Source organism: Felis catus, chromosome A2, assembly GCF_018350175.1.
Source record: "Felis catus isolate Fca126 chromosome A2, F.catus_Fca126_mat1.0, whole genome shotgun sequence".
In the NCBI taxonomy this organism is placed as follows: Eukaryota; Metazoa; Chordata; class Mammalia; order Carnivora; family Felidae; genus Felis; species Felis catus.
In genome coordinates this window covers 21167648-21619727 of record NC_058369.1, presented here as the reverse complement: position 1 = coordinate 21619727, position 452080 = coordinate 21167648, and the positions used below count along the sequence as shown (strand labels likewise).

The 452080-nt window shown below is 43.7% G+C and overlaps 12 protein-coding genes, 4 long non-coding RNA genes and 3 other non-coding genes across 90 annotated transcripts; 8 read left to right on the top strand and 11 right to left on the bottom strand.

The window, feature by feature from the left end:
• Positions 1–273: 273 nt before the first annotated feature.
• LOC123383523 lies at positions 274–2012 on the bottom strand. Its single transcript, XR_006593369.1, has 2 exons — positions 1876–2012; positions 274–1427 (listed from the first exon to the last, which is right to left on the bottom strand). It is a non-coding gene; the product is annotated as an uncharacterized LOC123383523 (long non-coding RNA).
• Positions 1949–137030, top strand: SFMBT1 (Scm like with four mbt domains 1). 13 transcript variants are annotated; one of them, XR_006593361.1, is made up of 23 exons: positions 2514–2751; positions 14395–14467; positions 70013–70167; positions 80212–80306; positions 91525–91765; positions 99843–99931; positions 102044–102290; positions 102952–103046; positions 103562–103663; positions 105126–105276; positions 107588–107670; positions 112174–112300; positions 113549–113662; positions 116229–116271; positions 117788–117858; positions 123152–123291; positions 123955–124064; positions 124792–124967; positions 128313–128491; positions 128675–128920; positions 130154–130282; positions 131161–131616; positions 136912–137030. XR_006593361.1 is itself a non-coding variant. In XM_045051367.1 (22 exons), the coding sequence occupies exons 3-22, from the start codon at positions 70140–70142 to the stop codon at positions 131299–131301; spliced, it is 2607 nt and encodes an 868-aa protein (XP_044907302.1). In that variant the 5' UTR covers positions 1949–2084; positions 14395–14467; positions 70013–70139; the 3' UTR covers positions 131302–131831. The 13 variants fall into 13 exon arrangements, 12 of the variants coding, with proteins under 12 accessions (XP_044907302.1, XP_044907322.1, XP_044907290.1 ...); XM_045051367.1 differs by lacking the exons at positions 2514–2751; positions 136912–137030 and adding an exon at positions 1949–2084 and having other exon boundaries at positions 131161–131831; XM_045051355.1 differs by lacking the exon at positions 136912–137030 and having other exon boundaries at positions 131161–131831.
• A 1928-nt stretch (positions 137031–138958) lies between these two features.
• Positions 138959–192214, top strand: STIMATE (STIM activating enhancer). 2 transcript variants are annotated; one of them, XM_045051388.1, is made up of 9 exons: positions 138959–139272; positions 140179–140265; positions 174440–174488; positions 176315–176410; positions 179705–179826; positions 184417–184529; positions 185567–185644; positions 186423–186572; positions 188444–192214. In XM_045051388.1, the coding sequence occupies exons 1-9, from the start codon at positions 139113–139115 to the stop codon at positions 188558–188560; spliced, it is 972 nt and encodes a 323-aa protein (XP_044907323.1). In that variant the 5' UTR covers positions 138959–139112; the 3' UTR covers positions 188561–192214. The 2 variants fall into 2 exon arrangements, with proteins under 2 accessions (XP_044907323.1, XP_006928920.2); XM_006928858.5 differs by lacking the exon at positions 140179–140265 and having other exon boundaries at positions 138961–139272.
• Positions 192215–193607: 1393 nt separating this feature from the next.
• Positions 193608–195575, top strand: MUSTN1 (musculoskeletal, embryonic nuclear protein 1). The gene is made up of 3 exons (XM_006928855.4): positions 193608–193868; positions 194980–195112; positions 195276–195575. Exons 1-3 carry the CDS (start codon positions 193860–193862, stop codon positions 195380–195382), a joined length of 249 nt encoding a protein of 82 aa, XP_006928917.1. The 5' UTR covers positions 193608–193859; the 3' UTR covers positions 195383–195575.
• A 2294-nt stretch (positions 195576–197869) lies between these two features.
• On the top strand, positions 197870–214052 carry ITIH4 (inter-alpha-trypsin inhibitor heavy chain 4). 5 transcript variants are annotated; one of them, XM_011279531.3, is made up of 24 exons: positions 197870–198028; positions 199572–199732; positions 201734–201838; positions 201985–202147; positions 202286–202396; positions 202890–203015; positions 203907–204023; positions 204286–204454; positions 204556–204681; positions 204864–205045; positions 205140–205325; positions 207427–207566; positions 207832–207986; positions 208286–208312; positions 208591–208644; positions 208800–208853; positions 209111–209236; positions 209815–209937; positions 210062–210088; positions 210177–210293; positions 211381–211555; positions 212989–213143; positions 213271–213367; positions 213826–214052. In XM_011279531.3, the coding sequence occupies exons 1-24, from the start codon at positions 197873–197875 to the stop codon at positions 213893–213895; spliced, it is 2922 nt and encodes a 973-aa protein (XP_011277833.3). In that variant the 5' UTR covers positions 197870–197872; the 3' UTR covers positions 213896–214052. The 5 variants fall into 5 exon arrangements, with proteins under 5 accessions (XP_011277833.3, XP_006928918.3, XP_011277834.3 ...); XM_006928856.4 differs by lacking the exon at positions 208591–208644; XM_011279532.3 differs by lacking the exon at positions 208800–208853.
• A 3404-nt stretch (positions 214053–217456) lies between these two features.
• Positions 217457–233326, bottom strand: ITIH3 (inter-alpha-trypsin inhibitor heavy chain 3). Its single transcript, XM_006928854.3, is given in 24 exon segments — positions 217457–217703; positions 218052–218163; positions 218372–218544; positions 219449–219653; positions 220066–220179; positions 220343–220378; positions 220644–220667; positions 221735–221752; positions 222437–222591; positions 223340–223479; positions 223634–223819; positions 225065–225246; positions 225502–225627; positions 226220–226388; positions 226632–226748; positions 227036–227161; positions 228133–228246; positions 228633–228795; positions 229074–229178; positions 229260–229426; positions 230591–230611; positions 231239–231268; positions 231270–231402; positions 232881–233326. Coding segments are annotated over 24 exon segments (3177 nt in total). The 5' UTR covers positions 233312–233326; the 3' UTR covers positions 217457–217573.
• On the top strand, positions 229895–246508 carry LOC123383515. Its single transcript, XR_006593356.1, has 3 exons — positions 229895–230338; positions 238917–241308; positions 245447–246508. It is a non-coding gene; the product is annotated as an uncharacterized LOC123383515 (long non-coding RNA).
• Positions 235007–248464, bottom strand: ITIH1 (inter-alpha-trypsin inhibitor heavy chain 1). Of its 2 annotated transcripts, XM_003982319.4 has the most exons (22): positions 248329–248464; positions 248047–248067; positions 247581–247747; positions 247024–247128; positions 246508–246670; positions 245843–245956; positions 244358–244483; positions 244156–244272; positions 243285–243453; positions 243071–243196; positions 241926–242107; positions 241454–241639; positions 240238–240377; positions 239498–239652; positions 239384–239398; positions 239018–239038; positions 238553–238633; positions 238335–238448; positions 237167–237368; positions 236148–236320; positions 235441–235552; positions 235007–235285 (listed from the first exon to the last, which is right to left on the bottom strand). In XM_003982319.4, the coding sequence occupies exons 1-22, from the start codon at positions 248440–248442 to the stop codon at positions 235156–235158; spliced, it is 2733 nt and encodes a 910-aa protein (XP_003982368.1). In that variant the 5' UTR covers positions 248443–248464; the 3' UTR covers positions 235007–235155. The 2 variants fall into 2 exon arrangements, 1 of the variants encoding a protein (XP_003982368.1); XR_002151831.3 differs by lacking the exon at positions 236148–236320 and having other exon boundaries at positions 235143–235285.
• A 5844-nt stretch (positions 248465–254308) lies between these two features.
• Positions 254309–304955, top strand: NEK4 (NIMA related kinase 4). Of its 10 annotated transcripts, XR_006593344.1 has the most exons (17): positions 254310–254608; positions 256251–256517; positions 257433–257630; positions 257822–257929; positions 259595–259749; positions 261568–261709; positions 263845–264222; positions 270502–270672; positions 271181–271333; positions 271799–271865; positions 272648–272757; positions 274085–274173; positions 275651–275856; positions 276314–276447; positions 294310–294352; positions 304430–304541; positions 304745–304798. XR_006593344.1 is itself a non-coding variant. In XM_045051292.1 (16 exons), the coding sequence occupies exons 1-15, from the start codon at positions 254516–254518 to the stop codon at positions 294334–294336; spliced, it is 2298 nt and encodes a 765-aa protein (XP_044907227.1). In that variant the 5' UTR covers positions 254310–254515; the 3' UTR covers positions 294337–294352; positions 304745–304955. The 10 variants fall into 10 exon arrangements, 8 of the variants coding, with proteins under 8 accessions (XP_044907216.1, XP_011277812.1, XP_044907227.1 ...); XM_045051292.1 differs by lacking the exon at positions 304430–304541 and having other exon boundaries at positions 304745–304955; XM_011279513.4 differs by lacking the exons at positions 304430–304541; positions 304745–304798 and adding an exon at positions 300645–301662.
• Positions 289889–297541, bottom strand: LOC109496038. Its single transcript, XR_002151828.3, has 2 exons — positions 295303–297541; positions 289889–291395 (listed from the first exon to the last, which is right to left on the bottom strand). It is a non-coding gene; the product is annotated as an uncharacterized LOC109496038 (long non-coding RNA).
• On the bottom strand, positions 304668–306565 carry SPCS1 (signal peptidase complex subunit 1). Its single transcript, XM_003982318.6, has 4 exons — positions 306151–306565; positions 305780–305839; positions 305587–305673; positions 304668–305077 (listed from the first exon to the last, which is right to left on the bottom strand). Exons 1-4 carry the CDS (start codon positions 306364–306366, stop codon positions 304952–304954), a joined length of 489 nt encoding a protein of 162 aa, XP_003982367.1. The 5' UTR covers positions 306367–306565; the 3' UTR covers positions 304668–304951.
• Positions 306566–306717: 152 nt separating this feature from the next.
• GLT8D1 (glycosyltransferase 8 domain containing 1) lies at positions 306718–319485 on the top strand. 2 transcript variants are annotated; one of them, XM_019822778.3, is made up of 10 exons: positions 306718–306849; positions 311424–311477; positions 311563–311661; positions 313520–313733; positions 315728–315845; positions 316338–316422; positions 316611–316723; positions 317281–317447; positions 317568–317680; positions 318827–319485. In XM_019822778.3, the coding sequence occupies exons 2-10, from the start codon at positions 311462–311464 to the stop codon at positions 319009–319011; spliced, it is 1110 nt and encodes a 369-aa protein (XP_019678337.2). In that variant the 5' UTR covers positions 306718–306849; positions 311424–311461; the 3' UTR covers positions 319012–319485. The 2 variants fall into 2 exon arrangements, with proteins under 2 accessions (XP_019678337.2, XP_023105374.1); XM_023249606.2 differs by lacking the exon at positions 318827–319485 and adding an exon at positions 317849–318369.
• On the bottom strand, positions 312096–325509 carry GNL3 (G protein nucleolar 3). 2 transcript variants are annotated; one of them, XM_006928852.5, is made up of 15 exons: positions 325335–325509; positions 324647–324705; positions 324155–324292; positions 323925–324038; positions 323620–323703; positions 322273–322405; positions 321419–321531; positions 321057–321180; positions 320548–320635; positions 319924–320098; positions 319645–319787; positions 319425–319561; positions 319158–319339; positions 318809–318872; positions 312096–313906 (listed from the first exon to the last, which is right to left on the bottom strand). In XM_006928852.5, the coding sequence occupies exons 1-15, from the start codon at positions 325345–325347 to the stop codon at positions 313893–313895; spliced, it is 1581 nt and encodes a 526-aa protein (XP_006928914.1). In that variant the 5' UTR covers positions 325348–325509; the 3' UTR covers positions 312096–313892. The 2 variants fall into 2 exon arrangements, with proteins under 2 accessions (XP_006928914.1, XP_003982394.1); XM_003982345.6 differs by lacking the exon at positions 312096–313906 and adding an exon at positions 318442–318727.
• LOC111559648 lies at positions 320157–320235 on the bottom strand. Its single transcript, XR_002740772.1, has one exon. It is a non-coding gene; the product is annotated as a small nucleolar RNA SNORD69 (small nucleolar RNA).
• On the bottom strand, positions 321291–321372 carry LOC111559655. Its single transcript, XR_002740779.1, has one exon. It is a non-coding gene; the product is annotated as a small nucleolar RNA SNORD19B (small nucleolar RNA).
• Positions 322157–322233, bottom strand: LOC111559647. Its single transcript, XR_002740771.1, has one exon. It is a non-coding gene; the product is annotated as a small nucleolar RNA SNORD19 (small nucleolar RNA).
• Positions 325510–325557: 48 nt separating the features above from the next.
• On the top strand, positions 325558–442753 carry PBRM1 (polybromo 1). Of its 43 annotated transcripts, none has more exons than XM_023249537.2 (34): positions 325558–325697; positions 328063–328202; positions 328471–328596; positions 330247–330399; positions 332593–332690; positions 341973–342120; positions 349532–349675; positions 352841–352999; positions 356772–356840; positions 360380–360478; positions 363196–363281; positions 364034–364129; positions 364760–364848; positions 368380–368593; positions 371986–372127; positions 373241–373338; positions 375468–375512; positions 382722–382998; positions 385136–385241; positions 389326–389968; positions 394140–394351; positions 406201–406386; positions 407284–407441; positions 408331–408594; positions 413294–413439; positions 416048–416205; positions 426442–426625; positions 427187–427397; positions 427976–428177; positions 431573–431737; positions 435119–435274; positions 438335–438405; positions 438516–438732; positions 439910–442753. In XM_023249537.2, exons 3-34 carry the CDS (start codon positions 328549–328551, stop codon positions 440080–440082), a joined length of 5217 nt encoding a protein of 1738 aa, XP_023105305.1. In that variant the 5' UTR covers positions 325558–325697; positions 328063–328202; positions 328471–328548; the 3' UTR covers positions 440083–442753. The 43 variants fall into 43 exon arrangements, with proteins under 43 accessions (XP_023105305.1, XP_044907080.1, XP_044907075.1 ...); XM_019822656.3 differs by lacking the exon at positions 325558–325697 and adding an exon at positions 325742–326045 and having other exon boundaries at positions 406204–406386; XM_019822697.3 differs by lacking the exon at positions 325558–325697 and adding an exon at positions 325742–326045 and having other exon boundaries at positions 407359–407441.
• Positions 369340–427704, bottom strand: LOC123383514. The gene is made up of 3 exons (XR_006593354.1): positions 427636–427704; positions 381480–381534; positions 369340–369398 (listed from the first exon to the last, which is right to left on the bottom strand). It is a non-coding gene; the product is annotated as an uncharacterized LOC123383514 (long non-coding RNA).
• Positions 442754–446229: 3476 nt separating the features above from the next.
• Positions 446230–449899, bottom strand: SMIM4 (small integral membrane protein 4). Its single transcript, XM_003982308.6, has 2 exons — positions 449590–449899; positions 446230–446334 (listed from the first exon to the last, which is right to left on the bottom strand). Exons 1-2 carry the CDS (start codon positions 449738–449740, stop codon positions 446243–446245), a joined length of 243 nt encoding a protein of 80 aa, XP_003982357.1. The 5' UTR covers positions 449741–449899; the 3' UTR covers positions 446230–446242.
• Positions 449900–452080: the final 2181 nt, after the last annotated feature.

The following is a 452080-nucleotide window of genomic DNA, read 5'->3' as shown; positions in this document are numbered from 1 at the left end:
TTGTCAAGGTCATGGGGCTGCAACTGTTGGATCTGGATGGTACCGTCTTCAAAACCAGCATTCTTAATCCCTATATGTTAACTAGAATGTATATGGACACAGACACCAGCATGGTTACCAAGTGATATTCTGCATAACAGAAAATTCTATGAAGGGCAATATAGCCCAGCCCTGTTAGATGTTAGAACCTATTCTAAAGAACCAATAGTTAGATCCGTATGGTATCTGCTCAAAGTGAGGTCTGTGAAAAGAAATGAAGAATTCAGAAACAGATTGACCCAATCAGATTTTACTAAACAAAGGGCAGGGGGAAATTATTTAATAAGTGCTGACTGCATAAGCAATAAAACCTGGTGATGCTGGTGGGGAGTTGAGTCCATATTTTACTTCACACAGCAAAATAAACTTGGGATGGATAGTTGTCAAAGAATTAAATATAAAATGAGATTTTAGAAAACTAGCAGAAAATGGACCATCAGATGGATGGAAGAAAGCTCGATTTGTTAGCATTCAAGCAATAAAATAAAAAAGGACAAGAATGACAGATTGAACATTAAAATAAGACAAAAAAAAAAAACCAGACTGAGAAATACTTGCATCATTGATGATACAGGAATAATATTGATAATATAAAAAATGCTTATTCAAAGTTAGAAGAGGCTCAAGTCTGCCAGCTGATGAATGGATATGAACAATCATTCACAGAAAGGAGAATGAATAGTAAATGATGAAAAAAATAACATTTTTAAAGTCATCTAAGAAAGGCTAAAGTAACCTTGAACTACTGACAGACACTAGTAAAGCAGGAGAAAAAAGGGTGGTACCTACTGCTTAGAGATGTGTATTACGCCTCTTACCACTCGTTCCTGGGAGGCAGTAGTAGCATGAGCCCTGCAACTCTTTGCAAAAGTTCTGGGGCACTGTGGACCAAAACCCCTCTGCCTCGTACCTGCTTACTCAACTGCCAGGAATTTGTCCCAAGTGCAGAATGAAAGGACATATTAGCAAACAATGGTAAAGAATCCAAATATACCATATTAGGAGACTGAGTGAATGGATGAGGATACCTGCACACTTTAAGAATGAACCAAGAACAAAAGAAAATGTTAAGTGGCAGTAACACACACAAAAGAAAATGTGTGGTTGCTTGCAACTATGTAAAGACATGTATATAGATGGAAGGTTTTATGCTTTCCCTAGTATTATGGATACTTTATTTGTACATTTTTCTTTCTCTGGTTGTCAGTTGTCTTTCAAGTGGTGGTTTAAAAAAATCTGGATTCAAATCCAGCCAGCAGCGGGACTTTGGGCAAGTTTGTAAAGTGGGGTAATATTTCCCAGCACGGTAGTGAGGTCAGCGGGAAGTGGCCTGAGCCCGCATTTGGCACCTCAAACCTCGTTCTTGCAGTGGGGGCGCCTCCTCCTTCCTGAAAGGTAGAAGACATCAGCGCCCTGTCCGAGACCTTCTCCCTGGGCCCGGGAGTCCGGACACTCCTGGGTCTCTGCGGCATGTGGACTCCTTCCGGAGGGAACTTTCCATAGCAGAAGGGGAGGGGTATGGTTGTCCCACGGGCATCTACGCTCACTGGGGAAGGGGCGAGCTCGGAGAACATAACAGCCTGTGGGCACCTCGGGTTGCGGGGCCGGCTTGCAGCCACCTTTAAGCTTCTGTTCCAACCCCGGGCCCCCAGCTCTCCTGCCCGAATTCGGCAGCCGTCTTGTGCCCCCTCGCTGGGGCCCCGAGCGGCTGGAAAACTCGGATTTACAGGGCGCCTCCTGCGGAAGCCTGGAGAAACCCAGTGCGCCTGGGGGCCCGGGGCCGACTTCGTAGACAAGGGGCACTTGGGTGCCCTTCCAGGTCTCGGAAGGACGCACCAGATTCCCGACGTGGGCCAGGCGCCTGGACGCAGCCCTCTCCCGCTGCTACACGCGCGCACATCTGGGATCGGTGGCGGCTCCGTCCGTTCCTCCGCTAATGCCATCTTGCCGGAGGCGGTCACGTGCGGACGACAGCGGCGCGCTTCGTCCGGCCCGGGCGCCAGGACCGACCCGCGGACACCACTGGGCTCCCTGCACAGCCGGAGGTGAGACTCGAGGGCCCTTCCCTCATGGGTCGGAGAAGGGATAGGGTGGGTGCTTGGTCCCTGGGGCGCGTCTCCCTTTCGGGGCCCGACCGCACGGGGTCGCCGCGCCGTCGGGGGCCGGAGTCTCCGCCGCGTGCCCCACGCCACGGCCTCGGGGATGTCCGTGGCAAGTTGTGGCTCGGGGCACGAGAGTCGGGGGTAGCCGGCGGCGCCCGACCCCGGCCCCTCACTCCCCTAACGCCTCGCATCCCGCGCGGCCCCAGCCGGGTTGGAAGACTTGCGGGCCGGCTCGGGGAGGCCCGGCCCGGGGGCGCCACGCGCACGGCGCGAGGGGCGCGGGCTGCCGGGAGGAGCGCGGAATGGGGGGGGGGGGCGCGGGCGCATGCGCCCTGCACCCGTGCCATATTGGAATGAGTCGGAGCGCGGAGCGCCGCCGCCGCCGCCGCCTCCGCCGGAGCGCGGGTGGAGGGGGGCGGGGAGAGCTGCCGGCCGCCCCGCTCCGCCGAGCCCAGCAGGAAGGAGGGCGCGAGCGGGCGAGCGCGGGCGGCGCGAGCGGAAAAAGCGCCCGCGCGGGGAAGCGAAAAGAAGGAAAGAAAGAAAGAAAACGGGCGCGAGAGGAGGGAAAAGCCAGCGATCGAGCGAGGGCGCGCGCGAAAACTCCCGGCAGGTAAAAAAGCGGGGCCGCCAGCTGGGCCTTCCCGCGCGGCGGCCTGAAGGGGCGGCGGCGGCGCTGGGGCGGGGGACCGCGCGGCGCCCCCCTCGAGGGGGCCGCGCAACTTTGCCAACGAAAAACCGCCTCAGCCGGCGGGCGGCGGGCGCGCCGGCTGAGGCGCCAACGGGCGGCGGCGGCACGTTGGGGGCGGGGGCGGGGCGGGGGGGGGGCAGCGCGGCGCCCGCGCGCGGCCTCGCGCGCCCCCGCGGCCCCGCGCGCCGGCCGGCCGGGTTGCAGGAGCGCGCCTGGGCGCCTTGCCGCGGCGGCGAGCGGCCGCGGCGGCCGGCGACCCCGGGAGGGCGGCGCGGCGCGCGGCAGCCCCGGGGGCGTGAAAGGAAAGTGGCCGGGCGGCGGCACCGGCGGGCGCCCAAGTTCCCCGGCGCTCTGGGCCCGCCGCGCGCCCCTCCCCGCGCGTCCCGCGCTCCCGCCCGCCGAGCCCCCGCGGACCCGCCCCCCGGGCTCGCTCCGGGGCCGGGGCGCGAACCCGCAGCTGAGGCCGGGGACGTGCTGCCCTCGCGGCGGTCCGAACTTCCGAGGGCCGAGGTGGCCGCTGCGCTGTTGCGGAGCGTCCGGCGGCCCCCGCAACCGGTTGCTTCGGGCCGGCGTGGTGGAGTGCGTCGGGCCTCCCTGGCGCCGCGCGCGAGCTGGCAGTGGGCTCGCCGGGCACCCGCCGCCCGACCCCAGCCGGACCCGCTCGCTCGGGAGGGCCGTGACCGTTTCGATTTCTGTTCTTAAAGTCTCGTTTTAAACCGTGAAGAAGAGGCTGTGGAGAGGCGAGCAGAGAGTCCTGAGAAGCAAGGCCTGCTCTGTGGGGAGCAGAAACGCCTTGTGAGAACAGAAATAAATTCCCGCGGAAAGGATGTATGTTAAGTTTTTAGCAAGATGTCAGCTCTTCACTGGGCTCTAAAACTAAGCTGTAAGGCACAGGTCACCTGCAAGTGTTGGTATGTGCAGGGAGCTGGGTAGGACACCCAAGGCAGAGACAAGATTTTTGTTCAGTGAGGGTTTTTCCCAGTGGGTCACTCCAAGCCGTGCTCCTGAACGGCCCCAAGTGATGTTTTCATGAGTCCTACCTAGTGACACAGTATTCTGAACCAAGTAACCACCAAAGAGATTTGAAAGGAAATAGGATGGATTTTGCCAATCCCTGCATATACCTTTTCCTCTTGAACCACGTTTTAAAGATGTCACACTTGATTGCATCACAAGAAAAATGCTTGCCTGAAAATATGATCAATCCTTTGCCAACTGTCTTGAGAGGAGGAAGATGAGCGTGTCTTTGTGTATACACTTTGGGGCCCGTCGGTCTGCTATTTTGAAGGCTATGTTGAATCCTTCTAGGCCACAGGTAGATCCAGAGTTCGTATTTGTTTACAGTGTCACAAAAGTAACGGCCTGGTGGAAACGGGAGTGGCTCAAGATCAGGAAACAGTTCTGTTACTACTGTTGTCATTGACTAGCTGCCTTATCTCGGTATGGTTCTTACCCTCAAGATTTGGTTTTCCTTATTCGCAAAATCAGAGGATGAATAGGTCATCTTTCTGCATGCTTTCAGATCTCAAATTTGGCAACTTTTTAAAATGAGAGATTAAAAAAATCATGGTCTGTGTTTTGACAGGTTTTACATAAAAGTGCTCACAATAAATATACATACATCTTTATCAAAATACATTTGGAAAAAACATCTTAGTTGCTACACCTAGGATTATTTTATATCACTTATTTGAACACAGACATTTACAAATTTATTCAGTGTGTTCTAAAAATTCTATTTAATTTGTTTAAATTGAGGTCTGATTTACAGTAAGACCTTAAATGCATATGCATATGCCCTGATAACCACACTCAGATCAAGAGTCACAGAATTTTCAGCCTCCCAATGGGCTCCGTTTACATTCCTCTCATGAGTAAGAGAGGAATGTACCCTCTCCCTAAGGGGACACCACAGTTCTGACTTCTGGCATCACTAGTGCGTTTTGCTTCATAACAGGACCCTTTTGAGGGTGAGGGTGATACTAAGCTAAAGGACAACAGGTGTGTAAATCTGGAGTTATGGTCATTTTTGCTATGACCCTAAATGCTTTTATAAAAATTCTTAATGGTTGTTACTGCCTAGAATAACAAAAAATTCTGACCCAGGAAACTTCTTAGTCGGAAGGCCACTTTTCAGCTGAAGCAGGGCTTTGCAGATTTGGATCTGTGGTTGTTGGGCATCCTTGTGGTCACAGGCCCAGTATCAGTGTGTTACTTCCCATTTTTGGAATACTGAGGTATTTCTAGATAGTAGGCTTGGAGGATGGATCATGAACTTTCTCAACAAGTAAGTGTTTAAGGTGTTAGTAGATGAATCAGTTCCTTAAAGCCTACAATTTGCTGAGAAAATTGAATGAAAATTGATTTTTTAAAGTTCAGTGAATTAAAGAATGTGGGCATAAAGCTTTAACAACCTTTTAAATGACAGCAATTAACTTGATTTATATATGTAGGATATTCGCCTGGCTTATCCAGTCATTAAAACTTTAGTGATGAAAGCAAAAACAAAAGGTAACTAAAAATTATGTCAAGTGTGATTATTTTTTTTATTTCAACATGATTAGGATACCTTTTTGTATTAGCCATCTAGGAAGTTTTTGTTTTGTTTTGTTTTTTCACTGAAGCGAGTACTTCAGCAATTTGCTTACTCTTCCCAAATGCCTTTTAATATATTGCTGTACATTTTCTTGTTTCTGCTTCTGAAGGAGAGGAGTTAGAAGTTGTAAGTGAATTCTTGTCGATTCTTCACAATGGCCTGTTTTTTATTGCAAGGATGTCTTTGTGATACAAAGTTGGGAACTGCCTAAGGCCTGTGGTAGTGATGTATGGGGCATAGTCCACTAAGTTCAAAGATTTTCTTGGGGATTTCTGGGTGGCTCAGTCAGTTAAGCATCTGACTTTGGCTCAGGTGATGATCTTGAGGTTTGTGGGTTTAAGCCCCGCATGTGGCTCTATGCTGACAATGAGGAGCCTGCTTGGGATTCTCCCTCTCCCTCCCTGTCTTCCCCTCTCCCACTTGTGCCTGCGCGAGCACTCTCTCAAAAAAATAAACTTAAAACAAAAAGATTTTCTTTTGTGAAATGGATTTCGCTGAATAATTGTTTTCTGTGACTAAGCCAGTCAGTTAACTAGCCAACAGCTAAGCTAGGTTTGGTTACTCTACTCCAAGATTCATAGCATCATTAGTTAAGACAGTAATTCATCACTTAGTAATTGATCCACTGGTTGTGTGTATGCCTTTTTTTTTTTTTTTAGAGATTTCTTAGCTTTTACATGATCAACTGTTTAACTTAAACCTTGTTAAATTTTGAGAGTTGCAACTAAAGATGCAAAATGAGAAACAAAATACATAGGAAAGGTCATTTCCCCTTTTAATATTTGTTCCTTTGAATTTAAATTTTTCTCTTTAAAAATGGTTTTCCTGTCCGTAACTTGCTGCTTCTGTAGGGTACTTTTGCTTTCACAGTGGTGATAGACTGGGCTTAGCTACAGAACGAGGGTATGGATACAGACATCGTTTGACTTTAAAGTCTATAGAACAGGCGAACTCTCAAAACTTCATTGGCCTTTTTATTAAGACTTCATGTTATGCTCATGTTAAATAAATGAATATGATCCAAAAAGCAGACCATTATGTAGGCAGGTATTTTGAATGCCAAATATTTTTGTACATAAAGAGCACATGATCAGTAAATGGTGTAGCTTTGTTAGGGCGGGCAGTTATCTTTCTGTAAGTAGCATTTGTTACCTAACTGGGATGCTATTGAAACAATATTTCAGTGAATTCATTGAACTGGGATGCAATTGAAACAATGTTTCTCCTTATACATAGTTGTTAAATTGGGCGAAGGTCTCTGGGGATTTTGGTTATGGGGAGATTTTGAACCATTATACTTTAGGGAGTGGGATTTTGATAGGATTCTGTTTCTTCAAGTGGTACTAGCCCCATTGGAAATGATTTAAAATAAAAAGGATGTGGTCAGGTTGTTGCCAGTTCATTTTTAAATTTTACAAAAGTGGGAGAGAGAATAAGAACAAAGACAAGTTATTAATAGAAAAATTATGACTTCACTGCAGAAGTTTTAACAAGTTTGGGTGTAAACCTTTGCCTGTAATTGAGAGGCACCTGAAGATTTGTACATAATTAATTTCTAGTCTCTTATCCAAGACGATGTTTTTAACCTTATTGAGCTCTCTTAGTCTTTAGGCGATCACTCAAGAGTGTAATTAAAAAACAAAAGATGTAGTCTTTATGTTGTGCTAAAAGATACTAAGTACCGAACTTTGTGGTTTGAAAGTTTGGTACCATCAGAGTCAGTTATTTGGCTGTGCAGGGAGAGGCTATGAGGTGGCATTTCTAACGGTGGACTGTGTTGTGTGTAGGTTTCTTTTTAACACTTTTGCTTAATCTCGAGAAAGGTTAGTTGCTAAACCGATTTGGCATAGGGCAGTTCAGAGTACCTGTTTATTCTGGGAAAGTTGGTTTTAGTCTGAGATGACGTTTGGAGAGGGTCTTAGATGAGAGATGGAAGGTGGTTTGTCGGCAGTTGCAAGTGCAAGATAGTTAACGTACTTGGAGTGACAACATGAGACGGACGGGCAGAGAACTTTAGCAACTACTAAAATACCTCAAGAGTTTCTGATGCTGACGTGCAGTTGACAGTGTTAACCAACAAATATTTTGATTTGGATTCCAAATTATTTTTTTTTACACTGAATAGTTTTGTTTTAATTTTTTAAAAGTTTATTTATTTATTTTGAGAGACAGAGAAAGACTGCACAAACAGGGAAGGAGCTGAGATCAAAGAGCTGAGCCAAGATCAAGAGTTGGGGGGGCTCAACCAACTGAACCACGCAGGTGCCCCTGAATATTTTTTTTTTCATTTATTTATGTATGAGAGAGAGCGAGAGCACATATGAGAGGGGCAGAGAGAGAGAGAGAGAGGGAGAGACAGAATCTCAAGCAGGCTCCACACTGTCAGTGCAGAGTCTGACGCAAGGCTCCATCCTATGAACTGTGAGATCATGACCTGAGCTGAAACCAGGAGTTGGACGCTTAACCCACTGAGCCATCCAGGCACTCTGTTACCCTGGATAGTTTTTTCCTTTTACATTTTTTTAATTTTGAGAAAAGGGGAGAGAGAGCGCGAGCTGGGGAGGGACAGAGAGAGGGAGACAGGATCTGCAGTGGGCTCTGTGCTGAGAGCCCAATGTGGGGCTTGAACCCACAAACCGTGGGATTATGATCTAAACTGAAGTCCGACTCAACTGACTGAGCCACTCGGGTGTCCCCCTCCTGCAGAGTTTTAAAAAAGCATTTGAGGTGGTCGCTGTGTAGCATCTCCTCAGTGGTAAGGCTACCTATGAGCTACTGCTAGTTTTGCGTTCTTTTCCCGTCTATTTGTTGCCCACATTAGAGTGCTTTCTGGCCTCTGAATTTTTACTAGTGGTCTTTCTAATGGGTCGTTTCCTGTAAAGCATGCTTTCTCCGTGTGAAAAACAATATATGGTAATTTGGAATCATAATTTTAAGGTACCATTTTGGCTCATTTTTGCTTGTGTGTAAATAAATAACCTTCTTGGGGTAATTGAATGGAGAAGACACAGAATCACTTAGCATGTCACCTGTCTAGAACATAGTGAACACAGTGAGGAAGTAAATCTTCATTATATTAAAAAAAATTTTTTTTTATTTAAAAAAAATTTTTTTTCAACGTTTATTTATTTTTGGGACAGAGAGAGACAGAGCATGAATGGGGGAGGGGCAGAGAGAGAGGGAGACACAGAATCGGAAACAGGCTCCAGGCTCTGAGCCATCAGCCCAGAGCCCGACGCGGGGCTCGAACTCCCGGACCGCGAGATCGTGACCTGGCTGAAGTCGGACGCTTAACCGACTGCGCCACCCAGGCGCCCCTATGTTTAAAATTTTTAATTATTTTGCTTGTAAAATATACATAACATAAAATTTACCACTTTATTTTTTTTTAACGTTTATTTTTGAGAGAACATGCGCGCAAGTGAGGGAGGGGCAGAGAGGGAGGGGAACAGAGGACCCAAAGTGGGCTCTGTGCTGTCAGTAGTGAGCCTGATGTGGGCCTTGAACTTACTAACCGTGAGATCATGACCTGGGCTGACATCAGACGCTCAAGCTAATGAGCCACCGAGGTGCCCCCAAATTCACCATTTTATTTGTTTACTTACTTTTTTTTTTAATGTGTATTTTTGAGAGAGAGTGCGAGTGGGGGAGAGGCAGAGACAGAGGGAGACACAGAATCTGAAGCAGGCTCAGGGCTCTGAGCTGTCAGCACAGAGCTCGACACAGGGCTTAACCCCACAAACTGTGGGATCATGACCTGAACCAAAGTTGGACACTTAACGTACTGAGCCACTCAGGTGCTCCCTTTTTTTTTTTTTTTTTTAATTTTTTTAGAGAGAGAGAGAGAGAGAGAACAATTTTAAAGTGTACAATTCAGTGGTGTTAAATACATTCACGATGTTGTGCGGGCAGTTGTCACCACTATCCATTTCTAGAACGTTTCCCAAACTGAAACTCCGAGCCCACTGACAGTAACTCCAATTTCCCTTTCCCTGCCAGGCCCTAGCAAACACCATTCTACTTTCCCTCTTACGAACTTGGCTACTCTGGCCACCTCATATATGTGGAATCATACTGTTTTTGTCCTCTCGTGAATGGCTTGTTTCCTCGTAGTGTCCTTGAGGGTCATCCATAGGTACTGTAGCATGTGCATCAGAATTTCTTTTTGAGGAAGTACATTTTTAAAAATGTATTTTCACAGCATGTAAAATAGAGGTCACAGAAACCTCTAGATTTCTACACCAGGACTCGTTTATCTTGCGTGGAAGAACTCTGTAGGTTGCCGGCAGAGCTGGGAGAACCAGGTCCTGACATACTTGGTTATTGGGATGCCAGAGACGGATGGAAGCAGACTGTGCCAACGGGGTAGAAGACGGGAAAGTGTAGAAGCAGGGGTTGCTACAGTCTGGGGTCTCACTTGGGTGGAACAGAGAGCCCTGTGTGTCTTAGGATTACATCTTACCGTGTGATCACGTGTTCACAGTGTAGGTCTGGGTCAAAACATCTATCCAGAACAGTTAACCAAAAAAGTTTGCGTATTCAAAGTTGTAAATAGGCCTTCAGCTATCTGAGAGGCATGATTAGTCAGTGACTCATTGACCAGCTGTTCCGGTTAGTTGAGGTTTTGCCATATTTAACATCTCATTTCTGTATTCATGGAAAACTAGTGAGTTTTTAAAGAGGCTCAATAATCTACTTAATAATATTACTACATAAATAATGTTTTATATTTTTAATTTATTGTATTACTTTAACTTTGCATTTGTGAAATACAGATATCCAGTCATAGAGGGAAAGCAGGTTTGACAGAATTAAGGATTACACGTTGAACAGTTAGCACTTTCAGAATGGCTGAAGAGCTGTACATTTTTTCTTTCATTGTTGTTTTAACTCTTATTGTTTAAATGCCTGTATTAGTGTAGTAAACATGGGTGAGTCTCCTGACTACTCTGTTCCTGGAAGAGGGCAGATACTTTGGGGCATTTCTTGATCACCGCTCCTACGACTGCCTTCTTGACAAGGCTGCTTTTGATTATCTTTCTTGAAACCCTTGAAAAATTGACAATGGCATGAAGCCTGATTTTTTTTTCTTTTCTTTTCTTTCTCCTTTTCTTTTCTTTTTCTTTCTTTCTTTTTTTTTTTTTTTTTTTGTGCCTTAACTTACTGCTCAATTCTTAAGGAAATCAGAGTGGTTAGTTGCTTCCTAGAGTCAGTAAGGTTTTTCTGAATGTGTCAGTTTCTTTGACAGATACCGTCCCTAGGACACTAGTGAGCACCTCTTTTACACCATTCTCTCCCTATTGTGGATCATTGGTGCTCCTGAATTGTCAGTTAGATATTTTGAAAAGCCCAATTTATACACCAGAGTCAGTTTGTTAATTTTTTAAAATAAACATTGGTGTTTGTGAGTAAACTGTTAGATGAGACCTTCTTTTTTTTTTTTTTTTTTTTTTTTTTTTTTTTTTTAAGTGAGCTTCCTGCCCAACACGGGGCCTGAACTCACAGCCCTGAGATCGAGTCATATGCTCTACCAACCCAGCCAGCCAGGCGCCCCATCCTTTCCTTTTTAAAAAAAAAAATTAGTAGATAGGTGTTCTTTCCAGGAGTATAGTTTCCTTTTTATTCGTTTTCATTTTTATTATTGAGCAAAATGGGCAGGAGTAGGTAGTCTGGTAACTAAAGGTAGAAATTTGAAAAACTTTGAGGGGTGTTTTGTTGTTGTGATTATGGTCATTTATGATATTTGAACGCCTCAACTTCTCAATGTAATTAATGTTTATTATTTCCATTTTGTTTCCTTTTTAAAAAAATTTTTTTTAACATTTATTTATTTTTGAGACAGAGAGAGAGAGAGAGCATGAACAGGGAAGGGTCAGAGAAAGAGGGAGACACAGAATCCGAAACAGGCTCCAGGCTCTGAGCTGTCCGCACAGAGCCCGACGCGGGGCTCGAACCCACGGACCGCGAGATCATGACCTGAGCCGAAGTCAGACGCCCAACCGACTGAGCCACCCACGCGCCCCCCCCATTTTGTTTCCTTTTTAAAGCTGGTTTCCCAGTCTTCAATGATGAGTTATATTTACATTTAAAATGTACATAGTTTTTATTATTAATACAAATAACATTGTACATAAATTGGGAAACAGATCTGCTCCTAGATGTTACAGGGGTGGGAGGGTGCTTTTTCCTTAAGGGGCACGTAGGGTCTCCAGGGTGAACTGAGAGCAGCTTTAAATGACTCAGTTGTCAGATCCGGTTGCCAGTAGTGGGCATGACAAGGGAATGGAGAGTTGGGTGGGCTCTTGTGGCCTTCCCTTGTAGGGTGGATCTCCCTTTTTTGCAATGAGTGCTTGAGGAGGGTTGCATGACTCTTGCTGCCAGACCCAGGGCCTTAAGGCACTACAGGGTTCTGAAGACCTTGTCCCAATGTCCCCGCCCAGTCTACCCTCATCTTGGCTTCCTATTAACATGTCTAAAAGGAGCTCTTTCCAGAATACCTCTACTAGTGAAATCTTAGATTCTGGTGTGGTGTTTTTCTACAGCCTCCTCAGGAGGCTTCCATACTCCCCCATCTCATTGTGATCTCCTTTTTCTCTGAGTTCCAGCCCCTTCAGATCTGGACCCATTGTCCAGTCTTTCACTTGCTTCCTAGCCAGTACCCTTACTCTTACCCCCTTGCCCTTCTGTAGCCTCTGCTTTGTAGAAAACCATTTCTAACCAGTCTAGCCTGTGCCCTCTCTGCTATCGGACACAAGCTATTGCAAATTCAGGGTCTCCTCCTAAAGTGGCCCTGTGTGTGGATGGCCCCACAGGGTCCTGTCTTGAGGAAGACCCTTTTCTTTTGCCTTCCATGACCTTTTCAGACCCACCCTTGTTTCTCTGTTTACAGCTCTCTTGGTGGATTCATCCACGTTTAGACCACCTAGCCCTCTTAAACCTTTCTGTTAAGCTTTGTATCCACATGTCCTTTACTGTCTGGACCTTTCCAATTTGAATGCCCCACTGGTCCCTCAAAATGCACAGGTCCAAAACAATTCCTTATTCTACCCCAAAGCTGCTACTCCTCCAGTAGGCCTGTCTGCCGAGATCTCCTTCTCTACGTTCCTCCTCAGCGATGGTAGTAATGGTGTTTGTTTCATCGTGCGGCAGCTCTCCTGTGGAACTCAGTCTTCTTCAGTTACCAGCCTCTGACTTAAGAACATTCATGCAACTCAGACTTGTTAGCTTTCAAACGTTTTTAAAGCTATGGAACCCTTTGTTCAAATGAAATCTTTCTAGGAAGCCTGATATGTAACCTAAATGAAACTAGAGGTCTCCTGGGGGAAGGGAGTAAAGGGCTAGCATCCCATCCTGCCCTGTTGCTTAGCCAGCCTCCCAGGGCTGCCCTCCTCCTCCCCCTCCCACCTCCTCCCCACTCCTCTCCTTCCTCCCCCTCCCACCTCCTCCCCACTCCTCTCCTTCCTCCCCTCCTCCATCCTCCCCCCTCCTACTCCCTCCTCCCCCTCCCCTCCCCCATCCTTCCCCCTCCTCCTCCCTCCTTTCCCTCCCTCCCTCCCTCCCTCCCTTCCTCCTCCTCCTCCTCCTCCTCCTCCTCCTCCTCCTCCTCCTCCTTCTCTTCCTCCTTCTCGGGGCAGATTTGGCATCCAGCGCCTGGACTCTGTACAGGGAGCTTCTGCAGTTACTTCTAGTACTGCCCTGAGGGCACTCTGTGTATTTGAAAATCGCTTTATGTTTTGCACCCACCTCTTTCCCATTGGTTTTCCTTTGGAAATTTTTAATTGTGACTGATAAACATAAAATTAGTGCCAGTGATGAATCTGCCAAGGAAACGGAAAGCCACTTTGGAAAGTGAAACTGGGTATTAAAAGAGCCAGCTCCATTAAATGCTGAAACCTTCAGAAGTGCCCAACGGCTTCTTTCAAAATTTACATGTCTCTTCTGACTGTACTTTTCTGTCTTTAAAGCTGCATTTCTATGACATGAACATTCAAGATAAACTTAGTTTAATTTTACTGTTTTTGTTTTGTCCCTTGACCAGTATAGCAGGTTTATTCAACCCACAGTGTTACTAAAATGTTAAGTATTTGTAGTGAAAAATGTAAACATTGTTCTATTGACTCCAAATGGTCCCCCCATCCTCCCTGCTCTCCAGTTAATCTGACACTGTGGCCAGATAGAGCTCTCTAAACAAATTTGATTTTATCATGGAGAACTCTCACTGCCAGTGGGGATGAAGTCCAAACTCCTCCGGAAAGCATGCAGAATCTTCGAAGAGCTCCTCTTGTGTGACCTGTCCCACTCATCTCCCTCTCTCTCACATGCTTCCCCCCGCCCCCAGCCGCACCGAGACCCTGCTCTTCTGCAAATCCTTTTCCATGGATGTCCCTCTGTCTAGAGTGTCCTTCCACTAACACAGGACTTCAGAAATGTCAATCTTGCGTGTAGCACTTTCATGCTCTTTGTCGTATTCAATTACCATAATCACTTTTAATATTAAAAAGTTGACTTTTGAATATTTGATTTTTAACTTAAATTTCATAAAGTATTATTACATTTAAAAATGAAAAATAATGAAATACAAGTAATAAATCTAATCAGTTTATTAAAATACTTCAGTAAGGTTTTCAACAAAGCCCTTTCTTCATACTTAAATATTTTTATTTTTTAAATTTTTTAAATTATTTTTTTAATGTTTATTCTTGGGAGAGACAGAGCATGAGTGAGGGAGGGGCAGAGAGAGAGAGGGAGACACAGAATCTGAAGCAGGCTCCAGCTTCTGAGCTATCAGCACAGAGCCCGACACGGGGCTTGAACTCACAAGCCATGAGATCATGACCTGAGCCAAAGTTGGATGCTTAACCAACTGAGCTACCCAGGCACCCCCATACTTAAATATTTTTAAAACTAGGTACCTGATAGTAGATGATATTAAGTAATTGTTGATTATTTTTCCTTTTTATTTTTTTTAGGTGTGCTAATGGCATTGTGATTATATAGGAGAATGCCCTTATTCCTGGGGGACAGCAGCTGAAGCGTTTAGAGGTGAGGTGTCATGATGTCTCCAATACTTCCAGATAGCTCAGAAGTATACATATATGTACGTACGTATACACAGATAAAGCTAATCGGGAAATAGTTAATCATTTTTGAATCTAAGTGGAGAGTATTTGGATTTTTTCTTTGAAAATTTTGATGAAACCCTGTTTTTGTTTGAGATGGGGAGAGTATAAAAATGGCTGCGAGAAAAGTTGGTATTAATAAAAATTTTTAGGGGCACCTGGGTGGTGCTGTTGGTTGAGTGTCTGACTCTTGATTTTGGCTCAGGTCATGATCTCGCAGTTCGTGGGATCAAGCCCTGCGTTGGTCTCTGCGCTGACAGCATGAAGCTTGCTGGGGATTCTCTCTCTCCCTCTCTCTGTGCCTCATCTCTCAAAATAAGTAAATTAAAAAAAAAATAAAACAAGTTTTTAATCTCAGCTCATGACGAGTAACACACACAGACACACACACACACAGCACAGATCCACTTGTTGAAGTGACATGTAGACTTGCATTTTTGTGTGGCGGGAACACCACATAATTGAAGTTCTTTTTAAAAGATAATTAACTTTAAAATTGAGATATGGTTGACATGCAGCATTGTATTGGTTTCAGGTGTGCAACACAATGATTCAATATTTGTATATATTAGGGGATGATGACCACAGCAAGTCTAGTTAACATTCTTCACCACACACAATTACAAATCTTTTTTCTGTGTGTGTGATGAGAACTTTTAAGATTTACTCTCTTAGCATATATGCAATACAGTATTATTAACTATAATCGCTGTGCTGTACGTTACATCCCAGGACTTAATTTATTTTATAATTGGAAGTTTGTGCTTTTGAAGTTTTTAATAAAATTTTATTTAAGTAGTAGCTGTGAACTTACAGTTGCAAGTTTTATGTGTTAACGTCCCCCCCCACCCCACCATTCCACCATAAAATTTCTATATAATATACTTTAAAAGAAAGAGCCTTTACAGCCCCTACATTTTCTTCTGTCCCATCAGTGGCTTGGGTGTTGTGCAGAGTGGAATGCACTGAGGAAATCCCTGCTTGCCCTGTAAGACTCCAGTCGTGTGTGAGGTCTCCCTTCCTAGACTGCTCTTGGCCACATTAACTACCCTTTACCCTGGGTGCTCATGTGCTAGTATTCTACTCTTACAAATATTACAGTTGTAATTATGTATTCAGTGTTTCTCATCTCTACCAGAACGTGAGCTCAAGGTCAGAGACCATGTTTTCCTCCCCATCAGTACCTCGCACAGCCTAGCAGAGAGCAGGTGGTGGGTAACTACGGCTGATGGAGGCACACAGGCAGCATTGCAGTACCACCGTCTGTAACATTTCTTTCCCCACGAAAATGCATTGTGTGCAAAACAAGAAGCTATCATGTTTAGTCAGATTCCATCTTGTCACTCCCAGGCTTAGAGCCTGCCAGTGACTTTCCGTAGTCGTTACAGTAAAATCCAAACTCCTTTTGTGGCCTGTAATGCCTTTGGTGATTTGTCCCCTACCCGTCTCTGCCATGTTTCCACTGCTTTCCCATGTTTTTTCTGTCCCTCCAAGCACACCAAGTTTATTATAGTTAGTTCCTTTTCGTCATAGGATGATAGGGGCTTCAGCTCAGGGGTGAAACTTGCTTCAATATGCTTACCTTCACTCCAGGTACTACTTTCATATGGCTGTTTGGTTTTCTTTATGGCATTTATCACTATATGAAATTATCTTATTTTCAGCTCACTTTTGTATTTAAATTAAAAAATTTAATTTATTGTATATGCTTTGAAGGCACACTGTAGAGAATATTAAAATCTACTCCAGGGGCGCCTGGGTGGCGCAGTCGGTTAAGCGTCCGACTTCAGCCAGGTCACGATCTCGCGGTCCGTGAGTTCGAGCCCCGCGTCGGGCTCTGTGCTGACCGCTCAGAGCCTGCAGCCTGTTTCCGATTCTGTGTCTCCCTCTCTCTCTGCCCCTCCCCCGTTCATGCTCTGTCTCTCTCTGTCCCAAAAATAAATAAAAACATTGAAAAAAAAAATTAAAAAAAAAAAATTAAAAAAAAATCTACTCCAGTGATGTTTTTCCTTATTGCTCCTTGTGGGAGAACTCGACAATGCCCTGATGCATTGTTCTTGTATATACTATTGTAAACTTCATGAAGACAGGAACTGGGTCTTTTTTTTTTTTTTAATTAAGTTTTTAATTTCAATTCCAGTATAGTTAACAGAATGCTATATTAATTTCAAGGGCACAACACAGTGATTCAACACTTCCATACAACACCTGGTGCTCATCACAGCAAGTGTCCTCTTTAATCTCCATCACCTATTTCCCTCATCCCCTACCCCATCCCCTCTGGTGACCATCAGTTCTCTGTAGTTAAGAGTCTGTTTCTTGATTTGCCTCTCTCCCTTTCTCTCTCTTTCCCCTTTCTTGTTTGTTTTGTTTCTTAAATTCCACATATGAGTGAAATCATATGGTATTTGTCTTTCTCTGACTGGCTTATTTCACTTAGCATAATACTCTCTAGCTCCATCCATGTTCTAAATGGCAAGATTCCATTCTTTTTTTAGGGCTGAGTAATATTCCATTGTATGTACATACCACATCTTCTTTACCCGTTCATCAGTCAGTGAACACTTGAGCTGCTTCTCTAATGTGGCTTTTGTAAATAATGCTGCAATAAACACAGGGGTGCATGTATCCATTTCAGTTAATGTTTTTGTATTTTGGGGGTAAATACCCAGTAGTACAATTGCTGGATCATAGGGTAGTTCTATTTGTAACTTTTTGAGGAACCTCCATACTGTTTTCCACAGTGGCTGCACCATTTGGCATCCCCACCAGCAGTGCAGGAGGAGGAATTGGGTCTGTCTTAACCAGCATGGCGTGCCTGCTACTGAGATAGTGCATGGCAAATACATCTATGTTAAATGGAGGTGTGAATAAACAACCAACCTGTAGATGATCTAGGAAGTCATTTTTTCCCCCAGAGTCCAGAGATTTTTGTACAGTGTTATATAGTTTAATTCTGGATGTTCAGAATTTTTTTCATGAGAACTCAGCAGTTTGCTGCTTAGAGTATCTATTTTGGTTAATGTTTTAGGTTAGCAAAATTTCTTTCCTTAACTTCATTGTCATTATTTCAACTTAGCATTTTTTTCCAAGGTAACTGCACATCTATAGGTCTTCAACAAATATACTTCCACTAGTAAAAATCCAGTTGGAGGGCATTAGTTACAGTCATTTGCTTTACTTTTTCTGGTAGTAGTTGTAGAGGTGGTCAGCAGTCTGGTTCTGTGTGGGGGTGAGGTTGTGCCACCTGCCACTTCATTTGCCCAGGTGTGACTGACTGATGAGAGCCTGTTACTGGCAGGTGTGTGAGCCCCATGCTGAGCTTCGGGATCAGACTGAGTGGATCCGCTGTCCTCTCACTGTTGTTAACTGAATCGGTGCTCTGGGGTCCCTGAGGCCAGGGAAGGCATCTGCAGAGGTGGAGGAGAGTTGGACATGCTTACTGAAGCTTTATCTGCAGTCCCTCTCCCCAGTCCTGCTTTGGAGAAGCTTTGGAAATTTTGAAGCTATAGGGAGAAACCCTCTAGTTTTTTTTACTGAAGTGACTTTTGCTGGGGTGAGTAGGAAATTTGGACTCTTCAGAAATTCTAAAGTTCTTTGTAAGTTTAGAGATAAGATCTTCGGTGAAACTGTTTCCTCATAAAATCTGATTAGAACACAATATTAACATATGAAATGTAACTGACTTTAGTTATGGACTTACTGATGTATTTGAATCCTTTAAACTTTGGTTACATTAGAGCCAGACATTTAGGAGATTTTTGCATCTTGGTTTGAGAAGCAAGTGAAAAAAAAATTTTTTTTTTAACATTATGGCAAGAAATTGGCTATGGCTTTGGAGGAGGAAGGTAGAGTGCACCTCTGTATATCCACTCCACACTTGTTTAAATAAATTCAAATTTTTCCACAAAGAATTAGAGATGGATAAGAAAGAAGAGATTGCATATTATTATTTTTATTTTTTAAGATTTTATCATTGAGTAATCTCTACATCCAACATGGGGCTTGAACTCACAACCCTGAGATCAGACTCACATGCTCTACCAACTGAGCCAGCTGGGTGCCCTGAGATTGCTTTTAATAGCAACACTTTTTCTTCCATTGCTTTAATTTTATCATAATCACAGACTTAAGGACTTGTTAATTTTAACAGGGATACGTGTACCTAGTAAAATATTTTCAAATTTGAAAAAGTGTACTCCTTTACTGAGACGCTCAGTCCCTTCTGTAGGCCACTGTTACTCCTACTTTCTTTTTTCTTTCCAGAAAAATTCTGTTTGTATAAAAACATGTATTTCCCTACCCACTTAAAAAAAAAAAAAACAATTGGTAGGGCTCTTTTCATTTATTTTTATTTTTTTTGAGTTTATTTCTATTTGTTTTGAGAGAGATGGAGAGCAAGCAGGAGGGAGACAGAGAGAGGGAGATAGAATCCTAAGCAGGCTCTGTGCTAACGGCAGGCATGACCTGAGCCACAGCCAAGAGTTAGTGCTTTACCGACTGAGCCACCCAGTCGCACCGGTACCCTTCATTTAAAATATCTGAGGTATATCAAAGTACACAAAGCCCTGCCTCATTCTTTTTTTTATATTATTATTTTTTAACATTTATTCACCTTTGAGAGACAGAGCACAAGTGGGGGAGGGGCAGAGAGAGATGGAGACACAGAATCTGAAGCAGGCTCCAGGCTCTGAGCCGTCAGCACAGAGTCTGATGTGGGGCTTGAACCCATGAACTGTGAGATCATGACCTGAGTCGAAGTCCAACACTTAACCGACTGAGCCACCCAGGCGCCCCCTGCCTCATTCTTTTAATGATTATCTAGGAGTCTGTTATATTGGATGCACCTTGTTCTTTTTCTTCCTCTTTTTCTTTTAAAGTAGGCTTCATGGGCGCCTGGGTGGTTCAGTCGGTTAAGCAACTGACTTCAGCTCAGGTCATGATCTCACAGTTCATGAGTTCGAGCCCCATGTCAGGCTGTTCCAGTGTCAGCACAGAGCCCGCTTCAGATCCTCCGTCTCCCTCTCTCTCTGTTCCTCCTCTGCTTTCACACATTTTCTCTCTGAAAAATAAATAAACGTTAAAAAAAATGTTTCTTTAAGAAAAAATAAAGCAGGCTTCATGCCCAACATGGGATTTGAATTCATGACCCCAAGCTGAAGAGTCGCATGCTCTACCTACTGAGCCAGCCAGGTGCTCCCAGGATGCATGTTAATTTATTCAGCCAGTTCCCTATTTGTATACATTTTGTGTTATTTCCAGTTTTTTAATGTTACAAACAGTACCATGGATTAATGATAACTGAATGTGCTTGGATTAAGATGAGCTTTGTAATGTTTAAAGTTTTTTTCTGAGTTAGTGTATCTGTAGAAAAATGTTCTCCAACCCATCCCTGTCCCCCAAATCCAGAGAAAAGAGGAAGTGGGTGCAGTGGAGTAAGCGTAGTAGGAGGCAGAGTCATGTAGAGGCCTTCTGCCGGCTCTGCCACTCTCCCCCCTTTCCCTGCTGCAGGAGAGGTGCCGCAGACTGAGTTCCTGAAGCGTCTGCAGATTCTGTAGATGTCCGTAGATGTCCATAGCCTGCTGACGTGTGGACCAGGCCTTTAGAGTCCAAGCCCTGAGTGCATGCTGCTTGTTACAAATTTAGATAATTTGTTTTGGTTTTTGGTTTTGAGACAATTGCAGCACCGTGGATTGGCTAACAAATTATATCACTTTCTGGAAGTATATTTGTGTTCCTTTGCTCGTTTGGCAGATATGTACCTAAATTAAAAAATAAAAACCAGTTGATTTTTATTTGAGCTACTTGGCAAGGAACTTTAAACATGATGCTTTGGTTCCAGTACAGTAATTTCTGAAGAAACTGAATTTGGAATGTTGATGCATTCTGTAGTTGAACCCTGTTCAACTCAGTATATCCCGGTAGTCCGAGTTCTTAGTTATGACACTTCAGAACACTACTCAAAGCACATATTCATACCCCCATTAGTGTCTCCTCTGTGTACTGCTGTTGCTTCTAAAATACTTTCCTCAAAACATGTGTGACAGTTCTTGGTAGTGTATTCTTTCTCTTTGTGTTCGTACTGTCCTAACCCATGACTGTGTCCTGTGTTCAGAGGACGTGCACGCTGAGCCAGTGGCGGGCAGGTGGGCGTGTGCTAGTGGTCTGTGAGCGTCATTGCTCTTGGCTGTAGTGATGGTCAGCCACTGAGGGTGCCCCTGGGTGTTCCTGAGCCAAGTGTGTTTGCTCTGCTGTGGCCTTCTTTCTGCCACTTATTTTATGTTCTAGTGAGTAGTTCTGACCTATGGAGGCAGGCAGAAGGCTGTGACTTGTAGACTTGGGTTGTGGCGAAGAAAGTGTCACACAGTATCAGATACTATGTCGGAAAGCAAGTTTTAAAGGTGCCTACAAGAAGGGATATGAGAAGCATAGAAATCAGTAGGTTAGTCAGATTCTTTATCTTGTGAAAGGCTTTGTAAGACCACAGGAGAGCCTGGTGAGTTGGACCATCGAGTGTTTAAAGAACAGGTGGCTTGAAGACATGTTTTCACTTGAAGAATTTGAAGGGCAAGCCGATTACTTGTGGATAATGCCCGATACGTTTATACAGGGACTCTGCTTTAACGAGCTCTGAGATTCTTCCATTCATTCTTGTTGAAAAAGGTGCTCCCGATTGGCTAGTGCGCACCCTAGGACGAGTCCGAGGTACTGACCTGAGGCAGAGGTAGGCGGATTTCTTTCTCCTGTGACGGTAACAGTGTTCCTCCCTGGTGGCAGGAGTGTTATTGCTGCCGAAGAAAGTTATATGTTTTCCCCTCAGTACTGAATCAGAGGTAACCATTATACCATGGCTAAATAGCTATGAAGTGTGAAGCATTAGTGTCAGGAGTTTAAGGAATGCCAAGTGGAGTGAGCTCCCTGCCCTGGAGAAGCTTACGGTTCTGTGGTAAGACATGCCACGGAATAGCTCGTGTTTAAGTGCTGTCAAAAGAGGTACAGAGTGCCTGCCGTGGAATGTATTTTGGCAGGGGTGTGGGAGGGGCTGATGTCTTACAGGGTATTGTTTTGGGAAATCATTTTTGTGGGAGGAAAGGTCAGGGAATGAGTGATCAGTGAATACTTATTCATATATTGTTAGTGTAAGACTTTCTGATAAACTAAATTATTTGGTTTTTTAATGTGTAAAGAAGAAAATAACCCTGAACTTTTCCTTTAAAAATCCCTTTCCAAGCCTTTATCTTTAGCACTGTTTCCTCCTAAAAGCTTTAACCCTGGTGAGATTCCTTCTAGCTCTTTCTCTTTGAAAGCAGTAGAGGAAGCAAAGAGGTAGCTCTAATGTTTCCTGGGCTGTTCACATCTGGAACTTAGGCCTACAGGGACCCACCTGGAATTGGAGGAGTGTGTAGTAGTCAGGACAGGGGGGTGGAGGGAAAACTCATCCTCTGGCTGTGAGCGTGCAGCTTGGCAAGAGTTATATTATGTCCTTAGTGGGCCCCAAACTTTGTACTTTATGTTATCTGTTGAGCTCCCGTATTTGCTCTTTAATTGCTGAGGGAGCTTATTATGTTGAGTGCTTATATGTGAGTCATTTTCACTGTTTCGATTTATGGTTCTCAGTTTTGTGAATCTTCCCTTTCCAATACAGGTTAATCTTAAACTTTTTTTTATGATTAATTTTTAAAATAAACTAGTTTCGGTAGAATGGTAATAAGGGGACCAGAAATGTAAGTTTAGTCAGCTGACTAGAGAATTTTGGTGGGGTAGGTTGTAGATGAAAAGAAGTGCCTGTTTGTTAAAGCTTGTTACTTTTCCTATTTATACTTTCTGGGTGTTTGTTTGTTTGTTTATTTATTTATTTATTTATTTTTGAGAGAGAGAGAGAGAGAGAGAGAGAGAGAGAGAGAGAGAAGAGAGTGAGAGAGCATGCATGTGCATGGGGAAGGGGCAGAGAGGGAGAGAGAGAATCCCAAGCAGGCTTTGCACTGTCAGCACAGAGTCTGACTTGGGGCTCCATCCCACATACAGTGAGATCATGACCTGAGCAGAAACCAAGAGTTGGATGCTTAACGGACCAAGCCACCCAGGTGACCCTGCTATTTATACTTTTAAGTTCTTGTTTGAGAAGTAAATATTACCTTGGCAATTTGCTTTTTTTTCTTTTTTTAAGTTTTTAAAGTTTGTTTATTTTGAGAGAGAGAGAAACGGAACGAGTGGGGAAGAGCAGAGAGAGAGAAAGAGAGAGAATCCCAGGCAGTCTCAGCCTGATGGGGGGTTGAACACACAAACCGTGAAATCATGACCTGAACTGAAATCAAGAGTCCGATGCTTAACTGACTGAACCACCCAGGTGTCCCAGCAATTTGTTTTTATATGTGGTGATATTTGTAGTACTAATGGTCAAAAGTTAATTTTTCTTTAAATAATTTTAAACTTTATGCTTTCTTAGGAGTGATGAATTACATTTTGGGGCAGAACTTTCTCTAAAGGACTGCACATACGTCGCTGCTCCAGCCATCCATTTGGGGGCAAGTTTCGTTCCCACAACACAGCCCAACACCTTTAACAAGCAAAATCCATTTCTAAGTGTTGGCAATTTTATAACAATTTATAAAGCTTGTGTACCAAAGCTGACTTTTCTTCTTTGGTTCTTACCTCGTCTCACTTCTGTTTATGAGTGGGTCTGAACTAGTTTCCAGTCTCATGTTCAAAGCAGACCCTTTCAGCAGGGAGGACTATGAGTGGAGATAGTGGTGGCAGCAGTTAGCAAAAGCCCAGCATTACTTTGGGGCTGGACATAAGGGTTCTTTTGAGAGGCTGGAGTTACCAAGGAAAACTGAGAATGTGTTCAGGACCCTCACTCTTAAACATACAAGAAAGTAAAGATATATTTCAGAAATATTTCCATCCACTGTTAAACTATGCTTTGGTGCATGAAGAAAGACCAAGCTTCATTTATATCTAGGCTTTATTGCCTTCATCCAAAAAGGGAATGGGACTTTCAGATTTCTTCTAGTTTTAAAATTCTTCATTGCAGGCGCTTGGTTGGCTGAATCACTTGAGCGTCTGACTCTTGACTTTGGCTCAGGTCATGATCCCAGGGTCATGGGATTGAACCCCACATTGGGCTCCCCACTGAGCGTGGAGCCTTCTCTCTCTCTCTCTCTCTCTCTCTCTCTCTCTCTGCCTGTCTCTGGCTCATGTGCGTGCTGGCGCTCTCTCTAAAAAAAAAAAAAAGAAAGAAAAATTTCTCATTGCTTTCTAGAAAATTTACATATGATTATTTTTCTCTTAGAACCATAGTTAATAATGGGGCACCTAGGTGGCTCAGTCAGTTAAGCGTCCAAATTTGGCTCAGGTCATGATCTCGCGGTTTGGGAGTTCAAGCCCCGCATTGGGCTCTGGTGGGACAGCTTGGAACCTGGAGCCAGCTTCAGATTCTGTGTCTCCCTTTCTTTCTATCCCTCCCTCCCTCCCTCCCTCCCCCCCCCTCTCTCTCTCTCTCTCAAAAATAAATATTAAAAAAAAATTAAAAGAAACTAGCTAATAAGGTAATACTTTAATCTGGTCAGCTAAATTTATAGGTACTATAAATTCTGTATTTCTATATTGATTCTTTACATTTCTATAAAAATATTAAAAATATTATAACCGTATCATGTTATACATAGTTTTTCCCTGTATTGACTATTGCAGAATGTTAATTTACAATTTAATTTTCTTTGGCTAAAGCTATTATATTCTCACTGGGTAGGAGTCCTATAGGAATTTCTATTGTGTGAATTCCAGCAAGATTCACGGACCAGCCCCTGACTTTTTAAGGATCAGGTAGGAGTTCGCAATCTATTCAGAATTTGCTCAGCGTCCTCATTGTCACCACCTTGGTCCTAGCTATCATCCAGTCTCCTTTGGACTGTTTCAGTAGTCTCCTAACTGGTCCCCTGCTTTCTGCCCTTGCTGCTTCCAAGTCTGCCCTTGACACAGAGGGATTCTGTTGATAGCTAAGTCATGTGATGTCACTTCTCTGCTCAGAATCTACTACTATAGCTAATGTCTTTATTGTATCCTACAAGGCTTTGTGGCCTACCCCCCCACCTCTCAGACTTCCTCCCTTTATCTGTTCTGGCCACGTAGGACTCCTGCTTTTCTCTAGCAGGCAAGAAGGCTCCCTCCTTAGGGCCTTTGCACGTGTTGTTCCTCTGCCTGGAATGCTCTTCCTGTAGATATGTGCACGACTGGCTCCCTCACTTCCTTGGGCTCTTTTCCCAAAAATCACCTCCGTGACCTGTGTATCTAAAATTTCAGCCCTCCTCCGCTTCATATCCCTGCCCTACTTAGTTTACTTTTTTTTTTCTCCTAAGCATTGATTATCTAACACTGTGTGTTGTGTTTATGTTTTGTGTATTATCTCTCCCTTCCACTAGAATGTAAGCTCTTTGAGGACAGGGATTTTTGTCTGTGTTGTTTACTCCTGTGTGTCTAGCACCTATAACAGGGTCTGGCCTATGGTAGGTGTGCAGTAAAAATTTGTTGAATGAGTGAATGAACGAATGAATATTTCTTAGCACAGAAAAAGCATAGGTTCACCCTGGTCTGTGAATTATATAAATTTTGAATTTAGTGGACTGTCAGTCAGTGTCTAGTTGGAAACCACTCCAGGTGCTTCGGTCAAAAAGGGGTATATCTCTAGGAATTAGATAGAAGGGCTGGAGGAGCAAATGGGGAATGTGGTATTAGAGCCCACACACCCCCATTTTGATTTGATGCTGCTGGAGTTCACTATCACCAAGTAGGAACCTGTCCTCCTCTTGAGGCTGCTGGCAGAGCCTCGTGGGGGAACCCAGCTACAAGGGCCTGGAAATGTAGATTTCAGGCCCGCTGATTCGGGGACAGTCTAGAAGCGTAGGCTTGGGGCTAAGTACTGGCACAAACTGTCCAGCACAGGGGGTATTTATTTAATTCATTTGGGGAGATAAACTTAGCTGTAGGACAAACTAAACTGAGTAGTTTGGGCTGTGATGCCAAATTAATAGCACAGGGTAAGATTTGAGATCATGAGTGAAACATAGAAAGCTAAGAATCAAATCCCAGCTTAGCCTAGTCACATCCATGTGTTGAACCACAAAACTGAACTCAGCTTCTAGAAATGGAACACGACAGGAAACATATCTTTACTGTGGCCATGATCTCTTAGCATGATTAAGTGCTCATTTCCGTGAGTTCAGTAAATCTGTATTTAGGCCCAATTGTGTCCCAGATTAGATCTCTGTCACCTAAAGGATCATACTGGCCTCTCCTAATCTGATTACAGACTGGTTACTCAGAGTCTTGCTGTCATTTACAGGCCTAGGATATGACAGGCTTGTATTTATGGTACCTCTGACCAAGTGCTCCTTTCTCTGCTGCCGAAATTGTCCCTCGCTCCCCATCCCCCAAGACCAATCGCCAGCATTTTGTTGCTCTTCTCCCTTCCTTTCTCTTCTGACTTTATAACAAGGGCAACAAAGTCTAAATATATTTGATTGCTAACCATATTCATGTTCAGTACTCATCAATATTTATGACATTGATCTATCAATAATAAGCTTATTTTTATTAGGATGATAGCATTTCTTAAAGTTTATTTTTGAGAGAGAATGAGCGAGTGAGCAGGGGAGGGGTAGAGAGAAAGGGAGAGAGAGGATCCCAAGCAAGCTCCACACTGTCAGTGCAGAGCTCTACGTGGGGCTTCAACCCACGAACTCTGAGATCATGACCTGAGCCAAGATCAAGAGTCAGATGTTTTTTAACCAACTGAGCTACCCAGGCACCCCTAGATGATAGCATTTTTAATCTCTCATGAAGCGGAGGGAGAAAATAGTGGAAAAGTTAGGAATTGGTGGGACCCCTGTTCCCTTTCCCTTTTCCTCACTACCCTAGGCCCCAATTAAGACTGGCCCAGGGATTTAGGTTGAGTGTATGTTTCTTAGATGTGAAGTTTGTCATTGGTAGATCAAGGAACTAACTCCTCCTCCCCCCTCCCCCCGCCCCCCAACAAAATGAAATCCTGTGCAATGGTTATATTTATAGATTTGGAACTCTACCATGATTTTGTTTTTTTATGAAATTCACATCCTTTTTTCTCCTTAAAAACTGAAATTCTGAGGGCTATTAATGTTAAAAAGGTCTCTTCAGAGCATAATTTATCATTTTTTTTTGATGAGTTAAATAATTTATGTTCAAGTACCAGCTTATTTCATTCATCAGATTATTTTCGATTTCTGTAATGCTGATTACTTTTATTTAAGGATGATCCTGTGCTACTTGTAAACATAAATTAATGAATCTTTCATGTGCTGGTTTGGATCCGTCTCATTATGTTCATGGATTCACTTGTAAGCATGTAATCGATTTCTTAAAATTGTATCTAGTTCAGTCCCTAACTTTGTAATAGGATTTAAAAATTATTTTCTTCATCCAAACTGAAAATATGCTTCTGTTATTTTTATTTTCCCACACACCAGAATAATTTCTATAGCAAAAAAATTAACTGGCAGAGCAGCTTAGATTCTTGTGTCCTTTGTGTCACCAAATAAATGAAGGCTTAATATTTGCATCTCTACTGACAGCTGTAGCATTTTATTGAATGCTATAGAGATGGAATCCTTGTGAGGAACGACTGTACTGAGGGGTGGGAGAGACTCTGGCCTCTGGTGTGTTTGCCTGTTTAGTCTTCTGAATGTCCTTTTCTGAATTTGAAACACCATGTTAGAACTATTACCTCATCAAAATTCTGTGAGAAAAATGTTCTATTTGAATTTAAGCAAAATTCACTTATTTTCTTCTTCTGCATGCTTCCCCTACTTTCTCCCTTCAAATGGTTTTATTCCTACCCTGAAGTTGGTCTGGTTTGGAACCGTGGTTATTGGAGACTCTGTAGGAAGGTGCTGGGCTGACAATGCAGGGGCTGGGAGGCTGTGACCCAGAGCAGGTGGCAGGGCAGTCCTGCTTTCCTGTGTCCTCATGTGTTCCCAAGGAGTTGATGTCTTATGAAAACATCTTTAGAACCTGTCATCAATTCATTTAAATTAAATCTCCTTTTTTTTTTTTTAAATTTTTTCAACTTTTTTTTTTTTTTTTTTTTTTGGGACAGAGAGAGACAGAGCATGAACGGGGGAGGGGCAGAGAGAGAGGGAGACACAGAATCGGAAACAGGCTCCAGGCTCCGAGCCATCAGCCCAGAGCCTGACGCGGGGCTCGAACTCATGGACCGCGAGATCCTGACCTGGCTGAAGTCGGACACTTAACCGACTGTGCCACCCAGGCGCCCCTAAATTAAATCTCCAAGTGGCAAGAGAGTGCACTTGAGCCAGGAAAATATCTGTGACCAGAGACACTTACTTTTGACTTCTTAGAGGCATTTGCTTTTATTTATTTAACTTTTTATTTTGGGACTTTTTTTTTATTATGGGACATTTTATTTCATTTTATGTTTTTTAAGTTTATTCATTTATTTTGAGAGAGAAAGAGAGCGAATGGGGGAGGGGTAGAGAAGGAGGGAGAGAAAGAATCCCAAGCAGGCTCTGTCTGCACTGTCAGCGCAGAGCCCAATGTGGGGCTTGAACCCATGAACCATGAGATGACCTGAGCTAAAGTCGGCTGCTTAGCTGACTGAGCCACCCACGTGCTCCTATTATGGGACGTTTTAAACATACACAAATGAAGAGATAGTAATATAATGTACCCCCATTTACAGATAATCCCACATTAATGTTTTGTTATTGTAGAGGCATTGTAATGAATTTAGGCATAAGACACTTGGATTTTATATTTTCTTCTTCTGGCATTGTTTTTTTAAATCATTTTTTTAAAAGTTTATTTATTTTGAGAGAGGGATAGAGAGAGAGAACAGGCGTGTGTGTGTGTGTGTGTGTGTGTGTGTGTGTGTGTGTGTGTGTCTCTATGTGTAGGGGAGGGAGCTGGGGGGTTGGCTCAGAGAGAGAGGAAGAGAGAGAATAGCAAGCAGACTCTGCACTGCAGAGCTCAGTGCAGGGCTTGATCTCACAAAGTGTGAGATCATGACCTGAGCTGAAATCAGGAGTCAGATGCTTAACCGACTAAGGCACCCAGGTGCGCCTCTTGGCATTATGTTTTAAGCAGATTTTTCTCAGTTTACATTACAAGTTTAGGAGTGCCCTTGTAACTCCTGTGGCTAGTTGTAGAAAAGCAGTAACTGAGTTTGATCTTTGAATGAACAAAAATGCACTGAGTCAGCTAACATTTTAATATTTGTCAACTTGCTTTTACAAAAGTAAATTCTAAATTACTAAGCCCCCCCAAAAAAGAGTTCTAGTACTTTTTTTTCCACTGTCCTTAAAAAAATTTTTTTTTTAATGTTTTTATTTATTTTTGAGACAGAGAGAGACAGAGCATGAGCAGGGGAGGGGCAGAGAGAAAGGGAGACACAGAATCTGAAGCAGGCTCCGGGCTCTGAGCTGTCAGCACAGAGCCCCACACGGGGCTCGAACTCACGGACTGTGAGATCATGACCTGAGCTGAAGTCAGATGCTTAACCGACTGAGCCACCCAGGCGCCCCTCTTCCATTGTCCTTTAATTTATTAATGACTATGTTCTGTATCTTAGAATGCTCTAAATTTTCTTTAGCTGCTAAAGTATGATACTAAAAAAGACAGTAGTCTAAGAGAAAAACTTATATTGGTTTTGATGAAATAAATCTTCCCTACTGCATACCTTACCATCTGAGGCAGAAAATTAAAAGACAATTGTAGACTTTATTTTTTCTCTTATTTTAAAAATAGTTTTTTTGAGATATGATTTACATATCATAAAGTTCACCTGCTTACACAGTTCATTGGTTTTTCGTATATTTACGGTGTGCCACTGTCATCGTAATCTAATTTTACAACATTTTCATTATTCCAGAAAGAAACTTTGTACACATTAGTGGTTACCTCTTGTCCCTGTCCCCCTCCTTCCTCAGCCTGAGGCGATCTCTACTTTTTGTCTCTTTAGATTTGCCTATTCTTTTTTTTTTTTTTTTTACATTTGTTTATTTTTGAGAGACTGAGAGAGAGCACAAGTGGGGGGAGGGCAGAGAGGGAAGGAACACAGAATCTGAAGCATGCTCCAGGCTCTGAGCTGTCAGCACAGAGCCTGACATAGGGCTTGAACTCACAGACTGTGACATCATGACCTGAGCCGAAGTCGGAAGTTTCACCAACTGTGCCACCCAGGTGCACCTAGATTTGCCTATTCTTGACATTTTGTATAAATGATAGACATGAATTTTTGTGATTGGCTTCTTTAATTTAGCATGAAGTTTTTGAGGTCCATCCATGTTGTAGCATGTATCAGTGTTTTATCTCTTTTTATTGCTAGACAGTATTCTACTGTATGGATATATTTTATTTGTCCATTCATCAATTGATAGACATTCTGGTTGTTTCCACTTTCTGGTGTTATGAATAATGCTGTTATGTACAAGTTTTGTGTGTAATATTTTCTTGGATAGGTATCTAGGAGTAGAATTGCCGAGTCATAACTTTTTTAGAAATTGTCAGACTTTTTCCAAGGTGGCTGTGTCATTTTACATTCCCACTAGCAATATGTGAGAGTTGTAGTTTCTCTATATCTTTGCTGATATTTGTTTCTGCCTGTCTGTCTTTCTCTTTTTGTTTACAGCCACACTTGTGGCTTTAATTGAGGGAATAGATATTAAAACACAGTGAAATGCAAAGAAAAAAAAACAGATTGCGCACAAAGAAGAAAAAACACAGTGAGATATCATTACACAGTCATTAGACGTGCCAGTAGTTAACAATTGACTAGAAAATGAGTAGATGGAGGTCTCTTGGTTTTTATATGACTCCAAGATGATTTTGGCATTTTAAATGATTATTGAGGTGAGGTTGCTTTATTTAAAAAAAAAAAAAATTTTTTTTTTTTAAGTATACTCCATACCCAGTGTGGGGCTGGAACTCCCCACCCCAAAATCAGGAGTCTCACGCTCTATGAGGTGAGCCAGCCAGGCCCCCCAAGATGAGGTTGTGTTACGTTTTCGTTTTGGGGGCCCTCCCACTTCATGATTTCTCTCTGTTGTATTGAAGTTGATGCCAGCTTTGTCTGTTGATTTATTCACTCCATCAACACTCAGTGAAGGCCTGTCTGCTCTCAAGAGTCCAGTCCCAAGAGAGCCTAGGACACCCCTGTCAGGCCTAGGACATCTGATTTTGTGATTTGCAAATAAAGAATGTTGTAAATGGCTGTACAGTTACAAGGTAGGACTAGATGTGCTGTTTTTCTTCAGAACTTTTTACCAAGGAATACCTGTTGCCCGTGACAACTCTTAGATGGATTTTTTTTTATTTATTGTTAAATGATTCATTGGGTAGTGTGGTTCTAAAAACTTTCTGCAAAGTGGTCTGTATTCTTTCCTGAATTGGGGCTTTAGAATGTGCGGTAAAATATCTAAGAGGAAATGATAGAAGGTGAGGAAATCCATTTGGAAAAAGTTTAAGTGTAAAGGTTATGATTTTTGAGTTGTAGCCTGGTATGTGGAGAACAAACTTAGGTTTTGGTTTTGGCTGTCACTTACTGGTTGTGTAACCTTGGGCAAGTTAAAAACTTCTTTAAGCCTCAACTCCTTACCTTTAAAATGGGAATATTTCAGGGGTGCCTGGTTAGCTGAGTCGGTTAAGCATCCGACTTCGGCTTAGGTCATGATCTCGCTGTCCATGAGTTTGAGCCTCGTGTCGGGCTCTGTGCTGACAGCTCAGAGCCTGGAGCCTGTTTCAGATTCTGTGTGTCCCTCTCTCTCTGCCTCTCTCCCGCTCGTTCGTTTTCTCTCCCTCTCTCTCTCTCTACCCCTCTCCCTTCCCTCCCTCAAAAATAAATAAACATTAAAAAATTTTAAGAAAATAAAATAGGAATATTGCAAAGGTGGTGGAATGGATGAGGTATCATATAGCATAATGCCTTATGATAGGTGTCATAAGGTGTCAGCTCAGCTGTCTTCCTCCTTCACCTCAAGACAGTTTTTACAGAAAATGATCCTTCATAAATAAGCCACGTTCCTTTGTGAAATAAAGATACTAATTAACTGATTATTCTAATAATAACAACATTATGAGAACATTTTGGCAAAAAAACAAAAACAAAAAAAAAAACCCAAAGTAAACACAGTAATATACCTGTACTTAGTTATGAGCATTTCCTAGTATATGACAAAAATGATGCAATTTTAAATCGCTGTTCATTCTTAGGAGTCACGCTGTTTTTTTGTCAATTTGAGAGTCTTCTGTTTCAAGGTACAAGTCATTCATTCTTCACAGAAGATTTTTAGAAGTCATGATTATATTCTAAAATAAAATGTATTTTTTTGTTTTTTTTTTTAATTTTTTTTTAACGTTTTTATTTATTTTTGAGACAGAGACAGAGCATGAATGGGGGAGGGGCAGAGAGAGAAGGAGACACAGAATTGGAAGCAGGCTCCAGGCTCTGAGCCAGCAGCCCAGAGCCCGACACGGGGCTCGAACTCACAGACCGTGAGATCGTGACCTGAGCTGAAGTCGGATGCTTAACTGACTGAGCCACCCAGGCGCCCCAAAATGTATTTTTTTGCAACAGAAATTTGTAAAAATGTTTCTGATAAAAGGCAGCGGGAAATGGTCATCAGTTCATCATTTTTTACCCATTCTTTTGTTGAAAATCGTTAACACGTCTTTAAGAAAACATCTCTTCTTTTACGTAAGGTAAGATGGTATCAGATCATGTTTTGTAACCAGTGAGGTTTGCGTCCTGAGTTCATGACTCATTAAGGATAGTGAATGTCTGTTACAGTTTCAGTTAACTCCAGAATCTGCAAGGAACCTGTTATCTGGAATTTGTTTATCTGGTGGTATAGTCCTTGCATTGTGTTCAGTATTATGAAATTTTGAAACAGTGGTGGATAGAAAGGTGAACTTAGCAGAATGCTTGCCTCTGGTCGGCTCTGAACAACTCAGCCACGAATGTCATCGAGAGTTGTACTCATGATGCTATATTCTGCCCATTCTTGGTTTAACTGTTACTTATGATTCCCTCTGTTAGAAGGATTTACTCTGTAGGTAAAGGATTGAAGAAATGAATTTATTATTTTGAGTACACACTAACGCATGAGTTATAACTTAGCACTTTTTGTGAATGGGTCAGACTATATCCACTTAAGGCTCCGTACTGAGAGCAGATGGAGAAAGATTTTCCATCGACCGGTGGGTGTTTTTGCTAACATTATAATCAAATCCTAGAGCAAGTTTCTAGATTTTTTTTTAATATTTTATTTTTAAGTAGTCTCTATACTCAACATGAGGCTCAAATTTACAATCCCGAGATCAAGAGTTGCATGCTCCACCGACTGACCCAGCCAGGCATCCCAGCAAGTTTCTAGATGATTTTGATTAGTCTTTTGGATGTTTTGTTTATAATAACATGATTTCAGTTTTGGGAAAGTTAGTATAAAATATTTAATTTCTTAATAGCATAACAGTCTCTTTAGCACTCCCATTTAAAAAAATTTTTTTTTCACACTTATTTATTTTTGAGAGACAGAGACAGTGTGAGTGGGGGAGGGGCAGAGAGAGAGGGAGACACAGAATCAGAAGCAGACTCCAGGCTCTGAGCTGCCAGCACAGAGCCTGATGTGGGACTTGAACTCATGAACCGTGAGATCATGACTTGAACCAAAGTGGACGCTTAACCGATTGACCCACCCAGGCACCCCAGCACTCCATCTTGAGAGACTGTTAGTTTTCCAACAGTAAAGCAGGTGGAATATGTTCTAATCAGTATATGTTAATTTATTATATTGATAGCTGAACTCTATTTGTCGGTGATGGGCTTGAACTTGCAAAAATGAAAATGTGCTTATCACTTTCCTTTAGTTTGAGCACCTCGAATAATAAGAAGTGTGGGCCCTAACTCTTGACCTTTGCACTTATTGGTCAGTGTTTTCCTGGTCACTAAGATAAACAAAGCATTGTGAGAACTGCACAGCATGCTGTCCTTTTTCAGTGGCAGTTAAGTCTTGTTCACTTGCTGCCCAGATATCTGAATTTACACTTACCTGCCCTTCATTGAATTCACTTTGTATTTACCCACTCTCTCCTCAGCCACCCGCGTCACAGCCCCTGCCTGTGGCAGCCCTCGGAGAGCCTCCTGGAGGGGAGGTTGCCAGTGGTCTTCACTTTGGCAAGACCAGCGCCCTTTCCTCAGTCTTTGTTCTCCCTCGAACTTCCTTCTACTTGGCTTTGTCAGTGGCTCACTCTTGGGGACAAGAAGTTTTCTTCTTACCTCTTGGTTTCTCTGTGTAGTGTATACAAAGTGAGTCATGCAGTGGCTGACAAAGTGTTAATTTCTCACTCCTCTCTGCCCTTATTTCACCTCCTTTTCTTCATTCTGTGGTCACTCCTGGAGATTTTGATATCCAGCCACCTGTGCTGTGCCGATGGACTCGTCCACCTGCAGCTCAGCCTCACACTCTGTCTCCTGCCATCAACTGCTTCTGGGATGCTTCATCTGGATAGTGTCCCAGTGGGGCGCACCAGAGTCCTTGCCCATGCCCCACTCCCAAATCTCAGTTCTTCTTCGCTGTTTGGCCTTTGCCGTGATACGACTGGGAATCCTCTTTGATTTTTCTCTTATCTCCTACTTTGAAATGTCTCTCAGGCTGTCTTTTCCTTGCCATTCTGAGGCCTGCTTCTCTGCGCCAAGAGCTCATTCCTGGGCTAGTCAGTACCTTCCTGCTGGTCTGCCTCTAGTCCTAAGTGTCCTATAACTGTGTGTACGTCAGGTGACAGATTAAAATGTGGTATTCCTCAAGTCCTTCCTCGTTAGTACCTTTTTGGAGTATACAGCTTTCGCATGTTGCATACACTCTTCTTTGTGGCCTTGTTATTCTGTATACCAGGAGACTGATTTCTCCCGCCACCTTACATGCAAGCATATACCCCCCCACCCCACGCCTCCCACCCCCGCCAGCTGATGCCAGCCTCATGTTACTTTTCTGGCTTTTGCATGCTGCTTGCTCTGTTGGGAATGTCTTCTACCCTTTCCTCTGGCTTTCCAAGGTTTTTTCCATCCTTCAAGGTGAAGCTCATGCTTTGATTTTGATAAGCTGTTTGCAGCTATCTTGGCTCACAGTTAATGCTCTTTTCTCTGTTCAGCTTTTTCTAATGCCTTGCATTTCAAAGATTCTCCCAGTGGTTCTGTCCCTAATTGTAAAATCCTTTAGGGCAGGACGAGACTGAGCTTAACTTGGTTGGCTATCCCTGGGGTAGTGCCAGGAACAAAGGAGATGCTCAGTAGTGGTCACAGGTAAATTGTGAGAATGGTCAAGAAAACATTGTAAACAGGGGCACCTGGGTGGCTCACTTGGTTAAGCGTCCGACTTTGGCTCAGCTCAGGTCATGATCTTGCGGTTCACCAGCTTGAGCCCTGCATCAGGCTGTGTGCTGACAGCTCAGACCCTGGAGCCTGCTTCAGATTCTGTGTCTCCCTCTCTTTCTCTCTGTCCCTCCCCTGCTTGTGCGCTCTCTCTCTCTCTCTCTCTCTCTCAAAAATAGATAAACATTAAAAAAAAAAACAACCTTGTAAACATGTTGGTTTCTAATTGTGTTGGTAAATACTGGGAGACAGTTCTAAAGATATGAAATAGATGTTATAAGGTTAGTGGTCTTTGCCTAGGATAGTTTTATCTTTTACTTGGTGTCCTTTGTTGATAGGATATAGAAAATATTATGGGATTAAATTTCAGTAGGGGAAACTTTGAGCACATTCTGTATTTAAACATCTTGTTTTATGAGTTAGGTTCTATATATATTGACAGAGGCCCTTTTGCCACTTTCAGAGTCAGCTACTGTAAAACAAATACTATGCTATAAATAAAATGTCATTAGGCAGACATACTATATTTTGTTTGACAAATTAAGGGAATGTCACCTTACTTTGAAACATGGCTCCATGTGCCCCCATGTGTATTTTTCCTATTTACTTTGTGTAAAGAAAATTAAGCAAATTCCTGTATAATTTCCTTTCCCTAAAGCATCTTAGGAATAGAAAGGGCCAGGGGCGCCTGGGTGGCTCAGGTCACGATCTCGCGGTCTGTGAGTTCGAGCCCCACATCGGGCTCTGTGCTGATGGCTCAGAGCCTGGAGCCTGCTTTGGATTCTGTGTCTCCCTCTCTCTATGCCACTCCTCTGCTCATACTCTGTCTCTCCCTCTCTCTCTCAAAAATAAATAAACACTAAAAAAAAAAAAAAAAAAAAAAAAAGGAATAGAAAGGGCCTACCAGCCCAGCTCAACACAGGGTTGAATCAGGACCCATGAGCTGTTTTCCCCTGGCTGGACAGACAGGAAGCAGTGTGCATTCACTGCCTAGCTGTTCCCTCTTGATATCTGTCTCCCTTTGCCTTCTCCCCCTGCACTCTAGGCTGTAGGAGCAACTGAGAGCTAGAATAGTTTTCTGATTCTTCTCCCTTTCCCAGATGTGCCCTGCTTGTTTGCTTGACCACAATGAGAGAATCCATTGTTTGAGCTCAAAGGTTTCTATTGTCCTTCTCTTTTAGTATTTAAGTTATTCTACCTTGTTACTTGCTTCTCTTTTCTCTTCCACTAGTTGAAGCAAAGGGATGATGTTTAAGTCTATAGTGGCTACACAATAGAGCACCGTATAGAAACCAGAAAATACTTGTTGAATGAAACTCATGTTGTGTTTAAAAGCCAAACTTACTCACAGAATGGAGGATTATATTATCCGGCACCAAACTTTTTTTCCTGTATTCTCTCAAATTCTCATCAGTTATCAACTTTGTTGTTCAAAACCAAGGGTTCTTAAGCTTTTTGATATTCATGAACCCCTTTGGTAAGCTAGTGAAGTGTGTAGACCTGTTCTCAGGTTTTAAACAAATGAAATATATAGGATCACAAAGGCAGTTAGTTACATAGATCTGTAACACCTGTAACATGATATGAAAATATCTGTTCTTTCAGTGGTGACAGAGTTACAGTTCTTGTGAATGTTGCTGTGATTTGTTGCCTACACTCATGTTTGAAGGCAATCTTTGGTGCCCCTGAGGGCAATCTTAACTTTAGTTGGAGGTTAATGAAAACAGGTGTCACAACTTCCTCTTGTTCATATTCTTGGACCTCTGAGTTCTCTTTGTAGACCCTAGGACTCCAGCTTAAGAACCTTGCTGTAGGGACGCCTGAGTGGCTCCATCGGAGAACAAATGTGACTCTTGATCTCTGGGTTGTGAATTTGAACCCCACATTGGGTGTAGAGCTTACTAAAAGAAATAAACTTCTAAAAAGGTGGGAATAGAGGCACCTGGGTGGCTCAGTTGGTTAAGCATCCGACTCTTGATTTCGGCTCAGGTCATGATCTCATGGTTTGTGAATTTGAGCCCCATGACGGGCTCCATGCAGACAGTGTAGAGCCTGCTTGGGATTCTTTCTCTCACTCTCTCTGTGCCTCTTACTGCTTTCTCTCTTTCAAAACAAATAAATAAACTTAAAAAAAAAAAAAGGTGGGAATAAGAGAACATACAAAGGTAGGAAGACATTTTAAGAAATTTACCTTATTTATCAGCACTGTTGCTGATTTTCAGTAAACAAGTCTAGGATAAGAGAGTGAATATTGTAAATTGCTGAGAATATTGATAGATTTAGGGGTTAAGTAATTTCTGTTTTATAGTGATAACATTTTGGGAACATGGGAGTAAAGGACTAATAGCTTGAGTGTCTAGGGCACAGAAAAGCTTTTATTTGTTTTTTGTTTGTTTAGAGATTGAGAGGATACGTGGGGGAGGGGCTGAGGGGGGGAGAGAGAGAGAGAGAGGGAGGGAGGGAGGGAGGAAGGGAGGGAGGGAGGGAGGAAGGGAGGGAGGGAGAATGAATACCAAGTAGGCCCCCCACTCAGTGTGAAGCAAGATGCAAGGCTCGACCTCACAACCATGAGATCATGATCTGAGCTTAAATCAAGAGTCAGACACTTAACCAACTGAGCTGCCTAGGTGCCCCCAGAAAAGCTTTTAAACCTATACATGTGGTATCTTTCTTTCTCTTTTTTTTTTTTTTAATTTTTTTTTTTTTTTTTACGTTTATTTCTGAGACATAGAGAGAGAGCATTAGTGGGGAAGGGGCAGAGAGAGAGGGAGACACAGAATCCGAAGCAGGCTCCAGGCTCTGAGCTGTCAGCACAGAACCCGACGTGGGGCTCGAACTCACAAACGGGGAGATCATGACCTGAGCCGAAGTCGGATGCTTAACCGATTGAGCCACCAAGGCATCCCTGCATGTGATGTCTTTCTTAGTCATGTTTGGAAACAACAGAGATGGCATATAGTGGGAAATTCATGAATTTTGGAGTCAGGATTCTAAATAAGTTTCTCAGTCTTGCTTGAGCCTTGGTTTCCTCACCTGTTCAATTATGATAATGCTTGTGTCTGAGTTTTGTGAAGATGAAATGAGAGCGTGTGCAAGTGATCAGAGCTCCAAGCCAGTGCTAGTTTCTCTGTGATGGGAGGTGGTCGTCTCTGCATAGCAGGAGTCCAGGGTCTTATTTCCTATCTTTAAAGCAAGAGTATTGTAACAAAGGGATCTCTTGTATCCCTTTAGCCTGAAAAGTTGTTTGGTGTTAGTAAGCATACTTCTCACGTTTACCAAGATGCCAACTTACCTGTTAGACACAGCTGTGAATCGATTGCTTGGAGCAGGAGAGAACTAACTAGTTTTGAGTGCTATTAACCTGGAAGGCACTCTCAAACATGCCATCTCATTTCCTCCTCAGAGCCACTCTACAAAAAGGTGGCATTCCCACTTTATAGCCTGGAACATTGAGACCCAGACAATGAAAAATCTTCCAAGGTCATGAATTTGTATGTGATGAACTAGAGTTTGAAGTCAGAATTACTATGTGTAAAGCCTGTTTTTTATTATGCAACACTATTTCACATTACTTCCCTAGTAATCAGATGTGAGACTCACTGAGTACTCTTCATACAAAGAGAATCCTTTGTAGGAAGAATTCTTTCCTCTGTTGGAGAGAATACATGTGTGTATTTTTTTTTAACCACATATATTTATCTACATATGCCAAACCTACAACCTACTGCTGAAGGTTGGAGAGGTAGGGAAGATTTCTGTACTGTACATAAACTTTTCTCTGCTTTTTACTGTTTCAAAAATTTTTAAGTATTTTAAAAATAAGTAGTATCTCTCCAAACTGAAAGTAATAAATATAATCTTCATATATACATATATGGGGTGCCTGGTTGGCTCAGTCAGTTAAGCATCCGTCTCTTGTTGGTTTAGGCATAGGTCATGATTTCATGGTTGGTCATGGTTTCCGTGAATTCAAGCCCTGTGTTGGGCAGTGCAGAGCCTGCTTGGGATTTTCTCTCTCTCTCCCTCTGTCTCTGCCCTTCCCCCGCTCACACTGTCTCTGTCTCTCTCAAGGTAAATAAACAACAACAACAACGAAAAAAACAGAGAAGCACCTGGGTGGCTCAGTTGGTTAAGCATCCAACTCTTGGTTTCAGCTCAGGTCATGATCTCATGGTTTGTGGGTTCAAGCCCCATGTCCATGCTGGCAGCACGGAGCCTGCTTGGGATTCTCTGTCTTCCTCTCTCTCTCTGCCCCTCCCCTGCTTGCAGTCTCTCTCAAAAATAAATAAACACGGGGCGCCTGGGTGGCACAGTCGGTTAAGCGTCCGACTTCAGCCAGGTCACAATCTCGCAGTCCGTGAGTTCGAGCCCCGCGTCGGGCTCTGGGCTGATGGCTCAGAGCCTGGAGCCTGTTTCCGATTCTGTGTCTCCCTCTCTCTCTGCCCCTCCCCCGTTCATGCTCTGTCTCTCTCTGTCCCCAAAATAAATGTTGAAAAAAAAAATTTAAAAAAATAAAATAAAATAAACATTAAAAAAAATAAACTCAGGTTATGAATTTTTGGCAGGAATATCACAGAAATGATGCTGTGTCTCATATCTTATTGGCAATTAGTATTTTTATAATTAGTATTTTGTGGGTATTTTGAAACTATCCCATTCCTCATCAGTCTTTCAATTAATTTATCATAAATTTATATCAATATGGACTCATTTTTTCTGTTCTTTTCAGTGAAGTATAATCTTGCTATCCTCATTACTTATATTGATGTGTAAATTATCCCAGATTTGGCCGGTGGGAGCCCTCTCAAGCACACTTTCCATTATTCTCTGGAGCATTTTCTTGCTTTCTGCCACAAGTGTTCTAGGCCAGGGTTTCTCACCTCAGCTCTGTCAGTGCTCATGCACATAGTTATTTTTCTTAGTATCCAGTCCATTCTGCAAGAAAATAAAAATTTTTGAAAAAATACCAAATGTTAACCTTTTTTGTATTCTTAGTAATATATCACTCAGAGTGACCTTCTGGTAACTTCTGTGAAGGTGGGAGAACCTGCTTTACTTTTGTGCAGTTTTTTCTTTTCCCTTCTGAAGGGAAAAAGAGGTATCGTAAGAGGTACTTGAGGGAAAAAGTATTGTAATTGTCAAAGCCTTTTTATTGTCAGAACAGTCATTTAAAACAAAGCAGAACAGGGGCACCTGGGTGGCTCAGTCAGTTAAGCATCGACTTCGGCTCCGATCATGAACTCACGGTTTGTGAGTTTGAGCCCCACGTCGGGCTCTGTGCTGTCAGCTCAGAGCCTGGAGCCTGCTTTGGATTCTGTGTCTCCTTCTCTCTCTGCCCCTCTGCCTCTCATGCTCCCTCTCTCCCTCTCTCTCAAAAATAAATAAAACATTAAAAAAAAAAAAAAGCAGAACAAAATAAAAAAACATTTTTGGTTGAAAAAGCATTTTCATGCCGTTGGAACAAGAGTAGAAAAAGAAATATGCTCTTCACTTGCTGCCTCATCTATCACATATGTAATGAAGATCTACTGGAGGCAGGCACCGAGTGGGGCCCTTTGCAAGGTTACGGGCATACCGGGGCAAACAGAAATCTACACGGTCCCTGCAGTACCCTCATCGAGCTTACAGTCCAGTGGCTAAGAGATAAGTAGTCACAGAAACATGGAGTGACAAACAGTCACCAAAGGAAATGCCCCGAGCAGTGATTCTTATATGTGAAATGACACAAGCTCCACTACAAATTGTTCTGAGGGTAAAATGAGATCATTTAAGCAAAAGTCCTTTGTGAATTGTAGATGTGTTATGAAAATGAAGTATTTCTGGTGGCTCAGTCGGGTAAGCATCCGACTTCAGCTCAGGTCATGGTCTTGCTGTTAGTTGGTTAGTTCGAGCCCTGCATTGGGCTGTGTGCTGACAGCTCAGATCCTGGAGCCTTCTTCAGATTCTGTGTCTCCCTCTCTCTGCCCCACCCTTGCTCATACTCTGTCTCTTTCTCTCAAAAATAAATAAACATTAAAAAAAATGAGGTATTTTTTTCTTGTCACTTCCTTTTCTCATATTTCTGGCCTTTTTAGAATTACTAAGGAAGCACCCCCTGAACCAGCTTCCAGGCTCTTCCTCTCTGTCCTGAGCATCACTGCCTGTCTCTCTGGGTGCATGCTACCACTTACTTTCAGGTCATTTAGCCCTGTTCACAAACCTTGAGTGTGCCCGCATTTCCTTCAGATTGGAGTCCAACCTAACTTTCCAGTCTTACCCTCTTTCTTGTCTTGAAGTCCTCAACCCAAACCAAACTGGTCAAGTTGCTGTGTGTGAGACACACATTGCACTTCCCATCTCTGTGCCTTTGCTCTTACCCTTTGCCTGGAATGGTGTCCATCTTCCCTGTTTTTCAAAATTACATTCTCATCCTGGACCTGGCTTTTAAACCACAGCCTCCCTTGTACTTTACTCCCGTCGTATGTACAGTCTCTCCTGAACATTTAGTAGTCCTCATTTGCCCTCTTTTGTGCTTTTAGGTTTTTCTCAACTGATGTCCAAGCCCTCAAAGTATAGGGACCATATTCAGTATGTTTTTTTTTCTATTTGATAAGGAAAGTGATCTGACTACTTTTAACCCCACTCCAAAGAATTTAAAAACAGAAACACACACAAAAAATCTGTATTTGCACTGAAAAAAGGTATTACTCTGTACTAATACTGCATTTTGTTAAGTCACAGCACATCTGACTTAACTGTCCTTTTGCCTCAGCAAAAGATGAATGCTTTTGCACTGTGAGTACCTTGTTGTCAAGAAACTGAGACAGTTGCGACCCCTTTTGTCCCTCCCTTTGACCCATTTTAATATCAGGGATGGATCACTTCAGCTTAGCAGATGCGTGTAGTGGCTGAGGTCGAGTTGGAGGTTCAAGGTGGTACAAGTGAATGATTATGCTACTCAAGGCTTGAGTGGCTTGAGATCCGTGTACGTGAGAGATAAAGAAGTTTGTCTCAAAATCTCAGGAATTTGCCACTTGACTACCTACCATAAGTAAAAATGAAAATCAGAGGGCGCCTTGGTGGCTCGGTCATTTAAACCTCCAACTCAGGCTCAGGTCATGATCTCACAGAACCTGATTCAGATCCTCTGTCTCCCTCTCTCTCTGCCCTTCCCCTATGCGTGCATGCGCTCACGCTCGCTCGCTCTCTCTCTCTCTCTCTCTCTCAAAAATAAACATAAAGAGTTAAAAAAGTGAAAATCAGGATAAAACTACCTAAGTCATTAAAAGCAATTCATTAAAAAGAAGTAGAAAGAAATGCCCCTGAGTACTATGAAGGAAAATGTCCATGCTGTGAGAACATAAAACAGGAGGAACCATAAATTTCTGTTCCATTAACTAAATGTGACCTAGCAGTTGCTTCTTTTTTAGTTAAAATCCCATATTTATAACTTCAGAAGATGAGTTTCCAATGATAGACCAGTTTTTTTTCCTCTTACTTTTCTAGCTTCAACAAATTCATTGTTGAAAGAATACATGTTTGAATGAAAGAATTGTCAGAAATTGGAAATAGCCAGGTAACAGTGATGATCTTTTAGTCAATACATACTTGTTAAATAGCATTGATTTTCCAGAAAGACCTCTAAGATACAAACTGTGTTTTGGATGGAATACAGTGTAATCTTGGATGTTAGTCTTGGGAACCACCCATCTCACTCCTCAAAATGCAGCAGTCTCTCCAGTAGAGTAATAGCACCGTGAGTATCACAATGTCACTTACTGTGCATCCTTTTTATTTCTGTGTTTAAAACAATTAATGGTCGTGCTGCTGCTTCTTTGTTGTAACTTCTGAGAAGGCTGATTTATCAGTATAATTTTACTTCATGGTTTACTTTTTATTATGGCAATATTCAATACACAGAATCAGAAAATCCCATTACTGGGTTTCCACAGTTAGCAACATGTGGCTGGCTCATTTTATCTATACTTTCCTCTCTGACAGGTACACACAGTTTTGCCTCCTTCACTGCATCATTTTGCAGCAAATCTTGAGTATTACATTACTTTGTAAGTAACTCAGTATTTATCTCTAAACTTATGATTTTTTAAAACTATAACATCCTTTATCACATGTAAAAATCAGTTAATCTTTTTAATAGTATTAATATCCAGTTGGTATTGTCACTATTTTAAGTTCTTTTCTGTATGAAGATTGCAATTTGATTTGTGGTATTGGCTGTTATGCAGAACCTATAGAGGTTTTTCTCTTTTGAAACTAAGATATAAAAAGAATAGCTCTGTTTTTGGAATGAAAATGTAATATATTTTTGTAAAATATTTTGGGCAAAGACTCAAAACACACAAACAACCAGCTACTGGAAATCTACGTGTAAATAATAATCCTGATTAAATTAAACTTGACTTATTTTATTTTCTTGTTGTTTTTGTACTTAATAACCTGCATCTTGGGGAAAAGAGGAGGCTGTTTCGAGAATTTTTGCTCCAGGCTTAGCAAGCTGGTGCTGACTAGGTGCAGAGTTGTGGGCTCATCAGCCCCATGGCTATAGGGCTTTGGGTCGCAGGCAGTGGTCTTGGACTGTGGGGTTTAGGGCCCTCAGGACAGGCATCGGTTTTTGCCCCACTTATTCTGTGCAGGGCATTTCACTTAAATGAGCACTTACTGTATGCAATTAAACAGGAGAGAATACTTCCTAACTACTGAATGTGGAGTTAATTTGAAATAATAATTTTCTTGCCTTTGTTATAATTCAGAAATAACACAGTATACAGTGCAATTAATATTTGCAACTTTCAAAGAATAAACTGGACAGTGACACAGAAAACAAAGCTTAAAACAGGTGATGATCTTCTTTTCTCCACTCATTTCCTTCCTTAGCTAGAACAGTAGTGTGGTTTCTGTGTTAGAAATGAAGAGCGACTCATTGGTGAGAGCATAGGGAATGTGAGCTGCCAGCCACTTTCTATTGGATTCAAAATGTTTGAAAGTGAGAGATTCTCTGCTCAGGATGACCAGAGGATTTGGAAAAATTGAGGTTTCTGGAATGTTGATAAATACATACTTACATACATACGTACATACACATACACGTACATATATACACGCACCTGTTTGGGTGTTATAGAACCCCTTTCCCCATGTTGATATTATTAATTAAATTGAGTGTAATAAATTGATAAAATCAGACAACTATCACCATAATTTAGTTTTAGAATAGTTCCATCACCTCCCAAAATGATCTTCTGACCATTACCAATAACCCCTGCTTATGCCCTGGCCTCAGGCAACCACTGATGGCATTTTTCTCTACAGTTTTGCTTTTTGTACAGATTTCATATAAATAGAATCATACAGTATGTAGTCTTTTATGTCTGGCATATTTCATTTAGTATGATGTTTTTGAAATTTATCCCTGTTACTGCAAGTATCAGTAGTTCATTTTATTGCTGAGGATTATTCTGTTGTGTATGTCTTCACTAATAGGTGGCCATTTGGGCTGTTTCCAGTTCATAGCAGTGAGCACTTGTGTAAATGTTTTTTATGGATATGGTTTTGTTTTGTTTTTTAAGTTTTATTTATTTTGAGAGAGCAAGTGCCAGCAGGGAAGGAGCAGAGAGAGAGGGAGAAAGAGAATCAGAAGCAGGCTCCACGCACTGTCAGCGTGGAGCCCGATGTGGGGCTTGAACTCACGAACTGTGAGCTCAAGGCACCAGCATTGTGTGAGAACTGCAGTCTCTTTACATCCTTGTTAACTCTTGGTATTGCTAGTCATTCATTTTAGCCATTTTCGTTGGTATGTAATAATATTTCGTTGAGGTTTTAATTTTTCTTGATGACTAACGAAGTGTCTTTTCCTATGTTTCTTTGCCATTCATACATCTTCTTTGTTAAAGTCTCTATTCACGTTTTTTGCCTGTTTAAAAAAAATGGATTGTTTATTGAGTTGTAAGAGAGCTTTTATATACAAATCATTTATTGGCAGATAAATGTTTTGCAAATTTTCCACCCAGTTTGTGACTTTTTTAATGGTTAATATTTTATTCTATTATTATTATTTTTTAACTTTATTCATTTTGAGAGAGAGTGAGTGGGGGAGAGGCAGAGAGGGGGAGAGTGAGGCGAGAGAATCCCAAGCAGGCTCCACTGCCAGTAAGGAGTCTGACTCGGGGCTCAAATGCAATGAACCGTGAGTGAGATCATGACTTGAGCTGAAATCAAGAGGCAGGTGCCCAATCAACTGAACCACCCAGGTGCCCCATATCTTTTCTTTTTCTTAATGAAATCTTTGAATAGCAAAAGGTTTTAAACTTTGATGTAATCCCAGTTTGTTACATTTTCTTTATTATTTCTGCCTTTTGGAGGTCATATCTAAAAAAAATCTTTGGGGGCACCTGGCTGACTCAATCAGTAGAGCATACTCCTCTGGATCTTGGGGTCGTTGAGTTCAAGCCCCACATTGGGTGTGGAGCTTACTTAAAATAAAATTCTCTTTAAAAATAAAAAACAAAAAATCTTCACCAATCCAGGTCAAAAAGATTTTCTCCTATTTTTTTAGGTGTTTTATAATTTTAGCTCTCTTTTTTTTTTCTTTTGTAATTTTAGCTCTTACATTTAGGTTTATGATTCATTTTGAGTTTTTATGTATGGTGTGAAGTAAAAGTTGAGGTAAATGGTAAAGTTGAAGTAAATGGTGATGTCTGTCCTGTTCCTCTGACCTCTCTCTTGGATCTAGAAGCGCCATCCATCCAATTCTGGTTTGATTTTCTCCCCCCTGCCCCCAAGACTTTTTCATAGTTGGTGTTGTATTCTTCCATCAGGGGATACATAATGTTTCAGGTTGTCTTTTGTTTTGTGATTGATGTGAGCTGTTACTGATGGTCAACACTTAGATCCATTAATTGATTTTATTAGAGATTCTGTGATTCCCTCATCAGTTATTAGTTGGATTACTTTTGTTAAAAGAAACATCTCCTTCTCTTCTATTCTGTTACCCAGTGGTATAGTTGTGTATGATCTCTTTAATTACAAAATGCAGTGACTCTTAGCAAGTCGTTTGTGGTAGGTATTTTTTCTAATGCACCACTACCCAGTTGAATTGGTAGACAAACAGTTGCAACTGATAAGCAAGTTGAAGGTTTTTCTCTTCTCTCTGCATAAATGTCTTATGAACAGACCCTTCTGTTGGAAACTCTGTATAAGAGTATCCTTCTTGGCTTCTTCATTTGTAGGCAAAGACTGTGTGTATGGTGAATTATTGCTTTATAAGAGCAAATTACAATCTCGACCAATTTTTTTTCCAGCATAGTATTTTGTAATGAGCATATAGTAATTGCTTGCTTCTTTTTTTTTTTTTTACAGGCTTGATTTATGATGTTGCTGTCTCTTATGCTGCTTTATTGTTATGAAATGGTTTTCTGTTCTTTCCTTGATCTTAACTATAAATAAGAAAAGTTACAAAATTGATGTAAATTCGTACATGTAAATGTACTTTTACTATTATTACTTTTTTCACTTTTTGTATCTTAGCCATTAACTCCATTTTCACAATTCTTCCCAAATGGGATGATGTTTTTCTTCTTTGGCTGTCAGTGTATCTGTTTTAAACACTAATCTAATGTCACAATAACTTTGTAGCATGCTGTAAGTAGATACACTGTACTTCGGATAAAAGGGGCAGAGCTCAGTGAATGGAGGGGGGCAAGAGTGGAGAAGGTTTGTGTACTAGTTAGCCCTTGAAGGTGTAGAAGTTTAGTGCCAGCACCTAAAGTTATCACGTGTTTGGTAAGGAGCTGCTGTGAATGTAGCAGGTATTAAAGCAGTGCAGCGGAACAGATAGTCTGTGTCACATATACAATAATCCAGGTTTCAAAGTAATTTGTATTGAAGTGGACTTTAATATGTTATGTAATGTATCAGATGTAACAGATTTGCCACAAATAAAAAATACTGCCAAAATGGGGTGCCCGGCTAGCTAACTCAGTTGGAAGAACATGTAACTCTTGATCTTGGGGTCATGACTTCGAATCCCACGTTGGGTGGGGCTTAATTTTCAGAGCTGAGATGCTTTTCAATAATTATTTTAGTTTCTTGGCACTTTTTAAGTTAAAGGATGACTATAAGAAGAAGTATTGAGAGTTGAGACTGGAATCCCACCTAATAGGTGGCAGAACTATCCCCATTAATTTCACTGAGTAGACCACAGACTGAGCGCTTAGAGCGGCTAGGCATGGCACCATAGAGACTGAGGCAGGAGTGGGCCTCAGGTGCAAGTGGGCCCCTCTAGAAGGGTCCAAAGGTGCTGTGGTCATTTTTAAGGGGGAGAACTGAATTCTGGAATGTGTGTTTAGTTCTTTTCCCCTTCACGTTGTAGGGTATTCAGATATACCTATGATTTCTGTTAGTTTCTCCTGAAAGGTACCCTGGTTTTGCAAAATGATTGGCATTTTTTCTTTTTTTTTTTTTTTTGAAAGGCAGTGTTCAGACTTGGGAATCTGAAAATTTAAAAATCACAAACCGAGCTGTAACCACCTTAGATCTTGAGAATGGGCTTTTTTTTTTTTTCCTTCTGTGGCCTTTGTCATTTCCATTTAGCTCTCCGCTTCTACAGTTACAACCTCAGGATGCCAACTGAGATCCTGCCAAGAGAGCTAGCTTCTACCCAGACTCTGGGACTAATCTTCACCCCAAAGGAGATACATAAATGAATTGCTTAAGTGTGGCAATAACTCACTACTGCAGCCTTACTGTTGAGTACGGTTTCCAATAACCGGATCCTTGCCATTTCCCCTAGTTATATAATGATTAAGTTGGTGCCTTGAACTCCTGAATACCAGTGGCTAGATTTCATTCTTGAAACTTAATTTCCTCAGTATTTCTTCTAAGTCTCTACACAGGCCACCAGCCTATTTGCTTGTACCTGTTTATCATTCTGCATTATCTTGACCTGCATTATAAATTTTACTTTCTCACACCTAGTTTTTAGCTTGAGAGTTCGTTCTTATTCCTTTTTTTCTTTCTTGCACACATATATTGAGTATCTATTTGGAACTGGGCTAGAGAGAGAAAATAACCAAGTCCCTGACTTTAAGAGTAACCGTGGGTATCAACATCAACATTCCTTTTTTCTCCAATTAAAAAAAATTTTTTTTAATGTTTTATTTATTCTTGAGAGAGAGACAGAGCATGAACGAGGTAGCGTCACAGTGAGAGAGGGACACAGAATCCGAAGCAGACTCCAGGCTCCGAGCTGTCAGCACAGAGCCCGACATGGGGCTCGAACTCACGAGCCATGATCATGATCATGACCTGAGCCAAAGTCGGATGCTCAACCGACTGAGCCACCCAGGCACCCCATCCAGTTTTATTGAGATACAGTTGTCATATAACATTGTATTAGTCCAAGGAGTACAATATAGTGATTTGGTATATGTATATATTGCAAAATTAGGACCACAATAAGTTTAGTTAACATCAGTCACCTCACATTTTTTTTCTTACGACAGTAACTTTTAAGATCTACTTTCTTAACAGCCTTCAAATATACGATGCGATATTGTTAACTATAGCCACCATGCTGTATGTTACATCCCCAGGACTTATTTGCCCATTAACTGAGCGTTTGTACCTTTTGAGCATGTTTACCCATTCACACCCTGCCTCCCTCATCTCTGGCAACCACCAGTCTATCCTCTGAATCTATGAGTTTGGTTTTTTATTTAGATTTTATTTTATTTTATTTTTACATCTTTCAAAACACTTTTTTAATGTTTATTTTTGAGAGAGAGAGTGTGTAAGCAGGGGAGGGACACAGAGAGAGGGAGACACAGAATCTGAAGCAGGCTCTATAGGCTCTGAGCTGTCAGCACAGAGCCCGACGTGGGGTTTGAACCCACGAACCGTGAGATCATGACCTGAGCCAAAGTTGCACACTTAACCAGCTGAGCCACTTAGGCGCCCCATTTGGTTTTTTAGATTCCACATATAAGTGAGATCATACAGCATTTGTCTTTTTCAGACTTACTTCATTTAGCATAGTGCTCTCGAGGTCCATCCATGTTGTTGCAAATGGCAGGATTTCCTTCTTTTTTTATGGCTGAAGAGTGTTCTGTTGTGTAAGTACAGTATATTTTCTTTATTCATTAATCTATTGTTGGTTGCATAGGTTGCTTCCATGTCTTGGCTATTGTAAATAATGCCGCAGTGAACTTGGTGGTGCAGATATCTTTTCAGGTAGTGATTTTGTTTCTTTCAGATACTTAGAAATGGAATTGCTGGCTCATATGGTAGTGTTATTTTTAATTTTCTGAGGAACCTCCATACTGTTTTACATAGTGGCAGCACCAGTTTAGATTCCCACCAACAGTGCATGAGGGTTCCCTTTTCTCCACATTCTCATCAATACTTTCTGTCTTTTTGATAATAGCTGTTCTAACATGTATGGGGTGATATCTCATTTTGGTTTTGATTTTCATTTCCCTGAAGATTCATGATATTGAGCACCATTTCATGTACCTATTGGCTATTATATATCTTTTTTTGGAAAAAAAAAATCTATTTAGTTCTGTGATTGGTTGACTTTAAAGGAACACATTGAGAAAGGAACCGTCCTTTGTTCCATTAAGCCTGATTACCATGATCTCAGGATCAAAGTCTAATAAACTGAGCAAACTTAGCTTTGAAATATTTTGCCTGGTCACGTAAGTAGTAGGTTATTTAAAGTGAAATCATAGCCTGGTGGCTCAGTTGGTTAAGCGGCCAACTTTAGTTCAGGTCACAATCTCACCGTTTGTGAGTTTGAGTCCTGCGTTGGGTTCTGCACTAACAGTGGGGAGCCTGCTTCAGATTCTCTGTCTCTCTCCTTCCCTCCCTCTCTCTCAAAAATAAATAAACATTAAAAAAGAGAATTCTTTAAGAAATAAAATGAGATCATAATCATTTTAAGGCTTTAATTTATTCTTTTGTGTCCTGTTGGAATACAGATAAACTGAAATGTATTTCAGAGGAAGTCCAGGATGGTGAGGGAACTTAGGACCTGTCTTTGGAATAACTGTTAGTTCTCTCAGCTGTGTGAAGGGCTTTTGTGTGAGCAAAGGTACAGACTCATTGTGCGTGGGAAATACCTATGGGTAGAAGGAAGCCTTTGGGACTTGGGGCAGTTGAATGGAAAAACTTTGTGGTGAAGCAACTCAGAAGTGGTATAGATTGTCCCAGAAGGCACTTATGGGAGTTTTTTGTTACTGTGTGATTGGTGGTGTTTGACATAGAATAGATAACTTCTTCCACTCAAGGATGTGTAGATAGGTTCCTCCTCAAGGAACATGCTAGAGAAGCACCCTAGGTTAATGGAGAGGAGTTATTTGTGGAAATGTTGGGGCATGAGAATGGTGGATAGGTAACCACAAGACTATGAGGACCATTGGACTAGGTGCTACCTATTAAAGTTTCTTCCAGCTTTTAGATTCACCAATCTCTGTGGTTAGTGAAACAAAGGTTTTTTAAACATCTCCCAGGCAGTTGAGTTCATGTCCACGTGCAGTGTGTTGTATAGTTTCTGATGGCACGAAGCAAATGTCTGAAAAGGAGAGAGTGATATGAGCATAAAGTACCTAATTATTCAGGGGAGGAATGAGCAAAAGGAAAATGTTTACATATTAACTTAATCACTCGTCAATTGAGTAAAGTAGAAAAAATTTCCTCTTCAGCCTTACCCCCCCCCCCCCCCCATCAGTATCCCTCTGAAATTGCAAAGTTGGCCGGGCAGCCCTGGGGCAGTCATGTCTGTTTTGGTCGTTTTAATCATTTGCTTTACAGATGTCTCTGTTTAAGGCCAAAAATCCATAGTGTTTGTTACAGTTGGGAAAACTGTCTTGACAAGACTTGTTCATTAAGGTGGCTTTTTGAAGTCTAACTGGCAGTCTGGATTTGACATTTTGTTTAAGATTCGGGTAAGAGTAGTACTGTGCTGTTTGAATGGCTTATTGGTATTTTTTTTTTCTTAAAACATTGTTTTGAGAGGAATTTGAAGTAAGCTTATGACTTTTTGATAGTTAGATTTGACATTAAGCCTCCTCAAGCTTTGGGTTTCCTAGTCAGCAAGGATTGACTGAGTGTCCTGTCTCATCGTCTGGCTGGAGGCCGTGAAGTTGCAAACCTGATGTGGCTGAGCTTGTAGTCATCTTCAGCTTATCATTTTGGGTGGATTTAATGTGAGTTTAGACAAGTGAATTGAGTTTTCTTTTATACTTTATACTTTAATAGAGAATAGTACCGCATTTGTAATCTCACGTCTTGTAAGAAAATATTGAAGAAAACACATTAATGATTTTGAGTGTGTGCTTTTGAGTTGTGATGATGATGTTTTTCCTGGGTGTTTTAAGCAACTAGCTCATTTATTTTCTCAACAGTTTAAATACAACAATTAAAACAATAACCTTGTTCTGCCTCCCCCACCCACCCGCCCACTCCATTCCGCACTGTGGAATATAAATCAGAACAGTTTTCATATATGGTGCTGGAATATTTGCCCCTCTGAAATAGATATCAATAGCCATTTACTTGCCTCAAGCCCATCCTGTGTTAGTTTGCAAATAACAAAGGTTTGAATTCTTTTCAGCTTGCTTTGATGACTTCAGGCATCTGTCTCTGTTTCAGTTATAGTTTTATCTAAGGCCGAAAGAAGTTTTATATTTTATAAAACCTATTTTTTCCTATACAATATGAAACTTAGTGTAGCATAGTCAGTATTAGTAAGAATTGAAAATTACACAGATATTTATGTACTACACACTAGAAAGTGGAATTGGTAAGTGCTAATCTTGGAAAACTGTTAGTCTTTGTAGTACTGTATTTAAGTTTACTTAAATAATAATTTAATGGTAGGAAAAATACTGTTTTTAGAGAAAGAATAGAAAAGGGGAAGGGGAAGCATCATTTCTTGTTTAAAAGGGGCAGAGACTTAAGCAAAAGTTTCTGTGTATTTAACATAAGCACTTCTAGTTCTCAGAGGAAGTTTACCTAATAGATTAATAGATGTGGGTATTGAACTCTACAAAAGCAAGTAACAAGCTGCAACTCAGTTCTAATGCTGAACAAATCACAGGCTACAAGCACCCTGCTGATCTCTAGCGTAACAGGTAGACTGTTGTTCTGCCTGGTGGGGGTTTTGGTTTTACATCTTATGTATGAGTTTAATTAGTTTCCTAATATGCATAATTTAGGCTTTTTTTCCCCCTTATGTCTACATAGCTTTTTTGCACTGTATTATTTTACACATGTAACGTGTTCCAGTTTATCTCTAGTAGTAACCAGAGGTTTACTCCTTTCCTCGAAGCACTTATCTTAAAAGCTACTGAAGAGTTGTTTTGTTTTCTAAATAACTTATGCCTTTTCTAAATCCTTATCCTTGTTCCTTCTATCATTGTTATTAAATGTTGATCATGCTTCTTTGTGGTTTGTGGAGCGTGACCTGATGGCCCGAATTTGCAGTAGACAGTCGCCACACAGTTTCCCAGGGATGCCCCAGGCGGGCAGCAGCCTTGCCCAGGAGTGGGGAGACGTTCCCACTGATTGTGCTGTTTTGGTGCTTACAGTGATTTTGAGGGGTAGTAGCCTATCCAAAGGTCCTTGGCAGTTACAACCAATAATCTGCTTTTAGGGCCTTAAATGTCTTAAAACATCCTAATGAATTAATTGTACAGCGCATGTGATTATAGTCCAGGAGTCTTTAAAGTCTGACATAAAGCTTTCAAAAAAATACCTGTGTGCTTAATATTAGTAGAACAAAACAAAGCAGCGGAACCCCAAAGCTTCCTGCCTCAACATCACACCCTTGGTTGAAGGCTTTGAGAAGAGTAGAGGTTAAAGTTGAGTGAATGATCGGACGAAAGGCAGCCTCCCAGGGATCTGGAGACATTAGTCACTATAGCTTGCCTGCCACCCACTCTTCTCCAGGCCTCTGGGGGTAAGGAAGAAGCCTCTTCACTCCCTTGGGGGTGGAAGCTTTGTTTATGTGCTTTCCTGCTGATTCTAAGGTTTTTGATGGTGGCTGTTTATCACACTAATTCTTTTTTAGCCTTTTGACTGTTCTTTAAACTCCCTTTCCTTTCATTCCATCAAATAATAAAGAAATGTATGCTAATTAAAGCAAAGTTACTGTATAACTTTGCTAGGAAGAGTTAGAAGGGTATTTGGTAAGCAAAATGAGAGTATTCCAAGTACTGAGAGGTTGGGAATCATCCTTGAAATAGTATCTTCATTCTTCTACTAAGAGGTTTGTTAAAGCAAAAATAGCTAATCTGCACTGAGGGCTTACTGTGCCATAAACTTTTACATGCACTAATGGATTGAATAATCAGAGTAACTATGAGATAGGTGCCATTGTTAACATCTCCATTTTATAGATAATGACACTGAGGCATAAATTGGTGATACAACTTGTCCAAGGCCACACAGCAAGCAGGCATGCACCTGGGACTCATACCCACCAGTCTGGCTCCTGAGGCCTCATGCTTCCTTATCAGGACTGTCTGGTTACTTTTGATACGGTGTTGATCATTCTTACATCTTGATTTTCTGCCCTTTAGAAGGCTAAGTTAACCACTTAAAATTTTTTATTAAACATCCTGTACTTTTGGTTCAGTCACCTCTAAAATTTATGACCCCTAACTTCCTTAGCTGAAAAGACACAACTGTATGGGAATATAAGGGTGTAGACATATTTCTAATAATCTAATGAATAGGATTTATTAGGTGCCTACTATTTGTGTGGTGCTCTATTCTATGTAAATTCTGCTTTAGTCTTCAGAACCCCTCAATATATGTATATTCCCTATGTAACAGTTAGGGAAGCTGAGCTAGCAAAATGATAGCCTGGGGAACTTAAGCTGAGTCTCCTTTTTATGGTTTGTCTAGTCCATTATCGCTACTTGCCACTCCCCAGCTAGGAGTCTTGTCCATTGTCCAGAGAAGCATTTGCCCAAGTGGCGAAGACAAAGGCACAGAGTCAAAGAGACCTGGATTCCCTTCTGAGCACCTCTACTGGTTTTGCTGAGTGATGTTTTTAAAGATACTTACTGTCCTGAACTTTGGGTAGAACAAATTTAGTTGTACTCATTATTTAGCTTCTGTTGATTCTCATTCTCTTCAAGAGAATAGTCTGCTTTTAACGAAATAGAATTGGCTTTTATGTTACTTCCAACAGTTCATGTACCAGAGAATTTGCAATAAAGTAACACATCTAAGGCCACTAGGAATTTAGAGGGAGAGAGCAATGTGGACTGTCACACTGAGGTTTGTTTTGGCCTCATCTGATACAGGCTTTTTTTTCCTGGAGTGTGTATGTGTACTTGCTGTTTCCTCTCATTGACCTGCCTTTCTGATTTCTAACGTAGTTATCAGGGAGTTTTCAGACCCTCCCTCTTCCCCTCACTGGGGGCTACCTATAATGAGATGAGCACATGGGTAACTATTTGGAAGGTGAAGACAATTAAGTAACGTTCTAGGCCTGATTTGAACTTCTGGATCTTTTCGGTTTGTGGTCAATTCCTTAACCTTGAGCTAAGAACTTGAAAAACATTTGGAGGCCTTTATTTCTGGTTTCTGTTTATTCGGCCTGTAGCTGAGCTCTACAGTTAAACTATATTAGTGTCTCTTGGTCTCTTGACGATCAGTCCCTTTTAAGTATTATTCTGTCCCACTGCCAGACTCCCTTCTAGCTTAATGTAAATTTGATTAACTGTCTGGGAGTTTTAGGCCACCTTTACCAGATATCCAAATTACAGTCATGTGACTTATTCTTCTTGCATGGTAATTGGAGGGAGAATAGGGGAATAAGGATATCAAAATTCATGAATAGTTAAAAAATGTTCATTATTTTATTCCTAGCTCTGACTTTCCCTTTTTACCTTTCACGATAGTTTTGTTTTTAATCAGATTTTGAATTTTGATTTAAATTTTCATTGACTACTTCTCTTTAAACATATTCCTTAGAGGTATAGCAAAATTAATACTAAACAGGCACTTTCTCTTTCAGTTAGCATGCGTGCGGACGCATGCACACACACACACACACACACACACACACATATTTTAAGTTTATTTATTTTGAGAGAGACAGAGGGAGCGGGGGAGGGGCAGAGAGTGAGAGAGGGAGGAAGAGAGAATCCCAAGCAGGCTCCACACTGTCAGTGCAGAGCCCGATGTGGGGTCAGAATCCTCCCCAGCTGTGAGCTCATGACCTGAGCTGAAACCAAGAGTCGATGCCTAACTGACTGAGCCACCCAGGCGCCCCTGCACACATACATTTTTTGATGAGACATCGAAAATTGCTTATAATAAGTATGATTGCCTGCCAGTACTTTTTGCATACATATTCTTTGGTATCAAGAAAAAGAAGTATGTATGTGTTTACTTGGCCATATAGCAAAAACTGCTTGGTCTAGAGGTGCAATATATACAATTATCTGAATATTAGTTTCAGTTACAGTTACAAGTTTTACAATTTAAAAATGGTTCTACCAAAGTTGGGGTTCAGTAATTGATCATTTTAATTTGCAGTTCATTAATTCAACAGATATTAATTGAGTGCTAGCTATGTTTTAGGAGCAGGGACATTATTAGTCTCTCTGCTGCCCAGCACAGAGCCTGGCATCTGATAGGCATTCAGGAATATCAGTTGAATGAAACGATGCATGTCCTCATGGAGTTTACATGCTGGTGTTATACCCACATCTAGCACTGAAAGAGCCCCAAGAGAAGTAGAATGCGTAATCCATATATTAAAACTATCTTTCTTCTCTCATTGAGAGTGAGGGTATATTTCCCAGAAGCTCCCCAGCATACTTTCTCTTCTTTTGTAGCCAGGACCAGGTCATATAGCCATACAGAAGACCCAGAACACAGTTTTCTGACAGCAAGGAGTGGACTGACTGAGTGCAGTCCATTACGTGGAACGGGGCTTTGCCATGCTAAACAGATGCAGGATTCAGGGCAAGGGGAAGAGAGAGGGAAGGACTTAGCAAGGCTACTCGGAGTGTGATTTACAGAATTGGAGAGGTAGATGTGGACTGAGCTTAACTTTGTGCAGAGCTATGAAGAATGTAGTTTCTTGGTGCATACAGAGGTAAACTGGAATTTTAACCTCTTTGTGAACAAACTTTAATCTTAACACTCGAAGCAAAAAAGTGTCATAAATTACATAAATTCTTTTAAATCCTTTTCTCTGGAAACACTTCAAGATTAGTTTATCATGTCACTTAAAGAATAAGGGCCTTCTGTTTTTCTTTTCACAAGTATTCAGTAATTCAGAGATTTTATTTTAATTAGGCTTTTATTTCATAGGAACTAGTTTAAGGACCTACTAGAATAACATTTCAGAAGAAGTTCATAAATGGTAACACTTAGGTGCCATCCAGACTCCTGGCTATTCCCCATTCTACTAGAACAATATAGAGCTTTGTAGTTGAACAAATAACAAACAAAAGAACTAGAGTGTAAGTTATGTGGAGCCATCACATTATGGTACAGGAGACACACCTCACAGTCGCCCTCACTGCCTGATCTCTGAGGAAAGCCTGGATGGAAGTCTAGAGGGGTTCAGGCTCTGGAGTCAGACTGGGGTTCACATCCTGCCCCTGCTGTTTGCTTACTAAAAGAACTGACAGGTTATTTCTTTTCTGTGAGCCTCAGTTTCCTCATCTGTAAAATGGGGTTCCATGTATAGGCTACATAGAGTGGTTAGGATTAAATAAGATAGAATTTGAAAATAGTTAACACTTATGCATACCATATATTATCAGCAGTGTTTTATTTACTATATAACACACAAAAAGTACTAGGCACATACACAGTAAGTACTCATATAGGACTTCTTTTTTTTTTTTTTTTTTAGATAAATGGTTAACAACCATTTGTAGGGTTAGAATGATCTGTCATTTGACATGAGAAGGCTGAGAAACAGCCACTATGAAATTACACAACAGTTTCAAGCCTTTTCATAACTGAATGTAGTCTATTCATGTAATCATTTTATAATATTGAAATTGGTACACTTTTGGCAGTGTTTATGTTGGGGAACTAAATACCTCCTTATTTAATCAGAACAGAGACCTATTGACTATTTCAACATGTGCTCATGTAACTGGCTTCTATAAATAAAGTCATCATCCATGAAGAATGTGACAATATTCATACTCTAGAACATCTACCATTTCTCCAGTTTATAGGATAAGGATAAAGAAATGATTTTTATGGAGTATTACTCAGCAATCAAAAAGAATGAAATCTTGCCATTTGCAACTACGTGGATGGAACTGGAGGGGATTATGCTAAGTGAAATTAGTCAGAGAAAGACAAAAATCATATGACTTCACTCATATGAGGACTTTAAGAGACAAAACCAATGAACATAAGGGAAAGGAAACAAAAATAATATAAAAACAGGGGGACAAAACAAAAGAGACTCATAAATATGGAGAACAAACTGAGGGTTGCTGGAGGGGTTGCGGGAGGGGGGATGGGTTAAATGGGTGAGGGGCATTAAGGAATCTACTGAAATCATTGCTTCATTATATACTAACTAATTTGGATGTAAATTTTAAAAAATAAAACAAAGTTAAAAAAATGATTTTTAAATGCTACTGTCATATCTTGGTACAATGAAAGATCATGTCAGAACGATGATTTTGTAATCTTGGTATGTGGTGCAGAGTACAAATATTGTCACTATTAGCAATTGCTGAGGGAACAGGGCTGTGAAGTGGTCCTACTTATAGCTGGAACTAGGGATTTATAAATTGGTTGACATGAGATTTCCAACATCATTATAGTATGAATCAGTTTTAAAAAATTATTTATGCTTGAAATTTTTGAAAGACATGTATTAAAGAAGGGTTAGAAAAGTTGACATTGAGGTGCTTTTAATGGAAAATTTATGGGTGTTGAAATTAGGATTTTAAACACTAAAACAGCATAAGTTACTGAATTGGTGTGATGAAATGCCTTCATGGATGATCGATCAGTAAACCTAACGGAAAGAAAGGTGAAGTGTGAGAGAGGGGACTGAAGCTGACGAGAAGGTTTCCAAGGTGCGAAATAAAGATTGAAGCCATTCTAGATATTTTAAAGAGTTTTTATTAAGCTTGAATGAATTATGGCATATGAAAAGAGCTCATAAGTTGGAAGCACTGTTCATATAAGGAGTGTTAATAATTACACTTTTGTTGATTGAAAAAAATTTTCCTGGAAACTCAAAGAAAGAAGCTTTAATGATGAAGAAATTAATCCTACTGCCCGATTCTCCATCGGAACCCCTGATTTTTCGTTCTCAAACCACTCCTCCTCTAAACCTTTCCCCTAAGTGGCAGTTTCATCCTTTCTGTGGCTTAGGCCAAAAACTTGGGGGTCAGCCCAGATGCTGCTCTTTCTCTCACACCGCACATCCAGTTTTCCTTCTACCCTTCTCACCCTTTTCACCGATGCTCTAGTGGATCTGGCCACTAACACGCTCGCTGGGATTGTTCCAGGATCTTTCTTATTGATCTTCCCGGGCTCCTTGCTCACTTCACAGTCTATTCTCAACACAGTTGCACAGTGATCCTTTTGAAAGGGAGGTCAGATTATGTCCCTCCTCTGCTCAAAGCCCTCCAGTGTCTGCCTCAAAACCCAGATCTTCACAGCAGCCTACACGTTTGTGTATAATCTGGTCCCTGGTACCTTTCTGAGCTCATCTCCTGGCATCTTTGCCTTGATCCTTCTGCTCCAACAGCAGTGGCCTTGAAAGTGCTACACAAGCTCCCACTTCAGGATCTTTGTGCTTTCTGTCTGGAATGTACTTCCCCAGGTACCCTTGGGTGTTGGCTAATGTCACCTCATCACTAAGGCCTCGGTACTCTTTCGAAAGTAGTAACTCTGTGTCCTCCTTCCTTGCCTCATTTTTGCCCCTGACATTTATTTACATTCAGCATACTATATACTTTATTACCTGTCTCCCCACACTAGATTGTGAGATCTGTGAGGGCAGCACCCCCCATTCCCCCCATTTGTTTACCTAACACAGTATGTGGCAGATAGTATGTGCTCAGCAAATATTGATTGACTAATTGCAGTAACATTGCAGTTCATTAGTATCACTGCTGTTGACTCATAGAGGCTTCTTTGAACAAAATCACTGGTAGTATCTGTTAATACCAGTTCTAAAAAATGGTAGTACTAATTCTAAACACTCATATTTAATAGTGGGAAGTACTGCATTATATTTCCCAGCTTCCCTTGTAGTTAGATGGGGTCATGTGACCGAATTTTAACAATAGAATGTGGGTAGAAGCCCTGGATCAAGAAAACCTACATGAATGATCCCTATGCTAAATGATTTGGGGAACCTGTGTTGAAGATGCAGCGCTCTGGGTCAGAAGGCGCTTGGCTCGATGAATTACCATGTAGAGGACAGTTGCCTACTCTTCAGGAACACCTGTTTGGGCTTTCGCTGAGTGAGAAATAAATATCTGTTGGATTAAGCAACTGTAATTTGGAATTTATTGGTTAAAGCACAGCATTACCTTAACTAAAACAAACCGGTGACAGCTAAATTCTCCTTGTTCTGTTGGATATCCAGATGGTACCCAGATTCCTTGTCCTCAGCTTCTGTATTTGAAAATGGAAATAATGTTATTTTAAAGCACAGGTGTGTTCTTCTTTTAGGTTTATTTTGAGAGAAAGTGCATGCAAGAGGGGAACGGGCAGAGAGGGGGAGAGACAGAACGCCAAGCAGGCTCCATACTGTCAGAGCAGAGCCTGATGTGGGGCCCAAACCCACCAGACAGGAGATCATGACCTGGTCTCACCTGACCCTGAGCTGAGATCAAGAGTCAGACGCTCGACTGACTGAGCTATCCAGGCGCCCCCACAGTTGTGTTCTTAATACAGATGACTTTATTTTTTTGCAACTCGATCAAGATACACTTCACATACCATGAAATTCATTCATTTAAAGTGTACAGTAGTGCAGAGTGTTTTTTTTTTTTCTTAACGTTTATTTATTTTTGAGACAGAGACAGAGCATGGGCAGGGGAGGGGCAGAGAGAGAGGGAGACACAGAATGTGAAGTAGGCTCCAGGCTCTGAGCTGTCAGCCCAGAGCCCGACGCGGGGCTCGAACTCATGGACCGCGAAATCGTGACCTGAGTTGAAGTCGGCCGCTTAACTGACTGAGCCACCCAGGCGCCCCCAGAGTGTTTTTTTTTATTATTGAAGTATAGTTGATATACAATGTCGTACTAGTTGTGTACTAGCTGTGTACAACACAGCTGAATGGTTTTTATTCAGAGTTGTAGGGCCGCTGTGACAATCTAATTTCATAGTATTTCAGTAGCCCCCTGAAGAAACTCTGCATAGTGGTAGTCTTTCCCTCTAGCTCTTGGCACCCTCACTACTCTACCTTCTGTCCCTATGGACTTGCCTGTTCTGGCCATTTTATACAACTGGAAGCATACAATATGTGGCCTTTTGTGTTTGACTTCTTTCACTTGGTATATTTTCAAAGTTATCCAAATTATAGCATGTATCAGTACTTCATGCCTTTTTAAAAAAACTTTTTAATGTTTATTTATTTTTGAGAGAGCGTGCATGAGTGGGAGAGGGGCAGAGAGAGAGAGAGAGAGCGGGACAGAGGATCTGAAGTGGGCTCTGCACTGACAGCAGAGAGCCTGACGCAGGGCTCAAACTCATGAGTTGAATCGTGAGGTCATGACCTGAGCTGAAGTCAGATGCTTAAGTGACTGAGCCACCCTGGTGCCCCTCTTTCTTTGAAAATGTTATGCTTCAGGGTGTCTGGCTGGTTCAGTTGGTTAAGTGTCTGACTGTTGATTTCGGCTCAGGTCATGATCTCAGGATTTGTGAGGTCAAGCCCTGCATTGGGCTCTGCACTGACAATGCAGAGCCTGCTTGGTATTCTTTCTCTTCCTTTCTCTCTGCCCCTTCCCTGTTCACGCTCTCTCTCAAAATAAATAAACTTTAAAAAAATGTTATGCTGCTTATTTCTTTATCTTCTTTGGGTATTAAATTTTTTTAATGCTTATTTATTTTTAAGAGAGAGGGATAGGGAAAGACAGAGCATGACAGAGGAGGGGAGGCAGAGAGAGAGAAGGAGACAGAATCCAAAGCAGGCTCCAGGCTCTGAGCTGTCAGTGCAGAGTCTGATGCGTGGCTTGAACTCAGGAACCACGAGATCGTGACCCAAGCTGGAATCAGTTGCTTAACCGACTGAACTACCCAGGCACCCCCTCTTTGGATATTTTTCTGAAATAGATATTGGAAATGGAATTGCTTGGTTTGTACAGAATGCAAGTTAAATTTTTTTATGGAATAAAATTTCTCTCTAAAAGGGTTATACCCATTTGTGCTCTTCAACTAGTAGTGACAACATCCATTTCTCCGTAATTTCACCTATATTGGATGTTATTAATCTTTTATTTTTGTCAATCTGAATGAAAAATACCTCATTTTAGCCTTTGACATTGAACATGTTTTTGTATGCTTATTGATCATTTGCATTTCTTCTCTAAAATTCCTCTTTGTACCTGACTTTTGTTCTCTGTTAGGTTTGGCCTTTTTTTTCTTTATTAATTTATAGATGTTTTCTGTTATTATGACTGTTAATCCTTTATGTCTAATATATGCTGGAAATATTTTCTTCTAGTCTATGGCTTGGTTTTTATATAATGTATTTACTATTTTTTTTTTAATGTTTATTTTTGAGAGAGAGAGAGAGAGAGAGAGAGAGTGCGCGCGTGCATGAGTTGGGGAGGGTCAAAGAGAGAGGGGGATGGGATTGGAAGCTGACTCTGCACTGGCAGCAGCAAACCCAATATGAGACTTGAACACACAAATCGAATTGTAGATCATGACCTGAGCTGAGGTTGGACGCCCAACCTACTGAGCCACCCGGATCCCCTTAGGGCTTGGTTTTTAAAGTTGTTTATGCTGTCTTTCTGCCAGTCAGAAGTTTTAAATATTTTTAAATGTTTCATTTTATGGCCTCAATGCTTGAGGATGTCTATGCTGTCCCAGGGTTTATAACCATATTCCCATTTTTTAAATTTGTTTGGAGTCTTGTTTTTCATGTTTTGCTCTTTTAATTTGCCTGGAATTTATTTATGTGGCAGCATGAAGTAAGGATCCAGTTTTTTGCCTCTCAGAATGGATAGCCAATTCTTTAATTCCTGTTTTACTGATGTATTTGTCTTTTCTTGTACTAGTATCATACTATTTTAATATTTTGATAGAACTATCTCATCATATATCATCTTTTACAAAAATGTAGCTGGGTTGTACATTTTCTCCTTTAGATGCATTTTAAATTAGCATTTTAAAATAAAATACCCTTTTGGGATTTTTATTGGAAAGAAAAACATTTCTCTAACACAACTTCTTAAATTTTTTTTAACATTTGTTCATTTTTGAGAGACAGAGACTGAACACAAGCAGGGGAGGGGCAGAGAGAGAGAGGGAGACACAGAACCCGAAGGAGGCTCCAGGCTCTGAGTTGTCAGCCCAGAGCCTGATGGCAGAGCTTGAACCTGCGAACTGTGAGATCATGACTTGAGCTGAAGTTGGATGCTCGATTGACTGAGCCACCCAGGCACCCCCTAACACAACTTTTAAAAAATGTTTCTTTCTTTATTTAGAGAGAGAGACAAAAGGGCAGAGAGAGGAAGGATCCCAAGCAGGCTCCGCTTTGTCAGCACAAAGCCCGACGGGGTGTTCAATCTCATGAACCGTGAGATCATGACCTGGAGTGAAATCAAGAGTCCGATGCTTATCTGACTGAGCCACCCAGGTGCCACTTCTCTAACACAATTTTTAATGGCCATGTAGTATTACATTGTATGCTTATGCCATATTTTACTTAAAAATTTCTCATTGTTAGTCTAAAACCACACTTTTAAAATACCGCCTCATAATTTAGCTTTTTAAATTGAAATATAATTGAGATATAACATTGTGTTAGTCCAGGGTGTACAACATAATGATTTAATATATGAATATATTGCAAAACGCTGACCACAGTAAGTTTCAGTAATACTTGTCACCACATATACAAACTTTTTGTCTTAGGATGAGAACCTTTAAGATTTACTGTCTTTTGAAATACCCGATACGGTATTGTTGACGGTGAGTCATCATGCTGCACTTGATATCTTTAGGACTTACATATTTTTTAACTGAAAATTTGTGCCTTTTGATCACCGTCACCGATTTTGTGTGCCAGTCACCAATCTGTTCTTTGTATCTATGAGTTTGGGTTTGGGTGTTTTGTTTTTATTCCATGTGTGAGATCATATGGCATTTGTCTTTCTCTGTTTGACTTATTTCACTTAGCATACTGCTCTCAGGGTCCATCTATGTTGCAAATGGCAGGATTTTCTTTTTTGTGGCTGAGTAATATCCCATTGTGTGTGTATATGTGTGTGTATACCACATTTTTTTTTTTCAACGTTTATTTATTTTTGGGACAGAGAGAGACAGAGCATGAATGGGCGAGGGGCAGAGAGAGAGGGGGACACAGAATCGGAAACAGGCTCCAGGCTCTGAGCCATCAGCCCAGAGCCCGACGCGGGGCTCGAACTCACGGACCGCGAGATCGTGACCTGGCTGAAGTCGGGCGCTTACCGACTGCGCCACCCAGGCGCCCCATACCACATTTTTAAAAATCCATTCATCTATCAGTGGACACGTAAGTTGCTTCCATGTCTTAGCTATCATAAATAATGCTGCAGTGGATATGGGAGTTTAGATATCTTTTTGAGTTAGTGTTTTTGTTTCCTTTGAATACCCAAAAGGGGAATTGCTAGATCATATGTTATTTCTAGTTGTAATTATCTGAGGAACCCCCATACGGTTTTCCACAGTGGCTGCATCAATTTACATTCCCACCAACAGTGCACAAGGATTCCCTTTTCCCACATCCTTGTCAACGTTTGTTTTCTTGTCTTTTTGATAATAGCTTTGTAACAGGTGTGAGGTGATACTTCATTGTGGTTTTGATTGGCATTTTTCTCATGATTAGTGACGTTGAACACCTTAAAAATTTAGGGTATTCTTGAGTTCTGGGTATTGTTTAGAAGTTCTTTTGGTTTTATAAATTCATTAGTACTGATTTGTTCAATTGAGATAGACATGCCCTGTGTTGGGTTTACATAACCATGGAAAAGTTCAATTAGGGTCAGATTTAATTTAGATGATGTGAGTGGCTAAGATTGACTTTATTAGACTTAATTTATTTTTTAATCTCCCTAGTTAGACACGGAGCAGTGGGTTAAAAAACAACAGCAATAAACAACTTAATGAAACAATGGAAGATTTCTATCCTTAATAATCAAATTACATTGACATTTGACAGATGGAAGCAAAACATTTAATTTAGGGAGCCTGTCAGATAAGATGTATACAAGGTCAGGGAGTGATGATGGACTATGGGAGAGAGTAAAAAGCCAGCAGGGATCTATATCTGTTGGGGAACAAAAAACCACCGTGACTCTACCACTAGCATTTGCTGTAAGGGCATCTACTTTGCAAATATGCCCAAAATGGAGCATCTAATTTGCTGAATTGTTTGCATTTACCATATTTAACAGCATAGTTGAAATTGTTACTGGACTTCCATCTGTTAAGTTGAGGGATAGGAGTGAAAATTCAAACATTTCAATGGGAATTTTCCTTTTAACTACCTCATAAATAACCTACTGAATTAAAGTGTTGTTTTTTTTGTTTTTTGTTTTTTGTTTTTTTTGCAACTACTATATGTACTGGATACATATCTCTGGAATCACACTGAGTTCCTATCCTTCTTCCTAAGTGCTTTAAGAGTTATTTATGTTGGATTTGTTAAATCATTTGGCTGAGGATCCATCCTACAGAAATCTCTGTTGCATCATTGTAACTTTTCCCATGTAATAAATGGTCTTACTCAGTGTTTAATCTTAGCCTTCAAAACAAAGTGCATCAACGTGAAGCCTGGTAGTAGAGGCATAGGGTAATATAAGCGCCCCTCACTGAAATATTCTAAATAAGATGAGCAAGGTTCAGATCAGTTAGTTCATGATAACTTATTTAAATGAGTAACTCTAATGTGTTCTGGTCACCACAAGAGAAATTATCACCAAAATCAGTGATAAAATGAACAAAGACAGTAAAACAATTTAATATGAATAGGAAATAAATGAAACAAAAGGAAATAATGAAAAGTGAGTTAAATTTCCATATTCTAGGGGCACCTGTGTGGCTCAGTCGGTTGAGCATCTGACTTCAGCTCAGGTCATGATCTCACTGCTCATGAGTTTGAGCCCCATGTCAGGCTCTGTGTTGACAGCTCAGAGCCTGGAGCCTGCTTCTGATTCTGTGTCTCCCTTTCTCTCTGCCTGCCCCCCGTTCACACTCTCTCTCTCTTTCAAAAATAAATAAATGTTAAAAAAGTTTTTTTACAAAATTTCTATATTCTAAGCTCCTGGATATTTTACTGTTTTTCCCCCCTTCATTGCATAGAAAGAGAGCCTACTAGCAATAAAGAAAGAGATTTAACAGATGTTCTACAGCAAAAAGCTTCAGCAGTTTATTTCTCATAATCCTATTAAGATGATGAACTGATTGTTCATTGGTTAAAATCTTAGTGATGTTGTAAGTTTGAAAACAAATATCATAGCCTTAGCTTTCAGCTTCATAAGACTTGTGGTTTTCATTTTCTCTTGCCTTTGGCTTTGATTATTCTATATTCTATATTTGAATATATTATGTATTCAATATTTCCCCATATATTATCATTTTGTACTAGGTGGCTCTTTGCACAAAATATTCTGGAATATTTCAAGAGTTTATGAATATAAGAAGTGGATGCCATCTTCAAAACCTAGTGAACCAACAGATATTTACGTAGCACTGACTTTGCTATGTCAAACCCATGATGTAGTGATAGGGTGTTCTGTGTAGAGATGATGCACTAAGTGCCATAGGAACTCGAATCAGTCAACATTGTGTAAAGTTAATATTAACTCAGAATTTACATGTGTTCAGCTTTATGCTAAGTGCTCTTCATGGATTGTCTTACTTATCCTCATAGCAGTCCTCTGAAGTAGGTACAGCACTATTCTCCCTCTTTTACAAGTGATGCCATTGGCACAAATGAGTTAGGTCATTTGTTAAAAGTCACGTAGTCAAGTAAACAATGGACACAGGGTTTTAAAAAGTTAATATAATGCCCTTCATGTGATTTTTCCACTCAGCAGCATAGATAACATTCCCATGTGCTTTTATGGATCTACCTAAATTCTTCTAATGATTGTAGAGTATATCCTAGTATAGGTGTATCATAGTGTATTGGTCATCCCATTCCCATTTGGTAGATATACAGGTTATCTGGTTTCCCACTGTTCAAGATAGTACTGTGGCAAACATAACTGGTTATGAAGCCTTCAACACATGTGCTTTGTATGAAAGGTTCTTTTATTTTATTTTTTTTTTAATTTTAATTTTTTTTTAATTTACATCTAAATTAGCATATAGTGCAACAATGATTTCAGAAGTAGATTCCTTAGTGCCCCTTACCCATTTAGCCCATCCCCCCTCCCACACCACCCCCCCATAACCCTCTGTTTGTTCTACATATTTATGAATCTCTTATGTTTTTTTCCCCTCCCTGTTTTTTTTTTAAATTTTTTTTTAAAATGTTTTTATTTATTTTTGAGACAGAGAGAGACAGAGCATGAGCAGGGGAGGGGCAGAGAGAGGGAGACCCAGAATCTGAAGCAGGCTCCAGGCTCTGAGCTGTCAGCACAGAGCCCGATGCGAGGCTTGAACTCACAGAGTGTGAGATCATGACCTGAGCTGAAGTCAGACACTTAACCGACTGAGCCACCCAGGCGCCCCCCGCCCCGCTGTTTTTATATTATTTTTGTTTGTTTTTCCTTATATTCATCTGTTTGTCTCTTAAAGTCCTCATATGAGTGAAGTCATATGATATTTGTCTTTCTCTGACAGACTAAATTCATTTAGCGTAATACCCTCCAGTTCCATCCACATAGTTGCAAATGGCAAGATTTCATTCTTTCTGATTGCCAAATAATACTCCATCGTGTATATATGCACCACATCTTCTTTATCCATTCATCCACCGATGGACATTTGGGCTCTTTCCATACTTTGGCTATTGTTGGTAGTGCTGCTATAAACGTTGGGGTGAATGTGTCCCTTCGAAACAGCACATCTGTATCCCGTGGATAAATGCCTAGTAGTGCAATTGCTGGGTCGTAGGGTAGTTCTATTTTTAGCTTTTTGAGGAACCTCCATACTGTTTTCCAGAGTGGATGCACCAGCTTGCATTCCCAAGATTCTTTTATTTTTTTTTAGGTTTATTTATTTATTTTGAAAGAGAGAGAGAGAGCCAGGGAGGGGCAGAGAGAAATGGAGAGACAGAATCCCAAGCAGGTTCTGCACTGTCAGCGCAGAGCACAGTGCAGGGCTCGAACTCACAAACTGCGAGATCACGACCTGAGCACAAATCAAGAGTAGGACACTTAACTGACTGAGCCACCCAGGCACTCTGAAAGATTCGTAATACTAGAATTACTGCTCAAAGAGTTTGTGTCTTATAAATCTTTGTAGGTTAAATTATGTTTCATTAAATTTCTTTTCAAAAAAAAGAGGTACCAATCTGTACTCCCAATTTCTTCCATTCATCCACCTTCTGTGCCAACAATTCTTTTTAGTTTTAAAAATTTTACCAATCTGAAAGGTGAAAAAATAGTATATAATTAAAAATTATTTTCGTCACTACTAATAAGATTGAGCACACTTTTATAAGCTTTAACTCTGATGTGTTTAAATGTAGATCAATTATGGGGCGCCTGGGTGGCTCAGTCGGTTGGGCGTCCAACTTTCCTCAGGTCATGATCTCATAGTCAGTGAATTCAAGCCCCGCATCGGGCTCTGTGCTGACAGTTCAGAGCCTGGAGCCTTCTTCAGATTCTGTGTCTCCCTCTCTCTCTGCTCCTCTCCTGCTCATGCTCTGTCTCTCTCTGTCTCAAAAATAAATAAAAACATTAAATGTGGATCAGTTATGTATTTTGCCCATTTTTTCTTTTTTGATGTTGTTCAATTATAGGAGTTTATATATGGAAATTAACCCATTATATTTTCACCCATCTCATTTGTCTTGTTTGTTTGTTTGTTTGTTTGTTTATTTGTAGTAAAGTATAACAAATAACATTCTGTTTCAGGTGTACAACAGAATGATTTGATGTTTGTATACATTGCAAAGTGATCACCAAACTCAGTCTAGTTAGTATCAATCACCATACATAGTTACAAAAAATTGTTTCTTGTAATGAGAACTTTTAAGATAAACTCCTTTACTTTTGAACTTTATTTATGGTGTCTTCTTTAAAAAAATTTTTTTTTATTTTAGGGAGAGAGAGAGAGAGAGAATGAGAGAATCCCAAGCAGGGCTCCATGCTTGGCATGGAGCCCAACTTGGGGCTTGATCCCGCTACCCTGAGATCATGACCTGAGCCGAAATCAAGAGTCAGACGCTCAACTGACTGAGCCACCCAGACTCCCCATTAATTATGGAGTCCTTTGCCATGTAGTTTTATACTTGTATGTTGTCTTTGCTATCACTCCCTCTGGTTTCTCTATTTGGGTCCAGAGTGATCTTTTGTGAAACACAGATTTGATCATTTCCTTTCCATGGTTAAAGAAACTCTCAGCTGTTTCCCATTGAGAGGCAGTAAAATACAGTGTTCGAGGACATGGACTATAGACATTTTGCTTGGCTTGAAACCTGGTTCTGCTACTTCCTAGTTGTTGGGCCCTGGGCAAGTCAGGTACCTGTTCTGTGCCTAGACAGAATGTGGAGGAGCTGCAAGTGGGAACGGAGTTTTTTTCATGGTAACAGAGATATTCTGAAACTGGATAGAGTGGTAGTTACACAACTCTGTAAACTTATTAAGCTGTGAAATTATACACTTAAAGTGGGAAATTTTGGTATGTGAATTATATCCCAGTAAAGTTGTTTTGTTAATATATTTGTTTACAGTTTATTTTGAGAGAGACAGAGACAGCGTGGGGGGGGGGGAGGGGCAGAGAGAGAGAGGGAGAGAGAGAGAATCCCAAGCAGGCTCCACATTGTCAGCACAGAGCCTTATGTGGGGCTTGAACTCATGAGACCATGAGATCATGACCGAGCTGATACTGAGAGTCAGACGTTTAACCGACTGAGCCACCCTGGTGCCCCCAATAAAATTGTGTTTTTAAAAAAAGAATAAATAAGGGGCACCTGGGTGGCTCAGTCAGTTGAGCGACCGACTTCAGCTCAGGTCATGATCTCACAGTTTGTGAGTTCGAGCCCCGCGTTGGGCTCTGTGCTGACAGCTCAGAGCCTGGAGCCTACTTCTGATTCTGTGTCTCCCTCTCTCTCTGCCCTTCCCCCCTCATGCTCTGTCTCTCTCTGTCTCAGAAATAAATAAACATTAAAAAAATTTAAAAAGAATAAATTGGTTCAGGGCTTATTTTGGAGGGGTTCCCTTTGTAAGTGTAATTGTAGACTAAGGTAGTTGATAAGTTTTGGTTCTGTATAATATTCTCGATAAATGGAATGGAAAGCTAGATAGAGTAATATATCCTTGATCTTATTCATTGGGTAAGATAGAACATTGAAAGCTACCGTTTTTCCTTCAGGAATTCATTAGGAATTAGGGTTTTTGTGGGTAGGAGTCAAGGTGCTAAGTATTACAATCTGAGTTTAAAGAGTACTAATTCATATACGTGTTAATTTGTTGCAATTTTTAGATATCAAGATCTCGATAGTGCTATCTCTACACATACACACGTATGCACACACACACCCACACATACATTCTTCAAAATTAGGTGTCAGTTTTTTCTATAGTCCCATCTCTTCTGCCAAGGTGTTTTTGTTTCATGTGCACTCTCAACGGACTGGGGTGCCAGGTCTCAGGAATGAGTAAACACACTGGGGCTTCAAGCTGTTTATGTGTTCTTTTTTATCTTTCAGCACTTTCATTTGGACCCTTGGATGCCCACTGAACAGATGCTTGAGACCTGCAAGTAATTTTCAGACCATAGCGGAACCATAAGGCCTGTCCTTTGCGTGGGGAGAAGACAGCCCATGTTCTGTGGAAATGAACGGGGAGCAGCAGCTTGATGCAGGTACTGGCTTTGCTGAACAGAAATCATTTTTCATAGTGCACAGTGCACAGTTGTATTACTTACCTGTGCTGTATTGTCTGATTTGTCTTTCTACCACTGACCAGGAAGCCCTTTGAAGGCGTGTCATCTTTCTCTGTACCTAGCAGAGAACCTGGCACTAGGGGGTACTCATAATGTTGGCTGGAAAAGCAAATGACTTTTATGAACAAACATGTTTAAATTTTTTTTTTTAATTTTGATAGTAACTTTTGAAATATTTTGAAATAACTGTAGATTCATGGGAAGTTATAAAGATGGTACTGACAGGTCCTGTGTTCACCCGGTGTTTACCATTAGTTACATCTCCTATAAGTATATTACAACATAAAAGCCAGGAAACTGACAAGGTAGAAAGTGTGTATAGTTCTCTGTCATTTTATTACATGCAGATTCCTGTAACTACCACCTCAGTCAAGATACAGAACTGTTCCATCACCACAAAGAGCTCTTCCTTGCTACCCCTTCATAGTTACGTCTCCCCCTTACTTTCCCCCAACCTCCTCTAACCCCAGGGAGCTGTTAATCTGTTCTCCATCTCTCTGTCATTACAAAAATTTTATATAAATAGAATCACATAGTATGTGACTTTTTTTTTAATGTTTATTTTTTAGAGAGAGAGAGAGAGTGTGTGTGTGTGTGTGTGTGTGTGTGTGTGTACACATACGTGTACAAGTGTGCGCATGGGTGCAGGGGAAGGGTAGGGAGGGGGACAGAGGATCTGAAGCAGGCTCTGTGCTGTCAGCAGAGAGTCTGATTCGGGGCTTGAACTCACGAACCGTGAGATCATGACCTGAGCCGAAGTCAGACACTTAACCAACTGAGTCACCCAGGTGCCCCAGGTGTGTGACTTTTTGAGGTTCGCTTTTTCCGCTCAAGATAATGCTCTTGAGAGCTATCCAAATTCTTGTGTGTATCAGAAGTTTGTTCCCTTTCATTGCTCAGTAGTATTCCATGTATTACAGTTTGGTTAACTATTCATCTGTTGTAGTACATTTTGGTTGCATCCAGTTTTTGGCCATTACAAATAAAGCTGCTGTGAGCAATCATATACATAAGATTTTATTTTTCTGGAATAAATGCCCAGGACCACAATTGCTGGGTCATATGTTTAATAAAGAAATGGCCAAACTACTTTCCAGAGTAGCTGTACATTTTTATCAGCAATGGATGAGAGATCTAGTTTCTGCACATCCCCTCTGCCACTGGGTATTGTCGCTGTTTTTTAAGTCATTTCTGATAAGGTGTGTAATGACACCTTATCCTGGTCTTAATTTGCCTTTCCCTAATGGCTAGTGATGTTGAACATGTGCTTGTTTGTCATCCTTATATCCTCTTTAGTAAAAGTGTCTTCGTGTCTTTGGCTCATTTATTGTGTTGTTTGCTTTTTAAATTAATAATGACATTCTTTTTTCACTGTTGAGGTTTTTAAAAAACTTTATTGAGGTTTTTTAAATTTTCTTAATTTTGGAGAGAGAGAGACAGTGCGAGCAGGGTAGAGGGGCAGAGGGAGAGAGAATCTTAAACAGGCTCCACATTCAGTGCAAGAGCCTGCCACGAAGCTTGATCCCATGACCCTGGGTTCATGACCTAAGCCAAAATCAAGAGTAGGATGCTCAACTGAACCACGCAGGCACATCTGTTTTTGTTTTTTGAGATGTGATTCACATATCATGAAGTCATATACCTGTTTAGAGTACACAATTCAACGATTTTTATTATATTCACAAAGTTGTGTGACCATTACTGCTAATTCCAGAATATTTCATCTCCCCCCAAAGAGAAACTGTTAGCAGTCATTTCTTGCTCCATCCAGTCTTTGGCAACCATTAACTTAATTTCTGTTTCTATGGATTTACCTATTCCTGTTTTCTTTTTGTTTGTTTGTTTATTTATTTATTTTGAGAGAGAGAGAGTGAGCGTGAGCAGGAGAGGGACAGAGAGAGGCAGAGAGAGAGAGAGAGAATGAATCCCAAGCAGGCTTCACACTGTCAGTGCAGAGCCTGACACAGGGCTCAAACTTATGAATGGTGAGTTTATGACCTCAGTTGAAATCAAGAGTTGGACACTCAACTGGCTGAGCCACCCAGGTACCCTGACCTATTCCTGTTTTCTTTTGATTAATGTTTACATGGTATATCTTTCCATCCTTTCACTTTCTACCTATGTCATTATATTCAAAATTTCCTATAAAACATATGGTCATTTAAAAGAGTTTTAGTCTTATGTTGATGTATTTAGACCATTTACATTTAATGTAATTATTAGGACTCAAGTCTGCTGTTTTTGTTCATTGGTTTTTGGTTTTTTGTTTTTTGTTTTCTTTTTTTTTCCTCTCTCTTCCTGCCTTCTTGTGGGTTACTTGAACTTTTTTAGAATTCCATTTTGATTTGTATGTAGTGTTTTTTAATGTATCTGTTTCTGTGGCTTTTTAGTGGCTGTTCTAGGTGGAACACTATATATACATAACTTCTCATACTTTGCTAGTGTCATCATTTAATTAATTTGAGCAAAGTGTGGAAACTTTACCCGCTTTTATATCTCTTTACCTTTATAATTGTCTTAAATATTTCCTCCACATACTTGAGAACCACATCGGGCACTGTTAAAATTTTTGCCTCAACTGTCAAACATAATTTGAAGTCAGGAAGAGAAGGAAACTGTTTTATATTTTCCAATATTTTTACTCTTGAAATTGTCCCTTATTCCTTCCTGATTTTCTAAGATTCCTTCTTCTGTCATTCCATTTCTGTTTATAGAATTTTCTTAAGCCATTTTTTGTGTGTGTGGGGGGGGGATTGTGGGGGATTTTGTGTGGGGGGGGGATTGATCTGGTGAAAAAATATTTTACCTTACTATGACAAGTGTCTTTACTTCCCTGTTCATTACTGAAGGATATTTTTGCTGGAAATAGAATTTTGGGTAGAAAATACTTTTTTTTCCATCTCTTGAAAAGTAGTATGTATTCTGGCATTCATGCATTCCATGATTTCTGGTGAGAAATCTGTCATTGGAATCCCCTCTCCCCCATTCATCTTAAGAGAGGTATTATTTCCCTTGCTGCTTTCAAGATTTTTTTGTCTTTTAGCTTTCAGAAGTTTGACTTTTGCTGTATCTTTGCACATATTTCCTTGGATTTATCTTGTTTGGGGTTTTCTTAGTTTCTTGAATCTATAGACTTATTGGACATTTTTTTTTTTTGGCCAGAATTGGAAAAATTTCAGCCATTATTTCTTCAAATACTTTTTCAACCCTGTCTTCCTTCTCTTTTTCTAGTACTCTGCTGGCCCTAGTGTTAGATTTTTTTTGTTGCTATTCCACAACTCCTTGAAACTCTTTTCATTTTTTCAGTGTTTCCTTTCTGTTGTTTAGATTGAGTGTTTTCTTTTGCTCTGTTTTTAATTTTAGTCGTTCTTTCCTGTATCCTCCTTATTCTGCTAAGGAGCTTACCATGGAGTTTACTTACGGTTATTGTATTTTCAATTCCAAAGTTTCTGTTTGAGCTAAGGAGGGATGAGGAATGGGAATAGTCCCAGGTTAAAAAGCCACAACCCTGCTCTTCTAACCAGGTCCAGTACCTTGTCTGGAATAGTACTTTTCAGTTTGTTGTGTGCCTTCAGTTAATTTCATAACTTTGAAATGGTTGCTTTTCATTGTTTAGTCAGTGATCTTGATATTTTTCTGGGAGAGTAGGTTCACTGAGGTACTCACTGTGCCATTTAGGAAGTTGATTTATCTTGTTTTAAATGTTATTGTTAATTCATGCATTTAAAACGCACACACACACATATTTGATGAGTTTGATTCTATTGCTGTCGTTCATTTGATGATCAAACTGCCACATTCTAGAGCAATGAGCGTTCTTTCAGATTATTTCCTGTGTTTTTTGGTGTGATATCAATGTATCTGTGATAATTCTAGTCCTTGCTTTCTGGTGTAGTAAGATTCCCAGGTACTTCTTGCACATTTTCTACCCCAGACTTACAACCTACCATTTCTCTGGGGAATGATTTTTTCTTTAGGGCAGTGGATACGATATTTGGAGATCACAGTCTGAGTACTGGGGTGCTCATTGATACTAGGTTGTCATTTCTTACAAGCCTTATCCATAGACATAGGTAGAAACTACACATCTTTAGAAAAGGTGGCTTCATTTTATATTTATAATTTTACTTACTTATTTTTTAATGTTTATTTTTTGAGAGTCAACATGAGTGGGGGAGTGGTAGAGACAGAGGGAGAGAGAAAGAATCCCAAGTAGGCTCTGCACCATCAGCACAGAGCCAGATGTGGGGCTCTGACTCTGGAACTGCAAGATCATGACCTAAGCTGAAATCAAGAGTCCAACGCTTGACTGACTGAGCCACCCAGGCGCCCCCGTATTTATAATTTTAATTTAAAATTTCAGTAATTTAAAACTACTTTGATTTTATGCTTGCGTCTCTTTTCTTTTGGAAATGTGTTGTTTCATAATGATGTTCATATCATCACTTATTTTTACTCTACCATATTTTTTATTGTTTTTTTTTTAATGTTTAATATTTGTTATTGAAAGAGAGAGAGAGACAGAGCACGAGCAGGGGAGGGTTAGAGAGAGAGGGAGACACAGAATCTGAAGTGGGCTCCAGGCTCTGAGCTGACAGCACAGAACCTAATGTGGGACTTGAGCTCCTGAATGGTGAGATCATGACCTGAGGTGAAGTTGGATGCTTAACCAACTGAGCCATCCAGGCCCCCCTTATATTGTTTTTTAAAAAATATTTATTTATTTTGAGAGAGAGCATGTGTGTGCAGGGGGAGGGGCAGAGAGAGGGAGAGGGAGAGGGAGAGAGAGAGAGAATCACAAGCAGGCTCTAGGGAGCCCAACATGGGGCTTGAACTCATGAACCATGAGATCATGACCTGAGCTGAAATCAAGAGTCTGACGCTTAACTGACTGAGCCACCAGGCATCCCTACCTTATAATATTTCTATAATTTTTTCAACAGAACCAATATTCCAAGTATTCGTAAGATAACAGTGTGAGGTTTAAAGTTTCTTTATGGTTTTTGCCTTTAAATATATTCCCCCGGGGTTTGCAGTCAAATATTGTATTTTAATATGGTGTAAAGTAATCCTGTTGGTTTTGCCACCAACAGTTAAGCATATTTGTTTCAGTTCATTTTCATTTGGAATTTTTTTCTTTTTCTTTTTTTTTTTTTAATGTTTGCTTATTTTGAGAGAGAAAGAGAATGTGTGTGAGTGGGGAAGGTTGCAGAGAGGGTGAGAGAGAATCCCAAGGAGGCTTCGTGCTGTGAGCACAGAACCTAGTGGAGCTCAATGCCAGGATCCATGAAATCATGACCTGAGTGAAAATCCAGAGTCCAAAGCCTAACTGACTGAACCACCCAGGTGCCCCTGGAATTTTTTTCTTTTGATTTAAATATGTTTCTAAATTGTAAAAATGTCTACATAGTTACATATGATGGCATTCTGATACTATTCATCCTTTTTATTCTTCATATACATAACTGGTTTTATTACTTTATTACTCATTTAAAAATTATAAACAAGAATGTGTATACATACATGTATATTGATATTCATATCTCTTCTATACTAGAGATTATCCCACATCAGTATGTAGTAATCTTTCTCCTTCCTTTTTCCAGCTATATAGATGTATCTACCATATTTAATTCAGCCAGTTCCCTGCTGGTGGACACTTGGGTTGATCCCAGTCTTGGTATTACAAATAGGGCTGCAATGAATAGTTTTGCACATACGTCTTTTTGTATTTTTGCCAGCATATCTATCTTTGGGATAGATTCCTAGAAGTGGAATTGTTGGCTCAAAAGGCAAATACATATGTATTTTGCTAGATATTGCCAAGTTCTCTTTCACTAGGGTTGTGTCATTATGGTTTACCTGCATAACTACAGCTTTACTATAGAGAGGAGTATGTTGTCAAACTTTGGAATTTTTTTCCAATCTGATACCTCAGTGTAGTTTTAATTTGCTTATCTTTTAAAATGAGTAAATTTACACATCTTTCCATGTGTTTAAGGACTATTTGCATTTCTTTTCATGTATTTTGCTCATTTTTCTTTTTTTTAAAGAAAAATTATTTATTTTGAGATAAATAAAATAATTATTTATTTTGAGAGAGAGTGTGTGCATGCACACGAGCAGGGGAGGGGCAGAGAGAGATAATCCCAACCAATCCCGATGGGTGCTCAATCCCACAACTGCGAGATCGTGACCTGAGCTGATATCAAGAGTCGGTTGCTTAGCCAACTGAGCCACCCAGGCTCCCCTATTTTGCTCATTTTTTGATCAGATTATTAGTTTGTTTCTTCTTGGCTTGTCAGTAGTTTTTAATTATTAGAGGTTTTAGTTCTTTAATTCATTATTTTTAGTATTTTTTCATTATTTTTTTAATGTTTATTTAATGTTTATCTTGGGAGAGAGAACGTGAGCTGGGCAAGGGAGAGAGAGAATCGTAAGTGGGCCCTGAGCGCTCAGTGCAGAGCCCAGCACTAGACTCAAACCCACAAACTATGAGATCACAACCTGACCTGAAATCAGGAATCAGACACCCAGCCGTCTGAGACATCCGGTTGCCCCTTTTGTTGTTTATTTTTTCTTTGTAAATTAGCATACTGTTTGAGGGAGTAGGTTCCTGGCTGAGGACCATGAATCGTCAGCCTTGTTATGTTTTAATAATGGAAATTGAGTTTCTACTGACCCATACTTTCCAGGATGCTGCCCATGTAGTCTTTGTTGGCTTGTTAAATTTCTGGTGAAAATTTTCAAACATGGAAAACAATATAACACACATTGATAAAAATGAGTGGAAAACAATATAACAAACACCTGTGGTACCTACTGTGAAGAATTAATGTTAACGTTGTCCAGTATTTGTTTCCATTTTTTAAATTGTTATAAAATGTCCTTAACACAAAGTTTACTTGTGAACCATTTTTAGGTATACAGTTCAGTGGCATGAAGTCCATTCACACTGTTGTGCATCACCGCAGTGATCTCCAGCACTTTTTTTTAAGTTTATTTATTTATTTTGAGAGAAAGAGAGAGTGTGTGTGCATGTGAGCAGGGGAGCAGCTGAGAGTGGGGGAGAGAATCCCAAGCAGGCTCTGCACTGTCAGCGGGTAGCCCAGTGCAGGGCTCAAACCCACAAACCGTGAGATCATGACCTGAGCCGAAATCCAGAGTTGGACACTTAACTAACTCACCCAGGCACCCAATCCAGCACTTTTTCATCTTCTCAGACTGCAACTCTGTACCTGTTACATGATGATAACTTCCCATTTCCCTTTCCCCCCAGTCCTTGGGAATTACATTCTCGTCTGTGTCTCTGTGGATTTGAGTACTCTAGCTATTGGCATGTAAGTGGAATCATACAGTATCTGTCCTTTTGCAAGTGGCTTACTTCGTTCAGCGTCACGTCCTCTGGTTCATTCATGTTGTCATATGTGCCATATTTTTAAGGCTGAATAATACTCCAGTGTATGTATGTATACACCTCATTTTGTTTATCTGTTCATCCATTTATGGACACTTGAGTTGCTTCCACCTTTTGACTATTGTGAATATTACTGCTATGAACATTTGTGTACAACTATCTGTTTGAGTCCTTGCTTTCAATTCTTTGGGGTATATATCCAGAAGTGGAATGGCTAGGTCACAGGGTGATTGTATTTTTAATTGTTTCCGGAACCACCGTATAGTTTTCCACAGCGGCTGCACCATTTTACATCCGCAGACCAGCAATGCACAAAGATTCCAATTTCTCACATCCTTGGCAACACTTACTTTCTGCTTTTTTGGGATAATAGTCATTCTAGTGGGTATGAAGTGGTATCTCATTGTGATTTTGATTTGCACTTCCCTAATGATGTTGAACATGTTTTCATGTCTTCCCATTTTTTTTTTAAGAAATAAAGCCTAATAGAGTTTAAGCCTCTTTTGTACTTCTCTTCCTGTTTTCTCCTCTCCATCTCCCAAAGGTAGTTGATGTGTATCCTTCCCACCTTTGTTTCTATACTCTTATTAATATGCATGCATTTATAAACATTTATACTGCAAAGTTTGCTTTGAAGCCTAAACTGTATCTTGTGCTTTTCATTCTGTACTTGCTGTTTTTATTTGATGTGGGTTTTTTTTTTTTTTTTTTTTTGAGATTTATCTGTGTCAATACTGGTTCATTCATTTCAGCTGCGATATAGTACTACTCCATTGTGGAATTGCCATAATTTGTCTCTTCTTCTGTCTGTTGCTGTCACAGACAGTGCTGTGGTGAGCATCCTTGTACTTGCCTCCTACGCATGGACTCCCCTAGGGTGTACTCATTCAGCAGCTGTCTGTTGTGAACCTGCTAGTGCCCCTCATTGTTTTGAGCAGTGAGGATACATCAGTAAACAAAATCCTGCTCTTAGAGAGTTTATTATGTAAATTGGAATTAGTGGAGTTTGGAATATTTGAATCTTTGCTCACTCAACAAAAATTTATTGAGTCTGCTGTGACAGATACAGGAGTGACCAAAATGAAGTCTTGTCTTGGTAGAGTTTGTTTTCTAACGGGGAGGATACAAAGGTGTATGGCATACTGGCAAGTACTTCTGAATGCCTGTAAGATAATGGAGGCACAGTCTGGGGTGTCTGCTTTAGAGAAGTAGTGATGGGAGGCCTTTCTGGAAACAGGACGTTTGAGGAGAGGCTTGAATGTAATGAAGCGGTGAATGACACTGGGGAAGGGGTCTTTGAGGAAGTCAATGAGGAAAGAGCATGTTTAGAGAAGAATAGTAAGAATCCCAGGGTCACTTGAGTGCAGTGAGCACACAAGAGGCTGGTTGGGGATGAAGTGGCAGGGAAGGTAGCCAGGGCTCACACCAGATTGGGCCTTCACAGTCTTCCAAAGAGTTTAGATTTCGTTGTAATTTTGATTAAAAGGTGAAAGGATATAGTGGTTAGGTCTTGGGCTAGAGAGAGAGCAATAGAAATGGTGGGAAGTGATTTGATTTGGAGTGTATTTTAAAGGTGGTACCTACAGAGTTTTCTGATGATTTTGATGTATCTGTAGATGTGAAAGAGAAGTTGGAAAAAAAGGATAACCCCACATTTTTGGATTGAGCCAAAATATGGACTGGTGGTATCTTTTATGCAATTGGAGAGTACTAAGGAGGATTCAGGTTGAAAATTTAAGTTTGAAATGCCTATTAAGGCACCCGGGTGGCTCAGTCAGTTGAGCGTCCGACTTCGGCTCAGGTCACGATCTCACAGCTCCTGAGGCCAAGCCCCACGTCAGACTGTGTGCTGACAGCTTGGAGCCCGGAGCCTGCTTCAGATTCTGTCTTGGCCTCTCTCTGCCCCTCCCCTGCTCGTGCACTGTCTCTCTCTCTCTCAAATATAAATAAACATTTAAAGAATTAAAAAAAAAAAAAAAGAAATGCCTATTAAGTATCTCAGGTAGTTGGCATTGGATACCAAATTATAGTCCAAAGTGATTATAATAGTTATACTCTCACCAGCTTTTATATGGCCCATCTGGGTGGATCCCTCCCTGATGGAGCCCAGCAGGAGACAGCATGTCACCCTTCCATGTTGTTGAGATTCATTGATCATCAGTACACAAAGGGAACCTGCCACTTACAATGAACATGTGAGGGGTGCTTGGGTGGCTCAGTCGGTTGAGCGTCAGACTCCAGCTCAGGTCATGATCTCACGGTTCGTGAGTTTGAGCCCCGCGTCGGACTCTGTGCTGACAGCTCAGAGTCTGGAACCTGCTTGGGATTCTGTGTCTCCCTCTCTCTCTGCCCCTCCCCTGCTCGCACTGTGTGTCTGTCTCTCAAAAACAAACATTAAAAAATTTTTTTAAAAACCTGAACGTCTGATTATTTTGTGTGTAAAATCAAATTGGTTAATTTGATGTGAAGTAAATTGTGTAAGTTAGGGTTACTAAGTTTATGTTTTTACAGTCTTGAGTTTTCTTTTGTTCTGATTTTAATTCCAGATGCTGGATCTGGTGTGGAAGAAGTGGAGTTAAGCTGGGAAGATTACCTAGAAGAGACAGGGTCCGCTGCAGTACCCTACGGATCTTTTAAACATGTAAGCACTGCCTGTATTTGTTTTACTGACTGCACCTTATTCCTTTGACTCACGGTACCATCATTAGAGGGTTTAGAGTTATTTTAAGTTGAGACACTTGAAAGGATTTGGGTGCTTTTTCCTTTTTTCCTCCTCTTGCCACCCTCATTTTATTTTATTTTTTTTTTATTTAAAATTTTTTTTTCAACGTTTATTTATTTTTGGGACAGAGAGAGACAGAGCATGAATGGGGGAGGGGCAGAGAGAGAAGGAGACACAGAATCGGAAGCAGGCTCCAGGCTCTGAGCCATCAGCCCAGAGCCCGACGCGGGGCTCGAACTCACAGACCGCGAGATCGTGACCTGGCTGAAGTCGGACGCTTAACCGACTGCGCCATCCAGGCGCCCCGCCACCCTCATTTTAAAAACTGGACATATTTTATTTTATTATTTTAAAGTAACCTCTACATCCAACTTGGGGCTCGAACTGACAACTCTGAGATCAAGAGTCACACTGATCAGAGTGCTCTCCTGACCAAACCAGCCAGGTGCCCCTGGACATACTTTAAAGTCTTTTTTTTGGTTTTGTTTATTTTCTATCACTCAATGCAACACTTGTCTTTTTCACTCGTCATGAGTATTCCTTTTTTTTTTTTTTTTTGTCAATAAAACCCCTCATAAATTGAAGAAAATGGTTTATTTTCTTACACTGTGTGTTATGACTGTTGGTTTGCACATTGAAAGTAAGTTCAGTAATGTCATTGCTTTCTCTCACGTTGAGCAGAAACGTAAGTAATATCATCAGTGGGTTATATTCGTGGCTGGGGCAGTATAGTTTTATGTCTTAATAGCTCAATTTAATGCTTAATCCATTCACCACATACTTGCCCTATATGATGCCTTTAGAATGGAAGAAAACAGTCCAAGTTTTATTAATAACTTATATTCAGACCTAGTTTTTGAGCCTTTTCACTTACATTCCCTCTTAAAACACAGAATTATTGATCTGTTGATTTCACGTTTCTCTTAGTCTGTTCAGGCTGCCATACACTGGGTGGCTTGAACAACAGAAGTTTATTGTCTCACAGTTCTGGAGACTAGAAGTCTGAGATCAGGCTGCCGGCAGGGTTAGGCTCTGGTGAGGGCTCTCTTCCTGGTTTGCTGACAGCCTGGTCACTGTGTCCTCACATGGCAGAGAGTGAGAGAGCAGACTCTCCTTGAATCAGGGCTCCACTCTTAGGGCCTCATTTACCCTTTACTACCTCCATAAGGGTGCTCATGGATTGGAAGAATAAGTATTGTCAAAATGTCCATACTACCCAAAGCTATCTACACATTCAATGCAATCCCAATCAAAATTGCACCAGCATTCTTCTCGAAACTAGAACAAGCAAACCTAAAATTCATATGGAACCACAAAAGGCCCCAAATAGCCAAAGTAATTTTGAAAAAGAAGACCAAAGCAGGAGGCATCACAATCCCAGACTTTAGCCTCTACTACAAAGCTGTCATCATCAAGACAGCATGGTATTGGCACAAAAACAGACACATAGACCAATGGAATACAATAGAAACCCCAGAACTAGACCCACAAACGTATGGCCAACTCATCTTTGACAAAGCAGGAAAGAACATCCAATGGAAAAAAGACAGTCTCTTTAACAAATGGTGCTGGGAGAACTGGACAGCAACATGCAGAAGATTGAAACTAGACCACTTTCTCACACCATTCACAAAAATAAACTCAAAATGGATAAAGGACCTGAATGTGAGACAGGAAACCATCAAAACCCTAGAGGAGAAAGCAGGAAAAGACTACCTCCATAAGGGTGCTGTCTTTTTTTTTTTTTTTCTTGTTTTATTTATTTATTTTTTAAATTTACATCCAAATTAATTAGCATATAGTGCAACAATGATTTCAGGAGTAGACTTCTTAGTCCCCCTTACCCATTTAGCCCATCCCCCCTCCCACAACCCCTCCAGCAACCCTCAGTTTGTTCTCCATATTTATGAGTCTCTTATGTTTTGTCCCCCTCCCTGTTTTTATATTAGTTTTGTTTCCCTTCCCTTATGTTCATCTGTTTTGTCTCTTAAAGTCCTCAGATGAGTGAAGTCATATGATTTTTGTCTTTCTCTGACTAATTTCACTCAGCATAATACCCTCTAGTTCCATTCACATAGTTGCAAATGGCAAGATTTCATTCTTTTTTATTGCCGAGTAATACTCCATTGTGTGTGTATACACACACACACACACACACCACCTCTTCTTTATCCATTCATCCATCGATGAACATTTGGGCTCTTTCTATACTTTGGCTATTGTTGATAGTGCTGCTATAAACATGGGGGTGTATGTGTCCCTTCGAAATAGCACACCTGTATCCTGTGGGTAAATACCTAGTAGTGGTCATAGGGTAGTTCTATTTTTAGTTTTTTGAGGAACTTCCATACTGTTTTCCAGAGTGGCTGTACCAGCTTGCATTGCCACCAACAATGCAAAAGAGATCCTCTTTCTCCACATCCTCGCCAACATCTGTTGTTGCCTGAGTTGTTAATGTTAGCCATTCTGACAGGTGTAAGGTTTTGATTTGTATTTCCCTGATGATGAGTGATGTGGAGCATTTTTTCATGTGTCCGTTTGGCCATCTGGAAGTCTTCTTTGGAGAAGTGTCTGTTCATGTCTTTTGCCCATTTCTTCGCTGGATTATTTTTTTGGGGGTGTTGAGTTTGATAAGTTCTTTATAGATTTTGGATACTAACCCTTTATCTGATATGTCATTTGCAAATGTCTTCTCCCATTCTGTTGGTTGCCTTTTAGTTTTGCTGATTGTTTCCTTCGCTGTGCAGAAGCTTTTTATTTTTATGAGGTCCCAGTAGGTCATTTTTGCTTTTGTTTCCCTTGCCTCTGGAGACGTGTTGAGTAAGAGGTTGCTGCAGCCAAGATCAAAGAGGTTTTTGCCTGCTTTTTCCTCGAGGATTTTGATGGCTTCCTGTCTTACATTGAGGTCTTTCATCCATTTTGAGTTTATTTTTGTGTATGGTGTAAGAAAGTGGTCCAGGTTCATTTTTCGTCATGTTCCTGTCCAGTTTTCCCAGCACCACTTGCTGAACAGACTGTCTTTATTCCATTGGATATTCTTTCCTGCTTTGTCAAAGATTAGTTGGCCATACCTTTGTGGGTTCCATTTCTGTTTTTTTTTTTTTTGTGCCAGTACCATACTGTCTTGATGATTACAGCTTTGTAGTATAGCTTGAAGTCGGGGATTGTGATGCCTCCTGCTTTGGTTGTCTTTTTCAAGATCAGTGAAAATGATAACACCACAACCCAAAACCTCTGGGATGCAGCAAAGGCAGTCATAAGAGGAAAGTACATAGCAATCCAGGCCTTCCTAAAGAAGGAAGAAAGATCTCAGATACACAACCTAACCTTACGCCTTAAGGAGCTGGAAAAAGAACAGCAAATAAAACCCAAAACCAGCAGAAGACAGGAAATAATAAGGATTAGAGCAGAAATTAATGCTATCGAAATCAAAAAAACAGTAGAACAGATTAATGAAACCAAAAGCTAGTTCTTTGAAAGAATTAACAGAATTGGTGAACCACTAGCCAGTTTGATCAAAAAGAAAAAGGAAAGGACCCAAGTAAATAAAATCAAGAATGAAAGAGGAGAGATCACAATCAACACAGCAGAAATAAAAACAGTAATAAGAGAATATTATGAGCAATTATATGCCAATAAAGTGGGCAATCTGGAAGAAATGAACAAATTCCTAGAAACATATACACTACCAAAACTGAAACAGGAAGAAATAGAAAATTTGAACAGTAAGGAAATTGACCATAACTAGTAAGGAAATCGAATTAGTAATCAAAAATCTGCCAAAAAACAAGAGTCCAGGGCCAGATGGCTTTCCAGGGGAATTCTACCAAACATTTAAGGAGGAGTTAACACCTATTCTCTTGAAGCTGTTCCAAAAAATAGAAATGGAAGGAAAACTTCCAAACTCTTTCTGTGAAGCCAACATTACCTTGATTCCAAAACCAGACGGAGACCCCACTAAAAAGGAGAACTAAGACCAATTTCCCTGATGAACATGGTTGCAAAAATCCTCAACAGGGTGCTGTCTTAAAATACAGTCACATTGGGAGTTAGGATTTGAACATATGAATTTTGGGGGACACACAGTTTAGTCCATAGCAGTGTTCAGCAGGGCATAGTTCCTTTGTTCTAGGATTTAGGAAGACACAAATGCTCACTGAGAATTGTCTGATTTTGTGAGGTTAAACTGTATTGTAGGTGTTGTATATGCCAAAGAGTCTTGCTATTTTCAGTTTGTGTAAAAACTCAGTCATAATAGTTGCCCTATTTTTAGTTCACTTATGCCTTTCTTAAATTGAAGTAGTGAGAACTACATATTTTAAGTAAGGATTTAATTTTATATTACATTGACTAATCTTTTATAATTGCTTTTGGTATTTTTTTTTAACAAGGGAAGTTTATTCATGATCATGTAATACCTTTGAGTTATTGTTTTTAATGTTATTACTAATCTGATAGGTATTTATACATACTTATTATTTATTTATACTAAAATGAAAATGGGGGATAAATTTCCTGAGCAAAATTCTGGATCTAAAAAATGTCATTTTAACATTTTAAAAAAAGTTTGTTCATTTATTTTGAGAGAAAGAGACCAAATGGGGAAGGGGCAGAGAGACAGAGGGAGAGACAGAGAATCCCAAGCAGGCTCTGTACCATCAGTGCAGAACCTGATGCAGGGCTCGACCGTGAGATCATGACCTGAGCCAAAGTCACATGCTTAATGGACTGAGGCACCCAGGTGGCCCTAAAAAAGTCATTCATTCATTCATTCATTCATTCATTCATGTTTATTTTTTGAGAAAGAGAGACAGAGTGCGAGCAGGGGAGAGGCAGAGTGGGAGGGAGACACAGAATCCGGAGCAGGCTCCAGGCTCCGAGCTGTCAGCACAGAGCCCGACACGGGGCTCGAATGTTATGACCTGAGCCAAAGTTAGACACTTAACCAACTGAGCCACCCAAGCACCCCCAAAAATATCATTTTATTTTATTTTATTTTTTTAATTTTTTTTTTCAACGTTTATTTATTTTTGGGACAGAGAGAGACAGAGCATGAACGGGGGAGGGGCAGAGAGAGAGGGAGACACAGAATCGGAAACAGGCTCCAGGCTCTGAGCCATCAGCCCAGAGCCTGATGCGGGGCTCGAACTCACGGACCGCGAGATCGTGACCTGGCTGAAGTCGGACGCTTAACCGACTGCGCCACCCAGGCGCCCCAAAAATGTCATTTTAAAGAAACAGGTTCCACCTCTCCTCTTTGAATGTCAAAGCAACAAGGAGCATGAAAAATAGATGTATACTCTCTGATCATCAAATGTAGAAAATATTTGTAAGCTTGAATCAGTATATGGTGAAAGACTGCCACGTGTGGTAAAAACCAAGCACAGGTATAGGAAGGTGCCGAGAAGGAGTGCCTGTGGCTAGCTGATCACAGCCAAAGCTGCTGGAACTCAGATTTCCAGGACTTGTGAGCCACTGGCAAGTTTTATAGTACCCAATTTGGAATGAAGGAGGTGGGGAAGGTGGGGCTGAAGAAGAAATTAGAAGTAAACCACATTTGCAAGGATGACAATTCTAAGATAGTAAAACAGTTTTCCTCATATCTGGTGAAGGAAACAGCACAAACTATGGGAAAGACACTAAGCTTTACCTGAATCTTCTGGAACAAAAGCTTTAAGCTTCTAGGGGAAGGAATGCAAACCTTTTAACTGCTTCCCCCCCCCCCCCCCCCCCCCCCCCCCCCCACCTCCCCACCGGGTACAGGTGAAGATTCTTTGCAGCCTGGGGAAAGAACAGAAGAAATAAAAGCCCTCTGTCCTGGAGAGGGGTAGGAATACATGCTAGAGCATTAAAGGTCCCCTACAGTTGGGAGAGGAGTAAGATCACTGAGAAGTTTGCACTCCCAACACCCAGGACACAGAACCTGAGACTGAGGCTGAATCTCAGAGAGTGTCCCTTCCTGCTTGTCTTCAATGACCAAGTTAGAAAATGTTGGGCAACAGAGGTCTGTTTGTAGGAGAGGGCAAGAGTGTGGAGATAGATGGTCTTTGAGATGTAGTCACAAAGAGAGGGCCTAAATCTCAGGGTGGAGCAGCAAGTATTGAGGGGAGAAGGCCCTCTGGCAAATGAGCCTATACCCTCAGTAGAAAATGCTAATGTAGTTTGGAGCCTCTGGTGTACTGTGAAAACCAAACAACAAAACCCAAACCCAATTGCACTCCTCACTGTATTGATTTAACCTTCTCCCTCAAATTTAAGGCCTAAAAAGAAACACCCCCATGTCCAGGCATAAATACTGTCTGCTCAACCTCAGTTATTCTGTACAGGATGTCTGGCTTTCAGTGAAAAATTATGGGACACACGAAGAACCAAGAGAAAAACAGCAAACTGTCAACAGACAAAGCATTCCACAGAACCAGACTTATAAGGCCCAGATACTGGAACTATCAGAGAATTTTAAATACCTATGAGTAATAGCTTAAAGGCTGTAGCAGAACAGGTGGGCAACATGTGTGAACACAAAAGGAAATCAGGGGCGCCTGGGTGTCTCAGTTAGTTAAGCATCTGACTCTTGATTTCAGCTCAGGTCAGGATCTCATGGTTCATGGGACCGAGCCCTGCATCATACTCTGTACTGAGAGCACAGAGCCTGCTTGGGATTCTCTCTCTCCCTCTCTCTCTACCCCTCTGCTAGTCATGCACTCTCTCTCTCTCTGAAAATAAGTAAATAAACTGTAAAAAAAAAAAAACAACACACTTAGCAATCGACACTATTAGACACAGTGAAGTGGAAATTATAGAAATGAAAAACATGGTAATAAGAGATGTCAAATGCCTTTGACAAGCTCATTGGTCATCCTCAAACAGATGAGGAAAGAGTATACTTGAAGATAAGTGAATATAAATTTCCCAAACTGAAATGCAAAGAGGAAAAGAGTGGGGAAAAAAACAGACCAGAACATCCAAGAGCTATGGACAGTATAAAAAAAGTCTAATGCATGTGCAATTGGAATCTCAGGAGAAAGGAGAGAAAGTGAGGAAGATACCTTTGAAGAGCATAATTCACCATAGTAGCAGAATAAAGGAGAAAAAATACATTATCACCTCAATATAAAGAGAAAAATAATTGGTAAAATTCCATACCCAGTCATGACAAAAACTCTTAGCAAACTGTAGATGAGAAAATTAAAGAAATCTTTAATTTGCTAAAGGATATCTATAAAAAATCCACAGCAAACTTTGTTAATGGTAATATGATGCATACTTTGTTTTACATATGCAACAAGATAAAAATGTTGGCTAACATGACTTCTGTTTGCTAGTGTATTGGAGGTTCTGGCTAATACAGTAAGGTAAGCAAAACAACTAAAATGTATAAGGATTATGGGGCGCCTGGGTGGCGCAGTCGGTTAAGCGTCCGACTTCAGCCAGGTCACGATCTCGCGGTCCGGGAGTTCGAGCCCCGCGTCAGGCTCTGGGCTGACGGCTCAGAGCCTGGAGCCTGTTTCCGATTCTCTGTCTCCCTCTCTCTCTGCCCCTCCCCCGTTCATGCTCTGTCTCTCTCTGTCCCAAAAATAAATAAACGTTGAAAAAAAAAAATTAAAAAAAAAAAAATAAAATGTATAAGGATTAGGAAGAAAGGAAAAATGTCATTATATACAGATGAATAAAATACTTTACAGATATAGGATTAATGAGTAACTTTAATAAGATTATTAGATACAGGGTAGCATGAAAAATTGTTATATTTCTGTATACTAGCAACAAAGAAAAGTGGGACTGAAAGATGTAATTTGCAATACCATAAACACATCAAATGACTAATAAATGTAACAAAAATTTGCAAAGTAACTTCAAACCATTATTGATGTAAGTTAAAATAAAGGAATATGCCTTGTTTGTGTAATGGAAGACTCACTATTGTAAAGATGACAGTTCTCCCAGTAATAAATAAATCTATAGTAGATCTATAGATTTACTGCAACCCATGTCAAATACCAAAAGAAAATTCAGATAGGAATTGACGGTCTGATTCTAAAGTTCATGTGGAAATGCGAAGGAGCCAGGATAACCAGATGCAGCTAAGGAATAAGACAAAACAAGAAGACTTGCTGTACTAGGTAGTGAACTGAATTATAGCGCTGCAGCACGACTCGAAGGAAAAACAAAAAATCAGAAGCAGATCCACTTTTGTGGGGACACTTGACTTATAACAAAGGTGGCAGTTTCCAGTGGTGAGGAAAGGTCAGTTGTGTATGCATCTTCAAACAAATAAAACCTGACTCCTACCTAATACCATACATGGAGAATAATTCAAAGTGGATATTAGTTCTAAATATGAAAGGCTTATGGAAAATACATCTTTATGACTTCTAAGGATAGGGAAATTTTGTTTAAAAATACAGAAAACGCTAACTTTTTAAAGAAAAAACATTGATAAACCAGAGTACATTAAAATTAAGAACGTCTGTTCATCAATCAGAACCATAAAGAAATTGAGGTAATGTTTGCAACACAAGTAACTGACAAAGAACTGATATCCAAAATGCAGACTTGACCAAAAATAGGCAAGACTCTTAGCCATTTCCCCAAAGAAGAAAAGTAAATGGCTAAAAAATATAAAGGTTTCCATCTTCATTAATAACGAAAAAGTCCAAATTAAAATCACAGTGAGAGGGGTGCACAGGTAGCTCCATCGGTCCCACTCTGGATTTTGGCTCAGATCCTGGTCTCACAATTGGTGAGATTGAGCCCTGGGTTGGGCCCTGCGCTGACAGCAAGGAGCCTGCTTAGGATTCTCTCTCCTCTCTCCCTGCTCTCTCACTCTCTCTCTCAAAATGAATAAACAAACATTAAAAAATAAAATAAAATCACAATGAGATACATAACACACCTTCCAAAATGGTTAAAATGAAAAGGACTGAAAATACACAAACTTTGCCTAGAGTGTTGCAGCAAAAGGATTTTTTTATACTACTGGGAAAGTAAACTGGTGCAGCCACTTTGGAAATGGTTTGACCATATCTGTTATAGCATTCCATGTATGTTTGCCCCAGAGACACAAAGATATTCTGTTTATAGTCTTACAAAGCTGCAAACTTCTCACAGTGCCTACTGTTTGTAGCATTAGAATGGATACATTGTGGCATATTTGTATAATGGAATACTATACAGGGGTGAAAAGAAATAGACTGTTAAATGTAACATGAGCGAATCTATAAGCAGTGTTGGGCTGGAGAAAAGCACACACAGGACAACATTCATACTGCATAATTCTAATACAGTGAGGAGTACAACAGGGCAGTTGATGGGAAGGGCAGGGGGTTTTGTACAGGACGTAGGACTTTCCCTCCCTGGCTGTCTTTCCAGGACTCCCCTCAACTGCCCAGTGTTTGTGATTGCTGGGTTGCATTTATTTGTCAGGTCTTCATAGTCTCCTCCAGTGCTTAAGAGTTCCTCGTTCCTTCTTTGTCTCTCATGGCCTAGACATTTTGAAGAGCATATAATGTTAACTTTGATCAGTTAGTTAAGGTGGTGTCTGCCGTAGTTCTTCACTGTGATGTTACTGTTTTCCCCTTTATAATTGGTAAGAATCTTCTAGGAGAACCTTTGAGATTCTGTGAATATCATAGTCATTTTTGCACTGATGCATGATTCTTGCCTGCAGTGTTTATTTCTGTGTTTTTTCTAATGGTGATTTTCTATTTCTATCATTTTTTTCTATATTAATTGGTCTTCTATTCTAAGGATCTATCCCGTCTTCTCTGTTAATTATTTTTTACACTATGGACTCGTGGATATTATTTAAATCTATGGGTTATAATCCATTAGTCTGATTATTTACTTTATTGCTCAAATTATTCCTAATGTGACCATTGGGGGATCCTTCTGGTTGGCTCCCATGTCCTTTACAAATGCCCTCATCATTTTTGAAGAATTTCTTTACTTTCTGGTATCACAAGATATTCTAGGCTCTTCCTATATTTTCTGTACCCCCAAATTGGTATCACTTATTTCTCCATGGAGCCCTTGTTCTTTTCATTGGAGGATGGCATTTATAAATCAAGATTTGTACGCTGAATTTGCTTATTGCTAATGAGTATCATTACTTCCAGTCCCTGTCAGTTCACAGAGGTAGGAGATGTATTTGCACACACATACATACACATCTGTACTATTTTCTGTCATTGTGACCTCGTTCTGATACTGCTGATTCCAGTCCAACACGAGTTTCATTCTATTCTCCCCTTTCCTTGTTTGTACTTCTTTCTCCCACAGTGAGAAACCTGACTCTCATTTCTCACAATATATGTACATACTTTAATCTTAGTATACACATGCAGTAGTTCCAGAATTGCTCACCCATGCCTTTGTGATCATATAATTTATCATTTAAATCAGGACACTTTGAGAGAGAAACGGGCCGCTGTTAATTATCATTCAAGGAAAACAGGTATAAACATAGACTATTTGAGGGAAACTGGGAGGTATGGGTCTCTACATATGGTACATGTTACACTAATTTATTATCATTATAGCTTATTTTGTCTTTCCCCTTTTCTAGCATCATAAATCTTTTTGGAATGATCTAGAAATCACTCTTGAAAACATAATGTGTTGAAGGCTATTAAAATAGTGAACATTTAGTGATTTATGTACTTAATAGAAAACGTTTTCTGTAATCATAGTAGACTGCTTTTGTGAAAATATTGAGTTCTGTTAAAATTCCTTTGGAGTCGGCTAGAACAGAGGAGCATTGCTGTTCCTTGTTTTGTTTGGATCACTCCTGTGAGGTAGCATTGGAATTTCTCAGGTTTCCCTTGAGAAGGTTTTATTGCGTTTAGTGCTTCAGAATTGTAAGTCTTAAAAAAGGCTGTCGGAGGGGCGCCTGGGTTAGCTCAGTTGGGTAAGCGGCCAACTCTTGATTTTGGCTCAGGTCATGATCTCACAGTTTGTGGGATCGAGCCCCGCATCTGGATCCATGCTGTCAGTGAGGAGCCTGCTTAGGATTCTTTCTCTATCTCCCTCTCTCTGCCCCTCCCCGCCCTCGAAATAAATAAACTTAAAAGAAAAGAATGGCAAAAGAAATACTCATTTGAGATACTTATTTGGTGGTTAATAAAATTTCCCTGTTCAGGTGGACACACGCTTGCAAAATGGCTTTGCTCCTGGGATGAAGCTGGAGGTGGCTGTGAAAACAGACCCTGAAACCTACTGGGTTGCCACCATCATCACCACCTGTGAGCAGTTGCTGCTGCTCCGCTACGATGGCTATGGCGAGGACCGGAGGGCGGACTTCTGGTGTGACATCAGGAAGGCCGGCCTCTACCCCATTGGGTGGTGTAAGCAGAACAAGAAGACCCTTGAAGCCCCGGAAGGTAATAAAATACATGTTATCAAGACATGATATGGTATGGCCGTGGCTACACCCTTGAGGTTTTCATTCTCCACGCACATAGCTTTCTCTAACTTTTTTGGGTTAGCATTTTGAATGAAAATATTTATAAGGAATAATGCACATTTCCCTATTTTTAAAAATTATTTTCTGGGCTTCATAAAGCCTTGGGTTTTTATGGTACTCATTGGGAGCATCAGTTGCTTATCATCTTGTAAGACCGTGAGGCTCTCTGAGTTTGGGACTTGTAGGTCTGTTTGTCTTTAAGTACATTGGGCCAGATTGCTATGCTATTGATGCTCGATATCTTCTGAGTTTATTGTCCTCTATCTTCTCAGCCCTAGGTTATATCTGGGACCTATGAACTCTTAAAATGAGTCTTAACTTAAAATGAGGAACTGAAGTTCCTCTCCAGGAAAGAGCCTTACTGGGAGTAGAATCCAAATTAAGCAGGACAGAGGGTCATGTAAAGGTGGAGAAAGGGAAGAAAGGCTTCACGCTTCAAGAAAATACCAGAGCTTATATGTTTTTCTTTACTTATTTTGATATAATTTCAGATTTACAGAAAAGTTGCAAAAATAGTATAGAAAATTCTTATAGACTTTTTGCCAGGTTTCCCTAAATGTTGACATTTTACCAAACTCATGTTGTCCTTCCTTCTCCCTCCTTCCCTCTCACTCTCATACACACACATGCATGATTTTTTAATGAACCATTTGAAAGTCAGTTACAGACATGATGCCCTTTTACTCTTACTTTAATGTTCTTACAAAAATCAGGACGGGGCGTCTGGGTGGCTCAGTCGGTTGAGTGTTCAACTCTCAATTTCAGCTTAGGAAATCCCAGGATTGTGGGATCGAGCCCTGCCTCCGGCTCTGCATTGGGCATGGAGTCTGTTTGAAATTTTCTTTTTCTCCTCCTCTGCCCCTCTCCCACTTGGCATGCACTCTCTTTCTAAAATAAAAAAAAATAATAATAATCATAAATAAATTTAAAAGATTGTATCTTTAAGAAAAAACAAGGACATCCATTGGCACAATAAAATAACAAAATAAAGAAATTAACTTTGATTTAACACTATAATTTGTAGATCTTACTCAGTTTTTACACATAATGTTTTGATAGTAAAAGGAAATCCCAGATCATGTATTGTATTCAGGTGTCATGTCTCATAAGATTCCTTTAATCTGGATGTTTCTCAGACTTTGTTTTTTGTGACTTTGACATTTTTGAAAGTTATGGGACAATTTTCCCAATAATGTTGATTATGCCTTGTTTCTTTTCCTAGTCCAGGATTCAGTCCAGGATCACACATTGTATTTGATTGTCACGTCTTTTTAGTTTTCTTAACCTTTCTTTGTCTTTCTTGGTGTTAATGTTTTTGAAGAGTACAAGCCAGTTAGTCTTTTGGACTGTCCCACAGTTTGGGTTTGTCTGATGTTTCCTTAGACTCAGATTATGCACTTTTGGTAGGAAAACTGCAGAAGTGACACTGTGTCCTTTAGGGCATCAGTCATTATTAGGATGAGACACCTGTTGTTGGTTTGTTCTATAGCTGGTGATACAGTAACTTTCATCACTTGACTAATTTGATGTATGTCAGGTTTTTCCACCATAAAATTACTTGTACAGCTTTTAATTAATAAGTATCTTGTAGGAAGATACTTTGAGATGATATAAATATCTCATTGCTCTTCAAACTGTTACCTGCTATTTTTAGCATTGATTGATCATTTTTATCTGAAACAATTATTACTCTAATATTACCAAATAGCATTATCTAATTCTGTCTACATTTCATAATTGGCTTTCTGCAATAGAAAGAGCTTTCCTTTTCCTCCACTTACATGCATATACTTATATATGTGTATGTGTATTTACGTACACATGTATGTCAGTGTAGACTCATAATTCTTATTTTACTCAATGGGTTATGTTCCTTTACTGTCATTATTTATCTTGATGCTCACATTGTCCTAGATTTGGCAAATGGGCACCCCTTTAAGCTGCCACTAATGTGTCCTTTGTTATGTTCCCATCATTCTTTGAGTAATTTATGTTTTAGTTCAAGAAGCTTTTCTCTGTCTCAGCACTGAAATCAGTCATTTCTCCAAGAAGTCCTGGTTTCTTTTGGTGAATAATGGTATTTTGAAATGAATATTTAGGGGGTGCCTGGGTGGCTCAGTCATTTAAGCATCCGACTTTGGCTCAGGTTATGATCTTGCAGTTGGTGAGTTCGAGCCCCGCATCAGGCTCTGTGCTGACAGCTCAGAGCCTGGAGCCTGCTTCGGATTCTGTCTCCCTGTCTCTCTGCTCCTCCCCCACTCATGCTGTTTCTCTTTCAAAAATAAATAAACATTAAAAAAATTTTTGAAATGAATATTTAGGTGTTAGGGTTCTTGGGGTTCTGTGGGCTTCTATCTGCCATATTTTTAAGTGTTTTGTGAAAAAAAAAAACAAAACAAAACAATGTAAGGAAGCTCTAGAGACATGAAGCTACCTAGCCTACCATCTCATCTTGAGTCTAGGAAAATTCATCTCATTTACATGATTTTAGTTGAATACAAGGTTATTATAATGAGAGAGAAGGATGGGATAAAATACTTCTGGAGAAGCATAACCACAAAAGAGATGAACACTGTGTCACATAAAAACATTTCAAAACGAACTAAGAGAAAGTAGTAACGATAGAAGCAGTGAGAAAAAGTATAAATAAAATTTATAAAAATTCAGAAATGAGATGATTGGAGAAAAGGAAGATTTGAAAAGAGAAAAAGTAAAAGTTAGGCAAGAACTAGAAATATAAAAATATATATTAGAAATGAAGACTAAGTTAAAATGAACACAGGAGCAAATTTACCATGGATAATATCTGAAGAGAAATAGCAGATGAAAAGGAAGAAAAATTGCAAAATAAAAAAGATATGAGAAAAGAAAAAAGACGGGGTAAAGTCCCTAAAGAAAACGGCAACAGAGAAACAATAAAATACTATAAACTATAATTCAAGAAAACCTTACTGAAATAAAATAGGACTTGAAATACATCTAGAAAGGGCTCACTATGTACAGGGGAAAATCCAGTGAGAACAGCTACATCAAGATGTGTTCTAATGACACTTGGACTTCAAAGTAAAAAATAATCCTAGGCAAAAAGTCTAAATTTCTTAAAAAGGAAGGAAAACAAGATTGTCAACAGACTAATTGACAATAGTGCTTTTCTTTTTTTTTTTTTTTTTAACTTTTTTTAATGTTTATTTTTGAGAGAGAGAGAGAGAGAGAGAGAGAGAGAGAGAGAGAGAGAGAGCGCGCGCACGTGAGTGGGTGAGGGGCAGAGAAAGGGAGACACAGAATCCAAAGCAGGGTCCAGGCTCTGAGCTGCCAGCACAGAGTCTGATGCGGGGCTCGAACCCATGAACTGCGAGATCATGACCTGGGTGAAGTCAGGCGCTTAACCAACTGAGCCACCCAGATGCCCCTTGACAATTGAGCTTTTTGATAAAAAATAGTAGGGTAACATAGTTAAGAAATTCAGTAAAAGAATCTATGAGACAAGAGTTTTACATCTCGTCACACTGAACTTTAGGTGTAAAGGCCATATGCATACTGCTATGAAGATACGAAGATTCAGGTTCCTTTGAGCCCTTCCTAAGACATCCACTGGAGACTGAACTTTAGAAAACCCAATGAATGAAGAAGCATCAGCATAAGAACTGTTAATGAAACATTAAATATATATGTAGCTATAGAACTTGGAACTAAATGAAGGGTATGAAGGAGACAGTGTAATATATAATAGCTACATACTCTGGCAATGTAGATACAGTGTCACTATAAAAATGTGGGACAGCAGAGTACGGAGGGCATGTGCGTAGTGGTAAAGCTCACTCACTGCCTTTTTTTTCTTTTTTTAAAAACCAGCTTTATTGCAGAGTAATTGAATTGCCTTTTATTTTTTTAGCTAATTACCTTTTAAATGTTAATTGAGAATAAAAGGCTATTGCCTGAAATGAGATGGTGAGGAAGAAGAGAAAAAAGTAGTTTTGGCTAATGTTACTGCTGTTTTATCAAAGAATAGAAAATAGTCCAAAAATAGAACTAAAGTGTTATATCAAGGTATTAGTATAAAGGGAACCAGGAGAATGAATGCAAACCTTTCTAAATGCCAAAAGATAAATTTTAAAAAGAAAAAAAGAAAAAGTATATGTTCAAATAAAATGGATAACATAGTGAAAGACTATATATACATACACACACACACCAATAATCTATATGATATTTAACAATATGACAGAATTGAAGCCATACCTATTGATAATATCCATAAATGTCAATGGGCTTACTCTTCTAAAAGTAAAAAAAAAAGTTCAGGTTGGTCCACAAGGCAAAGCCTACTTTTGTGCTGTTTATAGGAGATATACATAAATGGAAAGATTCTGAAAGGGTTAAAATACAAGGATGGACAAAGATAAATAAAAAAGAAAGGAGTGTCAGTCTTGGTATTTCACAAAGGTAGAATGCAGATTAGAAAGCATTACAGGAGACAAAAGGATACTTTATAATGAAAAAAGCTGCCAGTGCCTGGTAAAAAGAAATGGGGACCATCTGCATACAGGCAGGAGCATTCTCCAGGATGTCTTATTTTATGGAAAGAGAAAATGTGTAAGAAATGAAGGAGGGGGAGAACATATGAATATGTATATGTGAAGTTCATTTTTTTTAAATAAAAGGATAAATCATTTTAAAAAGTTACCTGTGGGGAAACAAGGGAATGGAATGAAGTGGGGAAAGGGATAGAAGCTAGATTTTCTGAATGTGTCTATTTTGTAGATTTGACTTTTGAATTATGTAAGTAGTTTATAGAACTATAAAACATTCTAAAGAAATTTCTAAACAAACAAACAAACAAAAAACCACAAAAACAAAAGCAGCAGAGAAATGTAACTGTGTATGGAGGTTGTGAAGTGACCTCTCAGACAACTATTTCGTTGGCTTTCAAATACAGTAATTTAAAGTAAAGGTACATCCCTAATAGGGGTATAGCGTAACAACAACAACGAAAGTAAGCTGTTTTTAGTAATCATTGTTGGTCGCAAAGTTGATACTATTTTGAAATAATATTTGGGTATTGTGGAATAAAGTCATTATGAAATGTATAATTAAGAAAGAACTAGGGTTTTCAGCAGGATAGAAAAGAGACAGAGCTTAGGTATATGAAGTAGAAACAATGTCTTCATGAATTTGTATTGGCAGTGTCCATATGAACTCCTAATCTGATTTATGTCTTTAAAAAAGGATGTTTCTTCGTTCTAGATACTGAAAAAAACTAGAAACACAAACTTAGTATAAAGAATATTTTTTTAAAAACGAGCACTCAGCACCCTAAGTATGATCTCTGAATACCATTTTCACCCAAACAAATTCGAGCTCCTTGGAGAAGGAGCTGGTTCTTGTACCGGGGCAGGAAAGGTGCCAGCTGAGCCTGGGACACCGTTCAAACCAAAAGTGAGAAAGATGTCAGTGCCTGTTTACTAGGGTCATATCAAAAGAGACTCCTTCTGGTTAAAGACAGGACAGTGTGAGCATCAGTAGGAGAACAGCTGCGATGACCTGAAGCATATCGGATGTGCTTTAATCTATAATTTCCTAGTGTGACTTTTATTTTTTTTTTTTAATTTTTTTTTCAACGTTTATTTATTTTTGGGACAGAGAGAGACAGAGCATGAACGGGCGAGGGGCAGAGAGAGAGGGAGACACAGAATCGGAAACAGGCTCCAGGCTCTGAGCCATCAGCCCAGAGCCCGACGCGGGGCTCGAACTCCCGGACCGCGAGATCGTGACCTGGCTGAAGTCGGACGCTTAACCGACTGCGCCACCCAAGGCGCCCCCCTAGTGTGACTTTTAAACAGAACTCACCTTGATCGCCTTTGGAGGGTGATGGGGACGCCACTGACGATTTTGAAAGCTGGTAAATACAGGGAAAGATAGAGAATCAAACACATATCCTGCTTTTTTTCCCTGTGAACTATAACGCAAGGTAATGAAGTAGTTGAAGAAGAGAAATTTTTCTTCATAGAATATTTTTGGTTAGTAAACAAAAAAGGGATGATGGGAAAATCACCACGTTTAGCCCTAACGAATCGTGTATCTGTGTAGTGACCATTAAAAGGTGCTAACACCACAAAAGGAGAGACAACCAGACTGAGTCTGCTTCCTGATGGAAGTGGTGGAAGATTACGACTCCGCTTTTGAGCTGTTCTTGACTCCCCCTCAAAAGAGTCAAATCTGAATTTGATCAAGCCTGTAGCTGTAAACACTGATTTATACAGAATACAGAGGTCATTGGAACAACCGGTTACCTCCCACATGGAGGCTACCAGTAAAAGCAGGCTCAAAAAATGCTAAACAGACAAAAGGCTGTTTTTCAACAAATACGCTGCTAGAAAGAGAATGGGGAGATGGAGGGGAGAAGGAACATACACCTTAAAAGAGACTTAAGCAATAAATCAACCATTTGCAGTGTGTACATCTCATTGGGATCCTGATTTGATCAAGCAAATTGGAAAAAACTGTGAGACATTTGGGGGCATTTAAACATGGACTAGATATTTGATATTAAAGAATTATTAATTTTTAAAGGCGTCATATTGTGCTTACATAAAAAGTTATTTTTTTAGAAATACATACTGAGGGGCGCCTGGGTAGCTCAGTTGGTTGAGCATTCGACCGTTTTTGTTTATTTATTTTGAGAGAAAGAGCGCGCGTGTGTGTGTGTGTGCACGTGAGAGAGAGCGGGGAAGGGGCAGAGACAGAATTCCAAGCAGGCTCCACACCCAGAGCAGAGCCAGCACGGGGGCTCGATTCCACTACCACAAAATCGTGATCTGAGCCAACATCAAGAGTTGGACGCTTACGTGATTGAGCCACCCAAGCACCCTGAGCATCTGACTCTTGATTTTAGTTCAGGTCATGATCCCAGGATCATGGGATGGAGCCCTGCATTGGGCTCTGGGCTAAGTGTGGAGCCTGTTTAAGATTTTCTTTCTCTCTCTCTCTCCCTCTGCCCCTCTCCCCAGCTCATGCTCGCTGTCTACAAAAAACAAAAACAAACACAAAAACCACTGAGATTATATTGGATGAAATTACATGATACTATATGATACAGTTATATCAGGAATTGGGTTCTAAATAATCTGTGGTTGGTTGGCAGAACATCTGTAAAGGACCAGACAGTAAATATTTTAGGTTTTACAGGCCATGTGATCCTTGTAACAGATACCTAACACTACCTTTGTGGTGTGAAAGCAGCCACAAACAGTGTGTAAACAAATGTGCATGGATGTGTTCCAATAAAACCTTATTTACAAAAATAGACAGTGGACCAAAGTTAGCCCAAAGGTTGTTGTTTGCTAACAATTCCTGGTCTGGATGGAAAAGTTGACCATGAAGTGACAGTTGTTGAAGCTAAGGTACATGGAGATTCATTATACCATTTTCTCTACTTCTATATATATTTGAGAATTCCCATGATAAAAAATAAAGTAGTGGGGCACCTGAGTGGCTCAGTCAGTTAAGCGTCTGACTCTTGATTTTGGCTCAGGTCACGATCTCACAATTTGTGCGTTCGAGCCCTGCGTCAGACTCTGTGCTCAGAGTGCGGAGCCTGCTTGGGATTCTCTTTCCCTCTCTCTTGTTGCCCCTCTCCCACAGTCTCTCACATGTGCGCGCGCGCTCTCTCTCTCTCTCTCTCTCTCTCTCTCTCTCTCTCTCTCTCAAAATAAATAAAAAAAATAAAGTAGTTAGCTTTTGGATAAAATTAGGCCGCTGTTACTGTATTCTCTTTTGTTTTGTGTATCCCTTTTATTAAACTAATTAGGAAGGAGCTTTATCTAGCTGGGGATTTTTTTAAGCTCTGAAAGAAGTAACATGTTGGACTTAGATATTAAAAGTACAAATGCACCTCTAAACCATTTTCACTGGTTTAACTTCTCTGTATTAGGTTTCGTTTCTGTGTGTTCTGTAGCTGACATTATGAGTAATCACTCATTTATTCCCTCATCTAGGCATCAGAGACAAAGTGTCTGATTGGGATGAGTTTCTGCGGCAGACCCTGGTGGGAGCGTGTAGCCCTCCTGTTCCCCTGCTAGAGGGCGTGAGTATTACTGCTTGCAGAACCAGTGTGGAAAACTCTTTTCATGTTCAGTGATATTTCTTGTCCAAGGAATCTTAAAATTGGTTGCTTGTTTAGCACTCTAAAGCAAATAAGCATCATTACTACAGACGTAGACAGTGGGTATTGCTGGGTTTAAACGTATCCTCAGAAGTTGCCAACTGGTGCCTTACTTAGTGCCTAAAATATTCCAAATTAGTTGCTGACACGTAAAAATCTAGCTTTCCAGATTCTTTTATGAAGTTGGAAAATGTGGCCTTTTTGGGCTCTCTGTAACTGAGCAGGTGTTGATTCTACTTCAGGAATTTGTAACTCCCACCCCAGGTGGATTGAGACCCCCTTTTCTTTCACTCAGAAGACCCTGGACCTATCGTATCCTTACCACCTACCTTCTTTCAACAATCCTTTTAAATTAGGGTAGCTTTTGAGGTTGTTAGTGAATATAATACAGGTTTCTTGTCTTTGTGAAATCAGTTTATTGGTTATGACATTTCTAAGTTATATTTTGTCGCTTTCTGTCCTACCACTTACATGCTTTGTGGCATATGTGAAATGCAATGTATGAATGTTCCAGTTTCTCTACATCTTTGCCAACACTAGTTACTCTCTTTTGGTTATAGCTATGCTAGTGAGTGTGAAGTGGTATCCAATTTTGGACACGCATTTTCCTAATGACTAATGATGTTGAGCATCTTTTTCTATACTGATGGCCATTTGTATATCTTTTTGGAGGAAATGTCTTTGCCTGTTTTTAAATTGGGTTTGTTTTTTTTTTTTTATTACAGAATTGTAAGAGCTCCTTATATCTGATAACAATTCCAGACCAGATATATTTCCAGATGTTTTGTGGATCATCTTTTCACTTGCTTGACGATATTGTTTATAGCACAAAAGTTTATTTTGATGTAGCTCAATTTATCTGTTTCGTTGCTGTTGCTTATGCTTTTGGTGTCATACCTAAGAAGGCTTTGTTTAATGCACAAAGATTTACTCCTATGTTTCCTCCTAAGTGTTTCATAGGTTTGACTCTTATGTCTAATTCTGTGATCCATTCACATTCCCCCTTTAAAACTCGATTGGTAAATACTCTCCCGGCTGATCTTTATATTTTATACTCAGACTCATTTCATTATGCTTAGCCAGAGCCTGGCACATACTAAGTAAACAGTAAAATTCTAATGATTGAATGAAATCATGAACAATGAATTAATAGATACCCAGCTCTACATCGACCATGATTCTGACATTCTAATACTTAGCTGTGAATGTGTTTCTCCATTTGTTCGTATATTCTTTTGCATACATATGAATATGTGAGCAGCGTCACAGAGCAGTTCTTATTAGGGGGAAAAAGTAAGTTTGAATATTAAGAAATGACTAAGTGATAATGGAATCAGCATTCTTTTCTATTCTTTATTGTAGCTTTTAATGTATTTCTAGAGAGTGATAATTAAACTTTTTCTTTCCATCAGCATAATCAAAACACTGTGTTCATAGGAACATTGTTGTGAAATGAGTGAAAAATCAGAAACAACTGAAATGCCATCGGTAGATAAGTGGGTAAATTACTGCTCACTTATAACACAGATTATCAATAAAATGGTCTAACACAATGAAGAGGATTTATATGTACTATAATAGAAAGAAAGCTGTGGTGTATTCAGTAACAAACACAAATTAAAAAAGAGTATACAGTGCTCCCATTGTTCAAAAAATATAAGATAGACAGACACAGGTAGATACTGACTTGGGTGCAGAAAACCCAGTGTCAGAGTAAGACTAAGTGTTAAGTAAGACTTAGTAATAAGACTCAGTAACGACGATATTTTAAAAATTCTTATTAGATGAGACTATATACCATCGTCTTAGAGATCTTAGAATAGTTTCATTGCATTGTAAGTAAGATTTTCTATAAGATAAACATTTTCATATCATCTAGAAATAATACTGTAGAGACTTGTATGATATTAGGCCATTCAGTGACATGACTTTGAGTGGATAAAAATATAAAGGCTAATCTGAGATAATTTAAAACTTGACTTTTTAGAATACTGTGTTAACTTCTCTTAATCATTTTACATCTTGTACCTACAGCTCCGTAATGGGAGGAACCCTTTAGATCTCATTGCCCCGGGTTCCAGGCTAGAGTGTCAAGCTTTCCGGGACTTGTTGAGCACTTGGATCGTTACGGTAGTAGAGAACATCGGAGGAAGGCTGAAGCTGCGCTATGAAGGACTGGAAAGTTCTGACAGTTTTGACTTTTGGTTGTATTACTTGGATCCATTTCTTCATCACGTTGGTTGGGCTGCTCAACAGGGATATGAGCTTCAGCCCCCATTAGGTGAAGAGTAATAGGACTTTTTAACTTTAACTGTTACATTATGGTCATAGTATGTTTTTATTAATGTTGATAAGACTGAAAAACGCATTACTCTACATATTACAAAAACCTTTGTGTAATAGAGAGATTTCAAAAAAATGTGTATGCAGTTGAGTGCCTATTTTTTGTTTTTTGTTTGTTTTTTTTTTTTGTTTTTTTTTGGTTTATTAGTAACTTGCCACACATATTGATGTACTCATGGACTCCTGCCTCAGCTCCTTACCAAAATTGACAAAAAATTCTCTAGGTAGCATTTAGATACATATAGGAGTAGTCTAGGTCTTGGTTCAAAGTGGATTAAAGTGATTAAAAGAAGTAACAGTGAGATCAAAACAGGAGTGACTGTTTAAAGCAAGTTTGGACGTTCTGTTATTTTGTGGCCTAGAGCAATCCTTATAATCTCCCTGTAGGTATTTTCACCAGACTTGCTACCCACGCTCTGAATAAGGGAGACAGAGTACTGAAGTTAAGATGCAGGTTCTTTTGAATGAAGATGGTATAAGTGGGCTGGAGCCCTTTCTTTTCCCCGTGGAAAGTGACTTTTTTGTTTACGCGAATGCTGTCAAAACAGTTATAAAGTAAGTTCTCCTCATTTAAAACATCCTGTCTTGTTTTACTAAAGCCATCCAGCATCTAAAGAATGAAGCTGAGTGGCAGGAGATCCTGGCCAAAGTGAAAGAGGAGGAGGAAGAGCCACTGCCATCGTACTTATTTAAGGTAAGAACAAAAACACGATGGACAGTACTTACCTCTCACAGTGGGGTAGGGCACAGTAACCCCGGGGTCAGTGAATGCACTGTGATAGTTGGAGGAGGAAAGAGGTTTGAAGTTTGAGGAAAGAGGTTTGAGTGATGGGCATCCTGTTTCTCTTCTAAAGGTAGTCTAGGTTTTCTCCCAGAGTTCTCTTAAAGTGTTTGAGTCTTGTCTTTTCCACTTGTAACTACATAGCCCCAGTTGTTATAAAATAAACTTGTTTTCCTCCAGATGGCCTTTGTGTGCCAAACAGAGAGAGTAGGAGTACTTCCAATACTTTTTTTTTTTTTGAATAATTTTTTCTGAATAATTTTTTTTCTGAATAATTTATTCAAGGAAAGAAAATTACAGGATTAAATTCTTTACCAGAAGTTGGACAGTTATGTTATTTTAACTAAGAGTAATATTCTGCTATATATGAGTATAAAATTAATGTGAAAATACTATAGTTTTATTCCCTCTTGGTGTTTGCATTTCAGGACAAACAAGTGATTAGCACTCATTCATTCTCTGTAAATATGAAATTGGAAGCTGTGGACCCCTGGTCTCCTTTTGGGATCTCTCCTGCTACGGTGGTTAAGGTAAAATGGGGGCAGCTCTCTTGGTAAGAATTCCTGTCAGGGTGACGGGTTTAGGAAAGTGGTAGTGTTTTGATCTTCAGGCTCTGCTGATCTGAGCCATGTTTCTCCTAAGCTGTGAGGCTAGAATGACTTCTGTGCACATTTTGTATTTGTACTGTCCAGGTCTCTGCGGCCCATTCCTTATTCTGGGCCTGCTCACCCCAGCCAACCAAAGCTCGGGTGCCAGAGTAGTGGGGTGTGTGGTCTTGGGAGCAGGCCTTACTGAACACTAGAGGGGACTTAACCTGGCAGGAAGCTTGCCGCGTCTGAGAAGTACGGGCACAGGCATCAGCGTCGGTATCCACCCAGGTGCAAGGCTCACTGGGTGAGGGGATGTTGGGGGAGCAGGTGGTCCATGTCATGAGATCTGCCCAGGATTGCTCCAGCATGGAGTCCAGACTCAGACTTCAATCTTTTGGAAGGCTGACTAAAGTAAGGCTCTGGTTGAGAGTAACCACAGGAGCTGGGCAGGTTGTCAGGCCCTGGTTACTCAATTACTAGAACTGAGGCTTAAGAGAAGGGGTTAGTTCGGCACTGGAGCAGAAGCCCATTTACCCAGAGTAGAACCAGAAGACTGGCATGACTGGAGCAGAAGTTGCTTGGATGCTGAATCATCTGATTGGTCGAGATTTAAATTGTTTTGCTTTAGGAGAAGATTATTTTTGAACAGGGAGGGATTCTCAACCTGCAGTGGGGTCAGAAGGCCCTATCTGAAGTCTAAAGGGCTGTTGGGTGGCCAGGAGCCAGAGAAGGTTAATAAAACCTTTTAGGCATTTGAAACTCGGCTAGGATCCAAAAATTTAATATACAAGTGTGGCCGACTCCTCACTAAACCTAAACTAAATTGTGTTTGGAGCCCAAGTACTTAGATTTGAGCCCAGGTTCTGCTGCTTCTTTGCTGGGCAAAATGGGGCAAGTTATTTAACTTCTTTTTAAATCCAGCTTCCTTATCTGCAAAATGAGGTTGATAATGGTCCCTACCTTATTAAGTTGTAAGGAAGATTAAAACAGAATTGATGTGTGGAAAGCATTTAATTAAAACAGTGCCTGGGGGCACCTGGGTGGCTTAGTCGGCTCAGATCATGATCTCACAATTCGTGAGTTCAAGCCCCATGTTGGGCTCTGTGCTGACAGTTCAGAGCCTAGAGCCTGCTTCGGATTCTGGGTCTCCCCCTCTCTCTGCCCCTTCCCTGCTTGCGCTCTGTCTTTCACTCAAAAATGAATAAACATAAAAAAAACAAAAACAAAAACAAACCAGACACAGCAGTAACATTTATTGAGTGCTTAGTGTTGCTATACCCACTGTGGCTATGAAGTTTTGTAACGTGTTTGTCTATGCCGAGGAATGACACACACACATATGTGTGTGTATACATACACATAAAACCATTTGTCTGCGTTGTCTGTTCAATTGTATGTGCAGGTTTTTGATGAGAAGTACTTCCTGGTAGAAATGGATGATTTGCGACCAGAGAATCACGCACGGCGATGTTTTGTGTGTCATGCTGACAGTCCCGGTCTTTTCCCCGTGCAGTGGAGTCTGAAGAATGGTTTACACATCAGCCCCCCTCCCGGTATGTAGTTGTTGTTTTCTGAATTGTCCATCAGGGGCTTCTTTTTGAAATGGCATTTATCTCTCTCTCTCTCTCTCTCTCTCTCTCTCTCTCTCTCTCTCTCTCTCTCTCTCTCTCTGTCTCTCTCTCTCTTCATGCCCCAGCTTGTCCTCAACATTTTTTGGGTCCCAAAACAAGTATAAGTGAAGGTCTTGATTCCATATATTTAAATATTTGCAAGTTATAAGTTAAGCTAAAATGATTAAGTCAAGTTACGTTCTGTCCTCCTACCTTGACAAGTATATCTTCATAACACCTGGGGTCCCATGCACGTTCTTGGTTGGCCCCTCCTATGTGTGTCATGAGGGCACAGAGGAATGTGAGAGTAAGACAGGCAGAGAGTGTTGGCAGGGTTGGGAGTTGGCAGAGGAGGAGAGACCTCAGAACCAGAACTCGGAGGTAGGAGGCAGATATCAGATGACTTTCAGGTTTCTGGGCATCCGCTTAGAGTGCAGCTCTTCAGACTTGAGAGGGAGGTTTATGATTAAGAGTAGGACTCAGAGAGGCTGTAGGTAGGAAACCAGCAACTCATTTCCCTGGTGTTTGCAACTTTGCAAAATATCTTTGATCCTTTAATCAATGCTCTTAAATATGATTTTGTTGAGCTTGACTGAAATTTTTAATAATTATAGCATAGAATATCTGGACATGTTAAATGTTTATCTGCTTTTTATATCAGCAATCAGATTACTTGATTGGAAGTCTGTGTATCCTTTATTAGTAGGCTGTGGGCAAATACAACTTCGCTTCTTAAATGGTGAGTGCTGGAACACTGGGCTGGAATTGCTCTTATGTGTTAACAAGAGTCATAAACTCAGAACTTGTGCTGTTTATTCAGCCTTCATTCATCCAAAAAACATTTATGGAATGTTTGTTATGAGCCAGGTATTGGGTGTGTCTGTCACTGGGGAGGCAAAAGTGAGTATGATGGTTCCTTCAAGGAGCAAGTAGGGGAAACAGTAATGGAGCCTCCCAGGTTCTCTCATCAGTGAACACACAGTGGGCACACCTGCCTGGTGGTGGTGGCAGAGGGGGACATGCCTACAGGAGGAAGTTCTTGCTTTGCTGGAAGACTCTGGACATCCCAAGTTCTTTATCTTACCGCTGCCTTCGTGTGAAAAGGAAAAAACAATTATTAACGATACTGGAGCTTTCAACTTTGTTACAGACAACTCATCTATCTCTGTAAGTAGGAGGAAAGTAGTGGATTATGTCACTGGAAATGGCAGCTGGTTTACTGTGAGGAATAGAGGTGGAGGCAGAAGTGGAGTAGGGGGGACATGGTAACAGTCTGAGTTGGGCAGAGGAGGGACTGCAGGGGCCGTGTGGCTGTCGGCTGGTGTGGTGTGGTAGCCCGCTGTTGCTCAGCTCTGCACGGCGGAGAGCTGGTCCAAAACGGTGGGGCAGCTGGGCAGATAGTGTTGCCAGGGCATCAGATGAGAGAGGCTTCTACCAAGAACCATGGTGGACTTAAGCAGACAGTTAAGCTCAACTTTTTTCTTCGGAAATGACTTCATGATTCAGGTTACAAGATGGCGTTGCGCTTCTGTACAACATGAATCTGGAAACAGTGCTGAGACTTTTATGTCAGGAGTGGCTAAGATGTGTAAGGACAGAGCTTCATGAGGGAAGAAAGATTATTTACTGTCCCGTCCTTTAGAGCCTAAGTTGGAATAGAATGGATAGTAAGACTGGATTTATTAGTACAAACCAAATCCAGTCATAACTGTCTTAAATTCTTTTGGTAAACTGCTAGCAGCTAATCATATAAAATATTGTGGAAAATAAATGCCTAGTTTGAAGCTTGAAAGTTTAAAAATTTATTCAAAGTGGGACACCTGAGTGGCTCAATCTGTGTTAAGCCTTCTGCCCTTGATTTCAGCTCATGTCATGGTCTCACGGTTCATGAGATGGAACCCTGCATAGGGCTCTTCTCTCTCTCCCTCTCTTTCTGCCCCTCTCTGCACATCTCTCTCTCTGTCTCTCTCTCTGTCTCTCTCTCTGTCTCTGTCTGTCTCAAGAAAATAAATAACATGAAAAACAATTTTTTTAATTTATTCAAAGGATTTTATTGTATTGCTATAGTTTGACCAAAGTTGATCTGTTTTAAAACATGAAAAACGCTTCTGATTTATAGGGTGTTTTTCCTCCTCCCTAAAAAGAGCAAAGTCCTCAAATTAGCCAATGAGAAGTTGTGTGTGGATATCTGGGGGAATGGAAAAGCCAGGCAGGCATGTGTGGTGTGAATTTTTGTTCTCATATTCTTACCTAGGCTACCCGGGCCAGGACTTTGATTGGGCTGACTACCTCAAACAGTGTGGTGCCGAAGCTGCTCCCCAGAGGTGCTTCCCCCCGGTGAGAACCCTGGTCCCCTCGCTGCCACGCTCCGGGTCCGCTGGGGACTGTTGTGCTTCTCACGCTCATATGCTTCGTACTCAGTCCCCTTGCTCAGCTCAAATAAGCATCTCATTGATTGTAATACAGTGGTGCAAGGAAAATTCATCGACTCAGGAAGTTAATGAATTTTTAAAGTTTATCAGGTTTTTTATTAGCTAAAATCATGAATTTTTTTAGTTCATAATTATTTTTGGTTGCTTAAGAATATGAAAAAGTGTTAATTAAGTGGAAAGAAATTGTTAAACTTATTTAAAAATACTTGCATGAAAATATTACATGCGTATGGTTTACAACGCTAAATAGCAGTAAAAAGCTCACAGCATAAAGCGGTAGGTCCCCGTCCCATCCCTCTCCGTGGTCTCCCTTCCCGGGAAGATTCGCTCCTATTGTTCTCACTGTTGTTCTGATGCTTATACTTAAATCATTTTCAAAATAGTATGCTGCCATCTTATGAGTCATTGATTTTAGACATGTCTATGTTATGGTAAGTGAACACTTAGCTATTTTATATTACCTTTTTCCTTGGTCTTAACCCACCTCTTTCTTCCTATAATTTTTGGTCAAATTTGAATTGATTATTTACACTATGATATGTATTCAGGTATTATTCACAGCCAAGCACTGCAGTATTTTATGGTTTTCTCTTTTTTATTTATCCTCAAGTTAATAATTGCCTTGTTTTTCATGGCTTAATTTTCTCCGTTTCTATTGTAGTTCTTCCCACACCTTCCCAGTAGCTTCTCCTAAGTCGGTCACATCGGGAAATCTGTCATCCCCCCCCCCCCCCCATGCAATTCTATGAAACTTACAGTTTATTTGAGGGGTGGAGGAAACATTAATTATATATGCAGAAATTCCCTTACCTGACTCTGTCATTGAAAGTCATCTAAATCAGGGAGTCATCTTTTGATGAAACAGTCTATTTTAACTTAAGGTGTATAAATCTGCATTCATGTGCTAATCTTTTGGTAAGGCCTTCCCTTTGCATATGGGTTGTCATCTCGTGTTCCCTTGAGTCTTTTCCTGACATGTACCTAACATATATGCTGTACACACATGTGTATATACATCACATACACCCTAGGATTTTTAGTACAGTGAGAACTCTTGATACTTTGAAGCAATATGAATCCAAAGTTCTTCTCAATTTGTCATTACTTTTCCTTTCCCCTCCCCCCCCCCCCATCCTTTCACACTTGTCTTGCCCACCTGTTTTGGCAGCAGTTTCCTGGTTACTCCCACGTGTTGTTCTCAGTAGCGGCTATAGTTATATGTGGGTGTGTGGTGGAGGACGGCAGCTGTCTCACTAGTAGGAACCCAGGAGCACCAAGAAAAGGCTCTGCAACCAACCACTTCTGCTGGCGTCTCAGGTTCTGCCATTAGCACAGGTTGCTTTGGCTCCCTCCGCCTCAGGAGTGGGCCCTGACCGAGAGGACTGTGAAGAATGCAAGCATTTGTGCCTGGGTCCTAGTTCCATGTTTAGAGCCAGATGCTTGCTTTGCCACCCTGTAGCCTTTCCCAGAAGTCTCTTTGGTCCAACTAGACCTGTGTATATTTTTGCTGTTTAAAGTTATTTCTTTGTATTTTAGGACAGAAGGGTTAAAATGCAAGATGTTCCCTAGGCATGTTCTCTTTTCCTCATGTCCATGACCACTTAGATACCCTGATGTAGGAACTTTGTCATTTCTTTTTTTTTTTTTTTAATTTTGTTTTAATGTTTGTTTATTTTTGAGAGAGAGAGAGGGAGACACAGAATCCAAAGTAGGCTCCAGGTTCTGAGCTGCCAGCACAGAGCCCAACGTGGGGCTCAAACTCGTGAACTCTGAGATCATGACCTGAGCCGAAGTCAGATGCTTAACTGACTGAGCCATGCAGGGGCCCTGGAACTTTGTCATTTCTAAGATTTTTCTGAAAGACATCCTTCTTAGCAACCTCCATTCTCTCTTTCTTTTTAAAAAAAATTTTTTTTTAACGTTTATTTATTTTTGAGACAGAGAGAGAGAGAGACAGAACATGAACGGGGGAGGGGCAGAGAGAGAGGGAGACACAGAATCGGAAGCAGGCTCCAGGCTCTGAGCATTCAGCCCAGAGCCCGATGCGGGACTCGAGCTCACGGACCGCGAGATAGTGACCTGAGCTGAAGTCAGACACCTAACCGACTGAGCCACCCAGGCGCCCCCATTCTCTCTTTCTTTAGACAGGTTGCTCACTAGACTTGCCATACAATTTTAATCCTGGGAACTGTCCTTCAGTGCCACCCAGGGATTTGTCTTTCCCCTTTCTTAAGATTTGAGATTCCTGTTTTCTACATCTAATGGTCTCCTTCCTCTTTCTTGGTTTATTCCCTTGTTTTGATGGAGCCCATCTCCTAGTAGCTTCCTGAAAAGGAATGCAAGAGAGGTAAATTTTAATAGACTTTGCATGTTTGAAAAGGTCTTCGTTCTATTAACTTGACTGATAGTTTGGCTCAATGTGGAATTTTAGGTTAGAAGTTACTTTACCTGAGAATTTTGAAAACATCATTTAGTTGTTTTCTACCTTCCAACATAGCAGTCGAGAAGTTGACATCTATCTTTATTCTTGATCTTTTATAGATGACCTGCCTTTTACTCCTCCCTGAGGGGTTATAGATTCTCTTTGTCACCATGTTTCATAGCTAAGCCATGGCATGGCCTGTCTTCATTCACTTGCTGGGTTCTCAGCACATTCTCTGTAGACACTTGTTCCTCTGTGCTGGGAAGTTCTCTTGAATCTCTTCTTTGATTTCCTTCCTTTCATTTTCTCTCTCCTCTTTTTCTGGAATTTCTTTTATTTGTATGTTGGCCCTCTGGATCAGACCTCTACTTTTCTTACCTTTTTCTCCTGTTTTCTGTTTCTTAAGTCTTTTTGCTTTGCTTGATGAAGAAAGATTTCCTAAACTTTATTTCAGTCCTTCTTTAGAGTTTTTAATTTTTAATATCACATTTTTTAATTTTCCAGAACTATTTCTGTTCTCTGAATATTTATTTTTAGCAGTGTACTATTCTTGTTTTAAGGATGTGATAGTTTTTCTTATCACTCAGAGGATGTTAATTACCCCTGCCTTTTGAGAAATTTTCTTCTTGCATAAGAAGTTTTCTCCATGTTGCTTGTTTTGTCTATTTTGGTCCCTAGCTTTCATATTTTTAGATGTCTGATAATGCTTGGTGGTTTGCTCCTATTTGAGAATGGGGGACTAAAAACAGATAAAGCTGATTGGAAGTTCTGAGCATGTTGGTAGGGATTGTCAACCCTAAAGTTCTCTTTAGGGTGGGGTCTGGCTGGCCATTTGTTGGAGACTCCTAACATATCTTCATGTGTTTCTTCCCGGGCTTGTCATATTACCATAAGAAGTCTTTTCCAATCCCTGCCTGGAGAGTAGAGGCGAGGGCTGGACCTCTCAGCATCCCACATGCAAACCCCTGTTTTGGGCGCTGCATACATGCCCTCAGTGGTTCCTGTGTCCTTCTGCCCTGGAGTCTTGTGTCCTATCCTCTCTGAAAAATAAATCTCATCTCATATACAGGAAGAAATGGGATAGTTTCCCTGGGGTGTGGAGACATGACCTAAGTGCTTCTTAAATGTTTTCAACAAATTAGTTCTATATACTGTTCTAAATTTTAGCTTATAAAACGTTGCTGTTGTCTCCCGTTACATCCATACTAGTAGGTTTATGTAAAAAAACAAAACAAAACAAAAACCCCACTTTAGTTTTAGTGCTGTCAGAAGGAAGAGAGAATAATCAAATACGGAAGTTCAGTTCTCCGTTTTGACCCAGAAGCTGCAAATTTTAAAAACACATATTTTCCTTCTGTTCATAAGTGTCATTTATCCTGACTGACTTTCATGATATACAAGGAAGTAGGAACCAGGCAGCTTATCTATCGTGTGTTAGAGCCCTTTGTGGGAGGGAAGCGAACCAGCCATGGGTGAGAGCCAGTTGGTTCAGGGCATAGAGCCTTAGGTACTTTATTTATTAAAAACTCATAATAACCCAGTGAGGTAATGTTCTCAAGGTCATCTGACAGATGACAAAACTCAGGCAAAAAGAGGTTCCACAGCTTGAGTGAGGTCACACAGGTAGCAGTAATATGGGTATACCTGACCTTAAAGACCATACTGCTTATAACACCAAGAGAGATTATATATGTATTATATATATTATATATTAATATAATTATTATATATAATATATATTATATATTAATATAATTATTATATATAATATATAATATGTAATATATATTAATATAATTATATATTATATATTAATATAATTATTATATATATAATATAATAATATTATTATTAATATATAATATTATTATTAATATATAATATAATAATTATATTAATATAAATATTACTTGGAATAATAAATCTCTCGGGTCAGCACGAGTTAATACTGAGTATGTGTTTGGATTTGATTCATATATTTTCTAGTCAATTACTGAGCATGAATTTAAGGAGAATATGAAGCTTGAGGCAGTGAACCCTCTTCTCCCCGAAGAAGTGTGCGTTGCCACCATTACTGCAGTGAGAGGCTCCTACGTATGGCTCCAGCTGGAGGGTAAGTGCCACACTCCTGAGAAGCCTTCCTGTGGCCCACTCTTCTGAGCCTTCCTGTTTACCCCTGTGATGTGACTTGTTAGACTTAGTCAATTAGCTAAATAGGGGCCTTGCTCAGAGACTTGTAATTTGTTGTTCTGGTTTTTTTTTAATTTTTCTTTAACATTTATTCATTTTTGAGAGTGAGAGAGACAGAGCATGAGTGGGGGAGGGGCAGAGAGAGAGGAAGACAGAATCTGAAGCAGGCTCCAGGCTCTGACGTGGGGCTCAAACTCATGGACTGTGAGATCATGACCTGAGCTGAAGTCGGACGCTTAACTCAGACACTGAAGTCGGACTGAGCCACCCAGGCGCCCCAGAGACTTGTAATTTGTAATGCAAGATTCTTAGCCAAAAACTTGAGTTTCAAGTCCTTGAGTTTCAAATTTTAGGAAATGAATGTAAATAAAAAGCCTTCACTGCAGAGTCCTGTTTTCTTGAAGGGAAAGTATAAGGCAAGTGGCTATGTTTTAATGTCACCAGAATATATGAGCATGAGCATTCACACGTAGCTTATTTAAGAGATAATATTTTGTTTGCCCTAACCAATAGAACCAAAGTGTATGTAAAATAGAAAAGACATACTGAAAGTAATGTTCAGTGATTGAATGGGTTTGTGGCTGGAGAGCGTTACGTGAGCACTCAGCTGCAATTACTGAATATGGCTTGGGTTTCTTTTTTTGTTTGGCTACCAAACAGTCAGACTTGGTACCTACCGTTTCCAGTTTGTAGACTTGATATTTAATGCAGATGTCAAGGATGGTATTGAATACAGACTTCTGTGTAACCCCTGCTGGGCAGCCTCACTTCCTGATTGGCACCCACAGTCTGTGAGTACCAGAACCAATGTTCTTAGTGTGTGGAGCTGCCCCTGCTGCCTTTTGTTTCCCAGTTATTGCATGGAACTGACTATATTTGTCAGTCAGCCGAGTGTTTCTACTGTTAGTTCCAGTTGCCTATTTGCTGTTCCGTAACTAGGGGTCATTCTGTGTATTTGCTCCCCATTTTCATTTTTATACAGTTATGCATAGGGGATGGTTTACCCTTTTTTCTTAATGTTTATTACACATGAACAAGTATGACTTCTGTGTAAAAGGAACTTATCGAAAGACTTTGTGTCTGCATTATTGCAACAGTAGAACATTGTCCAGGAAGTACTTTATGAAGAAGGCTATTTAATGGTCTAAAATTTTTTTTTTAATCTAAACAGGTTCTCAGAAGCCCATACCTGAATGTATTGTGAGTGTGGAATCCATGGATATATTTCCTTTGGGCTGGTGTGAAACCAATGGCCATCCCCTCAGCGCCCCTCGCCGAGCACGAGGTAGTGGTCTATTTCTGGGCCAAGGGGTTGATTGTTAAATAATCTGTCGTGGGGCTGCCATCAATTAGGATGAATGTGGACATTTCAGAGAAAAGCAGAGTGGTGTTCTGATTGTTTATTCCTACATAGGGAAATCACTTATTGCAACCTGCCTGGATTGCTTGAACAGTTTCTGTGGGTCAGGAATGTAGGCACAACGTAGCTGGCTGCTTTGGATCCAGCCCCCTTATGAGCCTGCAGTCAGGGTGTCAGCCAGGACCCCAGTCATCTTAGGGCTCAAGGCAGGGAGGCTCTGCCATCAAGTGTACTCAGATGGTTGTTAACAAGACTCACTTCCTCGTGGCTTTTGGACTGAGGGCCTCAGGTCCTCACTGGCTGTTGGTGGGAGTCTTCCCTCAGTTTCTTGCCATGTGGACCTCTTCGTCGGGGAGCCCGCAGCAGAGCAGTTGGCTTCCATCAGAACCAGCCAGGGAACAGAGCAAGGTTGAAGAAGGTAGAAGCCAGGGTGTTTTTGTAACCTAATCTTAAAAGTGACATCCCATCCCATAAAGTTTGTTTATTTTTGAGAGCGAGTGAGCGCGCCCAAGCAGGGAAAGGGCAGAGAGAAAGGGAGACAGAATCCCAAGCAGACTCTGCACTGTCTATGCAGAACCCTCCGCGGGGCTCAAACCCACGAACCGCGAGATCACGACCTGAGCCGAAATCAAGAGTCGGACACTTAACTGACTGAGCCACCCAGGCACCCACCACCCTTTTAAAAACAGCTCTATTGGGATAGCATTTACGTAACATAAAATTTGATCCTGTTATTTAGTGGTTTTTAGTACGCTCATTGAGTTGTACAACTATCACTGCAGTAAATTTGACAATATTTTCATCATCTCAGAAAGAAACCCTGTACCCCTTGGCAGTCACCTCTTTGTCCCCCCAGCCCTAGGTAGCTACTTCTCTACTGTTTTCTCCTATATAGATTTGCCTGTTCTGGACATTTCCTGTGGAACCAAATGATGTATGATCTTTTATGACTGGCTTCCTTTGCTCAGCATGATGTTTTCAGAGTTCATCCATGTGGCAATGTGTTCTCAGTACTGCGTTCCTTCATAGGTTTTAATACTGTTCCATGGTAGTGATATGCTGCATTTTCTTTATCCAGGCATCAGTCAGTGGCCATTTGGGTTGGTTTCCGTTCCTAAGTCATTATGAAAAATGCAGCTGTGGGGGCGCCTGGGTGGCGCAGTCGGTTAAGCGTCCGACTTCAGCCAGGTCACGATCTCGCGGTCCGTGAGTTCGAGCCCCGCGTCAGGCTCTGGGCTGATGGCTCGGAGCCTGGAGCCTGTTTCCGATTCTGTGTCTCCCTCTCTCTCTGCCCCTCCCCCGTTCATGCTCTGTCTCTCTCTGTCCCAAAAATAAAAAATAAAAAACGTCGAAAAAAAAAAATTAAAAAAAAAAAAAAAAGAAAAATGCAGCTGTGAACATTTGTGTACAGGTTTTTATGTGGACACATGTTTTCATTTCTCGAGTATAACTCTGAGTTTAACACTCTGAGGAACTGTTTTAGACTGTTTTGCTGAAGTGGCTGCACCATCTTATATCCCCACCAACAGTGTACAGGGATTCTCCTTTCTTCTCACTACCCCAACCCTTGTTACTTTCTGAGTTTTTTATTTGTGTTTTATAATAGCCATGCTGGTAGATGTAGGGTGGTATCTTACTGGGGTCTTGAGTTGTACTTCCCTGATCATCAGCAATGTTGAGTATCTTTTCATGTGCTTATCGGACATTGGTATATCTTCTTCGGAGGAATGTCTGTTCAAGTCTTTTGCCCATTTTTTAATTGTTTTTTGTTGTGTTGTTGAGTTGTAGGATTTTGTTACATATTCTAGATATTAATACCTTCGTTATCAGATATGTGACTTGCAAATATTTTCTCCCCATCCTGTGGGTTGCCTTTTCTCTCTCTCTCAACGCACAGGAGTTTTAACTCTTAATGTAGTCCAATTTATTTTTTCTTTTGTCATCTGTGCTTTTGGTGTCATATCTAGAAAATCATTGCCAAATCTGATGTCATGAAAGATTTTCCCTATGTTGTCTTCTAAGAGTTTTATAGTTTTAGCCTTTATGTTTAGGTCTTTGATCCATTTTGAGTTAATTTTTGTATATGGTGTGTAAGGTAAGAGTCCAACTTCATTACTGTGAGTAGTCAGTTTTCCCAGCACTATTTGTTGGAAAGGTTGTACTTGTCCCATTGAATGGTCCTGGCATCCTTGCTGAAATCAGTTTTTCTTTTGAATATCTTTTCCTGTGTAGAAAATATTCATAGGAGTCAACTGACTTGTGAGCCTTGAAAATATTATTTTTGGTCTTTGTATAAAGACTCTTCGTACCCAGAAAATGTGCCTCAGTCTAGATATTCAGACATATCAGCACTTAATTCATAGTACTTACTAGTTAAATATACACAATGACCAGGTTTTTAAATGTGCTAATGTTAGCTTAATACATATAGAAACTGTTCTTTTGTCTGTTTGTTTTTCTTGACATTTATAGTTTTGTTTTCTTCTTACAGTCCAGAAACAGAGGAAAATTGCAGTGGTTCAACCAGAAAAACAGTAAGTAATAGAATAGTATAACAGTATGTTTAAATAATTGACATTTGAAAATTAGAATATCTAGAAAAAGAAATCACTATTTCAGAGAGTGTATCTCATGTGTTATTTTCTCAGGTGGAAGCATAATTCTTTAATTCAGCTTCTGTTAGGTTACATATTTTTCCTTACAGCATATATGTTCTCTAAAATGGCATTGTATACAAAAGGGTAAAATGCCTTCTCAAGATGTTCCCCCCGTTGGGTCTTCTTTGGCTTTTAAAGCCTGAAGGCATTTGAATAAGAGAGGAAATAGAATCTCTGTGTTGTTATTTGTTATGGAAGAACAGAAATTATAAATTAGGATATGACTTGTCACAGTGAAAAAAACCTTGAGGTGGAAGACAGCAGCCCTATAAGAAAAGTGCACTCAAAGGGGTGACTTGGTGTCCCATGGGGAACCCTTTGTAGCATACCTTCATACACAGCTTTTGGGAGGCATTTATTTAATTAGTGGTGCCTTAAAAATACACATACATGCGTGTTTCCAGATGCTGGGTTTTCAAGTCTATATTAGTTTGCTCAAGCTGCCATAGCAGAATACCATGGACTGGATGGCTCAAACAACAGAAATTTATTTTCTCCCAGTTGTGCAGGCTGGGAAGTCCGAGATCAAAGTGCCAGCCTGATTCCATTCCTGGCTTGGCTCTCCCTACAGACTGCCAGCTTCCCATGCATCCTCACATGGTGGCACCAGCTGGAAGGGAGAGCCAGCCCTCCTAGATCAGAGTCCTGCCTTTATTTACCTCATAAGCGTTCTATCTCCAGACACAGTCACAGTGGGGCTAAGAGACACAACAAGTGAATTTTAAGGGGATACAATTCAATCTATAGCAGATTCTCTGTAAGTTATGGCTGTTTCTGTGACGGTGTGAGTAATAAAACGGACAGCAGAAGTGGAGAGAAAGGCCACAGACTTCAGTCCCAGGCAGAGAAGTGAGATAGCAGTGTCAAAAATCCGGCCCCGGACTTCTCCTTGACTTAGTTGCCAAGACGGATCCAGAGTTTTAGTCAGAAAGTATTCCCAAAAAGATAAATCAGCCTTTTTCATTGATTGGTGCATATAGAATAATTCTCTGATTTGTAAAACATAATTTGTCTTTAATTTTGAAACTAATAAAAGAAGAAAACAGACCCTTGTAAGAAATGTGTTTGTTCTTTGACTATTGAAAAAAATGAACAATTTACTTATGGTTTGAGAATTCCAGAAGGAATTCTATAATTTGTTGTTCACATGAATGAAAAAAAGTTGATTTAAATATGAAGTATTACAGCACTGTCTGCAGACTGTCTGCTGGCTCATTAAACCATGTACATAGTTTTAAAAACAATTGTTAAAAAAAAAATATGAGCAGGGAAGCACCTTCTGTTACACATTTTGCAATCTGCCACATTTGCTTTCTTCTTAGATTTTAAGGAAACTAACCCTCAAACTTTACTGACCGTAAGGATTATCTCACTATTTTGTTGTGTTATCTTGACTCAGAATACCATCCTCCAGGACTGTCCATGAGGGCCTGAAGAATCAGGAGCTGAACTCCACAGACTCAGGTATAAGTGTATGCAGTCTTATGGGAAGGTGGACCTTTATTTTCTTCTAATGGGCTGTATCTTAAACAATACATTTGATTTATAGGATGTAGCTTCATACTTTTTTTTTTAAGATTTTAGTTAATTTATTTCTTGATTTTATTTATTTTGAGAGAGAGAGCAAGCACGAGCAGGGGAGAGGCAGAGAGAGAGAATCCCAAGCAGGCTCCATACTCCACACTGAGCCTGACTCGGGGCTCGATCTCACCACTGTGAGATCATGACCTGAGCTGAAATCAAGAGTAAGTGCTTGACCAACTGAGCACCCCAAGGTTTTATTTTTAAGTAATTGCTACACCCAGCCTGGTGCTTGAACTCACAACCCTGCGATCAAGAGTTGCATGCTCTACTGACTGAGCCAGCTAGGTGCCCCCAAAATGTAGCTTCATAGAGGGGGCCCTTTTTTTTTTATTTATTTATTTTGAGAGAGAGTGGGAGAGGGGCAGAGAGAGGGGATCACAGGCAGGCTCTGCACCGTCAGTGCAGAGCATGATGACCTCACAAACCGTGAGATCATGACCTGAGCCGAAGTCAGACACTTAACTGACTGAGCCACCCAGGCACCCCCATAGAGGGTTCTCTTTTTTTTTATTTTATTTTTTTTTTGCTTGTTTATTTTTGAGAGAAAGAGTGTGAGTGGGGGAGGGACAGAGAGAGACAGAGACAGAATCTGAAGCAGGCTCCAGGCTTTGAGCTGTCAGCACAGAGCCCCGATGGCGGTGCTCGAACCCACAAACTGTGAGATCACGACCTGAGCCAAAGTCAGACACTTAACCGACTGAACCATCCAGATGCCTCGAGGGTTCTCTTAGTTGTGACTTTAAAGACTTATAATTGTCCAAGATGTATCTAGTTTAATAACTATCTCTGGGATGATATTTCTGTCCACTTATAACTATTCTCTGCTGATCACTTGGGTGCCAAGGTCGCTGGAGGTCAATATTCTCGTTCCTGAGTTTAGATAAAGAACCAGAGGCTTTCCAGGCAGTGCACTTTCTTTTTTTTTTTTAATTAATTTTTTTTTAATGTTTATTTATTTTTGAGACAGAGGGAGACAGAGCATGAGCAGGGAAGGGGCAGAGAGAGAGGGAGACACAGAACGTGAAGCAGGCTCCAGGCTCTGAGCTGTCATCACAGAGCCCGACGCGAGGCTCGAACTCACGAACTGTGAGATCATGACCTGAGCCGAAGTCTGACGCCACCCAGGCGCCCCCAGGCAGTGCACTTTCTTAAGCTGTGTGGTTGGGAGGTAGATGTTTATTGTTCTTTAAACCTTTTTTGTGATACAGGTTGTGTGTATATATTTCACAATTAAAAAACAGCGCTGGAAAAACAGACTGTCCCAGAGGCAATGCCTGATAAATGAAACAAGAATCATTGCTGGAGGCCAAAGCCTGTTGTCAGGGGGTCTCTCCTTGGAATTGTTCTTGGCTCCACCTTTGCTTGTTGTATGCTTAGCATCTTGGCTGTGTGTATTCTAGCACAGATTATGCATTTGGATGGTATTTAGTAAATGCTTAGAAAAGAAATCAAAGCTCAGAGAGGCCACACAGCTTTATGAATATAGATGGGTCAAAAATACAACTTGGATCTTTCTTGGTTCAAAACACACACTTTTGTCTCTTCCACCCACTGCCTTCTCATTATGTCACTTACACATAAAAAAGTAATTAACTTTAGTATAATAACCAGTTTGCTATACTTGCTTACTTTTATTTTCTGATAGCTCCTTATGAGACTTTTCCCTGTGTTTTTTTTTTTTTAATTTTTTTTATACTTATTTATTTTTGAGAGACAGAGAGAGACAGAGTACAAGTGGGGGAGGGACAGAGAGAGAAGGAGACACAGAATCCAAAGTAGGCTGCAGGCTCGGAGCTGTCAGCACAGAGCCCGGGACCGGGCTTGAACTCACAAACCGTGAGATCATAACCTGAGCTAAAGTCGAACGCTTAACCAGCTGAGCCACCCAGGTGCCCCGACTTTTCCCTGTGTTTAACAGGCCTGGTGATAGTGGCACTATTGTTTTATTTCATAATACTGTTTTTGATTTTTTTTTTTAATGTTTGTTTATTTTTGAAAGAGAGAGAGAGAGACAGAGCATGAGTGGGAGAGGGGCAGAGAGAGAGGGAGACACAGAATCCAAAGTAGGCTCCAGGCTCTGAGCTGTCCACACAGAGCCCAACATGGGGCTTGAACTTGTGACCCATGAGATCATGACCTGAGCTGAAGTCGGACGCTTAACTGACTGAGCCACCCAGGTACCCCTATTCATAATATTAAAGGGAAGGTATTTAATCTTTCCCTATTAAATAGGTGACTGGCATGTAATTGCTAAAGAAGTTCCTTTCTATTTCTGGTTTTCTAGGAACCTTGGTCATAAACACATGCTCACATTTACAAAATAATTTTTCCTTAGCATTGGATGATCATATGATTTTTCTGTCTAAGCTTATTAATGTGGTGCATTTCAGTGGTAGATTTTTTTTCCTAATGTTGAATCATCCTTCTGTTGCTTGCTAGGGTAACTCTTACTTGACCATAATGGTATCTTTTGAGTACCCAGCAGAATAGCATTAGTGAATATCTTTTTAAAAATTACCCACTTTTTTATTGAGATAAAAGTGACATATAACATTATATTAGTTTTAGCAGTGCAACATAGTGATATGATATTTACATATATTACAAAATGATCACCACAGAAAATCTAGTTAATACCTACCACCACATATTATACATTTTTTTTCTTGTGATGAGAACTTTTAAGATCTGCTCTCTTAGCAACATGCAAACGTACAATACATGGGAGTATTACTACACTCACCATGCTGCACATTACATTCCCCAGGACTTATTTATATTTTATAACGGGAGGGTTGTACCTTTTGGCCCCCTTCACCCGTTTCGCCCACTCCCTGCCCCTGCTCTGGCAACCACCAGACTGTTCTCTGTATCTGTGAGTTATGGCTTTGTTGTTGTTGTTGTTGTTGTTTAGATCCCACATTCAAGTGACATCATATGATATTTGTCTTTTTCTGAATTATTTCACTTAGGGAGTGAACTCAGGGTCTGTTCATGGTGTCACAAATGGCAAGACTTCCTTTTTTTTGCATTTTTAATTATTTTGAGAGAGAGCGCACGTGCTTATGAGCAGGGAAGGGGTAGAGGAGGGAGAGAATCTCAAGCAGGCTCCACACTGTCAGCATAGAGCCTGACGTGGGGCTTGATCACGATCCGAGCCAAAATCAAGAGTTGGTCGCTTAACCGACTGAGCCACCCAGGTGTCCCAGGACTTCCTTTTTTTAAATGGCTGAATAATATTCCACTCTGTGTCCATTCATCTATCCATGGACACTTAGGTTGCTTCCATTGCCTTGACTGTGGTAAATAGTGCTGCACTGAACATGGCAGCAGTAGGTGCAGATGTCCTTTCAAGTTAGTATTTTTGTTTCTTTCAGTTAAATTCCAACCAAAGTGGAATTGCTGGATCATATGATAGTTCAATTTTTAACTTTTTGAGGAACCTCGATACGCTTTTTCCTAGTGGCTGTACCAATTTACATTCTAATGGTGTACCAGTGTTCTCTTTTCTCCACCACCTTGTCAACACTTGTTATTTCTTTTCATTTTTTTAAGATTTTATTTTTAAGTGATTTCTATACCCTTTGTGGGGCTGGAACTTACAACCCCAAGATCAAGCGTCGCATGCTCTACCAACTGAGCCAGCCCGGTGCCCCCACACTTTTTATTTGTCTTTTTGCTAATAGCCATTCTAACAGGTATCTCTAATGAGGTAATATCTCATTGTGGTTTTGATTTGGTATCAAAAGGTAAGGTAACTCTTTAATTTTGATGCACTACTGGCTATTCTAATGCCTACTAAAATTCTAGGATTAAGACATTAATATTTCTCAAGTGACCTCAGCCATGTTCTTTTTGGTTTGCGTTTTGTCATTGTTCTGGTTACCTTGGAAACAGTCAGACTGGTATTTGCATGCAGGAGTTTCACTGGGCAGTGCTTTTTGGGAACAGCTCCAGGGTGCGGGAAGGTAAAGGAAGCAGGATTGGGCAGAGGGAGAAGTTGAGTTGCAGTGCGGATGTAACAGAAGTTTCTTCCAGCCCGCGGGGGAGCCTTTTAGCTGGCGTGGCCACTTGGAGTTGTCCCTAATTGAGGGGTGGTGGCCACACCTTTGTACTCCCTCTTTGGTCAGTGGTTAGAAGTGGGCTGCTGCTCCCTGCCCACTCACATAGAGTGGGACTTTGGGCAGGGTGCCTCCTAGTGAGAGGGTAGGCAGAGGGTAATTCTGGGATGCCTTACAGCTGAAAGCCATAAGCTGCCAACACTGCCAGCAGCGGGGAGCGTATGGGCCTTAATCCTGAAGAGGGGGATGTGGGTGGCATAGTTCAGGTGGAGAAGGGGGCACAGACCTGCTGATCTCTGTGCCAAGACCACATCCTTAGTTCCGCAGGGAGCGTTGTGTGCTTCAGGATCCCGTCAGCAGTGGGCAGTGCTCACGTGCCCTTTCCCCACCGGTGTCCATCAGCAGGGCTTCTCTCCGTTTTATGTGGAGAGGAAGATTCGCTAGTGTCTTTGAGTCTCTCCTATTTATTAGCGGAATTGACAACCATGATGAGGGAATAAAAAACCATTACATTGAAGTATAGCATTCACACAGAAAAATAGTTGAAGAGGGGTCTCTAGGCACACTTAGACCCCACGGTACTTAAAGAACTTAGAGATGTGTTCATAGTACACTTTCAGCCCTCTGAGGAGTCCCAGACATGGGAGGGTATCCACCTCATGGAAAGAACATTGCCAACATGCTAGTTTGGTGGGTTTTAAGGGGACAAACTGTAGTTTTGGAAAAGATTCACTATCACTGTCTAGAACTTTTCCAAAATAGATTATTGAGTAGCTGATCATCAAGAATCACCATGGGTTCTTAAAGTCAGTCCTTCACTTCCTTTATTGATAGCCATGTGGGACTCTGGAACAGTGTTGAATTAACCCTGAAGGTAATCTGCAGATAATTCAGGTCAGTGCTTGATGTGGGCAGAGGGATAAGCTCCGCGATGGAGCTGTCATAAGGATAAGGCATTTCAAGGCGCACTCAGACAACCCTAAGCTTCAGAATATGTAATGGTGGATAAGCTTGTTCCCCTCCCCGCCCCCTCCCCCCCCCCAGTAACCCAATTTTGGAAAGACAGAGTGGAAAATGACCATTGTAAACATTCATTTCTCTTCACTCCCCAGTTATGATCAATGGAAAATACTGCTGTCCAAAGATATACTTCAACCACCGTTGCTTCTCAGGGCCATATCTGAACAAAGGAAGAATCGCTGAGCTGCCTCAATGTGTAGGACCTGGGAACTGTGTTCTAGTCCTCCGAGAGGTGAGATTCTTGCCTCGGGCTAGAGAACTTGGGGATTTCACAGCAGCCTCAGAGACTCGTGTACACAGGAGTCCGCCCTCCATAAATGTGGCAACTCTGGGGTTATTGGAAGCAGCTCACTCTTTTTATGTATTGTTCCACAAACCAGACACATCATTACTTTTGCTTCCGAGGGAATATCACCTAAGCATTTCTCCACATACAGCAGCAGGTTCACCTCTGCCAGCATAGACAGGTCTTTTGTCAGAGGCCACCTGAGCGCTATGCAAGGATGAGCAGGGGCATCGTCTGGGAGTCAGAGGCTGTGTGGCGCTCACAGGGACCATGAGACAGCTGCTCGCCGGCTGTACCTCCTGAGCTTTCCAGCCAGCCGCCGCGCGCTGCGCACAACAGCTAAAAAGACTTGGGATTTTTAGTCCGTGGGATGGCAGGGCAGGGTCTGGGGAGGCCGAGCTTCTGTGTGTACCATGACTGGCAAAGGATTTAGAAGCATATGCCAGAGTAGTTTTTAATTCATGGTGCCTATTTCTTCCTGACCATAATAATGTTTTGAAGGTCTAAGAGGGTGTGATCTCCTAAATGACATTCTGGGGGATAGCAAGATTCTAATGGTCTGCTTTTCTCATTCCCAACCTGTATTTCGGCTTTAAAAACGGAGCACAGGTCCTCACTTTACTTATCAATGCAGCCTATAAACCCAGTCGTGTCCTTCGGGAGCTGCAGCTAGACAAAGACTCTGTGTGGCATGGATGTGGGGAGGTCCTAAAAGCCAAGTGAGTAGACTTTTCTGCCCTTTATTCTTGTTTGTCTTTAATGGGCCATAGAATTCCTTCTTTCATGAATAATGTTAGAGTAGTTATGTTCCCTCAGACAGTTCTTCAACTGTTTGTGGTGAAGGACCAGGTTTGTTTTCTTTTTTAAGTTTCTATCCTGTTGTAGGCCAGCACTGTTATAAAATACGGTAAAAATGAGGTGTAAGAAATAGGAAATTGAAAGAACATAGAACGCAAAAATAATTTGTTTTTAGATTTAAGAGCCATAAAATTACTTTCGCAAATTACTGTGAAAGTTTAAAAACATTTGCTCTTGTTTTCTGACCTGGTCTTGCCATGCATGGATGGGGGACAGTTAGCAGGTCAACCTGGTCCATGACCACACTCTGAGGATCACTGCCCAAGGGTAAAGAAAGACTTCCTAGAAGTCACTTTGCTTTTAGTAGTTAGTGTAGAAGCACCTATGTGAAAACCTTAAACTGAGGAACTAGAAAACAAGAGTCTTTTTTGCTACTATAAAAATTCAGTGCTTAGCTGTCATAGCTACTTAAGTGATAAATTTGATTTAAGTACAATATGCATAAACTCATATTCAGAATCCTCAGACTGTAAAGGGCATAGACTCTTCTGAAAAGCAAAGATATTTTTCAGGTCTTTGAATGCACTTGATTTTTTTCTGGGTAATCACTAGCCCAGTAAACTTTGTGTCTGGCATCTTCCACGGCAGATACAAAGGAAAGAGTTACCGGGCTACTGTTGAGGTAGTGAAGACAGCGGACCGGGTGACCGAGTTCTGCCGGCAAACCTGCATCAAACTGGAGTGCTGTCCTAATCTCTTCGGCCCACGGATGGTTCTGGACAAGTGTTCTGAGAACTGCTCTGTGCTTACAAAGACCAAATATAGTGAGTCAGGTTTTTCAAACTTGTTAACTATAGCAGCTGACCATACTTTATATCTTGGAAAGTTTTTATTTTGCAGACCTTCACCTATAGCAGAGGTATGCAAACTGTTTCTGTAAAGGGCCAGATAATGAATATTTTAGGCTGTTGGTCAGATGATCTCTATTGCATATTCTTCTCAGTTTTATTTTTACTTTTTAAAAAACACTTTTAAAGATGGAAAAGCCATTTTTAGCTCGAGGCCATGAACCAGATTTGGCCCACAAGCCCAAGTTTGCTAACTTTCACATACAGTATGTATATAAATTAGCTGTTGCATTGAATAGGATATGTAATTCATTCATACAGTGTGCAAGTATTTATTATGTGTCTACTGTGTGCCACCACTGTTCTAGCACTGAGATTGGGATGCTACAGTAAAGAAAAAGAAAATTCCTGTCCTCATTGAGTTTACATTTTAATGTGGGAGATAGATAATAAACAAGTGAACAAATAGAGATAGGTACCGTGGAGAAAAGCGAAGCAACTTAAGCCAAGTAGGGGTGTGAGGAAGGCTAGGGTGGGTTGCTGTTCACAGATGGCTAGAGAGGTCTTCGTGCAAGGTGTCAAGCCAAAGGAAGCAAGAGAGCCAGCTATGTAGACCGCAGGATGAGAGTGCTCCAGGCAGGGGGCAGCCAGAGCGCGCCTCGCGTCTGCCGGGAGCAGCACAGAAGCTTGGGTGGTTGGGAGGCATCAATAACAGGAGAGGAGGTGGCTGCGGGCCTCACTCAGAACTGTCAAAACAACACCTGTTCCCTCTCATTGCTTATCTTCTCCCATGTGAAACTGCACCCCCCAAAAAAAAAAAAAGTCATACAAGATGAAATTTCCAATTTGGAGCCTTGTCACGGCATTGTTGCCCAAAGACAAAATTCTGATCCTACCCTTCCTTAAATTTTACAAGCCCTGATGTCACTTGGGAGACCTAATACAGAGGAAGATTTTACCTTGTTAAATTTGAAGATTTCTTTTAGGGACCTCTAATCCTGTGCCTCTTAAGCTTTATCATGCATGCAGATCAGCGGAGGATCTTGTTAAAATGAAAGTTCTGATTCATCAGGTCTGTGGGTATCTGGGATCTAAATGTGTCTGCTTTTCCAGCGAGCTCCGAGACACTGTGTTTGATGCTGCTGAGCTGAGGTCATTTAGCATGATGAGCTTGCTAATCAATGTTTGAATCACAAAGTCATATAGGAGCCTAACTTTGTCGTTTCTATTTATATTTGTTGGACTAAAAAGCAGGGATTGTCTTAGCTTATTATTGTGTCAAATTCAGCACTAAGTTTAGCATATTGCAGGTATTAGTATCTAAGTGAAATATATCTGTTCTCTAAATACATGTATGTCACTTTGAGCTTATGGAAGATATGTGGATTTTATTATGCTTTTTGTCTAAATATATTTTTCGTAATGATATTAGCCTAGACTTTGGAGAGAGTGTTTATAATTTTTTCCCAGTTAGTAATTTGAGTGATACCAAATGGATTTATATACTGTAGAATTCATTTTTTACAAAAAATTACATTCTATTTTGTTACTACTTTAATAGGTAACGTATATTTAAAATTAGAATATATATGGTTCATTTTTGGAATTGTCTTTGTATTCTAAAATTTATATGAAAATGCACAGGATCTAGAATAGCCAAAACAATCCTGAAAAAGAAGAATAAAGTTGGAGAACTTACTCTGACTTCAAGTTTTACCATAAAGGTTTAGTTATCAGTAGTGGGGTATTGATTAAATAGTTACACACAGTGATGGGACAGAACAGAGAGCCCACATATAGACCCAAGTTTATGTGGTTACATGATTTTCAGCAAAGATGAAAAATGTAACAGGGAAGGGAAATTCTCTCAACAAATGGTACTGGTACAATTAGATTTCCAAATCAAAAAAACAAGAACAAAACTCCTTGGCCCCTACCTCACTGTATATGAAAACTAATTCAAGGTGTATCACAGACCTAATGTAAAAAGCTAAAACTATAAAGTTTCTAGAAGAAAATAAGATAGCCTCAAGATCCTGGGGTAAGGAGAGATTTCTTAGAGAGGATGCACTAACATAAAGGAAGAAATCACCAAAATTAAAAACTTCTCAGAGAATTCCTCTCCAGAATAGAGCAAATACTCCCACAACTCAGTAGTAAGAGAAGTGTGGCAGCAACAGAAAGCTGGTGGTTGTACGACATTGTGAATAAGCTAAATACCACCAATTGTGCATTTGAGCATAGGTTAATTGTATGCGACTTTTACCTCAATTTTTTAAAAATTAAAAAGAAAATGTTCTGGAATTAGATAGTGGTGATTGTCACACAACATACTGAATATACTAAAAGTCACTGAATATGTACACTTTAAAATGATGGATTTTATATCGTGAATTATATCTCAATAAAAAAGAAGCAAAAAGAGAAAACCATTCTAAAAATGAATAAAGGCTTGAATAGGCACTTCACAAAAAAGAAACACACATGGCCAATAAGCACGTGAAAACATGCCAATACCATTCGTCCGGGGAGATGCAGATCTAATCTATAATGAGAAATTACTGCACATCCACTAGATTGGCTAAAATGAAAAAGATTTGACAGTCCTTCAAGTTGGCAGAGGTATAGAGCAACTCATACATTGCTGGTTGGGATGTCAAATTATGCAACCCTTTTAGAAAACTGGCAGTTCCATACATCTATGGTATGGTCCAGCAGTTTTACTCCAGGAAAGTGAAAACATGCCCACCAAAAGCCTGTACAAGAATGTCCATTGCCACATAATAACAGCCAAAACCTGGGAACAGCCAAGATGCCTGTCAACAGGAGAATAGTTAAACTAGTATATTCTATACAATGGAATGCTGTTCATCAATAGAAGAGAATGAACTATTTATACGTACTGCAGCATAGGTGAAACTCCGGAACATTATGCTGAGTGAAAGAAACCTTGTCCCAAAAGTATCTACTGAATGGTTCCATAGATGAGGCAAAACTAATCTATACCAACAGAAATTAGAATACAGTTGTGGTTGCTTCTGGTGAGGGGGACTGACTGGGAAGGGACCCTGGAGACTTCCTAGGTTGATGGAGACATTCTGTATCTTCATAGGGGGAAGGTTAATTCAGGTTTATGCATTTGTTGGTACTAATTATACTGTACATTTAAGATCTGGACAGATGAGATTACTCCACAGGATGGAGTTTAACCTTAATCAAATACACTGTACCTGTTTTCTGCTGTGCTAGTAGAATCTCTTGCAGTGCGAGATGTACAGAAGTCATGAAGTTGTCTCATTTTTCTTTGTCATTCACATTTAGCACACTATTATGGAAAGAAGAAAAATAAAAGAATCGGAAGGCCACCTGGTGGGCATAGTAACTTAGCATGTGCCCTGAAAAAAGCCAGTAAGAGAAGGAAGAGACGGAAAAATGTTTTTGTCCATAAGAAGAAACGCTCCTCTGCATCTGTTGATAACACCCCAGCGGGCTCGCCCCAGGTATGAGATCTGTGAGGTACCGTCTTGTCTAGAAGCCGAGATTTACTGCTCTGTAGTCCAGACACAGAAGGAACACCTGCAGGCCTCTCTAACTGAGATCCCTGCTCAATAGAAGGTGGTTTTGGGACCTGAGAGCTGGTTTGTCTTGAATTTCAGTGAGACTTTTCTCTCCATTTCCTCTAGGGAAGTGGAGGTGAAGATGAGGATGATCCAGATGAAGGCGATGATGATTCCCTAAGTGAGGGCAGTACATCTGAGCAACAGGACGAGCTACAGGAAGAGTCAGAAACGTCCGAAAAAAAGTCATGCTCTTCCTCTCCCACCCAAAGTGAGATATCTACATCGCTGCCTCCAGACAGACAACGGAGAAAAAGGGAGCTTCGCACTTTTTCATTTTCTGATGATGAGAATAAACCTCCTTCACCAAAGGTACCATTTTTAAAATGCACTGTCATTTTTTTCTCTCTCTAGACTTGCCCTCTGAGAAATGATTGTTAATGATGTCATTCCATTTATTTCAGTGGCTGCTTATTTTAAGTCAAAAAAAAAACAAAAAAAGTTTCATTGCTGATTTATCTGTAGTAGCCTGTCATTTAGTTTAGGGTAAACTGCCCTTTTTTTTTTTTTTAATAATATATATGGTCCTATAGAAATAAGTTATTTATCCTTTTGATTCTTGTTAAACTATTTTGTCTGGTGTATTTAACATACACATATATGCATATTATATAACATACACACTATAAGAATGGCAGTTAAGTTACTGTTTTAAAACTGGGTTGTAGGGGCGCCTGGGTGGCGCAGTCGGTTGAGCATCCGACTTCAGCCAGGTCACGATCTCGCGGTCTGGGAGTTCGAGCCCCGCGTCGGGCTCTGTGCGGACAGCTCAGAGCCTGGAGCCTGTTTCAGATTCTGTGTCTCCCTCTCTCTGCCCCTCCCCCGTTCATGCTCTCTCTCTCTCTCTGTCCCAAAAATAAATAAACGTTGAAAAAAAAATTTTTTTTTTAAAATAAAATAAAAAAAATAATAAAACTGGGTTGTAGGTGCACCTGGTTGGTTCAGTGTCTGACTCTTGGTTTCGGCTCAGGTCATGATCTCACAGTTCATGAGTTCAAGCCCTACATTGGGCTACATGCTGACGGTGTGGAGCCTGCTTGGGATATTCATTCTCTCTCTCGCTCTCTCTCTCTCGCTCTCTTAATTAATTAATTAAAAATAAATATATTAAAAAATAAAACTGTATTTTAAATGTATTGCATGAACTGAAGCAGTAAATGATTTCTCCTTATGATTTAGTTAAGCCTTCTCTCTTCCCAAGTAGCATCCCATTTGCTTCAGCACCCTACCAGAGACTGAGTTGAAATAAACCAAGGAACAAATGGGAGATTTAAAAACCATTTTTCTCTGTTAAATTGTCCAAATTATTTGTGCTGAAACTTCGAGATAAATTCTTCCCCATTGCTATTTCTTATTATCAAAGACAAATATTTCCTGAATACCTAACATATATGGACCTTGGCCATCTTTGCTGGGAGAAATCATGCCCTAAAACCACTTTAAATCTTGCCTCAAAGGGTTATGGATTTCTATAGAGAGACTTTTTTTTTTTAGAATAAAATAGCTCTGACATCTTTCGGTTTGCTTTTGTTATGGGGACTGAAGGAAATAAGGATTGAAGTTGCTGAAAGGCTTCATCTGGACAGTAACCCCCTGAAGTGGAGTGTGGCAGATGTTGTTCGGTTCATCAGATCCACCGACTGTGCTCCATTAGCAAGAATATTTCTAGACCAGGTAATTTTAGAGACCTTTGATTTTCATTAATTTGTCTCTTTTGCAAAGGACTATGGATGTAACAGCAATTTATTTACAAGTCGGAAGAAAAATATTTCTATCCAAAAGGAAAGAAATGTATTTCCTCTTTTACGAGTAGTAGAAAGATGATTTTAAAAGGCTATTGAGCTGACTTGTTCCACAGTTGAAGTAGATTATCATTGCATTGCCATTTTTCCTAAGACTTTGTTTCCATCCCCCAAATGTTTAAATGGCTTAAAATCAAGCATGCCATGCTTAATTGTGCTCTTCTTTTCCAAAAGAATGACTTGCTTGTTTTTAAAAATAATTAACATCTATAATGTGTTAGAATCTAAAGTGGTGATCAGTTTGGAGGCAAGTTTTCTGAAACGAATAATCTGTGACCTTAAGTAAATACTAAATTAAATTTTGTTTGGATAATTGGGGAGATTCCAAACTGAACATGTTTGAAGAGCTCATCAGCCTTTTATGAATGTTACAGAGTAGGAAAATGTTGAAATTTATAATTAATATTTTCTTTCAGTTTTAGAAAGAGTTCTCTAAAGAGATGTTTCTTTGGCACATCTAGTTGCCAGTTACAAAACTAGTTTGTTTATTGAATTTCTGCAGAGCAAAAAGTGTAGAATGGTTTCTTATCCTTGGTAAAAGTTTGTCATTAATTCTGAAGACTCATTAGTATGGAGGACTGTGAGGGGCACTTAGGAGAAACTGTGTTGATACTTGTTTAAAGGGGAAAAATTATAAAGGAAAGCACAGGGACTCTGATTTTGACACAAGCCAAAGTGAACAGGGGCTGACTTCATGGAGCTGCCATCCATGTGCACATCATAGATAATTTGTATTTTATGCCTTAACAGGAAATTGATGGGCAGGCCCTATTGCTCCTTACCCTTCCCACTGTTCAAGAATGCATGGACTTAAAATTGGGCCCTGCCATCAAACTCTGCCATCACATAGAGAGGATCAAGTTTGCTTTCTATGAGCAGTTTGCCAACTGAGAAGGACAACCAAAGTGAGCTGTGTCTTTGAAGCACAAATGCAGCGAATCCTTCTCCCCACTCTACAAGTGGCGCTGACACGGTCCTGGGGCTCCGGGCCCTGCAGACGTCGGCTTGCTCTCTTTGCACTTTCAGGGAAGGAGGACCCACACTGAGGAAGCAAACACTGCACAGAAGTGGCTCTCCTGCCAGTGGAAATGTGGGCATCTGTTGGTCAGCAGATTGCAGTTTTAAAAAAAATAAAGGTTGTGAAGAAAAGACTCCTGTAAGAAGAATAAGCATTTCCAGTGGTGTGGCCTGAAAACAAAGAATAATGTAGGCTGCTGGAAAGCATCCTTATGGTTGTTTTCTTTTTGTTCTGTTCCTTCCCATTGTAGAGTGAACTTTGTTCTCTGCTTTCCCTTTCTTGGAAAGAGAGGACATAGCTTTAAGTCAGCACTGATTTGGGACTGTGCCTAAGGCACATCAGTGCTTCATTGTCATTGTGTTTTTAAGCTTTTTTAAATTAAAACAGTTCATTTTGGGGATGATTACGTGGCTCTAGGGTTTTGAATGTACAGTCACACTTTGATCCATTTTAAAAGCTATTCTTAGGAGTTCCTTTGTTTACTACCTCTGTTGATGATTGAGCTTACAGCCATGTATAAGGTTTTTTGTATGATGCCATTTTTAAGCAACATGAACACTAAATCTATGACAGAACCTGGAGGGGGAAAAAAAACACTGCTTAAAAATCACATGCGAGCACTTACACAGTTCCTGACCTGATGTGAGAACCCTACTGTCATTGTTCCCTGTCTGGAGCCAGCGTGGGCTCCCGGTTTTAGGTGGTCTCTCAGAGATTGTGGGCATTTCCATTTAGTTGCTCTCTTCCTGTCAGTTCTCAGAGGGACTTCAGTGGCTTTTATTTTATGTTTACTTTTCTCTACAGCTGTCTGTTTCCTTTCTAGAGTCCTCACTTTGGGTAAAAATCAGTAGGTGTTCCTTGGACCTACAGTAAGCCCATCTCCCTTTCTTTCTTGGGGTCTCCAGCAGATAGAGTAGAAGTACAAGAGAAAAAATGTTTCAGGGGGTGATGCAGAGCACGGAGTTTCTGTAAAACCGTGTCCTCATATCCTCAGTGGCTGCACAAAGATTGAGAGGTGGTTAAGGATTCTGGAAACCTCTTTGCCTAGTCACATTTACATGTCTTTTTGGTTAAACCTTTAAATGGCATGTAATCTACAAGCTGAAGGTTCCCACTCAGCAGTTCAACAACTTGGTTTTCTTTTCGGTGTTTCTCTTGGCCCGGCTCAAGTTGACATGAAACTACAGGCGAATTTTCACTTAAGACAGCACTGCTAGCTACTATTAAGTAATGGCATTTGCTGTACCATTCCAGCTGAGACAAATGAGGAAACACACACACGTAGATTGCTTCCGTTAAGTGGTTTGCATTGCTGCATGTTTTGTTTTTTAATTATCCTAGTCACCCACAAATTTATAACCTAATCACTCATCTTTAGGATGTAAAAATGTTTTAAAACTACAAAACTGAGTAAATTCTCAACAGCTATACAAATATAAGGTAATACTATTACAAATTTAAACGGACTGTGATACTTCCCTTTTCTTCCTCTCCCCCATCCACACCAGTTTATAGACATTGGCAGACATTCTGTGGTCTGCACCCCTATCTTCATTGGATCATTTATGAACCACCTTAACTCAAGCCTCCAACCAAATCATATATTAAAGCATCCACTCTTTGCTTAGGTTAGCACCACGTAGACCTGGAAAGAAGCTTCATTTAAATAAAAATTAATTTGTTGGAACTTACTCAGAGATCCAAGTTTAAAAAATGTAATTAATTCTGTGCCCATGGAAGAGAAACTTTTATATATATATATATATATATATATATATATATATACATACACAGACACAGACACACACACACACACACACACATACACACACACACTAATTGTTATATATATATATAACAATTATAGTATATATATGTATATACTATATATATGTATGTATATATATATATAGTATATGTATATACTATATATATGTATGTATGTATATATATATATATATATATATATATATGTATATATATATACTATATATATGTATGTATATATATATACATATATATATATACACACACTAATTGTTCCCAAGCATCATATATAGATGCTTGGGAACAATTAGTATAAAGTAGATAGAATTGGGGGAGGGAGGTGTACCTTACACAATTAAATTTCTGGAGAGCTCAGCAGTTAAGGCACTAAGGCAAAGGGGGTTCCTTAAAGAAGATCAATGGAAAAAAAATCGACTTAATTAACAATGTTGTTTTATTTAGGGAAATGAGATTTACTTCCTATGAGAGGGAATTTACCAGATTCAACAATGAATATGTTATATTGTCTCTCTTTGCTTTCTCCAGAAACCATAGATGGAAGGGGGGCAAAGCCCCTGGAAAGGTGAAACTCACGGCCCTGAGTAGTCTTGGCTCTGGATGTAGTCCGGGCTCAGCCGGCTTGTCTGTCTATACCATGATTATTCAGGCTCAGCTTTGTCTTAGAGAGAAGCTGACTCGAAGTTGGGTTTCCCTTAATGTTTCTTGTGTTCCTCATAGTGAGATATAGTTTCTCAGGCAACCTCATTAAAGAGAATTATATACCCCTGCCCCACTCCCAGATATCAAATGAGAGAGGATAATTGTTTGGGAATTTGGTCCAGGGCTTTTTTTTTTTCTAATGTATAAAACTTAGACTCCATTTCCCTTATAAAGCTGCTGGGGCTTGGCTGGACAACATTGACAGTTTGATTCCTGTGATTCTGAAACACAGATTTTAAACCTGATAATAACTCACCATGTTGGGATAAGATGTTTGTATATTGCACATAGGTACATGGTACATGAACTTTGTTTTTTAAAGGTATCAACCTCTTAAATTTATGAGAGGCACATTGTGAGGGGCTGCATTTGTCTGAATTTCACCTTCAGCTGGCCCCACAGCTGCCTGAGGTCAGAAAGTTTTCCATGATCCACTTTTTGATCCTGAATTAACAAGCTTGGAAACAGGTGAATGGACTTATATCAGCCCCCTGGAACTTGAAGTTGACTGACCACTATTAGCCCATGTTAGTGTGTTAGGGAAATCTTTCATTGCACGTGAAGATTTGCTGTAACATTTTGACTATATTTTGTGGGCTTCTGGGAACTGTGCTATTTTCCTTTGTAAACTGCCCTCATCCTTCTCATTTGAAGGAGAGTTGAGGTGTCTAATGCAGGGGATGCATTTAATGGGGCTTTACTTATCTGCCTTTCTTTAGCAATGTAGGTGGCTCTCAGCATCTATGTTGTAGATACATGAGGTCAGGGAAGGATACCTAGCAACCTCTGGAAGAGATGGGCTTCTTGGTAAATGTTTATTGAATTACGATAGAGGCAGATGTGGAAAACCAATTCAGAACTTGGCCTTTATATGCCTCTTCTCCTGGAAGTAAAATTATTCTCACTGTGAGAGAGAGGGCCTTGGACCAAAGCTTCCTGAGGACTTGAATATATTTTACTCACTCTTGTATTAATCCTGTCACTAATGTGGCATCTGAATACAGATTACAAGCTTTAGGAGGCCTTAGGTAGAGTAGGACTCAGAACCATTCCCCTGTCTCAAGCCAAAAAGTAGTTCTAGGGGACACACAGAACATCAGGGAATTGTTAACAGTAGGCAAGAATTATCTAGATGGGAACATGGGGAAAACTCACAGACACTTATATTTACTTGGCACCTATCACCAAAGACTTGTTTAAGACACCATTCACTAGTTTGATTGATACCCACAGCAGCTCTGAGAGAGATGTTAGGAGCTTAGTCTCAACAGTGGAAACATGTACTTGGTTTGAACACTGGTCCTGTATTCTAGGGGTGTGTGTGTATGTGTGTAAGCATAAGTTCAAGTGTTCTGTGCTATCGTTTGGCCTTATGAAAATAAGGGAGAAGAAGAGATTACTAACAAGTGAAGTATAAATCTTAGTGGGAACCAGGGACCCACTTTTAAAATTTGAATGTCTTGGTCCTGGGTCCACTGTAAGTAACCATGTTTTATGGTCATGGTGCTGTCTCAGAAACTGTAGAACAAAGCCTCCTGCGAAACCAAAAAAAAAAAAAAAAAAGCCCCTTTCATGCAGTTATAATTCTTTCATGACTTTATTCACTTTACAATGTTCTGTTAGTGAATTTTATGATTCTCACCCCTTGTGTGAGAATGTACATACTTTGGAAATTTGAATCTATCCAAGTAAGCCACCTGTGAACTTGGAGTTTTTGCAGAAGAGTTCTAAACTCAAAGCCCAGTGCATGTGGATCTGGTTCCAAGCTTTCCCACTTGGGGTTTCCTCTGTACTTTTTCCAGACCACATAAGTAGCCTTATTTCTGAGGGCAGCCTTCGGGGTAAAGGTATAGAAAAGGTGGTGAGCACTAAATGCACTGGAGGTTTTCTTGCTTCTGGTGTTTCAGAACTCTTGGATTTTTCACAAGAACCAGCAAAACTAGGAGAGGGGGGAATGGAGAAATAGGCCTAAAACTCCCTCCCTACTTACGTCTTTTCTGACTTAACACACTGTTTGGGTCTGGTCTGTCCTGGTGCTATGGCCTATCACAAAGGACGGTTTTAAAAGGAAAATCTACAGCCTTGCCAGACAAGTCCTCAACACCAGCAGTCAAGTGTGGACCCTGAGCCATGGGAGGCAAGGGTCTCTGACTATTTTGGGGGACAAAGGATGATATTGACCAGTGAAATGATGCCACCATTGCTGATGGTGCCTGTTCTCACAGTGTGTGGAAGCTCAGTCCTGAGGTTTCTACGTGGTTTAGTCAACCTAACTGCGTGCTTAGCTTGGCCAAATGGAGGTGGGCAAATAGTGCTTGAAGAAGGACGAGGACAGGCTTTAGGGGTAAAATCAAGTCACAAAGCAGATGACTAAAGGGCCCCTACAGAGTTGAGACAGAATTAAAACTGGACAGTTCCTTATCTCCTTTTGCAAGAAGGCTCTAAGGAAGTGTAGTTCGAATGTTTCTTTTGAGATTTTAAAATGCTCATTTCTTTTCCTCTTCCCTTCTTCCTTTCTTTTTTTGGTTGAATATTCTCTAAAGACAATCAGAGGCCTGCCAGGGTGGGACTTCTGGCTGGTTCCAGCCCTCTCCTTAGGCCTCTTTCTAATACTAACTTGTTGGAACTGATGCACTTTGTTTATTGTATGCTACCCTTTTTTTTTTTTTTTAAGCTGCTTGTTTGGAACAAAACAAAATGCATATTGCATTGTATCCTTCCTGCTTGCTGTTTTTCTCTTAATTTTAAAAGTTATGAGTTGAGGATAAAGTATAATTAAGGAGAAATATGCACAAGAATACCTATTAAAATAATTCCCATCAAGTTTGATGGGTATAACTTCAAGGGATTAAAAAATAACTATTTTGGATTAATATTTTGCGTGGGTTTTTTTTGTAATTAAGAGTGTATATAAACTTGTGGCATATTATGGCAGTTTTAAGTGGTTGTAAGAACATTAATACAGGTCTTAAGCTATGTTTAACTTCATTTGACAGCAAAGAAGACATCTTGGCCAGAGTAAATCCTTCAAAACTCTTTCCAGTGGGGCCTCAGAATCATCTCTGGAAGGAGGAGAAAGTTCCTTTCTACTTTAATAAACTGAGCCTTTCCAGAATTCTCCCCCCTTCTCCTGCTGTCTGACCTTTACCCTCTGGACTTAGGGACTTTTTAATTGCAGGTCAGGAAAGGTAGGAAGAGCAGAATTTCCCCACAGCGACCTTGCTCCTGGCGTTGGGGAATCTGCCCCTGATCTCGGAAGAATGCTTCTTGTTTGTCTACATTTGTCTTGGTACAGCAGCAACGGGCCTTAAGGATCCCTCCACACCTGGAAGGACAGAGCAGTGCTTTGTCAAAAACGTCATTCTCCAGCTCTTACGTGCAACTTCCCTTAGGCTGCCTGTATCTTCAAGCAACTAACAGTCTCCTTATACTCAGCCCACAATCTCTTCTGCTTTAAGTACACATCCTCTTGTTTGATTCCCTCTGAACATGGACTGTAACTGTTGAGCATCCCCGTAAGAGACCTTCTTAGATTTAAAGGCAGTAATGCAATTTTCCCTTACCTATTTATTTTCTTAACCTGATTTTCTGTATTTTCCCATGGTCAATACTTGTGGAGAGTTTTAAATTTTATAAATTAAAATTCAGTTTAATTTAAAAAAAGTGTTGCCATGTTCTGTGTGCCAGGCGCTATGTTGGATATAAGGGTGAATAATGTAAACCAGTTCCCGCCCTCCAGGAACTCACACTCAGCTGTGTGAGTAAAACCATCTGATTAGCAGTATGAAAAGCTCTAGTGGAGCAGTATACACAAGGTAGTATGGAAGCCCACCGGAGAGGGAGGTCAGGCAGGCCTTAAGCACGAGGAGTAGTTCATTCAGCAGAAAAGGGAACAGTAGTACACACAGCTGAAATGCCGTTTAAGACCCAGAGCTATGAAGTGCATTGTAAGAGAAGGGCTCTAAAGAGCCAACAGCATTTCTGTTCTCTGGATAATCAGGTTAGTATTCCTGTTAGCCACGAAAGCTTTTGTGTGGCATTTAGCCCTTTTATATAATTGGAATTCATTGGTGACTATCTTTTAAGGGTAAGTTTCCCTAGGTGGAGTATCTATTGTTCCACAAATACAGCCCAGTGTCTATTGGAATAATATGTGTACATGGTCATTAAGCAAATGCAGCAGGAAGGCTGGGGACTTGAAGGAATCAACAAGAGGTGTCTGGAGAAAAGGCAGAGGTGTTGGGAGGATAGATGGGACAATAGAGACTAGAGGCCCTAATACAGGTAGAGAGCTCCTTCCAAGGAGTCAAGGGGTTAAGGTGGGAGTAAACGTGCATGCGAGGAGGGAAGCATTAGAGACTCTGAGAGTTACCAACAACTTGGCTTTATGAAGCACGTTCAAAATGGACATGATGGGGATATGTTGACCTATTTTCAGTATAAACCTTGTATATTTCTAAACGACCACATCTGGATTGAAATAACCATTTACATTATGCTCAGGGAAGAAAAAAAGTCGACTCAGGCGGATTGATCAATCTAAGATAAGCTCTTGGCCACAATATTCGTACTAACAAGGAAAATAGAAGAACTTCGAACGTCTGTACTGGAAGGAATATTACTGTGTGCAGAGTCTTGGATTGTTTGCCTCACTGCTCCTTCAGAATAATCTAGGCCGCTTGCTGAAAATGCAGATTATTCTGCTCGGTCTCAGAGCTACTGAATCGGAAACTGAGGGTGGAATCCAGGAGTGTTTTTAGTAAATTCTGCAAGCTACTATGGCTTAATCTTGGAAAGGAAAAGAATTCAGTCGCAGACGATCCCTGCTCCTGCCTTGCCGACCTGGAGCTCAGGGTCCGGGGACTCGCTCCCTCCAGTCCGTGCTGCCCGGCTCACCTGGTCCGCTCTACCTGTGGCCCGGACGCACGACCCCGCCCCCACGCCTGGCCGGAGCCCCGCCCGTGGTGGGAGAGAGCCGGAGCGGCCGAGGCCCGCCCCCACGCCCGGCCGAGCCAATCGGGCGCTGCGATCTCAGACGTCGGGTTACGCGCGGCGGCGAGTGGGCCGCGGGGCGGAGGTACCGGCTCCTGTCTCGGACTCCCGGCCCGGGGCTCGGCGGTGCGGCCCCCGCACGCAGCGAGGCCGGCCGGGCTGGCGGGCTGGCCGCGGCACCCCGCGCCCCTCCGCCAGGCCCGCCATGCAGGGCCCCGCCGGGAACGCGAGCCGCGGGCTGCCGGGCGGGCCACCGTCCACCGTCGCGTCCGGTGCGGGCCGCTGCGAGAGCGGCGCACTCATGCACAGTTTCGGCATCTTCCTGCAGGGGCTGCTCGGCGTCGTGGCCTTCAGCACGTTGATGCGTGAGTCCCGGACCCCCACCCTCCTGAGGCCCTGTACGACCACTGCAGGCCCTGCCCAGCCTCGGGGACCCTCCCGCCTCCAGAGTTAAGGCCTGGGGTGCTTTCTGCCCGAGAGCCCGGGCTGGGCATTCCCAAACTAGAGGAGGCTCTGGCCCCGACCCAGGGTCCTGAGTCTCTCGCCTTATCGCTGCAGCCTCTAGCCAGGGTTCACCCCACCTCCTTTCCTCCAGCTTGCTCATGCCTGTCTTCCGAGATACCTGCCTAAAACTAAAACTAGCTCCCTGCCCCCCCCCCCCCCACCACCATTCCCGCTACCTTGTTACCGTGACTTAAGGCTTTCCAGCCTGGGGCCGTGAACCCCCAGTTGGAACAGTCCTTTGTGCCCCCTTTTAGAGTCTCTTCCTAGCCTCCCCTTCTCACTTTTAACCTGCATCTCTAAATCCCTAGTCTGCTGCTGGGCTTTTTCCTGCTCTTTCACATCCCAAAGCTTTGCTTTTAAATCCTGTTACTTTGCAATGTCTGGATTGTAAGGCCATGCATTGCGTCCTCAGTACTACTCCCTCCTGCCCCCTCGCCCTCACCTTTCCCCCCAGCTTTTTTTTTTTCTGTTTTGGTTGGAGCAGGACCCACCCGGACTGCCTTCTTCCCCACGTCTCCTCTTTCCCCTCCTTCCTGAATAGGTTCGCCTGTTCCGTCCCTGTCCCAAGCTTTCCTAATTAAGTTGCTTCTCAGGCCTCCCCTGGTGGTTCCCTTTCCCAGCGCAGTTCTGTTACTTGTATTTCAACTTTTCTTCCTTTGCATGAGACTTGGGACAACCAAGTGGCTTGCTGAATGGAGGAGGAGGTTCAGAGGGTCTGGGGAGGTCTCAGAATCCCTGTGCTAAGTCCCTGTTGGTTCTTCCTTGAGGGTTTGCTGATGGAGGAGAAAACCCCAGATGGCCCTTCTGGAGAACTAGAAGTTCCACCCTGTTGTCATGTGTGCTGTGTGTCATGGGTTTGTATTGTTTTCTTGGAGCACATCCTTACCTTTATTACAGTAACAGGAGGCTTTGGTTGGCTGTAGGCCTAGGAGTGCCCCTGTGATTGCATTTTGGGGAAGGAAGGGTTATAACTATCTGTACAGAGGCATTAATTCCAAAATGACTGGTTCTCAAAACTTCCCCACTGTGCTCACATGGGCAGAGTGGGAAGTTTCTGCAGAGAGTATGCTCCTTAGCGTTAGGGAGGGGTCCTGCTGCTGTGTGCATCTTATAGCGTGGAGTTGCTAGATTTAGAGTTTTGCTTGTTATAACTAATACAGGGCTTATTTGAGTGAATTATCCCAGGCTCCAGGTGACCCCAAAGAGGCTTTTCTTGGATGCCATTTTCTTCTGATTGTCTGGCCTTGATAAATCTTACAACAAGTGTCCGACTGTATACGTTTGCCACTTTTTCTTTCCTTTTTAGTCTCTACTTGTCTTGCTATTTTCCCTGTTGAACAAATACCAACTTGTTCCCCCAGGAATAATTTGTGATGACTTAGCCCAAATCAGCTGCTGACTTGGGTGCATGAACTGTATGTGTGTGTTTTCAAGACATTGTGCGCGGGTCTCCACTCCCCTCCTACTTCTGTCTCCTCCAGCTGGCCCTCCTTTCTCTCTGAAGGAACTACAGGCTTACTTTGCATTGTGTTCCCTGACCTAAGATTTCCTAGCCTACCTCTGGCTGTTTCCGTGGATTTGATTAATGCCGATGGCCCAACTTATTCCTGAGGGCTTGATACTTGTGGTTGAGAGAATGAAATGTGATTATGACGGGCAGAGTTGCCCACTGCTGAGAAGTGTGCCAGGTTGCCTGTGTTCAGAGTGACGGCACTGGCCCTGAAGCCTTCAGGGACACACTTGCTTTGCCTAATCTTTGGTGCGAGCACGTGTGCAAACCCCACTGCGGTTGGCGCTTTCTGTATGCAAAGACCGGACAACAGCGTGGCCTTTTGCTCAGCGTAAGGCTAGACGTGGAGGGAGCGTGTGGAAATGGGCACTGGGTCCTGGGACTGTGATGAGGAAGAGGGTCAGGGAGAAGAGGTAGAAGGGCGAGGACTGTGTCTGCCCTTGCTCATCTCCTAGACTTGTTGGTCTGTCCAGAGAACTGTGGGGCTTTTCCCTCTGGGAAAAGGGAGGGGGTCTCTCAGGGAAGTCTGTGAGCGGTTTGGCTTTGGGGGGCTCTGTCTTCCCAGACACGGCGTCGGTTCCCCAGTCCAGCAGAGCTGCTGGCTAGAGTGCCAGGCTCCCATGACAGGAGCGTGCACCTTGCAGCCCTTGCGGGAGGTCTTGGTGTGTGAAAATGAGGCCACTCCATCCTTCATCATCAATTCTACCGTTTATTTTGTTGAGCATATTTTAAATTCTTTTTTTTTTTTTAAGTTTATTTGAGAGAGTGTACGAGCGAGCTCACGAGTAGGGGATGGGCAGAGAGAGAAAGAGAGAGAATCCCAAGCAGGCTCCTGTCAGCGTGGAGCCCAATATTGGGCTCGAACCCACAAACCATGAGAACATGACCTGAGCCAAAACCAAGAGTCTGATGCTTAACCGACTGAGCCACCCAGGCGCCCCATTGTCAAGCGTATTTTAAATAGCAATCATCTCTCCTGAGCAGTTTAACAGTCCCTACCCTCTTTGGGGTCACAGTCTTTCCCTCCTGAGAGCTTTTGTCCCCCTGTGCCATGGGCTTACTTCCTCTCCTCTCTGACAGTTCCCCAGCTCTGCGGGCAGGTACTGTCCCATTTTCCTGTCAGACCAGCTCTGTGCCATCAGCTGCACCCCCTTCTCTGCCAGGCAGGCCAAGGGACTTTTCATCACTTCACATCCCTGATTTCAGTGGATCCTTAGACCACTGTCTTTGTTTCTTTTTCTACCCAGAATATCACTTTTGGTCTCCATTTACAGGTTGTTGTTTTTTACCTGGAGGGTTTTGTCCTGGAAGATGTCTTCTGATATATATATACAATCAAAATCCTCTCCTGAGATGTTAATATATATATTAATGATAATGTTATTATATATAACAATGTATAATATATATAACATATTATAGCATAATAATATAATATGTTATAATATACAATATAGATTAATTTATTATAATTGTTGCTACATAATATTATTAGATTAATAATTAATAACATTATTATAGTATATATTAATGTCTCAGGGGAGGATTTTGATCCCCACAAGGATCTCCCATCACAGTGCTTACCTCTGTTGTGGGGGTTTTTAGACGGTCTCAGCCCAGGTGGATGAGAGTTTGAGTGCCAAGTGATGCCTGGAGTCTTTCTTCGAGCTACATAAACACACTGACTATTATGGGCCAGCATCCACAGACATGTTTCAGTGTCAGCGACACCTTGCTAAGTAGTGAGCTTTCCAGAGGCTCCACCTAAGCTACCCTTTGTATGTGAGGAAAGCTGAACACACTCAGAGGCAAGCTTATTAAGGGACTTCCCGCTCTGGTTCTCTGGGATATCACTGAGAAGCCTTGGTGTCTGAGTAGAAAAAAATGCTTTACATGAGGGACTTGTTGGGGGGCGGGAGAGGGGAAAATGGGTGATGGGCATTGAGGAGGGCACTTGCTGGGATGAGCACTGGGTGTTACATGTAAGCGATGAATCACGGGAATCTACCCCCGAAACCAAGAGCACGCTGTACACACTGTATGTTAGCCAACTTGACAATAAATTATATTTAAAAAAAAAAAAATAAGTCAAAAAATAAATAAATGAGGGACTTGTCATGACCTGCCTGCTGAGCAGTTCCTCATGTTTTGATGGCTTTATCTCCAGTCTGTGGTTCAATGAAGTCACTCAGCCCAGAGTCCCAGCAGAGCAGAGCTGAGCAGTCTCAGAAACTCAGCACACTGTTCCACTGCAGGGCAGTGGCCCAGCTGCCAGCCAGAGGTCAGCGTTGACCAGTGTGTGTGTTGGCATTTGGGAGTGTTTACTCCCAGGACGTGTGATGCAAAGCAAATGCAAGCCTCTTTCGCCGTGCACAGTTGAAGTTCTGGGCCAAAGTTTAGACAGAGTTGGTTTTTAACACAACAAGCATTTTGAAAGCTTGGATAAATCTACCTGTGCCTATTTGCATGTTACAGATGTGGGGACTAGCCAGCTGGGTGAGGGTGGCCGTGTTTTACAAAAATACTGCTGGCATTGAGAAATGATAGTGTTCCTGAGACCCAAAGTAACATCACAAACCAGTCTGCCCAGCCTTGAAATCTTAATCTTATACAAGAGTCCCTGGTGTTTTCTCACATGGTGAACAGCCTCCTTATGTGTTCTGTACACACAGACCTGCTGGGACCACCCCTTCCTGGAATCACCTCTGCCTACCCTATTCCAGTTTTTATCATACAAAACGTCAAACATGCAGCAAAGATGAAAAATAACACAGTGATAATACACTATCTGCCCTCTGCCTAGTTCAGAAATTGTTCATGTTTTGCCACATCTGTTTTCTCTCTTTGTACTTTTTTTTTCTTTTTTTTTTTTGGCCAAGCCATTTGAAGCTGAGTTGCAGCCAGGATCATACTTTACCCCGAAAAATTTCAGTTGAGTCTCCTGAGAATAAGGACAGTCTTCTACATAATCACAGTTTCACGATCATGCGTAAGAAAATGGATAACTCCACAATATCATCTAACATCCAGTCCATGTTCACACTACCCCACACATCACAAATCTCCCATAGCTGGAGTTTTTAAAACCTGTGAGCCAGTCAAGGTCCACACATAGCATTTGGTTGTGTTTTGAAGTCACTTTTACAGTAGAAAAATCTCCCCCTAAACACGGACGCGCGCACACACACACACACACACACACACACACACACTCACACACTGTTTTTGTTGTTATTTGTTTTTAATGGCCTTGCCTTTTTAATGTTTATTTATTTTTGAAGGAGAGACAGAGCACAAGTGGGGGAGGGGCAGAGAGAGAGGGGGAGACACAATCCAGAGCAGGCTCCAGGCTCCGAGCTGTCAGCACAGAGCCCGATGCGGGGCTTGAACTCGTAAACCACGAGATCATGACCTGAGCCGAAGTCGGATGCTTAACCGACTGAGCCACCCAGGCGCCCCTTTAATGATCTGTTTAAAATCCTTTGCAGTTAGTATAATATTTGCATGAAGATGAAGTCCCTTTGAAGGAATTTTATTTTTTTTTTAATTTTTTTTTCAACGTTTTTTATTTATTTTTGGGACAGAGAGAGACAGAGCATGAATGGGGGAGGGGCAGAGAGAGAGGGAGACACAGAATCGGAAACAGGCTCCAGGCTCCGAGCCATCAGCCCAGAGCCCGACGCAGGGCTCGAACTCACGGACCACGAGATCGTGACCTGGCTGAAGTCGGACGCTTAACCGACTGCGCCACCTAGGCGCCCCTGAAGGAATTTTAGAGGTGGTTAAAAATAGTGGGATCCCTGGCTCTGGAACCAGTCTGACCTGGCTTCCACGTCTGCTTCTGCCACACTGTGCCCTTGAGCAACCTATGTATATTTCCCAAAGGTTCTGTTTGCTCCCCAGTAAGAGGGGAATAATAATTTTTCTGGGACTGTGGGGATTAGAAAGAATGTAAGGAAGCTGGATCAGTATCAGGCACTTGTAAGGGGCACGGAGCGAAGTCATCCTCATTGTTAGTACAGTATTTGCACTCATGAGTCCCATTGAAGAACGTTTCACAGGTGCTTGAGTAACTTGTGTTCTAAACTAGGTTAAACATTTCCCTTGCTGTCTTGTTTGCACAACATCTTTACCTTCAGCCCTCTTTTCATAGACTGCACAATGGTAGAAAACTTGATTAGCATGTACCCGAAGCAGGTGGCTATAGTACAGGTAATGCTCTCCTTTCTTCACCTAACCCTACCCTGTGTTTTCACCTGCAGAGTCTCATGTGGGCCTGGAGAGGGCAGTGGGTAGAATGGGGCAGCCTGGTTACAGGTGATTAACCTGTATCCGAGTTCCTGGCCTTACACGCCCCAGGGCCTGTGATGGCAGGTGGGGGGCGCCGGCAGCTAGAGCCGGTGTCTTCCTTGTGGCTTGCTCTGCACTGAGTCTCCACTGTGCTGGCTCTTGTGCCCAGCACTTCATGGACCTCCCAGGCCCCTGGAAGGAATGGGGACAGCAAGCAAGGTCCTGGTTAGTAGCTATAGAGCTGAAATGTAAACCAGATCCATCAGACTCCAAACCCCCTTAGCCTCTTCCTCTACTCCAGCCTGCCTTCTTGCCTCTCTTTCCACACAGGCGCGCCCTCTGATTACCCTATACCCTGGCTACTTTGCCTCATTTTTTCCTGTTTAGACAACTCTGATTTTCTTTCTTTATGATTCTTTTTTTGTGTCCAAAGTGTTATCTGGAACTTCAGGCTGTTTTATGGCTATTGATAGCATGAAAATATACGTTTGAAATTTCTTAACCAATCATTTTGTGCACGTACGAGTTACATCTGAGGTTTGCTTTCCCAGCCTGGGCCTCCATGCAGGTTCTCCGTGGCTGCATGAGGATGGCACTCGTACCCAGAGACGGAGCCTCCCAGAAGCACTGGGGAGGGGGTACCCGAGTCCACTGAGGAACTGGTGAGGAGGAGGCCTATCCACAGCCCTCCTGCTGTGTTTCCTTGGGGACTAAGGAGTGTGGTTGATAACCTTGAGTTAGGGATAACCCATAAGTTATCCTTTTCCTCACGTATGCATAGAAGTAGCCTTTGAGTCTCTCAGGCACCCCACTCCTTGGAAGTTCTCCATCAAACCCACAGTTTTTCACTTTGACACTGTTGACATTTGGGGCCAAGTAATTCTTTACCGCAGGGCTGTCCTGTGTGTTGTTGGGTGTTTCGCAGCATCCCTGACCTCTACCCACTAGATGCTAATAGCACCCTCCTCCCTCAAGCTGAGACAGACAAAAATGACTCCAGGCACTGCCCAGTATGTCCTGGCGGGGAGGGCGCACAGTTGTCCCTGTTAAGAACTGCATGTGTTCAGTTTGTGGATCACTCGGTGAACTCCCAGGGGAGCCCTGGAGAGCAGATTCAGTCAGTATGTTGCTCCTGAAGGATGAGAACAGTGCAGCGACAGGGCTTAAGGGCCTGGGTGCCACACGTGGTGCTGGGTGTTGCCTCGACAAGGGACTGCTAGGACCCACACCCCGTCCTCCGGGGGCTCTTGGCTGGAGGGGGCTGTGTCCCGGACAGTGCGAAGGGAGTCAATGAAGCCTTGAGGGAAGGGATGAGGGGTTCTGCCTGCAGCTCGGGAAGTGTCCACGGGGGAGCCCTGCTGGAGCACAGCACCAGGGAGGGAAGCAATGGGAAGGGGACATGCGGTGGTGAGAGCTGAAGTCCAGAGGAGACTGTGAGCAGGGCCGTCCTCCTCGGGGCTGGAGAGCATGGGACAGAGGCTCTCAGAGAAGGAGGCCGAGTGTTTCAGAGGCTAGAAGCTCTGGAAGATGGCTTTCCTTGTTCAGCGTCTTTTCCTATAGCTTGCACTTAAAAAGGAGGATGCGTTAAATTATTGGATGGCAAGTCAGCTTCTGCGTTTACTTCATGCTCCATTTGGACTGTTTTTCTGAGAGCCTTTCTTTTGAAGCAACTTTATCATGTCCCATGTATTTTTTATTTTTGTTTTTTTAGAGAGAGAATAAGTGAGGGAGAGGGGCAGAAGGTGACAGAGAATCTTTTTTTTTTTTTTTTTTTTTTTTTTTAATGTTTATTTGTTTTTGAAGCAGAGAGAGAGAGAGAGCATGAGCTGGGGAGGGGCAGAGAGAGAGACACACACAGAACCTGAAGCAGGCTCCAGGCTCTGAGCTGTCAGCACAGAGCCCAATGTGGGGCTCAAACTCAAACTGTGAGATCATGACCTGAGCCGAAGTCAGATGCTCAACTGACTGAGCCACCCAAGTGCCTCTGGAGAGAGAGAGAGAGAGAGAGAGAGAGAGAGAGAGAGAGCGTGCGCGCGCGAGCAGGCTGGGATCATCACCTGAGCTGAAATCAAGAGTCAGATGCTCAACTGAGCCACCCATGCACCCTGATCATGTCCCTTTTGGATCTCATGGGGTCCCCCTGAGGAACAGGCTGTCCAGCTCCAGAGACCTTGCTTTTAGCTAATAAATGAAGCCGTTCCTTATTGTTAACTAGCTTTGTTGGCTGCCCACCATATTCCACCCAGGTGTAGAGGAAGCAGGGATGCTCCTGGCCTCCATTCTGGACAGCTGCCTGGTGTGGCTACAAGACTGATGCCAGGGCAGGGGAGGCATGGTCTGTGAGCATGGTCCCAGGCTTTGGTGGGCTTGGGCTCTGCTGAAGAACGTCTTATGAGAATGCCAATTGTCAGGTACATTCTAGAAATCCTGTACCTGCCACAGGATTGTCAGCCACTGAAACCACCTCTGTACCTATGATGAAAAGACTTCGAACTGGAGTTACTGCAATCCTGTCTTAGCATCTGACACATCCCTCCCACATTTCGTTTGATGTAGTGTCCTCCTCATTCTAAAGGGCATGCCGTGCTGGAGGCAGGCCCAGCTCGAGCAGCTTTGTGTGAGGCTGGGCCTTACCTGGGGCGGGCTTTCATGTGGGGGCAGTGGAGTGGCACGCGGGTAGGGGAAGAAGGGTCACTCGGCTGGCTGGGGCACTCGACCGGTGTTTTTTTCTTGGCTCTAAAATTTCTTTGAAAGACTTGGTGTTGAGTATCTGTGGCTTTTCCTGTATTCAGTCAGTGAGAGGTATCAGGAGCTTTCATGCTTTTTCTTTAGTTTTCTCTTTCGTGGGCTAAGTTATATGCACAGTAGTTCAGGACACAAGCAGGACCAACCTTATATTTTTCATATGCTCACTTCTCTCAAAATGCTTTTCTGCCCCCAGCTTTTGTTCTAGTCCATGGGCTCCATGAGCCTCTTAAGCTCATCAGTGTTCTTCATGGGCTTTTCTGTTTTCTTAGAAGACATCTTCACTTAGTAACATGAAAAATGATGTAGAGAAATGAGGTACTGGCATCGTCCCAGTTAAATGACAAGCCTGAGACACAATCCTGCGGGAGCAGGGCACACCGCCTCTCTTGCCCAGACCCAAGCACAGTGTGAGCATTTTGGCCGAAGCGGCGTGAGAGTGCCAGAGCAGGGTTTCTATTTGGGTGATGCGTTTGGGCCCAAAATATTTGCAGGTCGTTCTGACGCAGCAGACTTGAAGATTATAGGTCTGCTGTTTCCACTGCCGTTCCCACCCTCTGTCTGAGCTCTGCAGGCAACTGGGCTCCAGAAGCCTGGGAAAGAAAGAGATGGGTCTGGGGGATCCTTTAGACACAGCAGAGGGGGCCCTGGTTTGTAATTCTATCCCCAAATTTCTCTGTGAGAAATCTCATTAGTTGCTGGCAAAAAAAAAAAAAAAAAAAAAAAAAAAAAAAATTCCATGAAATGAGAATTAACAAGAACGTTAAATTGCCTCTCAGTCCACTGAGCAGATTACATATGGGTTTGGTTTTTTTCAGTGTGTTTAAGTAAGCAACTTACTAATACCCCCTGCCCTAACAGGTAAAAATCATCAGTGAATACAGCCGACAAATACACTGTAGTCTTGCTATGGACCACCGTAGTTCAAGGGCCACTGCTGTGGGTGGGACAATATTCTGGGTGCAGCTTTTTCTTAGTGATCTTGTTCCCTCCAAAATGGACATTCTTGGGCTGGGCCAATGTGGGTGGACGTGGCTTAAGCTGAATTTTGGTCTGTGATCACGTGAGGCACGAGGGTGAGGAGAGGTGATGCAGGGGCGGGGGTGGAGCAGGCGATTGCTGTCTGAAGGTGTTCATAGCTGGTGAAGCATTGAGCTGTACCAGGGAGCTCCTCTGCCCTCGCTCACGCTGACCATAGCATAGGTGCCAGTACTGTTATGTGGCAGGTCCTTCTTTGCCTTGACCTAAAGTGGCGTGGTGTCCTGGCATCCTGCAGGACAGCTAGGCTCCTGGACCTGGTGCCCCCATCCTCCTTTTCTGAACTCTCTCTGTGCTGCAGGCAGTGCAGCCACCATGGTCTGCCCGATAACCTAAGCCAAGAACAGCAATGTTATTGGACACTGGGATGCAGCAAGATGCCCCGGGGCTGCTCTTCTCCCAGCCCCCGAACCTGCCAGACCCGTTCCTGCCTCTTCCCCTTACTCACATTCCTTCCCCTGAATGCTTTTCTCCTTCCTTCCGGCCTAGCCACATCCTCCCCAGCTTCCAAGAAACTTCCCCCTAATGACCTTTGCCCATACTAGTCTCCTTTGAAGTTGCAGGACAGTCAGTCAGTACTAATCAGGTATGACCTCCGTGTGGCTCTGCCTTTCCTTGGGCCTTGTCTGGCTTACTGGCCAGGCTCGGGGCTGGCACATGCGGGCGCTCTGACTGGGTGCTCCCCACCTGGAAGCTGGTCAGGAAGACAGCAGTGAAACATAGTACACTTAGTCTCTATTGGTCTTGGAATAGTTTCTCCACCTTTCTTTCTCTTTCTTGGCCTTGACACTTTTTAAAAACTAATTAAATTTTTTTTTTTAAGTTTATTTTTGAGAGAGAGAGTCAGCGGGGGAAGGGCAGGGAGAGAGGGAGAAAGAATGCAAAGCAGGCTCCACACTATCAGCACAGAGCCCGATGAGGGACTCAAACCCATGAGCCATGAGACCATGACCTGAGCCAAAACCAAGAGTTGGATGCTTAACCAGCTGAGCCACCCAGGCGCCTTGGCCTTGATGTTTTTGAAAAGTACAGGCCAGTGGTTTTGTAAATGTCCCATATTGGGTTTGTTTAATGTTTTCTCATGGTTACCTTCGGGTTGTTTGGGGGAGGGGGGGGATGTTGCATAAGTGATGTTGTGACCTCCTCAGTGCGTCAGAACCTGGGGCGCCTGATGTGGGTTTACCCCAGAGCTGGTGAAGTTCTCGTGATGATTTGAGGAAGGTGGTCCCTCCAGGTCTCTCCCCTGAAGTGAAAAATTTTCCCTTTGCAATTAATAAGTAAATTTTGGGGAGGTATTCTGAGACTGTGTAAATGTAAGATGTATTTTCGTTCTTCTTGTAAAGCCTCCCCTGCTTGGGAGGTCAGAACCACAGGCACTGAAGGTATTTTGGCCAAAGGTGCTTTGGCCAGTGTTTGGTCTGGTGATGATACTGAGTCACGTTTTTTAGTGCTTATTATGTGCCAAGTCCTGTAAGCACCATAAATATATGTTAACTCATTTATTTCTCACATTCGCCACACGAAGCAGGTACTCCTGTTATATTGTATACCTGGGGAAACTGAGGCACAGAGAGGCTGAGTGAACTGTCTAAGGTTGTGGCAGCTCCTAATTGGAATCCTGGAATTCAAACCGGTGAGTTTCACCCCAGTGCTGGGACTTTCCACTGCTCTGCCCGCCTGTTGTGTGCAGTGTTCTCGTGTATTTCATGACATGGGGACACTGCTTTCCTAACCTCTGTAGACTTCCTGTCTTCTCTGCACATGGAATTCTTTACCACCATTTGGTTCCCATTGTCTTTCATCTGCTTGGTTTTCCTTCAAGAGCATCATTGCAATCATTTGTGTAGTCATGATAGGTGTGCCAGGAAAAAGCCATAGGCTTTTCCTTTTGAGATTGGAATCCCGTAGGGCTTGTCATTGAAGTCCGAGGACTCTCTCCCATGTGGATAAATTTAACATTTGAGCCTGTACAAAAGTGGGTAAAGAGACTTTTGCCAATGAAGGAGTCACTGGTATAGAACTTGCCTGTCTTCTGTTAGCAACCAGAAAACAGACCAAAATGTGTGAAACAACTCTTTGCAAACATTGGGCAACGGGCGGCTCAGGATAGTGGTCCCTGAGAGAAAGAAAATGATGAGGTGAGCCCTGTGGTCTTTCTGCCGGAGGCAATTTCCAAATCCCAAGCAGAAACCCAAGCAGAGCCGAGCAGCCTTGCCAAGTTGAGAAGACAGAATTGAGGAAGCCAGAGCAGTTGGAATTTCCAGGAACAATATGGAGAAAAACAAACTACATAAAAAAAAAGCTCTAGACATTTGCTCAGGGGTCTCCTCAAGGCTCTTTCTGAACATTGGTTTGTGCGTGCATGGGGTAAAACTCATGAGGCAAAGCCAAGAACAGCTGCTGGGAAGATGTAAGCTCAACTCTTTCTAGGGCCGGGAGATGTTTTTCTTCCCAGTTAGGTGAGAGACCTTACTGAACACCGGGGGCACTGGGTGGACACCTCAAAAGATTGTACCTTATTTGAGAAAGCTGCTTTGCAAACTTAACTGCCAACCCAGGAAAGGGCACAGAGCTTAAAAACAAGCCAGATACCATACACAGAAATTGAGCAGAAATATATCACAGATCTGGATGTAGAAGCAAAAGCTCTGACACTTCTAGAAAGAAACATCGGAGAAAGTCTTTGTGACCTTGGGATAGGCAGAGAGATCTTAGGACACAAAAAGCTTGAACTTAAAAAAAAATAAAGTAAATGGAAGATAAGTCAGACTTCATCTAAATTAAGCATTTCTGACATTCAGAATAGACTGTAAAGAAAATGGAAAGGTGAGATGCAGACTGGGGAAAAAATATCTGACAAAGGACTTGCATCCAGCATAGGTGAAGAATTCTGACAACTCAGTTAAAAGACAGTGTTGTTTAATGATAGGCAAAGGATTGGAATAGGCATTTCTCTGAAGAAGACATACAGGTGGCCAATAAGCACATGAAAAGATGTTCATCAGGGAAGTGCACATTAAATGATACCACTGCATACCCAACAAGGATGGCTAAAATTTAAAAGATTGACAATACCAAAAGTTGAAGAGAATATGAACTTTGACATTCTTGTATACTGATAGCAGAAATGTAAAATGACACAACCATTTTGGAAAACTGAAAGTTTCTTACAAAGAAAATCACACCTGCCATATAACCCAGCAATGTTGTCCCTAGACATTTACTTAAGAGAAAAGAAAACAGGGCCACAAAAGGACTTGTACATGAATATTCATAACAACTTTATTCATAATTGCCCCAAGCTGGAAACGATCCAAATGTTCATCAGCATGTGAATGGATGAACAAATTGTGATCTATCCAAATGAGGGGATACAGTCAGCAACAAAGAGGAATGAACTACTGATTCGTGCAACAACATAGATGAACATGCTGAGCAAAAGATTCCAGCTCAAGAGAATATGTCCTATGTGAGTCCATTTGTATGAAATTCCAGAAACGGAATCTTTAGTGACAGCAAGCAGATTAGTGGTTGCCTTGGAGTGGTAACGGTGAGACCGACCACAAAGGAACATGAGATAACTTTTGGGGGTGATGGAAATTACTATGTTGGTAGTGAGGGTCACATCAGTGTATACATTTCTCAAAATTCTTGAACTGTATTTAATACAGATGTATTTGTGCCAATAAATTATACCTCTGAAATTTATAATATAATAAATATAAATATAATAATATAAATATAAATATAATAATATAAATATAATATAATATAATAATATAAATTTAAATTTTAAATATAAATATTTAAAATATAAAATTATATTTAAAATAAAATAATATATATATTATATATATATATAATATAAATAAAATAATATATGTTTAATATATATTAAATATATTAAATAATATATTAAAAATATATTAAATAATATATATTATATGTATTAAATATATATATTTAATATATATATAAATATAATATATATTATATATATAAAATATATAAGATATATAAAATATAAAATTTTAAATATAAATAATATAAATATAATAATATAAATTTATAATATAAATTATACCTCTGAATTGATATAAAAGAGAAGGGAGAGAGGGGCGCCTGGGTGGCTCGGTTGAGCGTCCAACTCTTGGTTTCATCTCAGGTCATGATCTCACAGTTTGTGGGCTCGAGCCCTGCATTGGTCTCTGTGCTGTCAGCACAGCTTGGAATTCTTTCTCTCTCCCTCTCTCTCTGACTGACCCCTCCTCACGCATGCTCTCTATCTCTCTCTCAAGACAAATAAACTTAAAAAGAGAGAGAAGGGGCAGAAGCCTCAGAATTATCAAACTGTTTTACAGACTTAACTGCTTACTCCAGCAAACTTCGGTACTCATTAAAGGAAGACAACAAAATTCAAATACCTAACAATGTGGCAATCATAATGTATAGCTTCTAATCAAAAATTACGGGACAGATGAAGAAGCAGAAAATTATGACCTATAATCAGGAGAAAAGTCAGTCCATGTAAATGGATTAAGAATGAAACACAAAAGGAAGTCAAATAACAAACAGAGCCCCAGTGACCCATGGGAAAATAGAGGGCCAACCTGTAATTGGATTTCTAAAAGAGGCAGAAGAGAGGGCAGGAAACATATTTGAAGACTAATGGCTGAACATTTTCCAAAGTTGATGAAAACTGTAAACATAGATCCAAGAAGCTTCATAAACCCCAAGCAGATGAACCACACAAAGTAAATGACACTAAGCCACATCGTAATCAAATTGCTGACGAACAGTGATAAAAAGAAAATTGTGAGAGCACCAAGAGACAAAAAGACACTCTGTACAGAGAGATATAAGAACTGATAACAGACTTCTCATCAAATTATTCAAGCCAGAAGACAATGGAACAACATCTGTAAAGTGCTGAATGGAAAACCCTGTGAATCTAGGATTCTCTGTCCAGGGAGAAATAGCTTTCATAAATGAAGGCAGGGAAAAAAAAAAAAAAAATGGGTGAAGGCACTTTGATCCTTCCTTACCCAAAGCAAGTGGCCCCAATCCTTACACACTGCCTTATCAACTTAGCTTTTGGACCCTTTTACAAATTTTGTCAACTCTAGTTGTAATCTCAGGACCTATGTCTGATGGTAGGAATTATGTAAATTGGGGAGAAATTGAGTCACTTTGCTAATTTTAAAAAATTACCAGCACCACACTAAGAAGCAGTGCAACAGTATGGCTTTGGGCTCCAAGAGGCCATGTGGGAAATCATGATCCCAGTGCCTCCTTTGTGTGGTCAAATAGTCTGCCCTGCTTGGCTGTCACAGGCCATAAGTGCCAGGACCTTGGCCCTTCTTGGTACCCCTCCACGGGAACATTTGGGTCTACACTGCCCTTGTCAGCAGACTTCATCGCACTGATAGGATGTCCCCTTGTTTGGGTAAGCGAGAAGCTGAATTTGGCTGAAAACACCTTTTTGGTTGTTTTCAGTAACAACCAAAGGGGAAGGGAAAGCCCTTGTAAGGTTGGACAGAAACACTGGTGATTCCTTCTAGTGCCTTGTTCGGTTTTCCTTCTTTGGAAGGTGTTAGCCAGCCAGGACAGCAAAGAGCATGAGCGTGTTGGCAAAGATGGAATTGAAAAGCAAAGGAACAGCTTCCAGGTTCCCCTGGAAAGGTTCATCCATTCCATATTCAGTAAAAATTTCCTGCAGACGTAGAAGGGCTCATGTGGCAGCCAGCCTCCACCACAGACCCCAGTGATCCCCACTCCTGATACTCACGCCCTGTGTGGTCCTCTCCCACATTGCATCAGGGTTAGTCTATGTGACCAATAGAATATGGCAGAAGTGATGGTATATCACTTTGGAGATTAAGTTATTAAAAACCGCAGCTTTTGTCTTGGGTGTGCTCCCTCTTGGATCACTTGCTCTGGGAAAAGCCAGCTGCCATGTCTTGAGGACACTCAGACAGTCCTTTGGAAGGACCCTTCTGGTGAGGAGCTGGGGAGTCCAGCCAACAGCCATGCGTGTGTGAACCTTCTCGGAAGTGGCTCTTCCAGCCCCAGCCAAAGCTTCCCATGCTTTGTAAGTTTGCAGCCTTACAAGAGATCGTGGAGCCAGAACTACGCAGCTAAACTGACAATAAATCTTCTGTGTTTGAAGCCACCAAGTTGTGGAACAATATGTCACATAGCAGTACAAAACTGATGTAGTGAAGGTGGGCATGAGAAAAGTTTAGGAGACTTGATCCCTGTTCTCCAAGAGACTGTGATCTACTTAGGAAGACAAATCACTTGAACCAGTAACTAATACTTCCAGATTTGTATGCTGAGTGGCCAAAGAGGATCGATTCGGGTATATCTCTATATTGGGTAGATAAGTGAGAGCTTGTTGATTGGATTTTATCTTGGTGAGTGGGCTGAGCCCTCAGACGTGGTTGGAACAGGCCCAGGATGCCAGTGGACAGCTCCTCCAAGACAAGAGTTGGCTGCTGCTTTAGCCTTTCTTTTGAATTTTTGTTCATGTTTACTTTTCAGAGAGAAAGAGAGCTGAGGAGGCGCAGAGAGAGAGGGAATCCCAAGCAGGCTCTGCACTGTCAGCACGGGGCTCGATCTCACTAACCAAACCGTGAGGTCATGGCCTGAGCCGAAATCAAGAGCCAGATGTTCAACAGACTGAGCTACCCAGGCGCCCTGGCTGCTTCTTTAGTCTTAAGAGCCTCAGAGAAGCAACTTGTCATATTCTGTTTGCCAAGCCAACTTGGTTGCTCACCGCTCATATTTTCACTGGTAGGAAATCAGAGTTTCTACAGTCTACACTAGATTGTTGAACAAGATACATTTCAGACTAATTTGTATAATGAGCCTTTGAGTTATGTGTGGGAGGAAAACAGGGACTAGTAATTGAAATGGAGCCTATTCATTCTGTGTGTACAGTGACTTTTTACACGTGTTCGGTCTTCTCAGTACCTTTTTTATAAGAACGCAGTTGATGGATCTTCCTTTTCACCCCTCTTTCAAAGATACCAGCAGCTCAAGGAGTTCATATTTCAATGGTGAGAGAGAAGAAGTGCCAAAGTTCTGACTTGTGTATAGTATAGAACTTTGTTCTATAGAGTCTTTCTTTGTATAGAATGTTCACTGCCCTGAGCCCTCAGTAAGTCTCTTCCTAGCCACCTACTCTTCCCTTGCCCCTAGCGTATATATAGGCATGGTCACTCTCCTGATACTTGTGTCAGATTATTTTGGTCATTTCCTGACAGAGTATTCTGCTTTCTCTGGGTTCTGTACTTGCCCACCCACATGAGCAGTGCAACCTCTGGCTCCTCTTGCATGGATGGCCTCAGATGTGGTAAGGTGCTTATTATTTAAGCCTTCTGCAGGTGTCTTGGTGGACCAGCAAGCCCAAGGGAAGCATGCTCCCTGGCACTATTGCTGGGTTGGAGAGTCTGAGGACAGGTAGGGCCCTATGCCTCCTTTCTTGCCCAGCGTCTTGTGAATTGTGCCTAGCCTTCCTGATCGAGGGCTGGCATAGGCAGGCCTGTTTGAAATGCTAAGTAGCCAGGCCAGGGTATTGTGATTTTCTGAGATTGATTTATGTTAATTCTAGACTTCTAAGAAGGCTGGAACCAAGGAGGATATGTTGTGAGTCAGTCCCAAAACAGCACCCAGCAAGCCCCTCTCTAAAACCCAAGAGGCTCGGTGGCTTTCCCTCACTACCTGTAGCTGTGGTTTTTGTTGCCCCCAAGGGAAAAAATGGAGGCAGACCTCCCTTTTGACTTGCTCTTCATCCAGGCTGTCTGCCTAGCCTTCATCCCTGCGACCACTCACTCTGCAGTCTGCATAATGGGACAATTGCAGAAAAATTTGAAAGTGACTCTTGTGACCACCATGCCATATGATGGTAGTTTGTTAGTGTCCTCATGAAAGAAGAATTGGAGGGATCCCAGCAGACAGGTGGACAGAGTGAGCACTGGGAGTTGAGAAATGCTAATTTGACTCAGATCTGCCTTTCTTAGGGCAGCCCAGTGCTCCCGGTCCTGAGTCATGGTCCCTTTACATCCTTCCTCTTCCTTTACTGGTGTATGCACTGCTCACTTGTTCCTCTCACCCCATCCACCTGTTCTTCCACATGGAGAAGAGGAGAAATAGCTGTGAGCAGAACCCAAGGCACCCGAAGCATCCACCATACCACTTTGGATAGGATTCCCACTGCCCGCCGAAGAGTACTTCAGATGTTGTAGCTGCTAGGGGCCTGATGATCTCAGCAAGTAAGGTCCCAGGCCTCCTTAGGCCAGCTTATTATATAATAAGGTCAGCTTATTATTGTAGAGTGAAGGCTTCCTCAGCTGCTCTCGTCCCTGGCCCCTGATTCCGAGGCTTTGAGACTGGTGAAATGAAGTCTGTTGCTTCTCTTCTGCTGAGGTTCTAGTTGGTTATACACCTTGGATTGTTTGAAAAGAGAAGACTCTGGGTGCTAATTGCCCTAGGTTGAGAAGCTAGGGAAAAGGTCTTAAATGTAGCTTTGTAACTCTGATATCGAGAGAAGAGCCAATCTTCTATTAATTTTTCTGCTGCGGGTGCTTATTGATTCACTCCCACTAATAAAATTCAAAGGTGAAGCCCCAGTGTGTCCCAGACAAAGTCTTCTGCTGGGTGAATGCGTGGTACTCTCACAGGAGACATGGTGCCTCTCATGACCACCATGTAACGTTACAACTGTGCAACTTCATCCCAGGTGACTTTATGCCTCTGAGATTGTTTCTTGTCCTCAAAATGAGGGAGGTGATTTCCTTTTTTTTTTTTTTAATGTTTATTTATTTGTTTATTTAGAGACAGAGAACATGTGCATGAGCAGGGGAGGGGAGGAGAGAGAGAATCCCAAGCAGGCTCTGAGCTGTCAGCACAGAGCCCGACGTGGGGCTTGAACTCGTGAACTGTGAGATCATGACCTGAGCCAAAATCAGTGGCCAGTAGAAGGTGGCAGAGAAATGTGGTGATGGAAGAGGGGGGTCGCACACTCGTGGTGGGCCTGGGCCAGGGGCTGCACATGTTACCTGTGAGAAATGCAGGCTCTGGGGGTGTGTCTTCTGTTTGATTAGCCATGAGGTTGCAGAGGCTGAGGTGTTTTCTGTCCCCAGGGAGTTCTGCCCGCTGGAAGCTTTTCTCTTAGGAGGAGATTTGCTAATGAGTTAGGTTTGAGGAAGGCTTTTAATTACCTAATGTGCAAAATTGTAATTTTGTCATTTTTTAATTCTTGTTTTTAGTTTTTTTCCCCAAGTAACCTTTTTTAAGACTTTTTTTTAACTATGAAAATAATGCATACTCTTTGTAAATAACTAAAACATTATGGAAATAAATACACAGCATAAAATGTGAAAGCTCCCTATAATACCATCCTCTAGAGAGTTAACCATGGTTCACAGTTAATGTGTGTGCTTTGAAATTTCTGTTTGTATAAGTTACTTTAAAAAAAATAAAAGTAGGTTCACACGACACAATTACTGCTTTGGTGACTTGCTTTTTTTCCCCTTTAACGTGGGAATTTTTCCAAATCAAAACAGATAAATTTACTTTTTAAACAGTTTTGCTGAGGTGTAATTTACATGCCATAAAATCTGCCCATTGCAGGGATACCCTGTCTGCTAACTTTCTAAGCGTAACTTCCACTGCATGATAACTTACATTTAACTCCTCCCCCATTGATGGACATTTAGGTGGTTTTTAAATCCTCCACGCTTATAGACAGTGTAATGCTACATTACAAAAATGTAGATTTTTGGGCATTTGTGTGAGTGTAATTAAAGAAGAAAATCCTAGGAGTGGAGTTTCAGGGTCACAGCATTTAAATAGTTGAAGTCATAATAGATATTCCCAAAATACCCACTGCATCTTTTCAAGTGATCTATGGATCGATGGGGGAAAAAAAACCACACACATCTCCATCTGCTGTGAGATCAAATTAAATTCCTACATTTACAGCCAGGGAGTATGGGGTCGGCAGTGCAGGGACAGCGCAGGGTGGGAGCAGGTACAGTGTGTCTCAGGATTCCCTGATGCCGGCTCGCGAGGTAGGGTCCTTCTTGGACAGCCCATTTACTCTTGGTGCCTCCATCAGTATGAACGAGGAAGTTACACTGACAAGGTAACTTGTCTCCCGCTCCTGCTGGAGGCCGTGGTCATGCCACCTCCAGCACATCCCCAGTTCCCAGAGGGCTCCGTTCACTGGGGCCACCCCAGCACCAACGAACGAAAGTTCCCTCTCACCTGGGAGCTCGGGGGGGGGGGGGGGGGGGGGGGGGACAAGATCACAAAGCCACTCCCCCACACATCCCCAGGGGTCCTAACATTTACTTTTCCACCAACAATTTAAGAGCCCCTGTTTTCTAATATCCTCACCCGATGTTTTTGTGTTTGCTAATCTGGCTGAGGGTTAATTATTAATTCACATTTTTAAAACCCACCTTATTGGGGTTGCATATCTTCTCCTGTTTTTATCAGCTATTCATATTTCTTTCCATCAAACAGAGCCCTGCGGGATGCTCACACAGTGACAGTGCACCCCTCACTCTGCTGAGGTGTCGTCATCGTCAGCAGATGGCGCCACCACCCTGCTCCCAGGGGAAGCTGCGCTCCTAAGGGAAGCCCCGTGTTTAGAGCTAAGCATATTTATTTGCTACACAGTTTGGGGTTTTTTCTTATTTCTTTCTCAGCCTTTGGCAGAACCTCTGCGTAGGAGGATTAAAGCTGGCTAACTGTGAACCTTGGCTTCATCTAGTCCTTACTAAAAAATGTTCATGAACACTTCAGCTGTTTACAAACCCAGATTGTCTGGTTCTTGCATCTAAGGCCAGATTTGGTGAGGGAGACCTTGACGGGCCGGTTCTCCCTGCCCTGTGGTCGGGGAGGAGGAAGAGGTTTTGGGTGGCTGTCCTTTGGGAGTCTTGCGGGCAGACTACCATGTCCAAAACCAAAGAGCTAAGCAATTTTGTCCTGTTGCAGGACTAAGGGCTTGCAAGCTAAGTTTCTGGGAGAACCTGCCAGGCAAATTCACAGACCTTATTGAATTAAAAATAAATACCTGGACAGTACTCTAAATACATCTGAAGCGACAGACTGAATCAATTCCTCTGTTCAACAAATATTGTTTAGCTACCTGTTAAGAGCCAGGCACTCTCTAGATGCTAGGAATATGGGGGTAGACAGAACCAAAGTTCCTGGTCTTGCAGAGCCTACTTTCCAGGGTGAGAAAAAAAGATAGTAAAGAGGTGAGAGGGGTAATTGTGGCGAAGAAAATAGAACAGGGAAGTGAGAGTGAGGGCGGGGGGCAAGGCAAGACGTGCACACCCGGGCATGTAGTGGTTGCGAGAGGCCTCCAAGGAGGTGACCTGGGAGCCAAGACAAGAATGAAAAGGAGGAGCCACCCGCTGGTTGGCAAACTGGGAGAAGAGTGTTCCAGACAGAAGTCCAGTGTGAGCCAGGGGTGCTGAGGCAGGATGCAGCTTGGTGTGTGTGATGCATAGAGAGGAGGCCCTGGTGGCGGGCGTTGGAGGGACGGAGAAGATGAGGCCAGAGGCAGAGCCCTAAGTCATATGGTCCCTTGGCCAGGAGAAGGAGCTGCTGTGGAAAGGCACGGGAAGGATTGGTGTTCGTTTTGTTGTTTTTAAATTTTCTATTGAGATATCATTTACCTAAAGTAAAATGCACCCATCTTCAGTGTAACGTTTGGCTTTTGACACATTTATGTGTCATGGAAGTTTTAAGTGGAGCAGAGGGTGACGTAATTCTGTTAACATTGAGACCTCTACCAGCAGCCGTTTGGAGGATGGATGGACAGATGGACAAACAAATGGAACGATTAATTGTGTCTTATTACATAAAGCGTAGAGTCACTCTGAGCGGGCCATTTTGTGGCCAAGAGCCGTTGCAGGTGGCCTCTGAAGCTCGCTTCCTCTGCTGGCCTTGCCCCAGGAAAAGGCTAAGGGGCAGGTGTCAAGCGGGAACCGCACAGTCCAGCGCAGGCTCACGCTGGCTCCACCCTGCATGTTCTTCAGCTCCCTAGTGGCATTAGCGGTTGTTTCTGCTCAGACAAGGCCCTTGTTGATTGTATTGGGCAAATCTAGCCTGGTCTCTGCTCTCTGACTGGGCCCAGCTAACTCAGCCTTTTCTCTGCCTGGGGTAAATACCAGTCCTATGATCAAAAGGGCAATGGCGCTGACCCACGGGGTGTGATTTTTGAGGGTCACTAGAAAGGTCTCTCTTCAAGGATAGCTTTTGCATCAACCTTTTTTGGTGCCTGAAGTTCCACCATTAAAATGTCTTGATTTTAGAAACAACAGGTGTTGGTGAGGATGTGGAGAAAGGGGAACTCTCTTGCACTGTTGGTGGGAATGCAAACTGGTACAGCCACTCTGGAAAACAGTGTGGAGGTTCCTCACAAAGTAAAAAATAGAGCTACCCTACAACCCAGCAATTGCACTATCAGGAATTTATCCAGAGAGTACAAAAACACTAATTCAGAAGGATACATGCACCCCGATGTTGATAGTATTATCTACAAAAGCCAAATTATGGAAACAACCCAAGAGTCCATCAGTGGATGAATGGACAAAAAAGAAGCGGTGCACACACACACGCACACACACATGCGTGCACACGGTGGAATATTACTCAGCTATAAAAAATGAAATCTTGCCATTTGCAACAACATGGATGGTGCTAGAGAGTATAACGCTAAGCGAAATAAGTCAGAGAAAGACAAATACCATATAATTTCACTCATGTGGAATTTAAGAAACAAGCAAAGGGAGAAGAACGAGAGAGAGACAAACCAAGAAACTATAGAGGACAAACTGATGGTCACCAGAGGGGAGGTGGATGGGGGGATGGGTTAAGTAGGGGATGGGGATTAAGGAGGGCACTAGTGATGAACACCGGGTGACGTATGGAAGTGTGGAATCACTATATTGTATGCTGAAACTAATAGTATGCTGTTAACTAATGGAATTTAAATTAAAACTGCAAAAAATTGACTCCCATTGTAAAAAACTTTAAAATGTCTTGATTTTGAGTGTGTGAAGCCACCTTTCTCTCTGACATGGATGGTGGTAGTATTTTGATTTGCTTCCCAGTGTAACGGTGAAAGGAAGCAAGGTGCAGGGCAGGTGGGTTAGGGAGGTGGCTTGGGGACTGAGAAGGACCCGGGCCGGCAGCACTCTGTCTTGACCGACAGGCCCAAGCGAGGGGCCCGGTGGTTACATAGACCAGGAAGGCTAGAGTGTGCAGGAGTGCTGAAAGGTGCTGAATTCTGGGTGTCCATCATCCAGCCCACATGGGCTCTGACCTGCTCCTCCTCCTGGATCACATTCTGGTGACAGGGGTCGTGTCTCGTGGTGTTTCTTGAATCAGTGCCACATCGGTTCTAGTTTTTTCCTGACTCTGATGATAGAAGAAGTTCTTCAGTGCCCCGACTTGATTTCCCAGCGTGTCTCCTCTCAGCAGCTGAGAGTAGTGCAAGGTAGGACAGGAACCAGCCCTGTCCAGACAGTGGTCTTCTGAACCTTCGCAGTTAGTTTTGAGCCCCTGTCTTGCCAGCCCTTAAGCATTTCTACACCTCCCCTGGGTCCTGCCCTGTGAGGCGGGAGGACAAGACTGGTGCCTGCACCCGCCCGCCCCCCCGGGCTGCAGCCTGGAGCATGCTGTGCCGCTCTGCCTGAGTCATGCCTGTCACTGTTCTTGTGTGCTCACCTCAGAGAGCCGCCGCACCTAGAGAATTCTGAGTGATCAACCTTTGGGGCTGATAGAGGCTGACAGACCAGGGAACAGAGCACAGCCTGACGGGGCTTTGTACTGCTCCCTCCTGGGACATATAGGCCAGGAGGAGCTTTGGAACCAGAACTAACATGTTGTAACAACCCGCGGGCTTGGTTGTATCCCATGGTTACATTTTAGATAACTTCTCTTAAGTTTCCAAACTTGTTACAGTGATTTGTAACAGAAAAGGAAGGAGAAAGACTCTGGGGATGCACAGGTTATACTCTGATGTGTGCTTTCCTGCTCTCTGCCACTGGGCTTTGTGCCTGAGGACGGACTCTTTCTCCAGCAGTAACAGCACTGCTACTCCCTGCTAAAATGTGCACAGTACTTTCTAAGTACTCTGATATATTGTCTTAATCTTACCTGTAAGAAGTGGGTACTATAACTTCTTCCATTTTACAAAGGGGCAGATTAAGGCCCAGAGAGGTTAAACAACTTTCCCTGGCCCCGCAGTGTTGCAGCAAGATTTTGGACCAAAGGTTGCATCCCCCGCACTAAGCTATTGCCTCTTTTGACTTGAGCATTCTTCCAGTATGTTCTGCTCTGCTTGTTCTGCTTAGTAGTTAAGTGCTTCCTTCCAGGTACAGGGCCAGGTGCTGAGGTTATAAGCATGAATAAGACAAGGTCCCTACCTGCTTCCTTAATCTAATTGTCTGGTGGGAGAGACAGACAGATCCTCAATATTGCATGGGAAATGCCAGTACAGAGGTATGTGTAGTACGCATAGGAGACTCTGGGGAGCCATGCGGATGGATGCTTAGCTCCGCTTCAAAGCAGGAAAGTCTGAGAGCCGCCAGACCTAAATGTGGAAGGATTCCTAAGCGTTATCTGGGAGAAGAAATGTGAGGGCCCTCCCAAGCCAAAGTGACTGTGTGAGTGACAGCACCAAGGAAGGTGCCACGCCCTGGGGATGGCCCAGTTTGTGAGCCCAAATAGCCTGAGTTGTGTTCCCGGAGGAAGGGGAGGTGGGACACACACTGAAAGGCTTGACCAAGGTGGTGTCATGCTCAGTTCACTCTAGCTCACGTGAGGGCGGGTTTAAGGGAAGAAGACTGGGGTCAGGAGGCCTCCCTGTTGAGGTGATGGAGATGGGCCCTGGTCTCAGGAAGCCTCCTGGGCACCAAGGCAATGCCCCTTCTACCCTTATGGTTCATTCATGCGAGAATCTTCGTTGCCTTGTATTAGGCTTCCTCGAGACAGTGGAGATATGGGCTTTGCAGTCAGAGGGCCATGCATGTAGACAGACCTTGCCTGTGCCGTTTTTGGCCTTACCCGTAAAATGAGAATGATACCTTTCAGGGTTGTCATAAAGGTTAGAAATAATGATGTGTAAAGTACCTATCATAAGTAGCCAGTGATGGTGGCCACAGCTGCAGATGCTTTTCTCCCCACATTGACCCTCTTAAGTAGACAGCTGAGGAAACTGAGACCCAGAAAAGTGACTTGCTTAAAATGACAACATTTTTCATAAAGCAGGGACTAGATTTCAAGGCAACCCCAACTTGGCTGCCTTTAGTTCCTTGCTGTAAGAATCAGTGGGCCCTTCATTTCTCCTTGAAAAGTAATCACCCTGTGTTTAACACTCTCATAGGCTAGGACTTAGTCCCGTGGTCACCGCCAGCTGCAAGGTCATTCCCCCAGCTGGGAATGTGGTCTGTCAGCTGTGTAGCTGAGGCCTTAGGAAGGAAGGGAGGAAGGGGGTATGTAGGTTTTAGTGAGGCAACCAGCAGTCTGCCTCAGTGACTTTCTGGGACTTTGTCCTGCCCTAAAGGAACTGGTACCTCTGGGCTTTTCCTACCACTGCGGGCATTAGGAGGTTTGGAATAGGGCTTGGCTGTTTATAACCTAGGGAAAGTGCGGAAACATTTTCCTTGATTGCTGGTTCTGCTAGTGAGAGTGGATTTGCTCACCACCACCCAGAACAGTTTCTGTCCTTTCTGAGCACTGGGGTACTGGGCTTACAGAACCAGCAAAGTGTGGCTTGAGGTCTCTGGCCCAGCCAGGGCCAGTTGGGGGAAAGAGGTTGGCTCAGGTGGCTTGTACTTCATCCCAGGTCCACTAGTAACTATGCGGTGATCCTGGAGGGATCACCCCTTCCCCTCCGTTTTCTCCGCTCTTTACACTGGAGGTGTTGGACCCTCAAAGACCCTTCTGACTCTGACTGAGAGTCCAAACTGCCTACTTTATGAACCAGTCCCTCGCTGGCATTAATGGCAGCTGGTTTGCTGCGGACTTGCTGTTGAGTGGGGCCTGGGGCTGTTTGCCATTCGCCGTGGTGAACAGTCTGTTGCCCTCGATGGAAGCCTGTCTTGGATGGGACACTGACCTGTGGTACACCTTGAAAAAAGAGGCCATCACGTCCAGGTCAGCAGTGTGTCAGTGGACAGAAAGCTCCAAAAGTGCGAGGGATTTTTTTGGCTCCAGCCCATTGGAAGAAAGCAAGAAAAGAAAGAAGAAAGCAAGAAAGTACATCAACTTCTGGCATGAGCTCATGGTCTCTGGAGCTTCCCGTGGGGTGGGAAACCTTCTCACATCCCTAGACCCATGATGTCATGAAAGGACCTGTGGTTTCCTGGCCCCAGGGAAGAGCATGCGTCTGTGATTCCCTGTAGCATGTGGGGCAGAGCCATCCAAGTTGTCTTCTGTTGTGTCACATTTTGAAATAGAAGCTAATGTGGCCACAGTGTGGTCTGTGATCACCCCCCTGCTTTAAGATTATGCTTTGGGCGCAAGAACATGAACATTCCACACATTTATATTCCGTATGTAATTGGATTGCCTCCGTGGATTTTCACAGCAGAGGGTAGCGCTGTGCCAAGAGCACTGCCGGGTTCAGGAGTCTCTTCCTGTGCTGTATCCGCAGGGCGGGGTGGCAGTCTTCCCTCCACGTGCTGGTTTGGGAAATGTCCTCAGATCAGGAGAGGTGCAACGGACTGCCACTACCCAGTAACTGAGTCTGCAAAATCCCTGTTAACCCCACCTCCATTCGACCATAAACCTTTCTTTCTCTCCACCTGGTAGCTAAGCAGCTTCTTACTGTCTCTTCCATTCTTGGCAGCTCTGCTTCTCTCAGGCTGTGCCTGACATTGACCAAATGGCTCTCTTAATTGTGTGGTTTAATTTCAAAACAGTTGTGCTCTTTATGACTCAGTTTCTAAATAGGACTACATGGTAATTGTTCCCCTTCCAAACCCCGTGATTTTTTTAAAGGTTTTATTTTTAAGCAATCTCCAATACCCAACATGGGGCTCAAACTCAGAACCCCCGAGATCAAGAGTCACATGCTCCACCAACTGAGCCAGCCGGGCGCCCCCGTCAAGCCCTGTGATTTTTAACACCACCTCTTATGTCTTCCTCCTTATGACATGAAAGAAAACACCTGTATGTGAAACTCAGCTGTCCTCTGTCATGCAGCAAGGCTATGGGAGCACCACCGGCAAGGCTCTGAAAGGGAGAGCGAAGTGGGGTACGCAGAACTTCTACAGGAGTGATCGCTGTGCCTTGCCCCCTCAAGGGAGGGCGTGAGCCGAGAGCACGTGTGAGAGAAGGGGCCAGGTGGGGGCCTTGCCAGCCCCACCGGAGGTGCTGGGCAGCAGCGAGCCCTGCGGGCATCTGGGCACCCACGTGACCCGGTTAGTACACACTGAAGCCATGCGGAGGAGGCAGCCTGTCCGGTGATCAGATTGGCAAGGTTTGCTCCTGCTCCCTGCTGGCAGGGATGTGGGGAAACGGGCAGTGGTGGGAATTGCCACACCCCCTGGAGAGCGGTGTGACAGAATCGGCTGCATGTACGCGACCTTTGACGCGGCGAGTCCGCCACTAGACATTCACCCACACGGGCATGGCCGGTACGTGGCAAGGACGTTCACTGCGTGGTGCACGGCCACACCATGGCAGACCACAGAGCCTCTGACAAAAGAGGCAGAGCTGCGTGTACAGGAGGTGAAATTTCAATGAGACCAGCAAGGTCCCACAGTGTGTAAAGTATGTGGGTGTCTGTCTGTCTCTGAAAAGAGACATCTGTCCATCTTTGGTCTCATGTGGCGTGTCTCTGGAAGGCTGTGCAAGATCTGGGTGACAGTGGTTGGCTCTGAGAAGGGAAACATGGCCTGAAAAGAGACATCTGTCCATCTTTGGTCTCATGTGGCGTGTCTCTGGAAGGCTGTGCAAGATCTGGGTGACAGTGGTTGGCTCTGAGAAGGGAAACATGGCCTGGGATTTCAGACAGAAGGGAGACTTCTCACTGAGGGTGTTTGTAGTCTTCAGATTTTTTTTTTAGGAGAAAAAAAAATGCCTTTATTAGTTTACTAGAGGTGCCATACAAATAATCACAAACTTCTTCGCTTAACACAACTGAAGTTCTCTCCTTTCTGGAAGCTCAAAGCCCAGAATCAAGCTGTTGGCAGGGCCACACTCCCTCCAGTGAGTCTGGGGGTGAATCCTTCCCCATCTCCTCCTCTTCAGGGGTTCCTCTTCAGGGGTGTGGCTGCAACGCTCCAGCCTCTCCCTTTGCCTTTACAAGGCCTTCTCCTTTCCCCTTGCCTTCTACTGTCTCTCAAGGACACTGGTAATTAGATTTAGGGCCCACCTCATTTATCCAGGATGATCTTATCTCAAGTTCTGTATCCTAATGACCTGTAACGACCCTTTTTCCAAATAAGGTCACATTCACAGGTATGGGTGGGGGGTCAGGATTTGGACATCTTTTTGGAGACAACTATTCAACCCACTACAATTGTGAGCCAGATTTATAGGGGAAAGCTCACCTATATGCTGTTTACGGTAGACCCACCTTAAATATAATGTTGAAAAAAAAAGACATTAAAAAGGATATACCATCCAAATATTAGCCGAAAGAATGTACTCTGAAGTTTGTATATGTTCATCTCTTCCAAAAGATGTATTTTAATTCAAAAATGGGTAAGAGGGGCACCTGGGCAGCTCAGTAGTTTGTACATCTGACTCTTGGATTTCGGCCTAGGTTACAATCTAGGCACCTATCAGGCTCGCACTGAGAGTCTGCTTAAGATTCTCTCTCCCTCTCCCTCGCCGTCCCACCCTCTCTCTCCCCCTCCCTCTCCCGCCTTCCCTCTGCCCCTATCCCATGTGCAGGCACACGTACTCTCTCCCAAATTAAAAAATGTGTAAGATTAGGAAAGAAGGGAGCGGTGTTTCAGGCAAGTCAACAGTGATGTGCACTGTTACGGATGGAAAGTTGCCTGAGGGCAGGGACCCGGCTGTATTATCCAGTGATATGTCCCGGGCACAGTTGGTGCTCAGTGTAGTGGAGGGAAGCACAGGTGGGTGGGGCGGTCAGAGAGCCAGGGGCAGGGAGCCCTGTTAGGAGGCAGTCTGCTTAGCACAGGAAAGCAGTCATGAGGCCCCGACTACTTTGGTGGTAGAAATGGGGAAAAGGACACATCCAGAAGACTTGAGTTGCACAATTGTCAGGGGCGATTGACAGTTGAGTCGGAGAGGAAGGTAAGGAGTCCCCAAGCAGAGGATGCATCCATTCTGTGAAGCCAGGGAGCGAGGGCTGGCCGGGGGAGGACGCTGGAGAGCCCTCACCTTGGAAATCCTGGTTAGAAGGGGAGCCTGTGGAGGGAGGACAGACCATGGAGAGGCAGAAGAGAGAGACAGAAGAGCACTCAGAGCACTGGGGAGTCAGCCCAGGGAGGATAACAGGGTTGGGGAACCCTGGGACCCTCCTAGCATTTAGGCCCCTGTAGAGAGGCCATGTTGCAGATGGCAGACCCAAGGTCACATGCTTCTCAGGGACCCAGAGACTAAGACGAGGTGGTTCAGCCCCAGGCCTGAGGAGAGTAGACACCGAGAGGAGGAATGGGAAAGCAGGGCCAGGGCAGGGACCCCTGAGTGCAGATCGCTTTCCTGAGCATGTGTCTGTGCCAGCATCTTCCACCTGTTTGTTCTCATGTAATCCTGACACCAACCTGGCAGCCCCCCCCCCCTTTTTTTTACACACAGTCAGTTGGCTACATAGTAGCAAAGACAGAACTCCAAGCCATATCTGCCTGGCTCTTGGCCACTACTCCTTTTCAGAGGTGACAGGACCCCATGCCTGTCTTCAGGACACGTGTGCGTAAATGCAGAGCACCTGCTTAGGGCCCCACCACAGCCTGGAGGTGGTGGTGCACAGTGTTGTCAAAGGAGTGGAATGGGGTCTGGGTGCCAGGTTTCAGGGACCGCTGAGTACTGCACACCCCGACAGTCCCTCTCCTGTCCCTGCTCCACCCCTCACTCTGCTCCTTCCTTTTCCTACTGGGGGCTCTTTGAGGCTGTCAGCCTGAGATTCTGGTATCCCGCCTTCAAGGACCTGACCTACCCTGGAGTTGTGCTGTCCTTCCCAGCCTCTTGCCCCAGGCTGTGCGGTGAGTGTTAGGGTGGCTTGTGCTGTGCTTTGGCTTCTGTCCCCATCTCAGTTCTCTGCATCCTATAGAAGCACCAATAATTGAGCAAAACTCATCTGTCCAGTGGCTCTGTCTGAACCACTCTCTGCTCAAGCCTTGTTGTTCATGGCTTCCCAGGGAGCAGCTTCCAGGCTCCTGCAGGGAACGGGCGTGTTTCCACGGGACTGGTGCCTGGCTCACTGTCCATGAGGGACTCGGGGGCAGCTCATTTCTTGTGCACAGAAGTCTCGTGTCTTCCAGGTTCCCACAAACCCCCCCAACACCCCCCCTCCCTGCCCAACCACCACCAGCAAAACAAAACCAGAAATGGGCAGAACTGTGTCAGCCCCCACCATACCCGCATCCACCTTGTCGGCAAATCCTGTAGGTTCACTGCGGAAGGTACCCTGCGGTTCCCACCTCTGGTCGCGCTCTCCTCCACCACCCAGGCCGAGCACCCAGTCACCCAGGGTTATTGTAGTGGCCTAATCTGCCTCTCCGCTCCTGCCTTGGTGCCCTCAGGCCGCTCTCAGCACAGCAACAGTAGACCACAGCCCCCTGCCCTTGGCCACCCCCAGGTCACCCTGGCCACGAGGCCTGGGCTGTCTGACCTCATGCCCACATTCATGCCGCTCGCTGGCCCCAGCCCTCCGCCTGAGGGCTCTTCCGCAGACACCTATGACTCACCCCTGCCTTTCTTTGGACATTGGCTCACCTTCTAGACCTCCTGATCTGCAATCTGCCAACCCATTTCCAGCCCACTGTCCTTTCCCACTTTGGTGTCAAGTCGCCATCCTGCCACTCTCCACATATCCTCTCCCCTCCCTCTCCCTGCCTGGAGAATGCGAGAAGTGCAAGAATTGTGTCTATTTCGTCTGCTGCTGAATGGGGCCTGTCACACCGCAGGCCCCGCAGTACAGCATGACTGCGTGGCAGAGCAGCTTCCAGAGTTTTCCTGCCACATTAGATCTGGAGGAGTTCTTTTAATGTTTCTTCTGCCTTTAATTAAAAAATAAAAAGATTTTAGACTCTGAAATGTTCTAGGGGGGAGGGGATGGCAGATGGAGAGGAAGAAGGCAGGAGTCACACTGCTCTGTTCTGGAGAATCACGAGTGGGTTCTGAATTCTGTCTGAGGTGCTCCTACGTGAGGCTGCACCCCTACCTGCGAGCATGATCAGCACGCACACACATTCTTCTCTCTTCTTGTCCCATAGGCCCCCATGACCCACACCACATCTCCCCATGTCCCGCTTTGCTGTATTAGCACAGGTGTCTGAAGGGTTTATTTTTAACATTTATTTATTTTTGAGACAGAGAGAGACAGAGCATGAACAGGGGAGGGTCAGAGAAAGAGGGAGACACAGAATCTGAAACAGGCTCCAGGCTCTGAGCTGTCAGCACAGAGCCCGACGCGGGGCTTGAACCCACGGACCGTGAGATCATGACCTGAGCCGAAGTCGGACGCTTAACCGACTGAGCCACCCAGGCGCCCCTGAAGGGTTTATTTTTAATTCATTGACATAAAAACAATGTGAGATTAGAAGAATGTTTTAAACCATTCAGAATGATGTAGAAAGTCTATTCCCCTGATCTATAATTCCTTTCACCAAAGGCAGCTCTTATTAATAGCCATGTACCCTTCTAGGGAAAAAACACATGCATAACACCAACATAAATATATATCCTTTAAAAATGGATATGAACAGGAGTGCCTGGGTGGCTCAGTTGGTTAAACATCTAACGTTGGCTCAGGTCATGGTCTCGCAGTTCACGAGTTCAAGCCCTATGTCAGGCTCTGTGCTGACAGCTCAGAGCCTGGAGCCTGCTTCGGATTCTGTGTCTCCCTCTCTCTCTGCCCCTCCCCCCCTTCTTTCTCTCTGTCGCTCTCAAAAATAAGTAAACATTAAGAACATTTTTTTAATTAAAAAAAAAATGGGTATAAACATGGGCACGTGGCTGGCTCAGTAGAGCATGCAACTCTTGATCTCGGGTTTTGAGTTCAAGCCCCACATTGGGTGTAAGGATTACTTAAAATCTTTAGGGATACCTAAGTGTCTCAGTCAGTTGAGCATCTGACTCCTGATTTCGGCTCAGGTCATGTTCTTAGGTTTTGTGAGATCAAGTCCCACATCAGGCTCTATGCTGATGGCATAGAGCCTGCTTGGGATTCTCTCTCTCTCTCTCTCTCTCTCTCTCTCTCTCTCTCTCTCTCAAAAATAAAGTAAAAGAAAAAAAAAGCTACCCTCTTAAAATAAAAATAAAATCTTTTTTAAAGGCTAAAAAAATAAAAAGGGTATGAACAGAATGGTGGTAGGCATATTTTTCTGCAATTTATTAATATAATTTGGAAATCTTTCTACATGAGTCCGTGCAGATTACCTTGTTGTTTTCAGTGACAGCCTAATGTTGCATAGTACTGTGACGTATATACCCAGCCGCACACTGGCAAACATTGGTGTCTTTCCGGGTACTTGTTAGGACAATATTACAGTGAAGATCCCTGTATATCTTGACACATGTTGTGCCTGTAGAACATACATCTGGCAGTGCATTGAAGGTTAAAGGGGTCTGGGCACTTAAAATTTTGATTGATATTGCCAGATGAAATGGTTGTCCTGGTGTATGCTTTTACAGTATGTTTTCCTCTCAACTTTTTATTTCAAAATGTTGGGGCGCCTGGGTGGCTCAGTCAAGCATCTGACTTCGGCTCAACTCATGATCTCACGGTTCGTTTGAGCCCCGCTTCAGGCTCTGTGCTGTCAGCATGGAGCCTGCTTCAGATCCTCTGTCTCCCTTTCTCTCTGCCCCTCCCCTGTTCATTCCTTCTCTTTCTCTCTCTCTTTCTCAAATAAACATAAAACATTTGTTTTTGAATGTTCAACCTACAGAAAAATCTAAATAGTAATTTAGTGAATACTCAAATAGCCTTCCTCTGGGTTCTCCAACTACTGTGTTGCCACACGTGTTAGTGTGCTAGGGCTGCCATAAAGTACCACAGACTGGAGGGCTTGGACACCAGAAATTTCTCTTCTCACAGGTCTGGAGCCTGGAAGTGCCAGGTCAAGATGTGGGCAGGATCGCATTCTTCCAAGTCCTTTCTCCCTGGCTCGCAGATGGCACCTCACAGGATCGCCCCTCAGTCTGTGTGGGTCCTAATCTCTCTGTAAAAGGACACCAGTCATGTTGGAATAGGACCCACCCGTATTACCTCCTTTTACCTTAATTCCCTCTTTTAAGACTTTCTCTCTAACTACAGCCACATTCTGAGGTACTGGGGGTTAGGAACTCCCCCAGCGTGAATTCAGGGAGTGAGGATACAATTTTTCCCGTGACACCACATTTACCTCCGTTCATATGTTATGTGTCATATTAATATAAATAATAGGTTTATTACATAATTACTGAGATTGTATTTATTACAATGTGTTATAATTACACCCTGTGTAATATGTAGTTACTTTATATGATTATATAAGGTGTAATTTTTTCCCTAAACTAACTGCCAGTGAGTTGCAGCCATCCTGGTACTTGAGCGTGTGTCTCCTCAGAATGAGAAGGTGCTGCCCCTCAGGACATGTTTATTTTATACTGATGAGGACAGAGGCCCCTGAGGCAGAAGCACAAACGCCCATGAAGTGGCCCTGGTCCTGACTGGGGGCTTTCCCTCCAGATTGTTTTCTCCTGGCCCAGTTTCCTCTGCGTCTCCATCCCCCAGCACCCAGGCCCTCAGTGAGACTTGGGTACTTGTGGGGAGGAGACCCCTGCCTTTGAGAACCTTTTGGGCCAGCACAACCTCCTCGCCCCACCTCCAGATTCTTTGATGTTGTTGACATTTGGGGATCTGTGATGTATCAGCAGAGTGACAGATGTCCTTACAGTTCCTCCTGCTTGTTGGTCTATCAAAATGTCTCTCTGAGCACCATACCTGTTTTGTTTCTGTGTACAGGTAGTCCTTGCGTTGCAGACTGCAGACTGCCTGTTTTCATTTAAAGTAGCAGGGTCGGTTGATTCGGGCACCAAGCTCTCCCTCCCTGTGTCCTCCTCCTGCACGCTCATTGGAAACTCGGAGCTCTGCTGTTGGTTTTCACCCACTGCCTTAGTAACGAGGACCCCCCATAGGCTTGCATTGTGGTGTTTCTTCCTTGGTACTTTTGTGAGGGGCGACATCACACATGCAGCACTTTCGGTGTTTGTGTCAGGGGATAGACCCGTGGAGACAGTCTGCAGACCCAAGGTGAAAGTGCCAGTTTGGGCGGTCCTTTGCCTTTTGAGGTCGACCTGCTGGTGAAGGAGCGCCCCACCCCGCTGGCTGTTCTGTAGCCAGGAGCACCCCCGCCTGGTGCTAGGGCTCAGCCAGCATTTTCTCCAGCCCCAGAAACCCACCATCTACATGATTCGGAGCCATGTTTCTAAAACACGATCCCAACTATGTCTTTGACTCTGCTTAGCACTCTGCCCTGGCTTTTCCTTCCCTATGAATTCATTCCAGGTTCCTTAGCCTGGCATTCAAGACCCTCCGTCGTGTGGCTTCTGCTCCATTTGTCTGCCGTGTTATGTCCCTGCACCTTTGAGCTCATGGTGTGTGCTCTGTCCCCTCCCTGGTCCATTCGCTCAACTTTGCTAACCTTCAGGACCTGGGTTGGCCACCTCGCACCAGTGAAGTGTCTCCTGACCAAGGCCCTCCCAGGCAGGCAAACGTGGTCATCCTTCCCTCATGCCCTCGCTCTGCCTCAGACATACCTCTTCTCTAGCACTTGCCTCACTATATGGTTGCGTGCCTGCCCTCCTGCTGGCCAGCTGCCTTCGCCTTTGTCTCAGTGCCTGGCTAGTGGCCCAGCCACTAGATGGGTGGATGAATGGATTTGTCATCATGTAGAGCAAATTCCGAAGTTGGAGGTAGCTGCATTCCACTTTGTGGTTTCCAGGCCCTGAGAGAACCTCATCACAAAAGAGAAGAAAACACAGTTTCCCACACATTGGGAGGAGTCTTTCTTCATAAGTGTCCAGTTCTGAAGAGTCTGTACTGGTCAGCAGCCAGTGCAGGGCCTGGGGCCTCTGTGACCTTCACAGCTTATTGTGCATTGGCACATGTTAAAAGAGCAAGCACCTTAACTTAGTAGTGTCAACCCCGAGTGTACTGATAACCCCACTCGTTGAATGCATTTTGCTTCGTTGTCACTGTGGAAAGCCGCTGAATGGTGTGTGTTTTCTTCCAGTCAAGCGCTTCAGAGAGCCAAAGCATGAGAGACGGCCGTGGAGGATATGGTGCGTATTTAAATATTAACACCTTCCTAGAATGCCATGGGCTATTTGGGGTTTATTTGCAGGGAGGGCAGGGGGCAATGTGAGCGGTTCTCCAGAACATAAAGTGTTAGGATCCCTTAGTTGAATCAATCATTAGGAACTACGAGTAATATGAAAGACTTCTATTTTTCCAGATAACATTGAGCTTTGCCTTTATTCTATCATCACACCGCTGGCCAGTTTTAGAAAACGGAGGATCGGACAGATATATCACTGTGTGCTGCAAGTCCCTTTAATTATGTCTCCCTGGTGTTAGATTGTGATAAATCCTCAGATTCTGTAGTCTGTGTGTGTGAGCAGAACATTATCTATATTTGGAGATTACTCAGATATACCATGTATATGCTTCTCTCCCCAAAACTAGTCTTTCCTAGTCCTAGGATGACCCTGTGGTAGCAGTTTTTCCTTCATAAAAGGAGGGTAAAGCTTCAGACACGGCTTCCAAAGACAAAACTCCAGAAAATAAGGTGACAGCCAGCTCTTCGGAACAACATGTCCACAAGAAGCTGACTTTCTTGGGCTGTGTTAGGCTTGCAGGTGTGCTAACAAAATAGCCATTTTCCCCTCCGGAGAAGACGTCAGATAAATCACTGTGATAAAGGCCCTTTACAACATTTTAAGCATCTCCTTATTGATCTGCAGTGCATTATTTGTGAATGTTGATCATTCTTGTTTTTATTTTCCCTGGTCGGTTTCTCTTGAATCTGGGTATCTAGCTTGGGCTGGGGGACCTGGGGAGGGTCTGGAGCTGGGGCGCTCTGTGGGGCACACATTGTCCTTTGGAGGGGGGACTTCTACTTTGCCATTATTTCAGGAAATGATTTTCAAGCTTCAGTCATGGGGTTGGTCTGGATAATCTCCAAAGTCCATTCAGCCCTAAGACCCCAAGGCTGATGGTCCGTGCCTGTGTGCCCCTCACCACCCCCTTCAGTGGCCTAGCCCAACCCTGGATGCCCAGCCTGGGCGACCAGGAGATTGACTGCAATCCAAAGACTACCTGTGGTTTCCAGGTGTTCGTGGCAGGGGAGAAACTAAAGACCCCTCATGGATGAGGCAACATGGTGTCTCCAGAACGAACACCCTGCCATCTAGCCCAAGAGTTGACAAACTACAGCCCACAGGCCCAATCTGGCACGCTGTCCATTTTCATAAAGGGTTGCAAGAATGGCGGGCTCTACGGCTGCTCTCACACTGCAGTGGCGGGGGGGTGACCAGTTGCTGCAAAGAGTGGCCTGCAAAGCCTAAAATATTTACTCTCTGGCCCTTTACAGAAAATATCTGTCCACCCCAGGCTAGCCCAGGGCATAAATGGCAGCAGCCAGAAGTCGTTAGAGTTTGAGCTGCAGTGCTGGATTTGGGCGTCTTGTTAGTCTTGCACAGCATTTAGCTCTGAGTGAGGTTGAATGGGAGCTCTTTAAAACAGAGGCACCTTGGACTTCATCGCAAAGCTATGGTCGAGCATTTTGAAATAACAAAAAATGAAAAAGTAAACACACCTAATTTAAATATATGTTTAAACATATGTTATACATCAGTGGCCTTTTAGGGGTTTATACAGTGTTTATGATGTTATACATCAGTGGTCTTTTAGTGTTATTGAAGGGTTCAAAAGGTAGCCAAGATGCCAAGCCTGAGTTAGTGCTGATGCGGGGGGAAGAGGTGACTAGTAATGGGGAAGTTGAGATCTCCCTGCTAGCTTTCTTCCTGTTTCAGACTTCTCATTTCCCCTAAATTGGATATTACCCTCCTGTTGGGGTGATAACAAGTGCTGATCCTATTTTGTGCAGGTTTTTAGACACTTCCAAACAAGCCATAGGAATGCTGTTCATCCACTTTGCAAATGTGTACCTAGCAGATCTCACTGAAGAGGACCCTTGTTCACTGTAAGTGGCTGATATTCCAGTACAAACATCACCCACCCGTCCACTGAAATTGTAGGCTGGTCTTGCTTTCTGCCACCAGTCATGTTCCCTCTAGCTTGGGGAGGGAGCAACCCCCCATCGTGCTCTGTGTTCCCCCAAATGACCATATTCTGTGTGCTGCCTGTGGTTGCTCTAACACAGCTGTCAGTTGACCATTAGGGCTTTGCCTGCTTATGATTGCCCTGCGCGTTGGCTTTCTGCTCATCAGAACTCTGGTCCTTGGTGTTCTGGTACTTTTATGCCTCCTGGCAGGGAGCAGTCCCTGGCAGGACGGCATCATGCCCTGAAGGAGTATCTCTGCTGGAACTGGACACACAAGGGCTCCTCTGTGATGCCACCTGCTTAGGGTCAAAGCCATTGTTGACCATCATTGACCTCTTTGACCTGAAGACCACAGGTTGTTCCAGCACATCCCTGCAGTGTGCCTTCCACACAGTCCCCCACCCTGAGAAATCTGACTGAATCCCCAAATTGTGCCTCTCCTGGCAGATGGAGTGGAAAAGGAGGCTCACCTGCCCTATCCTGGCTCCATCTCCTACCTTCCTGGCTCAGACTTGCTCCAGCCAGTGCTGTGCTGGTGGCCCTGAACCCCACCAGCTACCTCCTGCTTCTATGCCTTTGCTCATGCTGCCCTCTGCCTGGAACACACACCCCCCACCACCACCACCGCCACCCCTATCCTGCCCCTGCCTCTGAGAGAGCAGGGTGGATGGCTGGTGAGTCCCTTGCCAAGAGGTTTAGTGTGTATTTAAGAACATTTGGACTGGAAGATTCTTTTAAGGCTCCTTCCTTGATGACTGTGTAGATTTAGATTTCAGAAGGAAGTCGTGAAGTCGCCCAGAATCTTTCTCTAAGAACTGGACAGGTTGTGATCTATTTGGATGTTTGGGTGTATGTAGTCACAAAGCAGAGGAGTAGAAAGGTGACCCTTCTGTAGGGGAGATGGTTAGGAAAGGGCCTTGTCCTTCCAACTCTTGAGCCCCCCAGCAGGCTTGAGTCATTGTCTGATCTTGTTAATCATCTTGGTGTCGTTGACCAGGATAGACTGAGAGCCTGCTGCTTGCACAGGAGCCTCTAACCTAACTCCTGGTGTAGCCTCGGCCATGTGCAGGACTCTCCCTTGCAGCACCTCCATTGCCCATCTGCAAAAAGAAGATGATACAGCTTTAAGAGGGACATTGACAAACTGAATCATAGCCAGGATGGAGAAAGGGCTGTTGACCGATTTTGAGTGCTCAGCCTGGAGGAGAAAAGGCCCACGATGGAGCTTGGTATGGTGAAGGCACTTGACTGAGAGGCCAGACTGAGCCATAGTTTGCTCCCCTGTCCTGTGTGTCCTGCCAGATCCCCAGGATTCCTATGAAGGTTTCAGGAGTTGATGAGTATAAGCGCCACTGGAAACCAACCAGTGGGGCACTTCTCAGGAAGTTAACAGTTCAGTTAGAGGAAGTTGTTGTTAAAACTTAGGAAAGGCATGAGAGCCCCAGCAGTGGGGACAAGAACAGGTGGTGCTTGGGGAGTAGATCGCATGTGCCCTGGGATCTGTTCCAGGTCCTACCATCCTTGCTCTGCCCTGTGACTTTTTACAGGTGGGCTGGGTTGGGCTGGCCCTGGGGCATCTTGGGAGTCTGCAGACCGGAAAGGAAGCCGGCCTAAGCTCAGGGAAAGCTCAAACAGAAGGAGACAACTGCTGCCTGTGGCTGCATGGGTCCCGTGTGCTGGGGGCTCTGCTCCTTCCTCTGGACAGCTTTGTTGGCCGGGTGGGGGGGTGGGGTGGGGGGGGGTAAGCTTTCGTGACTCTGAGGAGCTATGATTCAAACAACACATTTGTGTAGTATCTACTAGGTGGCAAGCGCTGTTCACATGTGTTAATTCATTTGATCCTGCCCTACAATTTAGATACTTTGGTTATCCTCATTTTACAGCTTGGGGAACTGAGGCACACAGAGAGGATGTAAGTTAAGTTCTCATGGCTCAGTAGTGACAGAGTGGAATTTGAAGCTGGCCAGTCTGGCTCGGGGCCCACTGCTGTCTGCCGGTCTCATCTGTGCTGGATAGAGGGTATGGAGCTTTCTGTCTTTGTTCCCAGGGCCTGGCGCACAGTAGGCATAAATATTTGGTGAGGGAATGAATGAACTGACGTGTGTATATGTATCAGGTGTTCTTTTTATTTTCAGGGTGAGCCTCAGATGTGAGAACCACTTGAAACCAATTAGATGTAAGCGTCCGAGAGCAGTTTAGCTTAGGGCCAGCTGTGAACTTGGAGAAATTGCCTTGGAAGCAGTTGCTGTGCTTTGGTCTCTGGTCTGAGAGTGACCCCTTGTGATTTTAAAGAGGAAGGGCAGACGGGAGAAACCACCTTCCCCTTTGGTTTTCTTGCCACTCCAGGGCGCCCCTCCAGTATCAGTGTGCTGTGCATGTCGCCAAAGCCTGGGCCTTATCTTAGGGTGGGGGCTGTGAGTCTGCATAAAATGTCTGAAGCCTCAGAAAGCGGAAAGTGTCACAGTTGATCTGTGGCATCTGGCACTACTTTGAAGGCTTTCCGAGCCACTTGGCATCCCAGAGGGCTGTACCAGACCCAGTGATGGCCTGTCTCCTGCTTTGTGTGGAGAACTGGGGCCTGTGATCGGTAAGATCTGGGTACAGGCCCTCGAGGGAGGCCCTTTCCTTGGTGACGGAAGAGGTGCGTATCAGATACATGGGAACAGACCTTACAAGAACACATGATCAAGGTGGGAGTGCTCTTCCGACCCTCCTCCTCTCCTTCTCCTGTCATCGTGCCTTTTCCATGGAATAAAGCTTCTACTCCTTAGAAGTACTTGTACTTGCCTCCATGGTAGGCTCTGAATCTGAAATATGGGGATGAACAAGGGCCACATGGCCCTGACCTGGAACAGGAGCACTGTCTCGGGGCTTTGGGTGGACTGGACCGTCAGGATGTGAACAGTGTCATGGAACAGACTTCTTTTACTGAATTAAGTTCTGTTTCCCTGCTGACTCCCTTGCTGTTTCCAGGCACTCTGTTTTATGAGAGGTCTTCATTTGCTGGGAGTGTTTGAGGTCTTCCAAGTTTCTTTGTCCCTGATGAGTGTCAGCACACTGTCGTGGGGAGGCTTCGTTGGGGTTCCTGGGAGTGAGCCCCGCAGCCTCTTGCACGGGCCCCAGAACAGGCCAAAGTACCAGGGCATCAGGCTTGAAGTTGGCCCACCAGGGGCTCTTGCTTCCTGACAGTGCTGCTATGTCCTCTCCTCCCAGGTACCTCATCAACTTCCTCCTGGACGCCACCGTAGGCATGCTGCTCATCTACGTGGGCGTGCGTGCTGTCAGCGTCTTGGTGGAGTGGCAGCAGTGGGAGTCTCTGCGTTTTGGCGAATATGGTAACGTAGCATGGACATTGGTAACATAGTATGGAGTGTGGGGAGCGCTTCCTAGAGGGGGCTCTGCTCCTTGTCCCATACAGCCCTCCAGGCCAGTGGATTCAAGGGTTCAGGAGCCGGTGACTGTCTCCTCTGTGTGCTTGTGGGGCCAGTTCTGGTCCCCTGCTGGTATCTGAGTGCCACACGTCTGAGGTGGGTAGGTATGCATATCACTGCCACTAGACGGCAGGCGCCAAGAGACCCTGGACACAGGAAGAGCCACAGCATTGGCCTCTTCCACCAGAGGGCACCGGAGGCCACACCTGCTGGCTGTAAGGCCACCTCGCTGTGCCGAGCTTCCCACTGAGTACACACCGCCTGCCCACCTCGTTAGAGAAGGAACGGCTCTTGGTTTGGGAGGTGCTCAGTAGGGAGCTGGCCCTCTTTGTGCCGCACGTCTGTGCTTGTCCTGCCATTGGGCCATTTCACTACAGGGGCTGCAGGGGCAGGATGGAGGATTCTCCCCTCCCTGGGGCCAAGTTGCCTTGCTGTCTCCTGACAGTAGGCTGGCCCCCACCAGTTTCTGGCACATAGGCTGCCAGGGACACCAGGTGCATCCTCCCTCAAAGAGACGTGGCTTAAAACAGGTGACCTCTGGCTGCTGGCTCATCTTTGACCCACCCCCCCTCCCCCTCAGGCCCCAGGGACAGTGGCCTGGGCAGGAAGTTCCCCTGAGGCTGTCTCCCAGCACAAACACATCGCCCTTGACTTCGACTTCGTACTCCCAGGGAAGCGGCTGGCTGTGGCCTGAGCAGGGCTGCAGAGACAGGTGCCCTGGGAATTCAGGACCACCTTCATAGCTGGTCCCTACTGTTTAGGAGCAGGAGCTCCTGGTCTCAGTGGGAACAGCATCAGCGGGGCCTTGGCCACATAGGGGCACACACAGAACAAAAGGGAAGGAATTCTGGACCTCCACTCTGTTTCCCGTTCATACCTTCCACAGAGCTCCTGGGTCTGGGCCTCAGGGCCGGTCACTCCTAGATGACTGAAAACTCACAAGGTACCAACATGTAAAAGGAGCCGATTCATGGAGCTGGTTCTGAGTGCCTTGGGTATTTCTAGAAATCTTAAGTAATTGTTTATCTCCGTTGAGGGGAGATGAACTCAGGGGAGGGCTTTTCTTAGCCCCGTTACTCGATGCCTGGTGAGTCACGGACTTAAAGATAGTGTCTGACACACAGTGTGTGCTTCTGTGGTTCAAGAGAAGGCTTCTGAGAAGCCCCGAGTCATGACTCCTCAGCTTAGAGGACACACTCGGACCACAGCGGTGCCATGATCATTTATAGGCTCATGCCCAGAGAGGTTAAGTGACACAGCGAGCCAGTGCACAGCTGAGGTGGGGCAGGGGGCGGGGGGGGTCTCCTCTCCCACCAACTCCAAGGACGGTGCTGCTCACTGCTTGCCACTGAGACCCGTCCTGGAAGGCGGGGCTCTGGACTGCACTGTGGTGACCAGTGCTGTGGGAGGTGCACCCATGGCCCCTTGATGACTCGCGGGAGGGGAGGCCAGGCTGGCCCTGTCACAGCAGGCACTTCACCCATCCCCAGCGCGTCGGGAAGGCAGCGGCTGTCTGAGCTGCTTGCTTCCGTGCGGTCCTGTCTTCCCACCACTGCATTTAGGAACCGGAGTTTTCAAGCCGGGTGTCTCCAGATGTAGCTGCCCCTTATCCAGGACCGTCCCGAGTCCTCCCTCCCCAGGCTGATGGAGGAGGACAGCGCATGTGATGTTGCCTCATTTCTGTTTCTGTCCATGTTACCGGTTTCTATTGATGCTATAAAAAGTTACCGGGAAATTAGTGGCTTCAAACAACACGGATTTCTTGCCTTACAGTCGTAGTTCAGACATCCCACGTGCGCCTCCCTGGGCTAAAGTCAAGGTGTCGGCAGGACTGGTTCCTTCTGGAGTCTCTAGAGGGGCACCCGTGTCCTTGCCTTTTCCCGCTCCTAGAGGCTGCCTGCACTGCCTGGTCGTGGCCCCTTCCTCCCTCCAAGGGGCCCGCAACCGGTCCTCTCATGCGGTATCACGCTGACCTTCCAGCACCTCCTTCCAGCTTGAAGTGCCCTTGTGAGCACTCTGGGCCCACCTGGATACTACAGGATGCTCTCCCTTTCTTAGAATCGGCTGGTTAGCGACCTCCCTCCCCTCTGCCAGGTTACCTGACACGCGCACAGGTTCCTGGGACTAGGATGTGGTCTCTCTGTGGGACCGTTATTCTGTCTCCTGCACCTGTTGACCAGCCCACTGCTTGAGGCCATCGTTCCATGTAAGCCCCAGAGCTCTTTTCTCAGCTAAGCGAAGAAGAAGGGCTTGTTTTCTAGGTGCTTCCTTTGTCCCTAGAGGAGAGGGTGAACTTGCTGACAAGTACCTGGGACTTGAGGAATCAGCCACGTGGCCCTGAGGGGTGAGATGAGATCTAGGTGACAGGTGTGCTTACAGTCAGATGACCAGGCAGCTTCTCCCCAAGCAGAAGCCCTGAAAGTGGGGTCTCTGCCCCAGGGGCACCAGTGATTTGTGGGTTTTGCTGCCTGCCCCTGTCCTAATGGCCCCTTCCTGAAGCCTTGAGAGACAAACATGTTCTGTCCGTTTGTCCCCTATTCCTGCGATTTATCCTGAGGAATTTATTCAATAAAAAAACACCCATGTGTGAACCTGAGGCTGTCCAGTGTGGTAAAAAGCAGGACACATCGAGAATGCCTGACGTGTCTGTTTTTAAACGATGAGACAGTGGGGAACGTCTGAAAGGCTCTCAAATGAAACAAATCTGAAAAACAAACCGCACATGTGCCCATTCCAGCTGGGGCTGCATGTGGTCCGGACACAGCAGAGGAAGGGACGTGTGGGAGCAGGTTTGCACAGGTTTTTTTTACATTTTTTTCCACCATGTTTTTTATTAAAGCGTGTAAATGAAACCAGCCGCAGCTGCAGCTAAGCTTTGAGGGGCAACACGAGGGGAGGGAGGAAAACACGTCCCCCTTTGTCAGTCACCTCAAACTGAAGGGCAGAGGGAGCAGACACACAGAGCAAGTGGGTTTTCTCTTGACATTAAGTGTGGCCCCTTGTTCTGTTGACTTTAAACACGCCAGTCCCCATTCAGAGATACTGCCTGCTAGTGCTCTGTCTCCAATCTTAATGATTTTTAACAAATATTTTGATTGGTTGTTTCTGAGAACTTTTCTCAGTGAGGTCACGTAGTTTACTGAGGGGATTACAGAACTCCATTAAAAGTCTGGCTAGGAGGGATTGTGCTTCTGAAGTGGTTTCTTGGCTCAGCTGCGTCTAATCCCAAAAGTGAAAGTAGACAGAACGAGCTCAAAGGGAGGCCCTTTGGCTCTTCTGCATGCCTTCTGTACCCTTCTCCCGAGGCTTTCCAGAAAAGGGAATGGCCTGATGCTGTGTCCATTACAGCTGCGTGAAGGCATTCACTTGCTCTTCCACTGGCAGGCTCTGGCAGGGCTGGGGCCTGTGACAGGGATGGCTACGGAAACCATAGACTCCAACGAGAAGCTGCCGCCTTCTCTCTGGGTCACGTTCTCTTCTCGCTGCCTATATTAGGGCCTTTGCCTCCCCTGAAAAGCTACCGTCTACCCTGCTCTTCTGGTCAGCGGTGGTCATACAAGTGCAGCAGAGCTCCCAGAGCCGGCCCCGGGGGACCCCACCGCAGTCTCCCTGCGTCTCCCACTTTGGGGAGGCATGTGTGGCTCCCTGGGAGGCCCATCCTGTGGGTTCTGCCTGTCCCTGAGGATACAGATCCTTCCCTGGGACTCGTCCTCCACCCTTCCTTCTAGTCCCTGTTGAAACATTCTGGAGGCCCTCCAGGGCCTGCGTGTACCCCAGCTTGGACTGTTGGGATTTCTTCATTTCTCAAACACGGTGACTGATGGGATCACAGATGGACCCTTGGCACAGCCCCAAGGCACAGCCCCTCACTGCTGCCCCCTTGCTGTGAGGGCTGCCCACTCTTCTTCTTTGTCCCCAGCCAAAGCTGTCTTGGGCTGCCCTGTGTAGACAGAATCAGAATCCCTCCAGTCTGAATTCTGCCTTCAGGGCTGAGGGCGGCAGGGACAGCCGGGGAGGGTAGGTGGGGGTAGCAGATGAGCAAAGAGGTTATCTGCTGCCATCGCAGTCACAAACATCAGCCAGCCCACAGATGGAGGAAAGGATGGGTGGCACCACAGTCACTGGAAAAATCAACAACGGATAATAATAGCAGTCTTGCTTCACACAGCTCTGCCAGTGGACAAAAAGAGCCAGCTCTCCGAGCCCCGGCAGGGAGCACTTACTAACTTTAGTTTTTTTAATTATATCTTAGAATCTCTTGAAAGAAATGCCACGCTGGTATCTCCAAATTAGGAATTCTCTGATTTTGTCTAAAACACTCACATTTGTCTACTTGCGCTGAAGTGATTCTTGGTGCTTTCAGGGCTCATTAAGTGGCTTTAGAGCCGGGATTCTGGTGTGAGCTGGGGGCGTGAGGGCTCACAGGAGCGGTGGGTACGGGACAGAGGTGTGATGTCCGGGCCCCACGTGACTGCACACCCACTGTCCCCACAGGAGACCCTCTGCAGTGTGGAGCCTGGGTTGGGCAGTGTGCTCTTTACATCGTGATCATGATTTTTGAGAAGTCTGTCGTCTTCATCGTCCTCCTCATACTTCAGTGGAAAAAGGTTTGCCTCTTGTCCCTTCTCTACCAGCTCCTTGGGACACCAAGCAAGGTGGTCCTTTTTCCCCTACCTCCCACACATTCCCAACCTTATTAGAAAACCAAATGTGTTGTTTCTTTCTTTCTTGCCTGCATGAATGCAGCCTGGATTCCACGTGATAGGGCCTCCTGTCGAGAGCAGGAGCTTGTTTTTCCACTTAGCCTCCATCTCTTTGGATCGTGCAAACGTCTGCTCTAGGTTAAGCTTTGGGATACGTAATGGAAGTAAGAGTCCCTGCCCTCGGATTGCTTACTGGCTGATGCGGTCTTTAGGCCTCATGACTACAACCCTCAGGAGGGTGTTCTCTACATCTGCTCATGTCCTCACGCACCCGTCTTTGCCAGTGGTTTAATTGAGCCCTTTGGTGGCACAGGAAGCTCCTGGTTGCACGTTGTTCCCAGGGTTCCCTTGGCTTTGCCCTCTGGCCCCAGTGCCCATTTCCTCCATGTGGCCACATGAAACCAGCCAAAGAGCCTTCGGAAACAAGTAGCTCAGAACTTGGCTTTCCTTTGGTTTTATTTGTATCTGCTTTTTATTTTTTAAGAAAATAAACCAAGGCTTTTCAGAGCTGTTGTCCTTCGGGAGGCGGTTGGGGTGCAGGACTTCTGTAAGAAAGCGGCCTGGCACCTCATTGCTAGAGTCTGTAATGAGCATCCACTGACCTCGCTCCCTCTGTCTCCCCAAAGCCTCCCCACCCTCCATGCCTCCTGGTGTGTGGTTGTAAGCCCACTACATTTCCTGAGTCCACAGCCCTGGGCAAGCTGTGAAAGCCCTAACTGCTCCAAGTGCTCTCCCTGGCCTGCCTTGTTAGCAGTCACACTTCGGGACGGCCTGTGCAGCCCTGGGCGTGAGGTGCTCTACCCATCAGAGTTTGGGGGACTGTGGTCTAAGCTATGCCGCCCTGCTCAGGGCCTCATGGATTGACCCGTGCCGCCACCCCCACCCTCAGGTGCCTTCCCTGTGGTGTCTCCCTACCTCACGGAGTCTGCTTCTCTTTACAGGTGGCCCTGTTGAATCCCATTGAAAACCCAGACCTGAAACTGGCCATCGTCATGCTGATCGTCCCCTTCTTTGTCAATGTCAGTGCCAGGTTGCATTTTCCTACCCCCACGTGCTCTCTGCCTTCCAGTGTCCCATTCACAGTTCAGAGTCTGACAGAGAAAGCCCCTTTCGGCCCCCACGTCCCTCTGTGTGAGCATTTGCCCTCTCCCCACCCCCACTCCAGACGTGAAGATGGCAGGATTGCTTTCTCAACAGGCACACCCCATGCTCCAGGCCCCCTGTGCAAGATGGAGGGTCCCGGGAACTGTCTTGCCCTCCCTGCCAGGGGACCTCCCACCAACGAGGCCCACCACATGCATGGCAAGGATTTCTAGATCAGGATGCCAGGCTTCTATCCCTGTCGTTTACACAGAGCTCCAAGAGAAACTCACAAGCACACTGGCTAGAATTAGGAAACAGTGAGAAGAAATGCTACAGGCACCTGGGGCTGACAGATGTGGCCGACTATGCAGGCCAGCCACTCAGCCCGTGGAAGGAGCCCCAACCAGGAGCCCAGAGACCTTGTTAGTGGCTAAGGCAAAGGCTCAAGGCAGGCTGTCCCCATCAGTCACCACCACTCGGGGTGAAGAGGGCCAGGGCTTTCTTGCCGGTTCTCTGATAAGAAAGTAGAAACAGAGGAAGTGGAGAGTGGGTGTCTCTTTGAAAGCTTGTGAGAGAGAGCAGGGGGACTGGATGAGGGTTTTCTTCCCCTTGTCCTGGACGTAATCTGGAGCGGGTAGGAGGCATGCCGACGGGGTCTGCTCTGCTTTCACAAACGGCTTATCCTGGAGTAACGCTCAGGTTCCCTCCCCACAGGCTTTGATGTTCTGGGTAGTGGACAATTTCCTCATGAGAAAGGGGAGGACGAAAGCTAAACTAGAAGAAAGGGGAGCCAACCAGGACTCGAGGAATGGCAGTAAGGTCCGCTACCGAAGGGCCGCATCCCACGAGGAGTCAGAGTCTGAGGTAGGGCTGAGCCCCCGTGCTACCACCCGACCCAGGGAGGTCTCTGGTCTCTGTTTGCATCTGGTCCTCTCAGCACTAGCCAGGGGGAGGGAGGAGAGGCTGACAGCTCCATCTGGCAGGGACCCATCCCTGCAGCCCCTGGCCTTCCCAGGGCAGGAAGGTGGAGCACCCAGTGTGGTGAGGGCTCCGACAGTCCCTCCCCAATCCCTCCGCCAGTGGAGGAAGACAGGGAAGGGAGGGGGGCTGCCTTTCCCTGCCTTTCCTTCCAGGGAAGCTGGCACAGACTCTCCTGAGCCTGATCATTGACCTTTAAGCATTCAGGTGTTTGAATCCCTGCCCACCACTACAGAGCAGCGGAAGTGTTGGCTGAGCTCACCAGAAAAGTCTAAAATGTAGGGGTAGCCAGCCAGACCTTCCCAGGGAACCTCACCTTCCCATATTTTCAGGTTTCCTACATTCAAGGGTTTGGACTTGGAGGAGACTGGTGGTCATAACTAGGAGCATGGAGGCAAAGTTACACTCCCTGGGCAGCCTGCACTTCTGTGTGCTGCAGGGTGGGGCCAAGGCTGCCTCCTGAAAGGGCCTTGTCAGCCCCCAGGGTGGGGCTACAGAAATGGCTGTGGTGACATCTTCCCTGAGAGACCTTCAGACTGCATGAGGTGAACGTGTCTGAAGAGCTCTCTGTAAGACTGATCGTTTTGAGATTGAGGTGTTAACGAAAGCCCTGTGAGGACCCTGGAACAGTCTGTTTAACTCCTGGGGGCATCCTGGAGGGAGTTTTGGAAGCTGGGTAGAAGAGCAGGACAGAGGGTAAGCCCATGTCTTCTCTAGGGGTGCCTAGGATCCGACCCGGGGCTTGTCGTGTTGTAAGAGCCTGGTGAACATTGGGTGAATGACAGACAGCACTACAGGCAGAAGCAATGACTCATGAGCAGTCGTGCTCATGTGGTATGGCATCTGGGCAATGTGAAATCCATCATGGCCAGAGTGGCCTGTGTTCCTCAGGGTAGGATGGGATGACAAGAAATGAGGTACAGGCAAAGGTCTCGGCGAGACAGGCAAGGTGCTTTGTGATTGGGGCGCACATGTACAGGCAGTCGGGAGCCAGAGAGAAGGTTTAATCTGGGAGCCACCAAGGGAGTGGTCCAGGAAGAGGTGATGTCCCCATCCTGCCCCCGGGAGAGCATGAGCTCATGGTCCCCTGTACAGCGGCAACTGTCCCTGTCCTTCTGTGGTGCCCAGAGGTCTGCGGAGCCAGGCAAGTGGTGTGGCAGGTTGGCAGTGAGTGAGTCTGCCCTGGATGCCCTTGCTCCGTGGCCGCGTCATTCCAGGGATTCAGAAGAGTGAAGGGCTCCTTTTGTCTTCACAAGTTACAAAGTTGGCTTAAAGCAGCTGCTCTGAAACCCACCTGCCTCGTATGTGCTCCACAGATGTTTTCTTTTCCTCTTGAGAAAGGGGACCCTTTTGTTTGCTTTTGCTGTATTGAAGGCAACTTCAAAGACCTGTGATGCCCCTGGTCAAGATTGGGCTTTTTTGCCAGGATGACCTTAGGTTGTGGGTCCTTGCTGAGTTTGCTCTGACTGGGGTTCCGTTCCAGCCGGAGGCTGGATGGAGAAGTGGGGAGCACTCCAGAGAGGCGGGTATGTCAACTCGATGCTGGTTTCAGTAGCCCGTGAATATCCTGAGAGTAAGTGAAGTCTGGGGTGGTCTCACTCTGTAAAGGGGCCTCCCCATCACCCTTTCCTCAAGAAACACGAGACCAGAGGCCTCCTACAGGGGTAGGCACCCTGGTGCTGGGGTGGAGGGAGGGCAGAGGAAGAAGGCACCGCTGGTGGTGACGCAGACCGTGCCTCCCCCGCCCCCCGCCTCAGATCCTGATCTCTGCCGATGACGAGATGGAGGAGTCTGACGTAGAGGAAGACCTGCGCAGACTGACCCCCCTGAAGCCCGCGAAGAAGAAGAAGCACCGCTTCGGGCTGCCCGTGTGACACACTCCTGCGCTGGGGTCAGGTTTGGGGGCCCAGCCGGCTGCCGGGTCCTTCCTTCCCTCCTCCCTGCCCTTCCTCTTCTACCTCCGCCCCTCTTGCCGTCTCCGCCCGCTCCCAGACTACTGTGACTCGACAGAGGGAGGACGGGCCGGCGCCGAGGGGTTTGCGGCAGCCGGAGGCTCCCACTCAGTTGCACTACAAACACTGACCAAATATGCAAGCGAGGCGTTTTGTCTGTCTGTCGTTGTCCCAGACGGTGTTGTGAGGGACCCAGAAGCCCCGTCCTGTGTCTGGCTGGGTGGCATCGAGGAGGGAAACACGCACACACACGGGCTGTGGGCAGAACCTTTCCGCAAGGCTCTGGGCGTGTGGACACATAACACGTTTGGGGCCAAAAGTCACTCATTGACCAAGTTGGAACCGCAATGCTTTCTTACTCGAAATGGCTTTGTAACTACTGATTTCTAAAGCCGGTTTTATGAGCTGTCACAGTGTTAATGTTTTTTGAGTATGTGTTTATTTCCTATGGGACTAATGGGCAAAACATAGATTTTTTAAGTCTTCCGTACGCTGTTGACTTTTATATTTTTAAGTTATATTTTCATACTATTGTATTTAAAAAACTCTTTTTAATCCCCAAAGAAATGGGTTTGTTTGCCTTCCATGAGATGTGAACTGGTGGGAAGAAAAAGTCAAGAGTTTTGTTAATTTGGAATATTTGTAGGCAATCTGCGATAAGATGAGGTAAATGGTCTCAGCAGGAAGGGAGATGAAGCCTTATCTGAAAGGAACAAACCCAGTGAGTCTGTGTGGGGCAGGCCTGACTGGGAGGCAGCTGGTCTGAAGGTCGATCTAGGGCCCCGGTGCGTGTGGGACAGGAAGTGCTCTGTCCAGTGGCTTGGTTTTTCTGCTGGCAGGTAGAGGTTTTAGTTAAATGTGACCAAGAAAAGAGCCTAAGAGGTCTGTGTCCAGAGAAACTGAGACCTCGAGGAGGCCAGCCCTGTGTGTTCCCTGTCTCTCTTCAGAGCCTCCAAATCTGTAGTTTAAAATTCAGTCTGGGCCTCCTTGCCTCCCGCTGGTGCAGCCTTCAGAACCAGCTGCTGGACCAGCCCCAGGAACTTCCTCTCAGGCTGCCCTCTGCCTGTTGTCTTACTGCATCCCCTTGTTTTGCACAATAGTCTGAGGAGCCCCTGCCTGCCCAGTGATCCTGTTTCTCACGTCCTTCAAAGATACAGGGCAGCTGGGGACGGGGCAGCTTGAGGTGCAAGAGCTTACCATCTGCCTCCACAGGTAGGCGAGGTGCTTCTAAGCCCATGTGCCCTCCCTGGGGAGCGGCCCCACTCCTCAGCATGGCCACAGGCCCCCGTAGCTTTAGGAGTCTGCTGACCACAGTGGAATGGGTTGGCCTGGGCATTTGCCCTGCTGTGGAAGCAGCACGGTGGAGCAGCCAGGGTTTTGTCAGCCCAGAGGCAGCCACAGAAGTTAAGGAATAGATAACTACACCACTAAGGTGGGAGCTGGAAGTGAGACAGGTGCAGAGAGGCCACGTGGTCCAGAACCTTCCTTTTAGACCTACATACAAAAGTGCTGTCCTTACGTGGATTGGGTCTGAATTGTAGCGTGGGAGCCAAACTGTTAAGCCCTGGGCCTGCCTCACCTTTCACATCCCACCCAGGGGCAGGGCAGGGGGAGTGGGCTTCTCAGCCTTTCTTCCCATGGGAGTCTGGACCCAGAGGGCTGAGAGGAACTGGGACCTGTCACTGCCGTGAGCAGCGACTGTGCAAAAGTGGGCATCTGCCGCAGGAGGCAAGATTGCGTGCAAGACTAGAGGCTGTGTCCGCTTCTGCCCTCATTTAGGCTGTTAACCCCCTCCCGTCCCTGGCCACGGTGAGGTGTCTGCCCTGGAGAATCGGTGCTGGGGAAGACCAGAACTAACGTTGTGCCTGCTGCACATCAGCCCCTCATGGCATTGCTGGCTCCCTGTACTTTTCCCTCCTGTTTCATTTTGTCTGAACAACCTGTGCCCATCGCTGTTTCCTGTACCTTACTGAGCTCAGAATCAGAGATGTGCTTTCAGCCTTGAGCTCCAGGCACAGCGAGTGGGAGAGACACAGTCCATGAAAGATGGAAAGTAGGGGTTATGTAAGCCTCGACAATCTGCTCTTCCGAAGGCCCTTCCCAGTGCCTGCTGGGCAGTGGGTTTGGGGGACAAAGTGGTGGAGAGTGAGTGGTGGTTTTTCCCTGTATCCTGGTTTTCAATAAGGGCTTTAGTCTCTGAGCCACAGTCATAGAGCTGGCTGACTAGGGGATGAGTGTCTAATCATAGAGGGCCTTGTGGTGTGTGGGACTGGACAGTGTGGCCTTGCCTGTTTGGCCTTATCTTCCTGTGTGTGTGTGTGCATGGGTGTATAACACACACACACACACACACACACACACACACACACACACACAGAGTTTGTATTCCCTGGAGTGTTTCCTGCAGTCACTGGGGGTTTTTCTGTGGTACACTGTCCCAGGAGAGACCAGATGCAGAGGGCCATGGTCAGAACTTCCCCTGAGCTGTCCTCCCTCCCTCCCTGGGATGAGTCTCCTCTCCACCTGCCCCAAGGTGCCTTACGAGGTACAGCTCTTTACCCAGCCACATGGCAAGTGTCACTGTGCTTGAGAAACCATGAGACACCAACTGGACATTGTGTGCTGTCCATCTGATCTGTCCAAGCGTGGACCTTGGCCAAGCCATGCATGATGAAAGCTTATAAGTCAAGGTCATGAACAAGTTTCTTGTAACTGATGGAAATAACCTGATGAGGTAAAACTGTCACATCTCAATGGAAGGAATCATTGTTGGCCTTATTTCCTTTTGTTGTCAGTGGCATGTGGACAGTGGCAAAGGGGGATGTTGGTGAGATCCTGGGCGGCAGTGGCTTCTTGGTCTGCTCAGAAGACCTTCGAGATAAGGGCCCGTGGCCCATTAGTTAACCCACAGGCATGCTGGTGGCCTCCTGCCTCAAGCTTTAACTCATGCCCCTTCCTGGCAACAGGGAGTCCTAGGCGAATATTGTCCTATCATGCCTTTAAAGGGAAAAGATAAGGCTCAGATCCTAGGCAGTGTAGTCCTGTGGCCTGCAGCACAGAGGCCCCATCTGTCAGCTGCCCAGGAGCCCACTCTGGCCTCCAGACAACAACTCACTGGCCTTTTCACAGCCAGGCCAACATAGACGGCTCTAGGAACTTCTCATTGGCCAAAGCAGCCACCTTGTAGGGTGTAGGGTTGGCGTTGAGATGTTGCACACACTTCCAGCCAGGAGTGGAGAGCTCTCTGCTTTGCCCTGTGCGGCACTGGCAGCTCTGAAGGGCTTTGCTCTTGGTGAGGGACTTCTGGTCCAATGGCTGTCAGCTCCTTGAGCTCCTGGCTGGGTGGGTGGGTTGGTTTCATTTGATTTCTCTTTTCATGATGTTTCTTAGAACTCAGACCAATGTGAGCAAACCATGGCCTATTTCCACTGCCCTTCTGGTGGGGGTGTTTAATCAGTGATGACTCACAGAAACCCATTTTTGAAATGAAAGGGAAGATGATGTACTTAACATTGTACAATGGTTTACAATAAAGTTTCACATCTTAATACATTTTTAAAAAAAAAAAACCCATCACTTGTGGCTTTTGGTTGTGTGTTCTTTGGAGTTGAAACAGCTTAATGGGGTCAAGAAGATTTCCCCAGTGAGTTAGAAGATTCTCCCCCAGGAAGCCAAGTGTGAATGAACCTACATCACCTCGTGACACACACCGGAGCCAGAATCTGCCAAGGGAACAAGCTAAAAGTACTCTTGCCTTTTCCACTTACCTGTTAAGGCGAGTAAAAGCTGCTTTACCTCCCCCTGAGGAGCAAGCAGTACTGGGAGGTTGAGGGGTGAGGAGCAAGGCCACGGGGCTGGCAGGCAGGTGCCTCCCTGGGCAGAGCCAGCTGGGGTGGCGGGATTGGGGGCAATGCCAAAGCACCCTTCCCAGGCTGGGCCCACCCTCGGTGCCTTTCGGCCCCGTTTGCAGTCCTGGGTCCGTGCCCCTGAGCGCTGGTCTCAGATGGAGCCTGGCAGTCCTCTCATTGGCCTCCTGGGACTTGGAGGGGGAGACTGGAGGCGTGACAGCAGTGGAGTGGTATTCGGGATAACCAAGTGTCAGTGCCTGGTGGGGTTCTGTCTGCCTGGAGCCTCCAAGGATAAAAATAATCCCCACCACACACTGACCAGGAGCTGGGATGTGGCCGACCTCCCACCCACATCCCCTCCCCACACCCATCTCAGGTGGAGAGTTCTGCCTTGCGCCCCGAGGGTCTCCCCTTCAGGGATGGGCTATTAGGAGCTAGCAGAGAGCTAAATGGCCTTCAGGAGAGACCTTGGGCCTGTCCCTCTCTCCACAGCTCAGTGCCTGGAATGGGCTTGGATCTCGCCCACCTGCTTTCAGCAACCTGAATGTCAGGCCAGGCACCTTTGGGTGACCTCACCCAGTCAGAGGCTCTGTGCCCTTCCCTGCCTACACTCACCAGTGCCCTTACCACAAAGCAGGTTTTCTTCTGGTCCTTTCTGGGCACTTTACCTCCCGCCTTTTGTCCCTTGGCTACCCTTGCACTAGGAGCCAGGCAGAGGGCAAAAACACAGATGAAGCAGCTCCCCGAGCTTCTCACAGCCTCAGCTGCTCACCTGTGAACCATGGGGGGCTGTGCTCACTGTGAGCAAGTGCTTCCAAGTGTCACACACAGGAAGCTTCTGCTCTGCTGCCATGCAGGATGGAAAGTCTCTTTCCTCTGGAATCCATAGAAGGGTAAAAGAGAGGGAAAAATAAGCTCAGAGCGGTCCAGCCTAGCCCAGGGCCCTCCCTTCCCTCAGGGACACCCACCCCATTGGGATGGACTCTCCCAGGTGGACAGCTCAGGCTGCCACACACATTCCAGGACCCACGCTCATAAATCCTCATTGCGCACTGCCAGGCCTGGCACCTCCCGCCTGCGTAAGAGCACTTGTTCTCGAGGGCCCCGGGTCTCCCCAGCTGTCCTTTTCCACCGGGGCTGTGGCCCCCAGGCAGCAGTGCTCAGCGAGCCCCTATCATCTCTAAGAATAAACTCTGAAGCTGCAGGCTGTGCGGACCTGAATCATCGGGAAGCCCATCGAGGAGGGGAGTGGCTTTCCGGGACAGGCAAGTGGACTATATAAGCCCCAGAGGGCTGGCGCTGCCCCGATCTCTTCCACCGGCTTCTGCCTGCCAGAGGGGAGCCTTTGCAGCAGCTCTCGCACAACGCCCACCATGTCCCAGGTAGGAGGACCGGCACAGGCCGGGTTGGTGCCGGGGGGGTGGGGATGGACAGCTGGACACTGTCACCTCTGACAGTTGTGTCCTGAGCTGAACTGCAGGCGTAACGAGAAGCTCTGTGAGCCCCTGGGAGGCCGGGGCTCAGGAGGGGCAGCACTGGGCCCCAGCTTGACGGCAAACCCCCATTTATCTTGGGTTTGGTGTTCTGTGGCTTGTCAGGAGGGTAGAGACAACATGTATGATACTTCAATTTGTGTCTGCCTTTGTGTGTGAAGAAGTTGACCATAGGACTCGTTTGTAGCCGTGTGTGTGTGTGTGTGTGTGTGTGTGTGTGTGTGTATGTGCGTGCACGCCAGGCGGGATCTGTGGGTGCATAACTTCCCCCAGGCATCTCCCCAGCAGGATATATCTCGGTGCAGGGGGTGTACTGTGTTGCCGCAGGATCCCAGCCCAGACTCAGGGACCAGGAATTCCCTGCACCTGTCCCCAGGGCTTAAGAAGGAATGAGGCCTCAGACTCCTGGGCGCCTGGGGTTGAATGGTAGGATAAGCACTGAGTCTGAATATCCCCAGTCTGGAGAGGGATGGACTTGTAGGTCAGTGCTAAGGCATGCTAAGTGGAGGTTCTCCTTGCTACCTGCTCCATGGATGGGTGCTGACTTTGGACCGACTTCACGGGCATCTGATTCTTCCACCAGATTCCCACCCCAAAACGCACGAGGCAAATGCCGGCAGTTTGGGGGAGAGAGAGACAATCCCTGAGGGGCCCTTGCCACCCGATGAGCAGATCTTGGAATTTACCCAAGGAAACTCCACTCAAAACCAGCCCCTTTCCCCTTTGCCCTTCGTTCCCAGGCCTGAGCCTGGCCAGACAGGCAGTGTCAGGCCACAGTAGCCATGGTCCCCATGCTCCTGGTCTGTGGGGGAGGTAGAGAGAGACGTGGAGGCGAGGGTGGGGCATGGTTGGGAGAGCTTCCTGGAAGAGGAGTGTAGCCTTAAATTGGCTTGAGTTCAGTGACCAGAGAAGAGGGGTCTCAGGGCCAAGGCAGTGAGGTAGGAAAGGGCTTTCACTCTTGAGGCCTCGGGTTGTAAGATGAGGTTCTGGGCTCTCCAAGGCTGGTGCTCAGGAGGCCCCCATCAAGAAGAAGCGCCCCCCCGTGAAGGAGGAAGATCTGAAGGGGGCCCGTGGGAACCTGGCCAAGAACCAGGAAATCAAGTCCAAGACCTACCAGGTCATGCGGGAGTGTGGTGAGTATCCTCCTGGGCAGTGGGGGTGGAGGGGGGAGGTGTCAGTGGTGGGGGGGGGGGTGGGGAGAGGGGTCCCAGCATCCTTTCCTGAGTCCAGAGCTCCTGAGCAGGGGGGGCGCTCCCCACAAATGCCCCTGCCCACACCTCCCCATCCTGCCCACAGAACTAGCTGGTTCCACCGCCCCGTCGGTGTTCAGCGGCACCCGGACCGGCACCGAGACCGTCTTTGAGAAGCCCAAAGCTGGACCTGCCAAGAGTGTCTTTGGCTAAGAAGTGCACACCATTCCTCTCGCCACTGCCAACTCCTAGATGCAGGAGCCTTTCCCAAAAACTTTTTTTATGCCAGAATGCACCTTCTCACCTGCTGCCTCTGGGACTGCCGCCTGTCCCTCAGAGCCCTGGTCCCTCAGCCCAGGGAGTCTGCACCGGCACCTAGGGAACAATAAAGAGGATGCCCAAGTGACTCCGGCATTTGGAGGGTGTTAGTTGGTCACCAGCCATAGCCGCTCAGTGTAGCGGAGGGGCAGGTGGGGTAGGGGGTGGGGCATGTTCTGTACCCTTTGTGGGCTTTTGGGAGGTCCCAGAGGATAAGGCAGGTGCCATTACAGCCACTGCCACATGCCAGAAAGTCTTGGACGTGGTGAACTGGCGCTGAGCTGTGGCTTCAGACCAGTCTCTGCCTTTCTGAGTCTCAGTTTTTCCTCCCATCTGAAAAGGGACGAGAGCTGGAGCCTGTTGCATAAAACAGGCCACAGTAACACTGCTCAGAGTGAAGCAGGTGGGGGCCCGAGGCTCACCCCTCCCCCTGCCTTCCACAGAAGATGTTGAGATGCTTCCAAAGACCCCAAGGCTCTGCAGGACCAGGTCACCTCAAAACCCCTTTCCTCTGGGGCCCTTAGTTGTACCACCTCCTTGCCAGCTCACACCCCTTAAAGACAAAACCAGGTCGAGGCCCCTTTCTGGCCAGTGGTAGTCTGCTTACTGAGCTGCTCCTTTCTCAGACTCAGGGTGAGCCTCCCCCTCGCCACTCCCACCGGTCCGCCTGCATTGTGAGAACTCCAGGTCCTTGGCTCATGAGCGGTTCTTCCGTCCTCAGGCTTCAGTGTCCCCTGTGTGCGTGGAACTGTCAGACCCAGGGGACTGCAGAAGTCTGTCCCCCTGTGACGGCAAAGCCATAGGCAGTCCTGCCTGCTGCCTGCACGGAAGTCCACCTGTCCCCTGGGCATGTGGGGGTGGCTGCTTGGAGCCTTCCCCACGTTCTCAGCCAGCATGGCGTCCTTATATAGCTGTCTTCAGGCTGGGCCCGTGCTCTGTGCCCCGAGTGGCCCTTCTGTGGGGCAGGGCCTGGGCCTGCTCACCGTGCTCCTCGGCGCGGGGGGGAGGGGGGGGGCGCGGCTCTTTGCTCAGATTGCTGACCGGGTGTGAAGCCCTGGATGATCCCAACCATATTCAGAGCCAAAGGGCAAGCAGTATAGATGCGCACAGAGATGCTTTCTGGAGGGGAACATTGACTTGCAGCCAAAGACACATGCTCCTGCCACTGATGGAGGGGAACTTGGGGGCCGGTCACTGCCTCAGAACCTTGTGTGGGCCCCCGAAATGGCTACTCCCCTCCCTCCCCACCCCCACTGACAAGTGCCACCAAGTCACCCTCCTTCCTCAACCCAGGGCTTGGCACCTGGCCACCACTTTTCCTGAAGCAACTTTACCTTATCTATGGCCAGACTCGGGAGCTGGGCTGTCCCAGAGCCGCCAGGGACGCAAGCACCAGCTGCATCCGGATCCCTTAATATTTATTCATTTTATTGCTATTTGTTATAAAAGCAGCATTTCAAGTTTATTAAAGAAAAATTGAAAAAAGCTACTGGTAATCCTACCCCAGGCCCTCGGGTGCATTCCTACGGGTCTGGGCTCAGGACAGTGGCACTGCCTTGGTGTGCTGATGGCTGGGTGTCCTGCGCTTTCTCACGCAAGCCGTGAATCATGGGCTCCCTTGGCACGACCGACCTCCACAGGCTATCTGAGTGCATACACCGCCACAATGAATCACCCCCTTCAGGACTTGTGTTGCACGATTTCCTATCAATAAATTACCCGGAAGGAGACTTCCGGGCCACAAGGTGCAGGCATCTTTATGGTTCTCAGTTTGTATTGCCAAAGTGCGGGTCTTGTTCTGGCGGCCTTGCTGGAGTTGAGCCAAGAGCCCTAGCTAGGTTAATGGGGGCTGACAGCAGCCGGGGACCCAAGGAGAGAGAAGGGGACCCCTGGACCCAGCCCCTCTCACCCCAGAAATGAAGTGTCTCCATCCTGCCTTGGCCCCAGCATATCTTGCCCCACTCAGACACTCCAGTGGCTCCTCAGAGCCATTAGGGCCCTCACTGCCCCGTGACATCAAGCTGGCCTCCGGTCCCCCTGCCTCCTGGAAGCCACCCCCTAGCCCTCCTGTTCTGGGCCTCCCTATTTCCCCCAGACTGGGCTTCTGGAGAGCAGGCTGGTTCACTGGTGTATCTCCCAGACCTAGGGAGCTGGCTGGTGCAATGGCTGGTATGGGGGGTGGTAGTGGCCTGGGGTGACCGTGGACCTTTCAGAAGGGGTGCCGTACCCAACTCCCACCTGAGCTTGCTCTTCCTCGGTACATGTTCCTGTCCCCAGCCAAGGTCCACAGGATATTCACAGTTTACTTATCTGAGGCAACTGCAGTTTTTGGCTTGTAGATCCCAATTTCCCAGAACCTGCCCCCACAGGGGCGGGACAGCAAGCATGTTATTAATTCATTCCCCACTTCCTCTCGAGTTCAGAAGCAACCTGCCAGGCACGGGAGCCAAAATGAAGACTTCAGCCCCTGGCCGCGCCTGTGGCATCGCGACGGTCCTGCTCTCTCTGCTGGCTGTCCTTCACACCTCCACCCCCCAAAAGGTAGTGGGTGTCCGTGGGGGCCTGAGTGTGAATGGTGTGAGCTGATTAGCAATGGTGAGAGCCTCTGCACGTGCAAGCATTATGTGGACAAGGGAGCGTGGATCAGTGTGTGTGCAAAGAGTTGGTGCTGACCATCCACCAGGCACTAGCCCGGGCTGTATGGTTCCTCTCTTACTTAACAGTAGGGAGATCTAGTCCCATTTTACGGGGAGAAAGTGCAGCCCAATAAGTTGCTGCTAGAGGCTGGCAGTGGGGGGCGTGGGGAAAGGGGTAGGAACGGGCTCCACGAGGGGCACCTGGGTGGCTCAGTTGGTTGGGCAGTTGAATATCCAGCTTCGGCTTAGGTCACGATCTCACAGTTCATGGGTTTGACCCCCGCATCGGGCTCTGCGCTTTTGGTGTGGAGCTTGCTTGGGATTCTTGCTCTCTCTCCTCTCTCTGACCCTCCCCCACTTGCACTTTTTCTCTCTCTCAAAATAAGTAAATAAACTTTTTAAAAAATGGGTTTCGTGAGCCCAAGTCTACCTCTCCCTGGCTGAGTGGCCATGAAGGAGTTATTTATTTAAAGTTTGTTTATTTATTTTGAAAGAGAGAGAGAGGCATGCAAGCAGGATAGGGGCAGAGAGAGAGAGGGACAGAGGATCCGAAGCAGGCTCTACGCCAACAGCAGAGAGCCCAATGCGGGGCTCGAACTCACAAACTGCAAGATGATGACCTGAGCCGAAATCAAGAGTCAGAAGCTTACCCGATTGAGCCACCCAGGTGCCCCAGGAGTTATGTACTCTGTGTCTGTTTCCTCATCTATAAAACACTAAAAAGAAAAGCTATTCAAACCTGTAACATTTATAAAGAACTTAGTACAGTGCCTGCCACCCAGCAGACACTCCCGTGTATACATAAGCCGCCGGGCCAGTCACCCGTCTCTGTGCTAAGCTGCGTGCACAGCGGAACATACCGTGTGCAGGCAGCTGGTGTGCACATGTCCTTCCCTGGGGACCACAGATCTGGAGGAGAGCATATGTCTGAGGAGGGTCCACAGCTGCAGGGTCAAGGGGGCAAAGAGGAAGCCTCCCAGCAATTAGAGACTGGGTCCTCATCACCTCCAAGTTCTCCTAGCTCCTGTGAGCACCTAGTGGGAGACAGGCAAGAGCTGTTTTTCCCAGTTTCCACGAGGCTGAGGTCACCAGAAATCACAGGACTTGTTCATTACCCTTTCAGTGGGCAGAGCTAAGATCAAATGTGAAGCTTCCTGACCCATCTAGGGCCCCCTGCCTGAGGAGTAAGTGAGAGTTGCTTCCCAGACGCACTGGGCCGCAAGCTCCACCATCATGGCCCTGAAGGGTGGGGAACGAAGCACATAGCTGCCTCTTATGTGAGACTGGTGTTCACATGTGGAATGTATCATGGGGTTTGGCTGGAGGCCTGGTCAGTGGCTCAGTCGGGGATGGGGGCCAGGGCTTGGTCTGGGACTCTTTTTAAAGAGTGCTGCCTCGAGCTGGACTGGCATTGAGACAATCCCATTCCTCCTCCTTCATTGGTCCAGAATGACATTGACATCTACAGCCTCACCGTGGACTCCAGGGTCTCATCCAGATTTGCCCACACAGTCGTCACCAGCAGGGTGGTCAACAAGGCCGATGTTGTACAGGAGGCCACCTTCCAGGTGGAGCTGCCCAAGAGAGCCTTCATCACCAACTTCTCCATGTAGGTACCTTCCTGCCCTCCTCCTCGTCTCCCTCCCCAACCCAACACCATGACACCAGCTTCCCCGATGGCACCCAGTCAAGAAGAGCGACTCTCTTCCTGATGTGAGGTGTGCCTTAGGTGTGTGTGCTCGGCCTGTAGGCAATACAGGGAACCAGGGACTTGACCCACGAACTTCAGTACATTCTCAGAAGTGTTCCATGCCTCCGCCCTCCACCCCTCCCTCCCTCCACCCCTCCCTCCTTCCATCCACCCCACCGTCCATCCCTCTGTGCACCATCCCCAAATACTGCCCAGTTGACAGGTGGAAAACCACAGCATCTTGATTTCTTTGCCTCTGAGGAGTACAGAGTTGGGGCATCCTGAGGCCCAGGCCCAGGCAGGAGGGAGTCACCCAAAGGCAGAGTCCAGCTCAGAATACAGAAGACTTCCCAACCCTGGGACTGCCCCACAATGGAGCAATGCCTTGAGGAGGGGGATCTCTTTGTCATAGGAAGTTCCAAGCCAGGCTAGTCCCCTCCCTCCCCCCTGGGATACTGCAGAGGGCGTTTCTGCTCTGGGCCAGAGGCCAAGAATTGGGAGACCCCTGGGATTTCTGTGGACTCTGTGGCTCAGTGCTGATCCTCACCTTGTCCTCCTCACCCTTCCCGAATGTTTTGCAATGTTTGTCCAATACATGAGAACCCTCTCTATCTGTCCTTGTCCCCACCAGAGAGGCAGTGATTGAGGGCAGGCCAGAAAGAGGCTGATCCCAGCAACTCAGGGAGGGTGCTGGGTGGGACAGAGAGCGGGCTCAGCCGGGGTCCCCAAACTACCCTGAGACCTCTGAAAAACTATAGTGGGGGCTGGGTCCCTGTGCTCGGCTCCTTCTTCTTTCTTGGCCACTGCTTCTCCTAAACCTGGAGCGGGGGCCTGTGCTGTGTGAGCACTGTGTGCAGTGTGCGCTCTGCAGGCGGCCCCCAGCCAGCTTGGGGAGCAGGGCACCCTGCCCCCTGCTTCCCTATGCCCTGCATCAACACAATCTGGGCCCAGGGAGCGGCGCCAGCCCAGGGCTCTCAGCGCATGTGATGGGCCCGGAGCCTGGCAGCCTGCTGGCCTTGGTGCCCCGGCTGGGCGTCCAGGAGGAGGAGCCCTGCGGCCCACTCTGCAGTCCCATCCCTAGCCCAGGGTTAAATTATGACCAGGAATGTCAGGAAGTTGGGGAGGAGGAACACTGGGTCCTAATGCCCTGGCTACCCCCGCCGACCCCTGCACACCCTTTCATGCCACTCCCAGGTGGAGCAGGGCTGTGTTTGCCTGACACATCCCTGCTCGCCTCCCAAGGAGGATCTGGAGTAGTCATTTTCATTCCAGAGGAGAAGCCCTGGTAGCTCTTTCTAGTCCCCAAAAATAGGATTGTGGGACCCACACCCCTGGGAGTCCAGTCCACCCGTTGTCCAACACCTGCTTCCCCAGAGGCCAACCTCCCTGAAGAGCCCCCTGCCCTGTGCTGGCAGGGAGAGGGGCCAGAGGCTTTCAGTGCTGCATTTCCCACTGACCTGGGAGTCTGGCATCTCTCTCCTTCCCAGTCTTCCCCGCACAGGTGCACGCAGGGCTGGGCACAGGGGCACCCCAGAAAGCTCACTGGTGACTGACCAGTTCTTCTGGGAGCAGGCTGTGAGATGAGAGGGAAAGCTGGGATGTGGGGCCGGACTGCAAGGGTGAAGAGAGGCTCAGTCCTGCCTCCTCTGCAGCCTCCTTCCCCTGTGTGTTCGGTAAACGCATGTTTGCCAACACTGTGCATGCCTCAGGGTAGATGGAGGCGTGGCATAGCATGCAGAGCTCTCCTCCCCACCTGGGGTCCTGCACAGACTTGTATACAGTAAGTACATAATAAACAGGGATGGCCTCAGGCAGAGACAGGAGTCACTCTGTTAAGTCAAGGGAGGCTCCCTGGAGGAGGTGGGATTGGAGTGGGCTGCCCCTATCAGGCCCTCCACAAATCTTCCCCTCCTGCCACAGGATCATCGACGGTGTGACTTACCCCGGGAACATCAAGGAGAAGGCTGCAGCCCAGGAGCAGTACAGCACGGCCGTGGCCAGGGGAGAGAGTGCTGGCCTCATCAAGTGAGCCAAAGATGGTGGTGGGAAGGGACCCCAGGGGGGTGGGGGCAGAGGCTGCCCTGCCTCTAGCCCTTCAGACCCTCTCCAGCCTCCAGTGGCCATAACCCCGCCCGGCCTGGAGGGACAAACCTGACGTCCCTCTCCCCCAGGGCCACCGGAAGAAAGATGGAGCAGTTCCAGGTGTCAGTCAATGTGGCTCCCTCTGCCAAGGTCACCTTCGAGCTAGTGTATGAGGAGCTGCTCAAACGGCGTCTGGAAGTGTATGAGCTGCTGCTGAAAGTCCAGCCTCAGCAGCTGGTCAAGCATCTGCAGGTACTGGCACCGCCTTTTCCCGGGAGGTCTCCAGGAACACACCTGCTCTGCTGAGGGCAGCCCCTCCTTCCCCCTCTGCCTCCCCGGAGGCCCAGCCCCAGCTCCCTGCCAACCCAGTGACCCGCTTCTTGCCTCCAGATGGACATTCACATCTTTGAGCCTCAGGGCATCAGCTTTCTGGAGACAGAGAGCACCTTCATGACCAACGAACTGGCAGATGCCCTCACCATCTCACGGAACAAGACCAAGGTGGGCCTGCCATTGTCAGCAGGCAAGGGTACCAAGGGGCCTGTTGTCCGGCCAGCCTTATGAGTCTGTCCGGAGAGCGGGACAACTGGGCAGAATCTCTGTGCTGGAGGGACTTCTGAGGTCTGTGTCCATGCTGCCACTTGGCAGAGGTGGAGAACAAGGCCCAGAGAAGGGTGGTAGGTGCTGGTGTGGAGACCACTTTCGCCCTGGTGGGGAGAAGGCTGTGGGGAGGAACCTAAGTGAGGGCCCCATGGATGGAAAGGGGCCGCCAGCTGGATCATGCATATCCTGAGCCGGGCCCCTGCTGGTGCAGCTCTAAGAGCAGAGGTTCACTCCCCCACTCCCCTATGGGGAGTCATTCTCTCCAACAGCTCAGCCTCAGGGAACATTCCCTGGACTGTGGCCCAAGGCCATATCCTGGAATTCTTGCTTCAGATGGGGGGGGGGGGTGTGGCCATGGGGCTCTTCTCAACCCCAGCCTGTCCTTTCCCAGGCTCACATCCGATTCAAGCCCACACTCTCCCAGCAAAAGTCACCAGGGCAGGAGGACACAGTCCTGAATGGCAACTTCATCATCCGCTACGATGTGAACCGGACCCTCTCCGGGGGCTCCATTCAGGTATGTGGGCTCCAGGCGAGAATAGGGGCAACCAGAAAATCCATCCATACTCAAGGGCTTGAGCTTACATGTTCTAGAAGGAAAGGCAAAGTAACTGCCCCTACTCATCAGTGTGAACCAGTGGCAGCACAGACCAAAAACAAGCAATTTTGTTATGTTTCCCTGAAACAATTTTCTTTTGGAGGCACAGAAGTTTCATCTCTGCTAAAGAGATGCCTTGCAGGATTTCCCTTATTGCCTTGGCTGGCAGGAGGCTCACAGTTCAGTTTGATGTTCAATGGCAGTAGCTTCTTTCATGCAAGTTTCTGGCTTCATTGTGCTTTCCCTTTACTCTTTTGATGGACCTTGTTTTTTAAAACTTTTTTTAACTTTTTTTTTTGAGAGAGACAGAGTGTGAGTGGGGGAGGGGCAGAGAGAGAGGGAGATACACAATCCAAAGAAGGCTCCAGGCTCTGAGTTGTCAGCACAGAGCCCGATGACGTGGGGCTCAAACTCACACACCGTGAGTCACGACCTGAACTGAAGTCAGAAGCTGAACCCACTGAGCCACCCAGGTGCCCCACTATGGACCTTGTTTTTCAAGTCCTTACTCTTTTAATGGATCTCAGGTTTATTATGTCTAAACCTTTTAGAATAAATTGCCTCAAATACTAAAACAAATAGGAGGTAAAGTGGGGGTAGAGTTCTAGTAGGCCATACGTGAGCAGGGAAGGCAAGAGAGGGGCTGGACTGAGACCTAGAAGATGGTGAGGATTTGAGGAAGTTAGCATTGAGACAGAGAAAGATGGGGCTGTGTGAAGAGAGGAACCCAAGTATTAAGCTGAGAAGGCTGGTTGGGGGCAGGGCAGGGCTGCAGCTCTTATTACCTGGGTTGTTTCACTCTGATCACAGATTGAAAATGGCTACTTTGTACACTACTTTGCCCCCGAGGGCCTACCCACAATACCCAAGAATGTGATCTTTGTCATTGACAAGAGCGGCTCCATGTTGGGCAGGAAGATCCAACAGGTGGGTCCCACAGGTTAAGACCACAACTCTGGAAACTCACACATGCCTCATGCCATCACCTCCGGCCCGGTAGGCAGATTCTCCCTCCTCCATCTTCCTGGGTATGGGGTACCCAGGGGTTGAGATTGGTCAGAGTATCGGCAGGTCCTGGCTCTAGAGCAGTCACCATGCAAGTCCGGGGATGCCAGCCCAAGTACACAGGATGCCAGCCCCAGGGAGGCTCCACTGAGACACCCACCTTGTCTCCGATCCTCCTGCTCAGACCCGGGAAGCCTTAATCAAGATCCTGGATGACCTCAGCCCCAGAGACCAGTTCAACCTTATCAGCTTCAGCGGGGATGCAACCCAGTGGAAGCCATTGCTGGTGCCAGCCTCAGCCGAGGACGTGAACCAGGCCAGGAGATATGTGGCCGGCATCCAGGCCCAAGGCGGTGAGTGCCTCTGTAGCCCTGCTGTGGTGTGGGGACTTCTGGGGAACCAAGCCCAGCCTGAGGCACTGGGCTGGAAGCCATCCTGAGTGTGTGCCCCCCAGGGACCAACATCAACGACGCAATGCTGATGGCCGTGCAGCTGCTGAGTAACGCCAACCGGCAGGAGCTGCTGCCCGCGGGCAGTGTCTCCCTCATCATCCTGCTCACCGATGGTGACCCCACTGTGGGTGAGGGCACCACCAGCAACTCCAAGGCACACGGCCCAGAGGGATCTGCTGAGGCCTTCCCCTGGCTTGCTGTGGAACCCGAGGCAGGGAGGGGGGGGGGGTCTCTAGAGTCCAGAAGTATCCATTGAACAAATCGCTGTTTTCTCATACTCCCCACCCCCTTCCCAAACTGCTGGGCCCAGGAGAGACCAACCCTGCGAGGATCCAGAAGAACGTGCAGGAAGCCATAGCTGGCCAGTACAGCCTCTTCTGCCTGGGCTTTGGCTTCGATGTCAGCTATGCCTTCCTGGAGAAGATGGCACTGGACAACGGCGGCCTGGCTCGGCGCATCTATGAGGACTCGGACTCTGCCCTGCAGCTCCAGGTGCCAGAGTGTCCCCGGTGGCCCCTGAGTGAGGGATGGCACAGAGAGGCAGGCAGACCCCAGCCCCGCACTCGTGACACCCCCCACCTTGCAGGATTTCTACCAGGAAGTGGCCAACCCACTGCTGACAGCAGTGACCTTTGAGTACCCAAGCAACGCTGTGGAGGAGGTTTCGCAGGACAACTTCCGGCTGCTCTTCAAAGGCTCCGAGATCGTGGTCGCTGGGAAGCTCCAGGACCAGAGCCCTGATGTGCTCTCAGCCAAAGTCAGAGGGCATCTGGTGAGTGTGGCCGGCCATTCTGCAGGGGAAAGGCCGCTGGAGCAGGGAGTCAGAAGGGCTTCATTCACACCCCAGCCCCACAGGGCTCCAGCAGTTGAGAGAGCAAGTCACGAAGTGCTGTCTCCCACTTAGAGATGACACTCAGCAGTCCGTCTGTGCTGCTGCTGTTCCTGAGAGAACCAGAGGCCTGGCATTCCCTCCTGTCCTCACACTGCCCTCTGAGGTTGCAGTGGGGCAGAGAGGGCTGCTCCCATTTCACAGATGAGCAGGCTGAGATCCAGGCAGGGCATGCAACTTGCCTGGGGCCCCTCTGCAGCCAGGTCAAGAGCCTGGCTCCCCACGTGGTGCCGTCTCTGCCCAGTCTTCCCCTGCCTCTGTGCCACAGGAGGCCCTGTCATTCCACAGAGAGAAACAGCACCTGCTCTGCACCAGGTCCTTCTCTAGGCCCTGGGGACGCTGTCCTCCCGGCAGTGACAGTGCGTGTAAATCCTCACACCAGCAAGGAGCTTCGGGCTGGGATGTCCCTGACACAACAAACCCGGGAACTCAGGGGAGCAGCCCTGGGAACCCAGACCTGGTCTGGGAATCAGGGAGGGATGCCTGAAGGAGGCCCAGCTGAGACTGAAGGATGAGTAGAGGATGGTACAGGCCAGACGGTGGAATGATGGAGGAACATTCTAGGCTTGCATGGCAAGCAGGCAGCGTGTGTGGGAAGAACAGCAGGTATGTGAGTCAGAAGAGAATGGGGGGTCCTGGGCCTCACCTCAGAGGAAGTGGCCGAGTAGTGGGATGGGCAGTGTGTGATCTATGGCCAGCCTGCCTGGGTTCAGACCCAGCTCTGCCACCTCCCAGAGGTGAGTCCTGGGACAAATCACTTAACCTCACTGTGCCTCAGTTTCCTCCTGTGTAAAAATCAGAATAGGTCACCCTACCCACCTTGTAAGACTGCTGTGGGGATTACAGTCTGGCCCCAGTGTAAATATTTCATTCATGTTAGCTGCTAATATGAACCGAAAGGCCAGGCGTTCCCAAAGTGTAAGACCCAAGGTGACTCAGGGTAGTTCACAAACATGTTTGTTTTAGTAGTTGTGTATTTATTTTAATGTGTCCTGAAAAATAGAACTTGAACCCCAGACCTAAGATTTCACAGGTATTATTGCTTGGGACAGGGCCAAATAAATAGTATTAGTCTATTTAAAGTTCATTTAAGCAAAACCATCAAGCAAATAGCTCTATGTGTGGATAGGACAAAATTCGTGCAGGTGGCCTGCATGTGACAGTGTGGGGAGGCCTGGCTCTGGGTGAGAGACAGAGGAGGTAGTTCCAGCAGGGGTAGCGGGATCTGATCCACACTGAGAAGGTCTTCGACTGCAGCGGGGAGAAATGGCAAGAAAGGTGGGGTTTCCTCTGTCCCCCCACCTCTCGCCACTTCCCAGGCTGTGGGCAGGGCAGCCCCAGACCAGAAGCCCCCTCCCTGGGGAAGGATGCAGCAGTCACTCGGAGCTCGGCATATGCCTTGCTGCCTCCATCCCACAGTGCCCAGCCCCAGCAGAGGGCATCAGGATGGGCCAGGATAGCTGGTTGCGGGTGGACGGGACCCCAAGCCCTATCAGGGCCATGACACCGGAGTTCTCTTTCCAACTCTGCCACTGACTGCTGGGGAAATCTCTTCCCTCTTTGTCCCCAGAGTCTCCATCTTTGGGGTGAGTGTGGAATGCATGCGGGGACCCTTTCTGTCCACACACCACACTTGGACTTCCTTCCTACTGCTGTTTCTACACTGTCCTGAGCGTCACATCCCATTCTCATTTCCCTTTCTCTGGAAGGATCCGTCTGACCTGAGCTCCCAGCTCTGTGTCTGCCATGTTGCACTTGGGCGGTTTGCTACCTTTTATCTCCACCTCCTTCTCATCTTGGGAGGCTCTGTGACCAAGACTCTCATTCCCCAAACTCCCTCCCCACACCCCACTCTACTCAAAGGTAGTGCAGTCCTTGCAGCCGATGCATGGGAGCTGCCCCAGCTCTAAGCAGGTTTCATGTGGGAGCACTTGGAAGACCTAGGCCCTCACAGCTCCTGCCCCGGCTGGGCCCCTCTTTCTAGCACATGCAGAACATCACCTTCCAAACGGAAATTAGAGTGGCGGAGAAGGAGGAAGAGTTCCAGAGCCCCAAGTACATCTTCCACAGCTTCATGGAGAGACTCTGGGCATACCTGACCATCCAGCAACTGCTAGAGAAAATGTGGGTAGCCCACACCTTTGAGGGCCCACCAGGACAGCTACACATAGCCTGAGCACCTTCACAAGCTTCCCATGGCGGTGGGGACGGGGGGGGGGGGGGAGCAGCGGGCACAGGGTGTCTCCCAAGTCCAGAGAGAGGGGGTTGTGGCACCACGTGTGAGCTCCAGACTCTCCCAGTGGAACCCTCCCAGAAGGGTCTGGAAGGGAGGGAGATTCTGACAAGGCATCCAGGGACCTGCTGAACCTGTGATGTCCTCAACCTGCAGGATTTTGGCATCTGATGCTGAGAAGCAGGCCCTTGAGACCCGAGCTCTGAACTTGTCGCTGCAGTACAGCTTTGTCACACCCCTCACGTCCATGGTGGTCACCAAACCCGAAGGCGAAGAACGATCTGAAGTTGCAGAGAAGCCCGTGGAAACCGGTGGGTGTGAGAGCAGGACCCCGGCCTCCTTGGCAGCACAGTTTTGACCCAGCACCCTCTGCAGCCTTTCCTCTGCATCCCAACCAAGACCCCAACCCTGCCACCCCTAATCTCCCAGGAGCCCCGGGAGACTCCTCCCATTTCATTGATGTGAAAGCTGAGGCCAGGTCTCCTGACCCCAGAGTTCACTGCACCTGTTTAGTGCTGGGGTTGGAAAGCAAGGTTAAATACAAGCATGTCAAATTTATTGAAATCACTCTAACAGTGTATTTCTTTCTTTCTCTTTTTGTTTTATCCAGAAAACGAACGCAGGCACTTCCACTTAGGTAAGAGCCTCAAAGGCTGGGCTGGGGGACAGTTGGCTGACACAGGACCTAAGGCACCAGCCCCACGAGGTTGCTGGCCAGGGCCTCTCCAGCCCAACCCCACTGCCAGCAGGGGGTGTCGTCTGCCTAAGCAAATGAGTGCATTTAGTCACTTCGTTCATTCAGATACTGGCTGCCATTTGGGGCCTGCCCTGGGCACTAGGGATACAATCCCTGTTCAACTGCAGGCCCCAGAAAGGTACATCTAACAAGCAAACCCAGGTCCCTCTGATTTCCAGGTCTTCCTCTCTCCAGATTTCATACCATGGGAGACAGAAGGTCCAGATTAACAGGTGGCAAAGGACGAGAGGGGAGAGGGGTGGGAGATTGACAGAATCGTGACCCTGGCCACAGACTGGGCTCTGCCCTGGTTGTTGGGGGAGTGACTTTCCTGGCTCACCTGGCTGGCTGGCGGGGCTGGGACTCACGTCCATTTATGTCTGATTAGGGAGCAGCTATGCAGACTCCTTCCTTACCGAAAGAAGCGGCTATAGAGGACGAAGTAATTTGAATTAGGGACTGGGGGTGGGGGCTGACATCCCAGTGGCAGGGGCGGAGGGGTTCAAGAAGGGCCCTTTGTTCCCACTTTGAATTTCTTCTGGCCATGGGAGGAGAGGCTCCCAGAGTGATGAGTGCAAGGAAGGGAGCCATCCGCCCTCTCCACATCCCTCTCCCGGGGTGGGTCCCAGAGCCCAGGCTGGGGGGGGGGACCACGACACCACTTTAGAGAAGACTGTGTGTGTGTCAACTTTTCCAAAGCTGGACCTTCTGGGAAGGCGCCTGGTAACCCAGGGAGACTCGGACCACAAGGACCTGTTCATTCTCCATCTCATCATCTAACCTACCATGGGGTTAGGGACTTGCTGCTACCGGACATGTTGTTAGGTAAGCCACTTTCTGACCCTCTGAGAGTCTAGTTTCCTTAAGGTGATCATTAAACCTGCCTGTAGAGTTGGAGAGGTAAAGCACCAGAACAGAGCCTGACACAGGGCTCAAACCCACGAACTGTGAGACCATGACCTAAGCCAAAGTCAGACGCTTAACTGACTGAGCCACCCAGGTGCCCTGAAGTAATGTGTCCTTTATTTTCACTGGATCAGATTCATTACACTCTGGAGGCTGGCTCAGGATGGAACCTTCTAGAAAGGGAAGGCTTCCTCCATTTCCAAAGCTAACAGTGGTCCCTTGAGCTATTTCCAATCCCAAATCTGGATTCAGAAGCGGCAGAGTCAGGCTAGACCCCATGTCCTCCGCATTTTCCCTAATAGTGTGCTCTCCTGTTTGAAAGTCTCATTACAAAGGCTCTTCCAAGTTGGATGTATGTATGGCAGGGGTTGTGGGGCCGGGGGGGTGGCGGGTGGCAACGATGGCTGGAGGATGTGAAGATTACTCTCAATCCTGACTACCTTCTTCCTTTCTGTTTCTGGCTGCCCCTGCACTAATGCCTGCTTTGGCACCATCAGCCCCCTCCACTCCTGATGAAGTGGATTTGAGAATCAAGGCCAGAGTTCCTGCAATACCTTCTGACACTATGACACATAGACACCAGGAGAGGAAACCCTCGGGGAGCTCTGCAGACACATCACGTGGGTTTCCCAGTGTTGAAGTTGAGAGGGAGCCCTGGCCACGGGCATCTGCTTCTCCATCTCTCACCTCTTCCCCCACTCCCCAGGAAGAGGCTGTCTAAATCCAGACTTTTTCTTCTTTCAGAACCAGCCAAGACAGACTCACCCCCAGGTAGGTTGCCAGCCTCCCTCAGGCCCCCTCCCTGCCCTTACCTCCCAGCCCGCTCTACCTGCTCTAGGAACTACACCTGCTGTTCCAGCCCCCATCCAGGCACCTCCTGTCATCCTGACACTGCCCGGACAGAGTGTGAATCCTCTCTGTGTGGACATCAAGCACTCTCAGGGGCCAATGAACCTGCTCTCAGACCCTGACCAAGGTGAGAGGTGCACACCCAATCATCCACCCAGAGAGACCCAGACACCACTCACTCCCAACTTAACCCCCCCAGAGACAATGATGGGACACAGCCCATGGAGACACACCTTACCCCGTGTGGGCCTGTCCCAAGATCACAGCGTGGCCTGCCTCTGAGCACTGACACTTGCACTTACACGGCCACCCCACAGACTTTCCCCTGAACATCACATATGCAGGTCCGGGTGGCCTGGGCACTCCAGGGAGACCAGATGTGGACTTGTCCCCAGGCACTGCCATACTTCAGGGGTGGCGAGACAGACTTGGGCACACATAAGCTCAGAGGCCTATAGTCAATGCCCAGAGCGACACGGAAGTGAGCCCAGAGGAGGAGACAAGAGCTGTCCGAGGGCCAGGGGAGGCTGCACGGGGTCATACAGGAATGATTGGGCCTTGGCAGACGAGTGGGGGCCCACTGGGCAGAGGAAGGGGAAAGCAGCAGCGGAGGCCTGGAAGGTACTGATAGGACTCTGGAGGGTATGGAGCAGGTGAGTGGGAGGAAGGGGTAGGTGTGCTGACCAGGCCTGCACTCCCAACCCCAGAAGGGTCCTACTGGTTGAACCGAGTGTCAGGTCAGATGTGAGGATACACAGCACTCGGGGATGCTCACACACACCTGCAGAGCCACCCAGAGCCAATGAGCCTCTGCGGCTCCCCCATTCCTCCCACATCCACCCAGTCTACCGCTCATCTCACCAGGCCGTGGTCTGCTTGCTCCCAGAGGCTGGGCATCACTCGTTTTCCATCTCGCTCTTGGCCACAGCACCTCGTCAGGCCAGCCACACTATGGGGGCTTTATGAATATTCCCTGATTTCAGACAGGATCTGCCCTCTCAAAGGGCTCGTCTGAAGGTGGCCATCGCTAAGGATTCGGGGGCCCTTCCAAAGCCACATGAAACCAGGGGATGAGGGAGAGGTTGTGGGAGGAAGTGTTGGGAAAAGGGGACTGAGAAGGTGAGCCGGTGAGAAGGGGTTTGGGTGGACCTGTCATCCAGGCCAGCGCCCAGCTGGGGCCACGGCCTTGACCTCTGTGCTCCCGGCCCTCTTAGGGGTTGAGGTGACTGGCCAGTATGAGACAGAAAAGGCCCAGTTCTCGTGGATCGAGGTGACCTTCAAGAACCCGCAGCTGCAGGTCCGCGCCTCCCCTGAGCACGTGGTAGTGACTCGAAATCGAAGAAACTCTGCCTATAAGTGGAAAGAGACGCTGTTCTCGGTGACACCTGGGTATGCCCCCCGCTGGGTACTTCTCTGGCCACATTAGTTGGCCGGTGACTGCTGCTAGGTGATCTGGGCCCATGAGCCTGGGGATGGGGTGGCGGAGCATGCGTCTCCTGCGGTGGGCTGCCCCCACAGAGAGCCCTGCACCATACCCTCCCGTTCCGGAGGTCACAGAGGGGTTGTGCTGGGACCCAGCTGCCCTCACACCTCACCCGGGTCACTACCCGACGTGGGGCACAGTGTGGCTTGGAGCTAGCTCTACTGCCAGTCCTGTGTGACCCTGGGCAGGCTGCTTAGCTCCTCTGTTTCCTCACTCGTAACTAGAGACAATCACCCAGCCCTGAGCCAGAGGGCTGAGGAGAAGGTCCAATGAGGGGATGGGATCCAGGAGTACTGTGCCCATGGGACAGTATGGTGCCCACTGGGTACAGGGGAGGGCCGTGCTGTCTGTGTGGTGAGGTAATGACGGCAATAATGAGAAGCTGGAGAGCACTGTGCCCTGGGGGAGGTTACGAATGTCATCCTTAGCGTAGAGGTGGACGGCCACCTCTTCTGGGTGAGGCTGCCCCACCACAGAGCTTTCCAGAGGCAGCTTGCCAGCTCTGGAGGCTACCAGGGGCCTGGGAGTGGGGCCAAGGACCCTGGCCCTCTTTGCGCAGTACGCAACACCCCAGCCTATACCGAGCACGGAGAGTCTTGTCCTCTGCCCTCTCGCTGCGCCACACTGTAGAGACCGGTTTCCACTTGACAAATGAGTGGGTGCCTAGAAAATCTGAGGCGCTTGTCCGAAAACCATCCAATTTCATGAGAGGTCTTAAAGTCTCCTATTATCTGATAAATGCACAAAGAATGACAAGAGTTCCTGTGCCCTGGACGTGCACACTAGAAGGGAGAATGAAGAATTCCTAACACCTGCAGGGAGAGAAAATCCAAATACTTTCGTGAGCTGCAGAAGATAACACCTAAGGGAAAACAGACCACATCTTGTACATTGAATCAAGGACAGTGTAAATTTAGGGCAGTTCCATTTCAAATAACCTCAGAGTTAACAGCAGGGTCTTATTCAACATGCTTTAAGGAGCCCGACCTTCAAAGCTTATCTTAAGTAGAAAAGGACAGGATAGGATGAAAAGGGACTTGCTCTTCTAGACATAAGTAACCCTAATCATCAGAAGGAAGTGGCACTAGCCAGAAAAACGAAGGGGATAGAATGAATGTATCAGACAATTGCCTAAATCATATAAAACTAATTTATGAGAAACTAATCTAAGAAAACCAGGGAGGGAAAGGAATCTGGTTTATCTTATAAATAATACACCAGATACCGCTAAGACGGTCCCAGTTTACCAGTGAGGAAAGCGAAGCCCAGAACATTTAAGGGACGTCCCGCCCAAGGCCACTCCCGCCTCGATTGCTCAGGTTGCGGGGTTTCCCCACAGCCTCAACATGACCATGGACAAGGCGGGGCTCCTGCTGCTCAGCAGCCCAGACAAAGTGACCATCGGCCTGCTCCCCTGGGACGGTCCTGGGGAGGGACTCCGGCTCCTTCTGCGGGACACCGACCGCTTCTCTAGCCACGTTGGCGGGACCCTTGGTATGTTGCCCACGGCTCAGGGCACCCTCAGAAGCCACCTCTGCCTGCGAACTGGCAGTGCCCTTCACCTCTATGTGTCTCCCAACCTCCATCTTTTTTCCTTGCTGACCCGCCCTTTGTATCTCAGGCCAGTTCTACCAGGGCGTGCTCTGGGGGCCCCCAGCAGCGGCAGATGACAGCAGGCGAACACTGAGCGTTCAGGGCCGTGACTACTCTGCCACCAGGTGACTGCGCAAGCAGGCCACTGAGCCTGGCCGGGTGTGGAGGCCTAGAGGCTGGGAACTGGGCTTGGCGGGTGGCCCTACTCCTCTGTCCTTGCCTGGAACCTAGAGGCAGTGAGGGCAAAGGTTGATACTTTAGATATCTCTGACCTAGCTCTCAGTGACCTCACAGAGGACAGTCAGCTCAAACCTGCAAAGAACACCCCAGCCCAGAGATCACTAGGGTGAGTCGGGGACAGTAGGAAATTCCTCCCAAACTCTCAGAGCCCTGGGCCCTGAAGACCACACACAGCTGGGTCCACTTGGGTGACCAGGCCTTGTCGTCCTGTGCTGGAGGAAATTCTAAGGCTCCCAGCCTCTCTACCCTCCACACTCCTAACCCCAGCCACCTCCCTCTCTTCCCACCACACCTGAGATTTGCTGACCACCTATCTTTCTTTCTGTCCACGTATCCATCCCAGATTGCTCAAGCTGGATTACCAAGAGGGTTCCCCAGGAACAGAGATTTCCTGCTGGTCCGTGGAGCTGTAGTTATGTGGGAGGGGTTGTGCCCACACCCCAGGCCACCCCACTGTGTGCAGAGAGCTGCCACCCTGTGGCCAGAAGACCGCCCGTGGGGCCCGGACTGTGATGGGGAGGGATATTCCCACTCATTCCAAATAAAGGTGCTGTGAGCCCAGGGAATGGACATCTGTGGTTGCATCTGGCTACATCCCAGGGCCTCAGAATCCCATTAGAACCTTCCACTGTGAGCCCCTCGAAGGCCTGTGGCCAGTAAGGCCCATGAAGAACTTTCAGTCCAACCTCTTCATTTTTTTACAAGCAGAGAAACTAAGATTTAAAGAGATTAAATCACCCATTTAAAATGTTGCTGCAGCCCCCAGCTGGGGGTCTAGGGTGGGAGAACATTCTCTGGGAGCAAAGGTTCAGTCTGCTTAATGGTCACTGAGTCTGTGAAACCCAGTTTCGACTAAAAACAAAAACAAAAACAAAAAGAAGAAGAAAAAGAGTGAACTGGGTAGAAGTTCTTATTAGAAACACAACTGGCCCTGGGTGGGCACAAACTGGGTAGAAGTTCTTTACAGGCCAACTCTCCACCTTCTCAGCAAGCTCTTGGGCCCCTTGGTGATGGGATTTGCATGACACGGTTTGGTTTTCGCACCTGTGCTCAGGATGTCCGCTCGCCACCGGGTCAAGAGGCCAGCACTGGAGATGGGGGAGGCAGAGATGAGGTCCCCGGCCCACGGAGGACGCAAGCGTCTGTCCCCAGGAGCCTTGAGTCTCATGAGGGTGCTCCAGGCCTGGGCTCCAGGCCCTGGGTCTGCTCTCCCATCCATGCTCCGGGGGTGGGCACCCCCAAGATTGCACTCAATCCCCTGCATAGGCGAAGCACACCTAAACATCTAGAGTTACTCCACCTACTTATTAAAAAGTGACACATGTCTTTGGCTTACAAATGAAAACCAGGAAGAGAACAAAAGCAAAACCATGAGAATAGAATAAAAGAAACAAGCAGGGGAAGAGTTAGATCACAGGCGCCAGGGTAAGGCAAGCTAGAGCGGCACAAAGCTTTGTGCAGAGCTTCCTGGCAGCCAGGGGAAAGCAATAAATGAGCTCGTTTGCTTGCTGAGAGGAAGCAAACTAGATCACCAGGGAAAGCATTCTGTTCTCAGCTCTAGAGCTTTACAGGTTGTTTGCAGAGTGAGTCTTTCCAGAAGGGTCAGGGGAGAGGCCAGTGGGAGGGGGTTCCAGCAGCGGGTTTGCCAAATTCACAGGAACACCCCTGCTGAGCTGCTGCGTCTCCATTGAGCCTGGTGGGCAGGTGGGGGTCGAGGCTGAGTCACCTTGTGAAGGTTGCTCCGAGGGGCTCAGACCAGAGCTCTGACATACCGGGATGCGAGATGAGTGCCCACCCCGACTCACCCCTCCGGGACCCCAGCAGCTGGGCTGGGCTGTGGAATTGGTACAGCAGCAGAGGGGTCATGGGTGACTTTCTGGCCCAGCCGTACTTGCAGAGGTGTTCTCCGTGAACAGGTGAAAGGAGTTCCGTGCCCTTCGCTGTTTTGTTCACCGAGTGCTTTCCAGCACTCACTTGGGCCAGGCCGGGGGCTGAGTGCTGCAGGTCCATTGGATACCAAGGAGACACATTGCCTCGTGTGACAGCTACCACCCAGAGAACAACCAGGTGCCACCAAGAGCCCGGGGAATGTCAGGGAAGGGTTCCTAGAAGTGGCACGGTTGGGGTTGGATTTTGAAGAATAAAGAGAAGTTAGCCCAGTGAAAAAGGAGGGCAAAGACACCAGGCCTAGAGCGAGGACGCTGTGCACCAAGTCAGGGAAGGTGCAGTGCCATGGGGTGAGACGGAAGCGGATGCTGAAGTAGAGACGCAGGACCAGGCCATCACTGGCTGAGTGCCCCCTGCCATGAAGCATGGCTTCTATCTCGAAAGCTGGGGGGTACACAGAGACAGGTGTAGCCAGGATGATCTAGGACTGGGGAGCGAACAGGGTCCCCCTGGCTTTTACCTGCGTGGAGGGTCTCCCTGACTGTTGGAGGGAAGGGGCAAAATTTGGGCTGGGGACCTCCTCCTGACTTTCTCCCAACTCGCTGGGCCAGGAGACTAGCTGGAGGCTAAGGACAAAGACAGGCACCTCAGGAGGGCCAGAAACCGTAATGATGATGTGTCTACACCATCTGGCAGGATCTTTCTCCCCATTTTACAGATGTGAAAACTGGTTTAAAGTTACATGGTTCCTCAGTCAACCCGGGACCCAGTAGGTAGCAGGGCCTGGCCGCTTAGGTTTTCTCCTGGACTGGCCTCCCCAGTACCCTCCGCCAGGCCTCCAGACCCTGCGAAACCCTGTTCTGACTCAAGCAGATGGGACCCTGGAGTGGGGGGTGGGGGAACTTCCTGGTGACCCATCACCAGATCCCACCCTCACCTGCACTGGCATTTGTGGCCATTCCCAGTCTAATTCAAACCTCGTCCAGGAGGTTGTGTTCCCTGCTCTGCCATCAAGCAAAGCTGCCCACTGCTTCCAGCAATGGGTACCCTCTGCCCAGCAGGCCCGTAGCCCCTCAGGCAGTGAGAAGTGCAGAGGCAAAGGATCTGGAACATGAAGGGTTAGGTTCGCAGAACTGGAAGCAGTCTATGTGTGGAACCCTGAAAGTGAGGCGAGACACCTGGTGTGTGGGGTTGGTGAGGCTGGACAGGCCATAGGTAGGACATTGGCCTTTCTCCCAAGATCAGCGGGTGGGAGGTGTTATCAATAGGGTCTTAGACAGGGAGTGATGGTTGGTTCTGCTCTACACAGTCTTTCTGTGGAAGCAGGGAGACCCGAGAAGGGGTGTTGCAGTTGTCTGGGTGGGAGAGGGTTGTCCAGGCTGAGGGCCCTCAGAGCCCCTCCTCTGGGAATCTCTATCTGATCCCCGACCTCTGACCCCACCCAGGACTTACTGTGGGGGCAGAGTGGGTGGTCACCATGAGCTGTGATTGGAGGATCTTAGGGATTTCCAGCCTAGCTGCCACAGGCTTGGGGCACCCACGCGAAAAGGAAATGGGCACAAAGCTGTGTGCCCCAGACTCTGGCCCAGAATGTTGGATTTATCTGCTGAATGGATAGATGGCTGGATGGCTAGAGGATGGGTGGGTGGGTGGGGTGGACATCTAGATAATGGGAAGATGGAGGGAGGAAGGACATCCATAATGAGCTGCACGCTATGTCCGCTCTGGAGCACTCTGCTTCTGCGTCATAGAAAGATCTTCAGGCCTGTGGGTCCTGATGGGGGCTGCTGAGCCATGAGCCCTGACTTCTCTCATTACCCTCCTGGACTCTGAAATGCACTCAACCCTTCTTGACTTCTCAGCCCCTTCACACTAGAGTCAATTCTTGTTTGTTTTTTTTCTTCCCAAACCATCATACACTTGGCTCCCAAAAGCACTATCCCCAACCAACCCGGTCTTTCACTCACACCAGGAGAGAGCCCCAGGGAATTGCCTTCCTAGCAGCCAGCCCCTCCTTTGAGCCACCTCGGGGCCCAACTGCCTGATCCCTTGAACAGGGGCTTACAGAGGCATGCAGACATGGCTGGTGGCAGTGTCCCCTCCGGCTTTATTGTCACAACCCTCCCTTAGACCCTGGGCTGTGTCCCTGTTCCAGAGGCCAGGTGAGCTGGGCCAGCTGTCTCAGCAGGAGCTGGCATGTCTACTCAGAACAGGTTGGGGACAATGTAGTCGCTGTGGACACCGTCAATCAGCCCTTGCCCGTTGTTGTGGACAAACCAACAGGCAACCTTGGTGCCGACACTGGCATCCTTCCTGTAGTCTTTCTGGGATCCCCTGGGAAAAAGGAAAGACACACTGTGATATACACAGGGCAGGCAAGACGGCTGCTACACTCAAGGTCCTAAGGCTGGAGAAGGGTGTGAAGTTGCCAATTGTGAGTCCAGGAACCCTTTGGTCAAGAAAGAGATCAAATGATTAACTCCCTCTAGGGGGCCAAGTTTGGCCTTTTCCTGATTAGGAGGGGCCTAGAGTGGGGGGTGGGGGAGGTCAGGACCCCAGAGGGAAACTAGGGTAGGTACCCCACAGGAGACAAGAGCCTGCCAGGCCAATGTGTCTGGGCAGAGAGGGCTCTCTCCTCCTGTCTTGTTACTGGGCAGGGCGAGGATGTTAGAGTTCTGTCACCTGGTGACTGTCAGCCGATGGTTCTTCACCACCATTGTGGCGTCTGGCTTTGTGGGGTCAGAGCCTGGGTGGATGTCGGACACTTTAAAGTCAAAGGGATGGAAGAATTGTCCTGGGAACAGAAACATTCACACTGTCAGTCCCTGCACACTGTCAGCCTCCACCATCACCATAGGTAAGACAGGCCTCTAGTCTTGCAGGGTTGATGCGAAGGCTGACTGGGTGTTGTGTGCTCGTCCAGGGTGACGAGGACAGTCTTTCATGTGGCTTTTCCCCTCTACCGTGTCTCCTGAACAATCTGAAGCTTAAACATTCCATACCCAGCAGCCCATGTGTTTGTGCTGACATCCGGTGACTGTCCACCACATAGAAGCCCAGAAAGTCTTGGTGGACGGGATGCTTCTTCCACACCTGGTGCAGGACGACCACAAAAGTAACCCCGTCTCCAAAGGAGACCACCATGTTCTTTTTCCTGTTGATTGTCACAGACAGCCTAGGAGAGAAGAGGAAGGAAGTCAGCAAGCGGGGCCCAGTGGTGACCATCGTACTGGGCATCTGAATCAAGGGTATCTCGATAGGGCCTTCTCCATACATGACACCCAAGAGCACATAGACTCTGGAAACGATCTCAGAGGCCTCATGTGTGTTGACTGTGGAGAGAAGATGCCTCATGCGTGTTGACTATGCCCTCTACAGAGTGGATCCTCGTTCCTCCGTAAGCAGAAGACAGGGCTGTCCTGGGAGTCTGGAGACATGGAATCAATCCTCAGCTCAGCCACTGGCTTCCTGTGTGACCCGGGGTAGGTTCCACCCCTCTCTGAGCTTCACTGGGAGTAACGCCCCTGCCCTATCCACTGGGCTCTGGGTGACTTGAAGACCTAGGAGAGGCTGAGCAGTTGGAGAGCTAACAAGTTCAGCTAGAGAAGGTGAAACTGAGGGTTAGTGTGTTACTAGATTGCAGGTCCCCCTAATGCTTACGTCCACACAGCCCTTCCCTCAAGATCAGTCCTGCGGGGGCTCCTGGCTGGCTCAGGCGGTTAAACGTCTGACTCGATTTCGGCTCAGGTCATGATCTCACGGTTTGTGAGATCCAGCTCAGAGTCGGGCTTTGTGCTGACAGTGTAGAGCCTGCTTGGAATTCCCTCTCTCTGTGCCTCACCTCTCTCTCTCTCTCTTTCAAGGTAAATAAATAAATAAATAAATAAAGATCAGTCCTGTGAAGTGTCCAGCTACCAATTCTGGCTGGGGCCATCGTGGTCACCCTTCCTTGGGCAAAAGGGCTGAACTCTGAGGCCACCAGTCTCTCCTGTAACCCCCGTGGGTCTTCCATTCTGGGATTTGTCCACATCCCTCAGAGAGGCTCCTTAGACCTCTGAGACCCAGGAGCGGGGCTGTACCCGTCCTGTGTGACTGTGACCGTGTCCAGCCAGCTGAAGGTGCTCTGTGCAGCTCCACTCCACAGGGTGATCTTCTCCGGTGTCACCTCCATCCGGAAGTCCATGTGAGCACTGGCAATGCCCAGCTTGCCAAAGTAAGTCTTTCTGGTCTTGGAGTCGGAGTTGCCTCCCTTCTCGCCGATGATCTGCCCGTTAACTGTGAGGCCTGCCAGAGGGACGGGGTAGTGAGGGGCCACTGAGACCTTTCTGAGTCCAGGCTGGTTTTTAGGATGCACCTTCTCCTCCAGCCAGACCTGCACGGCGTGGGATCCCCAAGACGAGACCAGGACTTCAGAGCCAACCCTCCCTGTTCCTAGACACTCCTGGGTCCCTCTGGCAGCTGAGGACCCAAGTTGCAGACCTGCCCCCTGCCTGGGCCAGGGAGTGGTGTTCAGAGCAAAACTATTTCCCAGACACAGGCTTCGCCTGGGCCCCCTCACCCCTAACCGTCTCTCCAACACCACTGGGTCCCGGGGGCTTGGTGAGCCTGTGGCCCCACAAGGTGTAAGCTGCACATAAAGACAGTGCATTATGGGCAGAGTGAGGGCCTGGCCCTGGCTCCTGCCCGCAGCCCCCACCTGTGATGGGGTCCTGAATGAGGCGCAGCACTGTGCCTGGGTCTTCATCGACGTTGAAGCAGATGGCGTCGTCTCTCTGCGGGACTTGGATGATGAAGTGGGGGTCCCCATCCACTGAGAGCACATCAGAGAAAGGGCTGGCTCCCGGGACCTCTCACTTACTGTTCCGGGGCGCCCTCCCCTCACCCCTCGGCCCCTGTGGATAGACTCCTAACAGGTAGGAGGCTCTGGGCTCTGGGGCCCGGCTCTCACATCAGGAGGAGTCGGGGGAACTCACCGTAGTAGTAGGGCGTTTGAGGAGGCTGGTAGCTGGCTGTGGACACAGTGGGGGGAGAGGCTGAGCTAAACAAGCAGGCCTGGGGAGGCGCCAGGACCCACATCCAGATTCTGGTTCGTGCGCCTCCCGTTCCCTCTTCCCCATACTCTCAAACCATCTCCCATTTCCTCGGGATCCCAACCATCTGCCTGTTCCAGAGAGCGGGTTCAGGAAGGACTCTGGGGGAGAATGTGGCATGGGGCCAGTCTCTGGGGAGACGCCCTGTGGGGTAGGGGGGCTGCGGCTGCTGCCATATACTCACTCAGGTAAGCCATGGAGCGGGCCACTGAAAAAGGAAGCAACCGGGCAGTCGTGAGCTGGGTCTGAGGGCTCCCTCTCCCCCAACCCCATGCCTTCTACCTGGCTTGGGGCTACCAGTCTCCGGTAGAGCCCCAACCCAGGTAGACAAGAGGGTTGGGATGTGACTCCTCATGTAGGCTTCAGAAATGGGAGCGTGCCCAGGGAGTTCCTTTCTAGGGCTGGTGGTAATATGGATGTCATTTTTATGCCGGGGTCATGGCGCTGTGATGTGGCTAATATGTCCACCATGAGATCGTCTGCCTCCCTGTCATGAATAGTGTTCACAGCAGACACCATCCCACAGCCCGAACTCCCACTCCCCAGTTGGGGTGGGGTGAAGCTCAAAACTGTCTGTTGTCCTTGGTAGTAACCCCCCTCCCGACGTACTCATGCACACACGCGTGCACACCAGTGACTGCATCTGACAGGGCTGTGCTGAGGGAAGAACAATGACCTGGTCCAGATGCGCTGCTAGGATGGAACCGCCTATCGGTGGAGGTGGGGCAGGCTGGGAGGGGCTGGGAGCCCCTGCCTGGTGGTCCTGGGCTTACTGGGGGCAAGGATGCAATTTGATAATGAGAGACACACAGAGCGCTATGAATCCCAGAGTGGGCACAGGTGCCAGGCTGCCCAGGCTGAAGTCCCAGCTTGGCCACTTGCTAAGTCCTTGAACAAATAGACAGCCTCTCCATGCCTCAGTTTCCTCACTATAAAATGGGAACCATGAGAGGACTCCTTTAGAGGGTTGCTGCGGGATTAATGGCATGTCAGTGTCCGATGTGTGAATTTGCTAATTTTTGCAGGTCACAGAATGCTCTCATACTGATTGTCCCTCATTAGTAAGGGGAAGCCACCTCCAGACAACTGACAAGGACCTGATGAGGCTCAGAGAGGGCAGAGCCTGGACCAAGGTGGCTCGTGAGTTGGTGGCAGAGCTGGGACCTGATCGCAGATGTCCTAAGGGCCCCTCCCTGGGCTGGGCACTTGGAAGCCTCCTTGGTTCTCTCTTGTCCCCCTCCTGGGACACCTGCCCAACTGCTGGCTGAAGCTCACCTTCCGTATCTGCAGGCCCTGTGTGGGAGGAGGAGGAGAAATGTGTTAGGAGCCACAGACTCCTGGTGTCGGCATCAATGCCATCAACTGGCTGCCTGTCCCACCTCCAGGCTGTGGGCCTCCCAGCCAACAACGGACCCCCCACCACTGTGTGTCTCCTGGAGCCAGGGGCTCCTAGAGGCCAAAGGCCTGGCCCGGACCAGCTCTTTGCCTCCTGTGCCGCCCCATGCCACCTCTCTGCTCCCCATGCCCAAGTACAGGAGCACTTAGGAGTCCCCTCTTAGAGTCTGGTTGAGCAGGCCTGGTCCAAGGCCTCAAGGCCTTTTCCTCTCACAATTCCCAGGCACATGCTCTGGGACTAACTTTCAAGCTGGAAGTGCTTCTCCCTGTCTGACTGAGCCCTTCCATGCTGCAGCCAAGTCCCTTTCCTTGAAGTGACCCTGGGCGAGGTGTCCCATGACTCACAACCCTTTAGAGACCCAGAGGCTCCTATTCACCCCCTACCCACTGTCCATGCTGATGGATTCACCCGCTCCACAACACCCTCCCCAGCCCTTGGCCGGATCTCCCTCTATGCCCCCTGGACCTGCCCCTCTTCAGCAAGTCTGGGTCTCACCAGCCTGGCTCACTCCTCTTCGGGGCACCCAAGGCCCCAGTGGCCTGGAAGGCCTTCGAAGTCCGGCCTCCACTCTCCATGCCCACCTTCTCCAGGCTTGTCAGCGATGGCTGTCTGGTCCTCATTGTCCTCAGGCTTGGTCACCACCATGGAGGTCAGTGGAGTCACAAAGTGGTACTTGAGGGACAGGTCCAGGGCCTGGGCTGTGAGGTTCTCCTTCTCCTCACCATGGGCATTCTTGCTGTGGGGAGGGGTGGGAGTGTCAGTCAAAGAGCCTTTCCCTGCTTGGCCTCCTCTGCTGTGACTCCCAGAACCAGGCCTAGAGCCCCAGAGGCAGCCTGGGAACGCCTTTCCCCAGGGTAGAACCCACTAGCTCTCAGAAAAAGACTGGTTCGCCAGCTCCCTGGGACAGATGGACAGTCTGTGTCTGAGGCTGGGCCTCAGTTTCCCCACTATAAGATACAAGGGGCTCGAAATGGCATCCCAACAATCACTCATGATAATGGCCATGCCCTGAGCACTCAGCATGTGCCAGACCCTGCACCAGGGGCATTGGAGGCTTATCCCACCTCGGGGAAGGCTGACGTGGCACTCTCAAATAGGCCCAAGCTCTGCCTTCTGGGGGCTGCGGGCAAGGACCCAAGCCTTCAGTTGTGCTCAGCCTCACCGCATTGTGGGCCCATGCGGGGTGTGGGGTACAGGGTGCCAAGGCCCGCCCCTGTCCCCGAGGTGCTCCCAGGATGCTGCTCGAGCCCCCGATGTCAGGCTGGGCTCTGCCCCCGGGAAAACATTCTTTGGGGCTGAGCTGAGAAGAGGGGAAGGCAGCTGGCAGGGCGTGTGGCAGGGCACGTCCTGGGGTGTGGCTGAGTCTTCCTCCTCTTGGGCTCCCCCAGAGCGAAGCCAGCACAGGGGCAAGCACAGGTAGGTGGTGGGGCAGTGTGGGAGGCCCGGGTGTGGGGCCTGGCTGTGTGAGGGGTCGCTAGGATCACCGTTTCTCCAGCAGCTGCTCAATGGTGAGGTAGGCCCAGAGCCGCTCTATGTAGTTCCCAAAAATGTAATCCTGCTCCTTCAGGGCCTTTTCCATCTCCTTCATGTCCACCTCCTCTGTGAAGGTCAGATCATTGATGGCCTGAGGTGGGGGTGAGAGGAGGCCAGAGGCTGGAGGGCAGGAGGCCTGGACCCAGCTTGGGGTCGCCACCGCTGGACCCTCAGGCAGGGGGCCAAGCCCCATGGGTGCCGATCCCCCCATCCACAGCACACCATCCGGCCCTGGCTCAGCTCACCCCGTGGCCCTTTACATCCGCCTTAAAGTTGTTCATGTCCTCGTCCAGCAGGCGCCCAGCCACCACAATCTCAGAGCCATCGTAGAAGTGCTGGTAAGCGCTCTGGGTGAGGTCCTGGATGGCGTTCTCGGGGTACTCTACCTCCACGCCTGTCAGCAGCGGGTTGGCCACCTCCTCATAGAAGCCCTGGAGTCCAAAAGGGGGACCTGGTCATCTCAGGCCACAGGGCAGATCTGGAGAGGACAGGGTGGGCAGGTGCCCACTGGTGCCTCCCTAGGCGTTGAGTCCCTCAGGCTGTGCCGATCTTAGGTCCTGATCTTCACTTTCTCGTGGCCCTGATCGTGTCCTTCAGTTCGTGGGAGCCTTCCCTGCCCTCCCCCCTTCAGGTAGAGCCTGGGAAGAATAGAAAGGTAAGGACAGAGTTCCGGGGAATATAGAAAGTGCTCGAGAAATGTTTGCTGGAATGAAAGCAAGAAAGAGAAAAGGAAAGGAGGAGAGGCCGACCAGAGGAGGTGACAGGCGCAGGAGCACAGAGATCAAGAGGGAGAAGGCAGAGGCACGGAGGCACGGGGTGGGGGTTCCTCTGCACCGGTTCAGGCACTGTCTCCTGCACTGGGGAGGAATGGGGCTGCTGAAGTTCTCAAATGTAAGTACAGGACATGCAGTTGAATTTGAACGTCAGGTAAAGAGCACACTAATTTTTAGTCTAAGTTTGTCTGTTATGGGATGAATTGTGTGCCCCCAAAATACATGTTAAAGTCCTTACCCCCACTCTCTCAAGACATGTCTGTTTTGGGGATGAGGGTGATTACAGAGGTGATCAAGTTAAAATGAGGCCTCTGGGGTGGGTCCCAAACAGTATATCTGGTGTCCTTATGAAAAGGGGGCAATTTGGACCCAGAGACAGACAGGCACACAGGGAAGATGATGGGAAGGGACAGGGAGAAGGTGGCCATCCACAGGCCAAGGAGAGAGGCCCGGAACAGACCCTTCCCCCACAGCCCTCAGAAGGAAACGGCCCGGCAGACGGCGTTGATTGGGCTTCTCGCCCCCAGAACCGTGAGGCAACAATTTCTGTTGTTGAAGCCCACTGCCCGCCCCCCACTCCACCCCCAGCATGTGGTAGTTTGTTAGAGCAGTCCTGGCAAACTCACACAGAGCGCTCTGCAATATTTGGGCTCGTGCTTACACTAAAAAATTGTTCCTATTTGGCCAGTGCCCTGTATTTGATCTGGCAATCCTGTGGAGGAAGCAAGTCTGTTGTGTGTAGCCTGAGGACAAAATCAACCACCACTGATGGATAAGAGGGAGCTAGAGGTAGATGTCAGCCCAAGAGGCTCTTCCTAGAGAGTGAAATTGTCATTCGGTGGAACAGCTGTCTGAGGAAGTAATGAGCTCCTCATTCCTGGAGGTATGCAACACAAGGCATACCTGCAACTGCAAGTTGGCATCGGAATCCTCATAAATGCGTCGGGCCAGCCCATGGTTCTCCAGAGCCATGCTCTCCAGGAAGTTATAGTTCAGGTTGTTGCCAAAACCCAGGTTATACAAGGGGAACTTGCCCCCAATGGCGTTGCGTACATTCTCTTGGATTTTTTCAGGTCTGCTTTCACCTGCAGGAGAAAGGGGTGTTCACACCCCAGCCCCAGCCCCAGCAACTAGCTGGATCAGCTCTGTCTGGAGCTGTCTGACACCTGCATCAGCAGAGCTGGGGGGGTGGGGGGAATGGGGCGGTCTTTGGCAGGGGGAGACGTGCCCTTGCAGGGCTCACAGACCACGAGGGACCCTGGGGAGAGCCGCCCAAGATCTTGCAGCTCACTGGCTACAGCACGCTGGCTTTGGTTCAGAGCCACACCCGCCTGCCTCACCGACATTGGGGTCCCCGTCGGTCAGCATGATGATGATGGAGGTGCTCCTCTCTGGGACACTGTGTTCTTCCCGGGCCTTGTTCAGCATGCTGATGCCCCTCAGCAGCCCATCGTTGATGTTGGTCACTGGCACACAGACAGACAGAACCGTGGGAGGGTGTTCTCAGTACTGGGGTGGAGGAGGAGAGGGTAGCAGGCCCCTCCGCTCTTGGGCCCAAGGACCCTGTTAGCCAACGCGCCCTGGTACTCAGTAGGTATTGACCGAGTGAATCGGCGAGTGATGAATGAATGACTTACTCTTTCATTGGGGACCAAAGGACCAGCCTGTCGGGGCTGCCAGAAGGTGATTGTAAAAGCAGTTTGGAAAGCTATCAGAGGGGCTGCCAGGCATGCTCACTGGGAGGAGAGGGGAGCAGTGTCGGCGTCGTTTGTCATTTTCCCTAAGGAGCGGCCCAGGATAAGGGTTCTCTGTGGCGTTATCTTGCCGGGACCAGTGGGGCTCCAGGATCAAGGATTAGAGAAAGGAAGAGTGGGCTCCCCTAGACTGCAAAGAAGACACCCCAATAAGAAGCCTGAACCGCCCCCTATCCCACCTCTACCCCCAGCTGCGGTCTGCAGGGCCTAGACCAGCAGAGGCTCTGTCCCAAGGCACAGGAGAGGCAGACTGCTTGGGCCAAGGGGAGTGACAGGATGTGTCTGTTCTTCCCTCTGCTCATACTTCCTTGATCATCAATGTTCTTCACAAATGTCCTGGCCTCCTCGATGTTCTCAGGAGTGGCTTGAACTAGGGTGTCTTTCCAGGTGGTCACATCCCCACTGAACAGGATGAAATTCAGGTAGTCATCCTCTTTCACATCCTCCAGGATCTTGAGGAGGGCATCCTTTGTCTGGGAAAGAGAAGGGCACGCAGACAAGAAGCTGGGAACGAGCAGCAGACGGCCAGCTGTCTCCCCGCGTGGCTGGCACTGGGGCCTGCACTCTGCAGCAAAAGGGGGCAGATGCTTTTTTTTTTTTTTCTTTTTGATCCCGTCTCCCTTCTTCCTCTTTCACTGGGAATATCAGCTTTGTCCACTTACAAATAAATGTGTCTCCCTGCCACACGTCACCCCCAGTCGCAGTGAGAAGCGCACCTGCTCCATTTTCCGACCGTGCATGGAGCCACTGACGTCAATCACGAAGACCACATTTTTAGGCACCACGGGAAGGCCTTGAGGTGCAAAGAAGTGCACAAAGTAGCCATTGACTATCTGGAAAGGGGAGAGAGAGAGACTGCAGGCAAGTGCTTTTAGCAACTCTTGCAAATAGAAGCCAGACATTTACCAGCTCCAGAAAAAGCCATTCTTTCCCACCCACTGTGGGGTGCCACACAAAGGCTCTGGACCATCCTCCATACCCAGGCTGTGCAGGAAATTTGGCCTTGGGCTGAGGACCAGGGTCTGGGGACGAGAGGCAACTGCAGCCCCTCCCGTACCTGTTCTCACCCTATCAGGGTGATGGAGAATCGACCAGCCCGGCAAAGCCAGTTGGCAGGTACCTGTACGTTGGCTGGAGACTCTCTGTTCACGTCGTAGGTGATGATGAAATCTCCGTTGAGGAGGGAATCTGTACAGGTTGGGCACGAACGCTGTTGGTCCATGCTGGGCTTGAAGGACACACGGCCCTGGGAGAGGTGATGGAGGGCCTCGCTCAGCGTGGCCAGGGCCTGTCGACTGTGCTCTCTCCTGGGGAGTGAGGCCAAGCCCCCACAGGAGGAGCCCGCAGATAGGCGCCTGGGCAGTCCTGCCACCATCTGGCAAGCTCTGGCCTTTCTGAGCACCTCTCTCCCCCTCAGAGACCAGGGGCTCCTTGTCTGGTTCAGCCTTTGCCTGTCCCGGTTCGCTGGGCCCCACAGGCTCCTTGGCTCAGCCTACTTTGGGGCTCAGCACCGAGAAGCCACTCAGGGAGGGGTTTTGCACCGTGAGAAGGAACTTTGTGTTGGGTGGTATTGCGTGTATTGGTGGCAAGAAGAGGGGGATGGGAAAGAAGGGGGCAGGGAGAGGGCGGGGGCCCAAGGCAAAAGCACAGCCTTGCAACAGCCAGGAGCCCTCTGAGCTGTGCTCCTCTGGCTTTGACTTGGAAGTCCCGAATGACTAAGGTTTGCTATTCATGTAAACTTTATTCATTCACTGCCCACAACAAACAAGGCCCCTGGGATAGCTGGGGGCCTCGGGAACTGGAGCCAACCACCTACACCACGAGAATCCCTTTCGTCTGTCACCCTTCAGTGTGGCATCAGTGGACCTAAATGACTCCCCCTGGCCTCAGTGTCCTTATCTGTAAAATGGACAGTCACCTGCCCTGTCCACTTCCCAAGGCAGAACAGGATCTGGCCTTATAAGTGGTCACTCTGTCCCTGCAGTACAGATGAGACCCCAGTTCCTCTGGCAGATCATCGACAGCTGGCAGCCCCTGCCTCCAGCAGCCTCACTCCTGACTGGGGTGCCCCAGGAGAAAGGAAATGGCTGTGGATATTTCCCCCTTCCCCTCTCACACACACTTGCCTCAGCCAAGCCCCAGGGTTCACACTTGTCCTGTTGGTTTCAGGGTTCCTGCCCCTGCCCCCCTCCCAGGCCTGAGAGGCATCTACACCACCTTCCTCCCTGAGAAGGACTTGGTGAGGGCGCTGCCCAGGAGGTCATTGGTGATGAATGAGGCCTCAGCATCCAACGTGCTGATGCCCTGGGGCTCGAAGATGTCTGCCTCGATCTGGAAAAGGCAAGAGTAAGGAGGGGTCACTTAGTGACAGTGCAGAGGCCGAACTCCAGGACAAGGCCAAGGGGACTGAGATGGTGGGTGAGGGCACAGGGACAACTTCCAGACAACTCATGATGACTAAGCCTGGTGTCTCCCACCAAGAAAATGGCTTCAAGAGCTGTGGACGGGTCCATGACCCCAGGGCTCTTCCATCACCCGCCATATTGGCCTCCATACTACCACTAAAGCATTTCCCTTTGGCTTTCAGCTCCTATGCTCCTCAGCCATGGTGGGGCCGACTTCTGCATTCTTGACCCTGCTCTGGGCACTGCCCCAGGGCCCTTCCCTGCACCCGCACCCTTGCAGGTTCAGCAGGGGCTGCAGGGGTGGTTGATTACCTCAAAGTGCTTGACCAGTTGCTTGGGCTGGACCTTAAGGTACATCTCGTATTTGCCTTTGTGCCTCTTCAGCAGCTCCTCATAGGTTAGCTCAAACGTGACTTTGCTGCCTGCTGCCACGTTGACCGAGACTGTGAATTTCTCCAGCTTCCTCCCTGAGGCCCTGAATGCGGGTGCCAGACAATGACTGCCCTGCAGACCTTCTCGGGCCCTCAGGCCCTCGGTTTCAATCTCAGCCCCTCAGGAGAAACCCTACCCTCTCTGAGCCTTGCTTACCTCCACTTCAAAGTGGGGTAATGTGAAAATTACGGGCAACTTTTGCTATAATAATGAAATAATAACTAATAATAATAATAATGGCCGTTGCTGTTGTTGTCTGCATCTCTGAGAGCCCTTGTAGCCCAGACGTTCTTCCCTAAGTCCTAGGGGGTCCATACTTACTTGACCAAGCCGGCTGTCTTGCCCTGGGACACAGCCTTTTCATACTGCTTCTTGGCGACTTCCTTCTCCTTGACATTCCCGGGGTAGGTAACACCGTCGATGGTCCTGTAAGAAAGGAGAGTTGGGGGCTCAAGCTGAGCCAGACTCCCCTCCCCCGCCGGAGCCAGTAGCCGTGGTGACACCCACAAGGTGAAGTTGGTGATGAAGGCTGTCTTGGGCAGCTCCACGTCAAAGGACACCTCCTTGGCAGTGTCTGCACGATTGACAGCCCTCGTGGTGACAACATTGTGAGCAAAGCGGGAGGTGACCTTGCAGCTGATCTTGGTGCTGTAGACCTCGATGCCGTTGACAACCTGCAGGAGTGGGTGGTGATCTGCCTCTGGGAAACCAGACCTTCAACCTGGTTGCTCCCCTTCCAGGCTCTGTCCGCACAGCCCAGAGCCCCTGCCTGGTAAGTGGTCCCTCCAGTTTCCCAGTCACCGTGTCTGGAGCCTGGGCGGCATCTTCCACCTTCATGTTCAGTTGTCTACCCCGCTTCTGGAATTCTCTGGCCTTTCTGAGCACCTGTCTCCCCCTCAGAGACGAGGGGCTCCTTGTTGGGTGGGATGCTTGTCTGATTCAACCTTTGCCTCTCCCTGTTCACTGGCCTCACAGGCCCCTAGCTCAGCCCACCTTAGAGCTCAGCACCAAGAAGCCCCTGGGGGAGGGGTTTTGCACCATGAGAAGGAACTTCATGCTGGGTGGTATTGCCTGTGTTGGTGCCAAGCGGAGGGGGAGGGGAAAGGGGGAGAGGGAGAGGGCCCTGTTCCACATCCTTAACCCTGGGTCTGTTTACATAACATGTAGCCAGCTGTAGTGGGGAGATCTTATAAAAACCTAAACCTGCTGCTCCCCATCACCCTCAGGACGGTTTTCCCCATGGCTCTGAGGTCCCCCAGACAGGTCCTGCCTCTCTGATCACCTGTGCTCCAGCCACACCAAGTCTCTGGCCCTAGATCACCCTAGCTCCTCCCGCTCACCTCCACTTGGAAAGAAATCACAGTTGCACACACCCCGCCCTCCTCCTCTCCTTTGGTAATTGCCCAGTTCTGTCCCCAGATAAGGGGAGTGTGTGGGGACAACCTTCATGTCCCCAGCACCTTCTCTCCAATGCAGACGGTGGACTGAGGGAAGGCCGAGGGAGACATCTGGCAGGATATAAAGATGCTTCATGAGGATGTGTGTCCCCAGCCCTGCGCACAGGCCCTGGTACCAGTGAGTGCTGGGTAAGTGTTTGTGGAAGGAGGGGCTGGTGGAAGAGTGGTCCTGCGCCGTATCCAGAGAGATCCGAGAGCACGGTTCTGTGACACTCTCTCCCAGGGGTTTTGAGTCGCATGGGGGTCTTGACAGGGCAGGGGGCTGTGGGCTGTTTGTCCAGTGTCAGGGACCTGCCATTATGGCCCACCCCTTCTGCTATTGGGCAGCCAGCTCCATCCTGCCCTGACTCACCCCACCCCATCCCTGGTGAAAGTTCTCACCCCTTCCGGGAGGCTCCGTTTCTGCAAAAACAAAGACAAACACAGGGATCAAGCCAAGGCCAAGGCCACCATGGCCTGGGAGCAGGCTCTGGGCTGAGGCCAGGGTTCAGCAGTGACTCCCCCACACACACCCCCCTTGAGGGGCCTCTGGACATAGGGCCTACCCAGAGCTACTTCAGAGTAGGAAGGGCTCTGAGTAGATTATGGAAACTGAGGTTCAGAGAGGGAAGGTCTCAGGTTTCACAGAGGAGCAGGGCTGGGAGAACTAAACCAGCTCTCTCCCTGCCTCACGTACCCTGACCACTCTGCCTTGCTCTGGGCCCAAAGCCCCTGAGGCCTCCCCTGAGAGCACCCGCACTAGGGTTGTACCCCACAAGGCTCAGCTCAGCCCTTTCTGGAGTCCTCTGCCCTTGTCTCAGATATGGACCTGCACAGCCCCTCAGTGAGCTGAACGGTTCCTGGTGCATCGCCCATTTAACAGGTGGGGAAACAGAGGCCCAGGGAGATTTAAAAGCCCAACACCTAGCTCTGTCCTCTGTAGCTCACTGCCTAGCCTTCTGCCTCCTCCTTGCCCCACATAGAGGACCATCTATCCTGTTGCCTCTGCCCATGTGACAAGCCCAGATGGTGAAGAGGGGGCAGACTTACCCCCAGTGGCCGGGAGGGGCTCCTTGGGAAGCCAGAGGCCGCCAAGCCAGAGAGCAGGGCCAAGATGAGGCAGGGCCACCAGGCAGATGCCATCGCTGAGCACGCAGGCCTGGCCTGAGCTCCTTATATGGTGAGGCTGGTGTTTTCCAAGTGGGGTCAGTGACCTGCAGTGTAGGACGGGAGGAGCGGGAGGGGGGCCTCCTCTGGGAACCTGGGGCGTGGGTGGAGTAAGAGGCCCTAGATCTGCCTGTACCAAGGGGGCCATGGGGACTGTCAACAGTGTTGGGACATGGAGGCTCCTGGCAAAAACACAAGCTGTGTGTTGGCACATGGGCCCGGGGCTCCCCAAGTAGGGGTGATGGTGTGGAGTCACAACGAAAGTCAATGGCAACATTAGTCAGTCAGCCATCAAAAAGAATGAAATCTTGCCATTTGCAACAACGTGGATGGAACTAGAATGTATTAGAGAAAGACAAATGTTGTATGATTTCACTCATATGTGGAATTTAAGAAACACAACAGATGACCATAGGGGAAGAGGGAAGGAAAAAATTTATAAGATAAAAACGGAGAGGGAGGCAAACCATAAGAGACCCTTAACTACAGAGAACAAACTGAGGGTTGTGGGCCGGAGGTGGGTGGGGGGACAGGCTAGATGGGTGATGGGTATTAAGGAGAGCACTTGCTGGGGTGAGCACTGGGTGTTATGTGTAAGTGATGAATCACTTAATTCTACTCCTGAAACCAATGCTACACTGCATGTTAACTAACTTGAATTTAAATAAAATCTTGGAAAGACAAAAAAAAGATAGCCAATGGCATCTCAGCACTGCTGCCTATTGTCCATTACCTGCACCACTGACGTGGCCTTGAGTCTGACCTCCTGGACAGAAGCCTCCCAGCCTTCTCCAGGCAGCCAGGGTGCAAAGCCAGGCCGGCCACAGTGAGGCTCAGACCTCCATGGCCAAACACCTTGTTCATTACCCTTCTTGGGTTCTCACGGCCCCAGGGAAAGGACAAACCCCAGGCCTGTGCGCCAGCGCTCGCTGTGATCTAGCTCCAACTTGCTTTTCCAAACTTACTCTCTTCCCACTGGCATGCCCTCCCCGTCTCTGCACTTGCACCTCTCGCCCTGCCAGCCTGATGTCCCGTCCCAGAAGTCTTCCTGTTTTGTCCCCTAGCTGACCCCACACAGCTCTGCTCCAGGCTCCCAGCCCCTGAGGGTCTGCTCCATTTCACCTTTTGTTGAGGCCTGTATGTTTGGGTCTAATCACCCTAGAGTCCTCTAGACTCTAGAGTCCGAGCTCCTGGAGGGCCAGGCCATGTCACATTCATCCCTGTGTTCCTGGGGGACGGCCAGGGACTCAGCTGCCCTCGCCTCCTGGAGAATCATTCCCTTAAGAGTCTCCAGTGAGGCTGGAGCTCTGGTCTCCAGGACAATGGGACCCTCAGAGGAAGAGCCCAGGCCCACCCTGGGTCATGCCCAGACCCTGCCAGCTCCCAGACCTTCCAGAGTGGCCACCATGTGCCTGCCATACACATACTCTTCTGAGCAAAGTGACCCCGTGACTCTCCCACGGGGCCACCACTGAATGGTGTTGACAAGGCTGCCTGGGCACAAGGCAGCTAATTTATGACATACCATGGCCTTGGATGAAAGCTCCACACCCAACTGTGAGTTATACAGAGAGAGTTGACTGCCAGGAGCAGAGAAAGGGCGAGAAGGCAGAAAGAAGACTCCATGAGGCAGCAGAAGCCATGAGGAAAAATTGGACTAGTGGCTGGAAGTGGCATGAGCCACAGAAGCAATGACAGTTGCCAAGTCAGCAAGATGACGTTGGACCAGATGAAGCAGCCACTGAGAGGGTCACCACCTGTGGAGGAGGCCAGCTGGGGTGCTTGTGCTCCCCAGGCTTCTGGAATCCTTACACACCCCCACTGCTGGCTGGTGCCGAGCTCAGTGCTGACCCCCAGGAGCAGAGCCAAGACCCCTCTCAGAGCTGCGCTGCAGCCTGGCCCCAAGGTTCCTGGCTCCCAGGACATCTCGTCCATGTGGTCATTCTCAGCGCCCATGGTCGCTGACTGCCAGGCGATGGGGGCTGTGGCAGAACTGTTGTCCTCACAGCAGTGTCCGGTGGCTCCTTGTGGCCCCGCAGCTGCCTGTGGAGCCTTCCCAGCCTTTCCTCTAGGTACCACCTCCTCCCCAGTTACTTAGACTTTTGTGGGAGGGACCACTCGAAGTAGGACTTCGGAAGCTGCTCAACAGGCACCAGAGGGACAGCTGGGGTCTTGGAGGGACCCAGAGTCACCATGCAGACTTGAGAATTAGATGGAATCTAAGAGATCTTTGGGCTCCCCCTTTTCCACTCCACAGGAGAGCCTTGCTTCGGGTGGCCGGTCATTTGGGAGCCCATGGCTCTCCCTTGAGAAGCCCAGGATGCTGCAGATGGCGGTTGGTCCCTGAAACTCTGTTGGCCACCCGCCCCCACCCCCCACTACCTGCCACTGAGGGAGGGCTCTATGTTCCCTGGGCCTGGGGCAGCCCTGGATCTCAGCATCTGTGTTACTTTAAAACCATTTTTTTAATGTCTGTTTGTTTTTGAAGGAGAAAGCGACAGCTCGTGAGCAGAGGGGGGGCAGAGAGAGGGAGACACAGAATCCGAGGCAGGCTCCAGGCTCCAAACTGTCAGCACAGAGCCCAACATGGGGCTGGAACCCACAAGCTGTGAGACCATGATCCGAGCTGAAGCCAGATGCTCAACCAACTGAGCCACCCAGGCACCCCCAGATTTGTGTTATTGCTCTGGGTCTTCAAGGGCCTCCACTGCAGTGGGAACTGGACAGAAGCCAGCAGAGAAAAAGTAGAAACCTTTGGAAAAGAAACGCCTATCACCCAGAGGGCCAGAAGCTCCCCAAGGTATAGTATAGGCTCATCTCCTTGCACCCTGTGACACTGAACTTTAACTGGGCCCCAAGGTGAAGCCAAGGGAAGAAGCCCTGAAAAGATCATTCCAGGTGTCAGCATGAGGAGCCAGCGGGCTGCCGTCACTGGCTCCCTGGAATCACAGCTTCTGGGGACTGGCTATCCCTGCCTTTGGGAACTATCCCCAGTGTAAGGCGTTGCAAAGCCACAGCTGCAGAGTCGAGCTGAGGGGGAGGCCCTGTGCCCAGGGGTGCAGCATCCAGCTCTCGGCAGGACTACCTAGGGACCCCAAGTCCATATATGGTTTGTGCCTTTCTTATGTTCATTTTAAGCGATGCTCTGGAATATCTAGAACCCAATCTCCGTGGGCTGCGGCCATCAGCTGCCCAGCCTGACAGGAGTATTCACAGGGGGGTGCTTAAGCACACAGATGCTGGCACCAGACAGTATGGGTTCAAATCCCAGTTGGGCCATTCATGAGTGACTTGGGACAAGTTACCTAACCTCAGTTTCCTCAGCTATAAATGGGTAAAACGGTATCCCCCCTAAGACTGTTGGGAGCATACATTTAGTTAATTCAATGAAGGCACTTAGAACAGTGCCTATATAGGCTGCCACAGTGTCCTTTGGGCCTTGGACCTGTAGGGATAGCTGTGTGCAGGGGACACTCCAGATGCTCAGAGAGCATAGGGTCTGGCAGCTGCAGCAAACAAGGTGGGGTGGGGGCAAAGTTGGCATGGGTTTCCTCCCGACCTCCAGGTCTGCTATGACCCCTGAGTCCTTCCTGGCGGCAGCATCTTGGATTGCCTCCCCATCGCCCTCCCTCCCAGAAAGCAGCCGGCCTGGACTGGACATAGCTTCTCTTTAATGGAAGTCACGGGAGCTTTGACACAGTGGATCAGCTTGGACAGCAAGATGTGTCCTGGGCAGTGGGTCAGGATGCTGTGCTCCTCTGCCGTGAGCCCAAGGAAGGACAGGTGTGTTGGCTGGGGGCTCAGAAGATGTCAGGGACAATATAGTCAGTGTGAACGCCATCGATCAGCCCAGCCCCATTGTTGTGGATGAACCAGCAGGTCACCTCAGCCCCATGCCGGGGGTCCTTGCTGTAGTCTTTTTGCAAGCCCCTGGGAAGATACAAATCAGCTGGGGTTACCTTTTGGACTCAGCAGGGCTGCACCCCCTCCAGAAAGCCCACTCCATCTGTGTGGCACCACGAGGAAGGCCCTGACCAACCACAGGAATGCCAAGGGCAGAGATGCTGGGAGAGCCACCCACCCACCTGGTGACGGTCAGCTCCCGGCTCTTCACCACCATTGTAGCATCTGTCTTTGTGGGGTCGGAGCCCGGGTGGGGGTCAGACACTTCAAAATCAAAGGGGTGGAAGAATTGTCCTGGAAAGGTACATTGGAAGCAGCAGTGACCATTGAGGGGCCTTGCACTCAGCAGGTGCTCACTGGAGGGTTAGGGTCGCCTGGGTGTTTTTTCTTAAGGGCATGACTATTTCTGATACATTTTGGCATCGAAAGCCTCCTTTAGTTCACCTGCTCCAGGGAAGCACCTACTGGCAGGTGGTTGTACCTCCTGCCTCTTTTAGACCAACTCCGAAGGAACGTGGCTGGGGAGAGAGGGTTGAGAGGGAGGTGCCCACAGAGAGCAGGGTCTGCAGGAAGGCCACCAGGGGAAGCGGTGTGGCCAGTGACCCATCACACCCAGGAGGTCTTGGGGAGCCCGGTCTGTTTGGACCCTCCTGCTAGTCAGACGTCTCCTGCTCGCCCCCAGGTCCACTTAAGCCTGAGTTTCACCTTGTGTGTGATCACCTTTCTGAGGGACAAGACCTTCCCCAGGACAAGCCCTCTTTGGACCTTTGAGTCTTGATGGCCAAGTTGGAGGGAAGTGTGTTCGGTGCCCAGAGGCAAGTCTGACCCATGGCGAGCCCGCTGGCTTCAACAGCACACCCCACAGCTCTGCCTGCCTAGCAGGTCGTACCCAGCAGCCCGTGTGTCCGTGCCGACATCCGGTGACTGTCCAGCACGTAGAAGCCCAGGAAGTCCTGGTGAATGGCACTCCCCTTCCACACCCGGTGCAAGACGACCTCAAAAGTGCCCCCGTCCTCCACAGACACCACCAGGTTCCTCTTCCTGTTGATGGTCACTACCACCCTGCAGGGCCAGGTGGCCGTGAGGGCAGATGCAGCCACATTACACCTTTCTCCATTCGGTCACCCTTGTCCTCTTGGACCCAGCTCTCATGAGCTCCTCACTCCCAGATGGTGGGTGTTACCTTCTCACATGTTGCTATTGTGTATGGGGCCCCTACAGTGTGCTAGACCCTGTGCCAAGCCCTCCCTACAAACTGCATCATTCAGTTCTCACTGTGATCCTGTGAGGCTCAAAGAGGTTAAGTAACTTGCCCAAGGTCACACAGCTGGAAAGCGGTAAAGCCAGGACTTAAACTCCAGCCCGTCCAATATCAAAGTCTGTGTTCTTTGACCACCACTCATCATCTGTGTCCTCCACCTGGACTCTGCCCACCTCTTTCTATAGCTCTCTGTCTGGCGTCAGGCTCTGATGCTCAGCAGAGTTTGCTGAGTGAATGAGTGAAGGAAGGAACAAACACAAGGCAAGGCGTGCTAACACAGGTGCTGAAAGGGCACTCTGGAGTTTCAGGGAATGGGTAGCCTTTGCCCTGGGCCGGGGAGGTGAGTCGGCTTTGCTTGGTGGAGATGGGATGGACTGTAGGGCGAGGGAGCCTGGGAGCCCAGACCCGCAGGCATTCGGGCCTGGAGCACATGTCTGGGAACCGAGGGAAATGGGTGGGGTGGTCCTCAGGGTCCCACATGTCTGCCCAGCTCCCAGGGAAGCCACATGGATGTCATTCACTGCCATGGCGCAGGTGACCAGGGCCCGGCAAGCTCAGGCAGCTGAGCTGGCTCTGGGGCTTCGTGCCTGTCCCTAACCACCCTTGCCCTTGCCTCCCCACCCAGCCCCCGGCCCCAGCCTGGTTACTCATGCTGCCGCAGTGAAGCCTGGTCTCCCCAGGAGAACACGGGGCCGCCCAAGCCAGGGTTCAGCGTAATGTTCTGGGGAGTCACTTCCAGATGAAAGTCCGTTGCGGGGTTGGCGATCCCCAGCCGCCCGAAGTACGTGCCCTCATGCTGCCCGGGGCTCCTGGCCTTGTTGCCAATGAGCTGCCCATTCACTGAGAAGCCTGCAGCGGGGTGAGGGGCAGTCCGGGTCAGGGAGGGGTCTGCTCTCGCCAGACCCCCGCCAGCCTGCCTGTGCTCATGCCGCACCTCCCCCCGGTAGACACCCACACCCCACCCATCCCACACCAGCTTTGAGGGGTTCACCTCCTGAGGGGTTTTCAGGATTGGTGGAGGCCACACAGCACCACTCTGCACCCCCCACACACACTACCTGTCACTGAGCCCTCACATCCGGGCCATGAAAGACGCCTTGCAGGACTTGGGCCTGCTCCTTCTCTGTGGCTCTAACCCCTGACACAGAAGCAGGTCACAGAGGCCTCCTATGACCTGAGCAGCCCCAAAGCCCCCTCATCATCCTCACTACCACCACATCATGCCTCATGCTCTGAGGCTGTCATCGGAGAATTTGCTTGCCTGTTTGTCTCCCTTCCCTAAACTCCACAAGAGTAGGGACTTACTACACCCATGGCCCCCAGGAGGTACTCAATGAACCCTTGCAGATGGCCTGACTGGACTGGGAGGGAGGGAGAGAGAGTGGCCAAGAGACAGGGAGTCATTCCCACCCCAGAGCACTGCCGGGGGATGGACTCAGAGGCCCCCTCAGAGGCTGAACGCAGGGCAGGATCACTATGTAACTTGCAGAACTTGGTACAAAATGGAAGTGAGGGGCCCTTTGTTCAAAAAGCATTAAGAATTTCAAAACAGTTACAGCAGAGTATTAAATCAAGCGTGGACCCTTCTAAGCATAGGGTCCTGTGTGCCCCCACCGGTCACATGTCCACGAAGCAGGTGCCATCTAGGGCAGGTGGATGGGAGGGAAGGAGGCAGGTTGAGTCCCTCCAGATGATGCTGGGGCATGGACTGTGGGAAGTGGCGGCCACTGCCACTGTCCTGTCTGCAGCTGTACACTGAGGGCCGAGGAGTCCAGGCCCCACGCTGTCTGGCAGAATCAGTGATGTCACCCATACCTGTGTCAGGGTCCTGCACCAGGCTCAGGACCACACCGGGCTCCTCATCGATATTGAAGCACAGGGTATCCTCTTTCTGGGGCACGTGGATGAGGAAGTGGGGGTCAGTGTCCACTGGGGGCATAGCATGGAGTCTGTTAGATTGGGCATCCGGAAGGTGGGCTAGGGCCGGCCAGGAGCAAGGCAGGGGTGTCCCCCAGCCCCTCCCCAGGACTCACCGCCAGTCACTCGGTTTGGCAACTGCTGGATGTTGGAGCTGGATTGAGTCGGGGAGGGGTGCAAGGCCGACAGCATGAACGCTGGCGGGGAATGAATGGCAGTTAGGAGGACGGCACCCCGCTTCCCTGGGGCTGCTGGCTCCTTTCCCCAGACCCCTCCACCCAGGTGGCCGGCCTGAAGCCACAGGAGCGACCCCGAGCCCCTGATGCCTCCTGGTGTGCTGGCCCCCGGTCTGCCTCCTTCCATGGGGGCCCGATGGAGCTGCTGGCATAAGGGGAGGCCAGGGACAGTCAGGAGGCAGTTCTGAGGATCCCAGGGAGAGTCAGTGAGGAAGCCTCAGACCGGCTGTTGTTTCCTCCTCAGGCAAATAGGAGCTTCGCTCAGGACTGAACGTACCGCCTGAGGGACAACGGCACAAGGAGGAGAGAGGTAGAGATGTATGTCCGGGGGATGCCGCCACTTACTCTTTCTGTGTCCCAGCATCTCTGTGGAGGACAGCGAGAGAGGACAGCATCACCCTCAGCGCCCTACCTGAAAGGTACACGCCTCGTTCCCCAAGGGCATCTGGGGCCCAAAGGCCAGGCAGGCCTGGGCTCGAAGGCCTCCCTGGGCACCCCCACCCTGGCCGCTGGGCAGACACAGGCTCACATGGAGGCCCGGATGGAGGAGGCTGCACAAGGGCTCCCCAGGCATGCAGGGGGCAACTGCTGGTTTGTGGTGAAAGGCTGGAGGATGCGGAGCAGGGGGATACGCCCCTGGGGGCTGGGGCACCAGCTGCTTGCCTGACCCCAGGAGCCCCTCCTGGAAACCAACGTGATTGAAAAACTCACCCAAGGGCAGAGAATCTGGAAGGGAGAGAAAGGGAAGAGAATCAAAACCCAGGAAGTTTTTGGCCCTCAGAAGCCTCCGCAGACCCGCAGCCTCCCCCTTTGCAGCGCCCCTACCCTCGGGGGGCTTGTCAATGATGGGCTCCAGGCCATCCTCGTCCGTCATGCCTCTGATGGTCATGGAGGTCAGTGGGGTCACAAACTGGTAGGCCAGCGACATCTGCAGGGCCTTGGCCGTCGCGGTGGCCTTCTCCTTCCCCTCCAACTTCATCCTACAAGACACACACCGGCTCCAAGCCCCACGGCCTGGATGACAACGGACTTGAACTCCCCGGCCCTTTTGCTCATTTGGTCACTCACTCACTCATTCAGCAAACACGAATCAGGCACCTGCAGTGCCCCTGTTCCGTGGCCGCCTTCAAGGGCCTCGTGATTTAAAGCCCTCCCACCTGGAAAACCTGGCGATTCAGCAGGGTTGGGGGACGCGCCTCAGAAATACGCAGAGAATTTAACAGCGGGGAGATTCTGGGGAGCGGTCTAACTTCTCTGAGCCTCCGCTCGCTCCTCTGCGAAATGGGAATAATGAGGAAATTCCCCGGCAGCCCGTGAGGATTGCCCAAGCGTGTCTGGACGCGGCGGCCCCCTCAGTAAAGGGCAGCCTCTCCCTGCCCGGCAGCTCAGCGGAGGCAAACCGGGTCCCGCCCACGCTGTCGACTGGTCGGTACGAACTCAGTGAGCGAAGCCCAACGCCAGTCAGCCTGACCCGCTCCCAACCTCGAAGGCCCAGAAGCACCCCTTCTCCGTTCACCTCACTGTTCCAGAGGCCCTGGCGTCCACCCCCGCCGCAGGGGTCGTACCGCTTGGCCAGCAGCTCCTGGATGGTGAGGTAGGCCCAGAGCCGTTCAACGTGGTTCTCCAGCACGTGGCCCCGCTCCTGGAGCAGCTTCTTCATCTCCTCTTCATCCACCAGGCAGGTCGCCTTGAATTCTCGGCCCTCCTGAGGGTGGTCACGGGGAGAGGGGCCGGGCGCCGCGAAGGGCACGACCGCTGGCTGGTGGCGGAGGGCCCGGGACCCCCCCCCCCTCCCCCCACATCCGGGCTCTGCGATTCTTTCTCAGCACTGCCCTTCCCCGAGCTGCGGTCCTAACGCTCACTCATCCCTTCATCCCGCACACGCTTGCTGAGCACCGTCAGTGAGCCAGGGGGGCCTCGGCCCTGGGGACCCCAGGAATGGGAGGACCAGACCCTGGCCTCCTGAAGTTACTCTCTCTGGGACGTGCCAGCAAGCATCCAGCTACTTCCACCATCTAGCCGTTTCCACCGTGTCCCCTCCTTCAAATGCCCACCGCGGCCCCACCTGCAAATGCTGTTCTGTCCCCAGCTACCATAGTGGGACTTCACTTCCTGAGGGAATCCCGTGCCCCAGGCACCGCGCAAGCATATTACATAGATTATTTCACTTAATCCACACAACTCTCCAAGGCAGTATCACCCCACGGTACAGAAAAAGAAACTGAGGCCTGGAGAGCTGGACCCATTTGCTCAAGGTCACCCAGCCGGTCAGGGCGGAGCCAGGGTCCGGCGCAGCTTTCCTCACCCAAAGACCCCGTTCTGAACGCTTGACCACACAGCAGGGCTTGAAGCCACCCCCAGCAGGACAGGGTCCATGTCTCACACACCTGTGACCCCCACAGCATGCACACGCACACATGCACTTGCACCGTGGCGCCAATCTGGGTGTTCAGGAAAAGACTGTCAAGTGAAACGGAAGAGGCTGGCCTCTTGCTCTCTCAAGCCTTTGCGGAGAACGATGTAAGGAATAACAGGCGATCCGTTTTGGGCCAAGGGACTACAAATAATCAAGGCTATGTCGGTTCCATCCCAGCCCATCCCCTGGATGCCTGCGTGGAGGAATGTTCTGGCCTGGGGTATGTGTGGCATGGTGCAGAGGTGGGGGCACTGCTCTGGGGAAAGAGAAGCCTGGGGACAGCGGGGACGGGTGGAGAACGAGTGTGGATTTGGAGCCTCTGGGTGCTGCCTGACCTCTCCACCCTCCGCAGCCCCAGTGTTTACCCCACGGGCCAGCACATCAGCTTTGAAACTGCTCGATTTGTGGTCAGCGATGCGCCCAGCCACCATGATCTCCGAGCCTTCGTAGTACTGTTTATGGCGGTGCTGGGTCAGAGCTGAGACGGTGTCCTGGGGATAGAGCAACTCCACATCCACCAGTAGGGGGTTCGCTACCTGGTCGTAGAAACCCTGCAGGGGTGGGGCGGGGGAGCACAGCCTCAGAGCTGGTGGGTCACCTGGGGCACCCAATGGGGAGACTCACTCACAAAGTAGAGTATTGGGACCCCCATTTTATACAGGGAATTGCAGGTTCATACGGGTTAAGTAACTGGTTTGAGGTCATGCAGCTGATTCTAACCACATTCCAGAATTTTGTCTGCTTCTCTGGATGGATGGGCGAAAGACTGCTAAGACCGGGCTCCCCCATGGCATTCCATTGGTGGTATGTTGGGGGGCAGAGGGGGTAGGAGGAGACCTGCAGCTGCTGGGTGGCGTCATGGTCCTCGTAAATTCTCTGAGCCCGTCCGTTGTTCTCCATGGACATGACCTCCAGGAAGTTCCAGTCCACGTTGTGGCCAAAGCCCAAGTTGTAGAGTGGGAACCTGCCCCCGATGGCGTTGCGGACGTTCTTGAGGATTTGGGAACGGTCTGTCACCCCTGCAGCCACACACCCAGGCAGTGACAGGATACCAAACACAGGCATGTAGGGCACAATGGACCTTTGGGGCACACTCCCTGGGGGCCAAGCCTCCTATCTCAGACTCCCCCCCCCCCCCATCTCCAGTCCCCACCAGCCTCTTGAGGCAATGTCTCCCACTGGCTCCCAACGACTATAACAGATCCTGACAGCCTCTCAAAGACTTGCCCAACTATATGGACCTATCATAAGCAGACCAGATTCTGCTCTAAACCCTCCCATGGGTCATTGCCATGGCCCGTGAGACCACATTGAACTTCCCAAACCTAGTTTCACCTATTCTGCACATGTTGTTCTTAGGCAGGCCCCGCCATCGCACAAACTTTTTTTTTTTCCCTCAAGCTTCTCCCTCTGCCAGGGATCCCTTCCTGCTCCTCCTCTCCTCCTTCCAGCCCAAGCTCATGGGTCACCTCCTCCAGAAGGCTTCCTGGGACCCTGCCTGGGCCAGATGCCCCTTATCTACAGTCCTGCAGCCTCCTGGCACCCTGTTCTTTCAGGGCCCTCAGCACAGCTTCTGTTCCTGGGTCAGCCTCCCCCAGTGAACCCTGTGCTCCTTAAGCACAGAGACAAATCTTGTTCTCTTGGTATTTCTTCTTGGTCCCTAGCGCTATGCTTGGCACACAGTTGGTGCTGAATACATAGTTCGTTAAATTCAACCTAGGAATCCTGCCTATCGTCCTGGGGTCTGTGCAACCTTGGGTCATGTAGGTACTTCCCCAGTTTCCCAGCTCAGCATAGAAGTATGCCTTCTCTCTCCTGCAGACATTACAGTCTGAACTCTGTCTTTAGACCAGGGCTTGATTTTCCCTGGAGCCTTTCTGCCCCCCAATAGCACCTCCAGTGGTTGGGTTTCCAAACTCAGCTTGAACGCCTCCGGTCGCAAAGAGATCGCCGCCTCCCAACACAGCCCTTGAGGTGCTTACCCTCTGTGGGCTCCCCATCTGTCAACATGATGAGAACTGAGGCATGGTTGCTGAGTTCTGGGACGCTCCCATGAGCTTGGTTCAAGATCTCAATTCCCCGGAGCAAACCTCCATTCAGGTTTGTGGCTGCAAAGGAAGGAAAGTAGGCCAGTGTATGACCTCATTCCAAGGGGACAGAAGTGACACCAAGGTGGCCCAAGACCCCTGCCCTTACCCCCAGCCAGGTGGAAGCGCCGCACAAAGTCTTGAGCCGCTCGCACATTGGCGGCAGATGCTGGCACCAACGAGCCCCTCCATGACTGCACTTCAGACCCAAAGAGGACCAGGTCGAAATAGTCCCCTGGCCGCATGTCCCCCAGGATTTTAAGGAGTGCCTCCTTGGTCTGGAAGGACAGGACAGTCATCAGAGGGACATGGCCCCTAGAGAGTGCCTCCTGTCAACTCCAGATGCCCCTTTGAGAGATCCACAGGGCAGAGGTACACAGCGGACAAGTGGGAGGGATGGACAGGCCAACCAGGTGGCACCGGAAGACGAGTGTCCTATGGACCCCTGGGGGTGGATGAGGGGATGGAGAAGACAAGGGACGTAGCATGGGAAGACGAAAGGACCAGGAGCTCGAACGGGGCAGGATCAAGAAAGAGGACCACAGGGGGCTCAGTTTCTGACACTCAGCCATGGTCTCACTGCACCATGGGCAGGGCACTCAGTGAGCTGTGCCCTGCTGCGAGACTCCTCGTCGTGGACAGCCATGCTTGTCCCTGGCACATTCAGCAGACAGCTATCATCTTCCAAGCGCCCCCATGGCCGGATTCATGACCTCGTGGGCATTGCTATCATTCTCATTTTGCTACTGAGGAGAAGTGAATGCACTTGCCACAGTTGCACAGCAAGGAAGTGGCTGATGCCAGAGCCTGCCCTGGGGGGGGGGGGGGAGTGGGGGGTGAGGGGCGGGATTTCCTGTCAGATCGCCCACCTCCGACTGGGAGCAGGAATCCCAAACCCAGACCCCGGCAACAACGCCATGGGGTGCGTGCCAAGGCTGAAGAAGCCTCTGCTGGGTGAACTGTTTAAAGCCACAGTTTACCTGCTTCACTTTCTGGCCTTCCATAGAGGTGCTAATGTCAATCACAAAAACCAAGTTCTTGTTCAGGTTCGTCAGGTTTTGGGGGGCAAAGAAGTGGGCAAAGTGGTTATTGGCAACCTACAATACAAAGGAACAAGTGAGGCCCCTGTCACAAGCATGCATGCCTGCCCTCTGAGTCTCAGGCCAGAAGCTTCAGGCTCACCAGGAGGTCACAGAGTTTGTCTCGATTGACATCATAGGTCACCTTGAAGTCTCCATTCATCAAGGATGTAGAGCACGTGGGGCAGGATTGCTGCTGACCCACAGTAGGGCGGAAAAGCACATGACCCTGGAACCACAGAGGGTGTGAGGCATTACTGGCTTGTGCAGCAGCCGCCAGGGTGTTCGCAAACGCAACATAAGGGGTGTGTGTGTGTGTGTGTGTGTGTGTGTGTGTGTTGCATGGACATAGAAATGAATCTGGTGGGCCCTCCACCCAGTTGCTGGGAGCACACACCTATAAGGTGGTAGGAGAGAAGATCTGTTTCTTTGCTTATACGCTTCTGAATCATTGGGCTTTTCTACCATAAGCATCACCACTTTGGGTACAAGATAATAGCAGTAGAGAGACATTAGTTAACGCAAACTGTGGAGTACAAAAGCAAGACTATAATACTGTGCTGGAAAACAGGACCACCACCTCCCCCCCCCCCCCCCCCCGCCACCAGGTAGACAAAGAGCAGAAGCTGGGAGGAAGGACACAGGGCAGAGGCTAAGGTCTGGTTTGACTTTGTGTTGGTGCTTAGGGAAATTAGGGATGGTTTTCACTCAATACTTTTCTATACTTCTGTAACTTTCCACTTTTTCTTAAAATACTTTTTAATTTTTACTTTTTGTTTGTTATAGAAGTAAGATATACTTATCAAAAAGCCCCCACAAAACTTGAAATGGATTGTTAGGAAGACACAGACCCACTTCTTGGTCTCCTACTAAAAGCAAGCATGTTGGGTAACACTCTGGGGTATCATATTTTGTTTAAAAAAGAACCCCTCCAAAACCGTAAGAAACATTCCCTTTATGTGAATTATTGTGGGGTCACTACCAAAGGTAGGTGGGGACTAAAGGGCTTGTTCCTGGCTCCAGTTGAGGGCAAGTTAGAAGGCTGAGTGTCACCCACCCAGATGCCACAGCCCTCCAGGACCTGGGAAGGGGCAAGCAGGAGACTTTGGGGATTCCTGCCAATGGGAAGTGAGTACAAGGGGTAAGTGGCGGGGTAGCCCAAAGGCCTTCCCAAATTAGTTCTGTTTCCTAGAGGCCTGGAGCTTGGACCCCTAACTACAACAACATCTGGGATTTCCTCATGTGCCCTGTGCTTCCCTGAATGCTTTACCCATGCATGCGACACGGGCAAAGAGGAAACCGAGGCTCAAGCAAGTCAGCAGCTCACCCCAGACCATGCAACCAGGGGCTTGCCCCTGCTGAGGGGACGCCTTCCCCAGCCTCAGCATCAGGATTTGGCTAAGTCGCTCTGAGAACCAGGAGTGCCGAGTTCTCTGGGATATCAACCACACAACACCTACCTTCCTCACCCCTAGGGTGGCTTGCAGCCCCTGCCTGGTTCTCGGGCCAAGCCTGGACACTTCGTGAGGGGTTGGACCAGGCTGAGAAGTCCCGGGGGCCCACCACCACCCCCAGCCAGCCCACACACCTTTTTTCCCGAGAAGGATTTCTTGATAAGTTGGCTTGCCAGTTCCTTGGGGAGGAAGGACGCCTGGGCATCCAGCTTGCTGATCCCCTGGGGCTCAAAGATGTCCACGTCGATCTGCATCATTGAAGCAGCCAGGCTCCCATTCGGGCCACCATCAAGTCTCAGCCAAGAGCCAACCCGTGTCCTGGCCACCTACTGTGTGCCACACCCACCCAGCCCTCAGCACAGGGCCTGGCATGTTTACGCACTCCAGAAATATTGGCCAAATGAAGGTGTGCATGCCTGGGTCCCTCAACTCGCCCGCCACTGAGGTGCCAGTGACAGTCACAGCCCCTCGGTCTTCCCGGGACTTCCTAGCCTACCGACTACGTGGATATTTAATATCTGTCGTGATCCTTGTGGCAACTCTGGGACACACAGGAAGCCCCATTTAACAGATGAGCAAACTGAGGCTCAGAGAGGAAGAGGAGACTGGAGGGTTCAGGTAGCTCCCTGCCCATGAAGAACCGACTAGAACCCGCCCAAGGAGTCAGTCCCTTTCCTGTGTGCTCAGGCCTGGCATGGCACACGGTGGGCCCGGAGCCAGTCCTCAGAGCCATGGCGACAGAGAGTCGGGAGCCCTGCCCCAGATATGGCTCCCCTGCATACAGCCACCCGCAATCTACCTCAAAATGGTGCACCAGCTGCTTGGGCTTGACTTTGATGTCAATGTTGTACTGTGTAAGTCTTCGCTTCAGCACCTCCTCGTAGGTCAGCCGGAAGGTGGCCTTGCTCCGGGGACCGATGGTGAGGTGGATGGTGAATTGTTCCATCGTTCTCCCCGAGGCCCTGCACATACCACCAGCAGCCACGACACACAGACAAATGGTGAGTGACATGTGGGTTCTTGTCACCTAAAGCATGGCCCTAGAATCAACTTCTCTTACATTCATGCTGTTCCCAGGTTTCCTTGCCCTTCACCCTTGTCTTAGCTGGCTGGCCAGGGTCAGGGCTCAAGGACAGGGCCCCTTCTCTCAGAGGCTGGTCTGGGAAGGTGGGCGGGTCAACGCCAGCCTTGTCCAGTGCACCTGTGCCAGCATCTAGGTTTGGGCAGTTTGCTCACTTCCCGTCAGCCTGGGGCTGCTCTCGCCCAAGGCTGGGGAGGACAGCACCAGAGGTTGGGGCAGCAAGGCCACACTCACCTGACAAGGCCGGCATTCTCTCCTGAGACGGCCGCTTTCCGGTACTGCTTCCACGCAGTCACTTTGTCCTTTATGTCCCCAATGAATGCTTTTCCATCTGCTGTGCTGTAGGGAGGAAGAAGCCCTCAGGGGGGGGTGCCCCCGCCCCCACCCACTCAGTCCTGCGGCTTGGAGGTGCTCCTGGCCTAGACCCTGAGAAGGCCCTGTCATGGGAGGCATCTCCTGCCTCCTCCCACTGCCTGCAGAGTTGTTCAGAGGCCCCACGGCAGTGAAGTGAACAGCCACAGCGACAGAATCCAACAGGAAGCCTCGGGTGCCTGCTTTTGCTCCCTGGGCCCTATGCTGAAGACATACCGTCAGAGGCTCCACGTCGCCCTCCAAGATGGGAGCCCAGAACAGACCTAAAGGGGATTGCTCATCCCCTCAGTGCCGGAGCTGGCCTGTGGCCCTTTGGGACAGAGGAGATGGTCTGCACCATCTGGCCACCCTGAGCTATGGTTTGGGGCTGGGGCTGTTGAATGGACAGCTCGGGTGTGGGAGTCAGCCAGGGCACGCACATGGCAAAGTCACTGATGAAGGCCGTCTTGGGGATTTCCACATCGAAGGCCACTTCCTTGGCTTCATCGGCATTGTTGACCACTTGGCTGGTGATAACGTAGTGGGCGAAGCGAGAGGTGACTTTGCAGTTGACTTTCAAACTCCGGATGGTCACGCCGTCGACACTCTAGAGTGAGATGTGAGGGGCTGTGGCTGTGATGGGGGATGGGGGCCCTGAGCCAGTGAGAGGCCTCCCGTGTTGTGCAGGGGCTCGACACCCAGCACAGGCGCCGGGTGCCCAGAGAACAGACCAGATCTCCTGGGAAGACCCTTCTGTCCTCTCTGCCAGAGACCCCGCAGTGGGGCGTGAAAGGCCCCATTTCTGGGAAATGGAGTCCCTCTGCCCAGGGTGCCCCCTGAAGCACGAGGGAAAACAGGCTGCGGTATGGCCCCACCACAGACCCCTTCGCAGGGACTCTCACTCACTGTGTCCACAGTCTGTTGCTTCTGTAAAACAAAACCGGGACAAGTGTGAGTGGGAATGCGCGGGGGACCATAGCCTATCTGCGAAGGGGTGGGAGCGGGGCACTACTTGTGTCCTCCGCTCCTTGGCCTCACCTCCCCTTAGCTGCTGGGACATCACCTCTCCAGTCAGTGGTGGTGGAGGTGGGTGGGGTGGCCCTGGCCCCCGGGGTAAGGGTCTTGTGTCCCTCCCGGGCCCACTCTGGCCCAGCGGCCTGTTTCTGGCCTGAGGGTTTACCCACATACCTTGCTGACTTTGGGCCTGTCTGGGGGTGAAGCCTGAGTGGGCATGGCCTGCAGGATGAGGAGCGAGGCCAGGCACACGCACAGTAGCACCCGCAGCCCCATGGTGCCGTCCATGGTCTCAAGGTTCCTGCTGCCCTGTCACTTCCCTCAGACCGTTAATCAATAAGGTGCCGGATAAACATGGATTAAACATTAGACAAGGCGAAGGCAAATATTATAACTTGGAGGGATCAACATTTGGCAGTGAAGTCTTTCTCCTTGGGGGGATCCCCGGCCCCGTGAACTCCCGACCAGACTCAGACCATGTCCTTCCTACAGAGCTGCGCTCTGCTGCCACGAGTGGCAAAGACCCCGCGCGCTCATCTCATCCTGGGTCTGGCTCAGGCGACACCAGCGACATGGCGACCCGCATCAAGAAGCCACAGTTAAGGGGCGCCTGGGTGGCGCAGTCGGTTAAGCGTCCGACTTCAGCCAGGTCACGATCTCGAGGTCCGTGAGTTCGAGCCCCGCGTCAGGCTCTGGGCTGATGGCTTGGAGCCTGGAGCCTGTTTCCTATTCTGTGTCTCCCTCTCTCTCTGCCCCTCCCCTGTTCATGCTTTGTCTCTCTCTGTCCCAAAAATAAATAAAAACGTTGAAAAAGAAAAAAAAATTAAAAAAAAAAAAGCCACAGTTAAAAGTGGACTTCTGAACTGTGTTAGGGGTTACTTTCAAAATTCTTTAACTAAACAAACTTTGCACAGTCACACTCTGGCCCGGGTGGCAGATGGTGCAGTGTAGACGCTGTCTGCCCACGCCCACATCTCCAACAGCGCCAACCCTAGCGTCCGTCCTGCCAGAGGCAAGCTGGGCAGTCCTGGGGATGTGTAGTGGGGGGCCCATGCTTTAGGACAGTTGCTTCATTCCTCTGGACCTTCTCGTCCAGATTTGGAAAGAGGAGCAGAAGGAAGCCTCACCTTTCCTCCCCCTGGCAGGTGAGGGGAGATGAAGGTAAATACTATGTGTTCATGATGGAGGACTGAGTATGCCTTTTGATCTGAGCCTTTTATCCTCTTATTTTATCCTCATGGTGGCCCTGCCCCCGGGACATTGGTCCTGCAGCAGGAGACAGACAGGTATTCAAACCCAGATCTTTCAGACTCCAAAGCCCAAGACTATCACATAATGACAGAAATGCCCTCTGCATTATTAGGAAGAAAGGAGAAGTAGAGTTGAAAACCCCAGGGACAGCTTTGGACCTTCAATTTCTTTTTTTTTTTTTTTTTTTTTTTTTTTACTGCTTATTTATTTTTGAGAGAGAGAGAGAGAGAGAGACAGAGCATGAGCAGCAGGGGAGGAGCAGAGAGAGAGGGAGACACAGAATTTGAAATAGGCTCCAGGCTCTGAGCTGTCAGCACAGAGCCCGATGTGGGGCTCGAACCCACAAACTGTGAGATCATGACCTGAGCCCAAGCCGGACGTTCAACCGACTGACCCACCCAGGCGCCCCTGGACCTTCAATTTCTTAATTTTTATGCCCAAACCCTCGGCGTCTCCCACAAGCCACAGCACGCAAGGTAGATGTGGTCCCGGTCAATCCACTCCATGGCCCTGGGTGGGATGGGCTGGCTGCTGTGACCCTGATAAGGTGAGGGGGCCCAGAGGCCACTTTGATCTCTGTTTGCTTGTCTCGGACTTTGTCTCACAGAGCAGATTCTGGGAAAAGGCTTATCATCCCCAGGCCAGAATGACCTTCTGGCCTGTTTTCTGGCCTTTGTGGGAGATGAGGTGGATCAACATGAAACTGCATTGGAGGCTGTGTTGACTTCCTGCACCTGTATCAAACGAGCCCCACGGTGGGTTGGGCACGGTGCCAGGCACCAGCACGCCACAGTGATGAACTCAAGTGCCTCGAGGTGTTCAGTGAGCTGATGTGTTGGGAAAAGGAGCCTGATGACTCAAAGGAAGCCCAGCGAGTGTCAGAACCTAAGAGGAGCACGAAGGGGCTGGAGTGATCTGGAAGTGGTGCAGCTCACTCCCATAGGCTTCGGGGAAGGCTCCTAGAGGAGGTGCCTGGGAAGCAGGGCAGCCCTTGGGCAGGGGAAGGAGAAAGGAGAGGGAGGGAAAGTAGATGAGTAGGTGTGACGCGTGCTTGGGAGAGGTGCAGTTGTCTACCCGATGGAAGCAGGACCTGATGAAGAGGGCAGGGAAGGAGGCTGAGAAGTGGTTTGGGACCAGCCTGGCCTGGAAGTGGCCAGTCTTTTTGGAAAACCCCACAGATATTCTACACAGGGGTGTGGTGAGATCAAGACTGGACTGTTGGGAGATGACCAGCACCAAGCTTGGTCCCTAGAAGGTTTGAGAAATACATTTATGTGGCCGGAAGGGAAGGAGAACAGCAACTAGCACCTGGCCCGCTTCTCAGCATTTGTGTCCTATCTCATGTACCGAGGATGATGGATGCTGTGATTCTCCCCATGTTACCGAAGAAGAGGATAGGTTGACTCACCCTGTGGATGTGGAAGGTGGGAGATGGGTGGACGGAAAGCAGGTGAGGTTGCTGAGGATTGAGCCTGGGGGCTTGAGAGGGGGTTTGTGCTGCTGGTGCAAAGGGATGACACATAGGACACAGGACACCTCAGACCTGCTCTGAGCTCCACCCACACGGCCAACTGCCTGCCTGATTTGCTCAGAGCCCCTCCACCTGATATATCCCAACTGAACTCATGACTTTCTTTCCCCCTCCTGTATTCCACCACCAAGCCTGGTCTTCCTTTCTTGTTGTCCACCCCAGTGAAGGCCACCGCCATCCATCCAGGCATCCAAGCCAGAGAGCTGGGTGGTATTCTGGCTGGCTTCCTTCCCTAGACTCCCCACCCCTCATCCCTCACCTCAGACTCTCTATCTTTCTAATCCATTTACTTCTCTCTAAGTCCCCAGTCACCACCGAGTCCAAGCCACCCTCATCTCTCACCTACATGGCTGCCCGCCCCCCCATTTCCACTCTACTCCTACAGTCTACTCTCTGGCAGCAAGTAGAGTCATCATTTAAAAATGTGGATCTGCTTGAGACCTGTCCTCATCATATACACTTCTGTGTCCTGAGTGGTCTGGCCCCTACTGACCCCTCCATCTCACCCAGCCATGGGCCCCCAGGGTCTTTCAGCTTCAATCATAGAGACTTTTTCCCAGACTGTGTAGGCGGGTGCTTTTTCACTTGTTCATTCATCAGCCCCCATTTCATCCACTCATATCTACTGTGTGCCGTCCCCACGTCAACTGCTGGGTTTGGAGTCTCGAAGCAGGCAGGGCTGGCCCAATGTTCAGAGAGTTCCCACTGCAGCAAGGAGGTGAAGTCACAAAATAAGTCCACTGGACCTTAGCATATGGCGCTCCCTTTGCCTGAAAATTTTTTTCCTTCAAACTTCAGTTCAAGCAATGATTGCTTGGGACAACCTCCCCTGGATGGGCAGCCTGGGCCTGGTGACCTTTCAGTATGGCACTGACCTCAGTTGGCAAGTATCTCTCTCTTCAACCCTAAGTCCCACAGGGGCAGGGCTTTGTCTGTCTTGTTCCCTTCGTGCCTCCAGGGCAGGGCACTAGTCTTGTACCATGAAGGCTCATACTAAATGTCTGTAGAGTGAATGATAGATTTGATGAAGAGCAAGTTGGAGAAGGTAAAAGGCAGAGAGAAGAGTAGAGAACCCTGGGAGAGCCTCAAACCTGAGGGGATCATGAGAAGTCAAAAGAGAACAAGAGTAGACAGGAGAACCAGGAAAGTTCTAGAAACCAAGAAAGGAGAGGATTCACCAGAGGGGCAAAGGGGAAGATGGATGGAAGAAGACTAAGAAAGACATCTAGGGAATCCGAGTCATTTTCCAGGAAGCTTTCTCAAGGGCAGGTGTGACCAAGTAACTACAGGCGTTTTAGGAGCGAGCAAGCCATCAGCCTGTTGTTTTGAGTATAGACCAATGAAAGAGAAAGTTGCAAGCTACAAAATAAAATATGTGTTTATTTGGGGTTTTACAGATTGCAATCCAGGAGACAGAGATTCGATTGAAATTGAAAGCATGCTCTGGAGAGACAAAGGAATTAAGAGTTTCTAAAGAAGGAAGAGAGGATTTACATACATAGTTGTTTTTAACAAAATGTAACTTGTGCGAGTATAGCTATAGTTATAATAACATATATGTGATTGCTTGCTAGGGCTAGTGTTAGGCAGAAAGTCCATTTATGTCCATTTTCACATGTAGCAGCTGCCTTGGCTTTTAGCTGAATTCAGCAAAAATTCCAAGAATTTGAGACAGAAGGCTCCACATCCTCAACATCCTCCTGGTTCCATTTTTTTTTTATTCCTGGTTCCTTTTTTATTTCCTCCTGGTTCCTTTATTTATTTATTTAAAAAATGTTTAAGTTATTTTTAAAAATTTATTTCAGTAATATCTACACCCAGTGTGGGGCACCAACCTATGACCCCAAGATCAACAGCTGCATGCTCTTCCAACTGAGCCAGCCAGGTGCCCCAATTTTAAATAATCCTCTTAGCAATGCTGACTCCATTTTATTCTCTCCATTAGCATGAGTTTCTTAACTTCCCAGAGATTCAATTTCCTTAACTGTAAAATGAAGATGATAAAAGTATCAGCCTCATAGGGTTGATATAAGGATTAAAGGAGCTAATGTACTTGGCTCTAATGGGGAAGTGGGGATTAACTGGGGAAAATAATAAATTAACTTTCTGGGGGTAATAGTATTATTAAAAAAGAGACAACAAGCCCCAGATGGAGTCATTTGCCCCCTCCACTGCCCCCAAGAGCAAACCAAAAATTAATTACAGTTTCAACCAAACCCAAGAATGTGACCTTCTGTCAGTCAATCTGAAATTCCTGATCAGCACTAAGTGAGATAATCTGTATAATTAAAAACCCCACCACTCCCTTCCTCACAAAAAATTATGTCCTGACCTGAAACAATCCTTTCTTTCAGATAACTTCCTTGCCCTGCCTTAGTTTGAGTAAAAACCTTCCCTTTTGAACAACTCCTTAGAGCATCTCTCTACTTGCCATATAGGATGCTGCCTGATTCACGAATTGCTTGATAGAGTCAATTCGATCTTCAAATTTGTTGGGTTGAATTTCTGTTAACATTACCCATTCTCAACAGGGGCGATATTGCCTGCAACTGGGCAAAAACTGGTTCTTGGATGTAGGCAAACCTTACACTTCAAAGGGGTGGAGTATAGGTCCTTGAGAAAGGTGCTCTTGGTTGCAGGAGATACCCATGTATCTATCTAACAGGGACATAGGAAAGATTCACAATTGTAAACTTTTAGGTAAATGCTCTAGGAAAGGGAAGGGAGGTGTCTGCTGTGTCAAACGATAAATTCTTTTGGCAGCTTTGAACTTTCACACACGGGCCTTTTAAGGAGGGTCCTCCTACAGACACTACCTCAAGCTGTTAAAAACCATGCCAGAATTTGGCCAAATCACAGTGCAGTGGCTTGGATGGTTATGAGAGTTCTTTGCATTTCTTAATGCACAAGCTTAAGTGTTTAGGGGGAAATGTACTGGTCTCCTCAATTTCTTTTGAAATGCATAAAAATAAGATGTATTGCTAGATGCATACCTGAACCATTGTGTGAAAAAGCAAACGTAACAAATGTTTAGTTGTAGAATCTAGTCTGTCATCCTCGATTAGAATGGGAATCTCAGGAGGACAGGGACTTTGTCGGCCTGGCACACGGTAGGCGGTCGATAAATTATTTGTAAAAAGAAGGACCAATACTTTCAAAGCACTTAGATCACGGTAGGTGGAAACTTCCCTGCTTTTATTGTTGCTCGCACCCGGAAGTTCCCGGCGGTGGAACCGAAGCACAAGGTCCGCGCGCAAGGACCAGAGGAGTCGCTCTGGCCGTCCTGAGCCTGGGCTCTATGGCGGTCCTCCCGGATAGCGGAACCGCTCTGGCTGCCTGGCGCTTCGGCTCTGTGGTGGATGTTTCCGGGCCGCCGGAGCGTGCGCGGTGCTGCGTTGGCTGGGATCGCTATGGCAGCGGCGTCGCTGTGGGCCCGGCTTCCGTACTCGCATCGGGGCCCGGCCGTCTCCGCAGCCTCCAGTACCGCGGCTTCTCGGGCATGAGCGGGGTCTCCCGCCGCGGCCCGCTACCCTGGCCGCCGCTGCCGCCGCATCCCAGCTTTGGGCCGGCGCCGGGAACATGCCCCTGGCCGCCTACTGCTACCTGCGGGTCGTGGGCAGGGGCAGCTACGGGGAGGTGACGCTCGTGAGGCACCGGCGGGACGGCAGGCAGGTCGGCGGGGTTGGGGCCCGGCAGGGGTGGAGGGCAGGCAGCGGTATGCCGAGGCCTCTGTTCAAAGGCTAGGCGCGGAGAGGTCTAAAGGAGACTCACTTCGGATGTCCCTTCTTCAGCGAAACCTCCCCATACCACCAAGAGTAGGCCAGGCCGTACTGTCATATGCGCCCCAAACTGCCTGTAGTTCTTTATAGTGTTAATTGTTGTGCTTGATCTACACACCCTCTCCACTCTGACAATTCCGTGAGATCATTCATTCCTAGAATCTCATACAGCGCCTGGCAAGGATTACTCTTTGGACGAAGGGCCCCATACATCTGACCTGGAGACTACTGGACTCGCTTAAAACTCAGTTCATCACCTTCCCGCCAAACCTTTCACGGTCCCCATTTTAGTGAGTAGTACCACTTGCCATCCAGTTGCCCAAGCTGGCCATACCCGGAAGTCATTCTTGACACACACCACCGCCACCATTCACCTGCCCACTAAGCCAGCAGGCCTGTTCTCTACCCAGTGGTGCCCCCCGCCTCCCCCATTCCAGGACATCATTATCTTTAGCTGAGTTGTGGCCATGGCCTCCACTGGTCCTCCCTGCCACATGGCTTACTCTTGAACCCATCACTTTCATTGCCATCTCCGTGATCCTTCTAAAACTTAACACTAATGTTGCCACTCCTTTCTTTAAAGCACTTTATCCCCTGACCCTCAGGATAATGAGCCAGTTCTTTAAAGTGGTTTATAAGTAGGGTGACCATATAATGTATCATACAAACTGGGACAGTTCTGAAACTAAAGGGAGGTGCTATTAATAATGACACCAGGATAGGGACAGTGCCCCAGGCAAGCTGAAAGGAGATGTCCCTTCAAGTATAAGGCCCTCTAGACTATTCTGCCTGGTGTCAGGTGCTGGTAGCTCTGCCTGGAACACAAGTTCAGGCATAAGAGATTTGTTCAGAAATCGGGGAGGTGGGGGAGGTCATTGGATTTTTTTTTGAGTGGAGAATGGGGTATTGGTTGTAATAACAGCCCCTCACATGTGAGCAGCAGTTTATGTTTTACAAAGCACATTTATATATGTGTTTGTTGAATAATGAATTGGTCAAGGGCAATGTATTCGGTGTCAGAGGATCCTGATTTTTTTTTTTTTTTTGATGGGAATAATTTTTAATGTTGAGAATCAGTGATTTTTAACCTTATTAGGCCATGGATCCCTTTGATTATCTAATGCAATCTGTGGACCCATTCTGTCTGCAGCTGTATTTTCAAGCCATATATTATATACTTTTGTAGGGGAAACTTAGAGGTTAAGGAATCTCTATCACGGATTTTACGATTGATCCAGTTGTATGTTCACATGGACTCCTCTTTTATCCATTAATGAAATTATAAAATGCAGATGGGAAGTATAAATTTTTTGTGACCCTCCAGTCTGCTATAAGTCCAACCTGTTGAAAGTATTAGTAAGTGATAGCAAATCTTTTTCCCAATTTTGCGCTTTGTGAATGACAAAATGAATAGGTTATCTGATAGGCTCCGGGAGGTTGGTTTTGAGGACATTCAGGAGAACCCTTAAATACTCTTAAACCTATAAAACTGTATGCTTATATGCACACTGTAAAATCATATGTTTTCTCTGTAGTATGTCATCAAAAAGCTGAACCTCCGAAACGCCTCTAGCCGAGAGCGGCGCGCTGCTGAACAGGAAGCTCAGCTCCTGTCTCAGTTGAAGCACCCTAACATTGTCACCTACAAGGAGTCATGGGAGGGAGGGGACGGTCTGCTGTACATCGTCATGGGCTTCTGCGAAGGAGGTGATCTGTACCGAAAGCTCAAAGAACAGAAGGGGCGGCTTCTGCCTGAGAGTCAGGTGGTGGAGTGGTTTGTTCAGATCGCCATGGCTCTGCAGGTACTGTCCAGACTCCCAGCATTCCATTTGCTCCAAGGTGACAGGCGGAGGGCAGGTGGATTTTAGGAAAATGCTTCATGAAAAAAAAAAATCCATTTATGAGGTGGACCCAGTCCCTCTCGCCATAGCATTCGAGTGTTTCTGAATAAATGATGTCTGTGTTGAGGTAGACATGGATTTCGGTTTGCGGGGGATGCCAGTTCTCTATTCACTTAATATTTATAGCAAAATCAATTTTAAGGGCCCTGAGTCGACAAAGAGCAAAGAATGACCGTTTCTGTTACCAGCTGGTCAGCTATGTCATACCGCAAGGTGGTTGGGTTAATTAAATGCCGAAACTGTGGGGATTTGGGCTTTAACCCTGCTGTGGCAGAGTGAGTAGAAATGCAAGATATGTTTGTGTTTGAATATACGCATAGTCAAAAGTGAGACTGTTTATGAAATACTACTCTGGAGCTGAGCAGACTTGTCCAGAGATGATTGACCTTGTTTAAATTCTAAGGTACTCTCTCTAAATAAGAGTTATCTGGTTATATTTGAAAATGTTATTAAGCTGAAGATTTCATGAGTGTGAGGGAATGTGTATCTGACTCTGTACAAGTTGTCTTTCTACCTTCAGTGGGAATTTGTAAGTGTATTTTAACTGGAACTATTTAATGCTAAATGGTAACATTGTCAAGGCACCGGGAACAATTTTGAAGATTATTGGGCACACTATGCATGGAACTTAATTCCTTGCTTTGGAAAGTTGTGAATCAGACTTTTTGTTTAGAGATTTTGTAAAACAATAGTGTTTTGTTATGTAGATAACTGAGATTATTTAACTCACGCAATTGTTGCTGGTATGTAAGAAGACAGGAATAAGTAAGTAGGTCAGTATATTAATATTTAATGAAGTTTTATTTCTGTGCTCAGTATTTACATGAAAAACACATCCTTCACCGAGATCTGAAAACTCAAAATGTCTTCCTGACAAGAACAAACATCATCAAAGTGGGTGATTTGGGAATTGCCCGGGTGTTAGAGAACCACTGTGACATGGCCAGCACTCTTATCGGCACACCTTATTACATGAGCCCTGAACTGTTTTCGAACAAACCCTACAACTATAAGGTAGGATTGGGCTGCATATGCCAGTTCACCTTGTCTCTAGGACAGTATTCGTAACTTCAGAACCCATCAGATAGAAGAATTATCTGTGAATTGGCTCAAGGAAAATGTCTGGTTTTGTTTTTGTTTTTTTAAGAGGTAAAATATAAGTAAGGCATTCCGACATTTAACTGTTTACTGTTTTTCTTTTCTAGTCTGATGTTTGGGCTCTGGGATGCTGTGTTTATGAAATGGCCACCCTGAAGCATGCTTTCAATGCAAAAGACATGAATTCTTTAGTTTATCGGATTATTGAAGGAAAGGTAAAGAATATTCTGGAACTAATTGTTTTAATATTTGGAGCAAAGTTACTTTAATGCACCTTTGTAAGTAGCTATTGGCAAAAATGAGTAATCATTGATGTCAGTTGGATAGGTAAGAATGGTAGGTCCCTTCTGTGGGGAAGGTTGAACTAGAAACAGACAGGATTAGGGGCGCCTGGGTGGCTCAGTCAGTTGAGTGTCCGACTTCGACTCAGGTCATGATCGTATGGCTCATGGGTTCAAGCCCCACATTGGGCTCTGGGCTGACAGATCAGGGCCTGGAGCCTCTTTGGCTTCTGTGTTGCCCTCTCTGTCTGCCCCTTCCCCACTCACACTTTGTCTCTCTCTCTCTGTCTCTAAAATATATATATTTAAAAAAAAGAAACAGAGGGGATTAATATTTTTTAATATTAATTTGTGAAGGTGGCTTAATCGTTCTGAAGAGTTGGCTTTTTGAAAACCTCTACCTTGTAACCACAGAATGTGCAGGTGCCCTGAGGGAATATTGGTAGCATCTTATAAGTAGTTTGGGTTAAATGAGTCCCACCTAAAATGAGTCTACTCTGGGCAAGAAGTACCCATTCTATTCCCAGCTTCTCAGTAGCTGGTGATTGGAGGACACTTTGCAACAATGTAAAATAATAATAAATAAAAATAAAGTGAGTCTACTCATTGAACATGTTGCTCCTTTGATGATTATCGCAATCACAAGTAAGCAGTTAAGAACTGCAGAAAGCAATGTGTGTAACATAGACACCAGAGTGGCCAACTTTCTGTGTTAGTTCCGTAAGTCTGGTTGTCCTCTCTAGTGTGAGGCATCTGTACACACCCTTAAGTTTTAAAGCTATAACCCACTCACTGATTTTAATATTATGTCAATTAAATAATTTTAAATATTGAATAAATAATTTTAACTTATTTAAATTAATAAATAATCAATAATTTTATTTTATAAATAAAATCATAATTTTATTTATAATAATTTAAATATTTTAATTTAAATAATTTTAAATAATTTTAATAATTTTATTATTAAATAATAATAATTTTAAATATTTAAATAATATTTAAATAATAATTTAAATAATTTTAATAAATAATTTTAAATAATTTTAAATATTGAAAACACACAATTTTAATAATTGTACTTTTAAATTTTGAATAATAATTTAAATAATTATTTATTTAATTAATAATTTTAAATAATTTTAAATATTTTTATATTTAAATAAATATTTATTTATTTCGATTCTCATCTATCCTCTGGAGATAACCATTACTAACACTTGTGTGTGCAGCCTTCCTAGCATTTTCCTGTCTATATGAAAACATACATGTCTTTATTAGGCATGCACATACACACACAGGTACTTTTATTTATTTATTTTTAATGTTTAGTTTTGAGAGAGAGAGAAAGAAAAAAAATGAATGAGTAGGGGAGGGGCAGAGAGAAAGTGGGGACAGAGAATCCAAAGTGGCTCTGTGCTGACAGCAGAGAGCTGTATGTGGGGCTCGAACTCACAAACTGTGAGTTCGTGACTTGAGCTGAAGTCGGATGCTCCTGTGGGTAATTATTTCCAATAATATTGGGAAACCTCTACCTCTTCTTTCAGACTTTGCTTCACAAGATTGTAGTAGTAATTGTGATATCATTTCTCTTTGTAGCTGCCGCCGATGCCGAAAGACTATAGTCCAGAACTAGCAGAACTAATAAGAACAATGCTGAGCAAAAGGCCTGAAGAAAGACCCTCTGCGAGGAGCATCCTGAGGCAGCCTTACATAAAGCGCCAAATCTCTTTGTTTTTGGAGGCCACAAAGGCGTAAGATACTTCCCTTGCAAATAGGTGGCTAGATAGACGGAGTAAAAGAAGGTAGCTTGTATAATTTTTGTATGTTAGAATTTATGGTGATTTTTAAATTTTTATTTATTATTTTCTTAAGTTTATTTATTTATTTTGAGAGAGTGAGAGTGAGAGAGTGCATGCGAACGAGCCGGTGAGGGCAGAGAGAGAGGGGGAGAGAGAATCTGTACTGTCAGCAGAGAGCCCGACGAGGGGCTTGAACTCACGAACCTCGAGATCATGACCTGAGCCGAAATCAAGAGTCAGATGCTTCATGGGCTGAGCCACCCAGGTGCCCCGGTGATTTTTTGTTTTTAAACATGAAGGAAAATTGTGTGATTATGGCATGTGTTGAGGTTTACTTAATTGCTAAAATCAGAAATATAAGGAACCATTTAGAGAATGACTTTAAATTCCTCAGAGGATTCCAAGACCTATCAATTACAATTCTTTCAAAAGAATATATATTTTAGAAACCATATGAAAGTGAGATTGTCTAAGAAGCCTCTTACATTACGTGCCATGTAAGATAATAGTCATGTTTAAGAATGAGCGCTCAAATTTGAGAGCTTTTGTAAGTTTCCCTCTTCACTCATATAAATTTCTCAAGAGAAAAGTTTCTTTGGCAGGTGTTACCTTCACTAAACAGCTGTTTCAGGATCTAAGAGTTAGGGCTGGACAAGAGCTTCGTGATCTGTGTCTTGTGACACGTTAGATTTGAGAGCAATACTGGAGAGGCCCCAGGGGATAAAGAAAGACCATCTTTTTATTTACATTGTCTATAATTTGGCACCAAACAGACCTTTGGCCTTCCACAGCACTGGTCTCACCCTCCCATTGAATTCTCCAAAGGGTTATTAGTTAGCTCAGTTGTAGAAATGTCACACTAAAAGAGTTGGGGATATTAATCCTCTACACTTTTATTCTGCAAGTCCAGGCTGAGCATACTCTGAAACTTGGCAAAGCAGTTGTGATTTAATCACAAACATATGAAACTTGAAAATTATGCCGGTTCTTCTGTACATAAGGTAATTTCTCATAGATTTTTTATTTTGGAATAGTCTTGTATTTACAGACAAGTTGCAGAGAGAGCACAGAGAGTTTATGTATACCCGTCACCCAGTTTCTCCTGTTGTAAACATTGACATACCATAAATGGCATCAGTGCCTTACTGTTGACTGAACTCCAGACTTTATTTGGCTTTCGCTAGTTTTTCTACTAATGTCCTTTTTCTGCCAGGATCCAATCCAGGATATCATACTACATTTAGTCCTCCTGTCTCCTTAGTCACCTTGTGTCTGTGACAGTTTCTCACTTTCTTTGTTTTTCATGACCTTGATTGTTTTTGAAGAGTACTGGTCAGGGATGCCTGGGTGGCTCAGTCTGGTTAAGTATCCAACTCTGGATTTTGGCTCAGGTCATGACCTCATGTTTCATGAGATTGAGCCCCTGCATCAGGCTGTATGCTGGCAGCACGGAGCTTGCTTAGGATTCTCTCTCTCTCTCTCTCTCTCTCTCTCTGCCCCTCCCCTGCTCACAGTCTCTCTCTCTCTCTCTCTCTCTCTCTCTCTCTCTCTCTCTCTCTCTGTCTCTCAAAATAAATAAATAAACATTAAAAACAAAAGTACTGGTCAGGTGTTTTGCAGAATGCTGCTGCCTGGTTTTTGGAAGACTATTCTCTCTAAATGGAGTAGTTCTATGGTTCTTATAATACATACACACATTTCTCCATATATGTAAAAGCCTTTAATTTTCACTATACTGATGATAATTTTTTTCTTTTCTTCCTCATAAAGAAAGACCTCCAAAAATAATATTAAAAATGGTGACTCTAAATCGAAACCTGTTGCTGCAGTGGTTTCTGGAAAGGCTGAATCAAATCATAAAGTCTTTCCCCTCCAGCCTCACTCTTCTGAGGGCTCCAAGACATATGTAATGGTATGTTTCGTTTTAAAGGGTATGTATTTTAGCAACTATTAAAATAGTAGGTATTCAAAGCAAGTTACATAACATCAAGTTAACCATTTTAAAGTAAGCCATTAATTGCATTTAGTACATTCACAATGTTGTGCAACCCCCATCTCTATCTAGTTCCAAAACATTTCATATCACCCCAGAAGGAAACCCCAGACCATTAAGTAATCATCCTCATTCCCTGTTCCATCCAGTCCCTGGAAACCACCAATGTGTTTTCTGTCTCTATGGATTTGCCTACTCCAAGTATTTCATATAAATGGAACCATATAATAAGTGACTTTTCGCGTCTGGCTTCTTTCACTCAGCATGATGTTTTTGAGGTCGCATGTGTCAGCACTTCATCAGTTTTTATGTCTGAGTGATACTCCGTTATATGTGTGCACCACAGTTTGCTTATCCAGTCATTCACTGGTGGGTATTGAATTGTTTCCACCTTTTGGCTATTGGTATGAACATTTGGGTACAAGTCTTTGAGTCTCTGTTCTCAGTTCTTTTGCGTATATACGTAGGAATGAAATTGCTGGGTCACGTGGTAATTCTGTGTTTACATTCTGAGGTACCACAATGCCGTTCTCCAAAGTGGTTGCACCATTTTACTTTCCTACCAGCAGTCCACAAGAGTTCTGGTTTCTCCACAACCTCAGCAGTTCCTGTGACTTTCTACTTTTCTCATTCTAGCCATCCTAGTGGATGTGAAATGCTGAGTGTAGTCTGGGTTTGCATTTCCCTGATGACCAATGACATAGAGTCCCTTCCCATAAGCTTCTTGACCATTTGTATTTCTTCCCTCAAGAAATGTCTGTTAAGCTCTTTGCCCGTTTTTTAATTGAGTTTTTTGTAGTTTTGTTGTTGAGGTCTAAGAGTTCTTTCTATTTTCTGGACACTAGCTCCTTATCAGAGATATGATTTACGAATATTTCTTCCCATGCTATATAGTTTGGCTTTTTTACTTTTTTTTTTTTTAAGTTTATTTATTTGTTTTGAAAGATAGAGTGAACATGAGCAGGGGAGGGGCAGAGAGGGGGGAGAGAGAGAAAAGGGAGGGGAGGGGAGGGGAGGGGAGGGGAGGGGAGGGGAGGGGAGGGGAGAATTCCAAGCAGGCTCCACACTGGCAGTGTAGAGCCAGACACGGAGCTCGAACTCACAAACTGTGAGATCATGACCTGAGCCAAAATCCAGAGTCAGATGCTTAACAGACTGAGCCACCCAGGTGCCCTGGCTTTTTACTTTCTTGATAATGTCCAGTTATACACAAAAGTTTTTAATGTTGATGAAAGCCAATTTATCTTTTTTTTTTTTTTCTTATGTTGCTTGTACTTTTGGTGTCCTATCTAAGAATCCTGTGCCAAATCCAAGTTCATGATGACATATGACTATGTTTTTTTCTAGGAGTTTTATAATTTTAGCTCTTGTATCTAGGTTGCTGATTCATTTTTAAATTTTTAAATTTTCTTTTATTGTGAAATATCTATGACATAGAATTTGACATTTTGAACCATTTTTAAGCATACAATTTAGTGGCCTTAACTACACTCACAATGTTGTGCAACCATCACCACTATCTTCCAAAACCCTTTCATTGCTCCAAGCAAACTCTGTGCTCATTAAGCAATAGTCTCCCATTCCTCCCGTTCCCAGGCCCTGGTAACCTCTAATCTACTTTCCGTCTCTAGGAGTTTACCTGTTCTAGATAAGTTAATCATACAATATTTGTCCTTTTGTGTCTTGCTTATTTCATTCAGCATGTTTTCAAGGTTCACCCATGTCATAGCATGTGTCAGTACTTCACTCCTTTTAATGGCTTTATAATATTCCATTGTATGTGTATATTATATTTTGTTTATTCATCTGCTAATGGACATTGAGGTTGTTTCCACTTTTAGGCCAGTGTGAATAACGCTGCTCTAAACGCTGGTGAGCAAATAACCTGTTTGAGTCTTACTTTTTCAGTTCTTTGAGATATTTACCTAGGAGTGAGATTCCCAGGTTGTGTGATGATTCTATGTTTAACTTCTGAGGAATGTGCCATTCCTTTTGAGTTAATTTTATGGGGTGTGAGGAGTGCTGTAATAAATGAGAAGCCTATTTTCACTCAGGGTGAAGACAAATATTTGTCCCAGGAGAAACCCATGGTCACTGGCCCCTTGAAGTCACCAGCAAGTCTGAAAGTCCACACCTCCAAGCTGGACGTGAGCAATACTGCAGAATCACTAGCCACGATCAGTAGAGTGAATATTGACATCCTACCTTCAGAAAGGAGGGACTCACTGAAAGATGGCTTAGTTCGGGAGAATGAGCTAGAAGGTAAATGTGGTATTTCTCAAGTGAAGGAGAAGCTACAGGATGGCACGAAGCCCAGCACTCACCCCAGAAACCTGATTCCCACATGGTCCTCTGGTGATGTCGCTGGGGGAAGGAATGACCGACTGAATCCTCTGCAACCCCTAAACACAGACCAAAAGCCAAAAGACCAGGTGAGTGATACGCATGAGGTGTTGGTTTCAGAGAGATGACTGGAAAGTGCAGTTATGAAGGTGTGGCTCGTGTTGTTTGTCCTGTTCTAGTTGGTGTTTTGGGAAAGTTAGTTACTCTGTGTACCAGTTTAAACATTCCACAAACTGGGGTGCTTGGGTGGCTCAGTCGGTTAAGCATCTGACTTTGGCTCAGGTCATGATCTTGTGGCTCGTGAGTTTGAGCCCCATTTTGGGCTCTATGCTGACAGCTCAGAACCTGGAGCCTGCTCTGGATTCTGTGTCTCCCTCTCTCTCTGCCCCTCCCCTGCTCACTCTCTGTCTCTCTCTCCTTCAAAAATAAATAAACATTAAAAAAAATTTCTTTTTAAATAAACATTACACAAACTAAAGGATAGGACCCAGGGCTTCTTAGATCCCTTCTGTGCCCTGGCATAGGGTATTTGGTGGAAGCAGGGTACTTGTATGTTTTGTCCCATTTTTTTGTCACTCTTCCGTAGGCCTCCACATGGATGGGTATTTCCAACAAGTAGGTAGCATCACATTTCTTCTTGCTCTTGAAAAGTTAGTGATTGATCTCATTTCTTAAGAATAAAAAAATATATATATGTATTGGAACCAAAGGGGAAAGAAAAGAAGGAGAAAAGCAAATGAGCAAAAGGATTTTGATGCTAAGAGACTGTTCTGAGTAAATTTAAAGGTTAACTTTTACTTGAATTTGGAAAGAAGCCCGAGTTAAATGAAGCATGGCAATAGCTGAGGATTAGAGAGAAAGCCAGAACATTTGGTGAACTTTACGTTTTTATATGTAAAATATTCTAAAAATATATTTAAGTTGTATATTAACTGTTTTTATAATATGCTAAATATATTTGATATCATTTTTATATAGATATATGAAACTATTTTATACATTTATATTCAAATGTTTCTAATAAAATTTTATTTTTGTGGAAAAGCCCACGTGTAATGCTCTTGTCACTTAAAGTCATTAGACAGAAGTCTTAAGCTTTCTTTGTTTGGACACTGGGATTCTTAGTACTTTGTAGATAAAATTATGTGTTCTGCTTGGCTCTCAAATTATATTCAGGTATACTTCTTTCATTTTTTTCTAATTTCACAGTACTAATTCAATGATTTTTAGTCTGTTTATAGAGTTATACAATCATACTGTCTTATTCCCAAACATTTTTTGTAATGTTTATTTTCTTTTTTGAGAGACCGAGAGCGTGCATGCAAGCAGGAGCAGGGGAGGAGGGGCAGAGGGAGAGAGAGAGTCCCAAGCAGGCCCCACACTCAGCATGGAGCCCAACTAGGGGCTTAATCCCACCACCATGAGATTGTGACCTGAGCCGAAATCAAGAGTCAGAGGCTTAATGGACTGAGCCACCCAGCTGCCCCAGAACATTTTTATAGCCTCAAAAATAAACCCTATACCCACTAATAGTCACTCTCTAGCCCGTGCAACCATTATTTGTATGGATTTGCTTATTCTGAGCATTTCATGTACAGGCATACTTCAGAGATATTGCGGGTTCAATTACAGATCATTGCAATAAAGCGAACATTGCGGTACCGGTGTCACATGAAATTTTTGGCTTCCTGGTGCATGTAAGAGTTATGTTTACATTATAGTCTAACCATCATCTGAGCTTTCAGGAAATCGTAATCTTTTTGCTGGTGGAGGGTCCTACCTCAATGTTGATGAGTGCTGACCAATGCCGTAGGTGCTGAAGGGTTAGGGTGACTGTGGCAATTTCTTTAAATAAGACAGCAGTGAAGTTTTTGATACATTGGTTGACCCTTCCTTTTCCTTGAACACTTAGAAGCCATCGTAGTGTTAGTAATTGGCCTAATTTTCATATCGTTGTGTCTCAGGGAGTTAGAAGTCCCAAGAAGATGGAGAGAGGTGGGGGAATGGCCAGTAGGTGGAGCAATCATAACACACGCATTTATCAGTTAAGTTCTCCATCTTTTATGGGCACAATTTGTGGTGCACCAAAACAACTACAATAGTAACACCACAGATCACAGATCACCATAACAACTATTATACTATTGAACATTTGAAATATTGTGAGAATTACCAAAACGTGACAGAGTCATAAAGCAAGAAAATGCCGTTGGAAAGAATGGTGCCGATAGACTTGGTCATTGCAGAGCTACCACAGACTTTCCGTTTGTAAAAAATACAGTATCTGTGAAGCGCAATTAAGTGGAGTATAATGAAATGAGGTAGGCCTAGAAATAGGATCATAAATTTAGGGACTTTTGTGTCTGGCTTCTTTTACTTAGCATAATGTTTTCAAGATTTCTTCATGTTGTAGCATATACCAGTATTTCATTCCTTTTTAAATTGCCAAATAAATTCACTGTATGTATATACCATGTTTTATTTGTTCATTCATCAGTTGATGAACATTTGGGTTGTTTTCAGTTTTTGGTTACTATGGGTGATTCTGTGATGAACATTCTCATACATAAGTTTTTGTGTGGACGTACGTTTTCAGTTCTCTTGGGTATGTATCTAAGAGTGGAATTGCAGGGTCTTACGTATGCTAATTCTATGTTTAACTTTTTGAGGAACTCTAAAACTGTTTTCCAAAGCAACTGCATCATTTTACTTCCCAACAATATACAAGAGTTGCAGTTTCTCCACATCCTCACCAATACTTGCTATTTTCTGTTTTATTTTATTTTTTTCCTAGCTTATCTTAGTGAGTGTGAAGTGGTATCTTACAGTGGTTTTGATTTGCATCTCCCTAATGACTGTGTTCAGCATCTTTTCATGTGCTTATTGGCCTTCTGTATACCTACTTTGGAGAAGTACTGTTTCAGATGCTTTGCCCACTTTTTAATTGGTTTATTTATCTTTTTATTGTTGAATTGTAAGAGTTCTTTATTCTAGATGTCAGTCCCTTACCAGGTATAAGATTTGAAGATATTATTTCCCTTTCTGTGAGTTCTCTTCATTTTCTTGATGGTATCCTTTGAAGCACAAGAGTTTGTAATTTTGATGCAGTCCGGTTTTGTCTATTTTTTCTTTTGTCACTTGTGCTTTTGGTGTTATGGATACCTATCCCTATGTTTTCTTCTAAGAGTGTATAGTTTTAGCTCTTACATTTAAGTCTGTGACCCATTTGAGTTAAATTTTTGTGTATGGTGTGAAGAAGGGGTCCAGCTTCATACTTTCGTATGAACATCAGCTTATCAGCTTGTCTTAGCACCATTCATTAAAAGATTATTCTTTCTCCATTGAATTGTCTGGGCATTCTTGTTGAAAATCAATAGACTATAAATGTAATGGCTTATTTCTAGACTCTTAGTTCTGTTCTGTTGATCTGTATGTCTGCCCCCTGTCAGTAACACAGTCTTAATTATTGTAGAGAAGTTGAAGTCTTTCAACTTTCTTTTCTAAATGTTTATTTTCGGGAAAGAGAGTGTGCACACATGTGTGCACATATGCAGGGGAGGGACAGAGACAGAGGGAGACAGAGGATCCAAAGCAGGCTATGTGCTGAGAGCAGATAACCCAATACAGGGCTCAAACTCATGAACCATGAGACTGTGACCTGAGCTGAAGTCAGTCACTTAACTGACTGGGCCACCCAGTCACCCCCAACTTTGTTATTTCTTAGTATTGTTTTGGCTATTTGGGGTCCTTTGCATTTCCATTTTAAGACCAGCTTGTTAATTTCTGCAAAATGGGCTGAGATTTCAATAGGCATTGAATCTGTAGATCATTTCCAGAGTATTGCTATCTTAATATTTAAGTCTTACAGTCCATTAACATGAGATATCTTTCTATTTATTTAGGTCTTTAACAGACTTTTTGCTGTTTAGTGTTCAAGCCTTGCACTTCTTTTATTAAATTCATTTTTAAATATTTTATTCGTTTTGATACTACTATAAATGGAGTTGTCTTAATTTTATCTTCATAGTGTTCTTTGCTTGTGTATAGAAATACAGTTGATTTTTGCATATCGGCCCTATGTCCTACAACCTTGAACTCATCTATTCTCTATTGGTTCTAATAATTTTTTTAATGTTTATTTTGAGAGAGAGTGCAAGCAGGTGAGGGGCAGAGAGAGAGGGAGAGAGAGAATCCTAAGCAGGCTCTATGCCGCCAGCATAGAGCCTGATACCGGGCTTGATCTCACAAACCGTGAGATTATGACCTGAGCCAAAATCAAGAGTTGGATGCTTAACGGACTGAGCCACCCAGACCCCCTTTAATAATTTTTTTATAATGAACTGTAGGATTTTCTGAATACAATATCATATTATCTGCAAATGGAGATGGTTTTATTTCTTCTTTTCAGATGTGGTTGTCTTTATTTCTTTTTCTTGCCTAATTGCCCTGGCTAGAACCTCCAGTATGGTATTGAGTAGAAGCAGTGAAGGTGGACATCTTTGTCTTGTTCCTGATCACTATCTTTTTTTACATATAATATATCACACGGGTTTTTTGTTTCTCTGATAGAACTTGATGTCTAGCATTTCCTCTTTTTTGTTGTTGTTGTTACCGTTTTTATTGATAAAGGTAGAAGTTTTTTAGGACCAATTGGATTTCATTGAGAAATGAATTGCTTAAGTCATTTGTTCTGTCATTCTTGTATCTGTATAAACTTTATTTGAACATCCTGTACTTATCAGCAGAGAAAAATTTATTTCACTGTCCAGAATTATATCACTATTTATTATCAGGGTCTCCTTGTTCAGCCAGCTTATTGTATAATATTGTAAACATGTAATCATTTGCTATATTTTTTGTATAATGTTACATGAACTCGAAATAATAAATTTACAAATTATTTTCTTACAGGAGTTGTTAGTTTGGGTTTGGCAGAGAACCTAAATGGTAGATGATAATGACTCTTAGAAAGCAACCTCAGGGCGGGACTCCTGGGTGGCGGGACTTGGTTAAGTGTCTGCCTCTCTTGATTTTGGCTCAGGTCATGATCTCATGGTTTGTGAGTTCAAGCCCCATGTTGGGCTCTGTGCTGACAGCATGGAGCCTGCTTGGGATTCTCTCTCTCTCTCTCTCTCTCTCTCTCTCTCTCTCTCTGCCTTCCCCTGCTTACATACTCTCTCTGTCTCTCAAAAAATAAATAAATAAACATAAAAAAAAAATTTTTAAAGCAACCTCACCTTGTATTAACATTGCATTTTTTGTTTTTCTTTCTAAAATGTACCACACAGGGGCTCTTGATAAAAATGTGCTGCTTGAATGAGATTCAATTACCAGTGTCCATCTGTCAGATGTTCTGATAGTTAAAAATTGTTTAAGAAGTAAACATAAAGGGCACCTGGGTGGTTCAGTTGGTTGAGCATCTGATTCTTGATTTTGGTTGGGGTCATGATCCCAAGGTTGTGGGATTGAGCCCTGCTTTGGGCTCCACACTCAGCATGGAGCCTGCTGAGGATTTGAGGATTCTCTCTCTCTCTCTCTCTCTCTCTGCTTCTCTTCCCTGCTTGTGCATACTCTCCCTGTCTCTCTCTTAAAAAAAAAAATGGAGAAAAAAGAAATGTAAAAATCTATTTTGTTTTAATAATTTATATGCATTTGTTTCTAAAACCAGCTATCCAAATAAAATACTAAGTCGTTTGTGATCTTTATAACTTAGAAGGTAATTTACCTTATCATCACTACTGCTAGGAATAGCTCCTGTTTTTTGAGCATCTAGTATGTGCTAGACAGAGTCCTAAGTACTTGAATGCACCATCTCCTCCAGCCTGCTTCAGTCAGGCAGTGTGTGTGAGGCATTATACCACTTTATGAGGAGGAAACTGAGGTTCAGGAGTATTAAGTTTCTCAGATAGGATTCCATTTGACTCCAAACCCAGTGCTGTTTTCTTGGTGCTTTTTAGGGTGTATCCAAATAACTGATATTTACTTGGGAAGTATGTATATATTAAATTGGATTTCATTTAAAACGTTTCCTAGTTTTCCGAATACAAATCCTATTAAAAGTTATGAAAAGAAGTATTTTTTTAAAACATGAATCGAACGTCAGTAGTTTGGGTTAATAACAATCTGAGTAATGTAATTAAAATAATTACTTACTTTTATTTGGAAAAAGAGGAAAAAAAGCCAGAAAATGTGGATAACCAATGTCAGCATTTTGTCGTTGCCTGTCCACACTGCAAATGAGCATTCATTTTGATAAAGACACTCCTCATTTCCATTTATAATTTTAAAATAGTTTGGTCACTTGGAAGTTCAAGACTATCTCATTATTCTGTTTTCTTTTTTGTTTGTTTAATTTCATTATTCTTAAGGATCAAGTTGCTGGTGAATGTGTTCTAGAAAAACCAGACAGGACCAACCCAGGTTTACAGCCACACAGCTCCGGGTCTGAGCCTTCCCTCTCTCGACAACGACGACAGAAGAAAAGAGAACACCCTGAACAGAGTGGGGAAAGGACACAGGTCAGCGGAGATCTCTTTGAAGTAAGTCACTGTGCTGTTGCTTGGGAAATAGACTTTATTTAGAATGACTAACAGTTGCCAAAAAGACACATAAGAAATGCAGGGAACATATGGAGAGGGGTAGCAATGGCAAGATGCTAAATATTAGTTTTCAAATGTCAGTGAGTTGGAAACAGAGTAAAGATCTTATCTTTTCCATCAAAAATGGACAAATCTTCTTGAGAGTTAAAGGAACAGGCTAACAAGAGTATTTCTCTGATCCCTCCTGTGTTATACTGATGAATAGTTTCTCCCTTATCTTCTGCATAGAATCATGTCTACACCTCATTTCTTTCACAAGCACCCTGTCTATAAGCTTCTCAGATGGTAATTCACTTTTGGCAGAGTTTCTTTCCAATAAAATGCAATGTTTTGAAGTTCTTGAGAGCAAATCACTGCCAAATACATAGGAGACTTACTGGTAGGGGAACTTTGGAAATGGTTGTATATGAAACTGATAATTCCCACCTCCCCTTTTTAATTATTTAAGTTCCAAGAGGCTCCTCCTCGACTTTTGCCTTCTCTTCCCACTATTGGAAAAACGGATATCACATTATCACAAAAAGATGCTGAAAATCAAAGTAAAGTGGTCATTGGGTCTACTGTGAGCTGTTCGAGCAGCAGGGAGGTGCCATCATCCAAGGTTTGTTGGAGTGTATATTGGATTTGTTTCAACCTTCTTATAAAACTTTTTGGTTGTAAAAAGCCTATATATATTGTGAAGTTTTCTGTTAAAACATCTTAGCCCTGCCTTTTGCCAAACAATGGAGGGGACAAATTTGTGATTCTCAGCAGAAGCTTTCATTGAAATGGACAGATTCTATAGTTCCAGGGATGGTTGCTTCCACTTAATTAAGGAGACCAAAGTAGATTCTGAATGTAGGAAATGCAAAATTTTCCGTTTACCCTTCCAAAAATGAGTACTTCCCAGAAATGAGTGTTCTGATCATTCTAGCTAGTAGTTGTAACCAGGATATGACTGGTTTCAAACACGTTCCTTTAAAGGCCTGTGGAAGGCCTGTCCTATAGTGCTGGATGATAATGTCACGCATTCCAGGTGTTCTAAAAATAGTGAGAAGGAATGAAAGTAACGGACTTTCTTTAAAAGGATCGACCATTATCAGCAAGAGAGAGGAGGCGACTAAAGCAGTCACAGGAAGAGGTGTTCCCCTCAGGTAAAGTTTTCTCTTTCCTTCATCTATTGGAGGTTGTTGGTATGGCTTATGGATGTAGCATTGGTTCTGATTGTGAGATGTGAAGTATTTTCAGCATCAGTGATCCATCTGGGAAACAGATTTGGGAGAATTTTTAAAATTTCTTGGTAAATCTTTAAAAAAATCAGCATATGCGGCTGTTGGGTCTGGAACTTGTATTATCAGAGGAAAAGGATATTAAAAAGAGAGCAAGAGGGGTTTGAGTGGCATTAACTCCTGGGAGATTTCAGACAGGAAATGGAGTGAGTGTTCAGTTTGTTTCCATGTTCAGATTCTGCTGGTCAAAGAGTGGTGTCTTCTCAGGAACAGAGAGAGGAAGCTGGGAGAATGGTGCTTCCCTGGGCTGAGGGCTGTGATCATTCTTATCGCTATCATCTAAAAACAGCACTAGCAGTTTCCATTTACTGAATGCTGACTATGTCTCAAGCATTATGGTAAGCGTTTTAAGAGCATTGTCTCATCTCATGTTACAGTAGCTGTCAAAGGCAGGCAGCATTATCTCCATTTTGCAGCTGAGGAAACTGAGGCTTGGAGGGCTTAAATAGCTTGCCCAGGGTCACAGCACCGGTAGACCTAGAGCTGAGGTTTGAGCTGAGATGTCAGGTACCAGAGTGATGATGAATATGCTGTCTGAGGTACTTCTGGGCTGGCACTTGCTGGGGTATCTTTCATATCCTGTGTAAAGCCCACTTCTTTTGGGGCCAGCCCACTACAAACAACTGCTGGGGTGGTCACTTTTTCAGGCCCTTCAGTGAGGAGAGCTTCTCTGAGTGCATCAGGACCAGGGAAACCACCAGAGGAAGGCCAGCCCACCCCTGGCCGATGGTTGTCTTCTGACTGCTGTGCGGCTCAGGTATATTACATAGTCCTATGGAAAGGGGGGACGTGTCTATATCATCTGGCAAGCCTAATACAGTAAGCCTCATAACTGCCAGCTCCATTTATTTCTGGGACAGAACTGGCTGAAGTTCTGCCTTTTCACTTTTTTTTTTTTTTTTTTTTTTTTTTTTTGAGAGAGAGAGAGAGAGAGAGAGAAAGTGCTCACAAGGGAGAGGCAGAGGAAGAGAGAATTTTAAGCATGGACGTGGAGCCCAACACAGGGCTTGATCTCCCAACTGTGAGATCGTGACCTGAGCTGAAATCAAGAGTCTAATGCTTAACTGACTGAGCCAACCAAGCACCCCACCTTTTCACTCTTGATAAGGAAAAGAACTGGTGAATAATAATTAAGAAGGTTATTTTTGCACCATTAAGGGAATGAGTTTTACAGGTGCTCTTATAAGCAGTTGGTAGGTTAGTTGCTATCTTTCTTTAAGTAGTATTTAAAACAAGACTTTAAACGGCTTCCATTAGGCAACCTTTTGCTTATTCTGCTGTGTAACCAATATACCCACCTACCTGGCCAAATTTTAGTCTCACTTGCTTATTATCTTTGCTCAGTTTCCTGTTTGTGTCAGAGTTCATTACCTTCTCGCCTAGGGATGATGTAGGGGCAGCACCTAGTGGCTAAATGGGTAATTGCAGGTTTCCAACCCATTTTCACTTTTTTGTGTATTGATACCTCAGGAAAAATGATCCATTTTTCTGTACTGCACTTTCTGACATTATTTCTAGGAGCATATAATTATTTTTAAAAACAGAAACTTCTTGCTCTTGAAAGTAAGGAAGATTTGTTTCTTTAGCAATATTCTATGAATAAATTGTTTCACTAATTAAGACAGTCTTCTCCATTGTCTAAAGTTTTAAGGTTTGTGTGTAATTAAGTCAAGTACTCCTTTAAAGTATTTTAACAAAGAGTCTCCGATATAAACTGAGGTTGCTTTTATTTATGTGGCATTTTTTCTAGTTTAAAATTCTTTAGAGCACCAGCCCTCTGCGTGGGAGTTGGAGTACCAGAACTGTTTGTCCACTCGCCTCTGGAAAGAAAATTTATTCATAGCTGAGACTTTCCAGGGCCTTGTAAAATTTCCCTTTAAGGTTCTTCACGGTTCACTTGTGTACTTTATAGGTGAACTGGGACATCATTTGGGGAAAGTAACTTCAATTTTTATATCATTAGATTGTCCGGTTAAATTGGATGTAGGTGTGTGTTGTATGTAGACATTGCATCTGAGAGTGTTGCATGCATTACATTCTGGTTGTGTTGTCATGTGGAATTGTGTTTTTCCAAACATTAATAGGGAAGGAAAGTCATCCACTGTCTCTCCGAGGATGAATTAAGTTCTTCTACAAGTTCAACTGATAAGTCAGATGGGGATTCCAAAGAACGGTATGTTCTTATTTTTCTGTCTTCTTTCATAAGCAATTTCTGTTTGAATTAATCCTAAATATACATTTGTCATAGTGTTCAGACCTGCAGTGCTGTCATCGATAACATTATAAATGGGTTTTGGTACATGTTAGAGCTAAAAATAATCTCTTCTAATGAACACATCTGATTTCATTCAGAATTCTTCTAGAATGTCTTTCAAGATCTATGGGTTTATAATTTTCATCAGATCCATAAAAATTTTGGCTGTTACTTCTTCAAAATTTTTTTGGATCCCTTTTTGCCTTCTTGAGGATTTTAATTACCTATATATTAGATTGTTTAAAGTTGTCCCACAGCTCACTGATGGTGTTCATGTGTTTTAGACTTTTTTCTGTTTCATTTTTCATAGATTCTACTGCCATATCTTTGAGTTCACTAGTGTTTTCTTCTACAGCGTCTAGTTTGCTAATCTTATCTCATGTATTTAACATAGTGTACTTTTAATTTCTAGGAGTTCTATTTGGGTCTTTTTATATCTTCCATGCCTCTCCTTAAGATGTTAATGCTTTCCTCTACCTTGGACATACGGAATATATTTATAGTAACCACTTAAGTGTCCTTATCAACTAATTCTATCACTTGTGTCACTTTTGGGTCTGTTTCTATTAACTGATTTTTTTCTCTTAATAAAGGTGTGCTATTTTCCTGCTTCTTTGCATGTTTGATACTTTTGGCTGGATGTCAGACATTGTCAATTTTATCTCATTGGGAGCCGGTATTTTTGTATTGCTTGATATTCTTTTTTTTTTTTTAATTCTTTTTTTCAACATTTATTTATTTTTGCGACAGAGAGAGACAGAGCATGAACGGGGGAGGGGCAGAGAGAGAGGGAGACACAGAATCGGAAACAGGCTCCAGGTTCTGAGCCATCAGCCCAAGCCTGACGCGGGGCTCGAACTCACGGACCGCGAGATCGTGACCTGGCTGAGTCGGACGCTTAACCGACTGCGCCACCCAGGCGCCCCGTGTATTGCTTGATATTCTTGAACTTTGTACATGGCTGTAATTAAGTTACTTGCAAATAGTTGGGCAGAATTTACACATAGAACCTGGAGCTTCTTTCTGGCTCTTTCCTTTCTAAAATTTCACTCTCTAGTGGCTATGATTGAACTTTGTCCTTTGTCTCTGCAGGCCAGAAAGACTGTGGGTTTTCTTTTGTACTTTAGCTGCCTATGGCCCTTAGGCTAAAAGGTGTTGACACCCCTACAGAACCTGCATACAGGTTTTGTATATGCTCCATTGTCTTCACATACTTGAGTTTTAATTTTGTTGGGTTTATACTTATTATTTACAGAAGGGTCTGTCTGTAAGAGCTTACTTGCCTATTTAGAAGAACTCCCTGAAGGTTGTTTTGCATCTAATTTTTTGATGAAAAATTCTCATAAAGCCAATGAAATCACAAGGGGACTTATTTTCTCTCCCCACCTCCCCCCAGGAAAGGTCATACAAATGAAATGAGTGACTTGGTCCAACTGATGACTCAGACCCTAAAATTAGACCCTAAGGAGAGCTGTGAAGATCTCCTCGTTCCAGATCCAGTGTCAGAATTTAAACTTCATCGGAAGTATCGAGATACGCTGATACTTCATGGGAAAGTTGCAGAAGAAGCTGAGGAACTCCATTTTAAAGAGCTACCCTCTGGTGATCAGTTTATTCTTTTACAGCAAACTGGAAAGCATGTTTATTGGAGAAATGTGTCACACCAAGAAGCTAATGCTCCCAAAATGTTTTTGCTTTTTTTAATTATTTTCTTTCAATAACTCCATAAAAGGCATATCTTGTTTTATGCAATAGTTGTGTTCCTGAAAAGTTGCATGCAAATTGTTTTTAAAAAATAAATATAAATAAAATGCATGTTTGGGTTTTTCATGTGGCTTTTCTTCAAATTAGATAGCTGTGGATTTAGGTTTAAGAGGTTGGTAACGAGACATGAAGTGTAAGTTCATGTATACATTTGTAGTCATTAAAAATACATGAAGTGCTTAAACCAAGCTCTTGTCAAAGTGAAAAAAATCTTAACATGACAAGATTTTTACAAAAACATGTTCTTGTTGCAGTGAAGTGTTTATTTTTCCCTATCTTTGTTATTTCTTTTTAGCTATCATGCCAGGTTCTGAAAAGATCAGAAGAATAGTTGAAGTCTTGAGAGCTGATGTAATCCAGGGCCTGGGGATTCAACTTTTGGAGCAGGTGTATGATCTTTTGGAAGAGGAGGATGAAGTGGAAAGAGAGGTGAGTGTCCCATCAGCCTAATGTGTCAACTGCTTGTGCGATGGAATTCTTTTTAACAGACTTTTGAAATTATCCATTTCACGCATTTAAAGCATACAATTCAGTGTTTTTTAGTATGTTCACGAATTGTACAGCCATTACCACAGATGATGTTAGAACATTTAATACCTCCAAAAGAGAGCCTGTATCGTCACTCTCCATTGTCCCCAAGCCCTCCACCCCTAAGCAGCCACTGATATTTCTGTGTCTGTAGATTTGCCTGTTCTGGACATTTCATTTAAATGGAATTATACACAACATGTGGTCTTTTGTGATTGGCTTCTCTCAGCATAATGTTTTCAAGATTCATCCATGTTGTAGCATATATCAGATACTTCATTGTTTTATATGGTCAAATGCTATTTATTCCATTCTGTAGCTATCCCACATTTTGATTATCTGTTCATCAGCTGATGGACACTTAGGTTTCCACTTTTTGGCTATTATGAGTAATGCTGCTGTGAACATTTGTGTATAAGTTTTTGTGTGGACACAGGTTTTCATTTTTCTTGGGTATGCATCTAGGAGTGGAAATTGCTAAATCATATGGAAAGTCTGCGTTTAACGTTTTGAAGAACTGCCAGACTCTTTTCCAAAGCAGCTGCACCATTTTATGTTCCTACCAGCAATGTATGAGGGTTCTAATTTCTCCACATTCTTGTCAGCTCTTGTTAGTGTCATCATTTTGATTACAGCCATCCTAGCGGGTAGGAATCCCTAGCTGGGATTTTTATTAGAATGATATAGGATCTTTCTCTAAATAAAGTCTAGTTTTGCGGCATCTGGGTGGCTCAGTCAAGCATCTGAAACTTGATTTCGGCTCAGGTAATCTCGCGGTTTATGTGATTGAGCTCCACATCGGGCTCTGGTCTGTGCTAACAGCATGAAGCCTCCTAGTTCTCTACCCCCACTGTTTCTATACTGCCTTTTATCCTCTATGCATCTGTCTGTAGTTTTCTGTGTATATACACATCTGTCACATCCATATATGTATCATAGGCTTTTTTTGTTTTGTTTTAAAGCCCAAATAGAATTATACTGTACACAGTTTTGTAACATGTAATTTTTACATAATGGTACAACTGAGCTTAGAAGCATAGTCAGCTTCTTGTGGTAACAATCACTTGATCGATCCTGTGCTTTTGAGGCCTTTGCTCTTTTCCTACTGTCGCAGGGCTGTTTCCTGATTGAGATGACACTCACTTTGGGTCATGTAGGTTATTCTCCAGTGAGTCAACTGCATTACATCACACCTGCATAAGAAAACTTTCAGAGTAGAGGCGCCTGGGTGGCTTAGTTGGTTAAGCGTCCGACTTCGGCTCAGGTCATGATCTCGCTGTCCACGAGTTCAAGCCCCGTGTTGGGCTCTGTGCTGACAGCTTGGAGCCTGGAGCCTGCTTCAGATTCTGTGTCTCCCTCTCTGCCCCTCCCCTACACATGCTCTGTCTTTCAGAAATAAATAAATGTTAAAAAAATTAAAAAACAGAAAATTTTCAGAGTAGTAGAAGTGCCTGAACAAACCTTCTTTTGACTAGCTTTATTTTTAAATATTTGTATTTCTAGTTGTTTGGTGATAATAATAGCAATGACAATAAAGCCTTAAATTCCTAGAAATACAGTTGCTTCTCCTATTTATATTGTTTTTGATGGATTATCTTATTTTATCCAGACACTAGTCTGAACACACATGGTCCAAGAACACTCAAATAATAAACCAAATATAAACAGATGTTAAAGATTGGTCTTCATGGGGCGCCTGGGTGGCTCAGTCGGTTGGGCAGCCGACTTCGGCTCAGGTCATGATCTCGTGGTCCGTGAGTTCGAGCCCCGCGTTGGGCTCTGTGCTGACAGCTCAGAGCCTGGAGCCTGTTTCGGATTCTGTGTCTCTCTCTCTCTGACCCTCCCCCGTTCATGCTCTGTCTCTCTCTGTCTCAAAAATAAATAAACGTCAAAAAAAAAAAATTTTTAAGATTGGTCTTCAAACATTATAGCCAACGATGCCATGCTTACCTATGATCTCATTGACATAAAGCCACATCCACACCACAATCCCTATCAAAATAACACCAGCATTCTTCACAGAGCTAGAACAAACAATTCTAAAATTTTCATGGAACCAGGAAAGACTCTGAATAGCCAATGTAATGTTGAAAAGGAAAACCAAAGCTGGAGGCATCACAATTCCGGACTTCAAGCCGTATTGCAAAGCTGTAATCATCAAGACAGTATGGTACTGGCACAAAAACAGACACACAGGTCAATGGGAACAGAATAGAGAACCCAGAAATGGACCCACGATTGTATGGCCAACTAATCTTGGACAAAGCAGTAAAGAATATCCAGTGGAAAAAAGACAGTCTCTTTAGCAAATGGTGTTGGGAAAACTGGACAATGACTTAGCAGAAGAATGAACCTGGACCATGTTCTTACACCATACACAAAAATAAACTGAAAATGGATGAAAGACCTAAACGTAAGACAGGAAGCTATCAAATTCCTAGAGGAGAAAACAGGCAACAACTTCTTTGACCTTGGCTGTAGCAGCTTCTTACTTGACATGTCCCTGGAGGCAAGGGAAACACAAGCAAAAATGAACTATTGGGACCTTATCAAGATAAAAAGCTGCACAGCGAAGGAAACAATTGGCAAAACTAAAAGGCACCCACCAGAATGGGAGAAGATATTTGTAAATGACATATCAAATAAAGGGTTAGTATCCAAAATCTTAAACTCAACATCCAAGAACAAGATAATCCAGTGAAGAAATGAACAAAAGACACAAATAGACTTTTTTCCAAAGAAGACATCCAGATGGCTAACAGACACGTGAAAAGATGCTCAATATCATTCATCATCAGGGAGATACAAATCAAAACCACAATGAGATACCACCTCACACTGGTCAGAGTGGCTAACATTAACAACTCAGACAACAAGATATTGGTGAAGATATTGGTGAGGATGTGGAGAAAGAGGAACCCTTTGGCACTGCTGGTGGGAATGCAGAGTGGTACAACCACTCTGGAAAACAGTATGGACGTTCCTCAAAAAATTAAAAATAGAACAACCCTAAACTCAGCAATTGCACTGCTAGGTGTTTATCCAAAGAATACAAAATGCTGATTCAGAGGGGCACACGCACCCCAATATTTATAGCAGTGCTATCGACAATAGCCAAAGTATGGAAAGAGCCCAAATGTCCGCCGACTGATGAATGGATAAAGAAGATGTGGTATATACAATGGAATATTACTTGGTGATCAAAAAGAATGAAATCTTGCCATTTGCAACAATGTGGATGGAACTAAAGTGTATTATGCTAAACAAAGTAAGTCAGAGAAAGGAATATATCATTTCACTCATGTGGAATTTAAGAAACAAAACAGATGAACATAGGGGAAGGAAAGCATAAATAATATAAAAACAGAGAGGGAGGCATACCATAAAAGACTCAAATATAGAGAACAAAGTAAGGGTTGCTGGTGGGGTATTGCGGGGGATGGGCTAAATGGGTGATGGGCATTAAGAGGGCACTTGTTGGGATGAGCACTGAGTGTTATATGCGATGAATCACTAAATTCTATTCCTGAAATCATTATTACCCTATATGTTAACTAACTGGATTTAAATAAATTAAAAACAACGCAACACATCCACACCTCAGTGGCTACCACTCTAGTCTATTCAGCAGAGCTTCCTTGACTGTGAGCTGTTGGAAGCTGTCAGTTTAGCACTCTTGACTTTTTTCAAGCTCTGAATAGCAGTAGGGATCTCAGCAAAGACTGGTGGGAGGAACTAGCTTAACCTCAGCATAGTGCCAAAATGTGGCCAATCAGTGCTTCGAGTAAGTCACAGCAGCACTGGAGCCTTGTCTGCAGGGTTATGAACAAACTGGGCCATTGCTCTGGACAGCCACTGAATGTCACTTCTTCAGCAATTTAATACTAGATGACTTTGTTGTGTTGTTTTAAATTTTTATTTTAAAATAATTTTAGACTAACAGTTGCAAAAATAGTATAAAGAATTCCTGAATACTCATATATATTCCCTAATATTACTATTCTACCACTTTTGCTTCATTATTCTTTTTCTCCGTATGTATAATTATTTTTCTGTCCATTTGTGAGAATGTTGTGGACATGATGTCCCTCCACCCCTGAATTCTTCATTTTATTTCCTAGGAACAAGAATATGTCCTTATATAACCACAGCACAGTGATCAGATTCAGAAAATTAACACTGATATAATACCATTATCTAATCTACAGACGTTATTTAAATGTCATGAGTTGTCACACTGATATCCTTTATGGCAAAAGAAAAAAAATCATTCTGTTCTAGGATTCAGTTGATTCAACTCAATTGTGATTAAATAAAGGATTACCTTTTTTAATAGCTTTATTAAGATATAATTCACATACATGCAATTCACCCACTAAAGTATATACTTCAGGGGCACCTGGGTAGCTCAGTTGGTTAAGCGTCAGACTTTGGCTCAGGTTGTGATCGCACAGTTCATGAGTTTGAGCCCCACACTGGGCTCTCTGCTGTCAGTGCAGAGCCTGCTTCAGATCCTCTGTCCCCCTCTCTCCCTGCCCCTTCCCTGCTTTCATTCTCTCTCTCTCTCTCTGTCAAAAATAAGTAAATGTTAAAAATTTTTTTCAATGTGCACTTCAGTGGTTTTTAATATATTCACAAATACATATATCACTACAGTCAATTTTAAATATTTTTGTCTCCTTAAAAAGAAACCTTGTGCTTTTAGCTATTGACCCTCTATTTTCTCTTCCTTCCAATCCTAAGGAACCCCTAAATCTGCCTTCTCTCTGTATAGATTTGCCTTTCTGGACATTTCATTTAATAGAATCATATAAAATATATAGTTTTTTGTGACTTTTTTCACTTAGCATAATGTCTTCAAGGTTCATGTGTACAGGAACATTTATCAGTACCTCATTCCAACTGAATAGTGTTTTGTTGTGTGGATATGCCACATTTTGTTTAATTTTTTTTTTAAGTTGTTGGACATTTGGATTGTTTCCACCTTTTGCCTATTGTGACTAAATCTGATATAAACACTGGTGTGCAGGCTTCAGTGTGGATTCAGTTCCCTTGGATGTATGATTAGGAGTGGAATTGCTGGGTCACATGGTAACTCTTCATTTAAATGTTTGAGGAACTTCCAGACTGTGTTTTTTGTTTGTTTTTAATGCTTATTTATTTTTGAGAGAGAGAGAGCATGAGCAGGGGAGGGGCGGAGAAAGACAGAGACACAGAATTCGAAGCAGGCTCCAGGCTCTGAGCTGTCAGCACAAAGCCTGATGCGGGGCTCGAACACATGGACCGTGAGATCATGACCTGAGCTGAAGTCGAATGCTTAACTGAGCCACCCACGTGCCCCAATTCCAGACTGCTTTCTAAAGCAACTGCATCATTTTATATTTCTACCACCAGTGTAAGAGGGTTCTGATTTCTCCCCATCTTAGTCAACACTTGTTATTATCTGACCTTTGGTTTATAGCCATCCTAGCAGGTGTGAAGTAGTATTTATTGTGGTTTGGTTTTGCATTTCCCAGATTGCAACTGATGTTGAGCATCTTTTCATATATTACTTTGCATTTGTATATTTTCTTTGGAGGTATGTCTACTTAGGTTCTTTGCCTATTTTTAAATTGAGTTATTTGTGTTTTAATTAATGAGTTATAGGAATTTTCTATATATTCTAGATACAAGTCATATTATCAAATACATGATCTGTGTATATTTTTCCCATTCTGTGGGAATGGGAGAATGTCTTTTTACTTTCTTGATGGTGTTCTTTGAAGCACAAAAATTTTCATTTTTGACGAAGTCCAATTTATTTTTATTATTTTTATTTCTTAATGTTTATTTATTTTTGAGAGATGGAGAGAGACAGTACGTGAACAGGGAAGGGGCAGAGAGAGAGGGAGACACAGAATCTGAAGCAGGCTCCGGGCTCTGAGCTGTCAGCACAGAGCCCAATGTGGGGCTCAAACTCACAAACCGCGAGATCATGACCTGAGCTGAAGCTGGATACTCAGCCGACTGAGCCACCCAGGCACCCCTATTTTTCTGTTGCTACTTGTGTTTTTGGTGTCATCAAAGAATCCTTTGCCAAATCTAAGATCATGTAGGTTTACCTCTAGGTTTTCTTCTAAAAGGTTTATAGTTTTCATCTGTGTATTTAGGTCTTTGATGTATTTTGAGTTAATTTTTGTATATTGTATGCAGTAAAGGTCCATCTTCATTCTTATGTATGTGGCTATCTTGTTGTCTGACCTCCATTTCTTGGAAAGACTGTTCTGCCCCCTGGTCAAAAAAGAAACAAGTTGACCATATACACTTGGGCTTATTTTTAGACTCTCAATTCTGCTCCTTTAATCTGTGTCTGTCCTTATGCCAGTACCATACAGTCTTGTTAACTGTTGATTTGTAGTAAGTTTTGAAATCAAGATAGATGAATCCTCCAACTTGATTATTTTTCAAAATTGTTCTGGCTAAGTCAGAGTGGCCAAAATGAACAAATCAGGAGACTATAGATGCTAGAGAGGATGTGGAGAAACGGGAACCCTCCTGCACTGTTGGTGGGAATGCAAACTGGTACAGCCACTCTGGAAAACAGTGTGGAGGTTTCTCAAAAAATTAAAAATAGACCTACCCTATGACCCAGCAATAGCACTGCTAGGAATTTACCCAAGGGATACAGGAGTACTGATGCAAAGGGGCACTTGTACCCCAATGTTTATAGCAGCACTCTCAACAATAGCCAAATTATGGAAAGAGCCTAAATGTCCATCAACTGATGAATGGATAAAGAAATTGTGGTTTATATACACAGTGGCGTACTACGTGGCAATGAGAAAGAATGAAATATGGCCCTTTGTAGCAACGTGGATGGAACTGGAGAGTGTTATGCTAAGGGAAATAAGACATACAGAGAAAGACAGACACCATATGTGTTCACTCTTATGTGGATCCTGAGAAACTTAACAGAAACCCATGGGGGAGGGGAAGGAAAAAAAAAAGAGGTTAGAGTGGGAGAGAGCCAAAGCATAAGAGACTCTTAGAAACTGAGAACAGGGGCACCTGGGTGGTGCAGTCAGTTAAGCGTCCGACTTCAGCCAGGTCACGATCTCACGGTCCGTGAGTTCGAGCCCCGCATCAGGCTCTGGGCTGATGGCTCAGAGCCTGGAGCCTGTTTCCGATTCTGTGTCTCCCTCTCTCTCTGCCCCTCCCCCGTTCATGCTCTGTCTCTCTCTGTCCCAAAAATAAATAAAAACATTGAAAAAAAATTAAAAAAAATAAAATAATAAAAAATAATAAAAAAAAAAAGAAACTGAGAACAAACTGAGGGTTGATGGGGGGTGGGAGGGAGGGGAGGTGGGTGATGGGTATTGAGGAGGGCATCTTCTGGGATGAGCACTGGGTGTTGTATGGAAACCAATTTGACAATAAATTTCATATATTGAAAAAAACAAAAAACAAAATTGTTCTGGCTATTCTGGGTCCCTTATAATTCTATGAATGTTAGAATTTGCTTGTCAATTTCTTCAAAGAAGCCAGCTGGGATTCTTATAGGGATTGCATTGAACCTGCAGATTAGTTAATATAGAGTATTACCATCTTAACAGAGTTAAGACTTCCAGTTCATAAACATGAGGTGATTTTATGTTTATTAAATTTTAGATCTAAATTTCTTTAAACAATGTTTTATAGTTTTCAGAGTGTAAGTTTTATACCTCTCGTTAAATTTATTCCTGAGTATTTTATTCTTTTTGACCTTAATGGAATTTTCTTATATTTATTTGGGATTGTTTACTGCAAATGCACAGAAATAAATTTGATTTTGGAAATCTTGACCTTGTGTCCTGCAACCTTGCTTAACTTGTTTATTGGGTTTAATACTCTTTTTTTTTTTTTTTTTTTTTTTTTGTGCACTCCTTGGAATCTTCTCTATATAATATCACATCATCTGTGAATAGAGTTAGTTTTACTTTATAGTCTGGATGTCTTTTACTTCTTTTTCTTGCCTCATTGCCCTGGCTAAAACCTCCAGTACAGTATTGAGTAGAAGTGGTACAAGTGGAGGTCCTTGACTTGTTTCTGATCTAGGAGGGAAAGCATCCAGTCTTTCACCATTAGTTGACTGTGTGTTTTTATAGATACCACTTATCAGCTTGAAGAAGGTTCTTTCTTTTCCTGGTTTGTTGAGTGTTTTCTTTTTTTTTTTTTAACCATGAAAAGGTATTAGGTTTGTCAGATGCTTTAATTCTGTTGATAGGGTGTGTAACATTATTGATTTGGGGATGTTAAACCATCCTTGCATTCCTGAGATAAACCTCATTTGGTCATACTACTACTTCTATGTTACTGGAGTCATGTTTCTAGTATTTTGTTGAAGATTCTTTTGTCATATTCTTACCAGATATTGGTCTTTAGTTTTCTGTGATGTCTTTGGTTGTGTTATCGGGGTAATAATGGCTTCATAGAATGAGTTGGGGAGTGTTCCCTCACCTTCTGTTTTTTGAAAGACTTAGTGAGTAATTGGTATTCTTAATTTTTTTGTTGTTTATTTGAGAGAGAGAGAGTTCATTAAAAAAAATTTTTTTTTAGCGTTTATTTTTGAGAGAGACAGAGAGACAGAGTGTGAGCGGGAGAGGGGCAGAGAGAAGGGGAGACACGGAATCTGAAGCAGGCTCCATTCTCGGAGCTGTCAACACAGAGCCTGGTGCGGGGCTTGAACTCAGAAACTATGAGATCATGACCTGAGCTGAAGTCGGACACTCAGTGGAGCCACCCAGGAGCCCCTAGAGAGTTCATTTTTTTAAGATTCTGCATGTAAGTGAGATCATACAATTTTTGTATTTCTCTGTTTGACTTATTTCACTTAGAATAATGCCTTCAAGTTTCATTGATGTTGCAAATGGCACTGTTTTTTTCTCCCTCACATTTAAAGGACATTTTTGCCAGATAAAAGATTCTTGGTTGACAGTTGGGTTTTTGTGTTGTGTTGTTGTTTCACTTTGAAAATACTGCACTACTGTCTTCTGCCCTCCAAAGCTTCTGATGAGAAATCTGATATCATATTGGAGATCCCTTGTATGTGATAGGTTGCTCCTTTATTGCTGCTTTCAAGATTCTCTCTTTCTCTTCAGCTTTCAACAGTTTGATTATAATGTGTCTGGGTAAGAACTGTTTGTTTCATCCTAGAGTTATTGAACTTTCGGATGTTTATATTCATGTCTTTGTTAAAACTTCATACATCTTGGCTATTATTTCTTCAAATCTCTCTTTCTCTTTCTTCCCCTTCTGGGACTCCCACTATACATATATATCTGTCTCTTCAAATCCCCTGAAAGTTGCATCAGCTGGAGGGGGAGGGGTTTGTAACTGTCACTGAGGGCTGCAACAATGGTTGCCTGCTTCTGTGTTTGCAACTGTGTGAGCAGAAGAAGCAATCATCTGTCAGTACACAGACCCCCAGGACTTGGAGGACAAGTTCTTATTGCCTACCCTGGCTCCACAAGCTGTGTGCAGACTGCTCCAGGAACATCTGCCCACCCAGCTACCTGCTACCAGGCTTGGGGGGTGCTCGGAACTGAAATTGACTGAAATTAACCACAATTTACCAGCCTTCCCCTGGAAGTTACAAGTCTTTAATAGACTGCAGAGGTCCAATATAGTTACATCAGGCATTTTGTCAGGGAAGTTTTTGTCCATGTGAGGAGAAGAAGTCCTGGTGCTTTCTCCTCTGCCCGCTTTCATACATATTGTGTAATTACTTTTTTAAAAATTTTTAGTTTTCTTATTTTTGAGAGAAACACAGAGTGTTAGTGGAGGAGGGGCAGAGAGAGAGACACACACAGAATCCAAAGCACGTTTCAGGCTCTGAGTTGTCAGCATAGAGCCTGATGCTGGGCTAGAACTCCCAAACTGCAAGATCATGACCTGAGCCAAAGTCTGACGCTTAACCGACTGAGCCAACCAGGCACCCTGTATTGTATAATTATTTTAAAATCACTTCCAAGAAGAAAGGAAAAACAATATGCATATATATTGGGTTTTATTTTCATAATTACTCTGAGGTGTCATCTGAAATTGGCCCCTGGTAGGAGGAGGGCAGAGAGAGGGGGAAGGAAGAGGCAAACACTCCACATTGGTAGGTGGCAGTTTTAATAAGGAAGGGAACTTACATATGAGGCTTGTCTTGGGCAGCCACAGGATGAGTAGATCTCCACACCTACCTGCCAAATCTCAGAAGTTCACATATATATGTTATATTTTATATATATATATATTATATATATATATATTATATATATATAACATATTATATATAACATATAATATTATATAACATATTATATATATGTTATATATATAATATTACATAACATATTATATATAACATATATATAATATAACATATATATAACATATATATATATAAGTTTTTTTAAGTTTTTTAATGTTTATTCATTTTTGAGAGACAGAGACAGAGCAAGAGGGGGCGGGGCAGAGAGAGAGGGAGACACAGAATCCGAAGCAGGCTCCAGGCTCCGACCTTTCAGCCAGAGCCTGACACAGGGCTTGAACCCATGAACCATGAGATCATGACTGAGCTGAAGTTGGATGCCTAACCAAGTGAGCCACCCAGGCAACCCTGCCTTTAGTAGTTCTTGTAAAGTGGTCTGCTAGCCACAAATTCTTCACCAGGGAATGTCTTTACTTCACCTTTTATTTTTGAAAGACAGCTTTACTGGCTATGGGATTCTTCTTGCTTGACAGTTGTTTTTCTTTGAACACTTTGAATATAGTATTCCACTGCCCCTTGGTCTCTGTTGTTTATGTTAGCTGTTAATGTTATTTCAGTTCCTTTATAAGTGATACAGTTTTCCTCTTGCCACTTTCATGATTGTTTCCTTGTCTTTGGCTTTTAGCACTTTTGCTTTAATGTGTCTGTGTGTAGATCTCTTTGAGTTGATCCTGCTTGGAGTTCATGGAGATTCCTGGATGTGTAGATCAGTGTTTTTCAATACATTTGGAAGTTTTCAGCCATTATTTCCTTTTTTTTAGACGTATTTTATTATTTATTTGTTTGTTTAAATTTATATCCAAGTTAGCATATAGTGCAACCATGATTTCAGGAGTAGATTCCTTAATGCCCCTTACCCATTTAGCCCATCCCCCCTCCCACAACCGCTCCAGCAACCCTCTGTTCTCTATATTTAAGAGTCTCTTATGTTTTGTCCCCCTCCCTGTTTTTATATTATTTTTGCTTCTCTTCCCTTGTTTTCATCTGTTCGTACCTTAAATTCCTCATATGAGTGAAGTTATATGATACTTGTCTTTCTCTGACTGACTAATTTCACTTGGCATAATACCCTCTGGTTCCATCCACGTAGCTGCAAATGGCAAGATTTCATTCTTTTTTTATTTTTTTATATATGTATTTTTTTGTCAACATTTATTTATTTTTGGGACAGAGAGAGACAGAGTGTGAACAGGGGAGGGGCAGAGAGAGAGGGAGACACAGAATCGGAAACAGGCTCCAGGCTCTGAGCCATCAGCCCAGAGCCCGACGCGGGGCTCGAACTCACGGACCGCGAGATCGTGACCTGGCTGAAGTCGGACGCTTAACCGACTGCGCCACCCAGGCGCCCCTATATATGTATTTTTAATTTACATCCAAATTAGTTAGCATATAGTGCAACAATGATTTCAGGAGTAGATTCCTTAGTGCCCCTTACCCATTTAGCCCATCCCCCCTCCCACACACCCTCCAGTAACCCTCTGTTTGTTCTCCATATTTGTGAGTCTCTTATGCTTTGTTCCCCTCCCTGTTTTTATATTAGTTTTGTTTCCCTTCCCTTATGTTCATCTGTTTTGTCTCTTAAAGTCCTCATATGAGTGATGTCATATGACTTTTGTCTTTCTCTAATTTCACTTAGCATAATACCCTCCAGTTCCATCCATGTAGTTGCAAATGGCAAGATTTCATTCTTTTTGATTGCCGAGTAATACTCCATTGTGTATGTATATACCACATCTTCTTTATCCATTCATCCATTGATGGACATTTGGGCTCTTTTCATACTTTGGCTATTGTTGATAGTGCTGCTATAAACATTGGTTGCATGTGTCCCCCTGGATGAATACGTAGTAATGCAATTGCTGGGTCATAGGGTAGTTCTAGTTTTAATTTTTTGAGGAACCTCCATACTGTTTTCCAGAGTGGCTGCACCAGTTTGCATTCCCACCAGCAGTGCAAAAGAGATCCTCTTTCTCCGCATCCTCGCCAACATCTGTTGTTGCCTGAGTTGTTAATGTTAACCATTCTGACAGGTGTGAGGTGGTATCTCATTGTGATTTTGATTTGTATTTCCCTGATGATGAGTGATGTTGAGCATTTTTTCATGTGTTAGTTGGCCATCTGGACGTCTTCTCTGGAGAAGTGTCTATTCATGTCTTTTGCCCATTTCTTCCCTGGATTATTTGTTATTTGGGTGTTGAGTTTGATAAGTTCTTTATAGATTTTGGATACTAATCCTTTATCTGATATGTCCTTTGCAAATATCTTCTCCCATTCCATCAGTTGCCTTTTAATTTTGCCGATTGTTTCCTTCACTGTGCAGAAGCTTGTTATCTTGATGAGGTCCCAATAGGTCATTTTTGCTTTTGTTTCCCTTGCCTCCAGAGACGTGTTGAGTAAGAAGTTGCTGTAGTTGAGGTCAAGGAGGTTTTTGCCTGCTTTCTCCTTGAGGATTTTGATGTCTTCCTGTCTTACATTTAGGTCTTTCATCCATTTGGAGTTTATTTTTCTCGTGGTGTAAGAAAGTGGTCCAAGTTCATTTTTCTGCATGTCACTGTCCAGTTTTCCCAGCACCATTTGCTGAAGAGACTGTCTTTATTCCATTGGATATTCTTTCCTGCTTTGTCAAAGATTTAGTTGGCCATATGTTTGTGGGTCCATTTCTAGGTTCTCTTGTAGCAGGATTCTCACGCAGAGTCATGACACTGAGGCTTTTCTTTCCAGGAAGCAACTTTATTCCTGTTGGTACTGCTCAGTTGGGTTCGTACCCAAAGAACTGAGCCCTGAATGCCACCTGGCATACTTTTTTATATATTTTTTACTTCTTTGCCTCCCATATATGGTAACACACAAACATGTAGTCTGATTAAGTGGTCTCATGTTACAAGGTCATGAGGGATGTTGTCATATAGGCCGTATAGCCAGGTTACCTTGAGATTTTTTTTCTTAGGGAAGGGACCCTACCACCTTCCCCACTTTGATGCTCGGACCCCTCTATTTTGGGTCAAAGAACATCATCTTGATTTAGAGGTTTATATTTTTATAACATCATTATATGAGTGGCCATCCTTTTTTTTTTTTTTTTTTTTTTAATTATGGCCTCAGTGAGACTGGAGGCAGACCAGGGGACCCAAGCAAGGTAGGAGGATTAAGCAACCTCCCAGAACTAGGAGGATAATTTTTATGAGACTTTTGAATCCCCTGAAAGTTGAAAACCATCCTCCAAATAACTCCCCGGGGTTTTAACTGTTACAGGTCTGGACAGGGACATGAGCAGTCCTTTTTATTTGACTTGTGATTTCTTCTATGACTTTTTTTCTCATTATCTATCTGTAGGCAGCAGTTGCTTAGGTTAAACTTTTTACAAACTTTTCCCTCAGAAATAAGTAGGTAATCTAAGGCCAAGCGATTTTGATAGATAGCATGGCACATTTTGGTTTGTTGCTTGGCTAGTAGGTTAAGAGCTCTGGCAGTTTTATTGGTTATAATTTTTATAACTGCTTATAGTCTCATTATGTGGTTTATTTGCATGTAAATGGGAGTGCGGTAGCCCTAAGACCCATCTTCTGGCCAGGTGGCAGGGCTATAATAATGGATTATACACTTGGGAGGCCATTTATCATCTTTTTAATTGCCAGTTTGTAAGGCACGCTTCTTCCTTTGAGTCTCCTGTCCCTATACATTTGAACTCTCAAATGTTTCTGTCAAGTGGAAACAGGAAGAAAGATGGATGAATAGTTTTCAGCACATATGACCCTGACCAGACTGAGGGAAGTACTATATAGGCTGTCTTTCCACATATCTAGTATAGTCCACCTGGGGCCTGCCATTTGATGGCTGCGTTGATATTGTCTCAGACCTATCAGAGGTGAGAGAAGTTAAACAAGGGGTGGGGATCTGATCTGGCTCAAGGTGATCTGGGGTCCCCCACCATTGGGTTTTCTGGGCAGTTGAGTTATAAAATCTTTGGCCTAGGCATGTTAAGTTTTTAACAGAGACGATGATGAACTTTTTCCCCACTAGGCAAGATAGTTTTTCCCAGTAATTGAGCTTTTGAGAGCCAAACCCTGGTAGTAGGACTGGGGTATGTTGTTTTACTATAAAGTTTGTGGGAATCTAATTTTTTAGTCTCTTATGGCCATTGTTTCCCCATGTTGGTACCAATGAAGTATCCTATCCACAAAAGGAAGGTGAGTATTAACCGAAACCTCTCACATTTCCAGCTGGCTGGGGTGGCCTTGGACAATCCTATGGCAAAGAGTAGAGCAAGAATCACAATAATAGTGAGAAACAAGGCATGACAGTGCATCACAGTACGGAAACATAGAAAATAAGGACAGTCTTTTGTTTCATCGGACCATCGATTCCTCAAGCTTCTGCCATGCCTACATTAGTCAGCTTCTGGAGTGACTAAAGCAGGGTTGTAGTCTCTTGGAGCCTCTGGAATTGCGGATTGCTTTTTTCATATGGTCAGCTTGCATAGCATTGGTGGATTAGGAATGCACTCCCAGTTTTGAGATGCTGGCTTCATTCTGCTTGTGGTGAATCCAAGGACCCACTTCATCTACCTTTACTGCTGTAGGGGTGGACAAAACGACAGTGAACGAGCCCCTGCAGAGGGGTTTTAGGGGCTGGACATTCCACTCCTTTATCTATATTGCATCTCCTGGTTTAAAGGGGTGAGCATCTGTGGTCAGATTCACAGGGAATCGCTCCCTGACCCAGTGGTGTAAGGTGGTTAGGGTAAAGCCAAGGGCCTGCATCTGTTGTCTTAGAGTTAGATTGCCTATCTCATTTAGATCCCCCCTTATGCCCTTGATAATGGGGGGAAGGCACCCAAAAAGGATTTTATAAAGGGAGAACCCCATCTACTTCTTTAGCCTCCCACTTGCAGCTGTAGTCTGCTTTCTGAAGTTTCCCTATCTCTCCCTGCCTAATGTTAACCCTTTCCCTATTTATTTCTCCCCCAGAATAGGGCCTGTACCTGCTGTTAGGAAACAGGGACGATGACCGTTCTAGCTTTTTTAAGCTGATAAGAGACAGTGTGGGAGTACAGCAGTTGGAGTCTACCCCAGGGTCGGTCAAGTAGCCCACAGTATGGTTCTACAGGAAGGCTGGCAGGCATGAGGTGGCATAATTATTAGCAGACACAAAGAGAAGAACGCAAAGTAAAGATTATACTGACCAACAAGGTGGCATCTTAAGATAATGTCTACAGTTTCCAAACCTGTCAAACAACCTAGGAGAGACTCTGACTTTGTAAACAACAGATGTCAGGGAATCTCTCATGACCCAGGTGATGGAAGAGCAGGAGTAATAAGTAATCAATGGTGGCTCTATTTCCAAGAGTTTGGCCCTAATTTAATTAAAAAAATTTTTTTAAATCATCTACTACTTGTGAGGTGTTATTTAGAGTTTTGCTGAGTATAAGCAGACGGTCTGATTTATTTTGAGGTATAAAACTTTTTTTTTAATGTATATTTATTTCTGAGACAGAGAGAGACAGAGCATGAGTGGGGGAGGGGCAGAGAGAGGGAGACACAGAATCCGAAGCAGGCTCCAGGCTCTGAGCTGTCAGCACAGAGCCCGACGCGGGGCTCGAACTCACAGACTGTGAGATCACGACCTGAGCCGAAGCCGGACGCTCAACAGACTGAGCCACCCAGGCGCCCTGAGGTATAAAACTTTTTTAAGAGCCAGGAGTTCTACTAGAGAAAGAGTCAAAGCAGCCATTTACCATTATTAATTTGCAAAATTTTAGGTAAGCCAAAAGTGGGTATTATTTTATAAAGCAAAACTTTTATTGCTTTTTGTGCCTTTTTTGTCTTGCAGAAGAAGGCCTTTACTCAATTAGTGAAAGTATCAATCCATACCCACAGATGTTGGAATTCCTTTGACCTTGGCATATGAGTGAAACCTAATTGTTAGTCTTTCCTGGATAGCCTCCAGTTCCTTGATTGCCTGGGAGAGCAAGTTTGTGGTTGAAAGGATTGTTTTTAAGACATACTTCACAGGCTGATACTACTTTCAGAACTCTCTTTGACAAATTTTTTTCCCAGTAAACATCCTTTGGGTCATTTGATAAGTTTTGCCCCTCCCTAAATGAAAGGCCTGATCCTGTGTTTTAATGATCTTTTATTTCTGTGAGCTTGGTAATAGTAATTGCTTTGCTCTGTTGTAACCAAGGGCTGGAGACGGTGGTATCTAGGAGTCAGACCCCAGTTTATTTATTTATTTTTTTGGGAGTCTCCTTTAATAATTGATATAGTAGGCAAACTATTTTTCTGAACCCTGGTATCTACAGTCTACCATATCCAGTAATTTCCAACAACTCACATAATTGTTTACCCGTCCTGGAGTTGGTAGCACCATAGTCTCTATTTTAGTTATAATGTCCCTTTCTAGCAAGGGAGTAAGACTCTCTGGCATTATCAGGAAAGAATGAGAAAAAAAATTAGGTTTCCCCACATACATCCCAGGGGCTGAGAGAAAAATTTAGTTAGCAGTTTTCCGGAGATACCTCTGATCGTCATGCTGCGTTTGGATAGTTGGCCTGGAGTGGAAAGGAGGTCAGAAAAGGTAGCTCTGGTGTTAAGAAGGAAATCAACCAGTTTTCTTTCTGTATTTACCTGAGTTACCCGAGGCTCTGGGTTTCTGATAGACAGTTTGTTTAGGGGAGCCACCATGAAGAGCCCCAGACTCCAGTTAGTCCCTTCCAGGGACATTGGTTATCTGAGCCCTCACAGATAGAGGTCTCCGAGGGCCTTCAGATCTCCAGTGATTGTCTCCACAGAAGGGGCATGGCTTATGGGGTTTTCATTTTGGTTGTCCCCTCTGAGGACATTCTCATCATTTTAGTGCTCTGAATGGCCATATAAATGGCACTTGGTGCCAGGACCTCGGGAAGTCTGGTCTGACGTAGTACGGAAGGCCACCACTAAGGCCTCAGATTTTTTTTTTAAGCCTCCTTTTCTGTTTTTTGTTTTGTTTTGTTTTGTGTTTTGTTTTGTTTTGTTAATTTTGGTTGTAATATACTCAATTGGCAACTTGTAAGAGTTCCTCCAGGGTCCCTTCAAGGCCAACAGCCAATTTTTGCATTTTCTCTGAATATCTAGGGCTGATTGAGTGACAAATTTGTCCTTTCAAACCATCTCAGCCTTAGGGGTGTCAGGGGAGATAGCCATATATTTAGTGAGAGCCTTCCTCAACCTCTCCAGGAATGCCATCGGGCTCTCATTTTGTGTTTGTAAAATAGTGGCTAATTGGCATAATTTAAGGGCTAAATCTTAGATTTGCTTAGTTTTTTTTCAAAAAATCTGTCACTAAGAGTCTGATTTAACAAAAGCATTACATCTTTCCAGTTCAACTCAAAAACATACATAATGTTCTGAAAAGCCCTTATATACTTATCTGATTAGAAAATTTACCTAGATCTCCTTTTATCTGTCTTAAATCTTGTAATATAAAGGTTTTTTCTTCTGGCATTCTAGCTTCTTGTAAGGCAAACATGCGTGTGAGGAGGGCCTGGATAAGGTGAGTAGCAGCGAGCAGAATTGTGTGTGTGTGTGTGTGTGTGTGTGTGTGTGTGTGTGTGTGTGTGTGTGTATATTTAATAGATTGAGGACCCAAGGAGAAGGAGGTTGAGGTGAAAGAACTCCCTTCCTCCTTCTCTAGGTCTGTTTTAGATACAGGTAAGGGGCCCTTAATTACTTCCCCCCACTGATTGCTGGACTTCAGAAAGGGTTGCCATTAAATTAGGATCCACCTTACATTGCTTACACATATCTCGATTTTTTTTCTTAAGGCCCAAAAACAATGAACATAGGGGAATTCTCCCCATTTCCCTTCACATTTGCAAAACAAGTCCGATTGTAGGATAGTATTGTCATTGATATTTCCCTTTGGGGGCCAGGTTCCCTCTTCCAATTTGTATTGGGGCCAAACCTTTGTGCAAAAGAAAATGAATCATAATGCATTCCAAAGGAGTAATGGCCTTGGTTGGGGAATTAACCATCTATAGGAAAAAGGAAGAAAGTTGTCCCTTATCTCAGTTTCCTATAGCTGGCCAGGAGAAACCTCATCTCCTGTCCCTGCATTTTGGCTGGCTCTGCGGCTGGCAGCCAAAAGCCCTGCCAGTCTCACGAGGTGCTAATAGTCATTCTTACCCAGGCTTGACCCCACCTCCAAGAGCTGACCTGGTTTTTCCTGTTTTTTTCTTACCCCTCCATTTCCTGCCTGCAGGACCTTGGGGTATGGACTGTGACCAAGCAAGACTTTCCTGGTTGTTGTAGGATGCACTCATTTTATTTTGGCCCAACAGTAACTTTCATATTGATCATTGGCCATTGAGGGAGGGGGTTAAAGGGCCAAAGTCAAGGTCTATTCCCCTTTTTCAACAATGCTCACATAAGTATGTTTCAGCTGTGTGGATATCCATTTTTGGCATACAGTGGGCTAAGTGTAGTAAAATGGCTGCCACGTACCTTAGTAAAAGCCCTTCATCACCCATCCCTCATACGGCAGAGGCATCCAGTCCTCTGCTGAACAGGAACAACAGAAATGTGGAGGATTTGGAGGCTGGCACCAAGGGTATTGCTATCATTTTCTCGGCCTTTGGGTCAAAAGAGGAGGAATTTAATCTTAACCCAATGTACTTTTAAAATCCATTTATTTTAACCTTAGTCCATCCTGACCACACATAAAATTTCTTTTTAAAGATTTTCCTTCATGAACTTACTGCAACTTTTCTTTACATTTAGATTTTGTCCAAGCCATTTTCCTCCAAATAACCAGTCCCATTTAGAACAAAATTACTTTCTTTTACCTTCAACAAAAATATATTTCCATTTCTTATATCTTTCTTTCATATCTCCTACTTTTCTACATACAGAGTTGCTTGTCTTATTTTTATTAGTTTTAACTACATTTAGTAGAATTTTACCTCTTAGAAACCTTAGTCTCCAGTGAAAACTAAGTAGTAACCAATTGTGAACTTTATGTTATATCTGAATGTTTTTAGATGGCAAAATTATGAATCCATTAAGGATAAAGCATGTTTTCCCATAGATCCAAATGTCTGGAGTTTCTCTGCAACAAGTCAGAAGCACAAACCTACATCTAGTGATTAGTGCTTTAGCCTCTTATCTCTTTAGATATCCAATGAATTCAATCTCAATTTATCATGCAAGCCAAACTTTAACGTTTTAGGTTACCAAAGACTTTGAAAGCTATCTTAACAATTACCCACGAAAGCTTTGAGACAGACAAAATTAACCATCATTTTAAGTCACCTTTTTGCTGACAAATTGCAACAGAGATAAAAGAGCTTATTTGACCTTTAGAAAACAGTTTTATATGTTTAATGCTGATAACTCTAAAGACATGTCTATTTTAAACCAAAAAACTTAAATCCGTTTAAATACCAAATGTGTTCCATCTGTGTCCATTTAAAAGTTAATCAATTTGTTCCCCCTTGTCTATTTGTATCTGGGGCACCAGTGGGGAAATCTGAAGTGGGTGGTCTTTACTCCACAACCTCTAGGGTGGGAGGAGGAGCCGATGGTGCCTGAGGCATTGAGGAGCCAGTTATGCAGGCCACCTCCAAAGTGGTACAGAAAAGAAGGCGGGGGAGGGAAGGCAGAAGAGGAGAGGTGCCAGCAAAAGGCAGAGAAAGAGAATTCCCAGTTTTAACTCTTGTCAGCTCAGACAGAGGAGCAGACTCCAGGTTTGTTTTGTTTTGTTTTGTTTTGTTTTGTTTTGTTTTGTTGTTTTGTTTTCCACCAGTGGAATTGGGCAGTCCGTGTCAGTCTGGAGAAGACAGGGAATTTCCCTGAAACAAAAGGAGTTTCGGCAGCTGCTTGGGAATATTCCTTAAAGTCCCTGTTCTGAGGTAGAATAACCAGAGACGGTTGGCTCTAATTATCATAGTCATTAACCCAGGAAATGAATGAGAGACAAGTCCCCACACACAGTCACACGGCGACTCCACAATCTGCTACCCAGTGCCTTAGAGTTGCAGCTTCGTTCCTCACCCCTTGTGGAACTACTAGGGCAATTCTGGGAGGTGATCAGGCCCCCCCTTCTGCCTCTTGGGGGCAGGTGTGCCAAAACGAACCCAGGTTCTTACCAGTCTGCCGGGTGGCACTCCCTGAGCTGGTGTCTGGGCCTCACAAGTTCCATTGGGGCACACGGGGTCCTCGCCCCGGCATGCTGGGAGGGCTAGTCTCCTGCAGATCAAGCGGTCTGCTGGCACCAGGCAAGGCTGCCTCTCCCGGCATTCCGAGGTTCATATCCCTGGTGGCAAAGCAGGAGGAAATGAACTGTCTCTGAATCCTGGACAAGCCCCCAAGTAATGTAGCAGGATTCTCGCACAGAGTCGTGACACCAAGGCTTTTCTTTCCAGGAAGCAACTTTATTCCTGCCAGCACCACTCAGTTGGGTTCCCAAAGAACTGAGCCCCGAATGCCACATGCTGTGGGTTTTTATATATTTTTTGCTTCCTTGTCTCCCATATATGGTAACACACAAACATGTAGTCTGATTAAGTGGTCTCATGTTACAAGATTGTGAGGGATGTTGTCACATACGCATATAGCCAGGTTACCTTGAGGTTTTTTTCTTTCCTGAGGGAAGGGACCCTACCGTACTCTATTCTGTCCCATTGATCTGAGTGTCTGTTTTTGTGCCAGTACCATACTGTGTTTTGATGATTACAGCTTTGTAATACAGCTTGAAGTCCGGGATTGTCATGCCTGCAGCTTTGGTTTTCTTTTTCAAGATTTGGCTTTGGCTATTTGGGGTGTTTTCTGGTTCCATACAAGTTTTAGGATTGTTTGTTCTAGCTCTGTGAAGATTGCTGGTATTATTTTGATAGGGATTGCTCAGCCATTATTTAAGTAATTTTTCTGCACCTTTCTTGCTCTTCTCCTTCTGATGGTCCCATTATACATGTGTTGGTGTGTTGAGTGAAGTCCCACTTTTCTCTGAAGTGATATTCACTTCATTTTCTTTTCTCCCTGTTCTTTGATTATATAATCAAAGAATTATATATTGATCTATCAATCTATAATGTGAATTATATATTGATATTATATATTGATTATCAATTATATATTGATCTATCTCCAGCCTGCTTACTTTTCTTTCTGCCAGTTCAAATGAACTGTTGAGCCCCTCTTGAGTTTTTCATTTGTCATTATACTTTTCCATTCCAGAATTTCCACTGAGCTCTTCTTACAACTACTTTAATCATAGTTTTCTTTAGTTCTGTGAACATGTTTCTGATGATATCTTTGCTTGTTAACTCTAGTATCTGGTTACTCTCCCAGGTAGTGCCTCTCTTGCCTTCTTTTTTCCCCCAGTGTATGTGTCTTATAACTGTCTATTGAAAACTGGACATTTCAGAAAGTGTATGGTACAAGTCTGGGCACTGGCCTCCCCAGGGAGGAGAGTTGCTATTATTATTTGCTTCTTTAGTGATTGGCTGAATTTTTTAGTAAAGTCTATTTTTCCCGTCTTCATGTCTCCACAATGTAAATCTGATGTTGCCTCTCAGCTGGCAAGGCCTTGGTTGTATCCACAGCCACCTTGGGACGATGGTGGGTTTTGCAGAACTCTTTTGACTCTCCCTTGTTCTTCCCTTAGGTGTTAAGGTTTTTTAGTTGCTAATTGATGGCTCTCCTGTTTCCAACAATGTCCTGGGGCACACATTGCTCCACAAACTGATCCAGTAAAATTTGGGATTCTTTGAAGGGATAGTTCCCAGGGTCAGTGTTTGAAATTTGTTTTGACCCCAGGGTGGGGGGCAGGGTAGGGGTGGGGGAGGGTTCCTCCCAGCTTCATAGTTGTCTCCATCAAAGTAGGCTGCCCACAGTTTAGCCTATACACCCAGTGACTCTACCAGTCTCCTCCTAGTTGCCATTCACCACTACTTCCAGTTTTTGAGAGCACTTGTAGGCTTGAGTTTTTCCACTCTGTTCTAAATGAGGTCAGTCCATTAAGGAAAAGTTTTGGTGCTGTTTTAGGTCTTGCTTCTCACCCCAGGAAAAATCTCTGAACACAGCTGGGAGCAAAGACAATAGCATACTTGTCTATGAGTGATACCCCTACTTTAGAAGCTCAGTGGCGGGGAGGGCTGGTCTTCTTGGCATGCTTCACCTGAGCATGGGATTTTCACTTTATGGTCTGGGGCAAAGGTGATTGGGGCCCCAGTATTTTCATTGGTCTTGCTCCCAAGGTACAGCCTCCATCCTACAAGTCTAACCTGGTATAAAAAGGAAATTCCCACATCTTGGCTGCACTCTCTCAAAATGTATCCTTAACCACAGATGTGGGGGGGCAGGATGAGATATGATGTCCTGCCCCTCCCAGGAATATTGCCTTTGGACTAGGAGCTGATGGAAAGGGAACCCTGTGTTGTTGGCTACAGTTTGGTGTAGAGTTTTTGTCTCACTCAGCCGGGACTGGGGAGGGAGGCCTTTGATCTTAGCTTAGATACCACCCGCTCTCACTGTTCTTAATGGGTTTTAGTAGATTTTCTTGAGAAAAAAAAAAAGTGTCTTTATTTGCTGTATGCCCTCAGGACCGCTTCCAGAGACTTTAAATGGTTAGTTTAGAAAATAATTTTCACCAGTTTCAGTGAGGAGGGGGTCTTCAGAGCTCCTCAAGCCATCATGCCAGATGTGGAACCAGTTGGGATTGTATTTGTCATGTCTCATCTAATCTGGGACAGTTAGGACATTTTTGAAGAGTATCGGCCATGTTTTATAAAATGACCCTCCGTTTGGATTTGATGTGTTTCCTGTTAAATAGATTCAGATTCTGTATTTTTGGCAGGAATACCACAAAAGTGATATTGTGTCCTTCTCTGTGCACTGGATAGGAGGTGTGTGACATCTGTTTAACATATTGTTAGGTGTTATTTTAATTCCAGGCATATATTGAGTGTCACATTGTATGTTATTTTTTATTATTAGATTGAAATTTCTGTTTTAATTGGCTATTTGTATTAATTTGTAAATGCCTTTGCTGAATTATCTATGGGATTGATTTTGTTGTTTTACTAATTCTAATGTTCTAATATTATGTGTTTTACTGGTTCTAAGAGCTCTATTTTTTTTTAAATAGGGAAACTCTATGCTGTTTAAAGTTTGATTTCTTGAGAGAGAGTGGGGGAGAGGGACAGAGAGAGAGGGAGAGAGAGAATTCCAAGCAGGCTCCACACTGTCAATGCAGAGCTCAACACAGGGCTCAATCCCACAAACTATGAGATCATGAGCTAAGGTGAAACCAAGAGTCAGATGCTTAACGGACTGAGCCACCTAGGCACCCCCAAGGGCTCTATATTATATTAATGGTATTAATTCTTTGGCATGTATTTGCAAATTTTCCCCAGTGTATTGTTTGTTCTTTAACATCTCATGACAATTTTTTGACATCTTGAAGTTTCAAATGTTTTTTAAATGATAGCATTTTCCCATGTGGTTTCCACCTCTGGTATCATGCTTAGAAAAGTCCTTCTTGGGACACCTGGGTGGCTTGGTCGGTTGGGCCGCTGACTTCAGCTCAGGTCACGATCTCAGTTTGTGAGTTCAAGGCCCGTGTTGGGCTCTGTGCTGACAGCTTGGAGCCTGGAGCCAGCTTCTGATTCTGTGTCTCCCTCTCTCTCCCCCTCCACCACTCACGCTCGCTCTCTCAAAAATAAACATTAAAAAAAATTTTTTTTTTAAAGAAAAGCCTTCTCTTTTTTCTTGAAAAGCCTTTCTTCTAAAATTGCAAAAAATATTTTTTCTACTACATACTGATTTTCTTTTTGTTTCTCCACTAGGTACGTTTGCAGGAGCACATGGGTGAAAAATACACAACTTATAGTGTGAAAGCTCGCCAGTTGAAATTTTTTGAAGAAAATGTGAATTTTTGATAATTTATTCTAATCTGCCAGAACTAAAGACCTATTTTCAAAGGTTTTTGGCTTAAACAGAAACAAACCCATAATAATGGCTGGAGCCCATTCAACATCCTTATATCTTTTTTTTTAACTGGGGAAAAAATGGGATGGAACAGAGTAAAATGAAGCAATGTCACAAAACAAAGGAAAAAAATCTGTGGCTAATCTTACTCTTGATGAGGAAAATCTGTTATAAGACTTTTGTTTGGTTACTGTTTACTGAGCCTTAAACCACCAACTTTATATTTAGAATTTTATTTTTCTAAGGTACTAATTAGTTTGATACGTAAGGGCCATAAAATATTGGATTGGAAGTTTTATATTGCACTATAGTGATAAAAGTAATAGGATAAATAAGTGACATAATATGTCTAGTGATGCGAGTTGTCATTGTTAATAACCTTAGGTAGTAGTTGAAAAATTATTTTTTTAAGAAAATCAATTCATGATTCTGGGAGTAGATATAAAGAATATGTAGTATCTAGTAATTGAGCAGTTCCTTTTTTATATATTGATGGATGTTTAATAAACCTTTTATTTTCATTTAATATGAACCTCATTTAGGATATGCAAGAATTGAAAGTAAGAAATAATTTGGCTTTGTAAATCCATGTTTCTGCTGGCTTTTTTTAGAGTAACTTTTCATCAGTGAAAACATTTCTAAAACACGAATTCCTTTTCCAGTTAAGCAATTTGTAAGTGAAGTCCAGCTCCTTTTAGTTATGTTGGACATACTTACCTCCTGAAGTTTGTCTTTTTGTCTGTCAAATTATTGGTTGTCTTCCCATGTTGTAAATGTATGACTGTATATCACATATTAGTTGTTTAATGAGGAGTAATTCCCATGTGGGAAATAAGTTGTTTTTATAAAATAAAAATCTTGATTAGTAAATTTTCACTTTTGTATTCAAGGGACTTTAAAAATGAATGCTGTTCCGGAAACGTTTTCACTTTTTATAATATAAAATGTTATCTTACCTTCTTTGAAAATTACACACACATAAAATACTCTAATGAAATGTTCCCTTTCTAGCCACTGAACAGATTTTTAGTTTTTACTCTGTGTCAGGTGCTCTGGCAGGAGCTGGGGATATGGTGGTGAGGAAAACACTTACTCCCTGTCCTTAAGGTGCTCATAGCCTGGTTTCTGAGATCTCTTATTTTCGCTTTGAAGGGTTTGTTAGAACTCAACAGTAAAACCATCTCATCCCAGTCCCAGTCTGAGGCAAATCCTTGGCAAACTGTGGGTGGGTCTTTCTGAACTATTCACTGTTTCTTGCATGTTTTATGAATACATCTTTCTTGAGAGACATCAGTTTTAGTTAAGTTTTCTAATTTGTATAATGTACATATTTTCTTAGAATTAAAAAATTCTCCCCCATATGTTATTATTCCCATTCTGTATAGTTTTGTCTAAACATTCATTTTGGTTTTCATCCCAGTATCTTTTGGTTACTCTCTGGTTTTTGAGTGCTTAATCATTTTTTATCTTTCTTAAATATAAAACACCTTTAACAGTATGAATTTTCTTCTCATTATACCTTTGACCATATTTCAGACTTGGATATACTTTTGACAGTTTGTAAATAGCCAGTAATTGTTGTTTTCTCCTTAAGAAATATTCCTTAATTTCCATATACATATTTTCTCACTACCCCCAAAAAGCAGTCCTATGAAAACTTTGGTAAGCTGAAATGGTGAAAAACAGAGTATCTCCCACTCTCTGAAAGTTCTTCACACGTAAGACCTACAGTAGTACCTGTTTTTGCTGAAAGAAATCTGAAGAGGATTTTTGCTTTTATGAAAAAAGCCATTGCTGTAGTAACGTAAGACTTTCAGAAAAGTGAAGTGGCGTGAAACGAGCTTTTGGAAAGTAGGGGATACATGTATTTAGAAAGCCAAAAAAATTCGGGGCACCTGGGTGTCTCAGTCCGACTCATGATCTCAGTCAGTAGTGAGACCGAACCCCACATCAGGCTCTGCACGGAACGTGGAGCCTGCTTACGATTCTCTACTTCCCTCTCCTGCTGCCCCTTCCCTGCTGGTGCTCACTCACGTGCTCTCTGTCTGGGGGGGCGGGAGTCATTGGTGTGGTTGCTGAATATGACCTGCATTAACTTTTACTTCTTGGGATTGTTCTTCCTTGTGGCTCAGTAGATGAGCCAGTAGAGGAAACAGTCCAATGGGCATTTAGTAAAGATTGTTATGCACAAACACAATCACTTGCCTTTCTCTATTATTCAAACCTGTAGAAGACCTGATCAGTGATGATGGAAATGTTCTGTATCTGTATTCCATGGTAAGGGAGCCACTGGTCATATATGGCTTTTGAGCTCTTGAAATGTAGCTAGTTTGAAGGACTCCATTTTTAATTTTAGTTTTAATTAAACTTAAGTAGACCAGGTGACTAATGGCAATGCACCTCTGAATCATTCATTAACTATTTACTGAGCACCTACAATGTCTCCCCAACTCTTAGAAGTACTGGGCAAACAGCAGTGAGCAAACAAGATCCCTGTTCCCTCCCATGGAGCTTACATTCTGTGGAGGGGGGGTGGCAACAATGAAAAATATGTAATGTGAGATATATCAGTGCATAGAGGATGGGGCATACCACTTTATTTTGACAGGGCAGTAGGAGATGTTTCTTTATAGTCCCATCCGAGTAGAGACTTGAATGAAAGTAAAGAACAAGTCCTGTGTATCTGAGGGGAAATGTTCCAAGTATAGAGAACAAGTGCAAAAGTCTTCCCTTTCAATATATGCCCACTTATCGACCAAAATCTGAAAGGTAGTATTGGTCTCCTACCCAGTGGTAGCGTTGCCAAACTCTTACGTATGTAAAATTCTTTCTTTATACATTTCATGTCTTATTTAATGTATAATGATTCAGAACAGCACATTTTGGCAGCTCCAGATGTCCCCCCCTTGCCGCATTTCTGATGTTAAGTATGACTTTCTAATTACCTCTCCTTTCTGCTTGCATCCACCTAAGATATCCTTTCCCTGTTTTCAACCTTTGGGTGTCATCTGGAAAATAGGAGGTAACTTCATTTTTTTTAAGTTTATTTATTTTGAGATGGAGAGAGCCTATGCATGCGGGAGGGGCAGAGAATCCCAAGCAGGCTCCATGCTGTCAGCACGGAGCCAGCCCAACTTGGGGCTCAAACCCATGAACTGTGAGATCATGAGCTGAGCTGAAACCAAGAGTCGTTCACCCAGGCACCCCAAGGTAACTTGATTTCTAACACTATTTGGGAGCTCCTAACTTTTAAATCACATTAATTACTCTTATTTATATGCTTAGTCTTATTTATGTGATCTTAATTTTCTCTCTTTTTTTTTTTCTTTAAGCTTTCCTGACTTTTATTAAGGTCATTGTTCTCATTTTTTAAACATGTATTTTATCAAGTCCTGTATCCTGGTACTGAGAAATAGAATATCACCTACAATAACTCTCCCACTTCCATTCTGTACACAAAACCTTTAGAATATTTTTCTGTTCAGTCCTCTGTTAAATTTAAAAAGAATTTAGTTTTTATAGGTTTCCACTTTGCTCCACCTCAAGTAAAGGATGGATTGAAATCTTTCTGCTTAACAACACCCTTATTTTAGTGGTACCAAACTATGACCATCCCACAAATTTACACTAAATTTTTTCATAGGCACTTACTGTTGTCAAGAAAGACATGCATTAGGAACTTACAGCTACAGAAAATAGAAATGGTGCTCAGTGATGTTTTCAGAACCACAAACTTCTAACTCTGGCATTTACTGGTAGGTTCGCTTGCACAACAATGGACAAAAGACTCTTTAGACATAGACTGGTGTTGAGTTTTAACTGAAAACCTTAAAACGATTTAACCACTCATAATGAATTATAAAACTCTGACAGTCAAATTGTACTTTTATGAGGCATTTATTCATTATTTTTGTAGACCTGAAACTTTGCATACTTGTGTTTTCTGCTCTCATTTCAGATAAAGATTATGAAGAGAAGGTCTAAAATAATTATAAGTCAAAAGCCAACGGAGTTAGAAATGAAATATAAAGACAACAAAATGTATACACAGCTGTGCTGGAGGAGCAGCGATGGGTTTCAACTCATGTTTTGGATACGAAAACAATTTAGCTCATCTCATACAAAACGAAAGCAGGTGCAACAGTAAAGCTGAATCATGAAAACCCTAATTATTTTTAGCATGCCTCTTAACTTTTCTTTCCCCTGGTTTCTTGTCTTCGGAGCCTGAATCTTGAACAGGTAACCACTTGAGGGGATGCCGGCGATAAATGGGCCATGGAGGAAGTGTCAACTGAGCCAGAACAGAGGAAATCCGTCAATATTAAACATCAAAAGTTTAAAAGAGCATTACGTGTAATATTCCCAAATAAGTCCTCTATGCTTCTAGAGGTAAAAAAACAACAGCAAAACTGACATTCCAGTGAAAACTCATCCACCCAGATAAGATATTTAAGAATTGCAAACAAGCCTCACTATTTACACATAAGGCTTTAGGAGCTAAAAAGTGAGGAGAGCGCATTGTGAAGACCCTAAGAAATTCCTGCTAGTTTTGACCTTAAGATTACTGCTTGGAGCAGCTGCTGTTAAGAAATGAACTGTATCCTTTTATGCAGCTTACTTTATCTGCCACTTATTTGGTATTCTACTTTTCCAATGATAGATAGCAAGGTGAAACACTGATGGCAAAAAGAGGAGGTTTTGAAAAGCTGGTGCTGGTTCTCACTACCAGCTCCAACCAAACCAACCCAATTTAGAGAACTTAACTTGCCACTAACATCCAAATACCCACAATCTTCTTACCAAACACGAAAAAGCAAATCCGGCCATAACTATGTACACAGTCCACCCGAACTGTTCAGCCACGTACCCGTAGATAAATCCAACTATCTGGAGACAAACGAAGTACATTAAATACAATCAAGCTGGTTGGGGGGGGAAGGGGGGTTGGGGGAGGGGGAGAAGAAAAAGAATACTATGCAAAAACAATACTTACTGCAGAAAAAAGAATAATTCCCTGAAACATCTGTTCAGCTAGCTTCTGCCCCTTGTAATCCTAGAAGCGAAGGAGAGCAAAGCAGGAATTGGTTCCACCACCGAAGAGGTGGTTCCTGCCCTGGCCTCACAGCTTTGGCACCGGGCAACCTCGGCATCAGGGGCCTCCCCAAGGACCGGACAAGAAATGAAATTCTAGGTTTTCCGGAGACCTGAAGCATCCTAACGGCGCATGGGCAGGGGGCTCCTCGCGGGCGAAGAGAGACGGGGACCCGGGAAGCACAATTCAGGGAAGAGACAAGGGCCGCCGGAGCTGCCAGCTCCAGAGAAGCGTGCGGGGTGGGGGTGGGGGTCTTGGGGTCGAGCCCTCACCATTTGCGTGGGCAGCGAGCTCAGATGCTCCAGCATGACTAGCTGAGAAAGCTGGCGGCAGAGCGAAGGCAGGTGCGACTCAGGGATCGTAGGCGCCGGGGTCGGGTTCCAAGTGCAGGACCGCGGGCCCGCAGAGCCGGGCAATAAGAGGGCCGCGGCCCCGGAAGCGGATGTCTCCCACAGACCCGGACGGCCCGAGGCTCCGCCCTGCAACATCGCTAGGCGACCTGCGCTTTCGGAGCCGGCTGTAGCCCGGCGCACTGCCCGCGAGGGCTGAGGTGGCGACGGTGGCGGTCGAGCAGAGGCATCGCGCGTCCGGGAGGGTTTAGCCGTCAGTAGTGTAATGGCGGGAGCCGCAGCCCCGGCCCTCCAAACTGTCCTCCTCGGCGCCCCCGCGGCCTAACGGCCGCCAGCGCGCGCCGTCTCCATGGCGACCGGCTTTTCTCTGCGAGGACCCGGGCGGTGGGGCTGCCCCGCGCGCCTGTTCGGCGGCACGATTCCGCGGTCGGAGCGGCGGGCGGGTTTCAGGTGTCGGGGCTGCGCCGCGGCCGCGGAGCTAGCAGGCGAGCGGGCTTGGTCCGGAGTGCAGGGGAGGCGGGCGGCCCGGCGGCGGACTGGGCCCCCGGGCCTGCCGCGCGGGCGCTGAGCTGGCGGGGCGGGCCGGGGCCCGGACGGTGGCTCCTCCTCCTCTGGCTGCAGGTAAGGGCGGCCGCGGGGAGCGTCCGCGATGAGCTGCTTACCCCGGCCCTAACCGGGGGTCTCTGGGCCTGGGGGGTGGGGAGGTCCTACGGAGCGTCACACCGCCCTTAGCACCCCTAAGCGTAAGGGGGCCGTATTGACCCCTAGAATTTAGAGGGCAGTACCCCAGGCCACATCGCCCAATAGAAAGGGCATCCTCTCAAAGAGGGGATCCCCCCCCCCCCCGCCTCCGCCGTCCCTTGCACCGAAATGGAGAGATGGCCTCCATTCGGAGAGTCTCCCAGGTTGGCCGTCCAACAAGCTCGCCGGCTGCACCGGCCCCTCCCTATAGGGGCCAAGGGTTCCCTTTACCTCTCTTTCAAAGCTGGTGTCTATCTCAAAAACTTAGGCCTTCCCTTGTTACCCCTGAGCGAGATGGGGTGCCCACGCTTGGGAGAGAAACCTCCCTAGGGAACCTGGGCCTGTGAATCCCAGGTGGCTCTCTGGCCTCTATGCTGTGTTGCGTGTCAGGGTCCCAGACAGTGGGATGCTCAGCTTTCCCCGGGCAGGCTGCCGCCCACATTCATACATTCAGCACATTTCGCTGTACCTTTTTCTCTGCCACGCAGTGGGCCTGGGATACGGCTGTGACCAACCTCAGGTCCTTACCTTCCTAGAGCCCAGAGTGTGTCAAGGGAGACAATGGTGTAACCCTAGAAATAAATGACAGCCAGCTTTATTCTTGGATAGGGAGGGCCAGGAGATGTGGGAGCTCAGGGCAGCTGCATCTTGAAGGGGGCAGGGGGAGGGGAGGAGAGGCTCCCTCCAGTCCTGAAAGCCAAGTAAGTAGGAGTTAGCCAGATGAAGAGGTAGGAGAAGGTGGATGTATATCTTTAGTGCTTTTCCACTTTTCAGCCTGGCAGAGACTTAATAGACTTTCTGTTGTATGTAGAAATTGACGTATCCCTCTGCTACACCCTCCCCCTTCCTTTTTAAAAATTTTATTTATTTAGGAAATCTCTACACCCAAAATGGGGCTCAGACTGACAGCCTGGTGTCAAGAGTTGCTTGCTCCTGCAACTGAGCCAACCAGGCACCCCTGTTTTACTCCTTTTTAAATGCACTTTACAACGTGTCAGTTGCTATAAAGGCATTACTGAGCTATGAAGATATGAAAAAAGGAAATTGCTTGTGAGGTTCCATTTGAGAGAGATCTCTGCTGGAATCCATGTCGTTCCTTATGTTGAAATGTGTTTTCATGACCATTATCAAAGATTGTGTTCCCTTTCTGAGCTGACAACCACCATTGCTCCTATTTACAAGATCATTCAACAAATATCACCTGCCCACTACCAGTGGAGGTTTTTGATGGTGAGGATACATCAGTAAACACTTTGTTTCATTGGGGTCTCTGTTCTCATTAGGGCTCACATTCTAGGCCCAGAAGACAGATAAAAAGAAACAAAGAAATGAAGGGCACCTGGGTAGCTCAGTTGGTTAAGTGTGCGACTTGGGCTCTGGTCATGATCTCACCATTCCTGAGTTCGAGCCCCTGTATTGGGCTCTGTGCTGACAGCTCAGAGCCTGTACCCTGCTTCAGATTCTGTGTCTCCCTCCATCTCTGCCCCTCCCCTGCTCATGCTCTATCTCTCAAAAATAAACATTAAAAAAAAAATAAATGAGAGGATTTCATAATTGAGGAGGGGATGTGGTGAACTTTCCTGATGGCCTCTGAGGGGATGGATAACAGGATAGAAAGATGACCTTGGCCTGAGATACAGTTGTGAGATTGAGTTCCATATTGGGCTCCTCGCTGGATGTGGAGTTTGCTTGGGATTTTCTCTCTCTTTCTGCCCCTCCCTCTCTCTCTTTCTCTCTCTCAAAATAAACAAACATTTTAAAAAATGACCTTGGGCTTTGGTGACCTCAACAAGATGAGTTTGAATGGAACAGTAGGGACAGAAGTCTGGCCTGGAGGAGGCTAAAAGAAGAGGATGAGGAAGTAGAGCTAGAGGTAAAATTTTTTCAAGCATTTAGAGTGAGGGGAGCAGAAAAATGGGTCCGTGGATCAACTGGGTGAGGGCAGTGGTGTCTTTTTTTTTTTTTTTTTTAATTAACTGGAAAGATACAAGAGCATGATAATATGCTGATGGGTGTGATCCAGCAGAGAGTGAGTTTGCTGATGTGCCAAGGAAACAAGCAGAGATTAGCTTACAGAGCGTAAGTGGAATGACCTTTCTTGGGACTACATATTAACAAGAGGGAGAGCAGAAAAGGTGGGTACATCTGCCGAGAATGGGTGCTAATGCCGGTAACTAGCAAGTTAAAAAAAAATGGTATTCTTTCTCCCTAAGGTTTCATCAGCCATATTTTTTGGATACGCCTGTCCTGGTTGTGTGTGTGTGTTTTGTGAGTGATTTGGGAATGTGAAGGTTTTATAATTTCTAAACAAAATATTAACTTCCCTAGTGAAAAATTGAATATTGCTGATCAAATTGTTCTTAGCTGTGTACTGTTACAAAAACATAGCCACTATTACACATCCAGGGTCTACATGAGGTTTTGAGAATTCTTTCTAACCACATCAGTGAGTTTCATTACAAGGAGTAGCAATAGGAAAGAAAATATGGATCAGACATACTGCATAATAATTGGCATTTTGCAGAGAGATAACTGTGGAAGTTTTAGAAGCAAATGGTTTCTGCCATGGTAGTTTATTTAAGTACATCAAGTACCTGTCAGGATTGTGATTTTCTTGTGTCTAGCTAATTACCTCTCAATCCACATACTCTCTGTAAGTAACTTACTGGACGTTGTTGAGCTAAAACACTGTCCCTTGTATCATTAAGTTAAATGAGATTTATTCGAGTGAGATAGTTCTCTTTATTTGTGGTGGAAATTGGCTCCAAGCAGGCAGATGTTAGAGTTTTGTCTGCGGGGCTCCTGGTCAACCAGTTTCTGTAGGTAAGCCTCAGCCCACCATGTGAAAAGCACACAGTGTATATAATGACGTGCATTCTTTAGAGAAGTTCACTGGTATAATGTACTTTATATATACTGCTCTAGAAAGAAATGGGAGAGAGGGAGAGAGTGTGTGTGTATGTATTTTAGATTGTTCTTTGGGAGTCTGAATTATTTTCTCCCCAGTTTGTAGTCTAATCTGTGATTTTCAGTTCTTAAAACAACCCTTCAATAGATTTCTTTTTTTTCTCTTTTTTTCAAAGGTCTTGAGAAATCAAGTGCCTGATAGGCACACACTTAAGATGAAATTAATTCAAACTTACTTTTATTTAATTATTTAAATTTTTTGTATTAAAAACAATTTTTTTTAATGTTTATTCATTTTTGAGAGACAGAGTGCAAGTGGAGGAGGGGCAGAGAGAGAGGGAGACACAGAATCCAAAGCAGGATCCAGGCTCTGAGCTGTCAGCACAGAGCCCGACATGGGGCTTGAACCCCCATGAGCTGTAAGATCATGACCTGAGCTGAAGTCAGATGCTTAACCAATTGAGCCACCCAGGCACCACTACTTTGATGTAGAAATATGCTATAATTCAGGGTGCGTTGTGAACTTAGTAGCCTTATGTAAATGTTAGATGCTTCCAAGGGGGAAGATGAAGTAGAAAATGGTAAATGTCTCAAAGGTAGGATTATAATACCCGGGTTGCATAAACCTGTTTTTATAAGGAAACGTTACCCAGAGATTGTTGTAGAAATCTCATCATTTAATTTTGTTCCACACGCAATCTCATTTTCATTGAATGATCATTATTATTATTTTACAGTTTTCTTTTTTATTTATTTTTTAAGTAATCTTTACACTCATTGCAGGGCTTGAACTCACAACCCCATGCTCTTCTGACAGAGCCAGCCAGGCTATTAATCTTTTTTTAAGTGAAGGCATCAGATGAGCTGAGGAGCACAAGCCACAGGCAGAGTGACAGTATTGGACACCACTTTAGGAAGAGATGAGTAGTTAACCAACAGAAATGAAACCCTGGAAAGAAGCTCATTTTTCTTTTAGGGGATTTTTAATTTTTGAGAACAGCAGTCTCAAATTTTGATGGCAAAATTGGGTTTTGTGCATTTTTGTCATTATGTTTCTTTAAATGAATTTCTCTTTAAATGAAATTTTGTTTTAAATGAAGTTGGAAAATTTTTTCTCTTTAATTCCAGTTAAAGCTGAATGGGATACAACTCAGAACAGGGACGTTTTGTGCCAGTGAGGCCGACCTCAGGCTATAGACAACAGAGTCCATGTCTAATTTAACTAGAAATTTCACCTGGAGAACATTTCCATAGTGGTTAGACCTCAAGTAGTCCTCTTGGTAGAATTTATTTTGCTTTTCATCTGGTGACATTTAACATACAAGGCTATCTATTTCTCCCAGGTTATTTGCAAGTATTTTATTATCATGACAACTATATAAAATTCAGATCCCAAACTGGGTTCTTGGAGACTATTAATTCAGAATGAGCTTCTGGCAGAAAATACTTGTATGCATTTCTTGTTTCTACCTAAATAAAATGCTGAGGCATTTCGATGGCCATTCTCATGTACCTGCTGACTTTGGGGGCTTGTTTTTGTTTTGTAGGGTTAAAAACTAATATTTATATAAGACAGAAGAGAAAGATGTCATTCCGTAAAGGTATGCTCTTTCTACAAATTTTCTTGTTTTTATAGCTGCTCAAAAGGTAAAGAGATGTAATGCAGGCTTTTCCTCTTTGTTTCAGTAAACATCATCGTCCTGGTCCTGGTTGTTGTTCTCTTCCTACTGGTTTTGCACCATAACTTTCTCGGCCTGAGCAGTTTGCTAAGGAATGAGGTTTCAGGTATGGGAACCCTTACTAATGTTTTGGCATTTGTTGAGGACCCAGGGTTCCCTGTGTCCCACATCCTAAAAGTTATAACACTAGGCTAAAGGAAGATAAAGTTTTCTTCTTGTCCTTACAAAAGCTGCTAGGAAAAGGTAGTAGTGCTCCTTGTGTTCTTATAGCCCCACCCCCACCTCCCTGTTGTGGAGATTTGCTAAGGGTTTGATCTTACCGCAGACCCCTTTTCACCAAAGCAGAGGCCTTAGGGGAACTGTCTGCTCCTTGCAGCAGGGGAGGGCTTCGGAAGGTGGGGACAGGTATGTGAAGCTTCTACTTGATGCCTGCCCTGTTTACTGGTGTCATTGGGCTCCTTTCCTTCATCTGTTCTTTCCTTTAACGTGTGGAACAGTAGCACTGGGACCATAGTAGTAAAACAAAACCAGAAAGCCTTATTAACTGATGTAAAAAATCACTTTATTGCATAATTCCATTGCTCTACTGCAATATTGGGAGGTTTCAGGATGTTTGTCAAGAATCATTTTGCGGTTGCTACCCACCCTAGTTGACCAGAACAAGAAAAGATGAATAGTTTTTGCCTGACCTTCACAGAGTGCTCTGAAATAACAGTATGTATTTACATATGTACATACAACATACATTAAGCAAGTAAGTAGGATATGTATAATGTATGCATAATGTATGCTCTTGGTGGGAACATTTAGAAAAAGGAAAACAGCATTCAGGCTCCACGAGAATACTTTGTTCACTGCTTTATCTCCTATGTAGTTGGATGATGGCTAGTACACAGGAGGTGCTCAATAAATTTTCATTGAAAATTATTTCATTGCCTAGATAACAGCTATTACTAAAATTTTGGCTTAGTACCTTCCTGCCTTTTTTTTCTGTGTATGTATTTTTTCTGTCATGAGATTATGTAATATATAAACTGCAATGACCTGTTTTTCCATGTGATTATATCTGAAGCAAGTCACTGTGATGGTAGATATTCTTCATATGTAATTTTAATGCCACATAGTTTGTTTTCCACAGGAAAAATAGTCTTGGAACAATGTGACTCAGCCTTTTTTTGATGGCATCCCCACAATAAGAAACATGTTATAGATAGCACCCAAATATACATGTGTATTTGCTTATTGTCCATCTACCCTTCGTGGTGATAGAGATTTGTGTTTTACTTATGGCTATGACCCCAATGCCTAGCACATATTAGATGCCCAGTGTCCAATGAATGTAAATGAATGAATATATATTGTAAAAGGCAAAAAGGAACGTTTACAAAACAGTACTTAGAATTGCTGTGTGTGGTGTGTGGTCTGATACTTTTCTGATTTGGTGCTCTGTTCCAATTCAGGAATTGCTTTTCTACTCAAATTCTGATTGTGACCCACTAAATTGATTTCATGCCTATTTATGGGACATAGTTCATGGTTTGAAAAAAAAATGGTTTAGTCGGTTTCTAAGTTTTCACAATTATAAACACACTTGTGACTTTGGATTACCTCTCAGATTTGTACTTAAGAGAGGCAAGGGGAATTACTGGGTCAGAGATCATGTACCTGTTTAAGGTTCTTGATACAAATTGCTAAAAAGACATTCTGGAAAGATTTTATTGTATTCCCACCAGTAATGTATCAGAATTCAGTCCACCAATATTTTTTTTAATGTTTCTACTTTTCCAAAAGCCTTGTCACACATAGGAAAACACAGAGTTTCTGGGCTATATGCCTCATGTTGTAATGGGGGGAGAATGAAGTAAGTATAATCCTCACCTTACCTCTTATCATGTCTTGGGCTCTAGATCAAGAGCTTATGAGGTTTTGTATCACAATACTTTCCTTGTGTGTGTTCTTTGCAGATTCAGGAATTGTGGGGTTTCAGCCCATAGACTTTGTCCCAAATGTTCCCCGACAAGCTGTAGACGGGAGACAAGAGGAGATTCCTGTGGTCATCGCTGCATCTGAAGATAGGCTCGGGGGGGCCATTGCAGCCATAAACAGCATTCAGCACAACACTCGCTCCAATGTGATGTTTTACATTGTTACGCTCAATGGTACAGCAGACCATCTCCGGTGAGCTCTGCTTGCCTGATGATTCTGCTTCTAGAGGATGCTCTAGAACAGGCCAGCTGCCAATCCAGGAATGTTTTTTTCCATATGTGTATACTTCTTCTATACAATTGAGATCATACCACATAAAAACTGCACGAGAGGTTTTTCCATGTGATATTATCATAAACACATCCCTGTGGCAGGAGAAAGAATATAAGGAATTTGTACCAAGATGTAAATTAATTCAGTCATACACACATTATTAAATCAAGGGTTTTTTTTAGGAATAATTTCTCAGTGAAGGAAGCAATATGTTGATTTACATTCTGTTACAAGTTCCTTATCTCATGGACACACCCTGAGTAGTTAGTTCTAGAGTGGGATGGTTCAGGGGAACGATGGCAAGGTGGTGTGGTGAAGTGAGCATATAGACGAGAATCCGGATCCTGGCCCAGTGACTGGGGAGAATTACTTAACCCCTGGGAGCCCATTTCCTCATCTCTAAGTATGGGGTGAAAATGTCCAACTTAGAGGATTATTGTGTTGAAAATGAGAATATATAAAAAAACATTAAGAACATAATAGTCAGTAAACGTTCCTTACTGTAATTGTGATTAATCAAAGAATCCTAATCTGATAAAGTCATCCAGATCTTGAAAATGCTCTGAATTCAGATTTATGATATTCAAAGAAACATCTTATTTAATAGGCTAACAGTTGTCACTGTTCTAAAACATTTCTGTCCTTGTGACTTTCTCCATGGTTCCTGTTTAGTTTGTGAAAGTTGTTATTTTTCCTATATTTTAAGGACTCCAAGGGGCGCTTGGGTGGCTCAGTTTGTTGAGCGTCTGACTTTGGCTCAGGTCACAATCTCGTGGCTCGTGGGTTCAAGCCCTGCCTCCAGCTCTGTGCTAACAGCTCAGAGCCTGGAGCCTGCTTTAGATTTTGGGTCTCCCTCTCTCTCTCTGCCCTTCCCTTGCTCATGCTCTGTCTCTCTCGGTCTCAAAAATAAACTTTAAAAAATAAAAACTCCAAAACCATCTAAAATAATGTAGAAATACCGCACTAGCAGAGACTACAGGAAAAATGTGCAGTCATTTACAGAACACAGACTTTCTTAGAGATAGTACCTTAGACACTGGTGGAGGAATTACTTAGTCATTACAGTGAATTAATGAGTCTAAAAGAACAGGCCACCAGTTTTGTCGAAAATTAGCTTTCACTGCCATCATATTTTGACTTATTTTCTTCACCACGTATTTGGAGAAACAAGAGTTGATTGATCCGTATGATGATGGGATGTTCTCAACTGGTTTCTCTCCAGCACTGACCCTGAATGTGAGCCTGGTGGGAGCTCTCTCCATCACCACAGAATCTTGGTTCAGACAGGGAGTTTGATGGGCATACCTTCACTTAGATGAGGAAACCAAGGCTCGTAGAAGAGGCTTGAAGACATCTGTATGGTCCCCAGGGTTTCTCTTAAACTACATTATACCCTCATTGGAAGACAGAGAAGGCTGTAGTTTGGGGACATAGTTACTTATTTAAAAATTTTTTTTGTTTATTTTTGAAAGAGCACGCGTGCACACATGTGCGGGAGGGGCAGAAAGTGAGGGAGACACAGAATCTGAAGTGGGCTCCAAGCTCTGAGCTCTTAGCACACCTAACGAACCATGACGTGAGATTGTGACCTGAGCTGAAGTTGGACACTTAACTGACTGAGCCACCCAGGAGTTCCTGGGGACATGGTTATTTAAAAATTTTTCTTTAATGTTTATCTATTTTTGAGAGAGAGAGTGCAAGTAGGGGAGGGGCAGAGAGAGACAGACACACACGCAGAATCCAAAGCAGGCGCCAGGCTCCAAGCTGTGAGCACGGAGCCCAATGTGGGGCTTGAACCCATCAACCGCAAGATCATGACCTGAGCCAAAGTTGGATGCTTAACCGACTGAGCCACCCAGGCGCCCCAAGGACACGGGTTATTTAAAACAAATTTGGTGCTTTATTTTCATCAGGTCCTGGCTCAGCAGCAGTACCTTGAAAAGCATCAGGTACAAAATTGTGGATTTTGACACTAAACTTTTGGAAGGGAAAGTCAAGGAGGATCCTGACCAGGGGGAATCCATAAAACCAGTGAGTTCCATACATCCTTGTTTGTACTTGGAGTTTGGTGGACTCGAACACAGGTTTGAACTGCATGAGTCCACCTATATGCAGATTTTTTGATACAGTACTATAAATGTTTGTTCTTACGATTTTAACATTTTTCCCTAGCTTACGTTATTCTAATACAGCATATAGTATGTATACCAGATGTATGGACTGTTATAGGTAAGGTCAACAGTAGGCTATTAAGTTTTGGGAGAGTCAAAAGTTGTATGTGGATTTTTGTGCAGGGGGCCAGTGCCCCTAAACCCCAAGTTCTTCAGGAGTCCACTGTGTTAGGAAGTGACTGGAATCCTTGGGTAACTGGGTATGGTTCCCTGGGGATCAAGGTTGGGCAGTTCTGAGAGACCTTTAGCTGTCTTCTCCTGCATGGGTACTGAGAGCACTCTGGGAGTTTCTAATAAAGGCATAGTCACTGATGAATCCTGTGCCAATGGCTCTTTCTTTTTCCTTTCCCAGTTAACCTTTGCAAGGTTCTACTTGCCAATTCTGGTTCCCAGTGCAAAGAAGGCCATATATATGGATGATGATGTAATTGTGCAAGGTACCAAAGACTGTCACCATTAGTGCTGTTCTCTATCCAGAGTGTGGGTGGTAGCAATTGTTTTATTTATGGTATCTTAATAAAAGGTCATCCTAAGTAGGAGGAATGGGCATCTTGAGGCAACTCAAAGTGTAAATCTTAAAAGAAAAAAAAAAGTAAATCTAAATCTTACACCTTGTCTGTTTCAGGGGATATTCTTACCCTTTACAATACACCACTGAAGCCAGGGCATGCAGCTGCATTTTCAGAAGATTGTGACTCAGCCTCTACCAAAGTTGTCATCCGTGGAGCAGGGAACCAGGTAAAGTACTTATCCAAGATCTTACATAGACACGCCACTCTCTATACTGCAGGGTAATGGGGAGAGGCAGCAAAATCAAGGGGCCCTTTACTTTTGCTACATTTTCCATTCCCCAGTTCATCCCCAAATTCAAGGCCGCTTTTCTGTGGATTGGTTCATGATTTTAACAACCTGATTCTCCTTGAACATCTGGCTTAGTATGTTTATTCTAGGTTCCTATTGTTAATTTGGAATCCAAAATGTCACTGTTTTGTTAAAAATGTTTATTGGAGAGGGGGAAGAGAGAGCATGGGCACATGTGTGCAGGAAGGGCAGGGAGAGAGAGAGAGCATCCCAAGCAGGCTCCGTATGACCTGAACCAAGATCAAGAGTTGGATGCTTAACTGACCAAGCCACCCAGGCATCCCCCAAATGTCACTTTTCATTGCTTTACACAGAGCCCCTTTGCTAATAATCTGAGTAGTTTAATAAGCAGGTTTTTTTTTTTTAACTGGCTATCAGTTACATCTATTCTGTTTGAAGCAATAAACCTACTATATATCCCATTTGTGTTTTAGTATAATTACATTGGCTATCTTGACTATAAAAAAGAAAGAATTCGTAAACTTTCCATGAAAGCCAGCACCTGCTCATTTAATCCTGGAGTTTTTGTTGCAAACTTGACAGAATGGAAAAGACAGAATATAACCAACCAGCTGGAAAAATGGATGAAACTCAATGTAGAGTAAGTATGTATAGCTGACCATGCTGTAAAGATGCTTATTTCAACCTGGGTGGTCTTGTTTAAGAGGAATTTTTAAGGATTCTCCACTAACAGTTTACATTTGTCATTTGTCCCCCCAAGAGAGGGACTGTACAGCAGAACACTGGCTGGCAGCACCACAACACCACCTCTGTTGATCGTATTTTATCAACAGCACTCTACAATTGACCCCATGTGGAATGTCCGCCACCTCGGTAAGTTGAAAAAATTAACCAAAGGCCTAACTAATAAAGAATTTAAGTGTCTTTCCTCAGGGATGGGATATATCCAGTTCCCTTTAAGTTTTCTGGAGTTTGATGTAGCATTCTTATTTCTGACTAGTACTAGGTACAATCATTTGGCTCTTTTTTTCTCGATGTAAGGTTCCAGTGCTGGAAAACGATATTCACCCCAGTTTGTAAAGGCTGCCAAGTTACTTCATTGGAATGGTCACTTTAAGCCATGGGGAAGAACTGCTTCCTATTCCGATGTCTGGGAAAAATGGTATATTCCAGACCCCACAGGCAAATTCAGCCTGATCCGAAGACATATGGAGATCTCAAATACAAAATAAAACATAATTTATGCTATAAGCATTTCTCAGGAAATCCTGGAAGACAGTATGTGTGGGAATTAACAGTTGCAAGGCTTCAATGCCTATCTGCAGCAACCCATGGAAAGAGGGACATTTCAGCTGGGTAAAGAGGATGAACTACCCTGTTTAGCAGTCAGCTTCCCAGATAGGCTATAAATGTCTCCATCTGCCTTACCAAATGTTTGCTTACTGCCATACTGAAGGACTGACAGGGATGGTACGGCTAGTTCAACACTACTGCTTGGTTTTAATTTTGTAATATTAACCTGTGGGCTGATCTGTTAATAAAGTGAAACCTACATTTTTCAACAGGTGTCTGATGGTTTGCTTCCAGGTGATTAAGTATACTTCTACCCAGTTGTTAAGAGAGCGGTGCTGCTATAGAATTCAGACACTTTATAATAGCCTCATTTTTAAAGAATGAGTGTACCATGATATATATTTACAAAATTTACACAGCTCATGGCATACAGCAACAAACTATACATCACACACAATAGAACAGCTCAGCAGTCTGCTCAAAATGTAAAAAAAAAAAAAAACACCACAAAACCCAACAAACACCTTCTAAAAAGACAAGGTTGTTACACATAGTCTGTACTGAAGTCATAAGCATCATCTTCCTCTTCAGTCATTTTATCTGAGATATAAGATTGTGCTGACTCATCTATATTGGAGAAAAGAAAAGTTAAGGTTAAAATTCCATACCATGCCGCTTTGTTATTGGTAAATCCCTCCACCAACCCACCTGCTTGAAACTCTTCAGGCAGTGCCCACGTCTCTTCTGCCGGGACCATGGCTAAGCTCTCTTCCTGTGGGACAAAGAAACGGTGCAAGATTAGTAACCCTTGTCTGCTCAATCTAACTAACTGCACATCTGGAAAGACTCTGAAGGTACTTGTAACGAGACACACAAAATTAAGACTAATGATTGCAAACCTTAAATACTAAATCTTAGGTTTTTTTCTTGTTTTTTTTTTTTTTGTAGTCTATCATGAACTGTTTAATTTCTACTTTCATCCCTTTTCCATTTGTTAAACATTATTAATGATAAAAAATGCACTCAAGCTTAAGCAACTTGTGTGCAACATACTTACATCAGCTTCTTCATCAACACTTTCCTGGTCACTGTCAAGGTCGTTGTGGTCCTCCCCCTCCTCCTGCTGTTTCTCTTTCTGTCTTGGCAGTTCTTCAGGAATGTCCTTTTCTTCTATTATTCCATTTGTTAGACCTGAAGACTGGAAAAGGATGCTCCTGGCTGAACGAGGGCCCCTGATGCCTAGGGAGGGAACGTAGCCCATGTAAACAGAGACCTTTTACTGCCCTGTCAGCCAACGAAGAGAGCAAACACAAGCCTTGCTTACTGTGTATGCTGTGTGCATTGTTCTTTTCCAGTTCTTCCAGATTAAAGCCCTGTTTCATGTCTGTCATGATGCCCTCATTAAAATGTGGAGAAGGAGTCCAGGATGTAGGGGGATGGCAATAGTAACCTAAGGAGGCACTAGTATTAAAAGCAAAATTTGTCAAAAACCAGTGGTCTTCATTCCATGTGGTCATCAAAATACCAAGAGAAAGGAGTCTTACCCTGTCCACTCAGACCACATCAGTTTGGCTGCACCTTCTACATTTGGGCTTCCACCTTTTTGGTGCAGTCCTCTTCTCTGAGCAAGCAATGTAAAAAATTCCAGAGGATTCTTAAAGTCTGGGACAGTAAATTTCAGTACTACCTTAAAAAAAAAAAAAAAAAAAAGGAAAACTGAAAATGTCATTCATCTGGTACAGTGTAAAAAGCCTTGAAAAATCTCCCACTTAAATGCTTATGATGAAAGAGAAAAGGGAGCTCAAGGGAAGAGGTTCTTATACCTGTCGAGCATCAGCCTGGGACAAGATGGCGCTAGCGGCCTCTACTGGTTTCACCATTTCAATACTCGCTGGACTCCTCAGAGCAAGTGTGCTGGCAGAGTTAAGCGGAGACACGATGCAGCTTGGACTGTCTATGACTGTGATCTGTTTGTCCAAGGTGACAACCTGCATGCACCTAGAACAAGAGGGATGGTAACTGATGGGAGCACTGGTTTACCTGAAGGATGAGAGACAACACGAAGCTCAGGGTTGGATTGAACAAACTCAGCACACAGTCTGTCAGATCCAGTTTATCATCATTTGCTTCATGTTTTATCTGAAACCCTAACGGTGCTCCATCTACTTCTAAAAAGAAACACTACGTTATAGCCTATATGTTGACCTAAATGCATGGTGTTTCCTCTGCCATAAAGATTTCCCCTCCCCTCAATCTATTTGCTTGTCTTTCAAACTAGATGTGAGCTATTCCACTCGAATCCATTCTTCCCTAAACCTAGCACTAACCTAACCCTGTTCCTTTCACTGACACCTCTAAAGAAAGAATGGTCTTCCTTAAGATATTGAAAACAAAATATTGACCCATCTATGATAAAATATTATAATTATGTAAGAACTCACTTTTACCTTGTCAGCCCCATGGATACACCAACATTACATATCCGTTCTTGTTTCAAGCTGTTGATGATGCTGCTTTTCCCCACATTTGGGAAACCTACAAATGGGAAATCCACAGAACAAAAGGCATTATGTAATTGGTAATTACCAAATTTCCACTGCCTTATTTTAGGTTTGCCTGATGTTTAGAGCAAGATCAGAGTTGGATCTGAGTGTCTTCATTTCAACACTAAGACGAATCTTAGCATCTTCATTTCTTGCACAAGAAATCAAGGGTAGGAGGATTAATTCAAATAAACTAGGGAACTAGTTTTATTTCAGAAGCCAACTTCCTACAGTGCACATCTGGCAAAAGACTGAAATAGGCAGCAATTAACGTTTCTTTGTGTGTATCTGAAATGGGCAAGAAGCTAATGTTTGAACAAGCCCTTTATTAAGCACCAACCCCACACAGTTAACATGGAAAAATTCTCGGCGCTTAAGAGATAATACGTAAGATGTGTTGAACTGAAACTCACCAATTACTCCAACCCGAATGGCTTTGCTGTAAGTCTCCTGAAAACTTCTAAGAAGCTTCCAAAGTCCTTCTTTCCCAACACAGACTTCATTTTTGAATGGAGCTCTCTTCTTTAACTTCAAATGCTAAATAAAATTCCAAGTTAAGTTTACTTCTGATAACTCACCAGATAAAACCCAAGCAATCTGGTTCCAGAACCCAGCTATTAAAATCACACTATTATCTTTCAGATTATCTCTGGATGAAATCAGAGTTGGATCTTATGAGTTCTCATTTTTTAATCGAGATTTTGTACACTCATCATATTTCAGCCATCCAAAATCTGAAAGAACCATACTTCCCACCACTAACAGTGAAGAGTACCTTGATTATCTTGCCCTTGTCCTTCAGATTTGTTGAGGCTCTGAACACCACTGTTGGTAATTCCTTCTTCAAATAATTTAGCCAGTTCTCCAAATTCTCCTTTGGTACCAAATCTAATAGGAATTAGGAATAAGACACATACTCCAATTTGGTAATTTTGTTGATAGGAACATGCACTATCTGATAAACTGGATTTCACTCTGGTTTGTCTCTTCAGTTTTTTCAAAAAGATTTAAGTGGAAGATGGGGAGAGGGTAAGCTCCCCACTATGTTGCCCTTATCTCAACAGATTTTGGTATCTATACCTCTGTATTTCTTCAATTCTCCTCTGTACTACTCACCCTTTCAGAATTAAGTCAACCTGTAGATCATTACCCTACAACTCTAGGGCTATGTTTCCAAAATTTACTCTCACATATCAGCCATATTTACTGGCCCCAGCACTAACTGTGGATCCCAATATTACTTTCTGCTTCCCAAGTCTCTGTTCTGGGTTTTCCTGGCCCTGATGCTCAAACCCGTACGTACCTGCACTTCACATAAATACTGTCATACTGCCATCTCTTCCTATGTGAAATATACTGCACAGTAAGCTATGTACAGAAGCTTACACTCTTGAATAAGACAAAGTGCTAAGTAATGAATGCCAAAAAGAAAGTTGAAATCAATTGATCTCTTATAGAAAATACCTCCACCCCATTGCCCAGCACTGTCTTTGGCAACAAGACCATATGCACTGGCTTTACTGAGATCAGAGTTGGATCTTAACAGTCTTCAGTAAAAATCAGACTGCTCACATGTTTTCCTCATACCTCACTAGTGCATATGGAACATAAAACATCCCTTTTGCTCACCTGATTTATTTAATACAAGTACCAGCTTTTTCTGTCCACCCTGGACAATGGCCTCTTCTACCTGGGGACACCTGCAACCAAGAGGATCTCTGGCATCCAACACCTCCAGCACAACATCTGAGGCTTCAATCACCTGTCAAGGCAGAAACTATCAGAGGAGCATCCCTTACTCTGTCAACACCCTCCATACAAGTATACTGGCATTTTCCACTTTGCAACTCAAAGTTGGATCTTTTGTCTTCACTTTGGCATGAAGGATGTTCACATATCATTTCTCATAGAAAAGTGAAACACAAGTTTGCTTGGCAGCCTCTGGTCTCTCATCAAAGTGGAAATACCCCACTGTCTTGAACATATTACCCTCCCATAGTGAATTATGTAGTTTGATAGGCCCCTGTGGCCCTGCCAAGACTGCTGAGCAGCAGTCATGTTCTATTCACAGAGGGGAGTGAGCTTAGGAAAACAGGCATTGGGGATGGGAGTTCTGGGGAACAGCTATGCCAAGACACTCCCTTGACCTCCTTCACTTAGGAGGTCACACAATACTTCCAACAAGAGTATTTTAGAGACTTTTTCCACACTGCTTGCTATAATGTATTTTTCTCTATTAAGTTTTATTTTTGAGTGCAAGTGCCCACATGTTGGGGGAGGGGCAGAGAGAGAGGGAGAGAGAAAATCCTAAGCAGGCTCCATGCTAACAGCATGGATGTGGGACTAGATCGCACGAACCATGAGATCATGACCTGAGCTGAAACAACCATGGATGCTTAACTGAATGAGTCACCTAAGCACCCCATGTTTTACTCTATTTTAAAATGTGCTATATCATCATGTTACTTTAACACAAAGTACCACTTTTGTAAATCATGCTCATGGGAAACTGTTCCTGTGCAAAAAATTTAAAACACAAGAATATTTCCTTTAGCTAAACAGAAAAGGCTCTAAATAGAATAAGCCACAATAAACAAATAGGATAAGCCAACTTTCTGAAAAATTTTTCTAGCTCAAGTGAATTCCACTTCCACCTTTTCAGGGTTGGTAACAGGAAAAAAGAATGACTTTAGTCTTTTCCAACCTCATTATCATTTTTACACACTAGCCTAGACTAAAATACTTTTTTTTTTTTTTAATTTTTTTTCAACGTTTTTATTTTTGGGACAGAGAGAGACAGAGCATGAATGGGGGAAGGGCAGAGAGAGAGGGAGACAGAGAATCGGAAACAGGCTCCAGGCTCCGAGCCATCGGCCCAGAGCCTGACACAGGGCTCGAACTCACGGACCGCGAGATCGTGACCTGGCTGAAGTCGGACGCTTAACCGACTGTGCCACCCAGGCGCCCCTAAAATACCTTTTTAAGTTCCTGACAATACAACTTCTTTGGATTCTGTTTGCCTGCCTTGGCTTTGTTCTTAGCTTTACGCTGCCCAAATTCCTACAAGATAAAAAAACAAAGGAAAAACAAAATTAGCAGTTCAGTTGTAACGTCTTTCTCCACTTTCCATGGCTAATTAGGAGCACTGCAATTGTTATTTCTATAGGTAAAACAGAGTGAGAATGGTCTTTTTCTGCCCAGGAGGTACATGAGCCCCTGCCCTAAGTCTGTACTTTTGCTTCTACAATAGAACTCTCATTCACAAAGACACTTGATCATACCTCGTTCACAGGTTCCAAGTTAGATGCCTTAACACCAGGGTTAGTTTCAAGTTTCCTTTTCTTTTCCTGTTCTTTCTGCCTATCGAGTTTCTGCTGCTGTTTTAGTTCTTCAAGCTGTATCCAAGTCATAAGAGAAAAGGGTGAGCCAAAGCAACTTGGTATTACTTTACTTTCAAAAAATACACATACCCACACATCACTTGTTCAGAATTTCAGCTAACATATCTTACTCGCTGTTTCCTTAGCTCAGCTTCCCGAAGAAGAGCCTCTTTAAAGGGAGCACTGTTTGGAACTCCTGGGTCTTTTCTAGGCTTTTTGCGACCCTGTTTTTTGGCCTCCTTCCTCAATTTTCGATGGTGCTCTCGAACCTATCATAATAAAAATTTTTATTAGTTTATGAAATTTACTAGCCAATCTGGCTAAAGTTAGTTATGCCTGTAAAATAACATAGAAAAGCTGTAGCAAAAAAAAAATGTCACCAGAAGATTCTCTGCAAGGGTTAACATACTGATCAGAGTTTACAGACTTTCTTATCACCAAATTACTGCACTTTCCCACAGCCATATTCCTGATGCCTAAGAACTTGTACCCATGGACAGTCTATTTAACTTCAGTTTCGTGAGGTGAAATCCTATTAATCCAGACCTCCTAGTGGAGGAGAGGTGGAGCAGAAATCACGTTAGGATTATATTTAATACAGTTCTCCTAAGCACTGGACTTACCTTTTTTTGGATTTTATACCGCTTATGGCAGGTCATGCGTTTACTTGCTTTCTTTAACTCTACAAAGAAACCGGTCACAAAAGGATTAGACACAAATGATCAATTTGTTTCGTTTTTAGTGACTGTGCTCTAGAATCATATCCCTTTTCCTATTAAGTAGTTAATTAACTCTCAAACTTAATTTAAGTATCATATATGGCGGATAATAAACATACACCACTCTAAAATCCCAGAGAAGTAGACTCAACAGGTCCGGAGCAGAGCCCAGCTTCCTTGCTCCCACTCTTCTCATATAGACGGGTTGCGCACAGGAGCACATGAGACCCCAAACAGCAGCCACTTCTGGTCAAACACCGTGAATTACAAGTTAGGAGCAAACAGTGGGTTTCAGAGGCGGCTCTCGGACCTCAACCAGGGCCAGACTGAACGTAGTCATGGAAGGGAAAACGCCGGGCCCGAAACATGGTTCAGACTCAGTTTCCTTGCCTAGTCTCCACTTTTGTCTTCGTTTCGTACAACAGAACAGGCCCACGGTTAACGTGGGGCCTTCCCACTCTTGGTTCTACTACCAGGGACCAGCGCGACGGCCTACCCGCAGGCTCTCCCATTCCCGCAGAAGAGCGCCCTGGTGGTGCATCGGCCAACAGAGACAGAAGCCCCTCCATACCCGCTTCCCGACCCCACTCACTCGGTCGCTTCATCCTGGTAGTGGGAAAGGCAGCAGCGGCAGAAGCTACAACGCGCCTCCGACACAGCCACGTGTGAACTGCGGACAAGCGCGAGCAACACGCACTGACGCTACCGCCGTAAACAGCGCCGCCGTCCGCCCGCGTGCGCGCGCACGCAGTGTCGTGCGGAGCCGGGTTCGCTTGGCGGCCGCGGGACTGGTTTTGCGGCGGCACCGGGAGGGGTGAGGGTGGTGAGGGCGGCGGGTGCTGGAGCGACGGCAGCGGCCGCAGCCGGAGGAGCAATAGCAGCAGCCGTGGCGGCCACGGGGCGGGGCGTGGCGGTCGGCGACCGCGGCCGGGGCTGCAGACGGCGAAGCGGCTGGGTAAGGCCGGGCCCGGGGCGGGTGGGGCCGCTCCCACTCGGCCGGCTGCCGGGCCTTTGTGTGGGCCCCGGCGGGCGGGAGCAGCAGCGGAGGCCCCGCCCCAGCCGTGGGGACGCGCCGGTCGGGCCAGGCGCGCGGGGCGGGGCTCGGCGGCGGGCGTCGGGACGGCCCGGCCGCCTTGCCGCACCTGCCGGCCGGGACAAAGGCGCGCCGCGGCCCGGAAACTCCGCTTCTTTCCCGCCCCAGCCGCTGGCCGAGCGCTCGTCGCGGGCAGCTTCAAAGCTGTCAACGTTTCCCTTAGTCCCCGTACCAGTGACAGGTCCGGAAAGTCTTTCATTTCTTCCGCAGGTCAGGGCCTCCTTTTTTTGTTGTTTCTTGTCGGTTCGGACGCAAACTCAACTAGTGATTTTTTTTTTTTTTCGTTTTACAGATGACTGTGTTAAGACTGAATGTTCTATCAATGGGACTTGTATTTATAGTAAAGGCTAGATATTTAAGTACCTTATTTATATGCAACACCACAAAAAATCAAGCTTTTAAAACTGTGAACGTTTCCTGGTTTTTAATTGTCCACCTCTTAAAATATTTTACTGTAAGAGAAGCGTAGTTTTGTTGTGATAGGGGAGGTTTGGTGATTTAATGAAGAAAGATTGGCAAAATGTAGAAGAAATACTGAAAAATGACAAATACATGGTATTATAAACAGATACAGAAATTATTGCTATAGTTAGAGAAACATGTTGGAATAAAACATTCTTAACTTATTTTCCAAAGAACTAGGACTCCTCAAAAATGATTTTGAGGTGATTTTTTCCCCATTAAGAGTAGTATGGTTTTGCTTTATTACTTGCTAACGTATTGTAGTATTTTAAGATTCAAAGGAAGATTAGAAAGTATCTTTTGAAGAAATACTTCCAATTAAAACTAACAAATATGTGTGTGGATAAGTGGAAGGGCCTTGATTGTTTGATTTGGGGGTCTACAAAATACCTCAAATATTAATACTCTGTCCCAAACTCCAAGATTAGTAAATTGTGGTATATGTGTATATGATAGGCTATTATCAAGCCATCAAACATTACGTGGAAGAATGTTGACTCGGAAGAATCCCAAGTTAAAACACAAGTTGCAAAATAATACATATGGTTTAACACTTTTGTTAAAAAAGGTAAATAAAGCATAGAATAAATACAGAAAACTGTGAATGCCAGTGTTAAGGATGGTTTTTTCTAGAAAGGATTGTAAGGTTTTTTTTTCCCCCTTTGAATCCTGTTTTCCAAGATTTTTATTTTAATCATGCATTACGATACTGAGTATCATGAGAAATAAAGGAGAGTACTAAAAGTTTATAAATTGTCAGAATACACCATATGGTTATAATGAGTAAATATTTTCCCAGTTGCACATTATAAAGTTATTCTTTAGTGTCCACTGTAATTTATTGGTTGTCAGACTTTTGGACATGTGACTGTAATCAGTGCCATTTTAAAATTTCTAGCCGAGCTTCATGATGTCTTTCCTCTTTATGGGAAAAGAATTGCTGAAGGGATGCTCACAATCTTTTTAAATTGCACAAACTTTTCTAAATGTCCCACTTATGTATACTTTTAACACATTTATTAAAAAGATGAATTGATCTTTCACGCTATGCCAAATACTATTTTATAAGCCAGTGCTACAAAGATGAATAAAATGTTCTTCCTGTTCCCAGGGAGCATGTAATCCTACAGTTGAAACTTCTTTGTTGTGCTTTGAAGTTTCAAAGTGATTTCATGTACGTTTCACAGTCCCAATAATCTAAAGGAGACATGTACCTGACTGCTCTCATTTTTAGAAGTGAAGAACCAGATCTGAGAGGTTGTGACTCAAGCAACATCAAACAGATAATTTAAGGTGGTGGACTTGAAGCTCACATTGTAGTCTTCTGAGTTCAAGTCCTGTTACCTCTCCCACCTGCCAAGTCACATTGCCTCTCTTGCCAACTTCCAAACTACATTTAAAAATGTGTCCGTTGAATAAGAAAATAATTGAAAATTACCCTTAAGTTGCATCTTTTTCTTGTTTTACCAGAAAAAGTGAATGGTTTAAGGAGTTTTGGATATTGTGTGGTCTAAACTGGTATACACACCAATGATTTACTTTTTTTTGGTCATTTGCCTTTCACTGGATTATTTATGAAGATAATTTTGACCTGCCAAAATGATTGAAGGTTTTGTTTTTAATCTTTCTAAACTTGTGTGTGGTGTCTTTCCAATGCTGATAGGACTTTTGGAAAGAAATGTCTTTCTCTGAATTTTTTTTTTTTTTTAGGGGGGGAGGAGTTTTCCAGACTCTGCTCACATGGGCCATTCTTGGTTTGTTCCAGCTTGCCAACACTTGGGGTCACATGTGAGCCTTCCACATGTGTTCACTCTCCATTCCAGCTCTGTGATTGAACTCTGCTCTTATTGACTAGGGGGCATTTGGGCAGGCATGCTTCATTCCTGGAATTGACAGTCATTCCATGTGAGTAAAGTGGAATCTCAGTGAGCCTTCTTTAAGTATATGAAAAGCATTTGGTTTTAAAATGGAAAGAAATGTCAGGTACTGTTAGTGCCTGAGCCTTTGCAGCAGTTTGGCTCAAGAGAACTGATATGCCTATGTTTTCCAGTTCTCTTATCTTTCTTTAGCAGTTCTACTTGAATGTTTTCTATCTATTCGTACTCATTTTTATTCCTTCTGACCTTTTTTTTTTTTTTATTTCCCCTTTCTCTGCTTTGTTCTTCTCTTTCAGTTTTGAATATATTAACACTGAATCAGCACTTCTAAAGCCCTGCCTTCTCCCACTGGCTTCACTTGGCCTTCAGACATAATGAGGAGACTGGCTTTTCGAGGCGCTGGTTGTGCTCTGGTAAAGCTGGTAAATTACTGATCATCTACACCTTTTCTCTTTTCTGTCCTTCCCTGCCTTTTGCCTTCCACTTTTCTTGAATTTTGTTATCCTTTCCATAAAGAGTCCCTCCTTGTTTTCATCAAATTCACTTGTGTCCTTGTCATAGCTTGTTTAATTAGGTTTGGTCCTTAGTTTCTTCATCTTAATGAATTGAGGCCAGTTGATCAGCCTATTATAAATAAAAGAAAATCAACAAAACTTGGCTGTCCTTGGCATAAGCCCGTTGAACCTTTTAGCCACTTGTAGCCAATTGCAAACTAATATACCTCGTAATAAACCAAAGCCTAGAGGAGGGAATATGTCATGGTAGGCTGTTTTTAAATACCATGTGGACTGTATTTCAGAGGAAGACGTAGGGGACTCCTCTTGCTTCTTAGTTGGTAATCAGAATTTTTTTTTTTTTTTGGTTGGTTTTGCCCCTCCTTTCTGTTCCCTGAAGATGCCCAATTTTTTCTCCATACCTACTGGCAACCCATTCTTTGAGCTGATTGTGTCTTAGTTTACTGAAGTTGAATGTTGATGAGTGAAACTGGGATCAGGTTTTTCTTTTAGCTTTAGAGAAAGATCCTTGAAATCATAGTATACTATCTCATACTATTGTTAAATTGTACAAGCATTATAGAACCTTCTCAGGCATATACCTTTTCCCTGTAGCTGTAGCAGATCATTTTAACGGTTGCATTTTTTGTGTTACCATCAAATGTGTACATTAGTAAAGTCGTGTTAATATTAGTTACTAGACTGCCTACCTAAACCCAAGAGCAAATATTTATGTGCTTCTGAAAGGCCAAGTAGGACCTAAAAGTTCACTTCTGAGGTACTGTTGCAAATTATCTGTTGAAACTTAAAGCTATGATTTCAAGATTCATGAGCATAGGATACCTCATATGACTGACTGAAAAGGAGATCAGTCTGATTGACAGAAAAGTTTCAAAGCAGTTTTACTTTGACATAGGTGTGGTAAGTCACATTAAGTGTTTTCCAGGAATATGTGTTGTGGCCTTCTTTAATGAGTGGAGAAAATTCATTTTCAGTGCATTATTCTTAGAGTTCATCTAAAATGCTAGAAAATTCATTGTCTTCTTCCCTCTACACTGCCACTGCTCATTTTCCTCAAGCACTGATTTCTATTTTTTCCATATCATGGCCCACCTGGAAAATGATCATAATTGTAAGACACACTGGGGAAAACAGATGAAGCTGCTGACTCCAGAGGTGATTGCCTTGGGGTTTCTGTCCCCATGACATGCCTGGCTGCCTCAGGGGCTTGAGGGATCAGTACCTCCGCACTGCACTACATGCAGGTTTTTAAAATCCAGTGATGAGTAAATTTGGAGCCAGACGTGATTGGGTCATTCAAAATTGGTGATGCATAAATGGATCTACTTTTGTTGAATTTGTCCTATCTGAATTGAAAGTGTAGCATTCTGGTAAGTGAAGGGGCTAAAGCCAACAAGGTCCAGAATTTCCCCTGAAAAAACTTGACAGTTAAGTTTCTTTACAAGAGTTAAAATATCCTCCTAAGTGAACCTGAATCTTGGTAGCAGGTGGCTAGCTGAGGGCTTGGTGGCAGTGTCTAAATTTAAGTATAAGAACATGGCTGATTATTTCTTATAGAAGAAGTTGGATTCCATGGGTTCCAAGAGAAGACGAGCTACCTCCCCTTCTAGTAGTGTCAGCGGGGACTTTGATGACGGGCACCATTCTGTATCCACACCAGGCCCAAGCAGGAAAAGGAGGAGACTTTCCAATCTTCCGACTGTAGATCCTGTGAGTAACTGGCACCACAGCTTCTGCCTGCTTTTCCTGCTCTTCCTTTAAGGATAAGCAGTTAAGATCCAGGCCTCACCACTTCTTTCTCCTCTGGCTAGATATTCCTAATCTCTTTCCTAATGTAGCTAACAATCTTAACAGTAATAGTGTAATTCAGTGTTAAGAAATAATGGTGGGTGGGTGTGGGTGGGTAAAATAGGTTATCCTATTTAAGGGGATTAAGAGGTATAAACTTCCAGTTACAGAATAAAAAAAGTCACAGAGATGAAAAGCACAGCACAGAGAATACAGTCAGCAGTGTCGTAATAACATTATGTGGTGACAGATAGTAACTACACTTACTGTAATGAGCAGTGAATAATGTGTAGGTTTATTGAATCATTGTTGTACATATGATATTGTATGTCAGGTATAATTCAATAATGCACTTAAAAAATTAGTATTCAGGAGCTCTCAAGAAAAGTAATTTCTCTGAATACATTTAGAATGGGAAATTTGCATAAAGTGATTCCTGTTTTGATGAAAACATGTTTTTCTAAGAGTGTAATCTGCTGAAGCACTTACCTTAATTCTAATTAAAAGTAACCAAATGGGTTAGCAATTCAACAGGCCAGAGAATGGCAGACAATGAAATAGAAATATGTACAAATTTGTTTTGTAATTTTATTGAGATGTAATTGACAGACAGCACCATGTACGTTCAGGGTGTACAGTATAATGATTTGACATATATTTTGTGAAATGATTGCCACAGTTAGTTTAACGTCTATCGTATCATATAGATGACCAAAAAAATGGTTTTTTTCCTTGTGATGAGAACTCTTAGGATCTACTCTTGTGGCAACTTTAAAATATACAGTATAGGAATATTAACTATAGTTACCGTGTTGTACTTTATATTCCTAGTACTTATTTATAATAACAAGAAGTTTGTACCTTTTGACAAAAAAATTTTAAAATGTTGGTATTTGCATTATACGTTCATTCAAATAACTTTGTGCTTGTCATGTGCTAGGCACTCACTATTCTGATGGTTGGGATATAGCCATGTGTAGGACAAGCCAGTTTTCACATGGAGCTTAGATTCTAGTGCAGCAGAAGGAGAATGTAAACAGATGAACAAATAGATAATAAAGTACCCCCAACTAATATTAAGTGTTAAGAAGAAGAGTTTGGCTGATTTGGGCTTCTTGGGTCCAAACCTTGAGGTATTTCTTTGTGATTGGAAGGCACTGGCCCCACAGAATACTGGGGAAGGGTGTTCCAGGGAGGAGGGACCCAATGCAGAAGAACTAGGTCAAGAATGGATTTGTTGTGTTGTGATTACAGAACAATAGTCAAGAGGGAGAAGGAGACTGGCAGAGTCTGCCCAGCCACAGTATGTAGTTACCTTACCTACTCTGTGGTCATTATTACGAATTTAGATTTTATTCTCTGATTAGTAAGAAGCCCCTCTTTTGGATGATTTTAAGCAAGAAAGTGATATAAACTGATTTAGCTTAAAAGAGTAATCACCAATAGCATAAATCTGATGAAAGATACCAAAATGTTTAATAAGTTATTTTATTTTTAAAAATGTTTATTTTGAGAGAGAGAGAGAGAGAGAGAGAGAGAGAGAGAGAGCGGGGGAGAGGCAGAGAGAAAGAGAGAGTGAGAGAGAGAATCCCAAGCAGGTTCCATGCTCAGTGTGGAGCCCAATACGGGGCTCAGTCCCACGACTGTGGGATCATGACCTGAGCCGACATCAAGAGTTGGACGCTCAACCGACTGAGCCACCCAGGCACCCCATGAAGTTAAATTACTAAAAAATTTTTAAATGTTTTTTTTTAATTTTTGAGAGGGGGGAGAAGGGCAGAGAGACAGGGATAGAGGATCTGAAGCAGGTTCTAGGATGATAGCAGTGAGCCTGATGTGGGGCTTGAACTTACGAACTGTAAGATCATGACCTGAGCTGAAGTTGGATGCTCAACTGACTGAACCACCCAGGTGCCAAAGTTAAATTATTTTAAATAAGGAGATACTGTCATGTCAGCACATTTCAGACCTGGGATCCTATGTGGGAACTTGGGGATCTGTCCATTTTCTCTGCTTGCCTTTTAGGGGTCTCTTTTTATTAAGGATAGTCCTTATACCTACACTGGCTCTGTTTTCACATTTCTGGTGATTTTTTTCATCTTTTCATATGTGTAGATTGCTGTGTGCCATGAACTCTACAACACCATTCGAGACTATAAGGATGAGCAGGGCAGGCTACTCTGTGAGCTCTTCATTAGGGCACCAAAGCGAAGGTGAGTTGGAAGGTGAATGGGAGGGATTTGGTCCTGGGTCCATGTTTATGGTGTTTGGTAGTTGAGTTTTTTTAGAAGGAATGGCTTAAATGATAACTGGAGTCCCCATTTTAGTTTTAGTTGTCAAGATGCAGTGAAGCATATTTAAAAAGAAATTTATTGTAAAATACACAACGTAAAATTTATGCATTTTACATTTTTAAGTGGACAGCAGCAGTTCATTGAGTGTTTTTTATTCACATGGGTGTACAACAGATCTACAAAACTTTTTCATAACGCAAAATTCAAACTCTGTACCCATTAGAGAACTCCCAATGCCTCTCCTCCTGCCCCCAGCCCCTGACAGCCACCATTACACTTTGTTTTTCTAAATTTAACTATGTTAGGGATTTTATGTAAGTGGAATCATACAATATTTGTCTTTTGTGACTGGCTTCTTTAACTTAGTATAATGTTTTTAATGGTCATCCATGTTGTAGCATGTGATAGGACTTTCTTCTTTTTAAAGGCAGAATAATACTCCATTGTATGGATATACTGTCTTTTGTTTGTCCATTTATCCATTGATAAACACTTGGGTTGCTTTCACCTCTTGGCTATTGTGAATAATGCTGCAGTGAACATGGGTGTGTAAATACCTCTGATGCTGCTTTCAGTTCTTTTGGATATATACCCAGAAGTGGCATCTCTGGATCTTATAGTAATTCTATTTTTAATTTTTTGAGCAACTACCATACTGTTTTCCACATCACTGTACCATTTTACATTCCCACTAACGATGTACAGGTTCCAATTTCTCCATATCCTTGCTACACTTGTAGTTTTGTAGTAAGTTTTGAAATCAAAAGTATGAGTCATTGTGATGGTTAATTCTGTGTGTCAGCTTGGCTGGGCTAAGGCATGGCCACATAGCTGGGGAAGCATTTCTGTGTGCGTCTATAGGGATGTCTCTGGAAGAGGTTAGCATCTGAATAGGTAGACTGAGTAAAGAAGATGGCCTTAACCTGCGCAGTTGGGTATCATCCAATGCCCTGAGGCCTTGAATAGAACAAAAGGGGGAAGGAAGGATGAATTAGTGCTCTCTGAGCTGAGACATCCATCTCCTCCTGCTTTTAGATCTCAGAGCTCCTGGTTCTTGGGCCTTCAGACTCATACTGAATTATACATACCACTGACTTTTCTGGTTCTCTGACTGGCAGATGGCAGATCCTGGGCTTCTTGGCCTCTATGATCTCATGAGCCAATTCCTATAACATACGTGTGTGTGTGTGTGTGTGTGTGTATCTCCTGTTGGTTTTGTTTCTCTGAAAAACCCTAATACAGTCTTCCAACTTTGTTCTTCCTTTTCAGGATAGTTTTGGCTGTTTGGGGCTCTTTGAGATACCATGTGAATTTCAGGATGGATTTTTCTGTTTCTGTAAAAAATGCTGTGGGGATTTTGATAGGCATTGCGTTGAATTTGTAGATAGCTTTAGGTAGTATTGGTATTTTAACAGTACTTAAGTTTACTAATCCATGAACATGGGATATCTTTCCATTTATTTATGTCTTTAATTTCTTACAGAAATGTGTAGTTTTCAGTGTACAAGTTTTTCAACTTGTTGGTTAGGTTTATTCATAAGTTTTTTTGTTTTGTTTTTTGTTTTGATGGTATTAAAGTTGAATTGTTTTCCTAATTTCCTTTTTTGGATTGTTCAGTCTTAGTGTATAGAAATGCAGTGGATTTTTGCACGTGGTAATTTTGTATAATGAAACTGCAAATTCACTTATTCTTTTTTTTTTTTTAATCTTTAAGTTTTTTGCATGTGAGATCATGTTACCTATGAACAGAGATAATTTTACTTCTTCCTCTTCAATTAGGAGGGCTTTTCTTTTTGTTGCCTAATTGTTTTGGTTAGGACTTCCAGTAATGTGCTGAAAAGAAGTGGTGAGAGCAAACATCCTTGTTTTTTTTCCTCAACTTAGAGGAAAAGCTTTCAGTCTTTCATGATTTTGAGTATGATGGCAGTTGTGTGCTTTTCATATATGGCCTTAATTATGTTGAGGTACTTTCCATCTATATCTAATTTGTTGAGAGTTTTTATCATGAATTTTGTCAGATTCTTTTTTTTCATCAGTTGAGATGATCATGAGGTTATTTTCCTTCATTTGTTACTGTGATGAGTTACTTTTATCAATTTTCATGGGTTGAATCATCCTTGAATTCCAGGAATAAATCCCACTTGTTTATAGTGTATTATCCTTTTAATATGCTGCTGACTTCATTTTGCTAGTATTTTGTTGAGGAATTTTTATCAGTGTTCATAAGGGACATTGGTCTATACTTTCCTTATAGTGTCCGCTGGCTTTGGTATGAGGGTATTGCTGGCTTCACAAAATAAGTAAATTTTTCCTCCAATTTTTTGGGAAAAGTTTGAGAAGGATTAATGTTCTTTAAATGTTTGGTAGAATTCACCAATAAAGCCATTAGGTCCAGGACTTTTCTGGGAGTTTTTTGGTTTTTTTTTTAATTAAAATTTTAAATTCCAGTATAGTTAGCATACAGTGTAATATTAGTTGCAGGTGTGCAATATAGTGGTTAAACAGTTCTGTACATTACTCAGTGTTCATCACGATAAGTGTACTCTTTAATCCCCATCACCTAGTATTCCCACCCCCAGCCACACACCTCCATTCTGGTAACCTTCAGTTCTTCAGTTTGTTAAGAGTCTCTTTCTTGGTTTGCCTCTTTTTTTTCCTTTGCTTGTTTTACCTCTTGAATTCCACATATGAATGAAATCATATGGTATTTGTCTTTCTCTAACTTAATTTCACTTAGCATTATAGTCTCCTGCTCTATCCGCGTTGTTACAACAGGCAAGATTTCTTTCTTATGGCTGAATAATATTCCATTGTACATATATACCATGTCTTCTTTATCCATTCATCTATCAGTGGACACTTGGGTTACTTCCATATGTGGCTATTATAAAATAATGCTGCAGTAAACGTAGAAGTGTACGTATCCCATTGAATTACCGTTTTTGTATTTTTTGGGTAAATACCCAGTGGTTTTGCGGGAAGATTTTTGGCTACTGGTTCAATTTTCATAATAGTTACAGGTCTATTCAGGTTTTCTGTTTCTTCATATCCAGTCTTGGTAGGTTTTATGTTCCTAGGAATTTATCCCTTTCTTCTAAGTTATCCATTTTATTGGCATAGTATTCTTTTATAATCCTTTTTATTTCTGTGGCATTGGTTTTAATGGCATTTCTGATTTTTTTTAAGTCTTCTCTTTTTCTTAGTTCATCTGGATAAGGGTTTGTCCATTATATTGATCCTTTCAAAAAACTGACTCTTAGCTTTAATTGATTTTTATGTTTTCTATTTTTTGTTTTCTTTTATCTCTAGATATCATTTCCTTCCTCCTGCTGGTTTGGGGCTTATGTTCTTTCTCTAGTTCTTGAGAGTGAAGCATATTTTTAAAATTTATTTATAGCATTTAAGGCAACATTAAAGTTATAGCTGTTATCATTAAAAGAAGTAAATTTTTCAAAGTATACAGAGAGCGCACAGTCATTGTTTTCATCTTGCTTTTTTGCTTTGTCCCCATACTCTTGGGCTTGACTTCTGTAGTCCAGTGAAACAAAAAAAAAATTGCTGGCCTAGTATGCACATTGCACACACCTCCCTTTAGAAGCTATGTTCTCCCTGACTAGAACTTCCTTCTTCTCTTGCTGTCAAGATAACATCACTATTCCCTTCTAACTCAGGAAGTTGAAGTTATTTGTTCTGAAAACATACAGCAGTGTGGTAGACAGAATGATGGTCCCCAGATATGTCCATGTTTCAATCCCTAGAACCTATAAATATGTTAGATTACATGCTAGAAAGAAATTAAATTGTTAACCAACTGACTCTGACTTGGAGAGATTATCCTGGATTATCTAGATGGGTTCAGTGTAATCACAAGAGTCCTTAAACAGAGAGGAGGGAGACAGAAGAGTCAGAGTCAGAGAGAGATTTGAAGATGCTACACTCCTGACTTTTGAAGATGGAGGAAGAGGGCTACAAGCCAATGAATTCAGGCAGCCTCTAGAAGCTAGAAAAGGTGAGGAAATGGATTCTTCCCTAGAACCTCCAGGAGAAACACCAACATCTTGATTTTTAGCCCTGCAAGACCCTTTTTGGACTTCTGTAAAATAATAAATTTGTGTTGTTTTAAGCCATTAAGTTTGTAGTAGCTTTTTACAGCAGCTCTAGGAAACTAGTACATTGAGTTAACTAAAGATTTAGGTTCATTCGTGGTTGTTAATGCCAAAGTGGGTAACCAGCAAGCTGAAGTTGAAGGCAAACTTTTCACCTCAGAGAGCAGAGCCATTAAGAACACAGCACAACATCCTGAATTAAAGAATGTAAATTAGTCATGGCTAAAAAAGAAGGGTTCTTTTTAAAATGAGGTAACTCTCCAGATTTCATTTGGTTTATCATAGTCATCTTTTAAAAGTTACTTAGTTAGCATATAATAAAAGCCCATATTTATTTCGTACTATATATTAGATATATTGCCAAGTACTTTTTTCATATTGTTCAAACTTGTAAAATATTATTATCATGGTTTATAGGTGAGAACTTGACGAGTTCTCAGAACTACTAAAAGATAACCAGGGTACAGACTCCAGTCTTTCTGATTCTAGAGCCAGTGCTCTTAACCAGTATGTTGTATAGAGGAACAGCATCGTACTGGAGCACACAAGCCCCTCATTGAAAAGGACTGCCCATCTGCTGCCTTCCACCCCCAGCAGGTTAGTGAGTCCTGAGGGGTGGAGGATACAGACTTTAGGTGCTAGAGCACTGTCTTCTAGCTTCCCAAGATGTGGCACCCTGTGAGCACTGATTGCCTTCCCCCAGTGCTGTACCAGAGGACAGCTCTACCTTCTTTGGAATGGGTATGTTTTCTTAAGAGTTTGTGGGGAGCAGTAATGCTCAGAGCTACACAATTGTGAATCTCTTTTTGAGACTTTGTTTTGATTAGTATATTAAGCTACTTGTGCTAAGATACCCAAATAACAATGGACGAAACAAGAAAAACTGCTTTTTCTCATATAAAAGTTCTGTTCTGTAAAGTTCTCAGGGTCTAGGAACCGTCTTTCTTTTGCTGTCGTTGGGGTATCGCTCTTAGCTGTATAGCCTGAGATGGCTCACCAGCACAGCTGTCTTTCAGCCCATAGGAAAAAGAAAGTCTGTTAAGGGTATCGTACACCTTGGCTCTTGTATTGGTCAGAACTTGGGTGCAGTAAGGCTGGGGAATATGCTCTTTAGTACCTACACAGCAGCTCAGAGTGCTGCCATCCTGAGGATAAGGGAAGATGAATTTGGGGATAGCCAGTAGGCTCCGCCTGTCAAGCCTGGTATTTTTCACTTTTCTGGTTAAAAATGTCACTTATGGTTTGACTGTTCTGCTGCCATATCATAGCAGGGTGCCCTCGCCTATTGTTGAAAGAGAAAAGCTGCTATGCAAGAACATGTATGTATTGCACAGTGCTGTTTGTGTATGTGTGTGCCTGGAAGTCTGAAAGAATACTGATTGTGCTTTTACCTCTAGATGAATAGGGACAATTTTTATTATTTTATTCTTTTCAGTATGTTGATTTAAGCGGGAAAAATTAGTAGAACTATTTCGTTTTCAAAAGATGAGGACCTTGTTTTAACCTTATCACATAGAGTGAAATCTGGGGATCCTGATTTCTGTTTTGTCTGGTAAGTCTGAAAATGTTTGTGAGGAGCCCTCTCACAGAGCTTCTGGGAGAGAGTGTTCTTTCTAGGCACATGTACTCATTGGGTGCTCAGTTGTCTACAGATAATCTCCCAAGCCTGAAAGGCTGCTGAGGTCCAGCCTCAGCAAGGAGCAGTGGACTGTGGCCCGTCAGGTCCAGGTGGAGAGAGCCATTGTGAACGTCAGGTTAACAAAGCCCTAACGCTCACCCTAGGAAAGTCCCTTGATGCCACTGATGACATCGATCTTAAGCCTACGTGGTCCTTTGTTGTTACTCGCTAAGACCTTTATGTTCTTATACTTTGTCTGAATAGCAGAATGAGTACTCCTTTTATTTCCCTCATACTTAATTTTATAGTTCACTAAAATCATAAATAATTGGTAAAAGTTTTAAAAAATTCAGTTTGTTCTTTCTCCTCATTTCTCTTCCTGAAGAACTTAATCCAGAAGCCATTAGGTGAGACTGAGCAAGCTTAACATCTACAGGGAAGACAGGTGTTGGGGTGTTGGGGAGAGGATTTGGACAGTAGCAGTATCACGTCACGGAGTGTCAGCTTGAGCATGGGAAAGTGGGGGGTCATGTGGAAGGACTTCCTGGCACAGGGTCTGGAGGCCTGAGTGGAGAGGGGAGGATGTCCATGTTGGGAGAGTGGTGGTGGTAGTGGCCTATCATGGATGGGGCCGGGAGGGCATCTGCTGGGGTTGTGACCTAGCCCAGGCAGGGGGCTATAGCCTTAGTGAGGTGAGGAGAAGCCTTGTGGGGTCCGGGTAGACAGCAGCAAGAGGAGATTGGTTACATACAGGAGATGAATCGTTGTAGTAGATACATTGTGAATAATATGACCCAGGCTTCTCATTATCTGAGAAAGGGAGTACAAATATGGCAAGGAAACTAGAATGAACTCTGTTGTAGGATTGGAATTGGAAACGTTGGTGTGAATTCATGGTTTCCAACATATGTTGGTAATAGAAATTTAGGTATAAGTGAGCTTATGTCTGTCCGCAGCTTTGTCCATTGAGACAGCCTGGGAGCAGCAACACACCAGTAGTTCTTTGGGGAAATGGCTGATTTTAATGGCAGGGAAAGTACAAGATGAGCCTGTAATATCTTAGGCAGCCAGAAAGTAAGCAGATGTTCAAAGGGTGATGGGTGTCAAAAGGACATAGAGAATAGAAACCATCTTGAAAGGATTCCAACTGGCCCAACCTTGAACAGATTGAACATCAGAATAGTTAATGGATTTTAATGACTTCCAAATAGGAATCCAGGAATCCATATGGATATAAATAAATGAGTAAATTGATTAAGAATGGACTTAATATAGTCAGGAGGTACTGCTCTATAAAATACAGGGAGCAATTGAGAAGCTTGATGGACATCACTAAAATCAAGTGACCAAATTCAGCCTCACCTAAGTACTGAGACAAGTTGAAATTGTGTGCCACCTAATATTTTATCAGGTGTGACGAACACAATATCATGTCTGTCATAGTCCTGCCAAAGAAGCGTTACCTGCGTTTATTCATTGGGAAAACAGACAAACTCAAATTGAGGGACACCCTATAAAATAAATGGCCCGTAATCTTCAAAAGTATGAAGATCCTGAAAGTTGAGGAAGGACTGAGGAACTGTTTCAGAATGAAGGAGACTAAAGAAATAGAACTAAATGCAACATGCGATTCTGGACTTGATCCTTTTGCTATAAAAGACAATTTTGGAACAATTGCAGAACATGAATGGGGTTTGAGGATTAGATAGTGATACCATCAAAGTCAGTTTTCTGATTTTGTTGGTTGAGCAGTGGTCCTTGTTTGTAGGAAATACTAAACTATTTAGGGGTGATAAGACCTCATCTGAGCAGCTTTCTAGTGGTTCTGGGAAACACGCTTTGTACTATTACTGCAATTTTTATGTCAGAATAAAATGATTTTAAAAATTAAATATATCCTACATATATGGCTATAATATGTCAATCACAGTCCCAAGAGAGAGTAAAGCCTTAATGACCATGACATTCTTTGTATGTAATAACAGGTTTCTTATACATCTGGAATGGAGTTAACTACCTACCCCTGAAGGAGAATTGAGAGAAATAGTCACTTATATACTTGTCTCATGAAATTTCGTTTGAAAAAAAGCCAGAAAGAAGAAGAATAAACATCCATGAACCCAAAACCCAACCTAAGACATTATCATTAGAACTGCCTTTGAGGGACACCTGGGTGGCTGAGTCACTTAAGCATCTGACTCTTTTTTTTTTTTTTTTTAATTTTTTTTTTTTCAACATTTATTTTTGGGACAGAGAGAGACAGAGCATGAACGGGGGAGGGGCAGAGAGAGGGAGACACAGAATCGGAAACAGGCTCCAGGCTCTGAGCCATCAGCCCAGAGCCCGACGCGGGGCTCGAACTCACGGTCCGCGAGATCGTGACCTGGCTGAAGTCGGACGCTCAACCAACTGCGCCACCCAGGCGCCCCAAGCATCTGACTCTTAATTTCAGCTCAGGTTTTGGTCTCACAGTTCATGAGTTTGACCCTTGTGTCAAGCTCTGCTCTGACGGTATGGAGCCTGCTTGGGATTCTCTTCCTTCCTCTCGCTCTCTGCCCCTCCCCCACTCATGCTCTCTTTCTCTCAAAATAAACATTAAAAAAAAAAAAACGTGAAAACGTCGGGGTAGCTCAGTCTATTGAGTGTCTGACTTTTGGTCTCTGTTCAGATCATGATCTCATAGTTCCTAAGATCAAGCCCCCACATCAGTCTCCACATTGACATCCTGCTTGGGGTTCTCTGTCCTCTCTCTCGTTTCCTCCCCGGCACACGTGTGTGCGCTCACATTCTTTCTCTCTCTCAATATAAATTAAAAAAAAAAAAAAAAACTTAAAAAAAACACTACTTTTGAAATTTCCTGTATGACCTTTGCTTGGTGACCACAGAGCTTTTTCTGCCAAGTACTATCAAGTGCCTGTTATATGTAAACTTCTCTAATATCAATTACTAAACTTACAAAGAAGAAAGATGTGGTCCTTGGCACAAAGAGGTTACCAAAGATGAAAGGGCGTAAGAACAAATAAACATGACCAAACTATTAAAAAAAGAAAAACACATAGGAATGGTAAATATAAAATCCAGGATGGTAATTATCTCTTGGAAGGGAGGATAGTGAAGGTCATACAGAAAATAAGTTTTAAAGAGTTTTGAAACCTGAATCTGTTTTCAGCCACTATTGAACATGAAAGGTAAGTTATTTTCATTTGCAGAAGATACATATAGTTTTAGTGTTAGTGCCCTAAATCTTAAATATTTAGCACATAAATGATCATCACAAGCGTTAAGTTAGGTTTTTATGTCACTAACATATACTTAAAAAAGGCCTTGCATATGCACCTTTTGTTACTCCCTTTTAGTTCTAATAATGGGAATAAGTCTAATATGTTCTGTCACTTGGAATGTTGGACAAAAAATAGTTTTGAAATATAACTTTTCATAGGCTTTGGACTAATACCTTTTTTAAAAAAATTATAACAGAAATCAACCAGACTATTATGAAGTGGTTTCTCAGCCCATTGATTTGATGAAAATCCAACAAAAGTTAAAAATGGAAGAGTATGATGATGTTAATCTGCTGACTGCTGACTTCCAGCTCCTTTTTAACAATGCAAAGGCCTATTATAAGGTAAGAAACCGTCAAATTTGGAAGGTATCCTATTTGATAATAATTTGGCTTTTTTAATATTTATCAGTCTGGTAGGTAAGTAGTGTTTACTCATTGAGTGGTTTGAGTTTGTGTTTCTCTTGCTACTAAAGAGACTGGGGGCACCTGCATGGCTCAGTTGGTTGGGCATCTGACTTCATTTTAGTTCATGATCTCACAATTCCTGAGTTCAAGCCCCACATTGGTCTTACTGCTGTCAGTGCAGAGCCCACTTTGGATCTTCTGTCCCCACCTCTCTCTGCTCCTCCCCTACTCGTGCTCTCTCAAAAATAAACATGTTAAAGAAAATAAAATAGACTGAAGGTTCATATAACATGAACCATTTTTGTTACTTTTGAGTCTGTTCAAATCTTTTGCCTGTTTTTCTCTGGAGTTGTCATTTTCATATTTTTAGAAATTTTTTATATACTGTAGAGACTAATCCTCTTTTGTAGTATTTGTTGCAGGTATCTTTTCCCGCTATGTAGCTATTTTCATTCTTTGTGATGTCTTGATGAACAGAATATTTTTATGTTAATATAATCAAACTTATTAGTCTTTGTAGTTTGTTATTTGTGTCTTATTTCAAAAATCCCTCTTATTCAAAGATTATAGAGATAATCTCTCTCTCTCTCTTTTTTTTTTTTTTTTTTGAAAGAGAGAGGGCACAAGTGAGCAAGGGGCAGAGAGAGCGAGAGAAGCGGAGCTCACCAGCCGCTCGTGTTTTACCCTAAGTGGGGCATGAGCTCACCTGAAGTGGGGCACGAGCTCACCCAATGTGGGACTCTAATTCACAAACTGTAGGATAATGAGCTGAGCCAAAGTCAGATGCTTAACGACTAAGCCACCCAGGCGCCCAAAGATAATTCTTCTCTTAAATATTACAGTATATGTTAACTAACTAGAACTCAACTAAAACCTTGAAACAAACAAACAAAAAAAGTTCTTGTATATTTTCTCCTAAAAGTTTGTTTGTTTTTCGCATGTAAGCCTTTAAGGCAGCTCACATTGGCTTTTGGTGTCTTCTGTGAGGTAAGGACCTATTTTTTTTTCCTAACAGGGATAAGCAGCACCTTGAAGTGGCAACCTCTCCATATTTGTTTGCTCTGTCAGTGCTGACACCATTTCCATGTACTCATGGGTCCCTTTCTGGCCTTTAATTTGTTCTTTTTGTTCTGGCAAGTTTATCTATTACTGGGCTATTACATTCTTGCCTTAATTATTATGCCTTTATAATTCCTTATTAGGTAAGGAAAGCACTGGTTATTGATCATTCTTGATTATTCTCAGCCCCTTTTTTTTTTTTTAACGTTTTTGTTTATTTTTGAGACAGGGAGAGACAGAGCATGAACGGGGGAGGGTCAGAGAGAGAGGGAGACACAGAATCCAAAACAGGCTCCAGGCTCTGAGCTGTCAGCACAGAGCCCAACGCGGGGCTCGAACTCACGGACCGCGAGATCATGACCTGAGCCAAAGTCGGATGCTTAACCGACTGAGCCACCCAGGCGCCCCTTCTCAGCCCTTTTGTCATACATGTATATATTATTAGTGTGTTAGGTCAAGCACAAAAAAATTGTTGGAAGTTTTATTGGATTGCATTGACTCCTTAGATCATATTTTGGGGAATTGACATAATTGTGATACTGACTTTTCCAGTCTTTGAATTTGATATATCTTCATTTATTTAAGTCTTCTTTAATTTATCTTAGTAAAGCTTCATAAAGATTCTGCAAAATGTTATTAGATTTATTCTTAATATTGTGTAGTGTGTATATATATGGTTTTTTTTTTCTTTAATTGAGATAAAATTCACACTTTTTAAAAATGTGTAGAATTCTGGGAGGGTTAGTATACTCACAAAGTTGTGCAAAGATCACCATTATCTACCTCCAGAATATTTTCACTACTCCAAGATGAAAACCATACCATTAACAGGTGTTCTCCATTTCCCTTCCTCCCTGCCTCTGGCAACCACTAATCTACTTTCTTTCCTTGTGGATTTTCCTGTTGGGCACACTGCATGTAAATGGAATCGAATACTGTATGGCCTTAGGTTACTAGCTGCTTTCACGGAGGTGTCTTCAAAGTTCATCCATGCTGTAACATATATTAGTACTTCTTTCTTTACTTTTCATTTCTTTTTCTTTTTTAAATTATTTATTTATTTGTTTATTTTTATTTTAACTTGTTTTATTTTTTATTTTTTTTTAATTTACATCCAAATTAGTTAGCATATAGTGCAATAATGATTTCAGGAGTAGATTCCTTAGTGCCCCTTACCCATTTAGCCCATCCCCCCTCCCACAACTCCTCCAGTAACCTTCAGTTTGTTCTCCATATTTAAGAGTCTCTTCTGTTTTGTCCCCCTCCTTGTTTTTATATTATTTTTGATTCCCTTCCCTTATGTTCATCTGTTTTGTCTCTTAAAGTCCTCATATGAGTGAAGTCATATGATTTTTGTCTTTCTCTAATTTCACTTAGCATAATACCCTCCAGTTCCATCCATGTAGTTGCAAATGGCAAGATTTCATTCTTTTTGACTGCTGAGTAATACTCCATTGTGTGTGTGTGTGTGTGTGTGTGTGTGTATACATACCACATCTTCTTTATCCATTCATCCATCAAGGGACATTTGGGCTCTTTCCATACTTTGGCTATTGTTGATAGTGCTGCTATAAACATAGGGGTGCATGTGTCCCTTTGAAACAGCACACCTGTATCCCTTGGATAAATGCCTAGTAGTGCCATTGCTGGGTCATAGGGTAGTTCTAATTTTAGTTTTTTGAGGAACCTCCATACTGTTTTCCAGAGTGGCTGCACCAGCTTGCATTCCCAACTTTTCTTTTTAGCGTTTTATTTATTTTTGAGAGAGAGCACAAGTTGGGGAGGGGCAGATAGAGGCGGGGGACAGAGGACGCAAAGGAGGCTCTGTGCTGACAGCAGCGAGCTCGATGTGGGGCTTGAACTCAGGAACCACGAGATATGACCTGAGCCAAAGTCAGAGGCTCAACTGACTGAGTAAGCCACCCAGGTACCCCAATATTTCATTCCTTCTTATGACTATATAATATGGTATTATATCGCTATACCACCTTTTTTTTTTTTGCTTGCTTTCTTAGTTTTTTTTGTTTTGTTTTGTTTTGTTTTAAGAGAGAGCGCTCATGCAAAGTAGGGGAGAGGGGCAGGAGAGAGAGAGAGAATCTTTTTTATTTACTTCAAGAGAGAGCAAGCAGGGGAGGGACAGAGAGAGAGGGAAACAGAGAATCCCAAGCAGGCTCTGCACTATCAGCAGTTTGATGAGGGGGCTCGAACTCTGGAACCATGAGATCATGACCTCAGCCAAAGTCAAGAGTCAGATGCTTAACTGACTGAGCCACCCTGGCCCTCCTGCTTTATGTATTTTTGTGTATTATTTAAGTTTTAATATGCAAATGTGAGCATACAAGTTTAAAATTGTTATATTGTCCTAGCAAATTGAAGTTTTGGGGGGGTTCTGTTGTATCATTACTAGTGTCTTTTGTTGAAGTCTGTTTTATATGATATTAGTGTAGTTATGTCAGCTTTTATTTTTATGTTTACCTAGTTTATTTTTTTGCCTTCTTTTCCTTCAACCTTTTCATGCTGATATATCACTTGTAAACAGCATATACATGAATTTCTATTAATACAGGTGATAATCTTTGCCTTTTAACTGGAACATTTCATGTCTTTACAGTTTTAGTAATTAGCATTATGTTTGGATGTATTCCTGTCATCTAAATTTCTACTTTCTATTTCATTTTGTAAATTTTTTTTTTCTTATTTTGTTTTTCTTTCTGCCTTTTGGTTTCATTTTGTTATTATTCCCTCTTCTTTTCTTGTGATTTGGGGATTCTAAGATCTGTTGATAATCTATTCTTAAGAAGTTTTAATATGCATAATTAACTTATCAAAGTCAAAAGTTAATCAGCATCTTAAACCTCCCTCTAAACAACACAAAGACTTTAGCATAACTCATTTCAGATCTCCCTATTTATGCTACTGATGTTTTGTATTTTAGTTCTGTTGTGGCAGGGTTTTTTTTAAGATTTTATCTTTAAGTAATCTTTGTACCAAACGTGGGGCTAAAACCCACAACTCCGAGATCAGGAGTCCCATGCTCCACCAACTGAGCCAGCCAGGTGCCGCTGTTGTGACAAATTTTTAATCCCATAAAGTAATGTTGTTTTATATATGGTATTTGTTTTTATTTGCATTATACTCTTTATTCTTTTTAAAAAAGTTATTTTAGTGTTTATTTTTGAGAGAGAGAGAACGAGCGAGCATGAGTGGGGGAAGGTCAGAGAGAGGGAGACACAAAATCTGAAGCAGGCTCTAGGCTCCAAACTGTCAGCACAGAGCCCGACACGGGGCCCAGACTCACAAGCTGTGAGATCATGACCTAAGCCGAAGTTAGATGCTTAACCGACTGAGCCACGCAGGTGCCTCTTAAGTCTATTTATTTATCTTATATAATCTCTACACCAACGTGGGGCTTGAACTCATCACCCCGAGATCAAGAGTTACATGCTTTTCCTACTCAGCCAGCCAGGTGCTCCTATTCTTTATTCTTTTATTGCCATCAGGAAGTCCTCTGTCAGTATAATTTTAGTTCCTTTAAAGGTTAGCTATCTTTTCTTTCTGGCTGTCTTTGGTATCTTCCTTGTGTCTTTTGTGTTCTATAGTTTCATGATGATATGTCTAGATATGAATGTCTTTTTCTTTGTATAATTTGGAAGTTGTAGGGCTTCCTAAATCTTTGGAGTTGGTGTTTTTCATCAACTGTGACAAGTTTGCAGCTGTTATGTCTTTGTATACTGCCCCTGCCCCACTCCTCTCTCTCTCTCCCCTGATGGAACTCTGATTGGAGTTCTGTTAGACCTCCCTCAGGTCTCTGTCTCTCCTAACAGTTCATAGTTCCCTTTATAGTGCCTGTGTTGCTTTTTTTTTTTTTTTTTTTAACATTTATTTTTGAAGGGGAGGGGCAGAGAGAGAGAGAGAGAGAGAGAGAGAGAGAGAGAGAGACAGAATCCAAAGCAGGCTCCAGGCTCTGAGCTGTCAGCACAAAGCCTGACACGGGACTCGAACCCACAAACTGTAAGATCATGACCTGCGCTGAAGTCGGATGCTTAACTGACTGAGCCACCCAGGTGCCCCTCCTATATTACTTTTTAGGTAATTTCTTTAGTTCTGCCAGTTTACTTTGTAATCTGCTCTTAAACTAATCTATTCAGTTCTTACATTTTAATTTTATATTTTTCATATTTTGGAAATAGTTTCTTTTTCAGGGTCTTCTGTACTTATATTTTCTACCCCCTTGGTTCTTTTTTTTTTTTTTTTTTTTTAATGTTTTTTTTTTTTTTTTCAACGTTTATTTATTTTTGGGACAGAGAGAGCCAGAGCATGAACGGGGGAGAGGCAGAGAGAGAGGGAGACACAGAATCTGAAACAGGCTCCAGGCTCTGAGCCATCAGCCCAGAGCCCGACGCGGGGCTCGAACTCACGGACCGCGAGATCGTGACCTGGCTGAAGTCGGACGCTTAACCGACTGCGCCACCCAGGCACCCCTCCCCCTTGGTTCTTTAAGTGTGTTCAAGCTACTTATTTTTAATTCTGTGGCAGATAGTTCCAGTATCTGAAATAATTGCATGTCTGATTTTGTGGTCATTTCTGCTGACATCACTCTTGTGTGTTTCATGGATTTTAACCTTGAGCTCATATTTCTTGGAACTTGATCTCTAGAGATCCTTTGAGGCTTATATTGAAGTTGAGTTCCTTCAGGGAAGCGTGTTGCTTATCCCAGGCACTGGCCTGTCTCTGTTAGGGCTAGCTTATGAAGAGTTCTCAGAGCAGAGCATTCCCGTACCTCTCCTTTTCCCTGCAGTGCCATGGTTTGAGATAGGAACAGGTTGAGCTGTGTGGAGGCTGAGGTGGAGGCTGAATTGTTTTGAATTCCCACTTACACAGCAACTGTGGCCTTTGGAATCCCAGCTTTTGGTGGGCCTTGACCTATATCTCTTGTTCTTGTAGCCTCAGGGAGCCTTGAAAACTAAAGCTTAGCTTTATCTTGTCTTACAGATGTCCTCAGGTGAGGGGCACCTGGGTGGCTTAGTTGGTTGAGTCTTGATTTTGGCTCTTGATTTCGGCTCAGATCATGATCCCAGAGTTATGGGATCAAGCCCTGTGTTGAGCTCCACACTGAGCACGGAGCCTACTTGAGATTCTCTCTTTCTCTCTAAAGTACAAAAAGAAAAACAGAAAAAAAAAAACACAAAACAAAATAAAAAATATCCTCAGGTGAACATTGGCTTCTGTGTTCTGCTTATTCATCTGAGTTCCTGCTTTTATTCTACTATTGCTTTAAAAAAATTTTTTTTTATGTTTATTTATTTTTGAGAGAGAGGGAGACAGAGTGTGAGCAGGCCAGGGGCAGAGAGAGAGGGAGACACAGAATCGGAAGCAGGCTCCAGGCTCCGAGCTGTCAGCATGGAGCCTGATGCGGGGCTTGAACCCACAAATTGTGAGATCATGACCTGAGCTGAAGTCTGACACTTAACCGACTAAGCCACCCAGGCGCCCCTCTACTCTTGCTTTTTTAAACATAGCTTACTCCTTATTGGCAGCACATGGATGCATTTTGGAAGTTTTGTTTATTTGATTGATTGATTTTAAGATTGCATCCAGCATTGCTTTTACTGGAAAGTTTCAGTTTGAGTTCATCCCTATTCAGGAAAATAAATCTTCAAATAAAATAGTAAATAGTTTTAAAAAATAGAAGTAGTATTAGAAAAATCATTAGCTTCTATCCTTTTTACTTATATCCCTTAAATTGGGTCTTATTTTTTAAATTGTCTTTCTTGGGGCTCCTGGGTGACTCGGTTGAGCATCTAGCTCTTGATTTCAGCTCAGGTCATGATCTCATGGTTTGTGAGATCAAGCCCCATGCTTGGGATTCTCTGTCTCCCTCTCTCTCTCTGCCCCTCCCCTGCTTGTGCTCTCTCTCTCAAAATAAACAAACATGAAAAAAAAATTTAATAAAATTTAAAAGTGTTTTTCATAGTGTATCACTAATAATTTGTCTTAATTTAGCAAATCATCTATATTATCCCTCAAGTCTTTCTGTAATGAGGTAGTAGGTTATAAATCAATAAAATAATATGATTCTAGAATGCCTTTAAAACATACACTTAGTTCCAAGGAGGAATTAAGGCCCGTGTATCTTTTATCACAAGGATTTCTAAATTTATAATTAAGTTTCAAAGTTATGTCTTAGAATACTAGTCTCTTCTGGATTAGGATACTTTAAAAGTAGTCATTGACTTACAATAAAATAACTAAAGTGCTATTTTTTTCTCTTCTCTTTGTTAATGTACAGCCAGATTCTCCTGAATATAAAGCTGCTTGCAAACTCTGGGATTTGTACCTTCGAACAAGAAATGAGTTTGTTCAGAAAGGAGAAGCAGATGATGAAGATGATGATGACGATGGGCAAGACAATCAAGGCACAGTGACTGAAGGAGTAAGTGTGCAGCTGGAGTGGGTGAGATGGACCACTGGGAGGTAGACAAGGGCCCTGCCTGTGATTTCTTCTGTGCTGCTTGGGCAGCTGGGCTTCCTGTGGAGTTATGTTGGTAACTAGGAGGGCAAAGGGGCATACAGCCAGAGAGCCCCACTGCAATTGCAAGGGATACTAGGACATCCTGGACAGTGTATGCCATGAGTGGTTATTTTCATGAGTTGCTCTTACATTAATGCATATTTCCTGCCCAGTTTTAAGGAGAACCTTCATATTATCAAGGATTGTTCAGTATTGCTAGATTGAGGTATCTTATAAGGGTGGGCAGTGTTGTGATTAAAAGTTGCAGAATCAGGAGAATCACCTTAGGGATATTTTTGTAGATTAGACTGGTGCTGTTCCTAGAACATGCCAGGGTATGCTCCTGCCTCTGGAATTTTGCAGTTGCTCTTCTGCCTAGAACGAGCTTCCTTTGGCTCTTTCTGTGACTTGCTCTTTTTCATGGTTCTTTTTTCTTTTTTGGGGGGGTGGGGAGGGACAGAGAGCGAAAGAGAGAATCCCAAGCAGGCTCTGCACTGTGAGCGAGGAGCCCGACATGGGGCTCGAACTCACAAATTGTGAGATATGACCTGAGCCGAGATCAGGAGTTGGACGTTCAACTGACTGAGCCATCCAGGCTTCCCTTTTTTTTCATGATTGTAACATTCATTAATACAACGTCAGCTAGGAGAGGACTTTCTTGACCCTCTATCTAAATTGTTTGCCTCACATCCCTCCTTTCCCATCCATCATCACATCACTCTGTTCTGTGGTCTTTAGTTTGTATCAATGTATGTGAAATAGCTTATTTATTTGTTTACATGTTTACTTTCTGTCTTCTACCAAGGAGAATGATAGCTCCACAAAAGATACTGCCTTATTCACCTGTTCCTGGCATCTAGACTGTGTGTGGCATGTAGGTACTGTTAAATACTTGATGAGTGAACACACATGTTTAAAAAAGGAAAAAGGATAGTAAAAGGAAGGACATGTCATCTGTAGCTAAATAGTGAGATACCTAAAGCAGAGCCTTCCCCTTTCTTCCCTAAATTAATCTAAATAAGCCTTTTGCTGAAACTCTCAACACAGAAAAAAAAGTGGTAGGGTGAATTTCTCAAAAATGTAACTACTTAGAGTCTCAAAATGTACTTCCTAGGCACTTTGTCAATTTCTTTCTCACAGTTAAATGATTAAAATAGGTAGAAGGCGGGGCACCTGGATGGCTCAGCTGGTTAAGCGCCCGACTTCAGCTCAGGTCATGATCTCGCGGTTCGTGAGTTCAAGCCCCGAGTCGGGCTCTGTGCTGAGAGCTCAGAGCCTGGAGCCTGTTTCCGATTCTGTGTCTCCCTCTCTCTCTCTGAGCCTCCCCCGTTCATGCTCTGTCTCTCTCTGCCTCAAAAATAAACGTTTAAAAAAAATTAAAATAAAATAAAATAGGTAGAAGGCAGTTAACTAGGGATTCCCTGGAATTTTACTCTCTGATATTAATATAGGAACAGCAACTTACCCCCTGCTTTCTCGGGTAGAACATTACCTACAGAGGGCTGAGTCTTATAGGCCTCCAAGGTTTTAGTCAAAAAATGAAATTGCCTACGTTTAGGACTTGCCTATGTTTCTTTTGGTGAGAAATTGGGAGGATCTTGCACATTCATATTTATACCTCCCAAGCTTCTTCCTTATTCTAAGCTCTTGTGGAGAGAGAGGGAATTTTCAAGCTTTTATTTTTAAATTCAGAATGATTTCCTTGGAGTTTTCCCAGTTGTGGAAATAGGTTTATGAATGCATTTGCACACCCCACTCCCTTTGTCACGTGCAATGCATGTTTCCAAAGTAGCTAGTTGGGTTGGAAGGAGAGGAATCTTGGCTGCAGAATAGAACTCTCCTCTCTTTGAAGCTAACTCTGTGGTGCTGTGTTTCAGCCAGGAAGAAAATGACTTAAACATGGGTTATTTTTAGTCTGCTATCATTGGTGTTCTGGTGGTTCTCTAAGCTTATATGGTTAGGGACTCACAGCTAATCACATGTTTTTTATATGTTAAATGTTTGTTGTGTGTCTGCTATTTCCAGATACGATGCACAAGGCCCAAGAGATGTTATTGCTCTCTGTGGAGTTAATGTTGGACCTTAAAATTGAGACTATACTAAATAAAAAAGACATGTTGGATGGATGAGGACACAAATAACAGTGCTTTTATGATTTAAACCAGAAATACCATTAATCTTTCTTTTATATGTACAAAACATGGTTTGGACATGAAGTACGTTTAATATAACTCTTGACTGACACATGCCATTGCTCACAATAAAAACCAGCTTCAGACTCAGACCCTTCCCTGCCCCGTACTCTTTGGGGCATAAACTTTCTCATGTTGAAATGATGGCTAAGTCAGGAAGAGTAAGTCGGCCAGTCTGCAGAGCAGAAATGAGATACTTTAGTTGACTTAATAATAGTCCTTACTTTTTAAAATTTTTTTAATGTTTATTTATTTTTGAGAGAGAGAGAGAGAGAGAGCAACAGCATGAGAGCTAGAGGGGCAGAGAGAGAAGGAGACACAGAATCCGAAGCAGGCTCCAGGCTCTGAGCTGTCAGCACAGAGCCCGACACGGGGCTCGAACTCACGGAGTGCAAGATCATGACCTGAGTCGAACTCAGACACTTAACTGACTGAGCCACCCAGGTGCCCCAGTCCTTCACTTTTGAGATAGCTTGAATTCTATTGTTAGATCTGGCCATGCACCCCATGGGTAAAAAACGTATGTCATTGTACCAGAATATCAACACTTCAGTAGATATGAACAGCAGATATAGAGATGGTCAGGTATCACCGAGCATGTTTTCTCTGTCTCAGTTGCTCAAACCCAAAAAAGGTATGTATTTCCATCATTTCACACATATGGCACCATTAGAGTTTGGTAAAAGGACCTGATCTAAGAGATTTAGTTACTGAACTAATATAAGGAGCCTCATTAGTTTCACATACATCATTCTGGGGGTCCAACATCAGAGCACTTTTGTGGTATTCTTGAAACTTACATTTAAAATAAGTACTGTTTAGTTGTTTTTTTCAATTAGCTTTAAAATTTAGAAGCTGTTTAATATTGGCATTTATTTTTTGATTTTTCTCACAGTCTTTCTCCTTTCTCTCCTTCCTGCTAACCCCCTCCTCCCAGTCTTCTCCAAGTTACTTGAAGGAGATCCTGGAGCAGCTTCTTGAAGCCATAGTTGTAGCCACAAATCCATCAGGACGTCTCATTAGTGAGCTTTTTCAGAAACTGCCTTCTAAAGTGGTAAGTGATACAATTAAAGACAGGGGAATCAATTAAAGTGTTTTTATCTTTGTTTTGTTTTTGGTTTTGTACTTAGTTCTTAGCAAATAAGGTAAGTTAACGGAAGGCATTGGAGGCTGCTGAGAGATCCTCCTTGTGGCCTCAATAGCAACCACATAAGACATGTTCTATAATTTTACTTGCCTAAAGGTTGTAGTTTTTTTTAAATATTTGTTTTTGATTGGTAATTCTTACTGTTTGTTTTTTGTTTTTCATGGTCATAAAATACACATGATTTACCATTTAACCACTTTCAGTGTGTGGTTCAGTGATGTCAAGTACATTCATATTGTACGTCTATTGCCTTAACTGAAATTCCGTATCCATTCAGTAGTAACTCCCCATGTCCTCCCATCCCCCAGCCCTGGCAACTACCATTCTCTGTTCTCTCTTCTATGAATTTGACCACTCTAAGCACCTGATAATAAGAGGACTCATACAATATCTCTCCTTTTATATCTGGCTTATTTCATTTAGCATTATGTATTCCAGGGTTCATCCATGGAATTTCCTTCCCAGTGTTCATTCATAGAATCCATGAAGAATTTCCTTCCTTTTTAAGGCTAAATAATACTCCACTGGGGGTGCCTAGGTTGCTCAGTCGGTTACGTGTCCCACTTCAGCCCAGGTCATGATCTCGCAGTTCGTGGGTTCGAGCCCTGTGTCAGGCTTTGTGCTGACAGCTCAGAGCCTGGAGCCTGCTTTGGGTTCTGTGTCTCCCTCTCTCTGTCCCTCCTCTACTCTCTGTCACTGTCTCTCTCTCTCTCTCTAAAATTAACATTAAATAATATATTACCGTATGCATATACCACATTTTGTTTATCCGTTCATCTGTCAATTGACATTTGGGTTGTTTCCAAGATTGGTAATTCTTAAATAACAAAGTAAGTACCTAAACTAAACCTTTTATTTATAACAGAGACGAAACATTCTCTTTGCTCAGGGACAGAATGAGAGGAAGCTAAGTGAGTTCTTCCTCTTTTATTTCTCTGGATCTCCTGGTGATGGAGAAGAGAGAGACTGACTAATACTCTTCTACCCCAAAGAGGAGGAACTTTCTAGACTAGTGAGACCCTTTAAAAGTGGCAGGGCCTGTTGTGGCTTCATACCTAAAAGGCAATGAACATAGCTAAAATTCCACTTTACCTGTGGAACTACAAAAATTTCCATGGGCTCAGCATTCTTGTATTTCTAGACAAGAATATACTTTCAGAGGTACTCCACTGTAGCTCATAACTCCTTTGTGATCATTTACTATTTATCTACCTTCTTCCCTGGTTCTTGAATTGAAGAACAAAGATTCTATCATATTTTGTTTTGTGTCCCTGCCATGTAGCTGGAACCCAGCATGTCCTAGGTGTGTAAGAAGTGCTTATTGACTGATAAGTGGCTTGCAGCTTTCCCCATCAGTCACCGACAAGACTGGTTATTTAAAGGTGTGTCTTGACTAGTTGTAAGACAGTTCTCACATAGAAATAAAGCCTAGAAGCAGTTGGGTGGCTCAGTCGGTAGAACATGTGATTCTTGATCTCAGGGTTATGTGTTCAAGCCCCATGTTGGGTATAGACTTTAAAAAAAAGTTAAAAAAAAAAAAAAAAAAAAAAAGAAAGCATATATGACTACTGCTATCTATCCTAAGTGTGGATCTGATTACAAAAACATAATGATGATATTGGTCATATGTTTAAATTTTTTTTTCAAATGTTTTAAGTTAAAAAAAAAGGAAAACAGTATGATGATTTCTCAAATAATTAAACATAGAATTACCACATGATCCCACAATTCCACTTTGGGTGCATACCCAAAGGAACTGAAAGCAAGATCTCAAAGAGGTATTTGTACAGCCATGTTCATAGCAGCATTATTCACAGTAGCTGAAACATGGGAGCAAACCATATGTCCTTCGACAGATGAATAGATAAATGAAATGTGGCATATACACACAATGGAGCGTTATTCAGTGTTTAAGAAAGAATGAAATTCTGACACACACTACAGTAAGAATGAACCCGGAACACATTATAGTAAGTGAAAGAAGAGAGTCACAAAAGGACCAATATTGCATGACTCCTCTTGTAGGAAGTATTCGGAGTAGTCAAATTCATAGAGAAAGTAGAATTGTGGTTTCTAGGGGCTGACAGGAAGGGAAAGGGGGGAGCTGCTGTTCAGTGGGTATGGAGTTTCAGTCTGGGAAGATGAAAAGTTTGGGAGGTGAACGATGACGATGATTGCGCAATAATGTGAATGTACTTAATGCCACCGAACCACACACTTAGAAGGTTAAATGGTAAATCTTTTGTGTCTTTAATCACAATAAAATTATGAGAAAAGAGTATAGCCTTTACTCAAGATCTACTCCTGAGTAGCAGGAGATCATCACTAGTGGTCAAGCCACCAAAGGTGACTTGGAGCACTAAAACATTGATATTCTGTTCCCCCATTCCGGGATGGCTTCCAGGGACACCATGCAGCACGAGTTGGTTGGAAAAAGCAGGTTCCCATTGGCCCCTCAGACAGTGACAGTTTCAAAGACAGTAAGGACTGAGGCTGGGAGGGTGGAGCAGTGTTTACCTTTCCTTTATGAGTCCTTCCTAGGCTGGACTAGCTAAGTGGGAGAGGAGGTTCTGACTATTGTGGGCCCAACAGCTGGGATTACATGCTATTCCAGCCTGGGTGACCTTGTCATAATTTGTCTTCTGAACTGTTTCTCAGAAGTAGTATTGGTTAAGAGGGGGGCAGAAAAGGGGTTGGATCAAGCCAAAAAACCCCCCAAAGCAACCCCCCCCCCACACACAGTAGGGGTTAAAAAAGAAGGGATACGCTGAGGACTCAGATGAGGAAGCATCCCTGAGATCATGCCCTCAGCCCAGCAACTGAGTGAAGGCTGTAACCTCTTGGCTTTTTGTTATTGTACGGGCTGCAAGGATTTGAACAGGTCAGAAGAGCATGAAGAGCACAGCCTCACCTTCCCTGACACTTCTCTCACCTACCAACTTTTGACTTTTGGTCAACTTCAGTTGTTTCCTCTAAGGAACTAAAGATGTAGGAAAGGCTCAAGGCAGTGAACACACTGTGGGCTTTGTGAGATGCTTCAGGGACATTCCTCTAACATGCTTAACTTCTTGTGTTGACGTAATCTTTGCTGAGAAAGCAGAAAGTGCTTATGATTTTACTCTGTTTCTTTAATGTAGTTTTACTTAAAATGTGTTTTATTTTGTAGAAAATTAATTTGGCCAAAATAAGTGAAAGCTTTAAACCTGAAGCTAACAAGCATGCACCCTTTTGTCTTGTAGACCGTTAACAATTTTATATGAAATAGGATAATATTGTGTGATTTAGATTGCAGTTTTAAGAGTTTATGAGAACATTCAGAAACATTCCTCTACTTCATTGCCAGGAATAGATACGTTAGAACCTTAAATTTAAAACTGTGTGATTCTGTGAATTTAGAATTTTTTAAAACATTAAATTATGGTGTGTTAGTTGGATAATGATAATTACCAAATGCTAACTATAAACTCCTGCAGCATTCTCTTGTGTATTTCATGAAGCTGGTTAAAATCAAATTCTGTCTGCTTCAAACATAACAAACAGTATGCTGTACAGCTTTGTCAGTAACCTTGCACCTCACAGAGCTGTTCAGTTTATCAATACGCTGTCAGTGCACTTCTTTGTTTTCTTATTAGTTGGATACTTCTCATTTATTTAGCCTGCCTGGGTTTTTGTCTTCCAGCAATATCCAGATTATTATGCAATAATTAAGGAGCCTATAGATCTCAAGACCATTGCCCAGAGGATACAGGTATGCAGATTACCATATGTAACTATATGTAGTTTAGGGAAGATTGGCTTGTGGTCTCTTTTAGAGGCTTTTAGAAAATGGAAAAGCAGATGTCTCTGTAAGGGATTTTTAGCATATAATGTAAATGGATTAGTTGATTATAGCTTTGGAAAAGGCGGCATGGTGTCTCTTTAGCATTTTTTGTATAGGGAGGAAAGCAGAATTTTCATTGGCATGGTAACAATAGGACAATATTTAAAAAAGACAATAATTAGGACAGTCATTAAAAAGCATTGGGCATAGACGTTTCTGGTTGTGAAAGATACATTGGCATTAAAGCTTTGTTGTTTATTCTTACCTGCTTCCAAATAGTTTTAGGATATCTCAGAATAAGTTACCTGCAACATATTTTAGAGTGTAAGGTCAGTGAAAACAGAGACTTCATTCTCTTCGAGTGCCTTCCTCCCTGTATCTCCAGCAATAGCAGCAGAACACTCACCTGGCATTGGTAGGTGTCTGCTCTGTTCTAAGTGCTTTATATGCATTAGCTGATTAATTTTTATAGCCACTCCGTGAGGTGGACTCTATTATTATTCCTGTTTCACAGATGAGAAAACTGAAGCACAGAGGTGATAAGTCACTTGCGTAAGTCATCAGCTAATAAGGAGAAGGGTTAGGATTTGAATCCAGACATTCTGCCTCCAGAGTCTGTGCTCTTAACCCCTGCACTATTCCTACCTCTTGATAGATATTTATTGAGTGAATCAGTGACTGAAATTTAAAACTTGATGATCAGAGGTTAAGGAAGGTATAGGGAGAAAGAGCTAAATTTTACAAAAAATCTGGTCTTTAGAGTTGTGCTGACGTGGGTTAATTTCCTAGCTCTGTTCCTTACTAGCTGTGTTGCTTCAGTCAGGCGACTTTCCTGCTTTCCTCTGTTGTGCACTGAGTGTAGTGTTCCCACTTTGCAGAGTTGGAGGGGGCAATGATCATGCGTGTGAAGCATCTCACAGAGCACCTATGGGATGTGGCCTTGGACTGTGTGAGTTACTGATCCTCCCAGAGTAAGGAAGGTTTGGGGCTCCTGGTAGATAAAACAAAAAGGAAATTTTAATGTGTTGCATAGTCTCGTTGAGAAAGGAGACTGAAAGCAAGTGGTTTGCCAGAAGGGAGAAACTTCATTGGCTTTAAAGTTCTAGGAGAGTTTGGGGTGCCTAGGTGGCTCAGTTGGTTAAGCGTCCGACTTCGGCTTAGGTCATGATCTCGCAGTTTGGGAGTTCAAGCCCCACGTTGGGCTCTGGGCTGACAGCTCGGAGCCTGGAGCCTGCTTCGGATTCTGTGTCTCCCTCTTTCTCTGATCCTCCCCTGCTGGGCTCTCTCGTTTGCATGCTCTCAAAAATAAATAAACATTAAAAAAATTTTTTTTAAATCAAGTTCTAGGAGAGCACTAAAGAATAACAGTGTAGTAATTACTGGTACTGTAATACATTTTCACAGAATGTTAAAATACAGATTCCCTAATGTATCACCTGGTTTTTAAGGCAGCTCCCTAGCTGCTGCTGGTAATGACTTAGTCTCCTGGAACATAAATTTCTGCGGTTCCTAATGTCTATCTGAGGAGAAGATGTTTTTATAATCCTGAAGTTCAAATCAGATCTTTGGAAACCCCTGCCCTAGCCCCAGTCTTCTCTCCAAGACCTCACTTCTTATCTTGTCTGTTCTTCCTTCTAGAAACCCCATAGAAGCACCTCCTTTTGCCATCACCCTAATCAAGATCTCATCCATTTATGTCCAAATTACTGTAATGGTCTTTCTTACCTCTCTGATGAAAGACTCTCTAGTCCTTTCTGTATGTTGCTTCCTGACCCTAGTTTCCTTCCTCTTTCTTTTCTTTTTGATTCCACAGCCCAGAGCCTTGTCACTTGTTTTCTAGTGCCTTTTGCAGCGAGTCCCAGTTTCTTGTACTGGTGCAATAGTAACCAACTCTGAATAACTCCAGTAGAAGTGGTATCCATTGAAAGGATACTGGGTGGCTCATGGAATTGTTAGGAAGGTAGGCAGGAGAAGTAGCCTTAGAGAAGTGGGAGGAACTCAGGGACATTGTGGTACAGCTGAGGTCAACGCACAGTGTCTTTGTGGTGCCATTGCTGTTCCTAATGTCATTCACCACTGTGGGCCCTGGTTGCTCCCTGCTCCACTCTGCTTTACTTGCCCTTCATGGGGGTTAGGAATTCATTTTCTCTATTCCTTTGCCCTCACTCTAGTCCCTCAAGACTCAAGCATGAGTGATCTCCCCTTGCCTGGGTGCCAGGCTGCTGGCAGTGCTACCATCTGCTTACTTCTACCCCCTGTTGTGTAGGACAGGTCCCTCCCTACCGCCTATGCTGGGATTTTCTCCAAATAAAGAGGGTAGGGTGCTCAGGGGCTCCCGGCCAGCTCCTTCAGTACAGCGTGCGACTCTTGATCTTGGGGTTGTGAGTTTGAGCCCCATGTTGGGTGTAGAGAGAACTTAAAAATAAAATCTTAAAAAAAAAAAAAAAAAGAGGATGCTCAGATGTTGGGTATTCTCACATGGCAAATAACCAGCTACTCTCCTTTGGCTGCCTGGATTCTGCCTTATTTATCCTCACCTTTGCAGCCTGTGCTGTGGTTCTGCCCTCCCCAACCTTCCACTCTACTTAATTTGGTTTTCTCAGTCTTTCTAGAATGTGTTTGTTCATTTCTGTGTCTTTCTCATTAGTCATGTGTACCTTTAGCCTAGATTGTCTCCCTTCTTCCTTTTCTTTGTAAATTGAAGGCAGTTCTAAGTGTCCCTGGGTTTTTTGGACTTGAGTGAGCTTTAAGGTGTAACAGCTCTAACATGGAGCCTAGTGCATAGTAGGTACTCACAAAATGTTAACCTCTGTGCTAGACTATTTCATCTGAAGTAGTCTGTAAAACTAGAGGAGTTTTACTTCACACTCTCAAGTCCACCTTAATGGATTAGTATTCATAAAGCACTTAGAACAGTGCTTAACACATAGTAAGCACTACGTGTTTGCTAAATTAAATGACTTTTGTCTTATTTGATCTTTTAAAAGTTATGTTTTTATGACTCTTAACATAGCTCTAGTTTTGTTACCTATCTCAAAAACTTGTGTGTAAATGGACAATGGTAATAGTTTATAAAAGAGAGAATGACTTTATATATTGTTCACGTGTATTTTCCAATGAAGTCTTTGAATATGGTGAGAATTTAAAAATGTATGGAGTTAGGGGGCGCCTGGGTGGCTCAGTCGGTTAAGTGGCTGACTTTGGCTCAGGTCATGATCTCTTAGTCTGTGAGTTTGAGCCCTGCATCAAGCTCTGTGCTGACAGCTCCGAGCCTGGAGCCTGCTTCAGATTCTATATCTCCCTCTCTCTCTGCTCCTCTTCCACTCATGCTCTGTCTCTCTTGCTCTCAAAAATAAATAAACATTAAAAAATAATAATAATAAAAATATGTGGAGTTCTTTTTTTTTAAAGGTCATACCGATTAACTCTCAATAAGAGGAACTGTTGTATTTTGTTGTTTACTCTAGAATGGAAGCTACAAGAGCATTCATGCAATGGCCAAAGATATAGATCTCCTAGCAAAAAATGCCAAAACTTATAATGAGCCTGGTTCTCAAGTATTCAAGGTTAGTGTTTTGTTGTTTTCATTGCTAAGAGTGATACCTTAATGTAGAGCCAACAGTTTTTTTTTTTTTTTTAATTTTTTAATGTTTATTTATTTTGAGAGAGAAAGACAGAGTGTGAGAGGGGGAGGGGCAGAGAGGGAGACACAGAATCTGAAGCAGGCTCCAGGCTCTGAGCTGTCAGCACAGAGTCCGATGCGGGACTTGAACTCATGAACCATGAGATCATGACCTGAGCCAAAGTCGGACACTTAATTGACTGAGCCACCCAGGCGCCCTAGCCAACAGTTTTTATATAATGACTTTATTGAGTTAAAATTCACATACCATACATTTCACTCCAGGTTAATTTAATGGTTTTTAGTGTGTTCACAGAGTTGTGCAGCCATCACCACAATCGGGTAGCAGTCCCTCCATTCCTCCCCCGCCCCCCGTCTCTCAGCCCTAGGAGCTCAGTCCACTCTCTGTCTGTGAATTTGCTTGCCTGTTCTGGACATTTCATATCAGGGGAGTCATACAGCATGTGGTCCTGTGTGTCTGGCCTCTTGCCCTGAGTGCAGTGCTTTTACGGTGCTCTCACGGAGCTCATGCTGCAGTAGGTGTCAGTACTTTGTTCTCGTCTGTTACATTTATATACTGCTTATTGTTTACCCACTTGTCAGTTGCTAGACATTTGGTTGTTTCCACGTTTTGGCTATTATAAATAATGCTGTGTAAGCTTTTATGTAGACATAATATCTTCATTTTCCTTAGGTACATACCTAGGAATGGAATTGCCGGTTCACATGGTTAACTATATATTTAACTTTTTAAGGAACCACTACATTGTTTTCCAAAGTAGATACACCATTTTACATTCCCACTAGCAATGTGCAGTTGAAATTTCTCCACCTTCTCACTAACATTTCCTTGTCATTTTTGTTTTTGTTTTTATGATAGCCATCCTCATGGGTGTGAAGTAGTATCTCATTGTGTTTTGATTAGCATTTCCCTGATGATTAGTGATGTTGAACATCTTTTTATGTGCATATCAGCCATTCATCTATCTTCTTTGAAAAAATTTCTGTTCAGATCCTTAGCCCATTTTTTTATTGGGTTGCTTGTCTTTTTATTGTTGAATTGTTAGATTTCTTTACATAGTCTGGACATTAGAGTAGATATATGATTTACAAATATTTTCTCCCATTCTATGGATTGTTTTCACCTTCGTGATAGTGTCCTTTGACACAGAGTTTTTTTTTTTTTGTTTTTTTTTTTTTTAATTTTTTTTTTCAACGTTTATTTTTGGGACAGAGAGAGACAGCATGAACGGGGGAGGGGCAGAAAGAGAGGGAGACACAGAATCGGAAATAGGCTCCAGGCTCTGAGCCATCAGCCCAGAGCCTGACGCGGGGCTCGAGCTCATGGACCGCGAGATCGTGACCTGGTTGAAGTCGGACGCTTAACCGACTGCGCCACCCAGGCGCCCCTGACACAGAGTTTTTAATGTTATTTAGTGCAGTTTGTCTGTTTTTCTGTTGGTTGCTCATAATTTTCAGTGTCATATATTACTTAATCCAAATCCACAAAGATTTCACCTTTGTTCTCTTCTAGGAACTTTATAGATTCAGCTCTTAGATCTAAATGTATCCATTTTGAATTAATTTGTGTATACCTGAGGTAGGTGTGAGGTAGGGGATCTACATTGATTCTTCCCCATGAGATACTCATTTGTCCCACCACCTTATATTGAAAAGACTATTCTTTCCCCATTGAGTTGTGTTGGCTAGAGGTTGACTATCAGTGCATGGGTTTATTTCTGGAAGCTCAGTACTCTTCCATTAATTTATATGTCTCTTTATGCCAGAGGTAAGGTTCATTTCTGAGCCACTTTAAACATTGATTTAATGTCTCCTTTTAAACCTCATTAATATAGAAAGCAACGTCTATAGTATAATACACAATGTAAAATGACTACTTCACTGCTTTGTGATGTGAGTCGTTCCTAGAAATTTTGTAGACCTGTAACACAGTTGCTTTAGAAATGCCTTGAATTAATCATATGTCATTGGGAATTTAGCAAAGGATTCTCAGAAAACCTTTTGAGAATAAAATCATTGACTTCCAGAATACTGATTCATATATAGTTGCTTTTGGTAGTTCATTTATCTTTCATCTTTTAGTAAACTTTCATCTTTTAAGAAACTTCAAGTGAAAAATCAGAGAAACGAACAATAAAGTTCTTAAATTTTTAGTCCTTAATAGGACACTTTAATAGTATAGTACCAATAGTTTGTTGATGCAGTTAAGATTGTACTTTTTGGTCTGATTATTTTCCCTTAAATAAATTTTAGAGAAAAGAGAAACTAGATTTGATCTGTTGTATGCTATTGATTTCAGTAAGTACATTCATCCTAAATTTGTGTGTGTAGTCTTTAATCTTAGAAGTATATCAATTTTTAGGTCAGTGGACATAGGTAGAGTTGTTCATTTTCACTCATTTTTCCTTGTTCACTGTTGGGTTTTTGTGCATTACTTGACTAATTGTGAAAGAGGTAGGAGGCTTTTTAACTTCTATAGAATTATGACTGTGTTTTTGAAAGTTATGGAAAGGTTAGAGGATGCAACTTTATGGGCATTAAATGGAAGTCTACTCCAAATGGAAGAGTGCCGTAGAAAGTGCTCTTTGATGGCATTTTAAACTGTCCTTTTTTTCTAAACAAATAATTTTATGTTGACAGGATGCAAATTCTATAAAAAAAATATTTTATATGAAAAAGGCAGAAATTGAACATCATGAAATGGCTAAGTCAAGCCTTCGAATGAGGTATGTTTTTAAAATGTTTAAAATCCTTGTGCCTTTATTATTTGCCAAATTTTCCAGCTAGTGGAATCAGTGCAGTGTAAAACAAAATGTATGTTGCATTCAAAGATTATGTTTACAGTTAGTAATGTAATTCTGAAGAGAAGAGAGATTAACTCTTACCCAGCCCCTTCGTTGCAGCTGAAAGACTTTATTTAAAAAGAAACAATTTTTGAGGCTTAACATCACTATCTACTTTTATTACTATGTATGTATATATTTGTTTTTATATATACTATATATAATATGTATATAACACATATATGATAAGTGCATGTGTAATATGATATTTGTATGTAACACATAATAGTACATATTTATATCAGCAGCGAGAGCATATAGCTAGGTGTCAGGAGATCTAAAGTATCATCCTGGCTCTTCCAGGACTTTGAACAAGTCTTATTTCTTGGATTCCATTTCTTCCTACTGGATATGGAAGCTGGAGTGGCTGCTTTCAAAGCTTTCTCCTGACCCTGACATTTGTTTCATTACCAGATCCTCTGTCACTGCAGGGACCTTGAGCTCTCTAGGACCAGCCCTGGTCCATTCTCTTCTGCAGTCTTCAGGCTTTGGAACAAAGCCTGCTGTGGAGGCTCAGAAATACTTGAACATTTCTATTTAGAAACAAACCAAAAAATGCTTGTTTCCTTTTTGTCTACCCAGCATTCTGATTTCAGCTGTCAATTTTCTAAGGTTTTTTATCTTATCTGTGATAGGACTCCATCAAATTTGGCCACAGCCAGGCTGACAGGTCCTTCACACAGTAAAGGCAGCCTTAGTGAAGAGAGAAATCCCACTAGCAAGTATTACCGGTGAGAGAGTGAGTGTGTTTAATCTGAGAACTGACCATGTTTTTGAGGCGAGGCATATTAGTGTTTGCCTGATGGCTATCTTGAAATACTTCTTTTGGGTATAATTGGGTTATTATGAGAATTGTTATCAAATGCCTTTTTAAAAGTTAAGTGCTATAGTTGGGCTGATCTCACCTCTGAAAAATGCATAGGCATAAGTTGTTTGTCTGGTAGTGTTTAATATTTACAATAAAATAAATGTGTGGTAAAATACTAAAAGATTTGGTATCAAAAGTAAGATTTCTTTTCACTGTAGAATATGATCATCTTAGAAGAGAATTAACCAGTAATTATGAATGAATCTGTATTTTTCATAAAATAAAGAGTAGTGCTACATTTAAGTAACACACAATTGCAAGTAGCCTACTTTAGGCTTTCTACCACCCTGAGAGAGAAAAATTGGTCTTCTTGGCTTAGATTGATTATGGGGAATATAAAAAGTATAAAGATAAATTGAGCACACAGTTGAATAGAAATTCTTTTTTTTTTTTTTTTATGTGAATGCTTTGTTAATAGTTCCTATTTCCTGTAAGGTAACCAAATTATTATAACATTTTTTCCTGTCTTCTGATTGCTTGTTTTTCTTTGTAGAAATAAAAGAACAGTCCAAGGGGGTCGTTTGTCAGCAATTACCATGGCACTTCAGTATGGCTCAGAAAGTGAGGAGGATGCTTTAGCTGGTAGGTGTTAGGTCTTGACAAGTTAATGCCTTCTCAGCTGATCCTTCTGGTGAAGGGAAGTTACAGTAACTTTGGTCTGTCTGGGAGTTTGTCAGTTTTGGAGTACATGCTATTTTGTTGCATTTTGATTCGCTCTTTGGTTGGCAAACTTATCAAAAGCTTGTTTATTTTATGTTATAGCTTGTACCTAATAAGTAAATACTTTTGCCCAACAGTTGGTTTGCTAGCCTTAGCACATCCCGGTTTCAAGCCTATAAATGATAAATAGTGAGTACTAGTGATGCCATCAGGAAACCCGAGAGAGACATTCACGCCATCTTAGATTTCTAGGCCACTGCCTTACATTTTTAGTAAGCTATAGTTTCTTCTTGGCAGGAGCTTCTGATTAAAGATAGACATAAATTACAATCAGAGCAGCCTAAGACAACAAGATCAATATAAACAGGCAAATGTTCTGCAGTTAGAGAATACATGTTCTTCTCAGATTCACATAGAACAGTCATAAAAATTGCCCATGTACTTAGCCATGAAACAAATTTCAACCAATTTGAAAGTTGGGTATTTTACAGACCAAATTTCTGACCATAATGCACCTATCATAAGCACCCAATCTTGAAAAGATAAAATTTAAAAAACCAAACACTTAGGAAAGAGAAAAAATTCCAAATGTTTGGGTTTCTCTTTTTAAAAAAGAAAAACTATAATAGAAATTTAATTACCTGAAATTGAACAATAGCAATAATGAACATAATATATGTCAAAACAGTAGGGATACACTAAAGGGCTATTTTGGAGGGAAACTTACAGGGCTGATTGCTTCTGTTTAGAAAAGCAACTGAAAGTCAATGAACTAAGCACCCAACATAAGTAAATAATAAGAGAATAAAAGCAGAGACATAGAAAAAAAGGTAAGAAAGCTAAGAGCAGAAACGAATTTGTTTGAAAGGAAACCTATAGTAGAGAAGATCAGTGAAGTCAAAGTTTTTCTGTTACAACTGTTAATAAAATAGGCAAATCTGTGGTGAGAATATCAAGAAAGAAACCGAAGAACAAATAAAAAATACTAGGGGAAACAGGGAGCATACAGATTAGAAAGAATGTATGAACTGCTTTATGCAAACAAATTTGAACATTTAGATGAAATGGGCAAACTCCTAGAAAGTGATAAATACCTGGGGCACCTGGGTGTTTTAGTCAGTTGAGTGTCCGACTTTGGCACAGGTCACAGTCTCGCAGTTCATGAGTTCAAGCCCCACATCAGGCTCACTGCTGTCTGTGTCAACGTGGAGCCCGCTTCAGATCCTCTGTGCCCATCTCTCTACCCCTCCCCCACTTGCGCTCCCCCATAAATTAAATAAATAAATAAGTAAACAAACCTAAAACAGATTCAAGAAGAAAAAGGCTTATTAGTTGTATCAGCATTAAAAAAATTATTATAGGGGCGCCTGGGTGGCTCAGTCGGTTAAGTGTCCGACTTCGGCTCAGGTCACGATCTCGCGGTCCGTGAGTTCGAGCCCCGCGTCGGGCTCTAGGCTGATGGCTCAGAGCCTGGAGCCTGCTTCCGATTCTGTGTCTCCCTCTCTCTCTGCCCCTCCCCCGTTCATGCTGTCTCTCTCTCTCTCAAAAATAAATAAATGTTAAAAAAAAATTAAAAAAAAATTATTATAAATCTTTTCCCATAAAAACACCAGGCCAGACATTCAAGGAACAGAATTATATACAAACTCCTGCATAGAATAGAAAAGGAGCTCCAAAAAGGAGCTCTCCAGTTTATTTTTTAAATCCAATAGAACCTAGATATCCAAACTAAACAAAAAGAAACACACTGTATCTAGCAGTATTTGTAAAAGATAATGCATGATGACACAGTTGGTTTTGCTCCAGGAATGCTAGGTCACTGCAGTATTAGAAAAGGTAAAAAGAGCACAAGGGAAATACTTACAGCATTCCCTTTACTGTAAGTAAGAATGTCGTTACCTCTTTTGATTAGAGGCCAGACAACAATGAAGGAGTAAGAATCAGAAGAAGGATTTATAAAGATTGCAGTTGAAAGATTGTTTTTTGAGTTTTCTACTGAAAAGACTATACAGATAAATTATTGGAATTAATAAGAATAAGGTGCTAGATATAAGATCATTATCTAAAAATTTATTTAATTTCTGGAATCAACCACAAAAAGAAAATGTAATTTTTTTTTCTTAATGTTTATTTTTGAGAGAGACGGAGACAGAATGCGAGTGGGTTAGGGGCAGAGAGAGAGGGAGACACAGAATCGGAAGCAGGCCCCAGGCTCTGAGCTGTCCACACAGAGCCCGACATGGGGCTCGAACTCACGGACTATGAGATCATGACCTGAGCTGAAGTCGGACGCTCAACCGACTGAGCCACCCAGGCGCCCGAGAAAATGTAATTTTTTAAAGATAGGGTTGAAGTAGCAGCAAAACATATCTAGGTATATAAATCAACTACGTATGTGCAAGCTCTCTACAGAGAAAGTCAGCAGTAGTAGGGTCAGAAAAAACTAGTTTCAGATCCTCTCTTTGCTTCTGTCTCCATGACTAGATCCAGAGCCTCTCTCAAATCCCCTGAGACTGGTAGTGTACCCATCTTTTAACACTGTAACTGAGTACTTAATTAATAAATGATTGTCATTCTCACCTGGGAACAGTAGTGATTTTGATTAAGAAAAATTATGGTCCTTATATGCTGTTATAGAATTTAGGGAAATGAAGAATATATTTTGTTTTTCTATAAAAATGACTATATGTTGTTTGTTTTGGTGTTTTTATGATAAGCTTCTATCTGAAACTTCCCTCAATAAGGGAAGACCTCATTCTTACGGGATGCTATAGATCAGTGGGGCAAAATCACACAGAGTTAAAGCAAAACCAGATCTACCAATATCAACCCAACATCAGTATACATTTCTATGACCATAAACTGCATGCTGTTGCTTTAGTTCTGAGATCTGTGTATGGCTGGTTGCTGCTTTTCTTGGCCAGACACATACAGCAAGGAGTCTCTAAAGGAGTCACATTTAAAAAAGAGAAACTATTTTGGGGCACCTGGGTGGCTCAGTCGTTTGGGCGTCTGACTTCGGCTCAGGTCATGATCTCACCGTTTGTGAGTTCGGGCCCCGCGTTGGGCTCTGTGCTGACAGCTCAGAGCCTGGAGCCTGCTTCGGACTCTGTGTCTCCCTCTCTTTCCGACTCTCCCCCACTCATGCTCTATCTCTGTCATTCTCCAAAATAAATAAACATTAAAAAAAATTTTTTTTAAAGAAAGTATTTTGTAACTTTTAAAAAACAGTATAACATATTCTGTGTAACATTTTATTCTGTTTCTGTGTAACGTTTCTCTACACATACAATTAAGCATTACTAACAGCGTCTTTAATGAGGGCTGGAAACTATTCTTTTAATGTAAGTATTCTCAAACATACATAAGTTTAAGCTGGAAGGTGGTTAGAAGCTTTAAAGGTTGGTTCTCTCTTCCCCTTATAAATAAATACCTTTTTTGTCTTTTATTTAGCTGCACGTTATGAAGAAGGAGAGTCGGAAGCAGAGAGCATTACTTCATTTATGGATGTTTCAAATCCTTTTTATCAGCTTTATGACACAGTTAGGAGCTGTCGGAATAACCAAGGGCAGCTTATAGCTGAACCTTTTTTTCATTTGCCTTCAAAGAAAAAATACCCTGATTATTATCAGCAAATTAAAATGCCCATATCCCTACAACAGATCAGGTAAGATGTCTTCTACATTATTCCGTAGAAATCCATTTTCTTATGGTTGAGCCCTGCATATCTGTCTCCTTCCTAAAGTGGATAAGGATTTTAAAGGTAAAAATGTTTGCATGTCTAGAGTATGCTTGAATATTACTCCTGTGTGAAGGGTGAGAAATAAATTTGATTACATTCAAATGGTATTCTTTGTACTACAGTAGAGTCAAGGCAAGTGAACCAAAGTTATTCCAGCTAGGCAACTCAAAAGTCATATAGCTCAGAATTTAACTGTTCATTTTCTTACAACTGAGCAAAACACAAAAATCTTGCTGCTTATACCTCTCAGTGATATTTTAATTATAACAGTTTAACTGTATTTAAATTTTGTATTTACAGTTGAGCCCCCAGAATATAGTTAGCTCTTAGAGAATTCATTATTTGAAACAATACCTGAAAGATGGCCCATCTTGGTTTCCCTTTTCTGTATAGAAAATGGTAAAATAATCAGAAGAGCCTAGGTGGCTCAGTTGGTTAAGCATCCAACTCTTGATTTTGGCTCAGGTCATGATCTCACAGTTTGTGGGTTCAGGCCCCTTGTGGGGCTCTGTGCTGATAGTGCAGAGCCTGCTTGGGATCCTCTCTCTTCCTCTCTCTCTGCCCCTCCCCTGCTTGTGTGCATTCTCTCTCTCACTCTCTCAAAAATAAATAAACTTAAAAAAAAAAGAAAATTACCATTGAGGGATGACTGGCTGGCTCCGTTGGTAGAGGATGGTAACTCTTGATCTCAGGGTTGTGAGTTCTAGCCCCACATTGGGCATGGAGACTACTTTTAAATAAACAAACAAATAAAGAATCATTGGGAAATCAGCCAGACAGAATACTGAAACCACCACATTATTAAAAATAATAGGAAATAAGTAATATTGTAACTCTCACAGTGTGGGTTAGGTTTTACAGTATACCTAAATAGAGGTAACAACACAAAAATAATTGGGTAAAATCACACTAAGCTGGTATTTACCAGGGCAGGTAACTCACTTTCCAAATAATAGAAATTAAAATTCTTATACTTGCTGAATCCTAGAAAATAAGTTTGGCTAGCAACAGGTGTTTCCTGGTTTTGCATTTGTAATTTCCATGTTCATCATTTGATCAGTAAAATTTATGGTGTTTTTACTTAATCCAAACTTGGGAGGTTTTGTACACAGGTAGGATAATAGAAAATCAGTTTATTTTGCCCTCTTAAAATAATATTGAAATTAAAGCTGCCATTCATGAAGAAAATCATTTGGAAATTGTCTTTTATACTCTTTATTTTGGAAAAGGTAGTGCAGTCTTCTAGATGTTGAGAGGTTCTCTTTTAACTCAGCAATTTTTGTCCTTAGTTTCTTTTCTCCCTCAGTCTTTGTTGTTGTTCAGTCTAATTAATTAATTCAAAAGAAGACATATTTCAAGCCAACTCAGTCACCTGCCTACAACCTTCTTCTGGTTAAAATTTTCTAGTATAAACCTTGCTTTGTTAAGTCAATAATTCTGTGCCTTCCCCCTTTTTAAATTTACTTTTTGACAGTTGTCTGGCACACAGGTAGGGGAGTGTGAGGAATGGAGAAGTGGCTGAGAACTAGCTGGGAGCACAGTAGAATTCTGCAGGGTCAGCTTTTAGGGTGACTCATCTACCTCCTTTCTAAGGACCCACAGGCCAGTGGTGCCTGACAGGAGCTGGACCACCTTCCGTTGTCTCTCCATAGGAGCAACAGGGAAATTGACAGCAGTACTGCCGACTAGAACTTTCTGTGATGGTGGAAATGCTATTTTCTCTGCCCTGTCCATTATGGCAGCCACTAGTCACACGTGACTATGGAGCACTTGATATGTGGCAGGTGCAACTAAGGAACTAGATTTTAAATTTTATTTTGGTTTAAATAGCTACACGTGGCTAGTGGCTACTCTATTATATAGCCTAGTCCTAGGAAGATTTGTTGGCAGAAGTATGATAGTTGAGTGTCATCAAAAGCAACAGAAATGGAAGAGTGGTCAGGAACTAGACAGTGTGGCTCCATATGCCACCTTTCACTGTGCTGAGGCTTGTCAGCCCCGTCTTTTATTTCCCATTCGGCCCATCCCACCCCTACTATGCTTGATTAACATCAGTCTGATGAATATCTGAAGATTTACTGTAGATTGTCACTTACAAGTTTGAGTTCCATGTCTGTTCTTCGTGGGTATTGAGAATACTCAGCACATTACCCCTGGAGTTGGCCTGAATAATGATGTCTGAGGCTGTAATTTAAGTTCTGGGTGCTAGCTACATAAGCTGGTACTGAGAACTGAGTTTCTGCATCGTTGTTGTTTGCTTCATCCCAGAGATGTCCTCTAACACTCGTGTCTTTTTAAGCCCACATGGAATCTGCACATAGTTTGTGGGTGCTTCCATCAGAAGATTTCAAAGTCTATCCTAAGTGCATATAGTTAGGGCAAACTGGCTCTTAACTTCATATAAAATGTATAAGGGACTTTATGAGAGTTGGTATTAGCAATAGCCATAGTGTCTGAGAGACATATCAGAATTCTTAAGGCTTTTGGGGTGCCTGGGTGGCTCGGTTGAGCGACTTCGACTCCAGTCATGATGTGTCATAGCTTGTGAGTTCAAGCCCCACATTGGGCTCTGTGCTGACAGCTCGGAACCTGGAGCCTGCTTCAGATTCTGTGTCTCCCTCTCACTCTGCCCCTCCCCTGCTTGCATGCTCTCTCTCTCAAAAATAAATAAACGTTAAAAAAAAAACTAAAAAAAAAAAGAATTCTTAAGACTTTTAAGTAAAATAAGTAAAAACGTCAATTTTAAGCCATCATAATGAGTTACAAATGTTTGTATTGGAAGGGTGGTAGTGAATGGACTCTGACGTGTGTGCGTCTCATTTACCATCTTAAGATATCTTCGTTGTACGTACATGTATCCCCTGAGTTGCTCTTTCATGGTGTTGCCAGTACTTTCTCTTTTCTTTCACCCTTATGAATGGGAACGGACTTTTATTTTCAGAAGTGGCTAGATCACCATGGTTCTTCATTAAGGTAGCTTAAAACCTCCTTGATTTTTTTTCTCTTCTTGGGGTTTGAATATTAGCCACTATGGGTTTTCCATTAGGGTTTTTGCTAGTATATTTGCTTTGTAATTGACCACCTTGACACCTAGGTCCTCTTATTACTTCTTCTAGTGTTTCGTTCTTCTGGATTTTCAGGTAGACTGTTGTGCTAACTACAATGGTGCTTTTGCCTCCTGTATTGAAAGTGCCCCTACCAGGCCTCTAATCAGCGTCACCAGTGAAGAGGCCAGTCACTGCTTGTTAAGACTTTCAGTAAGGATGTTCCATCGTTTTCGTAAAGGCAAAGTGTAGCTATGTGTTTGTCTTTCACAGAACAAAGCTCAAGAACCAAGAATATGAAACTTTAGATCATTTGGAGTGTGATCTGAATTTAATGTTTGAAAATGCCAAGCGTTATAATGTTCCCAACTCAGCCATCTACAAGCGGGTCCTAAGATTGCAGCAAGTCATGCAGGTATGATGCCTTGGGTTTGCTTGGCTGCAGCGTGTGTGACTGAGGTGATTTCACAAAGTACGAGGCTGTGCTTTTAAGAGGTGTGATTTCTCCCAGCATTGACACATCATTTATTTCAGCCACAAGTCCTGCTGGGTACTTTTTTAGAGTTGTCAGGACCATGTAGAGTAAAAGAATAGTTTAGACTTAGTTGCCTTTGTGAGTGGAAGGAGCGGGGATTTGTGCCTGGGGAGTAATTTTACAGTCCTCAGGAAGTTTCCTTCCAATCACAGACAATATTCTGTTATTTAGATTTTATTTCTTTTGTCCTAGATTTTGCTAAGGTGGGATTAGTCCTAGGAGAAAGGACACCTTAGAGCTAATTCATCATTGTACAGTGTCCATGAATTTATCAGATCCTTTCTGATGGGCATCTGGAGTCATGGGTCCCTTATGGGTTTTGAAAGATAAAGGAATAGATACGAAATACAAAGTGTGTCTGTTGGTTTTGGGTAGACTCTTTCTGGAAAGAGAATCTCAGAGCAAGGAAGCAACAAAAGCAATTTTAGACCACCTATAGAATCTTCATTTTGTATAGTCAGTACTAGCATGAGTGCTGTGGATTTCAAGTATTTTCTTTCAGTACTCTGTATATCTTCTCTAAGTGCGGTGGTTGGACTTTCAGCTGTTTGGCAGAAGGTCTTTAAAAATGCATGTGTTGAAAAGTAGATCTTCTTTCACCTCTCACATTAAACTTTCTTCTTAGCCACACCATTGCTTAAGAAGTGAAGGGTACCAGAGACCGTCTTTGAATTGGCTTTACTTAAAATGACCCCTGGGGCCGGATGCCCCTACAACTTGCTTCAGTGCTTTTAATGTCTGTGCCCTTTGTAGTCTTGCATTTTAGTTATTGTTGATTCCTCAGCCCTCTGGATCTGTTTTTTTAACCTATTTTTCTGTCAAGCAGGCTTTTGTTGATTGGGTTATTGAAAATCTTTACGGACTCTAATTTTGTGCATCCTCCATGCGGTTGTGTTTTTCTAAAAGAATCTGCTATGTCTAGCTTATTAATAATCATATATTCTAGGAGTGTTCAGCACGTGAGCTTGACTCCGGGGATCTGCTCTGTTTCAGGCAAAGAAAAAGGAGCTTGCCAGGAGGGACGACATTGAGGATGGAGACAGCATGATCTCTTCGGCCACCTCTGACGCTGGTAGCGCGAAAAGAAAAAGGTACACACTCTTTTCACAGCTGGAGACACCTCCGTTTCTATTATTTTGTTTTTGAGAAATGCAGAAAAATGTGTTTTTAAGCGATCAGGTATGAATTTTCTTATAAGCTTTAATTATCTAATAACACATCTTCTGTTAGAATTCATTTGTAAATTGTATGATTAGCACTTTTGTTGGTGCAAGTACCGTACTGGTGTTAGATGATCAAGGTGAAAAATGGTGACTACTTACGTAGCTTGGAAGAACGTGTTCCTCTTTTTGCTGTCCGGGTTATTTTGTTTAATGTGGCATTTCAGGAGTGCCACTTAAATGTGATTTAGGTAATTTCTACATGGTGAATTGCAAAACATTCAGTACTATCACTGCAGTGAAGTAAGTCACTGATACTCTTACATCCTTGTTTTTCCTTATGAATCTGATCTTTATTTGCCATTTTAAGGATGTCAGATTGTAAACTACCAAGTCATAACTTCTTGTAGGTCATACAATGCTAAGCCAGATGTTTGCTTTTCTCCTCTTTCTAATCTCTCTCTGAACTTCCCTAACCCTTCCTTTCTCTCACGGGTTGTATGGAAGGGCACCTCACTGTGAGATTCTGAAGCTGGACTCCATAAAAAGTCATACAAGAACATCTCTTCTATCTACGCCTCCCACACATAGTTTCTCTGGCTTGACCTTCGTGGAACACCATATTCTCCCTCAGCCTTAACTGTTTCACCATCTCTGTAGCAGCAGTCACTCCAGGGAGGACACCTTAAACAAGAAATAAGCTAATCACTAATAGCGGGGACAGGTTCAAAGTTGAATAAAGAAGTTACTAGTAACTGTTGACACTGTTCTGTTCATGCACTAATAGATCCACTAAGATCAGAGGATTAAAGAAGTGGCTTACAAAAGAGAAGCTGTCCTGTCTTTTCCTCTTATAAATAGCATTTGGGAAAAATGTTTTAGCTTTGAAAATAACTGCTGTGCTATGCCATGGGAATTAAATTGATTGGTGTGCCCTGAGATGTGAGTCTCCTCCATTGCTGGCCTGTGAATTTCATCCTTCCAAGTTCTTAATTCCTTGTTATACCAGGGACAACGGAGGAAAAATGTGAAACCAGATCAGAGACATCAAATCAAGAACATCTTTGAGTATAATTATATAACTCTACTACAGCATCACCTGTGTTTTCCAGATCAGTCACCCATCAAAGATAAAAACTTCTAAGGCAAAAGAAGGTAATGGAGGCAAAAGTGATGGTACAGTTAGTGCCAACACTGAATGAAAAGAGAGATCTTAAACTAGTTGAGTGTTAAAAAAGCAGTTCCGAAGAAGCCTTAGCCCAGGCCAGAAACTTAAAAGTACCTATCTCTCTCTGTCACTTGTAGTTTGTGGGACAACTCAAGTACATCAAAAGAAAGTTATTACTCTAAAACCTCCCATTAAAAACAAAACTAAGAATTATGTTGTTGAAATCATAAAAATCCCACTTCAGACAAAAAGTCTCCATGAGCAGGTTTCCTAGGAAGTGTTTTGAATAATGAGGTGAAAAACACAAGAGCAAACATAAATCAAAGCTCAGGCAGTAAAAGAACATACCTGGTTTTGAAATCTAGGCATGAGCAGCCATTGAGAAGTTGAGAGAAGCAAGTCCTATACTCTGAACTGTGTGGCAAAGGAAGAAACATAATGAGCCTTTAGAAGGTAGCTAGTTATGTTAAGAGGTTTTGCTGATGAGAAATAGACTTTTTCCAGAATTCAGGCAAACATAGCTGCCTAATAGGTTAAGTTCAGCTTGTCCACAGAAGTCAGGGCCAGGTTTTCCAAGTACCATTCGACTTGATGACTCCTGAATATTGTGTATGACTTGATCTTTGCCTTTTTTTTTTTTTAATATCGCAGAGTATGAGAACAATTAATGTATGTTTTCTTCATTCTGGGAGTGCATTCTTCTCCCCCACCCCTTTGCCCAAAAATCTACCTGCTGTCTTCCAGGTTAAAATATTCCAAGTATTCTTAATATCTTTTATCCTTTGGATTGAAGAATCTTCTTTTTTCGCAACCTTATTTGGTTTATACATGATCCTCCGATATTGCTTGTTTTGTTTCTCTTCACATGTAATGTTTGTTTCTGCTTTCCCAGGAACACTCTTGACAGTGAGATGTTGGGTCTCAGGAGGCTCTCCAGGTGTGCAGTCCTTTTTTATGCATAAACATATTTTTAAAAGTATAACTTCTGTAGCATGGTCAGAAGGTGAAAAGTGAAGACTTAAGCATGTGAAATGACAGTTTATTTTTGGGAGCCAGTTTATTTTATGAATAAAGCAAGCAGTGTTGTTTGGAAGTATAGTTGGTAAAATCAATTCAGGATTAGTTAGCCTAGGTAGTTCAGAAGCCTTAATTTGTTGCCAGCTTTGCCAGGGGCAGCAAGCCCCCTCACCAGTCGTTGTGGTTTTGCTTGTGCAGCAGAAGGCTGAGGCCGGGAATACGGTGGCATCGCCAGGGTCCAGAGGCTGGCGGATGCTGATTCCCTTTCAGGATGTCTTTTACAGATTGAGGGGTGGTGGAAGGATCAAAATCAATGTTGACATTCCAAGTGATGTCAGCCTGTATTGGCGCCTGTGCGTTGGGTTAGTGCTTCTCGAGCATGAATACATCTCCTCAGTCTCTGATCTTGCCCATGTTTTGTTTCTTTGATAGCATCCATTCTTTTGCATGTCACTTATGATTTTGAAAACAGCCTGCAAGTTGCCATGTTATAGTCTCAGTGATCATTGTGTGGTGCTTTTATTTTTACCTTAGTCTTCTGGCATTCATGGAGTGTCAATTGCTTGCAGAACACCAGACTCTGCTCTTACAGGCCATAAAGGAAAATGGTTAGGCATCATCTCTCCCTGCCGGGAACTTACTGGCCAGAAGAGGCAGGTTGAAAACAAATGAAATTATGTGGAAGCAATGTAAGAAAATAATTGCACAAGGTACACTGTTGTGTAGTACTATAGAACTACATGCATGATTGCCCAGATAGCTCCAGGAAATATGATTTCCCTATCGTGCTTAAGAAAAGGTTTCTTAGATCACAAATTTAAGGAAAAGACCACGGGTTGTATTTCTTTTATATCGTTCATAGTGTATGCCGCTAGCTCTGGGTAGTAGTAGAAATAGAAACGTGGGACATCATGAAGTAGTATCATACTCCCGAGCTCTAGAACTTAACTGCCCAAGTTCAAATCCTAGTTATTCTAATTAGCTTTGTGATCTGAACCTCGCCTCAATTTCCTCATCTGAAAAGGGAATTGATAACTATACCTACATAAGATTGTTGTGAGGACCTGAGTGGTTAATGTGTTTGAAGCCCTTAGAACTGGGCCTAGATGCAGTTAGTACTCTGATTGTAACTCTGATTATTTCCTGGGAGTAGTTCCTATGACATTAAGACTCGGTAGATTTCATTTTGTGTTTAGTCCAATGTGTAGTCTGGGAAACTCAGAAAAGGTTTGTTATTTATTAAAAGGTTTTACTTATTAAAAGGTTTTATTCCTTAAAGGCTTAAAGATGCAGTGAATGTAGCAAGCCTTGTAAAGGAGAGAACCTTTGGGTTTACTTAGCTTAACAGCAGACACCACTGAAACTCTAGGACCAGGTTGTTAAATGCTGGTAGACCTGGACGCCTATGAGGGTAGAGAGGCTCTTGGTAAGTGCTGACTTTTAGGAAAGGGAGCAACATCATACATTTTTCTTTGTTTGTTTTAACATTTATTTATTATTGAGAGACAGAGAGACATAGAGTGTGAACAGGGGGGAGGGGGAGAAAGAGAGGGAGACACAGAATCTGAAGCAGGCTCCAGGCTCTGAGCTGTCAGCACAGAGCCCAACACAGGGCTCAAACTCACAGACTGCAAGATTGTGACCTGAGCCGAAGTCGGTCGCCTAACCAACTGAGCCACCCAGGTACCCTGGGAGCCACATCATAAAAGCAGCCTGGTCTCAGTTCTCATTGGTCACTTTATGACGTTAGGTATTTGCTTGATTTCTTTAATCCTCCAGTTTTCCATCGGCAAAGTTGGGATTGTAAGTGTACCCCCGGTTCTTAGAGTTTGAGGATTAAATGAGATTGCACATGTAGTGCTCATTAGCACAGTCCCTGGCACATGGAAGAAGTGTTAACTGTAACTATAAATGGGAATTTTGTGTTTATATGCAAATATGAATACATATAAAAAATAACAGCTTCAGAGGAAGAGTAATTGTTAAGGACATTTGAGAAAGTGGTCAGCCTCAGAGTATGAGGGTGAGGACTAACACTGTGGCATGAAAAATTGAAAGGCAAGATCAGACCCAGAAGGGCTGTGGAGGCCCTCTAAAACTTGGTGATAAACTAAGAGAAGCAAAAAGTGACAGTGATTACAGTGTTTGAGACTGGCTGGGAGTCAGGAGGATGTGGTAGTGGTAGCCCTGGAAAATCAGATTCAGAACAGAGCCTTTTCTAGCTTCTAATCTTTGTGCAAATTAGAAAAAGCACCCATTTCTCAAGACACTTTCATTTGTTAGAAAATTGCTATAATAGAATGATTTTGTTAGCACAGACCCCTTTATGGCCCATCCCTTATAAAATTTTAGAACTGCATATTTATTACAACAGTGTCTGTTATCTGAATTGGCATCCCCTTAAGTGTGGCACCTGTAAGTGCACAATGATAAACAGCCCTGGATTTGAACTCCCTTGAGATATAGTTTACTTTAGTATGTTCAAAGGTGCTGATTAAAAAAAGAAGAATGAGTATGCCAGTTACAAGGTCCGAGATTTATGTGCCTTTCCCAAAATGGGGAGGAGTAAACAAACTATTTACAGTTGGTGGTGTGAGAGAGGAGGACAGGTAAGACGCATGGAAGCGTTCTAAGAAGAATCTGAAAAACAAAGTAACATTGAAAACAGTGAACAGAAGGGCAGCTAGGTGGCTCAGTCTGTTGAGCGTCCGACTTCAGCTCAGGTCATGATCTCGCAGTTGGTAAGGTCAAGCCCTGCATCGGGCTCTGTGCTGACAGCTCAGAGCCTGGAGCCTGCTTCAGATTCTGTGTATCCTCCTCTCCCTCCGCCATCGCTGCTTGCATTCATCTTTCCATCTCTCAAAAATGAATAAACGCGAAAGAAAGAAAGAAAGAAAGAAAGAAAGAAAGAAAGAAAGAAAGAAAGAAAGAAAGAAAAGAAAGAAAGAAAGAAAGAAAGAAAGAAAGAAAGAAAGAAAGAAAGAAAGAAAGAAAGAAAGAAAGAAAGAAAGAAAGAAAGAAAGAAAAGGAAAGGAAAGGAAAGGAAACGAAACGAAACGAAACGAAACGGAACAGAAAGTACCAGTTAGGGGAATATGGTATCTGTTTTTTGTAATGTAGAGTTTACTGCTTTCAGAAAGTACTTGAAGTTACTTCCAAGAGTCATGGATATAATAAAGTTCAGCATCCATATTAGAGATAAAGTAAATACACCAGCCACCCAAGCTAAAACAGTTGCTATAGAGAGAATGAAATTTAGCTCTTGAGTTTTTTCTGGCAGCCAGGTTAAAACTAATGAACCAGTAGTTCTCAGTCACAAAGGCAATATAAAGATCCAGGAAAATGTCAGCAAAGTAACAAAACTGAGTTTGTTCAGACAAGGTTATAAGTGGCCCTGATAACAAAAGTTTTGCTTGCCTTTGAGGATAGAAACCAGTTACACATCACTCTCTTAAAGAGTGAATGATACAAATGGGAAAAAGATACTATTGGTAATAAAAGTCCTAAAACAGTACATTTCAATTATTAGAGGACTGTCTTAAATAAACTCAGATTTCCCATTTTGAATTATATATTTTTTTACATGTTTGGTTTTTTGGGTTTTTTTTGAGAGAGAGAGAACACAAGCAGGGGAGGGGCGGGGGTGGGGGGCACAGAATCCGAAGCAGGCTGCAGGCACTGAGCTGTCAGCACAGAGCCCGAAGCAGGGCTCCAACTCATGAACCGTGAGATCATGACCTGAGTCGAAGTGAGATGCCTAACCAGCTGAGCTACCCAGGTGCCCCAGATTTCATATTTTGGATACGTCCCATATAAGGCTGCCTAGTGTCAGAGTTATCGCACTCGCCCATCTTTTACTTTGTTGGCCCTTTTTCTAAAATCCAGTTAAAAGCTTTCCCTCCTCTTCAAAAAGCTCATGAAATTCTGCCCTAGATCCACTGTCAGAGTATTTGTAGCTTCATATAGAAAAGTCCAGTGGTAATTGGGAGTAGTGTACTAGAACTAGGAAGGGAAGAGAGCTTACCTGGACTAAGTAAGGCACCTTGAATTGTTATGTATGGTATTCCTGGAATGAGGAGTGATTTCATTTTGAGTTGATGATTGAAGAGATTTTTTAAGCTTGGGTTCAAAATGGGATTTCTGTGGATGGAACTGAAAGTATCATGCTAAGTGAATTAAGTCAGTCAGAGAAAGACAGATACCGTATGTTTTCACTCATGTGGATCTTGAGAAACTTAACAGAAGACCGTGGGGGAGGGGAATGGAAAAAATAGTTACAAGCAGAAAGGGAGGGAAGCAAACCATAAGAGACTCTGAAATACAGAGAACAGACTGAGGGATGGATGATGGGAGTTGGGGAGAGGGGAAAATGGGTGATGGGCATTGAGGAGGGCCTTGCTGGGATGAGCACTGGGTGTTGTGTGTAAGCGATGAACCATGGGAATCTACCCCCAAAACAAACAAGCACACTGTATACACTGTGTGTTAGCCAAGTTGATAATAAATTATATTTTTTTAAAAAAGAAAGAAAACAATCAATTCTGGAAAACAAACAGAAAAACCAAAATGGGATTTCTGAGTCTTCATTTTGAAGTTCTACCCCTCTACACACAAGTGAGACCCAAAGAAACCATAAGTATCTTTAGTAGTTCTAACATAGATTTCCTGGGTATCAAATTGAGATTCTGAAATTTTTCTTTAGAGGCTTCTGTCATTTGTGTTCTAATCTCTGCCCAGATGTGGAGCTCTGTGGTTTTGGAGCTCTGTCCCAAGTTCCCTTTGCATTGTCCACTTGCTAGAGTCCTGGACTAAGAGGCCTCTTGGCTCTCCCCAGATGTCTCTTCAAGGAAATAATTCCCACTGGATGAAACTTCTAACATATCTAACAATCATTTACCTGATGCAGAGACACAAAAGTACTAAGAGGGGAAAACAGCAGAAATGGTCCCGGAGCCATTCAGGATTACCCAAGGGAAATGAGCAGTCTGAGTGAAGGCAAAGGAAACAGATTCTTTTTCCCTTCCTAACTAACCACTTCCACACTGTCTTAGCTCCGTGATGCTTGGAAGATAGGCATTTTGACATTTTATTATTTATTTTTATTTTCCCATTTCTGACACATTTAAGTTTATTTATTTTGAGACAGACAGAGACAGCATGAGTGGGGGTGGGGCAGAGAGAGAGAGAAAGAGAGAGAGAATCCCAAGCAGGCTCCATGCTGCCAGCTCAGAGCCCAATGCAGGGCTTGAATCCACGAAACTGTAAGAGAACATGACCTGAGCCAAACCAAGGTGACTGAGCTACCCAGGCGCCCCTCATTTCTGACACATTTTAAAAGCTTGACTTAGGGGCGCCTGGGTGGCGCATTCGGTTAAGCGTCCGACTTCAGCCAGGTCACGATCTCGCGGTCCGTGAGTTCGAGCCCCGCGTCAGGCTCTGGGCTGATGGCTTGGAGCCTGGAGCCTGTTTCCAATTCTGTGTCTCCCTCTCTCTCTGCCCCTCCCCCGTTCATGCTCTGTCTCTCTCTGTCCCAAAAATAAATAAAAAAATGTTGAAAAAAAAAAATTTAAAAGCTTGACTTAAAGGTGGATATTTCTTTTCTTGTCTATTAATTATTCTGTATTAGGTTTTGTTTCTTTTTTAAAAAACATATTTTGAACTTGGGAGAGAAAATATCTGGCCTTTGGCCTCATCGTGACACAGTAGAGTGAGTCACTGAACCAGGAGACCCATTTGGCCACATAGTTTTCTTCAGAAATGCACTTCCTTCCATTTATAAGACAGGAAACAGATAAAAAATATTTACCTCTAAGTACTACATTATACCACCTTATAAGCATTTGTTGAATAGAAATTAAGTCATAAATCATTTCATTTTATTACCTACCTGAGTATTCATCTTGAGACTGCTGGTTTGAGCTTTGGTAGAATTTATCAGTGTCCTGAAAACATATACACAGTGGGACGGAAATCATGCTGGAAAATCATCTCTTCTAATAATTCACTGGACCACTCGCCTTGGGCAAGTCATTTAGCCTCTCTGAGCCAGTTTCCTCAACAGTTAAGAGACAGACTATCTGTTCTCTTGGGCTCCTTTTTAACTCAGGTTCTAACCTGTGGCCCCTTGACTTTGTTCCACACTACACATATTTGTGGCTTAGTTTCACACCTCACAGGGAGAATTTGGAGAACAAGACAAGGACTCACATTCAAGATGAAAATTTTCTCAAGAGCTCAGGTGAACCACTGAGCATTTATTCCTTAGGCTAGATTGGGATTTTGGAGTAATGCTGACAGAGCTGGAGGGAGCAGGGACTGACCTAGACAGGATAAATGCAGGAGAGACCTGTATGCATTGTAGAGACTCTAGTCTTGCAGGTAGCCTCCCTTTGTTTTCTGGTAATCAGGATATGCAGGTACTCAGAGTGGTTGTCTTAAGAGATGGGATATTCTTTGTGTGTTTGGTTTTGGTGTTTTTTAAAAAAAAAATTTTTTTTTTTAATGTTTGTTTATTTCTGAGACAGAGACAGAGCATGAGTAGGGGAGGGGCAGAGAGCGAGGGAGACACAGAATCGGAAGCAGGCTCCAGGCTCTGAGCTGTCAGCACAAGAACCCAACACAGGGCTCGAACTCACAAACCGTGAGATCATGACCTGAGCCAAAGTTGGTCACTCAACCGACTGAGCCACCCAGGCTCCCCTGGTTTTGGTGTTTTGAAGTGAGACTGTTAGTAACAGCAGGGAATCAGTAGTTTTATTCCACTTTTGCTGTGTTCTTAAAAACAAAAAGTATATTTCAACTGATAATAGAGTTTCATTTTCTTTGGATGTTAGAGAAGGCTTTTTTTAAAGCATTGCATTTCATAAATATTTTAAACAGGTTTGTCTGGTGTTCATTGGCTGCTCCTACTAGAGTCACTGTTTTAATTTTAACTATTTGGAAATTCTCCTAATATTTGCTTATAGCTTCCAGCATGTTTACTGTGTTTGTGGCATATGTAATCAGTAAATTATGATCATTATAAAGCACCTTCCCACAAGTTTAGTTTGTTTCATTTCATGTTCATCCCTGTATAAAGAAAACTGAACCTCTTCTCATTTCTCCCCTTTTCTACCTCCCGCCTCAACAGTAAAAAGAACATAAGAAAGCAGCGAATGAAAATCTTATTCAATGTTGTTCTTGAAGCTCGTGAGCCAGGTTCAGGCAGAAGACTTTGTGATCTATTTATGGTTAAACCATCCAAAAAGGACTATCCTGATTATTATAAAATCATATTGGAGCCAATGGACTTGAAAATAATTGAACATAACATCCGCAATGACAAATATGCAGGGGAAGAGGGAATGATAGAAGACATGAAGCTGATGTTCCGGAATGCCAGGCATTACAACGAGGAGGGCTCCCAGGTAAAAAATGTGTAGGAATCCTGCAGGAGGCACGTTTTCTTTTGGGTGCTGGTAGAGTAATGCATCTTGAGAGACCAGATCTAGAAGCCTCACTCAGGTTACTCTTCTCAATGAGTAGCTTAATACTTTGTCTTTTCTTAATTGTTTAAAATGGGAGACAGTACACTGTATAGGTTAAAAGTTTATACTATGTAGTTTGACATCCCAAATTTGAATTCTGCTCTTCCAAAGCCCATGTAAGTAACTTATCTTCTCTGAGCTTCATTTTCCTCATCTGTGCAGTGGAGATAATAATAGTACTTCCAACAGGGTTATCATAGGATTTAAATGAGAGAATATACACAGAGCATGTAGAATGGTGCCTGGTGTTCAAATAAGCATTCAAATGAAAACCAGTGACATTAAAATCTTTCCTCATTATTACTACCCTCAATAACATACTTCTCCAGGGAGAGTCCACAAAATGGTATGGTCATATAAGAATTAAGATATATTCATAAATGTACCTCTAAATCATTGATTTTGTTATGAAGCATCTTGATTTTCAGTTCTTTATCAGTATAACTAGGATATATTCTTTTGTTTTTTTATTTCATATTCTTTATTTTTTGTTGAAATTTAATTGACCTATACCATTATATTAGTTTCAAGTGTGCAACATAATGCTTTTGTATTTGTATATATTGCCATGTGATTATAGTAAACCTCATTAACATCTGCAATCATGCATAGTTACAAAATTTTTTTTCTTGTGGTGAAAACTTTTAGATCTACTCTCTTAGCAGCTTTCAGATATGCACTACAGTTTTAATAACTAGTCACCATGCTGTACACTATATCTTATTTTCTAACTAGAAGTTTGTGCTTTTGACCCCCTTCATCCATTCCACCTGTCCCCATCCCCTCTCTCTGCGAACCACTGATCTGTTCTGAATGAGCTTGGGTTTTTGGTTTGTTTGTTTGTTTGTTTAGAATCTACACATATGTGAGATGATATGGTGTTTGTCTTTCTCTGTCTGACTTATTTCAACTAGCATAATGCCATCAGAGTTCATCCACATTGTCACAAAGGACAAGATTTCATTTTTTTTTTTTTTATGGCTGAATAATACTCTCCCCCACTCCCTCTCCCTCTCCCTCCCCATGCCTGCGTGCGCACGCACGTGTGTTTTCTTTATCCATTCATCTATTGATGGACACTTAGTTTGCTTCCATACCTTGGTTATGGTAAATAATGCACTGAACATGGGTGAGAGTGCATATACTTTTCGAATTTCCTTTGTCTACATTAAATCTCCCAGAAATAAAATAACTTTAAAATCATGTATTTCTTTTCTTTTGCTCTTACAAAATAAACTAGGCATTGAGGGTACTTGTGATCAAACCCCCTATCATAGGGGTTTACACTCTCCTTAATATCATTGGCGAATTTGCCACTTGTCTGCTACTGATTGAGAAAAAAGCCACCCTTAAGAAAAGTAGCCAAAGAAGAGAGAGCATTTATTCCTTCAGCCCCTCTGCTGTGGTGGCGGTCAGGGGAGCCTCTGTGGAGAGAGTCAGGGGGATATAGCTGTTGGGGTGTGGCCATTAGGTGAATAACCTTGTTCTTGGCTACATATTACCACCCTTGGCTCAGTCTTCAGAGAGCAGTCCCAAGCAGGGATTGTTGCTTTTCACAGATCAGAGTCTACATTGTGAATTCAGACTGATATTAAATGCCATTTAACAATATTTGAGCTATTACTGTCTATCAGATATTTTTCAGTTTTAATTCCCATTGAGCTAAGTCAGCTACCTTGAGGGTCCAGTGGGAGAGAGATTTATGAAAAAAGCAACACACGTAAATATGTTTCAGAAGTTCTGTAAAAACTTGCAGTGATTCTACTGCAGTAGTTCTGAAACTGTAGCATGCATGTCTGCACATTAGAATCACCTGGAAAGCTTAAACAACAAACCATTTGAGGCTGAGGCCCACCCCTCAAAGATGCGATTTTGTTACTCTGTAGTGATCTCAAGCTTTATTTCTTTAGTTCTCATCTATGCTAACCTATGTCTTTAAAACTTCTTTATAGATGCATGTTATACTTCAATAGAACATTTTTTAGAAAATAATTTTAAATATATTTATGGAATATAGGTGTACAACGATGCACACATCCTGGAAAAGTTACTCAAGGATAAAAGGAAAGAGCTGGGCCCACTGCCTGATGATGATGACGTGGCTTCTCCCAAACTCAAGCTGAGTAAGGCAGCCTCACACTTTGTTTTTCAGTTTAGTCTGTCAAGGATAGTACTGATTCACTGAGAGAATACTTAATTTATTGGTGAATATGTTTGGACTGACACTTCCAGCATGGAGTTTTTTCTCTTCCCCTCAAGTACTCTCTTCTATATTTTAAGTAGTTAAAATGTGAAAAGCATGTGGGGAATAGTATATAATGGCAGAGGTTTTGTTAACTTTCTTAAATGCTGTGGACACTTTGTAAAATTTAAATGGTAAGAATAGATACTTTTCCCACATATTATGCCTGCAAGAGTGTAGTGGCAGATTTGGTATTTTATATGTTTGCTTGTTTGCTGATTACTGGAATTAAAAGTGAATCCCAGCAGCAGATCCTACATAGAATTCAAAGTATTAGATGCTCAGCCACTGCACTTGTCTTTTGAGTTGGTTTGTGGATGGTGATTTTATTAAAACTGTGAGGGAAGGAGGGGCTCCTGGGTGTCTCAGTCGGTTAAGCATCTGTCCATGAGTTTGAGCCCCACATCGGTCTCTGTGCTGACAGCTCAGAACCTGGAGCCTGCTTCAGATTCTGTGTCTCCCTCTCTCTCTGCCCCTTCCCCGTGCTCGCTCGCTGTCTCTCTCTCTCTCCCCCAAAGTTAAATAAATGTTAAAGAAATTCAAAGCAAAACAAAAAAACTGAGGGCAGAAAAGACAACAAAAGCAGTTAATAGCATTGGGCTAAACAAGAGGTTTCTGCCTTATTTACAGTATGTAAGTAAAGTAAATACCAAGCCTATGATAATGGTGTTGTCAAATATTCTTTGGAAGTATATTTGCTGAAAGGGGAAAAACAAACAGACCTTGCTTTTTTATATGAAATTACTATAAATGAAGTATTATAGTAGTTTTGAGTATGACTTACTGCTAAGTGGTGATTCCTTCATGTTAAGGGATTTATCTTTTTATGGAATTGTAAAAGCATGCAGAAGTTTTGCAGAAATGAAAACCTTTGTTTTACTTTTTAGGGACACAGTGCCTTATAAAAATAGAATTCATTCTACGGAGCATCTGACTAGCTCAGTGGAGCATGCAACTCTTGATCTTGGGGGCATGTGTTCAAGCCCCAGATTGGGTATAGAGATTACTTTTAAAAATTAACTTAAGGGGCACCTGGGTGGCTCAGTCAATTAAGTGTCTAACTCTTGATTTTGGCTCAGGTTGTGATTTCACAGCTCGGATCAAGCGTCATATTGGGCTCTACGCTGACAGAGCAGAGTCTGCTTGGGATTATCTCTCTCCCTCTCTTTCTGCCCCTCCCCCCTCTAAATAAATAAATAAACAAATAACCCAAATAAATAAATAAATAAATAAAATTTTTAAGAAGGGTTTTTAAAAAATCGAAGTAATTCCATAAGTTGAGTTAGGAAACGGTAGATAATTCAGCAGTAACTAAATATACATATATTTTTTAAGGCTCAAGGAAAAGAAATTTTAATGTTGATTTCCTTTTCATTTCTGTTTTGTATTATGAAAAATTTCAAACATCTACGGATATGAAGAGTAGTACTGTTAACTCAGCATTTATCAAGGTTGTGCCTTACTTATCTCCTATATCCACTGTTCTCTCTGTGTTTTTTGTTCTAAATTATTTTAAAGGGAATTCAGGCATGTCACTTCATTTTTACATAATTCAGTACGTACCTCTAATATTTGCAGGTATTTTCTTAAATATCCATAAAATCGTTGCAACTAACAAAACCATTTCTTGGTTTCACCTAATACCTGACAAATTTCCAAATTTTACTGATTGTCTCAAAATGTATTTTTACAGTTGGTTTCTTCAAATCAGGACTTAATTAAGTTCTTTATGTTCTATTTAATCATTATGCCCTCTGGCCTAACCTAGAGCAAACCCCTCCCTTTTTTTTTTTTTTTATGGTCAAGCCATTGACTCTTCAAAAACCAGACCACTTTTTTTTTTAATCTTTTTAATGTTTTTATTTATTTTTGAGAGAGAGAGAGAGAGAGAGAGGAAGAGAGAGACCGAGCATGAGTGGGGGAGGAGCAGAGAGAGTGAGAGACACAGAACCCGAAGCAGGCTCCAGGCTCTGAACTGTCAGCACAGAGCCCAACACAGGGCTCGAACCCACCATGAGATCATGACCTGAGCTGAAGTCGGATGCTTAACCAACTGAGCCACCCAGGTGCCCTCCTAGATCACTTTCTTGTACGCTTTCATGTTCTGGATTAATCAGTTCACTTCTTTGTGATATCAGCTAACTTTTTCCTCTTTATTCCTCTCATTTCTTAAAAACATTTACTCCAGAGGCTTGATTAGATTAAGTTTCAGTTCAGCAAGGATGCTTCGTAATAGGTTTTCTATACATACATTACATCACAGGTTGAAGCAGTGTCTGGTTGAGGTAGAATCTAAATAAGGTCCATATACTGCATTTGATTGATACTTCTAATCCATAAATTCTCCTCTCTTCTTTCTTTTTTTTTTTTTTTTGCCTTGCAGTTTATTTGTTGAAGAAACTGGGATTTTACTGTAGCTTCCCATAGTCTGGGTTTTGCTAATTGCGTTCCTTTGCTATAGTTTAACATGTTTTAGTGTGCTTGGCATTTCCTTTAAAGTGGCAATTGGAGCAAGAGGCTTGATCAGATTTAAATTAGATTTGATCTTCGTCCCCTCCTTTTGGTACAGAAACCAACTTCAGAGGTGGTATATGGGCTTTCATTGGGTGACCCTGTAACAGCTGGTTGTTTCTCCCATGTGTTAACAGCTATTGATGCTGACTACCTTAATTCATTAAAGAGGTATAAAATAGCAATAGTGTGATTTTATCATTCCTTGCTCATTTACCAACTGGAATACTTCTGTATAGAGAAACTATGCCTCATCCAGAATTTGGTTACCCAGTGGTAGTTTTTTGTTCATCTTGGTTTGGTTTGGTTTGGTTTTTTGTTTTGAAAGGATAAAAGGTGCCCCCTTCCCCCCTTGGCTTACTAGTTTTCAGAATAATGCATTGATTTACCAACATCCTCCAACATTTACCCAGCTCATTTGTTCAGTTTTATATATTATTAAGAACTACTAAATTTAGACATATTGCTGGGTTTTAACCCATTGCAGTTGCCTTTATTGATGCTCCTGTTGTCCCAGGCTGGCTGCCGTGTTCTTTTGACATAACCATAGTAAGGAGGCATTGACAGATTCTTTACTATCTCATGTTTCAAGATACACAAGGTTCATCTTATGCCAACGGTGCATCTGCCATTTGCTGAAGAGTTACTGGTGTCAGTATTTGAAATCCCTGTTTCAAAGTTATAGTCAAAACCCCATGGGATTATACTGATACTGGATTGGTCATTGTTTCTAAGATTTTCAGTGGACAGAGATAAGAAATTTTGTGTGTGTTTGTTTTATATTTAAAGATAAAATACATCAAGGGGCGCCTGGGTGGCTCAGTCGGTTGAGCGTCCGACTTCAGCTCAGGTCATGATCTCACAGTTCGTGCGTTTGAGCCCCACGTCGCGCTCTGTGCTGACAGCTTGGAGCCTGGAGCCTGCTTCAGATTCTGTGTCTCCCTCTCTCTGCCCCTTTCCCGCTCATGCTCTGTCTCTCTCTGTCTCTCAAAGATGAATAAATGTTAAAAAAAAATTTTTTTAATAAAAATAAAGATAAAATACATCATAAGTTCATACTGATGCTCTTAACTGAGCCTTATGGCTGTAAGGTTTTTATGCAGTGTTCTCTGTTTTAACATCTGTATCTTTTTTCCTACTGTGATAAAAATCTCAGTTCTCAAGGGTACTACAGGTGATGGAATTAGAATGCCACATAGCTATTCATTTGCTTTATTCTACCTTATTCACAACTATCTCGACATGGTAGTGCTTACTCTCTCACTAAAAAATGATTACTGAAAACAGTTTAAATTTTTTTCCAGTTTTTTTGTTGTCCCTAGGATATACATTAAACTGTATTTTACGAATCGTTTGGAGTAGTCCCTTTGTTATGGTTATGCTTTACCAACTGTATACAAATTTGGGTTCATTTATTTCATTTTACCCATTTAACATTAAATCTCTTCCTTTAGGTAGGAAGAGTGGAATTTCTCCTAAAAAATCAAAATACATGACTCCAATGCAGCAGAAACTAAATGAAGTCTATGAAGCTGTAAAGAACTATACTGATAAGAGGGGTCGCCGCCTCAGTGCCATATTTCTGAGGCTTCCCTCTAGATCTGAGCTGCCTGACTACTACCTGACCATTAAAAAGCCCATGGACATGGAAAAAATTCGAAGTCACATGATGGCCAATAAATACCAAGATATAGACTCCATGGTTGAGGACTTCGTCATGATGTTTAACAATGCGTGTACATACAATGAGCCTGAGTCTTTGATCTACAAAGATGCTCTTGTCCTGCACAAAGTCCTGCTTGAAACTCGGAGAGACCTGGAGGGAGATGAGGACTCTCATGTCCCAAATGTGACCTTGCTGATTCAAGAGCTTATCCACAATCTTTTTGTGTCAGTCATGAGTCATCAGGATGATGAGGGAAGATGCTACAGTGATTCCTTAGCAGAAATTCCTGCTGTGGATCCCAACTTTCCAAACAAACCTCCTCTTACTTTTGACATAATTAGAAAGAATGTTGAAAATAATCGCTACCGGCGGCTTGATTTATTTCAAGAGCATATGTTTGAAGTCTTGGAAAGGGCAAGAAGGATGAATCGGTAGGTTTTCAAAGCTGTTTCTTTTTGAGAAGGTGTGATATTTAAATACAAAACAGAAGAAAATTCTGCTTTGATATACTATTTCAGCTTAGTTACATGATTCCAGTTGGTGGGGTGCTGTTTTGAATTCTAATTTGCCACAACTTGTAGAGAGCAAGTGTATGCTACAGGGTAGAGAAGTCACGCTGCTAAATCATCTAGGTCAGGACCTTTGAGAAAGAGTAGAGGATGGAGTTGAAGATCTGTTGAAAAGCATAAACTCTTAAAATATAGCCTTTCACAGAACACGTTTCGAAAGGATAAAATGTTTATAAATTAAATCGTATTGTGATTTTCTTTTAAACTTTGAGTTCAATCCGAGCATGCTTTAAATAAATGCAGATAGCCCTAAGTTCTTGATCTGAGGTTAGACTGATTTAAATTTGATCACCATTTCCTAAAAGGGTGGCTTCTTTTTTTTTTTTAATCTCAGATTTCTCACTTCTAAGTGCCTTTTGTAGCATTAGAAGCACTGAAAGAAGCAGTCAAGTTTAATTTTCCATCAAATTTGAATTCCCTTTTAATTTTGATCTACAATATATCTTTGTCACATAACACTGGTATGAATCGATTATTAAAACAATTTCAGTTCAGTGGTTATGGCATGTCTTCTGGTTGCTCTTAGAGTCACTTGGGGAAATATAAAAAGCTAAAGATACAGACCTTTCTGGAGCTTATAGGGTACCATGCTGAAAGGAGACTTTTAGGCATTGGGTGTGAGGTAATTCTAGCTGGGGAATCTGGTGAGGCCTGCATTTGCTCTGGATTTTGAAAGAAAAATTAGTAATAAGGTATGCTCTTCCCATTAAGCACCTGCTCTTTATAAAGAAGCGTGCTGAACACTTTATGTAGATAGTCTCTAACCCTTGTAGCCATTCTAGATGATAATCTTCCCACTTTGCATATGAAGAAGTGGTACCTAAACTTATAGAAGTTGCCTAAAGTCACACAACTTGTAAGTGGTTCATCTTATTCCCCACCACAGAGCCAGTCACCAAGACACCAGTCATGGAGCCCAGCCATGGATGATAAGGCTTGTGCTCTGTGCTCTAAGAGCTTGAAGCCTGACAGTTGGGATCAGTCATATGCTTGGGGAAGAATAATTCCAGGCATGAGACAACATATAACAACTTGATAGGTAGTAAAGACGGTGGAGTAGAAACTCTGCACTGGAGTTCTAAAAAAGACATGAGGCATCAGGGAAGAATGGGGGAATGGGTGGGATGCAGATAAGGCAAGTGGCCTGAGGAAAGGCATAGGGTTAGGAAACTAATATGTTCAAGAGATGGGTGAAGTGGAGGTCAGATTGGAGAGGCCCTTGAGTGATGACACATGTAGGAAATGGTCCTTATTGTTCAACATTGGAGATACAAATGAAGAGAAAGATGGGGAGACATCTTGCAGTCAGAATTTACATTCATTATTTTCATTTATTCAACAAATGTTAATTGAGTGGCTACTAGTTATAAGTCTGTTCTAGATACATGGGATATACCAATGGACAAAACAGACAAATCCTGCTTTCATGGAGCTTAGACTTCATTTTTGTTCTCAGTTTTTTTAAATAGTTCTTAAATCTAAAGTCACCCCTCTCCTCCACCCTGCCCCATCCCCATTACATCTTGGGGTTAGTTCTGTGAGTCTTCTAAAAGTGCATTTGTCTCTTAAATCATTAACAACTTTGTGTATCTTATATAGATGACGTGACAATTTCAAGAAATAAACAGATTTGTATCTCTAGGAAATGAGCTCTTTTCATTCTCCCATTACTGACATGATTGATAATTTGCTTTTGAGGCCTGGGAGGTAGAGTCTAGGGTGCATTTATTTATATGATATAATGAGGAGTTTCACTCTTTGGACCAGAGCTTTGCAAAACCATTTTTATGGGAAGCCATTTTTATCTTTGTGAATGAAGGTCATCTTATGACTGTTTATAGTACTTAAGGGTAACCCCATGCTGCTGAGGTAGAGATGCATCAATTTAGTTGAATGATAAACCATCATTTTATCTACTTTGCCAGTAATGAAGATAGACATCTTAGGGGCGCTTGGGTAGCTTAGTTGGTTAAGCGTCCGACTTCAGTTCAGGTCATGATCTCACAGTTCGTGAGTTCGAGCCCCATGTTGGGCTCTCTGCTGTCAGCCCAGAGTCCACTTCAGATCTTCTGTCTCCCTCTCTCTCTGCCCCTTCTCCGTGCACACTATTTATCAAAAATAAAAACATTAAGAAAAAAAGACCTCTCAGAAACAGAATTTCATGAATTTAATGAAGTCCATATGCACTAGATTTCCATGTTGATATCCAGCAGTGTTCATGCTTCTTTACACTCACCCCTACCTACCACTACCAGCCAGTATCAACTAGGACTTTACATCCTGAAACAGAAGGAGTCTGAAAAGTGAGGTGTAGAAACGTTCACTCGGGACAGTGGTTTGTCCATCAGCAATACTCTGTAACAGCACAGCGCTGACTCATGCCAGTTAGCTGCTGGCTTTCCTAATATGCTGGCTGGCAGTATTCCTGAACTAAGTTCTCTGACTACCTTACAGGGACTTGGGACGACCAGGACAATGGAAGCAGTAAGAGCTTCCTAAACTCTTAATTATTTCATTCTACTGAATGTCTACGTTACAAATAAAGATTATATACTAGTAAGGGAATAAGAGCTCTTTGTTTTGCCAGCTTGAGTTTTTGTTCTTGTGCATACAGGGAATACCGAGCCTCTTAGATTAATAAATTAATTGTTCATATTACTTTGTTTAAATAAAACAGGAAAGATCTGTCAGATGTCTAATGGCTATGTACAGAACTTTCCTTACTAGACAACATGACATGATGGAGTTAGGAATCTCCCCTTTCAGTTTAACAGGGATTACCAAAAATGGATTTTCACTTTAATTTTATACTTAAAATTGTAAGCTATTATAAAATGAATTTCAATGTCAAGTGAACAGTCTTCAGATATCTCTTCAGAAAACAGGCATCGAGATATCATAGGAATTTCTTCCTTTGACCACTTTTTGTATTGGTTTCCTACAAGTGTTAGCATTTCTGTAATTTGAAAGGATTTTTAAAACCTTTCCAGAAACATGCATTTAGGGTATTGTTGGCAGTGTTTTTAGATTGTTTGCCAGTTCACTTTTGTTGATGAGGAGAAGCATTCTGGAGACTTTACTAAAACGTGATGCTCTAGTGGTCAGTGGCAACAGGCGGCTCACTGGGCTTGCTACACCTGCCACACTCCTCTGACCACAGTGTCTCTGTAGATGCTGCTGAGACTTTGTGGTTTCCTTTGTGAATGATTTTTCAGCCCCTGGGATTCTTAGTTAATAGAATTATGTTTAAGCGATCCTCAGACCACAGTGGAATAGAGATAGTAATAAAAGTTCTTCCAGTCTGAATTCTGAAGTTGATTTTGCCCAGGTCTCTCATTCTGTAAATGAAGGAAGAGTCTTTAAAAAGCTTTCAGTATGACAGATAATTATTTTTCTCTTTTTCACTATGTTGTCTCTGCTGATTCCCCAGCATTGTGTAGTTACTGCTGGGGAAACTAACATGAACACAGACTTTGAGGCCTGTTGCCATTGTAAGGTGAATGCCCTCATGACTTTGCAGTTTAGGGTCAAATTTTTGCTGAGGCCTCCCAGCTTAGGCAAGGATGATACAGATTCAAAAAGAAGAAAGCCGACACTGCCTAAGTCTTCTGTTAACACTTTATATAATGTGTTGGTCCCTCAATTAAGAGAAAGTAAAAATTAATCCAAGGATTAGATACAAGTGCTGCACACGGTGGGGAGGCTCGGTGTAGTCCTTGATTCTGGCTGCCCCCTTCTGTTGCCAAAATCAGTTGATATTTGTACCACATTTCTCCCCCAAAACTGTATGAGGCCTTTTCTTTTATATGTGCTGTACAAGGAGTAAACCGTAAGGAAAAGCAGACTGGTGGCCATGGGACTCCTCCTTGAGGTCAAACAACACTTCAGATTCTGTTGTAAAACTTTTCAAGGCGATGCCCTACTGTACAGAAGTACCCTTATGTCCTGTAACATTATTGGTAACTAAACATGTAATCGAGGTGTGTAAAGGAAGTAGCTTGTATATCAGTGGGTACTCTTGATCCCCTTATAGGACAGACTCTGAAATATATGAGGATGCGGTGGAGCTGCAGCAGTTTTTTATTAAAATCCGCGATGAGCTCTGCAAAAATGGGGAGATCCTCCTATCACCAGCGCTCAGCTACACCACGAAGCACTTGCATAACGACGTGGAGAAAGAGAAAAAGGAAAAATTACCAAAAGAAATCGAGGAAGACAAATTAAAGAGAGAAGAAGAAAAAAGAGGTTGGTTTCTTTTCATCTTGTTAAATATGAGGAAACGTTATACTGTGTTCTAGTTGTGGTTCGCACTGGGAGCTGTGGGCATGAATCCTGTGTGTGTAAATGTTGACTCTTTCAAAATGATGTATTGATAGAAATGATTTTATCATCATCAGTTTGGTCATCAGACCGTTAAATGGGAAGTTTCATGTGGCACAGCTGTTATCCTAGTATTTCAGGAACGGAGTCCGTTCGTTCACAAGTGTGGGAGCTCAACAGTCTAGTATTGTGAGGAGATAAAACCTAAGGAGCCCATCTGGAGCTAGAAAGAATTGTCAGCAGTGAGTGCATCAAGGCTCTACCCTGTCATTTAGTAGACTGACTTTCCTCCCGCAGACTCAGGCCAGATTAGTAGATGATACTTTGGTTGAACCACAATACTAGGAGGAAATTTTTATTTTCATTTATCAACCCAAAAATGTTACTTGGAGTCACTTGCTAGAATTTAGAAATATGTTGACAGTGAGAACTCTTGTTAGAAATTTGACCATTTCTAGGGGCGCCTGGGTGGCTCAGTCGGTTGAGGATCCGACTTCAGCTCAGGTCATGATCTCACAGTTCGTGGGTTCAAGCCCCGCCTCGGGCTCTGTGCCAACAGCTGGGAGCCTGGAGCCGGCTTCGGATTCTGTGTCTCCCTCTCTCTCTCTGCCCCTCCCCCGCTGGTGCTCTGTTTCTCTCTGCCTCTCAAAAATAAAGAAACGTAATAAAAAATTAAAACAAAAAAAAGAATTTGACCATTTCTGGGCTCTCACTGGAGTCACCACCATGGCCCACCAAGCCACACATGCGCGCTGCTCCTCACCCTGCCGGAGCTGGCGCTAATAGTTGTGCTGGCCGCAGCACTGGCACGGGGCTGGTGCAGGGCTGGGGCACCGCGCTGTGCCGCCACTGCCTGCCTTCCCCCTCCCCGCGAGGACGTGGCATGCATGGCCTACTTCTGGACGCACATCTGTGACTGGGCAGCAGTATGCCCTACTTCCACCTGAACCTACTACCACAGTTGGTGGGCAACCTGCAGAAGAATCCGTATGCTACACTCACCATGTCTGGCACACACTAACTTCTACAGGAAGCATGGATTTGATCCCCAGAGTCCCTTCTGTGCTCACACAATAGTGTCAGGAATTATTACCGAGGCAAATGAAATGGAAATGGTCTTTGCCAAGGGTTCACTGTTCATCCGACACCCTGGTTTGAAAACCTGGCCTTGCAACCATCATTGGTTTTTTGCTAAGTTGAATATAACCAACCTCCGGGTCCTGGACTACTTTGGTGGACCAAAAATAGGGCCACCTCAAGAATATTATGTCATATTTCAGTGAAGCAGAAAATAGATTTAACAGCATACGTGAGGTTGCTTAGAATGGCTCAAATAAGGTTTGAAGGGATTAATGTTTCTCTGTGGAACATTTCCCAGATTAACTAGTTTTCTTTCACGTGCTGGTTTGTTTATTTGCTTGCTTGCCTGTTTATAAAATACAGTTGGACTGTTCGTGGATTTCTTGGAAGATGTGGTTGCTAGATTTTTTTCACATTTTGAAGCCATTTTCATAGACAAGTTTTGAAGCCATTTTCATTACAAGTTTTTCTCCTTCAATTGCAAATAATTTTCAAACTGTGCTCCTTGAAGAGGAGCAAGTACCAGATTCAGATTGCCTATTGGCATTTGAAGGTACTCAAAGATGTGTTCTTAATTCCTGGAAGCCATCGTGTTGGAGAGAGGACCTCACTCACCCACAGCTGTGTCTGAACTGCCCAAGTCTGTCCGGCGGGACTGGCCTGTGTTACTGTGCACATGTGTATGTGTGGCCAAGCCACACCTGGTGAGACACAAATGGAACTTCCACCTCATGGTCCATTTGTGTCTGACAGGACTGGGTGTTATTGATCCAACATAGGGCAAGACCATTTCTTATAAAGAACTTTTTTTTTTCCACTTTTCAAATCTAAAGTAATAACTACCTTACCTAGAGCAAAAGTTCATAAAACTTTTCCTGAATTTGATTTCCCCACCTAGGTGGACACTGTATAATCAGTGTCCTCCACTCAAAACACATACATACACACATGTACACTTTTATTTTACTTTACTTTATTTTATTTTATTTTATTTGTTGCCCATAAGTGGGCTTGCAAAAGAAAAAAGGATGCAGGGAGTTTTGTGTAAGTCATTTCTGGTGTTCTTTTGTAAGGTGTACCAGACATGGACCAACTTAGGTCAGGTCCAAAACTCCATGCCCCAACTTCACTCTGTAGCTTTTCTTTTTTTTTTTTTTTTTTTTTTTAAACGTTTATTCATTTTTGAGAGACAAGGCATGAGTGGGGGAGGGACAGAGAGAGAGAGAGAGAGAGAGAGAAAGACACAGCATCAGAAGCAGGCTCCAGGCCCCAAGCTGTCCACACAGAGCCCGGTGCGGGGTTCGAACCCATGAACCGTGAGATCATGACCTGAGCCGAAGTTGGACACTTAACCAACTGAGCCACCCAGGTGCCCCCACTCTGTAGCTTTTTAAATAATGCTGCTCTCAGTAGTGTTCTAAGGCTTCCTTAGTTGCTGTAAATCTTTAAATGGTTCCCGTGCTGTTACTACCTTAACCGGGTTGTCAGGGAGAAGATAATGTTAAGAAAAAAAAAAAAAAAAATCACATTTCTTCAGGAAAGAAGAGACTGTTTGCTTTTACCATCTATTTACATGATTTCAGAAGATGATATAAGGTCTCATAAAGAGGTGTGTCAGGAACCAAGGTGCTTAATCCTTTCATGGCTAAAAGAAAGGAAGTTGAATATAAGTCATTATGTTTGAAAACTACAAAATGAATTTACCTGAAATGCAGCAAATAGCTTCTGTTTAAGAAAAATGATTTATATTAAACCTGGTAAAATAGCTTTTTTACTCAGAATAATAAGAAGCATTATTGTAATGAAAAAAATTTGATCATTTCTTGTAAAGTTTTTATCATTTTTATTTATTTTCATGAGATAGCTGTCTTTTTTTTTTTCTTTTTTTTTGAGCATAGTTGACACACAACGTTACATTAGTTTCAGGTGCATATCTTGTAAATTTTGAGTTCACATAGATACCTAGACTATGTGATTTTCTGAGAGTTACATTAGTTTCAACATCACATCTGCTCCTTAGGGCTTTTTTTTCCTTAGGCCAGAAAACAAAGTTGATTTGAAGCAAATTCTCATAAGCAGTGGCATATGCAAAGACGAGAAGGGAACCTGGTTGGTGAGAATAATTTACCAGCATAAGGCTATCTGCAAGACCCAGCGACTTTTCTGCCAGAGGAGATGTACTGATTCAGGATGGCGAGAGTGTATGGGCAGGGGATGTCTTTGCCAGCTAAAAGTGGTCGATGCAGAGATAAATGGGCCAACATTACAGTTGAGGGTGAGGACTATCCTGGAAGTCAGCCATAGAGGAGTGAGCTAGCTCTCACCACGTTCTTGGCTGACTGGGAAACCATGCCTGTGCAAAGGAGCTAGGAGAACCATTTTGCAAGCAAAATGCAAGTGGTCCTTGGACATTGGTTACAGCTTTGAGTGGGTCCCCCAAGCCACATGCACATCAGTCATTGGAAGGTGAATCCTTAAAAGTTTTAAGTGTTTGAGGACAGTCTTCACCTAAATCATTGGCTGACCCATAGCTAAGCAGACTTAGGAGCAAACCCTCATGCCATGTATTCTAGTATACTTATATTGGGAGTCTCGACGGAAGAGAAAGAAAGCGGGAGGGAATACTTGAAGACATAATGGCTGAAAACTTCAAATTTGATGGAGAACATTAACCTACAGCTCTAAGAGCACTAAGAGAACACAGAGAGACCACATCTAGGTACACCATAAACTACTGAAAGAGAAAACTGTGAAAGTAGCAAAACTTCTCAGGTCCAAGAAAACAGAAATATGATAATGGTTCATAAGAAATCATGGAAACCAGAAAGCAGTGACACGATATTCAAAGTGCTGAAAGGGACAAAAACTGAACCAACAATTGTATATCCAGTGACACCATCTTTCAAAAATGAAGCTGAAATAAGACATTCCTAGATAAACAGAAACAGAATTTACTGTTGCCAGATCTTCCCTATAAGAAATCCTAAAGGAAGCTTCAGGCCAAAAGAAAACACCACCAGGTGGTTGACTCAAATCCATAAGAAGGACTGAAGAGTAGTGGAAATGGTAAATATGTGGGCAAATATAAAACACTATATATTTTTTCTCTTCTCTTAATTTCTTTAGAAAACATTAGATTGTTTAAAGAAATAGTTACATCATCAATTTTAGGTTTACAGCATTTATAGAAGTAATGTATGTGAACAGTAGTAGCACAAAGGAATGGAGCTATTTTGGAGCAAAGTTGCACTATTTAACAAAATCAAGTCAGTATTAACCTGAAGTAGATGGTGATAAGTGAAAGATGCATACCGTAATGCCACTAAAAACAAATAGCAATAAAAATCCAACATAGAATTAAAATGGTACACCAGAAATACTTGGTTAAAAGAAGGCAGTAAGGAAGGAAAAGAGGAACAAAAAAACAAGTAGCAAATGGTAGATGTGAATTCATTCATAGCAATAATTATATTACATGTTGCGAATAGACTAAGCACTCCAATCAAAATACAGACTGAATTTTAAGAGATCCAACCCTGTGCTGTGTGTAAGAAACTCATTTTAGATTCGAAAACACAAATAGGTTGAAAGGAGAAGGAGGGGGAAAGATACACCGTGCAGATAGTAACTGTAGTGAGTTGGAATGGCTATATTAACATCAATAGGCTTTTTTTTTTTAAGTTTATTTATTTATTTTGAAAGAGAGCAAGCACTAACAGAGAACGAGCAGAGAAAGAGGGAGAGAGAGACAATCCCAAGAAGGCTCTGCACAGGCAGCACAGAGCCTGACCCAGGGTTCAAACTCATGAACTCTGAGATCATGCCCTGAGGTGAAGCCAAGAGTCGGATGCTTAACTGACTGAGCCACCCAGGCATCCCTCAGATAGACTTTAAGAGAAGAAATATTGCTGAAGACAAAGAGGGATATCTCATAATATTAAAAGGGTGGGGACATTGGAACATATAATATTTATAAATGTATATACACCTAACAATGGAGCCTGGAAATACATAAAGCAAAACTGACCATAATGGAAAAGAGAAATTGTTTAGCAATTAAGTCTCAATACTCCTTTCTCAGCAATGATAGACCAAGTACACCAAAAATCAATACTCTTTTCTCAGCAATTGATAGACCAACTAGCAAAAAGTACAGAAGACTTGAATATGGACTGAAAGTTTGTCTCCCCAAAATTCATATATCGTAGCCTCATCTCCAGTGTGATGTATTTGGAGGTCAGGCCTTTAGGAGGTAATTGAATGTGGTCATAGAGGTGGAGCCACCACAATGGGCTCATTACCATTATAAGGGGATGAAGAGCAAGAAGACAACTGTCCATGAACCAGAAAGTGGACTTCTCACCAGAAACTACGTCTGCTGGCACCTTGATCTTGGATTTCTTACCCCCCAGAACTATGAGAAATCAATGCTGTTTAAGCCACCCTGGCTGTGGTAGGTTTTTTATAGCAGCCTGAGCTGACTAAGATGGACTGTCAACCAGCTTGACCTGACTGAGATGTGAAACACTGCACCCAAGGACTGCAAAATGCACATTCTTATCAAGCACACATGGAACATTATCTCGGATGGACCATAGGTCATGAAACAAGTTTCAGAAGATTTAAAAGGATTGAAATCATACCCAGTTTTCTGAACACAATGGGATTAGACTAGAAATCAGCAACAGAAAGAAAGCTGGAAAATCCCCAAATATTTGAAAATGAAGCAGTACACTTCTAAATAATCCGTGGATCATAGAAGATATTGCAAGGACAATTAGGAAAATCTTGAACTGAACCCAAATGAAAACACAGTATATTAAAATTTATGGGATATAGCTAAAGGAGTTTGTGAAAGGAAACTTACAGCTTTAGATACATATACCAGGAAAGGAATAAAGAGCTAAAATAAGTCTACGTTTGCACCTCAAGAAGTTAGCAAAAGAAAAGCCAATCACACTTGAAGTAGAAATACTAAAGATCAGGGGCGCCTGGGTGGCTCAGTCGGTTAAGCGGCCGACTTCGGCTCAGGTCATGATCTCGCGGTCCGTGAGTTCGAGCCCCGCGTCAGGCTCTGTGCTGACAGCTCAGAGCCTGGAGCCTGTTTCAGATTCTGTGTCTCCCTCTCTCTGACCCTCCCCTGTTCATGCTTTGTCTCTCTCTGTCTCAAAAATAAATAAACGTTAAAAAAAAAATACTAAAGATCAGAATGGAAATCAGTGAAAGAGAAAACAGAAAATGCCAGTGCTGTAATGGGTATGACATTTAGGACGATTCACATTGTTTCTACTGACAAAATTTCTTATACTTGAGATTTTTTTTTTTTTAAGTTTTGTTGACACTTTATCTGGTGATACAAAATTAGCGACAGCTGTGTTTTTGTATTAACTACCAGAACTAAGTACTCAAAGGTAAGTAAGCAAAAGTAAAACACTATGAAGGACTTGTCACCTAAATGTGGCAGGTTGTACAGATGCCAACTACTGGTACATCCCAAAACACCTCTAAAATGATGGAAAATGGATTTTAAAGCAAAACAAAAGACATAAATGTAAAGCATTCCCCTCCCTCAAAAAAAAAAAAAAAAAAAAGAAGGGAAACCATTGAAAAGGAGATGGTGGCAATGGGAATTTCGGAGCTAGAAAATGTACGAGTAGGTTGCTAACACTGGCTTCAGTGCTGGCATCAGATGAAGACCTTAAGTAGGCCAATTCCTGTCTAGAATGGTGCAGGGATTAGAGCACCAGGTACTTCTACAAATGGAGGTGCTGAAAACAGGAGGATTAGTTAACTCTAAATTTGAGTTCAACCACCAGATCACTTCCCAACCTTTCCTGTGACTGTTTGCCTTCAAGAGTCTAGTCTGAGAGACAGCAGCATACTGAAAGGTTAGAGGTACAGTTCTGAAGAGGGGGGTCATAAGAGGATTTATACTAAGTAGTGAGACCCCTTGTAACTCTTTTGCTCCAAGAATGCTGGCAGTCAGGCTTCTAGTTTTGAGACAGGAGATTTTTTTCTCTTGAGAAATGGATCAGGCAGTGGGGCAAAATTATGTACATAAAGAGCTTCTAGTCATTTTTTTTAGTATTTTGCTTTTAAATAGGAGCAGGTACTTAAATAGCATCAAATATTTAAGGCAAACCTCTAAGATATAAGATAGAGAACAAAACAAAAAGAGAAAAAGGACCTTGGAAAAAAACAAGGCAGATGGAGAAAAATTTTAAAAACAAAACAAAAACGGGTGCCTGGGTGGCTCAGTTGGTTGAGCATCCCACATCGGCTCAGGTCATGATCTCACGGTTTGTGTGAGCCCCATGCCCGGCTGTCTGCTGTCAGCTGTCAGCTCAGATCCTGCTTCAGATCCTCTGTACCCATCTCTCTCTGCCCTCCCCCGCTCATGCTCTCCCTCTCTCTCTCAAAAATAAACATTTAGGGGCACCTGGGTGGCTCTGTCAGTTGAGCATCCAACTTCAGGTCGGGTCATGATCTCGGGGTTCATGAGTTTGAGCCCCACATGGGCTCTCAGCTGTCAGTGCAGAGCCTGCTTCAGATCCTCTCTGCCTCTCCCTTGCTTGTGCTCTCCCTATCTCTTTCAAAAATAAATAAATATTAAAAATAATAATAATAAATAAATAATATATAAACATTAAAAAAAACTGATAAAGATTTAGACCTTCAGAGAGATGACAAGCTACTGCATCCATAAAATAAAAACAGGAGGCCATAAAAACGAATAGTCACAGAACAGAAAATTTCTTGGAAATTGAAAATACGGCAAACCAACAGAATGAGAGAAAATACTCACAAATCATACATCTGATAAGAGTCTGATGTCCAGGATATGTAAATTCTGTAACAAAACAATTCAAAACTGGGCAAAGTATGGAAATAGACCTGCCATCTCCAAAGAAATTGTACAGATGGCCGTAATCACATGAAGAATGTTCAATATCATTAATCATTAGGAGAATGCAAATCAAACCTGCATTGAGATACCACTTCTTTTTAGGATGGCTGTTATAAAAAACAAACAAACAAACAACAACCAGCAAGTGTTGTTGAGGATGTGGAGAAATTGGCACCCTTATACATTGATGGTGGGAATGTAAAATGATACCGCCATTATGGCAAAACAGTTTGGCAATTCCTTACAAAGGTAATCATTGAATTACCATGTGATCCATTAGTTCCACTCCTGGTGTATACCCAAAGAACTGGAAGCAGGGACTCCTGCACATAATTGTATACCAATATCCGGAACAGCATTATTCACAAGAGGCAAAAGGCAGATACAACCCAAGTGTCCATTAACAACGGATGAATGTGGTACATATACATACAATAGAGTGTTACTCCCCCATAAAATGTAATGAAATGGTGATAACGACATGCTACAACACGGATGAACCTTGAAAACATTATGCTAACTGAAATAGGCCAGACATGAAAGGACAAATAGTGTATGATTCCACTTACATAAGGTACTTAGAGTAGCAAATTCTTAGAGACAAAGTAGTATAGAGGTTACCAGGGTCTGGTGGGGATGAGAAATGTGCTTAATGGTTACAGAGTTTCTGTTTGAAATGAAAAGTTTTGTAAATAGGAAGTGGTTCTGACTGCACAAAATTGTGAATGTAATTAATGCCACTGAAATACGTGCTTAAGAATGGTCAAAAAATGGCAAATTTTATGTGGTATATTATCACACTTTTTTAAATTAGTAACATACCAAGAAACTGAATTACACACTTGAAGTAGGGGAATTGTATGTGTATGTTGTGTAAATTATATCTCAATGAAACTTTTTTTTTTTTAAGTTTATTTACTTTTGAGAGAGACAGAGACAGCACAAGTGGTGAAGGGGCAGAGAGAAAGAATCCCAAGCAGACTCCACACTGCCAGCACAGAGCCTGATATGGAGCTCAGACTCACGAAGAAGCCCTGAGATCATGACCTGAACTGAAACCAAGAGTCGGATGCTTAACTGACTGAGCCACAGGCGCCCTCAATGAAACCGTTTTTAAAAAATGATAGCAGAGGGGCGCCTGGGTGGCTCAGTTGGTTGAGCATCTGGCTCTTGAGTTCAGCTCATGTCATGATCTCATGGTTCTTGGGTTCGAGCCCCACATCAGACTCTGTACTGACAGTGCAGAGCCTGTTTTGGATGCTCTCTCTCTCCCTCTCTTTGTCCCTCCCCTGCTTGCATATTCTCTCTCTCTCTCTCAAAAATAAATAAACTTAAAAAAAATTTTTTTTAAATAAGGTCCCCTTTAAATAAAAACAATAGAGTGGGGTGAGGCGATAAGAGTGAGGGTGTTTAAGGGTACAACCTTGTAAGGAGTGGTAAATAGCCATGGAGAGCTAATGCACAGTAAAGTGAATATAGCCAATAGTACTGTACTATGATTAAGTAATGTGGTAAGTGTCACTGTAGTGGCAACAATATATAAGTGTATTGAAGTAACTGGTTGTACAGCTTAAATTTACACATTGATATATGTCAAATTGATTCGTTTAAAAATTTTTTTAATGAGGAGCCCCCCAGGTGGTTCAGTCAGTTGAACGTCTGACTTCGGCTCAGGTGATGATCTTGCAGTTCGTGAGTTCCAGCCCCACATCAGGCTCACTGCTGTCAGCACAGAGCCTGCTTCAGGTCCTCTGTCCCCCTCACTGCCCCTCGCCTGCTTGCACTCTCCTAAAAATAAAGAAATACGTACATACGTAAATAAATATATATATATTTTTAATAATAGCAGAAAGGAATCATTTAGAGAAGGATTAGAAGATGAAGTGGAAGAAATCTCAAGAGGTAGTAGAACAACAACAAATGAACAAAGAAGGAGAAAGATAACCAAAGATCAGCCCAGGAGGCCAGAATCCAAGTAATTGCAGACATAGTTCTGCTAAGCTTTCTGCCACTGTGTAACAAGGACCCCCTTTCCAGTAACATTTTCATTTCCACCTGAGCCTTCTACTGCCAAGTCTGTAATGTCCGTTTCTCTACCATAGTCTATGCAAGGCAACTGAGGCCTTTGCTCTGCTCAAAATTCTCCCAGTTTCTGTTATTGCCCAATTCCAAAGTCGCTTCATATTTTTTAGTTATTTGTTGCAATAACACCCTGCTGGCGGGTATCAAAATCTTATCTAAATGTTATCAGCTTTATGAGCTTAAAAGCCTCCAATCTTATTATTTAAATCATTTAAGGGGCGCCTGGGTGGCTTGGTCAGTTAAGCATCCGACTTCGGCTTGGGTCATGATCTCATGGTCCGTGAGTTCGAGCCCCACATCGGGCTCTGTGCTGACAGCTCAGAGCCTGGAGCCTGTTTCAGATTCTGTGTCTCCCTCTCTCTCTGCCCCTTCCCTGTTCATGCTCTGTCTCTCTCTGTCTCAAAAATAAATAAATGTTAAAAAAATTTTTTTTAATTAAATCATTTAAATTGGTGTATATAGGTGAGGCTCTGGGTGTGACCCATCCTGGGACACAGTTCCTCTCCCTCTGTGGACCTATGAAACCAAAAACAAGTCCTTTGCTCCTACAATACATTGATGGAACATGCGTAGAATAATAATTAAGAGACATTCCCATTGAGAAAGGGAGAAATGGAAGGGAAAGGGCCTTCAATTCCAAGCAATCTTGAAATCCAGCGAGGCAGAACCATTAAGTTTCAAGGCCTAGAAATAGTCCTTTTATGGCTCAGGACTCTGCCCTCTAAATCATTCTTTTTCATATTTTCAGCTGAGTTGTTTTATCATCCTGTTTCCTGTCTCTAGAATTTGGGGGTTTTGTACTCTGTCCTTTTCCATACAGTTGACCATGTTCTTGTTGGTGTATAATCTCAAGTACCTTGTGAATTTCTTGTATATGTTACAGGGATTCATTTGACTAATCGAATACTAGATAACATTTTCCACCAATATTGGCAAAACTTTTAAAAAATTAGCAATGTTGGAGCGTGAGAATGGAGAAACAGACCCTGTAGCCACACTGTGAGGGACTTAAATTGGTACAGAACTTGGGGGGTTGGTTTGGAATAGGCATTTTAAAAACATTTAAAATGCTTCTTTCTAGCTGTCCTATTTATAGAAAATTACCATAAAGAAGTAATCAAAGATGTGGGCACAGTTTTATCTTAAAAAACAAAAACCCTGTGGTATTTGTAAATGATGGCTTGTATGGGAGCCATTAAAAAGTATTATTTAACAAAAATAAGTCCTATTGAAAAGCATTAATCTCAGGGGAACTGCACAGTTCTGTCTTTAGTGTAGACATGTATAGTTCACATTATATTGCATAATATGCATGTTCGTATTTTCTCAGTTCTAAGATTCCATTAATTGTGACATACCCATATATTAACTTAGGGAAAATTTTTTCAGAGGCATTAAGATAAAGAGGAAGTACATATGAGATTATTTCCAGGATTACATGATTTACAGGTTACCTGTTTTCTTCTTTATACCTTTCATTATTATCCAGAATGACTGTCTTGAGCGTTTATTATTAAGGTGGTTATTTTTATTCTGTAGATCCTATATTTATGGATTTACTTAAATTAATGACGGTTATAATTCAAAAAGGCACTAGACCGTGAAGGTCTAGAAAAGAATGAAATGTAGTAGTATGTGTTGCTTGAATCCTATGTCTGATTCCAACATGCTTTGAATGGGAACCTTTTTTTCTTTTTCACCTAAGAAGCTGAAAAGAGTGAAGACTCCTCAGGCACTGCAGGCCTCTCAGGCTTACACCGCACATACAGCCAGGACTGCAGCTTTAAGAACAGCATGTACCATGTTGGAGATTACGTCTATGTGGAGCCCGCGGAGGCCAGCCTGCAGCCACACATAGTCTGTATTGAGAGACTGTGGGAAGATTCTGCTGGTAAGTTCGTTTTAAATCAAAGGACAGATTGGTGACATGTAACTATTTTACTCCTCCTTGGGTCTCAAGGAAGAAAACTGTCACTCAGACAATAGTTGTTCTATAGTGTATCAGTAAATATAAGTAAGCACCCACTATATGAAAACATAGGATCTAGCACTCTTGGGCCAGTGAGTGGTACAATTGAGTCAAAAGAAATGCATCTTCTTGAAGGGAAGCTGAGATTCATTTGCTCCACTGGTGTTTATTAAAACCAGTCAGCCAAACTCTGGAGGATGGCAGAGACTCACAGGAACTAAAGGCTCACGTTTTGCTTCTGGCAAAACCAGTCTGGTATAAATCACAAGTGAAGAATAAATTATAGAGAGACATGTGCCTTGGCTTAGAATTTGATTTAAAAAAAGGTGTCCTAGAAGAGTTGCCTTTACCTTAGGAGTTAATGAAGCCAGAAGCAGGCAGAAATGTAATCCAGGCAATCCAGTTCCCTCAGCTTTGCATCCCTTGCCCTGAGTGCTAACTGCGTCCTTTAGTATGCGGTATCTTTCTTAAGCATGCATCCCTGGCCGTGTCCTGGCCCCGGCAGAGTGGAGCAGCTCTCATCACCCTCCTCATCCGGTATATTACCTATCTTTTCATGTGAGAGGGAGAGTAGCATTTTTTAGGCCTTCTTATACTTCATTATTTTCAAGTATCATTTCTTCTAAGATAATTATTTTAAGGACCTGTGGCTTAAAAAGCACATCGTTGGGTTCGGGCCATAAGAGAATAGATAGGGAATTTGCTCGTTTTGCAAAGAATGTGTGATTTCTGTTAATGGTAATTCTGTCTGTCTCTGTCTCTGTCTCTGTCTCTCTCTCTCTCCCTCCCTCCCTCCCTCCCTCCCTTTTTGTTTTTGAGGTGAAAAATGGTTGTATGGCTGTTGGTTTTATCGGCCAAATGAAACATTCCATCTGGCTACACGAAAATTTCTAGAAAAAGAAGTTTTTAAGAGTGACTATTACAATAAAGTTCCTGTTAGTAAAATTCTAGGAAAATGTGTGGTCATGTTTGTCAAGGTAAGAAACTCATTAGTTCCCAAAATACAAATCATTCCATGAAAATAAAATTTACGAACACGGAAAAATCAGTATTTACAAATTAGAAGCTCTGTTTTAAACCGTTTGATTTTTTTTTTTAAACTGTATCTGGCTGTGTGTAAAAGATTTGGGAAGAAATTAATCTGATCATGATGATGGAAGACCATTTGCTGCCTACATCATATAGTTGAATGCAGTTAGCTTAAAGTTTTTTTTATACTGTGAGGTTAATTTTTGAGGATGACATTTTCTGAAAGATAATTTTCTGAAAACTGTCAGTATGCTCTTTTAGGTAATAAAGTATACTTTTTGTGTATCTATCTGATACAGGCACATTGACCCCTGCCCCAAAGCTTTCAAGAACGTTATAGCTGTATTATGAAATGTTAATATATTTTCAAAAGGGCTGTTGGTAAGCTAAATACGCTAAAGGGTGTGGGGGCACCTGGGTGGCTCAGTCGGTTGAGCGTCCGACTTCGGCTCAGGTCATGATCTCACGGTCTGTGAGTTCGAGCCCCACATCGGGCTCTGTGCTGACAGCTCAGAGCCTGGAGCCTGCTTTGGATTCTGTGTCTCTCTCTTTCTCTGCCCCTCCCCCACTCATGCTCTGTATCTCTCTGTCAAAAATAAAATAAACATTACAAAAAAGTTTTTTTAAATAAGCTAAAGGGTGTGTATTTAATAAGGCTATTTTGTAGCAAGAAATTGCTCCTACATCTCTAGCCATTTACTATTTGTGGTTAACTGTCAAAAAGTCTTAACAGTTTAGCTTTTGTATGTTTGCTTGATTGATGTGTGGTTTTGGTTTTTATGGTTGACTGGTTTTCAGAATATTCACCTAACTTATTAATTTTATTATATCTCCCAGGAATACTTTAAATTATGCCCAGAAAACTTTCGAGATGAGGATGTTTTTGTCTGTGAATCACGGTATTCTGCCAAAACCAAATCTTTTAAGAAAATTAAACTGTGGACCATGCCCATCAGTTCAGTGAGGTTTGTCCCTCGGGATGTGCCCTTGCCTGTGGTCCGAGTGGCCTCTGTATTTGCAAATGCAGATAAAGGGGATGATGAGAAGAACACAGACAACTCAGAGGATAGTCGAACTGAAGACAGTTTTAACTTGGAAAAGGTATGTAGCTAAAAGCCACACAGAAAAGAATTTTACACTTCAAAATACCTATTCCAGAAAATAAATGAATAAAGCATTCAAAATCAGAATTAGAAAAAGAGCAACAACATAAAACCTTACATAAACAGAAAGAAGGGAACTATAAAAGAGACAGAAATTAATACTTAGAAAACAACAGTAGAACTGAAAAGTAAATCCAGGGGCACCTACTGGTTCAGTGAGTAGAGCATGAGACTCTTGATCTCAGGGTCATTAGTTTAAGTCCCCCGTTGGGCATGCATCCTACTTTAAAAAAAATTAAATAGGAGCGCCTGGGTGGCTCAGTCGATTGACTTGATTTCAGCTCGTGTCGTGGTCTCAGGGTCATGGGATTGAGCCCCGTGTCAGGCTCCACACTAAGCACGGAGCCTGCTTGAGATTCGGTTTCTCCTCCTTTTCCCCTCTCTCCTGCTGGCTTACATGCATGCATGCGCTCACGTCCTCTCTCCCTCTCCCTCCCTCTCTCAAATAATAAAGAAAGAAGTGAATCCAAGTGCTAATCATTTGACAAGTCCAGTGAAATAAATGACCAACTCTCCTAATAAAAAAAAGAAGAGAATTAAACTCATACATATAAATGTGGAAGAAATTTAAAGACTTGTAAATTTTGTTAATAAATTGAAATCCTGAATAAAATGAATAATTTCCTAGGACAATATAAATCACTAAAGTGGCATCAAGAAGAGGTGTAACACGTAAGTGGACAACAACAAGAAGAAATTTTTTTTAATGTCTTGAGAGCTAATCACAGAGTACTCAGATCAGATAATTCTGTAGGTGAGTTCTTTTAACCCTTTAAGAGACCTATAATTATACTATGGTTTAAATTCTTTCAGAGCATAGAAAACAAAACTTCCCAGTTATTTTACAAAACCAGAATAATCTTGATTTCAAAGCCTGACAAAATAAAACTGGAAAAGCTATAGTTCAGTCTAACTTACGAATGTTAATGCAAAAAATACTCGGAGAAAATATATTTTTATAAATGAAATCAAATTAGTTATTTAAGAACAATATGACCAAGTAGGTGGAAGTTCATTCTACAAATGCAAGGATTGGTCAAAATTAGGAAAATTCAGTAAAACATTTCATTGCATTAATAGATCTAAGGAGAAATTATTTGATAAAGTACAGTAACTGCTTCATTTATTTAAGTCTTTAGATGGATATTTCCTCAAAGTGATTTTTTAAAATTATATTTGTTTCTCACACCTAAACGTGCTTGCTCTACTATTATCTTTATTTTTCTGAAAGTAGCCAATGAAGACAAACAAAATAGTAAAAATATTGACAATAAAGAGGCAAAACTTTTTTTTGCAGATAATGGGGGAGAAATTAAAGTTTTGAAAACCAAGAATTCAACAAATAGGAATTTCAGAGTCCATATACAAGTCAATAGCTTTCTTATATAAACAAAACAGTAATTCACAAGACTTTTGAAAGTAAGATAAAAATGTTGAATACACTTTAGCAGCTGTTAGGAAAGTCATGTAGAAGAAAATATCTGATTCATCTTAACAACAAGATACATTAAGAAATAATCTTGGGGGCGCTGCTGGGTGGCTCAGTTGGGTAAGTGTCTGACTCTTGATTTCGGCTCGGGTCATGATCTCACGGTTTGTGAGTTCAAGCCCCATATCAGGCTCTGTGCTGACAGTGGGAAGCCTGCTTGGGATTCTCTCTCTGCCCCTCCCCACTCCACTCTGTCTCTCTGTCTCTCTGTCTCTCTCTAAACAAACAAACAAACAACAACAAAAAAGAAATAACCTTAAAAGGAATGTATGGAACCTATGGGAAGAGAAACAGTCTATGGACATGAAAGACTTGTTTTTGGAACCTGACAGAATTATGCTGGCATTCTTAATGAAGGGGTAAACATGTTAGTTACCAGGAAAAGAAGGGAGAAAAGTAATCAAAGTGCTTTGCCCTGCTAAATATTATTGTATTTTATAAAACAACATTTTTAAAAAATTGGGATAGTAGCTCAGGACCAGTCAATGGAAGGAATAGGCTTTTCACAACTAAAATCTAGAATATAAAGGTAGGATTTTAAATCAGCAGGAGAGGATGGAATCAAATGATACTGGAAAAACTGGTTGGTAGCCATTTGAAAATAAAAGAAAAAGAAGAAGAAAGGAAAAAACCCACCTGAATTCTCTCTTGATATTCCAAAAAGATAAAAAAACAGACTACTAGTTGCTAACATAAGCATATTTACTATTATTTACCTATATTCTTTTATGTATGTATGTATTTATAAGCTTGGAATGGGTCCATTCTATACATGATATAAAATCCAGTATCCATAAAAGGGGGGGGGGCGTTTTATCAGTGTACAATGGAAAATATCTGTTAGTTTAATAAAAGAGTCTAAGGACTGCCATTTTTAACACAATGAGCTCTTGGAAACCTAGGAAAAAAGCTACACTAGAAAAATAGGCAAAGGACCAAATAGATGATTTGTAAGAGGGAAGACAGCCAAAAAGGTAAAATGTTTTTAAATGCCTGGCAGATTAGCAGGAGTTCTAAAGACTGCTAATACTGGGCACACCTGATGTGGGTGTGGGCAGCACACTTCTCTCCCATCCATGGCATTCCCTTTGACCCTACAGTTTGATGCCAGGGAATGTGTTCCAACTCAGTACTCAGGCGCACCAAAGGTTTGTCTACAAGGAGTGACATCAGTGTTACCTGTAAAGCAAAACCCTTGGCCAAAGTCAAATACCATGAATAGGAATTGAGTAAGTTGTCATACATCCATAGCATGCCAGCTGTACGGCCAGTGAAAGCAGTGAAGTAGGTTTATAATATGTCACGTGGAAAATTTTCCAAGTCCTGTGGTAGGAGGATGTTCATGATTAACAGGCAGCAGAATGGGATGCAGTTCCATCATTATTCAAAACAAAGAAAAATGTGTATTTACATACATGAATGAGAAAATGAAAACAGCATGTAACACTGCTGTGTGCTAAACTAGGTGCTTATCTCTGGAGTTGGATCACAGAAGATTGTTTTTAAGTTTTACATGCTGTAATGTTGACTTGTTGCCAATGAATGTACTTCTTTTATATAATCAAGAAAGATAAAACTTTTATATTGTTAACATAAAAACTGGAAAATATTGAATTCTTTGAGTCCATTTCAGTGTCCTAACAGTTTTACAAGAGAAAGGGAGCCTGGGAAGGAACATGATATTTTTTACACTTTACCAGTATGTCTGGGAATTGTAGAGACGTTAATTATGAAAGAATAAGAAATACCAAAGGAAGCCAGTGTGGGAATAACATAGATTTCTTCTTTTTCTTTTTTTTTTAAATTAATTAATTTTTAAATTTATGTCCAAGTTAGCAATTTTTTCTTAGAATTCATAAGTCCCCAGGGTCCTCTCTGTGCACACATTTTTTTTTTTTTCCTGTTCTTGTCACCTATCTATTTTAATGCTGCCTGGCCAAAACAGGTCATTCCTGGAACTTTTTAAAAGAATACCTTCAGCAGGTAGAGCATGCAGCTCTCAGTCTTAGGATTGTGAGGTCAAGCCCCACATTGGGCGGGAAGATGACTTTACAAAAAAAAAAAAGAAAAGAACTTCAGAACAGACCATTCCTGAAAGAAAAAGTTATTCTTACTCTCAGGGGTCACTTTATAGCTCCCTTTCCTGCAGGTGTCCCTCATCCATCTCATCTCATTCTTAAGGGTTTTCCAGGAGGAGTATTTAGATTGCACATTTATAGTCGTGAAGAAAGAAGCAAACCGTTTGGACCTTCTGAAAGAGAGATTTTTGTTTGAAGTTTCAGATACTCTCGGGGAGGTGCAGTAGAAAACTTGGGGGTTCTGGGGTTTCCTCGAGGAGCTTTTATATGTTTTGAAATTAATATGTTTACAACACCTCGTGCTGTGCCCACTATCTGCATCAGATCAGAACTTGTTTTTCTTTTTTTCCCCTTTTCTGCCAACACTATAAAACAATAATAATGTTTGTTAAAGCGCTTTTCATAAGTCAGGCATTGCTCTGTGTAGTTAATGGGGAGAATATCCTTAAAGCTTCCTAACAATCCATGTAATAGGCACACTGTCTTCATTTTCCAGATGAGGAAACTAAGGCCTAAGAGGTCAAGTAATTTGCCTAATGTCACAGTAGCCAGTAGGTGACAGACCTTGTAATTTATTAAAAAATTGAGAGTATGTGTTTGTATCACAGAGGCTATACTATTCCTTTCCATGCTAGAATAAAGCAAAATGATCATTTTAAATCTATCAGCTGTTAATGCTAAGACATTGAGAGCTCAGTAAATGTGGTGAAGAGGAAGCTTATGCAGTATTTGCTCCTTATCCTCCATGGCAACGCATGAGTGAGGCTGCTCCTGAATGCTGCTAAGTCCTCTCCGGTGCTCTTTTTGCACTGGACTAGGGGAATAAAAGCATCTTGGAGTAACATTTTGTGAAACTTAACTAGAAATTTAAAATAAATGCATTATTTGAGAAGACTTAGTTTGGTTTCAGTGCCCTAATCTTTTGGTTTCTGGTCTTCATCAAAACTTCTATTTATGGTTATTTTTGTCTTCTAAGTTAATATGATGGAAAGTCAACTTTCCTTTCTTACCTTCTCTGTCTACTCCTTGATTGTGAGCTGCCTCTCTTCAACCAGTTTCCTTTACCACAGGAGAAAGAAGATGTCCCTGTGGAAATGTCAAACGGTGAGCCAGGTTGCCACTACTTTGAGCAGCTCCGTTACAATGACATGTGGCTGAAGGTTGGTGACTGTGTCTTCATCAAGTCCCATGGCTTGGTGCGCCCACGTGTGGGCAGGTGAGTGTTACTGAAGCAGCGAAGATGTAGTTGGGTCGGAGAGATTTGGAGCAAGTGGAAATTCATCACTCTTTAGGATGAAGAGACACGTCATCATCAACCCCCCCCTCCACACCCTGCAATCCTGTTAACTTCCCCAGCTTCCTTGCACACCCTTGCCCTGCTTTCGTCTCTAGCCATGCTTCTTTAAATTCCTCTTGTGAACTTTTTTTTTCTTCTCTTACCATTTACTCAATTCTCAGCCCAGAAATCTCCCTGCCCACCTCACATGATGAACTCCCTTTAGCTTCAATTTAAGATGACACTTCCTTAAGGAAGCTTCTCCTGTACCCTCCAGACTGGATTAGGTGTCCTTGTATTCTCAGAGCACTTGTCATGTTATTTTACTGTCAGGTTTCCATACCAGACTGCAAATGCCCTGACAGTAGGGTCCCTGTCTTTTTGCTCACCTTTGTCTTCCCTGCTTCAAGCATACAGTTCATGAAACATAGTAAGGGCTCAGATATTGGTTGAACAAGTAAATGGATGGAAGAGTGTTTGCATGGCATAAAATAGCAGTGACGGAGTCAGGTACAGAATTGGGCAGTAGAGGATAGTGGTTAAGAGTAGTAGTTGGTTCCAAGAGATCCTGGTGTAAGTCCAGCCCTGCTAGCTTCATGTCCTTAGGCAAATGATTTACTTCCCTGAGCTTCAGTTTCCTCATTCCATTTTTTCCTCATTCAGTAATCATTTATTACAAACCTATTTGCCAGGCTCTGAAGCTACATTAGTGAATAAAACAAACATTCTTAGTGCCCGGGATCTTTGTTCCAATGGGAAGACAAACAGTAATCATGAATAAGTAAAGTGTAAGGTACATTAGATCATGAAAAAATAAGAGTATGAGAACACTCAGGAATGCCGTGGTCACAGTGAGGAGGTGCAAAAGTTTAAGTAGGGTAATGTATATAGGCCTCACTGAGAGTTAATAGTTGAGTCAACGAAGAAACTGAGTGAGTAATGTGAATATCCGGGGGGAAAGCTTTCCGGGAAGTGACAACAGCCAAGATAAAGACCTGAGAGAGAAGCGTTCCTGGCCTGTCAAATCAGGAGAGTTTGTTACAGGGGGAGTAAGCAGTGCATTGAGTTAGATAGGAGATGAAGGCCACGGCATACAGTGCAACCCTTGTGGACCTCAGAGACCGATGTAGGCACTTGGGCTTTTACTGAATTAAAAAGAGTACCATTGGATTCTTTTAAGCATCAGTGTGACAGCTGAATTAGTTCTTAGCAAGATTGCTCTGCCTACTGGTTGTTGAGAATAGACTTAAAGGATCAAAGAGAAGCAAGGAGATCTGCTAGAAGGCTGGCTGTTGCAGTAATCCAGGCAGCAAACGATGATGGCTCAGACCAGTAGTCAGACCCTGTTTTAAAAGGTTGAGGTAATAGGATTTCTGATAAATGGGATGTGGGGTCTGAGAGAGAGAAAGGAGTCAAGGGTGACTTCTGTCTCTTGTCTTGAGGAACTGGAAGGTGGAGTTACCAGTAACTGAGATGAGGATACTGCTTCTTGTTAGGAACCACAAGACATTGGAGACCATAATACCAAGCTGGTGGGGTGGTTGTGAGGAGTGATACAGTACCTGGCACATAGCAGTCACATGTGAATTTTTATTTTTTTCTAGGGAGATAGTATCTGGCTTTGGTCAGATTCTCAAGGGGTGAAGGGCTCTTATATCTTGGCACTCAAAAGTCATGAGCCAACCATTGCCTTACAGGAATATCTGCCATTCATGTGAGCTGACCCCAAATATCGATGGTTTGTGTGTGTATTTGGCTGACAAGTCCAATGACAGATGCTAGTTTTGTTTCACCATGAGCATCTCAGGGAAAACACCTGGGAGATATGCCTTAGTATTGTGTTAAAATTGTTTTCCCCTTAGATAAATAGCCAAATGTTTGTTTCTCTTTCTGAGTATCTTCTCCTGTGCTCAAAAAGGACGAAACATCAAGGAAATTGTCTTTTTATCAAAATAGTCAGTGACACTTCTCTAAAATAGTAAATATCATCAAGGCGCCTGGGTGGCTCAGTGGGTTAAGCATCCCACTCTTAATTTCAGCTTAGGTCATGATCTCACAGTCGTGAGATGGACCCCATGTCAGGCTCCGTACTGGGTGTGGAGCCTGCTTAAGATTCTCTCTCCCTCTATGGGGCGCCTGGGTGGCGCAGTCGGTTAAGCGTCCGACTTCAGCCAGGTCACGATCTATCGGTCCGTGAGTTCGAGCCCCGCGTCAAGCTCTGGGCTGATGGCTCAGAGCCTGGAGCCTGTTTCCGATTCTGTGTCTCCCTCTCTCTCTGCCCCTCCCCCGTTCATGCTTTGTCTCTCTCTGTCCCAAAAATAAAATAAAAACGTTGAAAAAAAAAAATTAAAAAAAAAAAAAAAAAAAGATTCTCTCTCCCTCTTCCCCTGCCCCTCCCTGACTCATGCTCATTCTCTCTCAAATTTTTTTTTTTTTTAAATAGTAAATATCATTAGGTTTTTGGCTAGCAGAATTTTTGGTAGATTAATCCTTCCGGAATGAAACCTGTCAATTCATTTTAATGGAATTTCTCCATTTTTCCCCCAAGAATTGAAAAGGTATGGGTCCGAGATGGAGCTGCATATTTTTATGGCCCTATCTTCATTCACCCAGAAGAGACAGAGCATGAGCCCACAAAAATGTTCTACAAAAAAGAAGTGTTTCTGAGTAATCTGGAAGAAACCTGCCCCATGACATGTATTCTGGGTACGTATTTCTGCCTTTTCATTTAATCACATTGATTCTGCTACAGTTGACTGAATACTCCTCCTGTGTTAGGCACTGGTCTAGGTGCTAGGTATACAGCAGTAAACAGACCAGAGTCAGTAAGTAAATTAAAATTAAATCTCTAGAACATCAGGTAGTAATTAGAGCTCTGAATGAGAATAAGGCAGAGGAAGAGGATAGAGCAAAATGTTGAGGGGAGGTCTTGTAGGTAATGTGGTCACCAAAAGCATTTCTGATGGGTGACGTGAATAGAGCCCTGAAGGCAGTCAGGGAGAAAACCACCCAGATACAGGCATGCTTCGTTTTAGTGCGCTTTGCTTTATTGCCCTTCCCAGATGCTAGGTTTGTTACAGATTGAAGGTTTGCAGCAACCCTGTGTGGAGCAAGTCTGTTGGCGCCATTTTCCCAGCAGCATTTGCTCATTTCATGTTCCTGTGTCACATTTTGGTAACTCTCACAATATTTCAAACTTGATTGCTATTATATTTGAGATGCTACAATCTTATGATAAAACTTTAATGGACGAGGAATTGCTTGTTATGGAGGAGCAAAGAATGTGGTTTCTTGAGGCAAAATCTGGTGAAGATGCTGTGAAGGTTGTTGAAATGACAACAAAAGATTGTGAATATCACATAAACTTACTTGATAATGCATCAGCAGGATTTGAGAGGATTAACTCCCAATTTTGAAAGAAGTTTGTGGGTCAAACGCTATCAAATAACATCACGTGCTACTGAGAAATCATTTGTGAAAGGAAGAGTCCGCTGATGTTGCAAACTTCACTGTTGTCATATTTTAAGAAATTGCCACCGCGACCCCAGCCTTTAGCAAACACCATCCTGAGCAATCAGCAGCCATCAACATTAAGGCAAGACCCTCTATCCCCAAAAAGATGGGGACACCTGGCTGGCTCAGTAGGTAGAGCATGTGATTTTTGATCTCGGGGTTATGAGTTTGAGCCCCATGCTGGGCGTAGAGTTTACTTAAAAAAAAAAAAAAAAAGATTACAACTCACTGAAAGCTCAGATGATGGTTAGCATTTTGTGGCAATAAAGTGGTTTTTAATTATATATATTGTTTTTTTAGACTCAATGCTATTGCACACCTAATAGACTACAGTATAATGTAAACATTACTTTTAATGGAAACCAGAAAATCATTTCAATCACTTTATTATGATATTTGCTTTATTGAGGTGATCTGGAGCTGAACCTGCAATATCTCTGAAGTGTGCCTGTGTCTGAGATTTTACTCATTTTAGGCACAGCAAACATGAAATGCAAAGCCCTTAAGGCAAAGTAGCTGGGTATGGTTGAGATAACAGTAAGAAAGCCAGGTGGCTGGGGCAGACCAGGAGGGTGTGGTAGAGAATGAGCCCCCTGAGGTGCCTGGGTGCACACTCACAGTAGGTCTACTAGACAGTGCTCAGATGGAGTTTGGAACAGATGGGAAGTCCTGTCTGGGGTGTGAGCAGAGCAGCTATGTGGGCCAGCATATGCACTGGAGGAGTCCCTGCAGCTGCAGGATGGGGAATGTGTAAGAATAAGGTAGGATTCGGGGGAAGGAGTTGAAAGACTTCTAGTCTCTTGGACTCTTAACCCTAGCAATGTTACTCTCCCTGACCCAGAAATGTGCAGGGCTCGTGCTGAGGTTTCTGTTCAGTCATCCTGAGTGTTCACACGCACTCTGCTGCTCAAACGTAGTTCTGTGCATCATATACTGTCATTATTTTCAGCTATTGCATTTCTTCCGGCCCAGAGTTAACACTACAGCTTACTTACAAACCAGCTACTCTCCATCTTTTGGAATAGTTTTCCAAATGATGTCAGTGAAAATAGTGAAGTAGGAAGATTTGAGGGCCATTCCCTCACAGAAACATGGAGAAAAGCCCACAAAAGCTGTCAGAATCGACATTATTAGAACTCTGGAAAACAGCCAAACATCATTTGGAGTAATTCCTTTTTATAGACGCTTAGTAGAATTTGTTACACTCTGTAGTTTATAAACCACATATCCAGGCTCTCACTTATTTCTCACCATGACCCCGTACTAAAGATGCTGTGATTCTCAGAAAATTGAAGTTACTGTCCAATACATGACCCAAACTAAAACCTGGGTCTTTTCACTTCTACTTCTGTACTGGTGTTTGGAACGCTTTTGAGAGTGAAAAGAGGTGCTAGTATTATTAGGCAGGATACCAGGAAAGCAGTGAGATGTATGGTTACTTCATCTTGAGATGATGCATTCCCCAAAAGGAAATGGATCTAGTGGTCACAAAATGGGATTTCAGCCCGGCTTGTGCATTTCTCATCTTCTGTAATGTAGACCTGCTGGGCATATTTCACTCAGGAGACAGTACTGTTTTGCTAACTAATGCTTTTTGTTCATTGCCTTCAGTAACTCAAATAGTAATCAGACAGCCACAGAGAAGTTGCTTTTAGGAATGAACATGGCCACACCTGACAGAAAGTGCCTCCAGCCTAGGCACTTGGATCATAAAATTTCCAGGAACCTGGGTTTCTGAAACATGTCAATTCCTAATTTATTTGCCAGTTCTGTTTTCTTCATAGTAGGTTTTTTTAATGCTGCATTAATTGAAAAACTGTTCTTACTAAGGTAAGAAAAATAAAAGGTTTTTAAAAATTAGAAAGGAAAAATTAAAAGAATTAGGTTTTGCAAAGAGATTATTAGGTACATAGAAAATTGAAAAGGTATTTGGATAAACTATTAGAATTAATAAATGAGAGGTGCCTGGGTGGCTCAGTTGATTAAACATCCGACTCTTGGTTTTGGCTCAGGTCATGATCTGCTTCGGGTTCTCTCTCTCTCCCTTTCTGCCCCTCTCCCACTCATGTGCAGTCTCTCTCTCAAACATTTAGAATTAATAAATGAAAATACCAAGATTATCTATACTTTTATTTGTGGCCAATGAACAGAAAGTTGAAGTTTAAAAATACACCATTTATGTTACATACCTAGGAATAAATATTTTAAAAAGTTGTATAAGACTATGGATATAGTCTCCCTCTCTTTCTGCCCCTCTCCCATTTTTGCGCTCTCTCACTCTCAAAAATAAACATTAAAAAAAAGAAAAAATTTAAAAAAAGATGTATAAGACTTCTACACACACACACACACACACACACACACACACACACACAACCCTCTGAGGAAATGATTGAATGAAATAAAAAAAGACCTAAATTAATGAAGTGATTCATCATGTGTATAGCCGTAAGTTCAGTATTATAAATTATTTTTATAATGTTTATTTATTTTTGAAAGAGACCAGGCATGAACAGGGAAGGAGCAGAGACGGGGGAGACACAGAATCCAAAGCAGGCTCCAGGCTCCAAGCTTTCAGCACAGAGCCCGACGCAGGGCTTGAACTCACAAACCATGGTATCGTGACCTGAGCCGAAGTCAAATGCTTAACCCACTGAGCCACCCTGGGCGCTCCAAAAGTTCAGTATTAAAAGAAGTCATTTTCTCCCATATCGATCTATCTAATTCATTGTAGTTCCAGTCAGAATCCAGCAGGTTTTTATCAGTTTTGTATGCTTTGTTGAATGAAGCTTCCTGGGGCACCTGGGTGGCTCAGTCGGTTGAGAGTCCAACTTCAGCTCAGGTCATGATCTCGCGGTTCAGTAGTTTGAGCCCCATTGGGCTCTGTGCTGGCAGCTTGGAGCCTGGAGCCTGCTTTGGATTCTGTGTCTCCATGTCTTTCTGTCCCTCCCTTGCTCATTCTCTTTCTCTCTCTCTCTCTCTCTCTCTCTCTCTCTCTCTCTCTCTCTCTCTCTCTCAAATATAAAATAAAACATTAAAAAAAAATTTTTTTTAATGAAGCTTTCTAAACTTTTATCTTTTCCATGTCTTCTGAAGGCCTGGGAGGAAGCCCAGGTCAGGGCACAGAGAGACCACATCCATTCCAGGGCTACCAGTCAATTTTACTCTTTAGCTATGAGCACAATTCTTACCTTTTCCAAATCTCTCTTTTTCCTTCTGTGAAATATGGAAAATGGTAACTATGCCTCCTCTGAATTGAAAAGGCTTTGGATTGTGTAAGTCAAGTGCTGTAAGTCAGAGGCAGTGATAATAATTATAGCTATTTTCAGCTTCTAAAATGTTTCTGACCTCTTTTTCCATGTTTTAGCTATTTTGCATGTAAATGTTTAATAAGTTATTATCTGTGAACACTCCTGTTAAAGTCAAGAGCAAAATCAGGGTGTTCTTATCATTGTTATTTAACTGTGTTGTGGAGGTACTAGCCAGCACAGTTAAAAGTAAGAAACAAAATCTACAGTGAGGTGATAATTCAGGAGGATCAACTAGGAATTACTCCATAATAGGAGAAGATGGGGGTTCACAGGTGGCTCAGTTGGTTAAGCATCTGACTCTTGATTTCTGTTCAGGTCATGATCTCACCGTTGTGAGATCGAGCCCCACATGGGGCTCTGCACTGACAGTCTAGAACCTGCTTGGGATTCTCTCTCTCTCCGTCTCTCTCTGCCCTCCCCTTCACACTCTCTCTTTCAAAATAAATTAACGTTTAGAAGAAGAAAAAATGTGGTGTACCTGGGTGGCTCATTTGGTTAAGTGTCTGACTTCAGCTCAGGTCATGATCTCACAGTCCATGAGTTTGAACCCCGCGTCAGGATCTGTACTGACAGCTCAGAGCCTGGAGCCTGCTTTAGATCTGTGTCTTTCTCCTCCCCTCCCCTGCTCATGCTCTGTCTTTCTCTCTCTCAAAAATAAACATAAAAATATTAAATTAGGGGCACCTGGGCGGCTCAGTTGGTTAGGCGTCCGACTTCAGCTCAGGTCATGATCTCACGGTCTGTGGGTTCGAGCCCTGCCTCCGGCTCTGTGCTGACAGCTCAGAGCCTGGAGCCTGCTTCGGATTCTGTGTCTCCCTCTCTCTCTGCCCCTCCCCAACTCATGCTTCATCTCTGTCTCAAAAATAAATAAACATTTGAAAAAAAAATAGTTTAAAAAAATTAAAAAGAGAAGGAAGGTAAGATTGAGTATAACATGGATAACAAAGCAACTGCCTTAAGAGATTGAATAATGATAAAAAGATAAAACGTTGGGATAAATTTAACAAGATACATGCCACATCTGTATAAAGAAAGTTTTTAAAATTTTTTTTTTCAACGTTTATTTATTTTGGGGACAGAGAGAGACAGAGCATGAACGGGGGAGGGGCAGAGAGAGAGGGAGACACAGAATCGGAAACAGGCTCCAGGCTCTGAGCCATCAGCCCAGAGCCCGACGCGGGGCTCGAACTCACGGACCGCAAGATCGTGACCTGGCTGAAGTCGGACGCTTAACCGACTGCGCCACCCAGGCGCCCCTGTATAAAGAAAGTTTTTAAATGCTGCTTTTAATGCATTTAAAAGGGAGTGCTTGAACAAATTGAAAAGCATTCCGTGTACTTGAATGAGAAGTCTCAACATCATAGAGATGTTCATTCTTCCTAAGTTAATCTTTTTTTTTTAATATGAAATTTATTGACAAATTGGTTTCCATAAAACACCCAGTGCTCATCCCAAAAGGTGCCCTCCTCAATACCCACCACCCACCCTCTCCTCCCTCCCACCCCCCATCAACCCTCAGTTTGTTCTCAGTTTTTAACAGTCTCTTATGCTTTGGCTCTCTCGCACTCTAACCTCTTTTTTTTTTTTTTTTTTTTCCTTCCCCTCCCCCATGGGTTCCTGTTAAGTTTCTCAGGATCCACATAAGAGTGAAACCATATGGTATCTGTCTTTCTCTGTATGGCTTATTTCACTTAGCATCACACTCTCCAGTTCCATCCACGTTGCTACAAAAGGCCCTATTTCATTTTTTCTCATTGCCACGTAGAATTCCATTGTGTATATAAACCACAATTTCTTTATCCATTCATCAGTTGATGGACATTTAGGCTCTTTCCATAATTTGGCTATTGTTGAGAGTGCTGCTATGAACATTGGGGTACAAGTGGCCCTATGCATCAGTACTCCTGTATCCCTTGGATAAATTCCTAGCAGTGCTATTGCTGGGTCATAGGGTAGGTCTATTTTTAATTTTCTGAGGAACCTCCACACTGCTTTCCAGAGCGGCTGCACCAATTTGCATTCCCACCAACAGTGCAAGAGGGTTCCCGTTTCTCCACATCCTTTCCAGCATCTATAGTCTCCTGATTTGTTCATTTTGGCCAGTCTGACTGGCGTGAGGTGATACCTGAGTGTGGTTTTGATTTGTATTTCCCTGATAAGGAGCGACACTGAACATCTTTTCATGTGCCTGTTGGCCATCCGGATGTCTTCTTTAGAGAAGTGTCTATTCATGTTTTCTGCCCATTTCTTCACTGGGTTATTTGTTTTTCGGGTGTGGAGTTTGGTGAGCTCTTTATAGATTTTGGATACTAGCCCTTTGTCCGATATGTCATTTGCTTTTAATTCCCTTGCCTTTGGGGATGTGTCGAGTAAGAGATTGCTACAGCTGAGGTCAGAGAGGTCTTTTCCTGCTTTCTCCTCTAAGGTTTTGATGGTTTCCGGTCTCACATTTAGGTCCTTTATCCATTTTGAGTTTATTTTTGTCAATGGTGTGAGAAAGTGGTCTAGTTTCAACCTTCTGCATGTTGCTGTCCAGTTCTCCCAGCACCATTTGTTAAAGAGGCTGTCTTTTTTCCATTGGATGTTCTTTCCTGCTTTGTCAGGGATGAGTTGGCCATACGTTTGTGGGTCTAGTTCTGGAGTTTCTATTCTATTCCATTGGTCTATGTGTCTGTTTTTGTGCCACCTAAGTTAATCTTTAATGTGGTTCCAGTATATGTACCAATGGGAATTTTCTTGTGAGGAATTTGGGACTTAAATAAACTGATGTTTAAAATAATGGGATGCCTGGGCGGCTCAGTTGGTTAAGCATTGACTCTTGATTTTGGCTCAGGTCAAGCCCTATTTCCGGCTCCACACTGATGGTGCAAAGCATGCTTGGAATTCTTTCTCTCTCTGCCCCACCCCCCAAATAAATAAACTTAAAAAAAAAATCTCAAAGAGAAGCAAAAATCAGGAAAATATGAAAAGTATAATAGGGGGTGAGAGTCTGTCCTGATCAGATATTAAAATATCATTAAAATTATTTATATGATATAAATACACAGATTCTTTGAACAGAATAGAAAGTTTAGCAGTAGAATCAAATATAAATTAACTTATGATAAAGGTGACATCCCAGGTAAGGGGGAAAAGATGGATTTTTCTGTTAAGTGGTATTTGGAAAGAGCATAGACATTTGGAAAAAATAAACTTGTATTCATCCCTCACATCAACTGCAGAATAAATTTCCAGATGAATTACAGGTTTAAATGAACATAAAGTGAAACAGCAAAGATACCAAAAGAAATGATGGGAAAGAAATTTTGATAACCTTTGGCATAAACCTAGAACCCATACAGAAAAACAGGGATAAATTGGACTATGTAAAAGTTAAAAATGTTCGCATAACCAAAACAGGCAGAAACAAAGATAAATGACAACTTTTAGGAAAATACTTGCAATGTATGTAATACATAAAGATCAAATTTCCTTCACATATGAAGAACTTCTATAAAACCTTTAGAAAAAAATCAACATGGGGCACCTGGGTGGCTCAGTCTCTCAAGCATCCAACTCTTGATTTCAGCTTTTCAGCTCAGGTCATGATCCCAGGGTCATAGGATCGAGCCCCGCATTAAGATCTGCACTGAGCATGGAGCCTGCTTGGGAATCAATCAATCAATCTCTCTCTCTCTCTCTCTCTCTCTCTCCCTCTCCCTCTCCCTCTCCCTCTCCCTCTCCCTCTCCCCCCCACCTCCGTCCTTCTCCCCCGCTCATGCCCACTCTTTCTGTCAAAATAAAAATAAAAAATAGAAAACATCAACACTGAACAGAAAAATGGGCAAAGGATAAGAATAGACAGAAGTTACCAGTGTTTCTTAAATGAAAATATGCCCAACCTCAGCCATTAGAGAAATAAACGTACCCAGATGTTCTTTTTCTTTATTTTAATTACCTACCAGATTGTCAAAATTTCCAGTATTAACTAGTTGACAAGAACATAGGGAAGTGGCATTTACCTACTTTGTGGTGGGTTTATGAATTAGCACAACTTTTATGGAAGGTAATTTGATTATACCTGTAAAAATTACAGTGCCCATACCTTTGACCCAGGTTGTATACTTTTAGAAGTTTGTACCTCAGATATACTCACACATGTACAAATTGATATATGTGTTAAATTATTTATATCAGCATTATTTGTTTCAGTGGGAGAGCAAAAAATTGGAAATAGCCTAAATGTCCATCAAAAGGGAATTAGTTCAGTAAATATGTTAACACCAGCAGTGATCCTCAAGATACATTATTTTACAACAAAATTTAGTTGTAAAATAATGTAAGTGATATGCTACCATTTTTTAATTGTAAAATACATAACATAAAATGGAGTTTTTTAATCATTTCTAAGTGTACAATTCATTGACCTTAAGTCCCATGACAATATTGTGCAACCGTCACTATTCATTTCTAGAACTTGTCACCTTCCCAAGTAGAAACTTGCTACCCGACAAGCTGTAACTACTCACTGCTCTCAGTCCTTGGTAATATCTGTTCTACTTTCTGTCTATGATTTTTGTCTATTTTGTCTATAGTGAAATGATGTGCTGTTTGCCTTTTTGTGTCTGGCTTTTTTTGCTTAGCATGATGTTTCAAGGTTCATCCATGGTGCAGCATTATCAGAATTTTATTCCCTTTTATGGCTGAATAATATTCCATTGATGTATACATAACATTTTGTTTATTCACTCATCTGTAGATGGACATTTGGGTAGTTTCTACCTTTTGGCTGTTGTGAATAATGCTGCTGTGAACATTGGTGTATGAGTATCTAATTGAGTTCTTGCTTTCAGATCTTTTGGGTATTTACCTAGAAGTAGAATTGCTGGATCATACAGCAGCCCTGTTTAACTTTTTGAGAAACTGCCATGCAGTTTTCCACAGAAGTTGTAGCCATTTACAGTCCCATCAGCAATGCGTAAGGATTCCAATTTCTCCACATCCTTGCCCACACTTGTTATTTTCATTTTTTTGTGGGTTTATGGGGAAATGTCTGTTCAGATCCTTTGCCTGTTTTTTAATTAGGTTATTTGTCTGGTTATTGTTGAGCTGTAGGAGTTCTTTGTATGTTCTGGGTATTAGACTTACACCAGAGACACGATTTACACATATTTTCTTCTGTGGGTTGCCTTTTCACTTTCTTGATAGTGGGCTCTGAAGCACAAAAGGTTTTCATTTCGATGAAATCCAGTTTATTTTCTTTGCTTGCTTGTGATTTTGATGTCACATCTGCCTAATAGAAGGTCATAAAGATTTACACCTATATTTTCTTCTAAGAGTTTTATAGTTGGAGCTCTTTATGTTTGGGTCTCTGATCCATTTTGAAGTTACATTTTGCATATGGTGTGAGGTAAGGTTCAGAGTCCACTCTTCTGCATGTGGAAATTCACTTGTGCCAGTGTTAACATGACTCTTTTCTCCCCATCAAATTGTCTTGGCACCCTTGGGGTACCTGGGCGCCTCAGTCAGTTAAGCGTCCAACTTCGGCTCAGGTCATGATCTCATGGTTCATGGGTTTGAGCCCCGCATCGGGCTCTGCTGACAGATCAGAGCCTAGGGCCTGCAGCCTCTCAAAACTAAACAAACGTTAGAAATAAAAAAAAAATTGTCTTGGCGCCCTTGTAAAAAATCAGTTTCTTGTAGGCAGTGCCTAGGTGTCTCAGTCGGTTAAGCATCCAACTTCAGCTTAGGTCATGATCTTTCATGGTTTGTGAGCTCAAGCTCCACATCAGGCCCTGAGCTGACAGGGCAGAGCCTGCTTTGGATCCTCTGTCTCCCTCTCTCTCTGCCCCTTTTCTGCTCATACTCGTGCACTCCCCCTCCCCACCTCTCTCTCTCAAAAATAAACATTAAAAAAAAAATCAGTTGCTTGTAAAAACCCAACTGTGTGGGTTTGTTTCTAGACTTGTAACTCTATTCTGTTGATCTGCGTGTCTATTTTTATGCCTGTGTACACCTTTTAAATCTTCTGACTTTTGACTCATGCGCACATACTCATTCAAAAATAACAAAATTTTAAAATGATTGTTAGCTATGACCACAATTTACTCCTTTAATTTCCCTCCAATTTGCCTTTCAGGAAAGTGCGCTGTGTTGTCATTCAAGGACTTCCTCTCCTGCAGACCAACTGAAATACCAGAAAATGACATTCTGCTTTGTGAGAGCCGCTACAACGAGAGTGACAAGCAGATGAAGAAATTCAAAGGACTGAAGAGGTTTTCGCTGTCTGCTAAAGTGGTAGATGATGAAATTTATTACTTCAGGTAAAGCTTGAAAAACTTCAACTCCCAATAGGAAAATTGATAGCCAAATAGTATAGCCCATGGTGGTTTTTTGTTTGTTTTTCTTATTCTTAAACTAGAGCTGTGTACATTTCAAATAGAAAATATTAATTCAGCTAAAAATTAAAGGAAAATCCTCATTGTTGAGATGTAACAACTGCCCTTGGCATAGACTCCAGTAATTGTAATTTGGAGGCAGAAATCCTTCGTTCTGGTTTATAGCCTATCTATTAAGAGATCTTGCCTAGTTCCACAGTATGAAAATTCTCTTCACTGTATTATATAGGCAACTAGATCTCAACTTTGGATCCAGTTTTGTGGATTTTGGGTGGATTTTCAGCAGAATTCTTTGAAAAACAAACGTCTATAAATAGGGGTGACTTTATAAATACCCATTTAAATTCTTTCCTTTGCTGACTTAGAACATACATTGCAGATTGCAGGAAGTCTTTTCTAAATATTAAGGCAGAGCATTGCTTTCTGACCAATCCTGGAGTGGTATTTGGTGATTGTTTTCTTTTTTTTTAATTTTACTGCTTTTAGAAAACCAATAGTTCCTCAGAAGGAGCCCTCACCTCTGTTGGAAAAGAAGATCCAGTTGCTAGAAGCTAAATTTGCTGAGTTAGAAGGTGGAGATGATGATATTGAAGAGATGGGGGAAGAAGATAGTGAGGTCATTGAACCTCCTTCTCTGCCTCAGCTTCAGACCCCACTGGCCAGTGAGCTGGATCTCATGCCCTACACACCCCCACAGGTGATGGTGACAAGTTCCTGTTACTTGTCTTTCTCTCAGCTTTGGTTCATAGCACACTCAAGCCGAAGGAAGGAGATACCCAGCCCTCACATATGTGAGCTTCAACCTAGAATTATGCAGGAAGGAACAAATTTTTTTTCTTTCTTGATGCCACAAAGAATTTTAAATTTCATACCGTTTTAAACTTTGCATAGATAGCTATTTTTAATGGCATGTTAAGTTAGAAAGCTCTGCCTACCTGTGTTGAAGGTGAGCAGTGAGGAGCAGCATCGCCCTGTGACTTTAGCCTTTCCTGCCCATATCTTTCTTGTCTCTTCTCATTCAGAATTTTCCCAAGACATAATTGTGAGGTCACCATTACAGATTACAGTCATGGAATTCAGAGAAACTTTCATTTATTTCTTAAATGGTAAGAGGCAAGGAAGAACTGTTTTGACCAAGAAAATGACCAGCTATAAACTAAACGTGTCTGCAAAATAATAATAACTATTGAATCACATGTTCCTGGCTTCCAGAAACCTTGAGCAGTTGACCAGATGCAGTGTTCTGATGCACTATAAGAGCTTTCTGTCTTACAGTCTACCCCAAAGTCTGCCAAAGGCAGTGCAAAGAAGGAAGGCTCCAAACGGAAAATCAACATGAGTGGCTACATCCTGTTCAGCAGTGAGATGAGAGCTGTGATTAAGGCCCAGCATCCAGACTACTCTTTTGGGGAGCTCAGCCGACTGGTGGGGACAGAATGGAGAAACCTTGAGACAGCCAAGAAAGCAGAATATGAAGGTAAATAGAGACTAGGTGCAACTATCTCAGCTTTCTAAACAAGGGGGTGTTTTCAGGAATGCACGTGCATAGACAGGTTTTACTCTCTTGTTCTTACCTCTTGCACATGAACTGTGTGTTGGGGACTGTCTCAAATGGCTCCCAGCCAACAGTTTAAATGCCAGCCTTGTCCTGACTGAGCAAGCACTGCCCCTGACTTGGCCTTTGGTCCTGGTGGGTTTTTTTTTTCCCCTAAAAAAATTTCTCAAATATTTTGCTATTAAAAATTGCATGGTTTTCTTCTTTTGTTGAGTCTTATAAGCATACGTGTGTTGAGCTGGGGAATGATTATATAAGAATGTTAAGTAGAATTTTGGTTAAAATTCATCCAAAAGGGAACATTCAAAATCAGGATCTATTATGGCTCTCGATAAGCCACATATTTAAGCTCCAGGCTGAGGCTTGGCTGAAAGCGCTTGGTTTCCTAGGCCAGTCTTGGCCTGTGCTATGTCTGCAGTCATAGCTACTTTTAAGGCACTTGGAGTCCCTGATAAAGTTCACCTGCCTTCATTTTCCTTTTACTCTGTAATTAAGTTATTTGGGGCCATGAGCTATCATTTAAAGATTTGGTGGTTCTTAATTAGCCTTTAGGGACAAATACCTGAGAGATATTGGGGGGGGGGGGGGCGGGGGCAGGTATTGTTTTTTTTAAATGTCAGACATACCTTTAATAAATGAGTAGTGAACATTAGATTAGGCAGGACTCTTGCCTTGGAGCTATATTTTTTTCCATTTGGAATTGTATATATTGTTCATTTTGCCAGCTTAGAGCTGTCTCTCTATGGTTCACCACTGTGATCAACCATTACTCTTCTTGGCTGGGTCTAAATCTGCTATTTTCCAGCAAGAATAAAGAAATTAATTGTTAAGCCTGCCTCCTTTATTAAAATGTGTGGTATTTCCTAAGAAATTTTTCTAAAAAAAAAGATTTTAGTCTTTTCATTTATATCAATTGATTGATAATTGTAAAATTATCTGACAGGCTTCCCCAAACATCTTCTGCAGAATTCTAATCCTACAAGATGCTCAGACAGAAAAACCTTTGTGGCAAAACCAGTTTGAGAAGCATTCCAAACACTTCCACTCTTGGAAACTTATAGTGCATATTCCCATAGTAAAGTCTTTAAGACCTACCATAAACACCTGTGTTTTGTCACCTGGCATTTTCTGAAACTTGATCAAGTATTCATATAATGCTTTCTAGTATCATAAAGAACAAATATTTTGCAGAACACTCTTTAAGAAACCCTAGTCAATTCCATAAAAACCTCGAACTTTTCTTTGGTATTTGACCTTACTGAAAGTTAAGACCAGATATCACTCCATTGGAGGAATATTGGAGACGAAGCTCATGTGAATGTAAAGCCCAGTCTAGGGCAGATGAAGCCAGTCACATGTGGCTGGTTATTTAGAGTGTGAACAAGAGAGACAAATGTGCTGGATGTAAAAGTACAAACGCTGGAGCAGGGCTGGAGAGAGGGGCAAAGGAGGGCTTCCAGGAGAGTCTCCTAAATTCAAATGGGAGTCTGAAATGGGAAAACCAAGTGAGGATGAGCTGGGTATGACTCAGCAGTGTCTGCCTGAGACACAAAATCTGAACTTGTGGTGTTTGGACCAAAACCCAGTGTGGGTTTGAACTCAAAACCCAAAGTTTGGAGTTGGGCTAGTTTCATTTAACAGTGGTCTTTTCCAACGCAGCCCGTTGGGCTCTTCCCAGAAGGAGCCAACAGGTAGCTAGTCCAATATTCGATCCACAGGCCTGAAGTTTTCCTTTTTCAACTTCATTTTTTTGCTCTCCCATTTTACTGTGTCATTTGTGTAATGAAAATACTAGAATTTAATGTGGGGGTCTAGGTCATTCAGTGGTTTTGTTTTGTTTTGTTTTGTTTTGTTTTGTTTTTACTGCTGGCACAAGGAAATGGGTTGTTCCAATGGCCTTTGTCCCTCACGTTCATTGTACAGAGGATCTATAAACTGGGACAGTGTTAATGAGTGATGACAGGCCCATACAGGCAACTCTCACAGCAAGGAAGCTCTGACTTGCTTGACTTTCACATTCTTAGGCTCATGGAGGACTGGAGCTGTTGCTTCTTGATTCTCTTTAAAGCCATGTGATCTTGAGCTATTTTCCACTCCTTAGATCAGCCAACAGTAGCCTTTTGAATTCCATGTTGGAGGGTTAATGTGTGGCAGTGGAATGTGCTATCATAAGTCAGGGCTACATGTTGCTGGTTCTCTCTGTGTCCTTGGACAAGTTACTACCTATCTCCCAGCCTCAGCTTGCCCATGTGAGGAGTGGGGAAGATTTCCCGTTTATGAATAGTGAAGCAAAATAATCCCTGTATTGTGAGAGCTTTGGGAACACATTTCTAGACTTTTCTAGTAAGGGTCCAGCCTGCTAGCTCCCAAAAAGACTGGGAATGTGATTGTTGGGGCTACTGGCTATGGAGGAGTAGGACAGAGCAGCTCGAAGGAGAAAAGGGTACAGCAAGCGGTGCTCCACAGCCCAGAACTGGCACAAGCAAATGCTCCTCTTGTATTTTGGATGAAAGAAGAGTGATTTCTTGGAACTTTAGCTGATTTAGGATGATCTATGGTCAGTATTGAACTGCTCAGCCTCAGGAAACCTGGTTCTGTCCGTACATTGTCCATTGTTTCATATGTGTATATATATTCCCTGCTTCTGATGACTGTAGCCTGGAGTATCATGCATTTTTTCCCCTCGGGGTTTATTAAACATGACCTCTTTGCTTCATTAGGATGTAGAAAGTAGTGTTTAATTTTCCCTAAAACCTTGTGAAGGAGGCAGTAAGCTACTTTTCCCTTACAGAGTTAATTTTCTTCAGCTGCTAAACCCCATGACACTAATGACAAGAGTCCTCAAATCGTAGTAAAATTGGGTGCAAGCAATCAGGAAAATAGTGTAAGTAACAATTGTGCCAAAATTAATAATGGGCCATGGAATTGCTTCATGTTGAAATTATAAATAATTTATAATGCTATTAATACTAGAATAATGGTAGCGCTTCTCATCTTCAGGGTGCCTTGTGAGATTAACCACGTTGGTTACGCTGGTGACGTGTTTAAATAAAACCTGTGCTTTCTGAATGTGTGTTGCAGTCTTAACATTCTTGAAATCTTTGCAGACCAGTTCTCAAGATGGGATAGGAAAGCTGGACGCTAGGTTACCAAGTGAAATCGGCCCGACTCCTCCTGTGTTGAGACTAGTCATCTACTGTTCCTTCCGTTGAGACAGAACTGTTGCCTGTGTTTTTACTAGTCCTGTTGAATGCAATGGATGGTATTTTGAATTCCTGGGTTAAAAACAGAATTGAAAATCTGAAATGCCTTTACAGAGCGGGCAGCTAAAGTTGCTGAGCAGCAGGAGAGAGAGCGAGCAGCACAGCAACAGCAGCCGAGTGCTTCTCCCCGAGCAGGCACCCCTGTGGGGGCTCTCATGGGGGTGGTGCCACCACCAACACCAATGGGGATGCTCAATCAGCAGTTGACACCTGTTGCAGGTAAAAACAGGAGCTAAGACCATTTTTTTCCACTTTAAGAAATTCCTTCATTTTTTTTTTTCTCCAATGAGGAGTAGGCCACAATCTCTAGGCTTTTCTCATGGCAGAGTCAAAGTTTCCAGTCGTCCATGTCGTCCTTCTGTCGCCTTTCCCATATGGGCAATGCCTCCCCTCTGCCCCAGAAATGGGCCCTGGGCCCAGCCCTGGGAATTAGTAGGGAGCAGCTCTAGCCTGGCTGTGGGCATGGTCTGGCGATACTCTCCACCCCAGACTGCTCTGGATATAGAGCCCTATAGCAGAAAACCTAAACAGACCCTGAATTCTGTTCTGGAGGGGCTCCCGAGAGAAAACACGAAACTAAGCACTTAGGTGATACCGATTTTCCCGTCTCATTCCAGGGTTCAGTTTGCCTTGTTCTGCTGCAGCCATCCTTAAAAGACTGACCATTTAAAAGGATTTTTGACAGTGAATTCTAAATCCTTTCTTGGTCACTAATGTGCATGACTGCTAAGTGGAGTACAAAGTCCTTATTCAATTCATTGTGCCCACTCTGTAATGCTTTTCTATTTAATTACATTAAACTGCATTTTCTGTTAGTATCCCAGTCACATATTTGTAAAAAAAAAAGAAAAGAAAATGATGAATGTGGTTTGCTTGTGTGTGTTGTCTCTGGTTCTGGTAGCCATGGCAAATTTGGCTATTCTTGAATTGAATATCCTTGTCTGATGTGTTTCCAACGAGAAGCCCGTAGATCACTTCTCGGGTCCTTCCTTCGTGATCTCCCTAAGCCTGGTGAGGTCCATACAAGCCACCTGAGTGTCTTCTGAAGCAAGCGGTCTGACTTCTTTTCGCAGGGAGTCCAAGACAGTGTTGTTCAAGGCAGGCTCATTGGGATGCTGTTTTTGTTTTTGCTTTTTTGTATTTGCTTTTCAAGGAAGAGTAGCGTAGGATAACTTTTTCATTGTCGCTCCTACCTTTTGTGATGGCAAGTTCTCAAATGCACTGTCGCTCAACTCAGCAGTTGCACTCGCCAGAGCACATCTGAATCATGGCTTTTCAGTACTCTCAGTGTAACTGACGTTGATCTAACAAATCTCATAATCGCCTGCTCTATTCCATGGCCCATTTTGGTTAACGGGATTCCAGAGGGTTTTAGAAATCAGGCCTTGAACATGGGGACTTTTGAAAGTTAGAATTCCCTCGTTGACATCCTGTTTTGTTGCATTTGATATGTGATACTGTAGCACTGTGCCCTTGACTAAAAAGCCCAGGGACACGTTAACAAAATGAATTCAAACAGCTAAAACTATTAAAACACAGCAGCTGCAGCATTTTAGCTCCCTGTTGGGGAATACCATCATAGCGCTCTGAGGGGCAAGGAGTTGGGGGGGGGGGACCCCTTCACATTATTAAGCATGTGCTGCCCAGATTCCAGGCCATGGGAGTGAAGGGCAAGCAAGCATCCTGTACGGTCACCAGTCTTTGGTCCACAGTGGAAACTTTGCAGCTGACAGGGTGATTTTTCTTGGGTTTACAGATTGCTTAGGGCCTAAGTCTTAGCCTTGTTGCTGTCTGAGACCAGCTTTGCTTACAAGCATTAAAGCTCATTTGAACACATGTGACTGGGATAATAAGTGCCAAAGTACAGTTTAATGAAGACAAGTGTCATGGCTTTCAGTTCTTAATACTTTTCTTCAACCACAGCCCGTGAAGGCTGCGTTCAGATGGGCTTTTGTAATTGAAAGCAAAGCCTCCTAATGTCCTTAAACTCCCACCTATTTACCCATAAGAGCTGGAGCTGGTGGTGTGGTTAAAAGGCAGTTTGGCAGTTTTGTTTAAGATGATGGTATCTCTTCAAAAGTACTTTTTACTCTCTGAACTCTCATTTTAAAAACCATGAAACTCATAATCCTATTTCATGTATAGAGGTACTATTTAGAATTCGCTTTATTGGTGTGTGTGATTTTAAGTTTTTCAGTCAGCTTAGATATGACTAATGAAGCAGGCTGAACCAATCTCAGAATTTTCAGTAATGTTATAGCTTCAAAAGACTAAACTTTTATCAATAGATACCTTTCAATAATCCTTATGGGAAAGTCAAAGAGTAAAGTCCTTAGAATCTGGAGTTTTCCACTGTTTCCCAGGGTCCTCCTACAAAGAGTGTTTTGTAAAAATGAGGTTTGGCACCCGTCCCTCAAGCTTCCCTTCGTGCAGGAAGCTGGGACCAAAGGTGATTGCATTCTGGGGGGAGCCTTATGTTTTGTTTATTGTGATCATTTCAAATCCCAGAAGAGTTAAGTTGTTTTTCTTGCTCAAAAAAAATGTCGTGTGGCTTTAAAGTTCTTTTGATAGGTGAGTTTTTGACATTTTGAAATTATTTTCTTTCTTTCACTCCTTTTGCCAAAAATACTGGTTTCCTGAAACTCTTCCCTAGCCAGCAGAAAATATTTTGTGTTATGAAGATACGCTTTGAAAATAAAGGAATAAAGGCCTCTGTTCACAGAAAGTCTGTACCTCATTTAAAATGTTCCCTGTTAACTGAAGGTTTATGTGAGGGCATTTGTGAACTTGGAGACAGTAATGACAATTGGCATTTTCTCACATCAGCAGAGCCTGATTCTCCAGCCATTCCTTCTGAGGTCTGCGTGCCTGCTACCGAGTGACCTGGGATTAGCTTGGCTTGGCTTGGGAGGGTTTAGGTTTTATCTTTGTTTTACATGTTTAGAGATCTAAAGATGAAACATCATCCATTGTGATGGCTCTTCTCTGTTCCCCAGCTCAAGCCTGAACATGATCCATTTTTACCAAGTAGTGGTGGGGCTAGAAGGGAAGAGGAAGCCTTGAAAGGCTCTTGCCCACTCCCCCCCTCCACCCCCACGCACCCCAAGCTGGAGAACCATGCTTTGTGATCAGGGCTGTGCGCCTCATTTCCCTCCATTCCAGTGTCCCCTCATGTGCACCCATGATAGGCGTAAGAGTGTGGGCAGAGTGGGGTGATGGGGTTTAGTCTGTTGAATTAGAACCGCAGTTGCAGAACTGGTCACTCTGTTTGAACAGCTTGCAATAACATGACCTTGGGAAGGCTGTTACTGGAACTCCTCTTTATTATTATTTAATTAAAAACATGCAACATATTTATCCCAGGGAAGATAACTGCAAATAATAATCTACTAAGTACTAATTCATCCACAAGTGTTGGATTTCATATTTGTAACTTTTTATTTTGTTCATTATTGCAACAAAATAATTGCACTAATTGCTGTTATCTCACACAGTACTAAGGGCGCTTTATTCATTGGTAGTGCATGGGGGGGATTTGTTATTACTTCGCTCATGTTGCATGTTAATGATGCATGTCTGAAATTTGTTGTGTCCTTCAAGGCATGATGGGTGGCTATCCGCCAGGCCTTCCACCTTTGCAGGGCCCAGTTGATGGCCTTGTTAGCATGGGCAGCATGCAGCCACTTCACCCTGGGGGGCCTCCACCCCACCATCTTCCGCCAGGTGTGCCCGGCCTCCCGGGCATCCCACCACCGGGTAAGAACTTCATCCTCCTTCACTCATTAATCTCATCTTCATATTCTCTTTTTTCCTCCCTCAGCCAGTTGTTCCCGGAGGTACCTGCTGCCCACTGTGGCCAGGCCTTTCCTCACTGAGAATCCCAGGGATGTCAGCAGCAGGGCCTGTCCCATGTATTTGAGCAGGCGGCTCAGCACCTGTGCCCTTGGGCACCTGGCTCCCTAGCAGCAGCAGAGGACACATGGCAGAGACCAGACTCAGCAGACCAGGGGGCAGAAGGCATACTCTCATACCACTCAGACAATTTGACGTGTGCTCAGAAAACCGAATACAGCCTAGGAAGGTCATTCCCTCTTTATCAGTGAATGATACATGGATGATCAGTGAACGATATCCCAAATGGCTAGTTCTGAGTCACATAGGAAAGCACTTTGAGTCCTGAGGGCACTTCTTCCTCTGATTCAGTTCTTCTCTCACAAGGTCTTCTGTATGGAATCCCTGCTCCATCTCCTGCTTCTCAAATAGCCCTTCTAAGGGGATTGCAGAGTCACTGATCACGGTGAATAAATCCTTCAGCCAATCATTCTAGGAACAAAAAGGAGGGAGGGAACGAATTTGCAATGAACACGTTTTCTGTATATGAGTCCCCTAAGAAGTATGACATAAGACCTTAAAGAGCAGCATAGCCCTCCCATACTAACTGTGGACACTGGTTTATCTGTCAGCAGAAGCTCAGAATTTATTTCATGTAGAAGCATATAAATGGAGTTCAGAACTAGCTACAGATTTACTTTGTAAATAGTAAGTTGAAATATTACTTTATTGTGAAAGGAAGATCGCAGGTTCCCATATTGATTGCCATCAAATGCAAAAGAACTGGCCTTTAGCTGTAATCTAGTTGGAGGGAATGTGACCTGAAGATAACTTAGAAGAGCATTGGGGCCATTATCCTAAATACCAGCTTAAGGCCTGGCCCAGATGACAAAATGTAGAAATGTTAGACTTGCCTCCAGCAGTGTTGGGTTATACAGAGTTCCAGAAGTGCTTCAGAGGTACACCCAGCAGTGGGCAGGGTGAGTGAACCTGGTGGCTTGGCCTAGAGCCTCCAGCCACACTCTTATGAGTATTCCTTAGAGAATGGCCATAACTCCACACAAGTGTTTGATTCAGATATACCCGAAGAGGAAATGTTTATGGCAGTGGGTACTTCATTTTAGAAGTAGTGGCCTGTGTGGGAGTTACTCTTGCAGCAAAAGTCAGTCATAAGATGGGTGTGCCCCTGTGGCAAGTAGAATTGGCCTTAATTCTGTACCTTCTCACCTTGACTTAGGGTACCCTATCTGACTGACTCAGACCAGGTTGGAGTTGACTTCTGGGTGCATTTGGTACTCAGTGGGAGCCACATCTGAGGCCAGTACCCTCTAAGTAGCAGATACCTTTTGGTGGGTGTTGAGCACAGCTGTGTCCCTTTCCCCACTTCTTCGGGTGTTTAAAGTGCATTTGAAGGAGGCACACACTTACCTTTTAGTTGGGGAGACAGGGAAGAACTCTTAGTGCCCACACACACGCATGCACACACCTGCTTAGGCTTGGAGGAGAGGAGGACTCTGGGAGCTCCTCTGCTGATTCAGCCCATGCTCTCACTGGCTGCCCCTTTGCATGGCATTTTAAAACAGGAAGCAGAGGGGATTGCTGAGTTGTCTGTGCTCCCCTGCAGAAAAGGAGAAAGGCAGCTCAGGGAGGCCCCTCATGTTGTGGGATCTGAGGAGGGTGAGTGTCCCGGAGGGGGGCGGTGCACAGGGGTTAGTATGTTGGAGCAGCAGCTTACCCACCACAGCCTCTTAACCCAGTCACAAATAATCATCAGGATTCTGCTGTGGTGATCTGGAATATTAAAATCCCCACTTTGTAAACAGAAAGCTTATTTGTACTACCACATTCTCTTTAACAAATGTCTAATACTTCCTGAAGTGGCATTTAGCAATTCAGAACCTTAGAATAGTGTACTGGTGCTGCCTGGCCAAAATAGCAACATTTTGAATCTAGAAAATCTAGTATATGAGGTGAGCTCCTTTTGACCCTTCTTTGCAGCCAGCAGGATTTGTTTAAAAGTTTAAACAGGGGTTTATTTGACTGTAGTTTGTTAGTTTTTAACAAACTGGAACCCTTCCTTATTTCAATGTTTTATGAGAATAATAAATGGACAGTCCTGAGATGAAAACAGCCCCAGACACAAAAGTTAGGACATCTCACCTTTATCAGCTAGTACCTGTGGGACAGAAGTTGCTTGTGAGGCATCACCACTGGGAAGTTTATAAACTTAACAGAGTACAAATGTAGAAAGAGTACAAAGTTTATAAACATACAGAGTGCAATTGTAGTAAGACCACAAAATCTTCTCTCTTTCCTTTTGTCATTTTTGCATTTGAAGTGATAGCAACGAGGCTGATTTACTTCCAGATGATCCTTTTCCAAGTACTGCTCTACCAGATGGAAGTGACCTGTCTGCCAGTATTAGTGACTCCAGTTAGAACCAGGGGTGCTGGGGGCCTGTGAGTGGACCGCAAGGATGTGCCTCCAGCCACCACAGAGCTCATTTAACCGTGCGCTTGCACAGCCTCTCCCCTGTGTCCCTGCTGTCCTAGCACACCGCCTGCTGCTGAGCCTGACTGCAGCACCATCACTGCCAAAATGAAACTTGGGCTCCAGTTTCAGGAAAATGTGTTGTCAGAAGAAAAACACCTTGAAAATAGAGGTGTATTCTGACTATAGTTTACCTAGGGAAATACTAGAATTTTATGCAGGGTTCAAATCATTTCTAAGCCATGAATAATTAATGTACATCTGACAAGTTGTACTACCTTTGTACTTAAAATAGCTAGAAAACCAAAGAATGTGAACTTTCTATTTGAATGCTGCATCCTGTTCTGGAGGCTTAGGGTTCTTATCCACAAAGATTCAAGGGCAGAGATCCATAGGTTTGCATTATAAATGGCATCATTTCTTATCAGGCAGTAGTTTTTCAGTAGCCATCTCAACTCAGAACCTCTAACTGTGCCATTGCGTTCTGAATTATAGGTGTGATGAACCAAGGAGTGGCCCCTATGGTAGGGACTCCAGCGCCAGGCGGAAGTCCGTACGGACAGCAGGTGAGCCTCCCAGCTGGATTTTCTAGGACTTGACAGAATTCAGGTTATCCTCTTTCTCAGAGCATGTGCCAAGTATTTTTTCCCTCACCATGTGCCCTGTGCTCTTTCAGGTGGGAGTTTTGGGGCCTCCAGGGCAGCAGGCACCACCTCCGTATCCTGGCCCACATCCAGCTGGCCCCCCTGTCATACAGCAGCCAACAACGCCCATGTTTGTGGCTCCCCCACCGAAGACACAACGGCTTCTTCACTCAGAAGCCTACCTGAAATACATTGAAGGACTCAGTGCTGAGTCCAACAGCATTAGCAAGTGGGACCAAACCCTGGCAGGTAAGGAGAGTCCTTCTCAACAAGCCTTTGTGAAAGCCGTGCATCGTCACAGAGTCCTCTCACTGTGATTGGCGTGTTATGCCATGGGGTAGAGATCCACTTTTCGTATATAAGTAAAATAAATTTTATCTTGAACATCACACACCGAAGATGGTGGGGGTTTTTTGCTCAATTTCTAGACTTTGTTTTGTCATAAGCATCACTGCTGTCTTTTTAAGTATATTCTGAATTTTTTCAACAGTTTTTCAGGCATTTGAGCATCAGCACAGATGCACTTGGGTAAATTAAAAATTAACTTCAGTTCAGTTTTAAAAAAGAAAAGAATATTGGAAAACATGTTTCAGATAACCTGTTGAGTGTTTATTTAGCTCAGAGGACTTCCTGAGTGGGTTTTCAGTACCCACTAAAATAACGTGCCTGGCTTCTGGGAAGAAATGTGGAAGTTCCTACTCATTCTTCATTTCTAAACCTAATTTGATTTCTTTCAGAAGTATGTTTTCCCTTTCCTCACATTTACCTTTTTAGGAATTTTTGTTAACACTAAAGAAATTGATTATCAGGACTGCCTACAACAAAATAGTAGTGATCAGATCTTTTAGGTGTTTGTGCAACTCTTGTGTTCCCTTTTAGAGAATTATGTTATATGTGCAGCTCTTTTGTGAGGTCATTATTATAAATTAGATAATTTCTAAAATACATAGCATAAAATAAGACATCCTTAGCTAGGTAGTCTCATACCTAAGCACGTGGTTTTCTAAAAACCAAGATGCCTAATAATAGGCATTTGCTTGGAAATACACTGCAGGGTTAAAATTCATAGTATTTAATAAATAATAAGTGTTAGGGGTACCTGGGTGACGCAGCTGGTTAAGCATCCAACTCCTGGTTTCCATCCAGGCCACAGTCTCACAGTTAGTTCGTGGGTTCAAGCCCTGCGCTGGGCTCTGCGCTGACAATACAGAGCCGGCCTGGGATTCTTTCTCTCTGAGCCTCCCCACTGGAGCATGCATGCACCTCAAAATAAATATACTTTAAACTTTAAAAAAATCTTTAAAAAATATTAAATGTTACATGCTTTAGTAAATCTGTCAGGCCTTAGGACTGGGGGGGAATTGTTACCTACTTATATTTTTCCTTATTCCTAGTTATATTTCTCCGTGTGTATTTTAATTTTCAGCTCGAAGACGCGATGTCCATTTGTCAAAAGAACAGGAGAGCCGCCTGCCCTCTCACTGGCTGAAAAGTAAAGGGGCCCATACCACCATGGCAGATGCCCTCTGGCGCCTTCGGGATTTGATGCTCCGAGATACCCTCAACATTCGCCAAGCATACAATCTAGAAAATCTTTAATCACGTCAATTACGTTTCTTTTATAGAAGCATAAAAAGTTTTGTGGAACAGTAGCCATTTTAGTTACTGGGGGCGGGAGGGGAGGAACAAAGGATGATAATTTTTATTGCATTTTACTGTACATCACAAGGCCATTTTTATATAAGGACACTTTTAATAAGCTATTTCAATTTGTTTTTGTTATATTAAGTTGATTTTATCAAATACACAGAGATTTTTTTGCATATGTTTCCTTCGTTTAAAACCAGTTTCATAATTGGTTGTATATGTAGACTTGGAGTTTTATCTTTTTACTTGTTGCCATGGAACTGAAACCATCAAAGGTTTTTGTCTTGGCTTGGGGTTTTTGATTTTGGTTTTTGGTTTTGTTTTTTAAAAAAGAACAAACAAAATGAAAAAAAAATACATACACGCACACACACGCACCCATGAGAGTTTACAGATTAGTTTAAGTTGACAATGAAATGTGAAGTTGGTCCTAGTTTACATCTTACAGAGGGGAGTGCACTGATGTCTGCTTCATGTGCCTCAGTATCTCAAGTCACTTTAGCAGAAGTGAAGGGTTGTTTTTAGGTTCTAGGTGTTTGGCAGACATGGCACATTTGCTCTATGGACTCAGAGGCTTGCTCTAGAAATCTGAAGTCAGTGCTGTGCATCCTTCTGCAGCTGGTACATTGCCCAGACACCTGTGGGGCAGAGCACTGTTTCTTGTGCTGTTGGTCATATATGGTGTCAGTTATTTTTGCAGAACATGTGCACAACCCTGAACTGTATTTAGTCTTGGCAGGTAAGTTTAAGGGTACTTTTGATCTATTTATAATGAATTCACAATTTAATCCTATACTTCTTAGATTTAAAATTTTAAATCTCTTACATTGAAAAAATTGAAGTTTACCTTGAAGAAAGCATTGAGGTGTGCATGGAGGTGATTTATTTTTCAAACCTAACACCTAACCCAGCATAGGGAAGGGAGTGTATATGAGCTGTGTCAGAAGCATAATTGTAAAAGAGTAGATTGTCTACATATGCAAATATGTTTTCATACCTTTATTTCCTCATCAGATGTGGCATTTTTTTCCTTCTGACTTTCAGCACTGCAATTCTCAACCAGAAATTTAAGGCTTTCTAGAATGTTTTTTTAAATTTAGCTTGTGCTTTTGAATTTCAGGAGAAAATAATTATAATTTAAGAAAATACTAAAAAAGACCATTACGGATCCCAGACACTTGGGCTTGACTCTGTCTCTCTTAGGTGACCCTAGAAGAAATATTTGCAGGTAGTGTATGATGCTCAGACAGGTAGAAAGCATCAAACCTGGAACAGTATTTCACTCCACGGTTTTGAAACCTGCTTTTTTGTAACAAGATGGTTGCCATGTTGGTGGAGCTTCCCTTACTGTTTGTAAATGGAGAGAGTGACCCTCACAGGATACTTTCTTCTTTTAATCTGGTATAAATCAATACCTGGATATTTAATTGCCATTCTTACTAAATCATGAGGACAAAAAGTGTAGAATGGAAGAAAAGCCTCTTGTATCTAGGTACTTTAAGTACAGGAGGCCCTTGTAACTTAATTGCGTATAGTCAACCACTGGATCTCAGTTTGCATCAAGTATTTTAAATAATTCTGACTTTTAAAAAATGTATTGCAGTAGTATGTCAGTACCTTATTGTTAAACTGAATCAGATAAAGAAATCTTCAGTTCCTAGTTATTTGGGCCATTGAATCATCATGGACTGTATAATACAATCAGATTATTTTATTTCTAGACATTCTTGAATTACACCAAAGAACCTGAAATCTAATTTTGGTTAAGTTATTTATTTATTTCATTCACCCATTTTATTTCCCCTTTTAAGGTCTGGATGAGACTTCTTTGGGAAGCCTCTACAAACTCTTCACTGTGGGCTAGGGTGGGGCATTAGAAGCCAGGGCACTCCTCCTCCCGGCTCCTTCCCAGTGTCTAGAGGTGCTGTAGAAACCATAGATCCAGCCAGGGGCTTCCCGAAGGCAGTGCAGAGCCGGGCCAGGGGGCCGGTAGGCAGGCCCTAATTAAGTTTAAAAAAAAAAATCTATGTATTTATTTTAGAATCATGTCTTTCTGTATATTAACTTGGAGAATATCAGTTAATATTTAGGATATAAGATTTGAGGTCAACCATCTTCCAAAAAAGATAAGCCAAAAAAAAAAAAAAAAAAAAAGTCCTGACTTAAAAAAGTACAAGTAAACTATATACATCTTTTTTTTTTTTTTTTTTTTTCCCCAATGAATTTTAGGAACTAGTGATATGGCTTAGAAAGTATAATGGCCTAAATGTTTTCAAAATGTAAGTTCATATGGAAAAGAGTTTTGTTTATATGGGGGAAAAACCTATTGGTTTAAAATAGTAGGTCAGCCAACTGATTTAAAAGGCGCTGAATTGCCTTGTTTTGAACCCCCCTTCTCTTCCTATGAGGAAGCACTGAAAGGGGATGCTTCCCTGTGTGAAATCTCAAACTGGTGTTGTTGACTTTTGAGCTTGAACATTTTCAGACCTAATTAAAACTTGGTTTATTCTAATTTCTGTATCAAAGGAGGTTTAAGTGGGAACTAGTCTTATAACATGTATGTATCATATGTTTGTTCATTTAAAGCTTTTTAATCCAAATAAAAATGGAGTTTGCAAAGTGATTTGGATTAACCAGGTTTGGTTGTTCTGTTAAAGCTTGTGTCAGATGTAAGTGTCAAGCAGATTTAATTGCTGAAAGTCTAGATTTTATGCTGACAGGGACACAGCTGCCAGTTTAAGGGAACAAAGCTCCTCAGGTAGAGGCACAAGTCAGTGACCAGACCCTGGTTCAGGGCTTAGGCTGCATTAACACAAGCTGAATGTAGTCACACTGCAGCTTGACATGCCCCACGCCAAGCGTCTCAGGCAGGCAGTCAAGGAATTCCTGACATATCCTCACCATGGGTGGAAATACAGGTCGAAGTTTAAATTGTAGAGTTACTGATGGTGGAAGTCAGGAAAGCGTGTCTTATATCATAAAGCAGTGTGAGCCATTTGAAATAGCTGCCTGTGGCCAGAAGAGACCAGTGGCCCAGTTGTGTCTTTACATATGCTTGTAATACAGCTCTTAAAGACATGACCACACTTTTAATAGAAAGTGTTGGTAAAATCAACCGTTTTCCTCTAATATCACTTTGCAAATCCCTGTGGCTCTGTTCTCCTAAATGTTTGGGGCTGTACTGCATCTATGCTCATGGGCATATTTTGAATGATCATTGATACGTAGTCATACATTTCCTGCTGAACACCATGAGCAAACAAGTACTGTTACTGTGTTCCTTTTTAGCTTGGAAGTGTGCTAGGTCAGCTGAATGAATGTTCAGAACTGAGCAAATTAATAGACTATTTCTATCCCCACAATAGACATAGTATTCACTTCTTGTGGGTTGCACATAAATGTGGCAAGAAATTCTAAATTTAATGCACATGTGTAAAGACTGAGAGCTGACACTGTACTTTTTTTTTTTAACGTTTTATTTTGAGAGAGAGAGTACAAGCAGGGGAGGGGCAGAGAGAGAGGGAGTCACAGAATCTGAAACAGGCTCCAGGCTCTGAGCTGTCAGCACAGAGCCCGACGCGGGGCTTGAACTCACGGACCGTGAGATCATGACCTGAGCCGAAGTCGGACGCTTAACTGAGAGAGCCACCCAGGCGCCCCTGTATGGCTTTGTCTAGGAGAGGAATTGCTTTGGAAAACACCATGGTCCAAATGTGTTTTGTTGTTGTTGTTGTTTTTTAAGAGAAGTAACTTGGGGTGAAAAAATCAGACTTACAAAAAGAAAGGAAGAGAGATTAAGGTGCTTAAGTTATAACATCTTAGATTTAGGCAAGACTTCCAGAATAAAACCCTTTAGACAAAGATAGCTCCCCTTTATGATTTACTATGTGCCTAACTTAAGTACTGTCCCTATCAGTTCAGATGAATAAGTGAAGCTCCAAAGCCACGTTCTTTACCCAGCACCACACCGGACGTAGATTTCAAGCAACAAATGCTAGTTCCATTTTTGTCATTCTAGAAGTATTACGGTTTTTAAATTTTGAGTTATTAAATTTTTTGCCTTGTACTTCACACTAGGGGGCACAGCAGTTCTGTAATCAGCATATAAGAGCATTGCTCTTCACATTATTTAAGTTCCCTTAGCAGTTCCAGTGTGTGAAAAGTAGGGTAGAGTCATATTGTATAGTAGGAGGCTTAAAATTTTTTTGAGGTGAAGCTTAAAAGCTTTCACTTAGGTTAACAAAGATTAGTTCTTACTTTGTAGCATCCAAACAACATACTCTGAGAGTATCTTCAATTTAATCCAACAGATGCTTAGTTAGTCTCCTTGCCTGGAAATGAGACATTTCTTATCATCTTCAAAGTTCTGTTGTCCATCAGTAAATCAGAACTCTGATATATATTTTAAAAAGAAGAACAAAGAAAATGCTAAGGAAGGTTAACATGAATTTGCAGCTGTGATTCTTTCTGGGGTGCAGGCAGGGGGGCGGGCCAGGGAAGGAGCCCACAGCAGACACAGAAGTTAGCTGACACTTTTATGGGCAGTTGTAAAAGGTGTGTAAGTTACAGATTCTCTCTAGATTACCAATACTAAACTTCTAGAACTGGGGTGGGGTATGGAATAAGGCCATATAATTGAGAGAATCCTACTACAATTTAATTCCTCATACTGCAGTCTAATCACTAAAATGCCTATAAGGTCAGGTTCACCAGGAAGTCTCTAGGTGACACTGCACAGAAGAACCTCCTTCCTCTCCCCAGTGCTGTGGGGTCATCACTGGTCTTCATGCTTAAGCCATCTCTGAGCAGTGACCCTGAGCTGCAGCTGGTGTGGATAGTGCTTTAAGGAGATCGGAGTAGTCAGTGGGTCTTTATACTGAATTGGTTCTAACATAAATGGACTAATTTAAATTAGAAAAACGGGAAGAGATGTTTGTGACAGATTGAGAATACACTGTGGCCTTAAGCATCTGCTTCGATATATTCATGAGCAGTCATTAGAAACTATTTTGAAACTTAGTCTTCTTTAATACAGATATGTTCTTGTTTGAACAGATGTTGGATGTAGTTACCAAGCAGGGATTAAAAGGGAAAAAATGGATACAGCTTCTCCTTTTCTTACCAGCTGACCCAAATTTACTCTGGGTCAAATTACAAAATCTCTCCTCTGAGCCTCCGAGTCAGATGAAGTCTGTGGTTACTTTATGGTTGCTTTGCAGTGTGAAGGTTCACTTTCTCAGGGAAGAAGTAGTGTCTTTATCTTTAGCAGCTGGATGGAAGCGCATCTTCATCACAGAGGGGTGGGAAGCCTGTCCTCTCTGGAGTCCTTATGGAGGTCCAGCCCTTGTATATTAGTGGGGACAGGCAAAGGGAGGGGTTATTTCTGTTCATAAGAGCACCTGACATGAGTAATGTGTGGTCAGGAATTCCCACCACCCTAGCAAATGTTGACAGATTGGTAGCTGGCAGGAATGTAATCTGCAAAATTATCTTGGTTTAAATAATCTTGCAACAGACATCTTTTATCTCTATATTTAAATCTAAATTCTGCAAACAAGTAATTATTTGTGGCCTAAAACAAGACTTCATAAATAATTCAGACTGAGACTGCACTAAAAAGCATCCTTGAATTTTGTTTTGTTTTGTTTTTGATCCTTGAATTGTTTAAGAAATATTTTCATGGAGGGACGCCTGGATGACTCAGTTAAGCTTCTGACTTCGGCTCTGGTCATGATCTCACAGTTGGTGGGTTCAAGCCCCTCGTTGGGCTCTGTGCTGACAGCTCAGAGCCTGAAACTTCCTTCAGATTCTGTGTCTTCCTCTCTCTGCCCCTCCGCCATTCTTGGGCATGCGCGCTCTCTCTCTCTCTCTCTCTCTCTCATAAACATTATTTTTTTTATTTTTTTTAGTATTTTCATCGAATGGATTTAATGGGCAAGAGTGTTTCAGGAGGAAAGTATTTTCCATAAGTGCCATCCAACAGTGACTTGGGAAGTATTCAAGCAGAGACAGGAAAACTATAAAAATTCTTTGTAAAGGCAGTTCTGGGAAGAACAAGAGATCTGAAAAGTACATTTTCAAAGGAATTGAAACCAGTAGTAAAATTTCATGTTCACTTTATTGACGGCTGAAGTTCAGTCTCCGATGCATTTTCCAGCCTTCTCTGATACTGTCGTTCTGAGGCTTTTCTACGGTAGACATCATCTGTGTCAAATAAAAATTTCACTTAGATTTTTAAGAAACAGGAATTAAAAGTACTCAGATCTGACTAATTTAACCAGTGGCCTAGAGCTCTCAAGCTCTTTCTGAATCTCACTGTTTAACTCAATGCCAAAATAAACCTCATTTAAAACAAAACTTGAGTTAGATGAGGACTATGTTAATGCAGTTCTGGACTTCAATAGCATGGTAAGAGTGTCTTCAAAGACAGGATCCTGTCCTGGCATACCTCTTAGCAATGTTTTTAAGACTTTCCTCACTTCCTCCCCTGCCCGCCCACCTCCCCCTTCCCCCCCCCCCCCCCGAAAAAATGTCTTTCTCTGAAATCATCCTTAACTGAAGGGCCTCAAAGGCACGTCTTGCCCTGCAGCTCTCTGCTACTCCCTCACCTACACCAGGAACTCAGGGTGGGGAGGTGAGGTGAGTTCCCTTGTTCTCAGCAGCTGCCCTTCGACACTGCAGATTCTTCACCCTCTTCCTTTGGGGCTTACGCCATTTGCCACAATGGGCACCTGGCTCTCTCATGGGCACCTGGCTCCACCACTCCCCTTCAGTCACTGAAAATGCTGGCATCTAGCTCAGGCTCCTTGACCTCCCTGTGTGATCTTCCAGGCAACACCACCTGCCATGGGGATGAAGCACTAGCACCTTCACCTCCCTGACTTCTCTGGCCACCTTCTGCCATCTACTTGCGGTGTTCTCTGAAGTATTCATCCTGCTCTGACCACAACCTCTACCACCTTTCTAGCCATTCCGTCCCTGAACCTCTATCAACTTCTTCCCCAGGCCCTTGGCCCCTGAATACCTCCTCAGCCCCCTCTTGTTCTCTCTTCCTGCCCAAACCAGCTGCAGTCCCCTCTTAATAACTTCTTGACCCATCTTCAAAACCCAACTATAGACTAATCCAATTGCCTTCCTCCTGCATGCCTCACTCTGCTTTGTGGTGTAGGGCCAACTTCTGCATTTAACTGGGTCCACTTGTGATGCCTGACAATCCTGTTTCCTCAGTCATGACCCTGACCCTTCTTCACTTACCCCCAGAAGGCCATGGACTCTTCTTCACACAGCTAAGTCATCAGTAAAGAATTCTTCCAGCTAACTTCCAAGGGCTGCTCTCATGCCTCTGTTCTGATCCCAAGCTCTCCCACCTTCTCAAGAGGCAGGTATGTGTAGCCTGTCTCCACCCCCCTTTCCTGACCCGAATCTCCATATCTTCAGGTCTCTCCTGGTGGGGGAGGGGAGGATGACCCCCCCACACACACCCCACCCCACCCATTCACAGAGTCAGATTCCTGAGCCTCTGGGTTTCCTCGTTGCCTCTCTGGCTACTTCTAGTCATCCTTAAAATGTTGGATTTGCCTCTGACTTTCATTCCAATCTGGTTTCAAATGACCCATAAACCCAGACCCATGAGACAGATCTGCCTGCTGAGCTTCAGATCTATAGAACTATCTCCACCTTGGCATGTCCAAAAACCCAAAAACGGAGTCTGGACTGCCCCGCCAGTGTCCCCTCCCTAACCCCACCCCTGCCGTGGCTGTCCTACCAGAAGCCTCCACCACTCATCTCCTGAGTCCACTCAGTCACAAGGCCCTGTCAGCACCATCTCCTGAGTGTCTCTCAACTCCACTCTTGGGCCCCATCTACACCCACCCGACCAGGCTATCATCTCAGGCCTGAACAACCAACAACCTGTGTTCTTGCCTCCTCTCCACAAGAACCCACTCTCTTGTTAATCCTCCGCAGCTTAAAACCTGCAATCCTTTGGGTACGTTCTTGGTTCTCCAGTGCTTCTGGACACATCCGCCCAGGCACATTTCTAACCACTTCATCCCTCACTCCACTCACCTTCAGGCCCTCAAACAGTAATCTTTCACACCATGGCACTAGCGTCAGACTTTCACCTCCACAAACGTTCCCCTCATCTGGCTGACCTACTCAGTCAATCTTCAGGTCCCACCTGGCATGGTAACTCCTGGAAGCCTTCCCTGCACCATGTGATCCAGCTGAGGTCTCCACACTCCCCCAAGACTGTCATTGCCCCCTGCCACTGTCCCCTCAGTATTGACCACACTTAATAGTAACAGTCTTTATGATGGGTCTCTGCCATTAGAGCTCTTCTGAAGGAGGGGACATTGCCTTGTTCCTTACATACTCTCATGGGTGTGTATTAAATACTGATGAATAGATGAACAAAAGGTAAGTATCTTTAGGAAGCGCTAATGTAACAGTGTTTTTAAAATAAGGGTTGGCCCAGCACCTGGATGGCTGGGTAGGTGGAACATGCAACTCTTGATCTCAGGGTTGCAGGTTCGCGGAGACCCACGTTGGGGCTAGAGATTGCTTAAAAATCTTTAATTTTTTTTTTTTTTTTTAAATAGGGGCGCCTGGGTGGTTCAGTCGGTTAAGCATCTGACTTTGGCTCAGGTCACGATCTCCCGTTTGGTGGGTTTGTGCCCCACATCGGGCTCTCTGTTCTCAGGGCAGAGCCCCCTTAAGACCCTCTGTCTCCCTCTCTCTCTCTGCCCCTCCCTCACTCTGGCACCTGCTCTCTCTCAAAAATAAACAAACACAAAAAAAATTGTTTTTAAATGAGGGTTGGTAATTCGCAAGTGATAACGTGTTTCTGGAGAGGAATAAAGCAGAAACGGCCAAGGGGGTGGGAAAGTTTTTCCAGAAGGGTAACTAGCGCTAAGGCTTGGCAAAGCAATGCCAGGCATTCTTTTCACAGGCATTCTTTGCTGGGCCCTGGTGTCAGTGACTCTGCCCCGCAAAGACTGTGGCAATCCTCTAGGCCAAGGCGGACCAGCTCCCTCCAGGGTTTGGACTGAAGAATCCAGAGAGGGCTGACCAATTAGCAGGTGTTTCCATGAATCTTCAGGGTCGCACTCGCTTCTACAGTGCTGAGAGCAAGTGTGTTCCTTAGGACCAAATGTCACCGGCGGGCGGGACGAAGGGGCTGGCTTGAGTGGAGGGTGTTCCGCGTGGAGTCACGTGCTCTCCCCTCAAAGTGCAGGGAAGGTCTCAAGGTTGGACACCAAAGTGCTTCTGTCGCCCCGCTTACAAGAGAGCCCGGGGCCGCGAATGTAACCGTACTTGCCCTTCTGACCACGGTTAAAGGCAGCTCAGCGCTCAGAGTGGAATGAGCAGTCTGCAACCTGACTGTCCCCCAGGGAAACGGGTCCCTTGCCGCCTCCTGCCTTCCTGAAATGAAACGGACGCTGCTGCACCCCCACTTACAGAAGGTCTCCTGGCCCACGCGGAGTTTAATCATGATCCACTCCATCGTTCCTCCCAGGACAAAAAAGAAGGGCAGGAACCTGTAAACGCCGAGTCGCTGCTTCCCGGGCACCCGCTGCAGGATCCGCTTCACCTGGGCCCTGGAAAACATGCCCGACCCAGGTCGTGGACAGGGGTTCAGCGGAACCAGGAGCGACGAGAGCTGCCCCAGCTCCTGGACTGGAGCTCCCTGCCGAAGACGAGTCCCGCGGCTGGCCTGCGCCACCTCCAGGCAGCCGCCGAGCTGAAGGAGCTGAGCTCGGACACCCGGACCCAGAGACTGGGCGGCTCCACCAATCAGAGTGCGGTGGGGCGCGAGGACCCGCCAATCCGATTGCGGCAGAGTGCGCGTGCTCCTTAAGGTGGAGCCCAGCCTGAGGGAGCTGGCGCAGGCGCCTAGGCTCTGGAGGCGGGGTGGCCCAAGGGGGCGGGGCCTCCCACGTGGCGTCCACCCGGCTCCGCCCCAGCCTCCCCAGTGCAAGCCAGTGCTCGGAGTTGGCGGCGGCACCCGCTACTTTGCCACCGCCATCTTTTTTCTTAAAGTCCTGATAGAAGTGACGACCCTCTCTGATGGGCTAAACGTATACCGCATTGTACTACAGAGTGCAATTATGCAATTCTTTGCATTTTTTTCGGGGTTGCGACTGGTGACAAGAATTCTAAAAATAACAGAATTTGATATGCATTGTTGAAAGCTGAACTTTATCACAACAAAAGTCCAAGTAATCACCTTGTGACAAACAACCCTGAAATCAAAGCCATCCTGTATCCGGGGCACTTACCGTTATACAGGGACGTGTAGGTGCTTTTTATGCATCATCTCCTTATTCACAATAATCACAGAAGAGCAGAGTGGCTCAGGAGCATGGGCTTTGTCAAACCACATCCCTTGCTCCACAAAATGGGACCCTTTCTCTGAAACTGGGAGGATTTAGAGGTAAAACAAACAAAGCACTTACCACAATGCCCGGAGCATAGTAGCTGATCGATTATCATTAGTTAAAACAGGATGATGATGATGGCGATAACGATTTATTGAGTGCCAGTTCTTTACATGCACTCTAAATCCTAGGGAAACTCGCCTCTATTTGCATCTTCTCCTTTTATAGATGGGAAACTGAGAAGTTAAAAGCTTGAGCCAGGTAGTAGCAGAGCTCAGACTCCAGAGCCTTCACTCTTGCTAAGTCACTAAGTCTCCATGCTTTGTTGTAAACAGCTGTCACTTTATTACCTAAGGCTAAAAAAACAACTGGGTCCTTATCTTTGGGAAGGGAGAGAACTATTACACAAACTAAAAAAAATCAAATGAAAACAGTGAAAAAGTCTGGTGATGTGAACACAAAGTATACACAAATAGGCTGGAGAAGAGGGACAGAGCAAGCAGGGCCCCTGGCAAGGGTCACAGAGCCGAGCTGAGCAGCCAGGCCAGTGCTGCTACCTGGATAACCTGCCTTCTCCAGCTTCCCGCCCACACTGGCTTGGCACTCACTCCAGTTTCTTTCTTTTTTTTTTTTCTTTTTTTTCTTCAACGTTTATTTATTTTTGGGACAGAGAGAGACAGAGCATGAACGGGGGAGGGGCAGAGAGAGGGAGACACAGAATCGGAAACAGGCTCCAGGCTCTGAGCCATCAGCCCAGAGCCTGACGCGGGGCTCGAACTCACGGACCGCGAGATCGTGACCTGGCCGAAGTCGGACGCTTAACCGACTGCGCCACCCAGGCGCCCCAACTCCAGTTTCTTTTGGTGGCTCTGGAAGCCTGTTACTGCGGGGCACCCATCTCCCGCCTGAGGAGACTTACTTGTGGACAGGTGTTCAACGCCCTCGTAGCTTCCTGGGGCTCACACGTGCCTATCCTTCCGCCTCCATCCTGCCCCATCACCTGGCCCAGGATCTGGCCCACCATATGTAAGTGCTTAGCCAAGATGCAATGTGTATTCAAATAGGCACACGCCCTTAAACCGGGAGGAGCACCCCAAGGAAACAGAGTGTCTAGCCGGCCAGGTCCCCACCGACAGGGCCCACCGGTGCAGTGCACCACCTGGTACGCATGCGGGCTCAGGAAACAGATCTGAGTAGAAGAAACACAGGTGGAGAGTGATTCCAAGAAGGAATGCCAAATTTCGATGGAAAGTCTGGAAACATTGCTGGAAGAGACCGCGGCATCTCAATGGGGGCCCCGCGCGGGGAAGCGGAGAGTGAGGTCGGTGCGGCTGTTTGCTGAGGTCAGAACCAGGCAGGCGCAGTTCTGGGCCCCGGGCCCACAACTCTGCAGCGCACCGCTCAGGGGTCCTGCCCTAGGTTAAAAGGGGTCATCTGTGTGCGGTAGAGGGCGGGAGCGAGGAGAGGCTGCTTCAGCGGCGCTGTGGGTCCCGAGGTCTCACCCGGCGTGGGGAAGGCTCTTTATTCGCTAGAGTGAAACTGGCCGGCCTCTGATCTGCAGGGAACAGGAC

Coding starts and splice junctions, on each gene's coding strand:
- SFMBT1 (XM_045051367.1), top strand. CDS start 70,140: ATGAACGGGGAGCAGCAGCTTGATGCAG. Junction 103,047..103,561: donor TGCCATCGTACTTATTTAAG/GTAAGAACAAAA, acceptor TTTGCATTTCAG/GACAAACAAGTGATTAGCAC. Junction 124,065..124,791: donor GGGGAGGTCCTAAAAGCCAA/GTGAGTAGACTT, acceptor CTTCCACGGCAG/ATACAAAGGAAAGAGTTACC.
- STIMATE (XM_045051388.1), top strand. CDS start 139,113: ATGCAGGGCCCCGCCGGGAACGCGAGCCGCGGGCTGCCGGGCGGGCCA. Junction 139,273..140,178: donor GGCCTTCAGCACGTTGATGC/GTGAGTCCCGGA, acceptor TTCTTCCTTGAG/GGTTTGCTGATGGAGGAGAA. Junction 174,489..176,314: donor AGACGGCCGTGGAGGATATG/GTGCGTATTTAA, acceptor TATTTTGTGCAG/GTTTTTAGACACTTCCAAAC.
- MUSTN1 (XM_006928855.4), top strand. Junction 195,113..195,275: donor CCAGGTCATGCGGGAGTGTG/GTGAGTATCCTC, acceptor TCCTGCCCACAG/AACTAGCTGGTTCCACCGCC.
- ITIH4 (XM_011279531.3), top strand. CDS start 197,873: ATGTTATTAATTCATTCCCCACTTCCTCTCGAGTTCAGAAGCAACCTG. Junction 202,148..202,285: donor AGCTGGTCAAGCATCTGCAG/GTACTGGCACCG, acceptor TCTTGCCTCCAG/ATGGACATTCACATCTTTGA. Junction 202,397..202,889: donor TCTCACGGAACAAGACCAAG/GTGGGCCTGCCA, acceptor GTCCTTTCCCAG/GCTCACATCCGATTCAAGCC.
- ITIH1 (XM_003982319.4), bottom strand. CDS start 248,442: ATGGACGGCACCATGGGGCTGCGGGTGCTACTGTGCGTGTGCCTGGCC. Junction 243,454..244,155: donor AAGGCCAGAAAGTGAAGCAG/GTAAACTGTGGC, acceptor CTGTCCTTCCAG/ACCAAGGAGGCACTCCTTAA. Junction 241,640..241,925: donor ACGCCACCCAGCAGCTGCAG/GTCTCCTCCTAC, acceptor CCACCCCTGCAG/GGTTTCTACGACCAGGTAGC.
- NEK4 (XM_045051268.1), top strand. CDS start 254,516: ATGCCCCTGGCCGCCTACTGCTACCTGCGGGTCGTGGGCAGGGGCAGC. Junction 264,223..270,501: donor ACCAAAAGCCAAAAGACCAG/GTGAGTGATACG, acceptor ATTATTCTTAAG/GATCAAGTTGCTGGTGAATG. Junction 271,334..271,798: donor GGGAGGTGCCATCATCCAAG/GTTTGTTGGAGT, acceptor TTTCTTTAAAAG/GATCGACCATTATCAGCAAG.
- SPCS1 (XM_003982318.6), bottom strand. CDS start 306,366: ATGTTGCAGGGCGGAGCCTCGGGCCGTCCGGGTCTGTGGGAGACATCC. Junction 305,840..306,150: donor GCTCGCTGCCCACGCAAATG/GTGAGGGCTCGA, acceptor CTTCGCTTCTAG/GATTACAAGGGGCAGAAGCT. Junction 305,078..305,586: donor GATTTGCTTTTTCGTGTTTG/GTAAGAAGATTG, acceptor GTTCTGGCTCAG/TTGACACTTCCTCCATGGCC.
- GLT8D1 (XM_023249606.2), top strand. Junction 311,662..313,519: donor GCTAAGGAATGAGGTTTCAG/GTATGGGAACCC, acceptor TGTTCTTTGCAG/ATTCAGGAATTGTGGGGTTT. Junction 316,423..316,610: donor TGATGATGTAATTGTGCAAG/GTACCAAAGACT, acceptor TGTCTGTTTCAG/GGGATATTCTTACCCTTTAC.
- GNL3 (XM_003982345.6), bottom strand. Junction 324,293..324,646: donor GGTATAAAATCCAAAAAAAG/GTAAGTCCAGTG, acceptor TTATTATGATAG/GTTCGAGAGCACCATCGAAA. Junction 318,728..318,808: donor GCCTGAAGAGTTTCAAGCAG/GTGGGTTGGTGG, acceptor TCTCCAATATAG/ATGAGTCAGCACAATCTTAT.
- PBRM1 (XM_023249539.2), top strand. CDS start 328,549: ATGAGGAGACTGGCTTTTCGAGGCGCTGGTTGTGCTCTGGTAAAGCTG. Junction 382,999..385,135: donor ACAACGAGGAGGGCTCCCAG/GTAAAAAATGTG, acceptor TATGGAATATAG/GTGTACAACGATGCACACAT. Junction 406,387..407,283: donor ACTGTGGGAAGATTCTGCTG/GTAAGTTCGTTT, acceptor TTTGTTTTTGAG/GTGAAAAATGGTTGTATGGC.
- SMIM4 (XM_003982308.6), bottom strand. CDS start 449,740: ATGTTTTCCAGGGCCCAGGTGAAGCGGATCCTGCAGCGGGTGCCCGGG. Junction 446,335..449,589: donor CGTGGGCCAGGAGACCTTCT/GTAAGTGGGGGT, acceptor TATTTGACACAG/ATGATGTCTACCGTAGAAAA.